This window comes from Lathamus discolor, chromosome 4 (genome assembly GCF_037157495.1).
Source record: "Lathamus discolor isolate bLatDis1 chromosome 4, bLatDis1.hap1, whole genome shotgun sequence".
In the NCBI taxonomy this organism is placed as follows: Eukaryota; Metazoa; Chordata; class Aves; order Psittaciformes; family Psittacidae; genus Lathamus; species Lathamus discolor.
Window position 1 is genome coordinate 104,310,367 of NC_088887.1, and position 576,716 is coordinate 104,887,082.

Genomic DNA, 576,716 nt, shown 5'->3' on the forward strand with positions numbered 1-576,716 from the left:
CCCCAGTGACAAGTACAGCAGCACCATTTGAGAGTTCTGAAGGTTTTGAACGGCCTTTGGGTACCCTTGAGACCTGCCTGCTAATTGTGATGGGGATCACCATGTTGGCACACATACAGAGTGTGTTTTATCCACGACCATTGGAAGTTAAGCAGAGTTGGGTTTGGGTCTTGTCTAGGATTAGACAATGATATAAAAGGACCAAGAGATTTTCCCTGAGGCTGGACAGTCATGAATGGTAGGTAGGGTGTGTGAGACAGTATAGGCAAGTACCTAGTCCACTGGTCCCCTCTACTGCTTTGGAAGCATCGAAGATGGAAGGCAGCTGTATGGAGTCCCCAGTGACAAGTTGAAGAAAGTGCTGAAGGAGAGGGTGAATTGAGTCAGTTTGCCGAGATGAAAGCCATCCAGCTGGCCTTGGACATTGCTGAACGAGAAAAGTGGCCAGTACTTTATCTCTATAGTGACTCACGGATGGTGGCAAATGCCCTGTGGGGGTGGCTGCAGCAACGGAAGCAGAGCAACTGGCAGCGCAGAGGTAAACCCATATGGGCTGCTGCGCTGGCAAGATATCGCTGCCCAGGCGCAGAACCTGGTGGTGAAGGTACGCCATGTAGATGCTCATGTACCAAAGAGTCGGGCCCCTGAGGAACACCAGAATAACCAACAAGTGGATAAAGCTGCTAAGATTGAAGTGGCTCAGATGGACTTATATTGGCAACATAAGGGTGAATTATTTTTGGACCGGTGGGCCCATGACACTTCAGGCCATCAGGGCAGAGATGCAAGATATAGGTTGGCTTGTGATTGAGGGGTGGACTTAGCAATGGACACTATTGCCCAGGTTATTCACAAGTATGAAACATGCTGTAGTTAAGCAAGCCAAGCAGTTAAAGCCTCTTTGGTATGGAAGATGATGGCTGAAGTACAAATATGGGGACACCTGGCAAACTGACTACATCACCCTCTCTCTCCTGCTCTGAAAGACTGTTACAAGAGATGGAGCCCGACATCATGGACCGGATGGACTCAGCAGCTTTACAGGGGTTGTTCCATGCACTAAGGAATGATCTGTGTGTGTATGTGTGTGTGTGTGTGTGTGTGTGTGTGTGTGTGTATGTGTGTATATATATGAGATAAGAGTGATGGTATATTGAAAATGTGGGATCTGAGCATGACGTGAATGGTATGGAATAAGAGGTGGATACTTGTCCTGCGTTCAGCAGTAGCAGTCATTTTTCTCCTTCTTAGTAGCTGGTGCAGTGCTGTGTTTTTGACTTTCAGCCTGGGAATAGCACTGATAACTCCGATGTTTTTAGTTGCTGCTCAGTAATGTTTACTCTGACCAAGGACTTTTGGAATCTCATGCTCTGCCAGGGAGGAGGGGAAGCTGGGAGGAAGCAGAGACAGGACACGTGACCCAAACCAGCCAAAGAGGTATTCCATACCACAGCACGTCATGCCCACTATATAAACTGGGGGCAGTTACCCAGAAGGGCTAGATCGCTGCTCAAGTCAGGCTGGGTATTGGTCGGTGGGTGGTGAGCAGTTGTATTCTCTTCCCTCATTATTTCCCTTACCATTATTATTATTGGTGGTAGCAGCAGTGGTTTGTGCTATACCTTAGTTACCGGACTGCTCTTATCTCAGCCCGTGGGAGTTACGTTCTTTCGATTCTCCTCCCCATCCCTCCGGGAGCAGGTGGGGGGAGGAAGGGGCGGAATGACAGAGTGACTGCATGGTTCTGAGTTACTGACTGGACTTAAACCATGACACCTAGCTTTTCAGAGCCAGCAGTACCATGCCTGCATCCACCGTCCCCATCTTGGCCACACCACTGTAAAGCTCAGGATGTGCATGTTCTGAACTGCCAGGGACGAGACCTGGAGTTTGTCTTCTTCTGCTGAAAGCCGGAGGACTGCAACAGAAGGAAAGAGAGCAGAGCTGAAACCCACTGATCTGCAGAGACCCGCAGGCATTCTCTCCAGGCCATGCCAGGCCTTGCCATCCCTTTCCCTGGTCAGGAGGCGCAGGCAGGACAAATGGATCACCTGGAAACTGCTGCTCAGGAATGCAACAAATGCCTCTGAGCTGTTCCCTGGAGCGGGACAGGGCATGGCAGCACTCTGCCCGGGCTCTGCCACCGGCCCCACCAGCCCTGGCACACACAGCGCTGCCCCTACTCCCCGCTGCAGGTCTCTTGCAGCCCTCCTGGGCTGCTGACCCTCAGGTGTCACATGGCCAGCACTGGGCAGAGAGTTCCATCAAACACACTGCTGGTGAGCACACTCCAGGCAGCAGGGCCCCCCCTCTCCCCTCCCATCAGCAGGGTGACCCCAGGGAAGGACAAGACCCGGGGGGAGGTGGCACTGAGCAAGGTGCCACGGAGCCCCGCTGTGAGGGCAGGGGTGGGAGGGGGAGGTACAGAGCCCCTTGCAGCACAGGCCCAGCATGCGGCAGTCGGGGCTCTTGTGGCCACAGGGCTGATCCTCACTGTCAGTGCAATGGCTGGGACTGAGGCCAGGCTGCCAAAAGAGGGCCAGACTGTTTTCTTTGATCCATTGGCTTTGTTCCTAATACATTTTTTTAGAAGAGATCACGTTTCTCACAGGACTAACCTCACGGCTGCCTCTCGCACGGTGACCTGAGCATTGTGTAGGTGCGGCAGGCTCTGACGCACGTGTACCTCAGGCCTGCTTCTGTCCTGACCCAGCTGGTAAGAGCACAAGGGCACGGCACAGGCACAGACCCTCCCAGTCGCCTGGACCGATCCCTTGTCCCATCACCACACCCCCCTTCCACCTCAGGCTGTTTCCATCTCCCAGACAGGAGCCAGAGAAGGGTCTGGAGGTCCCGAGACCCCTCTGTCCCACTGCCAGGACCCAGATGAGCCTCCTTCAACATCCTGAAGGCAGGGAGGAGAGAGGGCCTCAGCGTGGCTGAGGAGAGTGTCTCCCAGAGGCATCAGTCTCGTCAGTCAGAAGCCATGCTGGGCTGCAGAGCATAGAAGCCATCCCCATGAGAGCGCAGGGCGTGAGGGGCACAGCCCTGCTAAGTGCTGCTGCAGGGCTGTGCTGACGGGCAGTTATCCTTGCAGTGGGCCCATCAGTGGGGCTCAGGCAACTCAAAGCAGCCTTAATTCATCAGAGTTGCCAGAGCTTCTCAGCCAGCTGCAGAGCAGTGGGGCTGCCCTCCTGCTTCTTCACATGACCCGTCACATTTCTGAACATAACCAGGGCCTTCATCTTGTGTTCAGTATGGGCATTTGCCAGGGTCTCCATCATGTCCAGCAGCAGGACCAGCATTTTCCTTGCCTGTATGAAGCACGGAATTTCATTTTTGTTAAGTGGTGAAAGACCACTCTGGCAAAAATGCTCTGGCCACTAAGCACCAGCCTTCCATCCAGCTGCCTGGCCAGTGGCATAGGAATCCCTACAGCAGCCTCCTGGCAGGCAGTGGCCGTGGATGCACTGATGCGACTGGTGCCCGTGAAGAGACGTTGAAGGCATTTGGAGCTGTCATCCCAGATCCTGACTTCCAGCCCAAGTCAAGCCACCGCATTACCCACTGTCCAGCCCCAGGCTGCCAACACAGCTTCACTTGACTATGCCCTGCTCACTGCATCAGGTCTCTGTGACAGTGTGATAAGGCCTCTGAGCACCAGCGAGAGCAGCACTTGCCTCGCATGCATCAGGGACCTCTGGATTTTGTACACCCCAGCAAACTTCTTTGGTGTCATGTTGCTGGAGGCCAGCAGCTGAAACAAAGACGGCAGTGAGTCTTGCCGGGCCTGCAGGGCTCCCCGCACTGTGTAGCTCCTGGGTCCCACTATCAGCTCAGGTACTAAGGTACCAGGGACAGAGAGCCAGTCCTCTTGACTTGCTCAAACAGCTCTGTGTCCTTTCTATGTTGAGTACACCAGAACTGCCCACAATACCCCAAGTGAGGTCTCACGAGAGCAGAGTAGAAGGGCAGGATCACCTCCTTCAACCTGGTGGTCACAGTTTTTTTGATGCAGCCCAGGATACGGTTGGCTTTCTGGGCTACAGGTGCACACTGAAGCCGGCTCATGTTCAGTTTCTCATTGACCAACACCCCCAAGTCCTTCTCCGCAGGGCCGCTCTGAATCCCTTCTCTGCCCAACCTGTAGCTGTGCCTGGAATTGCTCCAACCCGGGTGTAGGACCTTGCACTTGGCTTGGTTGAACTATATGAGGGTGGCATCAGCCCACCTCACAAGCATGTCAGGTTCCCTCTGGATGGCATTCCTTCCCTCCAGCGTATCAACCGGACCACACAGCTTGGTGTCATTGGCAAACTTGCTGAGGGCGCACTCAATCCCACTCTCCATGTCACTGACAAAGACCAGTCCCAACACTGATCCCTGAAGGACACCACTCGTTACCTGGACACTGAGCCATTGACCACACCTCTTTGAGTGCGGCCATCCAGGCAGTTCTTTATCCACCGAGTGGTCCATCTATCAAATTGATGTCTCTCCAATTTAGAGGCAAGGATGTTGTGTGGGACAGCGTCAAACGCTTTGCACAAGTCCAAGTAGAATTCAGTTCTGGTCTGCAACCAGAAGAATTCTGCATGCGGCCATCTAGCCAGTTCTTTATCTAGCAAGGTGTCCATCTATCAAATTGACGTCTCTCCAATTTAGAGACATGGTGGGTCAGAGCTCTGGAGGGCCCTCCCAAAGCAGCAAGCTGGGCAGCAGGGCAGGGAGAGCTACCCGTCTTGCAGGGCAGAGACCTGCTGAATGCTTCAGCTGGTGCCCAGGATCACCTCACAGGCATATTTGAGCTGCAGGCTGCTGCCCACAGCGGACAGGGAAGGGGAGATAGCCTGGCTGGACGGTGCCTGCCTCCTTACCTGCACTAAAGAACACTTGGCTATCAAATCAGCCAGCTTCCCAATCATCCCCACAGCCCTTTCACATACCACTGTGTGCTGGCAGTTGGTGAAGGGCAGCAGCATCTGGGAGGAAAGTGCTGCTGTGCCCTGGGAGCTGGTGCCAGTGCCAGCAGCAGCAGCACTGCTCAAGTCCTGGCTGGACTCGTGCAGTCCTTGTGGCCAGATGCCACCCCAGGGCTGTGTCTGTTCCTTTCTGTGTCCTCCTCTGGAGCACAGGCTTTTGTCCCCTCTCTCCAGGCTGGGCTTTTGGGCAAGAGCCTGGCGGGGGGCTGCAATGGGGGAATGAGAATACAGCCCCCTGGGAAGCCAGGAGTGCAGAGTTTCAGGACTGGGCCCTCTGTGCAGGACAGGCAGGTCCCAGTGGGTGTCTGCCCCAGTCAGACCTGGGCAGGAAAGCAGGAGGGACTGCAAGGCAGGGGAAGAAGGACAGCACCAGCTGCCAGTGCTGCAGTGCCTGAGGAGAGTGGTCAATACTTCCCACTGCTTTGGTGCAAGGAAAGCTCTGAGGATGGAGCTGGCCCACAAGTGCCATCGGCAAGGCTTTGCTGTGGCACGGGAAGAGGCTGCAAAGGGGAAGTCACATAGATTGCAGCCAGGGGATACGAGGGTCCAGCAAGTACAAGAATGGTCCACTACAATACTCTGGGAAACAAGCAGGCCTATGAGATGTCTGTGTATGGAGGGACACAGCCCAGGCCTTCAGACAGGAGCCTGCAGAAATGTTTTTGATCCATTACTGCCATAATGTAATTTAAATTAATCTTGTTTTATCTATTCCAGTTAATGATACTTTAAAATTCAGTAGTCAGTAGAGAATAACTACATTTTTCAAATTTTTTAATTTTCCAAATGCATAACTTAGAGTTTGTAATTAAAAGAAAGGCACCTTTATTTCTACGAAATATTTTTTGGGGCCTTCCAAAATATGAATTATACCAAAAGATTTAACATCTTATAATTAACACTAATTTACATGCATGCTGGTGCTCTGTGCTAGTGGAATCAGATCCATTCATCCATTTGTCTCAGAATCTTTACTGGCAAGATATAATTGAGGGGTTTCTATATAAAGGGAAGGGTGAAAAAGGTATCTTTGTTCCATGCTGACATGGGGTGCCCGCTGTGCAGCAGTGCCTCGCCTGCCCTGTTCCAGGCCAGAGCCTGCAGCCCGGAGCTGCATCCTCGTTCTCCCTCAAGCACAAAGCTCCAAAGGGCTCTTCTCCAGGCCCCTCTCATCTCTCTGCCATCTTTCTGACTTACAGTCCTGTGAAGGGTCAGTCTCTCTTGGGAACTGGTTCTGCAGCTGCTTCATTGAGTGTTGCCTGTGGCCCCATATACAGACTTGACCTCCCTCCCCCACCAAGGTCATTCTTGCCACGGAAGATGACTTGTGCAGTGAGAGACATAAAGACACAGATATGTTGGCATGTTGCCCAAGCCATGAGGGTGGGACTAAACATCTTACAGAAACCCTTTATGCAACAAGACCAAGCTCTGTTTCCCCCAGTCTTTTCAATAGAAATGAGAACCTTTCAGATGACTCACAGATCTGAAATATCTATATTCTATTATCACAAATTTTTTAATTTTTTTTTTCATGTCTTGCTGTAATTCACAAGGCATTTCAACTTCTGAGTGGACTCTGAAAGTTTTATTGACTTCTCAAACTCTTACAGGTCATGATACCAAATATATCCATCTTTCATAAACATTTTCAATTGTCCTGGTTTCATCTAAGAGCTACTGTAGGAGACAATTCTTCTGAAAAGCATGAATGACTGTTCTAATAGGGGACATATATTTCAGATTCCAGGAAGGTTTAATACATGTCTGAGCAAAATGGTTTTCCCTTCCCTTAGAAGCTTGGACTGATGTCATCCTGCATGGAGCAAAAGCTTTGACATTGAGCTTCTCTGATTATTTTATCATACAAGAAGCTGTAGGCCTGTATTCACCATCTGGTTATTATTCTATGATCTCTTTTTATTCCAATAAAGAGAAAAAATAACAAATTTTATTTTTCTGCTTTTTCCTTTAATTTCAGAATACTAAATTTTTCGCATCTTAAATCCTCGATCATTCCTTAGGCCAGAGACACTGAGTAAAACAGACTGCACAGGCAGGAGAATTACTATTCTTTGTCATCAGTTATAGCCCTGTTGGGGACACTGACATTTTTCTTTGGCTTCAGAGGAACCTTCTTTATTTTGACTTTTAAAACTCTATTTATTCCAGAATACGTTTCTTGCAGCAGATTGTATTTTTAAAATCTCTTTATATTGATATAAAGTGATTTTGCAATTTGTAGAAAGTTCACTCATGAGAATTACTAATAACTCCTATTTTTTCCCCTTTCCTATTGCGAAGCTTGTTTTGTTTAGTGATTTGTATATCAAAACTCTTAGAAAGTTCATTTTACTTTAAACCTTAATGCTCAGGACGCTGTAGTGCAGGATGACTTGTAACTTTCAATCTTCGCACATCAACAAATAAGGTTTTTACAGGGGGCGGCGCCAGGAGTGACAGTGTCAGATTCAACCCGGTCATCGTCGGCCACTAACGGTCATTTGCCGAGGTGAGCACCCTCAATTCAGAGCGGCGAGAGCCAGCGAGGCAGCCCGTGCCCAAGACCCGGCAGCTCCGCTGGCGCGCAGTGATACGGGAGCACCACCCTGGGCTGGGAAAACCCGCCCCAGGGGCGCAGGAACGGGGCGTGGAGCGCAGTTTGCGCGGGCATGGCGGGCGCGCACCGGGCCGGACTGGGAGGGTTCGGGGCTCGCCGCTCGCCTCGGGCCCAGGGCCCGGTCTGCGAGCTCCGCCCTGGCTGCCCCGGCGGTGGCAGCGTCGGCACCTGGCAGAGCCGGTGAGAGGGGAGGCTGCAGCGCAGAGCGCGGGGTATAGAAAGTTCCTGCGCTGGTGGCACGGCTGCACGCGGTGCGCCCTGGTGGAGGTCCTCCTCCTGCAGGGGCTGAGCTGCGGGAGACTCAGTAGGCTGAAAGACGTCAGGGAAGCTGGGGGGAAGCCGGACTGCTTGCTCCATGCCTAAACTGTGCGGGGGCCACGAGTGCCCATCATAGCGCATCCAGAAAAGGAGGGCATTAATCCAGGAAGGTGGGAACCAGTAACAAAAAAAAAAAAAAAAAAAAAAAAAAAAGAGGAAAAGGACAATTAAAAGCAAGGGACTTCCTCTAAAATCTGGTGTCCCCACCCAGAACTGCTTTGCAGGGGCCTAATGAGGAAGCTCACACCTCGACAAATGGAAATCCTACTGATGCACCTGTAAGGAGGATCACTACTGATGCCTCCAGAAAATAGCAGTGGGTTATAGTAGTAGGGGGCTCTACTTTGAAAAGCACAGATGCACCCATCTGTTGGCCTGGCCCAGTCTCAAGGGAGGTGTGCTGCCTACCAGGGGCTCAGATCAGGAATGTTGCCAAGAGGCTGTCTGGTCTAGTAAGTCCCACTATTACCCACTTCTTGTGGTTTGTATGGGTGCTAGTGATACCGATAGCAGTAGCCTGGAGGACATTAGGGACTACAGAGCCCTGGGAGAGGTAGTCAGGGGCTCTGGAGTTCAGATACTTTTTTCATCAATCATTCTGGTTAAAGGAGAGAACCTCAAGGAAGCTAGGAGGATTTGGCAGATTAATAAATGGTTAGAACAGTGGTGCCATAGTCAAGGGTTTGGGTATTTAGAACATGGGACTCAGTTTGGGAGGCCAGGTCTGCTGGAGGCTGGTGAAGCTGGTCTGACAATGAAGGGGAGGAGCTGCTTTGGTGGGAGACTTGCCAGGCTGGTCAAGAAAGCTTTAAACTAGATTTCTTGGGGTAGGGTGGCATCAATCCATCCCAACACTCCCCATCAGTTGCCAGCACCTGTAATAAATGCTTGGAGCGATGCAGAACTATTTCAGCTGCTTCAGCCATTGAGTTGGCTTCATTTGGAGCTCAGCTCAGATGCCTTTGTACAAATGCCCGTTAGTATGGGTAATAAACAAGAGGAATTAGAGATTTGTGCACAGCGACAGGGGTATGATATCATTGGCATCACAGAAACATGGTGGGATGGCTCCTATGATTGAAGTGTTGGAATGGGAGTTTATAGGCTCTTTAGAAAAGACAGGCCAGGTGGATGGGGGGGGAGTAGTTATTTATGTTAGTGATAAGCTGGAAAGTATGGAAATCTGGGCACAGGTAATCAGTCAACAGAGAGTTTGTGGATCAGGGTCAAAGGGAAAACAGCAATGAGGGACATTACTGTGGGGATCTGTTACAGACCGCCTGATCAAGAGTTTTCTGTGGATGAAGCGCTTGATAGGAGCAGCCGCACACTTGCAGGCCCTTGCCCTCATGGGGGACTTCAATCATCCTGGTACCTGTTGGAGGGATGGTACGGCCTGGCACAAGGAATCCAGGAGGTTCCTCGATTGTGTGAAAGGCAACTTTCTCCTGCAAGTAATAGAGGAGCCAACAAGGAGACGTGCCATGCTTGGCTTGGTGCTCACCAGCAGGGTGGGGCTGGTTGGGAATGTGATGCTCCAGGGCAGCCTTGGTTATAGCGATCATGAGATGGGAGAGTTAAAGATCCACAGGACAGTGAGAAGAGCGTGCAGCAAGCTCAGTGCTCTGGACTTCAAGAGAGTGGACTTTGGCCTCTTTAGGAACCTGCTTAGTAAGGTTCCATGTTGTGGAGATTAATTGCACAGACTGTAATATCCTGAGAACCAAAGACCCCTTTATTCAAGATTACATGGATTATATATGTTAAGATTATGTCCGCACGCTCAAAGCTACAGTGCAATTGGTTAATTGCTGCTGTCCACACGCACAACACAAGCTTTCAATTGGTTAGCTGGTCTTTCGATACCTTCCTCTCCTCTTCATTTTCTTTTCCAAGTTCCTCCTCCTACATCCTGTTTTTGTTCTTTTCGTTCTGCCTTCCTTGCTGAAGGTCAGTTCACCAAAGAGTCAAGGTCATTCAGCATGCTCTGATCAAGCTCAAAACCCTCTTCACCTACACCATGCGATAAAGCTGTTGAGGACAAGGCCCCAAAATGCTGGTTGATATTCAAGGATCACCTGCTCCAACCTCAGGAGTGTTGCATCTGAACTAGAAGGATATGTGACAGGAAGGCCAAGAGATCTCCATGGATGGATAGGAAGTGGTTGAGGAAACTTAGAGGGGAAGAAGGAAGCTTATAAAAGGTAGAAGCAGGGGCAGGCAGCCTGAGAAGAATACAGGGATGTTGTCCAGGGAGCTAGGGACCAGGTTAGAAAAGCTAAGGGCCAGTTAGAATTAAACTTGGCTAGGGATGTGAAAGATAACAGGAAGGGATTCTGTAGTTACATTGCAAATAAAAGACAGACTAGGGACAACGTGGGCACTCTCCACAAGCTATCAGGAGAACTGGTTACCCTGGATTTGGAGAAGGCTGAGGTTCTGAATGACTTCTTTGCCTCAGTCTTCACTGGCAAATGCTCTGACAACACCACCGAAGTCTTGGAAGGCAGACGCAGGGGCTGCGAGAATGAAGACCCTAGGCCCACTGTAAGAGAGGATCTGGTTCAAGACCATCTTAAGAACCTGAATGTGCACAAGTCCATGGGACCTGATGAAATCCATCTGCGGGCCCTGAAGGAGCTGGCGAATGAAGTTGCTAAGCCACTGGCCATCATATTTGAAAAATCATGGCAGTCAGGTGAAGTTCCCGATGACTGGAAAAAGGGAAATATAACCCCCATTTTCAAGAAGGGGAAAATGGAAGGCCCAGGGAATTACAGACCAGTCAGTCTCACCTCTGTGCCTGGTAAAATCTTGGAGCACATTCTCCTGGACAGCATGCTAAGGCACATGAAAAACAACAAGGCGCTTGGTGACAGCCAGCATGGCTTCACTAAGGGGAAATCCTGCCTGACCAATTTGGTGACCTTCTATGATGGGGCTACAGAACTGACGGATAGGGGAAGCACAGTTAATGTCATCTACCTGGACTTGTGCAAAGCGTTTGACACTGCCCCACACGACATCCTTGTGTGTAATTGGAGAGACATCAATTTGATAGATGGACCACTTGGTGGATAAAGAATTGGCTGGATGGCCACACACAAAGAGTTTTGGTTAACAGCTCAATGTCCACTTGGAGACCGGTAATGAGTGGTGTCCCTCAGGGATCGGTGTTGGGACCGGTCTTGTTTAACATCTTCATCGCTGACATGGACAGTGGGATTGAGTGCGCCCTCAGCAAGTTTGCCGATGACACCAAGCTGTGTGGTCCGGTTGATACGCTGGAGGGAAGGGATGCCATCCAGAGGGACCTTGACACGCTTGTGAGGTGGGCTGATGCCACCCCCATATAGTTCAAAGAAGCCAAGTGCAGGGTCCTACACCTGGGTCAGGGCAATCCCAGGCACAGCTACAGGTTGGGTTGAGAAAAGATTCAGAGAGGCCCTGCAGAGAAGGACTTGGGGGTGTTGGTTGATGAGAAACTGAACATGAGCCGGCTTCAGTGTGCGCCTGTAGCCCAGAAAGCCAGCCATATCCTGGGCTGCATCAAAAGAATTGTGACCACCAGGTTGAAGGAGGTGATCCTGCCCCTCTACTCTGCTCTCTTGAGATCTCACTTGGGGTATTGTGTGCAGTTCTGGTGTCTTCAACATAAAAAGGACACAGAGCTGTTGGAGCAAGTCCAGAGGAGGACCATGAGAATGATAAATGGGGCTGGAGCGCCTCCTGCATGAAGGCAGTCTGAGAAAGTTGGGGCTGTTCAGCCTGAAGAAGGCTGTGTGAAGACCTCATAGCAGCCTTCCAGTATTTGAAGGGGGCCTACAAGGATGCTGGAGAGGGATTCTTCATTAGGGACTGTAGTGATAGGACAAGGGGTAACGGGGTAAAACTTAAACAGGGGAAGTTTAGATTGGGTGTAAGGAAGACGTTCCTTACTGTGAGGATGGTTAGGCACTGGAATGGGTTGCCCAGGGAAGTTGTGAATGCTCCATCCCTGGCAGTGTTTAAGGCCAGGTTGGATGGAGCCTTGGGTGATGTGGTTTAGTGTGAGGTGTCCCTGCCCATGGCAGGGGGTTTGGAACTAGATGATCTTGAGGTCCTTTCCAGCCCTAACTATTCCATGATTTTATGACTATCACATTTGTATATTTATGAGGACTAATATGTGAACTTTCTAATAAATAGAAGACCTTCTTTGTGTTCTAGTCTAATTTTTGCCTACATCACTAAGTTGGATAGAAAAGAAGGAACAACACTTTCTAGGTTTTATGCCAGTGTAAAATTTCTTCATATCTCTGCTCATATTATGCCTGAGAGATTTTATCCCTTCAATGTGGCAGAAAGCCACAATGAGAAAATTCAGCATATGGGTATGAAGGTGTCTTTATGCATTAGTGGGGACACACACATACAAAGACACACTTTTCTGGCAGAGGAATGTTGTGCCATACCCATTGCAGCCATCTGACCCTCTTTCATCTCAGTTTCATCTGAAGGTGCTTGGGGCGGCAGAGGTAAAAAGTCTTCCGGAATCAGCAGGTGTGAGGTGAAATTGTGTTAGAAATAAAGATGTTGAAAGAAAAATGGAGTATGAACTCATATTATGACATTAACTATAGCAGTAAGTATAGAAGCAAATAGGTGACATAGGGACCATGAGAATGATAGCTGCTACCACCAAAGCGTGTCCATCTTACGGACCATGGCTAGCTGAACATGATCAAACTGGGCTAGATAGAGAGAGTGAAGAATTAACAGATGATGGCATGAAGTTTAGGCCTTTGAATTTTGGGTGGGAAAATGATGAGATGAGATGAGGACATTGAGCATAGCCGGGGAGTCTGACTCGAAAGAGCTGCCTAGAGATTTTGAAAGCTGTGTTATCACTAAGAAAGAGGCCAGGTCCCCTCTGCAGCTTTAAAAAATGAAAATGGTGGATTTATTTCTTCTGTGATGCATAAAACGGAGCTCTGACTTCCCACAGTTCCCTCCTCTCCATTTTATCCTGCACTTCATCCTTGATATCTCATTTAATCTCCACCCCCCACCAGTTTTCCACAATAGCAGCTAGAACTCCTCTACTACAGAGAGAAAAAATCCAAATTTTGCATGGCTTCCAGATCTCTCACACATCAAGGCGTCCATATACTGGAATACAGTCAGCTTCTTGGCTGAGGGACACAAGGCCCCCACCCTCATCAGAATAGAAGGGACATCCTGAGCCAAGCCCAGGCTTTTGCTGAAAAGTCCCATAATCTCAGTAAGAAAAACATGGTTTTTACCTTAGACTAGCCTTGGTCACTTGTCAGAGGACAGAATTCTGCTCCAATAGTCGCAGTCCCGTGTCTCAGTCTTTGATGACCTTGCATTGAATCTTGACTGCTCTCAGTATGTTGTTTAACACTTTGGCAAGGAGACAAGAACACTCTGCAAATCCATCTTATCCTGACATACGCAACACACAGAAGGTCAGATGCACAGCTCATGTCAGTCAGTAACAGCCAGTAGCAAAGTTACTTCAGTTTAAGATTTTGCCTGTATTATTTTGGCTAATATCTTTTAGTCTGTCCATATCCTGGGAATAACTACTGCTCATTGAACAGTTTTAAAATGTCTATAAACCTGAGGAGTGTAGCAAATTCAGTGATGGCTTCAATAAAAATATGTTCAGTGCCAGATTATGAATCTGGTCATGCTGGTATAAAGCCAGAGTAATTCTGTTGACGTCATTGGAGTTACATTGGCATTATATTATCAGAACAGAGATAAAACCTTAGTTCACAAGTGGCTCCATATTGCTTTGAAGTTTTATGGATTCCCTTTTGTCTCACCCATTCTCTTTAGATCATGTTTGTTTGGTTTGGCTTAAGAAAATAATTCAGGATTTACCCACAGCCCACCCTTATTTTTTTTTTTTTTTTGGGGGGGGGGGGGTCTGAATTCAGTTGTGGAGGGTTTTGGTTTGTTCTGAAAACAAAAAATAGCAAACAAGTTGTCATTTTTTCCCCTTTTTTATGAGCTAGCAGCCAAGAGCTCCCATTCTTTGAATTTCTGAAGGTTTTTTTGAAATTTATCTTTCTTAAACTGAATGGTGTTGCAAAGTGAACATCATTATGTCTGTTTTCATCTCAGCAAGAAGAACCTGGCGGCTGTGCAAGCTCCTGTTTGCAGAGAGGTTAAATTCAGGAGGCCTGCAAGACTGGGGCCTTGCGAATCCTGTAGCTGTCAGAAGTAATCCGGCCAGAGACATTGCAGCTTTGTACTCAGCATAATTAAAGCAACCACTTGGAATTCTTTGTATGTAAAGAACAAGACAATAGGCATTGAGACTGCTATTGAAAGCAGCTGCAAGAGAGGAAGTCCTGCAGCTAGGAGTTAGTAAATCCTGCTCTGGACATTTTAGTACTGCAATTCAAATTCTCATGATCCTTTCTGTGAGGCTGAAAGCTATTTTACACTGTCTTTCACCTTTTCTGTCCCGTTCTTCCTTCAATTGTTAGGTCTGTGAAACCAAATTTTAGAAATATTTGGGACCCTACTGTGCCCCCAATATCCAGTGCCATTGTGATCTCACAGCTGTCTGTGGAAATATGACAGGTTGTATACACTGCCGTTGTAAATTTGAGGGACTGAGCGTTATAAAACCAGCTAGGGGAAGCTATGGCTGGAATTAATTGTGGAAGCTCTTGCCAGCTTCGGTGAGGTGGGATGTATGTATTTCAGTGGTCCACAGTTGTTTACGATGAAATCCTTTCTCCTTAGCTAGGGCACTGCTACACCAACCAGATTTTCATGTTGCTTGCTCTGAGATGGGGAGAGTAAAGAGAAGGGGTGAGTGTGTCAGGCAGCTCAAAAGAACTACAAATTTAGTGTCAGCAGGGAAATGTGGGCTCCCTTAAAGACCTTCATGGGGCAGGCAATATGTGCTATCTAACTTCAGTGCCTTTTGGCTTTAACTGTACAGTGGACAGTGGAAGGAGTGGACCCCTTCCATGTTAATACTCCATTGCTTGATATGCCTCTCCAGTGGCCACCTCCATTCTGCTTAAATCCAGTATTAGACTGAGTGGAAAGGATGGGGAGCCAGAGGGAAATACGAGGTGTCTCCATCTCCCTGGGATCCTTACTGCAGAACCTCCTTCTGAGGAGACTTTATAGTAATATAAAATGTCAGTTCCCAGCCTCAGCAGAGCAGTTACAGTTCTTCTCAGAACACTTCATCTGTGCTTTGGAGTGTCTCCTAATGACAAGGTAATAGGATATCCTGGGTGAAAACACCATGCCCTTTGAAATTTTGGCTGTGTCTATACTGCTAACTAAAGTGAGGGACTGATCCCTGGCCTCAAGTGCAACACTGGCTGTTTTGTGCCCCCTCTGTTATGGGCCCCTCTTTAGATCAGGTAAGACTTAGTGAAAACAAGTCAGAGTACTGAAACCCAGAGCCAAGGCATAACAGCTATACAGTATGGTGTACCTGAAAGTCTTGTCTTTCATACAAGAGAAGAGGTCAGCTGAGTAGGTCCTTACCGATAGGCCAAGTGGCACGACCTGGCTTGTGTCCATGCTGCTTGTGGCCAAGATTCTTTTGCAGTACCCTGGCCACATCCACACTACACAGCACATGGCTTTAGCTGTTTTCTGATTCCTGGGTGATGCTTTGTGACCACATGTCCTGGGTTCAGCAGTAGCAGTCATTTTCCTCCTTCTTAGTAGCTAGTGCTGTGCTGTATTTGGATTTTTTGGCCTGGGAACAGTGCTGATATCGCCGATGTTTTCAGTTGCTGCTCAAATGTTTGGTCTGGCCAAGGACTTTCTGAGCCTCATGCTCTGCCAGGGAGGAGGAGAGGCTGGGAGGAAGCAGACACAGGACGCCTGACCCAAACTAGCCAAAGAGGTATTCCATACCGCAGCACGTCATGCCCAGGATGTAACAGAGAGTGACCTGGAAGGGCTGGGGACTGCAGGGTTGGAGGAGGTATTGGTCGGTGCTCAGCTGGGGGGAGTGGAGCGAGTTATTGGTCGGCTGGTGTTGAGGTGTTGTATTCTCTTCCCTTGTTATTTCCTTTATCATTATTATTATTGGTGGTAGCAGTAGTGGTTTGTGTTATACCTTAGTTACTAAACTGTTCTTATCTCAACCCGTGGGAGTTGCATTCTTTTCAGTTCTCCTCTCTGTCCCTCCAGGAGCAGGGGGAGGGCAAGAAGGGATGGGGAGTGAGTGGACGAGATTTGTGGTTGAGTTTAAACCATGACACCACACACTCTGATGATACTACTGTGTGTGTTTTCAATTCAGAGGGGCGTCTTACTCGTGTATACATACAGGATGGGAGAGTGTAAAGAAGACAGAGCCAGACATTTCTCAAAAAAATCTGCTCAAGAATAAGAAAAATCTTTTAACTGTAAGGGCAGTTAAAGACAGGAGGAATCTCCATGTTTGGAGATACTCAAAACCTGCCTAGCCACAGTCCTGGGCAACCAGCTCTGGCTGACTGCTCTGAGCAGTGGGTTGGACTAGACAAACTCCAGAAGTGTCTTCCAGGCTCAACAGTGCTGTGGTTGTATGGCTATAAGAAAGAGTGCCCACGACCACCTCAGGAGAGTGATTTTTGAGCATCCCTAGGATCATAAATCATAGAATTATTTGGGTTGTAAAGGACCTTAATTAGATGATCTAGTTCCAACCCCCCTGCCATGAGTAACTGAGGTACAGAATTTGGAGCAGTTTCCAGTGGAAGAGTGACTCATCTAATGTTTATGTTCAGAATGTTAAGCAGGCCAAGGAAGGCGGCAGGGGTTGGTGTACTGGCACTTAGATGGGGTTTATCTGCCTGTATCTCATTTCAAATGTGTCAGCTCCTCACGCTAGACCAGATTATACCACTGCACTTTCTGCTTAGTTGTATTTGGGCTATTGTTAGAGTACTAGCAAATTTGAGCAAAGGTAGCAGAGCTATTGCCAGAAAGGCTAGGGCCTGCTTGCTAGCCCTGCTTGCTGTGGCAGGTTCTTGTACGTCCTGTGACTAGGCTGCTGCACAGCTCTTCCCACACTGCCTCCACTCTCACATCCGTGTCTTCTTCAGGATTTCTATAGCATCAAAATTTTAGCACCTTTTTTATCTTTTTTTCAGGGAGGCCCTAATCTATTGGACAGCTGGTTTTTCTTCCCCTTGCACAGATTACCCATCTCTCCTCAAACTTTGTGGTTGTTGTTGTATTTATGCATGCAGTTTTCCTTTTTCTCGCTCTCTCACTTGCTGCCAGGTAGCCCTTCTGCCGCTTCATTTTTTTGGCTACATTTTCTGAACTGGATTCTCAGCATGTGTTGGGTAAGCACACACAGTAGCTCAGAAGAAATAGGGGTAGGGATAGATGCTGCTGGCAGTTCAAAAGGGCTCCTCCAAGCTGGGCAGCTGTGTCATTTTAAATGGATGTGATGTTTTAGTGACTGTCTGAATTAATATTAAATCAGATTATTGACTTCTCTTTGAGGACCTGACGATGCTTCCATACCTGCTTTGATGTTTCATTTTCTCTGTGCTTTTTTTCAGGCTCTGCAGTTAAAAGAAAGTAGTAATAGAGGTGGGAAAAGGAGAAGCTTGTTAAAATGGTCTTTAAAATGCTAAGAAATTAACTGTTACAATACCAAAACTGCAGCTGTCAGTGACAAAATCAAGTATACCATTCCATTTGGTTAAATTTTTTTGTGCAACTTAATCCATTTTATTATTCAAATGCTTTGTTTGCAATGCTGAAGTTTTAAGGAAAACAGATTTATTTTAGCTCCATCTTTTCTGCTCTTTTGTCTTCAGGAGGGAATATGAGACAAGGAGCTCCCATTTCCTCTCTCTGCAAATGTTCCGTGGGCTAAGCAGGGAAGGAGTTACACAGTGGGAGCTTGCCCCTCAGCTGAGTTGGCAGGACTCAACATAATCATTTAAGCATGAACAAGACTGGGTTTTTCTCCACTTACATAAATCTGTAATACTTAAATCCATAGTCCTTCACTGCTGAATTACTGCCAGTGGTTTCAAAATACAAACTCTTTATTAAATAAACAGGGATCAGATGGCATGCATTAGGGTGCAGATGCCCAGTGCTACTATAGATTGCTTCTCTCTGAAAAACACAGATTTGTAATGGGATGCTCGATGCATGCAAGAAATGATTACCAGGCACAGATGACAGTGCTTGTTTATAGGAGTAGAGCAGGGATGTAAGAGTATTAACAAGTGAAGGGTCTGATTTTGTACATGATGAAGGTGAAACCCATCATATGGAGATGCAGGAGAGAAAGTCACTTGATGCAAGCAACTGGCAATTTTTTCCTGCCTCATTCATTGTCAGCTACATTAGTGAAGATGCTGGAGTTATTTGCATGTGAACTAGCATTTTAACCCATGTTTTGTCACTGCCTTGGGCCCAAGCTGGGATGGAGAAGAAAGAATAAGAGTATAATGTCATGTCAGTAGGGAATCTCACAAGTCCATCTGCATTGCCCACAGTACCATAGTCTTGTGTGCAGGGTCTACATGAAGGCAAACGTGTTTCATAGAGATTTCTAAGAGCTAGACAAGCTCCCAGTCACATTCTTCCACAGCAACATCTCCTTAACTCCAAAGCAACAGTTGAAAGTATTGAGATGTGATACTTCAGTGATGCCTTTGAAAAAAATTCCCCATGGGAAGATGTACCCATGTAGGATTCCCTATTAAATAAAAACTAAGCAAGGCTATTTATACCATTTAATAAAATCTATCTTTAATCAGGAACCTTACTCCAGCTGTAGGGTCTGTGAGGAAGGAAAAGAGCAGAGTAAGAACTTTCCATGTCTATTAGCCCAAACTAGAAAGTGTGGGGACTAAGATAGTACAAATACATGTAATTCCAAGCCTATGGTTAGGCACTTTGAACAGACTATCAGACTTTTCGGACTCAAAATGTGTAAGCAATTTACTCTGACTTGCTTATATCAAGATGGTATACCTGATGCTCCGCTGCAGGAAAATATCTAGTGACTGATTAATTCCAGTGCAAATGTTAGAGCTGCATGTTCAGGTGGCTACATCTCTTTTTTTCCTTTTTGCGTGCTACAAGTCATAAATCTGGTTTGCACTCAGGAAATTATCTGAGTTTTTGCAAAAGGAAGTGTCAAACCCGTACTTTTCTCTGAAAATGACATAGATAATTGATCTTTTTTAAAGGAATTATCATTGCAGCTGTCAGCTCACTGAACTGTGGTCAGTGTGTGTTTTCTTGACTACCTAGTTATTTGCCTTTTTCATAGTTTGCTTTTTGGATTTGTTTTTTTCTTGTTAAACAGAAAGGTATATATTGAGAATAATTTCACATGATGTTTGCATCAGTCCCTGAACTGTAAAATGGTGTCTTACTGTTTTGCTCAGCTGACTGTCTGCATCTACATCTATAAAATGATTCAGTCTTCAGTGGCCAGAGGCTCATCTTATTATTTTCTTCACCTTAAATAACTCTTTAAATAAAACATGGAAAATGAAAATGCGGTTCACTGGTTATTGACTTTACTTTTTTTAGAAACTGTTATCTCTCTGAATATAACTCAGTTCTTCAAGGTTGAAATTCTGAGTGTAAATATTAGCTCGATTAATGGAAATTGTATGCATAAAACCTTAAGCACAGTGCTGGAAATCTTTCTTCCTCTTTGTTCCTAGGTACACTCTCTTCTTAGAACCTTAGGCTTGTAGGGGTGGATTTGGCCAACTTATAGAAATATATTTTTTTCAAGGTCTCTGGAGCAGGGAGTGGGAAGTACTAACTTACAAGAGCTTCAGTTTAATACTTTTGATTTTATGCTTTCCTTTTGTATAATCATGTCAATGTTATAATGGCATAAAGTAGCACTAAAACATTCAATCCAGCATAATCCGATTACTGTTTCACTCTCTCAGGCATATCTTACTCTTCAGATAGCTAAAAATCACCAAGTGTGATTTTTATGGTTTCGCATGTACACATGATACCGTAAGTAAAGCTATGTTGTAATACTTGCCTTTGTTTTCCCATGTAGCTGTTACTGAGAGGCTGTCTCAGTGCTGTGAAATGGAAGGAGGTAATAATTTCAAAAAGTTATTATGAAGGTTTAAAAGACTATTACTTTATGAAAAGGGTCCACTCGTTACACCCAACCTTGCCAGTATCTCAAAACAGAGTTTGCAGGCTCCATCTTCTTCTTTGGGAGAATTTTCTTCTGCTCCGACTTAGGGTGATACCCCCTGAGCAGCATCAGCATTCTCAGGGATGTGCAAATGTGTTTCCAAAGGAAGTTTTGTTACTTAAGCCCCCCTTCCAGTGACAGTTCAATGTCAGGAAGTGTGAGCTCTGATGGTGATGTATGTTTGGTTTATTACTCGTAGCTGTTGCCAGTATGTGTAAAACTTCTCCTCAGATGTCAGATGAATTGGGCAAGACATGAATTTTGTGTCCCAATTGCAGCTGAGAAGAGTTAAGCTGCAACTGGCACAGCAGCAGAGCTTCTAGAGGTGACATCTCCACTCTACCAGTAGTTTTTCAAGCACTGTGAAGCTCATTTTTTTGTTCACATTATGGCTAGAAGAAGGCTGCTTTTGTTCTTTTTCAGGCTCTAAATTTCCTTCTTTCCTCCTTTGCTGTGAGACGAACATTGGTCCTTCAATGTACGGTGTTTACTTGGACACTTGGGAGGGGTTCCCAGGAAAAGATGTGTTGTAGTGCTACATCCACAAAGGGTTGGGTCAGCAGACTGTATCATTGTTGTCTGAGCTAGTGACATGAAGACTTCTTCTGTCCATCTGTGAAGGCAGTAAGAATAGGCAGAGGGGAATGTTGTGACAGGTTATGGCTGAGTAGGTCACGGTAGTGCTGCCACCGTATAAGCAAAACAGAAGCCAAGAAAATAGCACTGATACTTAGGGCAAAGTGGGTTAATATTATTTTAACACCCAGGTGTCCAGTGTCCCAGATTCCCTAAACAGGTTTTGCCTCCATTACAGAAGTACTTGTGAAATTATTTTTTATACTGGGACCAAAATTCAAATATTCACGTCACGAAGAGTATCAATGTGTAGCTCAGGTCTCCAAGGCTCAGCAGCTTCTTTATCCTGAAGGACCACAAAGCTATCCTGTTGCATCTGACCCTGCTGGTGGATGTCACTCCAGTCTCCAGGACTATGGATAGTATCCACATTCCAGCTTCCTATTAGGATACCCAGGAAGCACCACCATCTGCCCTCTGGAGTTAGCTTTACCTTCATTTTCCCTTCAAACTACACTGGGCTTTTCAGGCACGCTTCTCTTCCTTCTCACACCAGCAGCATTAGGAACAGTATTAGTTACTGCAATTAAAAGGGTTCATTTCCTGGATTAGGTGAATATGTCCCCATGTTAACTTTTCCAAAAGATGTGTCTTAGTGAGCACAGTCTCACTCAGTTTTCCCCTCTAGTTTTTCCTTCCTGCTCATCTTCTCCATATAACCACCTCTCTGGCAGCACCTGCAACATGGGGGGGATTCAGAAAGGCACATACTGAGCTTACATTGTGGCTGCCATGGGCTTTAGGAAGGTGGAAAAGATGCAGCTCTGCTGCCTGTCAGCCCTGTAAAAGGGTGAGGATAAGACCAGTAGGATGTGCTTCAGGAACTGGGAGGCTGTGGGAAGGTTTCACTGTGCTGTGGTAATATTAGTACAGCATTATGAGGAATCCCTAAATGGCTGATTAACTGTCAAATTGTGATGCTGTGCTTGTGCATGATGGTATCTAGGAAAAATGCAGCAAGGCCAACTAATTAAAATACTAGCCTGGAGTTTCTCTACATGTCGCTGCTTTTTTATCCTCTCTTCTTTCCCTCGGTTTTTTTTTCCACCTTTTTTTTCATTTTCTTCCTTGGCCATCATTTACCCTCTTTATTACTTATAAAATTCCCTTTTATCATTTTCTTCCCATCTAGCTTCTTTTGTTTCTCCTTTTCTCACAGCCCCTCTGTGCCCTATATTGCATTGCTCCTACTGTAAATCAGTGCTTCCCCAGATCCTGACACCTTATGGGAACCATCATTCAAGGGCTTTTAAGGCAAATTTTACAGCTTTTCCTGTCTTGTTCTTCTCTCACCTGCTTTGCAGGGACTGTTAGTCTGACTGGCAGAGTGCTCCTGTTGTGGCTGCCGCTGCTGGTGCAGATGAACTCACTGAAGGTCCCTGAAGGGACCCTACCAGGGTGTAGCTGAATATTTGCAGTGTCTCACACAGGTTAGGCACTTCACTTCTGTGAAAGTTAGGCACTTCACAGAAGAGCTGTTCCAGTGCAGTGACAATGTAGTGTTGTGTGTGAGGTGGGAGTGATGGTGGTGCAGGGGTGCAGAGAGGGAGAAGAATTAAGCAGGCTTTCAAAATGTATCATCATAAAGATGCTCATTTAACTGGGGGGAGGAAAGCACCGCTGTCTCTTTTGTAGGTATTAGAAACAGTTGTTCCTGGAGTTTTTTGTTTGAATTTCCAGCTATGATAGGCCAGCTGTTATATCATTTGCTGGCACTAATTACTGCAAGACTTAAACTAATCTTGGTTATGAAAAAGCCCATCTCAGCTTGGCAGCTCCAGTTTTGTCTCTCCATCCAGCAGCAGGGGAAGCTCAGTGGTGCCGGGATGTGAATCTGGGCAGCCCCATTCCTCCTGTGCTTCTGCCAGCTCTTCCATGGTATGGCCCATGTGTGAAGGGCTCTGGAGGGGCTGGAGGGGCCTTGGCAGAGCTGCTCTTTGCTCACCAGGCTAAGCTTGGTGAGAGCCGCTGCACAGCCCCGGGCAACCTGGTCCTGCCGCTGCCTCCACAGCTGCAAGGGCTCAGAGGCAGAGGGAAAGAATAGGCCTTTTTTTTTAAGTCAGAAATTACTCATTACAACTGGGAGCTCTCTGATGACACGTCCTTCTAGAAGACTCTCCCTGTCAAAAGCAAACTTATTACCAATTCAGTTTATTCTCTCCTATTAGGTTGAACCACAGAGCAGCTGAATTAATTTGCCACCATTGGGCATTACCCAAAGAATGAAATTATTTAGAAAGAGAAAGACTATTCTCTTCCAAAACAATTTATTTTTAAATTCAAAGGCAAATTTAAGCACTCTTTAAACATCAGAAGCCACCACGTCACAGCCAGAGGATGAGCTCCTCCTCCGGATGCGGGAGCCAGAGCTCCTTCCACCAGCTGCCTGTGGGAGGCAATGCTGTGGCATGTCAGGGCTCCCCAGAGCGTTGGGCACAGCCTGCCCTGGGCTCGCATCCCACAGGAACAGTCAGGGGCTTCACAGTGTTCAGGAAGTTAATAATCACTTACGAACTCAGAAGTTTTTAATGGCTTTTAAACTCAAATTTAATTTCACTCTCAACCAAGGTCTGTCAAATTTAGCTTAAGTGACAGGCAGTCAGGCTAAACTGCTGCTCTTCATTTTGCTTTTGTGCCAACCCTGGATGAATAGATTTACTTTTTTGCTAATTTGCATACAGGTAGGGGTGCTCAAAAAGAAATATCTGCATTCCCCAAAGCCTTTGTTATGCAAGTAAGCACCACCAACGTAAAATGCCATTGTGTGACATTTGCAGCACTAAATATCCTATTTTGTGTTGGGCAGAAAATGTTTTGTTTGGGTTTTTTTTCCAGATGCGGAGTTCGATTTCTAAGTTATTTTCTGGCTTTCCTTGTTACTGGAGAAAGGATGGTGGGGGTGACAGACAAACTGGAAAGTCTTCAAGGCTCAGATTGACATGTATAAGTCATATGTTCGAGCTGGAGTCAAACCCCTAGAAATGATTTTCCCCCAGGCTGGATTGGTGGGCATCCCTGTTTGCTTTTGTTGTCCCTTTTTTTTCGCTTGCTTCAGCAGTGTGGGTCATAACCAGCTTCCTGGGATTGTCTGAACATTTTCACTTAGTAAATTTAGTGCCTGTGCCCTCAAACATCTATCTGCTCTCTTCCTCTGGTGCACTGTATTTTATATGGTTTTCAGTCTGTTGTACTAAAAGCATTCAGTGGAGTGTTGACAAGCATTTTGTGGTTTATGGCTTGGTAAGCGGAGGAGATGGGCATCCATTGGACTCCTCTAGGCAGAAATGTCCGTAGCATGACTACTGGTGGTTGTTAGGGACTGACCTGACTGGTCTCTGCCCGCAGCCTCCCCCACAAAGGGTTGCTTTCTTATAAGAACCTTGTAGAAAATACATTTTAATAGTGCCTTGCAGAGTTACACTTTCAAATTTCAGGGAGTCAAGGCCATTGCCCTCACTCTTGGAGCTACCATTTTAAAATAAAAGTGTTTTTTAATTCTGGGTGGTGCTCCTGTTGCACCTTTTTTGCTCATGTTCCGGAGGAGAGACTGTTTCGCACATATGTCATGATGGGGTTTCTTTGTCTTGGTTTGAAAGGGTGTCTTACCAGGTGGTTTCTCTTGTCAGGTGCTTTTATATGCACTTACTTTTTTTTCCTGGCAATTAAGTGTCTCAAGCTGGTAGCAACTTCTAGGCTGTCCCTCTGCCTATGTAAGTGAGCTTTCCTGAGTGTAAGCCTAGAACAGAACAGAAACAGCTCTACTCTCTTCAGCCCTGTGAACTTTCATCAGTTTATCAGTTATTATTTCCTCTTGTCAAACGAAGCAATAGCAAAGTTTTGAAATGATGTTGCAGCTTTTCTAAAGAACAATTTCCCTCTCCTTCTCTAGCCTCCTGCCTTTCCCTGTATATTTGATAGTACGTCAGCTTCCTCTTGAAATGATCCCCAGTAGAGCACTTCAGCTATTTCAACCAGGATTTTTCTGAAGGTATTTTTTACAAACTAGCTTCTGCAGCAGAGTTTAGTTATAATGAAGAACAATAAAAAAAGTCCTTATGCCTTGGAGAGCTAGTCTTGTACGCACTAATGCATGTGGTGAACTCTATGCCTGAAATATCCCCACTGGACTCAGTCAGTTGCACTGCTTGCACACACAGAGTTAAGCACCTGTGTAAGTGCTGCCAAGGTAATGGCTTTAAATCTCAGTAGAAGCTAAAATGATGTGCACTGCAGTGCAGAAGAGACTAAACCAGCTCACATTCATTGTCCTTTTATTTCATTATTATTATCTATGTTTCTAAAGCAGCTGTTATTTAGCAACATATATAATGAAGAGAAAAGCAATGATTTTCCAAAGAATTTCTTCACCTCACTCCAATACTTGTCAGCACTTTGATCTAGGCAGGATATTCAGGAAACTTGTGGTCTGGGCAATTTTCCAGTGATGCTGAGAATATCTGATATAACAGAAGGCACCAAGGGCTACAGGATTTAATCCTAGCACAGTTTTTCAGATTAATAAATGAGAACCAAAATCCCTTCAGAGTTAGTTTCTTGCTGTTACTGCAATATTGAATTCGGGCTTAGTCTGCTCCATTTTTTCTCTTTGATGTAATTGCCTAGAAAATCACAGAACAATAGTCTTATGAGTTGACAGGATTTTAAATGTTTATGGGTTTGAAAACAAGGACCAGATAAGGACTGTTTCAGGAGTTGGATTAATGGCCAGCCTGCAGTGCAAAGATCTTGGGTGAGGTGCTGTCATCAATACAGTATCTCAGAGGAGAAGTTATTCTGCATGGAGTTGCTTGCAGCATGTGAGTGGAGCCAGAGCAGCCTGTCTTGGTGGCCCAAATCTTCAATAAATCAATGGAAATCCTGGCATGGCCAGCATATATTCAGTGAACTTCACAATTTTTACAGCCTTTCTGTACAAAGCTTCATGGTGAACTGAACAATGACTTAGGATGCAGTAGGCTATTCACAATATCACAGGGTTTTCCTGGGGGCATTGTTAATACCGGTGCACCATGCCAACCCAGAGCAGCTGAAAAAAGGGATGCTTGGAAGGCTGGGAGGACATTTGTTCACAGGAACATAGAGTGTCAATGAATTGTGCAATGGGAAGTCTGTAAGCGTGGATCTTTCTGGATGCTGAATAAAGCGGAGGAAAAACAATTTCTCTCAGAGCTTTCGTTTCAGAGTCTGAGCATCTTTTGGTTGTCATCATAATTTTCAGTTGCTGCTTTTTAAGATGTATCTGGAAACAAAGAACTTCTTAAAAATATGGTTTTCAAGGGTAGAATGAAAAAGGGTGGAAGCCTTTATGAAGCACAAGTTAACAGCTTCCAATGTATAACAATATGAGCAAGTTAATAAACACTGACTGGTAGGTTATAAAATTCCTTTCAGTTGTATAAGAAAACAATACATTGTATAAAATCATAGAATAGATAACCTTCCTTTAAAAGCCTCAACAGTTTCTTTTTAATGGCAACATAGTATTTGGAAATACTATTTCCTAAATAAGCAGTGTCATACCCCTTAACTTAAGGAAATGTACTTTAGTAAGAAGAGTTTCAGCACTTGTTTTTTTCCCTCCCCTTTCTCCCGGACAGTTGCATTAACTTCAGTGAGTTAGCTCAACCTTGGTTGTGACAGAGAAGGAGGAAAGCCATCTTGGGAGGGACCACATTCCCATATGCATAATAAGTCTACTATGGCAGGGAAATGTTGGTTAAAGAGAAAAATCACTGAAGGATGAGCTAATCATGCTAACTTTTTGGGTGTCATTCAAAATTTACCATGTACTTTTCCCAGGTTATCACAGTCTAAATGCTGGGAACTGTATTCTGACCAGATCTTGGCAGATTTTGCAATGCTTTTAATGTGAACAAATAGAACACATACAAAGAAGCAGCACACTGGATGTGTACAAATATCACAGACTTTGCACTTTGTTAACACTGTAATTTAGGCTCAGGCTTGGCTCCTGGGTTTTAGCCGGCAGAGGCTGCTTGGCATGCTGTGTGGTGTCTGTGGCCAGAGATGAGTTTCATGTGAAACGCAATTGCCAAGAGTGGTGCCACAGCCCTGGAGAGGAGTCTAGCTTCAGGGCTCTCCTCTGCCCCTGCATCCCCGGGAAGCAGCCTCTGGTGTCAGATTAGAGGAAATTTATTTAGTAGCTGTTGTTTGGCTTGTGCTGGAGCCTTTCCTTCCCAATGTAAAAACTAGAAAAAGTCCTGGAGTTCTTTTGCTGTCAAAGTACCAGACATTCCAGAAATACTCTTTCTGCATTGTCTCCTTGGAAAAGAGAGTCTAATATTAGCCAAGTGCCAGCACAGCTTCACAGTACCTCTTCTCAGCTGGTGCTGCATCAGAGGGACTGAGAGCTCCAGCTTTCCTCTGGATGCCTTTCCTTCATTCCTGGGTCATGGCATCAGCAGTTAATATTAGGCAAGCAGTTAGAAGCAGACATCTGTCTTCAGCTCAGCAATGATTCATCTCCCATTCAAATGGCATTACAGATTGATGGGGCCCAGAGAATCCTCACTGAACACAAGGTTTCAGAATAGGTGCTACAGAATAGGCTGTAACCTAAATATAGAGCCTTAAATGTTTGACAGGCTTCAAAATAGCTACAATAAAAAAAAAAATAATTGGAGATAAAATCTGGACTCTGACTCAAGCTTAATGTGGGATGTAAGCATAGCCGTAAACTGGAGTCAGCTAAGGTCTGCACAAGGTATGGGATATTATGCTAGCCTGATCCACTTACCTCCCAGATCTTAATCTGAACTATGATTTTTATGATGCAAGTCAGAAGGCAACTTTTTAATATTAATAATCTACTTTAAAATACACTTAGTGTTAAGATCCAGATAATTCTGCAAACAAATTGTCAAAAAAATAGTTAAGATCCTTTTTACTGCTATCATTAAAATTGTTCTTTTCTAAGATGCCTGCTTTTATTTCAACACAAGAAGTATTTCAATTTGGGAAGATGTAAATTTCCTTGTCACAGCCTCCATTATGAAAAGAAAACTGCACGGAGATACCAGAAAAAGAAACTCCACTGTTGTCATGGTGACAGCAATTAGCAGCAGTTAAAACAGCAAACAATGGATTTAATGGGTTGGTCTAATAGTGACTTAATTACTTAGCAGTCTAGTTTGTCTATCAGCATTTCAATACACAGGAATAATTCGGTGCTGTGCTCCCACTACACGATGCTTTCACTTAGCGTTTTGAGTCTATTACAAGCAGAACTGCAGTAGCATCATTACTATAAATATTTTTGATTCCTATGTGGTGCGAAGGCCAAGGTAAATGCTCTCTAGCAATCCCACTTGAGCACCTCCTGTCACACAGCGGAGAGCCTGCTAGACAGGAGCATTCTGTGCTCATTTTACTGTGATGGTAAAAAAAAAAAAAGTAACCTGAATTCCACTGCAATTGTATCTCCTTAAATGTAGGTGGAGAATTTCAAGCTATTAGGCCAGTCAAGGACATACATCATGGCTTATGTCAAAAGCACATTTTCTTTTGTACAGACACCAAGTGTCTGCCTTTCTTTTTCCTCCTCATTACTTACTTTTTCAGGCTGTGGAAATGGCAAATACTTTCACATCAGTCCTCAAGTCTATAAACTGGGTTGTTGCTACTGTTCCCTGTTGGTGGAAGCAGCAGAAAATGAATACCATGAAGTAATGCTGTGCCACAGCTTGTGTGTGCCTTATCAAAGCGAGTGTTTCAGTGCTGTACTGTCCATGTCTGGTAAATTCTGCATGCTGCCATTGTCTATAGGCCAAACCTTTAAAAAGTCTAAACCACTTAGGCTGGTATTGCACCCTCTTCTTGGTCTGGGTTTTTTCAGTGACCAATAGAACATTTTTGGGTTGTGTGGATCAGGTAAATATATATTAGAACAAGAAATCTATATTACTGCAAACTCAGGGAAAAACTGCAAAATGGGTAAGTCAGATGTGAGCTAAGTTTTATTCTAGTCCAAGCACAACTAAACTAAAATATGCAAAACAGGAGAGGAGAGCCTTGTTTGTGCCTTGTCACATAGCATAAATTTGAAATGTTGGCGCTGTCAGGAAGAAGATATAACAAAAGTTGTTTAGGAATACTGAGTGTATTTGAAGCTCAGTATTAAATCCTTCTGCACCTTTCCAAGCAATCAGATTTCATTTCTTGTGAGATTTTTGCATTTTGCTTAGTTGCCCTTTTCAACCTAACTTAATGATGGAGGAGCTACCTGTCTTTGCCACTTGTGAACCAGACACTGAATGGTAGCTTTAGCCTTTGCTTTTTTCTCGGTTCTTTTGAGGGTTCTTTTGCTTTGGGAGTCTTGAAATTGTCACCTGTTAGAAGTTAGGCATTAAGCTTATACTGATTAAAAGTTGGACAACACTGTAAATAAAATAAATTAGAGTGCTCAGCAGATTCAATTTTCCTTTTCTCAACCAAAGGAGTGTGAAGCTCTCTAAGCCTTGTTAAATCAAAGTGGAATGTTAGTACCTCATATCTCTTGAAGTTAGTGAGTAGCCTGACACAGCCTCTTCTCCATCTCAGGTGACCTTTCGTTAAGCCCTGAAGGACTTCATTTTGCAAGTCCAGGTCAATTTGACATTTGATAGAAATTTGAGATTTCATTGTTGTCTGTGTTACACTGTTGTACAGGGCTCTGAACCATATTCAGCTACACTGTCTGAAAATATTTCAGTCATGATCTAAGAAACATGACCAATAGCTAGCAGTCCTTATTACTGGGTTTTCACATCCTCTGCACAGATGGAGTAACAACCATTGTGTGCCAGAGGTGATTTGGCATTCTCTGGAAATCCAGGGTAAGGAAGTGAAGGACAAGCCAGATTTGTTGAAAAGGGTATGTAGCAATGTTCAGAAGTTGACTCGAAATAGTCTGTGCCCCAGGAATACTTATGAAAGGTCTACAGAAAAGCAGAGTAGCTGGGCTGAGGTTGCTGCTGGCAATATAGAACTACAGACCTTCCCATCCACAGCAAACTGAAATCCCTGTTTGCACAGTTTCTTTGGGAGAAGCTAGAATCAGTGAGGAATCCAGCATACTTGTGCAACAGAACTGCATGGTCAGGGACTGTGACCCTTTTGGCATTATAATATGGCTGCAAATTGCAAAGTTATTTCTTTTCATAGAATCACAGAATCACAGCATGGTTGAGGTTGGAAGGGACCACCAGAGGTCATCCAGTCCAACCTCCCTGCTCAGCCAGGGTCACCTTAGACATTACTGAGCACATTACTCAAGACTGTGTATAGATGGCTCTTGAGTATCTATTCCAAATAGAATGCTGTTGCCCCCAAAGTAAAGAAGTTCTTCCTCATGCTCAGGTGGAACTTCCTCTGGTTTAGTTTATACCTGGTGCCTCTCATCCTATTGCCTGGCACCACCGAGAAGAGGCTGACCACATCCTAATGAGACCCTCCCTTCAGATACTTATGTACACTGTTCAGATTACCCCTGAGCCTTCTCTTCTCTAAGCTGAACAGGCCCAGCTTCCTCAGCCTTTCGTCATAGGAATGATGTTCCAGACCCTTAATCATTACAGTAGCACTTCACTGGACTTGCTGCAGGAGCTCCATGTCTCTCTTGTACTGAGGAGCCAAGAACTGGACACAGTGCTCCAGGTGAGGCCTCACCAGGGCTGAGTAGAGAGGGAGACACATGTCCCTCCGCCTGCTGGCAATGCTCTTCCTAATGCAGCCCAGGATACCATTGGCCTTCTTGGCCACAAGAGCGCATTGCTGCTGGTTCATGGACAACTTCTTGTCCACCAGGACCCTCAGGTCCTTCTCTGCAGAGCTGCTTTCCAGCAAGTCAGACCCCAGCCCGTTCCAGTGCATGGGGTTATTCTGCCCAGGAGCTTGACCCTGTACTTGCTATTGTTGAATTTCAGAAGGTTCATCTCTGCCCGTCTCTCCAGCTCATCTAGATCCTTCTGAATGGCTGCACAGCACTCTGAGGTATAGCCACTCCTCCAGTTTTGTATCATCAGCAAACTTGCTGAGGAGGCACTCTGTCCCTTCATCCAAGTCACTGATGAATAAGTTAAACAATACTGGACGCAGTATTGACGCTTGGGGGATACTGATAGTTACAGGTCTCCAACTAGACTCTGTGCCACTGGTCATAACTCTCTGAGCTCTGCCATTTAGGCAGTTCTCGATCTACCTCACCATCCACACATCCAGCTCACACTTCCTGAGCTTGCCTATGAGGATGTCATGGTGGACAAGCTTTGAAAGCCTTGCTGAAGGCCACATAGACAACATTCACTGCTCTCGCCTCATCAATCCAGCCAGTTGTTCCATTGTAGAAGGCAATCAGGTTGGTTAATTATGATTTCTCCCTGGTGAATCCATGCTTACTGCTCGTTATCACCTTCTTGTCTTCCATATGCTTGGAGATTTCCTCCAGGATGAGCCCTTCCATCACCTTTCCAGAGATGGAGGTGAGGCAGACTGGCGTGTAGTTCCCAGGGTCCTTCTTGCCTTTTTTGAAGGCTGGGGTGACATCTACTTTCATCCAGTCCTCAGGCACTGTTGGAGTCTTTACCATCACAAACTATGCATGAACCAAGTAATGATCATATTTCCTTATTATTGGTGAAATCTGAAATCTTAATGCATCTGGTTCAGAGGCATTATAAAACTTCAAATAATATGTTGAATTATTATATATTTAGTATACAGTATAACACTAGTACAGTCCATATATATTATGCTATGGGGAAGCATGTATTCTCTTACCCTTCAGAAGACTGTCAAAGGAGGCAAGAAATTTCTGTCGGTGTTCTGGAGCCAGGTCTGTAACAGGAAATACTGGCAGGAGTGTGAGAGCTAAGCTATGATTTTTCCTTGTGCTCAACACCTATTGCATATGCATATATAATATTTTTGCCAGTTTTGTGAAAGGAATAACCTATACTGACAAGAAACAAATCTAGTCAAATCTAGAAACAAATCAGCAAAAGTTTAAAAATGCTTTCACATGCTTCACTTTCTGTTCAAGGAGACAAGTTTGCCCTATGAGTGTGCAATTCATTCCACAATGTTTTTACCACCTTAAGAAAGAAATCATACTCACTTTCCCAGTGCATTCAAAGCATAATTTTGTGGGTTAATACCACCAAATGACAGAAATCCTCCCCTTTGCCATATACTGATGGCTTTGTTATTGTTAGCACGATGAAGCTATTCCCGTTTCATTAAAATAAGTCGTATTTCTGCCAGTTGCAGTAGTGGTAAGAGAACTGGCACTCATGTTTCCTCTTTGGCTAAAGAACTGTTCTGAATCATAAGGCAGGACTGATTTTTTTTAGCATGTCTTTTTCTCTGCCAAGGTGGCTTTCTCCTTTATATAGGAAGGTCGTGCTCTGTGTTAATAAAATGTTGTATAGGCTGAGCTCTTGGACTCTGAGATGAGCAACGGATAATATGAAGCTTTTTCTGTAAATTTAGATAAGTAATTTCTTTGCTGCAAATGCAAAGGTGAAGATATCACATTTTACTCTCCTACTAGGAGTCAGACACTCAAGTCAGTGAAATATCTGATCAGAGTCTTCATCCCAGTTGGAAAAAAAATGGTTCCTGGAGTGAAAAGCATCAAATGGCTTTTCTTGGTGTTAATACCAATATGTGAAAATTAACTTCACTTTAATCTGTGATCTTTTAGTTATATAGTAATTTAACAGAGAAAGTGAGGGGAACCTAAGGGACATAAATGTGTCTAGTCTTCTAATTTACACTGTCTAAGAAAATGGTCTGTGTAATTGCAAATAGTATAATTCTTAAAGTTTACAAGGTAGAAGAGTCTCTTAGGCAAAAAGAAGACCAAATAAAAGGTCCAGGAGACTTTCCTTATTATATAAGGTTCCGTCATTATGGTAAAACTAAATTAGATGCTGAGCAAGAAGTAACAGTATGTTCATATCAGATCTTATCAGTGTAGTTACATTGCACTGCTGTGCCAGTTAATATGGGCACAATGTTGTAATGCCATCATGACACAGTTTCTTTACTCCATAAAGAAACCTCATATTTCTGTGCAGCCTTGTTTATCTCTGCATAACACTTAGTACTGTCAGATAGGTATATCATCACTACCTGCCTGTTCTTATAAATTCTATTTTTCCTAAGGGTCAATCAGGATTACATTCGAACTTTTTTCTTTTTTTTTTTTTTTTTTAACTTTTTCCAACAAAAAAGGCACTGTGGTCAGAAAATTACACCCCTTAAAAGAAGCAACATTAAACATACAACATGCAATCTGCCCCAGCAGAATGCAGAGTATAACAAGGTCTGGTATGACAGCATCAGAAAACCTTTAATGCCATAGAAATTGAAAAGCAATTGTCAGAAAACATGACTATCAATAATTACAAGGGATGGTGTGAAGAACTAAAGTCAGGACGACTACGGCATAGCATGAATTAGAAATAGGATAAGGTTTAATTAATATATGCAAAGCAAGAGGAAAACAAAAGGGAAAAAGACCAAACAGATAATGTGAAGTTGCATTTTTCTTTGGGTTTTATTTTAAAGTTAATAGTAGTCATCAAGTTCATAAAGTTTTAACCAGAGGACAAGAGTTTAGACTATCAAAAGGAAGTAATGTCAAAAAGAATATTTAGACAAATTAGGTTACACAAATTGTTAGGAAAACAGGAAATTAATCTTAAACTACTGTGAACTAGCAGATTGTCTTTGAGATTTCCAGCAAGTGAAGAAAACCAAACTTGTTTCCAAAACAGAGAGAAAGGGCATGAAAAGGAAGCCAGCCTAACTTAGATTTATGCAAGGATACTAGAATAAATCATTTAAATAATCTAATTTTAATAGAATAAATTATTTAAAGCTACAGAATACTAGTGTAATGGGAAACAGCCAACATGTATTTGTCAGGAGCAAGCTTTCTGTCTTTGACAGGGTAATCATCCCAATAGACAGGTTAGCAGGAGAAGACATGATATATCCTGACTCTCATGTCATTGTTACAAGTAAAATAAATAAATAGAACCAAGAATATGGAAAATAAAATCACCTTCAGAATGGTTCAGTGTTTTACTGTATCATCAGAACCCCTTTCAAAGGGGATGCTCTTGGGACCCACCCTACATATCTTTCTATGCAAAATTTTAACTAATAACTTTGATGGCAGTCTAGAGAGCATACTGAATAATTTGTGAACAGCTCCTGTGTCGGAAGAGTGGGTATTGTTTTGGAAGATGGGATTTGACATCCAAATTATGGTGATTGCCTGAAATCAAGAGGAGATATAGAAACCATCAAGAGGGATGTACCGTGCTTGGAAAGAAAACATTCAATGAGCAGAGTGAGAAATAAGGGCCAGGCAAGATGAGCCACAGGCCAAGTACATGTGAGTACTGTAATGCTTTTACAAAACCAGGCAAATACCTGTCTGGGGTATGGTGACAGAGTAGTTTCGTGAAAGGCAGAAGAATAAGTCAACCTCCTGTACTTGGTACTTTTGAGCTCCTAAGTGGAATGCCATATCGGATTTTGGGGATCATGCCTTTCAAAGTTTGCAATCAATATGGGATTATTTTAAATAGCTGGTTTTATAAAGCATGACTTATTAGAGGAAGCTGAAGGAGTTTGGTCTGGATAGTCACGAAAGGAAAAAAAAATAAAAGACTGGAGGAAACATAATAGTCTTTAAATATGAAATTATTTTTCAGCAAGCTGTTCTTCATTTGACATGTGAAGAAAAAAAACCAACATCTTATCCTGCTGCAAAGGTTATTTACCTCAGATATTAAAAATGGACCAGATTGGGCCGTCCTCCCTGATGGAAGTCAGAGGTGCAAAATACTAAGTCTGGATATTGCAAGAGACCTCAGAGACAAAAGAAAAATACCACCCACAGTGGGATTTTCCAGTTTTGATAAGGCAACCCACAGATCACCTCCAATTCTTTGGAGATACCTGCAGGCCCTGATTTCGGCTTCCATCTCACCACTGTTAGTGGTTTATTTAAAGCAAATAATACTGTTATTTCTAAGCTAGTTATCACAGATTCTTGGAGATGCGGAGAAGCTCTGTAGGACAGTCAGGGCCCATGGTTGACACCTGCAGGCTTCATCTGTCATTCACCTGGTTGCTGTCACTGGGCTTGTCAGCTGAGACTGTTGTCTATCAGTTCAATTCTCACCAACAGCAAGGAGCCTGATTTCTATCTCAATTAAATCAGGACCTTTGTCTTCCTTCCACTGATATTTTCATGCAAGGTATTGACATGCCAAAAGTTTATTTCTAGTCCATGATACGTAGCTATCTCAGGATGCGGTCAGGGCAGAAAACTTGACTCTCTTTTTCTTAGAAAAATGTGCATCCCACGAGAACAAGCTCTGCCCCGCATGGTCCCTTTTATTGTTCCAAGTTACTCTAAGGCAGAAGCGGTGCAAATTCCAAATACACCCTTATAGTTTCATTTTCACGGTAGCAGGCATCAGCTACTTTCAGCTGTAGTTTTAAATGTAATCATTTAATTTAGACCACAATTGGCTATCTGTTGTTTTATCACTGTTGCCCTTTTGTCAGTATATCTGTTTTAAGTCTCACTTACATGTTCTTAACAACAAATTAACTGATTGCAAGGTCTTCACTGGCCATTGAGCGCCATTAAAAGAGTCGGCAGCTTCCCACTGGGGGCAGAGCAATGCGGCCATGGTTTTGGAAGGAGGGATGGCTGAGCAGCTTCCACGTGATCGTTTTGGCAGTTCTGTGCTTTCACCTGAGAGCAGGCACCTGAGCACGGGAGTTTCACTCTGTGTTACCAAAAAATTTATTCTCTTGCTGAGTAAAACATTGACATCCAGAGTGGATCCAGAACAGCATTCAGGCATCTGAGCTGGGTGCACATTTAAACTTTCTTCACTAATTAAAGTTCCATAGTGCCAAGGCCTCATTTCGGGTTGGTGCCTAACAGAGCATTGCAGAGATTTTGCTTTTTTTCTCTTTCCAATACAGCCAAGTTCCCAGGGCATTCAGCCAGAAAGCAGGAGAGCTCTATTCACCTCCCTCCTCAGCTGGAGGGGTTTCAAACCCACATTCCCAGTACTTGGGGATGTGCCCCAGTCCTCCAGCACTCGACTGCGTGGGGTTGAGAAAACCACTACTACCATCCCTTGGAACCTGCAGCCAAAGAACCTGAAGGAGGTGGAAAGGAACCCTAATCCTGTAGCCCAGCACATAGGAGCACACCCAGCAGGGGAGGAAAGACAGCAGCTGCCTGCATTGTTTCCTCTGTGTGCAGTGACTGACTAATATAAAGTTTATAACCAGGATTAAATGGTGCTTGAGAGCAGCCAGAGCTGGCTCTGAGAGCCCAGCAGGTGAACCTGAGAAGTACTGCAACCAGTGAGACCAGGGCAGTGCTTCAGGCAAAGCCATGCTGCTCTGGGTGGGAATAAGGGAGGAGTAATTCAGGCTCAGAGCAGGTGCCTCAAGGATGGCACAAAGCAAGGGAGGGGAACAGCTTGATAAGAGCTGTTCTACCTGACCATATCTTCTAACCCCTTTCTGTTGGTTTCAGCAATAGGTGTCCCCACTCGTATTCTGCTGTGACAAGCATTTCAGAATAATCTATCTTTAATATTAACTCAGAAGTAATACTGCTGAAAACAGTGTAGCTGCTCAGTTGCTTAAAATTAAGCACATAATTACATTCCTGAATCAAGGCTTTAACAAGTTAGTTAAATTTCATAATTGTAGTGATGGTTGTAAAGACAGCATCCTCTTTTGCTAATGCTAAACATAAATGTGCAAAAATAAAAGAAGGAACAATTTTTCCAACTCAAGTAATTAATGAGTTATGTTTTTAATAGGAAGAAGTTTTTAATGGAAACACTGAAGTTTACTCAGTAATTCTTTTAAATAATTCACAGAATCATAGAATCATGGGATCATAGAATGGTTTGGGTCAGAAGGGACCTTAAAGATCATGTAGTTCCAACCCCCCTGCCATGGGTAGATACACCAATTCTCTGGTGTATTAGTATTTTTCCTCCTCTTTTATTTTTGATATGACTGTAATGAAGGGAATAAAATCATATTTAACTTAGAATTGTGCCTTCTATATAGGTTTCAGTTGTTCCTATTAGAGCTAACAAAGATAAAGTGACATCTGAAGTGTATATACAGTATATACAAAAGAGTCTCCAAGATAAAAATTCTGTGATCCTTAAATACTTACCAAAGGTCTCTTAAGGGATTTAACTTCACTAAAGAAATTTAATAGAGAAAAGCAATTTCTGATTACACAGATTTCTTTTTACCATTTAGCAGGGTTTAAATTGAATCTCTGACCTAAAATATTAATTTTGAAAATTACTTGTAAAAAAAATTAAGTTGTTGATGCTCTCAGTTTTGTTCTCTGAAGACAGCTGAATGACACAAAAATGTATCTTGCATTGTCTGCTTGTTCTAAATAATCCCTTTTAGTAGGATTAGTCACAGTATTAATTTAAGAGAAGGAGCAATTAATTATATTCTTATGAAATGAAGAAGAGAAGAATCTTTGAAACATTCTCCTTTTCTCCTCACACCCTCCCTTTGAAATCTAAAATTGCATTGTGTATTTCTCAGTTATGGAAAACTTTTCAGTCTTCAGTTTAAATGAAAATGGTGGGAATGAGCAGTACATGGCACAAAATTAATTGGGATTAACTTTTAGGTATGCTAGCAAACTGTGTGGCCAAAATGAAAAGGAATGCTTGATTTATAACAGCTGTTAATCCATGAAGGTTTTGCTGCTACAAAGAGCTGCCAGGAGTTTTGGGCACGCACCTCTGCTCACTCCAAACAAATATTTTTGTGCTTGTATTTCTTTTTCACAATGGTTTCTTGGATGTTTAAAAAATTGAATGTGGTCCTACTTGTCCCCATCCCTGTGGCATGGTGTTGGTTAGTATGATAATAATACAATTGTCATTAAAGCCCTTTTTGTAGTGAACTTAAGGGTTTTTCTAGCTTTTATTACAAGATTTGCATAAAAGATAAAATGCTGTCCTGGTTTCAGCTGGAATAGATTTATTTTTTTTTTCCTAGTAGCTGGTACAGTGCTGTCTTTTGGCTTTAGTCTCAGAACAATGCTGATAACTTCATTGTTGCTCAGTAGCACTTACCCTGATCAAAGACTTTTCAGTCTCTCATGCTCTGCCAGTGAGGGGCACAAGAAGCCAGGAGGGACCACAGCCAGGACAGCTGACCCAAACTAGCAAAGGGATATTCCATACCACAGCATGTCATGCTTGGGATGTAATCTCATAGCATCCTTCCAGTGTCTGAAAGGGCCCTACGAGGGTGTCAGATATGGACTTTTCTTCAGGGACTGTAGTGATAGGACAAGGGGTAACAGGCTTAAACTTAAACAGGAGAGATTTAAATGAGATGTAGGGAAGAAATTCTTCACTGGGTGGTAAGACACTGGAACAGGCTGCCCAAGGAAGATGTGAATGACCCATCCATGGCAGTGTTCAAGGCCAGGTTGGATAGGGCCTTGAGCAACCTGTTCTAGTGGAAGGTGTTCCTGCCCATGGCAGGAGGGTTGGAACTGGATGATCTTAATGTCCTTTCCAACCCAAACCATTCTATGATTCTGTGATTCTATAAACTGGGGGGAGTTACCCAGAAGGGATGGATTGCTGCTCAGGGATGAACTGGGCATTTGTCATCGGGTGGTGAGCAATTGTATTGTGCATCACTTGTGTTTTCTGTATTTTAATTTCCTCTTTTTTGTTGTTCCCTACTATCAGTACTATTATTGTTAGTATTATTTCCATTGTCATTATATTTAATTTCAATTATTGAACTGTTCTCATCTCAACCCATGGGTTTTACCTGCTTCTGATTCTACTCCCCATCCCACTGAGGGTGGGCAGGGAAGGGGGGCACTGAGCAAGTGTCTGCAAGGTGCTGAGTTGCCATCTGGGTTTAAACCACAGCAAAAGCTCTGAATATTATTCTGTGGGAAAAGGCATGAGGAAATACTTCTGGAAGAAATGACAGTAGGTAGGCAGCTACAGAGGAGAGCAGTGTAATAATAAGAAAGCATCACTAACTGTCTCATAAACTTGGGGGAAATGACCGGCGATTATTAGAAGAGATTGCAAGTGCTGTGAGGGCAGAAAACACAATATTGAGAAACCGTAATTGTCCATATGTAGGTTGTGTAAATGATACACAGGGGCACAAAGCCTCTTGGAAAGATTAATCTGAGAACCCACAAATGGGAAACAAATCTCATTAGTCTGAAATGGTGCATCAGGCCCACATCAATAAGTAATTGTGCAAGAACCACATTCTCTCACTGAATTTAATGTGACTGTCATCAAACCACCTGATAGGAACAAAAATGCTTTAAAAAAAAAAATAAAATCCACTGCATAAAATTTTACAACCAAAAAGAAAAAAACTCTTAAGGAAAATTGAAAGGGAAAGCCAACAGGGTAAAATGCTAGCAGGCAAGTGTGAAAAGTGCTGAAAGACTCAATTTTGAAGGCTTAGCGTAGGTGTATGGCTGTTCAACAGGTTCCTTTGTAATTTATAATTGCAAATTAAATGAATAAGCAGTGATAAAGTTTGCTGGTGACACAGAGTTATTCAGGGTTACTGACTACAAAGAGTTGCAAAAAAAGTCTAATGTGAAACTAGCAACTTGGTGCAAAATTGCAGAAAAGTACTTGTGGGTAAATGCTAGGTAATGTGAATAGAAAAAATAAGTGTACAGGCACAGTGGTACCTTCTGTTCTTGTTCTGGAAAGAGATATTGAAGTCATTATAATGATCCAAGATGCTAACTCTTAATGTATGAGGATAGATTATTGGGTTATGGCTCGTCACCTAAGAAAAAGGAGTATCATAGAAGTATCATGAAAGAAGTGTATACATCAAATTGCTCCTAAGGGAAAGGGAGGTAGCAGCCTGGAATATTCAATTAGTGAATAGGGAACAAGTTTCTGTATTTTCTTACAACAGGAAAACCAAAAGGAAAGATTTAAAACAGAAATAACTTTTTTTTTTTTTTCAGTATATAGATTGCAGATTCCTTTGACGTGAATTTGTGTAATCGGAAGTACAAGTGAGCCCAAGAAGGTATCCATAGAGGACAGATCTATCACTGGCTATTAGATGCAAGCTCTGGCCTGCGTCTGAGGAAGCTATTAAGCTGCCGACCTCAGGAAGCAAGGGAAGAGAGCATCACTATCTTTCGTTCTTTCCTGAACATTTGGTGCTGACTGCTGCCACAGTCCCATGCTAGAGGGATGTTTGCTCTTGCCCATGATGATTTTCCTCTGCCCTGATACTGTTTTTGCTGCCTGCAAGCTTCTGTATGTACTGCAATTTAGAACAAAACTAATTTTCATTTAAAGTACCATTCATTACAACAAATGCACTTCTAAGCATCTGGACCTTTGTTTTATAGTGTTTGGATGGTGGGAAATCACCATAAAACATGTTGAGCAGCTGGTGAAAGATTGCTCTAGGGGTGTAGCCTAGAGTCACCCTTCTAGAAGGACTCCAGGGAGACACTGTATTTCAATACTTAAAGGAGGCTTGTAGGAAAGGTGGAGAGAGGCTTTTTACAAGGGCCTGTAGTGACAGGACAGGGACAATAGTTCAAAACTGAAAGGGGGTAGATTTAGATTAGATATAAGGAAGCAGTTCTTCACTATGAGGGTGGTTGGACATTAGTACAGGTTGCTCTAAGAAGTTTGGAATGCCCCATCACTGGAATTGTTCAAAGGCAGGTTGCATGGGGCTTTGACAACCCGATCTAGTAGAAGGTGTCCCTGCCAATGGCAGGAAGATTGGACTAGATCTTTGAAGGTCCCTTCCAACCCAAGCCATCCTATAATTCAATGAAATATTGCCCCCATTGCCATCTACTCATCAGCATGAGAGGAGCTGCAGTAGAAGCAGATCTGAACTGTTTCCACTAGAGAGGAGGGAAACAGGCTCATGTTGTTGCTGGGCTGCAGTCAGGCCCTCAGTGAGTGTTTGTGCCTCACTGCAAGCTAACATGAGCCACTCCATCTCTGAAACAGCACCTTTACTGCTCAGTACAGATTGGTTTAAACACAGTTTCAACACACAAGGAATGTAATGCCAAGGAAAATAGAGAAATGGAGGGTTTATAAGCCTCCTGCTTTAGGTGGACATGGCAGCATAGTTATCTTGGAGCCTGACAGGTTTGGCTTCTATTAAAAATGATCCTGTGCAATAATTCGCGTGATAAACTGTGATTTCAGGATAGTCTAATATTGCCATACACAGATGCTCTGTTTCCTTGAGTTATGCATTTTTAAATGGAATCCATCACCCATAGCTTTTTTAATTATCTGCCAAATTTATCTCAATGACACTGAAGTTTTGCTCAGGGTGAGATTTTATTGATACACTCTAATTACTTAAATGATACTTGATGCCCTTTTAATTAGAAAGGCATAATGTTTCAATGTCAACCTCTCGACTACTTCTGGGAGACCTGGGCTTTTGGAATTGATTTCTGCTCATCTCAAACAAGTGAAACCTACAAGCAGAACAGCTGAATAACTGAATGTTAAAAGACCCTATTTCTTCAAAGCTTGCCTTTTCATCCTCACATTGCCACTGAGGCTCTGAATGCATCATTCATTGCAGGGAGACTGTTTTCCTATCTCAGCTGGATTGCATGCTGCTATTCTTTTAATTGTAATGTGTCTCTTTTTCTGAGGCAAAATGGATCTGATGGTGAATGGCTGCCCTGACAGGCACAGAGGCTGCACATACAGAGTGTCTGCTAGCATTTTCTATACTTATGTTTCTATAAAGAATAAAAAACTTGTATCTCTTTTTTTTTACTTTTAATCGTAGAATCACACAATCACAGGCTGGTTTGGGTTGGAAAGGACCTCGAGATCATCCAACCCTCCTGCCATGGGCAGGGACACCTCACACTAAACCATGTCGCCCAAGGCTCTGTCCAGCCTGGCCTTGAATGCCGCCAGAGATGAAGCATTCACAACTTCCTTGGGCAACCCATTCCAGTGCCTCACCACCCTCACAGTAAAGAACTTCCTCCCTATATTTAACCTGAACTTCCCCTCTTTAAGGCCATTGCCCCTTTCCTATTGCTACGGATACAACAGATCTTGAAAGATTTGCTCTTTTTCTGTGGAAACCAACACCTCAACAGCTTAACCAAAAAACACTGTTTTTATAATCTGAAGGGGTATGTGTAGAAGTATCATCTGCTCGAAGTGTCACAGGCATTTTCATTAAGGAAAATACCAGGTTGGCTAAATATCACTAATTCAATTGCTTTCAATTTTCAGAGTATTTAATATATGCCCTTTCCAGCACTATTCTAGGATTGTTTCCTATTATTATTTCTCATGTAACATTCATTTGCTGTAGCTGAAACTTTGCTGAAGTCCCTGCTGTGCACCAAGACCTAATCAACCTCGACAGCTGCTGTGAGTTCCTCTAGAGCTGTGCAGTCTGAGAGCAGGAGCCAACCTGCGGAGCTGCTGTTTGGCAAATTCCTGCCAAAGCCTGAGACCAGTTGCCCTTTTGGGGGCAAATATTTTTGCTGAAAAGGGAGTTAAATTTAAACTCAGTTCTGACTCAAACAAAACTCTGCTGCTTGAGTTTCACCATCTTAATGATGAGGCGGTGTCCTTGTCATGCGTGTTTGTGTGGTGTGGGGGGTTTATCAAGCAAGAGTGGGATTATCCAATTGTCTGTTTTTATGGTATATGCTTGTTAATGGCAGAAGTAGACAAATGCTAGTTGACTAAGTGTCTTTCACCCATATGTTGATGATTTAAATGTACCGCAGGCTGATGGTGACTTTTTCTGCTCTGTTACTGACATCTGTCATTAAAGGAGGAGAAATAGGCAGGCAATTTTAGCCTAATCCTTTTTTAAACAAGTATCATCAGCAGGATCCCTATCCTGGGTGTTGCAAGGACTATGTATGGCCTCAGTCCTTTGGAAGTGTTTCTTTCAGGCTGCAGATGAGCATTTGGGGAGGGTAGAAAAGGGCCAGGTTGCTTTGCCACAAACAAAGTGGTAGCTTTTCATTGAGAAAACAAGACTGATGTGTTTTTTATTGCCAATCTGAGAGATATCATTTGTTTCAACATTTCTAAATTCTGCTGTAATTTTAAAATAAGTCCCTGTGTTATGAACTCTTTAGTTAGAGATAGTACAATGTTAGATATGTTAGAGATAGATAGTACAATAACACGTAGCACAACGGAAGATAAATGATGTATTCCTGTGGTGCAAACCACGGGCTGCCAGTGTGTCAGAGCCAGTCCCTGCCCTTATACTCTGTATTCATTAGTGCCTTGAAGGATACTTATTCACCTTATCTGTTCTGTTCTAGTAATTCACCATTTTTCAACAGAAGAGAGGCACATGCAAGCAATAAAAGAGACGGCTCACATCTTGAGAGTAGGAAGCCAGATAATGATGTACGTGTGGGCAATGGAGCAAAAGTGGAGAAGATTTGAAAAGCAAGATGTCTTTGTTCCTTGGAATACTTCAGCTCCTTCCTGCTCCTCGGGTAGGCCTTGCTCACGTGGAGTACAAAAATCAGTTCTTCACAAGGACAAAGATCTGGCTTTGAAGCAGCCCCATCATGAGTTGGATGGGACTTCAGAGGTACACAGGACAGCAAAGAGTTCATCCTATGGAAGGGAGAAAAAAGCACCATGCACAGTGTTAGAGAAATCTCTGAGATGGTCTCTGTTCTCAAGATCACTTGATTCAGTATTAGATTTGGTCAGTCAATCAGTGGCACCGAAAACAACTCATTAGTTACTGCAATTACAGCGTTCAGCTGAATGGAGAAAAAACAAAGTTAAAAAAACCAGAGTGTTCCTTTCCAAAATGTGCTTCTTACTTTTTTCTACATTGCAAACTGAGTGTTAAAAATACAACAGCTTTTGAAGTGGCTGTTAAACCTGTGCTGCCCATGCCACCATGCTGCTCAAAGGCTTTCAGAAGCTGCTATTCAGAATTAGGGCAAGCAACTATAAAGCTCCCTATGGCTGCAGTTACTCTTCATGGTTGCAGCAGACAGAGTGTATTTACCTGACCTGATTTCACATCAGAAAGAATTAGCTGTCAGACAACCACTTAAAATAGACCATCACCCAAAACAAGGAGCTTTCTGCCAACCTCAGAACAAAAGCAGAGTGGGCTCTTCTCTACAGGAAACAGTCAATGACCTTGCCTTGGCCACACCAAGCAGAGAGAAAACGGGTCCTTGTGGGGCCTGGATGAGGTAATACTATGTTTTTAAGAAAGGGAGTTTGTTGAGCTAATAGAGCATCATGTTGCCGAGCTACGGATTACACATTCATACTTTGACCACGTCAGTTGGTGCCTGATCACTGGAAAAACTGACGTGTGGAAATATCCTTACTGAAATGCACAGGGAAAACTTAGAGGCTTTCTTCCTTTTGAAAGCTCAGCACCTTTGAAAATCTTTCCTGATGCTTTTTATAGCCTTAGATTTATTTTGGGGAAGAGTGGAGATGTACGGGGAGAAGACTGCTTTGAAACTCTCAGGTTCAGTGACTGTTTCCTTTGATTTTGTGCTTAAAATGCATCTCTATTGAATTTTTTTTCTGGAAATATCATTTCAGACTGAACACATTTTAGCACACTAATCCCTTTTCATAAACAGCTGCTAGCTGTGCTTTGTTGCTTGAAAATAGGTAAAATACATTTGGAGGGTGATTGCTGGATTTCTTTTATTGTGTGCATTTAAAGTCTTTGTCATTCATTTATTACTATATAATAATTCATGCCAGCTTTTTATTTTAAAATTTATTGTACTCTGCCACTTGATGTAACATAACATGTGAAGTAGTTGAACGATGCACTATTTTATTACAGTCCACTTTGTCAGCCTATATGATGCTTCCAGTCATACGACAGTCTTTATCAAGAGACTTACTAGATGTACAGAGCCCTCATGAAAGAGGCAGTAACTCATAACACTGTCATAGTCTAGAGATCTTTTTCATTGCCTTGTAGCAGTCACAGCCAAGAAAGCCAAGATATTTGCCTCCCTATATGCCACTACCTGACCCCCAAAAACCATAGTTTTAAAAGTGAGTTTGACAGGTATGCTTATCGATACAGCATATATAAATATGGTAAACCAGCTTATGAATTGCTTTCTCGCTGTCAGCAAGACTAGAATTGTGAAGGATTAAATAACTCATTTAAACCTGTACAGTGAATGAGCATAGCACAGAAAAGTATTTTAGTGACCACTAGTCAATGAAGAAAACATTTTTTAACATCATAATGCAATACGAATGCTTTTAACTTCAGATTCACCTTTTGCAAAGAAGATCAGATTCATTATCTGATTTCGATAAAGAAACTAAAGTAATTAACTTCGCTTAAGTTTGCAATGGAGAGTATATATTTAGAAGAAACACAAAGATCCCAAACAACGCGGCTGCTTTGCTGATGACTTTTCTGTCTGTGGAGGTTCATCCATAATTTTACTTCCTGCCTTTGTTTCTGTGGACTTGTGAATCAGCAAGTCCAAGATCAATCTTGTTTTCTAAGAAATAAGCCCCTGCATGTTCTTTACATGTGTGTTAGTAGCAGATGTTTCAAACGTAGCATGGAAACATGCAGTAATCTGGGGGTTTTAATTCACCTTTAATTCAATTTGGATATAATATCTGTAATCACATTTCCTTTACTTCCTCCCATGGAGTTCACATCAGCGGTATCATAGTACATCTTGTATTCTTAGGTGGAAAAGCTAGAGGGGATAATCAGTCTCTTCCGTCTGTAACACCTGCCTCTGTAGTGCTTCTTTTTTTCCCCTAAATGTTAGTATCGTGCAAGTGAATAAAATGATTTTCAGTCACAAAATGTCGCTGCCGTTCAGCTCTGATGACACTATTCATTTTGTACACTTGATCCATTGCCAGGGGGACTTGACAGCATCTCCCTATCTTTCAGCGCAGCTTCAGGCTGTGCTAAGCAGCAGCAGCACAACTTCTCTGAGCCTCTCCATCACATCTGCTCCTACGATTCAACAGGCTGTTAGCCCACACAATGCACTAGAAAAGGGCCTTCAGTCATAGCTGACAGTCCTTGCCCTCAAGAACTCCTGGTGTTTAGTTCTTCTGGAAAAAAACACAGGTATTTTAATTGAACCTCACTGGTCCCATTGGAAGGTTTTAGCCTGCTTCAGCCTTCCCCAAGTGAAAAGCGTTCATCATTACCAGTTCTTCCCTAGAGTGTAATGAGTGACCACTGTATTTCCCCTAGTGCTGATGCCCCCAACTGCCTGCTCTGCATCAGGCAAGATCTGTGTCACAGGGACAGTAGTAGCCTAACTGGAAGGAATTCTAATCTCTGGACAGCTGTCAGTGGCCCTAAAAGCAACTCTCCCCTTCAACAAGGAGTTAATGTCGCTGTTTTGAATGAAACAAACTGCAAAGGCCCGCTTCTTGTGTAGCCAAGCGCTGCCTAAAACATAGGTTAGACCTGCTTCCACATGGGATGACTTCCACTCATAACGGTTGCCTCTGGAGGGTGCTGAATGCTTCCTAAGGTCAGAGTAACTTCTGCCTGTTGCAAATGAAGCTGCCCCAGAACAGAGCCCTGACTATGCAGGAAAAGAAAGTAAAAACATGTATTTGGTTGGAAGGATCATGTATTAATACCTCCTTACATTTATGCTTGTCAAAAATGTTACAAAGCCATAAGTTCTATTTGAAATTCTCATTTTGATCAAGATGCTTGTAGCAAAACCAGGACTGAGATCATCCCTTCATTTCTACATCACAGTCTGCATTTGTAGTCCTTGGCGTAGGCACTACCTTGCAACAAGGGATATGGCAGGGAAATGCTCTACACTCCTGAGCAGTGCTTGGTCCTAATTTGTTTTCTTCTTGTGCTCTTTGCTGTTCTGGGCTGGATTTTAGAACAGAAAGGTACAACTTTTCTGCCTTTACTTAGGCATCTAGACTGTAGATCTGTATGCAAGTTTAGCTTTGTGCTCCATATTGCCTTTGGAGTTAAAGGCAAGAAGTAGCTGCTTTAGAGGATAAACCATGAAATATACCTTGAGGAGCTGTTGGGATTAGAGAATTTATGATCAGCATCTGCTTGTCTCTTTCCATTGCGTGTGGAAGTAGTTTAGAGAGGAGCTCAGCCTTAAACACCGATTCTCGTATGCTTCAGTTAGGAGAGGTGGATCCTACCTAGGAATCTTTAAGTTCTGAGGATGGAAAAAAGGAGCACAAACAATAGTAAAATCAGACAGATTCATCCCCTACTCCCCCACTTTTGGCCAAGCAGTGCTGCTACATATCCCTGTCTTGTAGGAGCCATGCAGAAAGCTTCATTGTTAAGCTGGGAGAAAAAAAGACAAAAGGCCGCAGCCTATCTCAGCTCTTCCTTACAGTCTGAATTGATGGTCATTTGAGGCCTCACCTGTCCAAGGGACTTTCAGAGAAGCTTCCAGTGTCCAACACTATCTCTGATCTACCGATGACGGTCACCTTTACAGATACTAATATTAACGAAGCCAGTGTCTTCATTTGCAGGTCCCTAGAAATTTCCCAGTGTCAGAGATTTCTCCATTTTCTCCACAGGCAGTTGCTGTGCTGATCCTAATTTCTTTTTTGGACCCCTGGGAAACCATCCTCAGCCATCCCAGGGTCCACGAGCACAGCTTGAGGGCCTTTGTTGTGTGCTTGCCACATGGCGGCACTGTCTCATGAAGTCCCACGCAGACCATGTGAAGCTGACGTGGTCGCAGCAGCCCGCGCTGCTCGTATCACCAAACCTAAGACACTGTGAGCACAGCACTGTTTATCCTTCCTTGGTGTGAACAGGTTTCATGAGTGTGAGTTTATCATAAAAGATTTTCACCCACCAGGTAAATGTCTTTGTTCTAATTGTCTGCTAATCGGCAAGCAGCTAATACCACTTATTATCAAAATCCCTCCTCCAGAGAAAACCCAGCCGAGAGTTTCATAAATCCTTTTCCCTCATCCTTTTTAATTTCAAAAATAGTTCCAAGTACCATTTGGTAGCTAGCACCCAGGGAGGTTCTCTTTGAGGCAATCAGCTCCTGCAAGGTTATCTGTGACCTCTTTGAAAGTGCCTTAGCCAGCATCTTGCCTTCTGTCTTAATTAGTAATTACTGGCCTAAAATTGTCACTTACCACAGGCATTTGTACTGACCTCTCAAATTAAGATCACCCATGAAATTAAAAGTGGAAGGAGCCTGTTGGGTCACTTATTCTATCCTTCAAAGTGCATTTATTATTCACAGTGTGAGGCAAGGAACCCAAGTGTAGGGTATGATTGAGAACACCGCAGTTATCTTTGAAATGTAAATACAATTAATGAGTATACCTGTCTTCCCCCAGGATCTGTCCTTGTCTGCTTTGTCATTCTGACTTCTTTCTTTCATCTCTTTGATGGAGCTCCTGATTTCTTTTCCTTCCTTCTCACTCAAGACTGAAAACAACATTTTGCAGAAGGATTCCTAGTGGAAAAGTACACAGAAAATATTCCATGCATTTATCAAAATGTGTGCTGTACTAGCATGCTCTTGAAAAGAGGTTAAAAATAATCAAGGCACATGAGCAGTAAGCCATGCCAGAGATGCCACAGAGTCTTTATGGCAACTTGAACAGAAAAGGTGCCTTCTACAAAACCAGTCTGGCTAGTAAGATGCAAGCTTCCTACTTATAAAGCCCAGCACCTTTCCTTTCTTCCACCAGCACTTTCCCTTCACCCCCATATTCAGGTACCTCTGCACACCGCTGGAACTTACAATTTGAAATGTCTTCTACTGCCGCCTGCTGATCTACTTCGTGTTGGAGCACATCTTCTTCCATGCAAAGGAATGCTCCATTTCACGTGTGGAAAGTTGAGTGGATGGTGCAGAATGGCAACATAAGCTGAGGGGGATCCCCTGACTGAGCTCAGGTACGTAAAGGAAGGTTCAAATATGCAACAGAAATTAAAAGGTTGGGAAAGCGTTTTCCATGTGAGGGCAGTGAAACGGGCTGCCCGGAGGGGTTGTGGATTCTGTGTCCTTACTGAGACTGAAACCTCAGCTGGTGAGGGCTGAGCAACCTGGTGTGGCTGGACCTGCTTGGAGCAGAGGGCTGAACAGGATGAGCTCCAGCGGTCCCTTCCCTGGACCACAGCAGCGGAGGCAGGAGGCAGACCTTGCCCTTCACAGGAAAGGTTACCAAAGAACTGTTTTCCCGGGCAAGGCTTGCCAGCCACAGCCAGACTGGAATGAGAGCAGGTACATGCCAGGGCCTAGGGTTAAAAGGGGCAGCTTTAGTGCCAGACTAGAGGCAGAAAAGTTGGTCTGAGGAAGTTTAAGAGTGGGAAGATTTAAAACTGGTTGGAGGATTCCAGATACTGAAGTTGGGGTGTCCTCAATGAAAAAGGAGCTCTGGAACACTATGGAACAGAAGACAGCATATCTGAGTTGGGAAGCATTGACTGTGCCAGGCAGGAGGACCTGGGCATTGGTGGCTGTAAAGCAGGGCGGTTTGTCAGATACAGCAGCCTGGAGCTCAGGGAGAAGTGCCAGGGCTTCAGACAAGCATGAGCCTTGCTCACCTCCTACGAGGAATATATGTAGATCCCTGCCTAGCCTGATGGCTCCCAAGCACAGAGACATCTCCCCCCCTGCTGTCCTTCAAGTGTCTAAAGCCCCCCCTGCCTTATCTTCATGCTTCCTGATAGCTGACCTCCTCTACCTGTCCCCCAGCCACTCTCAAACCAGCTCCCGCTGTTTCCAACCACCCTTCTTCTTGCAAATCAGTTTCAGGTGTTTCACCTTCCTTTGCAAACCAGAGAGAAGTGAGGCTTGAAGAGGAGGAGAAATCTCAAGGACTGCACAGACACGGTTCAAATGGGCTCTGCGCAGAGGGCATTCATAATGCTGTAATTCACATGTGGAGCTAGGAGCCTGCATTCCAGCAGTTATCATGGCACGATTTTACTCTGGGAATAACACTGAGAAGTCTGTATAGGAAAACAATAATATTGATTAACTTCTGTGAGATGAACCCAGAGAAAGAGTTAAAAGTAACTTGAGGACTTCCAGGGGACTAAGACCTCATAATTTTGGTTGAGAGCTGAAAGCCACTACAGGACTATCAGGGACACATTTGTGATAAAGTACCGCATTATATCAAAACCAGAGATTTCCCCTGACACAGCAAAACAGAGCCGATGATATTGACAGAGCACTGTGGTGTGACAGTGAGGATGCTTCCAGCACTGCGTTACTGCAGGGAAGCAGAGAACAGCAACCTTCACTGTTGCCCAGCACTTCAGATGACATCTCATAGTGTCTGTTCCTAAGACAGGCTCTGTAGTGAAAGACCAACACCTACTCCATGTCTTGGGACACGGCTGAAGATCAGCTCCAAGAAGATGCCAGGACAGAGGTGGTGATGGGCACTCCGTCTGCTAGGAGAAACACAGATGGACCAGTGGTACCAGTGGTGGTTACATGCTTCAGGCTCCTTCTGCTTGTATTATCTTATGCCTCACTGCTATTTAAGAGATGCCAAAGCCATCTCCACTGAAATACCACAGTATTTACGAGCTCCAGGATTGCTGAGACCATACAATTCCTTCCAGAAGTTCAGCACACACACTACACAACTGTAGAAGAAAATCTGCTAAAGGAAGGTTTAACTGCTCATAGGCTCATTTCTCAGACAAGCAAAGCATCCGCTGCTTAAAAAAATCCCAAACAAATTCTGGGTGAGGCCCCAGTTGTCCTTGTTAATTTGGACAGAAAATTATTTCAGTTTTTGATGACACAGAAAATTCTGAGTCAGTTCCCTAATGTACTGAAGTTAATGGCAAACTCTTTTAATCCTGGTCATTTGTGATGTGCAGCTAACTCCCGACATGCAACTTGCATGATGTACTATTGATTAGCCTGCAGGGCACATTCAACAACAGAGGTTAATTCATTTGCATGCTTTTGTATTTATATGCCTTCCCTCCTTATGAAATACAAAGATGAAGATAAGTATTTTGGCCTTAAATAAACTAGAAGTGCATTTCACTGTCATGTTACGACAACTTTTGTTTAGTAGAATGTAACTCAGGGAGTTGGTTTGGGTCACTGATTAAAATCCAATGCAAAAAATTCACAGAGCATTAATTGTTAGTGCAGGTAAAAAATGTTAAGCCAGAAGGATTAAAGGCTGCTCAGGCATACTGCAGCACTTCCCAGCGAGACAAATTACAGCTATTATTTTATGTCAATGAACTGTAATAATCTTGAATTCTGTGTACTGGAAGGTAAGTTTGTGGTAACGAACTCTTACCTACCTTACATTGTACCTTGTGAAAATCAGGGCACTTCACAGGTAGGGAAGGGACATTGCTCATGTCAGCTTTGCTCATAGGGTTTTATTTAACAAAATACATTTTACAAAATCAGTCTTCCCATCACACAATATGTTTGTAATGATTAATGCTCAAGCAGAGTTGTTTACCATGGATGGCTAAAAATAATGTGATTTTAAAAATGTTTGTCACGGGAGTTAACACTTGGAAATGGGGAATAAAGTCTTGTGTAGCACTTGCCCTGTGCACAGCTGATCTCTGCAGAGCACAGAAGCTTTAACTGAAGAATTTGCTGCCTTTAGTTTCCTGATATTTTTTTAAACTGGTTTCACCTCTGGCTTTCTGTGCTAGCATGAAGCTGACTCCTCTGCAACCTCTTAGACTTGCGCAGTGCTTAAGTCCTGCCCACGTGGGAGCAGCTTGAAGTTGCATTTAGAACTAGCAGGAGGTAACACTGGATGAAAGCAAGGGTAATCCTCCCTGAGTGCAACTCAGAAGAGATTCTAAGCAGGTCTCAAAAGATGAAATCAGCTGAAGTAGATCATCTACAGGTTGCTCCTGTGCTATTCAGTGTTTAACAGTCTATCTGCACTGCCTCTCCCACTTGATCTGCAAAGCAGATGCGCAGTGCTCTGCGTAGGTAGATAGCTGGGCTGCGTGCCCGCCCCTTGCTTACCAGGCTAAGGCACTGCTTTACTGGTAAAAGGGTTACACAGTAGGCGCACAAGGGGAAAAAATGGCAGAAAACTCCTTTTTGGTTCTTACAGCCACCTGCTCATACATTCCCATGAGCCCCATTTATCAGTGCACAGCATGAAGGAAGGGGTTACTGGACTCTGCTTCCTCCAGCGCAGCCCAGGAGCTCAGTTCTGACCCACATTGCCTCTATGCACATGTTACAGCTACCCCAAAGAGTGGAAGCAGCATCCAAGGCAATTAGCCTGAGATGTCCCCCAAAATCACACCACTTACTGTTATCATAGAATCCCTCAAGTTGGAAGGGATCCCCTAAGGATCAGAGTCCAACACTCTGCTCCTCACAGGACTACCTAAAACTAAACCACATAACCTAAAGCATCATCCAGATACTCTGTGAGTCCTTGACAGGCTTAGTACCAGGACCACTTCCCTGGGGAGCCTGTTTTTGGATACTAATGCAAAATCAACTACAAAATCACTGTAGAAAAACGTGCTGATATTTGAATGTTGTGTCCATGTGTTTAAATTTGTGTGTTCTAGGCCACAGAAGACAAAGGGCAAGAGTAGGACGAGCAGGGGGAAATGCTGGCTTTCAGGAGCAATGATAACCATTTCCTCTCGCAGTGATCCCAGGTCATTATCCCATTTTTCCATCCCTGACTGTTCTTGACTCATCCCAGGTAGAACACAATTAAATATAAAAGCTCAAGAAGTTTCATAGAACACTTACAGAGATTTATGTTGGGGTTTCAGTCTCCTAAACAAACTTACTGAGATCTTTCGAAACACAAAGCCCCTCCTCTGCCTCCTCCAACTGCCAAGCCTACGATGCAGCTCCTGCCTCTCCAGCCTCCACACCAGTACTGTCCATGTGCATTACAACTGTATTTCACATTAGTGAAATATTCTTTTTCTCCCACATTAGTTTTTAGGGTTGTTTTTTTTTGTTGGTTAGTTGGTTTTGGGGGCAGGTAATTTCATCTTTTGAATTCACACTTTTGCTTCACCACACATTCTAATTGTAGTAGGCAAATGGTTGGTTGTTCAGCATTTAAAGATGAATAGATAGGACTAGGCTCCTGAAAGAGCAGGCAACTTGTACATATGGTAATTATGACCCCTCTACCATTATTGTGGTGTTCTTTATAACAATTGCAAGCACTTATTTCCACTGCCACTGATTTAATCCAATGGTTTTCCAGGATCGCTGACAGTCAAGACACTTATGCTCTGACAAGCCACTAGTGCTGTGGATTTGGGTGACAAAAGCAGAAGGAAGAGAAACAATAAATCCACCTTTTAGAGTTCTTCAGTTCTAAGGAGACCAGCTGAGCACATAGCAAGCCAGCACAGACAATGAATCTGAAGGCAAGCTTAGCACCAAAAGGGATGACACTTAGCAGGAGCTAGTTAAATTCATCAGTTACCAGCAGGAGGGCCCTGCCTTCCACACCCCTGCCATTATGCACAAGCTCTGACACAAAAGTCCCCCAATGTTAAACCCTTCCCTGCTAAAAAAACCCCAAACAACCAAAAGGAGGGGGGGGGCGGGGGGGAGGGTTATAGGAAATAGTATTTAACTCACTTTATCATTAAATACTATCTAGTAACAGCCTAAGTTAGCACAGGGAAGTAACAAAGGGTATTAATTCCTAGTACATAGACATAACGCATGGAAGACTTGCAGAACAAAGTGGCATAGGTGGTGTTGGCTGAGGGGGGGGGGGTATTATATTTTTGTTGTTTTGGTTTTAAACTTCAGTGGTTCTCTTTAGTCTTACAGTGGGGAGGGGGGCCTATAGCCTACCTTTCTGAAAGAGTCTACATCAAAGCAAATGAAGGCACATCCCTAGGTAGTCACAGACAATGCTGAAACACTAATTCAGCATTCTGTTTGTTGTTTGTATTTTTACAATTTACTTTGCCATTTTAGAAATGTCACGTAACAAATATTCTTTCACTTCCTAGACTGATAAAAGCTAAAACCTCACCCTGGTTAAACCACAGTCAAAGGAACAACTGTTACCTGAACAGTATTATGTATGTAGAGGTGAACCTCAGACAGCAAGGGTGCTTGCTTTATATAGGTATATTGCTTCTAAACAAAGTGTTCCATGTTGTCAAACTGTTTTACCAGCAACACGAAAGTACTGCTAATCCACAGTATCAATGGCAACTGGTTATGAACAACAGTCAGGAAACATTCTGTGTCAGCACACCTCAGAAAACAGCCTGGCTAAAATAAAAGCCAGGCAGACACCAATATATATAAATCATTAGGCAGAACATACGTATCAAAGTGGAACTTACCACAACATGAAAAACATCTTTTGCTTACAGCGTTGCCCATGAACAATCAAAAAGTATGAGTGTAGCATCCATATTCTCACTTCTTAATGTCAGCTTACAAATACTGCAAAGCAACTATGATCTTATTAATCTCCCATGGAAACTTGTCTTTCCAAAAGGCTAATGTATTTCCTATGGATCTAAAGATGGATTTATGGCTGTCAAATGATCCATCTGGTTTCTAAAACCGAACAAATGTTGTTCTTTATTTCACTTCATTTAACATTAATATCAAAATAAAATATCTGACTTTGAACTAGACCTACATTCAATCAAGCATGGACAAGTAGACATTTGCAACATTACTGGCATTGTGACACAACATTCTGTGTACAACTTTGGAATCAGTTAGAACATCATATCGTCTAGTCCATCCTCCATAAATTTCTTGTAAATTGCCATAAATTTTGCAACAAACGCTTCCAGGTGATAAATGGCTTTGCTGCCCAGTTGCAGGCGGTGTTCATAGAAGGCCGCCATCTGAGCAACTTCTCCTTTCAGTTGCCCATCACAGTTACTTAGAAGTTCTGTCAGGAGGCCCTAAAAGGGAAAAAAGAGGAGAGTACTTGAAAAATTGTGCATTTTTTTGTTAAGAAGATAACCCCATTTCTCTGAACATAGCTAAGTTATACCAAATAGTTCACTCATGAACCCAACATGAAAGACATTCAAGAATCATTACACCACCTGTTTAACAGAACTAGATTCATGGAACCATGTCTCTTCAAGACCTTTCTTTCAAGATGAATTCCTCATATCAAGATGAACACTTACTGTGTTCTTAGAAGCGAAAAATCATATATTGAAAGTACTTCTGCCTTAATAAAGAAAACAAATTAACCTTATCTCCAAATATTGTAATCTCTGCTCCATGCAGGCACATGGCCCTGGGGAGAATTTTTATCAAGATAGCAAGTGCATTAAAATCACTTCCTTCCTGTCTTGACGGTACCAAGCACAAAGAGAAACAACATTAATAAATAATAGAGGCTTATTTAAAATTTAAGTATATCTGTTTACATTTATGTACATATATGTATGTGCAGACACACACAAGATACTGTACAGCAATACTTCAGTCATTACAAAGCACAAACTCACATTATTTTAGATCCAAGACAGCAACAAAATCGTCGCAAATCTGTATCTATTAAAACGGTCAGGCTTAAGTGGGAAGTATCTCTAGACCATCTCAAATTTATGAAGAGGGAGCAGGTAGAGAACATCAAACTTTGGTGTGATGACAACACTCCTCAAACAGGGCAATGCACGATCCACTAAGCTATCTTAAGAAAGGAAGGCTAGAGAAACATCTATCTACTAAAACTGTGAGAAAGCAGAAATCAGGTAATGTGAAATTTGTTCTCTTATGTCTGATGACAAAGTCCACCTAGAGTCAGTTGCAAATATTAATCTTTGTTCTGCTCTATTTGTCTTCAGCATCCTTTCATCCTGCCTAAAATAACAATATGCACATCTATTTGCCTTTTGTCTCCCAAAATGACTTCCATCTTTAAAGAGGCCTGCTGGTCTAACATACTTTATAAACCTCTCCAGTAGGACACAGCAAATACTGAACTTACAACAAAACTTTTACTAAAGAAAACAAACCACATCACCATTAGCCCACAGAATGCCTGCTTCAGCAAAGAAACTGGCCTGAGAAGTCTTCGGGGGAACAAAGCACATCCTCCTTTGTTTTTATTCAGGCACGAAACTAACCACACAGTCTGGCATATCAACTGAGGATCATGGGAATTGAATGCTATGTTTTTTATGTGTTTGCAAGAACAAGGTCTTTAATTACTGCTTCAGCACAATAAACTGGACTATTTTGGCTACTTCTGAGGAAAGAAACACGAGAGAAAATAATCTTTTGGTCACTCATGTCTATTTGTTAAGGTCACGGATTTTCATCAATATTTGGATAATTTGTAATGTTTTGGTGTGGATTTTTTTTCATTTTTTATTAACTCAAATTGAGACTGTCATAGCCTTAATATTTGTAACACATAAACAGCAAGACAGCTGAATTACCTTCATTATAATCTCAGGAGGAATGCAGTGTGTCAGGAGTTCATAAAGCCGTCCACGGACCTCTAAAAGCCTGTTGGAAAGACACCACAAGATAACAGAAGTATGTCCCCAAAGCACACTAATAGTATTTTACTATTCCTGAAATATGATACAGGAAATAAAAAAAAATTAAAAAAAAATTTAAAAAAATAAAAAAAAAGAAGAAAGAAAAAAAAAAAGGAAAAGGAAAAGTCAACTGAAGAAAAGTGCCTTTTTCTGGCTTTGGGTATTATCTTTGTGTGTTATTTGAAACCCCAAAGACCTGCACAAGACAGTCGCCTTCAACGGCTACATATCGCTTTTTATTCAAAACAGTAAGATAAGTTACATACACTCTAGTTACAATAGTCTCAGTTAATTGAGAAGCTACAAGGCTATTAGAATTTGTCTCAGGCTTGTATTCCTTTAATTCCTCTTAATATCTAAATTATTATTCATGCTTAATATTAGTGAGAAGACACCACAAAACTGATTAGAGCCACAAGATTGGTTTACACCGTTTTTCCGTCTTCATTGATTACAAGAGGGGGTAAGATGATTAGATGGCAGAAAGTGACACAGTCATTAATTCTCAGCTTTTGGTATCAGGAGGTCAGAGGCAACAAGTATTTAAATTAAATACAAGAATTTAAGTGATATCTTATGTAATGTACGGAACAGCCTAAAAGGATCAGGCTCTGTATATGACAAGAAAATGGATAAAAGGGGCATCTGCTAAACTGTTTAAAAAACCAGTAATTTCTCATTGCCAGTTCTTTTACAAAGTTGCATGATGTAAAGATGGTGGAACAGAAGCCTTAAATAAAATAAAAAAAAAAACAAACCCCAACAAAACAACAACCACCCCCCAAAAAAATTATGATGATGGGCAGCACAACATGCAACTAAGCTTTTGCTCACTTTTGATTATAAAGCTTAAGAGAAAACCAATAATTGTTTCAGTTCCAACTCGGCCACCTCTGGTAATTTTAAAGCTCACTTCCTTTGGCTGTGAAGTACCAGCTCTAGTAGAAATGCCAGAAGATAACATATAATTGAAGTAAAGATGTCACATTTTTAAATATAAGAAATATAACTTTTTGGGGGGATCTGAGAGTACACCAAAATCATAGTTTATAGCTGCAACTAAGAGTATTCACCCACCTCTGTGGTGTCTGTTGACTAACAATAGCATTTGCAGTTTCTCTCAAATAAACTTCCCAGTCCATCTCAGGAATGTCCTGATCAGCAGTAAAAGGATACCTATGTAACAATAAGATTTTAAAAGAATTGAAATCAAAGCAAACTGCCCTCTATTCTAATAAGGCCTCAGAAGTAAGTTCATTTGTGCGTCTGAGAGTATGATTTACATTAATTTTTAGCAGTGACTTACTGCTGTACTCTGCAGGACTCGCACATAAGCAGTGCTTTCCGAAGATTCCTGCCAGATTTCTCTGCAAGCCTTTGAGCCAACTCCTGAGGAAGAGTCAGGCCTTCTTTCTTACACACAGTGGACAAGACATGGCAGATCTAGATGAAAAACAGAGTGCAACACTTAGCAAACAGTTTAGCACCTACTCATTCTCCTGTATGAAACATTTCTGGACCAGAGAAGGACCAGTCTTTTTTAAGATATGCTTGACAAGTCACCCACCACAAAGGAAAGCTAGGTCACTTATCTAGTAAGAAGTTTTAAATAAATTCTTTTTGCTTCACTGTCAACATACATCTTCAATGCTGGGAGCAGGCACTCGTACAGCCAGGCATCTGCTCTGAATAGGTCCTATGATTTTTGACATGGAGTTGCAGCACAGGATCAACCTGCAGGTCGCCATGTACTTCTCCATTGTTCTTCGCAAAGCATGCTGAGCATCTTTAGTGAGTTTGTCAACTTCAGTTAACAGCACCACTGAAAAAGGATTAACAATAGTTGGATTTTTTTTTTTTAACTCAAATCTTTCCAAGGAAATAAGGACTTTGACATACAAGCAATAATACCAAAATAAATGATACAAGCAGAAAAAGGCAGCATGGTTCCACGGGAAGGATAATAAAGATTAAGACAACCTGGGTGCTTTTTTGTCTGTATAATCTTCTGTTCATTCACACCCTATATTCATGTCCTGGAATGGCAAGTTCTTCAGAATAGGGCGTGCAGCACTTCAGTGCCAAGAAATAACACAGGTAGGTGTACAAGCAATTAGTACAGTAATCTTTTAAAGGATTAAGAAATGCAAAAGAATTAATGGCTTAAGGACATATCAAAACCCAGAAACTTCTTGAAGACTCCCCTCAATACATTTTATATTTAAAAGCCAATGTCTTAGCTTAACACAGGAGTAGCGGAAGCTGCCTTGTTATTGTAGCTGCAGCGCCTTTCCATGGTCTTTTAAAGAAAAAAAGAAAAACGTATTTCTAAAATGCTTCAGAACAATCAGAAAACATCAAATCTGAAGTGACTAACCTAACCAGCTACCTTCTGCAGGTTCCTCCATAGGCAATTCATAGACAGCTCATTTCATACTCTGAATGGTGCAGTGAGAACAGCCTGGGCCCATTTCTCTTTTGCTTATATATGCAGCACAAGGAGACTGGCCAGCTTACCAGATACTTTGAGGTGCATGGTATGACTGCAGCTGTAAAGACATATATATCAGTAACTGATAGCCTGTGTCAGAAGTAATGTGGCCAGCCTGACTAGGGCAATGATCATCCCCTGTACTCAGCACTGGTGAGGCTACACCTCAAATACCGTGTTCAGTTCTGGACCCCTGACTACAAGAGAGACATCAAGGTGCTGCAGTGAGTCAAGAAAAGGGCAACAAAGCTGGTGAAAGGTCTGGAGAACAATTCTTATAAGGAATGGCTGAGGGAACTGGGGTTGTTTAGCCTGGAGAAGAGAAGGAGGCTCACAGGGACCTTATCACTCTCTACAACTACCTGAAAGGAGGATAGAGAGAGGCTGGTCTTCTCTCCAACGTAACAAGTGATAGAACAAGAGGAAATGGCCTCAAGCTGCACCATGGGAGGTTTAGATTGGATATTAGGAAAACTCACTTCACCAAAAGGGTGATCAGGCATTGGAACAGGCTGCCCAGGGCAGTGGTGGAATCGCTGTCCCTGAAAGTGTTCAAATTTGTGTAGATGAGGACCTCAGTGACATGTTTCAGTGGTGGCCTTGGCAGTCCTGGGGTAATGGTTGGACTTGATAATCTTAAAGGTCTTTTCCAACCTAGTTGATTCTGATCCTACAATTCTATGACTCTATAACTAGTAGAGCCAATCAGCGTCTAATGGCTTAAGTGAAATACAGTATTTCCTGAGAATACTGAGAAAAACAACACAAGTATTAAATCCAAGATCATTTTAAAATAATTTCTGCTCTACTCTGTCAAGATTTCCTCTCTCCTTCAGTCTCTGGTTATATAGTCCCAATTTTGCTTTAAGTTTAGCCATGGGGAAGTAAAACAAGCCAACTGTAGCAACATGTTTTGGAAAACTCTATGAAAACCATAATTTTCTTACCCAGTGTTCTGTACATTGTGGATAAAAGTCTTCTGAAATTTGTCTAAGATGGTTCATTCCCCAAGACACTAATACCTAATTTAGACATCACCATTTGCCATAAGGTTATTCTGCTCAACTCAGTATTAAGCCTCAGTAGCTCATAACTCAACTATTACTGTAGATCATGAAGCTAAGTTACAGCACATTTCAGTGGCAGACTTAGAAAAAAAATCAGCAGGGATCCAAGCTCCCTCTGCCTAGTCACAGACATTTGACTAAACCCTGCCCTCCTAAGAAACCAACACAACAGACAACCTCATACTGAGTATTTAACCAGTCAAGATGCCCTTACGGTGCAAATAAAATGGTAGGTTTTTTAACTTGGGAAAACGTTCATGTATGCCCTCATGCATACACAGATACAGACAAAAAAGCTGAAACACCTGAAAAAAAAGTTTAAAAAATACCTTGACTGGTTTTAACTCTTTTTACCTTTAAAATCTCGTTGAGTGCTCGTCTCAAGCTGTTGTGATTGTGCTACTGTCTTCAAGAGTTCCTGAATCACTACACGGTCATTGTTTCCCGCATCACTGTAACAGGAGTTTGAATAAAACTTGTTTTAAGACAACAACTTTATATTGCATATAAAATATATCCTCCTGAACAAGCCCTTAAAGACTGAACAAGACTGCTGAAAGCATTCATTAGCTATCATGGTTAAAATTAAGCTCAACACACTTACTTTGTTCAAAGTTACTTTCCCAATAATAAAAGCAATCTAATCTTACGCAGGCACCCCTGGATTAGTAGCACTGTATTGGGAACTAGTGAAACCACTGTCAAATGTTTTATTAGCTCATTAAAATATAACTTATTTTTCTGGTATAAGAAATCTGAACATTTTTACTTACAGTTTGGTCAAAGACATGACATGCGAACACTTTTACCCATTACAGGAAGAAAAATTAAGTCTAACAATATAACAGGATGACCGATTCAAAGGACTGATGTAAATGCATAGGGTTTTTCCCCTGAAAAATAGATGTCAAGCTACGAACAATCTATGTGCCTATTACAAACTTGAATGACAGACGCACTGAAGTTACAAAGAGTTACTAGTAAAAGACTGATACTGAGATATTATTAAGCACAGATGTTTAGCTTTTTTCTGTCTTAGAAGGCACGAAAACATGCGGAAACACTAAATCACCTCCTGCCTCTTCTCCTCACTGTCCATTACAGTAGCGCTGCACAGCTTTCTCAGTCCCCAGGCTAGTAGCTCAGCTTGTTTGATTCGGATTTGACAAGCGGGAGGTGGGGTGGGGGGCGGGTCTGACTTGCAAGCTAGATTACTGAAAAAGTGAAGAAGAGGCAAAAAAAAAAACCCAACCAACCCTGACACTCTTTAGTATCCCCAGACAGAGGGGATGCCTTCACAGAGGTAGCAGTAGCTCTGCAATATCTCACTGGCAAGCAAATGAAAAAGCATTTGCCTGCCCTGTTCTAGTCACCACTCAACCAGACCATCCCCATTCCTGCCAAGAAGGCAGCAGAACAGACAGACGCGTTTTAGCTCAACAGTTCACAATCTGCTGAACAGGCTACACTGACTTTGACTGCAGAGATCCGTCATTCAGCAGGGGAGCAGACCTTTGATTACAACAACAAACAAAAAAAACCCCCACAAACAAACAAAACAAACAAAACCAAAACCAACACAACAACAACAACAAAAATGAAGCAAATTCTACTCATGAACAAGGCCAGGTTTTGGAAATGGAAAGTGATTAAAATAGTTTCCCAATATTTAAAGATAAATTATTCTCTGCAGTAACAGAGAATCCACAGTTATAACTTAATGGTGAAAGATTATATGTGACACTATGTGAACACATCAAACATTCCATGAAAGCAAGGAACAAAGGCAGTTATCACACAAGTGTTTAATTTTTATTGTTCCTTATTCTTTCACTACCCGCTTACCCAGGAGAATCCATTTTAAAGCACCTACCCAAGCTAGTCAAGTGACCAGCAGACAATGCTTTGGAATTCTGACAACATATTCCTTTGGAGGAAGAAGGACAGCTCTATCTAATAAAGTTCCATAATAAATTCAATGTCTGCAGAGACCTTCACAGAAGTTAATTTCCTTTCCCTGTTAGTCATTTATCATGTCCTGTGTTACTCAAGATGTAGAACACGGTTTCACAGTATTGTAACTCAATCAAACTTCACAGACCATAGCATAGCACATGTAGGAGTACAGTCTGGTCAGACATAAAGATGACAATTACCTGATCACTTAAAGACTATGAATCAATATATTAATTCTTAACCAAAACTCAGCACTACAGTTACATACAATAACCAATACAGCAGTTCTACACTTTCAGGACTTTTACATTTCAAGTAAAATACAATTACTTTATATTTCAAGCTGAAAGGAATTTAAGGAGAGTAACAGAAGTGTTAGTAGTATTAGGTTATCACAGTAGAAGACTGAATGGTCACACATTTTATATCACCAAATGATATACTCAAGCCAATAATTACCAATAAAAGTCTCAGGTGTAATTATTTGGGTCTGTATTAGGATACGAACAGATATTCGCACATCAGTACACTGAAATTAGCTGCAGAACAAGCTTTTAAGGGAGACATGGTACATGAGAATGGTTTCGAAAACAGAGCAACATGAGAAAATTTTAGCAATAAGCACATAGTGAAAGTTACTTCAGGAAACACATTATCTTACAACTGCAACCCAGACAACAAAGCCAACATAATCAAAGCCTCCCAGTGCACAATGACATTTACTCTCATGTGATTTAAAGCAACATTAAAGGGTTTCAGGCAAATACAAGTATTTACTTTGGGTCAGTGAACTATCACCAGCAATTTCACAATTGTCAAAGAAGATATACTGTACACCATTATAGCTTTTGTTGTTTAAATCAACATCTGACCTTGCGCATGACAGGACTCCCAGTATTTTGCGGTGCTGTTCTTTCTCGTGCTCTAAGTTCTTTATTTTCAGAGTTACTGTATAAACTTTGCTTGCTTTCAAATCACTTCATTTTTGTATTTGTGAGAGAACTAACAATATGGGGGTGTTGGTTCCAATAAAAGTTCTCAATTTCAACTTAAACGGTTAAGTCTATGAATGCAGAATAGTTTCTGTTACCCAGTCGTCAGTATCAGCATGCTTATGCGGCTCGTTAAGAGGAATGTCACTGTCTTCAGTATACAGCAATCCAAATTTTTGTTAGCTTACAGCAGTTCAATTAAAAATCCTCTCCCTGCTCCCATTTGCAACCTGAACCCATAATCATTACCTAATTTGCTCAGGCGATAAATCGGGCCATCAGACCCTTATATACCCAGGTTTAAACCACTTGCAATGTGACCAGCAGCTTATATTTGAAGTGGGACATTTTTACTGTACACTTACCTTGGGTTAACTTCAAGGTGATAATTACTTGCAATGGTACTAATTTCAATTTTCTTTTTAGAAGGTGCCTGTAGAAAATAAAAATATTAGATTTCAGAAAGAGTATTCTAAAATGTCTGATGCAAAAGTTTATCTTACAGTTTACAAGTGGCCAGGTCACAGCCAAACCAGAAGTCTCAGAGATGAAAGAACTGCTGAGACACTAGACTTGCAAATCTCCTACCCCAAACCCCACCTCCAAAGGAGAAAACTGACACATCATCCAACCTATAAAATAACAACAGTAATGATTATTATAGCAACATATAGTACGTATTACTGCAAACTCCAGTTACGGAGTTTTGTAACAGCAAATCTTACTATTGGAATCAGACATTCAAAATGGGCGATACTTTGTCCATCCAAAGAAAAGTTTCGAGGACAAAACCTCTGGACAAACCTGAAGAGGCTGTTTACTTTTCTTGGCAAAGGATTCCAAGTCTATATTTTCCTTAAATAAAACACTAGTATTTATATCGCCACTGAAACTGGGTCTGAACAACTAAATATATTCTATACTATTATCCCATCCAAATTTCTTATTTATTCTACTACTGAGAATTATAAGCAAGCAATAAATAATCTACTTATCAATAAAGCTTCATAATCCATTGCTGGTTAAGCCTTCCATAACAAGGATTTTGAACGGATAATATCACCTTTTAATAATAAACAATTAAATGCTTAAGACCAAAGCAGACAGAATTATTTTTTTGCTAATGCTGAAACTGTCACTATGGGAATGAGAAAACATCAAAATTTGCATAAATGCCAAAAGCACTGCTAGCAGTTTTTAAAAATAAGGGTTACTTCTACAGACAAATGAAATTCTACACATCTGAGAGCTATGCTATCATAATACATGCTGTTGTCCAAATTGACCTGTAAAGACCCCCCTTCAAAAACAAAAAAAAGAAAAAATAATGCTACACAAAGCAGCAAAACCCCCCACATCCTCCCACCCGTGAAGACTGTAGTGACAGGATGAGGGGTAATGGGTTAAAACTTAAACAGGGGAAGTTTAGATTGGATATAAGGAGGAAATTCTTTCCTGTTAGGGTGGTGAGACACTGGAATCAGTTGCCAAGGGAGGCTGTGAGTGCTCCATCCCTGGCGGTGTTCAAGACCAGGTTGGATGAAGCCTTGTGTGGGATGGTTTAGTGTGAGGTGTCCCTGCCTGTGGCAGGGGGGTTGGAACTAGATGATCTTGAGGTCCTTTCCAATCCTAACTATTCTATGATTTTATGATTCTAAGACCTATGAAAAAAGAACATTTGGCAAAAGTATTTGCTCATGTAGCCAAAGTAGTCTGATTAATTACATGAAGGAGCTTGAAGATACTGAGTGGAAAAGAAACAGCTATTTTTAAAACTCAAATAAAGCCCTCACAACTAAACACATCAGGGCATCAATATCCACATTACTTAACAGCAGGTGGGAGATTCTTTTTTACCGTTATACTCTGATGCTCAATCCTCAGTTTTTCCACTCCTGCACCATACAATTCCCTTAATAGGCACATTATTCTTGTCTTTTTTCCAGCTCCTGATGGTCCATACACCAAGAGATGAGGGAAGTCACCACACTGAACCTGAACACAAAGCAACATGAGTAGTAAGACATAACAGTATTTTTCTTATAAGAGAGCTTCCATTCTCGCCCAAGTTTACATGCAAATACTTTTCCACCCCAGTCACAACATAGCACCCAGAATCAGAACTGCTGAATTCTTTTCCTGCAGCAATATTTCCTAGAGAACATATTTTCTCAAGACCATATATAAGTCATTTGATGCCAAACAACTCCCCCCTAAAAAAATCCCAAATCACAAAACAACAAAATAAACCCAAAACACAACAAAAAAGCACTCCAGGCTTTCCAGCGTTTCTAGAGTGACAGCGGCAATAAACACGCAGTCAAAAAGATTAAAACAAAGTTTAAAGCAGATAAACACACATACGATATATAATTACTTTGATGTTCACTTGCAAGCCTTGAATATTAGCAAACAAGTGACAGGTAGCCTGCATTTAAACGAAGTTAGGAGTTTTCTTTTTGAAAAGCTAAAAAGTGTGAACTGGAGAACATCTAACCAAACCCCACAGTCAGAATTTACTATAACTAGATTTAACAGTGATAAAGAAACACTACGATAGTGCATCAGTCCAGTGGTCTAGTAAAGACAGCACATCTGGCAGGGGAAGTAGGCCTTTTAACATCTGAGCAATCACATAGCCCTAGTTTTTCTTCCCAGCTGCTCACCTTAAAGCTCCAGCTAACTTTAAGTCAACAAGCCAAGCCCTATTCCCAGGGACACTCAGCTAAACCCAGCAGGAAGCACAGGTACACATCACCCCCGGAAAACCCAAGCCACTGATCTCGTCGAGGCCTTTTCCTTAGCGTACAGGCCACGCTCCCGAGGGGGGCGCGATGCCCCCGAACCGCCTCCCCAGCGTCGCGGAAGCTCCTCCGGAGGCCAGGGGCCTGCACCGAGGCAAGGCGCCCAGCCCCGTCCCGGCACACCCGCAGGGGCCGCTTTACAGGCGGCGGGACAGAGACCCTCGGGGGGCCCTGGCCGGCGGCGGGCTCGCCTCCGGCTGTGGGCTCACCAGGTTGCGGAGCTGCGCCGCCTGCTCGCGGTGATAGTCCAGCCTGCCCAGGGACGCGGGACGGTGCTTGTCCACCCACAGGCTCATGGCGGTTCAAAAGCGCGCGCGCCGCGCCGCGCAACCGGCGCTCAGCGGCGGGCAGAGCGGGCGGTACGGCGGCCGCCGGCGGACAAGCGGTACCGCCGCAGCGCGGGGAGCGGAAGCGAGCGGCTGCCCCGCCCCCGTCGCTCCCCGCGTGAGGCCGGCCAGTGGCGCTTCCCGCCGGGCTGGCGCTCCGGCGGCTGTTCGCTCCTCGCCGGCGCTGTGTGTTTCCCTCCCTCCCTGCACATGGCCGAGGGCTCTCCCGGCCGCTGTGTGCGAGGCTGCAGAGCTCATGCTCCCGGAGGCAGCCGCTGCCGCCGGGGGGCTGGACGGTTGGCAGCCGCAGGGTCTTCAGTCCTCATGCGTGCACAGCTGCACCTGTAAAACCCAGCCGTGGCACCGGGGGGGCACCACATGGGGACTGGCAAGGCCAGGCCTAGCAGTGCTAGTGCCAGCACTTGGAACCACTGCCGGCAGCGGGTCTCTGGCTCACTGCGGCAAACTCATGGCTTTTACTAACGATAGGCACGTACTTTATGCAAGCAATGGTCATGGTGCGTGAGCAGTGCCGCCCGACCTCCCGCTGCAGAGCCAGCAGATCAGAGGTGGGATATGAGGTGGGCATGTTAGATCAGAGAGGTGGGATCTGAAGTGAGCTCCATAGGGATGACCCAAAGCCTTAACAGCAGTCCGCAGGCAGGAAAGGAAAGAAGCAGCAAGGGGCTGACAGAGAAGAGCTGTTCAGGCACACATGGCCTGCCAGTCCTGCCTGCACGCAGGTTCATCAGTGTGTGCTTGGCTTCTTGACCTTTACAGATGGCCAGCAAAAGAGGATGGTTCCCTGTGTCAGGGGAACGTATGGTCCTTAGGTTCTTCATCTTGGTGTTATCCTGGACCTGCAGCCTCATTATAAATCAACGGGTTGCCTATAATTTATGTATCATGCTGTGAATTTGCAAGCTTCATTTGTGTGTGTGGCTTTATGTATATACAGAATATGAATGTACAGGATTGCATAAAGAAAAAATACAATTAGCTGAAAAGTTGGTGTGGCTATTCGTATCCTGTCAGCTCTGTGTTCTCATTTATTCACACAGTCACAAAGCCAAAATGCAGGTAATAGCTTCATTAACCTAGACATTCAAGTTACCAGTAAAGATCACATACACCTAGTAGGGGCAGAGAGAGCATTTTAGGTAAGTACCATGTTACCTGTTTATCTGAAACAGTTACGTTACTTACTCTCACAGACATTCACGAATCAGTTTTATTTGCAGATTGCTGTGAATTAGCCAATTTACCTTGTACTGCTTTGTCAGCGCTGTCCTTGCACTTGACTGAGTCTGTGGAAGCAGCAGCAGCAGTGTTACCTTGGGGTCTTTTGTGATACTTGGCACCACACGGTGACCTGTTCCCCTGCTATTTTCTGCGTTTACATTTTGTCGAGCTGCAGTGTTTCTCACGTGTGGCTGTTCTCCATTCATTTCATTGGTATTCTCTTTGCTTAGCTATATTTATGACTAAACTTTTTAAGCTTTTTCAGATCCTTTGCTTATTTGTGTGACTGCAGTAATTTCTGAATGATGTGCACCAATGTCATGCTTAACTTAATTGTAACTTCTGTGATATCTCCTTATAACCTATATTCAGTTTTTCTAGCCCCCAGAGATACTGTTTTTACTAATGCATGCCAGCTTCCAGCAAGTGCTCTGCCAGATATTTTGGGCTTTTAAAGGACCATTGAAAACAAATCTTTTTTGGATGAAGTCAGACTTAAGCAGGTAGGACTCAGTCCAGTAGGCTTTTAGACACTTTCAGCTCCCAAATATATCAAGGAGGAGTGAAGGCATACAGCATCTCTGAAAGGGCCCTAAGCTCTCTTTATTATTAGGTCATTAAATTTCCATAGGATTTTTTGTTATGCTGAAGAGAAGATGTTGGGAATTGTGCCGTAACTCAGCAATGCATTTAAGCATGGGCTGATGCGTAAGCGTTATTACTTACCATGAAAAGTAATTAAGCAGATGGCCAAATCTCAGCATTTTAAAACCTGGGCCTGCATGGAGCATTAGAGTTGTGATACTTTATATGGGATTAAAATGCTCTAGAATGTTTCGATTTTCTACACATTATTTTTTTAAATTCACTGTAAATCTAAACAAAAAGAAGTAAATATCTGAAATAGAGTGGTCTGGCCAAGTGTATTACAAATAAATTAATGTGAATAATACAGGAGACTGGCAATTTCAGCTGCTGTAACAGTTCTCTCAAATAGAAGGACTGTTAAAATACATCTTCACTCATTTTGTTCAGTCCAGCAGAAAGGTCAAAAGGTAAAATTACTTCTCTGCATGAATAAACTAGACAATGTATCTGAAAATAGAGATTTTAACTACAAATGGCATTTTAGCCTCTTACTACCAGCAGCCATGTTATTGGAAAGTGACACAATGTCAGGCACTATAAAAGAATTTCCATCTTGAACCCTAATTGAAATAAAAACTAGAAGACATGTGTCCAGTGTTTTTTTTTGTGTGTATATATATATATGTGTGTATATATATGTTGTGGGTTTTTTTTTTAACTGGTTTTAAACTGATTATCAAAACAGTGTTAGAACGAATTACCGTTATTGTGCTGACCTCCTAAATATCCTTACAGCATGATTGTTGCTAGCGATCCAAGTAGCCATTAACAAGTCCGAGTACCATTTTGCTGTACAATGACTTGTGTTTTTCAGACAGAAGACTGTTTGGCATCCTTTGATCCTTCAGGCTGCTTATCTGAGAGAGACAGATTTTTCTTTTCCATTTCAAATATCTTAGTAGATTATTTCTACTCTGTTGGTTGTCACTCGAGGTTATATCACCCTGTCCCCATCCAGAGCACCTATATTGCTGCAAGTAAATTGTAGCACATCAAGAAAGACCATATCACTAATTACAATGGGAAAAAAAAGACCATAATAAGGTGACAGCTGTTCTATCAGTAACACGTCGATGTCATGCAGATTGAATGTGACAATGGAAAGAACAACATTAATAGTGACAGCAGAATAAAAAATTAAAATAAATGTATCTCATATAGATTGGCAGCACTGAAGAAGCTGCTTGTTTACAAGAGATGGAAAACCAAGAAATCATTGTACTACAGAGTAATGGTTTATCTTTCAAGCCTTTGTTTAGTCTGGAAAATTAGAATAATAAAAACATCATATAAGTTTTCCATGCAAGAATGAGGCAAACTAAAACCTATAAGAAGATCTGTTTTCACAGCCACTGAAAGCATGTTCTGGAAAAGGCTACAGAGGTAACATGTAATTGGAGGATACATCCTGTCCATCAGTCATTACTGCAAAAGCTTTTGTACACTTGTCCACCTAAAAAGATAAGCAAAGCCCTTTGCTAAAGAAGAGGAAAGGTGAAAAGAAATAGCTGTATTAAAAAAAAAAAAAAGGCAAAAGTATCACCTTGTCGTGCATTCAGGACACTTGGCAGTATTATAAAATGTTCTGATTTAATCGGTACTTCTTCATGTTCCAACTCCTGCTGCTAAGGGCTAGACCCTGCTCAGCTTCCCTGGTCTCTAGTGTGACTGAAGATTGAGAAGATGAGATATGTCTTGCTGTTCTTTGGCCTGTGTGGCCTCAATTGTGCACAGCTGTGCAAACTAAAGACCCTTTTTCTCCTAACATTAAGAGTTGTTCAGCCACACATTTAAGCAAGATTTACAACAGCACAGTTAATCATCATAGAAAAACATGAGGAGACAGTTGAAATTTTTTAAATATCCTGAACATAAATTCAAGAACTGTCGTGGTTTAAAACCGACAGCATCCATCTGGGGACATAGGGAGTTACAGATCCATTCCTCAAATGAACCACAGCTATGCTGAATACATGCCCATTTTCTACTGAAGGCTATGATAAAAACCATAGGCTATTTTCATTTGTAATTTAGGTCTTTCTCCCTGAGATTTACAAGGTCACTGACTAACAGATACAGCCATGTTCTTCAGTTTCTGTGAGCCTGTAGTTTGCAATAACAGAAGAACGGGAACAAAGGAAGCTCTTGGACATCTAGGATTGAATTGTAGACTTGAATTTAAAGGTATCCAAAACTGGCATAGTAAGTTAAGAAACATTAAACATTCTTTTCTGGATGTATTCCAAATAAGGCACACAAGTTCCTTACGGAAAGTAATCATGAAGCTTTTTAAAGAATGACATACTGTTTAGGCTGAGGCAGTTGGGGCTGTTCAGCCTGGAGAAGAGAAGGCTGCATGGAGACCTCATAGCAGCCTTCCAGTACCTGAAGGGGGCCTATAGGGTTGCTGGGGAGGGTCTCTTCGTCAGGGACTGTAGTGACAGGACAAGGGGTAACGGGTTAAAACTTAAACAGGGGAAGTTTAGATTGGATATAAGGAGGAAATTCTTTTCCTGTTAGGGTGGTGAGGCACTGGAATGGGTTGCGCAGGGAGGTTGTGAGTGCTCCATCCCTGGTAGTGTTCAAGGCCAGGTTGGATGAAGCCTTGTGTGGGATGGTTTAGTGTGAGGTGTCCCTGCCTGTGGCAGGGGGGTTGGAACTAGATGATCTTGAGGTCCCTTCCAACCCTAACTATTCTATGATTCTATGATTCTATACTTATATGTATGAATAGATATTGGTGCTTGACCTATAATTAGGAATTAATTTTGTGAAGATGTTGGCATGACATTTTCTGGGAAAGGATAGATGTGGCTGACAAAAGACTATGGATTATTTTGAAATGTGGGGTCTTTGTTTCCTTTTTTTCTAAACTAGAAATTTTTATTCACTTGAGCTACTTTTCCAATGAAAAATTTATGGAAAGTGGTGCTTTTTTGCAGAAAGTCAGGTGAACGTACAAGAAAGAAGTTACATCAGAAAAATCCTGCTTAGGTCTGCTTACAATATTCTAACTAATGCGGCTGAGAGAATAGGTGTTTTCTAGATTTCTGGTAACTTTTTGTTTGATTGAGTTTTTTTAACTTTTCCTCCAGATGATACATAGTACAGGTTCTTTGAATTCATAGACTATTAATAACTGAAATTCAGACACCTCTGAACACATCTTGGTGGATTTCCAAAGACTGCAATAAATGTGCAACATAAAAGTCAGATTTCCATTGTGTTCTTACGAAAAACGTTTCTAGAACCTGATGTTACCATGGGTAATGCTGTGCCACTGGCAGAAGACATTGTTTGTCTCTCATCATGGTTTTTATACATTTACAGAAACTCAAAGGTTCTATAGCACAAACTATGTTTTATGAACACACTAATATTTCTGAGTTTGACTACCGCAGTTTCATCTCTTATAAAAATCATCAAATTATGTTTGCAAGATCTCTTTTATTTAGGCTGCAGCAGTCTTGCTCATGTCTCTTAATTTGTCTTTTCCCTTGTAATTACATTTTGTTGAATCAATGGACATACTGAAGCTTTTGAATTTCATAGTTTCCTCCTGAGACTCTTCATTTTCAGAAGAGCTTTCATTTGAAGTTCAGTTTCAGTTTCGGTATAGTTTGCTAATCTTTCAAATTTTGATGGTTCAGTCATTCAGTAAATGCCTTGGGTGTTTACTCACTTTTACCAGCTAATCTGAGGCCAGCCCTGTTCATATGTAAGTAGGTAGAATCTGCTTACTGAGATGGGAGCAGTTCTCTGTTATCTGTATGAAAAGTAATATAGAGTGTCTGACCAACCACAGTTTATATTCACACATTTTACTTTTCAGTTAAAAGCACAGTGTAAATGTGTTTCTGAGATAAACATACCTGTAACAACAAAACATGCCGTATCATGCTACACTTCCTGGTTTTATACATTAAAATGTCCAATACACAATGACAAAAGAAATCTGGAATAGAAATCTAGTTTGGAAAATGTTTACCACAGATTCATCTGCCTTTAGTAACGGTAGACTTGGACTTGGACTTGTTACACAGCTGTGGACTTGAAAAATGACCACAGGCCAATACCTACTATGAAAAGCTATTAGTACTGATACGTTTTCATCCAGTTGTATTAGTGCTGATATGAATTGGAATAAGCGACAGTCCCAGAGCAACTTGTGCTGAAAAGATTTACCAGCTGAGATTAGATGACTGGCTTCCTATTCTCCGGTATGACAACTCTATAGTGACAGAACTGCTGATTTTTTTATTGTCAGACAAAAAGGTAAACTGTGTCATAAGGTTTTCTGATAATTCCTCTGGTTCTTATCTTTCTTAAGCAATGTCATTTTGAAATTTGTGGGTTTGGTTGAAGTAGGCATTCAGTCAGAATGCAGCATTAAATATTAAACACACCTGGAGGTACAGACTGCTATTGAATTTAAGGAAAATAAGACCATAATAGATTAAGCAAATATTTTGCTTTAGTTTTCTTCATCTCTTTTGTCCTTCCACTTCTTCAGGTATCTGTCTGAATTTACATTTCCCTACAGTGAAGAGAATTCATCTTCAGCTGTGTGAAGGGCCTCTTTTTAAATTTCAGTGCAAGTAGCACTAGATTCGTATGAATAATTCTCTGTATCCATGGCAAAGCTGTTCTCTTGTTACATTTTGCCTTAGGTATCTATCATTTGGAAGAATCGGCTTAAACCATCAGGGTATGCAAGCCTTGAAGAACCAGAAAGTTCATCCTTCAGATATGCAGTTATTAAAATTTATGGATTATTTTCTAGCTGCACATATGTGGTAGCACGGTTTTGTGACAGAGAAACAAGGTACACTTTATAACTTAAAATTATCTAAGCTGTGGCTTAGGTGCCACGGTTGTGGCTATACTTCTTTCTCCCTCCCACAGCCCAACGTTCTGCCCTTTACACTTTCCTGTCACTACGCTTATCTAATTCCATGAAAAGTTGGTGTACTGAGCCAAATAGGCAATAAAAGTAATATTTTTTTTAACCAGTCTAGATCCCTGGCATTTCTCCTATAGAGTCAGCTGGGTGTAGGCAAGACCTTGCTTTTCCCAGGTTCAGTCAGTTTAAAATCTTGTGGAGCCACATTGTCAGAATGGTACATTAGGGCTATTCTTGCTACCCTGTCCTAAACTTCATTTCATCTTTATATAGAGACCTAAGACCACTTTTGATAGTTTTGTAAGTGGCCTCTATTTTATAGCTTCAGATCTGGTTGATGAGGGACCTCCCTGTTTCTTAACAGCTCTTCATTAAGGCAATTCTTTACAGGGATCCTGGGGCTATGAGTAGCATTCAAAGTACATGTGTACAGACTGTCACTTTTGCTGCCTCCTACAAAGCTTTCCTTTCTGGGACCTGTTCTTTTTCTGCTACATTCTCTGCACTTAGGCATCTTTCCTTTTGGCAATTTGCAGTATCTTTGTGTGATAGCTAATTAGAAGTCTGTATCAGAGGTCAGAACTGAGTTGAATTCTTTGTACCTAAAAGATAAGCTAAGAAGCTTGATAGGAATGAGAGAAAGAGCAAGATCAGTGTATCTTACCTTTTTGGATGCCAGCACATTGTTTTGGACCTGGCCAGTGGGTTCAACTTGAGCGCTCTAGACATACTGCATTGCAGATCATGTCTAGAAGGCTACATAAATTTGTACGGTTCTACTTATGCAAGTGTCCTGTACTTGTTAATCACAACAAGCACACGTACTAGTAAATAAAGCCAGAGTGACCATTCTTTGTTAATGAGACCAGCTGTCTCCAAATGCTATGGAAGAAGACACCAACAGGTGTCTCCATGGGGCCTACTGAGAATAGCCCCTGACTTTTGCTACTCCCCAGGGAACACCCAGGCTTCCCTCTAAGTGAATATTCATTGGCCCAAGCCAAAATCATGCCAAGGACCATGTGAACAGTTTAATGATATGGGTCTAGGCCTGTGTGGTTTATCTGTACAGATGTAAACTAAGGCTGTTCATGTGCTGCTGACTCAAACTAGGCTTAGGGACCATTCTCTGGGCCTGAAGCTGAATGATACAGACTTCTGTGTGTCTAGCCTTTATTATTTATATAGTATTATTTAGTTTATATTATTGTTTTAATGCATTTTTTTCTGTTTCTAGTGTCTGATATGTGAGGGCAGAGTTGCATCCCACCAGAGTGAAGTTTTCATAGCACAACAGTGAACATATGTATGCTGGGGAGGGACTCTTCTTCAGGGACTGCAGTGACAGGACAAGGGGTAATGGGTTAAAACTTAGGGGAAGTTTAAATTGGATATAAGGAGGAAATTCTTTCCTGTTAGGGTGGTGAGACACTGGAATGGGTTGCCCAGGGAGGTTGTGAGTGCTCAATCCCTGGCAGTGTTCAAGGCCAGGTTGGATGAAGCCTTGTGTGGGATGGTTTAGTGTGAGGTGTCCCTGCCTATGGCAGGGGGGTTGGAACTAGATGATCTTGAGGTCCTTTCCAACCCTAACTATTCTATGATTCTATGATTCTGTGATTCTATGACATATCCTGGGGTAAGACATAAGTGCATATGGCATGTATTGGAGGATGGAGGGCTTGCTAGGGTAGGGCTGCAGGACCGGGTAAGGTGGAGAAAGCAAGATGTGGTGCAGTCTTTTCCATGCTGCCTGTTAGGAGCAGTCCCTAGTGCATGCCGTTGTCAAGAGCATGCATTGGCCTTGGCTCAGAAAGCATTACTTAGAATGGGCCAAAATTGTGCCAAGGAACATGCTTAGTCTTGGGTAGCATGGATGATCAGTGGTGCTGACACACATTGTTTGGCCTTTCTCACTTACTGATATAAAGAAGCATGAGTATTGTATGATTTTGTGGTCCTAGCTCCAGTACTCACTCCCCAGTCATGCTGACTGCCTTCTGCAAAAACCTTCAGCACAGGAGACTGATTGCTTATGCTGCTTGTGGGAACTAAGGGGCATAAATTCAAAGTAGCACTTGACAGGTTCAAAACAAGGAGAAAAATGTGGTTCTTCACTCAGGGCATAGTTATGCTGTAGAAGTCCTTGCCACAGGGTACTGTGGAGGCTGAAAGTTCATGAGTTCAGGGAGGAGGCTGCATAAACACACAGAAGAAAAATCTCCAGTGTTTACTAACTTTGTGGAAGCTACATCTGGCTCAGAGAGCCCCTAGAATGCAATTATTGGAGGCTGGGAGCATGTCCAGGGAAATTATCATTCTGTATTTTTCCTGCTTTTCTACTTTTCCTGTGCATCTTCTTTGGCTGCTGTGAGAAACAGGATACTGAGCTAGAGTTATCTGGTCCAGCTGCTGTGCTCTCCATATTTGTCTTCAGTCTCATCTCCATCACTGTGCATGAACTTGGATGTACATGTCTGCCTGCAGCTTGGACTGTTCATTTTTTCCCATTGCTTTATGTGGGGATTTAGTTCAGACAGGATCAAGTCGTATATATTTATAAAGGGCCTACAGACGCAGGCTCTTTTGTCATCATAAGCTTCCTGCTTAGCTTAGTAAGCTTGTTATTAGCGTCTATATATCCTCTCTCATTTTTCCACTGAGCCAGAGCAGACTGTTCCTTCTAGGAAGCAGAAATTTGGCTTTTAAGACCATTAGTGCCTCTGCTGGTAAATTGTCCCCAGAAAAAGCTACTGTGATTCTTTAACATTGCAATAAACCCTTCCTTTCTCTCGTACCTTTTCCTGTCAGCACCTTGTTTATCTTTCCCAGAAACTCTGACTTTCTGCTGCTTTGTTGGTACCTGGTGGAAGAAATCTCATGTCTATTTGCATTCTGCAGCAGTGTGCAGTGTCTGAGCAGCAGCATAGTGTCTGCACTTAGTATGTCAGATACGTCATGACTTTTCAGTTTCAGTTCTGTTAGCACTTTTTACCTGCAGGTCCTTCAATCGGCTCATATTCTAGAAAATAGAGCAGTAATTTACTATGACATGACTTCCCCTATTAAAAATGAGTACATCTGTTCACTCAGCTATGGCTTCTTCAGCACCCTCCAGCAGCAACATAATTAGAGCTCTGATTGCAACCTGCTAATGATTCCTTCCCCAAATATCTCCCAATCTAATTTGAAATGCGACATAACAAATGGAGCTAATAAACAGCAAGGAGAGAACATGATAAGGGTAAATGACTTACAGCAATATCGCATATGAAAATTTATTTAAGCATTGATACGATTGTAAACTCACAAGCTTCTATAGTCATTGAAGGAGAAGAGTGTTAGAACAAGGTATCTAAAAGATCAAGGAAAGGTTTTCTTGGATGTTTAAGACTGTGGAAGAAGACAAAGACAAAAGATGTGGAGGCACATGCAGAACCCTATCACTGGGCCTGTCTTGCATATTGTACCTTATCTAAACTTGTTAATACTAAGGATACAAACAGAAAATTTGCTTCTATTTCTAATAGATACTTTTTCTATTTCTAGTAGACATCTTTTTCTATTTCTAGTAGACATTTTAAGTAGACAGTCTTAATTTGGTTCTAGGAGTTATACTATTCTTTCAGAAAACTTGTTTTTATCAAACTTGAGATTATCAAAAAAATTCCAAGACCTTCCCCTGATTTCAGAAGGCAGTTGATCAGCTTTATCTATTGCTACTTGGATACCTATGAAGCCCATACTATTATCAGTAGTCAAAGAGCCTCTGAGGAAGGTCAGATATGTAAGTTTAAAAGATGATTCTACTAAAAATTTTGTACTATTTAAAGCTTTAATTATTAAATCATTATAGAAATGGATATTTTTATCATGGTGAAGAAAATAGTAATTTTGCTGTTGATTTCTGTAGGTTCAGGATTTTGTCTATAATGTATAAAGAAACTTTGATTTAGTAGATTTAAAATTTTATTAATGTCACATTTTATATTCAGTAGCATAGTGGAATACTCATTCTTGGGCATTTAGATGTTCCGCTAAATGTTACAGAAGCACCCAAAGGTAAAGTGGCGTTGCTTTACTCTCCCGTTTTTTAACTTCTGTTTATCATTGAACACCATATGGTGCATGTCCTTGACATCATTCATCATTCATCAACATTCATCAGTATAATGCTTTCTGTTCCCCTGTTGTACATGCTGGTGTCAGTCATCCTGTGATTCAGAATAAAGGTGTTCTCCAAAGTCTGTTTGTTTCCAAATATCAAATACTGTGGATGAATTATTTATGTAAACTTAATTATTTCCTATTAAATTCATGGCTATTTAAATCTTATGCATCAAAGAGTAAGCAGATTGCCAGTAAAGATCAAAAAGAATGTCTTTCTTCACATGCAGTATTGATAGGTGGATGGTTAAGAACAGGGCTTTTTCTTTGTCCTGCAATATCAGATATTGACCAGAGTATGAAACAGGGTTTGATCTGTTGATCTATTGTCTTTCTAATCTAGTATCCTATCTTTCTTAAACCTTGGAATTATTTTGTAAGTAACTAAGAAATACACAGGCATGACAGAATAAATTATTCTGCAATTCATCATCTCTGCATTAGGATTGCCAAGAAGGAGGCCAGATGCAATTAGCAAAAATTACACTTTGTCAGCATTGTAAAAATTACTTACAAACTTATATAGAAATATCTTGAGTGTAATGAGCAGAAGATGAGAGTTAAGGAAATAATAAGGGTTACTTTTCCTATTCAGAAGTAATTGAGATCAGCTCTTGGGCTTTTTATTGTTCTTTTCTAAAGTGTGTTCAATTTAAGTGATGCTTTATTCTTGATCTAGCTGAATGTCATCTTTGATTTTTATGTCATATCAGAAAATCCTGGGGTTTAAAATCTTGAATTAACGATGTATACCCTTAGAAACCTTTTTGCTGTAGATACTCAATATCAGAGAAGTCATATCACTTCTCAGTGAAATATTAACCTGAGGAACCTTTCGATACTGTTCTCTAAAACTTCTTGAAAATCACATAGAAGAGAGAGTGCCTGAGAAAAATTTCTTGAAAAAATCAAAAATTTAGCTTCATTTTTTCAACTTTTGTGGTTATGTAGCATGCTGTGGCTTTCTTCAGATCCTGCTTAGAATCAGTATTATTAATTTGCATTCTGTAATAGTTTATTTGGACTATGATTTTTTTGATACATTTGATAAACTATGTGCAGCTTCACTAGAAAAGGGATTCTTTGTTTTGATAAAAACAAGCATGAAGGTGTAATTTAATGCAAATCTATGTAAATTCAAAGGTTTGTTGTTACAAGCATTCTATGTGTCATTGTAAAGTACAGTAAAATTCCAACTGACTTTGCAGGGAAAAGGAGATGGCTTTGAAAAATTGGGCTCAGACAAGATAGCAAAATCAACATACAGAGATACAGGTGGGAGATTTTTTCCTCCCTTTCTTCCACCAGTTTCCATCCCAGTTCTTTTTCCCTATATCCCAGCATATAATATTGTATTTAATACTTTCTGCTGCTTTCTCTCTGAGGTGGTAGTGTTGTGTTAGCCCCTTGTTGCTTCCCCAGCCTGGCTAGGTTCCATAATTACCAACCTGGGCAACTTGTGAATCCATAAATCCCAAGGCCCTTTGCCTGAAGCTTGGGGACCACACCAATTTCAGTGTCTGGGAAAACCTGGTGCAGCAAGAAAACAAGATGAATTTAGGCCAAATGAAATTTCAGTTTCTAATGTAATTTTGAAAAACTGCTGATATGTACAGTCTCAGGACAAATTAAAACCTCAGCAGGAGTAATACCGTGCTGCGTGAAAAGATTGCAATTGATGCCTCTATTTTTTACTGTAATTGTCTGAGAGCCCCAGGGGAATACCCATCAGACTCTGAAGGAAAGTGTGTTTGTAAGCCCTGTGCCATAAACTGGTGTTTTGAACAGCACAGGGAGTGAAAAAGAAAAATGACACTGCATGAGACCCTCAATGAGATAAACAAATTAGCTCCTTCTGCTATAGTTGCTGCTACTCATATACTCACAGGTTTGGTTTTGTTTAAAAATAATCTAAAATGCCTTTTTTATTTTTAGAAATTAACTGTTGTTTGTAAAAAAATTCAGGAGGTGGATGTTTTAAAACACAGGAATAATATGCAGCATGAGCAGCTTCCTACTGCGGCTTTCAAATTCCTACTGTGGAATTATTCAAATTATAATAAAAACTCAAGTATTAGTACATAGGACAGAATAGCAGATGTCATTGCACTGGCCTGAATCATGAGGTCATATCCTCATAGGTGAAGTGATGCAAATCCGTCTGCAGCTGTGTGTTCCTCTAGTCTCTGCCATTCATTTTGCAAGCCTTGCCTTGCCTCCCCAAGCCAAGCTGAGTAGACCCTCCTTATAATTGTTGAAGGCAGCAAGATGTGAGCTCTTTATGTTGCTTTCCTATATTGCTCTGCTGTCCTCTGTCTGGACTAAGGTATCAGACTAGTAAAATTCAGGGAGGGGTTTGTGATGTGGATTATTGCCAACAACCAGGGGAAGGAGTATATCCAGTTCTTTTTAAAACCACTACAGGGTTGCTGAATTTCAGTAATTTTAAGCTTGCTTGTTCCTGGGTCCTAACCACCCTGAAAAAAATGCAAATAATCTGCTTTGCTATGGTTCTGCTTCTGAGATTAGAATAATCTCATTACAATATGAGTGTAATGATAGTATTGGTGAATAGTGACTGCATTTTAAAGGTTCCAGTGGCACATTGTATTTCCTAGAGCAGCCAGTCCTTCCTAAGTGGGAAAGGTAGGAGTCATACAACAGCCCTCAGAATGCAGAAAGCGAAATAAACTGTATTGCCTACTTATTCCATGTGTCTGGTGAGCTGTCAGGGTCAGATTATTTCCTTATTTAAATCTCAGTGACTACAAATGCTATGTGTAGTGCTTATTAAAAATATAATTGGTACCCTTATGTATAATACATGCTCTGCTGATGGTCCTAGAAAAGAGCTTTCTTCAGGAATGGTTTTTATTTTTCTTCATCACATGGAATCAAATTATATATTTTTGTCAGCTTCTACAGGAGATCTTTGACCTTCTGCTTCATCATTTTAGAGACTTCTGGTTAATAGTAAACAGGATGCCTGCATCTCTCACCCAGGCTCCTTACTTGATTTTTTCCCCTTCAAAACCATCTCATCAATCATACTATTAAAAGAACATTATACAAATAAATGTAAGGAACTGTAATGTAAACTCCCTGCAGTTTGCAGCAAAATCTGGGTTACCTCAGGAATTTGTACAACAGTTTTATTTAAAAAAAAAACAAACCAACAAACAAAAAACCCCAAACAAAACCCCAAACACTGCTCATTGAAAAAATTCCCAAACATTAAGTAGAATAGACTTTCCTATTTTTATATCATTGTAGAAGTATGGCTAGTTTCTAGACCCTGTCAAGGAAATATGATTGTAGCACATAAGTCATCAATAGATGAAGCAGAATCACATCGTCCTTATCTACTGCTATTCTTTAACTATCATTAATACATTTAACTCTTGTATGTGCCTTCAATACAAAAAGCAGCTACAATAGCAAAGTCACCGAGAATCTCTGATGCTTCAGGATATTTCATTTATTGTTTAAAATATATAATCTAGAACCATTATTACAAGTGTATTGCTTGAAATCTATTGAAAAGCACTGGTTGGGGGGGGGGAGGATGTTCAGTATTTTTTAACTCTGTCATGGTGACTGCCAGCTATTCAGGTAGATTTGTCTATGTGCTTGGTCACAGAAACAAAATTGAGCCGCATCTTTTGTACACATCTCATTTAGCTCCTTGTTTTTGTTAGCAATTTGTCAAGTGCTAGAAAGCCAGAAATTTAAAACATGTAGTTACAATTCCTGAAAGCATGTGATGTTTTAAGTTCTCTTTCTTACTTTGGAAATGAGACCTAAGGGATCAGAGCCATATGGATATATCTGAGAATTTTCTTCCAGCTCACTCTTTTTTTAGTTTTGTCACAGAGAAATAACAACCCAGTTCCCTTAAGAGCTGAGTGTGTTTGTTTAGCCAATAATAGTCAAACTCTGAAATACAAAAAGTCATCCTTGTAAATGGTGGCATTTTCACATTCTCCTTATTTCTTGTGGCTTTTCAGGTCAAATGATTAAATCAAATATTAAAAATGGTTTTGTTCCTCCTGTGATAGATTACATGCAAACTGTCGGTGAGATGGCATGGCTAAAATAGCATATATGTGAAGAGGGCAGCTATATTTATGTCACAAGATGATATCGCTGTTTGGGTGTCTGCCACATTCTACAGCACAGACACTTTCTCCACTGCAAGGCTTAGTAATTTGTTTCAATGATGGATCACATATTTGTACCTTATCAAGTTCAGAAAGCCAGAGGCATGAGATAACGCTGGAACAGTTGTATAACAACAGGGTCTACCCACAGTTCTCACGTAGTCCTGCCCAGCTTGATGCTGCTAACCAGGACATTCACTGTTAGGATCTTGAGCTGAAAAGCAAAAAGCGGTCTATGGACCTTGAGTAGAGCTGTTGAGGGCAACTGAAAGTATTGGCTGATTTTGCCTTGGCTTGTTAGTAGCTTTATTCCTTCCTGAAAATGCAAGAAAAGACAAAGTGGTACAACATTCTAAAGGAAATATTCAGTGAGTAACATTCTAAGCCTGAAATCTCTAAGCTTGTGTTTTCAACTGCTTAATGATTATTTTTGTCAAAGACATTTTGAGGGTTGGTCCAGACTATTTTTCTAGCTTTTCGCTTGGCAAGGAAAAGTAATTTTTTGTTTGTGACTCAATTCAGGTTTCTGTTTAGGTCAGCGAGTGGAAAAAGCAGTGATCTGCATACTTCTGTGAACTAATGTTAGGAAAAGAAAAAGGTACAACAGAAGCCTGTTTGGGTCATGGAGCTGGACTAGGAGTGTATCTAGCATTGCCTGTCAGGGTGTAACTTGTGATGCTCTGGGGTCTTGTGCGGATTCATTTAACTGTGAGTCAGGGTGCCAGGGTCTGTGGGTGGAGCACAGCAGGTGTTATTCCTGCAGGGATGTAGGACTTGCATGGACATTTAACCTGGATCTGGGAGCTGAAAACCATTCCCGGATCCGGTAATACAAACACTGAATAGCTGCACTGGATCTAATGATGGTTTAAAAGCTGCTATCTGGAAAAATATTGGAAAAATTGGCTGCCCTGATGACATTATTTCCTCTATAACGCGAGCCAAATTTTGAGAATTAGGATTCAAACCCCTCATGTTGATGAATTTCTTTATACTATTTATTACATTTTTTTCTTATTTCTCCAGATCTATATCTCCCTATACTTCTCTGTACTCTCCAAGGGGCTGTGTTTCTTTGCCCCCCAGCTCTGGGCTCTCCGAATACTTCTCTGTACTCTCCAAGGGGCTGTGTTTCTTTGCCCCAGAGCTCTGGGCTCAGCCCTGTAAGAGGGGAGCAGCCCACGAGGTGGCAGAGCTTGCCTTGGAGAGCAGCAGTTGGTGACAAACCCCTTTATTTGCTAGCAAAGCTCCCTCCCCCGCTGTCTTCGGCTTACTCATTAATTGCAAATGTAGTTTCCTTTTTACAAATAAATCATAATTTCCTTAGATTAATAACGGAAAAGTATTCAGCCAACTGCAGATATGTAAAAAGGGCGGTTTACATTGCCTTTGATTCAAAGGCTCTTCTATCAACAAAATAGGGATTTTTGTCTTTGTTTCCGTCAACAGTTTCAAACCAGTCGAACAAGTTGTAGTTTGCTTAGCCTCATTGTAACTTAACTCAATTTGAGTGTTTGAAAACTTGAAAATGGCAAAACCAACTGAAAAATTTTGTTCAGCCCTTCAGCTTCTGGAATAGTATTGGGATGCTTCAGAAAATATTCTCTAACAAGAAATGTTTGTCACTGTTTAGAACTGATTAAATCTTCATCTGCTCATCACAGAAAAGTGATGTGAGCCTGCTCAATGTAACTTGACCAGTAAAAAAGTTCCAGAGTGTGACTCCATTTAGTTTCGTCCCTTTTCTCTTTTCAACTTCCAGGCATTAAGGGAGAGCAGTTATAATTAATATAAGTCTAATTTAGAGTCAGCAATGTTATTGTATGAGTTAGTAAGAGTGTAATATTCATACTAAATGTGCCAATCCCTATAAGAAAGCTGAACAGGAGTTATTTAAAGAGATTAAATGATGCAGAATAAAGCTTCCAAAAGCTGTAATTGAAAGTGACAGAAACATTAGCTTTGAAACAAGTAACATTTAATCACACAGATTATACAGGAACATAATTTTTATATGTTGTTTTCTTCAATAGAATTTAATTTTAATCTGTTGAGACAGCTCATCATTTTCAGCTGCCTACTGCCAGAAGCCTGTCAGAATATGTAAATGTACAGCTACTGTGAGGAGTGGGACCTGTTCTATCCAACACTGGCCTCAAATTACATGTCTAAAACTCCAGTTGCTCCTGCCTGCACCTGCAGGTTGCAGGTGTAAGTATTTGTCCCACTTCTTCCTTTTTATATACCATTTGAATGGTAGAAGTTCTGAGTCTGGACAAGCAGTGTGGCCCTGGTGAAAGCGTAGTGTTTGTGCAGTCATAAGTAGAAGGTTATTAAGGGGCAAAGGCACGAAGGTAAAAAGCATGAAAAAATCTTTTAAAAAGACCCCATTTTATTTCATTTTCTTGCATGTATACAGGAAACCCAAATGGGCTACAGTTATTTTTATTTATTTTTTTAAATCACAGAAAACTGAAGGCAGAAAAGAATTCATAAGTGAATTGATTAGTCAGGATGCAGAGAGAGTAAATCTCAGTATAGTAATAGGATAATAATAGCTCATCTGGTGTTGCAGAACATATACATTTACTAATGTCCCTGCCTTGACTGATATGAAACAGAGCTCTGTATTTGCAGGACGTGTGCTCAGGAGCAAATGTGACCTTCAGGAGGGCTGATATGAAATGCTTTTGCCTCCTGGGGACTCAGGAGGGCAACAGACAGGAGAAACTCACGTTGCCAGTAACCTGCTGTTTATTGCAGCCAAGAAGTACATGTGAAAGCATGTAAAAAACTCCAAGCATTCTGGATGGTTACAATCAAATATTTTGAGTTTGTTTGCTCTGTTATGAAACTTGTTTGAAACTGAAGCCAGCTGTCTGAAAAAGGGTTTGAACTGCAAGGTTATAGGGAGGTTTCTTTTCTTTTTCTCTGCCAGTGGCTTTCTCTGCTAATATGGAAGTTTAAATAGGTTTCACCTGTGTTTCACTCTAGAGTCCTCACAAAGTCTGAGTTATTTGGAGATGCCTTTTGTTTTAGGGAAGGTCATATAAACAGGTCAGCATGGCCAGATTTTCAGAAAACAAGTACTTTGTACATAGAGTTCATTTTGGCTTATAGTGAGAATATTAAAACAGAAGCAGTTCCAGTATCAAATGCAATCTGGGGCAGATCCTGACTTCTTGAATTTGGAAGAGGCCAGGGTGTCATTGGCAAGTCCCAAGCCATTTTTGTCTTGTGATTAGCTTATAGCTGACCAAAGAACTATGCGAACCTGTTCAAAACCCTAACAAAGTTGATGCCAGCCCCTTGTCTTTGACAGGGTGCACCTGAGCATGGGATCAGGAGATAGGAGCCCTAGTTATGGGCTCACTGTGCCTGGAAAGCTTTCGCACTTCAACTCCTCTCATGGATGAAATCACCCTAACGGGTAAGCTAAGGGATGACAGGGAAAAGACACTTCCACCCTCACTGTTACAGCCAGGCATTGGCAGTGTAAGACCCAGAGGCCAAACACAATAGAGTGCAGGTGGTTGGGGAAGATCTTGAGATATTGCTTCCTTCACTGCTCATACATTTCCTGTTGACATCCCTTCAGATAAGAAAATCAACCCGAGGTGCAAGCCTGGGACCGCAGCAATCTCGCCTCTGCCCCACCGATCGGGCTGCGTTTTGGTCTTCTCCCACAGCACAGATTTGGCACTGCTGGCGATGCACCAGTGGGGCAAAGTTTTAGTAAAGAAACCAAAAGTTCAGAATAAGCAATTTTCTGTATCCAGAGTAGATTATATTATCTTCAGGGCAGGGACTGTCTTACCATGTTTGTTTGCAAATGTTTGATCCATCCACCCTTTGTCAGTAAGAAGTGATAACAGCAAAGAAGGAAACAGACTTCAGAAAAGGCTGCCTGACTAAAAAGAGCAGCCAGAGAGATTAAACCTGCAGACATAGCTTTAATGGTGATACTGTCACTAACAAGAGATGCAAGCTCTCACCAAAGAAGAGTTATTATAATACTCTGTTTATTACAGTGTCAGTACAGGACATGTAGTCATCCTAGTAGAGAGTAACACTTCCTATATTGTACTTAGAATGAGTAATGAATATCGTGTGTGTAATGAATGTATCAGAGCTTTTCAAAGCTGTATCTGGGCAGGCAAGGGGGTTGGCTGCTTCATTCAGCAGGAGACTTCAGCCACTTCCTGCTACTTTGGTGGCAGAGAGCTCCTAGGAGGTTTTCTTTGATTTCAGTTGTATGATTCTTGGCTGGCTGCATAGGGATGCTACTTGCTTAAGGACAAAGCCACTGATGGACAAAAAGCCCAGGATGACTTGTGGGTTCTTAGAGGTGCCACAGAGGTCCCAGTACAATCTTGATTGTCTCCAAGTCAAAATTATGTAGGGGTTTTGAAAAGCTACTGTTGCCCGTTGTACCTCACATTTTTCTTGAGGATGGTTGTTCACATCTACATCTACATCTACATCTACAGCTTCTGAACAACTAACTAGACAGTGGGAGCTTTTATAAAATATAGGGTGTATTTCTATAAAAATCTATCTGAGGTGGTAAAAGACGAGCTGAGGAGAAAAGCTTTATACTCCACTATATCAGTTTTATAGTGGGGCAACTGACCATAAATTCAGTGGATTTTCACCAGCATTAAACTAGAAAAATACAATGGAAAAAAAGGTTAGTCTCAATTCAAAGAGCAATTAAGATCAAGGGTTAGTTTGCTTATTTTGATAATAAAGTAAATACTGTGGGAACATGGAACACTCTTAAATGATTAGGTTAGAAAAATCAGCAAGGCTACTCATACAGAAATATCGATGATAAACTCAGTAACTTTTTCAAAGGCTAAGAGAGTGAAAATTTCTACTATCAGTACTTCATGTTAACAAACGCTGTGGTATGGAATCTGCTATAAATGTTATACGTACAATAAGGGAAGAACAGATGCTTGGTTGTGAAAGGACTCTGTTTTTGTGAAGTGTCATACCTCTAATGCCTCATAGCTGGCTTTTTGTTTTTAATCTTTCTTGTTTCCTGTTTTAAAATACTGACAAACTTTCCTTTCCACATAAACATTTAAGCTTCCATAGCAAAAAACACCCTAGACAAAAAAATAAGCCTTTCCTTTTTCTTTTTTTTTCTGTAAAATCACTTTGTAAACTCTTTCAAAAGCTGGCAATCTAGCAGTTACCCCAGATGTCTTGTTATATCTGCGTAATTAAATTGTACTCTCTGAGCTGTCTTTTTCGTAAGTAAGTTTACAGGAAATGCATCTTCATCCTTGTCTAGCACAATATAAAAATGTTCTGCTGGGAATACAGTTGTATTTATTGATCCTTCAGAATCTGTAATTCCTTTCAAAAGAAATTTAGCTAGCTCTTTTGAGCTTCCACAAACTGATGAAAGCAGAAAACAACAATAATTTGAAAACATACTTCTAGGGAGTTTTATGACTGTAAGATTTGGTACAGGACCTGTAGTAGAAATGTGTTAACCTTGCTACTCACATATTCTTTACAATATTCATTTACAAATGGCTCTCCTACATCCTTTACTTTAGTAAAAAAGAGCCTGATTACAAGATCTCAGAAACTATATGCTGTGTTTAAAGGAATGTATGTCCTAATTGCCAATGTGAAGGATAAAGATCTTCCTCATGAAATATGTGCAATCCCATATTAAAAAGCCAGAGCAACAGAGAATGTAATCACCAAGATTGATTTCTTGAGTGGGTGAGAAAACTATTCCCAACAATCTGCTGGGACATGGTGCTTCTAGCCTCTTCATGTCTCTACGTGTGGACTGTTAGTGGAAACTTCCTGGCTGACCCTGAGTGTCAGATCGTCACCTAGAGCAAGGTTTGTCCACTCTTGGCCACTGCTTTACAGGACCTTAGAGCTGTACTTGGCTTTTTGCTTCCCAGCAGATGCCCCTCACCCAAGCACAATCTCCAGGTAGGTAGGTCGATTTTCTAGCAAGCCCATGCTATCAAGAGTGTCCCTGCTGCTATACCAGCCAGCTGACCCAGGGTCAAGGCTTTTTCCACAGCGCAGGTCCCAAAGCACCTTCAGTGCCTGGCATAGCAGTGAAAGGGGCAGTGTTGCCCACAGGCCACCCACAAGTCATCACCACTCTTCTCTAGTTAAGGCAACCAGCGCATTGTCTGGCCATTGTGACACACCACCCACCCTTTGCAAGGCTGGTACCTTGCAAAAACCAGCCTCACAGGATGGGAATTCCTCATATCGCCTCAGCTGGGCTGAGTTTACTCAAAGGTTTCAGGGTTTGTTTTCCAAAGAGCTTGACACGTAGCTCACGTTGGGTGTGGAAGCCAAATTAAAGCTTCCCATACTCTGGACTAGTATCCTTGCCAACTGAGTGTGGCAAGAAGGAAGAAGAAAGCAGCCTCCCTCTCCTGATGAATGATTTTGCATGGAAACATTACTGAGAACCAAGGGTAGCAGATTTCCAGGACGACATCCAACCAACTGGGCTAGAGATGCATCCTGACACTCACCCTCGTGTTTCCATGTCTATTTAGATATGTCATACAAAACCAACCACGTCCCACAAGAAAGACTAAAGCAGTTCCCACATAAGGATAATCTAGAGGCTTGTAATTAAATTAGACTGCTGACAAATTAAGAACTTTGATATAATCCTCTTGGACAACTCATTTATTTAAGTTTGTGCTGGGATTTCCCAACAGAGTTTTCTTCCATCTGGAGTACATCATGGTTTCCTATGGTTATGCACCAATCCTCCCTGTTGGAGATGCTCCACTTTTGCATTAAGTGCCTAAATATCAAAATAAATGGAAATCAAGAGCACCAGTTTTTTTTTTTTTACCAAACACATAATGGCTTCTTACCCAAATAAAAACATGTTTCTGCGGCACTGACCTCCTGAGTCATCTGGCTGAATGCCCTTAGTTTGTGCAGCTGTGTCCATCACAGAATGACTCTTAACCATGCAAAGAAGTTCAGTGTCTGCTTTGCATTAAAAAACTACATCCGTAGAAGATATTAAACTGCTGTAAGTTCAGTGTATTGTTCTTCCTTAATGCAGAGATTCAGCAATTGTTCCAGTTTTGCTAGTGAAATCAGGAGGTCAACATTTGTATCAGTATTGACTTGTTTTTATCCATCTATACATTTTTCAATATACATATTCATGTGTTGCTCATATTTAAAGATACGTTTCTCTACTATTACTGAGAATGTGACATGGATTACAGCCTGATTTACAACATGATGCCCACTTACTGCTTTTTTCTGTTGCCACAAACCATTTTAAATGATTATGAGATTATTCAGAATATCACAGCTTTTCAAATTTGATTTCCCCCTATACCACTGCAGTAGATTTGTTCCATTCTTCCATTGTTTTTCACATGATAACTCAAAGACTTGGAATGAATGATTTAAATATGAGTCATGTGCATTATGAACTACTCAGTGTATTAAGAACACAGATGTTTACTGCCATAAATTGTTGACATCATTTTGGGATGAACTTTATTATAACCTTGAAATGAGCAAGCTGATGGAGTGTATGAATTGGTGTAGAGTTTTTTACTGTAGCTCTGGAATATCCTTCTCTAAGAAAAGCTGCAGAAGTATTTTAAAAGCAAAAGTTTAAGCTCAAAATTATCTGAAGAATAAACCAGAAAATGTTTTCCATCTGTGATAAGAACTAAATCGGGTTCGTCTGTTTGGTGTATTTACCAGAAGATAAATATGGTCTGAATAGGCTATTGTTAGCAACAAGCTTTGCTTCAAGTCAATGAATAGTTGAGTTGTTATATCATGTACTTTCAGTTCATGAATTGTACATCTGTTCAAGCCTTATCAGACTGAGAGAGTCTGTATAGATACTGCTAGCACTTCTTAGCTCGCATTTTCACTTTTTAAAAAAGAAATTAAATGTAGCATCAGTTGCTAAAGGAGAGAAATCAACATGAGAGGGTAATTAGGGATATATACCAGTCTAGTTTGTCTCAAAACTGTGAATGGCAATAAATACTGCAAGAAAAACTCCCCAAACTCAACTCACTCTGTTTTCTTTAACATAGTAATTATCGAAGCTAACACTAATGGCAAAGCAAAGCAGATTTCAGGAGATTATCAACACCTTTGATCTCTTGATCCACGTATGCAAAATCCTTTGATGCTGGGTGGAAATCCAGCACAAATTAAAGACAGCCTACTTTTCTAAACAACAGAGGCTGATCTAGAAAAGGTCAGGCAAAGAAAATGGATACATACATAAGCCAGCACCATATAAAAAAAAAAAAGTCACATCTTTCTTTAACTGGCTAAATGAACTTTCCTGAGGCTATTTTCTGTTTTGTAATGCTTTAATGAAATATAATGCACAAAAAACTGTGGGTGTAGCATTTTACTTCCTGACTTTGACATTTCTGGTAGGTTATTACTAAATATTTGTGTTAGTGGCCTTAAGAGCTCTAGAAACTGCCACTGGGAGGGAGATACTCACAGAGTTACAATTATTTTGTAGTAGTATTTGAAGTACTGGTGGAAGCTGCAACTTTTAACTATAACTTTAATTTTGACCTCTGTCCCTGCACTTAAAGCCATTTTTCAGGAGGAGACGGCAGTGCCTAGGCACCACTGAGTGGATCATCCGGAACTGTGGGCTTTGGGAGAGTGTGGAGGAGGCTGCTGCTGGACATCTGCCACTGCAGTGGTTTTGAGTTCCTGTATGCAGGCCTGTAGTGGGGAAATAGGCCAAAACAGTGAGAAAAAGTGTGAGGAGGGAACAGCACCATTAAAGTAGATACCTAAAGAAATAAGAACCTTCATTTTACCATGTCTCTCTTCTTGCCTTCTAAAGATGAACATTTTCTGCAGGTTATGTTTTGAGGCATAGCCCTTCTCCTGTGTCTTTGTGCAAAGAAAACATTTGGCCAACTGACATGAGCATGTTTATTCACAGCATTAAAAACTTGTTTAAATTCTCTGTTATGGTTATGCTATTTTTAATCCCATTTCTGCGTTGTGCTCTTCTAGTAGCTGCTATGTTAATTCTGAAAGGGAAAAAAGCTTCAGCCCTAAGGTGGTCAGATGACAGATGCAAACTGCCTTTTTTTTCCCCTATTAGCCTCTGATATCACATACTATGGATCTGCAGGGTGACAAGTCTGCTTGGTCCTTCCCAGCCATAGTGCCAAGATACATACAAAGGTGTGCGACAAGGTTTGTTTTCACTGTAGCCCAGGTTGCTGTATTGCCTGGTGCAATGGCAATCTATAATGACAATGTTTCTCATTTACAGAGAATATTGCCATTCTGTCTCGTGTGTAAAAACATCCTAGCAATGATTTGACACCCATAATGCTGTTTTCAGTATAGGAGCGGGAACCCTTGGTAAGACAGCTATGAGCTAGGATGCTTTTTTAAGGTCTTTCATTCTTAAAAGGCGTGTCCTTCAAAAGTTGTTCTCTTTTAAGAAAATAAGAACTCATAGTTTCAGATTATTCCTTTGATTACAAAACTTCATGCATATTGATGATTTATAAGGCCTCCAAAACTCTCTCAGTGAATGAATGGCAGTACAAACAGTCTCTTCTTTACTTAGCATTGCTGGGAAAGTGGCTGCCAGACCCTGGATTTACAATTATGTGTATTAGGATGAAAAGTCATAAAGGCCCAGATGCACAGGGACCCAAGCCTCATGACATCCAACCTGACTTCCCAGTGGCTGGTTCAGAGGCAGTAATTTGCAGTCCTGATTTACTCACCTAGCTATCCTATAGAGCTGAGGGAAGGCTCCTTTTTACAAGTCACATGGAAAAGGTGAAGGGTAAGGGGTACAAGTTCCTCCTAGGAAGATCCTGGGTACAGGCTAGGCATGCTGTAAACATCCCTGATCTACAAAGGATTTTAGGTATCTGAACAATTAGTTTGAGAATGCCTAAGCACACGGTGAAACAAAATATCTGCTGAGACACTCATCCAAGATAAGAAGGCCTCTGGGAATATGCATTAGAAGTACTTTAGGTGCCTAAATAACTTCACTGATGACAGCTTAGGTGTCTTTCAGGTATGCATGCCACAGGCAGAATTTTTGTGACTCACTCACCTGAATGCAGGTATCTAAACTGTGCTTGAGGTATGCCATAGGTACCTAAAGGCTTTTGGAATCTTTTCCTAAATTATTTTAATTTATAAAAATATCGTTTCCAAAACATGGCAAGGATTCAAATGGTTTCTCATTTTGCTATGTAAATTAGTAGGTGATGTTTTAAAAAATTCATATTGCTTCATGTTCCTAACATAATTACCTGAATAGGATTTAAATTCATCCAGCACTTCCAAAGCTTGCACTGATTTGAGCTGTATGTCGAACAACATGAAAATTTTAAGCCAGTATCTCAGAATGTCTTTCAGTTTGTTTGCCAACCTGTTTCTTTTGCAGACAAGATTCTGAGACCAGATCTCTGTTATCTCAGAATATCATCTCAGATAGCACCTAGGCACTGGTTTGTGTTTTATTTATGACCTTTATGCCTTATTTGCCAGGCAAGCACCCTCAGCTCCTACGAACTCTTTTTTTCAATTCCCCCCAGCAATGGGAATTTAGCTGTAACATGAAAGGCAGCTCTGAGTGAATGTTCTCATTTAGAAAACTTGGAAAGTAGCTTTCTTTTTTCTTTTAAGTGAAGTTTTTTCATTAAGACCTGGAACTTTAACTTGGGGCTGGCAGTTTAATGGTCCTACTAAAGACAGAGCAAAACACAAAGGCTGATCAGCTATGCAGAGCAAGACTGACTATCCAGTCTTTTACTAGAAAACCCAGAAAAGTAAATCCATTGCCCTAGCCTAAGGTTTTACCTGGTTTACAGCAGTCCAATTTAATAAATCCTGTATGCTGTTTTTTCTGTATGGGCATTTAGTTGGTGGCTGTAGCTACAGCCAGGTGATTTATTACTACTTACACCACATCCTTTTGGATGGATGTATAACATTACTTGTACTGGAAGTTGTTCTGCTTCCAGACAGGCACACCAGGAAATATTAGTTGTGCTATATCTTTCACCAGCTCAAATATGAGTGGTACATTATTCCTCATTTTTCTCACTGGTCTTTCATATAGCTAAGGCAGTAAGCAATTAAAAGGGAGCACATCCGGGTTTGCATGATGCTGGCTGTCCCAGGGACATAGGACTCTCAGGGCTGGGCAGGAATTAGCTCACTCTGCCACTCCCCGCCTTCATTTGGCATGCTGTGATTCAGGTATCACAAGGTGGTGCTCGTGTACTTACGGCACATTACTCGGTAGCCAACACTTGAGGTGCCTGAGCCTCTCCTGAACCTTGTGCTCCATGTGACAAGTTGAACTAAACAGCACTGTTGGTGGCTGCACACGTGCTATACCAGAAGAGATGCCTGGTGAGAACAGCATCTCCAGGGATAGCTATCCCGTGCCGCCCTATGTCAGAAAAGATTAAACACTGAATGTTCACAGGATTGGTATGTGTTGCGATACTGGGCAATCTCTCTGGGTCCCTTATCAAAAGGCATTTTCTTGAGCAGATGTCATAAAATCTGGCCTAAATGCTTCCTTCATGTTTGTAATTCTCCCGTGAGAAGCAGACCCTGAAGATCTGTTCTCTAGGCTAAGGACCTTGATATCTTTTTCCATCCTCTTTTAAAGCTGAGCTCGCCGCTCCTCTCCAAAATGAAGTATTTTGGTGTTGTTTCATTCCAGTGAACATTTAAAACTGAGTATTCATCTTTTTTACCCAAGCTGTACTCTGTGTTTTACTTTCAGCATTTCCCGCTTATCAACTGTCTTTTTCTCCAACGCTGCTTGGCTGTAAGAAGGATACGTTAAAAAAATTGTGATATCTTAAAGGTCCTTTGTTATTGTACATACAGATCTATTAATACCAAGACTCTGCAAATCATACAAAGATGATACCTCAGAGAGCAAGAGAGGGATTGTAGATAGAAAGCATCTCTGGGACTATGTTTAAAGATGATAAACCATCTACTTTTCCTATAGATCTAGCAAGTGGCTCTTATTAGAATGAGAATGCAGGATGCTATTTCAGGAGATGGGAGAATGCAGAAGTCCTGTAGCTAATAAGGGCAACAGGATTACCGAATAGGCTACTGTGATTGCTGCTCATCGTGTACCTGAGTAAGAACTGAGCATCTCTTGCTCCACATTTCTCTGCACATGCCCTCTTTCCACATCCATTTTGCTACAAGTAATAGTCTGTGTCTGATACATGCTACTCTGCACATAAGATGACACATTACTAAGAGCTCTGACTTGTACTGTAATAAGGTCAGTGGTCTGCAGTTTTAAGCTACATACTGGAAAACTGTTGCTTGTTGCTTCTGGTTCTCTGAAAATTTTCTCTCCATGTTTAGTGATCATATTAGTGTTCTACACTTTCTAACAAATTCTGCATGCCCAACTCTTAGCTATTTCTTGAGTATTTCAGTATCAGTTCACTGAAGTAAAGCACATGTTGGAATGATGCTGTTGTTACCATTGCATATGCCAGTGATTCATATGCATGCAAACAAAAATAGTACTAACTTGCACAAGTTTGGAACAAGGACTTGTATGGTACAAAATGACTGCAGAAGCCATTGCTGACAACACTGCTCCAAAGAAATACAGAGAAAGTTTGAGCTTGTGTGGCATTCTGGCAAACAGAAGGAAATACATAAAGAACAAAGCATCTTTTCTTTCTCACTCAATAGAATTGCTTAACACCAGTGTGACAGCATTCACTGCCATCTCTTGAAATGCCTTCTCTAGCTGAAGGAAAAAAACCGCTTGTATTTTCTGTGATCGTACTGTGTGAGGACGCTGGGAAGGGATTTGCACAGTATGTTCCCTGCTTGCTAGGAAAGATGATGTTAATGATGATGCCGTTCCTATTTTACCATCTACTGGGTTCCATAAATGCCACTATACTGACAAAAGCAGCCAGCAGTAATAATATTGAAAATACAATTGAAACAAAATTTAAGTATATATTGGTTCTTCAATATGATTGCAAAGTTCAAATAATGTATCATGAATTTGAATGCATCCGGGCACATATTTTGAATTCCAGGTTAAGGTTATAATTCGTTAAAAAAAGACAACAGCATTCAAGCATGTACATGTGTACATGTACTACACCCAAAGGACTTTGACTCTTCCTGAACCCGTAGTTTCAAGGAGATTCACCTCAGGATCCCTCATTAGCTTCTCTATGTAATTTCCTCCTTTCATCTTCCTGAATACCAGTCCTTCAAATTCACCAAGGACCCCTACAATCAAGCTTTTCTGTCCTCTTTCCATACCACAGATCAGACCTTGAAGCACCTTCATGAAACACCTGAATTTCTGTATTATGTTCTCACCACTAATGTTCAGATTCCTGCACGGGTGTCACTGAGGATGTGATCTGAAGATAATGACATTGCACAGTTACAAAAGTATAAAAAAGGCTTTGTAAATGCTCTTAGAGTCCCTCTTCTACAGTATTGTATGCGCTGAAAGCTAAAGGGGAATAGATATCTTCTGGTTAAATTTTGAGGGTTTCAATTTTCATCCCAGTTTTGTTGGTTTTGTTGGCAGTTTGACACAAGCATTGAATTTTAGAGGTTTTTAAACCGTTCATATTATTTTTTTAAACTTTTACTTTCTGGTCATTCATAAGATAATGAAAAGCTGGATGGTGGATGAAAAGCTGGACGTGAGTCTGCAGTGTGCGTTTGCAGCCCAAAAGCCAACCACATCCTTGGGCTGCATTAAAAGAAGCATGACCAGCAGGTCGAGGGAGGTGATTCCGCCCCTCTACCCCACTCTGGTGAGACCCCACTTGGAGCACTGTGTACCGTTCTGGAGTCCTAAGTACAGGAAAAAATATGGACCTGTTGGAGAGGGTCCAGAGGAGGGCAACAAAAATGATCAGAAGGATTGAACACCTCTGCTATGAGGAAAGGCTGAAAAAGCTAGGGTTGTTCAGCCTGGAGGAGAGAAGGCTCCAGGGAGACTTCATTGCAGCCTTTCAGTACCTAAAGGGGGCTTATGGGAAAGATGGGGAGAGACTTTTTAGTAGAGCCTGTCGCAGTAGGACGAGGGGTAATGGTTTTTGACTAAAAGATGGCAGATTTAGATTGCATATAAGGAAGAAATATTTTACAGTGAGAGTAGTGAAATGCTCAGATTGGTTGCCAGAGAGGTTGTAGGTGCCCCATCCCTGTTAAAATTCAAGGTCAGGTTGCACAGGGCTCCTAGCAACCTGACCTCGTTGAAGATGTCCCTGCTTACTGCAGTGGGGTTGGAATAGATGAATTTCAAAAGTGTCTTCCAACCCAAACCATTTTATGATTCTATGATAAAATGGCTTAGGTTTGCAGCTTTTACAGAGATAATAACTCTCCACAATTCTAGTTGAAGTCTGCAGTTAGCACTACAGATTCAATACTGAAAAATGGCTCTGAAATGACTAGCACAAAACTTCACAATATGCTAATTGGAGGTGAAGTGAAGAGCAGTTAACATGTTTATATTGCCTCTCCTGCCTGAACTGCCTTTTTTAGAAAGACTGGACATGCCACTAAGGTACAGGATCTCTAGTCTTAAGCGCCAGTCATCATGTCCAGTTATCAATCTCTCTTTTTGGACAAGGGGAATGTGGTGGATTTGCTATAGCTTGACTTTAGTGAGCCTTTTGACACCCATGACATTCTCACTCAGAAACTGAGGACATATGTACGGGCTGCAACCACTGGACTCATCAGGAGTAATCAGTGGCGACTTGATGCTCAGCAGCAGTCTGGCAAATACAGAGTACCTTAAGGGCTGGCATGGGGCCTATTTTATTCAACATGTGCCTAACTACCTCAGTGATAACACCTGAGTGCACCCTTAGCAGATCTGCAAATGAGGGGGAATGGCTGATGCTGACTGGTGTGCTTCAGTGCAAGGTGATCATGAGAAACTTGAGGACAACGTCAACAGAAATACTATGAACTCTGTACATCCTCTTCAGCAAGAAGAAGGGGAAAGCTCTGCATGGGCAGCAGAACAACACCTGCACCAGTATGAACTGGAAGCAACTGGCTGAGTTGCAGACTGGCCCCAGTGAAAAGAACCTAAGAATCCAGGTGTCAGGTTGAATATGAGCCAACAATGAGCTTTCATCTCAGATGAGGCACTTCTTCCTCAACTCCATTGTAAAGACCATGGCCAGCATAGCAAGGGGTGTTATTATCCCCTCTGCTTGGCACTGGCTCATCTGGAATAGTGTTGAGTTTTGGGCCTAAAGCACATTACCTGAAGAAGATGCTGAGGTGTCTGGGACTAAGAGGAGGCCAGGAGTTGATCAAACAGCAGCCTACGACTATTTCAAGAGTTATTAAAAAGACTACAGAATCAAGTATTTCTTGGAAGTGGGAGATGCAGGACTGGCAACGGCCACTGAGTGTGTCTTAAGAGATTCAGGCTATGGTTTGAGAGACTAATGAGAGTGGTGGTGGAATCTCCACCCTTGGAATGGTTCTGAAAACTCAACTAGGAAAAGCATGGCTGACCTGACCAAGTGCTGAACCTCAAGAGGTCCCTTTCAAACTAACACTTCTGAGTCTATGAGAGATCCATAAGAATGCTCCTCTGGCAAGAAAATGAAGATTTTATTTCCTCCAGTAGTCATGGAGGGTGTTGGGGAAGTTTATTCCGTGTATATTGCAAGCACACACAAGCCTGAATTGTGCCATTGCAAAAATATGTCCACTTGCCAAAAAGAGAATAGCATGCCACATTCTTGTGCCATATCCAAAAAGCTGTATGGTCTTGGCAAGCATAATACATGAACCTAGGGCTGGCACACTCCTAAGGCATCACTTTTCCTCTTGCTTGGATCAAAGGCAGAGGTAGTTCAGCTCTGCCCAGAGCATGGCATAGACACATGTTGCTCACAATATGCACACTGGTGATGAGTCTTATCTGGCACATCCAGTGTTTTTAAAATACTCATAGAACAAGGAGATTTTAACTTTACAGACAGATTTCAGAATTCCAAGTTTTGTTTGACAGGATGAGAAGTCCATCTCTAAGAATAAAGGTATGTGGCTGTGGCCTTGCTCTTGGGGGAGCACATGAACACCAACCTGGGGCTCAGTGGTTAATTTCCAGACTGCAACTCAACTCTTGCTTTGTACGTGGGACTTGAAGGAAGCTGAGCACCAAGCTTCGAAGTCTGTCCCCACGAAGGTCTGGGTTGACAGGAAGTTGTAAGGGTCAGAGCTGCTCTGTTGTGAGGAAACTGGTATGTGGAGACATGACAGGGAACAGTGAATCCTTGGCTCTAGGACAGAGATCAAGGAGGAGATGAATGGAAACAGAACTTAATAAATCCAACTGATTCAAGCTATTTTTTAAATAGAATTACTTTCAAGATTGTTTCTGATAGATACAGAAGCTTGTGCTGTAAGAAGCAGGAACAGTACATTAAATGAGATAATGAATAATAGTGGATCATAGAAGCCTTCCAGAAATGGTAGAGAACTGCTGCAGTACGGACCTCACAGAGGTGGGGTCCCTGTTTTGCTAGCACCCATTCAGTAACTTTATAGATGAAAAAGAAAATAGACGTAAAAGAAACAGGGTAACTTTCTCTTCTGTATCCTCTCCCACTTTCATTCCTAAGAGCTTTACCCTGTGCAGGACTCATCTGAGAGCAAAAGGGGTGTCCTTGTTCATAGTTGCATAGTGTGACCTCTTAGACCTTATATTCCTTCTTACTGCTATAGCCACCAATCTCAAATAAGCCAGAATATATATTGCTGCTTTTGTGGATCAGAAAAACAGCCATCAAGAGAAGTGCAGAAAAGAAGCATCCAAGAATGTTGCTGCCTGCCATTTAATAATTAAAGAAGTATCACCAGCAACAGGGTGTCTGTAACTATGGAAGAAAGTTGCTTCCATTTTGCTTTTTCTTCTTTTTTTTTTTTTTTTTTTTTCGGGATTCATGGTGCATTTCCAATACTTCAGTAGTTATTTTTAAAACACCCAGTTCTGGGAAGCAGTGCCTGTGCCTTACAAAATTCTTCAAACCTGATGGGGTCACCATCTCCGGGCCAACATTTGTGTTTTGGGGATATGGAAGGCTTTTAGATCTAAGTCTATGAAATACCTTGTTCCCTATCAATCTGATCTTCAGAAATGGGCTAGTGCTATAGCCAGCTGACAGGGTGAAGAGGGAGAAACAGGGATATTTAGGAGGTAAAGTTCTCTGCTCTTAGAAGGCAGCATTTGCTCTTTATGAGAAACACAGACTTAGGTTCTCCTCTCTCTAGAGCTTTTAAAACTGCCCAGGGAGACCTCTCTGAATGTTCTTTCCAGCATTCACTTGAGAAAGGGCAATACATGTACTGTAGTAGGATTTTATTTTTACACTCTAAATATTGATTTACTCCTGCTTACCTCTTGCAGATCAACTCCCTTGGACCCACACACTATAATGTATCTTCACCTCCAGCTTCCCAGGTGGTATTTCGTAAAATCACAGGATGTTTTGTGTTGACCTTAAAGATCACCTAGTACCACCCCCCTGCATGGGCAGGGGCACCTTGTACTAGACCAGGTTGCTCAAAGCCCCATCCAACCTGGTCTTGAACACTGCCAGCAACGAAATCTGTTACTTTCAGTCCCTCCAGCACTTCCACTGTTCCTTGCCTCCCCCTGTGACCTCTGGAATGTAACCAGTTTAAGTTTGGATTCTGTAACTGACTGGAGGCAGCTTCAGTGAAAAGGAGTAGATAATAATTGGATTATATCTGAAAAATGAAAACCGAAAACTGTACGGGTAGCAGAGAAAAAGTGTGTTATGGCAAGTACATTTCATTAGACTAATTAATACATGGTTTAGGCATTTAAACCCTTTCCCACTAAAATGTCCTTCCTTTCTTGTATCAAGTAAACCTCATCGTAGCTTGTGTTAACTGAGTTTTATAGAAATTGAATTCCAACTGTGCAGTGATTGGCAATGCAGTGACAATGCCCAAAGCTTCCTTTCATTGTCCTGTAATTTAACCTTGAGTGAGCTGCATCAGGGGACTTCTGTGCCTCCTTGTGTTTGAGAAGATGTGACCTAATCAGTGTCCAGCCTGAGGGATGGGATAATGGCATGAGCTAGCATTCCTACAGGGTGACGTGCTGTTGTCACTAAGTGGAATCTTAAACTGAACTGCTGAAAGCCAGATATTTCAGGTCACTCCAGCAAACTCAGATGAATTTTTTTTTTGCATTTTGGGCATGTCAGAACACTTCATTTCAGTATAAATTAGTAAGAAACTCAATGTATACATCTTCCCTGAGAATATTAAAAAAATCAGGTTGGTATTTCCTGCCACGAATAATGACACTTTCAAGTCCTGTAGTTCTGGCTTACAATGAGAACAAATGGTAAAATGTCAAAGTATCCCACTGGATAAAAATGTTTTCTTTCTCAGCTGTGCTCTTTGGGAATGGGTGGAATGACGCGTTTCTATACTCATTTTTTATAATAGCTGTACGCCCTGAGACTGCTGGAGTAATTTTAAAACAGACCCTTCTATCCAAAAGTAAAATTGGCACATAGCTTTTTGATTCAGCTAACAGATGGTCTATGGTATTTATGAGAACAGTTGTTAAATGCTTTATAGTGTGACTCACCACACTGATAGCTGCATATTAATGGAAAGTGGACGGTGCTATCGCATTTGCAAGTGCTGTATTGTTAAGGGGAGCTGGTTGAGCTGATTTATGTAAACAGTTGCCCTCAGAAGTTCAGTCTACAGTATTTGTATTCTTTTTCAAAGTACTGTTTTTATGAGGCTGAAACCTGCTAACCTTACCGAAAAAAATGAAAATCTTTTAAACCAAACCTGAAACCTTAGTTTCTGATGGAAAAAAAATGAAGTTCAGCAGTTATTTATGTATATTTTTTAGAATTAATTTCTGAGATGGGTGATACTTCTATGTACTAACTGAAATTATCTAGGAAAAAATAAAATGTATTTATGATGCTGATATCAGTATATGATCTATTAGCTGTTAATCAGACCAGCCAGAAAGCATTCTTGCCTTTTCTTAGCATGAGTTATGAAGAATTTTAGATAGAAATTTGTTTTCCCCATTTTCGCTGTCTAAAATAGTTCTAGAGCAACATGATTGGATTGGATGCATTTCAGGTATTGTTTAAAATCCTTGCTGTGATGTTTTCAATTGAAACACTGTGTCTGTCAATTATTTCAAGAGCTGGAAAAACTGCTGAAAGCATGCCACAAATGTGATGAAAATTAAAAGGACCATAAAACAAGCCTAAACCACAAGACCATGAAAATTACTGCAAAGACAACTAGCTATCATCATCAAAACACTTATTTTGTTGCCTTTAGCTTGCATTTGTTTAGGTTGATTTTGTTTGCCTTTGAATGGTAAAGCAGCCTTAATGGAAACACTGCAGCTGAAGTGACATCAGCAGCACCACTGCAGTTTACTGTAGTTCATGCGAATAAAAATAATCCCTAATATAACTAGAATAAAATTGCAAACCTTGTTCTCTCCATCCGCTGTGTTGCAGACAGACTGGGGCCCAAAGGGAATAGCCCCTGATGGAGAAAGTCATTGAGAAGGTGCAAAGTTTAACCTTTTTCCCAGGATCTGGAAGGAGCCAAGCTCCACAAAGTACCCAAAATAACACCAGACTGAGGGCAGCCCTGCACTGCCCTCTGATTCCTCATCATCTCTGCAGGAATTTCATTTATCTAAGGCTGCAGTCTGGATTTAGGGGCATCCAAGCAAAGGGGGTGGTTGAAAAAGAGAAGTCGAGGACAATGCCAGAGACTCCCAACAAGCCCCAGAGAATTTTAACACTCCCTTGCTGCTCCCATGAATAATCAAACCTTATTTAAACTGTCTGGGTATCATTTTTTTCTCCTTCAGTTCCCACTAACCCTTAGTAAGTATAGTGAGATTCCAGTGAGATCCTTGGCAGAGTAAAGTCCTGTATGTACCATAGGCAACCATGCAGTGTCTGGCAAAGGCTGGTGAGACTCTTGCAGTATTCACCGAGTGTTGCAATACCGTTCTCTTTGCTCAGATGCCTGTTTGCTCTTTGGCCTTGGGGTAATGTAGCGAAGATAGAGAGGCTGTTGCAGGTACCGGCCTCCTCAGATGACCACTGACCCAGCAGCCTGCTTCAAAATCACTGACTGTGACTGGCAGCTATGCAAGGATGAAGTTTCTCTTGGGCTCTGTGTTTCAGCTGCAGAGACCCCATGTCTCCAGCAATGATGCAGGTTGGATTCTTTGGTACCCCTGAAAGTCTTGTCCTGAGGCTGCAGTAGTACAACTGTTTCATGCACATCTACCAGCATGTCCAGGTGGCTTCATGCAAGTCAATGAATTTGCCCAAGGCAGTGAATTGCATACTCGTGTGCTTGACAGAAGGGGACACAAAAGTTTGCAATATCAGGGTTTCAGTAAAACTCGTTATAAAATAAAAAAGAAGTGACAAATAAAAGGAAACAAGTATGAATGTTAGAGTTAGCTCAGATACAAACTTGTCTTAAAATGTCCTTAATATGCCTTCATTTTTATCCAGCTATTGCCCTTCTTTCAAAAAACGAGAATTAAACTTCCCTGTCTTTGAAAAACAATCAAAATCTGCAAACTCTACAGGAAAGAGCAGTAAAAGTAGGGGAGTTAGAGGAACTGATGAATGGGGAAAAAATACATAGAGCTTGGCGAAGCAGCGGCTCACAGGCAATGTGGTAAGTCTACAAATATTTGCAGGCTGTAAATACCGAGGACAGGAATTTAGTGTGACACAGACATAATCAGGACTAAAGGGAAAAGAAAAAAATTATATATATATATATGTGTGTGTGTGTGTGTGTGCCAGGCATGCAACAGACCTGGGAATTAATAGATGGCACACATGTCCTGTGGGGAACCACACTGTGTTGGTAAGTAGATAGGCTGAGAGAGATGACAGGACTGTTCATCTTGAATTGCTTTGGTAAGGTGACTTGCTACATCTCAGCCATTAATGCATATATGCTTAACTTTCAAGAGCAGGCCTGGCTGCGTGTTTAACTGGGGCTGGCAGGCCGAGTTACCAGGCCTGATGCTCACTGGGGCCGGCTGTGCCACCCCTTCCGCACCCAGCCAGGAAGGGGTAAGGCAGGTCTCAGGTGTGCCAATGCAGATTTGCGTCCCGCTTGTCACTGCCAGGTGAGGACGAGGCTGGATGGGGCAGAACTGTCTCTTTTGGAGGTCTGACCTTGCGCGGGATCTACGAAGGAAACATGAAGCTTGTGGAAAGCCAGCGAGGCTGGTGTGGCAACAGGGCCCACTGTGAGCACGCCTCCGTCCTGGCCATTCAGGGGAGGTTTCTGCAGGTTCCTCTGCATCACCCTGGCAAGGTACCAGATTCAACAGAAACACCCATTTCACAAGGCTTAACATTTTTTCCTTCACCTCACCTTTCAAAGTGCTGTTGGATCGTGCATCTCCTTCAGCAGCAAAAAGGGATCAAGGTTTGTGCTGCTGTGCTGCAGGGTGCAGCTCCAGGCAGACCCAGGTGGGCTGACCCGGCTCCAACCCCCAGCCTGGCCCTGGATGCAGGATCGGCATCAGGCAGGAAAAGCTCCGGCCAGCCTTGCCCTGGCCACTCCCAGCTCGGAAACCTCCGAACGGAATGTTCCCGGCTGGGAGCTGGGAACAAGTCCGCTCCTTGTCGCAGATGTGAGAAGGACCTTACACACCCCAAAGACGGGCCCTCTCGCTCCGCCCCGCCGGCGGCCTATGAAAGAAATCACTGCCACTGCGGCTCTTGGCTCATGCTAACGGGGAGTTATTTCCTGCTTGGGGCTTGCCGGCCTCAGCCCCTGAAAATGGGAAATTCCACCCTGAAACCGGCGGGAACTTACTCCACTGACTGAAGCCTGTCCCGTCTCAGTGCCTTTCTGCAGGAATTTCTCCTCTGGGAAACCGGTGGGTTCTGGGGATGGAAACAGGAGCTTTGTCAGAGTTTTAACCATCCTGATTATAGCCTCCACAGGAAAAGCATTGTAAAATGAGCCTCCGGTGAACTACTAAGCTAAGCTAGAATTTAGAAGCAAAAGTAATTTAATTAAACCAGCAAGTTATTCACAGACTAGAGCTGGCAGCTTTTATTACAGCCAATCCACTCTAACCCCCGCCCTGTCTGCAAAAGTGAGTCTGTTTGGTCAAATAAAGCTAATACTCTGAATTAATAAAGGCAGCACTTGGATTATGAGAGATGCAAAATGGGAAGGCCTTGGTCTCTTACTGAAGCAGGAAAAGGCACAGCTTTTGCACTGGTGTATTTACTGTTTTCCCTTCCCAGCATGTTGTGACTTGTACGTGCGCTTCCAGGAGTGAAAACAAATCTACAGATGTTAGTTCATCACGCTCACTGAGGTACGGTCTGATTTTTGACTCCGTGCACTGTGTTACTGCTGCACTTTCAACCTGTCTTAATGTACACGCATTTTTCTTGCTCTTGGTTCTGTGCAAGGTCCTGAGCACACAGTGAGCTGGGAAGCGGTGGGGTTATGTCTCTAAATACAGTTTCTAAGCTATTTGAATGTAAATGTCATCAGGTTAAACAGATGCGAGGAGAAAGTGGCCTCTCGGACTGACAGGCATGGAGCAAAGCTGCATGCAGGGGGCTTGCACAGCAGAGCCAGGCAGGTGTGGTGGAGGCAGAGGAGCAGGGAGCCTGCAGGCAGAAAGCCATGCAGCAAGGGGAGAGTGCCAGCTTTGGGGCAAAGGGAGGGAAAGCCAGGAGAAGCTGACCTGTACTGGGTCCAGAGCACAGCCAGCTCCCCAGTTACGAGGGGCTGGCAATGATCAGGACTTTTCCACAGGCATGATGTTGCAGGGATGGGGTTTGTAATCAAAAGCCATAATAGGGTTAGAACAGCAACTAGGAGAAAAAGTGAAGGAGCATTTAATACAGTGGTAAACGAGATTGTTTTTATTAAAACAGTATAAAGTAAGGGCAAAAGAAGCAAGGCACAGTTCCTGGCCTTAGGCTCTGGTGTTCCGGTGGCTGGTTTTGCAGCAGTGGCCCGAGGTCTGCTAAAGGCTCTGTCGTTGCTCCCACTGCCAAGGTCGCGATCCCCCTCCAGCCCCCTGTGCCTCTCCCGCAGCCGGTCTTGGGGTAGGATGGGGCACCCCCCAGAGCTGTTGTACTGACACCAGCGTTCGCCTGGCACCGGTGTCCCACAGAGCAGCTGCTGCCTGTGACCGGCGGCAGGCGAGCGAGCGGCTTTCCACATGTGCTCCCAGGGCCTCCCGATTGGTGTGCTCTGCAGAAGGGGCTGGTCCTTGAAGTCAGCTCCTGTGCCTGTGACAGATGATATTTTTATGCAAGAAAACAAAACCAGGATATCTGATGGACTGCATTATCTTTCCAGACAGCTTGGAGCTACAGCTGCAGAGTAAGAAGTTTTATGCTTAGACTTCAAAGCTGTGAGTGGAATTTAAACATTGGTTTTAAACACCTACTTTTTTTTTTTTCTACTTTTGTGTGTGTGTGTGCAACTTTGCATGAAATACGTATGTATCTGCATGATAACTTTTCATTACCAAGCAAGCTGTTGCGAATTCTCCTAAGATGAAATAATTACTGCTTTGGAAAACTTCACAAAGTGTTAGCTGTATTTGCAACTGGACTAACAGAATGTGCACTGTGGAGGAGGAGGATGCTCTTTTCAGTGAATGCAATTAGTCTAGCTGAAAATGGTTTCAAATTATCTTTTCCACTAGAAAATGTGTTTGAGCAGGACTGGTTGTGCTGAGGGAGACTCTCCTGGGAGTTATCAGCAAATGTCAGGCTGGTCTGTGTGTCTGTCACAGGCGTCATTTGATGTTTGCTTGTATAGGGAGAGGGATTAGGTTAAAACCTGCTGTCACCATTATATGGCACTGTGCTCGCTGGATGGAAAATCTGTTGGTACCAGGTGTGAGCAAGCTGGCCAATTAATGATGATTGGATGAAATTAGTTTAACAGAATATTGTCCACTATGATGCAGATTTGTAGAAACAATTTTAACAGATACATAGCACTTACTAGTGCACAGGGGGATCATTCTTGTAGCCGAAACATTAACCTGCTCTTTCTTGCATGTGTTTGGGTAGGAATAATGAAATGGTTTTCTGTGGGAGACTCCAGGGGCTCATATCTAGGTTGGTAGTCTACAGATGAGCAGGCAGTTTGGGACTCCAGGCTTGTGACATTTTCTCTTCCCTATGGAAACCATCCAGTATGGTCTAGGATGACCCCTGTCATCCCAGGATGTTATTTTGTATACCTTGAGTGAAAAGAGATACGTGTTGGAACTTTTCTTGATTCATTGAGATGTTATAAACCTGAGATGCATCCAAAACCCAAACACTGTTCCCAATTTAACATATATTTTCCTTAGAAAGCAAACAACTTCATGTTTCTGTGCCTTGGCAAGTGCACTGCATCAGTTTATACTTTTATATTTTGGTGGACCCAGGTGAAATCCAAAGGTGATATGAAAAGAAAAATCGGTGGCATGTTATTGCTAAATAGATATGGCAGAAATCCCATCCCTGGTGGATCCACCACCACTTGTTCTCCATCTGGGCATCTCCAGATCACACAGCAACACAAACAACAATCAGATGAAGTATGGGCATACAAGTGCATTTCTGCTGAATTAGTCAGAGCACACACCATGGGATGTATGCAAACTCTGTACAACTGGCAGTGAGGCAATTCAGTCCATTGCCTGGTTCAAAGTAAATGTCAATATTTCTTTAACAAATGAACTGCTAGAGTAAATCTATACCATCTTGCTACTCTTACATCATTGATTGCAGAATTGTTGTTAGAGCACTGGGGTATCTAAAGTTAGATTTACAGTATTATCAAGCTGTGGCCTTAGTGAATCTGAGCTTATTGGAAATAATACAGTGATGATAAATTTCTTTTACCATCATTCCTTTCTTCTATCTTCTGTTGATCACTACAGCAGGGACATCCTGGATTTGTCCAGCAGAGCAAAATAGTGTTTTTCCCCAAGCTGAATTTGGCACTGACAGAAAAATGCTCCCACGGAGAAAACTGTGAAACTCAACACATTTCAGGCAGAGAGGCCTTCTTAACTGATGTGGAGGAAAGTCTAAAAGGAAGATGTCTTAACCCAAACTGCCAACAAATGAATAATGAATTAGTGTTCTGTCTTGAACAAATTGTAGTATTTTCATTTTAATAATGTTAAAACCAATCCATTTTTTTTTCCATTTGCTAAAATAGAAAAGGAAGGTTAAAAAAAAAATAAATGAAGGTACATACAGAAATGCTTTTCAGTGGCCTGCCCTTTAAATGCTGATAAAGTCCTTCAACTAAAGGGCCTCTATAATCCTTATAATGTAAAATGTTTCCTTTTCATGTGACATAGTTTGGTTCTTCTTGCTCCCCTAATTTGGCAGTTTTCTCTCTATTAGATATTGCTACCTAGATAGAATGGGCCAGATTCTCAGCATGAATAAAGAATAGCTTCATTGAAGTCAGTGACATGACCCTGGATTTGTTCCAGTGTGACTGGAGGTGGAATGTGGCTCCATATATGCATCTGGCATCTCTGCCAGGCTGGGCAAGGAGGTAAATGAAGAGCTACTGCAGTTGTGCCTGTTGCTAGCAGAGGGTCCTGCCAGCTTCCAGTTGTGCTTTTACTTGCATCTTCTTCCAAAAGAAAAGATTAAACAGCACAATCTCAATTCTTTTCCACCAACTTCAATTATAGCTTTTCAAACTATGGATGGTTTTGCAGAAAGGTGCTAAATCCAACTACTTGCTGTCATGCCTTGTCTAACCCTTTGACATAAACCTCAAACAGTCTATTTTCTTTCTTCCTGCTCAGAAAGATTCTAGTTTTTCTGTGCTAACTTTTAGGTTTATTCTGTTCTTTACTGGCGATGTTTTAGGAAGCTTGGCTTCTTGCTGTGAAAGTGTTGCTCTCTGTGTTACTCCGGGACCTCCTGGAAGCTGCTTCGCCATTCCTGGAGAAAGCTCTGTTTCCGCATCTGTTTTGTGATGATAACCACACTGTTCCCACGGCCACCTACCCAGCAAAATAATTCCCAGGTCTTTGTCATGGAGAGACTAATGGGATTATTTTGTACTATAGGTGTGGCTTCCTTATGACCAATCTGATTTCCCTGTTCTGTGTGCTAGGATAGTCCAGAGCTGCTGCCCTGAAGAGAGGAGAGGTTTTGTGTGGTTGTCTGCAGACTCTGTCCTGCCTCCTGAAATTTATCCCAAAGGCATAAGCTGGCCAAGTTTCAGATGGGAGAGCCAGCTCATACTGCTATTGCTGCTGTAAATGGCTGGTTTACACTTCTCTTGTTGCAGCTAAAGAACTGAATTTTGTGATATTTTTACCAGTGGCTATTCATCCCTGCTAGTCGGAAATGCCAAAACTACAAAAGGATCGTAAGGGGAGGACTCCACGTAGGGTCTGGTGTGAGGCTGGTTTCTTGGTTAGTCTGAATGAGAAGCAAAACCATGGACTGTTCAGATTTTAAGGAGTTCATTACAAGTGCCACCTGGTGCGTGGATTTCCAAGAACACTCAAGTCTCTAAACATTTAGCAAGACCAAGAAAAAAAAACACCAGCGAAGCCAACAGGCAGGGGGGTGCCTGCTCCTTGGTGCTTCACAAGTTCCTAGAATGAAGCGGGCTCATATCTACCATTGAACTGGGGATTAGATGAACCTAGGGATCAGCTGAACTGCAGCTGAAATAGTTTCTTTTGAAGTACTTTCTGTCATTACTTATATATTTTTGTGCTGTGTGGACACGTTCTCAACAACAGCATTCTGTTAGTCCAAAACAACGTAGTGTGGTGTTTGAATGGGCAGAAGGCTTACCTGTAACACAATGTTTGTATGATGAATGCAGCCTAACTCCAAAACTTTTATAAATATTTATAGAATTTTATCAAAACTTTAAAGTTTTATAAAATCTCACCTTTTATAACTATTAGCATTCTGTTGCATCTGGTGCTGATGACAAGAACGTGTCACGGGCAGTTTATTTTGGAACAAGTAGTTCCCCTGGGGCACTAGAAAAATGTGTCCGATATTTTATTTTTTAAATTAATGCTCTTCTTCCATCTATCAGTTTGTGAGATGGGCATATTTGTTGTCAATACTTGTTGTCAATAAGGACTATGAAAGGGAATAAGCAGAAGAGGAGAGGCAATGGCTTAGCACATACAAGAGTCTGCAAATCCAAGGAGGTTTGTGAACCTGAGCGAAAACACCTTGGCTGCACCACTGCTAATATCACTGTTTTTTCAGGCCTGAGAAGTATCACAGTATAATCTCATAAAATCTGTGTGAAACTGGGGCCTTTGAGTCACCTGAGAGAAGCTGTCCAGAAGCAATGTGTGAAAGGAAGGGAGTTACAGGGCAAAGGAAAGCACTGAAAAAACACTCTTGCTAATACTACACAAATGCTTCTTGAAGCTGAAAATGAGAAAGCACAAAAGGTGGCAAGGGGAAAGATGAGGGTATGAATAAGAGTCATGTACCTCTGATGTTGCTTTTTACCCTTTGTGCTATGTGTTTTGTGCCTTAGGGAGAATGAATAATGCACTGTTTTGAAGACAAATTAAGCTACCTTAATGCATAATACATTGTTTTGAAGACAAATTAAATTACCTTAATTAAATTTCTGGTTGTGGGCTCTCATAATAAAAGGTGTATCCATGTGCATCATTTAGGTTCACACACTTTTAAGGGTGATGTGCACAGCAGGAGGGAGGTGCATCGGTGAGCAACCCAGACCACAAGCTCTCTGGCTGTAGCCAGAAAAATTAGAGGGATCCCAAATGCAGTTGAACCCAAAACCTTTACAACCACAACTAGATTTTTCAACATATAAATCCCAGCTGTTTCAGTGCCACTATGTTATGTCCTGAACTAACTGAACTGTGAATGGCATATCTGCCCATCACAAAAACCACTATCTTTTTCAACAATTTACGTATCATATAGAGCCAGCAGGTGGTATGGTGTAAGTTATGTCCTGACCCTTTATGAATAAAATGCTAACAGCCCTTTCACTGGCATATTACTGTGGTGACACAAATGGAGAAATTAAGTATATTTTAAATACGGGACATTTAAATAGCTAAGTTGTGAGCAAACCAATGGTACTGACTGTAATATTTCAGAGTTTAGCCAAAGAAAAGTCTGAAAATAATTTGGATATTGTCTGTCATCACCTCAAGCTGAAACTTCAGGAATTCCAATACATATTTTTATTCCTTGATACATATCTTTACACCTTTGTATCTTCACACTAACCTTCACGTCTTCATACCTATCTTTATTAACCAGCAGAATTTAGGCCCACCTCTTTCTAACTCTTGGAGACAAATACAGATTCACCCTCTGTGCAAGGCAGGATGCTGGCCTTGATGATAACCAAGAAAATGCATCTCAAAAAAAATCCAGGCAACTGAAAGCGAAAATAACTAAAGGCAACATAAACATTCATGATTTTTAAGCACTTTGTGAAGTTTTTAATGGGTGGCTGGAGCAGAGTCCAGTTTTGAGTTGAGCGGTGTTGCGAATCCACTAGACCTAATGGGAGCAGAAATAATATATAATCAAGGTGCACTCACACACTTCATAAACCCTTCAGAGGACTCCTCCTGTGTAATTTCTGCCTTTGAAACATCCTGCACTGAAGCACAGCAACAGTAATCACACACAGCTCAGGCTGGGGAAGAAAGATAAGGGTACTCTGTATCAAGAGAGCAGTATTGGGAAGGACGACTGTGACTATATTTGCTGGAATTTGGCAGGGGCTAAAATTTAAAACATTGCAAAACACCATGAGAGCTGTGATGCCAGTATAGGATGGGGATATCAGTATCAGCACAGTCCGACATGCCTGAACACAAGCATCAATGTTGAGGTTGCCTGAGCTGTTGGTATTTCATCATTTTAATTGCAATAATACTTAGAGGTTAAGCTCCGCAGTGCCAGCTGCGCCTATCCATGGCAGTACACCTACATAGTATGTCTGTACTCCATGTTTTCTGCCCCACTGGCAAAAAAATACCTGTGACCTTAACTTTGAGGTGATTTAAGCAACCCTGCCTGGCTGCAGGGCAGAGGTAAGTTACCCTGCCCACTCTCAGTGCTAAATCTGAGGCCGCACTTGGATGCTGTGTTTTCCAAAGGCCTTTTCACTATATCCCAAGAGGGAAGAGGAAATGTTACTGATGGGACTATGTGAGTGCAAATCTCTGCAAGCTGGGAGTGACAGCACCATGTCCTGCCATGTCCACAGCAAGTGCCCTCACCCAGGAGAGCACTGTGCAGGCTGCAGGAGGCATAGCTGCTGCTCCCTCCCATGTCACCACTGAATCACTGAGAGGGATCCCAAGGGATGTGCCAGGATGCCTTCCTGAAGCAGCTTCTTGGGCATGGTGGAATAGTGCTACATTGTCCCTCAGGCACCACTGCACTCAGTTACTTCATTGTCCCTCCAAGGAACTTGGGCACTAAACTTCAACACCTTAAATTATGCTGCTAGGATCAGGAGCTCTGATGCATCAGGTGGGCATCTAAGACAGGAATGCTAAAACTCACTCAGAATTTCCAAGCAAGTAAGTAAAAATAACATTTTGATTCTTGATAATACCATCCCAACTTGGATTAAACATACAGATGTTAGCTAGCAGAAGGGGATGACAAAAGGGGATGACAAAAGGTAGGATGTTTTATATAGATAATTTGCATACACAGTATTGAAGTTGGCAGTCTGTAAGTGATATATCTACTCTTCATTGCTGCTCTTGACTGAGATGAGAAAACCCTATGATGTATGCACCCTCCCTTTTCACATTTTGATGTTGACTTCCATTTACTTTTCCCCCAAACCTTAAATTGCCAAATGCTTCTGAGAAACATCTGCATGGAATTGAGATGCTTCTCCACACCCTTTGCAAATGTAAATTAACTAATCTTGCAGGAGTAAATGACAGAAAAGTAATTTCCCTTTATCACGACAAACAGTATTGCAGTATAAGACTAATGACTACAATTTAAGCAGCTATGAATTGTGCATTAGGGAGCTCTAGGCCTGAATATTGCTCACAATGAAATTTAAATTGCATTTTTTTCTACATCTAGCTGTTTATAAATAACACTGCAGTTACAACCACAATAGTAATTTTTGTCACCATTTTCTAACTGTCACTGACAGTAGAAATAAAAGATCTAGCTAGATGATGGTCAGTGCAATAAACAGAGTTAAAATACTCTTTATTACACTCAGACTTCACTAGAAATGGGAACAAGCTGAAATCCTAGACACATCCACAGCATGAAGTGTAAGTGCCTTGAAAACCTAAGCATTTAGCAGACAGGATCTCTTTCAGTGGCGGGTAATAAAAATAATCCAATCAATCAATCAATAAATATTTTCTGCGGCGCTGCAATAAAGAATACCTGCTTGTCAACTTGAAAGCTTTGTTGGCAAGTTTGTTCCTGGAGTTTTCTCCGAATCAGTTATCATCAGAATACAGGGTTCCTTGAACTCTGTTATATAAGCTGAGATTTTGACACAAATTTCTGGCTTGGACATAGCTCTCAATCTACCTGGCAACCATATTTATATGCAGAAGAATAAGTAGTTTAATATGTATTGTAGTAGCCTCCAAAACCTGCTGGATCCTGCGTATTCAAGTACTTCCACAGGTGTGCTGTAAGCTCCACAGATTTCAGTCATTTGTAATGCATTCCATGCTTGCACCCACAGCGCTACAACCCCCTCTGACTGTGCAGGCATCCCACATGCGTGCTGCTAAAATCTCTTATTTACAGTTAGCTTGTGAGACTGATCTTCCTATGAATAAGCGATAACTAAGGGACAGTCCTGCTTATAGTTTGGATGTGGCTCTTTTTACAACTCCTCGGCATGAGAGAGTACACCAGCAATCTTGACTGTGACGTATCTTCGTGGCGGGTTGGAGCTGAGGGCTTGGCACCCATTCTTTACATGTGTTTTACTACATGTGGACATGAAATCTGTGAGGGCATTTCTTAACAGCAGCAGAGCAGGTTAAGCTGCCCACACAGCTGTAGCCACAGCCATCTCGACGCTGTGTTTTATATGTGGGGTGAGCATGGGCATCCTGTGGACAGTGATGCTGGAGCCACAGCTGGGAGAGGCAGCCACATCTGCAGGGTGCTGGTCCTCAGCGCTCCTCCTCCAGCCTGGGTACTGTACACATATACCCACAAACTCTCTGCTTCTTGGAAATGCTTTGTCTGAGAAGCGCAGAGCTACCCAAATGGTAGAAGAGAAAGCAATAACATGCTTTCTTTGTATAGATTCAAAATACCCTTTGTTACTCTGCAGTTGAGCCATTGCCCTCTAATTTCTCACTGGTTTTACAATAGGAACAAGTTCTCAAGACAGGGCTTCACAGAGGAAAAAGTGTGTTGAGTAGGGGGTGGTGTTGGTGAAGCAGACATAGAAGATGACATCAAGAAATGCAGATGTAAGCATTAATGTATGATGTGTGTTGCCTCAAGTAAATGGAAATCAGCATCTACTACATTTATATAAACCAGGCAAAAAGTAATTATAGGTCGAGATAAACAACTTCAGTGTAAATACAAGCATTTCTGCATGCTCCTCTGCGATAATGGGATGATTTACTGATGTAAAGAACTTCTTTGCTGCAGTCTGTGTATTAACTAGCATAGCTGTGTCTGCAAGACATAAAAAAATTATATGGTTTTCTAATAGCCCTCATAGAGAAGTAGTAAAGGTTCTAAAAGAGCAGTGGAAGAAAAGACAAGCTGAAATAGAAACAGAGGCAAATGAATAATTTTGTGCATAGAGGACTCTTTTTTAGGGATTTTTTTGCAAGCATCCTAAACACTGTTTTCTGTTCCTCTGACCCATTCTTACTACTTGTAACCTTAGAGAGGTACAGATATCACAGCTGTCTAATGCCTGCGAAGGAGAAAAGGAAATAAACAACTTAAAGATGTAGATCCTTGGGCTGCCAAAAAATGTATAAGATCATGATTAATGGAAGAAATAATTTCATGTGACAGCTGGTGAGAATTTACCTCGAAAAAAGGAATATTGAATCTGAAAGTATACACCTTGAAACTGGTTGTAATTGAAAGCCACTACAGTAGAATAAATTTGAAACCTTTTACTAGTGGCTAAAATATTTTCTCTTTCAAGCAAGTCCTACATATTAGCCTCAGCCTGAGAATAAATATTTTGAGTCAAGAATTTTTTGATAGAAATCCATAATTACCTTTGCAATATTGCTGGTATCCATCTACTTAGCAAAGACTTTGACTTTATTAGCTATTTAATCATCTGAAATACTCTATTACCAAATGCTCAGGGAGAACAATGTCTCTGTCAGATTCTGCAGCTGTTGGGTTTATGTTTAATAACCTGCTATATTTCAGACCCTGTAGAAATTAGTCACTGAAACTCTTCTTCTTTTAATCAATCCCCAGAGTAAAGATATGGCTAAACTAAATCTTTCTTTGAAGCTAGCTTCACAGGGTTTTCATCCTCACCTAAGATTTAGATTGCCTCAGAGTCTCTGTCAGCAACCTGTGTTGCTCCAGATTAAAAAGGTGTGATTTTAAGGTCATGTTCTTGTGTGTGTGGCAGCTGATGGGGACTCTACCCCAATCTCAGTGGGAGCAGGGATGGGGAACTCCTGGTGGTGTGCTTCCAGAGCCATGGCACCTGGGCATGATCTGAACAGCAATCCTATCTGATGACAAACCTCCCAGCTGCCAAGAAAATGATGGAAATAAGGCCAGTGGGGATGCAGCTCTGGTGTAAATGGGAGTGACTGACTCACCCTTTCTCCCCAGGAGGCAGCCCCAGGCAATGTGGCTGTAACCTGGGGGATCATTATTCTACGTGCTCTGGCCAGCGCCATGTATTTCTTCCAGGAGACAATGTGGGGGCAGAACAGCAATGGGAAAGTCTCCAGAAGTTTGGTAGGGCTTAGAAAACATGCAGAAATGTTAATGAGCATATGCCTGATTCTCCTGGTAGAGCTGCACCCATAAGTAACTCCCACATCTCTTCTGCACGCAAGGTGTTTCTGGCCAAGTTAGTCAAGGCCAGCCTTTACTATGTTCTTTGGCTAACAGCTCTAGGGCTGAGTCAGTGTCAACACCTTGCAAAGCCAAGGCAGCCAGGAAAAGTGTTCTGAAGAGGCCAAGCCTTCTAGGCCAGTGCAGTAAAGAAAAACTGGGATTCAGAACAGGGAGGGAAACTAAAGCTATTCTTCATTTAAAATATTGAATTATGCAGCTGAGGAATGGAATAACCCAGTATCTGTTTTGTTCCTCTACCACTGCCATTCTCTCCGGTGCATTCCTTTGACATGAGTTCAGCCTGTATCATCTCCCCCCGTTGCTGATCCCATGTCAAGCTAGCTGAAAGGCATGGAGTGTAGGGGAAAATGCTGCTTTTTGCAGATTGCAAACTAAGAGCACTTGGTGGGTTTCCCAAGCATTAGGGCTCCAGGGACAAGAGATTTGTCTTAGGGCTGGTTGGGAAAGGTTCTGCAGCTGCCTGGAAGTGTTTGTATTTTTACATTGTTAATAGAAATCAGGGTGGGTCTCTACAGCTGGGAAGACAAAGGGCAAATGGATGTCAGGGCTATTACACAGATTCAGCAGATGTCTCCTAGCCTTCCTGGAGCCAATGGTAATGAGAGCAAATAGTTCCTCGCCCTGCCCATAATGAAGACTTTCTATGATAGGAGGACTTTTCTTCAGGGTACAGTGAATGCACTGACAGTTGGCTTCACAGTCTCACCTTGCTTCAAACTTACCTGCGCTGATGGCTGGGGAGATGGCAACAAAAACAATAGGTAGACGAAGAACAAAGTAGAAAGAAGTAGAAACAAAGACCACATTCACCTAACCACTGTCAGATTAGCATGAGCTGCAGGACACCAAACAGAACTAGGTTTCAAGGAGAGATTTTGAAGAATTTACTGTGTTAGCTATGTTAAAAATTAAAACTATACTTAAAGGTTTTAGCTATATTAATACCTGTGTTCAAAGTTTACTAGGTTAACTTTAAATATGAGGGGAAGAAAAGCAAGAGAGGCAGATGATAAACAGGAAGCTGATCTGCTGCTCTTAGCTGGGCAAACTGAGGAACAATTAGTCTCGTAAGCTGTAAGATTTGATAGAGAAGGTGAGCTCAAAGGGTGGGACCATACACGGAGGACCACAAGTCTGTGTCTGTGGGGAGGATGAGGGAGGATGACAAGCTGATCTTCTCAAACCAGGATGCAAAGAGCTTTTGTTTTTATGGATTTAAATGTGGTAGTTCAGAGGGTGTCTGAATATTGCAGTGAGGAGGGGATCCTGGCCTAACATTATCAAGATTTGGCCTTACAGAACAAGATACAAGCATAGTCAGCCTAGAGAGAGGACCCTTTTGGTGATGCCTTGTGGAGAGGGCACCCTTTTGGTAATGTTTAGTGGGCCATTGTATTGTCACAGGAGCAGTGAAATGAAGGACAAAAATGTACAAGCATCATTTTACTGACATTGCTTCTGATGTTGAGCCTGTCAGTAGCCCACTTACATCATACTGAAGGACAGTCCAAATTATTTTAATTACTTTCTTTAGGAAGACTGATGTGCCTTTTGCCTTCAGGTAATGTCCAGCCTTACAAATTCTGGTCCTGCACGTTCTCAAAACTTATGCTTTCTCTCCAGCCTTCCAGTTGCTTGAACGTGTTTTCTTCTTTTCTTCATCTGGATCTTTTTCTGTGCTGGCCTTTCTCAGTGCCTAATGCAGGCATTACCGTACTGACTAAGGCATATTCTCTGAATTCAAATTCTTTTTAAAACACTTTACTACTGGGTAGTTCTCCAGGGAAAACTGCCTCTTGTGCTGCTGTCTATTTCGTTTATCCCAAAGCTCAGGTTCGAGCACATCTCTTTGACATCTCCTTTATTTGATGTCACTTCTCAGCCCTTCCCACTTTTCTCCTTCCTGCTCCATTGTTTTAATTCTGTGCTCATCTGATTTACCCTGTCAGCTCTGCTGAAGCTATTTGGCCCAATTCTCATCCTAATTACGGAGATGTACTCCATAAAGATGGAGCCAGAGGAGTTATTCTGGTAATTGCTGCTGATACACCGGGATGTGAATCTGGGAGTGATTTCTGTCCTTCAGTAAATTACATGATTTTGTCAATATCATTGAATAATAAATAACCTGCTCTCATTTAGAGTACTCAATACCAAATGTAAAATTTTTAGATTAATTCTAAAAACAAATCCTTCTTACTATAATTGTCTGTCTAACAAATGATGTCATCTGGCAAACAGGAGTTGCTGAAGAATCTCCTGACAATACGGTCATAACTGGCAATAAGATGGTATTCCCTGTTGTGTAAACCATCAAACAGACGTGACAGTCAGGCTAGCCTTCAGTGGCCTACAGCAGGGAAGACTTTAAAGATGAAATTTATTTTGAAACATTTAAAAATATTTTGAAACATCTGATCTCAGGAGTAAGGAGGAAACTGGTCATTGTTACCTGGAAGATGCGAAGCTACAGGGAGGAATAGCATAAATCTGTCAGTTCTTCAAGAAAGAAAATATTTTCCCATTAAATACAGCTTGAACCTTCCCTAGTGCTTCCTTCTCATCAGATATTTAGCTCACTGAAGCTGCATTTTCTCAGAGCATCACACTTTGGCTGAAAACACAGCATGGCTTCTTGCCAGATATAATGATTTAAAGATACTTGTGTGCTTACTTGACTTGCTTTGAACGGATTTAACTACTGGGTTTTGTACTGTCAACTCCTTACATTGCTGCAACAAACCTTTTCCTATTATGCTCCTGGTCTCCCAAACTCCTTGCCTCTACAGGTTAGGGACACTGAAAAAATGTGTAACTCTGGAGTGTGCTGACAGCATGTGGTAAGCATGTTGTTGAATGGTGCCGATTTGAGCAAACCTGGGTCCATCAGGGAATTCAGCCATGTGCCTGGAGGCTTCCTGGGAATGCCTGCTGGGGAAGGAGTTCCCTGGCCAGCAGTGCCTTATGTACATCTGAGCTGACTTACAGGCAGGAGGGACAGTCTCCAGAGCTGCTGAAATCCCCTGCTTGAGATACACAGCTTTCTTCAGTGAGACAGAGAGGGGGAGAGAGAAGAGGTACAAATAAGGGTCCGTAGACTTCCATAAATGACAAAGAAATGCTGTTTCTGAAACTTGGTTCCCTGCTTGGTGTACTCACTGTGGCCTGGGGGACTGAGGCACAAAAGCCACGGATGGGAAGCACCTGCCACCCGTATGTGCATGTTCTGCAGCAGGCTGCACCCTCCTGGCTGCTATCACCTTCTGCTATATGGCTCAGTCCTTTTCCCAGCCACATCACTGCTGTCAGGAGGTTAGATCAATAAAGAAAATCAGCTGTGAACTTACACAGGTATAACACCGATATTAAAAACATTTCAAAGCCATTCAGTATCTCCTCTTTTCTGTGTGGATACACTTCTGGCCCTTCACGGTATCCCTGACCTTGCCATGTGCCTGTGAGCTGCTGACACTTCAGCTGTGAATTATGACAGAAGTTATGGATCTGTGCAGTCCTGTTTTATGATGATGATTTATCGTTTGTATTACAGTCATGCCTAGAGGCCTCAGCAAGATCAGGGCCTCACCGTGCTAGTCACTGTATAAACATGTATTAGGAGACGGTCCTGCTCTGAAAAGATCACAAACAAAAGGTGGGAGGAAGAACAGAAACCCGGAGATGTGAAATGCGTTCCCCAGGGCAACCCAAGGATAAGTACCAGGGCATAGAGTAGCAGCGCTCCCATTCCCTGCCTCCTGCCTGCCCATGTCTGCACCAGGCTCCACCATCTGCTGCTCTTCCACGTCCTCCTTGCCAAGGGCTGTACAAGGAATGGCACATTCCTGCTTCACCATTCCTCTGCCTGTGGCCTGAAATCAGGCACAGTGTGCCAGGAGGCACATCTCTGCCTCCTCTGCATGGGTGCTGCAGGTGCATGGCTGCCCGTTCAGATCACTGTTTCTGCTGCACTCCTGGAATTACTGTCTTTCCGTTTTTTCTTCACCACTGAGCTGACAGTCATTGCTACCAGAAGAGGTGTTGGTTGTCACCTCCAAACTGAGACCGGATGGCTTCGTTCCTTCTCAGAGCAAAATAAAACAGGTAACTTAAAATGATCACTATCTTATATATGGATCTAAGATATCTTTGGGGCAACAGCAAGACTGACGATGTGCTAAATTGAAAGCACAGAGGCATACTATGGGACAGCTGCATCTTGCCTCCACTTATGGGGCTTAGAACTTGCTTCTGGCTATGCCTAAACGCTGTCCTTGCTTTGCCTTTGCAGTACTCAGGGGATAATAGGAGAACACTGTTTTTCCTCCTTTTGTAATTGTTATTGCACTTGGCATTACGACCAGAGCTGTTCTCTACATATAAAAAGCTGAACCTGAAAGCTGGGGGTGTGGACTGTGTTAATATTAATTATACATTGAATATTGCTTTGAAAATGTTGCGAGCTGACTCTCCTGAACTGCAAAACTCTATACAGGAAAGAAAAATGAGATGCAGACTTGGCCTGAAGATTTTCAAAGAGGAAAAAGCCAGATTTAGCTTATGAAAATACTTGGTTTACCCTTTAGAAAAAAACGGGGCAATAAAATTACTGAGAGGGCTGCTCTGCTGATAGAAGTACCAGTACAGCAGTCAGGAGTAAGCAGACATGCTGAGATGAATTAGGTTGACACATAGCTAGTAAATTGAGTGGCCCTAGTGGGCTGTGAGGAAGGGCTTGCAGAAGACTCTCTGATGCTGGCTAGCAGGTCTCTTAAAACCTGCTAGAAGCAGGAGATGCTGTTCCCAAAGAACCTGGAAAGTGTGAACTGCATCTAAGGGCAATTGAAATGTTACCATGTTGGCAAGGCCACTGTCAGAGCCATGTGGGGGGCAACCTGCCCTCCAGTGAGCTTCTGTAATGAGGAGCTCACCCGAGAATGGACAGCTTTTATTTCCAGGCAGATACTCTGTCTTGCAACATCTGAGCTATCTTTTGGTACTTTCATTACAGAAAGTGCTTGCTCCAGTTAAAGCAAGTATGTCCTATATCAGCTTAATATTAACACTGCAACTGTGGCCGCTGGGGCCAGGCAGACATTTTCCATCTACTCAGTTAATCTCCAGCATGATTCAAGAGCACAGCGAAGAGCTGAATCACAAATACGTCCAGGAGTGTTTGCAAGACGCAGGAACTCCTCTTTTCCTCTCAGAGACAGGGAGCATCCAGACTTCCCAGCCACACCTGCATCTTTCCCAGGCATGCTTCACCAGCTGCTGTGTGTGTGTCTGTCTGACTCTTCATAACACAGTTTGGCCTACCCTGATTATATCTTCATGATATTGTCACCGTATTAACACCACAAGCAGTGAGTCTTTCCCCACAAATGCCTTAAAATGAGACTTTTTTACCACTTAATTCTTTTACATGGATGCAAGTAACATCACAGTAAGTAATCTCTGCATCAAGCCCATTCTCCTGGACAGAGCAGTCCACAAATGCCCAGTTCCTCATCCCCAGTAGAACCTTCGATGCTGTTTGATTCATCCTCATCCTTCTTTTTTATTTATGTCTTTTATTTTTATTCCTTCTGTAAAATGGATACAAAGGGTGGCTCTGGCCTCCTTCACAGTCTGACCACTGCCCTGTGCCTCAGCGCAGATGTCACATGTTACATACTGCTCTGTGCACTGACGGGCAAGCAGCCTCAGCCCAAAATGAATCATCAATCAAGTCTGCTCTCACCAAACAGACATTTTTATGCCCTGTCTCTATTGACACTCTATTGACAGTTATTGACAATCCCAGCAGTTTGGTTTGGTTTTCCTTTCCCTTGTCATCTGATACGTGAGGATGATCTAAGCTTCTTCAAGTGCGAGAAGCAGAGCTAGTAGGACATGCAATTTTATTGCAAAGCCTACTAGGACTTGTTACTTCCGCTTCTCAGGGAGAAAATCTAGTTTTGATGTGGCACATGGTCTGTAAAACAGTTTAGCAGCAGGTCCCTTTGGAAAACCTGGCAGAGCTGAGCTCAGACACCCAGTCTGTCATGAGGCCTCCCTCCCATCAGGGCAGGGGCTGGCCCCTCCTTTGAAAATACATGGTAAATGGAACACCACTAGTAGCATAAAGAGGTTTGGGGATCAAATCAGCATCGTTGATTTTTGCAGGGACATGCTCATAAACAGCTTGGTTGCTTTACTTCTCGTGGGATGTTGGCATTTACCAAACTAATGCTACCGCATCGGCCAGCGATGTCTTGCAGACTGGACCACAGGTGTGTTCATTGACTGCACTGGCACTGTTCATAGGAATAAATATTACACCTGTGAGGTGGAAATGTGTTATGAAAGTCATAAAGATAACAACATTGCTCCTAAGAGACTTAGTGCAGTGTCTATTACTGTTAAATGGCAAAATTACAGTTGTAACAATATGGAGATGTAAATGTAATTGTGTATAACATTGTGTAATCATTAAAATCCATATAAATTTTGTGCACTTAAACACGAGTGACTACGGCTTGACACTTGAAACATTAGCATAATATCCATGCCATATGGTTGGCATTTTCTGTTTCTTGTATCTGTCACTCTTCATTCTTGTCAGCTGCTCATGAGAACTTGCCAGATAATATCTGCACCATTGCCAAAAACGTCTAACAGCTGGTGTAGTACTGGTTAAACACTCTGTAATGTTTCAAACTTTAGTGCTCCCTTCTATGCATTAGAGAGCTGGTTCTTGGAGCAGATGTTTAGCTTTGTTTTTAAATTAACTTCAGTCTGCTTTTGTGTCAGTGGTGTGCTTCTATGCTCCATCATATGCCTTCTGTGAGACGGGTGAGTTCAGCAGCATCCTGTCTTTGACAGCCTTAAAACACAGAAACTGGCATGATAAACTCTGTGTTAAAAATGCACTCTGCTGTCTGCTTCAGTACCTGACATGAGCTGACAGGGGCTGGACTTGAGCTGAAAACTCATGAAGACTAGTTTAGATCATCTGTTAGCTGAGATGGTAATACCTTAGATTTTTCTGTTACCATGTGATCCTCCTTGCAGCACAGAGATGTGAATTTGCTCAATGCCCTTGGTGCCACAGGCCACCAGAGCCCCTCTGTATACAGAAATTGACACAAAGGGTCCCACATGCCCAAATGAGTCTTCTGTGGGACCCAAACCATAATGTGGGCTTAAGCCACAAGCAGTGCATGGGCATGGCTTAGAGCTCTGCCTGCCCCAGGGTGGGAAGAGGGCAGAAAGGTCCACACTGGCACCTGGAGTGCAGCCCTGGGCCCTAAACCCACCTTCAGCTTGCAGGGTTTGAGACCACTAGAGGAGGACTGGGAGCAGGAGACACATTTTTCTCTGTAAATATCCTTTACAACATTCCTAATGACTAAACTGGGAATTCTCTAACGTTTTCTATATGGAAATCGTGTGAACTCTGAATGTGCTGAAATCTGTGTAGTTCAGTGATTTACATATTGAGATTTATGATGAGCTAGGCACATGACCACCAATGAATTAAACAAACATCCAATTCCATAAACAATCTGATTTTATGGATGGCATATGCAGTTCCCTTGGGGCTGTATGTTTAAAAGGCTGATTTATGCCTTTGGAAAAGAGGGCTGCTTGCTTTTTCATTGTGCATTTCTTTTCCTGGAGCTACCTTACCTTTTGCTCCTTCAGGTTCTCTTCAAAATGAAGTCACTACCCGGCTGAAACACTGGGTTGGAATTTGAGAGGCTGTGATGGAGAGCATTTACTGAGAAGCTGCTGAGATGTCCTTTAGTCCCCAGTTGGCTTTGTAGAGACAAAAACGGGGAGAGTGCTGAAGAGAGGAGGCCTCTTCCCCTCCAGAAGTGGGCAGTTTAATCCTGATAGGCTGCTTTACCTCATGAAGACAATGACTTAATATGTGTCCTTTTTACACAGAGGCATTTTAATTTGTGCTGCCTTTTGGCATAGGATACCCTTTATGAACCAGGACTCCCCTGTGGCTGCTGTACAGATACACAACAAAAAGGTAACAGCTGCCTGAATAGGCTTCCATCTAACATGAGGCGAGAAAGAGAGGTATGGACAGGCAGGGAGTGCAGGTAAATAATGGGTTCATGCTGTACGTAGAGCTCTTAGCATGTCATCCCCAGTGGCAGGCTATGCACTCATTTTTGCCATGTGGGATGCATAGACATTGGATATTCACAGAGTGGCTTGTGCCTCTTATTTTCCTATTTTCTGCACATGCAGACCTACTCAGATGACAGAAGTGTGGGCAAAAGCGTCGTGGGCTGCATATATCAGAAAGTAGATTTGCACAGTTTTTATTCTTTCCAGACGTTCCTGCCCCTGTACCATATCCCTGGAAATTATCCATTTTGGATAATGGATGAAATTAGATTAGAAACAAGACAAGATGCAATTACTCACTGAGGATGAATTGGATAAAGTGGTAAAATGGGGCCTGCAGCTGGAACTGTTAGAGTCTGGTTTGTGTGCACATGGAGGAGTCGCAGAGGATTTTATCCATGGCATTATCTGTAACAGGATAAACATATTTTCTGTTTATTGTAATACAGCTTTTTACCCACATTAAAAATCACTATTGAGCCATTACCTGTCTCATAACGGCTGGTACCACTTATTTGAGCAAGGTGCTATCCACATGAAGTCCCTGGAGTTGAAAAAAACTGTGATTAAAATGAAAATAAGTTTTATCTTTGACAAAGAATAAAGAAATTACCTTAGGCCAGAGAACTGCAGCAGGATGCTCATGGTGCCTGTTCAGTGCCGGGGGATCCAGGGCAGGAACAAATATCAGCCCATTCATTTCTTGATCCAGGCTCAGCAATTTTCCTGAGGAAGTCTTTAAAGCTTTCCCTAACCACCAGGATTTGCAAGTTAATTCCTGAAGTGTGCAAGAAAATGGGACAATCTTAATTTGTTTAGGTGCTTGGTACATTCTTTTAAATGAATTCCTTTTTTATTTCTTTAGGCATTTTGACACTGTTGAAAGACAGGCCATCAGATTAGTTTAAGGCCGTGCAAGACAGTATGACAGAGCTGAGGACACAGATGCTGTTGGGAGGGGTATTGCACTGATTTTCCTCTCACACATGTTTACTTGTGAATGTGCCCATTGACCCTGTGAGGTTCTGAGTTCAGAGGTAAGGAGGGAAAGTGGGAAACTTCTGCTAATGGATGTTCATGCCTGGTTTTTATATATATATATGTATATATTTTTTTAACTATAGAAACTTAGACCATTTTTTGTAAATATTTCATTTTACACACAGTAATTGAGACTGAAGATGGGGCACAAATCTACACCTCTGAAACTGAAGATGTTGGTTATCAGACTATGATATTCTGCCGCAAAAAGACAACTAAAAAGAATGACATAAGTAGATGTTCCTGGAGGCAAAACATGTAGTACAGAGCAGCTCATTACTTAGTAATGTAACATACAAACATGTGATTGTAATCCATCATTTTTATCTGCCACCCTGAACAGGATTATAGCAACTTGCAGGGTCACACAGGTACCTATAATCCTAGGCATAAGTTCCTTTTAGCTCAGGCCATCACAAATGTCATTTGTGGTGTTCCATTTATGTTCTTTAGTTTATGAATGTAAAATGGGAATCATTTCAGTACAAAGGGAACCAAGCAGTGCTTTTGACTGAGTGCCAGCCAGCAGGTCAGGAAATAAGTTTCACACTTCTTGCTTTTGATAGGTTTAGCTATGGTACTTTCTTTTTTGGTTTTTTTTTTTTTTAACGTCTCTTTTATGTCTCTGCATTGATATAAGCTATATTAACATGAAGTTTCCAGACTAAGCCCTTGCCCTGTATATCCTCTGTGCATGTACTTAGAATGTTTGAGTTGTCCCATTCACTTCAGCAGGTTAATCAGGTACATAATCAGGTGTGTACAATATTTATAGGGTCAGGGTTTAATTCTTTGCAAGACCACAAAAGAAAGGCAATGCTAAGCATGGCATTTGTGACACAAAGTTGTTAAACATTTCTTTTATGTGCTGCTCAGGCCATTAAAGCCATGCGGATAGATGCCACTGCCAGTGGGGAGTAAAGGGCTGCCCCGGAAGTCTGATGTAAGATGCTACTTGATGCTCAGTGTGGGAAAGCACCCATGTATACATATATTCCACATAGTTTCTAAAGTGAAGAACAGAGAAATAGAAATAATAAAAAAAAAAATTTCCTCCTGATTTTATTCCTTTCTACCTCTCTTCTGTTGCTAAAGCATGTCAATGCCTTCAGCTGATGTGAAACTTGGTAGAAGTAGCCAAGTCCTGTGTGCACTATAGAGGGGACACTGCACTCTGCTTTTCGGAATCAACCTTCTTTTCATTGGGAGTGTTTCTAAGGCCAGATTTAGAGGTTGAAATAGTTGTCTATATTGATCATAATTATTATAATGGGCTGTATCAAAAGTTCTGTAGACTTTAAAATGCTTCATTTCTTAGAACTCCTCTTGAGGCTACTATACTTCCCCCAGCTTCGTAACGTTAGTAGCAAGGACCTGAAAGAAAATCTGTCAAAGTAATGCAAATAACTCCCTGTTCAAAAAACACCTTTTCAGGGGGAGGGGGTGGCAGAGGTTTGGGTTCTTTTCCCAATGCAAGAAATATTTTGCTGTATTTTAGCACAGAAAATACTATTGTCTATTAAAATTTCTTAAGTAACTTTTAAGGGTTTCACGTGGCTGACACTTCTTGGCCTTGCATTAATCTTGGGATTGTTTCACAAGAGACCCAGGGAACACCCACTGATAACAATGTCAAACATTCAATGTATTTACTGAACGTTTCCACTTGCTTGATCATTAAGGCATGCTTTGAGTATGAAGTCACCGATGTTGTGTAAGTGTAGAATTTATGGAGTGATTTGAACTATAGGGGAGTCCTGACATGTTTTTGGCAAATACTGTCAGATACCATGGACTGATGCCACTCAGAATTGTTGCTCTGGGATATAATCAGGTTCTAGCATGAACATTTTGCATTAGAATTCAAACCCTTTGATTACAGAGAAGATGGGAAAAAGGTTATTTAAACAGGCCATACATACAGTGTAGGAATCTCTTAACAGAACACGTTTTCTTGCCTGTTAAAACAGATGATTTAAGCATAAAGTCTTTGAACAAACAAAAATGCAAGTGTAGTTTTAGAAAATCAGAAGACTTTATATCAATGTAGCATGTAATTGTTGTGCTTTCTTTTTGAATCTTGCTTTTAAGGTCAAGGGAACAGAAAAGAACTAATTTAAGCTGGCAGTGAGACCGATTCCCCAAGTCTGGGCTTCCTAAACTGTGCTTCTGAACTTGCCACTGACCTACTAGGTAGCCTTGTAGAGCCTATTCAAGGCCTATTTAAAACTCATTTAAATATAGAACAAACACAAATATCTTCAATTAGATTTTAGCGCCTTTTAGATATAAGTAATAATGACTTTGGCTGCCTTAATTTGCCACTTCCCCATTTGTACTGTTGTGAGAATAACCTAAGACTTGGAGTCCTTGAATGAAACCATACAGGAACAGGATCTGGATCTATGCAATTGCTGGCTTTATCACATCCCTGCTGCCTGACTGAATTTTCCAAGTCTGTTTTTCATCCAGCCTCTTGTTTTGCATGTTTAAATTGCAAGCTCCTTCAGACAAGGTCCATTTCTCACAAGAGATTTGTAGAGTGTGTCTGTCATCTGTGGTGGTGCTGCCAGACAACTATCGATGGCTGCCACTCATGCGGGAGGTTTCAGCAGTTCTCTCCCGCTTTGTCTAAAACATGTATATAGAGCCAGTTCTGGTACTGCGCACGTTTTAATCCTCTGCAAAGCCATTAACCCTTTGACATTAGTCCCACTAATTGGACTTTGTTTCATTACCTGAACTTTTTCCCTTAAGATTTTAAAAGCCATGTTGGTAGTTGGTTGCCAAGTGCAAGAAACCACAGGTAAATGAACAGCATTTCAGTGTGTGTTCTGGAAGGAAATAGTCTCCTGGTATTAACTTACACTGTATTTCTTCATCCCACCTATAATATAAAGGAAGGAGACAGAATAAAAACCACAGAAAGTAGAATAGAAAGTAAAAAGAAGCAGTGATTCAAGGAGTTTGAGTATATACTTGTCAGATAAAAACTAAAAATTACTAGGTGACCCATGGCCAGGGTCTTTTATAAAGGGGGCATGATTGATATACAGAATATTAGATTTGACACATATTTTATAGGCATCCCTAGCAGAATATATACTGAATATATACTGAAGGATTTTAAGAACAGTCCTGTTCTTCGTATATAACATTCACAGAGCTCCACAGTTTTTGCAAATGTGCTGTCTAACCCTAGAGTCCACCTCTTAAGGAAAGGTCTTTGAATAACGTGGTTTTGAACTTCCTGACCCACTCCCTGGAAGATTTTCAGTATTGCTTCTTGAAAATAGTTTTGTTTTGTTAGACCCATTCACATGGGATAAATGGGCAAATTCTGCAATCTGTTTTCCTACCCTTATTTTTATTTAATATTTTGGGATTAGGACTATCCTGTGACACAGAAAGGACAATCCTATTTTCTGTGGGAAACAAAGTGCAAAGTCTTCTGACATACAGCACAAAAAATGCTTTGCTTTTCAGGCAGACATCATTCTCCAGATACCTGAAAGACTTAGAGAAATGGTCATACTAGTGTAGTGAAGCTGATGTTATCAGGTGTTGTACATAAGAAATGTCATTTATGAGTTGTCACACAGCTATTAGTAAGAGACTATTTACAAAAACACGGTACATCACAGTGACTGTCACTGCGCTTGTTGCAATCACCGAAAGACCAGGTATAGTTAAACAGAACATTTATTTTGCTTTTAGGGCAAATTACACTTACGGATCATTTATGGGATGTATTTGTTGTGTCTCGGTGTCCTCTGTAACTGTTTTACACTAGCTCTGGAGGCACAGACCTGCAGCACTGTGACCATCATGTGGGACAGGTCACAGTCCAACCTCTCATAGCTGGCCAAACCAATAGGCAACAGAGCCCTCTGCACTTCCCCAGCATGGTTAGGGGTGAGGACATGGGGGTCCTGGTGCTCTAGCTCTGGTGCCCTTCTCTCCCCTGCCGTTAGTTTTATAGGACAGGCTCTGGTGGCTTTAAGCAGTCTCCATGCCCTGGCTCTGGGCAGGATGGCAATCCAGCAGCTTCCATAGCTGCTCCTACTTTATTGCCTGCCCCAATCCTCTGAGTCAGTGACTCTTGCTCTCCTCCTTCCCTGCAGCATCTTATACATGCTCAGGTGTCTCCCTCCAGCTACACAGCGCTTAGAGCAAATTGTAATTAATCCATGGGCTTCCCCTCAGCCATAACTTTTTACACCATGTATTTAATACACAGACCAGTCAAAGTTAGACCTAGATTTAGGATTTGAACAGACATTTGCCTGAATCCCTACTGTCTTTACATCATGCATTCAGATTGTTATGCCTTGATCCTCTAATCTCTCTAAGGGTTGAACTTCCACTGACTTTAACCTGCCCAGCCATATGCTTTAAAGCCAGTCTTCCCCAGTTATTGCACCACGTGCAGCCCCAGTGGACCTCTAAATCTTTCAAGAGTTTTGTAATTTGGTGCATTCCCTAAGGAAGGCTTGGAAGCGGTCCAGGGAATAAGGCTAATTTGGAAGATGGGAGAATGCATCTTCTGAAGAAATGGCTCCAACACCTTAACATGTTGGGCCGTGAAAAAGCAGCAGGTGAGATAGGATTTAATTACAGCGTAGAAGTACCTAAGGGAGTGAACACAGAACTAGGTCTGATTCTGCAGCAGAAGGTAAAATGCGAGGTCACGGGCTTAAACTGAAGTGTATTTCTCTAAGCAGAAGGCTATTCTGTACATGTAATAAACTGGCAAACAAGGTAGTGGAAACCAGTCATAGGTGCAGGAATCTGTTTATTACCATCGCTGTGTGATCAGGTTGTGCTGCTGATGGTTCTTGTCAGTCACAAATGGCTCTTTCTCTGTGTTGTCTGGTGTTTCAATCTACTATTGTATTTTTGGGGGGGTTCTTCCATGATGAGCTTCTGGGGGCTAGAAATAGAGGCAATATTTAAAGGCTAACGGGAACAAATATGTAACTATTTTTTTTTCATTAAATGCTTTGAAGGTTTATGTACATAGTATTGTAGGTCTTGCAAAATGGCCCAGTTGCATCGATGGCCCAATTGCATCGATGGCCCAATGGCACAATTGCATCGATAAACACAGCAAATACTGTGCAATTATGATGAACTTCTGGCAGGTGAAAAGCAAGCTTTCTGTGACAATGAAAACAGTAATATAAATGGTATAAATGGGCATTCCACCTCATGCACCTTTTCATGTAGGAGGGGGAAGATAAATGTGGAAGCTGAGAACAGCATGTGAAGCATGAACTTAGGCTCCCTTAAAAGAAAAAAAAGGTGTTTCTCCACTAATTTGCAATGGCTTGGGTTTGCATTTTGATTCAGGTTGTGCAGGAGAGGGCCCAGTTTCAGCTGGTGCCTCCAACTCTGAAAAATGTCAGGACACTTAGAGGCAGCTGGAACATTGGTCTGCCCCTTTGCAAGCTGTGTAGTTTTGTTTTCACCCATTTCCAATCACTTAATCATCTACTAATGAAAAAGCTACTCAGAGAAAAGGTTAGTGTGTGATTTAAGTTGGATTTATGGGGCATCAGTAACCAAGTTATTATTTTAGACAGCCTACATTCATGCTGCAATTTTCCTAAACAATGCAGAGTTGATTTATTTACTCCACCTGAACTGCGAGAAAATAATGAGTAAGGCAGTAGTTCTTTCTGCCAATATCTCTGTGTATGCTCTGCAATTTATTTTTTTCTTAAGGGTAAACATCCTATTAACAAGTTTGATAGACTAATCCCAAATCTATAGCATATGTAGATTAATTGGGGATGGGGCATGCCTAGAACTGCTACATCCTTCAAAGGTCCCTGCTAAAGTACTGAGACTTTGCTTCCCATAGCACATCAAAGCACTGTGCTGGTCCCCTGGAGCAAGGGAGATGCTCCAAGCTACACCAGATGTTCCCAGTAGATCACTTTTGGTCTGTCCTGGTGGAATGTGTGGTTTTGGGCTAGATAATCCTAGTGAGGTTCATCGGGGCAGCAGAGGTAGCCTATATATAGTGGTCATCCTATGCTCCTTCTGCTGTCCCTGGAGACAGACTCTTCAAACATGCAGCTCATTTTGAGGAAAACTTTTGACAACTGGTCACATGGACTATGCCTGACAGTTCCCAAGCTCGGCTTATGGAGCAAGTCTTAGATGCCTGATCAGGCTCCTGGGGTCCTTCTATAAGTTATGACTGCAACTTTACGAAAGATTTATTCAAGCTGCCATAATAGTAGCCATTCAAAATCAACAGTTTTGTCTTCTCCAGGGTTTCTTTGCCATTTCTATCCTAAGGCAGCTTCAGTAAGTAAAACTGAGACTCTCTTCTACTAGCTTCAGATTTTTTCGTCTTTAGATCCCTATCTGTGACAGAGGTAATAATTTTTAAAGCTAGGTTAATAATCCTTTATCTATTTTGACAATTTATGTAAATTTTCTGGAGACTATTTTCTCTAGGGTATGGAATGATGCGTAGCAGAAATCATAGTTTATACCTTACAAGAAATTTTAGCATTTTAAAGTATATTTCACGGCAGTTCAGAATGGATAAAAACTGTTAATTTCTTCAAAACAGGGATTCCTGAAAGAATTCATATTAAAATTATTTTCAATCTTTTGAAATTTTTCCATATTTTCATATTATTTTGTGTTATTGCAGAAAAGGCATTTTATTAATGCTGGTAAAATGCTTCCCTAATTTAATTCAAGAATAAAAGAACAACTACAGTATTTGACCTATTATAATGTCATACTACAACATGTTAGAGTAGTGGTACCAAACACTACTAATTTTGACATTCCTAAATGTCTCCTGCTTCAGAATAGTTGGGTTGTTTGAGTTTGGGTTGTGGGTTTGGGTTGCTGGGTTTTTTTGGTGGGAAATTATTTTGCTCGCAGTTTAAAGAAATGAACCATTTTAAACATACAGTGCCTTTGAGGAGCTTTAGTTTTGCTTCCTTCCCAGCTCCTCGTATTTTCCCTCAGCTGAGTCTTGTAGCCATACTAAAAAAACCCTAATCTTTTTTATTTCACTTTGCAGCTCAGATTGATTAATTCCCTGGGCACCCAAGTCAATAAAATGAATAATACAGCAATGAGAATTTTTTTAACAGAAAGTTCAGAGTACTGCTGTGGGTCCTTTTATGAGATGATATAGCTATATGATCTAGTTATACTAATCAGCTTTGACAAAATAGAACTAGATGGTACAGTCATAAACATGCCAAACCAAGACTGTGTGAGCCTCGGCAGAAGACACACCTCAGCAGCGTGTTTTACTCTGATTCAGCCAGTCATTTGTAGCAAACCACCACCTGGGTTTACTCTTCTGTTGTTGTTGTTGCTGTTGTTGCTCTTTGGTGTGGTTTCATCTGAAGAACTGTCTTAAGGAACTACATTAAATAAGAGCAGAATAACTAATGGAGGCGAATCACATCTCTGACCAAGAGATTTCTCATGCAAGAAATTGTAGATTCAGTTATTACAGCAAACGGTTCTCTTTGCCCAAATAGATTCTTTCACTCAGGAAGCTGATTTATGTTATGCTAATAAAAGAAAATTGTGGAGGACTCATTTTGCCAAAACAAGCTGTGTCTCTCTGGGAAGCAGTTTTCCAGGATGATTTTTTTTTTTTTAGAGTAAACATGGTGACAGACTGAGAATTAATTCACAAAATGCTCTGATTGGTAAAACTCTATCCTGTTTCTAGTAACACATTACTTAAGATGAAGTGTAAAATGCACAGGTTTTTGTCTTTATATTTTATGTAAGATTTAATTCCAGAAATTGCAAGGTACAAAATGTTCTAAAACTCATATACACATCTCTCATCTTGTGTCCTGGTCTTTCCCCCATAATTGTGATAGAGTATTTATTTTTTTAGTACTTTATGGCATCCTAAAAAAGTGGCACAAACAAGGAAAATGGCCTTGAGTAGCTGGAATTATCATCATTTGAATGAATAGGGTTTCATTAATTTCTGGCTTAGAAGAAATGGTTCATTAATCTTCAAAGTAGACTGAAAATCCACTTAGAAGAAAGAATGATACTAAACACACAACAAAACTGGGGGGTTGCACTGGCCTATCAATGCTTTAGAAACAATTGCTTTAGATGGTCGGAGTAGTTTGGATGTGTAAAACACCTTAAACCTTCCCTAAGTCAAACTTGCATACAGAAAGCATAAGGCCAGCAACTAAGTGGTCTTCCACAAGATCACTGAAAGCATTTGCACCTCTATTTTTTAATTATTCTTTTCTTCTTGATTCCAACTGAATCTAGGGTGGCCAAAACCCCCACAACATCCTCATGTCTTTCTAGTACTGAGGTACAACTCAGTAGCGCTTTTATACTTTTAAAAAATGCTTTTTAAAAATGATCCCTGTAAAATTAGCGCTCTGTGATGCATCACTGTTTCTACAGCCTTCAGCCAGCCTCCTGAGCCCCGAGGGGCTTGCTGGCCAATATTTGTGTTTATATATGCTCATCACGATCTGCCTTCTGTATGGCTGTTTGTGCTTTCTGTGGTTATTTGTGTTGTGTCATGTTCAGAGTTATAAGCTGTGAGTTCCTTGAGCGGGGACTCATTCCTGTGAATTTATTGCACTTTGCACAGTAAAGAACTGATTCTTTATATGGTGCCCTGGCTCTACCACAATATAAATAACATTTTTTTATATTGGCACGACTCTTTTGAGTCAAAGGAGGAGTCACAGAAAGAGGCAGGGAAGAAGCAGAGATTTCATCACTTTAAAATCATGGGGTTTGAAGCATGTCTTTCGGCAAGAATTTATCCAGAGAAAGCAAGAGTTACATCTTGAGAATTCTAGTGATATTTTTTAATCCTCATTAACCTACTCTTAAACACATTCTGGATCTTTTAAAATATTGACATAGCAGCAAAAAAAAAAATCCTGCCTTTGGCCACATTTTCTAAACCACAGATCAAACTGCAGATATGGTGCTTTTCATAAGTTGACAGAGGGAGCTGTAAGAGCCATTTAGATGATTCATATTATTCCTCTGGGCAGAGTCCCAGCTCAAGAGTTCTCTGAGTCAGCTTTGGTGTTCCCTTATCAGGAGACTGAGCATTGTTAGAAAAACCATTTTGGGGCTAAAGCAACTCTTCTGTTGTAATAGCCCTCTGGCATTGACAAATTTTTAGCTCCCTTTAATAAGGAAGCATGCATGCCAGCTAATTCCAAAATGCTGCTTCTGAGTCATCTTTGCATTGTATCTTCCTCATTTCTGAATTTCTGCTTTAAGTGCTTTAACCACTGAATAACTCAGCTTCTACTTGTCCTTTCTTTTGACTCTCAGATGTACCAATGATCCTATATGCTGCTTCCATTCTGGTTTGCCTCTAGTAACAGACCTGCTGGCTTGCCTTGCATGGAAACTCAGGCCTGGTTAGCAAAAAGATTTGAGGCCAGCGACAATCAATGCTTTGTCCCACTCATAGTCCTTTATAAGTATGGGAGCTTGGGGTGTTGCACACCCTCCTGCCCCCATCACATGGCAAGACCTGCATGATGACCTGTGCTTAGCATCCTAGGCTGTAAAGCAGGACCTTCTTTCCTGAAAACAGATTTTCTAACTTACGGCATTTATGGTAGATGGATCCATTAGCCCAGAAGACATGATGCTCTACTGGCAAATTGATTGCCCAGGAGCTGGAACATTTGCTTTGTAGACCTTCAATCTGAAACACTGCTTGTACTTTTCAGCAAAGTCCATCAGCCCCAGGCTGAAAAGTAGTCTGGCATAGCACAGTTCTGCCATCACCAAACACAGCTGGGAGGGAGGTGAGATTTACAAGGCAAAAGCTAGATGGTACTGGGGTCTGGCCTGTTGGGAGAGGAACCATCTCAGAAGAGAGAGTCCCAGGCCCTGCTCCTTGCTCCCACTTCTTTATTTTTTGCAGCTTGTGACAGCGAGACTTAAAGCCTTTCTAAGCTGGGCTGAGTTAGGGCTGCATATGTAACTACGGAGTATGAGCTTACCCATTCTCTGACCAGTGAAAGTAAGGTGTCAGACCACTCAAGTAACATAGAGCTCAAAAATATCAACCTTCACCCTAAATCTAAAGCATTTCCAGCTCTCTGGGAAAGCAAGCCTTCATTTCAGTCCATGTGAGCCATCCCCAAATTCCTCTCTCAAACTACTAGGCAATTCTGTTCCTCAGGTCCTTTCCTTTAATCTTTACCCTCACTTTACAATTTAAGATAGACACACAAAGGCCTAATAACAGATGCAGTGCTGCTCATGTACAGGAAGCTTACAAATGTGTGTTTCCAGCAAGAGCCAGACAACTTCCTTGCCAGAAGGCAGAGCTGCCTGGGCTGTCTCCTCCCTGCCCTGAGAGGTGCCTCTAGAGCTGACGGGAGGTCACAGACCCTGCAGCGGGGCAGTTCTCTCATGCCTGCCTGACCAAGGTATCATTTGCTGCAGAGCATCCAGAAACAGAAGGGGAGTATCAGGAGTGCCGACATGTTTGGCATAGGTAGGACAAATGGGCATGCAGCAAATTTGAAGGGTGATATAAGTGAGAATGGGGTGCTAAGGACTGGCAGGGAAGTCTCTGGCAGAGGACAAGCATTGGGCATATGGAGCTGATAAACTAGATTTTGCTGCAGGTGGCTTTGGGAAGAGCTTGGAATTAGTTCTTTTTGTGCTTCAACTTCTATTTCTCTCTTTTATTCTGACTCCATGCTTTTTCATATTCCTGTAGCAGACAGAAATCTTGTTACATCTTTTATTGCTGCAACCCTTTCTGCCCCAATAGTTCCACCTTTCTGGCCTTCAACCTTCCCTTGAGCAGAAACCACTATTACTAACTGTTGGGAAGAGGTAGCTTAATAATGGTGATCATACAGAAAAAACACTTTGCAGAGTCTGGAAACGACTGATAGAAGAGGTATACAAATCCTATGGCTCAGTGTCTTCTGCTAGCTTATGACACATCAGTTTGTGATAAGTTGGCAGATGTGTTATTGACTAATGGCTGCATTTATTCTCTTCCTCTCCAAACAGTCCCTTTAAAAGCCTTTTTTATTCTCAAGATACGACATTACTTTGACAGCAGAAAGACAGTCGTAATTCCCACTTTGGCTAACTTTGCTGGATATGAAGTCGTGATATCTTCAGCCCAGTAGTGTTTATAAATCTCAGTCCATTTCAGTATTCAGTACATGCCTACCTGTAATGTTTACAGTGCTCTAGCTTGTAGGAAAACACAAAAACAAAAGTATTGCAAGAGATGGAAAGCTAATGCTTAGCAAATATCAGAAGAAATGACAGCATAAATTAGGCTCTAAAGCCAGATGTTAATTTTAATGTAGCAGGCTATTTGAATTTAGTCTGCAAGATCAGTATTTTTAGATCACTGAATTTCTAGAGGCAATGTTTTCAGTTTGAAAGCTTTTTAGCCTGGGTGAGAAGGTGAAGAATATGAAGGGAGATGCATAGGAGCTAAAGGTGAGGCTGTTAAAACAGCACATTGGAAAACCTCCAGTTGTTTTAACTCCAAAGAACACTGAGTTTTACAGTACACCTAGCATAGAATGTCTCATCTTTCACTGGTAATTTGGCTTCTGAAGGTGTTTGCTTCTCTCTCTGCATCAATAGCGATCAGTTTATCTCTGCTGTCCCAGCCAGTCTCCCAGGACAGAGACACTTCTCTTCTGTCAGGTGTTCCAGCAAGGGATTTCTAAGCTCCTTTGCGTGTCTGTGGTGTTAATTCGAGATAACATGGTGCTTGATACAGAGCATTTAGACTGGGCAGTACGTAACTAGTTGCCACTGCCATTTATGAGCAGAGTACACACATTTGATGGAGCCTTGCTAGTAGTCTTTTTAATACTAGCTACCCCTTAAAATACAACTTCACCCTATGGTGAGCATTTCTACAGTAGAATTGAAACTGCCTCTGAATGTTGCTTCCTTCCATAAGTAGTACCTGCCTGAGCTGACTATGTAAAAACATTCCCAAAGCGAATCCTGGAATCTGGGAGGCCAGCATTTTATCTTGCTTGCATAGGCTGAAGTTCATAACAGAAAGAGTTATTTTGGGCACCCAGGATACTGACAGTCTTCAACCTGGAGGTTGGTTGGTGCAAATGCATGGTGGACATTGCTGTTCTCCCATATATCTATGGAGAGTGACAAGGGAGTTTTGTAGCAGTAAACCCATAGCAAGTAAACTCACTGGCACTCCACATCTTGCTCTGACAAAAGGAAACTCAGCAATATCTCAGATAGAAGCTTGTATAAACCACCTACTTTCCTGTACCTTCACTGGTATGGTGTTTGTTTAGGACACTTTCAAATATCTTTGGAATTGTTTTTGCAAGTTAACGTTTCTTTACTTAACTGAAGGTTAGCTATGGCAAGAATTCACTAAAAATGTGATGCTGCCAGGTAAGTACTGTATTAAAATTAAAGGGAAACTTAGACTTATGCACAATTACACAAGTACATGTAAATAACGTAGAAACATGTTAAAACAACACTAATAACTTAACCACAGCATGCAGTCATAAATTAGCATGTCTTGTTTTACCATTGCCCTTCTTATACAGCTCCTTGGTCACCTGTCTCATGTGCAGGGTGAGGCAGGAAAACACAGGCTACAAAACTGTAGGATCATGTAATTAAAAACTATATTGTGATATACATTTTCAATGGGAACAAAGTGAAGGTGTGTAGGCAGCTCTCAGTCTCATACTTGTCAGTTTTTCACTGCAATGAGAACTCCTACAGATCTGAAATCGTGACAGCCCTTTTAATTATTTAAAGGGATGAGGATTGTGGTGCACTATGAAAAACACAGGTAGAGTGCATCCCAAACTCTGATAAGCAGAATCCTTGCAGGAGTATTTAATTATGTGCCAGTATTCCATTAGTGTATGATATTTTAGGGTTTTCGAACATACAAATAATAGGTTAATTATGCAATAAAAAAGGCTAATCAGTATGCTAAGTTGTGAATGTAAGCAATTTAAGGGAGCTGTTACAATTTTCTGTGTATTTGTATACAATCTGACCCTGACCAGGGTAGTTAATTTTAATCTGCTGGAGCAACGGAAATTTTTAATAAACACAAATTCTTATTTGCCCATTTATTTCTTATCAAGCAGCCTATTTCCTGAGCTCAGAGCACAGTTGTTGAAGCCCTGAAGATACAATTTTGGGGGAAGCAGCACAGCTACTTTCCCACTTATCACACATCCTTTGCTTTGTTTGCTACACCGGCCTCTATGTTGTCTGGGAAAGCCTGAGAGTAACTCTGCTTTTCAGTGCTTTTTTGCATCACCTTGCAAACCAGGGCAACCGAGCCCTATGGCTAATAACGCACAGTGCCTTTGTGGCAGGCATTGCCACATGCGCATACAACTTGTGGTGATGAAAGACGAACAAGACCGATTCCATGTTCTCCCACCACCAGAAGCACAAAAGTAAATTCATTTGCTGCAATTTAAAAAAAGGGAGAGGCGGCAGCAAGAAGCCTGTCAGCAGTAAGTGCCCTAGTGCTGGAGGTGCTGACATTGCTCCTTTCTTGTCACGACCACTCTTCCTGGCATGGGGGTTTGCAGTTGATGCCTGGCAGAGGTGTACAGGGAAGTCCGTATGTCATACAGCTGCTTCGCCCTGTCATCACTTTGGCTCGGGGAGCCAAGGCTGCATTAGTCACAGACTCTTACAGTTTTTAAGTTTCTCTCAAGAACAGCGGGGACTAAACCATGCTTTTAAAACCAGCCAGCGAGAGCTGGATATTTTGAAATCAGCATGTTTATCATTACACAAATGACCCCTTTGGAGAGGCACGCTTTACAAGTGGCTGATACTTTTCACAAGGAGAGGCCCATGGCTTTTGAAGATCAAGTCCTCTTAAGAAATTTTGTGATGAAACTATCAAAAACTTTGGCCTTAAGGCCATACGGAGTTTTAGGGTAGGAAGGCACTGAGAGCATTTGTTCAACCATTTGTTTAACCAGAAAGCTAGTGAAACTGTCAAATATACATGTTGACTTCTTTTGCTGCTTTTTAACTAGAAATTACCAATGTGGTTATTGTTCCTCATTGTTAAAAAAGATTCTGTATCTAGCGTGAGATAGACACCAACACTTTAGCCTGGTATGAATTACAGTGACTGAACTTCATACCCATGAACAATTGATTTGCTGACAGTTCTTTAACTCACACAGTCATAGTACAGGCATCCTCAACCATAACAGAATCTCTAAAAGTACATGCAATATGCACAGATAAGCACCTTGGCATGTTTAATGAATGAAGATTGCAACTGAATTCCTGGCACTTCTAAAATTCAGTGAGGGCAACTAGTTTTCTGGGGGGGTTGTCTCAAGGGAAAAACATGACTAATTTTGCTCTTCTCTTGTATCTGAATCAATGACTTATCTGCAGCTTTCTGAAAGAAAGAAAACCTCTCCGATGTTAACACAACACACTTTGCCCTTGTAAAAGAGAAGATGAAAGACACCATCTATCTCAGAGGTTAATATATTTGAATAGAGTTGCAAAGGCCCTTCTGCAGAACCTGGAAATAACCATTCTGCTTCTTTAAAGAGCTCTGTTACAGAGTTTGCATCAATAGTGTGTTTCCATGGGAGTCAGATACATTGAATTTCATGTTCTGTGTCAGCTTCATCCTGTCAGGCAAAGGACATCCCCTTTGAGTAAGGTTTCTAATTATGTTTTTATTTATTAAAGATTGGAAAGAAATGGCTTATACAGGAAAGGACAACTAGAAAAAGTTAAATAGATTTCCTGCACTTTGCTTCATATACCTTTGAATCTGGGTATAGAGTGAGAGTTTCAGGTATTTTTTTTTCTACTCCAAATTCTTCCCGGAAAAAATACCCAGCTCATTCTTTATTTGAGGACTACCCTTCAGGTGTAGCAGACCCTTTACAATTTCTAGTACCCTTCACTAATGGATTGCATAGTTTTTCATGACAGGGTGGTTACTTGCTCCTTCATGCTATTAAGTCATGTGAAAATGCTCAAAGCAGTTTTATTATACATAGAGGAAAGATGTCATGGGTGGAGAAAATCTGAGACAGGCTCACAGGAGAAATTTATGCTATAAGAAACCAAATTTACAGAGGGTCCTGAGAGAAGCTTAAAAAATGGCTTCTGAACTTTGCATTCAGTTATTTCAGGTGCTATCTAAAGATGTCTGAGTTAACTCTTTGGATACTCTCCAAAAAAAGAGCATCAGAGCCGTATGCCTCGGTTCCACTGCTTTATTATTTGTGAGACCTAGGCTAGTTGGCTTACAGCTAGTTTAGATATTTTTTAGACTACATTTATTACACCATTTGGAGTGTTTAGTTAGCTCTGCAAAAAGGAGAGCTGTTGTTTGGTAAAAAGTCTAGAATGACCCCTTCTATGGGGAAAAGATATCTGATACCATAAGGCTCTTTAATTTAGCAAGCACAAGATATCTCACTAAGTAAAACTCTGGAATTTAAGAACTGAAATTGGAAAAGAGATGAATGTAGCTAATTATTAGAAGATCTCAAAAGGGAAGAGAAGAAATAACCAAAAAGCAGAAAGGCAAACAGGGAATTTGTTCAAAATAAGCACCTTGGCTTAAGAAACACTTCCTTCTGTACATAAATAAAACTTTGAACACCTCTAAAGCAGCTGTCATTAGGAATTGCTGGGCTTTTGACTTTTCCTGGTGCATCTGATGAAAGAAACCCGTAAATCTACCAACCAAAAAAAGAAAAATTCAAAAGAACTGTGAGTTTCTGTCAAATTAACTGAATACTTAATAATATTTAAAAAATCACATGGGAAAGCAAGACATAGAAGGGTCACAAATACTGAAGTACTCATCTGAGCACTTTATATTTGAACAGCTCTTTCTTCTGAAAGCTCTGGAAAATAAATAGATTAGTCAAAAGGAGTAAATATCCCCCAACAATTTTTTTTTTTTTTTTTTTTTTGTATTAAACCAGAATGCATTGGGTCATCCATCAAAAACATAGAATCATAGAACAGTTAGGGTTGGAAAGGACCTCAAGATCATCAAGTTCCAACCCCCCTGGCATGGGCAGAGACACCTCACACTAGACCATGTCGCCCAAGGCTCTGTCCAACCTGGCCTTGAACCCTGCCAGGGGTGGAGCATTTACAACTTCTTTGGGCAACCGATTCCAGTGCCTCACCACCCTAACAGGAAAGAATTTCCTCCTTATATCCAATTTAAACTTCCCCTGTTTAAGTTTTAACCCCTTACCTCTTGTCCTGTCACTACAGTCCCTGACAAAGAGTCCCTCCCCAGCATCCCTATAGGCCCCCTTCAGATACTGGAAGGCTGCTATGAGGTCCCCACGCAGCCTTCTCTTCTCCAGGCTGAACAGCCCCAACTTCCTCAGCCTGTCTTCATACGGGAGGTGCTCCAGTCCCCTGATCATCCTCGTGGCCCTCTGTTGGTTTTGAGGGAAGAGTTCTTTGACCAAAAGACATTTCTTTATCAAAACTAACTGAGCACAGTTAACCCTGGACTTATTGCTCATACAGGTAGGGAATCACAGGAGGTTCCTCCAAAATAGCTGTTGCTCCCTCTGAAATAATTTATCCTCATTGTGGCTGACACAGACCTCCTTTGGTGCCATTTGTATCTCATGTACCCATAAGGTCTTGAGAGGTAGAGTCTGCTCTCTGGCACGGCCTTTGTAGTAATAGGCATTTATTGTGGGGGGTGTCATGGTTTAAGCCCAGCTGGTATCTCAGAACCATGCAGCCGTTTGCTTACTACCTAAATCCACTCCTGGAGGGATGGGGAGGAGAATCGAAGAGAATGCAACTCCCACGGGTTGAGATAAGAACAGTCCAGTAACTAAGGTATAACACAAACCACTGCTGCTACCACCAATGATAATAACGATAGGGGAAATAGCAAGGGAAGAGAATACAACTGCTCACCACCCACCGACCGATACCCAGCCTGACCAAGCAGTGATCTAGCCCTTCCGGGTAACTGTCCCCAGTTTATATAGTGGGCATGATGTGCTGTGGTATGGAATACCTCTTTGGCTGGTTTGGGTCAGGTGTCCTGTCTCTGCTTCCTCCCGGCTTCCCCTGCTCCCTGGCAGAGCATGAGACTCAGAAAGTCCTTGGTCAGAGTAAACATTACTGAGCAGTAACTAAAAAACATCAGTGTTATCAGTGCTGTTCTCAGGCTGAAAGTCAAAACCACAGCACTGCACCAGCTACCAAGAGGGAGAAAAATGACTGCTACTGCTAAACCCAGGACATGGGGTAACCATTTGTTTAGCATTCATTACGGGCACTGATCAGAGGGTAATAAAGACCTTGCTGGGGTCCAAAGCCCATCTCAGACTTGAGGGAAATAAAAAATAAAAAATAAAGCATGCAGAGTAGTATTTTAAATGGATGTATACATTTACTGCTGATATTTTCATACAAATGTTTCAGTGATACTAGGTTCAGAAGGTGTAGCAGAGGCTTTTATTTGCTTCAATTCTGGTCTAATAGGCATAAAGACATCAGAGGATTCTGAAATACTGAACTCAAGAGGTGTCTGACAAACCTTTGTACTCATAATAACAAAAGCTAGTGTGAGCTTATACAATTTTAAACTAATTGCCCAGCCAACATGCTCATTATCATATTGATGCAGTTCATAAATCAAAGCCCTGCCTATTCAAGCTGTTTACTAGTCTTGCATTAAGCAGCATATTTCAACTGAGAAAAGTTGTGTGTTGCCAAAACACTGCAGAAACTTTAAAAGACTGATTGGACTACAGACCTGGGGAGCTGAATTGCCACGAAGTGATTTAATGCATGTGGCACTAAAGTGCTTGTTCTTGGTTGTGTTCTGACTTAGCCTTGAAACTTCCCATAATAATGTACTGCAGCACAGATACAGATCCTTACACAGCAGACAGCTGCTGGCAATTTTGATCAATTTGGCTTCCTACAGGAGCTTCCTCACTTAGCTAGGAGACTCATAAGTCCTTTTTTTAAGCAATACTGTACTTGTGCCAGCTGAATTCATGTGCATGCATTATGAATGTAGGCTTTTTATATAGGCAAAGAGAGGTTGAGGCTTTTACCTAAGAATTCTAAATTGGTCACAACAATTAGGTGCCTGAAGCTAAATTCTTTGAAAAGCCTGCCAGGTAAACTGGGGGTACAGTTCATTTGCCTAAGCAAGTGCCTGCCTGCAGGTGCCTAACAGTGCTCTGAGATACCCTGCTGTCCTATGGCATCCATGCGGTAGGTATGTCAAAGGAGCTGGAGGAGATTCGCACCTCTCTGGGTTGGCAGCTGAAGGCCAAGTGGGATGGTCTAGGATCACTCAAAAGGCACTAGAAGCCTATGCTTAAGCAATCGGGCTTTCACCCTTGCCTGCGGTGGGCATGGGCACAGGTTGCATGGACAGAGAGAGCTGAAACAAGAGTCAGGACACCCAAACAACTTTGAAGAGCACGATCATGACTAGAAATTTAACTTACTGGTGTGAGGGAACCTTGGAGCAAATGCAGGGCACTGAAGAGTTACTGAATGTTGTTGGAGCTGTTGGGGGAATTTAATAGGTTCTGGGAAAATCAAGGGCTTGTGGAGGTGGTGGTTTGGTTAATATCATTGTTTTATCCCTGCTTAAGAGAACCCAGCTCAGGGGAACAAGGGCAGACATTTCTGATAAAATACAACTCTTCTCTGTAAGTAGAATAAGCAATAAGAGTTCATCCCGTCAAAACAGGTGCTCGTCTTTGGTCTTAATGTGTGTTGAAGCCCCTGTCTCATGTTCTTTACGCAAGTTCAATCATGAAAATTAGTAAATCAAACAATTTTTATGGATGGAACATGATACGTGATTAAGACCTGGCTTTAGAGATAAAAAAAAACATTGATTTCTCTTTACATCTCTTCTGTTGGGTGTGTGGTCACAGTAGATGCCAAGCATCTGATTTCTTTCATGCAGATGGTGGATAATAATGATTATAAGTGAAATTAATATGAACTGATACTTTCTCATGAAGACACCCAAGGCAGTGATATGTTTTCCTTCTTTAAAGTGGACAGTAACTGTAAAGAACTAATTTCTTCCATTTTAAGGAATTACAAACCATACAATAAACACAGACCATACCAGCTTGTGCCCCTGTGAAGTGCCAAAGTAACTGCTTTTGTCCAGTGTCTTTGGCTGCTGGTGGGGTTCACAGGCTCAGCAGAGATTTCTCAGAGGCATGCTTGCAATTTTAGAAGCCATTTGCAGGCTATTGTGAGGGAAAATTTTGTGCTGATATGCAACTTTCAATAGGCAAAAGCTAAACAGCAAAACCCAAACCAAGCTGCTTGCTATTAACCTACCTTGTAGAGTGAGAGAGGGTTGTCATGTGTCATTTCCTCTTTCATGAGCTTAAAACAAAAAAAAGTAAAGATGTCAATATGACCCTTAAGCCATCCATATTAATACAGATGTCCTCCAATAAGAAAATTGGTTCTTCCAGCCTCTTTTCTCTTGTGCAGAATGAAGATTAATTTCCAACCAGTCCACTGAGCATCCCATGAACATGTGTAATGCAATTCACTTTACAGGCTGAGGAAACAGTGGTAGTATTTAAACTGGAGGGAGAAGCAGCTCATACCTGTGTGTCTTTGCTGGCAGAAAGGTTGCTTCCTGAGGCTGGTTTGGACTGGATGCTTAGATGAATAGCTGGGATCTTACCAATACCAAGATCCTCAGCCTAAAGTGAGAGACAGACTTTTTTTTTTTTTTCCTGTGGTTTATCCACTGTTATATTAAAAATATTTATTAGGTGTTGGCCCATTTGGGGGCCTGTGTTTATGAACAGTGTCCATGTATGACTGGCTGCTCTTCCTGTTTCATGCTGATTGCACAGTTCATATAAACTCAAAGCCAAAGTATTCTAGGGCAATATATTAAAAAATTCTGGTTTTCATTTAATACTTCAGATTGTAGATGAATGCCTATGCACACACACACCCCTCTCACCCTTTCTTTCCTGTGAGTATTAGGATTTTCAGCAGCTTCAGGTTTAATTTCTCAAGTAGTTCAGTGTGTAATCTTAAATCACTCAAAATTGGCTTGTAAAAGCATGTAGTCAAACAACCTCTCGCCAGTATTTCGTCATGAGCTTGATGCTGCCTTTCACAGGTGCAAGACAAAATACATGAGGCAGAACAGGGAATATAAAAGCAATGGATCGAATGCAATACTAAAAGAAGCCGCATGGCAAAAGGAAGCCAGAACTTATTCTTTAAAGATACTTCATTCATGTTCTCATAGACACGCTGAAAGACATATGCCCTCATTCCCCATTCACACCTGAGTCCTTTTCGGTACCTTCTTTCGAGTGAATGTAATCAGGTATGCAAGAGTTACGAGACTTTCCAAGTGCGAAGAACCATGTCTAGTGCTTCACTTTACTGGTGCTCACACCAGTAAAGCTCCTGCTGTTTGATTTCACTCTGGATCGTAACCACGCTATTCACAGGCGCACGGAACAGCAGATGATTTGCAAATGATGAAAACAGCAGCATGATTTGCAAAGCCAAAGCCCACTTTATGTAAACTAAACTAGAACTAAACATGTGGAGCTTACTTAGAAACTAAACATTTCTAAGTTCTTAGAAATGGCAATAGTTGTATTACAGAGGGTATTTTTTCATTTTATTTGCAATCAAATAACTGTTCTCACATGGTGGTAAGGGGACAATGACAGTGTTGTTGAGAATACTGTTTAAGACCTAAACACAGTTGAGTCAGCACACTGGCAGGATGCTACCACCTCAGGTGGATTAAACTCAGCCTTGGGTTCTGCTAATGGCATGAAATGTGTCAATGATTCCTCCTGGAGCAGAGTCTTTCATTCCCATATATTGCCAAGTAGGTCAGTCCAGCTGTAAATAAATTGCCGACACAGCTTCAGTTAGATAAGATGGTGGCTGGAAAACAGCACATCTGTAACCAACAGTTGCGCCTAAGACAAACAGGAATGTAAGCACAGATAAGTTAGCAAAGAGTCTGTTCATCATTGTAGTTTACTGCATTTGAGAAAACATTTTACTTTCCTTGGCAATGTAAAATGAGCTTTTGCCATAGTGGAGGTGGGGACAGACATGGCAAAGTCAAAGGACAGGCTTAGGAGTACAGCTGTTGTGGGATAATTAAACATTGTGAAGTTGAGACAATCCTCGCAAAATTGTCATATAAAGTAATTCTCTTAAAATGGATGCCTCAGGATGTGGCCTCATTTGCTGAGCGACTCATTCATAAATATGCCAATTTTTTTTCTGACTAAAATGCTGTTTAACTTCAGTGAAGGCATCAGGTACATGAGGTATAAGAGAAATCGGCATCTAAGTGCCACCTCTCTCCCTTGCTGAAATGAGTCAGGAGGGACATAGATTTGGCAGCATCTCTCTCAGATGTCTGTGCCTGGATATCTCAAGGTGAAAAATGTAATATACTACTACTAGCACGCAGGATAGAAGGGTATTACAGCTTTTTCATTTTTGCTCTTTGCTCTAATCAAAAGCAATATAGAAAAAACACTTCCAAAATTAAACTATAACTCAGAGTCCTCTCACCCCACATTTCCAGTGACAATTCATCTTTTCCTTTCCAGGCTAGATTTGCAAATAACTGATTTATGATCACACTCAGAAGCTCCTATGTCCAGTAACCTACACTAAAGCTACACTTTGCACCACATGCAGAAAGTCTGTCTGCAAGCTATGATCCTATTAATATATATAAAAGGGAAGACCTGTGATGCTTTGGCAGCAAATGTAGGTCTTGAAGAAACACAGGCAAACAATAATTAGAATTTGCAAGTGACACAGAAAGCTAATTTCGGTATTCCTTTTTACTGGCTTTATACTACATCAAAAGGCATTGCACAGCCTACCTTTTCAAAACCTGACAGCATCCAAACTCGAGTGTGTGCAATGGGAACCTGACTCCAGGTGCTCCAGGTGATAAAGCACAGCCCAGTGTTAAGGTCTGGCATAATGTGAAGAATGAGGTCACACTGTATTTTTAGAAGTGCCTGGTGTTACTGTGAAGCAAGCTCTCGCCCTCTCTTTTTATTTTTTTCCTTCCCTCTCCTTTTTTTCTGTCTTTTTCTGTGAATAATTTGGCCACTGCTTGCAGAAGGCTGTTTTTTGCCCCAGGGATTCTCACACATACTTCTGTTGACAGAGTTCTTATGCAGCAAGCAAGCTGAAATGCCTTTTGTTAAGGATCTGATCACTTCTTTTTTTGTTCTGCCCCAACACTTGGAAGATCTTTTGGCTACTAACTGAGTTCCTGTTGTTACGCTTATGGAAATTAACTGAATTGAAAAAAGTGGGGTTACCTTGCAAAACAGGTAAAATTATCATCAGGGGAAAAAGAAATCCTAGTCTTCTAATTTGCTGTTAGTTTGTGTTTCACGTTCTTCTTGTTTGCTTAATTTTTCAGGGGAAGATTCTTTATGTCAATGGGAAATATTAAGCAAAGTCATTGTGAAAGGGAAACAAATGCATTAGAGGCTGAGAGGTAAAGACTCGTTATTTTAAATGAGTGGTGTACTGTTCCAGTCAAGATCAGGACTTGATTTGCTGGTTTACTATGTCAGTTCAAGTTTAAATCGAATTTAAAGTAGGAAAGTTCCACACATTCCCATACTCTCTAATGTCAAAATACATTGTGGGTATGGAAATGCAGTAATTTAAGCAATGTTTGGAAAGTTAGTTTAGGTGACTTGCTGTAACCCTGTGAAATAAAGCATAATCAGATGCCCCAGGAAACGATTCTCCTTGTATTGACTCAAGAAAATAGAAGTTAGTCTCTGAATATTAAAGTATTTGTAAAATCCTCCTGTTTAATAGTTAAGACTAATATGTGCTTTTTGTGCGATCTTTATGCAAAACTCAGTGAGTTTTAATACAAATTTCGGTTATCTGGGCAAAGGGGAATCAAGCCAATAGGGCATGATACACAAACATTTACCTGTGAGTCTGCACATACACATATTCTTCTGCCAGACTATATGAGAACTTTCCTTCCATAGCATTTCACTAACTGTATCACAAATATGTATTACTTTATTGCTGATTTGTAAGGAGCCTTTCTTCATAAATAAAATTGGGGTTGTAAGTTTTAAACTCGTATGTGGAAAGCTGAAGTTGCTACACCAAGGTATGCATTTCACATTTTAGCTTAAAAAACAATCCCGTGTTGCTTTTGTGGGTTTTTTTGTGCTCTTACTTAAGCTGTTTTGGAGTCAGTTTTGGTTGGACAGTTAGTTAGCTGTGGTAGACCTACAGTTCCCTTTTTAGTTGGAAAAACACATATATGCCCAAGAGACTTTTATTATTTGATATCTTTACCTACACTAGTGCCTACAAGCAGAGTTAATGCTACAGAATAGTTAGAATTATGTATGCATATGAAAGTAATTTCCCTATTTATAAAGCCTCGAAGGCCTTTTCCAGAAATATTACTACTTTTCAGAACTTGTAAGTGCACACATCCAGAGTGTGGTGAGAATCACATTATTTTGCAGGGCAGTATTACAAACCTTTTACGACATGTAGATTTAGCTCTGAATATTCAGACCTCTCTGAATTACACATTTTGCTCTGGGCAGGATTTCCAAATCCACAGCTCTGCCAAAAGTTTTTTAGGAGCTATAAATGTCTATGAGTAACTCTTTATAAAACATGGAACTCGATATTTTATTTAAGTGCATGGGGTTTTTTTCCAGCCACTACTAGACTGAGTAAAGAGATATATTCCACAGGATGAATAAGGATAAACTCACACTCTCTCTTCTTACCACTTCCCTTCCAGATTTCTTGCCATACTTGCACAAAACCATCCTGCTTTTGCATACTTTCTTTGTTCCAGTCTCATCCCAGAAAAATAAAAAATAGTCCAATGGAGTGAGCAAATTTAATAGACAGAAAAACTCTTTCATGCCTTTTGTAATTGAACTGTAAAAATTACAGCTTTACACCACATCCTGTGTAAACCAAAACTCATTTGAGAGACAGAACTTAGCAAAATTTTAAAAGAAGTGGGGTACTGGTACAATTTCTTTCAGGGATGATAATTTGTGGTTTAGAGTCTGAAGCATCATCCTAAAATACTAAAAATAAAAAATACGTAGTTGACTTATCCCACACTTGCCTACTTGGCTGCTGAAAAACTTCTGCGTCTTCTAGAGCATTTTTTTGTTGTATTTTGGGTTTGTTACAGCCAGGATGTTCGTGTGAACACAGAAGTGTATTTCTACAGATGTCATTACAGCAGAGCCTGCTTGCCAGCATTACCAGAACTAAAGATGGTCCAGGGAACATGCCAAGGATGGGTAATTTCTGCCAGACAAGAGAGAGTGATCATAGGAAGGGGTGAGACTAAAAAAGATTCTGTGGGGGAGACCTGAAGACCTGAGCATTGCTGCTCCTGCTGGAACTACCTGTAGGTGAGCAACCAGCCACCAGAGGCAATGGCAAGTGAGCACAGACTATTTTCTCACCTGATGGCAACCATGCTGGTTTGAGCAGCCAGGCCAAGGCTCTTTTGCTGCCTTTTGGGGAGTCTTCTAGAACAATCAGATCTTTTTCACTTATACCTAGCTTTGCATGGTGGGAGTGTGGGTGCCAGCAGCATGCTTTCTTATAGGGTACTGGGTGCCAGGGACTGCAAAACAAAGGCTCATGGTGAGGCACAGATAATAACACCCACCTGAAGTGGCAGGAGGCTTTTTCACTGTGGCCACAATGTACAAAATACTATGAGAAATGTTAGTTACCCCTATCATTCCCTACAAATGTGAGAATGTGTCTTCTTTTTCATAAACACTGTGCTCAATTAGTTCACATAACATTAGGGAGAACCAAGGGTGTTAGGGACTTCTGAAATCACTTCTGCTAACTCGAGGCTTTGTCTAGAATTCTGCATAGTTTAGGATAAGGCAGTCATGCTAGGAGGGAGACTCATCCCATGTCAAAATAGGTATCCAAGAGAAGTGAGAGCATTTACCTTCTGGAAGCATTTTTCTATCTCCGCTAACTCCAGCAGGAGGCTAGACAGCTTATCTGAGTTTTGAATAGCTAGCTGTATCTGAGAGAAAGTCTACCTGAAGTGTGTACCTGCATGCTCACACCTTTTACAGCTGCAGTTCAAATTACAAAGGTAATAAATGCAGATTTTCTGTACATGTAACATTACTGTTTCTATTAGCTAATATACGTCTGTAACACTAAAATAAAAGCTAACCAGCACTAAAATGGGCTGAGCTGCTGTGCATTGTTCAGTTTATGGCACATGCAATGAGAGGCACGTCACATGCCAACATCTTACTTTGCTTGCCTTCCCACTTTGACAATCAGAGTGCTGCCTTCTGACATGTCTCCCTCATCACTGTCAGGTTTGCCACATACATCAAAGGCTTGGGCTTCTCTTTTTATTTTGAAAAGCTTCTGTTCTGGTTTGCTGTCTCACAGATGGAGTACTGAAACAATCATGAAAATAAATGATACCAACATTCAGTCTGTCACAAGAAGTAAATTGCATGTATGGGTGAATGTAAGCTATTCAGCGATGCAGAATTGGTTCCTGAGCTGTTCCCTTATTCGCATGTACTGGAGGTGCACAGCCTAGATGTAAGCACACAAGTTAAGACTGATTTAAACCAGACATGGCCAACTCTGATGTAGTACTGAAGCTGCCTGATATTTTTAGCCTACTCTTTTTGCTTTGCAATTTTATTGGAAATAGACAGATGCTGCACTACATTGGCAATTCACAGAAATCAAGAGTTACAGAAAAGTCTACCTATATTGAAATCTCCCTTCTTTTCTGTCAGTTACATTGGTTCCTTGCTCTTCCCTATGACATCTTAGTAGCTTTTGGTGATTTAACAGACAATAAATATATAGTGAACAGAGGCATGATTTGGTAACGATATCTGACATCACCTTGAATGATACTGAACCATTGTGTCAATAATCCACATAAAGTCAATATTTAAAAACCATTTCTGCATTTGCCAGTTCTTTCCTAGTCTCTAAGGTAAACAAGTCAAGGTTCTCATGTTTTAAGTTCATTTAATCTGCATACATCACATATTTTTGAAGAGACCAGTAAGCAAATCTGATATGGGAATTTCATGTTTCAGGATTCCTTTTGTTGCTGCACTCCAATGCAAGCAGGTTACCATTTATTTATTTATTTATTTATTTATTTATTTATTTTCAGGAGCAGAGAGGATTTAGATGTTTTGCATGAGAATCCAGGCATTCATGATTGTGTGAGCATGGCTTTGAAAAAATAAGAACAGATTTCCTGGCCACACATGCAGAGTTATGTTTCTTAAGAAAATCAAGAATGAAGTCATTCTGATCTCTGATGGATGAAACTCATTGGAATGGAAACTAATATCTATGAGGAAGAACAGGGCTCACCTTATCTTACATCTGCCAAATGCCTGGGGACTCCGAAGGAAGCAAATGAAGAATACAAAAGAAAGGCAGAAAAACAGGCAAGTCCATCTGAATTTCAGAATGTTTTACTAGAACCTGAGTTGAGTTTGGTGTCTGCGTCATCCTTGTTGGATCTCAGTGAGATATCCTTGCAGTCTGGCACGGTTGCAGCGTGTGTCTATGCCACTGATCAGTCTGAGACAAAGCACCTTAGTGAAGAATTACTCTGTTCTTCAGGGCACAAGCCAAAGGAAGATCCTTTACACCTTCCCTTGCACACAGAATGGCCAGTCCTCACAGAAAAAAAATCAGACAAGAAACCAGAAAGGAGTCATGAGATCAGAGTCATAAAACACAAACCAAGTGCTATCACGTTTTCTGATTTTGGATTTCTGTCACATGAAGGTAACACTAAACTCCATATTTGTGAGGCAGGAGAAGCTGGTGATTTTTCATCTGAAGAGGAGGAAGCAGATGGTAGACAGGATGATGCGTTTACGGAACTGCCACTGTATGAGGCATTTTTCAATTGTCTTCATGGAGGGAATGTTTCTCAAAGAAAGCAATCTAAGCACCAACTTACCAAGGATCCACACATCTGTCATTTAGAAAACTGTGATGATCATTCCGAAAAGGAATTGAAGGACCATGACAAGGAAGAAAAACACATGGAGCTGGAGGTAATACAAGCTACTCTTTTGTTCCAAGTGTGTTTTAAGTAAATGGTATAACTTAAGGTTAGTTAGAAGAGGAGGAGTTGTGCAAATTATTATACAGTGGTAATTAATGTGAATTATATAATTAAGGATAAAAACCTCCGGTAAAAATATACTAGGTTTTTTTATTGCATAAACCTATTGCTTCAGGTTGGCCACACTTAGACTGAAATTCAAACTTTGGTTTTCTGTTTTCCCTTGCTTTTTAAATGAGAACATTGGCTGAGTTTCCCATGCTTCTACAAGATCATATGTGATGCCACGTACAGCATATATTCCCTGTGTCTATGGACTGTTCAAAGGGATAGAGCTCAGGTTTAGTGTAGTGGCACTGTAGCACTGCACCGCCTAACCCACAGCACTGCTTCTGCTAAATACTGTTTTCTCTGTTCTTGTTTCGTTAAAATAATATGGAAGACAGGTTACGATCTGGTCTATATATAAAAAGGTAAAATAAACAGGGTTTTTTGTATCTGCGCTGGTACACCTCATGATGCTTTACAGACCTATGTCCAAAACAAAGACATCAGAAGATTTAAGAAAATATTAAAACCACACTGTAATAACCATCATCCAACTATAACCTTTCCAGAAAAAAAAAATGGTTTTGGAATTGGAGGAACAGCAGCTCTCCAAAGGAGTTATCACGAGTCTGGAAAATAAGCAAGGTTTTCCCCCTGCTCCCAGCTGCTGACAAACCAAATGCCTGGAGCTGAACATATTTATCATTGGACAAGTTCAATTCTAGTACAAAAATATGAAGTGACTCCAAATAGTGGGCAAAACAAACCCTTAAAATTCCAACGTTCCTGACCTTGCAGCAGAAATTAATCTTAAACTGCAAGTCAGGCATACCTTTCCTTCCTCTCTCTTTCCTCCTCCTCCAGCTTTTTAAAGTTATTTTCCATGTAAATCTGCTCTATGCCTTGAAAATCAGGGTGGATCCCATGTCTTTTATCCAGTGTGTTTTATTTTTCTCTACAGTTCTACTTTTATAACAGAGTCGCTTCATTGATTTTTGATTAAATGAAAGGAAGTACTTGGTCTACAATGTCCACAATAACATCAAAATTGCAGTACACAGTACTTAATTACTTCTCCCCTTTAATACTAATCTATTTCCAATTTGGAGGGACTAATTCTGCCCTTAATTGAGTGGAAGTTTTGTGCTGTATTTCATACATATACCAAGTTTACTGCAGAAACACATCAACCTACAGAGAAGAAAGCCAGATTCTTAGATTATTTTCCCAGCAGCTAACATTACGAAAGCAAGGCCCAAAGATGGTTTCAAAAAAGTGCAGATTTTGATGCAATAGTGACCCTGAGAGATTAGCGTGACACATGGTTTATTAAATAATTGCATTGTCACTGTACCCTAAGCCAAGTCTTGCTTCCTCATTTACTCAGAAACATTCCCATTAATATAAATATATATTAAAATGCATGTGCAACATCCCTTGGATTCCGTTTACTGAAGGTCGTTCCCATAGATAAGGGAGAGGCCAGGGACTGTTGTCATTTAGTTTACTTTATGTGTATGCCATAAAATAAACTCAAGGATGCAGCTTGTAGGTGCAAAATAATGGATTATAAATTGCCAGACAAGCATGTGAAATTACCTAGTAAATCTCAGTGAATGTGTCAAAACATTTCAAAAACTGTACAGATGCAATGATGCAGTCCCGGGTTTGATTTTTTTCTATGTAAATAAGTATGTATCATTCTAGGAAAGCCTCCAAGAATTTGAAAAAAAAGGATTATCTTGTCTCTCAAATTTTAGCAGCAGTCATGCATTACTATTCAGACTAAGACTCTCCCCATGACTCTGGTTGAAGCAGATGTATGTCATTGTCAAGTTACTTATTTCTATTATTTAGAAATGGGGAAATGGAAAAATGTATTTCTAGTGGAAAGTAACTAAATAAAGACAGCTTGGTCCAAAAATGTTGTCAAAAGCTACCATTACTGCTAAGCCTCAGATGTAAAAATAGTGTAACAAACATTTCCTTGGCCATACAGATACAAGCTATCACACCCTGACTTGAGATCCTAGCTAAATCCTTGCTACTAGAGTTCACAGTGAAATAGTGATAAGGATCTACCCTGCAGGGGCATTCTTAAGTAAATGTTCTTGTTACTGACTGCAGATCTCCTGCTCTATGTATAGAAAGGAGGAAAGGCTGTCACCTTTTCCAGGCTGGGGAGCACTGGCTGTTGCAAGCAGTCCCAGCAAAGCCAGTGTCCAGATCTCCTCCTAAATAGCTGTTACATGCATTTAAGTTGTAATTGTTGAGCTTCTTGTTTCAGCCTAATGTATAAACAGAGACAAATCTCCGAGTACACTCAACAGTAAACAAGTAGAAGGAAGATGGAAAAAATACAACTTGTATATGCTGCCAACTCTGTCACAAGCAGAAGAAACTGCTGAAAACAGTTCATGCAATGGTGCCCATTAAAAAAAAGCTCTTTTTCCAAAGGCATACAGCATCTGCCTGTTCTAAGTGGTACAAGATAAATGATACTTCTGTTCAATTTATGAATTCAGTGTGGTCCCTGAGTTTCCACCCTTAGACCAGTCCCATATATATTTCCTGTGCTTTGTCATCAAGTCTAAATTGGGCAACCTTTTTTTCCTTGTCAGGAGTCTACAATCAGTGGTACATTTAATGCCCAAATAGAGTTCTTAAATTAAAAATAAGATTTATTTCAATTGGGAAACAAAAGTTTGAAGATTTCAAACCCAGTCTATATACATGTCTGAAATATTGTTTACATTTTTCTTCTTGGGATGGCGATCTAAGTAGCATTGTTGTTAAGACATCTCTGGAGGTATTTAAAAAGATGTGTAGACGTGGTGCTTAGGGACATGGTTTAGTGATGGACCTGGCAGTGTTAATGATTGGACCCAATCATAAGGGTCTCATCCAACCTAAATGATTCTATGATCCTGATTTTTTAATTCTACCCAGAGGTTTTTTCAGCAACTCTGAAGTAGTATCTTGAGCCATTCTCCCTGCTAGTATTACTTCAAGTCTTCATATTAAAAAACGTATTCTCTTTATGCATGCAGCCAGCTTAGTATGCAGTGGCAATAAAGTATTTACAATAGCTTCTGAAAAAAATAACATTTTTTTTAGATTGCCATTTCTTCTAACTGTACTGAGCAGAACATAGCTGATAACCATATTTAACCAGGAACTACTATGCAACTTTACATTAGCAATCTTAATCCTATGCTTACATAGTCTCAAAACAGTATGCTACTTCCAGAAGCAGCATTTCAGGCAAGCCAGAAATTGAAGATATTTGACAGATACTAGGCAAAAAGAAGTATTATGAAATCATACCCTTGACAAAGTCAGTTGCCATGGATCTTACCTCAGTGATGGTATAGAAATCATAGAATCATAGAAGGTGCTGCTAAGTGGTAAGCATAGTCTTACCAACATGACAGCAAACTGGAAATTCTCCCTGGGAGTTTCAAAGCATCTCTTTGGGGAGCCCATATTAGCTATTGTCACAGCCAAAAAGGTTTCTTTCACTGTTGATATGATTTAGGGCAATTAAGTGACTTGTCATAGCTTCCTCTATTGTATTAGATTGAGGAGGGCAAGCCAGGAAGCCCAGACACTGGAAAGAAACTGCTTAGAGCTAACCATCAGGACATGGTAGGTGTTCCACAGTCCCTCTGCAGCCTCTTGGTGTCTGTGCCATGACCACATGATGGATATCTCTCACCACTAGACTTTCAGGACTCTCCAAATGAGTCCTTTTCTCAGAGCTGCTGCTTGATGGAACACAATCACTACTTTCTAAAACATATCTGGAAAGGTTTAAGATTTAAGTGTTGGCCAGTGGTGCATATAGGTGTAACTTCCTGGAGAATCCTAAAAGAATAACTGTTTCTTAAAGAAACAAGAGTCCTTCCTGCTTAAGGAGCAATCTGTGAAGTGAGCATCTGTCATACTGCTTTTCCCTGCACTCTACTGTCTCTGCTGTGTAAGCTGGTGAGCTGCATGTCAGGCTCCAGAGCATCAAATCTTCTAGCCCTTCCTTATATAGGAGCCTGAGAGACCTTTATGGGCTTGAGTTGTACACATATTTACATCATGCCTTTCTCAACACACTTAGGGTGATCTAAACCAAACATGCTTTTTGGTTTAAAGCACAGTGCTGATGGTCTAACATTTGCGGTCAGTATTACCTTGTTCACTGGGTCAAAGAGTGAGATACCACTCCCTAGGAGTAACAGAGACAAGATGACCCAAAGAGATAACTTAGGTAATTAAGGTAGTATTCACAATGACTATCTTTGTTGGGATTTGGCCTTCAGACTGTAAACTCAAAGACTTTTGGAGGAGGCTGCACAGTCATGGGAGCAGCCAGTAAGTACAGTGTCAGGAGACCCTGTCTCTGTGTACAGTGCTGGGTAGTGTTAATGGGGTAGCTGTGCCAGTCACCTTTCACCATGAGTAAATCTTTGTTTGAAGTAAAACTGGAGTATTCTAAAGGAGATTTGTGAAAGCTCCATTGCTTTTGACATTTAAAGCTCAGGCAGCTGAACTCTGGAAATGGTTACAGAAAACAGACTTTTACTGGCAGGAAGATGGATGATTTGTTTTTCCAGTTTCTTTTTCCTTGATTAGTCACTTATTTTCATTAATTTCCTAGTTCCATCCTTGTACTACAGTTAGGCAAATTTTATCCTCATTATACAACAATTACTGAGTGACAAGTTTAATACTCATTGTATCACCTTAGATCATGAGAGTTCAGATTCAGGCTGGAATAATTTGCTGAGATGTAATACAGAAGTTTCCATAGCATCTGTCCTATATTTTGTCTGCTTCTGGCTTGTGTTTTCATTTTTCTTTTCACAAGCACCAGAAATTCACCAAAAGAGCAAGACAAGATAAATAGACAAGACATGCAGGAGGAGATAAACACACAAAAAAATTATTCAAAGCCACATTCTTTGAAGTTATGATTCCTTAAATGATATGTATTCTTCTGTGTGGCTTGTAACTATTTTAATCAAGTAATCATACCCAGTGGGAAAGGAATCAGAATTTTTTAAGTCTTTGACAATGAATTTGCTTTATTCAGATTAGATTGAGTTCATTCAATATACATGATCAAAACAGAGCAGCAGTCAAGCCTACAACTATGATCAGTAACTGGGCCTGCCAAAGTAAGCTTCCTGCCCTTAAGCTTGAATAGCTTAAACTCTGCTAAATTCTTGTACCTCTTGCATTCCTGCTCAGTGCCTTGCTTAGCCACTCTGAAGCACTTTTCTGAGAGGTACTTTACTGTTTTCATTAATGAGGCACTGGAACATAGGTGGAATTTAAGCTATCTGAAAATTGCCCTGCAACAGTTTCTTCTTCTCTAATTCAGTTGTACAAGAGCAAAAACTAGAAAAGAACATATTAGAGTGAAGCACAAATTCCTTCTCCCATTCCTCCCATACTTCGGAAGTTTTTTCTTCTCTTTACCTTATGAAACTGAGACTCTAAAACTAGGGGAGGAGAAGGGTTTCAAATTTGTCATGACTTCTTCATGAGGAATAATACGGTTGTTATTATCTCCTTTTTGTTCATCTTCTGCAGACATGGGATATCTATCCAGGTAGGAGAGCTAAGTGCTGAAATAACAATATCTATGGAGAACAGAGTAGGAGCTGAGGGGAGGAAAATGAGAAATTACTTGTCTAAGACAGGAGTGATGCACTGAGCTTTGTGAATTCTAATTGCTTTTGCGTGTCTGTGAGGTCTGGACTTTCTGAATTAAAATTACGCATTCTCTAGAGCTCATAGGTGAAGACACTGTCAGTTGAACTTTGCAAAGGTTCATGTGTTTATGCTTGTTTTCTGCCTGCTTGGAAAATGAGTTGGAGAACTGATGATTACTTTAGCAATGATGCATTATTATTAGTCAATACCTAACTACAGCAGCTATTAATAATAAAGTCAGATGATTGCTGACTTAGGGACTTTAATTATTAGGTTAAAAAATATTAATTTCACAAATTTGAGGGACTAATGACAAACATAGCATTTTTCGTAGAGTACATTTTTCTCTAATTTGTTGTGTCCTACTTATTAAGAATGGAGTGAGTTATACAAATTTGCTTCTTCGGTGGAAATTAGCTGCATTACTGTGAAATTATAGGAACTTTGGAAAATAACAGTAAAGTTATAACAGGAACAGTAACTTAAAGATATGCTGAAAGATCATGCTGAAGAGAATTGGTATATTGGAATAATGTAGGAAAATGTAGATAATATCAAAATAACTGCCCTTTATCCCTTCAGTGTACGTGCATGCTGCTTGTGTGTTTTAATAAACATGCATCATTCACTGTTCATAAGAGAATTAAAAAAATGTATACTCTCCCAGAAAAGATGCACCTTCTTGCCATCAGCAGAAACCTGTCTTTCACATCACAAGACTGTCTTCAGCAGCTACCAATGGCTGCTGGGTTGACTTCAGAGAAAACACAAGCACTCTGGTTTTGTAAAAAATGTCTTATGAACTATTTTCAGCAGTCCCAGATTGGGACTCCCAAAGAAAAGTTGTAACACAAGGGAACAAAATCTGTCCTTTTTCAAAAGCAAAGCTGATAAACCTCCATGTGACGAGAGGACTAGCACTCAGAAAATTCAGAGGGCTTTTCTGCAGTTGACCTTTCATGCAGTTTGAAATAATCTGTGGTGCAGAATACCATCACTCTCCAAAAATGTATAGCATACAGTATATACGGTATATATTACCTATATAGTGAGATTCTGAGAAAGCCAGAATTCTAGACAGACTAATGAAGAAAATCAGATAATTAGTCAAAAAGACAACTCCCCTTGACTTTCAAACTCCTTAAGAAAATTTACAAAGTACCTTTCAGCTTGCCGCTGAATTAGGTATATGAAATTACAGAAAGTGAGGTTATCGAGTTGCATTGCACTGCACTGCACAGTGTGAAACCCTCGGGCTGTTCATGTTAACATGTAGAACTTTGGTGCTTAAGTAGTTTTCATAACATTACGAAAAATCTTTAGGCTATCAGTTTCCAAAGTGCAATTGTTTGCCACTCATGTCTGACAAAGCTTATTCTGCCCATCCTAGCTGTAGCTATCCTACTGAGAAGATACTGTGCTGCTGCTGAATCATTTTTGTCCCACATGCATGTGTTAAGAGGCCCCATGAACAAAATTTTGGGAACTCCCTGTTTAGCCTGTTCATAAGTATTAGTGCGTAGTTTATATTTATATATAAAGCTTCAGGAGAATAAATAGTAAACACAAGTGGTCTACAGGGGGAGAGTATACATCATATGTAACTCGGGTTATGATTTTTTCAAATACTGACTCCTTCGTTTGTTGTGTATTTGAATTGTACTTCAGAATCACATGGCCAGCTCAGGAAACACCAACAGTACTATTGCTCTTGCCAGAAAACATGAAAATAATTTACATGTATGGTTGCATTAAGCCCATGAGAGGAGTTTATCGAGATTCTTCTTTACAAATATTTTAAAATATCTGGAACCTGTGCCATGTAAGACCATTCAGGTGTTTCATTTAGCTCTACAGAAGCAGTGCAGAAGTCAACACAAAATAAGCCCTGTCTAAGTCAAGGCTCTGATGAACCACATTCCTGTCAGAGCACAGGAACAGGCACCTGTGACAATTACAGACTGGGTCCTAGGTGGGGGGAACCAGAAGAAACATGCAGAAATCTGTTATCTGCTTATCACTGAAATTAAGATATTCTTTCAAGGTGCAGATGGAAATTCTGGATAAACTGTGGGATGGGCAGTAAGCAGAACAACCTGTGAGACTGGAAACTTGAGCAAAAGATGAGGGGACCAGGCTGGGTTGTATTTTCAAGCTTGTTTGGCTGATAGGTGAGGAACTGGTATGCTTTTCAAGTCCAGCAACTGAACTGCAGTATAGCAAAAAACCACAAAAACCAACCAAACAAAACCTCTCAAACCATAAACCCCATAATGCTAGGAATTACCAACCTTGCAAAGTTGCAAAGTATATTTCATAAGATGTCAAAGTTCTTGAGCAGGAATAAGAAAAATGAGTTACAAGTTTTCTCATGATTTTTTTAAATTTTGTGGCACTTCCTGTAAGACATACAGGTAACTCATGCCCAGTTAATAAAACCAGACGCTAGTGATATACTTAGAATCCTTCTGTTCTTCTTTGTGTGAAATTCCAATAAAATAATGTTAGCTTGATACTGTAATGGACATATTTCCTTGGTAGTACTATGAGGCTGTAGACTGTCATTTTACATACCCAGGGACCTATGATCATTTTGGTACTGCCACATCACCAGCTATCATCCAACCAGAGGTCTGTGCTAACGCCGAATTCCGTGCTTGGAACAAATTCAGAAAAAAATAAAAACTTTATAAAAAATAAAAATTTTAAAAATGTAGCAAACTGTGTAGAAATTTTCAGATCATATATCTGAGATTTCATTTTATGCCATTCTTGTGTGGTTATCTGTGTAGAAGAGAATGTCATCAAGAGTTTTCTTAACAATCACTCCAACTGTGGAATATTTCAAATTCTAATGAAAATGGAAATAGACAGCTCTTACCTATCCAAGTTTTTGTCAAAACTAAAAGTCTTGCCCAGTTTTAAATTATCTCAGAGCTAAGACTTTTGCAGTGCAGCAAAGGGAAACCTCCTCTGAATTAGCTGGGCGTTCTCCAGAAATCAAATGAACAGGACATTGAGGCCAGCCCCTGTATTTGGAACATTTTTCTTCCAGAAATAAACTTCAGTAATATCGATCTCACCAGATTTTTGGACTGTTTCACTGGTGTCTCTCGCAGTTAGATTTTCAATCCAATGTTTTCAAAATCGGGTCTAGAATAGGTAATTTTCAGTGTCAGAGATTTAACAGCTTATTTATACTGTGTATTAAAGAAATAATGTCTGGCCTTAATCTCATCTTTGTGATGAAGTAGTTAGTGATATGGTATATAACCCACTGTAAAATTTGCAGTTAGTATTTATTGTTCCTATTCAAACAGTATAATGGTGAAATTTCAGTAGCTATGTAGTGATGATTTTGCACTATAGCAAAAGCCTTTGCAGTTAGTCTGGGGATGGATTTCCTTAAATTAAAATGTCAAAAAAAGCTGCTAAGCCTGCCAAGGAACAACACTGCAACTTGTATGTATTTCATTCTATAATAGGTATATTATACATCAACGAAAAGTGCACAAAGCCAATAACTAGAAAAAAGGAACTACAGACTGCTTTTTATTAACATCATGCCTCACCAAGGTCAGTGCCTGTAATGAGAGAAAGCAGAGTACCCAGTATTTATGCAACTAAGGGTGTAGACTCTGAGAGTTTTCCTCAAGGTGTACTTTTATTTCCTTTATTATCAAAGTTTACTAAGATATTATAAATAACTGTAGATATATGGAAAAAGATCACGTTTCGTAGACGGAAGATGGCTAAGCTAAAAAGACTACCTCTAGAAGACAAAAATACTCTACAAACTTTGTTTTTTTGTTTATGTTTTGGTTTGGGTTTTTTTAATGGAAGTTGCAATACTATCATGTACCTCTCATGCAAGAGGTCTATCAAGATAGCCATCCATTTTACATTTTGTATAGTGCAGATTACCTGCTATCTTGATTCATCCTACCCTTGTAAGGACTTAACAGTTTCAGTCTTATCTTGAGGGACACACAATGCCACTGAAGTAAATAAAAATAAATAAGTAAGTAAAGGAATGCTAAAGGAGAGAAACAGGTTTCAAAAGCCTTCGTGGGAAACCCCCAGTATTCCAAGCAAGCAGGGACAAACTCGGTTCTTTCTGAAGTAAGGCAAAAGTGCATTAAGCAGGTTCAGAAAATGCTTTTGAAACTAAACTTTTCAGACATGACAAAGCCTGTATTTTGCATGTGAATGACAGACAGCAAACTCTAAAAGTGCTACTTCAATGTTCTCATATAAAACTTCTTTAAATAAAAGAATTTACCATTAATACAAACAACAAATAACAGCAAACTCTAAAACAGTCAGAATTGCTATAAGTTGGAATGTATACATTCACGGGTTTTATCCTGGATCACCTTCTCTCGTGCGGAGTGTTTCCAGTTTTGTATAAAGTTTTTACGAAGATGGGTTTAAGTTGCATTAAATGAAATGCAGATATTTAAGCTAAAAAAAGACTAGACCTTCTTGATGTGTGTTCTTTACTTATTTGGAAATTGTGTGCAAATACTAAGGAGGGGTCACACAAGCAGCTCAGGACACACAACATTTAATTCCAATGCAAATTAAAATGAATGTGAAAGAGCACCAAAGTAGAAGGTTGAAAACTGGACAAAATTAAGAAGGAAAATTCAGGTTTTGCATCCAATTTAAAATCGGCAGTATATAACAAAAGAACCCCAAACCTTCTAGGTAGTGTGGCAGATAAAAGCATTCAGTTCTGCAAAGGTAAAAGTAATTATTTTAAAATTTGGGGCTACTCCAGTTCAGAATAACACACCCCAAAGATTCAGAATTCTCCATGACAGTGAATGATTCCTTAGCCAGGGTGTGATATGTCAGGAGCCTCCAGCAGCTTGCTAGGTGGGCTACTAAAGGGTTTGTGTAGCTTAACTGGCAAGTAAAGGTATTTTCCCCAGAGGAAGCTTGTCAAAATTAAGCTGTCCTTGAAAAGTAATTCAAGTTTGATGAATTGACAAATATCAATTAAATTAAAACAAACTCATCACTTACTTAGATTCCAAATGAAATTGCTATCACTTTGGCATTTTAAATTTTATATTCAAGCACATGTCAGGTGGGCTGCAACTAGGCTGGTTTCTATATTGTCTATCCAGTTTTTTTCCCAGGAAAGCTAAACTATATATTAATAAGTTTATGCACATTCTCACTCTTAAGTGTGCTGTAGCCCATTTCCTTTGTTGTTCGGGGTTTCTGTTTGTTTTTTGTTTCCTTAAATATGGTGCCAATATCACAACAGGACTATACAGAGGCAAGCAGGATTGGAGAGCCATTGGGAGAGCTTGCCACTGTTTTAACAGCCTCAAGTGGATTAAGACAAGCTATTAAAATACAAACTATGGTCCTTCCAAATTTTCTCCTGGAATGTCTGGATGTAGCCCAAGTGCTAATGCAGCCTTTTCCACAAGGGTATCTTCTTAAACCTGCAAGTCTTGCAGTTCTACATTATCCTGCATTTTGCTAGGAAGATTTTGCTTATTATTGCTATTGTTAAGTGTCTTGCATTTCCAAATATGCTTTTTAAACTTTGTTTGAAGTACATAGTTGGAGGAACTAATTGAAATCCTGCCCACCTTGAATTAGGTTAGGAATAGCTTCTTTTCAGTTACTTGACAGAGTTATGTCAATAGATCTTTTATGTGGATTTTTGTGGTTGATGGGGTTTTGCTACAATATTTCCTATCAATCACATGGAACTGAAGTAATTGTGAATAGAAAACATCACTGCTGATCATCATCCACCAGCAGGGCTGGGATTGTTTTTTTTTTCTCAAAATTCTCTGAATAAACCCAAACAATGTTTTGCCATTCTTTTTAACAACCATGAGTTTTCTAAATATAAATATAGCTCTCCAAATACCTAAACATACATAAACAGAATTTTCAAATGCTTTCAGTTATGGTACTTCATAAAGAGCCAGCCCCACAAGTGTAAATAACATTAAAGTATTCAAAATATAATGTATATTAGAACTGGAAGTCAAGTAACTGTTAGAGTAAACCTCTGCATGGTGAAACACTGGGTCAGGCTCATGATTACAGCTTCATCTGCCTCAGAACATCTTTAGTGCATCTGTGGCTTGAAGATTTTGCAAAACTCCTGTAGGTTTATAGAAGTAGCTGCTACAGATCACTCCTCTCTCTCAATACCCCTCATTCCAGCAGAAGATATCTGAAGCAAGGAATGGGCACCATGCCTGAACCTTAAGGTTCTGGTCACAGTAGTCATTGCTATTTAGTGACCATCATACTCTTACAGTAAGACAGATTTTTCTGAGTTCTAGGCCACGTTTTCCAACATCTGTGCTGTACGAAAATATTTATATGGTATAAGCAATGTGGTTACATTCTCTGGGGATACAGAAATTATTCTTTTCCTGCAAGAATGATGCCTAAGGCTACTTTATCAAAGCAACTTTTCTTCAAAATTGAGATCAAACAGATTTGTTTCACGAATCAACATGGTTGATTTTGACAACGGAGTTCTTTTTCCCAAGGTAAAAAGGACATGCTAAAATCTATAATCACTATTCTGTTTCTGTTTATGATTAAAAAAGCCATGAAAACAAATCTTCATAAAGATGTCCAAGGGGAGAAAAATATGAAAGTCAATTATTATGCAGTAATAATACAATATTTCCACATACTTCACCACTAGTTTTTTGGGTTTTTTGTTTTTTTTTGTTCTAGCAAGACAGGGCTTTAGCTGTTTACAAATGCCATTAATAGTTACAAATGACATGAATTGTAAAGTTTCTAAAAGTTTTATTGATCACTCACATGGTATTTGTGTCTGTTTCTGATCTCTGAAAGAAGAAATGTAGTTAAAATTCTGAAAACTTCAAGTAGATAACTAGCATTAACAATTAAAACTGTAAAACAAAACGCATACTACATAAATTAGAAAGGGATCAAGGAACAATATGCATGGACAGACAGATGACTGTTCTTGTGCATTATGTGAGGATCTTAAATTCAGCATTTAAACTCCACCTACTTCCTTCAGCTTCTTAGTTTTTACATTTGCCATGGGTATTTTGCCATTTAGAGGAAAAAGAGCATTAACTACAACAGATTATTATAACAGCACAACCAATAATCCATCTTTTAGCATAGGCAGGTAGCAGAAACATATATACCAGTTTACCAAACAAAAAGTTGTGGAAAAAAGAAAGAAGCACAGACAAGTGACTTGTATTAAGTGTCATCCTGTGGCTTATTCAAAACTTTATCTGCAAGGCTATACACTTCTTCAGGTTGAAAGCTGTTGCCGGTTTTATCAGGGAGGGAGAAGTGTAATCTGATCTCTGTAATTAAGGCAATTAATTTTAATCTAAAATTTAGATATTTAAATATCTGTGGTTCCTAATCCTCCACTGGGCCTGGTGGAGTAGGCTGGCTGCTCTCATAGTTTAATTTTATTCCCAGATAAACCAGGGATGTGGGAGGAAGACAAGAGGGAGCGGGAGTAGAAATGGTGCACACCAGGTCTAGCCTCAACATGGAGTTAAGACATCAGCAGAGTATTATCTGGATCTAGGTGTTAGGGAACGTATCCAGTTTCCTCATTATAGAGAAAGCAGTCTGTCAAATGAAGCACATAAATTCCTTATACAGTCACAGGAAAGACACTGATGTCTTTGAAGAGCTCCAGAGGGAGATCCCATCTGATTAAGTACAGGCATTTTAGAGACTTAGACAATGAAAAGAAAAATGTTCCTCTTCGCTGATTTCTCTCACTTCCAAAAATTTACACAAAAAGATTTGTTCTATGATCAGTGTCCTTGCGTCATTTTGACAGGCTTCTTATAATTGAAATGCTGCAACTTGTAAGCGCTCTCAAACATGGGATACAGAACATAAAATGAACATACATATACTATAAATGATACTTGGAGCCAGTTTTATATAGTCACCCAGTATAATGATATTTCTGATTTCAACTGCATACTCAAACTTACTCCCATGTCCCTTCAACTTCGACCAATTCAAACCTCCTTTCTTAAAAAAAACCCAAAACTTGTTTGTGTGAAATAGTATCTTCAGTTACAAATGTACAGGTTAGTTACAGGTATCTTTAATTTACTTCCTCACTCCTAATGATTTTTTTTTCTAGAAAAAGATTTTTAATTACGTACTTACCTGCCGCAGTCTTGCCACATAAAATATTTTTTTCCTCCTATGTGACTGTTCTTAACCCACTACGCTTCGCCCTGGCTGACATTCAGAAAGGAACTAACTACATCCCCGTCTTGGTCCTTGGCCACTATAGATGGGCTTCTCACGAAGCTGACTGAATTCATTGAGGCTCTGAATTCATTAGGCTGACACCTAAACAGGAGCTGTTGAGAAACCCCTTTGGAAAAAATATAACAAAAACCCCAAAACAAAACAACAAAAATCCCCACAAACAATCCAAACTAAAAACACAAACCAAAATATAACACGTGGGATGAGTGACATAAAGCTTATAAAATCATCAGGTCAGAACCGAACCACCTAATACCTCCCTCACAAAGTATTTTTCTTCAGTTTCTTGATCAGGAACTAATTTCCCTCATGATGGAAAAAGTGCCATTTATAAAATCAAGTGTCTCAGGTTAGGACATGAAAATTTATTGTCCTACTGTTTCTGCAGAATTCATCCGATCACCCCCCGATACTTTCAGAAAAGTATTGTTCCAAAGTGGTTTTCAGATTTAGGGTTACCACACCGACGTTCTGCAGAAATAATGCCTGCCGGCTCACCCCTTTCAGCACCTCCTGCTGCCCCATCCATTCCCCACCTCAGTGCTTTTCTACCATACTCCATTCCTTTCCTCACATTTTTGCATTACCTCCTGTTTCCACCTCCACTATTTTCTCCACGCCTACAGATGTCTCCTCTATTTCCCTTTCCCCACAATGTCCCCAAATCCCCTAATTTGGCAAGAGACAACATGAGCTTTAGCTATCAGTATTTTCTCACCGCCTGGACAGTTCGCACACAGACAGTCATTGACAGCTGCTCGGAAATGATACGGGCTGATACCTCATCCTTAGCTTATAGTGGGCCATCATTTGAGTCTCCTGTGTCTATCCAGCCAGAAATTTTGATTAAACTTTGAAAAAGTTCGAATCTCTCTGTTATTTCTTCCCATCTGTCAAACTGGCTTGAAACTATTGAAAATACTCAAAAGTTGGGGGGAAAATGTCACAGCAGTTGAGCAACACCATGAGAGAAGAGTATGATTTTGTTCTCTCAAAACACCAAGTAAAATATAAAAGGAAAAGAAAATGTGAAATAAGTACTTAAAGTATAATTACTTTACATATAAGTACCATTAAAATATGATGGAAGGGGGAAAAAATACATTTAACATTATAATTAAAACTATACATTCTGACAATGAATACTTAGAAAAGGTCTATTACAAAAAGTCAATGAAATTAAAAAACTAGACCATCCTGAAGGAAAAATTCAGAGAACTGTTTTCTAAAAGGTATTTACAAATAGTTTGATTGATGTGTTCCAATATGCTTTTTATTTATTAAGGAAGAATATAAATTGGCATTTTATTTGTTAGCATTTGTATTGATCCAAATGACAGAGGACCACAATTGAAGTTAAGTTCCCCTGGCACTAGGAGCTGTACTGTAACATGATTCAAATTCAGGCTTCAAAGCCTTGATTCTCTGTTCTACCATTTTCTCCGGAGCCTCATGATGACACAATAGGAAGCTGATCCTCCAAATCTGGATCTGATGCTTTGCCAGACTTTACTCTTGGTAATTAAAGGATCTGTAATTGCAGCCTGACTTTGGCTTCCAGCATCCAGAGATTATATTCTTCCTCCCTCCCCACATCCTTCCCTTTCATGCCCCAAAATGTAACAGACTTCGAAGAAAAATCTCTTCGTATCACCAGAAAGACAAAAAATGAGACTGTCCAAATCTGCCCGCTAAGGCTCATTTCGTCAAACCAAACAAGCAGAACTTGTTTTCAGAAATGCCTTATTTTAGACATTTTTGGCTTGAGCTGTGCTGCGAAATCTAGGAGTTTTAAGAGTTTTCTTTTGTCTGAAGTCTCCTTTTGCGTTCAGATGCCAGACCTGAGCTCAGGCTGTCTCAATCACTGACAACGAGTAACCAACTTTCTTGAGGCAAACTGCAGTACAGTCTAAGGGTTCAAACGCAATTGCAATTTCAGTTGTGTGCCAGTGTTGCCTAGCTTGGGTAATACAGGTAAACTTGACATTTATAACTGTCTGGTGTTATCCATGCAATTCCTATTCTTCATGAGACTCCTGAAAACAAGGCAATCTAACCAGATCTCAGATTTGACTTATTTTTCTGAAGCTGAACAGAATCAGTCCTGATCTAGACAGAGTGATTTATTCTGACACGTGTCAGGTGTTGCAAGGGGGTAGATTGTCTGCGCTGAACGTTGTGGGTTTAATTCCAGAAAGGTATGTAACTATTTAGGAGTGCAGTCTGCCCTTTTCAAGTGCAGTGCCTGAATGAATGGCTGTATCTGTAGCTTTGCATTTAAACGCAGTAGCTTCCACTACTGCGTGCAATGGCGAAAGAACTTCTGGCGAGTTGACTGTATTACTTTTAAGCCCTGTCTACCTCTGCTTGGCTGCGCAGGCAAGGCAGCAGCAGCAGGCCCCACGCACCAGCTCTGCGTGAAGGCCTTCCCAGCTCAAGCGCTCTTTCACACTGAGGAAACTGAGGCACGGCCCCGTGGAGGGGTCATTTTATGAAGGAGCAGGGCCAGCCCCAGCTCTGACAGCTGTTGTATCACGGCAAAGCGCGGGGAAGGAGCGAGGCGGGGGGCAGCTCGGCGTTCCCCTCCCGGCACGGGATACCCCGGCGGCTCCTTACACTCGCCCCTATGGGCGGTGGGGTCGCGACCCTCGGCGGCCCTTACGACAATGGGGTCGGGTGGGCGCTGCCGCTCCCGAAGGGCCGGCGGGAGGCGGCTCTGGTGCTCAGCCTCGCCCTCTGGAGGAACGGCTCCCGCTGGTGCGGCGCGGCCGTTCTCAGACAGCCCGCACGGGCGGCCCCGCCGCGCGGAGGCCCAGCGGGCTGACTGCGCCCTCCACCCAGCGCCGCGGCCGCCGCGCCCCCCGCCACCCACCTCTTGCTCGCTTGCGCCGGGGCCGCGCTTCCCTGCCGGGACGCCAGGGGGCGCCGTCGGGCTCACCGCTGGCCGCCAGGTGGCGCTGCCGCCCCGTGAGCCGTGGGCCGCCTCCCGCCCTCCCGCGTGCCGGCCCCGCCCGCCAGCCAGCGACGTCACGGCGGCGCGCGCGCGCGTTCGCGCTGGCGGGGCCCGGGCGCGGCGGGGGACGAGGGAGCGGCGCGGCGGCTGCGCGCGCACCTCGGGGCGCTGGCCGGGGCGCGAGCCCCTCCCCCCGCAGCGCGCGGGCTCCGGGGAAGGGCGGGGTCGGGCGGGGCTCGCGCCGCGGCCATTGCGGGGGGCGGGGAGCGGCTGCGCGCGCCCCGGCAGGCGCCCCCGCGGCGGGGAGGGGCCGCCGCCTGCGGGCCGTGTGCCCCGCGGGCCGTGTGCCCCGCGGCCGGCGGCAGCGCCGCGCCGCGCCGAGCAGGGCGGCTGCCCGCCCGTGCCAAAGGGCCGCGGGGGCTGCGGCTGTCGCGCGGGCCCAGAGCCCGCCCGGTGCCGTGCCCGCCGTGTTCTGTTGTGCCCCGCAGCGGAGGGCAGCGGCGGCGCCTCCCATCAGCGCTGCGTGGCGGGACTTAGCCCGGGCCGTGCCGCCGGGCTGGCCGGTGATGGCACCGCAGGCTCGGTGCCCTTTGTGCTGTGCCCTGGAGCGCAAGGGGGTGGGGGCGGCACGACCCTGCCTGCGTGCGTTGGGGCAGTACTGCTTCCGCAAGCGAAGGATGGGAAAGAACACTCTTTTCTTCACGGCTTTAGAGTACGCTGCTGTAAAGCAAATTGCTCGGGGGTGAATGCTGGAGGGATGTAAGGGAAACCTGGTATCTTGGAGGTCACAGTGCCGACAAACTGCTTTTTAGGCTGAAGTGGAGAAAACCTTCCTTTGTGTCTCTGCTGGATGGGTTTTGGAGGAAAAAGCCTTTGTGGTGCCTCTTAATGGCATGGTTCTACTATTGTGTCCAAAGTCCAAGTTCCATGCTGCTGTGAGAACTGCTGCTTCAAAACGTTGGTTTGGGTTTTTTTTGTCTTCATTCCAGTGTGATAGTGTGCTTGTCATAAAATAAACACGAATTAAAGCACATGCCAGCTTTAATGTGGTGTGATTATACCCAGGCGTTGCAAGACGTGCAGGTGTATGTTACGCTGGGACAACCGCAAGGACTTTTGTGGAATTACGTTGATATAACATGGGGAAGCTTGGCCAAAGGTTCTGTACATGTTATACACAAACTGTAACTTTCCATAAACGGTTTTTGTTATTTTGGTTTAAGAGACAGCGTAACTTGGCATGCGGTTAAGTAACGTGAAATAATACAGAGGTGTGTTAGCAATTACTGTTGCATTTCTTTACGAACATTGTGATCTTTATATTACATAAATTTCTGAAATAGCATTAGCAATATGAGCTAAGTCTTGTTACTTTTGTTGCTTCAAAAGCCCAAAGAGTTCCAGGAGTGATTAATAAAGTCATGGATTTTTTTAAATACGTATTTAAATATGTCAATAAATACATAAGTCATCGCAGATCCATAAATGGCATTTAACTTGGTTTTGAATAATACTGAAGCCTGGTAGTTAGACGTGGATATTTGTGTGTCAAACTTCCAGTGGAGATCTGGGGATTATGACTAATTACTTTTCTGGGCCTGAGATTAATGCCCTTTGCTTATTGCTATGTTGATGAATATTGGTTCAAGGTGTAAATTAGAAGCATTACATTTTATCAATTGTCTGCTGTTTTCTTGTTCTAATTTGTGTGCCATTCTTTTCCCCATCACCACCTATTCTTAGGCACCAGAAATCTCTTCTGCCAAGCTTTTTCTTCTTTGTCCTTAAGTACTCATTAATTCCACTCTTTATTTTCCCCTTGAATTTCAGATTTCTGTTTAGAGGTAGATTTCTGAAATTAACTTTTTTCAGTAGTAGATCACAAGAACTTTTGGGCAGGGAACAATGTCAGGTTTGACAGAACTCCAGGAATGCTGTTGTATCTTGGAAAAAGTACTCTTTTTATCCTGTTTAGTACTGCAGTCACTTTACTAATGTTACACACATCGATAGTGGTTTTGATGGTTTTGTGTGTAGTGTAGGCACCAAAGCATGGCTTACGTATGACTTAAAAAATAACACATAGCTGAAGTTCCATACTACATGGAGGCGATCTCTATCATTGGTTTTCTTGGAGATTCTTTCATTCTATATATGAACTTTTAAATTACAATGACTGACAGGTACATAAGCGTGTTAGCATTTTAAGGAAAAAATAATATTAAGTTTATAGTTACCTACACGGATGTTTGGGTTTTTGGTTTTTGTTGGGGTTTTTTAAGTCTTCTGGCACTTAGGGTCTCAAGATAGTTTCTTTATGCATAGAAATTTCCCAGGTATTACTTGATCTCCATCTTTATCCTTAATCTTTTGATTCTGCTCCATAATCCTTCAAGGAGACACTGACTTCGGTATTTTTAGGAAAAAAAAAACCTCATAGCCAGGACAGCCATAAACTTGCAGGTTGTGGTACTGAGAGCTGGGAAAGTGTCCTGTGTGAAATACCAGGAAAATAGCAACTCCTTCCAAAAGAAGGGGGAGTATTTATATTTTCTGTAATTCGTGTTTTGTCTTTCCCAAAAGATAAGGATTCAGCTTTCTTAACTGTTTGGAAGACATTACCCTGTGCTTTCTATCTTCAAGAAGAATTTCTGTTGATTTGTTTGTATGGGCATGGGTTCTCCTCTTGTAGCTTTGCTGTGCAAAAATAATTCAAGACTTGTTGGACAACTCAGATAAATTAGGTGTGATGGAAACAACTCAAATGTGTAGCCTGGGGATGAATTCCTGCTTGCAGGACTGGAAGACCAATATACAGGTTTTATCAAAGAGCTTGTGTATTTTATAGAACATAGTTTTGCTCACAAAACTTTTCTGATGTGTTTCCCAAAAGGTAGGTGCTGCAACTGGTAGAGTAGGTTTTCATGCTTGTTCCTCTTTGGCAAGAAGGAGAGGAGGAACTTGCTGCAAACTGCTCGTTCCAGTATTAAAGTGATGGCTATTTTTCTTCTCCTTGCTGATCTTTAAAGTGGTTGGGAGAGCTGATACAAAATGCACCAGGCCAAAGATAAAGCGGAGCCCAGCTCTTCTATGACCCTAAGCACTAAGCGCAAAGTTTTGTAAAAAGAAAACCAATTCTTAAGAAAACAAGTTCAGCCCTATCCTGTCTCAAAAGGCAGTCTGTAGGTGCAACTGAACACACAGGGGAGAAGGATCTGTAAGTTACCTATTCCAGTATGTGGCTTGTGGATTTAGTGGCATAAGACCACTCAGCTTTTGTGAAACCCAGTCTGAAACACTATTGCTTAATGAACGAGCAGTGCAGGAAGATACCCTTCTGTAACCAACATGAGTCGGTTACATTTTCCAAGGTAGACATGGTAGAAGTTAATGTATTTTGAAGTTAGTAACTTTTGGTGAAGATATTAAACATACCTTATTACTTGTGTATAAAAACTGTTTTGACATTCATGGTCACTAATTGTGATGTGCAGAAGACGGTGCTAGACTGAATGTGAATTTGACTACTGTTTAGAGCAGGTGTTTGGGATATGGGAAGCACAGTTCACTTCCTCCACCTCACAAGGTGGAGAAAATGGTTGGATAGATAAAGGATGACCTGGCATCTGCTCTGGAGCAGCCAAAGGTGAGATAGCCCAAGAAGATAATTTGTGTGCTGAAACAGGAGCAGATGTCAATTAAGAAAGCTTGTCTGCCCGTGTGGGTGCCAGTTCTGCAGTATGTGTCAGCAGTACAGGATTGTCAGCATGTTTGCAAAATCCAGTGTTGCTTGACATCATAATTTGTTAGAAGGTAGAGAATTGCTGTAGGCATTGTGAACTGGGAAAACAACTCATTTAATCATTGGAGCAAACCGAAGTTACAATTTGATGTTAAAACCAACTACATGCCATTTTAAGTCGCCATGTTAAAAATTAGAAGTCCAATGCAAAACTAAAAACAAACCTGCAACAGTTTTCATGCTAGGCTGTGTCGGCTGCTTCACACCTTTTCTGCAGCTAGATGCCTTTGTTTTCCCTTTCCTCTTCTCTGTCTTTTGTCTTGGGTAAAGGACCATTCTGATACAGTTTGGCCTTCAGTCTGAGAAATAGCTCAGGTTTCTTCATCTGGGAAATATTGCCATAAAATAATACTTGGAGGTTGTCAAGGCTCTTGTTCTGTCTGTCTTAGAGCAATAGCCCTTAAGGACTGATGAAGGAACCCTTGAGAGAGAGAGGACTACAGGATTTTACTTTCTTTTACGCGATTGACATTATCAGTATGCAAGATCAATGCGTTGATTGCAAAATAAAGGCCAATTTAACAATTCAGTGATTGAGAGATTAAAAGCTGTTATAAAAAGTAATTGAGTCTATTTTTGAGCTGGTATGAGTTTGTTTTGAAAGAAATAATTAAATACATGAAATGAGGTAAGAGTAGTGTTAAATTATTTTCTCTCAGTGCCACATCTTTGGGTTCTTTTTTCTCCAGCATTGTGCACCTTGTAATTTAAAACCCCAAAGGTATGTTCTTATGGTTGTATGTTTTGCAATTCACATCTCCACAATAGTTTTCTATATTGTACTATATTCACTATTAAGAGACATAGTTTTTTGTTTGGGAAAACTGCTGTGATCCTAATACCTCATCTTAGAGGAATATTTTGAGGATCGGGAGGATCTATATTGCTGAAAGTTTTAGGTGATGTCCCTGAAGACCTTTCATTTTCCCAGCAACTTAGCTATGCACGTGGTTTTGCCTGCTGACTTGGGAGATTGAAGAGACTTTTCCTTGGTCATTTCTGCAGTATATGGTTCTTAGAAGTTGAAAGGTTGCTAACTGCAGAGTTTACTTTACGTGCTTTCCAGGACAAATGTGCCATAAGTTACTGCCATAGTCCATCTAAAAGCTCTGTAAATATTTAAGCAACACTATAGTGGGATATGAGGGAAATTTCCCTTTTATCTTCAATATTTTATCTTCAATATAGAAGGCACACATAAGTCTATTGTAAGAATAAAAGTGTCCTTTGTATTCTGAGTACTTCATTTCTGGATGGATTTTGTATAAGGAACCAATCTGGCTTCCTTCTCCAGCCCCTGTAGGCGAAGCCACCAGTGGCTGAGAGACTTTTTACACAGAGCTGCTTTTGAGAACAGAGGAGCCTCATCAGTGCAGCAAGAGCAAAATACGATATTTGGTCCCTGAAATACTTCCACAAAGTCAGATCTAGGCTGTACATCAGAGAGAATTTTATCTAGACTCATTTAGTATGAAGGAGGAGGGCTAAATAGTGTTGGTATTTTTTTATTTGGGGGTTAGTAATTTATGACTTCAAGTTTTACAATGCGTAACTATCAGAACAGTTGGACCTATTTAAGGTTTCTAAAGTGAAAGCCACAAGTTATCAGATAAATTTAGAATTGTGTAATTTTCTCATAACCCTTCACTTGGAAGTCTTTCTGCTTCCAGTATAAGATGAGGTCTGGCAGCGAGGTTAACCCTGACCCCTGCATGTTCTATATGGACTTCTTCACTTCTGCTGCATTCTTTCAGTTTAAATTTAGATTTGCTGGCAGCTATTATGCCTGTTGCAATAAGCTTCATGGGCAAAACATTGAAACAAATACGCTTTTTATCACAGATGTTTTTACTGAATAAGATTAGTGAAGAGCACTTGAAAGCTGGAAATGGTGTAAAAGCCTTTGGTCCAAAAGGCACTAATAGTTGAATGTCTGGAATGTATTTACTTCTCAGCCAAGGGAAGAGCAAGTAATTGTTTGGGTGATGGACCATAATCTTGCCTCCAGTTTTACGTCTGTAGTTAGTTACTGGTAGTAATGAAATTTCAGCTATGTAGGTAAACATGGAATCTGGATGTGAATGTGTGCATGTAACAAAAACATTAAGCTTGCTGTTCTAAAACTGGTTGCTGTAGGAATTAGCGGCCTACCACTAAATTTTATGTTTGGCTGATTGCTGTATGTGTCTTAGTAAATATTAAACAGTTGGTTTAGTTCTTAATATACAGTAACTATCTGAAGCTTAATAGCTGCATTTGTAACGGCTTTAAGGAAGTGCATGCCACTGAATTTTATATTTAGCAGAGGATGATACTTCTGTTTTATATTCTTTTTTTTGTCTAACCTGAATATATGGACTATGAGAAAACCTTACAGCAACGGAGTCTACTTTCAAGGCCAGTATATCATTCTCTGCCTAACATGTGACATGATCTTCATAGACAAGGTTGCTTCACTTTGGAACATTTGTTTGATGAGGGGTTCTGTGGTCTCACTTTCTACTCTTGCTCATCTGTCTAGGATAGCATGAGAAGAAACAAGGCCAAGTTGTGCCAAGGTAGGTTTATATTGGATATTCACCAAAAGGGTTACCAAACACTGGAACAGGCTGCCCAGGGAAGTGGTGAAGTCCCCATCACTGGAGATACTTAAAAGATGTGTAGATGTGGCACTTAGAGACATGGTTTAGTGGTGGAGTTGGCAGTGTCAGGTTTATGGTTGGATTTGATGATCGTAAGGTCTTTTCCGACCTAAATGATTCTATGATTCAGTAGTCCAAGGTAACATCCAAAAAATATTTCTGTAAAGCACTCTGAATTTTTCAGGTTCTTCAAAAGATAGCAGCATGCTGAAGATTACGACTCCAACAAAGGAGACCTTGAGAGTATTTGGAAAGAAGTGTTCTCCCTGTACACCTTTTTAGGGAAAAACAATGAATAAAGCAGACCATGATTCTTAGATAATTGAGTGAGATTTCTGTTGTTTTTTTTTTTTCTTCCTCCTGAAGTACAAGACACAAAAGCTTCCAAAGATGCTCTCGCCCTACTGCCTCTGCAGTTGCTATGGAAGGATACACTGATACTCAGCACTTCTGAACACTTTGATAGTGTCCAACTGAGATACTAGGGCTGAACACTGGGGAGCTGTGTTCTTCATGAATGGATTAGGCAGAATTTATTCACTGGTTCGAAGTCCTGCTGTGCAGGCTGTATATTTTTGAATGTAAGTAGCATCATGTTTTTGCTGTTCAGCGGGAATTTCAGGCAGCCTTTGAAACACAGAGCCAATCAGCATTTGTTCTAAATAGTGCTTTTGTGCCAAATTTCCAGTTAGTGAATGGCATTTGTTAACTAGGCCCATTTGGCTTTATCTTGAAGGATAATGAAAACCCATCTTTTTCCTCATTCCCTTAACAGATACAATATGGAGTTTTACTGAATGAAAAAAGAACTCAATAGAGAAAGCTGGGAGAGTAAGGGGAAACTCCTCAGAACTTGTATTTTTAAGAAATAACTGTAGTTTTGAGTTCTGTTACAGTAAAATAAGAAATTTATAAAAACAAGGGGTATTGGCTCCTATAGATGTATTGCAGAGTATTAGTGAATGCTGGAATTACTGTTCCAGCAGGTGAATATTTGTTAGCATGAAGGCAAGGTGTGCTGTTTTTTTTTTTAATTGTAACACAGTATCATGTGTATTGTTACATGTATTTGGAATGTCTTAGAAAGTTTTCTTAAAGTTTTCATGAATTTTTGTCTTTGTATTTTCTATGGAAAATGCTAAATTAGCAACATTTCTCCAGCACCCCCAAATTCTCCTTTCCATTTTGGGACAGACAGTAGACTGTTTGCACTTGTTTAACTCACTGCTACTTTTTATTGAACTCAAAAATCCAGACTTTGATGTTTGTCACCTGGCAGGTACAATTTTTGCACAGTTCACAGAAATCAAATACATTTTGCTCGCAGACCAGAAAGCCATTCGTGTCCTGGGCTGCATCAAAATGAGTGTGACCAATGGGTCAAAGTGATCCTGCTTTTCTGCTCTCGTGAGACCTCACTTGGAGCAGTGTGTGCAGTTCTGGTGTCCTCAACATAAGAAGAACATAGAGCTGTTGGAGCAAGTCTAGAGGAGGGCCACGAGGACAATCAGGGGACTGGAGCACCTCCCGTATGAAGATAGGCTGAGAAAGCTGGGGCTGTTCAACCTGGAGAAGAGAAGGCTGCGTGGAGACCTCATAGCAGCCTTCCAGTATCTGGAATGGGGATGCTGGGGAGGGACTCTTCATAAGGAACTGTAGTGATAGGACAAGGGGTAACGGGTTGAAACTTAAACAGGGGAAGTTTAGGTTGGATATAAGGAGGAAGTTCTTTCCTGTTAGGGTGGTCAGGCACTGGAATGGGTTGCCTAAAGAAGTTGTGAATGCCCCATCCCTGGTGGTGTTCAAGGCCAGGTTGGACAGAGCCTTGGGTGACATGGTTTAGTGTGAGGTGTCCCTGCCTGTGGCGGGGGGGTTGGAAGTTGATGACTTTAAGGTCCTTTCCAACCCTAACTGTTCTATGATTTTATGACATGGTCTGGTGTCAGATATCCTTGCCCATGGTAGGGGGCTTGAAACTAGATGATCTTAAGGCCCTTCCCAACCCAAACCATTATGCGATTCTATGATTCTACTCATTTTCCTGTGCTGTTGCCTCAGAATTGTTTACCACTGATAAGTAAGAAAGAATGCTCTTACAGTTCTTTTTTCTTACATTAGAATCATAGAATCATAGAACAGTTAGGGTTGGAAAGGACCTCAAGATCATCTAGTTCCAGCCCCCCTGCCATGGGCAGGCACACCTCACACTAAACCATCACAGGGCTTCATCCAACCTGGCCTTGAACACTGCCAGGGATGGAGCACTCACAGCCTCCCTGGGCAACCCATTCCAGTGTCTCACCACCCTAACAGGAAAGAATTTCCTCCTTATATCCAATCTAAACTTCCCCTGTTTAAGTTTTAACCCATTACCCCTTGTCCTGTCACTACAATCCCTAATGAAGAGTCCCTCCCCAGCATCCCTATAGGCCCCCTTCAGGTACTGGAAGGCTGCTATGAGGTCTCCACGCAGCCTTCTCTTCTCCAGACTGAACAGCCCCAACTTCCTCAGCCTGTCTTCATATGGGAGGTGCTCCAGTCCCCTGATCATCCTCGTGGCCCTCCTCTGGACTTGTTCCAGCAGTTCCATGTTCTTTTTATGTTGAGGACACCAGAACTGCACACAATACTCCAGGTGAGGTCTCACAAGAGCAGAGTAGAGGGGCAGGATCACCTCCTTCGACCTGCTGGCCATGCTCCTTTTGATGCAGCCCAGGATACGGTTGGCTTTCTGGGCTGTGAGCGCACACTGCAGCAGGCTCATGTTCATTTTCTCATCGACCAGCACCCCCAAGTCCTTCTCTGCAGGGCTGCTCTGAATCTCTTCTTTGCCCAACCTGTAGCTGTGCCTGGGATTGCTCCAACCCAGGTGTGGGATCTTGCACTTGTCATGGTTAAACTTCATAAGGTTGGCATCAGCCCACCTCACAAGTGTGTCAAGGTCCCTCTGGGTGGCATCCCTTCCTTCCAGCATATCAACCGGACCACGCAGCTTGGTGTCATCGTCAAACTTGCTGAGGGCGCACTCAATCCCACTGTCCATGTCAGCGACGAAGACGTTAAACAAGACCGGTCCCAACACCAGTCCCTGAGGGACACCACTCGTTACCGGTCTCCAGCCGGACATCAAGCCATTGACCACAGCTCTTTGTGCGCAGCCATCCAGCCAGTTCTTTATCCACCGAGTGGTCCATCCATCAAATTGATATCTCTCCAATTACACACAAGGATGTCGTGTGGGACAGTGTCAAACGCTTTGCACAAGTCCAGGTAGATGACATCAACTGCTTTACCCTTGTCCATCAATTCTGTAGCCCCATCACAGAAGGCCACCAAATTGGTTAGGCAGGATTTCCCCTTAGTGAAGCCATGCTGGCTGTCACCAAGCACCTTGTTGTTCTTCATGTGCCTTAGCATGCTGTCCAGGAGAATGTGCTCCAAGATTTTACCAGGCACAGAGGTGAGACTGACTGGTCTGTAATTCCCTGGGTCTTCCATTTTCCCCTTCTTGAAAATGGGGGTTATATTTCCCTTTTTCCAGTCGTCGGGAACTTCGCCTGACTGCCATGATTTTTCAGATATGATGGCCAGTGGCTTAGCAACTTCATTCGCCAGCTAAATTACAGTGTAACTGTTGAGAAATAGAACCTTCTACATTCATTGGTGCTGGAGTTTGGGTTGGTTCATGTGTTTTTGTCCTTGGTGTTTCTTGAGCATTCTTCAGTGCTCGGAAAATCAGTATATAAGAAAGCTTCAGTACAGGAAAATACAGAATCTTTACTTTGTTTACAAATGAGTGGTGTTGACACTGGCTAAAACTCACAAAACTCAAAATGCAAAATTGAGATCGTCTCACTCACAATGGGTTTGTTGTGAAGAGTCATGATACTTGCTTTCTGTGAACATCCTGTATGTTATTTTAGGATATTTGAGAAGACAATGAGAAACAAAAGTATCTGTTTGAATAATTTTAATAGCTACAGATTTGAAATACAACTTAGCACTTTTAACAGCATTTCAGGAATAATACTTACAGGTTGTAAAAATTTTGGCAATTCCAAATAAAGATTTGGAGAACTAAGGATACTTAATTTTGTGTGCTTCAGAACATCCTCTACAAAGGTAATACTAGCTCCTCTGAAGGGAATATATATGTATGACTTACTGAGGGGAAGATGAGCAATTCCATTAGTAATAATATATGTCAGTGTAATGCTGGAGTTGGCTTCCTGGATTTTATTCCTAAAGCTTTTTTCTACAATAGTAAGCAAATTACGGTTATCTCTCTGTCCCTCTTGCAAAACTCTCGTAAGGAAACAAATCACCATAAATATTTATCAGGTAGGAATAATAACTATTAATCTAGTTCTCCTAGGTATTGTGTAGTGTTGGTATGAGGCTCCTAGGATTTTGCCAGGATGGCAATACAGTTTTACTGTTTGTATGCTCAGTCTGTTAAATTGCTTGCTATGAAATTATCTTCTGTGCAAAGGTATGTATTGTTTGTGAAAGTAAGAAAGATGAAGGAACTGAAGTAGCTTCAGAACAGAGGCTAGTCTAGGGAGCCGTAGCTGTCTGTGATGACAGGGAGGTCAGTGTGGCTGGATTTTTCTGGTGAATCATCAGAAGTAATTGAACAAGGAACATGAGGCATAATGCAGCAGCATGCACAGGGACTGCCATGCAAAGATGCTTAAGGGAAAATGATTTTGAGGAAACTAAGAAGCAAGAAAAGTATTTTTGGTAGTTACATTACAATGGATTAGTATTTTCTGTATATAGTGAAGCAGCTCAGGTAAAAGGGGAACATGCATCCATGAAAGCAGAAAGTGTTTTGAGACCAATGAAGTGTTCCCATTTTGTGGGCAGAAGAAAGCTGTAAGACTTGACCAAGTCAGGAAGCATAGTATGTTCTGATTCTGACTGACAAGCAATCAGTGGAGAGATTCTAAAATAGAAGTGGCTTAAGGAAGAGACATTAGTTACTTTGGTTTTGGTCTTGGTTGTGCTTAGCTTGAGCTGGCAGTGGTTCACCCAAGATGAAGTGTTAGAAAGCCATTCAGATATACAGAAGCAAAGTGTGATCATTTGAGTATGAAGAACAGCTATGAATATGTGTCATCAGTATTGGAGTGATAATTGAAGCTTTCTAAATGGAGAAAAGTTACTCAAGGACAGGGAAAAAACTGGTCAGCTTTTTTTCTTGAGGGCTAGAAATAAAATGAGAGCCTTTAAGTTATGAAAAGCTTTAATGTTTTAAGACTTCACGTATGTTTGATTTCTTTTAGACCCAACCAGAAAGAGGATCTGAATGGCCAGACTCTATGTCATGTCTTATGAAGAAACTGGAACAGTTAAACTTGGATATTGAAGAAGCTCTGAGTGCTAGCTCTTCTCCCTCCAGTACTCCTTCTACCAAAAGGCACAAGCAACTGGTAAGAATGTGTGTGTCATATGATACATCGTATAACGTCAAGTTATCAGAAGCCATGGTTTTCAGATCTGGTTGTGTTTCTGAATAGTCTGAGGAGCTCAAGTTCAAGGGTGAAATTAGTTTTCTCTCATTAATAACAAGGTATCTAATTTCATTAGACAGCTTAAGGCCAAATAACCAGAAATGTCACAAGATGAAGTTTTCTGTTAGTATGGCTTAAAATCATTAAGCCCCTTCTTTAGCTGATTTGATAGTTTTTCAGGATAGAATATTGTTCATTTAAAGTTTCAATGCTAGCCTATTTATACTTGTATTTATTTAAAGACATAACAGCAAGAGAGACACTGTCTTCATTAAGAGTTCAGCTTACATTTTTGTTTCTTTATCTGAATGTTTGATTTAGAGCATTCCTTCAGTTAAGAATATTTTGTGATGACAGGTGTCATCAGTTGATAACACACAGTTTCCTAAGCATTTATTTTGAGGGTAAATGTGATTAAGGAGCAGTGGTATTATTTTAGTAATTTTTGAATGAACAAGTTTTTGTATAGAAGCAAGTAACTGGAGAGAGAACAGAGCGAGAAGTAGGTGTATTTGTTCTCTAGGCTATGATTAAAGTCAGTTCTTAAGATAGTGGTGTTTGGATTTGCAGCCTGAATGTTAATGCTGGCTTGAAATTTCCTGGAAGGTGAGCTTGTTTGAATGCTTTTGCTCTCGCTGCTGTTTCAGTGCTGCTTCATTTTGTAAAAGTAAACTCTTTAAGTAAATGTCTGTGTGGATTACGGTGTAAATTTTCATTTTTCCCAAGGTGGGATATTCAGAAACTTGCATCTAGGTGTTGTGCTTTTCAGTATGCTTTTTCATATTCTATGAGTGGCTGTGACTTTCTGTCATTTCTTTATTATGGTACATGCTAGCAAGTCAGAACCAGCTCTGGCCAACTGAATTGATCTCATCACTGACTTGTTATTAATGGACAGTGTTCTGTCTTCTTGTAGGAGACTGCTCCATGTCTTTAGTCAAAGTACTGTGACAGTATAGTGTGCTTTCCTACTTGAAGGTAAAATCCAAGCCTTCAGATTTTAAACACTTCCCATTATGAGGCAGTCTGGTTTTGGTAACCAATGATCCAAACACTTACGATTTTACGGCTGTGCCTGTTCTCTACTAAGAAAAAAGGTATGGTTTGTCTAGGCATCATTCCGTTTCCATGATGACTTGAACATTATAGGGCATTTGACTTCATTATTGGAGCATTCAATGACGAGCATGTAACATGTAGACAGCAGAAGAAGAAATCCAAATAGACAATGTTTTCAAATGCCATAAGAACACCATCATCAAATGTGGTTGCATGGAGAATGCCAGCACCAGCATCCCAGATGCTTTCACCTCTCTTACTGAAGCCTACTGGCAAGACATCTTCTGAGTACAGAGGCCAGGACTTTGGATGCAGCCCTCTTGCTGGGATATACCCCTATCAAAAGCCTGAGCTAGTGATACAGAGCTGGTCTTGCTTACTATGGTGGTAAAACCTGCCTTCAAGCCAGTCTCACTGGTTTCCTTTACCAATAGTTGCATCTGTTAGGATCAGTCCAAAAAAAGAATGTTTCTAACATCAATGCCAGAATTGCCATTTCCTTTACTTGAGCAGTTACAATCCTTTTTATCAGGTCACATCTTCCCGCTGTAAAGCAGGAGAGTTTGCTTTATTTTAATTGCCTATGGACAGACAAATGTGAATCGGACATATTCTTGTGGCATTATTTGGCAGACTGGAAATGTCTTTTAAATCTCGAAGAGCAAATACCACTGCAGAAGCTGGCGAAGTCATTTGACACAAAGGTCTCAACAAGATCAGCATAAGGAAAGAGTCAGGGACAATCTGTTGTGGAACTGATGATGAGACACCGTTTGCTATCTCCTGCAAAGGTATTTGTAGGATAAGGGAATCATCCTAATTTAAACATTGAAGAATAATTTGCCTCAAAAAAAGATTGACCTTAGTCATCTTGTATAGTTAAAGAAGAGAAATACATCCTCATAAATTCCACTGTGAATTTACTGTGAAGAAACAGATTTTGCAAACCTTAAAATGACAGTTGCAGTGGAAAAAAGAACAAAGTCTTGTTTTCATACAAGTTGTATGAGTAATGTATCTTCTATAATTCATCCATTTGGTCTATATTTCTCGTTATAGCTTGTAATTTTTTCTGCATATATCAAATACTTTATTCTTGTCACTCATAATGAAACTTGAATAGGAGGAAGATCTTAGACGTATGTTTACTTGTAACTGTGTAAATTTGTTTTCTGTAAAATGATGAACCATTTATGGGTTCTTCGTATGTTTTTATCCTATTTTGATTATATAAACTTGGTACTGATGCAAGAAATTGTAATTTAAAAGAATTTTGGGTGAAGTCCTCATAGGTGCAAAGCCAACTTTTAGGCCTGAGGTCTCTGAAGTATAAGTGGCAACTTGTTTGTTGGAGCTGTTGCCCTGAAAATTTGTCTCTTAAGGGTGTAGGCAATTTGTAGCAGATGGCAGAGTGTTTATTGCTTATGGCAAATGCTGTGTCTCAGAAATATATTTTGTAATATAATCTCTAGGTTGAGCCAGTTGATTTTCTACTGAAGGACTTCTCATCTGATTTTTCATCTGGAAGTAACTTTGATATTTTGTTATTACTTCAATTTTTCTGTTGTGAAGGTGTCTGTTGTTAATAATATCTTGAACAGAAGTTTCACAGGAAGATGACTAAATATTTGCTAGTGAATATAGACTGGGTGAATAAATGTTATGGAACTACTTGGGTGGGAGTAGGGGTTCTTGCAGTATTTTGGTGAATAAATTTAAGGTGTTCTCTAAAAAGTAGTAACTTAAATGAATGGTGGGGGTGGCCTGTCTTTACATCTGTGTAAACTGCAAGTTACAGCCAGTCAGTTTTTTACGGGGAAATAGCATGGGGCAGTAGCACTGGCTGGTCCAGAAAAGATATTAAAAACAATCACCTGTCACCAAATTATTTCCTGAAACATTCTGTCACCAACGCTATAAATACATGATTTAAGAACAAAAAGCTGGGCTGCCTGAATGTGCTGACAACAGAACTCCTGGCTTCGGAAAACTGCGATTAACAGTGCTGCTCCTTTGAAAGATGTACCTTTCCTATGAAAAAAAGTCTTTCATAGCAATATAGAAGGAGGTACTTTGTAAATGACACAATAGAGATAAACCTCTTGCTGTAAATAGCGTGTTTCCCTGTTGTTTAATGTGTCTGCTTCATTGACATTTGAAGTCAAGTGCTTAGTTTCAGTACAGAAAAAACAGCAGATATAAAGAGTAAGAATCATATTTTTTGGTTTTATTCTTCTACCATTCCTGGATAGTGTCAGAAAAATTGATTATAATTACCCTATTTTATATCAGAGATCTGGTTTTCATTGAACAAAACTTCTTTTACTTACACATTCTTTTAATTCTTTGACAGTAGTATATTCAAACTTATTTTGGCCACATGCTGATTCTTTTGTCAGCTTTTCAAAGCCTTATACTTTTGCATCCCTAAAAATATACTGAGAACTAGGCAGTTGCTGTTAAAGACCAGTAGCAAATTCATCCTCTTGTGAAGGGGGAGCAACCAGAAAATGGGCTGATTTTCACTGATTGTACCCAACAGCTTGGGACTGTTCTGCAATGTACCTATGATCCTGATTCCCTGATTGTTCCCAGCATGGATCCTGCTAGATTGCAGCATGGGTTGATCCTTGTTTGTACACCTTATTATTCGAGGCAAACCATGATATGTGGTGGAATGTTGTGTAGTTGGTCTCTTCCTGGCATTCAATACCCATCAGTATGGTTGGGTACATGTGGGCCCAGAGTTACGGCATGCATCCTTTAAAAAAAAACACTGCAAGAGTGGAGCAATTAGGTGAGATCTCGCCAGGTTTGGGGAACAAAGAAAAGTGGGTTTGGAAAGTTCAGAGTCTGTAGTTTGAAAATGGGGATTTGCTGGGTCTCTGGTTAAATTATAAAGATGAACCTAAAGTAAAGTGAAAAGATAGTTTTAAACAATTTGAATAAAACAATTTCAATTTCTAAGGAAGTAGTGATTCAGTTCCTTCATATTTAGGAAAATGTATCACTGTTTATTAATTCTCCAGTGGTGTATCCTACCTGTTAAGGAAACCACATAATATCTTGATGTGTAACTTAGCAAAATGTAAAAATTATGCAGCAGGTGGTTTTAGGAAAGATTGAGACCAAATGTTTACATTACATCAGAGGGAAAAAAATGGTTTAAAAAGATAAAATTCCAATGTTTTTATCTTGCAGTTCACATAAAAATATTTATGACTTACCTTCATTTACAGGGTTTTTAAAATTCTCTTACAGTGCCCTGTTCAAGCGGAGACAGGCTTTTATGGAGATCATCAAGGAAAGGGATCTTGGAAAAATAGAAGAGCAGACTACCAGGAGCTAGGCTGTTTGCCTTACCCAGTGTCAACTGGAGCACGACCTAAAACTGATGTAAGTAGCTACAGCAAATTTATGACTCTCTCTGACTCTCAGGTTCAGTAATCTCAAAATTTACTCTAGATCATTAAAATTGTCCTTGTGTTTCTTCAAAGTAATTTGTTTTACAAATATTGCAGTACATGGAGTAGTTTGGTTTGCAAAACAAGTACAAGTAAAAGGTAAGTCAGTCTTGAGTTAATGAGACTCCAGGGTTGTGGGATTCATGTAAACTCATTTTAGACAACACTAGTGAAGACTTTTACAGCTAAACTAGGTATTTGGGTTGCCTTCATAGTCAATAGAAAGAAATAGGCACTTCCGAAGAGCAATTAGTCTCATCTGGAGGTATATGTGATGGATTACAGGCATCAGAGCCACTCCTTCATCTTTTTCTTCTATGCTTGTTTTAGAATTAGTCTCTTAGAATTTTTAATTTGGCTTTTGGTTATGCCCGATTCAGGGTGGATTCCACTTAGTGTTCTCTGTAAGCAGAAGTGTTCAGCTCCGGAGGTTTAGTTAAGCCCTATTTCTAACCAATAATAGCGGTATTTATTTGGGAAGGTTTGTTTCTTTCTTCACAAAGCGAAAAGCTGTAGTTTGCACTTAAAGTCTGCTAAAATCTATCAGAGGGTTTTCTCAGAAGGCTTTGATTCACTTTCTCGATAGCTACATGTAAGCTATTTTAGGATCAGTGTCTTGGTTCCAAAATGCAGATGGATTTTGCCTCTCGGTTTTAGATTAGTTGCGTGCCAGCAGTGTCCATGGTTATACAATATAAACATGGCTGCACTGAATTGAATCAAAGGTACATGCAGTCCTGTATCCTTTCTTCGGCAGTGGCCAACAGAATATGCTCAGGGAAGAAGTGCAAGAACAGGATAAGCAGACAGTAAACTATCTCAGCTTCCCTTGAAGTATTTATTGTGCAGACACATTGAAGCCAGACACTATATTGAAGTTTTGTGATTAATAGCTCCCAAAGGTCTTTTTTACCACTAGTTGTATCTTCTGTATTCATTTGTTCTTCTGATCTTCAAAGCATCTTGTAGCAGTGAGTTCTAAAGTTTAATTGTGGAGTATGTGAAAAACTACCTACTTCTTGTTGTTAATCTTGATGGATTATTAATTTGGTTATAATTCTTGCACTACGAAAAACTGAATCTTTTAGGAACTAGTGAATATCTGAATCTGTTTTGTTGGGGGGGTTGGTTTTTTGTTTGTTTTGGGTTTGTTAGTATGTTTGACTGTATTTATTTTAAAAGAAACAACCAATTATTCCTAACATTTTTCCTTTCCACTTTTAGCAATTAAAAGTCATTCTTATTGCTTGACGTCTTTTCTGTTGTTCCTCCTTGACACCATAGTTGGAGTCTGATAGTAACTTCATCAGAAGATTTTTGAAATGAAAGTGCATTGTGTCAGCCAAATCACCCATACGTACATGATCATTCAAAGAACTCAACCTCCAAAAGCCACATTTACATTTCTCTGTTAGCCTGTGTTGCTCTCCATGTGTTTATTCTGTTCTTAAGCACACTCGGTGGTAATTTTGTGCCATGTGTGTCAGTCCTATTAGCACCTCTTCCACAAATAGCTGCAGAGCTATTTTCAGATACTGGGATCACATATGTCACCCTCCATTACTCCAATCCCAAAGCCAATAGGTATTAGCAATAATTACACATGAAGTCAACAGCTTAGCAGTTTTCTTTCTCCTGATAAGGTGCTTATTTCAAGTTATCTACACAATTTTGGTGAAAGCAAAATCTGTTATATTAAAGGTATCTCTAAAACTGTCGTACTGTTCATCTACCAAAGAATGATATGCAAGCCATCATACAAATTCTGTATTTCATTAAATGAGCCTATTCCTGTTCACTGAAATGAGAATTTGAAGATGGGCTCCACTGGCTTCCTAATTGAAAATGTTGTCTTTCCAATAGCTATTTCCTTTCCTTAGAAAATAAGTTTGCTCTTTTCAGTTTCTGCAACAGCACACAAATTTGTTCTGATTCGTTGCTTCCTCTAGTTGGAATGGATAGTAGAATTCACAGAAAAGATATTTGCCAACTTTGTTTTTTACCTCAACCAAACGTTCAGGCATGTGCAATTATCCTTGCTTAACTGCATTCCCACTAATACTATGTAAATATTTCTGAAGTGATATTGCAGTAATACTGTTGTTTGGCTAGAAGAGTGTGTGAGAGAAGGCAGAGAAAGTAAGTTTTGGGGGAGGGGGATATTTTCTGAAGTTTATATTTCTCTTTTTGCTGAAATTCAGGAAATACTAGTACGATGAATAGCAGTTCCATGAATCTTCATCAGTACAGTCCATGTATTGCAGCAAATGTTTTTGTAACTGCATAGCAACAGCAGCATAATGCAGAAAGTACTACTGTTGTTTAGGCCGTCATTTAGTCTAGCAACCTACTGGAGGCACAGAATTACTTTAGAAGTTAAAGGGCTTTAAATTAGGGAGGAATGTTAAAACTGGGTGTTCACAAATTTCATTCAGGAAAGCAGATCATTTTACTTCCTTCAAAGTGCCGCTTTTGGTGCGTGTGCTGTATTTCAGGCAAATACAAATAATGTCATGTCTGTCTCCAGGCATGCAGCCTGCATGAGTCTGTCATGCCTCTCCTATACCCAGATTTTTCCTTAAGATACTTACTTTTACATATATAATTTTTTTTTTAAGGGCATGCCAAAATTACTTTTATAACAGTAAAGGGGATGGATCCAAATGACAAAAGGCCTAATTCCTTCTGTGTCACATTCAGGTTGCATATGTTTAAGTCCCATGATCCATAGTGGTATAATACATAACTTGGGAGATGAATCAGACCCATTGTACTTTGATGAGCTCATTTTTCTTCTCTTCCAATTTTTTATGAGTCAGGAGGTCAAAAAGAACTTAATCTGTCTCCACTCACCAGGAGCTCATATACCCAGGCATTTAGAGAGAACCAAATACTCCATAACTTATTGAGATTAGCAAATATAGTGGAGAAGACCAATTTTAGAAATAGCAGGAATGCTGTAATTCAGGAATAATATGCAGAAAATTATGCAGGACACAGTTGTTCAATTCTCAGTACAAGGTAGTGGTGTTAGCTGCACACTTTCATGGGTACCAACTAGGCTGACAGCTTAGAAGGTACAATGGAGGCTTCTTTGGCAGACTTGTCACAGGAGGTATTCTGTTTATGTGTTTTTAAAAGAGCTATTAATCATATTGCTAGAATAATAGTGAAAATCTTTATGGCAATGATATGTCTCTCTTCATTTCCCCTAAAAAGTTGCTTTGCTAAAACATTATTTGTGGGGTACTAAAGGAAATGTGTAGTTTAGGTCGGGAAGTCAGGTGACTGAGACAAACAGCAAAGTTTCCGCTGACAAATGCTGGCATCTTAGGTCTGTGTCTACATCGTAGAGATTCCATTAATGGAAAGACAGAGCACTTAGCAGCAAGATCCTTCTCACCGTGAAGTAGTTGCCTGAATGTAAATCACCTGGTTGAAGTGCTTTGTGCTCCCAAAGTGCTGATGTTGGTTGGTTGGATAGTTGAAGTAGTGACTGGCTGAGGCATAGGTGGTTAGAGCTGGGTGAACTAAATCCCTCCCATGGCATTTGATAGGCAGTGCACTGAGCAGAGGAAACTGAGACCCTGATGGTCCAACTTAGGAGTCCAATACCAGGTGGTATAAAAACACAATCAGCAAATACCCTCTAGCTCTTGTGGGTAACACAGTACTATCTGCAGTATGATGTGGATCCACAAGGAAATAAAACTTCATATATTGGTAACAAGCTAGACTTTTTCCTTTATTTGTGGTAAATCTGCTTTTACATTTTTAATTACAGTTGATGAGCATAGTTTTGATTTCTCATGCTTTAGTTCCACAAATAGCTGGAGCATGTTAAACTGACAGGGCTAAAATTAATCATTTTATAAGTTTGGGGCTTGTTTTAATCTGGATTCTCAGTCTGCTTCACTGCTTGGCCACATGAATATGTAGGTTGGTGCGAAAGAGGATCCGAGTGGCTGGAGATGAGACAGGGTGAATTGCTTCTTTCAGCATCAGTGTCCACTTCTGGTAGCTTAGACTGTTGGTGGAACTATAGTTTATTTGTGCTAAGCCACTTGATTCAGAAAATGGGAAGCAAAGCACTGCTTTGTAACCCACAGGACTGAAAGGTGTTTGTGATTCCTTTAAGAAGATACTCTTCTTGTTTTTTTCTTTGGTGAGAAATGCTGGTTGATGCTATAAACAGTGTTTCAGAGTGTAGATCAGAGGTTCCAGAGATGTCTGATATCTTCTGACATTGTTTAGAAATGTAATACTAATAATACCATAATCTATGACTATAGTAGTCATTATCTCTCTGTAGGCAGTGTGATGCTTGCCTGACCCTCTGACATTTTGTGAGGCCAGAGAAATTTAAAAATAAGAGCTGCTGAAGGATAGAATCATGTTTCTCATGCACTGCTTGTTCAATATTGCTGCCCTTGGACAAGCTGGGATCAGAGATGATTCCATTACCGAGCATGTGTGACAAACCTTTTATCAGATAGCTGCCAATGTTCAGTGCAGAAAGAAGATGTAATGTGGCGACACATAACAGTTTATATTTCTACTACGGACTGTTTTGGAATTTGAGGATCTTAAAGTATTTACAAACCTTAGGCTGATAGTTTATTTCTCCATGAAATATGTAAGTGCAGTCTCCATTTTACATCTGAGATTAGAAGATAAGTGTATGTAACCTAGCTTGGAAATAAGTTTCACATGCTGTTACTGCTGGATGCAGTCATCAATTTATTGGTTCATGGTGCCAGTTACAGCAGCAGTTACGTCCATTATCTAGTAAGGTGTATTTGCCTAGGTGGAGATAAGACAGATCATGCCTTACTCTGACCTTGCCCTCCATTGATAAACTTCATAGGAAAGCCCCAAGAAGACCTGTGCAACCTCTGGGCAAAGATTTCTTACCTTTGAGGTCTCTGCCTGTTCTGTTGTCATGCCACTTTGTATGACCCACAAAGAGCTAGAAGATGAAGTAAGAAGTCTGTACTTGAGTGACAGCAACATAACGTTCAATACTTCATTTTCTTTAAGAGATGGTATTCTTGGATACACTGTCTCGATACTTTTTCTCTATACCTACAACTGTGCTTGTAAAAGAAGCATAGCTCATGCAGGTAAGAGATGCAGAAATCCTTGTAGAAATCAGGTCCTCATTGACTTCATTAACGTCATACTGGTTGGTCGCAGCATGGTCAAGAACAGAATCTATATGCGGTCTGTGTTTTTGCTACCAGACCATCCTTCCTCATAAAGAGTGCTATCTCCACTTGTTCCCATTCTTGCAAAACCAATTTTCAGACTCTGTCCTTTAGTCATGTGAATTGTTCTCCTATGTATCTTTAATGTTGATATTAACAATGTAAGCAAATTAGCTCTGTAAGTATAGATGCAGGTATCCTGTAACATCACCTTTGCAGATTTTTCTTCTTACTTCCAGTACTTAATACAAGTATGCTACTAGGACAGAGGCATGGTGAAGTAGTCCGCTGAAGTGACCCGCTCTGCTTCCAGCTGTACCCTGTTATGGTGGACTTTCTTGCATATGAGCAGGACAGCTGCCTTTCCATTCTTCCCCTGCTCTGCTCATACGGTGGGGAGATTACTCTTCTTGACCAGGAGGACTCTACACTTGCAGGCATTTCTGAGATGATCAGGTGCTCCTGAAAGACAGAATCTCTCCTTTAAGATGAACTAGTTTCTCGGTAGTAGAGGAATTCACTGTCCCAGGAAAAGCCTATACTAGCCCTAGCAAAAACCAGGCTAATAAGGAATGAAGGGTAAAATGGCTTTCTTCCTCCCTCCCTGTTTTTAACAGCGAGAGCTATATATTCTGATATATGTAACTAATCCTCCAGGCTTTCCCATCCACTTTGTTTCCGGTGAACCTGACAGCACTCTGCCAAAGTCTTCCAGTAAGGCGAGGTTGCAAACATAAGAGCCCAGTATAGCCCCTTCTCTTTTTCCTTTTGTCTTTATTCCCTCCTCCCATCAGCTTCTTCATACAAAGTTGTCTGTGAACCAGGTAGCACTGTGCTTACGCATCACACTGAAATCATGATGCCATGATGAGTTCAGAGAACAGGGGAAGGAGAAACTCAGTATAAATTTTAGCTTTGCTCAGTATTAATATTTTGTACATGAACAGGTAAACTTTAAAAGATTTCTGAAAGGAAAACTAGCAGATTAAAATCTCATACATATTCTAAACGGTCCTAAATTCTGGGTATAAATTGTCAGTCTGCCCGTCTGTGCAGATCAGTGGAGCATCAGTGGAAGCAGGATCAGGCTTTGTGAATCAAGAGGATGTAAATATACCAAAACAGCAAACACTAAATCCATCTCGCTGAGCAGATCAAGTATCTGAGTAGTGTAGTACGTAGTACAGGACTGCTGCCAAAGACTGACGGTCTCTGGGGTTCAGCTCTGAGGGTGGCAGAAGGAGGCCCTGAATTACAAAAGGTTGGTGAATAATATACAGTTATTGTGTTTATCGGAACTGGCTAATAACAAAATGTTACACGTTCTTGTCTGCACATTTTCTTGTCTAAAGTTACCACAAAGAAGTCACAAGGCCCGTTGGTAGGCCACTGCCTTTTCATTTTAGAAATGGCATTTTGAGCTGTGGGTCCCTTTTAACAATGCTTAGAAATCTTAAACTGGAACTCAGCATTGCAGTGTTTCTGTAAGAAATGGTATCATTATGAAATGCCTGGGTTGTTTTTTTTTTTTTGAGGAAGGACTAGGATTGTTACCTGTTAATATTCTTGCTGCTTCTCCTTGGAATTGTGCTTTTGCATTAATCTGATTAGAATTAAAAAGGGATTGTTTTGTTTGGATTTTTACTTTGTCTTTTTTATGTCTTCGCTAGTACAAGAGCAGACCAGAGAAACTAAAGTCGTCCCAAAGACACACAGCCCAGAAAGTTTTCCACATGCACACCTATAGATCATCGCATTTATTCCAATTTACCACATGCCTTTTAAATTTTTCTCGAGTGTTTTAGGGAGGAGACTCCCAACATCTTGCACCATAACTATTTTGCATACAGATTGTTGGATAGCCCAGGGGTTCTTCTATTTCTTGGTAGTAGTAATCATGAACTCCAGATGGACTGAAAAGCCCCTCATTTTGGAGATGTTAGTGTCAATTACAAGGAAACCAAATCTTACAGATCATTTTGATTCATTTAGGAGCAAATTGTGGTGTGTTTCAGAACTGACCAAAAGGTATTAGTTGAATAGTTTGGTGAATTTCACAATGTTCCGAAGTGAAATACTTACTTTTTTTTTCATAATTATTTGCTCAATTCTATTTATTTCTGGTAAGAATGTTGACATCAGCTGAAGATAATAATCCTAATGTAGCTATACAGCAACTAAAATTACCTTGAACTGTTACAGTTAAATCACTTAATCTAATGAAAATACTGATTTAATTTTAAATTACATTAATGTTATCCTTTTTACATAGTATTTTGCATCAGATTCAGTATTTTAACTTAGTTTTCATAAGGTTTATTAGGAGGCAAGGGCCGTGCTTTATGGGATTTTTTTCAGTGGTTCTTGTTTGGTTTTTGGCTTTTGTGGTTTTGGGAGTGTGTTACGGGGTTTTTTTCGTTGTTGGTTTTAAACTCACTGAGTTACCTGTGTAAGAAAGGAAAGCACTTCTTTCCCTATATTCATAAAATGGCTTTGAAAAATGATAGTATGTAATTATTTTTGGATGGGTGTGGAAAAGATAATTTTTTGCGCACAATATAAAGTAAAATTGAAGTCTCCAACTAATTTTGGAGTAAAGTTCATTTGACGTAGTTCGAAAGGTGTATGAAGTTCAAGTCTCTATTGGGAGGAGACTGGAATTGGTTATTTTTATTGCTCAGCATTACATGGCTATTTATGTAGTTCAATCTGATAATGTTTATGTTGTAAGTAAAGCTTTAAATGAGTGAGCGACCACAGGAGCAGTTGGGAAATAGTGACCCACCTCTGCAAGGGCAGCCAGCAGGTCCACCAGGGATGACAATAGCAGCCGCGCAGCTGGACTTGGTTGTGATTTCAGTAACGCCCCATGAGCAGAGACTGCCAGCAAAATCTATTGAGTGAGCACTTTTCTGAGCCAGCCCAGTCTCCGTCTCATAACAACTGTCCCAGTGAGTTTTGCCATCTGGGTCCAGCTGTAGTGACAACATGAGAGCTGCAGAAAGGCATGGATTGATTAGTTCATACATCCCAAGTTCAGCCTGTGTATGCTACTTGGCTTTTTTAGATGTCTTTATCATATGTAAATTGAAATATTAAGTATTCTATAATGACATTTATGTTAATTTTCAGATCTTCTGGCTGAATTCTTTTGCAGAAACTATAATGCAAGGTGCCAGTACTCTCAAGTGCTGTTTTTCATGCTGTATGTCTGATAACACTGTTTGCAGGAACACAGTCACATTTCATAATACTGCAATCTTATTAATCATAGACATGAAAATTGCTGACTTACATTTCAGCGTTAGTACACAGCCTCAGAAATGCATTGCTTTTCAAGGACAGGCTGAAATGTCCTGACTCTTTGTCAGTAGATGTGGGATGCAAACTGTCAAAATAAGAATCTCCATAAATGCCTTGCAGGAGGCAATTGGGAACCATTTATACCATGCATATGCAAATATAAAGAGGGATAACCTTACTTCCATACAGTTAACTTTCTACTCAATTAAGTGCAATAGGGAAACAATTTATCTCTCCCTACTTCTGTTTGCATATTTGTACCGGCAGCTGGGCTTGTGCTTTTATATGCAGCACACAGATAATTTAATTGGGTACAGTTTTCTTCTATGTTTTGTAGCAGTCACAAAAAAGAACAGACAGTAGACTACACCAGCTCCCATGGGTGAGATTGGCAGGCATGTGCTGGACTGGGCCTTACCAGACTGTCTGTTGTATTTTTGTTTGTGGAATTTCTTGAGAAGAGTTTTCTTTGGGGAGGTATGTACGATCATACCTTATCTGTCTATCTCCATGTCAGTTTTTAGTTTACTGTTATTTTCTGGCCCTGTGATATATTTGTTACAACAAATGACAAAAATGAGTGAATATGTTCTATCTGTATAGTTTCGTCAAAGTAATTTCTCTTCCAGTGTATCTCTTACTTATTTTCATCATCTTGGCCTCTGTTCTGGGACCTTTGTCATTCTTATTCAGGCAGAGTTTTCTTAGCTACTTCACATGTTGATGAGACGGCACATGATTGAGCTGGAGCCTTTGGCTTTTACAATAGTTGCTCACAGCAAGAGGAAAGTGGAGATTCAAATATTACCAGAGATGTATAGTTAAAAATGTGTCCTGCCTGGACTGCCAAAGTGCTTGTGTGGTGCTTTGGAGCTTGGGTAGAGCCGGACCCCTGGTCCCACTTAAGCAGTGGTGCAAAGGTCTCTCATAATACAAGCTTCCAGGCTCTTTGTACTCTGGAGAGCTTGTAGGCTGTTCTCTCCCGTTTCCCACGCTAGGGAAGAAGGGACTTCCATCCATAACGCACCAGAGACAGAGGCTGGCACAGTGCATAGGGAGAGCGTTTTTTATGCAAATGAATGCAGCAAATCATGCATCTCGTCTCTCTAACAGAGATAATCCCTCTCAAGGTACAACTTTCTCTTGTGCTTCTGTTGGGAGGAGGCATCATTGCCCAACTGCCCCCCCCCTTGTTCTGGGATGTACAGTCTTTCACACCACTGAAATGGGATTATGCATCCCTTTGTGTAAGTGATGTGCTCTAAAACTGGTAGCTGCAGGATGGCCCAAGATTCTTGAGCAGCTTTTTCAGGAAGCTTAATTTTTATTTTTTTTATCTATTAGGTGTACCAAATCATTTCCCAGGACTTTCCTTACAAGTTTCTGAAATTCATTTTTCTATTTTTGTTAAAAAATAATGCATTTCTATATATGCACATATGTGTATAGAAATACTTTTTATATATAATGTATGGTTTTGATGGACTTTAGTTTTTTAACAGTAACTCTGTGTACAGGTACCTCAGTGTATGGTTCTAGCAGCCAGTCCCCTGGGCACTGTTGCCTCACTGAACTGTGTTTAGCTTATCCAGAAGCCTCTACAGGGCTTCAGCTCTTTTAGGGAGGGATCAGCACTACACAGCACTTTACTCTCTGATCCAGAGTGGAGCCCATGGGAGTCAGGGAGTATGGGGCAGTGGTCCATGCCTGAGTCTCCTGTTGACCTGGATCATGAAGCACGTCCAGATGAGAGGCTGGGTTGCTATAAGAGGGCTTATAAGAGAAATGGGAGCAACCTTTGTAGCAGGGATAATGGTTTTAAACTAAAGAAGGGTGGATTCAAACTAGATACAAGGAACAAATTTTTTTTACAATGAAGGTAGTGAAACACTGGCACAGGTTGCCCAGAGAGGTGATAGATGTCCCATCACTGGAAACTCTCAAACACAGGTTGGGCTGAACTTTGAACAACCTGCTATAGTTGAAAGTGTCTCTGCTCATTGCAGGGAGAGCGGACTAGATGGCCTTTAAAGGTCGCTTACAACCCAATGCAATCTGGGATTCTATTCTCCATGCCTTAGATAGAGTGTGAGAGCTTGGCTCCTCAGCAGTCTTCATCATTGCTCTCACAGGGCTCTGTACTTTCCCAGCTGGTCTCAGAATAGAGCTGCCCCTGCATTTTTCTGAGGTCTGGAGAATACCTGCAGAATAGAGAAATAAGTCCAGTGTCGCGTAAATGCACTGCCAGTAAGGCTTCTGAAGGGGAAGCATAGCAAATCCGAGCCTGAAGCTGTTGGGTCTGAGAATATAAGGCGAGTTGAGGGTTGGGTTTGTGGTTTTGGGGTTTGGAGGGTTTTTTTTCTTTTAGAATGACTTCACTGAAAGTAAATAATAAAAAGATCTTTCAAACAAGACACATAGCAAGAATGGGAAAGTGCACTGATATTCTCCAGTATTTAAATGTTCCCTTTTTTTTTAAGTTTTTTCTGTTACGGGCAGGGGAAAGTTCAGACATGGAAGCGTTGCTGCTATAATCACTTGGTACACATGGAAAACATACAAAAGCTTCAGAAAAGAAGTTTTCTGCTGTCTTTCTTAGTGTATGGAGGGAAGTAGAACTTCAGAAAATTATTTGCAGGTTTCTATTTAGCTACCATTCTGATGGCATTTTGGTAAATTTCCAGAACTGAACACAGAGCGATGAAGTAGTGATGTTGAGATGAACCTCTAGTTGTTAGATGGGGCCTGCTGGTAATCCACATTAGGAGAAAGTTCACGTGTTATTTGAAGCAGCCAAGTGTTATAATTATGACTTCTTTAAATTAGCAGTATATGGTTTAAACATCACAGTGACTAATCACTTGATACAAAACCAGAGTGCTCAGAAAATAAAATTTGCCTGAAGCTTCTGTGTTGCAAAATATCCTGATGCGGATTTTCAGATGAGCCATTAAAGCAGACTTGAGAACATTGTGGGTTAGCCCGTACGCTGCAAGCTGAACTGAAAATTTCCAGAGGTACGTGCGTGTCTTAAAACATGAGCTAACAAATTGGAGTTTGCATCTGGGACTGTGAATCTGGACTGAAACAGTGCAGCCTCGGAGAGGAACTGAAGCAACACATACTGAGAGAGACCTCCAGAAGACTCTAGGCTACTCCCCTGTACAAAATCAGAATTGCCTATATGTGACACCGATACATGATTCTAGAATGTTCTAAGGAATGTGTTGTAGTTTGTGTAAATTGACCAAATGTGACCCATGGTTTTGCCTGCTATACAGGGATCTCTGTACAGAAATACAAAATTCATCTATACAGAAATACAAAATTCATCAAAACACAGATACTGCCAGACAGTGATTACCAGGAGATCTGTGGCCTGGTTCAGGTGAAAAGGGAATCCTATTCTCTCTTAATTTCCCAGGCTGAATGCCTCCTCACTCCCCTCCGTAATTACAATGCAGCAGGATGCTTTGTTGATGACAGGCACAAGGTACCTGGGAGCAATCTGAAATACCCTAGGGCCGGAGGAGGATCAGAGGTGGTCAGTGGGACAGAGACACGCAAGGACAGGCAGAAGCTATGGGAAGCATCACGAGTGACTCAGCAGGTGGCACTCTTCTCTCTGCATCCAGCGAGGTGAGAGCACAGCTCCCATCAGTGCTCAGCATCCCTCTGCAGACAAACCAGTTTAGGATGCAGTCTGAAATCCAAAGCCCTTTTTCTTTTTTTTTTTTTTTTCTGATGGAATCGGCCTCGATTCACTTATAAAAATAGTTTTCTAAAGGTTCTTGAAATTTCAGCTCAAATAATCTGCCTAATGAGATGTCTGTCTATAGCTTTGGCTCTGTAAATTATTCTTCACTCCGTGTTCAGGCAGTGCAATGTTAACACAACTGTGCTTTGATGTCAGGCAGAACTGTCTTTCTAGACCAGCAGTGATTCTGGTCTGTACAGTAAGAGCATTTAGAGATGCAAATCCTCTTTCTTCCAGACTGTTTTCTGTGTTGCACTGGCTTTTCAACCAGCCATTCAGTCTGTTGCAGAGTGAATTTAGTGAGAGCTTACACAACTCACATAAACTTGAAGTCTAATGCTGTAGGAATGTACACCATCTTTTCAATTAAGCCTTTTTAATAGGGAACCTGGTTTGGGTGATTAAAGGTGTCTTATTCATCCAGTCCCAGCCCATGTGATACTATAAAAAACTAAAAAGTTTTGGCAGTAAATGGTTATAATGAGTTTTAATCCCCAAGCTGTAACTGTACCAAAGCCTCAGTGACTTCTTGCCTGCTTTCTTTGGGTGTTGTTTTTTGAAGCGTCACCAAGTACTTGCCTTTGAGTCCTTGTTTCACAGCAGGAATTCACCCCAGGATCGGGACTGTCTGGTTCTGTGTTGACAGAAGTTTGCACAGTTGTTGGCTTTGCTTATGCTAGGAGCCTCCTTCTGTCATAATCTCTGGAAGTTTTTATATACACTTTTTTTGGGAGTGCTTCTTAGGATATTTAGCTTGAATATATTTGTGATCTCATCAGCAAGAACAGCTTGTGCCCCTTGGGAAGCCAGAATGTTTTCCTGCTCCCCACAGGCCTGGCTAGCCTACATTGTATCTGTGGCCCGCTTCCTCTTGGCTGGAATGTGTTTCACCCACTTACCATCGAACAGCCTCCTGCAATGCCATTCATTTAGGATGTGGCAAAGCAGAGTGTGATGGGTTTTGTTGATTGTCTCACACAAAGTACATTGGGAGAATGATTTTGATTTATTTATTTACTTACTTATTAATGTTATAGCTCCTTTGAAAGTGTATGGCCAAGGTCTCCGTCCAGTCACTGCACATAGGAGAAGGTTGATCTTTAGTGGGGAGTCTTACAAAAGTGCTTGTGGAAGGATTGACTCAGCCTTTTTCACAGTGACTGTGGTGATGGTGTCCCAGGAGTTTCCATCCCTGGTTTGGGTGGGCTTCCTGGGACTGGTCTCAGAGGAGGTACTTCTGGTGCATTCATGGCAGGTGTAAGCATGATGTGATCTTGTCTGATAAGTAAATATCACAGAATGCTTAAGGTTGGAAAGGACCTCAAGATCATCTAGTTCCAACCCCCCTGCCATGAGCAGGGACATCTCGCACTAGACTGTGTCACCCAAGGCTCTGTCCAACCTGGCCTTGAACACCACCAGGGATGGAGCATTTGCCACTTCTCTGGGCCACCCATTCCAGTGCCTCACCACCCTCACAATAAAGAACTTCTTCCTTATATCCAATCTAAACTTCCCCTGTTCAAGTTTTAACCCGTTACCCCTTGTCCTGTCACTACAGTCCCTGACGAAGAGTCCCTCCCCAGCATCCCTATAGGCCCCCTTCAGGTACTGGAAGGCTGCTATGAGGTCTCTTCTCCAGGCTGAACAGCCCCAGCTTCCTCAGCCTGTCTTCATACAGGAGGTGCTCCAGTCCCCTGATCATCCTCGTGGCCCTCCTCTGGACTTGTTCCAGCAGTTCCATGTCCTTTTTATGTTGAGGACCCCAGAACTGCACACAATACTCCAGGTGAGGTCTCACAAGAGCAGAGTAGAGGGGCAGGATCACCTCCTTCGACCTGCTGGTCACTCTCCTTTTGATGCAGCCCAGGATACGGTTGGCTTTCTGGGCTGTGAGTGCACATTGAAGCCAGCTCATATTCATTTTCTCATCAACCAACACCCCAAGTCCTTCTCCGCAGGGCTGCTCTGAATCTCTTCTCTGCCCAACCTGTAGCTGTGCCTGGGATTGCTCCAACCCAGGTGTAGGACCTTGCACTTCACCTTGTCGAACTTCATAAGGTTGGCCTTGGCCCCCCTCTCGAGCCTGTCACAGCCTCCCTGGATGGCATCCCTTCCCTCCAGCATGATAAGCACACCACACATTCCCAGAAAATTTGAGATACAGCCCACAGTGGTTGAAATTCAGGATGAACTTTTTTCACCATATCTGAGGTTCATAAAGTCATTGGTAGGAATGAATTCCATGGCTTAATGCATGAGCTCAGACTAAATTAAAAACCCACAGTAAAGACTAGAGGAGGTCCAGACTCCCCTGATAATAAAATCCTCCGGGCTAGCGTTACACGAGTAGGCATTGATGGGAAGTACAGTACATGGTAGTCATTCTTAAAGAAGTCTATGGATCCATCCCCTGGTTGCACTGCCACAGGAGCTTCATTTTCTTCCAGCAAGATCTATGTAAGTGCACAGAAGAACCATTACTGTAAGTTTGTTTCACCTAGCAGTATTAGCAACTGAACAGTGAGGTTAGTTGGTTGATAGCAACTATGAGTATGGCATTTATCAACGTGGGAGGGTTTTTTTCCCCCTAAGATTTATATCACTCTAAGATATTAAAAATTATGTTAAACAGGTCCCTCTAGCTCTGGAATGAATTACTGGTATCAGATATTCTCCAGCTCTGAAGGCCTCAGGGTCATTACGTGGAAACAAAAATTATGTACCATATGGCATGTCTAAAATATTCAGTAATTTGAAGAGAATGTTTGCTGAAAACAATTTTTACAGCAAACCAGGCTGTAAATTTTCCGTAGCTTTGAAAAACCACTATGAAAGAAATTAAGGGACAAAACAGTGAAGTGAATACTCTTCTTTGCTTCTTGAAGCTGTAGGTTTATTTGAGAATCGTTATATTCTTTTCATTGTACAAAAGCACTCATCAGACCTTTTCAACTGTAAACTCTAATGCTGATTAATGTGATAGGGTAGGGATCTGAAAGCATTCTGTAAACATGACTATTTCCTGATGGGCATTTCTGCAGTGATACATCTCATCTGCTTCTGGAAGTTTTGCATCTCCAGCTTTCTGTGTCAGGAGAAAAATGGCCACATACAAAGAGGTGAATTGCAATATTTAGGTTTTTAGACCAAAGAAAGACAAATCATGTTCTTCGTTTTGCAGCTGGAAGGCAGAAGGGCAGAAATGCGAATGGTTGCCCAGCATCCCATATGAGGTCTCTCCTGTTACTGAAAGAATCAACTGGATCTTTCAAACTGCAGTCCTGCATCATCAGTCACAAGATTGTCCTCTTTGCTGTACAGACTGTCTTGTTTGCTCACCTCAGCACTTGCTTTGCTTCTCCATACCTACCCCAGAATACAAGATGGCATTCTTTGTAATAATATTTACCTCTTCAAACTTACTACAGTAAGGGAAGTCCTGAACCCTGCTGCTTAAGGCAATTCAAGGTACTGTTGACAGACGTCCCAGTAAAGTCAGTGTAGTTACACTTTAGTGACTCAGCATCCCAATAACATGGCTGACATCCAGTAGCTGCCCAGTTTACAACCTGCTCTGTCTGCAAAGCCTGCATTTGCAAAGCGAGGAGTCTGGCAACTAAGAAGATACCTCAGCTGGGGCACACCACTGAGGCTCTTAAAGGTAACTATTCCCTGGTTTGACTGAAAGGTACACATTTGTGGTAGGCTTTTCAACACAGCAGATTCTGGGGCATCCTGATTTCCAGTGTTATTGTCTGGCAGTTCTCGTTCAGTTGGATCAGCAGTTAATCTGCTGGAATTGCCTGTTCTTTCTCCCTTTTTTTTTTTTTTTTCTTGCTCTTTTTCTTTCCTTCTTTTTTGATAGTTTCATTCTCCAGAGTCTAAAATAGAAAGTGCAAGCCTAAATGGTGCTGCTGGGACCCACACATTTAGTTGCACAGATCAGCCATCTGCTTTACATGCTATAGTTTTGTTCCTTGTTATACACGTATTATGGGAATATTTATTCTGTCAATGACTAGCTGTTTGCTCTTAATATGCTTCCATCTGCATATAAATTTGTTGAACCACTCCCCTTAGGCATATGAAAGTTTGGCTTTCCCTTTAAGGTGTCTATTACTATGCAATTAGATTTACCATATCATCATCATCAGGATGTTCGGCTCCCACACCCGCTGCAGGATGCGCGTGTGGAAGATGGGCTGGGAGAAGCGATTTTCAGAACTCCTCATGTGCAAAAAATGTTGAGTTTTAGAGTGACAGCCGGCAGAGCTGGAATCTGTAGGAATTACGGAGGAGTCATAGACACGTCTAGGTATCAGTAGGGGTGTGGATTGCTAGGAATGACGAAATGCCCTTATTGTATGATTTGTGCTACATACCTGGCAGATTTGCTTTCGTTGAAACTTCTGGTGGGCTTTGAGGGAAGCCATATGAAGAGAAGATCCCTCATGGGCCTTCCTTCTGGGAGGACCCAGAACAAGACTTAAGTTGCAGTTGAGGATAAAAAGGACAGATTCTGATTTCTGGATTATTTAAACTTCATGCAGTGTGGTTCATGCACAGTGAATAGAGATAAGGAGCAAAAAAAGAAGAGATGGTTTAGAATTTAGGGGTTTGTTTGCTCTCTTCTGGTTTCGTTTTATTTCCCCTGCATAAAGTGACTCAGAGTAATATATTTTCTCAGTAATTCTGCTCCTGTTGTATTCCAACCAAATCCAAAGAAACAGGGCCAGATGCCCTAGCAGTGTCCATCTTAGCATTTGGCACATGGTCCCACTTGCCCTGACTAGCTTTAACTGTCAGAGATCATGTGATTTTGAAAATTAATTAGATTCTCCTTCTCATGCTAAGCAATATTGGTAGCATTTTGTCTACGAAAACTTTTATCCCAGGAGCATGGATCTTTTAAGTGCTTGCCGCAGACTGTCAGCTGTCCCTGGGGAAATGATGTGTTCAGGCGTATCTCACTTTAAATAATTTTTAAAGTAAACACTTTGCTTTGTCTTGCGTATGAGTTATGACCCTAATGACTTCTGGTTCTGAGTTTCCTTTCTCAACATTTCCTCTCCCCAGACTTCTCCTAGTGATAATGCTGCACAGTGTGGGAATGAGCCCCACTTGCCTTTTATTCCTACGTATTTACCTGACATTTTGCCAATGTGCTATTATGCTGCTTTTTATATCCAAAAATAATGCCCTGAATCTCATGTTGTGAAGATCAAAACCCACTCATCAGCAAGGTGTATAGTAGACCAAAATCTCAATTCCTGGGTGGAGATAGCTGGGCAGTAGGCACATCGGCTGTTAGGGGAAGGATAGGAAAAGCATAAAGCACAGTGGCTTACTGGAGGCAGTTCAGTCCCTGTAGAAGCATGATGAGCTCCAGCAGGCTTTGGCACAAAACTGCAAGAGCTTTGAAGAATGCAACAACTCTACTGATGCCTGAGGTGAAGGCATCTATTTTCTCTGTTTAGCCCACCTTATGCAAGGAGCTCTTGATGAACTTTGTCCATTGAAAGCCGAAAGACTGAATGGGGAATTTGGGCATAATGACTTTTATTGGAAGACTGTCTTCCTGTTTTGTTCTGTTAGTTTGGGTTTTTCTCTCTCAAGAGCAAGATGTTGGTTAGAGTTGTAGCTTGTTCTGATTGATTCATGGATCCTGAGTATCTTGACATTATATGACGTCCTGTTATTAGCTGGTTCTCTTAGGGCTCTAAGCAAGTGTTTTGTAAATCATTGCTACATTATAGGTTCATTGTTGGGACCGATAACTTAAGATGTATATTTACAACTTAAAATTGCTTTGTTTGCAATGGGAAAGCAGGCATAGTTGTGGCTACTTGAATATTTGATAATGGTGTTGCGAACACGATGCAAGAAGACACTGTGCAAAGGAAAGCTGTAGTTCTAGTCCTGCAAGTCTGGAGATATATATGTTCCCGTGGAGGTCAGTGGAAGTCCGTCTGCTGTAGAAGTCCTACAGAAACTTCTTCAAGACCAGAGCACGGTGCCTGTGGGGACACTCAGCAGCCCTAGAAATACTTGGACTATTCATTCATTCACCATGTTTTGATAACTGACCCCTCGATGAAGGATATTGATAGTTTCACCTCCTCCCAAAAATCTCACTTGGTTTCACTGTATCTCTCCTTTATAATCTTTCTTGACCCATGATTGCCATCATATCCGTCCTTCATTCTTACTTCTCCATTGCCAGCTTTACTGACAGATCCAGGACTGAGAGTTAAATTACAAATCTGGCTTTATCTGGCTAACATCACCCGGAGCCATCGGGGTGTCTCTGCACCATGCTGTCATGTGATTCTGATGTAGGAATACGGAACACAGACATCCAAGTTGGCTTTGCATGATCTGACAGAGCTTGTTCATTCCATCTCCGTGCTTCATCTGTGATATGCTCATGGGCTACCACTGAGGTCCACATCATCCACCAGAAAACTCTGAACAAAGAGTCCTTAACATTTTAACTGCATTGCAGATTATTTTATAGACATGGAATCAGTTTATTCACAATGAAAAGTAATTTCTTTCTGCAGTTAATGTGCTGCTTCTGAACAATAAGAAATAATTACAGAACAATTAGAAAGAATTTGCTGGCAGGTGGAAAAAAGTTAATTTGTGTGAAAATCAACAGTAAAAATATTGTTTAAGTAGGCTGTATTTTCTTTGGATACATGTACCTCAGCATGAGAATTTCATTTATAACACTTGATATAAATAGTGCGATAACACTTCACAGAAGCTTCACTTATCAGGGGAATTCCAACTTCTTACCAGAGACTGAAGCATACTGGTTGTCATGCCATCCTTGTAAATATTTTATGTTGGCTTAAGACTCAAGGGCAGACATCTATTTTTACTTAGTGTTTGTGAAGAACTATGAACCTAAAAAGCTTTTGGTATTAAACATTTAGCAGTAGCAAAGTCAGTTGAAAGCTGTCTGCAGAAACAGAAATTGTGATGCAGTGTTTTTTGTTTGGTTTTATATTATATTTGATGTTTGCTGTACTTCTCTGGTGAACATGTCTGTAATAAACAGTTACTCCAAACAACAGCATCGAGTCAGGAAAATAGATTGGAAGTCAGTATTCAGAAAGCATAGCCTAGCTTTCCTCTTAAAGCAAGTGCCTTGCATTGACATCTTCAGCAGTAACTTGCTTGTTTATTTTTTTGAAGCAGTATTGCCTGCCTGCCAAAATAATGAGACTTTTAGACTGGCAATGACAGCTCGTTACTAATGTGTGTCCTGTATCATCTGGTGTCCCAACAAGCTTTCCTGGGTATCTACTGTTCTTTCGAAGAAATGACATAAAACCTCTATTTGGGACATAATCTGAGGTTCTTAAAACCACCAAAAAAAAAAGAAGTGTCATTCATGTGCTCTTGATTAAAATAAAAAAGCTTGAGAGCTAAAGACTTTACTGTGCGGATAACCAGTTGGTAAAAAGGTTGAGGTGCCTGCGCCACATTGCCTGTTAACACAGACTCCTCAGCTGTATCCGTGCATTTGGAAACTGCAGAGAGATTCAGTCATTCAGACACTTCAAGATAATTTAACCAGCAGTAATATTTATTGTAGAATTCAGATTTCAATAACTTCATGCTCTTCTGTGTTTCCCTGGCAGCCTCTCAAAAGGCAACCACAGCACCCACTTGAGTGGCCATACCTACTTTTTGGCTTCTGCCTGCATTAGTGCAGGGTTTGACTTGTCGCTGCTGTGAGCGGCCGGTGTGTGACATCATTACTAATTAAGTTTGAATACAGAGCTATGTTTGAGAGCCAAAGGAAGTGCAGGAAGGAAGCTGAGTGTCAATGAGTCATGTCATATGAATGCGTGGCAAGCAGTTATTGATAACATACAGCCAAACCACAATGTTGATTTTGGAAGATTTGGCATGGGAACCAAAAGCAGCATACTGACCTCAGTTGCGTTTTGTTTGTATTTAGATTTCCAATAATGCTGGTTTGTTTTTTTGGAAGAATTGTTTCTTTTCAGATACTCTTTCTTTCTTTATCTCGCAGTTCTTGCTAGAATAAGGACCCTTGGGGACGTGAACATTTAATCTGTGTAAACAAGGCATCAGCATTTTTCTGAGGACTGTCTCCCATTTTCTGTGTGAAGGAAAAATGTCTCTTTAGTGGCAGGCACCCTGCCTTGTAATTTCCGTTGTGTGAGCTTGGACATCTGTGCGATTATCCTCTGGGAACACTTGCAGCCTAACACACATGCATCTAGTCTAGCTATTTTTAATCACGGCTTTTCAAGTGTCTGTAGTGAGTTTGGTGACATGAATGGGAATAGTGTTTTCCAAATTTGAGTCCTTTGGTATTTGCTTTTTGTAGTCCCTCAACCCCGCTAAAATCTTAAAGTATCATAAAGGTTAATCACTTCCAACTGTCCAGGAAACTTCATTACAAAACTGGAAAATATTATAGTGCCCACAGAATTTGAATGCAAAGCTGCATTTGAAGATTACAAGAAATACCTATTTTTTGTGTTAAGTGTAGTCATATCTATATTGGAACATAACGTACAGGGAACCAGTAGTCTCTAAGCTTTCTGAAAGTTATTTTTAAATTAAAATGTGATCATATATGTATTTTGGCTTAATTTATAGGAAGGGCGATAGTTCTGTATCAGCAACAGTTACTGTGAGAGTGGTTCATCTTGCAGGAGGTTTTTTCATTTTACTCTCCAGGACAAAACTGATCCCAGGTAGCAATCTTTTCTTTACCTGTCCCTTTCTGTCACAGCTCCAGGGACTATATACCTTTACTGCTTACCTTACTGCACCGAAAAGTTCTTCATCACGTCTCCTATTGCCCATTGTGTGTGAAGGAGTTGTAAAACAGGGCCTGAAGAGTAATGATACATTTCAGGTCTCAGATCTCTGACTGATTTCTATTCCAATCAGTGAAGGACGCAGTATTTGGATTTGTAAAACAGAATTTTAAGTGAGGTTACAGATACAAAGTTCAAGAATGATATGAATCTCATTGTCTTATCAAATAATGAAGAATACCTTGTATTACAAGTTTATTTAAAACTGGTTATTTGAAGGTTAATAGAATAAGAGAAAAAAAAAAAAAGGCTTTAAAGGATTTGTGTAAGCATTTCCTTGTCCATGGTGTAGGATCAGGTAGATCTATGTCAATTCTGAGAGATGTTTCTGTACTCTATTCTTGAAGACCTCTGATGATGGGAGATCTCACAATCTCACTGTGCAACCACTGCTTCACTATATGTTAACATTATAAAGCTTATTCATTAAAGTGTAGTCTAAAGTTTTTTTGCCAGTTAAATTAATTTCTGTTGTCTTCCTCACATATGGATAAAATATTTTGTTTCTCTTTATGGCATTTGTTTAAAAACTGCTCTCATGTTTCAAACCACTCTTTTCTAAATTGACAATCCTACCACCATCCAAATTTTCCTTGCAATTCACATTTTCTAGATTCATGATAATTTTTTGTTTCTTTCCTCTTGTCCGTGCTCTTTTTGACGTGCATTGCCCAGTACTGAGCGCTTCAGGTGACTGCAGTTCAACAGGAATCACTATCAAGTTCACAGAGCTTTATCTGACACTGGAGACTGATAATTCACAAAAGTAATCCCTCTGGATTCAGCAGCGCCACTGAGCTTCTCGGAGTGAGAAATGGGTGCAGTCCTACCACTCAGGTCTACCAAATGTTACTGCGGAGATAATTTTCCTCATCCATAGTTTCAGCCATATTCTTTTTGCATTCCTCAAGCTATGCCTCTCTTTTTTGCTGTATCAGATATAAGGTTGCGATTTTCACTCGCAACTTCTGTAACAACCTATTCCTTTCTTACCATGTTCTCTTTGTAGCACATTCCCACACCTTCCTTCTCTCCATTCCCAAATCCCAAATTCCTAGGTTTAAGGCAGTTCCTATTCTCTTACTTGGGACCTCATGCTTTATGGAATTTCTTTGCAAGCAGCCAGGGCTCAGATGGTGGAACGGGTTGCCAAAAGAAGTTGTGGATGCCCCATCCCTGGACGTGTTCAAGGCCCTATCCCTGGAAGGTGTCCCTGCCCGTGGCAGGGGTTGGAACTAGATGATGTTTAAGGTCCCTTCCAACCCAAACCATTCTGTGATTCATAAAATTCCATTTCTGGAAAAGCTTGGTGGGAGTTAGGCCACTTGTGCACTGCACACAGTAGTTCACCAGCCCAGTATGGTTGTGTTGATTCTGTGTTCTCTCCTGTTTACATTCTATTGTCTCATGTCTCTTTTACACTTACAAGGAAAGCTTTCTGCAATATAGGACATCTTTTATGTGTCAAATGAGAGGTACTTCACACAATAGATTTGGCTATAGTAAGTATGATAATGATAATGCTAATAACAATACTGGTAAATCTGTTAGGGAGATATGGCCCTGTGCAGAGCCTGCTGTTCCTTGTGGGAGGAGCCAAATACTTCAGGGACTACGCTTCTATTTTCATGTATGCTTTTCCAACCCACAGAATTATGCTTTAATAGTATTTCCACAGGACAACAAGTTGAGCCAAGGCCTGGTCATTACAGAGGTTTTTCCATGTAATTCAGTGCTTAAAAAAAAACAACAGTCTGAAAGATTCTCTTGGCAAAAGATGTAAATGTGAAGAGCAGCTGGTAATCCCATGAAGATCTTGCTCATCTATAAATTAATACATGCCACTGGGGATACTGACAATTTGTCTTGGAAATGAAATGGTTGAGAAGAGATTTTGGCACTCAATCAGCAAAAGATCTGACACTCATAAAAGCAGAACTGTATTTATGACATAGTGCAACAGTTAATTGGATTTATATTAATATGAAATCCAGCATCTATTTTTGATACCTATGTGTGTGCTTAAAAATAGAATTGCATTCTGTCAGAAGAGAGAGAACACTTCCTTTGTTATCAGAAGAGCATAGCTCCTACCATAAGAGCTCAATAAAACATCTTTGCAATTTTGTGGGGTTCTTCATTGAACAAATGGTTTTCTTGCAGCCCCCTCCTCCACTGCCTTAATTTTACAGCATAATGAAAACAAGATGCAGCAAACTGTAACTGAGCTAGGATCAGAAGAACAGTTTCAGGGGGGTAATAGCTGAATACATAGCTTAACAGTTACATAACTGGAAGGAAGGCCAGAAGATATAAATGTTTCTCGTTTATACATCCATATGTACATGTGCACATAGATGTAAGGGAAGTATGGTTGCTAAACGTGCCACTGATGACATTAATACATGTGGATATATAGGTCAGTTAATCAGACATCCAGGAAACTAAATTTGCTTTATGTAGTTAAATTAAGCATAGATTGTTTTTTTTTTTTTTTTTGAGATAGCTAGTGAGAACTAAATAAAAGCAGAACTTCAATGCATTGAGCTGAAAGCCCTGAACTTGGTTTCCCTGTGACCATCAGCAGTGATAAATGCTACCAATGACAACAGTAGCACAGCCTCCAGACTGCCCAAGGCCCAGTGTAAGTCCAACAGTTTTTCTGGCCATGACTTCAGTCCCAGCAGAATGAGATCAGCTGAAGCTCAGGGGGGTTCCTGGCAGCCCCTGCTGTCTTACTGCTACTCAGTAGCACTGACTGCAGGGTGTGCGACCTGATGCTGGACATAAACTTCACAACCACTCTTCTGCCCTGCTGTGGCTACATGAATCAGCTCTGCAGTCTGCCTCAGTCTGATGCGTCCCCAAGACTGTCAAATTTGCTATGTTTGCATGGTAGGATTGATGCTTCCTATTTTACTCATATATGGTACACAACAGCTGTATACATATTTCTATCCAGGGACTCTGAAACAGAAATAAGATAGCTTTATGCCCTAGTGAATCCCTTCCAAATTAATATCCATCTTTGTATTCCCTTCCTCACTTCCTAGAGAATGTGCCTTTCCACAGAGAAGCCCTGCCCCTCACTATCTGTCTGCTGCAGATCCCACCTCTTCGGGTTGGGAAACCTACTTTCCGTACCAAATTAAGGTTCAGTGCTGTAACTCTTATTTTTATATAGAACTACCAAAATCAAACAGCTTTATGCTCTCTATTTTGTATCTCACCTGTCTTCAGGTCGGGTCTCCTTCGTTTATGGTATCTTTTTTTGTTGGTGATGGTTTGTTGACCTTAGATCTATTTTGTCTTATTATGAGGAAACCATGATGTTGGTCACTTCTATGTCTTTCTGTGCTGAGTTTTGTGCAGTTAAGTTTTGTGGTATTTTCATGGGTTTGATGGGTTTTCTTTTGGTGAAAGTACTTTTTTGTTGACATGTGCAACCTCTCTAAATGTTCAGGCTTTGTACCAGGGAAAGAAAAAGAGCACCAGAGGGAGCACTAGTTTTTTCCTAAGCAGATCCTTCTTTTTCTGACCTGGATCCCAGGCTGTGATTCTAGATACAGGCTGAATTGAGTTCCAGGTTGTGACTGAATCCTTCATGGTCAAAGGGAATGATGCTTCTGATTGCAGACCTGCACCCCAGCTCCCATACTGTACCCTCAGGAAGCAGGGAAAGGGGAGCCTTTTTTCACTCCTTCTCTCTTTTGATACCTAGTAGCATTTCCAGCAAAGTCAATCTGTTTTGTACCTGAGAGGAGTATCATCTATCCCAACATCTGCTGTTCAGTTCAGATAGCCTGGGGCCTTTCTGGAGTTACTGGAATCATTTGGTGAAGGCCCTCTGGAGGTCTTCTGGGACAGCATCCCATGTCAAATTGATATGCTGCACCTGCCTACTCTGACCTATACAATGATACTGATGGATAAGACTGTATTTTTGTTAGTTCATTTGCTTTAGCAAGCACTGGCTTAAGAGCAGCTTCTCCTATGTATAATGACATACTGCCAAGTATGACTCATATTTTCTCTTTGTTCCCCTCTATAGCAGCCTTTCCAATTGCTGCTGCAACTTCTCAGCATGAGGAGCAATCTTATTTCTTAATAAACAAACAAACAAATTGGCAAGAACTCCAGACATGTAGATGTTTTGGATAAAAGGCTGTGCTCATTAGCATTTCTCCAGCAGAAAATAGCACATTCCCATACCACACTGTCTGGGACAGAATTCATACCCTATGAAACTGCATGGCTCTGAAGAGAATGGAAAATAGTGTGTTTCCAAGAATGAAAAACTTCTCTTCCACATTTGCCTTGCTGGCTGTCCTGGATACGTGACACACTATAACATAATAGTATAATGCTTACCTTTTGTTTAAAGAAAGACTACAAAAATAGGACTGTGCTGTGACCCGAAAAGAATCATTTAGGATGACCTCTGTCCCCTTGGGACTAGTGACCAATTTCATGATACCCTTGTATTGAATTCAGGTGAAATAACTCCAGCCAACCAGTTTTATGATTTATTAATACAAATCACAAGGCATGTGGTTAGATATAATAACTCAACAATGATTACCATAACTGAATGAACAAGTCCCATGCCACGCATTTTTACTTAGATCTAGTCCATACTCTATGAAAAAAGAGAGGAAGGGAGAAGAGAGAAAGAAAGAAAGAAAGAAAGGGTGTCTGCTTTTCAACTCCATTGTCTGAGTCAGCTGATCCTTGGGTTATCTTTTCACCTTCCTGTGGAGGCTCATCAGCTTCAGAACAATCCTATCTATGCAGTATCGATAGCCAACATCCTTGTTACTTGCTTCGTTTATGCTCAAGGCCTCCCATCGTCAAGTGGAAATGATGGCTGAGACAAGATCAGTTTCTTGTCTCTGACTCACACTACGGTGAGTCAGTGGTGTTTAAGACAAGCTCAATGTCCACATCCTCACAGACTGCTCTATGGGATTAGTTTAGCATATGAATTTTCTTTAATACGGAATGTACACTCTTGTCTTCTGGACAAGACTGTCCAAGAAGCTAATGGAGCTACCATTGCCACAAACATTTTGCCCACATCTCTTTACACCATTTATGGTCTCCAGCTTTGAAGGTGCGCTGGAAAGATGAAGAATCTATTTCTTTGCAGTATTTTTCCTTCCTCTTCCCATCTTCTGGAGGAGCCAGGCTGTTCTCTTCTGCCTCATCTGGTATTGTACTGCCCAAATGGGATAGATCTCTTGTAATTTCAGAATTATAAAAGGGGGGAAGTATAAGTCTCTGTTTCAGTCACCAGTGAGGAAAAGTGATGGAGGTCCTGTCCAGTCCGTTCTCTTTCCCTTTCATCTGGAGCCCTCATGCAGTTCTTCTCTGGAGGGTTTAAGAACCCACCACAACAGCCTTCAGAAAAACTGGTTGTCTGTTTGGAGGAAACATAAATGTAGCTGTGTGAGCTGTGAAATGCCTCTGAAAGTACCTGTTGGGCTCTTCCTCACCCCACTAATGGTAGAAGTAACACTAGTGCATGTGTTCAAAAGTTGTATCCAGCACCAACTACTTAGTTTGCAACCATCAGATTATCTCACAAGAACTCTGAAAGTGTAAACGGGTGAGCTGAATTGTCTCAGACTAGCTGAAGCCCGGTGGAAAATCTAAGATGACATCCCAAGTTTGCCTTGGATCCATGAGAAATAACAGGGAATACCAGCTCTTCTGCTTCAGAGCCAGTCTGTTTCCAAGCCGTCTGTTCCTTCAGTTTTCATCAGGCCACCTTGCACGCAAACCTCCTGCTTCTTAGATACCTCAGAAAGCTAAAGCAAGGCAGTATGAATGTGATTAGGGTAGCCTGGTATGGTCCCATAAAATTCAGGCTGGCAACTGCACCAAAACTGTTTCCCTCTGCATCTTACCTGCCAAGCACAGAAAGCTGAAAAGATGATTCCATCAGGGCTGCAGTGTGGTTTATGAGTGGGGCCCATAAATCTAAAAGCAGTTGTTTTTAAGAGTCTTTGCTCTATAATTTTTTATTTCCCCTTTCCAGTTAAGTCTGCCTACATAATCTCTTCTTTGTCCTGTATTCAGTCCTTGTTAAAGCTCTGTTAGATTTTTATTTATACTTTACCCATGCCAAATAATAAAACAGGGGTTGGTGAGGTGAGTTTGGGGGAAAAAAAGCAGTAATTCAGGATCTCCTGCGATTTCAGACTCTTGCTTGGGTTCCTCGTTGCTCATCCCAAGTGTCGTGGACCATGTGCCCCGGTCACCCCTGAACTGATGTGGGAGCAGTTGCGGGTATTTACTTGCAGGATTGGCATGTTACCAGGTCTTGTGATCTGTTCTAAGGAGTTGTCAGGTTTGCCTGTTTCTGCAGTCAGTATTGCTCCATCCTGGAGCAATTTTACATATTCCTTTTCAAAAGCTGGCATCACTGATACCAGAACAGAGTACTTTCTGTAGGACTTGATTTGATTCCTGTACTTGAGGTTGTTTTCTTTCCTCTCAAATGGTTGTACTCAACTAGTGATAAAATTCCTTTACCAAAACCTTTGATGAATAACTAACATGTGTTGTGCTGGCCTGGGAGGATGTGATTCAGAGCAAAGTACTGCATTTTAATATGAAGTGAATCTATTTGCACAAAATTATATGGAAAGAATATGCTTCCAAGTGACTGTGTTCTTGAAATATGCTCTTCTGCCTCTATTAGTCTGATCAGCAGCTTTGCTAATTCTAATTCCATGTAGGCATGAGATGACCTGTTCCTCAGTGTGCAGACACCTGTCCTGCATACGACACTGCCTGAATGCAAAGATCCATTGCTGTGATGATGATTCAGTAGTGTAGGTTTTCTCATCAGCGACAAAACCCATGGCATTATTCAGTTTGCTTTAAGAGAAACTGTTTGGCCTAACTACATTCAAATTGTTCCCTTTAAATGCAAAGAGCAGAGAAAATAGGCAGATGGGAGTGCAGAAAGAGGAAATCAGCCAAACTGATTAGCCCAGTGACCTTCCCTTATTTCTGGTGGATTTCGTATGTATGTGCATTGTGCCATTGTTTTTGATGAATAAAATTTACATATTCAATTTATATCCTAAAACGAACTAAATTCCATAATTTCCTCAGTCCTACGAGTCCAATGTAAGGTGCAAGGTTTAACTCTGAAACTGGCTTGTGGCACTTATTTTCTATATTTTGCATATTTATGTGTGCAGATCAAAGATACGCAAGAAAGAGAATGAAAGGTTTTTTAAACAGCATTAGGACTAATTAAGAAAAGAACATAGCTCAGAATAATGACATTCTCCTGCAGTTTTGTTCCTATGCCATTTTTAAACAACTGAACATTGAGCCACTCAGTAACAGATTAGCTTATTCATCAGCTTTCTAAGAGCTAAATTTCAATGGATTTCTTCCCTTTCTTATATTCTTTCAAATGATTTATATAAAGGAAGGTTTTCACTCTGGTGGTAATGGTTTCCCAAGAAGTTTCCAACTAATGCTTAGTTAAACAAATTGAGTAGAAATTTATACTGTAATTAATTTGATGAGTGGATTGTGTTGCACAGCCCAGATTATCTAGAGTTTTTTACTAAGGAAAGTAAAGAAATGAAAAATGAAAGCAAAGAAAGTTAAAGTGCTTCACTCATGGCTGTTATTTATTACTTTAAAACCTACTTATAATTAATGATAACTTTAAAGTATCTTCTAGTGTTACATTTAACTCTTCTTTGAACGTTTGCTAGACATTTTGGGAAGCGTAGGACTTGTCATTTGGATGACATCCACAGTGTCTTTTTTTCAGACTAGCCAGAAACAGAAATTTCAAAGAAGGGCATCAATACTGAGATAGTTAGCCTGGTGAGTAGGCTTATATGGAATATGCTGCTAACAGTATGATTCTCATCCTCAACCCTAAGAACTTGGCTCCTGTGTGGAAATAGGTTTATTCAAGTCATTATATTTCCAAAATGCAGTGGATTGAAAAACAGTAGATCTGGATATTTCTGATATCCAAAATATGTCTGAGTTCTTCTGCCTGTTGCCAAGCTCTTGCTCTCAAAACCTCCTGTAGGAATTTATGCTTTGGTATAATCTCCTGTTTTGTGAAAAATCTGTTTCCTGTTCCCATTTTAAAAAATCATAGTTTTAGATGTTCTGGAGTTACAAATGAAGGCAGAGTCCTTGATATACTTTTTACTGTTTATTCACTTTTGAACATCTTCCATGCTGTTAACTTCCATCCTAGGAACAACCATCCCTTTCTTTTCATGCTTCCTCCATAGTTTTTGACAATTCTGAGTGGTCCTTCTGTGAATCCTTTTCAAGTTTGTGACTGTGCATGGGCCGATGCTTCCATGATGTCCTATGTGACACTGCATACTAATTCACAGAAAGACATCACACTGTTATCAGTGTCATTCTCTTTCCCACTGTGTGTGTATCCTAACATCTTACCAGCTTCTTTGGGCTAGAGCAAGCCAGAAAGCAGAATATCATTGAGCTGTCAGAGTGGCACACTGCTCCATTTCTTTGGGAAATAAACACCCTCTCTTCTCGTTATAGCTATCTCAGCTGCAAATGTTTCCATATCCTCCTGCACCTCACCACCTGGCCAGTTACTACTCCCCCAGGTCTCACTTTCAAGCTGCTCATTTAAGATGCTTTAACTTGTTTCAGCTGCATTAGCTGAAATGTTTTTAATGGTAGTTCTTGGGTAACTCACTGCCTTTCCAGAAGCAGCAGCAATGGAGGTGTTCATGAGAACCCTTCCAACAGTAAATCCTGGGGGGACAGAGAGGATAAGTAAGAGTATTTGTGAGGAGGGCAGGGTCTCAAGGGGATCGTATCTGAGTAGCAGGGGCCACTGACCTGTAGGTGGTACATCACAGCCAACGGAGAATGAGTGTCAGTATATCAGTTATGTCACTAACCAGCCTGTACTGTATTATTTTGCATTGCAAGGCATCATCTCTTATTTCTCAACATCTTTGCCATCACTTCCTCTTTAATTCACCTGTTGAGCATTCAGTAAACAGGTTTATAAGGGCTAGTAAGCTCTGCTATATAAATCAAATCCTAAGTTTCAGCCTGTTGGAAATAGTGTTTTGAAAAACTACTGTCTCCTTGGAGGTAGCTTTGATACCAAACATAAGTTTTTCACTGAGATGTATTTACACTGAAGAAAGCAACTTGGCATCAGCAGCTCTGGCTGTTAGCATCTACTTTCAAATACTCTTTTATAGTGTTCACATGTCATATGAGGCTGTTACATTTTTCGTTTAAGTCATATTTTTCAAACTTATTAGGTAACTTCCCTAAACCTTGGTACTGCAGAGAGGTGAGGTAGTACCACTGCAGACACAGGACTATTCAGCTAGGCAAGGCAAATGCTACACAACTACAGTTCTGGGCGAAATGTTGTTTCTGCAATATAAGGGGAAATGGTCATCCCAGTCAAAGGCCAAAACAGGCATGTTTAGAGAGCACTTTATTCAGAAGTTTATTTTGTGGGATGATTGATACCCCATCCAGAATTACTGGCTCAGCTGTAAATGTTTGCAGTGTAGACACCTACACATAGACAAAATTAATCCCACCCATGCAATGTACTGTTACACTAACTCAAAGTTTGTTTTGTTCCACATGCCAAAATCTAGCATATTGATGATTGGGAATATCAAAGCATTTCTTTTCGGTTAAATACAAAAATTTTGTTCTTTTTTTTTTTTTTCCCTGCCTTAAATTATTTGATTTTTCATCAGTTCTGACAAAAATGTTGAAATGGAAATTCCGATTTTGTCTTGACTCCTCATTATCATTTATCCTGTTCTGTTCTTGAACTGAGTCTCTTTTGTGGAACTGCCTTAGCCACTGCTAAAGGAGCTCATGTTCTGTAACATGCATGTCCCTGTGGGTAAGAGTTCAGAATACCAGGAGATGCAGTACAGATTTTCAGGTTGCCTGCACTTTATGTTCCTAGCCCCCTTTAAAATTATAACTGTTTAGTTAACCACTCACAATGTTACTTGTTACACCTAATATATTCTCTCAAAAATAAAATACGCAAAATCTTATCTGCAATTATAAGCTTTACTTTTTCCCCCCCAGAATGAAACATAGTGAATAAATAAATCAGTAAACAGCCCTAACAATTTAACCCGTTTAGTTAATTCCAATTATATTTATTTCTTTTCTGGCATTAATAATGTCTTCCAAAGTGTTACTTCATCAGTGTTGGGTTTGTAGAACTTCTCCAGCAGGGCTAATTGATTCTGAAATGCCAGACCAGTAGGGTTTACTAATTGTTTCCACTGCAAAGCCATTAAGGTAGCTGTGCTTTTTATTACAACCACGTCAGCATCTCAAAACAAATTGAGGAGACTCTCAGGGGTAAGATATTTAGCTGCATAATGCAGGCTGTTAGACAAAGGCAGTGATGTCAGATAGTGCAGTTAAATACCTCGTCTCTAATTAGGTTCTCCCTGAAAATGAGAAGTATGCAAAAATACAAAAATAGTTACAGTTATTACAGTAAGGTACAAGTTAAATGCTCGTGGTTGCTGATACTAAATAAGGTTTCTGACAATGCAGGATCCATAGACTCAACCTTTCTTTTTGGATCCTAGAAACAAATCTACAACTTAAAGGCAAACAGCAGGTATGTTTTCTCAGGAAAAGTTTCACCTTTTCTCGGTGTAATTTTACCTTCAAAGTGTAGAAATTAGTCATAAACTATATCCATTGCTTAGACACTACAAAGTATGTTCAATGTGCCTTGCTTTTTAAGTAATCAGTATACTTGCATTATAGTATCTTCAGAATAATATTAAAAATGTAACATTGCAAACATCTTTTGAAAAAACATTCCCACTTCGTTAATGCCTTAGAGGACAGTCAATGTTAAATTATCCCTGTTACCAAATATATAAATCTTTCAAAATAACACGTGTGTTACGTGGGTAGCTGATATGTATTATTCTGCTAACAGTAACTAAGCAATGTCCCTTTTATTAAACTATTGTATTTTTGTTTCACTCTTACGCCCAAGAACTAAAAACTGTAATGCATGGTACAGAAACAAAACCAACCTTTCAGGCAGGTATTTGAGAACTGTAACTGATATTGTTGCATTATTGTAGAAAGATCTGATATTAGGCAACAACCACTCAGTTGAAATCAACAGTAATCACTAGTGGCACTATTTAACATCTCCTGGCTTGTAGAGTCTTTCTGTATTGACCTTTTCCTTTATGTTTCCTAGCTTTTACTTGTAACACCGAAAGAACAAGGTCTGTAATTGTAATTAAATCAGTCTGACAATGAGTCACACGCTGGCAGCTAAAGAGGAATCAAGAGAAGAATAATCTAATCTTAAACATGAATGGTATTTGCTGGAGGGAAGGGAGGAAGGGAGGGTCTATGTGATTTTTTTAAAGGGGAATGTAAAACCTGCCAGGAATTCATTACAATTTTTTGGTTTGGGTTTGGGTTGGGGTTTTTTTCATGGTCTTATGCATTATGATCTAGAGTGGCTGCTGAAACAGAGTGTCTTGGAAAATCAGTGCCATGTTGAAATCACCTGTAAATACATATTTCCTTGTATATGCAAAATGGCAGGTTTCTGTTCTTAATTACAGGCATTGTTAGAGGCAGAAATCATGGAAGGTAGAAGACCACTTCTTGTTTTGCATTCATTATCCACTGTCACCAGTTCAGAGATTGTGAACATCTCTAGCGGGCACCTGAGCATCCTATATGGTGAAAGCTACAGTTCTTGAGAGCCATCCATACATGCTCTATCTTGGCATAGAAAGCTGGTATGAAATGCTGAGCTCTGGGGTTTCTGAGCTTCTCATCCACTCTGGAAATCACGTGCCTGTCTACACATTTTATCCTCCATCCACTTGAGATCCAAGCATCCAAGCCTGGATTACACTTCTGAGAACAGGCACCCAACTGACTAATGGCTGTTCCTTCACAGCTGCTTGGTCAGATGTCTTCTTAGCTGTAGCATCTAGAATGAAAGTCTCAACTGGGCTGCAAGGTCTGTGGTGCAAGGATCATGTTTTCATCCTATACTTCTGCATGGCTTTTCACATAGTTTTTCAGGTCTTGTAAGTTCCTATAAAAAAGGGGGTCTTATTTCTGGTTGCATACTGAATGTGGGGTGTTTTGTAATGTAAATAATAAAGTATTATAACACAACATTAATGGTACGTTGCTCCAGTCTCATGTTGCTGTCTTGAATTGGTGCTTTAACTCATATGAAAAGACTTCTCAATAGGTACTTAAAACCACTATCAAAAGTTGGCAGGTATGGTACTGCAAAATCGGAACACAGGATCAAAACCTCTAATACTTTTGGAGAGAAGAGAGGTGGGTACATTCTGGTACCAAATGTGGAACAACGCTTGTGTAGAAAGTAATTTGAGATTCTTTCTTTTCTCCAGAACTGTTTAAAAGTAATCCTTGAATTGCCATTTGTCTTGACTGGTTATTTACTAAAAGGAAAGTGTTCTTGCTAGAATATACTTTACTTAAGAATGAATTTAGGCTTGCCTAAGATTAGATTTGAATTACATTAGATTTAGTGTAGACTGAAGGTGAATATTTGCAATATGTAGTAGAGAAAATGCAGCAAGAAATCAGACTGTTTTCTATAAAGGAACCTTAAGAATGTTTAGCATGATGACCAGAGGAATGCCAGGTAGTATTATCACGATAATGCATACACTCAGTGTTTGCTGCCTGATTGGGCTTGCATATCTATGCATTCAGACTAAAGGGATACTAAAATTTTGAAATATAAAAAAAGTCAGTGAAATAATAATAATTCTTTAAACTTACAGACAGATTAATTTGTAGGTAAGATCTCTCCTCCCATCTTAAATCATCTGCCCAGAATTACATATTCTTTAATTACATACACTGTAAGGAGGCTTGGCACAGTGCATGGCTGTTAACACTTGAGCTAAAATACGCTGTCACAAAGTACATCCTTGATTCTGATTTTATGCTGTTGTATTTGGTTTCGTGTAAACTCTAAATGTTTCTTATTTTCATCAGCAGTAAGACATCAATAGGTATTTCTAGTGACAGTCATTTTTAAGACAGCCTGAAAATACTGGAGGGCCCTGAATGTGAAAAAAGACTTGGCCATTAAGCCACAGCTATTGGTGTAAGGGACAAAACATTTGAGCTTACATAATAAGCAGATCAAAATTGTGGACATTCTATAATTAATTCACAGTGTACATCTAGCAGCTCATAAGGTCCTTCATATCTCGTGGTCTCCTTCAAGCTCTCATGAGTGTTTAGGTCCTAGATTAAGTCAGGACCTAGCCACCAGCCCTGAGGTACAGCTAATCCTGGGAGAAGGACCCCAAGACTTTTTCTGTCAGCTGTCAAATGGCCAGTGGCCTTTGAAAACTCAGTTCCATGAAGCTACATGATTCTGTGACTAAACAGCTACTGATCTTGCACTGCTTATGTTTCTGCTGTCTGCCACTCATGCTGTCAGAGCTGTCCTTGGAAATGTTCTTGGAAAGACATTAAGTCCTGTAACAAATAAAATTGGGTGTGTTACATTTTTATTCTTTATTTGCCCTTTTTTTTTGTTTGTTTGTTTGTTTTATCCTGTTTCTTATTTATTCTTTGGAGAGCTACCTACATCTTCTTCCCCTTGGTTTATGTGGTAAAGGGAAGCATGATTTGATGCCAGCTGTTTTCCACCATGTACCGTAAAAGCATACTAATGCTCCGGCAGTTTAAGCACTTGCACTCGTGGTTGTTTCACATGCTTGTCTCCAGAGCTGTGGCTGTCTTGGTTGCACCCAAACCGTTCTCCATACAGATGGAGTTTCTGGTGGAAAGTCCTGCAGCTGTTGCCCCATCCATCTGTCCAGGTGCCACTGACAGCTATTGTTCTCTGTACAGCATGGAGCTCCCCAAGGAGTGGAGAGCCAGTGATCTTACACCCATGAAGCTTTGTGTGACCACAGCAGACATCCCTCCAGTAATAACATAAAACCATTGCTAATCAAATGTGCGTCTCTATCCCGAAACAGAATTCAAGCTGTAACAGTCGAGAGGCATCCAAGTATCCAGTTTGCCAGCAGCTGGTATCACCAAAGTTGTTGACACATAGGCATTTTGACAATAACCCAGAAGCCCCGCCAAAGAACATAGGACGGTGAGATTCCTTTCTTGCATTTATTCGTAGGTTTTGACCACTGAGAGGCCCTTTTTGAATGTTTCACATTCTAATTTTTCCTGGAACATTAGAATATGCCAGTTAAGAAATATTCTTGAAAACAGAATAGCAATAGCCACTTCCGGAGTGGAGAGGTTTTGTTGTGAGTTAGCATTATTTTTAGTCCTTATGGTGAGTTAGTAAAACTATACAAAGGACTAATGTGAATCAGGAGGTGCATCCTTTACACTGTGGTTTTTTCCATTTTCAGAGTTGACAGCAGTAATTTTAACTTTAAAAGTTTATTCTTGTTGGACCTGACTTTCAGTTCATATAAATCAGACCTACCTTGATTTAAGACCAGTTGAAGCTATGGTGCTTTTTGTCAAATCATTGCTTTTCAAAAGATGAATAGTGCCTTAAATCTATCTGTAAAAACAAAATTCAAGCAGTGGCCATTAACTTGAATTATGAAACAGAAAACAAAGAAGGATGGTATTGGTCTAACAGTGATTAAGGACAACAAGATATTCAAGGTGACAGAAAAATCTTCATTAATTCTGTCAGCATTTCCTTGTACTCTGTGATATGCATGTGGTATATCATTGTGGTATGCAAACTATGCAACAGATACTGTCATAAATGTTAGACAATTTTATTAAATATTTCTTCTTATTGTCTGAAACTTGCCTAGCACCACTTTTTCTTTAAATTAGATAATCTTAAATTCAGTTCAGAGATTGCACTGAGCTGTCGAGAGCAGTGACACTGTGAGAAGATTGTGGACCTTTGCACTGAAGGATCCTTGGATATTTGCAGGAAGGTCATACTGCTTAGCTACCGAAAAATAAAAAAAAAAGGGGGAAATGAAATGTTTGTCTGCATTGCAGAGAAGCATAAAATCAGTTTATCCTATGGGCGTGTAGAGATAGCCCTGTGAGTATCTTTGGTTTGGCTGACCATGACAGCTGAGAAATAATACATGGCAGTTATAAAACCCCTCTTGTGGGAATATAGTTATTTTATTCTGTGTCAAGAAGTAAAGTATGTAGGTTTTTTGCTTTAAAATAGCTTGAGTCAGTAGTACATATATTTAAATGAGTTTGAAGCTGCTTTAGGCTATGCAGGAGTGTGGAAGGGGGTGGCAAAGAGAACTGAAGCCAGTCCCTAACAAATCACAAATCTCTGCATTCTTCTGATGCAAGTGAAGGATGCATGCAGACAACTAAGTATCATGTTATGATTTTTAGCCATAATTTTAAACATGGTATGATGCAGAAAAGTCAAGATGTTAATGCTTCTGTACTGACATGATATCTGTATGCAAGAAATTAGAAATGATAAAATACGGTTATGGTTGTGGATACCCTAACATCCCTTACTTATGGCTTTCAGTTAAGCTTTGGACATGTGTATTAGTAGTGATACAGATGCAGAAGTTAAGAGATGAAACTGTTTAAGGGTTTGGTCTTGGCAGCAGTAATCCCAATCACTATAGAAGTGGATAAGCCTATGACTAGCTGAAGAACATCCATTCCTTTGTTCAGTCAGTGCTGCACTGACTTGCTGGACATCACAGATTAAGCCAGCAGCACCTTCAGTGTACAGGTATACAAATATCTGCTGTCTCAGAACCTCAGCCGTTTTTGAAGGTAAAAAAAATAGAAAAGTGGGTTAATCAGAGGCAAATATATATATATGTGTGTGTGTATATACTTATCTGTGGAGGTGAAGAGGGGGTGATTCTGATTCATGCATTATGTTTGTGTGGTAGTGGAGGCTTCCAGCTCCAGCCTCTCTAGACTGAGGTGCAGCCCAACAGCACAGTTAGTGTATAAAAATAATTGTGTTTAAGCATATGCTTAACATCTGAGATGCCTAGTCTAAATCATTTCAAACCATACATGTGTGTTGGTCCTTTGCTGCATCACACCATTACTAAGAACATGTTCTTAGTTCACATGTGCATAAGGGATTCTCAGCTCTAACACAGCATAAATTCACACAGCTTTTCTCACTACGCACATACTGTTCTGCATAATCTTGACAGGTGAGGCAAAAAGTAAGGCAGATTACTGGGCACATAGCTTCAAAGTTGTTTAGGTGCTTATGTGGTAGTTATCTGAATTGCACCTGGGCATTTGCTGCCAGCAGAAGAGACAGTGAACCCTACTGCGATGTTAAATGTATACTTTTCTATGAAAATATTAACTTTGCAACCATCACACTGTCCTGTGTTTGTACAGGTTGTAGAGTTCACTTTGAAAATAAACAGCATAAGCTGATATACGTCACAGCTGAGTTAAGTGTTCATTTTCTTACAGGCTGCACCAGAATTTGCAGTCAAGTGGTCATTTTGAAATGAAATTTTGAATAAAATAGTTTATTCTTCACTTATCCCTTATCTTTTACTTCACTTATCTTTTAATGAAAACTGCCCACTAAACAAACCTCTGTTGTTTTGGTGCTCCTCAGAAAGCATAAAATGGTGACCAAGATTTTAACTGATTGCTAATACATCAGCTTACTGGGAAAAGAGCGCTTTTGGTTGACTTTGTATTACGATAATTAGTTTTATTGACTGTGAAGGAGAATACCTGATATCCACTTAGAGCTGGCTGTCATGAAACGTTTCTGTGGACACTCAATACTGAAAACAAACAAACTGCTGCTAATGGCAGTCTGAAGTTCATTCTCAGCTAATGGGCCAAGCTAAAATAACACCACAGCTCTAGAGCTCATAAGTCTTGGTTCTCATGTTCTGCCATGGATTATTGCTAACCATTGTTTGCTTTAGAAGTCACTAATTTCCCATAGCAGGATAGCAGAGTTCCCAGCTTTCATGCCCGCTGTTGTTGCGTGGCCTCATGTACCTTTTCCCATTTCATTTTATCTTTAAAATAGATACAGCACTTCTTCCTACTCAAGAGGATAGAAATGATAGTAATGTGTGACTCACTGTATTGTTCTCGGGTTGTAAAAAACAGGGATTGCTCTTGCTTCTCACTTTTGTCCATCACCATTTGGCAGACACTGCTCTTCTTTTTGTCTTTCTTCCTCCCACCTCCACCCCATCACATTTCCACCTGACCCCCACACATGTGTTGTGACAAGTATGTTATTTTCAGGTTTTAGTCATGTCTTTGTTTGTACAGCAGCATAACTCGTTATCTTAACGGACAACTGTTAGTTGATATTTGCACAATTCTGAGCATGTTGATGTTAGTCCTGCTGCAGAGTCCAGAGTTCAAAAGGACTAAGAGCTCCTGGGACTTGCCAAAGGTAAAAGCATCACAAAGAGAACAGGGTTCTTTTCAACAGAACCAGATTTGCTGAGACATGACAAAACTATGTCCTGTAAGGAAGTGATTGTAGAGGGTGGGTACTGGAAGTTGGGCAGGATGAACTGAACATTCAGGGCACCATGCAGACCAAACTTGGATATGTGTTCTTTAACTTGCTTCCTTGGCTGCACCTGCTTTCCTCTTGGCTGTGCAAGAGCACAGTACCAAACTGTCAGGTTAGATTTTAATTAGATTTAAAAATATTGACTGCTATAAAAGCCTATTTTAAAAGCACAAAAGTGGGAAGTGTTACAGAGACTTTGTATAAGTGTTGGGGGTGGGAATATATCACCACTTTTTACTGGGTGGGACCAGACCAGTTTGTTTGCCCTGGTCACCTTGAAGAAACAAGGGGCATCTATTTCTGCAGCTGGATGTCTGTATTCTGTCTCTCAGGTATATCCAGCTGATAAGTGGCAAGATAGTGAAAACAGGGAAGCCCTTGTCACAGCTTGTTTTGGTTAGAACGTGGACATAATTTAGAATACCTGAAAATTTAAGAAAATTATAATGGAATCTCGAAGACCAGAGAGTTAGCTCTTTAGGGCTTCTGCTTCAAACAGCCGGTAACATTTACAATGTCAGTCATCTGTCCTATGGGGGCAGAGCCAGAGCTATGATGGATGGAGGTTAAAATCCACCTGCAAAGATCCCTGCAGAATAGCAAACAGTGTCATGTTATCCCATAGAGGAATTCACAAGAGAAGCAAAGGTAATGCAGAATGGTGACAGAAAAAGAACATGATATTAGAGAATATTAAACAGAGCTCTTGCATCAGAGCAATGTCAGACAAAGGAAATGGTAGCTGTAAAGGAGGTCTTGTGATGAAAGCAACAAATTGCACAGCAAAAACATTTTGGGGATAAAATTAATGTTCTGCTGCTTACCTTTTCCATTTGTCAAGATGAGCGCCAGTGCTGGTGCAGGATGAATAGGCATGGCCAGCTGAGCACAGGGATGAATGGCATCTTCCAGTCTGATGGCAAAATGAGCAACTGGACTGATTTAATATCATGACAAATACTGCAGAGGCACAACTTGATACTCACTGCAGGTGGCTGCTCCTCAGGTGTTGGAATCAAATCCTCCTCAATAAAAATTTGGGTTGTAAGCACGAGAGCCATAATTACTTGACATTTTGAAATCATATTAGCAGCTGCTAGAAGTAAAAATCTCCCTGGTCTGTTAACAGAATGTGAGGGTTTTTTTGGTTAAGTATGATAAATTACGGTTACCAAAATGCATGTTCATTTACCATTAGTCTTTCAGCTTGTTTTCTTCTAGTTTCCCTTTGAACATTGTTGAAATGGTTTTCATTGTTACAGACTTTATTATTGCCCTGCTCCACTTAGTGTAATGCTTTTCCTTTAACGGGTCATTCAGAATTTTTCACTGTGAAATGACTGCAGCCCATTTTCTATTTGATCGAAGGTTTCAAAACTCCAGCCATGTGACATGTCACGTTACTTTCTGGACTTTTATCATTAGTACACAGGCAAAATAGATTTATTCAGTTGTCTTCTGTGTACTGCAAATCTATATCCTTATTTCTATGTCAGTGCTTTTCAAACCGGCACTGATCTTGGTGTAAAATTTGAAAGAAATATTTAGAATAATGTAAAATGCATTTTAAAAACAAGTCTTACTTTGCTAACTAAAACACTAAAATAGGGAAAATACTTTTCATATGTTCATTAAATGTTATTTAAAACTCTGCACAACAATAAAATATGCTTTTATATCTGCAGGCAATATTTAGAATATAACAGCATATTAAGTCTATGGTTTTCAAAAGACATTTCTTCATCCTCTGAATTCTTCTGAATGCTTGAATCCCTTCAGGTCATTTTAGAAGTATCATAATAAAATATTAGTGTTCACTTTGCTTTGCACAGGATTGAAAGGTTCTGTATGCCAGATCCTCGGAGAAACCAGAAAAAAAAAAAAAAAAAGAAAGAAAAAAGACAATTTGTATGATTTTGCTAGTTTAAAGCGAAGAAATAAATTAGAATGCCTAAATTAGACTTTCTCTATGTCAACTACAAAGAAACTCAGTTTATTTTATTTACATTCCTTTCTTGACAACCCCTCGAAACTTTATATAGCTGTCAGGAAAACAAGACGAAGTGTCAGAGGTTTAAAATGTCTGTGGAAGCTCTGAGTTCAGTGCTTCTACAGAACTGGATTCATTTGTGACTGGTTTGGTTCAGTTTTGGTAGCACACTGGAGCGCAGGTTAGATACCAGCAAACATCTCAATGAGCTATGCTGGAAACGGGATGAAGCCTTAAAAATCCTTTCAATTTGCATCAAGTAATATTACAATTTACAAATTTAAACAATGTGTAAATGTTCATTTATAAATTTTATTTTATAAATGTTACTTTATAAGTGTTCATTTATAAAAATGGCCACAAAGTACAACACGAGGTGGTGCTTAAGGATGCTTAAGGATGCAGAGGTGGTGCTGGAGGACTCTGCAGGGTGGCAAGAAACAGATCTAGAGCAGAGTCTACCTCTACTCTGCCATTTGAAAGTAGTCCCTGATCTCTTGAACTATGCTAAGTTTTAATTTGTAGATGGTTTATTGGAGCAGCTAAGGTGACCCAGCAGCTGCACAGTGTGGAAGATTAAGGAAGGGCTCATAAATGCACCCTGGGTTTTGGGTCTAGAAAGGGTGCGCAGTTCAGTCCAGTAGCAGATACCCCCACTGAAGCTAACATTCATGTGAGGAACAAGATTGCTTTGATCAGTGCTGTGGGTATTCTTAGTGTCTTACACTGTTTTAAAATACTATGATGAGAACAGCATAAGAACACTGAGTTCTTAATAGTATTTTCTTATTACAAATATTAAAAAGTCTAGAAAAGGGGATCTGGACCCAAGTTTCCCCAGTTCATAGATCAGAATAGAATCATAGAATGGTTTGGGTTGGAAGGGACCTTAAAGACCACCTGTTTCCAACCCCCCCACACCATGGGCAGGGACACCTTCCAGTACACCAGGTTGCTTCAAGCCCTGTCGCAAACCTAGCTTTGAACGCTGCCAGGGATGGGGCAGCCTCAACTTTTCTGGGCAACCTGTTCCAAGGTCTCACAGCTCTCATAATGAAGAATTTCATCCTAATATCTAATCTAAATCTGCCCGCTTTCAGTTTAAAGCCATTCCCCCTGTCCTATCCCTACATGCCCTTGTAAAAAGTCCCTCTCCAGGTTTCTTGTAGGTCCCCTTTAGCCACTGGAAGCTGCTCTAAGGTCTCCCCAGAGCCTTCTCTTCTCAGACTGAACAAGCCCAGCCCTTTCAAGCAGTCTCCATAGGAAAGGTGCCTCAGCCCTCTGGTAATCTTCACAGCGTCCTCCGGACTTGCTCCAACAGGTCCATGTCCTTCTCATCTTGGGGGTCCTAGAGCTGGACAAAGTACTCCAGGTGGAGTCTCTCACAAGAGCAGAATAGAAGGGCAGAATCACCTCCCTCAACCTGCTGGCCACACTTCTTGTGAATGAGGAAGAGGGCTTGCTCAGCTGCAGAGCAGGGAGCTATTTACTCTTCTTTCTTTCTTTGAACCCATCAGTCACAAATAGTTTGCAGCATGATAGCTTAGCTTCAGTGGAAGATACTCTGACTTTCCCCTTCCCACTACTGTCTAACCTGGCAAAACATGTTGTGTCCTCCATGCCCCAGCTGACTTCTCTAATAACACTGAGGCTGTACGTTAAGCATGGACTCTAAAAACACCTCCATAGCAGTTGTTATTTTGAAGGACAATTATGAACCCTGTTGTCAGCCTTTGAAATACAACAGAAGCACCTAAGTCCAGAAGAAGTTTCAAGCCTGTTCCAAATACTGGTGCCAAACCTCTGAGAGAGCTCTGATTTCTGACACAATGGTCTTCCCAGCATTTTCTGTGGGATAACTTCAATATTGCCATTATTCTCAGCTGACTAACTCTTTAAGGAACTTGCAAGTGTAATCCAGACTAAAGGTGTCATTTCTGGGGCTGGGCAACTTCAAGTTAAGGCTGATGTTGCTGAGTGTCATAATATTATTATTATTACTTTCTCTTTCAGGGTGTAGCATTTTATTTTGAAGTAGTAACTAGGATTTTCTTTCCTTCTGTCAACATCTATCTGAAAGGATGCAATAAACCTGCTAATCAGATGACTGAGTTTTGCATGTGGATTGCTGGTTTCCTCCTTTAGAACTTGTCTATATGTCAGTTTAATTAAAGCCTAGCAGGTTATTAATTTCTAGAATGACGAACCAGCAGGATTCTCAGTCTACATACTTAGTGGGACCTTTTCCAGCTCAGAGGGCTTTCCTTCTGTATCAGGTAGCCAGTAAGAAGTTGTACAGATTTATCCTTTTTTCCTCTGAAGGAAGTGTTCTGTTTCAGAGTGGTGCTGCTGGTTGCTCACTGCAGAATCCAAAGCCTTTTTTATTAACAGCAGATGTCAAGTAGTCCTGTCAAAATGCCATGGTTTATTTGATAGCAGTGATATTTTTGATACTGTATCTGTGTTGAATAAATTCTCTGGCTTTTTATTAAGCATCCAAAAGAGTTATTTTCCTGCTGGACAGATACACTTTTTCTGGGGGGAGGGAGAGTGTGATTTCCTGAGAATGAAAGATTATAGTTTGACAGATACTCTAAAATATCATCGGCAGATTTGGGCAGATTTGAAATTAGAGCCTGAAATAGCTAATAACTAATAGAAGTTGATGAGGAAGACGGAAGCAAAAGACTTGGATACAAAATGGTGGGGTTTTGTCTTTGAAATGGTATATGATATGCTGGAATTGGCTGGAATTGTAGAATCCCTGTGCTGTTGCAAATTAAAATGGTTTTGAAGTTGTTCAAGTCAAACAGTTTTGAAGTTATTCAAGTCAACCGTTTTGCATTCATCTTCTGTGTCAGAAAAAAAGCTTTTATGTGACAATAAGCTTACTGGGACACGATTAAATCATTTAATCCAGTTGTTTGATGAGTTCCATGCCCTGATCACTTATAACCGTGAAAGATTATGTACGCATGAGAGAAACAATTTTTTGATGAGGGTGTTTATTTTGCTTGTTGAGTTCATAATGCTGGTGTTTTGCTTCTACCTTCACTTCCGCTTAATCCAAGGAGTTTATTTGAGTAATATGTTTCCACAGAGAATGCCTTTCACAAATATCTTTCAGGTTCTTTATAAATGCACTATATTTCCATTCCTCCCAAGGAGGAACAGCCTTTCTTCCCTCCCTTCCCTCTGTGCCCCAAATACACTTTTTCAGATGTGTGGCTCTGTAAGTGAAAGGTGGCTTTAATGGGATCGCTCACATGCTTAAAGGTGTCCCTGGTTTAGGTATCTGCTGAACAGAGTCATTATTCTCATCTTGCTCTGCAAGGTTCAGATTCAGGTAATGATTTCTAAACTTTTCTCCGGGGATCTTGTTCATCTGTACAGGACCCATAAATTTAATACTTTGGATTCAGAGGTGATGTTTATAGGACAATATAAATATGGGCCAGGGACCAGTCCCTTGCCAATGCCAGCTGGAACTGGGTGTTCCCTTGTCCCCACTGCTAAGGGAATGCTTCCCAATAGCTGTCTTGCTCAAGCAGAGCTCTTCAGTATAGTTCCTAACAAAGCCAGAGCTGCTGAGTGAGGTGGATGAACCTGGGCACGGTGCTTCAGCCTCATCACAGGCCATCTTCTTTTCAGCAGTGTAGGTGAGCCCTCTGAGCTTCACTTCCCTGCGGGTCACACCACTGCTGAGGGTAGGCTTGCCTGATTCACCACATTATCTCCTGTTCTGATCATAAAGCAAAGGGTGGTGTGGAACAGGCAGGCTTCTTGGGTGCCTTTGCTCGTGTAGGTGAACATGGAATAGCCTCGCAGAGACGCAGGACTGATGAAGGGGGAGAAGTGGATGCAGTGTCTTCATAAATTTCTGGTTCCTGAATGCTGGTTTACATGCTTCAGCAAGTAACACATGGTTCTATCAGCAGAATGTGTTTAGTTTTGGCTTCTGTTTGACACTTCCACTTGCAAAATTGCTACAGCTGGAGTTGTGAGCAAATGATTTCTTTATTATTCATAGCAGCAGGTGCTGCAACAGCCTTTTGGCTAGAGTTGTACTCTTTTGGTCCATGGTTTCTATATATTTGATTAGATTGTGCCATTCTGCTCAGATGGGATGCTAGTCCTCCAATAAATGCATTTTGTTATACAATCAGTTATATAGTGCATTATCGTTATTATTTCCATAAATCACTTTTAGTTGGCAGCCTTCTGTTTCCATTTGGGATCCTTCCAGCAACAATTTGCAGCCTTTTTGTGTGGCATCCTAAAAAGATTTTGGAAGTTAACATAGCCTGGGTTTGATTTTAATAGCTGGTGCCCTTCTGGCTGTACTAGAACACAGAAACTGGCTATGCACGCAGGATTGACGTGTTTATTTCAATTCACATATCATTAATGTATTCTTCAAGAAGTGCTTATCCCAAGATTCAGTATGGCAATTTAGGCAACCGCCTCCACTGCATTTATGCCAGAGCCATGATGCTAAAAATCTGGTGCCTGTCCCCAGCAGGGTGATTGAGAACAGCATGGTTGGCTGCACACTGGAGAGACAGAGTGATGTTGCCTCAGAAAGGCATCCCAAAACCTAGCACACTGATGTGGGACCTGCGTGTTCCTTTCCAACCCACGCAGCCTGTGTCTGACTTTCACACTCCTCTATGAAGTGAGATGCTTCCGCTAAAGCCCACTCTTCAGGGCTCAGCACTGACTTGTAAGTGATGCTGCTAGAGAAATTTTGGTTTGTAGTGCTGTAGTTCTGCTCCTTAATCTTTGCTAAATCTGAATGGGCCCGTGTAGAACATCTTAGGAAATAAGATGATTTACTCTTCAGCCAGATGGGAATCAGAAGCACATTCTCCCTTTCTGGGCTATAGAAGATGGAGGGGGAGATGAATTCTCCAGCTTCTGTAACAGCACGAGCAGAAGAGTTCTGGCATGAGGGTCTGTGCAGGTAGCACAGAGCCTGGCACTGGTGGGCCCTCACTGTGGAAGGGGGCTCAGCTCCAGCCTCTGCAGGTATTTCACCATCACTGAGCTAAAAATCAAAAGGGAGCCTGGATGAAATCTGTACAAAACAGTTCAGTCCAGGCAAGCAGTGTGCAGGAGCCAGAGCTGGCCTCAACTTGGAACTAAAGCAAAGCTACAAATTGCATTAATAAAACCTCTTCTGGACTCTGCCACTCATTATTTTCCCATGTAGAAGTGACCACCTCACTTAGTCTTTGCTGGCTAAAGGCAGGCTAACTTCAGCTGCTGCTCAGGCAGACCTTCAAATGGAGCCAGAGGCTTTTTTACTATGAGATTTCCTTGCAGAAGGAAAAGCATCTGAAATCAAGCTGTGTTTTTCCTGTTAAGAAAGATGCTTAACCAGTTCAGTTCTGTGCTTAGAGGAGGAATTTTCCAGTAACTCAGTAAAATTCTTCACTAAATAAAAGGTAAACAAAAACTGTATTTTTATAGACAGGTTTTTATTAAGGCTGCAGAGGCAATATTGGCTGAAGAGATAACGGAGCACTTGGTGTATCTGAGGGAAAGGTGCAGATGGTTGTCCATATGGGGACAAGCAGATAACGAGAATGGGGAGTGTGTCACTGCAAGGCACAGGAGTGTCTGCCTTTTCAGCTGGCTGCAGACTGGGCATTTCACACCTGTGAGTTCACTGGTATCTGGAAGAATCACTTTAGCCTTCTGTTTAATTAAAATAATAATAATAATTCGGTGCTGTTTCACCCATTATGCCGATTCCATTTACAGGCTGCATTGCTGGGAAAGTTGATCCAGCATATGAAAGGAGAGCAGCTGATATGCATTTAATCACTGGCATCTTCATTTGAGTACTGAAACTTATTAAAGAGAATATGGATCAAGAGGCATATCCAAATATAGTGTTAATGGTACCAGTTTCAGATAGTGTGGCAAGCTCGAAGCAGGGAGATGAAAAACATGGAGAAAACAACATGACAAGCCAGTTTGGCCAAGTCCCTCAGGCAGAGGGACCCTCTCGAGGTCACAGATGGACAAGAACCATCACTCTGCCGCTCTAAGTAGCTACAGCCATAGTGTCCTCTGTTTCTCACCTGTCAGTACAGCTGCCCACACATCTTGCTGGTGGCCTGTGTGCTCCCTGAGCTCCACCAGCACTGTGAGACACACTCAGGCATGTTCCAGTGTGCTGGACCTCAGATCCCTTCAGGATGTACCCTGCTTGGGCCAGAGACCATTCCTCAGCTCACTCCATGCAAAACAGATGAACCTGGTTTGGAAATGGGCACCAGGTTGTCCTTAGCAAAAACCCAACTATTTTTATTGACGAGCTCTGTATTTTTTGCCCTGTGCAAGGTTGTGATGATTAATAATGATGTATATTGTCATCCTGAAATGTGGGACTTATTTAAAGGGAAAAAGGAAAGTATAATTATTAAAGAATTTCTTTTTTTTTCTTACAGGTGCTGTTTCAGAAGCTGTGTAAGGAAAAAGCAGGTAGGACACTGTATTACTTCTTGAAATTTCTTGGTGGCTTGTGTAGACACTCATGCATTGACAGAGGACCCATAGGAATCTCAGTGTAGTTGCTACAATCACTTCCACGCTGTTGTTTGTAATGTAGTGGTGTAGAACATACGTGGTTCTTAGGAAAGCTGATAATTCAGCAACTTTTGACTTACACTTTGCAAGGTGAGTTATGAAATACCAGGGATAAAACCAACTATTTGTTGTTGGTGTCGGGGTAGGACTAAAGTGCTTGCCAAGGCACTGGTGCGTGTGAGGCAAGTTGATCAGAACTGTAAGAGGAGTTAAAGACATGGATTCCCTGAATCTCACATTATCATGCCAGGAGCTAAGGAAAGGTTTGGATAGACAGATATACACACAGAGAGATCCTGATTCAGCAAGATACTTAACACACAATTAAACCCACATTCGACAAAACCAATTCATTGCAACCAGGCATAAGCAACTGCTTGGATGATTTGCTTAATTGAGGGTAAATGTCCTTATTAAATTGTAATGAAGCACAATTAAGAAATGCAGAGAAAAGAAACTGCTTCCCAGAATGTGGGTTACTGGAATTTAATAACAGCTCCACAGTTTTGCAATAAGAAATGTCCCCAAAGTCTAAGTGAATCCTCATTCCCACAAAAGCCTTTGCCAGCTAGAAATATTTCAGTCACAAAACAACTGACCTCCGGAGTCACTCATTTCCAACTGTTTTTTCTGTTTTGTTAGTCAATATCTATGCAGCGTGCGTCAATTAAAATGAAAGCAGTTGGATATCGTTATTGTAATTATCGCTCTGTCCCTAGATGACTTTGCATCTTTTTTTTTTTGGCCTGAAGAACTAGTTTAAGCCAGTTTGCTAACTCAGTGGTTTTGTCTTGGTCAGAGTAGCATCTGTCTCTGCTCTAGTTCTTTCCAAGGGCCACCTTAATTTGGTTAGAAACAGATGAACAAAGCCTTTTGCAGCCAGTGTCACTGATTCAATGGCTCTGCTGGCAAACATGCTGACTTAGCAAAATGCCAGAAACCGTGGCCTAGAAAACACCGGTCTCCATAGGCAGTTTCACCCTCATGTACTTGGGTCAATAAAACATGAAGCTGTTGAGCACAGTGGAAATACAAGTATTTTCATTCAAGTTCTGTGCACATCAACTTTGTATGCTTTATGAATTGTATGTGGATTTATTCCATGATGTTATTTGCCAATGAAACATATGCCTGTGCTTTTACAAAGCTAAACAAACTCCATCAATTCTGAGATTGATTTAGCAATTGTTTTTTTATTGTTTTAATTGCTTGGATCAAAACCGCTCTGTGACACCAAAGGCTTGCTTTATAAAGAAACGGATTATTTTAGCAGTGCTCCAATTTTTTACTATGATTAATTTTTTAATTGCTTTACTTTTATGATAACATTACCACTGTCACTAAAAGAGATGAAGTTTAGCACCCATCTTTACAGTAGAACATGGTGGTTGAAAATAAGATAACTACAGGCATTAAAGAAGAATGGCAGGTCATTTTCTGACACAGTTTGGTCACTGAGGTGGAACTTTAATCATGGAAATCTAGCACATGATAGAGCTGGTAATAAATTTATCATTAAAATGCTTCTGTCAGAAAATGTTTATTTCTTCGAACCATTTTACAGGATAGGTTAGCGTCTCATAGTTTCTGTTTCAAATAATTTCTGTCAAATAGGTGTGCACGTTTTGACATGCGATGATCTAAACAGTTTTCGAAGTGAGAAGTTTTGATTTTCCTTTGGCTTTGAAACTTTTGGCCTAGAAATTTGTTATGTTAAAGCATTTAAAAAAAAGGGAAAAAAAAGAGAGAAAATGTGATTTAAGTTACAATAAAAGCCAAATCTATGTCTTGGACTGCGGGACAGGGTTCTTTCCAGTTTTGTGATTCCTAAACATTTCTGATATTTTCTCTGTTTTCTGGATGACAGTTCCTTTCTGTTTTGGAGTTTCTTGAGTGAGAAGAGAAACCATCCTGTTCATACTGGCCACACACAGGGCACAGCGCTATTCTGCTCAAGTTCCTCTTCTGCACCATTTTCTTCTTACATTATCACTTCTTATTGCTTTGCAATCTTCATTTCTTCCTCTGACATCTTTCTTGGGACAAGCTCTCTCAAACTAGAGCTCTCAAAGCCTGGAAGAATCATTTCCCAGAGTACCAGTGGTTCGTAGTGGGGCAGCACCTTGCCCTCCCACCATACAGAATCAGCAGTTTCAGATGGAGATGGCCCCTCTGACCCCATCCCAGCACAGGGCAGCTCCGAGCTGCTGCAGCCAGGGTGGGGGGATCCTGCAGCTCTTTCCCCAGGGCTGGGCTGTCCTTAGCTTCTAGTCATTCTCCATGTAAACCATATTTATGTGTGAAGGAGATACCCCTGCCCTCTGGACTGTTGTTCTCTCTCTTGCTTCCATTTTATTTTACTTTTTTAAACCTTTTAAAACAAATGCAATATTTTGGGGCTACCATTCTCTGGATTTGCAGTGGATGTCTTACAGTATATTAAGCAGGATGCTGAAATGTGTCCTAAGAAAAGCTGTAGCTGCACAGACAACTCAGCCACCCCAGGAAACCTCCTCTGAAGAACCACTATAGCTGGCAGTTTTGCTGCCTGCTAGCCAGGCCTAGTACTATTATTTCCAGAGGTAATAACACTGGTTGTTTTAACAGTGCATGCACTGGAAATAATGATGTTCTGACCATTTAAAAAATGAGGCATTGCAAACAATATTAAATAATGGTAGGATGTGAGAGGTGTGAATTTATGCTGCTGTTTTCTTTAATAGTGTCAGGGTGCAGCATGAGCTGGTGGCTCCCTGAGGACCAGGGACAGACACAGGAACAGGTCAGACACAGCTCTAGGACAGCCAGACAAGGCCCTGGGAACAGGGATGGGCAAAGGATGATGTCAGTCTGCAGGTCGTGTCCCATGGCCGGGCAGGGCTGTAGCAGAGCTGGAGAACAGCCCTGATGCAGCATCATGGGGCTGGGATGGACAGCCCTGGGTTGGGCTGAAGTGGGGTCCCACAAAATCTTGGAAATTTATGTATTTGTCTAATTGCACACCACGAAGTAAAAACAGTGTTAGGAGGTAGACCTGGGTTGCATACGTGGTGTCACACACAGTCTTTAAGATATAGTTAGCAAAGTGCAAGGAACACTTGCAAGAGCCCATGTTTTCACATAGGCAGACTTAGCCTGGGTCTGTCAGTTAGCAAGTTGTCTGTTGGCTTTCTGTAGAAGCAATAGACAGGAAGACGATTCACACTTGTACTGCTTGTATGTGATGGCATGAGTAAGCAAGTTTTATGAATATGTAAAAATATCCTATTCTGTGTCTTCACCAAGATGTGTGAAAACACCTGCTTCGTCCACTGAATCATTTGAGAATGAACATGGCTATCCTGGTGGTAACTGTGGTTCCAACCATTAAGCCATGGTCCTGCCCCAGTACTATTTCCATGCAGTGTACCACTCTGTGTCATCATCATTAATGCTTTTCTCATATTGCCAGGTACGTAGCACCAAACCCAATCTGCACCACCTATCTTTGTTCTGGATTAATAACCCAGATGGTCCTAATTGTTTGCTGTGGTACCTCAGAGAACACCTTGGTTAGCTGCTCCTCCGGCAGATTGCTGCCGGGTTTTATACAGCCTGCAGTAGTCACTGTTAATGCCTAGGTGACTGGTGCTATGCATCCTTAATATCTTCCAGTATATCTCTTAGTAAAAATCATCCTATTCAGCTTGAGCGTTCTAGCTGCCTAATGTATTTTAAAGTTATCACCACATAGCTCAAGATGACTAACACAGAGCACACTTCATCACTAGGAAGGAAAATGAGCTTTTACTCTGTTGACAAAATTCTTAAGTCAGATTAAAAGCTGACACATCTTGTATTTTAGTGGTATGTATGAAACACTAAATATAGCAGTGTGCTCGTGTATTTGCTGATGCATGGTAATGTAGTCTGGAGCAGACAGCAATGGGCTGGCAAGGAAGATGGTGCACTGCAGTAACACGATAAAATCCTCATGTGACCTTGGCCATTTTGGATGACTGTGCATCCTTGGCTGATATATTACGAAAGTCGGAGGTAGTTGTGGTCCCAGGGCTTTAATGGATAGCCTGATCCTGCAGTGTTTGTCCAGGCATAATGCTCATTGACTTCAAGGAGAGGTCTCTGTAGTGTAAGAAACCAGCACTGTGCTATATAGTTGCTGCATATGACCAATTGCCAACAAAGCGAATGATTCTGGGAACTGAGAGCGAGGTGCAACTTCATCTTGTTAGAAACTGCAGGTGCTTGATTCACCACCAGATCAAACCCACGTACAGTTGTTCCCACTGGTTACATATTTTTGTGTTTCCTTGGTCGTAAAAAGTTTTATGCTCATGTTTATATTTTACCTTTGCTGCAGTCCCCTGGGTAGGAGTTATGAGTTAATCATGCTGTAAACAGGAAAATGGACGTGGCTCAGAGAACCATAACCTGTACTGGGATTTTCCTCTTGCTGATGGGGACATGGAGAAGGTGATCTCTTTGAGCCTTTCGCATACCGCAGATGCCTGGCAAGTGCGCTGGAGGTGGAGCTGAGGCTGTGCCATGAGCCCCCTTGTCTCGCCCTCTGCAGGGAAGAGCAGCAGCTGGGGTAGACATTTGGCAGCCCCTCCCAAGACCTAGCAGAGGTCTCATGCTGTCATTACTCCAACTACAAAAGTTTACCCAAGATGAGAACCTGACCTGAAATAACTGGGGAAAATAAAACATCCTCATCCAATGATCCCATGCATTTACTAGAAAGCAGAGTGTGATCACTTAGACATGTTTCCAACACAAAGCGGAGATGCTTACTTTGGATTGAAAAAGGAACAGGCTGTTTTCCTCAGCAGTGGTACAGTGAAAGTAAACTAGTGAATAAACCCAGCTGTTTGGTGGTCGTGGCCTGTTAACTAGTTAAGCTCTGTATTGCTCGGATGAGAAGTAGAAAGATTTGGTGCTTTTTCTGCATTCAGTGCTTCTTCAGAGTGCTTCATTTGTCTCTTGTTCTAACTTGTATGCAGTGCCAGTTTGGCTCCCAAAATGAGGCACTGAGATTGCCACTTCCTGCCTACATGTTCCTTTCATAATCAGAAATGATAGAACAAACCCATTCTTTGTTCTTCTGAAAGGCAAATCTTCACTACTCAACTTCTACTGATGTATTGGAGCAGCTGAGGGCAAACTGTGATCTTCAGCTTTCAAAAGCAAGAGGAAAACAAGAACCCTTACTATGTATATCTCAGGATATTGCTGTTTGTAAAAAAAAACCCAACCAAAAACAACACTCCCCCCCAAAAAAACCCAACAAACAGCAGAAGTGAAGATTAAACCCATATATGTTTACTGTTTTAGTATGTGAATTATAGACAAAAGCTTGATCTGTTAAGAAATACTCTGAATTTTATATAAGATGCTTTAGAAACCATGAAGCAGTAATGTATAAAGGCACTTCAGACACATAGTAATACTCAACATCATTCTAAATATCTCCCTCCATTTCCCTGCTCAATAGTTCTTTCTGTAACTTTGATTTTCCGTCAACATTTTTAATAAGAAAGAAAAATACTGAAAAGTCAAGAGCTGATAAATGTTAAAAATAGTATCTAGTCAATAACTGTACAAAATATAGGTGGCTTCAGAATGAAGGTCTTATAAACATTTTTCCTAACTCATTTTTGTTTACAGGGAGCTGAGAGCTGAGCACTAAAGGGCTGATAGATGAGCTTGGGTTTGTAACTACTCTTGAGACATGACAGGAACCTTGCTGTAAATGGCAATCTGATGCAAATTGATAAATTGCTGTAAAGTTTTGCCTCTGTTGGAATTAGGGGGTGTTGGTTTCCAGTAACGAAGGTCAGCCATTAGGATTCTCAAGTGTTTTTCTTCTGTGACTGAACAAATGTCTTGCAAAGGTTGCAAACAGCCAGCCATATTCAGCTCCATTGAATCTGAGCAAACAACTTTCTTTAAGCTGGCATTTTCCAAGAGTCATGTCAGAGGCCACATTTTGGCATTTAACATTATTACAAAAGTAACAAATGCCTGGAAAATTTTCACTGAATAACAAAATAGTATAGCTGTTTTCTGTTTCAGTTAGACCTTTCCCTCAGACCTCTCTGGTAGCCACTATGCAAGTCCTTGTATTTTATTTCCTGGTCAAGGTTTAACTTCAAATATTTGAAGAGTAGACGTTTTAAAGTTCATAAGCAGCAAAATGAATCTTTAGCGTTGTATAATTCTAACTAAGCATTACAGCTCTGACACACGCACATGGGAGAATGAGCTACATGGTAGGAGTCCTTTGTTTTCACAGAAACTATTTCTAATGGGTAGCAGTTCTTGCAATTTTAGTGTTTCTTATTAGAAAACATTTCCCTCATGTAACAGTTTTCTAGTTTTTTGGGTTTTTTTTTTTTTTTTTTGCTATTTAACCCTTTAGGATCTATTCCTAATGATTAAGGGTTTGTGCTGTACTGGAGTGACACATAGCTCCTCTCTGAAAAGCTCAGGACACAAGATCGATTCTACTCTTTCTTTTTTTGCAAGTCAGGCAGGCAAACACAGAGAAATGCTTCTGGCTAGAACATATGTTTAATCTAAGTTATTTGGGGCAATAAAGCTATCGAACAAAGCAACCAGCTTCTGACCTTTTGCAACATAAGACCTTTTGTTGGGATCATCGTCAGACCATGCCACTGTTTCATGCTACTGAATAACCTGCCATGGTGCAACCTCTGCTCAGAGGAGATGACCATGGTACAAAAAAACACAGGATCTTTGTAGCTGTGACTGCCTATGGCCAGGGATACCAATTTCCACTTCCATGAGCACCAGAGAGATGAAACCTTTTACTGCTGCTCATATTAGAATTGAATGCAGGATCTCAACATGTTGCAGGTGAGTAATAGCCACATTAACTTAAAAGAAGTAATCACTGAATAAGCTTCTCCCTAAATATAATGGGACCACTAGAGGAGGACAAAGAGCTGTGTAGTGTTAATGTCAACTACAGGGGCACCTTCCCAAGAAACAGGAGAGTTGCTTTAGCAAGCTTTTCAAGTGAAAACCATCCAGTCTCTGCTCTTCCTGTTGTCTGTATTAGATTCCATCCAGGCCAGCAAGTTGCTATGACAGAAATGCACATCGAGAAGCTGGTATTTATTGAGCACTCAGCACAAGGAGAAAACAAATTAGTAATTTCCACCATGCTGTCAAGCCACAGCTGAAATGCGGCAACAGGAGGAGGCCAGAGCTGCATAGGCATGCAAGCCATCCCATGTATATTTCCATTGCATATAATGGCATTTGTCAGTTGTGATTTTGGCTCTGTGTCTTCATGAGGGCAGAGCAGTAAGAAAGGCAAATGCAAGAAAACAGACAGAAGGTTGCATTATAGTTGGCTATTATTAAGTTACAGAATCATAGAATACCAAGTTAGAAGGGATCTCAAGGATCATCTGCTCCAACCTTCCTAGGCAAAGCATGGCCTAAACTAGAATGTCCCAGCACTCTGTCCAGCCAAATCTTAGAAGTATCCAACGATGGGGAATTCACCACTTCCCTGAGAAGGTTATTCCAATGGCTGATTGTTCTCATTGTGAAAAATTTTCCTCCTTTGTCCAGTTGGACTCTCCCCAGGGGTAATTTGTGTCTATTACCCCTCATCTTTTCCATGTGACTTCCTGTAAAAAGGGACTCTCCATCTTCTTTGTAGCCACCCTTTAAATACTGGAACATGTTGGTAAGGTCTCCCACGAGCTGCCTTTACTCAAAGCTAATCAAGCTCAGTTCTCTCATCTTTTTTCATACAGCAGGCTTCCCAGCCCCTTGATCATCTCTGTGGCCTTTCTCCGGACCCTCCCCAGCCTGTCCACATCTTAGTGGGGATCATAGCGGGGACCAAAACTGAACATAAAATTATTGATGTGGGCTGAAAAGAGCCAAGTAGAGTAGGAAGAGCCGGGTACACGGGGGTCTGAAGTGGATCTGAAACTGCTGTTCCAGCCTTGCTGAAGTGTTGGCTTTTGACATGGGGTCTAAGAAGGTAATGGCTTTAAGCTTTTGTTCGAAATTTGTTTATATTAGGTACGTACCTACCCCGGCATATTTCTTGATTTCCAAGGCAATTGGGTATCTCAGGACAATTTGTTTTAAAGCCAGAGGACAACGTTTTTCTCTGGTGTAATTCTCGTGAAAACTAAAGGGTTTACGTCACAGTTGGCATACACATCGATTCAGTGATGGTTTAAAGTTAAGCAGTGTATTGAGCAGTTAAGAAGCTGCCTGGTGCACCCGGTGCATGGCATAGGTCTGCCTGATGGTCACCATGCAGGCTTTTAGTATGAGCTGCCAATTTTTAAATAGGAAGAATGGACTGTGAAGTGTGCAATGTTTGCAGTTTGGTTTGGATTACTTCTATGTGGAAATATAAAAGGAAATACTGATTTTATTTTTAAGCAAAGTTGAGGAAAAAATAATTCATTCCACAAAGTACAACTGGTGATAATATATATGTGTGTGTGTATTCTTTTATTATTATTACATAAGCACTTACAGTTATCATTTTCTATGGCTTACTAATAACTTTCATTTTCTGGAATTCTTAGCTTACTGGAGGTCTAAAGATATATCCTTACTGCAGTATATGATTGCATGTATTATGTAATTCACACTAAGATAACACTTCCTTGTGAGAAAGGCTTACTTATAAAAGTCAGGAAAGTGCCCATCCATAAATAAGACTGAAGGTATTAGATTGGCTGAATGGTTTTCAAATCCATATTTATTGAGTTCTTTTTAAATGCCCTTAATTCTGAGAAGATAACTGATTCTAGCATTGAATCTCGCAGGTTTATCCTGTAGAATATTAAGGATTCTTCCTTTGTAGAACCTGTGTCAGCTGCAGTCACCAGCCACTTGGTGGGGTTAGGGTCAGTCTCTTAACGATGCATTTATACCTGCATAGAAAATTATTTATATCTGTAAAGAAAAACAAATAAATCTCCACTTTTTGCAGCATTTCAGAATCAAACAATTCCTCTACGTAGCTGAGGAAATGAGAAGCTCAGTAACATTTTTCCTGTTAGGGTGGTGAGACACTGGAATCGGTTGCCCAGGGAGGTTGTGAGTGCTCCATCCCTGGCGGTGTTCAAGGCCAGGTTGGATGAAGCCTTGTGTTGGATGGTTTAATGAGAGGTGTCCCTGTCCATGGCAGGGCGGTTGGAACTAGATGATCTTGAGGTCCTTTCCAACCCTAACTATTCTATGATTCTATGATTATATTACATAAAATATATATAGTTCTTTTAGCAAGGTCTTAAAACTACAGTTTACTTGGACTGCTATTTAATATTTTTAAACTGTTGGTACTGAGGTAGTAACAATGGGCTTCAGGCCTGGAGTAGTGTCCTTCTGAGCACCATACAGGCAGAATGGGAGTTCTTCCCTCACAAACCTTACAGCCTTAGATTATAATCAGCGTTTTTTGTACAAAAGGTGGCAGTTAAAACGTTTACATTTTTTTCTAATTCAACATTCAAATCATTTGTCAAGAGCTTATTTTTGTGCATGTTGGTCCATGAGATGATTGGTGTTCAGATGTCGATCCCCATCCTGCTGGCTGCTCTTTGCTCTGTCCTTTGCCCATGCTGAGCTCACAACCTGAACTGAGGTTAGTGCTGTGGTTGTATGGAGAGCATCCGTATCTACTCATGCACACCAGACCACTCATCCAAGATCTTAGCATAATCTCAGCTTGCAGCAGGTCAAGGCTTCTTGGTATAGAAAAATCAGAGCACAAGTGGTTAAGGCCCAGGGTATTGGTGGTCCACTGCTGCCAAAGACAGAAGGATCTGGGGTGCAACAATAGGAAGGAGACACTCATGGAACTATTTCTTCTGTGCCTGATTCCCAAAGCAGTGGAGAGGGAATATAGAAAGGAATAATTACAACATCCCACGGACTGGGGATGTTGCAAAACCAACTGGTCTTCCTTACAGCTTTTCCCTGCATTACTTGTCTTGCTATCCATGCCAGGTTTCCATGAAGAGAAGCCCCTGGCTTTGATTTCCATGGTCTTTTAGTAGGCAAAGCATGCACAGGGTCATAGGCACTCAGGCATCACTAGCAGACTGCAGATGTTGGCATCTGTTTGTTTTATAAACGTATAGCACATAAAGTTAGCCTTGCTTTTCACACTCTTTCTTTTCTTGTTGGCTCACCAATATGTTGTCAGAATCTTCAGTTTACAGCTCTCTGGACTCTCATTTGGTTACAAAAGTGTGAGTTTCCAAAGTTAAACTAAACTTCTGCTATATGTTTTCACCTCTTTATAAGACAGACAGAACTAGTGCAGCACACTCAATGGCTGGATGATGTATTGGAGAACTCAGTATATTCAGTAATGTAATTTCAAATACACCTTTTTATTTGTTGCTTTTGTTGCTATGCTTCTCTTCAAAAGCTCCATATCTGTGGAAGTTTTTAAGCAGTACCATATAGGAACGATACCCAGAGTATTAAGCTGCACATAGGTAAGCGAGTACATATAGAAATATGTGAGAGTTCCTCTCACTTGCCGTGATGTGTCCATGGAACACTGATGTAATTATAGTATATTGTGCTTCCTTAGGTCTTGATAGACCCTGTGTCTTATGATCCCTGGGGTGGATATAACTTTAATCTTCAAGTGTTCATTTGCAATGGCTGCACTTTATTCTTACACAACACAATTAGGATGGGCACAGAGAAGTCCTTTCCAGTGGTTTTGTTCCACTGGGTTTGATCCTTCTTTTACGGGAGCCTGGGGCACACTGTCCTTGACAATGTCAACAGAGGCCAAGTGGAGTGATGAAGTACTGGAGTTCTGTTGCGTAGGGCTGCGGGATTGTCGAGTATGCATTGCTGTCCTCTGGAAACAGAGCCACCTCTGTTTACAGCCCTAGGCTTATTTCATCATTATCCTTTTAGATGTTATAGAAAAGCAGCTCCTGGTTTTTGACAGGAAACACTCCCCTACACCCACTTTAGACTCTTTCCTTCTCTTTGCCTCCTCTCTCTGTGAGCAAAAGCTTTGTCAAGAGGGCACATTTGTTTGGGCCTGGAACAGAGGCAGCTGATACTCAGCTAGTTATTTTGATTGCCTGGCTGGTAGGGTTGGGGGAACAGATAATGTCAAGATTTCCTCTGCATTCCGGATCTGTTTTCCTCCTACAGTTAGCAGGCGGCGAGTGTGACTTTTCCCACTCAGCTTTTCCCACAGTCAGTAAGACTTATCTGACAATGGAGTTAGTGTCAACTGTCCAAAACTAACTAGGAGATATCTTCTTTTCACCACTCCTGTGCTGTTACTGCTTATCAATGTCACTCTCCAGCTTAAATGACTGGTTAATTCATAGACATACTGAGAAAAATTCTCTTCTGTTGCAGCTCCATTGAGCTCAGTGGAGTTACACTGGGAACGAGTTTGGCCATAGGTGTCTGAAAAGCACAAGTGGTAGGAATGTGATACTAACAGAAGCAAGAGACATGCAACAGTCAAAACAAAAAGGAAGCCCTAAGCTTTGGCAAGATTCCCATTTCAGATTTCTGGAGTGTGATACAACAAGGTGTTCATGTTTTACAGCTGGTGCTGCAAGAGAAAAGTTGTTATTCAACAGCAAAACAATTCCAGTGTCTCCACATCAAAACATAGCCCATGTTAAAAAAGAACAATAGGAGAAATAAGTCATGGGATTTCTGAACACAAATTCCATTGAAAATCATGAGGACTGTGCTTTTAAATCTATTAGAGACTTTAAAAATGACGAGAATGAAACCAAAACATACTTAACCTGAGATTTTTCAATTGAGCCTGCAATGGCTAAATTCTGAAATCCCATTAAAATTCCACAGAAACAGGAAACATGAGATGGAATTGATACCTCTAGCTTTACCTACAGTCTAAGATGTCTTTCTAAGTACTTGTTCTGTCAGTGACAGGAGAGAGGCATTTTCAGAGTGTAACATCTTCTTCAGCTTCTCGTGGCTCTGCGAGCTCTCTAAAGCTATGCATAATACTCCTCTCTACCCTTGCAATCAAAGCAATTTGCTTTTCCTTCTGCTGGTTAATGGACCTGTCATGTTCTATCATGCCATCACCCATGGGTTGTGTCTCTTTGTCTGGCTGAAGATTAACAAACTTTCTTGGTAGTAAGAAGCAAGGTTTAAAAGCTGAGGACCAAAAACTGAACTTCCAGATTCCTGTTTATGCCTTTAAATAAATCACCTGATTTTCAGAAAGGATTTCAGAAGTGGCTGATGAGTGGTAAGCACTTCTGAAAATCAGACAGTGACTTAGGGTGTAGGACTTAGGGACATAGTTTTTAAAATCATGACTCTTTTGTGCCTGGGCAAAGTATTTCCAGATTTAGTGCCTGCATATGAGTGCATATCTTTGCAAATAAGAAGCAGTTTCAGAAATCGAGATAAAAGTGGAAGTGTTGGAATACACTCATCAGTTCAGCTGTCCAAGGCAGCTAGAATGATATCCGTATTTAAAGATGAAAAGATGTCATTGAGGGCAGCAAAAATAATTACAGCTTCCCATATTAATTATCATATATGTGTCTGAAAAAACCCAAAGCAAACTACAGTATGCCCAGAGGAGAATACATATGTAGGAACCAGCATCACTCTGTAAAAGAAAAGAGAAAGAGAAACAGCTTTTTCACAGAAAAACAGGAAGAGATAAAATTTATCTGGGCTTTCCAAACTAATATTCCAGCAGTCTTAAAAAAAGAGAAGAAAGAACGTGAGAAATCAGTGTGGGAAGGAAATTTTGGTCATAGCACATAAACTTTATAAAAGATCCAAAGACATCCAAATTAAACTTGTCAGTTTTCAGAATGAAGAGAGCCTAATAATAGGTTGCCTAGAAGACTTTTACTGGGACAAGTATCATTTAAAGCTTCATTATCTTGACGAGTGAACAGATGGCAAAATCTGTAGCTAACTCAAGATTTCTTGGGGTACTAAAGATTAGAAAGATTTCTGAGAACCAAATTCAGATCATCAAAGCGAGGTGGTCTGATATCCTCAAAGCAGGTGGGATTTCAATTTACCTAAGTATGAGGTAATGCTCAGGAATGATCTGTAGCGTTCACTGATATTGCATACTTAATGAAGTGGTACCAGTTCAGAAAAATACCCAGGCAACATTATGGACAGCTTAATTAAAACAGCTCAGTGAAAGCAGCTGTTCAATTTGCAGTGCTAGTTGTGAAAGCAAATAAAATGCTAATTCATATGGACCATAAAGAACAGTGTTGGTATTATTATAATCACAGTGATATCCAGCATTGTCAACATTATAAAACTGACTACAAATAAGAAGTCGGAGAAGTCAGTGAAGGATGGTATGCATAGAAGATACAATCATTTTATTTAACTAATGAAAAAACATTGCAGCACTAAACTCCCAGTTACCTTTAAGTCATGGGGATATCCAGTAAATGCAAGAGTCAAAATAAGTAGCCCCCTCATGTGCTGGAACCTGTTTCCCGAATTAACAAGGATCATCAAATCAGCAAGAAACAGGGCTTTATGCTCACATATTCTTAAGAAGAAACAGGGAAAGGGAAGTACCCACAGTAAGTGAAATTTTTCAGTGAAGCACGTGGGTATTTTTATGATTGTCCCTGTGTTGGGTCTATATGGTGGTGGGTTATTTTTTTGTTTGGTTTGTTTTTTTAAGAATGGTTAGAGCAGTTCTTGCAGGAAGGGAGGCTGTCCCTGGTGATTACTGAGGAGACCTTGAGTTTCATCAATTCTGCGTTAAAAGGGTAATTTATACCTGTATGAAGTAGAATAAGAGCCTACTGTTACTTTCTAGTACTGTATACAACCCATTTTGCATTTATACTGCCCAGATCCGAGATGAGCTATAGGATGGGGGGAGGTGGATAAATCCAAATCTATATAGGATAATATCCTCATCTTTAAAGGAAGATAATGTTTTCCAGATGAAATGGTAATTTTTTTCTGACTTGACTGATAGCAGTGAACTACTTTAGACCATTACAAAACCATTTAGCAACATTTCAGAATACAAATTGGGAATAGCTTCCAATCTGAGGCATAAGTAGGTTTTTGTTTTCATATTTACTTAGTACACTTTTTTCACTTTTAGCAGTGACATTCACTAAAATATTTCTAAGGCCTGATCTCTGAATATCTGATAATTTTTATGAAATCCACATGAAGGATTACTTGGAATAAATATTCTCTCTCAGGTAAATGGAGAAAAAACTAACTGCGTAAAAATCGTGATGGGTTACGATTCCTTTAGCACCTACTCTCTGAGCAACTTACATGGGTTTTTGTAATGTAAATTACAAAATTTTGTAATGTAAATTCAGAGAGGTTAAAAAAAGCTCTCTAAAATGTAGAACAATCTTGGATAATTGCTACTGAATAGATTTATGTCAGCACAAAATGACAAAAGCCTGTTGAAGTGAGCCTGTGTGACAGTAGTGTAAATAATAACATGAGCAACATCTGTACCTGCAGCACCACAAAGGTGTTCCAATATAATCCATAAGAATTAATTTCACTAGAAACCATTGCCACACTGAAATTGATTACTTTGGAACCAGCAAGACATACAAGCAAAATAACTTTTTCTTGCCTTCTCCTTTATTTGCATGGCACTTAAGTGAAGTCAAACATAATTGTCTTTGCAGGATCTCAAAAAAGTGTCTATTAATAATAAAGAGGGGGAGTCAGGCCATCTAGAATAGAGTGCTCCAAGGGAGTACACGGGGGAGGTGAAGCCTGTTCTGTTCTTTCTGGCATCAACTTTTCAATTAATACTAAATAAAAGAAGATGTCTTTCTCTGGAAAGCAAGTGATGGCATTATCAGTAGAGAGCAATGGCTGTGACCTCTGTAGTCATTCTGGTCACATCACTGTACACAGCAGCAGGTGATGGGGAAACACCTCCTCAAGCTCTCTCTGCCTTTGGTATGCTGGGTCAGCTATAGAGCATTCCTTGCTATTGCATTTCTTGGGAATTAAATTGCTTTACCAAGTACTGCTTTCAATCTCAAAAGAGAGAAGAAAAACATCTTAGTATTTTTTAGCTTTCCCCCATGGTGTTTGATGTTACTGTTTATATAATAGTAATTTAATGTTACTATTAAAATTCAGTTCTGTGAAAAGTAAATGGGTGCATAGCACAGATTTTTTTACCTCTTGCATTCAGAAGTCAGAGTCTACTTGGAAGACCGCAATAAGTTATACTTTGCATGTTGGACTATTTAATGTGTCACAATCAAATTCTTTTACAGAGATTATAATTACACAGCAGTGCATCAGTGCTCTCATAAAGTCTACTATGCAGTAACACCTTATAGCTTACCTCTCTGTGCCTTTGTGTAGTATAGTCCACATAAAAAATGTAACATTGCTTTGTTTCCAAGGTACTGAATCTTGAATGAAATTATACTATTCTGTAAACCCCTTCAGCGTACGTGCAAAAGGCAGGGAGGGTGTAAGGAAAACTAATGTGAAGAAGATACAGATTTGGTGTCCCAGGTATTTTTCAGACTTGCAGTTCACAGCTACGCTTTTGCCTACCTGATTATATGAAGCCAGTGCTGCAGCAGTATTGGCTTTCTTTTGATAATATTTTTCTCCAGCACTTTCTGTAAGGGTTTCAAGGGAAGTACTACAGGCCTGTTCGTGTTTCAAGCAAGAGAAGTAAAACTCTCAGCAGCTCACAGTAAACTGTTCTCCATGTAGCTCTAAAAACTGAAACTGCAGTTGTTACTGCTGACTTGTTAATATAACACAGACATTGACATTTCCTGGTTACTGTAAACACTGAAATGCTTTTGGAGTTAATGGAATACAGGTGCTGCCTGACACTACCAAAATGTTCTCACAGAAACAGGGACATTTTTGGATAGAAAGAGCTGCAGATCCACCTAGCCCAGCCCCTTCTTCACAGCATGAATATCCTGCTTCTCAGTGGGAATACCCAGATATGTTAAATGTCATGAAACAACCATTCTTCCTGAGCTTAAGCTCCTTTATGTTCACAGGAATGGCCGTATCGCTTAGCCCACTGGAACATAGTTCCAGAGCTGGGTGATGGAGTGGGCTTAGGCAGGCTCTGAGCGGCTGGGAAACCTTCCCGACAGCGCTGTGGGAAATGGTGCTTACAATCAAATAGTCACCAGCCTTTGCTTCGCATGAGACTCAGACAATACTGTGAATAGCTGATTGGTCCTTCTTTACTGTGGAAGCAAGAAGAAACTTAAAATCAGCCTTAATGATTCAAGATTTTATACAACTGCTTAGGTTAATAAGGGTTGGCTTGGGCCTATGCCAACTTTTGATTCTGATCATTATAATCTGCCTACCTGAAATTCTGTCCCCCATTGCAGCTGGCCACAACATTCTTTATTTCCTGTCCAAAACCATTAGTAGTGTTGCATTTCAATTCTATTAAATATAAATTTTTAAAATCTATTAAATAAGTTAAAATAGTAGCTGTTTGACCAGTAATGAATGCAACTCTGTAAAAATCCATAGGTTGCAATATGCTGTTACTTGGCAATATGCTCCCATCAGGCAGTAGCCTGGATTATTAGGAAAGTGTGCATGTACAGAAGTATTTGTGTATCTGAAAAAAAGTTCTTACTCTTATAAATAAATTGGTTTGCAGAAAATTCTGTTGCATTGTTGTTAGGCCCTGTTGTCAAGATTGATCATGTTTTCTTTTGTAATCCAGGAGTTATAAAAAACCAACAAGCTCCCAGGTCCCTGAACCAATATCCAGATATGGTGTGTGCTAAATTGCCACTGACTGCTGCAAGGCTTTTTTACACAAATGTTCCAATTATTTCTACTGTGATGGTAATAACAGTTGGAAGTTTGGAAAAAGAAATAATCCTGGTTTACACAAGGCCCCAGTACAATATTAAGGAAATGAGCACTCTGAGAGCAAAGAAAGATGTAGTTTAGAATAATATATTTTTGTCAAGCACCTAAAAAGCAGGGGAAAAATTAGTCACCAGAAGCTGCAATGAGAGGAACAGGGGCAGTAATCTATGATGAGACATTTTGTGCTTCAGCATAGCTGCTCAGTTTTTCAGGGGCATTTATCACCTCAAAATTTCAAGTTCTGCTCTAGTAAAAAAAAACCACTGTTACACACATAAAATGCATTCCACTTTCCCAGTTGTCTAATAATTGAAGAATTGGCTGTTTCTACAGGGACAGGCTTTGCCCATCCCAAGCTTTTATATCTGCAACATACTATGTTATAAAGATGTCCACAGAGCATTTTACGAAAGGAAGTGAAAGTTTATTGGCACTTGGTTTGTTTTGTCCATTCTTCTCTGCTATCTGAGAAATGTGCAAGAGCTTTTGTGGCTGCAGTTCTTCAGAATTTCAGCTGAAGTACCAGTTTTCTTGTCTGCTGTTCAGTAGAAGTGCTCTGTTTACTCTGACAATGATCCATTCAGTGATTATTTGTGTTCATTTGCCTCCTGGTCCCCTTTTTCACCATTCTCACAGAACGGAACATCCTCTACCTGTCACACAGGCCTTCACCTGGAGTTCATCATTCTCCTGTCACAACTTAGGCTGAGTTAAGGAGACTAGATGGGAGAAGTAGAGGGGTTATTAAAAAGTACTCTCTAAGAGCTAGGTACAACCAGGATGTGAGATGGAGAGTAAAGTTCAAGTTAAGGTTAGCCAGAATGTAAAAATTCTGCTCCATGGTAAAACCAGGAAAGTGGCAGTTATTTTCCAGAAAAACTGGTATTTCTTTAATCTGTATTCTGTATGAAATTATTTTTTGTCAGAAGGAATTTTCTAGGTGAAAATTTGTGGTTGCTGTATGAAAAGCTTTCATCCCATATTTACCATCTCATCTTTGTTCTTACTTTTCCTTGATAGACGCAATCTGGTCCACTTCAGTGCATCCCAAATGCAAATACTCTGGCAGTTCTCTGCTCTTACTATTTACTGAAGGTCATCCTGCCTTTATGTTGCATCAAGTGGAGGCTACTTGGTTTAAGGCTGAGGGCCCTTCCCTATCTATCATTTGTTAGATCCCCATAGTCTGTCTGTATGGGATACCAACTTTCATTGTTTACTCAATACATTTTCAAACCCGCATTTGCACACTTTCTCTACAAGTGCCCCTCATGCTTGGGAGTTGGTGCTCTGAATATATAAAGATACCACATTAACTTCCTTGGAGACCCTCTCGCTAACTCACTTTGCATCAGTCCCTCCAAAAAATAATTCTGGTGTGCTAACACCAGTAGTTGTTGTGCTGGCCAGTATTGCTTTATTGTTCTCTTGTACTCCACCCTTCCTACCCCGTTAGCTCTTCTCTCCACTGGTGCCTTGTTTTATATTTAGTTTGTAATCTCCTGAGGGCAAAGATTGTACTTTTGCTCCATCCAGTTTCTGGTTCTAAGTGCTTTGATAATGCAGTTTATTAATAAGAATAATAATAAAGTGTCATCCTCTGTACGAACAGAAGAAAAGCTTAATTCCCTGCCACCCCCTCCATGCCAGTTTTAGCAAAGGAGAGGGAGCACAGTCAAACAGCAGATACTTTGTTACTGTAGTCTATATCTGAGCATACTTAGAGCCTTTTCACAGTGAATACCGCAAGAAGTCCCGTTTACTTCAGCATTAATCACTGTGAACAAAAGTGAAAGAATTTGGCCCTGACTAATGAAAGCCAGCAGTGCTCTGCTGCTGGCAAAGTGTGGAGTGATCCTTTCCCAGCACTTCAGAAAGCTGAAACGGAGAAGGATGAACAGATAGGTGCCAATCTCTTGATAATCCGGGAAAGAATGAAACTGCTTTATAATTGATCCTCATTAAAGCTATCTTAAAATGGTGATAATTTGCATATATAAATAACAAGCAAGGAGAAAAGTGCCAGGGAACAAGCTGGAACATTTTGTCCTCGTTCACAATGATTCTTATTTTTCTCGATCCAAAACATTTGTTTGTTTACTTAGATGTCAAAGAGGACACCTACTCATATGCCCTCAGTGCTTTTCATATAACTTCCACTGCAGAATTAGTATGCAGTTCACTGCAGTCTGCTATTAGGAAAACAAGCAATGGAAAACCTCAAATCTTGTCTTCCTTTCCAGTGGTAACCCACACTTGCAACATCACACTCAGGACATTTAGCCTGTGATAGAAAACAAATTCCAGAGCTCTAGGACCCCCAAAGAGATAAAGATCATTGCCAAAGTTATAAATATTATTTGATGTATCTAGGCTGCCTGAGCTACTATTCGAAGCTAAAAAAGCACAGCAACACCATTTTGAGAATAACAAACTTTGAGAAGCTTCATTAATTCACAGCCTATTCCTGCAGAATTAGATGTATTATTAAATTTGGTAATGCCCTGATTTGTATCAGAATGCATCAGTGATCCCGCAGTACTAATTGATTTCTTTTTGCTTATTGCTGCTTTTTAAGAGGTACAAGTGTGCATTAAACAGCACACAGTAACCAAGGATGTACTCTTCTCACATTTTGCTCTGCAAGACATATCCAGTTTTGTTCTTCTACAAGCAGATAAATATTATGAACTGGTGAAACTAACAAAAAATCCTGATAAAGCATAATTAAAGCCTAGAGGGAAGAAAAAGAAAGAAGTTGTACTTTCATCATCATCTTTGCAAACGGCAATCCAAGATGTAGGCATTTTTCTATTTTCATAGGCCCGATTCTCTTTTTACCAGATGTATGGGAGTTTTTACAGTGACTTTATTAGGACTAGATCAGACTGCATAATGGTATCTATAACAAATTAAAACCCCACTGCTAATTAGAGGCCAGATTACTATGTAGTATCAATTAACTTGGCATTTAATTACCATGGTGATTGGGAAGGACTATAAATTGCTAAATATATAATTAGAACATCAGACTTCTGTGCCCTGGTGGCATAAGAACATGGGTGTAATTAGCTTGGATTTTCCCTCAATATTTTACATGTTTGCAAGATTTTAAGACAGACAAATACCGCTTTCATTCCTGTCAATGTTATGTTATCAATGGGAAAAGACAAATATCGTAGTTAAGCTTCTTTTAGGGTAACTGAGATTTTTCCACTTTCTGTTCATCATATAATGTTTCCACTGCAATTACTGTAAGCAGAACCATTTTATCATGACTAGTATAAGCAGGAAAATTTCTGTTTCCACAGTTTCTGTGGAAAATGTGCTTTCCTTTTCTTTCCCCCAGAAATTTTATCCATCTTGTTCAGGATGTCAGAATGTTTCAAGCTGTAGAAAAGAGCAGTGATCTGTTGGGTACTTATGCACTTAACCAATGGATGAAAATGCATGGAGGGAGAGCATAACTTTACCATTTAGTCACGCTTTCTAACATCCTAAAAGGAAGTGAAACATCTTTGACCTACAAATGATCCCTAACACATACCTTTCTTCAAGCAGGTTGTGTAGGGCAGCTCCTGTAACAGCAGTAGCTACAACTACTAGGTGTAATACATCAGAAATACCTGTGTTGGTAACTCGATTTCTGAACAGCTGACTATGATTAAAGGCATAAAATAGGAATAGGCCAGTTGCTGCATGAGTTACTTTTTCATTACTCAAGAGCGCTATTTTCTTTGAGGAGAAATTACAGCATCTGATCTTGCTGCTGGATTGAGTTTTCCACAATAAAGTACTTGAAATTAGTAAGACTTTTGTCAGTGCCTGCCACAGAGTTTGGTCTAGACTTGCCGATTCAGTTCTGATGATGATTATGAAGTACAGCCGGATCTCTAGCGTTTATCTTAATAACCTGTGATAACAGTTGTTAGCATCTCATTGTGAATTAACTGCTTTCAGTAAACCTGGATTTCTAGGGACATTTTTGATAAAGTAACATTTAAAAAAATGGTATAGAAGGGAAGAGAATATCTTTTGTTGTATCACTCCATTCTGGCCATCACAGAAAGCAACTGAAGAAAGGAAGATCTATCTTCCAGACAGGCTGGACACAGTAAAAGGGCACATTCAAGCGTGGCTGCCAGAAGAGCACTGTTGGAGGTTACAGTACCAACTGACATGGACTATTGTTTGCTGGTAGTGACACAGCAGTATGATACAAAACCTTCAAAACTGATTTTATGATTTCACCTTTAAACCGTGTGTCACTAATGAACTTTATAGGGCAGCTGGGTACAATGTCAGAAATTAATTTCTCATCTCTACCTGGTTCCTAGCGGATAAGAGTGCATGGCAGAAAACAGGCATCATAGGTTTGATGTACTGGTAATGGGCTGTGTTGGCAGGGAATTAAATAAAGTGAGGCAGAGGTCAGAGGCAGATTTAGGGGAAGAGAAGCTGATTGTAGGAACTGTAATCCTCTCTTCTCCCATTAGCATCAGCAGGTGTGTGCTCTGGATCATGGGATGTGGGAGTATTTACATAATTATGCTTCCAGATCTTGGATGCATCCGTCCCTGGAAAGTATCCCTTTTCTCACAGGAGTTTGTCCAGTCATTTGGAGGACACTGTAGGAACTGCAGGAAAAGGAACAATATGCATCATCTTCACAAGTTCTGGCCAAGCACATTGTCTTCGCTGCATCAGATAAAGTAGTTTAAGACGAACCTTTTGAGAACAGGGAAAATGGAAAAGGAATTCACAATTGACAGTAACCAAAAGATGTTGTTCAAACTGAGTGGTAGCGTGGAATACATCTGTTTGCTCTTCAATTCTATGGGTATTGCTGACATTGCAGTTACGGTTTTAATTTAAACAAGACAGGGGTATCAATAATGTATAACGTGACTGCTTCACCAGGGTGTTCAGCTGTTTCAGTGCATGGCACTCACTTTCAGGAACATCAGCCTTTTCATGGCACAACACGAATACTCTGCAGAAAGAGTAATCATTAAGTAATGGTTTGTGATCGAATGAAATGAAGCTCCTGTTGTCCTTTTCAGCTATCAGACTACTGCCAGTCATGGCCCATGGAGGGAAGGGACTACTCTTACAGCAGTATTTCCCAGATCACAGAGGAAGCAGAGACCCAAAACTGGTTTTCTAAATGGAAAAAAGGCCCTCATGTTGCTCTCTGGCTCATAGGGATGGAAGAATCGGGATTCCTTTTAGTCTATGAATGTATGCAAAAAGTGGCTGCCAGGGTTCAGTTTTGAAACCTTTTAGGAGTGCAGGATCTTGTTAGAGAAGATGATGCAGGGGGTGGAAGGGATGAAAAAGGAGGGAGGTGGGAGGCAAGTGGCTGGAATGCAGAGCAAGTGGGAAAGAAGTGGGAAGAGGCTGTGTTGCAAGGACTGTGGCTTGAGCTTGGGTTGAGAGTTGATAAACAGAGACCTCGGGAAAAACAGTTTTCTTTCTGTTAAAGTCGTGGCACAGGTGAAGCACCTATTACATCTCCGAGAATAAGGCAGCCCGCTGCGGGCCAGGTTTTCTGTCACCTCGAGCTGGGGACCTCACCCTGGAGCGCCGGCTCTTTGCGGAGGGGCTTCCGCAGGGCTGCGCGGTGGGGCCCGGCTGGCGGCTCCCGGTCGCTGTCCAGGGAGCGCGGAGGCTGAGGCTGGCAGCGGGGTGGGCGAGGGGCAGGCCGGCTCCGGGCGCTGGACAGCGGAGCGGCCGGGCGACGCTGGCCCGGGCAGTTCTCAAGTGAAGGGCTGCGGACACGGTGGCCGGGGCCGTCCTAGGTGCTTGGGCCCGAGGTGCGCGGGGTCCCGGCCAGGCCGAGGGGCGGGTACGGCCGTTTCCTCACGAGCAGCTGCGGGGCCGCCGACCCGCCTCGCCTGTGGGGCAGGAGCTGGGCCAGACCCCGGGGCACCTTCCCCGCCCCGCGGGGACTCTGAGGCGCGGGGGAGGGGAGGAGGGCGGAGGGCGGCGAGGCGCCGGGCCCGGGACGGCGCGCTGGGGAGAGCTGGCGGCGGCGGTGCTGCCCCGGGGCCGGCGGCGGGCGGCGTGCCGGGCGGCGCTCAGGTGAAGGTGCCGCCCGCCTGACGCGGGCTGCGGCGCGGCGGGGCTGCCCCGCGGCCCCATGTGGCCACCGCCGCCCGTCCCCGGCGAGGGGAGCTGCTGCCGGCGCTGAGCGGGGCTGCCCGGGGCAGCATGCGGAGCCGCCGAGGATGAGCAGCCACCGCCGCCCTGCCAAGGCGCAGCTCCGGAGGTCGCTGAGCGAGCAGCTGCGGGACTCCACCGCCAAAGCCTGGGACTTGCTGTGGAGGAATGTCCGGGAGCGGCGCCTCGCAGGTCAGTCCCGCCGCGCCGCGGCTGCCGCTACCTGCCCGGGCCGCCTCCGGGGAGACCCGAGGGACGGCCCGGCCCCGGCAGTGCGGCGGGCGCCCGCGCGGGGGGACGCCCAGGGAACGGCCGGGGCGCCTGGGGGGCACCTGCCGCCGCGCCGGGGCGCGCAGACCTCGGGCTTCAGCCCGGGTGGGACGGGGAGCGCCCCGGCGCCGCCTCAGCTGCCGGCGCGGATGCGGTTGGCCGGGCTGTGGGCAAGAGCCGGGGTGCAGGCAGGTGGGACCCCCAGCCGCAGTACCTGCCCGGGTCCTGTCGGGCACGGTGGGGATGGTGCCCCAAGCAGTCGGGCTCAGGGCTAAACCTGGAGGTAGCTCCAGATCGGAGGCATCTTCTGAGCATCTCAGAAATCAGGAGGGTTGACCTTGCCTCTGATAAGCCGACTCACCTGCTTATCTGATCAGTTTCTTTAGTCACTTGAAGTCCAGGACGGTTCCTCGTAGTGTTTGCATCTGAGGAGGACCACAACTGCCAAAATAAAATGGATTGGTTCATTTCAGGCACTTTTATAATTTTTAGTCATCTAACTTCCCTGGAAAACCAGGCTCCTGCAGTCTTACCATCCCCAGACGGAGACCAGAAAGACACAGAGCAGGGCAGGTGCTCCAGTTGGTCAGGTCACATTTAGAGCACTGCTATTGCAGCAATTTGCTTTATGCATGCAAACATACAGCCAAATTGTATTTGTAAAATACTTAATGATTTAAGAGATCTAGAGGGTACGTGAAAGTACACGGTAGAGTTATTATACTAGAAAACAATACATCGAGATTTATGAGCAGAATCATGTATAATGAAGGCTAATTTGTGAAGATGGATTCCTCTGCCACATCCTACAGCATTGTTGGGAGTTTGGTGACCTTGCCTAGGGCACAGTGACATACTGGCATTGTATAATACAGAGGTAAATAGTGTATGATGCAGGTCTTTAAACTGTCTACAGCACAATAATTCTTATGTACATACAATTAAAATAACAGATAAAAGTTGTGTGGTAATTATTATTTTTTTTTAAATAAAGTGGGTAGCTTCAATAATGAAATACTAAACCAGCTAATTGTCTAGTTTTATGGTTACTCAAAATATTAATCTGTCTTTACATGTTCCCTACTTTTCCCTATATTAGTAGCAGATGCCAGCAGACATTTCAGCAAGGATACTGTTGGCAATTTTTTTCTTTTTTGGTCAAAGACAAGTATTGCTTGATTGAGCAAAGGACCTGGGCAGGCTGCCATGAAGCTGTAGCCAACTTCTTAAGCAACTGTGTATTAAAATTGATGGAGTCAAACTTTTTATTTAGGGTGGGTAGAATGCTAATGTCCTGCATTTATGCACTGCTATAATGTAAGTGCTATTCATAATATGCTCATGGGACACTGATACACGTGCCCTTTAATTAAATGAATTATTTGAAAACACAACACAACGTGAACAAATAATGTCTATTGATTCTAGAGATGTTGTCTTGTTCAGATGCTTTTATGTCTCTGACATTTTTGTCCACGGTTTTATATTTATCACTCTGACCCCTGTAGCTGCAGTGCATATTCCTATGCCTCTTTCCAGTTTTTGTTAATAAGAAGTCAAGGAATTTAAGGTGATCCAAATGTGTCATTATCTTATGGTGGCCAGACCATCTTTTTCTCCATCACAATAGATCCAGTCCTAATCAGGCAGATAGTTGTACTAATTCCTTTTGTTTTATTTTGTCAAAGTTGACATTGTAGTTCATCCAGGACTGACAGTCAGCAGCAATGTAACTGGTAACTAGCATTTAAGAGCAATGACCAAACCAAACTTAGTTTTAACTGTCAGTATGCTGTCATATTCCAATCATCAAGCCAAATAAAGACCTGTGATAAAATCATCATTGTGATGATGGCTTTGCAGGCACTAATGTAGTTACTCTTTTGGTCTACTTTACTTTTTCATTTGTTTGTAAAGGTTTCAGACACCAGTTGCCCAGCACATCTCTCTAAAGAAAGTAAGCACAAGGCAGCTTAATTCACAAACGTAACTGTTGGGGTTGGGTGAAACGCTGTGAGGTCTCTTGCCCAGCCTCCAGCTCAGAGCAGGACAGGGTACTGTGCAATGTACAAAAGTGCTTTTTAATTCTGTGCTCCTTAGGAAGGGTTTCTGCCCTGATGTCCATGCTCTGGAGTAGAGGGCAGCAGTACGTGATTGGGCAGCGGGTGTGTGAGCTGCAGCAAGGAGCTGAACCTTGGCTGAAGCAAGGACAGACCTGAACCTTGGTTCGGCCAAGACGCAGACAATGTGGCTGGTTTGCTGTGGAAAGTAAGCAGTACATAAAAAGACTGCTGCAGTGTGCTTCTTCCCTCCCTCCCTCCCTCCCTCTCTTGCCCTTTGCAGTAGAGGTGATGAGCAGCAGCCTGGCTCCCACTATGCACCTCTTATTCAGCACACATCTGTGGTGCCCAGCAGCTTGTAGTCACTCTCTGATTCTCTGACCAGGATTTGTTTTTTAAACAGCGAGTGTACCTGCTACAATGCCACATGCAAATGGCAGCCTTAGCTTTAGGAATTTGACTTGCATATTTAACAGACTCTTTAGAAGGGATGACCCTAAGGTGGTTCTGAGGTTCTTGCTCAGATCATAATCACCTGTTACAGTAAAACCCAACAAGTTGTAGCTGTTACATCCATTGTATGTAGGAGAAAAGTGCCACCCTCTATCTGACATTCTTTCAGTTGCAATAAAATAATAAAAAAAAAAACCCACCCTAAAAATATATATTTAAGTTTTGAAATTCAGTACTTAGAGTCAGAAAGCACGATAGGTTGCTGCCTTCTTGCAGTGTCATACTGTCTTTTAATGACATGATCCCTGTTGATAAATCTTTTAGCCTAGAGCCTGCTGAAATCCTAGACTGAGCACACAATTAAAAATTCCCTCAAGTGCTCATGAATATGGTGCTTAGGAGCACAGTCTTGCATACCTCATACCATTAATGTTTTAATTGTATTCATAGAAGCTGTAAGGTTACGTTGTTCTCATTTTACAGATAGGAACCAGAGGTACAATGAGATTGAACTCAAACATATCAATAACTGTGAGAGTTAGAACTTGAATTTCCTACTTTAATATCCAGATTACGGTTCTCAGTGGTTCCTATTGCGCAGCACTTATGCATATCAGTCCTCAGGATCTAATTGTACTGAACCCAGGGAATGAGTAGCTGGTAATTTCTGGCATTCTGGTTAGATTTTGTTTCAAGTGACTTGATGAAAACCAGACAGAAGGATGGAACTGCAGAGGGCATCGTTTACTTGGCATAGTCTCAAAACCACATTTTTTTCCCCCTGTGTGCTGTCTCCCACCCTTCTCTGAATGCTTCTGCAAGAAATGCAGCAGCAGCCCTGCAGCAGCTGGCTTAGCTGGGTACATGACACTGATACATGACCACTGTCCATCATCAGATGGGATCCTTGGGAAGTGCATGTGAGGTTAAGACTTTGTCCTACTGCCTAATGGGAGGAGGGCTGATTAAACAGGTGACTTCAATCCTGAGACTTCCTGAAGCTTGAAAGCTTGACTTTGTGATCCTAACATTCTTCTGATAGTAGAAAGCTTTGCCTTTGTTTTCCTAGGTTTAGGTTTTAGCTGTGGTTTAGCAATCCACACAGATTTCTGCTCTGTAAGGCTGCCACTGCTGTTTCTGCAGAGTACCCCATTAGACTTTTTGCCAGATCTCTTCTCACCTGAATTTCATGTCTCACAATACTTTGTATATTCTATGTTCTTGAAGAGGTTATATCCCTATTTGATCTCCTCTAACTCTTCGGGTACAATTGCACTTACGTCTTCATTGATGTCCTCTCTACTGACTGAATTTGATGGCAACACAGGACTGGATACCCGAAAGCACTGCCCAAGCTCCTGCTTAGCTCTAGGGCTCTCCAAAAGCAACTGCCAGAGGTGGTTTTGGGGAAGGATCTCGGATGCTCACACCTTTTTCTTGTGGCTTGGCTGTGCTCTGGGTAAATGGAATCTGGGGGCAAGCTTTTCACCAAGTCTGCAGTGGTTTGCTCAGACTGACATTTCAAAGTTTTATAATTTGGCCAAGTTTGGACAGATTTTTCAGACACTGATGCTAGAAAGAGCTTTTGCTGTGAGGTCACAGGTTTTTGTTTCAAAGGATGAAGCAGTAGTTTCTCAATCAAGCAGCATGAAAATGTAGTGACAGCACAAGGAATAATGGGTTCAAACTTAAACCAGGGAGATTTAGGAAGAATCCTTTACTGTGGGGGTGGTGAGGCACTGGAACAGGTTGCCCAAGCAAGTTGTGGCTGCCCCATCTCTGGCAGTGTTCAAGTGCAGGTTGGATGGAGCTTTGAGCAACCTGGTCTAGTGTGAGGTATCCCTGCCCATGGCAGGGGTGTTGGAGCTAGGTGATCTTTAGACTCCTTTCTAACCCAAACCATTCTATGATTCTGTGTCTCTAAACGTGACTGAAATACATTTATGTCAGAGATTAAACTGAACACTAGCTGAACAGGGTAGAAAATGGAGAATAATTTGTCCAGCACAAAGTAGTTGTCACATTCATCATTTGGCAGACATCAAGGCAATTCCCCTTCTCCTCTGAAAAGTTACTTTTGGTTGGTTTATAGATTATTGTGGCTTTATTGGATGCAAATCAGCAAGCCTAAGTTTGTAACTGCACCTCTGGTGGCATGATGCATCCTGGCACCAGCTGATCTGTTGATCAGTGAAGCATATGGAAGATAAAAGTGAGTCTTAAAAGGCTAGTGGTCACAACTCTATATGAGTTTTAGCAGTTTTGTTGTGTATGTATGAAGACAAGAGCAGCTACATTTCTGGAGCCTAATCAGAGAAGATACAAATCTATAGGTGCCTCACATTTTTAGTTTTCAGTTAGAATGAAACATTTCTAAGAACTTGCTTTTGTAAAATTGTACTCTGCGAAGCAGAAGTCATTATTTCTGGTGTGACATATCGTGAGGTTAGTGTTAGGAGAGCACACAGAAAACACGTGTACCAGGCTCCTGGGTCCTCAGAGAACCCCTGAGCAAAGGCAGGAGCCTTGGTATGGGGCCAACCTTGCATCTACTGCATGTTGTTATTATTCTATTGCTGAAATTTCTTCTTAATTAAGAAATCTTTGTACAGTGCATATGCAGCAGGTTAATCTAATTAAAGCCATTCAAGAAAATAGTGGAATTCTTTTAGAAAATGATTTTGCCAGGTCAGTTTTCATTAGGGAGCATGGGAGATGTGTATGTGAAAAATCTGGTATTGTGGCCAGTTCGATGGGCATACTTTTATGTTCTGTTTTAAAATATTCATATACAGTCTCAGAAAGCAAAGCAGCGATACTGCAGTCTGTCTCCCCACAAGTGCACTGGAGAGTACAAGATGCTGATTCTCATGTATGTTGATAAGATGTATATGTGTAAATTCCTCTCTGACCCGACCCCATCAATGAGAAAAGACTGTCCTTTGTCAAGGAGAAGAGTTATGAAAGATGTTCTTTATTCAGGATGGACTGCTTCAGGGAAGAAAGAAAGTGACTTATGAGTGATTCGTTTGGTCAGGCATGCCAAGAAATGTTCTGCTTTTCTATAAGTCTTAAATATAATGTGGTAGCCAAAAAAGTAATCACTGATCTCATAAATTGTGCTGTATATTCTATGTTAATATTAGGAGGGGGTTTTAGGTGAATTTCTTTAAAATATATAGATGAATTTCTTTGCTTGCAGGTTATGTCAGTATTCTATAATTTTCATTCTCTTCCTAGATGCTCCCTTAAGGCCAGTGGTTTGAATCTGAAAAGGGGGCAATGGTGGCAGAATACCACCATTGTTAGTTCTGCTGCTGCTGGGTTCTCATGACCCTCAGCAACAAGAAGTTAATTCCAGAAATACAATTACAAAAATACTAATATGCTTGACCTGCTAAGTATTTCTGTACCAGCATGAGACTGTGGAGGGGGGTGATGGAGGACTCCCCACTGTCTCAAAGTCCAGAGAAAGCTGTGATTTTTCTCATACCCGCTCTCATGGCTCCACTGCCATTTGCTGGGTAAGATTTGGAGTGACTGTGGAGGAGCAACAGGCAACAACTTTTATCTTCTGGGTTTACATTTAATACATCAATTCTGTACTTGATAAAGTCCTGCTTCCATCAGAGAACTGTTATCAAGGATTATTTTCCTAAGAGAAATTCAATTTTGATTACTTAATTGCCTAACATAACGAGATACAAAACTCTCCTGATAAAATGGGGAATCAGTGTTTGTAATAGAACTGGATACCGTTTGAATCAATCAGTTCCTATTTGATAGCTGTTTAGAAAAGATTCTTGATAGTTCTCTTTCTTTCTGGAGCTTGGCTGTTCCTTGATTTAAATGACACATTAATCTTTAGAAAATACACTTTTTTTTTCCCTAGAAAGTTATGATGTCAGTCCTTTTTATGGTACAACTTTTTATTATATTTTAATTTTGCTACTGACTGCACGGTTCCTTGGGCATCAAGGTTCTTTCAGTTTTCAGTAGACAAGTATTTCTGCTTATTTCTCTGTACATACACATGGCCTCAGTTCATTTCACTTGTAGATGTTTCCTGTGTGCCTAGAAGGCTGATATCTCAGTATGCTACACCATGCCTTTATGGAGGATTCCTGTAAGCATTGTAATTATTGCTGATGATTGCAGACCACAATATTGGAAACAAATCACAGTCCTGTTTTTCCAGGAGCAGTATATATAATGCAATATTGTTTACGTTCCTGTATGTTTAGATAGATGTGTTTATTGTTATTCATATTATTCTGTAATATATGGGAGCTCATATAGACTGCTACGAGTACTTAACTTATTTTTCTGACATTAAACTGTAACAACATTTTTCTATCCCAATATTGCTTCTTAATACCAGTCATGGCATAATAAATTATATATCTTCTCAGTTATTTGCTATTAAGTGTTTTGTATGTATTCATATGACTGTAATCCTACAGACCACTTCCCATATTCCCACAGAAATTACTTTATTTATAATAATAATTATGCCAGAACATTTCTATAGAAAATTTATATCCACAATAAACTTTCAGCTGCTAAGTGAACACCGTAGTAATTCCCATCAATGCAGTCTTGTTGGTGACTGGCCAGCAAATTCCAAAACATAGGAAATTTCTGGACTCAGTAAGGCTGTGGAGACTGGACTCCCATTCTTCTGCTTCCCCAGCTACAGTAGGATGTGTTTAGTTTCAGGAATCACTGAGGTCTCAATTGTGAATTTTGCGTTACCTCTATTTGTTTGAATGAAAAAAAAAACTCTTAAAAAATGTCCCATATTGGTATGTTTTTAAGGATTCTCAGAACTTAGATGACTTTGCAATTTGATTTGTTCAATACTTGCCAGGCAATGCCCGTATTTCACAGCAGTGGTTTGACTTACGCTTGTCTTTTTGTATTCTGTATTTCTTCCAGCATTTCTTGTGAGACAGATGTCCTGTCTTGCTCTTCCTGATGTCTTCTGGTTTTCTGTCACAGCATGGCCAGTTCCTGTGCAGCTTTCCTTTAGAAATCATACCCTTGGTCACAATTCATTGAGAACCCCAGCTTTTGCTTCAACTGGAGCATATTTTAATAGCAAATTTGAAAAGAAAAGCTTCAGAACTTCAGAGTCTGAAAAGACAGAAAACAGAACAATTTATTTTTTTTTTTAAATGTCATAGTTTTAAGCCAGCCTCATGATTTTAAAGAAGTGATTCCTGTCTTACAATTCTTGAAAAATTAGTTTGGGTAATATTATTTTCAATTAATACAGAATTTGTCATAGTTTCTTTTGGTTATTACAGGCTTAAAAGTATGATAGTGTAGGAGGTTCCTTATTAGAGCATCCACAAGAAGACTGCATTTCTATAGCTCCTTTGCACGTCCTGTTTACAGTTCAAAAATGAAGATATTTTTACAGTCAGACCATCTTGGTGCATCTTACACTGCAAATAAGACTGAATGCACACAGATATGAGTGCAGTAAGTAGCTGTGGTGCAAGAAGGGATCAGGAACATCTGCAGCCCGTGGCACTTGGTTCCAAAAAACCCCAAACTCCAAAAATCAGTTTAATTAATTTATGAAATAGTCAATTCCATGTGAAATACTCTGCCTGTCGTTCCAGTAGAGGGCAGTAATTTACATACAGTAACATCAATTAGTATGTGTACTCAACATGAATTGCAGAATACTAGACACACTAACTGGTTTTATTAATACAGTGCAATATTTAAGGCATACTAAGCCCCACAAGTACAGAGTGCCATCCAGAAGTCTTGTTTTCTGTGCTTTTGCATCAGGACTTGCATGTAATTACAGTAGAGTTTATGCAAGTTATACTCAGTTCACGGAACTAAATCACTTCCATATCCCACAGTGCTACATGCAGGGGTGTGCAGTACATTCCCCCAGTTTAATGCCATAAACCCCCCAGACTGAGTGACTGTGACACAGCTCTGAAGTTATTTGGGTCACTTAAAGCAAGAAAACATGCCAAAAACTCTGCTTGGCTCCCAAGTTAATCACATGAAGTCCAAAACTATGCAGTGGAGATATGGCCTCTTTCACCTGCATGATGCTAGTCTGAAGCACTGTGTTCTTAGAGTTCTTTGGCGTAGAGTCCTGAAATTACTTCCAGCAATTACTATGCTTAGCAGTGTAGAAATAGACCAAAATCCATGTGAATTAAAAATCCAAGAAGTTTCCAGCTAGCATGCTAATGAAAACTAGAACATACTCTGCTATATGTAGTCATCAGAGTGAATTGTAGTTCAGTGGTTAATTTCATTGAGATACTGCTTTTTTTCCTGTGTTGCTGTTGAACTCTAAGTACATAAAATAGTTTTTGTGTCCAGAAATTATTTTTACAGATCCATCAATATTCCATGGTACAGTGGAAGAGGAGGCACCAAAACTCATAACTGTGTTTCTTTAAACTGTAAGAATTTGATTTCAGAAACACTACCAGTTATGCTTAGCTAATAATTGTTTAAACCACAGGTATTTCTTTAGTAGCAAGATAAGTTCCCTACCTCCAAGACAGCCTTGCTTACTTTGCAAATTTTACTTGTAACAGATGTAAAATAATGTCGAGATAATCAGTTTCTTCCATTGCTCAAGCTAAACGAATGGCACTGGTGCTCTGAGAAGACAAACAGCATGTTTCCTGGGGAGGAGGGACTCATGTCCCAGGCCATAATGCCAGGCCATAATGCTGCAGAAGACACTGAATCTTCATAGGTCATTTAATATAGAAACACTTAAAGAAAACCCCAAAACAAACCAACCAAACAGAACTGGAGTATTGGTTTTGTTCTAGAAAGAATTTAAAGGGAAATTACCTTCAGGACAGAAGCATAGTTTAAATGTACCTTATATCATATATAGCTCTGTCTGAATCTGAGCTAAGAGTAGCTTGAAATATCTTTGTATTTGGGCTTCTGTTGCTGATATTTAAGAGAAATTCATGGTAACTGTCAGCTCCAGGAAGGGGATAGCCTGAGGGAATGGTGAAGGAGTTAAGTCAAAACCAGTGTTACAAATTACACTTCTCAATCAAAATACTGAATAATTACACTTAGCATTACAAAAAAGGGTTACTAAAGATTTAGGAGTCTCCTGCGTTGGCTCATAGCTTAGACTTCCCTAAAGTGCATTGCGCTTGTGTAATTTTATTTTAGATTCACTGCATGAAGGAAGAAGGACCTGAGCATTTGTCCCAGCTTTCATGTTGTTTTCAATGTGCCTCTCATTCCTCTGGTAAATGCACGTCTCCTTCCACACACCTGTCCCATTCATCCTGATCTGAATGACACAGATTCATAGTTTATCCAGAATAAAGCTGTAGTAAATTATTTGAGACCGTGAGTCGTTTGTGTGTCAGTTGACTGCTGAAAGAATATGCCATTGGCATGTCATGGTCCTGCTGATTTTAAGAGGTCTCTTTAACATAAGGACAGATTTTATTTAAATAAATCAATTTTGCAGGGAGATTTCAGCCATCGGATTTGTAGTAAGAAAGAAACTTTTTATTTATGATGTTGGAAGACCACAGCTGGGAATGCACCCATTAATAGACTCAAACAGATGGATTCTGACAAATCTGTGAACTATTCACAGTCTTTTTTAGCAAATATTTTTCAGCAATCCCAGCTTGCAAATGCTACTTCAGAAACAAATATGGAGCTATCTGTCTGTCTCACAGCACAAACCAATAGTCATGAGTGACTTTAAAATACTGTGAGCAGAGTATGCATATGATACTCCTTTGAAATTTAGGAAGGAGTGCTCTTAAGAGAGAATAGTTATGCCTTTATGCAGTAAATGTTTTGAGTTATAAAGTTACAGAATCATAGAATCATTTAGGTTGGAAAAGACCTTTAAGATCATTGAGTCTAACAATTAACCTGACTCTGCCAAGTCCACCACTAAACCATGTCCACATCTACATGTCTTTTAAACGTCTCCAGGGATGGTGACTCCGCTACTTCCCTGGGCAGCCTGTTCCAGTGTTTGACTACCCTTTTGGTGCAGAAATTTTCCCTAATGTCTAATCTAAACCTCCCCTCAAGTAACTTGAGGCCATTTCCTCTTGTCCTATCACTTGTCACTTAGGAGAAGAGACAGACGCTCACCTTGCTACAAGCTTGGGCTTCTTGTTGCAACTTCATTGCTGCCTGCCTGAGAAATCAATAAGAGATAACAGCCTGAGGGCTGTACCAGAGTAGGCAGCCTTCTCTGCACTTCTTTAACCCAGGCCCAAGGGTGGCAGCTGGCTTCCCTAAGAAATGGGTTCCACTTGCAGAGCCTCACACCCATCATGCCTGGGGCCGGAGCTTGTTGCCATTGTCCCCTATCTCGTAAATCCCTGTGTTCAGCCAGGCAGAGAGAAGTTCGGGAGTCTTTCATATCAGGAGTCCCGTTGGGCCTGTCTCAAGGAAGGCAGGGTGCGATTCCAGCAGTCTGTTTGTCACAGTCCCTGATACTCCTCTACTTCCTCACAGAGCAGAGGAGCCCCTCTACCTGCACACACCTCCCACTGGTGTGCTCACTAATGCCTTCCAGTACAGGGCTAAAAGCAGGGCACAGCCCACAGCCTGATACTGGGCATGACAGCATGTTCCCACCTGAGCTCTCTCCAAGCAGCTGTGTCTGTTGTGGTGGGTGCAGAGCTTAGAGAGACTGTGGCTTTATGCTTTATGCTTTATGCCTGGGTGGACACCACAGCTCCTTGATAGAGTTGACAGGTCTTCAGCACCCTTCCTGCACCAGCTGCCATGCCTTGCCCTGCTCCTGGCCCTGCCCAGGTCCTATCAACCACTGTGGCACAAGCTGTGGGCTTCTGGCAGCTCTCTCAACTTCCCTGCAAGTCCCCTTGGTTCAGGGGACATCCTAGTCCCTGCGAGCATGCAGGCACCAGAGCCACTTGCCTTGTCAAGTGTATGTTATTTTCAGTTACACTGCATTTAAATCTCCCACACACGATTTCTCTTCAATTTTTAAACTTTAATTTGTAGCCTTTTACTGAATGTCACTGTGTTTCTGGTATTATATGATGACTCATTCCTCTTTTCTGCATTATTTATTTATTCATCCACCTTTACCATATCTTCTCTTATTTTTCTGAGTTGAGATTTTCAAAGCCCCATGACACCATTGAGCCGTTCAGCTACCACTGAACAGACTGGGAAATTACATAGCGAGAAAGTCACTGTCAGCTTTCAAAATGTTGGTAATTGCCATTAACATGCATAACCAAACATACGTACATTGAACCTCTACCTGAATTTCTGTCACATGGTGAGCTGCTGGGGGTTTTGCCCAGTTTCTTTCCTGGGGAGGAAAGCTATGTTATCAATTGAAGATTTGGGCCTTTTTTTGTCTGCCAGTTACATTAAAGAAAATAAAGAGTAAAATCTCCAAAATCAGCAGAAATACTCCTCTGGAGTAATGTCCTTCTGATGTAAGGACAGCTTTTATCATCCTGACTTGGCTCACTCCATCACTCCTTAAAATAAAGAATTAGTTCATAGAGAATCACATATAGTTTTACATCAGCTTGGCAAATTAGTATTTTGGTAATCCCAGTTCTTCTGTCTTTATATGTTCCTAACAGCTCCAACTGCTTTTATTTCAGAACAAAACCAATAATTTTATTATGGCTGTAATTCAGCAGAGCACTTAAATACTTTGTAAATTTAAATGGTTAAGTGTTCAGCTCCCATGGACTCCTCTGTTTTGTTACATTTAACCTCTAAACCAACAGCACAATCTTTTTAAATATATTATCTATGAAATCAGTGTGTTTGTTAGTAAACTCATCAGAAATGTAAAGGTACCAGAACATCCGTATTTCCAGAATATAATAAAATAGAGGATACTATGCCTAATCTGATTCAAATAGAGACCAAATACATTTCAGAATTTAGGTTATACAAGACACTGTCAAATAAAACTGACTCTGAAACATCTGTTTTGTTTTATGCAAAATCATAAACATGAGTAATTACAAAACGGCCTAAGCTGTTTCTTTTGAAGGCACCCTAAACAACAAGGACAGCAGGACAAGTGTTACAAAGCCAAGGCATATACGATAATTGTGGCATGGCAGCATTTTAAAGAAACAATCAAATTCAGAGGGATTATAAAACAGCTGGGATGAATTGTAGGTAGGGACTCTTAATTCTCTAGATTCTAGGTCACAATAGGAGCTATAACACAGGGCACTCACTCTTTCACTCTGTGTTGCTTTCTCTTAAGGGAGGATCAGGACTTTCAGAAGACTGGAACCATTATCTCTTCTTTTATGGAAAGCATCAGGTTGGTGCAATTATTAAAGATCTTGAAACTGGGAGGGAGTTTATTATTGCTGTGGTAGATCAGGCGACATATGGAAGTAAGAAAGACATTCTCCAGAGACAGATTAAGTTTTTGCCAAGGCATTTTATTAAAATTTTGGAAAATAAACAGGTCATTAATTGGGTCCAGATTTAGCTACTGCAAATTGTGCAAAGATGTTGCAAACCAGATGCTTTCCCCTAGTTGTTTTTACAACCCTTTCTATTTATGGATGCTCTTATTTAATGACTTATTTCTTTAGTAGAGGGCATTGTTTTGCACCAGAAGTCTTGTCTGTCAGTTAGTTTTGCCAGCAGATGCCTAAGCAAAACATACATTTCCACCCTATTTTAAGGGATGAAACAATCAGCAATAACATAATAAGTAGGAACTAATCCGTAGGATTAGTTATGGAATATGTTAGTTCTTGTAAAGTTAATGTTAAATTCTTCCCTGGATTCCTTAGCATATAGCAGTTTTCAGTCGTTCTCTGTGCACACCCTGCTAGTGAAATGGTAGAGACAAAAACACTTATACCAATGACAGCATCCTAAGACTTGGCTTCTGATGAAGGTGTGAATGCAACCCATGTCAGCATTTCCCTGCCTTTCCTGAGGTATGTGGCGCAGCCACTGATGTACCTGTCAGCCCCATTGAGGAAGCACAGTTTCAACGTGATCTCCAGATCAAGGCTGGATCCCAAAATGAGAATGTAGCAGCCAAGTCAGCTAAACTGACAGAAATACTTGAGAAAAGAAATCTTAATTTATTTTCCACTTAGGATAAGTCCTCAGAATACAGGCACTATGTTATGCTCTATCCATACTGTCTTGATTCATGTTATAGATAATGTACAGGGTGGAAAGATCTGCCAAGACTTGAAAACAGTGAGTCTAGTGGGGATGCCTACTAAAAGGATTGAGCTAGTCACACAAGGTCCTTTACAGTCAAGACAGAAATAGGTACCTCTGAAAGCAAGTCCTGTCATCCTGAAATAGGTGTGTGAGACAAGAGGGATTAATTGCCCTCTGGTGGTGCTTCTTTCTTTCCATAATCCTAGCCAAGTGACAGCACCAAAGACTTGCCTGCATCAGTGACAGGGGGAGAAAAAAGCGATCTCTTCAGCTGCCACCTGAGTGCGTTTGATATGGAAATCAGTGAGTCACTAACATTGCGTAAGTTCTATTTTAGAGATTGCTGCTTACAGCATCTCTGGCTTGGTTTTAATGTACCTGTTCAAGTAAGCAAAGCAGTAGATTGAGCTGACAAGGCACCTGTGACTCCAGTGCCACTTGAACACATACTTAAATTACATGTTCTGAAAGTAACCAGCCAGTGTACACAAACCTTGCATAAATGTATTTCTCCATTTCCAGTTTATTCTGGGGATGCAAACTGTGAATTACATGTCTTTAGAAGACATAACAAATTTATTGTAATAAAAGCTGTGTGATTTTATTGGTGATCCCTGTCTGGTTTTTCTAAGCAACAAGGGGAGCAGCCATGCAGATTTCATACTGCATGTTTTAAAGTGTGTTTAGAGGTTCACTTTTCGGACTACTAGTTAGTTATCTGACATATGAATGTTTATTGTACCCCATACAGTGTCCTCAGTCAGAGCAAAAGTCCATCAGCCTCAGGTATCCTGTTTTCACAACAGCTGCTACTGGAAACTTAGGAAAAAGTATAAGTACAAGACAAGTTTATGGTATGACCTTTTAGCTTCCAGGTTTCAGTAAAAAGTTCTTTGCTGATGTTGTTAACAAACAAGGCTGCCAACTGGGAACAAAGTAAGAGGGAGGTTTACAATGTGACTGCACTTCCTAGCTGAGCAACACCTAAATTGGTGAGACACAGAGTCTGTTTCCCGTTTGTAATCTTCTGGAGACGTGTAATCCTTCACAATTGCTATTTTAAAAAGCTATTTTCAAATCATCTGCAGGTGTCACGGCCAAAGTTGCCTCCCTGTCACGTGAAATGTCACTGGTTTGAGCAAAGTGGGAACAAAGTTTATTTTTACAGCAGTACGGGCTTACTGGTGGTTTGAAAGCAAAACCTTCAGGACTCCATTTGCTTTTAATTTATCATCCAACCTATTATGTTTGGTAACATATTAGGAACCAGTGAGTATATTACGTGTCATAAGTTCCCCAGGACATAAAAGGAGGAAAAGCAGAAGACTGAAATACACGAATCTCTGGTTTATTCTCTTGCAGTTCAAGTACAGAGTACACACAAAGTACTTTAAAGCCAGTTCTGACCTCAGCTACACAAGTGTGAATCCTGAGCACTTACAGGGTAATCAGTGAGTTCTGGTGTGGACTAAAAGAACTCCAGAGCAGCATGGTTTGGAAACTCTTTTTTCAGGACTCAGTTTTGCCTTAATTGTCATGTCCATGTACTTGAGAACAGCACTTACCTGTTGAAATATAATTAAAAGAGAGGGAGAAAAAAAAGAAATTGGCAAACACAAACAGGGCCAACCTTTTTCAAAGGTCAGGTGCAATTTCGGTTCTGCAGTTTTTAGTTGGCCAACCTGAGATACTTCAAAGAGGTATTACGGTCAGACTGAGGAAACCAGCACTCCCAGAAAGTCAGAGCTTTGCAAGTGTCATGGAAAACAGACCCAAGATGAGTAGTTCCTTTTGAAGGTTTTGGCCAAGGAATTTTTCCAGTAAAACTACATTCCATAAACATGGAGCAACACCTTAAGCAGACAACAACAAATGAGGAACACCGTGGGGTTGATTTGAAAGAGACCTGTATATTCAGAAAGTGGGACAGGGAGGAAGCCTGATGGAGGGATGTGATCGGATGCCAGGATAAACAGCAGGTAGATGACAATATATTCATTGCACTGGAACTGAGAGAGTAAAAAGAAATTCATGGCTGGTATGGACCTTATCAGCCAGCTCTCTTGGTCTGCCTATTTCGATCAGAGGGGGAATCAACAGAAGAGAAGAAGTCTTGGTAAGTGGTTGCTGGAGAAGGGAGGAAGATGTGCTTGGTGTACAGAGCTAGAGAGGGGAGAGGTGGAGAAAGAGAATATGCTCCAAGGCAGTACAGCTGATATGGGGGGCGGTGAGGAGGAGGGAACATCTGCTGGAAAATAATGCACCCTGCCTGCATTGCTGCAGTTTCTGGGCTCTTGCAGGTCTTTCTTGCTCACTGGAAGCATTTTCCAGAGGCAGGCAGTGCAGGAGAGGAGCAGCCTGCCTGCTCTTCCACAGGAGAAGCAGTTGGGTGGCTAGCAAGGGAGCTAGGGGAAGCCCTCTCCTCTGCATTGCTCCTCCTGTTTGGCAGCAGGCTTCCACTCTAAAAAAAAACCCACCTGCAGCTTCTTGACCAAAATGACTTTTTCCACTGAGACACATCAGCTCTGCAGTGTCTCTATAGTGCAGTGCAGACTGAGAGTGGGGAAAACAAAAAGAGTGCAAGGAAGAAATAGAAATGGAAAGCTTCAGTTGTCACAGAGAGTTGATTGCTGGGAGGCAGAAAATTCTAGTCAGGGACTTGTCCAGTTCATGAATATCTGTTTATACTGTAAACTGTTCCACTGATGGTTTATTGTGGAATGTCTGCCAGGGATTACTGTGTTATTATCATGCTTGCTTTTGGTTGGGTTTGTTATTTGGTGGTTGGGGTTTTTTTAGGAAAAAAAAGAGTAATCAATACTCCTAAATCTTCTGATATGAAATAATAGTAATTTGGGATTAAAAGCTATGGGCATCATGCATTCTGTTTCAGACACGCAGGGCAACTAATGTACTGTATGAAGCAATTGATGTAGTTTGTGCTAAATTCTGGCTTTGAGTGAGGGATGATACATGCAAATCCCATATTCTGCCTTCTTTACTTTTGAGGTTGCTAATTAGAAACCAGTACAGCTGAAATTATGCAGCCAGCTAAGTGTGCAAGTGTATCGGTGGCACTTGCAGTGAGGTGGTAGGTCAGCCTTAAAGCTGGGCTAGTGACAAAATTCACTGCCCATCCATACCATTTTCTCCTCAGGACCTTTGCTGTGGTTCTGGGATGCCCAGGCTTGTAGAATCTGGAGGAGAGAAGAAAATGTCATGTGCACCCTGCTCTCAAAGTCAAGGGCAGCACATACCCAGATGCTATGGAGATGGACCTCAGCTCTATGCTGGACTCAGTGCCGTCACTTGCCCTTGCAGCAACAGCATGGGATTGCCACTTGTAAGGCCAGATAGTCCTGCACTGTACCACGGATGCTGGATGCCATGAGGCTTAATTCAGTTTGGTTGGATAAGGAGATGGGAGAGGTAAAGGCAGAAAGGGTCACCAGCTTCTGCAGAGGGCATCCCTGCCAGGAACACTTGCCACTCTGTCACAGCCTAAACTTTCACTGTGCATCAGCCAGAACCCCAGCTTTCCTGAGGCTCCAGGAAGAGTAACCAGAAAAGGGATGGCTTTGCTGTACCTACTGGCTGTCTTGGCGATGATGGCTTGGGGACTATATTGAAAAAAAAAAAATTAAACATTTTAACTGTCAGTGAATAAAATGCATCCTGCAGAGTACTTCCTGCAGCGTGTCAAGCTGCAGTCAGCCCTGGAGTCAAGACCCAAGTTATCAGTTAGTGCATATTGCTCTGTAGAACCACATCCTTGTAACGCAGTATTTATAAGATCCGATAACATGCATTTAAAAACATATTGGGAAATCTGTGGTGTTCTGCAAGTTTAGGCAACGTGTTTCGTCTGAAGGAACCCACTACAGGTGTAGGACCATTTTGAAGGGCATTTATTTTCTCCTTGGTACATGAAGTTACAGTAGACTTTAGCTTACTTCCAGTGGACTGATATTGCTTGTAAGGAAAATAAATCTGCCTACAAAATGATTTTTTCTTTTTTTACATGTGAGTACCAAAATAGTTAAGCAAGGCAATGATTACTGTTATCAGCCAGTAAGCTGGTACAAGAGACAGGTTATACAACTGCCCTGAAGTCTTACAGCAAGTCATGGCTAGGTTTTCCTGTGCACTAACCATCGTGTCCATTTGCCTCACTAGACTAGAGACTGAAATAATGCAATGAGTATTCATTGACTTCAAGGAGCCTGGAGAATTTCATGTTCCCATTCACCAGTCCCATGCTGCTGTGTTTGAAATAGTGTTGCCAAGAGCTATTCTGTCATGTCTTGTTGGGTTTTGTTTTGTTTTGTTTTGTTTTTGCAAAATCTAACTTTGGCATGAAACAGAGATGAAAAAACCCTCTCTCAAAACCAGATCAAAACCTGAATATTTCCCTTTTTGCCCATTTCATCAGTATGGTACTGGAGTCCTGTTGAAAAGAAAATAAACAGTGAAGCCCTCACATGAAGACTATGAAGGCATGAACCTTCAGCTGAGATGGGAATGTTTGCATGAGGTTCAGAGTGACACCAGCAGTAGGGCTGTGTAGGGATTTACAATGTGTTTGGATAACATAGGAAACCAAGTTTATCTAAACACTTTCTTATGTTATCACTGTGTTATCCGAACACTTTGTTAGTGAGACTGGGAGATTAGGATGTGTGTTAGCCCACCACTACTTAAATATATTTACACTCTTCCTGTGGTTTAATTTTAGGAACTTGGGTATAGATTTAGCAGCTGGAGTTGCACTAAGGGTATGGGAAATACTTTGAGCTCATTCCTGTCATAATACTCACTGAATGCTTTGGCAGAGGAGTTCTGCCACCTGAAATGTCTTCCTCTCTTTTGACCTCTTTTTTGAACTGTATTTATTATATTTATTATCCAACTTTTTTTTTGTTGCTGTTGTTTGGGGTTTTTTTTCTTCTTTTCTAAATTTACCGTTGAGAACCACTGTCTTTAGGGACTTCACACTGCAGGATACTGGCTATTCTTGGCTTGTGAAGAGTTCATCTAAGGCCAGTGGAGTCTATATTCATATGCTGGTGTGGTTTGACTGACTGACAAAAAAATGTGATGTTTGAAAGTGAACAGGAGTAAGACCATCATGCCTAAATTAGCAGCAAGGCACTGTACAACACAACCAACCCCTTCCAGTGACTGTACCCACTGGCTAGGAGTGCCTGGTCCCTTCTGGGAGAGAAGAAAGGACAGGAACGTCACTTCCTCTGAGCCCATCATTGTGGCCAGCAGACCACCGGCTTACACTTTACCAGCAAATGTGACAGGAAGGCATGGAGGGGTTGTGCCCAGGGAAATACTGGCTGTTCCTCAGGCTCCAGCCATAGACCACAGGAACAGCTATTTTGATGCATTTGTGCACTAGCAGTGCTGTTAGGATCCCACTTTCTCATAGTCCACAGGGTGAGTGCAGGCTGGTTAGCTCACATCAGAATACAGGCTGATGAGACTGCAGCTCCATCCATCCAGTATCATGTGTTGGCCAGTGGGCAGACACAACTGTTTGGGTAAAAATATAACACTGGTTTAAACATGTGGGGATGCTGTATGCATTATGTATCCTACCTGCATTCGTGTGGTTCAGGGAAGTACTGAACCACAAGCTCCAATTTTGTGCTTAATGGTCCTCGCAAGATTTTTCTTCCATGAATTTACCTTTTCGGGATTTTTTTAACTCTCCTAAACTCTGGCAGACACAGCATCCTTTAACAATGACTTCCAAGGGTCAGCTATGCAAATATGAAGAAATACGTATGTTCATTTGTTTTGAACCTGCTCCATGATAATTTCACTTACTGTTCCCAGCTTCATCCACTGTGAGAAAAGAGCGACATTACCAAGTGGTGGGGATAATGATGTTTGTTGATTTGTTCTCTATTACTTTTCTAAAATGTTTTAAAATCTTCTTTGCTTTTTTTGTTCCTCCTGAGCACTTGGATTAATACAAGTGGTAATAGTGCCATTAAATGTCATCACTGTGCCCCTTCAGGGTGTTTCTTCTTTGGTATATTTATCAGCACTCAAAAGCTACAGTTTTAATGCCTTCTCAATCAATACTGTAAGAACCTTCAGTGTTTCCACCCAATTTCTGTTTTGACTGCCAGACTAATTTGGTATCATGATTACATTTTGCCACCTCACTAGTCAGTCTCTGTGTAAAAATCATGTATGGATAGTGGACAAAACATGTTCTAGTGCTAAACTCTATGGGAGTCCACAGGGAACCTCACCCCACTATGAACACAGAATATTTATTACGACTTTTGTTTCCTGTCTTTAAGCAGCCATTAAGCCACAAGTGGCCTTTTCCTTTTTATCCCTGATAGCTGAGCTTTATGATCTCTTGACAGGATCTTGGAGGAGCCTTTTTCAAATCTGTTACCATTCATTTTGGTGATTTAACATCCCTGAGCTTCTCTACTGGAAGACTGATGAGAGAAATCACTTCAGCTTTCTTGCCATGACCATCTTCTTGGCTTTTTGCATGTGTCCATACTTCTGTAAGTTTGCCTGGGTAGCTGGTGGGGCAATTACTTCCTGCCTGCATATAATTTCTAATCCTCTGCTTGTAGTAGAGCTGCTTTCTGTGGTTGGGCCGTGCTGCTAATGGTCTGTAATCAGGAGGTACTTTTTATATCGGTACTATCCACTGAACATGTGAGTCTTAAAATGCAAATGGATAGTCCTCTGATGCTGGAATGGGGATGATAGAACAGAAGAAAAGGATATAATGTACCATTAAGAAGCCTCTTCTCCTGATCTGAAGTTTATCAAGGCTGTCTATAAGCCTGTCTTTCATGCATAAGAAGAAGCCTTACTTAGCAGTATTCATTTTAAAAACTCCCTATCAGCAGTTGACATAGCAGCTGACTTGCCTCCAGAACACATAAGTATCAGGCTCTCCAACGAAACAATCCTCTGTTGTAACACTGCTCAGCTATTATCCGTCTCCGTCTCACTTCCTGGCAATGTCAAAATCTCGCATGAACTATTTTCCTTTTGCCCCAGTCCAGTTCCTGGCAGCCCCAGATGAGCTCCAGAGCCTCGACGCCCCGGCACAGCCTCAGGAAGACAGGCAAAGCACCGCTGAGCCAAGAGAAAGCATTTCTGGCTGCTCTGGAGACCCTACTGTTCCATGCCCCGTATAAATGAGTTCACAGCCTGTAGTAATCCCAGCTCAGCTCTCAAACAGAAAGTATTTTTCCTAAACAGCAGGCAGTGAACTTATGCTTTTAAAAGTCCCAGTCCCAGAGACGGGATTCAAAACATGTGCATTGAAAGCCTCGCCATAAACACAGCTTTGGGTTCCCTGCATATGACTTTCTTTCTTTCTAAATATGAGAAAGGAGGAGTTGCCTGCTGTTAACATATGAGCTGCTGTGCAGGCATCTGTAAAGACAGATACAGGTAAGAAATGCAAGATGTGTGGATAGGGTAGGGATAAGTTTTGTGGACAGGACTGTGATATCCTGTATAGGATATATTGCAAATATAGCATATTGGAGTTTGGCCATAATCCAACAAACTATTCTACCCGCAAAATTATAGAAGGGAATCCGGAGATCAACAAGTTAAAAGCAGATGCCTGATTTTTTTTTCTGTGACTTGAAAACAAGAGCTTCCGGCTTCTTCTAGCTACATTTCACTAATGTTAATAACAACTGTGCTCCAGTGGTTTAGTGTTGTTCTCACAGCACCAGACCTTTCAAAATGAAGAGAAGCCATCAAGTTGCCATTTAATTTTAGATGTGATATCACAAGATAAGTGCAACTAACAATAAAAGGGAAATGGGTCATAGCAGGAAGATCAAGTGGCTGATTACTGTGTGAGAACTGCAGGTTCAATCCAAGCCCGAAGAACTCTGCGCCAGGTACAACATCATGGATCTATCTCACAATTAATTAGGAGGGGTGCATTATAGGATGTGAGTAAGCAGTCCTGTTATATATATGTGGGAATATAAATGGAAAAGTGCTGTTCACCTCAATTTACTGTCAACTACCCCACTGCCTATAGTGTAGCATCATGCCTAGTAATACTCTAAGACCAAGGTGCTGTGCGTAGAAACACACACTGTTGTTTTGCTCTAAGAGGCTGGTCCTAAGTGGTTAGCTTATTATCAGATATATTTCAGCGTTTCTAGAGGACACCATGCTGTTCTCTTCCGATGCTTACAGCACACGACTGAAATGGAAGCAGATCTCAAGTACTGCCTGTGATACTTTGGCATATATGGGTAGCCCTTGGGTATTTTATTCCTGCAAATACTTTCTCTTTCACACCAAATGCAGTTTCAGGGAGAAGAGTTGGCAGAGAGGAATAAAAATCAATGAACAGTAAATTAAGTGCCACAGTTCTGCCTATGAATGCATAAATAGAAAGGTACACTTCCTTGAGCGTTGTCAGTTACACTAATACTGCACAGGTGTCAGCAGTGCCATGCTGCATTAATAAGCCTTTAAGTAAAGATTCGTCATCTTCCAGAAAATTTCAGTATCCATCCAATCACCAGTTTTCATCTTAGATGTGATGCATAAGTATTGCACTATAGATGTAAGTGTGGGCATTTCTTATTCAGATAAAAAATCACTAATTCCAGCTGTGGTTTTATGAAGGAATCACCATTTCTGCATGGATCAGTCAGGACGTGGGTACATGGGGTTGGGTTTCCATCTCACAGGCAGGCAGAGATTTCAGGTGTGCTGGAGCTCCCCACAGCCTTTGTAGAACACAGGGGGAAGCTTTTATTTTGAAGTGCTTTTATGAGATGCATTAGCATGAAGTTCATTGTTGCTCTATTAACTATTCCAGAAACAGTCTGTAGACTGAGGCTGAAATATTAATTAGCACTCTTGTGTCAAAGCTTAGGCTCCTGTAGCGCATTTTGTCTGGAAGATTGACGGCCAAAGGGGCTTCCTCATTTGAATGGTGCTTTTGGAAAATAAACAGTGAGTGTCAAGGCAGTCACCGAGCAGGAGACAGTAATTATAAAAGTATGCAGTGAGGATGCATGCACAACTTCAAGCACAGGAGCCTTCAAACGAGCACTGCAAGACCAGCTAACTCGTGTTGTTTCTTGTTATATTTGACTACTATGCAAGGGTTGGACTGGAGCCAAAGAATTCAGCCTCGGCACAGGCAGCATTCGGCAGTGCCGCGTCTGGAGCAGCCCTCCAGCTCTGAGGTTGTGTTTGGACCCTCATATGCAAGAGGAAAGCCATCGCTTTGCAATGGAGGCTCCTCATTCTGCCCTCTGTGACCACTGAGGTGTGCTGCTGGGGAAGCTGGGAGTGCAGCTCTGCCCTGACTCTTTCTCTCTGGCAGAAGGATGTAGGAAGACAGGCAGCCACAGGAGCACTGGAGCTGGTGCTTTGCTCTCTGTTACAAGCATGTGACTGTGCTTGTTGAACCCTTGATGGACTTGTTTCCTAGTCTATACCTTACTCAGGCTCATACTTTGGTTTTTGTGTCTTTAGGCTGCCTTGTGAAGCATTAAATTTCTAGCAGACTGCTTCTTAGTCTTTGGAAATATTGGAAGGAAGAATGCAGAATCACATTAGCGGAAAAGTCAATGTGATTTCCAACAGAAAAAGAAATCCCTATGAAAATTTAAACAGAGTACTATGAAATGTTAATAATTGCTTTTCCCACTAGCAATAGCATTTTGTAAGTAGAATTAGATCAAAGGACTGTAGATTAATCAAATAAGAGTTTCCCTGCATGTTAGTAACATCTCTGGATAAATACTGTGCACACCACTGACACTCAGGAGTCTCTGGGATATTTATTCTTCAAGAGACAGCAGTGAGTGACTGACACTGACTTGGCAAGTTGGGGTGGGAATGGAAACCTTCCCTCCTTCTCAGGCTCTTTCCACTTGCACCTGTGCAGCAATCCTGCCTCTCCGCTTTGCACAGCAAGGCAGGGAGGAAGCTGGTCATTCCAGCTCCAGGGCTGCCAGTGACCAGCACTATTTGGGAGTATAGATGGTAGTTTAATACCACCTCTTTTGTCTTGAGTTTGAAGTCCCTGCTGGGAGACCCAGAGAAGACTGTATAGCCACGCCTGGAGCAGACACCAGCAAACACAGGACTTCAGAGTGCTGTGGGTAGTTAACAGCAGGTTTCTAGCACCCGGCATTATATTCCTACATTTTATGGCACTGCAAAAGTCCCATGTTGATTAGGAATAGAATTTATAAGGTGCAATGAGAACAGATTGCATCACAGTAAAACCCTGCCCTAAGGGGTTTGCACAGAGTAAAGTTTTAATGAGTAATTGTGAATGAGGCAACTGCCCTCTCCCCCCTGATGTTTAGGTGGCTCCCTCTGCCCTTGCCTAGCTGGACCCTGTCCTTTCCAAACAGACAGGTCCCAAGCAATGCCACCCCACAGCCCTGCCCTGGTGGGCAGCCTCATCCAGGCTGGGGGTGGGAGGAAAGCTCTGTCATAGAAAGGTGTGTCGTGACATGTTGTTGGCCTCGAGGCTGGATAACAGGACACAGGCAGTAATGTCACTGCAGGTAGATGGCCAGGTGGATTCTGGGGAGGCCTGTGTCCCCCATGGGTTGGGATGAGCATTGAGCCCCTTCCTGCTGGCTTGCAGCCACTCCAGCAGCGCTGTTGGCTCCCCATCTCCCAGCTTGACTCTGGCCTTATGGAAAGGGACACAGGTTTGGGAGGGGGCAGCATGGCTCCTGAGCTGTGCAGGATCTATCCTGGCCAGGCATCCTGCTGCCTCACTTCTGCCTTCCCCTCCCCTGCTGCCTGCATGCGGGTTTTGGCAGGAGCCTGTTCATCCGGGGGGGGCGGGGGGTGGTGAAAGAGCTGTCTGAGTCACCATGATTTCCAGTTTTGTGATTCTGTGAGGTTGATCTCCAGGGCTGTGAATTTGCTTCATGGGGCAGCAGTGCTCATATCAGAAACTATCTTGATCATGAAACTGCTCCCTTAGCAGTCAGCTCATGCTAGAAGCGTATTATCTAAAATATTGCTATTTTTAAAAGTAGTGCAAAATTATTTGCCAAGCATACTGGGAGGGCATTTTCAGTATATTTTACTCATATTTGCTGATAAAAATGGCAGTGTTATGCTTCCATTTGATTAACTATAGAAATGGCACGTTTTGCAAACTAGGTTGTTGATATGTAAGACAATGAAAACAGATGCCCCTCTGTTAAAAAAAAAAAAAGAAAAAAAGGCAAGAGATGTTACGGTGAGGAACCTGAAGAACAGAGAAAGTTTCCATCCTCCTTCTCTCTTCCAGGCTGTGACACATCCCCAGTAACACTGGTGTTAGGGACTCTTGGGGTTTGTTTACTGCTGAGTGCCTGCTGCTAGGCGTTGCTGATTTTTTGTTCATCCCAAGGGCTTCATTTGTACCAGTGCTTGTTGTACGCTGTGGTTTTGGAGATTCAGGCAGTATACGGACTGTTTCTTGGCAAACAGGGGTATGATTTTTAGAGAAACAGCAGGGGCATCTCCTCCAGAGATGAGTCAACAGCTGGGCGGCATGGAGCAGAGGAGGAAAAGGTTTCCTGCCGCCCTGCGTTCTCTAAAACAGGCATTCCTGAGTGTGTCTTCAACTTTCTCCTTTGCTTGCCAAAGCTTACCTTCCGTGCGGGGTGAGCTCGGTCAGCCCGGGGGCCGGCGGGGCTGGGGCAGGCTGGCTGTCCCGCTCTGGCAGGCTGCACTTCCACAGGCTGGACTCGGAGCGATTGGCCCGTGCGGATCATGTGGGAGAAGCAGGAATCCGGAGTTGTAGCTTTTGGCACTCCTTTTTCTTTTAAAGCGCTTGCTCTTTTCAGCTCCCCAGGGCTTGTTGCCTCCCTCCTTTCATTACCCTGATTATAATCTGGAGTAGCCACAGCAGAGGCCGACGCAGTGATTTTGAAGGAGCAGAGATGTTTAAGCAGGTGCCCAGGACTTCTGGCGCTGGCTGTTACTACCTAAACTCGGTGTCACCTGAGGGCCAGGAGATGTACTTGCGATTCGATCAAACCGCCAGGCGCTCTCCCTACAGGATGAGCAGGATTCTCGCCCGTCACCAGCTACTGACGAAAATTCAGCAAGGTGAGTTCCTGGCGGAAGCTCTCCTTTGCCTGGAGCTGTCGCAGGGTCTGCAGGTGCCCTCTTTCTTATGAAAACAGGTTTTAATGCCTCATATATCAGGCTGATTTCCTGTCCCTGTTCTGAACTAATCTGGCTAGAGTCCAAGTTTGAAACAGTCATTCATACCTTGTGCTTCTATATATGTATGTGTATACTGGGAACCAAGAGACAAACACTAGTGCATGATTACCTATTTAACTAAATTATCTTTTAATCATAAACTATGTGGTAGCTTAGGTGCTGAAGTTCGTATGCTCTGACTGGCAGAGCACTTACTGGCATCAGTACATCTGCTCCCATTGCTACAGGTAAAACCTGTCCCTCGTTACACACAGAGGGAGAATAGCTGATCATCCAGTTGAAAACAAAGCAGAAGTGCTGGAGAAGGCAGCTGGGGTAACATCCTCTGGAAACAAGCATGTGTAACTGTCAAAGGATTAGAAAACTTGTCACATATCCTTAAAAGTAATTGCTGACTTGGCTTTCTGCAGCTGCTTGTGCAGTTATCTAGGCAGTCATTACACATGTATTGATTTTGTTTTTCTCAATATCTACAGCACTACAGCTAAAGGCAGATTGGCCTCAGAACAAATCCTTTGGCCTTTGTGTGCAATTTCAAATCATCTTCTGACTCATTAATGCAAAGATAAAAAAAAAAAAAAGCTAACTGTACAGGTTTTTCCAGATTAAAAAGCAAATCAATACATAGTTTTGTATTGATCATAGTTTTTGCATAGCATCCTGTTTCCACGAATACCAGTTTCCAAAGTGGATGTGGCCCTACATGAAGAAGAAGAGTATGTAGTGTATTTCTCATGAAAAAAATGAAATCCTAAAGATAACAGTCACCTTGACAGCTTGCAAAAAGATGTTTGATTCTGCTGACTAGGGGCAGACAGAGAGTTAGCTTCATTTACTGTCATATCTGGCAGATATAATGGAAATTGGTGTGAGCTTCTGACCAGTTACATGGAGTGGCTATTTCTGTGTGCTGCTTTCCAGTAAGATTTGTTATATCCATGGATGTCAAACTCTGGCAGAAATACAGTGATATAGTGATGAAACTTTTATTGCGTTTGTAAAGAAAACAATGCATAATTCTTTGTCCAGCTTTTAGGAAAGATGAAAAAGATAGCTTCTGTAGCAATTAGGAAAACGCAGTTGTTTGCAAGGCAGTCTCAGGAACTGGTTGTGTTTGAAGGATACTGATCCTCATTGGAGCTCTAATTTCAGGAAGGATATTATGTCACTCTGTGTACCCAGTGTACGGCCTGGATTGAATGGAAAGGAAGGGTAATTTATTTCTCTTCAGGTTTATTTGAAAATGTTTTGGGTGCAATGTTAGTACCAACTTAATGTTCAAGCCACAGCTGTGGATGAGATGGGTTAACCTACCCCATCTTACCTGTCATAGTTATGTTTAATGTTCCCTCTTGTAAATCATAACCCATCAGCTGTCCAGGACATGCATGGCTGCCAAAGCAACCCCACAGCGCCGAGGGTTTCAGGAGGCTGCATGGTGGGACAGGGAGGAGTGTCTGTGCTGTAGCTGTGCTTCCTGCAGCTTGTTGCATGGATGATCAGTCTGTGGTGAATGACCTCTGCTCCTCTGCCACAGCTTTCCAACCTGTCCTGCACAGGGCTTTGTGGAATGTTGTTTGTTTAGCACCTTGATGATGTGGTATATGTTACAGTTCAGTATATGAAATATTTGTGTATTTTGGTTCACTAAGAATATGTTGTTTCTTCCTTCACTTCTTTTATTGGTGGAAAATGGACCGAGTCCACTTGATTTAGTGTCAGTTCCTTATCGAAAATGAAATTATTTGTGCAAATAGATGGATGTCTGTGTGTGAGCCCATCTGTAGTAAAAACATATAGTGCAAAACTATAGGCAGGGTATGCATTTTTTTCTGCAGTGCCCCAAGTTATATCATAATTTTGATACTGGGTCAGTATGTCATCTTCTGAGCTTGCCTTGTTCACACTGTAAGCAGTGTGAGGGTGTGCAAGTCAGTCCCAGCAGGTACTGGAAAAGAACTGTAACATGGGCTGAGGTTTCAGCCTGTCCCTTTAGAGGTGAGTTTACCCCATTGGCATGTGGGATATGTTACTAATGGAGTTGCCACAGAGCAACGTATGAAGAATGTATTGAAAAATACATCAGGAGATGCAAGATGACAACTGAAACTTGCTTTCATTCACCCAATTTGGTAAAACGTGTAAAATCATTATGTAGTCTCCTTGAATTTGTATATCCTTCAATCATATATTTTAAGGGCATTAAGACAGTGTATTTGAACACTGCTACTCCTGTTCTTGTGTTATCACCTCCCCAACCTGACTGTTTGAATTACAGCATATGTTTAGAAAAACATCCAGCCTGCATTTTAATATTGCTGGAATGATGAATCCTGTCTGCTTAATTGCTTTGCTAAAAACAGATCTGCCACATGAAATGCTAAGTTGCCTTGGGGCTTGTTTGAATACCTGCTCTCTCCTTCTTGTGCAGATATTTTTCAGTTGCTGGTGTTCAGACTGGAGGCACCCACAGTAGGAAACACTGAAGTTTTTCCATCAGGACTGTTTTTCCTTAGTGAAAGGAATGATTTAAAAAATCACAATGTATCCAATTTAGAATGTATAAGGCAGTCAAAGCTTCCATTCCAGGTCAGGAACCTGGTTCACTAATGCAGTGTAATGCAAAGTGTTGCATATACTGCTATCATTTCAGTCATTAGCTGTATGTACTATCCTAAACAACGCTAAATTATCATATTGTGGAATACAGCTTCTCTTCCTCCTCTAAAAACATGTTTGCTGAAGAAGCTTTCCCTTGTATTTTCCTTTGGTGTTAGTTAAAAATAAACTAAATGAATCATTAGAGGAATTATGCTATTTAATCATTTCTAAAAAGAAAACCACCACAAGGGAAATGAAAGGAACTAGACTGTTATTTTAATCAGATCATACTTTGAAAGTCCTAAATATTTGGTTTATGTACACCACTGATTCCTTGAGGCAGAATTATGTGGTGGCCTGTGAATGTGAGTAGTAATTATCTGTCTGATATTAAATAGGTATTTTCAAAATGTGATCTTTTGATGATTCCCTTTCCCCCTTAAGCCCGTTAGTTTCCATGCTGAAGGGGACACATGCCTCAGCATAAAGGAACAGGGTGTAGCATGCTTGGTCTGAGGCAAACTGTGTGTGCAGTAACTGTATGAGAATTCATTAATGATTACTCATGTTCTCTTTAAATAAATAAGGTGGTAACTTTCAAGAATTTGTATTACATGAGTCACAAAGTTGTTATTTCTTTCACACTACATGGCTAAATTCAGTGCAGAACAGAAAATATAAGAAGTAGCTGTAGGTAAAAAGTAATGAAGAATTAAGGTCGTACTCTGAAAATGTTAAATCGAAATCACTGACTGTGCATCATGAGTGTAAGTCAAGGTAAACAAAGCCAGATCTGCCTCAGCACAACCAGGCATCACCAATGAAGAAATGCCCCCATTCATCTAAAGTAGAATTTGATTCTTAGACTGCTGTTTCAGTAAGAAAATAATATGAAGAAACAAATGAAAATAAGACAAATTCTTCAGTGAGTAAATTCCTGTCCACAGTGAGTAATGCTCTGTGATTTGTCTCAGTTTATGTCCACAGGCAAGAGCAGTTGGAGAGAATTCCTTGATAGAGAGATCTCAAAGCAGACTTTTAACTGTTAAAGGCAAAATCTCCATTCAGCACTGAGCAGATGTTTTATACTCTTATACACTGCAAGCCCAATTTTGATCCTTCATTAGTACTGCTACCTCTGTGTCACCTGTGTTTGTCTGGTTTGGGTGAGCAAGTTGCAGAGGCATGCGAGGGACTTGGCAAAAACTGCATTCGAGATGACTTTAAATTTCAACTGTTAATATAAAACAAGCTAATATACTCCCATATTCAAAAGGAGAACTTGGAAGTCATGTAAGTGAAAACATTGCAGTCATAGTCTGCCTTAAAAAAGGCCAGATCACATTCTTGATGTGCACATAGGTGCAGAGTACCTGTCCATCCCTGGAGGTGTGAAACAGGATGCAATTATATAATTAAAGACTGTGGTTTTGTTCAGACATACAGGGAGGACAAAATACAGCTCAGGCAACCTGAACTACAGCATTTCCCATGTTCTGGATACTGGCCACTTTACCTACACATCATTAAACCTCATTGTCTGAACCCAGGAAAGCAAAAGATTAACCAAGAAGATTAAGACTTGGTGGTAGTGGTACAAACACCCCACTTAGGTCACCTCTGACCAGTGCCAGTGACAAGCTTGTGGGGTAACTCATGGTAGCAGCAGTTTGTAGTTCCTGCTCAGCACCGTTGTGTCTCCACTTGCTGTGGCCCCATGTCTGCACTCCAGCCCAGGCTCACAGGACAGGGCAGGTCTAGGGCTGAGGTGGCCTGAGGCACTGGGAGGAATATCCTCAGCTGCAGAGCTGCCTTGCAGACCTCAGCTGGGACATGGTCCATGACCCTCTCCAGCACCAGACACACATGGCACTGGCATGTGTTCACAGCAGAAGGACCTTTGGGTTGGTTAAGCCGTATCAAGTCTTGACTAAGCCTGTGAAAACTGACTTATAGTATCATTAAAAACTAGACCTTACATCATATGAACCTTCTTCACCATCGTATCTCCTTCCTTACACATTCTCTTTCCTTAGGTTCTTATCCCTAAACTTAAGTAGAGTTTTTCAATTAAATTGTAGAATTTATTTAAAAACATTTTTTTTCTAACCTGGTACTTAAAATGGTTGAAGTATTTGTGTGAAACCTTCACACAACAAATGTGAACATCCTGAGGGGTATTTATAAACTGAAAGTGCCCTGAGGTGTATTTGTATAAAAAAAGTAGAATTAAATCATAGAATCACTGAATGGTTTGGGTTGGAAGGGAACTTAAAGCTCATCCATTTCCAACCCCCCTGCCATGGGCAGGGACACCTTCCAGTAGACCAGGTTGCTCAAAGCCCCGTCCAACCTGTCCTCAAACACTTCCAGGGATGGGGCAGCCACAACTCCCCTGGGCACCCTGTGCCAGCACCTCACTGCCCTTATAGTGAAGATTTTTTTCCTAATATCTGATCTACATGCCCTTGTAAAAAGTCCGTCTCCAAATTTCTTGTAACAGCAGTGTGACAGATTGCAGTCCAGCTAATTGCAGTTTAGAAAGTTGTGCTTTATGGACAACAGGACATTTGAAAGGGAGAAACCTTTACTGGAGTCACTACCTGGCAAAAAGGTTCGAAAGCTGAAATTATCAAGGAATACCTGTGTGGTATGTATCAATAAATGGCCTGTGTGGTACTGGAGATCAGATTCAATGATAGTGGTTCCTTCTGGACTTACAACTTTACAGCCACTGAGTGTCAGTGGCACTTCTGCTGACATACGCAAATTGGATACCAGGAAGGAGATCTTGGTTCTTCTTTTAAGTGAAGAGACTTTTGCTCTCGATTTCACTGAAAGCAGGATTTCAGCCAAGGTGAAATCTTAACTTCAGACATTTTTGTTTTGAAATTGTGGGGAAATGAACAGCTGTAGCTGTGCTATATATATCCTGTATTGATCACTGAAGAGATTTTTAATTTTCACATTAACCCATTAATTGTATAATTACAGCCAGTAATGTTAAAAGGCATTTAAACCAATTAATGCAAGATATACGCTCAATAAATGAATCATTAGATTAATAATATTTATTTTTGTTAGCTTGAATTTACAAGAAATGATAAGTCACTGGGGTGTATAAATTGCTACATAAAAGTGAAATAGAAATTGCTCACAAAAATACATTAAGAATCAGTACATAGCACTTCTGTTATAGGAGACTTTTATGTCTGCATTTATACATAAATCCCTGAAAATTAGGTGCACTATTTATACCAGGAGCACAGTAAAAACATCTGCAATTTTAGGTTCCATAGAGATATTATTTTTCTCTCTAGGTAATAGACTTTTTTTGATTCAAATGCAAACTGTGAAGTCATTGGTAGCATCTTAACTGTAGTCATTATTTTTATCTTACTCAGTTGATACAGTATTCTCAGACTTTTTGTTTCACTTAAACTTATGCAAGCTGTTCCACAGAGGGCATCGTCTATATATAAATTAGTGCCTAAGCCTTTAATGGAAAGGACAGAGAAAACAGGTTCCTTGTACTTCGGTTATTAAACTATTGCCTGTAGTTGGTTTTGTTACACTTTGCGATAGCTGTTTTTGAGGGTAAAATGCTGAATTATATGGCCTGTGGTCTTGATCCGGTATATTCTACTTGTGTCATTTCTTATTTATACTTATTTTACAGGTATTTGAATATGGGATGTCAGTAAATCCTCGTCTCCATGCCTTGTAAAATTTTCATGTGTTGTATTTTTCACTTAAAAACCTGATGAGTTTTCCCCTTCAGGTTCAGTTCAACAGGTCAACTGGACTTACTAGAGCAAGTCATCACACCACTAATTGCATACCATAATACAGTGAGAGAGAGGAGGGCTTGAGCACCTTGAACTGGCCTACTTAGGCACTGCTGAAGAGCAGACAGCATAATTCAGAAAACTTGGAACCATTATGGCTTAGCTGAAAAGGATGTGTGTGACTCAGTATGAAAACATCTTGTCGCTTTTCATCTCTCATCTGTTACAGGACTGAGTAGGTTAATTCTGCTGGTAGAAGAAAATCACTCCATAGCACCTCAGACTACATGGGATTTCAACCAACATACACAGGCAGATGAGCCAAAGTTTCTGTCCTTGTGATAAGTTAGGTGAACTCCAAGAAATAATGTAGTTTAAAATAGGAGCTGTGCAGTACGTCTTAAGTAAATACCATTTGCCAAGCAGGGAAGCTGCCTTGCTGGAACATGCTAGATGTTTTACTTTCCACTTGAAGTCCTTTGCCAAAGAAGGACTCAGCCTTGCAACTTAGATGAATCTTCCTCTGTACTAAAGGAGCAAAATAATAAATCCTAATAATGTCAACTAGTATTGTTTTAATGAGGTAGATATTACAGGCCTTTGGCAATAGTTGTGCCCTCTTTTAATAGGATTGTGGTTGGAGGAAGGTCTGTTTGTGTGAGCAGAGTTTTCTGGATTTGGAAGCAAAGCATGTATATATTTATTGTTGTCTCTTTCATTTAGTCTTAATGGCCTAAAGGGTATATGACTTTTTCCCCCCTTAATGTGTCACTGCTGTCTTTCATAATTTGTTTATTTTATTGACTGTGCTGTGCTTATTTCTTATTCTCCATCAGATGTGTGGTTTAGGAGTATGGAAAAAAAGCAGTAAGTCACAGTGGAATCTCTAATTTTAGCTTTTATCCTCTTTAGTCACAAACACATACCCGTCAGCATCCCCCATTCCCCAAACCTGCCATTTTCTGTGAGATTTCTCAGCTTCCTTCTTGAAATGATTAAGGGAGTGGAACATCTCCCTTATGAGAAGAGGCTGAGGGAGCTGGGTCTCTTTAGCTTGCAAAAGAGGAGACTGAGGGGTGACCTCATCAATGTTTACAAATATGTAAAGGGTAGGTGTCAGGATGATGGAGCTAGGCTTTTTTCAGTGATATCCAGTGATAGGACAAGGGGCAATGGGTGTAAACTGGAACATAGGAAGTTCCACGTTAACATCAGGAAGAACTTCTTTACTGTAAGAGTGACAGAGCACTGGAACAGGTTGCCCAGGGGGGTTGTGGAGTCTCCTACACTGGAGATATTCAAGGCCCGCCTGGACAAGTTCCTGTGTGATGTACTGTAGGTTACCCTGCTCTTGCGGGGGGGTTGGACTAGATGATCTTTTGAGGTCCCTTCCAACCCTTGGGATTCTGTGATTCTGTGAAATCCCATTTGCAGGAAAATACGACACCCTTTCATTAAGGATAGGCATTTCCTTTACTGCCAAATGAATCCAGAAGTGAGGATGATGGCACAGCCTTCCCTCTTTAGCACTTATCTACAAGTGAGCTGCTGCTTCTGCAACCCCCTCAACCCATGCTGAACCCTGTGGTTTTTCTGTAGATCTCTAACAACTTTTTCCCCTTCCTTACTACACGCACGCTTTGGGCTACTGCTTCAGTGTGCATTATCCACATTATCCAGAAGTTCCTGCTTGCAGATGTAAGGTGTTAACACATCACATTCCTGTGTTGGTATGAGGCTTATAGCAGTAAAATAACCATATGAGTCTGAGTGGGCCCCTCTGTACTGCTAAACAAAAGGGATTGAAGGTGAACCAGAGTATCCTGTGCTCTGTTGAGCAGAGGACTCCCTGGCTCTTTTTTGGCCTTCTCCAGCTAGCTCAACTCAGAGGAAGTTTGTGGGAGAGAGGACTAGTCCTAGGTGGTGCCGACATGTGAGAATCAGGCTGTCTTTCATTTGGCTGTCTAAATATAACCACTCTTGCCACTGTCACGGAAGATGCAAAACGAAGAGAAACCTTGCTCCAAGTTCTAAAGATGTAAGGTTAATGTTTCTGTAGTATTCACCTCCAAAAAGGTAAAAATTGCTTGCTGTAATATAATTCTTAATGCTTGAAGTTTCTGAAGAAAGTATGCAAAAGTAAATGTAACCTGTCGTGAACTGCCTTTCCATTCCTGCATAAATGCAGAAGTAAATTCTTTCAAAAAGCCAACTCCTGAAACCTTTTCTGTTATTTCGTATAGATAGTTCACATTAGCTAACCACAGCCTCATCCTTCTTTTGAAATCAATATCCCAAATTTGTGTAAAATCAGAACCTGTGGAGACTTCTCCAATCAATAAGATCATATTGCTTGTCCCAGTAATGGCAGCATCATGGAGCATCCTTCCAAAGGACCTAAGATTTGAAAAGGAACCAAAGACAGAAGATGACTCTTGATTTGAGAAGGAAGTTGTTAACACTCAAATGGCACAAGTGTAAGGCGCATGTGAAAGGCACAGACCTTTTGCATCCCTTTAGCTTCAGGAAGTGGTAGAATGGTTAGTTTTTCCTAGTCTCCAACTAGTATGGGAGTGGGAGTCTGGACAGGACAAGACTCTCCAAGCCACACAATGTGGCTTTTTCATAATATATTTGGCAAACTCAAACGTTCTGTGGGATGAATCTAAGTTTTGTGTCTTTAATTGCATTTGATGGCAGCAGCTGAATATCTAATTATTCTGCAACTCCAGAGATAATGGCTTTCTCTTCCTGCAAACATTTATCTGAGAGGGATAATGTAAAATCCAAAAGTTAATGCTTGGCACAGACAGTTAGGCAGTAAGTTCTTGGCTTTTTTTTTCCCTTCCTTTCTTTTTCTTTTAATTTTTACAGCTACATTTATGCATGTTTCTGAGTACTTTTTAAAACTGACATTCTGTGAGCTTCATGAAAAACATGACGATCTGCTAGGTCTTATCCAGAGTTAAAAGGAGTTTATTTTCTTTTAAATTCAGCAAGCATTGGACTATATCTGTTTTAAAAGCCCTTTCCAAATTAATAGGGTGAGATATTCAGAATACTTTGTCCAAAACCACTGTATCATTCCAACTGCTGATTCTGCATTAAAACCAGACACCCATGCCAAAACTTGAGCTATTGCAGCAAAAGCTGCATTTCATACCACTGCCTGAGCGGTGTAGCCTGGGTGGAATAATACTGGTGCTGATTTATGGCCAGGGTTGTTATATCTTTATCCAGTGCTTCACACCAAAAGCTAGAGCTGTCTTTATCTTGCCAATGGCCTTTCACACACTACGTGAGTGGTGCTACCTAAAGAAATGCATGACTGCAGTTCATCTCTGAGGTACTTCAGGCCATCCCTCCCCAGCAACTCATGGCCTGACGTCCTCATCAAGGGGACACGGGCACCAGTGGAAGGTGATGGGGTGCCCTTGCACTTCCACGTGGGGCATGAGGTTTTGTCTGTTCAGACCAAGAATGATCTATTCACCAGCAGCTTCTGAAGGAGGAAGAAAATTTCCGGTGACATTTTAATTCTCTTTTATGTGGAGTTATTTTTAGATGGGGCTGCTGCCAGTTGTATCAAACACTTTGTGTCTTGTGAGTTTTCATTGAACTGCATAGCAAGCGTTTCAGCTCCCTGATGCATAATGGCAGTGCTATTTGCTGAAACTCTTATTATTTCAAGTGGCCTCTTATCTTGAGATCAATTCGTTAGTTCTGGCCTGTGAAGTTTAAGAGGAAACAAATGCAGTTGCTAAAAAAAAAAAAGAATTAATTTTTTCCAGTAATACTTATTTTCTCTAATATCAGGATCTGAAAGTCTATTTTAAGACTGGAAAAGCAGATGATCCATATTTCAAGGCTGTAATCTGCCTTCTGACATCCACAGCTGAGTTGTTAAACTGGGTGAGAGAACTAGACTATTGTTGAGGGAAATTTAGGACATTTGCCCTTATTTGGATTATCTTTTTAGTCTGGGAGGACAAACCACTTTGCACCTCAGGTGCTCACAGAAAGCCAACAGCAGTGAGAGCTGCAAGGAGGGGTCACTTAGGTTCCTGCAATTATTTAGTCATTTAAGTGATTTATATATAAATTAAGATTTGAAAAAGTATAGAAACCAGTAGTTTTGCCCTGTGCAACTTTCACGTCACCATCATCATAGTATTTTGGACTAGTCGTGCCCTGACATCAGAGGCTTTGATTCAAACCGGTTATTATTTCATAAGTAAGCACAGAGCAGGTTATTCAAGGAATCATTCACTTACTTGACTTTAGCCAAATAATTATGTGTTAATCAGGAATGGCTCAGACCTTTGAAGTTGAACTGTTCTAGAAAGTTGCATTTTGGACCCCTTCTGTAGAAGACTTCTGTTAAGAAAAACGCTGCGTTGTTGTTGGACTCTTGCTGGCCACAGGGCCCAAAGTTGTTGTGCAAGCTGGAAGACAGTCTTCACCAGTCACCCTGAGAATTACTGGAAGACTGTAGTCTAAACTCCTAGAAGTATCCCATCTTAGGGCTTTCTTGGGGACTAATATAAAACATCTGCATTTTCATTGGGGCTCTACAGAGGCATTTACTCCCCACACTGGCAGGGTCTTTTAATAGCTCCATGGTACTTGCTGACTGATTCTGAGAGCAGAAAGTTTTTTAAAACAGACTGGTCACAGTAAGTAGAGACTTTAGCTTTTAAAATACAAGTTGAATACAGGTTATATGGAATTTTAAAGATAAGGATGCGAGTGTGTGTGTTTTCTTGTTCAGCAAAACATTTCTGTTATTACAATGCTTTCTTTCTCCTGAGCACCTGAAGCTGACAGTTAACAATATTTTGGTCTAAGCTATTGCCATACAGTTTTTTGGTAATAAACATGAAAAAAACAGGAAAACCATGAAAAACTGAAATCGTGGAATATTTGTCTTTAGTGAATATTCAGTAGGAATCGCCACAATCCATTTAAAGTGAATCAAAAATGCGCCACCCACTTTTTTAAAAAGTATTCCTTATTGACTATGTAACAGCTGGAAAACTATAGCGAGTTTTAATTATCTTCAGAAAACAAAAAGCTCTTGCCAGCACATGCTGGTTATTATCAGCAGCTGCTGTATGCTGACATACTCTTTCAGCTCATATGAGGCTCAGCTGTCTTAAACAATCATTGTAAAATGTAAAATAGGTTTATAGTAATGATCATTTCTTGTTAGATACTTAACTACTGATGTAATTCATACTGAATTTAGGGTTGTGTCTTTGTTTAAGCTGTAATAAAATTACATAAAATGACGATTAATGTTTCACTGAAGAGGTGTGAATAGCATTCAACAGGAATTTAAAATACTGAACTGTTGTGCTTTTTCAGCAATTCTTTAAAAAGAATCAAATTTCTTGTTTTCATGGGTTTAGCATTTGTATAAATATAAAATTTGACTTTTGCCTTTGGGTGACAATTACTACAACTTTATCACAATGAAAAAGATACAAAATAATTTGCTGATTTAAACCAAAATCTTCATCTTTTACATGCCACCCTTCTACTAGCAGAAGTGGAGACCTTTATGGCAGTGGCTGTTGTCAAATTAGATGCTGCAGTTCTGTTTATTGCATAATTTAGTAGAGCTTTGGTTTTTAATGACATTAATATGCGCTTCAGAATCTGAGATGCCAAGAAATACATGCAACATTTATGCTTCAATGCCCTGTAGAAAAACACATTAGATTCTTTTTCAGTGTATCTCGAGCCTGCATCTTCTCTAAACTGGAAAATCTGTGATTAACTCAATTTTCTGTTACCTTCTCTTCTCCACCATTTCTTTTAATTTTGCATTGACAAAGTAAATACAAAAGGTATCAAGTAATGTGTAAAATTTTTGTTTAGTCAATGGCACCAATGCAATTTTAGACCCTTTCTTGGTGACATGAGTGATTGGCTGAGATTTGACAGTTTGTAATCTGAAGCTTAACCTGGAGGGAAGTGTTACACTAGCAGACTGGACACTTGACATATTAAGGAGTTCTTCAATATGGATTAAAAATATGCAGGAGACTCCACATAGTTGTATTTTACTGAAAAGACTACTGACTTTTGGACTGCAGTTTTCACCCAGCCTGTTCTTTAATCAAATTACAATCTACCGATGTACAGTTCAAATCCTAGTTTTAAGTAGGACTCAAGTGAAAGTCTCTCCTAGAAAACAGGCAGTGTACATATGGTTATACACTGTCTTAACACCAGCTTTGCAAGGGACATTTTTCTTTGCTGTCTCAGAAACTCAGTTCAGATCTCTGAACAGATCCAAGCAAAGAAAACCACTGCGCTAAAACAAAATAGCTCCACTTTGCAGACAAATAACCTGTGTAGGAGCATTACAGTAGCATCACAAAATGCAAGAAATACAACTGGTTGTAGTTTGGTGTCAGAAAGTTAAGGAGATGAGGCCAGCAATAAGCTCTCCTAGCGTTAGCCTTTTCTTCTTAAGGTTGAAGAAACCCAGCTCTGCTAGTCTTTTCTCCTATGTCAAGTGCTTCAGCCTGTTGACCATCTTGATTACCCTCTGCAGCACTTGCTCTGGTAAGCCCATGACTTTCTTGTGCTGCAAAACTCCGAACAGAACAGAGTAGTCTCACAAGAGTGGATTAGAGAGGAAGTCACTTACCTTGATCTGCTAGCTACGTCCTTCCTAACACATTAGCCCAGTATGAAGGTGGTCTCCTTGGCCACAAGGGCACACTACCTAGTCATGTTCAGTTTGTTGTCCAACATGACCCCAGAGTTCTTTTCTGCAAGGGCCATCCCTGTCCTGTTATCCCCAACCTGCCTTGTTGCATAGGGTTATTCCATCCCAGCTGCAGGACTTTGTATTTACCTGTGCTGAACAGTATGGGATTCCTGTCAGCTAATTTCTCCAGCCTGTCAATGTCACTTTGAAGACCAGCCCTCCAGCATATCAACCACTTCTCCGTTGTTTGGTATCATCCACAAACTTGCTGAGAGTGTACTTTATTCCATCATCCAGCTTCTAATAAAGACATTCAATAGTATGCTCAGTGTCAGTCCCTGAAGGATGCAGCTAGCAACCAACCACCAGCTACACTTTTTACTGCTGATCACAAACTGTGAGACTAGTGGTCCAGCTACTTGTCACCCACGTGATCTCCTGTTCGCTCACCTGGTATGGCTATAAGAATGCTACAGGAGACCAAGTCAAGCACAAGCCTGCTTGTTCTGTCTCCTTCCCTAACAACCACCAGAGGACAGCGTGTTGGTTGTGGTGTACTTAATACCATGTCTATGAATGACCCAAGTTCAAGATCTTGCCCGCATTCCTATGGCATAAGCAACAGTAGACCTTTCTCACCTGTGACTCATCTTCAGTTTTATATAAATTAATAACTTTATGTCAGCACAGATAACTGAACCAGGACCTCCACTGATCAGTGCCATAAGCACTGTGCTGCAAAGTCACTGTAGACCTTCCAGTTCTGTAAAGGTACTCCATGCTGTATCCAGAATTCATTGAATGAAACTAACCTGCAGTTCTTCTGCAGTGTTTGAATAGCAAATATGAGGATAGCGAAGAAAAATAAATTGACTCTGCAGCCTTGTTTAGTTGTGATTTGTCTCGGTAAGTTGTTGATGTGTATTCAGTCAAGTCCAATGAGTTGATATCGCTTGAATTAAATGGTTTTATACGAGCCTGAGGAGGTGCATATTCATTTAAGAAAATATGGGGTAAAGGAGAGATACAGGGCAAGATAACAGGGGAGCGGCAGGTCTGTTCCGCCCTTCCCACTATGATTATTTCCTGTGTACAGCATGAGATGGGGCCATGCTGGTGGAGCAGCTAAAGAAGACACAACTGAGATCAAATATAAGGCAAAGGAGGGGTAAGGAGACACACAAGATGGGTCATTGCTGTTACTACTGCAGGAGATAGAGGAGTTCACCAAAAATTTCCAGGGCTGCTGAATCAGAAGTTGTTTTTCACTCTGACTTCTGAGTCATTCTTGCCAGCGGCAGTGGAGACCTGTATTTAAACTGCCTTTACCTATCCAGGATTACAAATATGACTCAGGTAAACAAGGACAAGTACATGCAGGTCTACTGCAGGGATATACACACAAGAAAATGAATCTGCATGGGGTTTTATTCCTATCAAAACAGAAGAGTTTAGAGCTAAAAATAGGCATCAAGTTATTGTTACCTCCTTTTTTATATCCTTTGCCCCAATTCCTATCAATAGAGGAAAAATAAAATCCCAGATAACAAATGCCTATGTATAAAAAATTGCTTATTTAGTTATTCTTTCTAGCAAACATTTAAAAAGCTGTAACAGATTTCTTTTTCTGTAATCAGGGTAATTCGCCTGGAGGAACTAATTTGGCCAGATAAATAGTTTTACTGTTTTTCACTTTAGACTGCTTTAATAGTGAAGTAAGTCACTCATAAAAACAAACAAAAAAGTTCTGAAGTACTGACTTGAAGGATTTTGACCTAAAAAAGCCTGAGGGGCGTTAGATTATGAGGAGTCCACCGTGATTCTGCATCTAGAAAACCTAGAAGAACTCACTAGAGTCTCCTCTTAACTGGAATGTTTTGTACCACATCAAAACGTAGAAACAGTTCTCACTGGCGAGCAGAAATAATTAAGCTTACCATGTATTGTAAGCGGTGCTGTGTGTTTTCAAAGTAAAGCGTAACTTTAAAGACATGGGTCTTGAGCCTCCCTGACCCTCCTCCCCAGGCCATTTGAAACCCTTGAGGTACGCAAAAGTGATAGGTGTTTGTCACCCTTTGGCAACTCTGGTAGCAGCTCTGTAATGTGGGATCTATAGCTGTTGCAGCAGTTTGAAGATCAGATGGACACAGCAAAGCTCAGAGATTTTGATGGGGGAAAGACAACATAACATAGTAACATAGCAGTGAAGTAACATAGCAGGGAAGCCAGAGTTACAATTCCCAATTCCCCAATGCTGTGTTCAAGTACCCTACATGACACTGGCTTTCCAGAATAGAACATATGAAAGGCACACTGGCACTAAAATAGTGCCATTTATTCCATGGGACATTTCACCTACAGCTCTTTCCGAAGGAATTGGTATGGCTGTAGTGCGGTGACAGATGTGGCGGCTGTCGGGTACACATCTTCACATCGGTACCGGTCAGGGCAGGACAGAGCGCCCTGGGGGCAATCCTTGCCCTGTTTTAAAAACTACAGCACACAACACCTCTATCTTATAAATGAACTGAAATTATAGCCAAAATTATCTCCATTAAACAGCTGGATGAAGCTTCCTTGTACTGACAGCAATATTAGTAATGGGTTTGTCTCCAAGTGAGCAGGGCAAGGGCTGGTGCTTGTTCCTGCAGCCTTGGCTGTGACATGGGTGCTGGTCTGGAGGAGTGAGCAGTCGTTTCTCAGCCGCTGCACTGCACACGTAACCCAGCTGAAATGCATGTTCTTGCCAAAAGGGCTGGGTTTGTCCCTGGCCACTTCCCTCCCTTGGACTGAGTCTGGTAAACATGCAACTGCAGGATGACTTGGATCAGGTCATTCACTAAAAAGAAAACAAATTAATGCTTGCATGGTTTTATTACAAAGGAGGTGGTAAGAATATGCAGTGAGGGATCCTTTTAATGTCAATCAGCGGATTACTGAATTAAAAGCAAAATAAGACTGTAGCTACACAAGCAATGTAGACAGAGGCAAAAAGCAACTCAGTGTATTAGATTTGTTTGCACATTTCTAATGTGTCCTTATGTTATAACTCAGCAGAATTACTTTAAATAAACATTTTGAAATATCTTAGTTGGAAATCTAATTAAAACATAGCAAGGTTGTGCACATAACAGATTTAATTTTCTTTCCACATTTATGTACAAGAATACAGAATAAAGTTCTGTTTTCATTTGCCTGGATTGTACTGACTTTATTATCTGTGGTACACTGATGTTTGCAACTCTTTTCATTACTATTGGAAAGCGGTGTTATTAAACAGGGTCTCTCATTCTTAACAAAAGTTCCCTAGAAACTGGCAGGGTTAAATGATTTAAAGGTCTCATTCTGAAATGCAGATCATATCTTTTTATTAAGAATTTCTTCATGGATATTGGAAATGTAAAGTTGACATTTCAAGAGAGATCAGTGCAAGCAAAGCACACAGTGCTTAGGCAGACAAATGCCAGATTCTCTTGACATTATTCATAAAGAAAAATATTGGGAGCTCATGTGAATCAGCAGGTAGGAGGTTGCAGTGTGCCAGTAATATCATAGTGCTCTTGAGCATGCTTGGGAAATGCAGAGATTCAAAACAGGTCTAAGCTCTTGATTTAGTTGCTTATCTTTCTACTAGTCTGATTTTCTCTTCTATTTGCTTTACTTTCTTGCCTTATCACTCTCTACCATAAGAAATGACACAGATTTTGGCCCTATTTTTTGCATCTGCCTACAGAGATAACTTTCTGTAATTGCAATATTCATTTTGGTATTTTCCCCTTCCTTATCACACTACACACAAGCTACCTCTTCCAAATCTCCTAACAGAGTGTGCTAACAATGTGCTTTTGCCTGTTTGACAGAACTCTAGCGTGCATTAAGATCATTGATCAATAAAAAGAATCTGTCTAAACAAAATCTTCATGTTTATTTTTAGTTTATGTACATTTTAATTTCAGTGTTTATGCAAATTTTAACTTGATTGCACAGAGGTTGCTTATATAGTTGCTCTTTCACCCTTTTTTCTTCTGCTCCAACCTCCCTACTCTGTAAAGAAAATGTAATGGAAATATGCCCATAAACTGATCATTTATAAAAAACCACAGATTTGGAATGTTTTCATTATGTATCTGCTGTACCCAAAAATACACATTTTTATACTCAGGAGCCTACTTTGTTGCACATTTACAAATCAACAAGATGAACACTCGTCTGCAGACACCCTCAGGAGCAAAAATACCATGTTCCTGAATTGGTGTCATTTGGGGAGGCTGTAGTACAAATTCCCTGGCAGCTGGGAAAGCAGGACAGGGTGCAAGGCGACGCTGGCAGAGCTTTCCTGACAGAGGGGAACTCAAGGTGAGCCTCTAGAAGTCCCTTTGGATGGCCATGCACTCCTCTTAGCAACAGCCTGACCCTACAGGGTCACTACGAGACAGGCAGCAGGAAAATTTCCTCCTTTTCTAGGGTTAGGGATTTGCTTCATTCAAGGTGCTCTCAGATCTTTTGGCTTTAGACAAGTGTGGTTTCTTGTGCATAGCTTGTTCATGTGCCCTTGCCCTAAAGCTGTATAAGATGCGATCAAACCCATGGGAGTATGGCTGCTTGTATGAACAACACTCTGTCATGTTTTACTTTTGAGCATGTCCTCCCATAATATTATTCATTCAGCCACTGTAATAATAAATACAGACTTAAAGCTCACAGAAGGTAAACTGAATTAAGGATTCTAGTCTGTCCTGTACCTGTTCTAAGACACCTGCAGTAAGCAATGAATCAGCTATACAAACACAGCATATATGCTCGATATGCCCTGAATAACTCTTCTACGCATCATAAAGAAGATGAAACACATCTATGTTGACCTTGCACGTGAGAATCTTGGAAGTGTTCCAGCAACAAGGCATCGATCAGTCATGTGTTTCTTCTCTCCTGCAAAGCTTATTGCCAGTTCCACCTGTGAATTTCCCAGCTCGAGCCCATGCAGGAGATTCTGCATGGACACCCTGTGGACATCCAAGGACAGCATTCAGAGGTGTATCCCAGGGGACTCTTAGCAGCTTATCCGCTTGACCCCGGGATAAACTGTGCGGCAGTTTATTGTGGGGCACTGTGGTTGTCCCCATTGAGCTTTTGGGTATCACAGTAATTGAAAGGCTTTTGGCTGTGCACGCTCCTCCTTTCTGACCATTGTAGCTATGGCCAGGTGTGGAGCTGGCACACAAGAGATAGATTGTTCCACAGTGGATTGTGCCATCCTTGCAGCACAGTGTAGATACAGTGGGGTATTACAAAATGGCTTGTGACCCAAGACAGGAATGGTGAGCTCATGAGCATGGAATACTGACGGGACCGCTGGGGCGGCAGCTGTTGCCTGTTGCAATCCCTGTGGCACAGCTGCATGCAGACAGGAATGTCTGGCACAGAGAGTGTACACCAGTGAGGGGATTACACGGTCGTGCAGATTAAGACAACCAGGAATGCATCAAGTAATTTTGCATGAGGCTCTTGAGGTTAGCTAGAGGCAACCGTGCAGATGCAGGTTTTGAACATCAGCCTAGCCCAGCAGTTAAGTGCCATCATTAAACTGTAAAAGGCTGAAGAGTAACTTTAGTGGGTGGGTGCCTTGATACTGGAAGTCAATAAGCAGTGTGCCTGTGGGGATTTGAGAGGACCCATGGATGATGAACATGTCTAGTATGTAAGACAGCGTTTGCCTTAAGAAGAGTTAGTTTAGCTGAGTTGAGCTGGTGATGGCATTGTTTGCCTTGAGGAGCGTATCATAGAATGGATTGCAGATGTAAGGTGACCCCAGAAGCAGGTAGGAGAGGATCTGTTGGCAATGTGCCGGGTGCTGACATGACCAGAAGGTCTGGCATTTGCCTGCCTGAGAAGAAGGAACCTCCTTTTGCTCTGAAGAGAATAATTAGCTTTTCAGTGTCAGTGCTTGTGGTTATCTGCTGCCAGTGTGTATAAAACTGCATCCTGGGGTGACAACAGCTAGAGGAAGAAGATCACATCACCTGTTTGGTTCATAGAGCACACATTTGGCTAACTGAAGGCTAGATGGTGGTGCCTACAAAGCCTGTTAGGTGTGCTCAGCATCTTAGAATGCGCCCCGAAAGTGTGATTTTCATCAGTTGTAGCTGCTCAGTACCACTATAGTGGGGAGTGCAGCACCATGTGATGTTGTGGTTGTTTATTTTGACACCACTTACGTGTCCCTGTGTGAGACTGAATTATGACTAAAAGCTCTACATAGAGGTTTGTGCCTCTTCTTTCTTAACTAAACTTTCAGAAACTGGTGCTGTTCTGGGTCAAAACATCTGATCAAAAAGTAAGCAAGCATTAAAATACCAGCATTTCAAGTGTTCTTGTAGCAATTAAGTGGTGTGGAATAGTCAAGAAAATAGGGTAGTGCAGTGTTCTTTGTAAGCTGCGCATCAAGCAGTGAGTGATAATGGAAGTGGTGTCTCCAGCAGGGCTGCTGCCATCAAACACACTGTCAGTAGAGCCAGGAACTCCACATAAAAGCCTGGCCTAATTTGTCTGATCAAAGCTTTTTGTCAGATTCAAGTGAAGACTTTCTCCACCTAGGCTCTTTATAGGACAATGTGTGTGTGGTGGGGGAGCGTTCATGGGCCTGTTCAGTGAGTGCTCAGTGCTGTTTGTTTAATGCCAAACCTCCTGAGTAGGGGTTAGATGTACTTGCCAATGTCAAATATCTTAATATTAGCCTTAAATGCTGTGATAATACTCTTCTCAGATGCAGTGTCAAAGTGAGGCAGTGTGTAAGTGCATCAAGGCTTGTGGCTTAGGGTGTTTTATTAATGAGTATCATTGTATTGCATATTAACTGCCTCAGCAGGGTCCTTATTAAAAATTTAACTTGTGATTTCTACAGTAAACAGGATGATGTTTGCTTAACGATAGATAACAAGAGCTAGTTCATGAACACCAGACCCAGCAAAGGCTTCTTTGTGGTGAGTTTGCATGGCAGGATTGAGCTTTGTGCAGATTTTCTTTGGCTTAATAAGGATTGAATTTGTGCCGAAGCCTTTTCTTTAGTGAGCCACTAAGAGGCTCTCTTTCCATTACCCTGCTGCTTATTTTCACAAAACTTGTAAGAGTTTAATACCTTTGAGCCATCTGTCTCTCTTTCAAATCAGCCAATTTGTTCAAAAGTTGTTGGGGGAGGCGATGAGGAGCCTGATACAGACAGACAGACAGACAGACTGACCGACCAATGTCCAAAGCATGGTTGTTTGCATAGTGTTTCCTTAGGAGATCAGGCTAAATATACATTGCGCAAACAAATTCTTAGAAGAGGTCTTTGTGGACTAGATCTTTTACATATAATTTTCTGCAAGTTTTAAATTAAAAATTGGCTTACAGTAATAGCTAGAAGAGAATTTCAGCTTATAAATGGGAACCTTCCCCTAGTTTTCAAATGTAGCATGAGAGAAAGCCCATAACATAGCAATGGTATTTGTTTGAGAAAAGCCTACTCAGTTAAAGGAACCATCCAGTTTGTGGCAGTGGGATGTTCTTGGAAACCTGCACCTAATGGATATGGACATCTGACTTGTCTGTTCACACACCTCTTTTGCAATGCTATTACTTATATTTCATGGTGTCATAGCTGTCCAGGATGTACTTGGGGTGTTCAAATCTGCTCAGAGTGACTAAATCTCTTAAATCAGCCCATGTCAGTTCAGGGTACAGTGTTATTTGCATTGCAGCCACAGCACCATTGCTTCAGGCTTTCAACAGACTTTTGACAAAATAAATTTACTGCCTCAAAATGCTTACAGTAGTGGCTCTAACCCTTATCTTTATGCACCGTGTGTAATTCCACCCAAACAAAGGAGGTTATGTTGAGCAACTGGGTGAGTCACTGTGGGATAGAAACAGAGTGTAGGTTTAGGGACAACAGTTGGCTACAACAGATGGGAGGAGCACATGCTAAGAAAGATACTGACTATCAGAAATTTAAAACATAGCAAGGCCAGAGGCACATGAAATGTACATATGGCTTGTGATATGTACATGTACAATGTTTCTTCCCTGCTCAGTAATTAAAAACATTAAAACATTGTCTGGTGGAAATTTATGGTTTTGGCATTAACAAGTGGTATATAATTGCATTACATGGTAAAATGAGGCTATCATATAACATTTGCCTCTACTTTGCCTTATAACAGGGACAAAAATATTCTTAGGTCATAAATACCAATGAACCTAGTCATAATTGTTCAGTTGCTTCATTATGTTACTGTAATGCAGCAGGGGAGTCTTCACGGCTGTATGGAAAGCCCACACCCAGAGCTGACTGGGAGTGCCTAGGCCTGCCTGACAATGGCAGTCACACAGGTCACCAAGTGGCACTGTTGCTGCTCTTGGGCTTATAAAAAGCAGCCTGTTGTTGCAGAAAATCAGAAGTTACATCCTGTATGCTTTTCATGCGGATGTGGCTACCATAGCAAATACCCTGTGTATGGAGTGTCTGATGTCCCTGGTCAGAGGCTGAAGTAAAGTGGGGCTTCTTTGCCACTGGACTCCCATGTCAGTATCCGAGGGGTCAGTGCATGAAGCGGCACCACAATGTACACTTTAAACCCTTTGGGCTGCTTACCCATTTGATACCTCTGTAGTTGCTGTTTCATTAAGTAATGATACAAAAGAGTGGAACAGATACAGTGATTTCAGCATTATGTCCATTTTGCAATAGTTTAATGCCTTATCACTGTATCATTGCCAAAGCTGAATCAGGACCAGAGGTACTGAATGTATTTACCTGAGCACAGTGTCTCAGGCATAGGTAGCCAAGCACATCAAGTACATATGTCTCTTCCCTATTCCTGCAATGAGGAGGTTCTTTCATTTGGTGGCAATAGCTTAATAGGATTGCAAAAGCTGTACATGCCAGTCATCCCACTGCAGGGTAGTTTCTAATGATCTGCCTCTGTTGTGCCTCATTCATGGAAGAAGCTGTCACATAGCTCATCAGAGTGAATTTAGCCCCATTTGTACTTGTCTGTCAAGTGTTTGAGCTCTTGTTTCAGCAACTCACTTATCACGGCGAGGAGGTACTAAAGATTACTGTTGTCCTGTCTTTTTTAATTATAGCAGGACAGTACTTTAAAAATGGTGACAGAAGTAAACAAGTATCAGAATAGAAAATGAAGGACTGTATTATACCAGAGCTAATACTTAGCATCCCACAAATCAGTTGTTCGGTAGCTGTAACATGTTATTGCTGAGGACCTGCATTAGCAATAGTCTTGCTTCCAAGGCTTTGATATATATATCCAGGTTTTTCTACCTTATTAATATTCACAGGATGAGACAAATATAACCATGAATATCTATCCAGCAACAGACCATTTGGGAAAGACACAAAAGTATTGATTTCTATTTTACAGTGTTCAGTGATCATTAATTTCCCCACACCAGCTGCCATAGTTAAGGCGCTCCCGAGTGTGAACAAATGATAGCATACCATGCCGTCAGGGCTTTGATGTGCAATGAATAAAACCAGATTTTTCACCCCAGCTCCCACCTTTTAGGGAAACTAAAGACTTTCCCTGTAATTTTGACTGTCTTCATATATCATACATATGTATCAGGATGGAATCTGAATTATTGAAGCCTTAGGTAATTAATATGGTCTGAAACGATGTGGTGGCCGAGCAGCTTTATGGGGCTTGGTGTCTCCAGGATCCAGATGCTTCTCAGAACATCCACCCCTTGGGGTGATGCAAGTGCTCAGGGGTCCTGAGCAGAGCCAGAGGTGGTCACAGCTCTAGCAGAGAGTCTGTGGTCTTAACTGAGTGTCTTAGACTCTGCTTTAGTTCCTTGCTGTGGATACTCTGTGTCGCTGGAATTTCCCACACTGACCCCAGTGAGAAGATCAGGCTGCTCGATGCCGTTCTGCATTAATTTTATTTCTCGTTTCATTTCTTCACGTCTCTGGAACTAGATTTTCTTCTAACTTTGTATGTTCCTTAGAGCTCAATGAGATCTGCGAAAGATTTTTCTAATACTGAGAAGTTACAGAGCTTTTTGGATGTGGGGCCCAGAGAAAATCATCTCCTATGTGTGTCTGATTTGAGAACAGGTGAACTGTTTGAATTTACATTTGCATGCATGCAGATCGGCTCTGGGCTGAGATTAAGCCCAGAAATCATCAACCCCAAAGGCACTAGTTTGACAGAACTTCTAGGAAATGTAAATGAGGGTTAAGAACTGAATTTGTTGTTGAGCAATTATCTTCAAAGGAACTAATACTAACTAATCTTCTGCGCAAAGTGATGAAGTTCTCTTCCATGGGAGAGACAGGTTGCAAAATCTTCCAATAGCTGCAACTGTGTGACAGCTCAGTCTTCAGCAATGGAAAAAAGGGCTGAGAATAGGCAGGACAAGAATGTGGGGCACTGGCTGGAGACTCAGGCTTTGTAGAAGCCTTGCAGCCAGAAGTACTGAGTGCAACAATGCCTGGCTGGAAGGAATGCATGAGCAGGATGGGGGTGGTTCTTTGCCTTTGGAGGCTGAGGATGTTGTTCTCTGACACCTTTGCCCCTCCCAGGATGATATAATTCAGGTTTGAGCAAGTAGTGTCAGTGCCCAGACTCATGCCCGGACTCGGGTCCAGATCTTTCTCAACCACCCTGCTGAACTGTTGGTGTGTAAAATGACAGGCTGGGGTTTCTGCCTTGCAGTACATTATTAGAAAGGAAGGGAGTGTCCTCTGCTTTCAAGAAGAGAGAGGCTTCCTTCATATGCTACTCTCACTGATGATTTATTACAGCCAAAGAAATTCTTTTTCTTCTTAATCTTCAGTTTTGGAAAAAATAAAATTATAAATTTTCAAAGCCAGTGTAGTTCTTGTGGTGCACAGTTTTAATACACTAGCAATGTTAGGGACATCACTCTACAAGAAGCACTACAAATTTGAAAGGCTAGGAGTAAATCTTGTTGAAGTTTTATTTGAGTTTTACGATTAAAAAGGTCCAAATGTGTATAAAAAGGCAGGAATCCAAAATGTAATCGTTATATGTCATTTATATGACAGTAGTATGAGTTAAGTTTGTGCTTGCTTTTTAGAGATAATAGTCCTGCTTCTTGAAAATTAGTTAATAGAAATCAGGGGATTAAAGAGGTAACAAAATTTAAAATAGCTTTCATGTCACAATAAGAAGGAAAAAACTAAATTTTGCTCTTAGTTTCATTTTACTGGGTTCATCAGCAATTGGGAAGTTGAAAAAAAGCTGGTATCCAGCTGTATACCTATCCTGGGAATACAGTTGAGTACTCAGAATATGACAGACTCCTATTTATCACCAGAGGAAGAAAATTGTATCAATAAACTGCTCTTCACTGGAAGCAAAATCATACTTCTGCTTAGTTTCAGTGCCTATGGTTTTGGTCTCAGTGCTGCCCCCTTTCCTAAGCATCTGGTATTCAGTGATTTGTATGTTTCAATTAAGTTGCTATAAAAAATGAGTAGCTTCAGGGCACTGGTTTATTACTGGTATCCAACTCTGTTTCCATTTACTAAATGACATTCTAAAAGCTTCTATTCTGAGCATAATCACCTTAGGGTATCCACTGAGCACAGCCCTGGATGATTCAATTATTGCTGATTGCTCTTCTCTCCACAGAACATAGGGCTTTGCGCGTTAGCAGCATGTTTAGTGTTTCACAGTTGTTCTCTTCTCACTCATCAAGGTTTTCCCAGGAACACACTGGAAGAGTACAACTTGCTACTGCTTCTTGAAAACACGTTATCTTTATGTCTCTCCTCACAGTAGTTGTCTTCTCCAGATGAGTGTGTTAAAGCTGATGGACTTATTTTTTATCCTGTTTCTTTACAACTGTACTTTCTTTTTACTATTAATGAAGCCTTTGCATACTTTTCATAAAGCTGAAATGCAGAATTTTACAGGACATGCTTTGTCCACGTGGATTGTCAGACAAAAATACAGTTTCCACAAAGTTTTCTTGGGAGCAGGTGTCAGAGAATCAAAATCACCGTCAGCACATTCCTCTGTTTCCAAAACTGTCCTGTGTTCCACGGAACATAAAATAGTCCAGACCAAAAGGTGAACTGTGAATTTCAGAGCTGCAGCAGGTCTGCAGGTTGGAGCTGTCAATAAATTCGCAGAGGTATGCAGAGGTAATAAAAGGCTGAAAAGAAGGGAAACATCGAAGCTCACACATCCTTTCTGAAGGGCCATCAGGAAGGAATGTGTTAGAAGTGCTGAACTTCAGTATTTTTGATTTTGTACAATTTTCCAAATTGCCATTTACCTCGTACCACACATTTAATAGGCAGCTTCTGGGTAACAAGACAATAGGTGCTGGCTGAACTACCATGTATTTGAGTATTTCCTTCGTCATTACCAAAGATCAGAAATGTGCAGGTTAGCTGAAGTCCCTTATCAGTAGTAGTTATCAAAGATAAGTTATGTGCACCCCTCTCTCCTGATGCCTCAGCTGCTGCAGTTGCATTGCCAGTACTATTCTACCATATCCCTGCATGTGTGCTTCTCCTTCCTGACTAATCTAGGTACAGATACTCAACACAAGTTTGAAATCTTTTTCCCTCCTGCTTTGCTACTCAGCACCTCAGCCATCTCAGCTGGCCCAGCAGCTCAGCCCAAACACACACACCAGAGTATCACTGGGCACACTGATATTTTAGTCACTCAAAGATAAACTTTCTTAGGCTTTTTGGTTGACAGAATGTGGAAGCAAAGATGGCCTTACTGAAGACCAGAAAAATCTGTATTTTCTTCTCTTTTCTAACCTGAAAATAGATTTCTCTTTCTAAAAGAACATGAATGACATTCTAATTCCACAAGAGCTGATGTTTGCATTCATTCAAGCTTGGCAACCAAAAGAAAAGTATTAGACCTTAACTTCTGCTTCTGTAGTGCATATGCTGTTGTAAAAAAAAAAAAAAAAAAAAAAAAAGGGATACAAGAGGAAGTCAAGGCATAAAATCTGAATCAAAAGGCTTTACAAAGGCTGTGTTAAAATCTTGCCATCTGTGAAGAGACGACGTTTAATATTTTTTCCATTTGTAATTCAATGAGCTAGCACCAATGCAAATCTGATTAAATCAAAGGGGTAGTCACTTCCAATTATTTTTATTAATGACTACAACGATAATCACTGTAAACAGAGTTTCTGACACTTAATAGAAAGATTTGACCTTGTAAAGCTTAAACCCATTAGTTCATTTGGCCTGGCCTCCTGTCTACCTCATGGTTTGTGTTGACAACAAAATTTGGTTGTATAAAAACCATATGCTTAACTTTTAATTTGAACTTGTCTGTTCCCACATTCCAGACATTCTTCTTGTGCTCTCTTCCTGGAATGAAGAGATCTTCACTGTCAGGTACCACTGCACTCTGATAGAACTATTTCTCAAACTTCCTTTTTTAGATAGGCAAAATTACTACTGCTCACTATGCCATTTCTTTACCCGATACTTAAATAAATCTTGTGGCTGTTGTTTGAAACGGCTCATTTTTTTCAAAAAGGATGTCAAAGCTGTCCCCAGCATCCTTCCCTAATTATTATTTCCCTGACATATCTCCAGAGATCAAATTATACAGTTATTTTTTCCACAGCATTACACAGCTATGTCTCCTCTCATAGACCTTTTTGGAATTGCTGCCTTCGTGATTGCAGCATCTTTTTGAAGGGTGCAGTCACTGAAGAAGGAATCAGTTTTACCTCCTAAGGGCAGGGGCTCTTTGTCCATATCTACACTGGTGAAGGGCAGATGAGAAGGTGCAGGAAAGTTACAGATTATGTGAAAATAATTATTTTTGTTTCTAAGGAAAGCTTGAAAATCCCTTTGTGGCTGTCATGAGGCAGGCTGCTGCATTTTGGACTTCACAGTTCAGCAGTGTTGAAATGGAGGAGCAGGAAACACGAGGGCATTTGTGTGGGAAGTGAATAGCATGTGCCTGCCATTTGCTGGGATGGTAATGTTGGGTTTATTGCTCACAGGATGGATATGCAATGATACTGCCACAATATTGGTTCTGTTATATTTTTAGTATATTTCTAGTAACTTTCCTGAAAAATGGTACATTTTAAGTTGCAAATCTCTTCTCACATATGTTCCAGTCAGAGTCAGCCTCTTGAAAAGCCATTTAAAGAGCAAATCACAGGCCTCTGGAAGAAGAGACAGGAAAATCTTAAAAGTACTAAATTCAGCGATTTGGAATAAAGGAAGCTTAAAACAGACAACATCTGTTGTTTTCAATCCCATGGGATTTTCTGCTTTTTTTCCAAATCCCAGCCTTTAATGAAGAGCAATGTCGTGTTTAGAAAGGATGAAAAAAAAAGAAAGGTTTATACAAAATTAGAAATATGTCTGGAAATCTGAAGTCCTTGAGTATGTGAGCCAGCGTCTGCTCCAGTTATTTCTTTTCTAAGAGAGAGAAGTCCAAGTATCATCACAACAGTTTTCAGATGCCACCATGTATTTAGTCAATCCACACTGGGTTGAATATTGGCTGAAGAAAAAGGATTTCAGTTTGATTTTTTATGGCCAAAAGCAGCTGCAGAATTGGACCCCGTTTTTTTTGAAAGTTGGGAGGTCTCCACAATGCTAAGAGGAATTGCCATGGCATGTACAATAGCATAGGCTACTAAGATGTTGTAAGATCACATAAGGTTCAGGGAAATGCAGAACATTTCCAAGAATAACCAGTGTTATTAAGATATTGCTAGAAATAGTCTTTTACAATCAACATGGTTTTTAATACTGAATTTCAGCATACTAAGTGGATGCATATGTAAATAACATTCTGTAAAAATAACTTGTATAAACTTTGTTTTATTATGGGTTTGGAAAGCTCTAAAGCAGTTCTGAGGTTGTCAACATGCTAGTGTCTTAATCATGTCATATCTGGCGCTGCAGGACTCTTCAAGTATCCTGTGATTTCCACCTTCAGTGTTAGAAAAGGAAGTATAAAGGAAAGGATTCTGAAAATGGCCACAAGACTTCACACTTTCTGCAAGTATAGGAGTATAGCCTTTTGTCAATGTAAGTTTGTCACATGCATCAACATGTTTTTATACATTGGGCCATGAAGCCAGACTGTGAAACTGATGAATTATATAGTGATCTGGAAACAAACTGACCTGCTATGCAGATTTCTGGCTTAATCATAGAATCATAGAATAGTTAGGGTTGGAAAGGACCAAGAGGCGAATGAAGTTGATTGTAAGATGCAAACCTGAGCTTTTCTGACAGAAGTATATCCCTAAAAGTTCTGTCCTGCTTGCAAGTAAAAATTCTGCATCCTCAGCTATGTGAGGGAAAACCTGAAGGTGTTTTATTAGCAAGTGATCTTGATTGGAAGATCTATCTTAAGTTATTGCGATTACTTTGTCAGCACATAGCACTGATCACAAGTGCCACCAAACCAGCATCCTTTCCTCTGCTGCAAATACAGCTGCCACCCTTTTTTTCAATCAGATACGTCTTGTCTCTGTCTTTTGCGCTGTTGCAACCTTTCAGCTGGTCTTCAGAGCCCTACTGCAGTCCTGTGCGTAGTTTCCTTTGTGCTCAAGGCACTGGCGGATCACGCATATACAATTTAAAATTCAAATTAACCTTAACGATCCTTCACCCTTTGCAGTCCAGAGGTACTCAGCTGTGATGCTGAAACTTTATGTCCCAGGGAAGATTTTGAAGGATGACTGCCTGGCCCTTCAGTGCTGGTGAACCCGCTGGAATTCACTCCCTGGACGCATGCAGAAAGAGGCATACAACAGAGCTCTTTGCTTCTAGTCTCCCTTCTTCTCCCCAACAATTACAGTCCTATTTACTTAGGCAAATGGAGAGCTGGCAGGCTGAAATGTAGGCTAAAAGGCATGTGGTGCTAAGGAAGTCCTTTGCCCTTTGCATGTACATACTATTACATGCCTATAGCAATAATATTTCTAATTTGTGCATGAACTGCACTGAGGAGTACTTTCAAGATACACATCTGTAGTAATCTCCTTCACAGAGTCTTTACAAGAAGTGTGTGTATGGAAAGAAGTAAAAAGCTCTGGAGTGCCTCACAGGTACATTTGCTAAAACAATGTGTGAATGGCTGTTTTTTGTTAATGGGCTATAGGGTAATGACAAATTTAACCACGTAACTTCAGCTCTACTATTTCTGTTCTTATTAGTGCTGCTACCACATCTCTGATACAGCAGAGCTGCACTAATACAAGGGAGGATTACCTTAATTCCGAGCTTTATTAATGATGCTGATGTAGTTATTTTATTAAGGCTCTTATTATTTTAGCTTATCTTTGACTGCTCTGAGAGTTTTCTATGCACATAAAAAGAACGGGCATTTACTCTGGGATAAATCCACCAACAGTTCAATATTGACAGCTTTATCCGGATTTAAGCCACTGTAGATAGGATCCAAATCTGAGCTGACTTCTGACTGTGAGCATGTAGGATTTCTTTTTGTGAATTTGGTACTGTTTCAATGTTTGCAGTAGTCTTGTAAGTCTAGATGGTTTAAGGTTCATTCAGTGTGCGAGCTGACCATCTGCTCTCAGTAATTGCAAATTCACTTCCAGTATTAATAAACTGTTTCTGTGTTCTTGCATGTCTCTAAAATGCCTCAAGCAACTGTTCATGGAAAAGTCACAGCAGCTGTGGGATTCACAAGGACTTTGGTGTTTGTCTCTTGCAGCAAATTGCAAAGTGCAAATAACTTTTCCAACTGCCTAATAACTGCAAACCCATTAAGTGTAACTTCTGTGACACAGAAAAAAAACTGCTTTGAAAGAGCCCTAATGGGATTAGAGAGTGTGAACACCTGGGGTTGCTCTCAGGGCCGCCTACTGACTGGAACATGTCGAGAGATAAGGAATCAACTTCTCCTTTAGCCTTGTCCTGAGGAGCTGCATGATGCCCAGGGGAGCTGTGTCTGGAAGTGGGTAGTGGAGATGTACCTCCCCATCTCCAGGCACAGCCCTTTCTCTTTGTCTCCTTCACAAGGTGGAAGGATACTCATGCCACTTCTTACATTTTGCTTTTGCTATCAAATCAACAGAATTCTGTGTTCTTAATAAAAAACTGTCTTCTTCATGAATGCAGCCGCATCTGTGTTACATTTATTTAGCTACCTTTGAAAAAGGTCCAGTCCCAATAAGAGCTGAGCATTGCTTTGCACAGTGCTTCCCTGCACACTGATTTAGGCCTCCCTAAATGCTTCTCCCTCTGGGGCTTCCATCTCAGCATGAGCTCCAGCATGGGCATCCTTACAGAGGTGAAGGGCGTCAACCAAAACAGTCTCCAGCACCTAGGTATTTATCAGCCGCTACCGCTAAGTATCCTTGTAAAATGCTGAAGCCAAAATCCTCTTCCACACTGAACTGTCCGGATTGTATGTTTGGGCATAAAATACCTGATCACTAATTCCTTGCAAAACAACCATCCAAGGACTCACATTCTGAACAGCAACTTAGTGCTTTGTTGTATCTGCCCATCAACCAGAAGGGACTTCAATCCATAGTCCCCAGATCTTAATAGAATAAAGCCAAGTACTTGAGAGCAATACAAAGAAGAGGAACAAATATACATTCTCACTAAGGCAATTGGTTGTTATTGGGCTGCCCTGAAATTTCATTTTAGGAATCATTTAATATAGTTATACTGTTTAATGATCTGTGGCAAAAGTGTGGAAAACATGGCAGAGGTTGCAGAAGACACAAAAGTGTTTAATTCGGACAGCAGAAGATAAAGGAATTAAACAGGACATAATTAAGCTAGGTATATGAACAGTACAACAGCAGAAGAAATTCAACACTGTAGAAAGAAGGGCAGTCAATAACTGAGGAATAATCTGATCTGCATTGACCCTCTGCAGGTTTCTAGATAACCTGTCGCAAATTAAGTTTGCAAGATGACATTTACATCTCATTTCCAGCCCCAGGCTCTGCAAGGGCCATGTTCCTTCACCTCCTGTGGAAGCCTGGGGTTAATGTCCTCTTCCCTTAGAGCACAGCTCTGTGCAGCTCTCGTCTCCAAATTTTTGCTGATTTCATGATGTGTCTCACGCAGGGGTGTGATATGATCTCTGATAACCCAGTGAACCCCAGTTTTCATTCAAACTGTAGTTTCTGCCAGTACTGCTGCTTCTGCTTGTATGTCTCTTTGTGTTTCCCGTTGTACTGAGAAACATCCTCACGTTTCTTCCCCACACACCAGCTTTCACCTTGGTTTTTCTGTACACTCATGTTTGTTGCTGTAGTTCTCCAGCAAACTCTGCTAGTTAAACCCTGCTCATGCTTGACATCCTTTCTGTTGACCTGCCCTTTCCAGGCTTCAGTGAGTGATGTTCAGAAAGAGCAGCTGATTTTACAAGGAGCCCATTATGTTTGGGTACTCATTGTTTACCTTTACAGTTACAATGTCACGGGGGAGGAGCTGCCCTTCAGCCAGCTGCATTGCATGCTTCTCCTCATCCTCATCCTCTTCCCCATCCATCTCCTCTGGAGTTTCCAGTTGTAGGTGAGCAGAGCTGGCTGCCCACAGCAGGTCAGCCTGCTCCCACTGGCCTGCCGGGGCTGGGGTGCCTTGCTCAATGAACGAGATTTTAAGATTTTAATGCGGGAAGAAAAAAATTGTCACGTTTGGTGTTTCCCATTCCTTATCTCCCTTTCGCTGAGATCCGACAGCCAGGGCCAGGGCAGGCGTAAGGGCTTCACGGCCTCTAGTGGGCAACGGCCAGAGCTGCAGGACTTCCCAGGCAACGTAAATCCATGGAAAACTTGTTTTTTTAAATCAGTATATGTTTTTCCTGGCTCCCTATGGAAACAAGGCTTATGCAAACACTTCCTCTGTGTGTGCTGTCTTCACACCCTCAGCAACTGTGGAGCCTGATTTCAGGTTAATTTGACAGAGGTGCAGAGGTTTCATAACCGGTGCCTCCAGGGTTTGTGTCAATAGATACGCCTGCTTCAAGGAGACACCTTTCACACTCCTCCTAACAGCAAGAATGTTACTGTACAACTTCACACAATACCAGACACCAAAATATCTGCATCAGAGAGAGATTATGCACGTTGAAAAAGCTGTTTGGAAATACATTGTGAATCAGGCTTATTTGTTCACATGCTCAAAGAAGACCCTTAATTTTGTTTGATAACTTGGTTAGTGTAGCCTCAAAGAACATTATGTCTCTTCCATGCCAATGTCAGAGAGTCTTGCAGGTAAAAGAGAAGGGAGACACTCCAGGTTGCTGGTACTGCCCAGACCATAACAGCAGACTGACCGCTTCATTGATTATGAATCTAGACAACTGCTTAAAAGACACCCCAGTTCTCATATTTTCTTTCTGGTTTTAGCTCAGACTGGCTTGTATCAGCAGTCATTAAAATATAGCAGATAAAAGTGAAGCTTATAGGTAGATTCTTCATCAGAATTCAAGCAAGCTGTTTCCATATGTCGGTGAGAACAAAGGAACGAATATTCATTTGACCATGAAATCCTTTAGATATAAATTTTTATAAGTATTTTTAGATACCTAAAATGGAGAAAAACTTTCTTGAAAAATGTGTACACGCATGATACCTATTCTCCTTTTTGTTTTTGCTTCACTATATTACAGAAGAGAAAAAAGATACAGCTGGGTCGCAGACTCACTTTGGGTTAAACCAACAAAAGAGTCAGTCCTTCAAGTGAAGAAGAGGAAAGCATATAGTCTCCTTCATTGTAGCAATGAAGCATATTTTCTTCTTGTAGCATTTCATTGTTGTTTGAAAACATCTTTCTCAAGTCAGATGTTGGATACCATGCTTTACTTTGAGCATCTGAAAGTCTTTTTAAACATAGTGAAACAGTTTTAGGTTGAAGTTGCAGGAAGGTGATCAGTAAGTGTCTCTGAAGTGGTTAGGATCTGACTTCTTGTTTTAAAAGCACTGACTTCTCATGTGTTACAAACACTTGGAATGACGAAATTACCGGCGATGTTTTGTCTGAATTCATGACACAAATGCCAAGCTTGCGGAGATTGAAAATGACTCAAATGGAACCATTCAGCTTTGTCCTTAGGTACTGAAAATCTTGTGGAGTTTTTTTTTTTTCTCACGCATTTTTCCTAGCATGATGTTTGAAAACAAAACCACAGCGTGGCCTTTTTGTGCTAGGAAGTCTTTGTTGCTTTTGCCAAGAGAGTTGGAGGACAAGGCCGATGTGGCATCATAGGCTTTTGGTACACAAAAATACATCTAATAAGGATCATCTTAGGAAGCAGTAGAGTAGTGTAAATGGAATGAAATCTCACTGACTCAAACTTTCCAGAAAAATCCTTTCTGTTCCCTTATTCTCAGTCTTTTAATTCCTAAAACCCAGTAAAGGCATCTGTCTTGGCTGCGTTGGCTGTAAACGACAGTCTCACGTGTCCGGGTAGCTTCCCAGCACTGACATACGTAATCAAGATCCTTACAGCAAGTCTCACTTCACAGAAAATTACTTTGGGAGAATCCATCATTATCTGTGCCCAAAGCTGCCTAATGTACTGCCAGTTTGTGTTTTTGTTGTGTGATTTCTCCCTCTGTAAATCATGCTGAGAGATCTGGAGGACCATGGTGATAGAAATATGATTACTAAATTACTAAAGATTCTTGTGCATGTGTGTGATGAAAGAAAACAGGTTTGTCGATAGCATAACTTACCAAAAAAAGCAAATGTTTATTCTTTGGGTTTCTGAAAGGTCAGGGAGACAACGTTTTCATACCTCAGGCATGCTGAACTTGTCTCAAAAGGAGTCTTTGCAGATTTGAAAAAAGGAATTTTATGCTGTGAAATAGTCACAAACCAGACATCTTTGCTTTCTCATGAGCCAGTGTGAAGATGGGCGACTCACACACTGACCGGCACCACTAACACTGAGAATTCGTGCCCATTCCCCTAAGTGCTTGTTCAAAATAAACCTCTGATGTCTTGATTATGGCCTGTTAAGCTCCAGAGCAGTTCCTCAGATAAATTGTCAGCATGTAAGCATTTTTTTCTGCTGATGTTTCAGGCAGGGCTGTGCAGAAGAACTTTGCCTTTTCCTGTTGCTTAGAGACAATCTTCTCCTCTGATAAGAAGTACCTTTCTTTATTTTGATGGATCCTGCCTTAAAATCTCTGGGAAATGCATGATACTTTGCAAGGGGTGAGGTAAGCATTCTGGTGTTGTTTGGAGTTTGTTTCGTTGCAGGAGGCCAGAGGCCTTAGGTATATGGATGTGCTGTGGAAACTTATTTTTTGGTAGAAATGAAAGAGGAGTTGCTGGGACACTCGTTTCCTCCCAAGCTCCAGGCTGCACTACTATAGCTGGTAAAAAACTTGCACAAAAAGCTGCTTTGTGGAGAGCTCTGCTTGTCTGTTTTCATAATCTTTGCATATAAATGTAGGAGCTGAGTTGCCATAGGGTGTTTAAGGCCTGGCATGCTTCACTCAACACACTTTCTATGAAGAGGCTTTTGGATGTTGGGAGTGTTCTGGCCATACTTAAGACATCTCTGCATTTAGATGCTACTTCTTATTTCTGACCTGGAAATGTATTTTGGTCAGACCTTGAAAAGATTAATATTTGAAGCATGTCAACTTTGAGATGCCGTATATCCTACTGCATTTACCTTGATATATTCTATGTAGTCTCAGATCCCGCCTGCTCATAAACAGGGTGTTTGGGAATACAGTAGTCTTGTCAGATTAACTACCCAAAATGCTTAAGACCTGCCATAGAGATATGATAGTGGAAAATCTATACCTATGGCTACAGCACAGTTAGTGTGTTAAGTACTGAGACATGGAAGAAATTTCACTCTGGCTGGCGTTCCTACTTGATTTCATAAACTTCAGCAGTCCGGCCAGAGCAGTATTTGGAAAGAGGCCCTTGAAGTTTTAGGCAGTACAGGATGCGTTCTTGGCCATTTACTGTTCCCCAGTCCAACAGTAAGCTAGCACTTGGCTGGGTATTTGGGGAATGCTGTTTCCATAGGTACTAGTACTTGAAGCCATCAAGTGTTCCGCAGGTCTTTCACAAGAGAAGTAATTACATCCAGTTGGCGGAAATTACTCCCACTGTTTAATTTGGGAGCCGTATTCTTTGCTTCTGGTCTTGTGTTGTTGCGCAGCAAATAGCTGCTGCATTTTCTGTCCAGGGTGGCAGCACATCTCCCTGACGCATGCATGGGCAATGATAGCGATGGCGACAGTGTCCCTCAGGATGACATTTCAAGTTTGCTTGTGACTGAGGTAATTTTAAACAGTGCAGGCATAAAGCATCGGAAATCCAACTTTTCTTCGCATCTTGCTGCCTTGCAGGAGGCATGCCGAGCCAGCCCCTGGGTTCATTGAGTCTTGAGGCAAATGCTGATGCTGAACTTTTTGCTCTTGCTCTGTCCTTTTGAAGCCTTTTATGTACAGAAGGAAATTAGCAATCCAGATGATTATTGTCTGTTAGTGGTGGTTTTAATTACTGATTTTCCAGACACCCAGTTAACTTTTTGCTGAAAACAGTTTGGTTTTTTTCCTTCTTTCCTTGAAGCAAGCCAATGATTCACATTTTAATATAAACTTTCTTAAAAGTTTGTATTTTAATTCCTGAGCTCTTTGAAGCATTTGAAAAAACTGATAAAATACCATGCCTTTGCCATGCACAAACTGAACCTCATGTTAAACAAGCCTCCTGTCACTGAAGTGCAGTAAGTGCCATTTTCAGGCCTCTGGAGATGCTTTGTCCCATAGGATGGCCTTAGTGGGAACTTATGGCCATGCTCTCCCAGGTCTCAGCCTGCAGAAGCAGAGAGGCAAGGAGGAGATGCTGCTGAATCAACCAGGGCACCACTGGGGGAAGTTAAAAATACTGAGCACCAGAGCTTGCTGCAGTGTTGGGAATCAGGATCGGATTTATCACCTGGCTTGATCAAACCAAAGCGAACCTCATTGGGCTGGGCTCTGGGAGCCCCTGCTTTGCAGTAAGGCAAGAGGGTAGATCAGCAGTCTTTCAGCATCATGATGAGTAAAGCAGAGAGGCATTGCTTAACTTTCATAAGTGAGACTCAAGCTGTAGAGTTTAGAGTTGGAAAACATTTATATTGGCAATTAAAGACAACACATGTGACACAGAGATACACCATGTAAACTCCAGAGATTTTCCAACAGGAGAAAGATTGAAAAAAGCTAAATGAGTACCAAGTATAAATGAGAGAGGTTTTCCTGAAGAATAAGTTAGGTAATAAATATTTTGATCCTTCAAAGAATGTGTTTCGTATTAAAATACAAATGTGTATGGCTTTCTCATAAGGTGGAGATAGTACAACTGTCCTACTTTACATAACCACTGCAATAGTAAATGAATGAGAAATAGTTCACGGTCTGCTTGGGAAATGGTAATCTTAGGGAAGAGCATCTACCGCATGAAAACTGCCCAGGAAAGAATCTCCACTCAACATGTTATCATTGCAGTTATCTGCTTTAGATCAGAAGTTTTCAAATCACTTTTTTATTTTGATTTTGCATTGAAATACCCATTTTGCTGCAGAGTTTCAAATAGTAATGACCTGAATATTATTTTCCCTTTCCCCTTGTCTTTTTTGCTGAAAGCATATCTGCAATAAGCAGCAATTTATATTCCCTCATCTCTATATCTTTTCAAGATCTCATAATCTTCAGGAAAAAATATGAGTGTGTTTTTAGGGGGAAACCTGAAGACAGGGTTTGCCTGTTCTTGTAGCACAAAATAGAACCTTTGCTTTGCGTTATCCTCTAGAATCTGCCAGGTTAGTGCAGGACATGCAGTAATAAAATGGGATGAAAGGGAATCAGCAAGTGGTGGGGCACTTGGCTCCATGTACCCTTCCTTTGCAGGCTGTTTGGCTTGCAGCCATACAGTGGTTATCAGTGCTGTGGTAGCATGATTAGTGGATAGCAGCAGGAAATGCTGGCATAATCTGAAAGGCAGGCAGTTGGGAGTGATGGAGGAGATCAAAGGCTTGAATGTGTTTGCAGACTGGAGAATAATTGCAAGTTGCTCCTGAAACATGGCCTGGCCATTGGCTTTATCCGGCAGTGTATTTCCACACCAGAAGTGAGTATGTGGCCCCATAGGGCCCCATCTGCAATGCTGCACTTCGTTCTCGTTCCTCGTGATCCAGCCCCCACTCAACTTGCATCAGTGGATTCAGAGAAGCTGTTAGAGGGGAAATGGCTTGTTTTATCAAAGGAGACTGAAACAGGGCTGTGTTTAATCTCCAAGGCAAGGCTGTTGTCATTGCATGCAACTGGACAGGGAAAAAGCCTTTGAGCTGTAGGGCCATGTAGCCCAGCAGTGAAGAAGTTTCAGCGGAAAACGGAGGTCCCGACCATCAGAGGAGGAAGGCTGCAAAGCAGTGGTGGGGAAGAGATGAAGAGAGACATGAGTGCTCATCTTTAGAGATGAGTATCTTTATCTTGCTCATCTTTACAGCAGTGTCCTTGTACCTGTTTTTTTTCTCAAGAAGCTCAAGGCATTTCCGAATCTATGTAGCAGCTCGTGCATGCTGTCTTAGCAAAGCAATATCTGACATCAGGAAGGAATAATGTGTTCTTGAGTATCTTTGAGTGTTACGGTGCGAAATACAAGGGCTTTAATGATCCTATTTACTGCATTATAAGCAAATACACTACTGCAGACAGAGTGCCTTTAAACAACTTTTCCCCTGACAGCCTCATGGTAGGAGGCTCAACATATTAATTTATCCAACTTCCAGAAAGACTCCAGGGACAAGCAGGCATTGCCATCCTGGTTGCATGGAGAAGGCCAAGCTTGTCTATTTACAAGTAGCTGGGGAACAATGGCAAGTAATTTATTCTTCCTTCTTCCTCCCTGGTGCAGTTTTGGGGAACTAAAGCTATTTCTGAACTTGGAGTTTGAGCAAGGTCAGAAAAACAAGGGGACTGCTGGACTCGAGACTTCCTGATGTTCTGATTGTGATTTTATGATGTGATTTTATGATCCAGCTTTTTTAAGGACAAGGCAGGGCAGACTTTCACCAGAACTTTCACATGGAGCTCTGTGGTGGCTCCCTCTGCCATACTTTCGTCACAGGGTCTGTGAGTACTGAAGGTCCTTGGATGGAGTCCTAGCTCCTTGCAAAGCAACACTTTACATCAAGGTGAAAGGTCTTATTCTGACACAAGTTCACCCACCAAAATGTTTGCTCATGTTTCTTCTGTTGGTTCCCCAGCTGTCAGCAGAGGGAGAGGCTACAGGTCAGAAAGCCCAAGTGAAGATCTGTGTGGTACCCAAAGCTCATCTGTGAATGATCTGTGGTACCCAGCAGAGCATTCTTGGCTGTTGAACTTCTGGGCAAGAGGGTAATTCTCCCAATTCAATCAGTAGGTCTCCAAGTCTTTCACTTTATATGACATTTTCTAATATCTATTTAAATGGTAATGGGACTAATTAGAAATCTGACCTGTGGAGCCACGATTTGGGAAGAAGTGTCTGATTTTTTAATGGTATCCAGTCTCAGCAGATCTCACAACTGTCTCCAAGTGAGGGCTACGGCATCTGCCCAACAGTGGCAGAAGAAACTAGTCTAATGTCCTTCATCCCTGGGATGACATCTGTACTACCAAACAAGGAAGGATCAGGGATTCCACGGACAGGGAGCATAGACTGACTCATGTTCACAGTGCTTAGGAGAAGGTTGGTAAGAGTGGTCCAAAACAGAGCCAGAGAGAGAACCAGCAGGGCCGATGATCTGACTCCCAGGACCTGAGCTCGTTCAATGGCTGTCTTGTGTTCAGCTGTATTGGGCTATTTTAGGGCTGTGTCCACAGTTAGCAAAAAGTGTGGCCCAAAAGGAGAAGATTTGCAGAGAGAAACAATCCTGATAAACCAATATCTATGCTACCACATTTTGCTGCTTTATTGTGGATTTACTCTTATTTGGAGCCTGTAAACTGAACGCTCATTAGTGGTGTGAGCAGATCTTCCCATTCGTCCCCAAAGAACTCAGTGCGCTGTCTGGACCTAAAGCACATGGAGGATGATGTAGAGAAAATACATTTCTTTTCACCTGCAGCAGTCTTTTTATCTTATTATTCAGGTGATGATCAACATTCTCAGGGCAGAGAAAGAGCAAATCTTGCCCTGTGTGCCGTGAACATTACTCCAGGCAGTAGACAAAATGCTCCATCCAGCACATGTCACACTGTGGTATTGAGCCTTTAATTTCCTTTTACAGCCTTTGCTAAAGATTCGAAATTCTGTTATTACTCAAATGGTTATGTACTACTGATTGGTCTCATTTATGGATTTTCAAGTACATTTTAAAGGTCAAGCAAGTAATTTTAATCAGTCGTGTTTTTTGACAGCTGATAATTATTGAATGTGCCGCAGCACCTGGAAAGCAGACTTAATGTAACATTTGCTGTTACATATTTGGATTGGGCACACGGATGGTGCTCCTCCCCTGCTTGTTTCACTCTCTATCATCAAGTTACTGGCACTGATCAGCCAGTGCATCCACAGGAGAGAACTGTCGTTGCAGCACTTCAAATCTGAGTCACAGCTGCTTGGACAGGGGCCCAGGACCCATGTCTTACAGCTGCTGGTTAAGAGAGTAGTAACTGCATCAGAGCGGTGCTGCCCTTAGCTCAGACCATTCCTGACTACTTAATCCACACTGCTTTCTGCTAGGCTGCCTGGCTACTAACCATTTGGAAATTAGTCTGGCATAGTTGTTCTCAAATTCTTGTGCACAGGGCACTCATGGGGTGGTTGCGGAGAGCTGTCGAACTGCAAGCTAACAACTGACTGTCCTCACAATGCCTGCAGAACTGTAAGCAAAGAAAATGAGAATATTTTCTCATTTCAACAAAATGCAGTCACAGACTGAGAGCAAAGCTTGAACTCAGGTGCCGTAACATCAGCTTCTACCATATGAACTAAAGGGCTAATTGCATCGCTTATGGGAGCAGTTATACATACAGGGATGGGCAGCAAGGCTGACCAGCCCCAGCATGAAACAGATGAGATTCTTCAGCTTAGGGAAAAAAGAGAGTTAAATGGGATCTGACAGAAGCCCATGAAGTCATCTATCGTGTGGAAAAAATGAGCTTGGGAGAACTGTGGGACATGGAATGAAGTAGTTAGAGAGTTAGTGTAAGTAGACACAAGTGCTTTTTTTGGTGGCTTTCCACTAGGTTTTTGGAATGCATTAGGGCTGGGTGGAAGAAACTCAAAAAGGGATGAGATGCACTCATACAAGGCTGGTGATGCAGTAGTCCTGCTCCAGCAGCTGGCTGGGGAAGCCCCGGGGTCCCTGCTTGCTGGGAACCTAGTGGGACACCTTGGGAAAAGCTGCTTCCATGCATGTTGCTCTTGCACCCTTCCGGAGAGGCTGGTGGAGGTGAAACTCGGGGGGTCCTTCATCAAGCCTGTGGCAGCAGCTCAGCTGCTTTTCAGTGTGGGCAGTGGTCAGGGAACCCTCTGTACCACCAGGACAATATGAGCTGTTAGTGAGGAAGGAGCTGGTTTTAGCCCTGCCTACACTTTCAGCTGGAATTTGTGTCTGACAATAGAATAACCCGACAAGCCCAGGATTTTGCAGCCCATTCAGACTGCATCCAGATCTGCCCAGTCATTTTTAATTTCCACAGCACAGTTTCTTAAGAAGATCTGGAGGGTGGAGGATTAAAACAATTTACAGTTTACAGAAACGCGGCTCTGTTTTGCTCTGCTCATGGGAACAAAGTTCGTAGCGCTGGTTTTATGGTACCACCTTGCTTTTATACTCCATGCTTTGTTAAACATGATAATGAGTTCAGCGCTATGTAGTGCACTTAGTGCTGTGCAGAAAATAAAAGTATTTCCTGCCCACACTTCAAAAGAACTGCTGTGATGGTAAAGGCTCTTTCAAGCTTAGGGCTGCTAGCCTAAACACTCTGTATGCTGGGTTAGCCTGTCAAAAAGCTCTGTATTGCAAATGTACATTTATCTTTGTAAGAATGACAAGCTCCCGTAGAAAGCAAAACACTATATAAAGCAGTTCACGGAGGCAATGTGTTTTACCATATTCCCCTTCTGGAACAGAGTTTTGTATTACATTAATCAGCTTCTAAGCCCTGAAGGTCACAATTATGTGGCCACTATTTTTTCAGTATTAGTGATTTTAGTACATGATTAACTCTCATGTGTGCATCATTAAGATGAAGAATTGGTTTTGAAGTTTCAAATAGAGCAGCAGGTCTTAGCTGTAGTATTTGCCATACTTGCTCAGCCACTGTTAAAAGGGATGATTTATAGAAAATCCAGCTGTGAGTTTTCATTTCTTCAAGAGCAGGAGGCGGGACTAGAAACCAACCTAAAACCAAGCGGAGCATTGATCAGAGTAGAAATGATGTAGAGCACAGCTCCACAGACAACAGCTAAGCATCGTGGAAGTGTTAGCTGGCAGCGATAAGGAGGCAGAAGCAGCGCTCGGTGACAGAGGAGCCATCTGTCAGGAACTGGGAATCCGATTTCAGGAGGGCAGAAAATGAAGTACAGAAGAAAGTGATTTTGGTTCAGATGTACAGTGAAGCCCAAGGATATCTGTGGACAGTAAGTTTCTATACTGTAACAGGGATATTTAAATACAGCAGATAGTATACTGTTTGGAAGGGCTTTTCAGCTTTGAAAACAGGCATAAATAGCTCCTTTATAAAATAGCTTTTGCTTGAAGTTTTTTATTTATTTTTGGGATGTAAATAAGCTTATCTGTTTGGGGTGGTTTGTTTGAAAACTTGGAAACTAACTTTAAAACTGCTGGTGTCCGTCACTTCAGAGGGTGGTTTTGTTTAATAGGGTCATCTCCTGTGGAGGGTAAGATTTGTTCATAAACTTTCTGAAAAATATCTTAGAAGAAAAGACTGCTTTGGCCCCAGTTGCGAGGTGAAAAAGAGTAGGCAAGAATATTTTTTCTGGAAAGGGGAAAGGAGTTCCCACCCAAATAGATCTAAACTAACTGGAACTACAGTGTATAAACACCCGGGGGCTAGATCCTACCCTCACTTACACTGATGTAAGTCAGGTTTGAGTCTACTGCAGTTAATAAAATTACTCCTGATTTAATTAAGGGTAGAATTTGGTTGCACATTTCTTAATAATGAAAAAGCCCCATGGTTCTTTCCAAAGTGCGTTTTATGTTAACAGATTATTAAGGGCTTGCTTTAAAATATGTTAAAATTAATTGTAAACTCACATTATGTTTCATCTTTTGTCATGTATTTGTATCCTTCTTTGAAACTAGCACAAAAGGCTGCGTGAGATACTGTAAGCAATCCTATTATTTCTTATTAGCAGGTTCTCAGGTAAGGCTTGCACTGCTCATAATTTCACGCTTGTTTCAGTTCCGTGGCTTGTATTTGGGGTGATGTGCTTTAATAACAAAAAGGTTTGTGAAGCTCCAGCTGGGAGCTGTAGCAGAAAAGTGTCAAAGTTCTGTACAAGACCCCAGACTGTATTATTGGCAATGAAGCTGTTCTATTACAAAGTGTACCAAAAAAATTACTGTTGTCGCAGTGGTTTTAATGTATGAGTTAGAAGCAGAAGCATTGGCTGCTGACTGAGGAAAAAAAAACCTCAACAAAACCAGCAACCAAACCCCACTCACTATTATGGCCCAATATGGATGACAAAACACTGTAGCATGTGTGGGAAAATGGCTGCAGTCCAATGTCTGGAACCATTTATCTTCTGGTAGAGTCTGGAAGATGACTGTTTTATGTATTTTACAGAAATCCCTGCTGATTGATTTCATTTACTTAGGGGGAGGGGGCACGGTGACTGATGGCAGGGACAACTGGGGAAAACAAAGTGGATTCTTTGCGTTATCCCGACATCCTGTTCTGGTTGGAGTTGTTGGCACCTTTGTAGGGAACCAGAGTCTGCTGGACAGCCCAGTATGTCCTGCCGCTGCTTTTGCTACTACACACAGCCAGAAGTTTGCTGCTTCTTTCTGGGTCTCAGTGAGCTGAAAGACGCAGGTTCTGTTTTCACTAGCACCAGGCACATTTTGGAAATGATGATTTGCAAAGGTCTGAAGGGGAGTGGACAGAAATGGGTACAGGTCTCTGGAGCCTGCTGGTAATTTGGCCGACATTGGTAGGCACTGTTATTGAAGAGGGAGGAAAGAATGTGTGAAAGAGGAAAAGTCTGCTTTCAGTATGCAGGGCTTGCTGGAATAGCTCATCCCACTTTGGCACAAGAGGTCTGTACGCTAGAATGTTGATACAGTTTTCTTCTGACGTTTGTTGCTAAAATAGTCACAATTCCTAGTGTTTCTTTATTTGTAAGGAATAAAGAGCTTGTCAACCATAGTAGAGACAACAGAGATATACTGTACATCAGTGTCTTTCCTTTGCCTTAACTCTTATTTTTAAGTGTGTTCTGCTTGCTTGTCCATCAAGGTGTTTGCCTTCAAATCCATTAGTCTCACATCACTGCATGATAGTCACTTGTTATATACCAGGCATATCTACAGACATTTCCTTTCATGTTGCAGGGAATCAGTGCCAACATTTTCCATATGATGAAACAAGAGTGGAGAGATATGTTTCCTGTTCAGTACACTGCTACTGTGTTGAGGTTTAACAAAAAATGAGGAGAAAATGGATTTTTCACTTGACAATACTAGTTCATTTTGTACCCTTCAATCTCCTCACAGGGTCATTTACTAATGGTTACAATACTGTAATGGTCCAATACAATGGTCCAATGCAGGGTCATATAATAAACCAGGGGAAAGGTAAGAGTATTGTATCTCACCCGTCACATCCAGTTTCCCAGACATAACCACTTGGTATAATCAAGACATTCTTCATTGACAGAGTGGGAAAGAAAGAAAGATCAATCTTCTGCTTTAACCCAACTGCCAAGGAAGCTTCACAAATTTATCAAGTGTATTTATCAAATCAGTAGGAGCTCTTAAGCACTGTGCTTAAATAATACCACAAGAATAAACCCCACACCACCTTCCTTCTGAACAGCATCCTGTACTATTGCCCTGCAGTGTCATTCAGCCTGCTCAGGTCATTTGGCTTCACTGCTCATCATGCTGTCTTGATGCACACTCATTTTCTGTCTATCTGTAGAGGATGTGCTTATGGCTGGCTGTCAGACATCTCTTTGTTACGCATGTGTTGACCTCTGATTTGTAAGTTCATGGGAATTTAGGTTAATTGTAACCTTTTCTACTTTCTTAATTTTGGCTTCCTTTTCAGCCACCTTACATTTTGGTTATCCTCCCACAGAATGTTTTCTTGCTGAGACTCCCCCAGAGGATTATCTAATTTAGCTCTTTATGAATTGAATTTGAGTCTTTCCTGCTTTTTGGTACATCTAATTGAAGAGGGCAGTGGGTAGTGCTGTGGGTTTCAGGTGATGGTACCAGTTCTTTTCCTTGGGTATGCCACTGCGCTGTCCTAGGACACAGAGCAAATCTAGTGCCCTGGTGACTTTTATAGAAGATCTGCCTTTATAATGTGGTCCTTGAGGGAGACTGTCTTCCCCCTGAAGGGCTCTTAAGAACCCTGAGAGAGCTGTTAATGAAATAGTGCTGGTAAACAGACCCAGTGTAAGTCCAGTGTCTTACTTTAATCTTGCATTAGGCAGGAGGAAAAGAGTGGTCTAAGCTGATGCAAAATTGTTTTTTTGCCCAATGGGACTGCATTCTCCTGGTAGTTTGGAGTAGGTTTGGGGTCTACGAGCCCTCAACCTTTACTCTTCTGTAAGAATTAGTAGAATGGTGTGCTCAGGCTGCAGACATTTCGGTTACTGCCTGCACAGTCCCTACATTTCTATTAGTCACCTTTTAAGTCTCTTCATTACTTGGAAATATCCTTCATGTAACCACCACAAGTGTACCTTCCTGCATGCACTACTTCTTACAGGTAAGATATCGTAGAACATATTTTACACACATTGCACATTATCCCAGTTCTAATGAATTTTGTCCTTTTGTACTTTGTGATATAGTATATGGCAAGCATAGGCTGGGTGATAGAGCTACAGCTGCCTCTCGTTTTCTTATCAGATACTGTGAAAAACAGAAAATTAGATTAAAAAAAAAAGAAGAAGGGAGCTCTGTAGGCTGTGGAACATTATGAAACCTCCCACTGAATGTCTGCACAGGACATACAGCAACAGCAAAGCTGTTATGTACTAAATGAGTTTGGAGTAGGGGCCAACTGAATGCAATGCATAAGTGATTTACTTACTCATTTATAACCTTGACCTAGAATCATGAGTTTTTGCTGTCTCATAACAAAGATGACTTCATGTGACCCTTTAAAGCCTTCAGCATTAAGTGGCATTAAGTTGATGGCTACTTGTTTTGTACCTTCAGTGAAAAATTATGCATAAATCAAGTAAGCTTTGCTTGTAATGTACTCATAATCCTCACAAGCAAAACTCCCACCCAGATCTAGTGATCAAGCATGGTTTCTTGAACTCAGCAGAAAGGTCACTTCTTAAAAAATATGGGGATATAATAGTCAGGCCACCCAGGCAATTTTTTTTGGCTAGGACATTGCTTTAATTAAGTGATTGTAAATTGAAATAATAATAGGATGCTGATTTAAGCAGATAAAAGCCAGGGGAGCTACAGTAAGCTCAGTTTTCGTCCACCAAACACATCCAGACAAGCTGAGCTCACTTGCTCAACTTGGAGAGCATTTTTGCACAGAGGGACAGACAGGATGGGCTGAGGTTGAGTCCTGAATGTTCTGGGGTTTGCATACTTAAATCTAGCCCTTAGCGTTGTTTTGTTCTTTAATTACCTCTGGTTTGTTGATTTATTGATGCTTTTGAAGGCAAGGAGACTCAGTAAAACATAATCATCCTTTGTCACGTAAAAGCTCCTATTAAATCTGTGGACATTATAGACAAAAGGAAAGGATTGATTGAGGGGACTTTTGTGGAAATGGTCTTCCACCTACAGGTAAAAACATTGGTAGCTGTCTTTTAAAGGTGCAGTTGAGTTCCTGAATTACAAATGAGAAGGAAATTTGTGAGAAAACCCTGGATAGGGCTGTCTCGGTTCTTGAAATCTGCCAATACAGCCAACAATTTGGGCAGAAGGTGACTGGGAACCTGCAGAAGGGGCTGGTGGCTGTAGCATCTTCATGGAGCACTGGTGGGAGAAGTGAAGGCTGGATTTACGTATTCTGTATTAGATGGCCCTTCCATTTGGGTGTGGCTTTGGGCAAAAGGGAATAATATTTGCTTTAGCACTTTTTATGCAGGCTTTGAATGGGGGTGACAACCATGAATGGCAGACCTTTGGCAGCCATGAGCACTGATACATAGTTGGAAAGTCAACTGTACATCAGTCAACATAGTCAACAAAGTCAACACAATCCCATCTGGCTTAGCTTTGGGGAAATATTTGGAGCTTGCACTTACCCTCTGCTGCCTGTGCTCCTGGGGACCCCATACCTGCCCCCTAAACCCTCAGTCTAAAAAGCACCTCTTCATCTTCTTTTCCCTCACAGCAGAGCAGAGCATAGCATCCAGGCATTACTCCTTCTCTCTGCACCTCTCTTGTGTCTGTGCATCCCAGCTGGTACGCCTAGAGCAGTGCATGGGCCCCTGTTTGTCACAGAAGAAGGACATCATAGAAAATTGCTTGTTCAGATGTTAATTTGCCACATCCCTCCACCAATGGCTAATGACCTACTTGGGCAGTTCTGATATATTAATTTGGTTTGTAGAAATATGCACACAGATGACCAGGGGTGAATGTGGTCGATATAGATGCAAGGATGTGTACCTCTCCAGTGCTTGTGAGCTGCTGACTTAAAAATACAGATGTATGTTAATATTTAGCACATACATAGTTCATTAAATCTCCATAGTCCTGTAGGGACATGTCTAATTTATACATGCAAATAAATGGAAGAGGTAATCACACGTAACAGTCAGTCTTTTCATCACTTTACCCAATGAGGAATGAAGATGATGTTTTGTTTGGACTGTTATTGCTTATACATAACTGACAATACCATCCTATATTTTCAGTTCTGTGTAAAAACATCACAAGTTTGTCGTAACAAGAACATTTCAGACTGCGTAAGACATTTCAGCGGCGTAATGAGTTAAACTTCACTTTTTTTGCTAAACTGAAAATTAGAAGAGGCTGACCCAGATCTCAGTAGGATTCTCCATTGGAAAGCTGAACGAGCTAAACCAGTTCATTTTAAAAAACTGTTTGAAAATCATCTTTCAGAAAATAGTCTTAAAAGCCTGGTACTGATACTGAGCATGTTGGCAGGCCTTTAAGGCAGCTGTCAAACACCCTCACGCTTCATTTTATTTATTTATATTACATTTCTATTGCCCACCCTAGCCTCCAGAGCAAATTCAATAGTTCCGCCTTAATTCCTCAGCCCTGGTTGCTATGGCATCCAAGTTAGGGCAGTATCTGGCAGCTCCAGGTGGCTAAGCACACAGATGAATGATACATGAGCAGAAATTTAGGGAGCCATGAGGTGGTACCTTATGACCAAGGGGTATTGACCAGAGTTTTTGCAAAAAGGGGCAAGGAATTGTGAACATCGCTGGGAAACCTGGGCTTTATTTAGCTGCAGTGAAAGCAGCCGCCTGTACCAGCAACCTACATTTGTACTGAAAGGCTCTGGTAGTGAGCTATGAAATAATTTAATGAAATGTTCAAATTAAATACAAAATTAGACATTAGAAGTGTCTGGCTGATATCACCTGTAGTCATGCTCAATAGCATTCTGCCCTGTGATTCATTCCACTCAGCTCAGTAGGATTATAATAGCTGTTGGATAAGATGGCCGAACTGAGCCTTCAGGTTGAAGACATATATAATGAGAATTGTAAGTACCATGCAAAAAAATCCTTTTTTATTTACAGTTTTGGTACTCAGGATTAGTCCCATAATATAATACAAATAGGATCTACAAATTAAAATTTTTTGGTCTTAACTGTGTTCAGGATCAATATTCAAATGCTTTGGTAGAGTTTTCCCCCCATGCAGTTGTCACTGCTTTAAGTCACATTAATAGCAGGAATTAATTTTCATTGAAAGCATTTTTTTTCCCAACATTTCTTTGTTTCCAGTAAGAAAAGAACAAGAACAAAGACTACCAAACAAAATATAACTTGTCTAAAATCTCATAAAAGCTCTTACACAAGAATCTATCAAGCCTGGGAAAATATGTGTTCTTTTGTAAAAACATATTTTTCCTTGAAGTCACTGCTAGATTGCAAAAGTTCACATAACATATTGGTATGTGTATGTGTTTATGTAAGACGGACCTCTGTATTTCACTTTCTGATGTCAGTGTTGCCTTGGCAACTGTGTTTTATTGATTAGTAGAATATATGTAATTTGTTTCGGAGCTGCATCATCTTACAAGTTCATTTTTCTTGGTGAGAAGTGGTTTCATTTTCTTATTCTCCAAGTAAAATTATTTTTACGATATGAGAAAAATCCTCTTGGAGGTGCTTTTGTGAATGTACACAAAACCCAAAAACAGTTTGGCAAATGCATGCTAATAAAGTCATTAAATACTTTACCAACAGATGCATTTCTAAAGTTCTTTTGCTGTATCTGTTAACCTGGTATCTTATCTGCTGCTTCAGTGATAACCAAAAGGAGATGCTGTCCATGCAGTTCCAGTTATTAGATACCTGAATGGTGGTTTTCCTCTAGAGATTTCATATTTCAGTTACTAATACTTTGCAGGATCTCTTTGAATGAAATGTTATTATAGAATTTATTTTACATGTCAGTAAGCTAAGATACGGAAAACTTGGCCATCCTGAAATAAGACTTAAGTCTGAAATAGTACTGAGTAGCTCCTGAAGCTCATGAATCTTTTGTTCTACCCATTCTCGGTTTGTCAGGTTTAAGGGTTAGCTCCTGACTCAGCACAGCAACGGTTAACGAATCAATTGTCCCATCACCAGTCCTATTTCTGTGAGTGCTGTTCATGTTTATGAGGGGTCATGATCCTGCCCTGAAGACCCTTCATTTTCACACAAACTGAGCAGAGGAGAGGATGGAAAGGGTAGGTGGGACACAATGCCTCAGTTCGGGTGGTGCCATTGCCTGATTACATGCACAGCTGGAAAGATCCACCTAGTAAGATTTACCAAATACCGTCCTGCTTTTGGTTTTATCCTTTCATCTTGTGTTTATTTGTTTCATGGTTTATGAGTATCACAGGAGCCAAGAGCAGGCAGGGTGTCCAACTTCCCAGATCAAATCAGGCAGGGGAGCAGGAAGAAAAAAATTTGGAGTCTGAGGAGAAGGAGGAGGACTACAGATAACAGATGGGAAAGTAATGGAAGTCCAGCCAGATGCTGATGTAAAAGCTGTCTCTTTGCATAGAACTGAAAGCCTAGCCATCCCTACAGTCCTAATATTAACAATTTACAAATTACAGCAGTGATTGTATTTGTATGTCATACAGAGTGTAAATGATGGGAATGGGTTGTCAACACACATAGGAGAACAAGTCTGAAAATCCCTAGCACTTTCTTTAAAACTAATAGTTCCTGACAATTAAATATCGCGTTGGTTGTTATCTAAATATTTATCTTCAACAAAAGTACGAGAAGTCCACAGGCAGAGCAAACCCACGGTCTTCTGTTCTGTGTCTTTAAATTATGTTCTACCTTTGAGAAAGAGCTCAGTTCCTCATTTTATCCTGTTTTAATTTTGTGGATAACTTTGCAAAAAAAAAAGAAAGAGAAAAGAGTCTGCCATTGATGGCACACAGGGACAAAGGCACTGTTACTAGATTGTGGTTTTGAAGTCTGTTTACCATGCTAGGTCAGAGACCATAATGTGAAATCATGTTTTTAATCTTTTGGAGTAAAACATTCAACAACAGGCCTTCCTAGCAACAAGGCTCTGCCTAACACAGAGCCTTATTTTCTTGCAAAGATCCTGCAGTTTTACATGGATTTTCTGGGGCAGTCTTTGGCAGCAACAACACTAATTTATTCCAGATGAAACTCAGGCCCACTGTAATTGTCAATACTACGGTATTTGTCTGAAAAATCAAGAAGTTCTGGCATTTTCTAGAGACGCCATGTGTCTCATGGAGAACCCAGTCCATTTAATTCAAGCTTTTAGGTACCCAGGGTTAAGCAGATGTTCCATCCATTTGTTATAGTTGCTTAAATTCCTTTTACAGTCTAAGGAGAGCAGCAATTACTTACTGAAGACCTGCGGAGGGAGATTGGTTCCCCCTCTCCATCCATCCACCCACCCAAGGATGATTCAGTCTGCCTCATTCAAGTAAATACCTCTTCCATTGGGAATATAGAGAACAATAGGAAATAAATGCTGGCACCTCCATGCAGTTGGGACCCATTTACTCATTTGAAGATGGATGTGACTTATCTTCCTCTTGCATAATAACCCAAGAATTAAAGCACTCATCCCAGAGAAAGGAGTTTCTGAGCTTTACTTGATCTGAGTGGGTTTCACTCACATCTTCTACATTTAACTCAAAGGAGCTAAATTCACCCCTTTGTAGGATGACCATCCGTAAGTCTCCATGATTTTGTCTCTTATATTTTCCTGCCTGTCTGTGAGGACTGTAAACTCTGTAAGGGACCAGCCTGTTTGTCACTGAATATTTGGGCATCACTGACATTGCAAGGTTCTAATTTTGGCTGAGGTTTGTAGTGAAATGTAAAGAATAGTAATTATTGTGCAAACTTCTCCCTTGGACCAGAGAAAAGCTGAGTAAAAGCTTTGTTCTGGTAGAATGCATTACATGTCTTTGGTTAATATTAGTAGGAGGTGGGCTTCAGTTGTGACATGGTTTGTGGAACAGAGCGTGAGCCTCCAGTGATGTTGGACTTGATGTGTGTTTAGGGAATGGTGGCTGCTTCTTGGTTTTCTATGTGTATGATTATTTCCTCATTTTTAGTTCTCTTCTAAGGACATTTATGCTGGAGCTTACTAGATCTGTGGCACAAGGAAATATGGTGCGCCAGGGTCCTTTCTTGCAAATGAGTCTTTTAGGAGCTTTTTTGGACCAAGGCAAGTACATAGCTCAGGGCAGAGGTAGGCTGCAGAGCTCTTACTCAGCCCCTCAGCATCTTGTTCTCTTGGAGTTTCTAAAGAAGGATGCAGTGGGAGGGACAGGGCTGTGAGCACAATGTGAGGGTGTTATGCTGTGAGGACATTATGCGCTCACTCCTGCAACACTGGCGAAGAATGCAGCAGTGGTATGTTCCTCTAATGAGTCAGTCTGGAACTGCCAAAAGTTGGAGCAGCCCCATTGCCCACTGATGAGTAGTGGTTTTGACCTTTATTCCTGTCTTGGAGAATATTGTAAAATTGAGCTAAATGAATTGCTTTCTGAGCACTGGCATCAGCTTAGCCTAGTTTGTTACAGATTTTTCTCCCCTCACTTCACTGAAACAAAGTCCTTCCACTCTTCCATGCCACTCCCCATATCTTTCTCCCATTCCTCAAATATTTGTTGGGAAAGTGGTACATACACTGTGGCTGATGCAGAATGCTGCATACTCTTTAGCGAGCTGCCTGCTGCTTCTCAGCATGGGTACTGGGTCAACCCACAAATGCCTTTTCCTTACTGGAATACTAAGCTATTCTCAAGTGGCTTTTCTAAAATGTAGCATCGTTGAGACCTGGCATTTGATTGAAATAGGCCAATAGATTCTGAAATTATATTTGGGTGCAGGGTACGTCCCAGAGACACAGATGGTAAGAATATTATATCCTTAGGCAGCAATAGTACAAATATGCTGTAATGCAAGCAGAAATTAAAAGCATTATGAGGAAATTACTAGGTGAAGCTCTATGAATTGTGTTCTGGAGACAGACATAAAAGGAACACATTTTTAGGTTTTCCATAAAATCTTTTAAATTATTATAGTGAAAAATTGTTGAGCAACTCATCATAATGAAAATACGGGACTCACCCTGCCAGTTCATCCCTTATTTATTCCAGCCCAGCAGATGGATAGCCAGTGATGAATTTGGTCTGAGCTTATCAAGTAAACAACTATACAGCTTATAGATGGCTAAAGTTATATGAGTGCACTGCACCTATAAAGTGATGGTTATTTTGGTCATCTCTTACTCTGCCTTCTTAAAAGTATTATTAATTTCTATTAAATCACATGTAAAAGAGAAATAAAGTAAGATTTGGCAGTCTGAAGACTGCTTTTTAGAAAAAGATTCTGACTATGTTTAGGATTCAGGATTTTAGGAGAAATGTAAGGTTAGAAACTAAAACTGTTTCTAAATATACCTGGTTGTGCTTTTTATTAAAGGGAGTTGTTTCTAGCTCGAAGTCCCTATAATTACTGTGAAAGCGTGCACCTCTGATATACACAACAAGCTACATATATCACAGCTTGGAGTCAAGGTAGATGCCCAGTACCGTGTACTGTTAGTTCTTGGTGGCTTTTTCCAATTATTTCCAGTAGAAAAACCAATTTTTGGGGGTGGAAGAGAGGAAGAGAAGGGAAGCAGGAGGGAGCCTGGCAGAAAGGATCTAAATATCTTACACATTTTGTATAATTATGGATGAAATAATTATGAAATAAGTTCCTAGGTAATTCCAAGATAAAAACCCACAGTAAAGCTATGTATTACATGTCAGTTAAGGATAAGCTTCCATCTTAGCATTCCTGGGGACTCATTTGTGATGCTATCCTATCGCACATTTTCATCTCATGAAAGCCATGTTTGCCTTATGAGTGTGGCATCATCGTGGCAAAAAAGAGATGGTGCTACTGGTGTCACAGTTGACTGCCATACTTTGAGCAGCTCTGTTAGTGCACAGCTCTTAAAGGCTGCTCTGGAAGGGTCTTTACATTTATGACAGATGCTAATGCCCTGATGGCTTCCAGAATGATGGAGGAGAATGTTTTGCCCTTTCATTTCAAGGCATCATAAAGTCTTGGAGACTTCTGAGGCTGGCTGCCAGATGTGATTAAAAATTAATGAAGCAGAGCAATTGTACCTTATGCCCCTGACAGAAACTTGAATAACAGCTTTTCCTAAGACTAGCCTTCTAAATATTTGGGGTTTTTTTTTACATCTGTATTTCTCTCCTTTCTGACCACAGTGACAACTCCCTTATCATAAAAAATTGGAAAACAATAGTAGAAGACATTTGGGACATTTTTCATGCAATATCCTGCAAAAAATCTAGTTGGATTCTACTCACTGCACACAGGGTGAGCTGCAAAGACAGACTGTAAACTGAAGCATAAAACTGAGTCAACAGATATTAAGCGGAGAAGCAGATACACCTCTGTTGAGTGGTACAGGAGTTGCCTTCAGTAACTCAGTGTGTGCAGTTGAAATGTGGCAAACTGTTTTTTGGGCGAGGGGCCTACTGCACTGCTTTGAAGCATGTCTGCATTGGATGGGAGAGTAAATATCATCTTTTCTGTGCACTATTACCCCATCTTTAAAACATTTTAAAGGAAAGGAAATAGAAAAAAGCAGGCAGCGAGTAGGTGTGCAATTGCTGCACTGATGCTTTCGGGGGTCATTGGGAAAGGTTACTGCTCAGGCTCTGAGATTGAAGAAAAGCAATAATGTGACAGCAAAGTAATATTAATTAATGCTTCTTTACTACTTTACATATGCTGAGTATTGCAGAGACACAAGCTAAATGTAGACACTTGGTTATATGGAGAGAGAGTTGGTTCTTCGGATCCTGTCAATGTTTTTGAACAGTTTAATATAAATAAGTGTATGTTTGAGCATTTTCTTTGCAAAAGTAGAAAAAAAAAGTCATCTGTGAACTGTTCATAGGGCTTTGTGAACAAAAGCTTTTAGGGCTAAATTCTGATATATTCGCTCATGCTAAATAGGAATGTACTCCTCAGGTTATTTAATAGTAGAGAAAGTGTCTGGTGTTTGGCAGTGTTCACCATGAAATACTGTTTTGGAAAGGTATTTGTTTATCAATGAGATTATAGTTTAGGGATTTGCGTTGTTTGAAAGAACATACTCCTGGCTGGTCAGACACAGTTTTTGTCCGTTGTGGTACAGGATAATCATGGGCTATTTAGAACAGGAGTATTTTCCCTACACAAATATTGTTCTTTTAAGAGTAGACTTTCATGATAATCTATTACATTATCATGACATGAGTAAGCAGTTATTCGTAGTCACTGCAGTCACATAGTTCCCCCCAACAGGATACTGTTAAATAAACAAAGTTATTTGAGGAACTGGCAATTCTCTCTTCATGCTTCACCCAAAGTATATTCTTAGCTTTTCATTCACTGATATTTTTGCTTTCTTGGAGTCTGTGCTTCTTCCTTCTGAAACTCACAGTTGTGCAGACCTCTCATTTGGACAAATCTGTGATATTTTGGGAGAGACCTGCTCATTCATATTCATCAGAAGAAGTGAGGGTTAACTAGTCTGGGCAGCTGCAGTTATCACCCAGCACCCCTTAAAACTGTGGAAGTCAGTATGGTATGAAACGGTACCATTTCTGTAAGCAGGAAGGCAAATGATGCTGAGATGCCAGCATGGCAGGAATATAAGCTGCTGTTTTCAGGAAAAGCAGAGAAGTTTACTGAGTTTCTGCAATCAGGTGTGGCAATCAAAAGGTAGTTAAATGCAAGGCCTGGAAAAGTAAGCTGTGCATTCCAGCCACAGTGGCTGAACACTGCTCAAGTTAATATCTCCATCCAAGAGCAGAGCTGGAACTGTGTCATCAAAACATCTAGTTCAGCAAAGAGTAGTAAATTTGCCACCTAGCTGGTTTGAAACCAAAGCAACCTGTTTGGTCAGGTGCATCTCAGAGTATATATTTTTCAAAGTTGTCCTGAATCCAGGGTTCCTCTAAGGAAGAGTAAATATTAGTCCTGCAGGTTTTGACAAACAGTGGATTAGAACTTTCACTCTTCACTTTGGACTTACATTCTATGGTTAATTTCAACTTTTTAGATGAAGTTTTTTTAAGATAAAAATGAACATGGTCATTCTTGGGAGGAGAAAAAAAAAGTCTTTTTTTTTCAGTTGTAATTTTACAGGATGTGGCTACAGTTGTCATGAGTCCCAAGTACATGAGTCAGATGGTGGTATTATCAAGTTATTCCTTACTCTATGTTTGTGTAAGATGCACTGAAGGAAATGTGACTGCCTTCACAGGCAGTGGAGCTCAACATTTTCCTGAACTCAGTGACCAGAGCACATGGAGTAATGAAATTTGACAGACTGAAGTATCTTGAGCAATAGTGGGATAGGTGTGGAAACTAAGACAATAAAAAAAAATAGTTGTAGAGGCAGAGAGAACAGGTATACTTATGAAAATGAGCTCAGCAGTAAAGAATTGTCTGGTTTGTTGAAAATACAGGAGAGAGCAGCGATGTGTGGTTCTTTTTCAAATCTATTTCTTACATAAATAGCACAAAACATGCCTTATGGCACAACTCAGCAAAGCAAGCAAGGAAATAAATGTTAGACATGCTTAAGTGCAGTGATTTTCATGACACAAATCTGTAGAAAATCCTGATCAGGAAAGCTGTCTTATTCAAGACAGCACGAAACTGCACAGTTGGATCCCTTACAGTAGGAGTTTAAATTCAGCTTTTCTTCAGAACAAAATTACTTTAAACGTTTCGTTTGGTTGTGATCTGGGTTACAGGAACATACTGTTATAAAAATATAGCATTAGTGGAATTTTCCAAGTCCAAAAATAATTTAGTGTTCAAACACTTATCTGATTTACAGCTTCACAGCCATGTCTAAGCTAGTACTGCCAAATAAAATTTTCTTTACTGTGACATGCATGCAGTTCTTCTTCAAGTGTTTGGAATAATGCCTTACATATAAATTAAGCAAAAGTTTCCATCTAGAATATTCAGCTATACTTAAATTTTTAAAGTGCAGCTTCATTTTTTACGGTATCACTGCCTAAACATACATATGATGTTTAACAAAATCAAGGACCCAAACACATGCAAGAACTGTGTAGTCATATCATACTGTGTTTTTTCACAAGGTGTGTGTATTTCATATCATAATGTGTTTTTTTCTTAATATAATTGTAAAAGTACTTTTCTGAATTCCAATAATTTACGAATTTTGTTCAATTAATATCTCTCAGGAAACCAGTCAGACAGAAGAATGACAGCGAATTTGCCCTCTGGTTCCCCATAGGTGGGTGTGTTCCTGGCACCTATGTAGAAACATGTAATTGAAATAACACTTGCATAAATTCCATTTAGTAAGGATGCATTGGCTGGTGCCAGTGAATGTTAGGGCGCTTAATCAAACAGTAAATAGCAGTGCATGTCTAAGCATTGGTCATTTAATGCAGACATTGTTGGAAGAATTAAATAGATTGTGAAGTCCTTTTGTTCCTTCTTTTTACTTAGTATAATGTACTATTGCTTTCTAAATCTCCTTAGGCTCTTTAATAAAGAAAGATTTCTTCTCTTAATTTGGACAGCTGCATAATTGGGAATGCTAAATCATTCTCAAAGATGTAATCTAAATGATCCCACTATGTAACAGTTTTCTACTTAGTTTAGAGCAGAAGGAACAGATTTAGACGATTGCAATCTGTTGCATTGCCTAAAAAAATCAAGCCCTGATCATTGTAATTGATAGTTTTGAAACTGAAGATCTCCAGGTCGCTTGTAAATAGATCTAATTCAAAGTTCAAAATATCTGTTGTGGAAGGTATAGTTATGGCCCTTTTAACACAGGAAAATCTGATACACAAAGATAATATAACAGAATTACAGGACTTAATTTAACCAATTCAAAAGGTAAACCAGCTGGAGAATCTGAGACAAAAAAACCTTGAAGTCTAACTTCCAATCTTGGCTTCTAGCTATACAAAATGCACCAAAGAACTGCCTGACTCTAGACCCTATTTATAAAAAGCCACAGGATCCATGCACCAGCATTTTCCATACTTGATGGGAAGGTAATAGCAGTGACTGTGAAGCTGAGGCTTTGTTCAAGAGGTGCCCAGTGCAGAGAAGAGGTCCAAGAGGAAAACCTCATACTGGGATCTTACCGCACACTGCCCTTCCCTGCCTGCTGGTCAGGCTCTTGGCATGAACCCTACAGTTGCCAGTGGATATATTTGTTCTGGTTCCAGGTATTCCTGCTTGAAGCCAGTGAGGTGGAGGGACACATTTATCCTAGAAGGCTCTCAGAAAAGGGTAACAATCCTGACACCTGTATAGTTGCACCTTTCAGTCAAATGTGATGGTCACTAACATACACATCAATTTAATCAGATTTCCTGTTTTTATTCGAAAAAGAGGCAATAGCAGGCCAGGACTCCAACCTAAAAACATGCTAAGATACCTCTACTGAGCAGGAGGGACTTCAGCTAGTGTTACCCCTTGGAGTTATGCTGACCTGCTAATTTAAGTGCTCAATGCACGATAAAGTTCCTCTAGTGACAGTGCAAAATGGTGCAGAGTGTGACATGGAAGTTCAGGCGTGCCAAGGGCTTGTGGACACTGCAGCATCCTCCTGGAAATGATCTGCCTATGGTCACTGAGAGTGCTACAAACAGACTGTATGCTAATTTCTCGATGCCCCCTCAATTTCCACTGTATAATAGCATTAATGACCTTGACAGAAAGCATTTCCTGCGGATTAATAACCATTTGAGGTTTAATGACCAGAGGCTATGCCTCAGGCCATCAACTTCTCCAAGCTGCTCATTAAATCCTTAGGGCACAAAGTCTGCTTCAGTCACTCCTGCTTACGCATTTGCTCAGTGTCAACTAATAACAATATTCTCCCTGAGGTATTTTCTCTTCAGAGGCCCTGATGTTAGAAATGTGTTTGTCCTTAAGTCTTTTGGGAAGAGAACTCATCGTTAATTTTTTAGGTGACTGCGTATTACAAGTCAAAGCATTTACTCAGGATTTACTCAATTTCTGCTGAGATGGACACAATTAAAATGAGACAGCTACTTTCTTACATTGCACCTTGAAACTATTTGGTTTAGTTGCTTACAATGCCATAATCTAAACCAAGAGCCAGTAGCCTCCCCCCATCCTAACACTATTGGTTCAGCCAGAAATCATTTATTTGAGAGGTGATATGGGACAGGTTATCACTTCCTAGCAAATAGTGGCTGCATGTTAGCTCTAAAGTATATCCCAAATTCAGAATTTTGCAGAAGAAACAATATAATAAAGAATACATCTGTCTTTTGGAGGAGGAATGCCATTGCTTGGCCAATTTCTTACTAATGAAGTCATAAGTCAAAGATGGTGTATTGTCCTGTGTTATGGTACATACTTGTGAAGGGTGAACTTGTTTTTCTGTTGAAGAGTTTTCATTTGAAGAGTTTTCATTTAAGGGAACATTCTTCCCACATCCAGATGGCATCAAGTACAATTGGATCTTAGTTAAATCTGCTGTTGTGGTGTTACATCGTGTTCCCTGTTTGTGTGATAGTGCGGCACGGCATGACAAATAGGCATGGCACAAACAAGTTGCTATTGGAAGTTTCTTCCCAGAGTTTCTAAACTGAAAGAGAAGCAAATCACAGGGAAAAACGCAATCAACAGCCTTTGTAGGAAACTGATACAGTGAGCACGGTGCAGAGTATGTGTCTACAAATCAAGAAGATTGTCTTCATATCAATTATAAGAATCCTCTGGTGAGGCTTTGCCTGCATCCCGTTCACACATTAGTCTCTGTTGTGCACCAAACAACCAGCTAATTTGATACATCTAAGGCAAGCTAGGAGCAGTGGTCTTAGTGTGCTGGGAAAACTTTCCTGAGAGGTCTGGGAAGACCTGCCTTCAACCTAACTTTCATTTAAAACGAGCTATGCCGGCCAGCCCCGTGCGTTGAGCTAACATCTTTGTCCAGAGACAGCCTAAATTTTCAGGGAAAGTAGAGCATTTTTCTGTCAAATCCTAAACTTTAGAAGTGCTTGGAGTTATTTATAAGCTTAAGACAATTAAAGAAAACTGGAATATCAAGATTGTATAGTATCATTGGCAGGGGAAACCTTGAGTGTAGTTTAGTTCTGGTAAGTGAGTTACACATACATCCTATGGAAACCAGCAGGTTTTTAGTTGATGAATAAGACACAGATGCAGTGAACAACTCAAGTACTTACTCCCTTGCTTGTATTTGAAATTACTGGATTCTAAGGTCAAATAACTCTAATTCAATGACATGCTTTGTGTGGGAAATAGATGCTGTTTGTGGTAAGCACTGAGCACCTGCACAGGAATGTTCCTACGCAAATCTCAAATCCCTTTGCAAACATGGATGCAGATCATTTTACGCCATCACTGCAAAGGGAGAAAATCAGGTGCGAGTAGATGAAATTAAGGACCTGAAGTCACACAGTGCATTCACAGAAGATGCCTCAAAGAAGAATTTTATTTCATCTCACTAGCTTTATGTGCCTGTTCCTCCCAGAACCTCTGTATAGTCCCTAAAGAAGAATGAACACTTTCTAGGCACAAGCCATTTTACCTCTTTAATAAAGACATTATGTAAGATAAGATAAATATTATCACAGAAGTACCTCTTTGTCTCCATAGCCTTTAGGAGCGCATGGGATGAATAGTTCCAATGCAGTTGCAGATAGGTGAAAAGATCCCCACCCTTTATATCTATAAATCCCCATGTATGTAAATAAATACTCTACATGGGTGCCAAAATGACTGCTGTGAAGACAGGTCAACTAGATATTTAAACATATGCTTAATGCTGAGCTTCTGACATGTCCTACTGAAACATGTTTGATAAAAACAGCCACTCTGCTGAAACCCTTGCCATTGCGTGAAACTGAGCTAAGGCTGCTGACCCAGCCTTAGCTCTGATTCTCCTGGCTGCTCTTGGTTTGAGAGAACCATACAGCATCTTTCCCCCGTAGATTTTAGGTGTAGGAATACACTTCTGTTTGGAATTTCCTTTCTAAATTCTATTGAGAATTCAAATGGGAGCCAGATGAGTTTTTTCCTGTTCATTTAGAAGAAAAAAATGCAAAACGTTATGAGAAACTTAAAAACTCCAGCACTCCCTGAAAATCATCACCACAATAACATCTTCCTGAAAAAGTTCTTTCCAGAGGGATTTAAGTGTGCAGGTGATAAGAGTTCATGATGTTTTTCTACCCCTGATGAAGAAAGGATAGATCTGTAAACAAGGAATGAAGGAAATACTTTGAAATACATTCAATAAATATTAGCTTTATAAACTAAGTTTTGAGGCTACTTTTGCCAATTGGCTTTGGCTAGGAGTTCCAGAAAGTTTAATGAAAGCCCCAGCTCTGTTCCCCAAATCGAAGTCAGCCAATTGAGCATCACAGCTATAATTTTCACCCCGTGGCAGTGTTGCCTTCACTGCACATCCTACAGTGCAGCTAAACCAGCAGAGTCCAGGCTGGTTGTTTGGGTTATTGTTTGTCTTTAAAGGTGAAGCTCTACCAGAAAATAAGGAACAGTAATTTTCAGTATAGCAGTTTGATTCCTTAGTAGTAGGTGAGCTTTCAGAGCATAGCACGATGGCCAGAGGATACTACAGGTTCTGGGCTCCCAACTACAATTACAATGTAAAAAGCCACTGCAAAATACAGCACATCTCCTTGATCAAGATACCTTTATCATACATTTAATTTCAACCAGTGGCTTCAGAGCAACATGTGGGCTCTTAAGATGGTTTATTTAAAATCTTTAACTTCTATTCTGCTGAGATTTCATTGTCAGATTTAGACTTCTGCTAGGTGTTTTTACAGTGAAATCCGTATGAGAGACCATCTTTTGTAAGCAACTGCCTGCTTTCTGCTTCTGTCTGGAGAATAACTTATCTCATCATACTTCTGGCATATCTGAGGCTAGACCCTGCCAAAATCTGAAAGTGAAATAAACCATCAAAAAATGTCAGATTCTTAAAAGTGCACACCAAGGTCAAGTCTAGAAAAAGGCTTGACTTGGAAAATAAAGTACTTTGCCTTTTCCTTCAAGGCATACACAACCAATTTTCAGTCTTTGTGTTTATCTGTATATCCCATTACCGTAGCACCAGACAGCCAAAAATGGCTTATGTCCTCAGCGCATGCATTCATTCTGCTGCTCCTGAGTGGACATAAAGCCAGAACAGCCCCTGGATCCTGCTCTTTCTGGAGCACATCTGTAGATGGGGAAGGTCCCCAAGGTGATCCCAAAGGCAGCACGGCAGCTGGCAGGGAACTTTCAGTTGTTGCGTCCAGGGTCCAGATTGCGCCTGTGCCCCTGGGTACGGCTCCTGCCTCTCGCTGGAGGTGATGTCCAAAGGAAGGAGGTGTCCTTGCACACTCCTTCTGAGCAAGGGCAGCTGCTGTTGTTCAGGGATTTATTTTCCTGAAGACCAAATGGAAATCGTGCCCAACAACCTGAACCTCAGACCCCAAGGTTATGAATAGCAGCCATCTCTCATCTCTTCTCTAAACAGGGTATTTTAATGCTCTGCAGAATTACAGTGTGAGGCACGCTGCCTTCTATCTCCTTAATCCTCTGTAAATTTACTTCTAACAGCTACTGCCAAAATACAGTATGGCACTCACACAGCACACGCTTCTTCAGTGGTAAGCACAAAGCAGCTTCTGTTCAGAAGGAATATGTTGCAAGCCCATGAGTGACACATTGTGAGTGCTGAAGGTTATGAAACATATTCTGAAACGGAGCAAGCCATGAACACTTCATTTTTCAGAAACAGTCACATTACTTCTGTCATTCTGCTTGGCAATGTATGTACGCAGACCTTGGTGCATCCACGTAGCACATGTTGAACAAGCACCAAGTGCTAAACCAGTCGTGTGCCAGCAGCACTGCAGAGTTCAGATGAAATATTTCAAATATGCACTTCAACACTCTTCTCAGTTTTTATAAAACCCCATGATCTTTATGTGTTTATTTTTAATTCACTAGCCTCTCTCTTGGACCAGACTGACCTCAAACTATAGCATGGAGTTACCTTCATTGATCTCTGAGTGCTCTCTAAATGATCATGAATCAGGTCGTGGCTTAGGATAACTCATAACTTCCAGTGGGAAATATTTGCTGGAAGGGCAAATGTCTTGTGTCTTTCTATGGCCAGATGCTCCTGTGAAATAAACACATCTAGAGATCAGACAAGACCTGGAGCAAATCCTTAATACCACCAAGAAAACCTCTCCTTTTTGATATCCAGGCCATCTGACTGTTGAAGTTGTAAAGGAAGGAAAACCACATCATTCAAGGTAGCTATGTGGTCCTCATATACTTGGTGCATATTTATGAGAGAGTACACTCTTCAACATATTGAGTCGCACAATTTTCGTTCCTGTGGAAGGAAGAACACTGTTTCCCTTTTGTTAGCTAAAGTGTAAGTGCTAAGTGATGAGTCTCATTTCCCACCAGAAGTCTAGCTGAGCGAGGAATTAGTCATTTACTTTCCAAAATATCTAGCTGGTAGCACTGTCTAGTGACTAAACCATCTTTACCCACAGTCAGGCAAATAGTGATTCAAATGGGTGGGAATGTGCTCTCCAGCAGTCAGAGCAAGGGAGCTCCATCCGTGAGATGGCAACTGAAACTGTCCAGCTGATTTCCCATCAACTATTAGAAGATTAAGAAATAGCTGAAATTCAGCCAGCAAGTTAGGAAGTGCCAGGGGCTGTATTTCACTGTCATTTTCAGAGCCAACCCTTCTGTATTCCCTCCTATTACTCAGCTAGAGGTACTGACATGAAAATAGTAGGTTTGTGCTTCGGTAGCTTTGGTGTCTCCTGTTGCCTACCTCAGAGATCCACTCTCCTGTACTGGCAGGGAGCAGGCACTGGTAGGTCTCCAGCCTTCCTGTTGTCTTCTTTCAGGGTAATATATGCCATATAGCTGAAGGGCAGACTCTAGCTTTATAGAGTGATAACTGCAAGCGTCTAACTTACCTAAGCTCTTTCATGCTATTTGATAAAAGAGCAATTTGTGTCTTTCCTCCTTGTAGCTAAAAATAACAGTAAAAAAAGTATAGAGCGTTGTTAGTCCTGGGTGGTGCACTAATTAGTTCTTTGCTACCTCTGCTTTATTGCTGGCAATTATTATTGTTGAGTAATTACAGGGTTCCTATGAATCTGGCTTCCATTTGCTCTGTGGTGTAACACCGGTAAGGAAATGCAAAGTGTCAGTACTATGGATACCCAGTGTTATTTCTGCCATAGGAGAATTTTGTGTTATTTGAAACAGTTATTTTGTACGATGGCTTTAATAGCTGGAAACAGACCTAGGTGAGCTGCAAAATGGAAAACCAGTATTTTCACTACATTGAAAGTCTGTTCTCTACTTGAAGGAGCGCATAAAACCCCCACAGCCTTCTATAAAAATATGTATGGAAAGGAAACTAGAGACTTCAGCCAAAATTCTAAAAATAATGGCTATACCAACATAGCCAAGTTGTCTGTTCCTTCCTCCCTTCAGTATGAACGAATAAATGTTTATGTACAGCTATCATGTAGGAACTGCTTTAGCCTGGTTTCTGTGTGTTGCTCTGTAGCCATATGGACTTCAGCTTTCATTGCAAAGGGGACTGAACAAAAAAATCCAGTGATTTGCGAGAGGAAAAATCCTGGAAGGATTTTAGGTCAGAGATCCAAAACATTTTAGTCCATTTCTAAAACTGTTTGCTCTGTAATCTTCCCTTTGGGTTTTCAAAGTGTGTTTAGATGTGTATGTGCCAAAGTGCGTAGAAAATGTCTGCAGCCACCTGGTAGTAGAAGGCAGGATTGGGTGAGCCAGAATTAAAGGTGCCTGAAAAGGCAAATGAGAGTTAAGTACCTCAAGTATCTCCAAAGATCTGATCCCTACCAGTTAGGAAACCTAAATATCCTTAAAATCTGGCTTTTGTGTTTACCACTTTGATAATCAAAAGTTATTTTTATCTGTTCAGTAAAATTAATCAGAATTTCCACCCTGTGATGGATGATGGAAACTGCCTGAACAGCTGTTTGAAGGGTAGCTTCACTGCTACTGTAAAAAAGAACCTTTAATTTGACTTTCCCAAATTTAGTACTGTTTTTGTGTTAGAGGCACTTTCATAAAAAGGGTGCCTTTGTGAAGACACAGTGAGGAAAGATTTTCTTTTTTCAGTAAGCGAGTAACTGTTTCCTTTAATCTCTTTGTTTTTCTCATGATTCTATAAAGATCAGCATAGTCATATAATTACTGGCTCTGGACTAGATCAGACTGAAATGCACACTAGTGTGACTCCACTGTTTGTATGGCACTGCACAGTCAAAATAAAGGGTAAAATTTAGTTCACAATAACATCTTTACATCAACAGATGCTATTCCTTCAATCACTGAAATAATTTTAAAATGCAGTAGAACATCACATCTGGCAATGACACAGGATCAGTCCAACTCCATAAAGGAAGATGGACCAAGTTCAGAATACCATGAGCCAGCAATGTGCTCTTGTGGCCAAGAAGGCAAATGGCATCTTAGGGTGCATTAGAAAGGGAGTGGTTAGTAGGTCAAGAGAGGTTCTCCTCCCCCTCTACTCAGCCTTGGTGAGGCCGCATCTAGAATATTGCGTCCAGTTCTGGGCCCCTCTGTTCAAGAAGGACAGGGAATTGCTTGAAGGAGTCCAGCGCAGAGCCACAAAGATGATTAAGGGAGTGGAACATCTCCCTTATGAGGAGAGGCTGAGGGAGCTGGGTCTCTTTCGCTTGGAGAAGAGGAGACTGAGGGGTGACCTCACCAATGTTTACAAATATGTAAAGGGTAGGTGTCAGGATGATGGAGCTAGGCTTTTTTCAGTGATATCCAGTGATAGGACAAGGGGCAATGGGTGTAAACTGGAGCATAGGAAGTTCCACGTTAACATCAGGAAGAACTTCTTTACTGTAAGAGTGACAGAGCACTGGAACAGGTTGCCCAGGGGGGTTGTGGAGTCTCCTACACTGGAGATATTCAAGGCCTGCCTGGACAAGTTCCTGTGTGATGTACTGTAGGTTACCCTGCTCTTGCAGGGGGGTTGGACTAGATGATCTTTTTAGGTCCCTTCCAACCCTTGGGATTCTGTGATTCTGTGATTCTGTGATTCTGTGATCCAGTTAAAGAAAATAATATTTGTGCTTAGTATCAGTTTTCTGATTTTTAATTTCTCAGTCATAAGAAGACATCCTGGCAGCTTTCATTAGGAATATTCTTGTAGTAAATGTCTGGCAAAAAGTGTTAAAAACAAATATGGGTGTTTGATGTTTAATCCTCTCTGAAATAGTAATAATAAAAAAGTACATATCCGCAAATCATGTAAACTTTCATTTTATAGATTATTTTCCACTACAGTCTCAAGGCATGATGAAATGTTAATAATGTTGATATACTTCAATGATAGTAATTACGATATGGCTGGGAATCAGAAAAAGTCATCTAGGTTTGTAGGTAAAGCTCTTGCCTGTACTTTCAGGATAATGCCAATCCTCCTGTTACTGGATTTTACATAGATGACACCTTCTTCCAAACTGTGTGAACAAGTGATATTCTGCTGTTTGAGGTTGCAGGGTTTTTTCAGAAGAAATACACAGGACATCTTTCTCAATTGGCCCTCTTATGGAAAGAGCTATTAAGAAAACAGCGGGATCTAAAGGCATATCTGCTTGTACTGTTAATCAGCTGATAACAGGCAGATAATACTGCAAGACCAGTTGGGAGCTCAGCAGTTCGCATTGCATTCACTGTGTACAAGCCATGGATTCAGACCTCTGTCTTAAATATTTGAACTCTTCTGTATGTGCTGTATCTTATCCATGTTTCTTACACTACAAATTACTCATCTCACGTAGAACTCCAAACGACAGTGCTTTAATCTTAATTCATGATAAACAAGAACTGAGAAGTCTTTTTTATTAATACATCAAAGTATTATCTCCAAAAGGAGTTAGTTTCATATTAATATTCAGTGCTTAATATAAATTCACAGCATGAAGACCACCTTGGATGGGTAGAGATTCTCTGAAGTATATCTGATTGCCCACATGTAATTTGAACATCTACAGCACATGAAGGGTATAATCAAAGAATAATTAATATGTTGATAAGGAATTACATTTTGTTCTACTTATCTTCATAATTTAGAGAGAAAGTTTACAATGACAACATCTATCTTTTGGGGTATTGTTTACATTTTCACTCAAATTATAACATGAAGCATTCTCCTGCATTCCATAGTGCCTTTCATCTGACGAGCTCCAATTACTGTCTGACCAATTAATATCAGTGCCGCACACATGCAAACCACTTTGGGTATTGTGGAAAAAACTTAAGAGAGGCATTGAAGTCTGAAACTTGACCTTTGAGTTAGGACACTGAGCTTGAAAACCCTAACTTCGAGAGACATCAAATCACTGACTTTAATTGGAGTTATGAGTTACCCATGAGAGCTGAAACTAATGCTCATAAGAGCACAACATCCTGTTGGGAGACCCCTGAATGTCAGGCCACTCCAGAGACCTTCTGCATCTTGTATGCTCCTTGAATTCAAGCTGTCTGCACATCTCCCCTGGCCTTGCAAGAGATAACATTTTTCAAAACCTTGCAAGGATGGAGGGTAGCTGCAAGCTGCATGTAGTGGGGTCCATCTGCTGCATCCAGATTCAGACCCGATCTCAAGGGCAGAGTACCAGACAAAACACCTTGTACCATTTGTGTGCAGTGAAGAGACATACCTTTGTGTACAGATTGAAGAATTTACTGCTCCTGTAATTAAAGTATTAGCAATCTAATCGAAGAGTTACTTCAGCTATAAATAACACTTAGGCTTCCAAGCATAAAGTTACGGCAAGTTTCCAGTAGTGGCACTGTCTGAACTGATACATATACACTCCCTGTTAGTCATGCCTCTTACTGGTGTTATGCTTATCCTTTCTATGACTCTTTGGGTCCTAAAATCAAAGGTGCTAGTAGAAAAGGGGTGTAGAGAGGAGCTTACAGCAAGTCTTTATCTGAAATTCTCTACTAGGAGAAGTATTACATTGCTGGTGGAGATATTTCCCTCCTCACTATTGATCAGTTTAGGGTTATTTTTTTACATGTCCTGAAAGAGTCTCAGATCTACAGAATGGTTGAGGTAGGAAGGCATGTCCGGAGGTCATCTTGTCAATGCTCCTGCTGAAGCAGGGTGATCCGCAGCCATCTGCCTAGGACCATATCCAGATGGCTTTTGATTATCTCCAAGGATGAAGCCTCCGCCACCACCCTGAGCAACATGTACCATACCAGTGCTCAGTCGCCCTCACGGTAAAAGTGTTTTCTGATGTTCACACAGAGCCTCCTGTGTTTCAATGTGTGCCTATTGCCTGTCACTGGGCACCGCTGAGAAGATCCTGGCTCTGCCCTCTTTGCACTCTCCCTTCAGTTATTTACACGCATAGATGGGATTTTCCGAATGCTTCTCTTCCCCAAGCTGAACAGTCCTAGCTCTCTCAGTCTCTCCTCATGTGCCAGATGTTCCAGTCCATTAAATATCTTCGTAGGGCTGTGCTGGCCTCAATCCAGTGACTCTGTATTTTAATTTTACTGGGGAGTCCGGAACTGGACCTGGTACATCAGATGTGTCCTCACCCATGCTGAGAAGAGGGGAAGGATCACCTCCCCTGACCTTCTGGCAACAGTCCTGCTAATGCAGCCCAGCATGATGTCTGCTTCCCTTGACAGAAGGGCACATTGCTGCCTCATGTTCATGCTGGTGTCCACCAGACCCTCAGTTCATTTCCTGCAAAGCTGCTTTGCAGCCTGTGGGCCACTCGCTCTTTCACTCTTTAAAAATAGTAATCCCATAGAAGATATAGAGCATGATTGTGTTCCATGAATATATAACAAGAATAAGTACATATCACAGAATCACAGAATCACAGAATCCCAAGGGTTGGAAGGGACCTCAAAAGATCATCTAGTCCAACCCCCCCGCAAGAGCAGGGTAACCTACAGTACATCACACAGGAACTTGTCCAGGCGGGCCTTGAATATCTCCAGTGTAGGAGACTCCACAACCCCCCTGGGCAACCTGTTCCAGTGCTCTGTCACTCTTACAGTAAAGAAGTTCTTCCTGATGTTAACGTGGAACTTCCTATGCTCCAGTTTACACCCATTGCCCCTTGTCCTATCACTGGATATCACTGAAAAAAGCCTAGCTCCATCATCCTGACACCTACCCTTCACATATTTGTAAACATTGATGAGGTCACCCCTCAGTCTCCTCTTCTCCAAGCTAAAGAGACCCAGCTCCCTCAGCCTCTCCTCATAAGGGAGATGTTCCACTCCCTTAATCATCTTTGTGGCTCTGCGCTGGACTCCTTCAAGCAATTCCCTGTCCTTCTTGAACAGAGGGGCCCAGAACTGGACGCAATATTCCAGATGCGGCCTCACCAAGGCTGAGTAGAGGGGGAGGAGAACCTCTCTTGACCTACTAACCACTCCCTTTCTAATGCACCCTAAGATGCCATTTGCCTTCTTGGCCGCAAGAGCACATTGCTGGCTCATGGTCATCCTCCTATCCACCAGGACCCCCAGGTCCCTTTCCCCTTCACTACTTTCCAGCAGGTCACCCCCCAACCTGTACTGGTACATGGGGTTGTTCTTCCCCAGATGCAAGACTCTACACTTGCCCTTGTTAAATTTCATCAAGTTTCTCCCCGCCCAACTCTCCAGCCTGTCCAGGTCTCGCTGAATGGCAGCACAGTCCTCTGGTGTGTCAGCCACTCCTCCCAGTTTTGTGTCATCAGCAAACTTGCTGAGGGTGCACTCAGTTCCCTCATCCAGGTCATTGATGAAAATATTAAACAGCACCGGTCCCAGCACCAACCCCTGAGGGACTCCACTAGTCACAGACCTCCAGCTAGATTCTGCGCCATTGACCACAACTCTCTGCCTTCTTCCTTTCAACCAGTTCTCGATCCACCTCACTACTTGATCGTCAAGCCCACACTTCCTTAGCTTATCTAACTACAATGTTTCAATTGCTGCTTATTAATTATATCTAGTAGTTATGGAACTAGCAATGGTACGTTGTAAAAATCACTTTATAGAACATGTGGGTTGCAAGTGAGCATACACTTGAAGGTTTTCTAAATACAAGCTGGACTCAGTATTTCCTTTTCCAATATGATTTTGACAGCTGTTTTGGTCTTCAGGCCACTCTGGTCCATAATAAATGGAAGTTTAGATGCCACCTAGATCTCTTAACTTGGGAACAAAGGCAAAAACTCATTAAATAAGAGTCTGTTTTCAAAATTTGGCCTATAGTAACTCTCTGAGTCACCAGAAGTTTTGGAATAGATCCCAAGGGATGGGATTGTTACCCCTTCTTTACCTATTTGATAATGTTCCTTCCACATTAAAAATACAATACATTTTGTAGTGCAGCCCTTAAAGACTCACATTTTCCAGACCTTTATCCAAACACATTTTTCAGTGGACATACAGTGCTCACGTATCAAAGCTCTGTTAATGCTCAAGTCAGCTGTGCTCAGCTTTTGAACAGCAGGCCAAATGGGTGGGGAGGGCAGCATGGTGCTGAAGAATGGGTGAGTGGTACCCTGTCCTCCGAGTCTGTGCTGAGCCAAGACTCATGGGGGCCATCAGAAGGCAAGAAAAGGAACATAAATCCTAATGTGGAAGGGGAAGGATGTGAAGGGAACTCTTAATCACTTCTGCCCATTAGCAACACCAGAATATTTTTCCTGAGACTAAAGGGAGGAGAGCCTGGTGTCCTTGTCAGCTCCCAATATATATATATTATTTAAATTTTATCTTATCTCATAAATCCTGTTAGTGGTTTCAGCTGGATAAAGTATTCTCCTTAGTTCTTGTCATAAACTGCCGCGTGTTCTTTTATGCAGCTGCCACATTTCATCCTAATGCAGCTGCATTTCACCCAGGGATGAAGCGATCCCTATATATAACTTTTGCACCAGTTTTTATAATCGTTTAAAGTGCTACAAGATGAGATGTGGGATGCAAGCTATTGTTTTATTAGTGTCATCCCAAAGTGCTGCATTGCACAAATCAATTGTGAGCTAAGAAGAAAAGTGGTTTAAAAGTGATACGTGAAAACAGGGAGAGATTCTGGGGCTTAGGAGGGGTTTAAAATCCTGTTTCAGGAATTTAAAAGGAAGATGACAAAGAAGAAACGAGGAAACAAACCGGTGTGGAGTAACGTTGTATAAACTGAGTGGACATGTGAGGCAGTCGGTAGCAAAGATGTCAGAGAAATGAATGGCAGAGAGTTAGTTTTAAGTGACTTTGGAGTGGAAGGCACATAAAGAAAAGGAAAAAGGGAAACCAGCAGTAAATAGAAAGGATCATGAGAAAAAGCAGCAACAAAAGAAATCAAGAGGACACTGAAAGGAAGATTCTCATAGATTTATCACATAGCTGAGCTATATGACATGGAAGTGGCTTTTTAGCATCAGTTGGCACTATGTTTTTGCTAAGTTATTAATGTTAGGTCTGAGACTTTCAACTGTTAAGACAACTTGGTGTCCAAATCTCATTGCATTCTCATGTTTAGGTGCCCAGTTGTGCTGAACACCCTCTACCTCAGCAGAGGGAGTTATTAAGAAGTCTACATAAGGGATAATTGTTTGGGAAACTGATTTTGTGCTAAACACTTTTAGGGACAGTGATGGCTGCCTGAAAGAGTGGCTAATTACTCTGAACAGGGAGTCGCTCAGGTTATTTCTTGCTCCTGAGGTCTTTATGTATCCTTGTGTCCCTGCTGACTGTTGTGCTGGCTGCTTCCATAAAGTCACCTCTCAGCTTAAAGAGCTTTTGGAATTAATAGCACCTTGCACAAAGGTCTCTCCTACACTGTAAACTGTTAGTGATTTCCTTGTTGTGATGTTACTTGCATAGCTACCTTCATGCTATTAGCATGAGGAAAACCATTGTGTTGTACACCTATCTCTGACAAGGTCTAAATGTAAAAAAGTATTAATACAGACACTATTCCCAGACCTGTAAAGTGTCATGCCTCATGAACCTGCTGCAAATCTCAGGCCTACCAGTTTTGCCAGTATTGATTTAGGAAAACAATTCAGCATAATCCTTTCACCCAAAAGGAACTAATGTTCCTAACACCTTGCTGGAATAATACAACTTTCTTCTTGTGAAATGCAGCCTTACTCAAAATAAAAGGCTGATGAGAAGTCTCCCAGCCGGGCTGTGTAGAATTTGGTTTTAGTAGGGAACAAAACAATTGTCATAGTGGCTGGAAGAAGTATTTCTTATAGTCCCAGACTATGTCTGAGCAATAGAAGTATCAGTAGCTCAGAAGGAAAAGCTATATAAGGGCCATCTAACCAGGAAAAAATAATTTTATAACACTGTCTTTTGTTTGGTTTCATTTATTCCATTATTTAGAACCATTTTCCAGATCTGTGGTGGTAGCAGTGAGTAGTCATAACACTCCAGCTCCTGATCCCAGTGTCCTTTGGCAATGAATTTTATAGATTTTATTTAAAAAAGTACTTTAGCAGTTACCGTCATTCTTTTTCATTCCTCCCTTTTCCTTAATCTTCCTGTCTTTGTGCTGTAACATAGAGTGAATAGAAGTTCCCAGTTTCCTATTTTTCTACTACCCTTGATTTTACATCCTTTTATCATAGCCCTTCTTTATTCATTTGTTCCCCAAGGTAAATAGTCTCAGTCTTTTCATCTCTTAGCATATGAGATTTTTTTTTCATGTACATAAATAATCATGCTTCTCACTTTCAACCTTTTTAAGAAGTCAGAGCATGACCGGACATCATCTGACTATTATTCATCAAATGTAAATAATTACGCATAAAGAAACTACTCATGAGCTTGAAAGGATCTTTTTCTATTGACATTTGAATTGTATTCAGCCACAGTAGTTTAAAAAGTCCATATTTTATTGTATTATTTCTAGTACCACAATATTCTGCGAAAGCTTAAGGTCTATTAAAAAAACACTTTGTCACCTTTATTTGTTCCTTGCTTGCAAAACATAACCTTGCCTCTAATAGTAATTATATGGCATAATATAAAATAATTCCAAAGAAATTCCACTTTTCAAAAGCCTTATTATCAGGATTTATTAAAGAGTATGCACTACGTTGTAGTAAAATCATATAAATTCATGCTTATGGCTTATTTTATTTATGATATATTTGCACTATAAATGGTAATTTTATGGGTGCATAGTACAATAACCCTTGTGTTATTATTGGAATTCTTCTAGAAGAGTCCTACAGAGTGGAAGGGAATGGGGTAAACCATTAAACCTCTACCTAAAAGCATTCCCTCAGATGGAGTTCTCAGGAAATTATGCTAAAAGCCTAAATAATTTTAGAGACACTGATATCCTTTGCAGAAAAAAGTTATGCCATCCTACAAATAAAAATTCAGAATTTCCAGTTTTAAAGAATTCTGGTGCATGCGATGCCACATGAAGGGTTACAGAAAATTGTATCTCTTTGAAATCGTATGGGACTTTTTCTTTAGGGATTCTGAGAAGTTTTGTACTTTTCCATGACCTACACCAACATGCTTGCAGTAGTGAAGCAAGATGATAATGTAGTAGTTAAGGTATTAAACTGCTCTTTGCAAGCTATAGATCACAGAATCATCTAATGGTTAGTGTTGGAAATGACCTTAATATCGTCTCATTCTGACCTCTCTTGAAGGAGAGAGTAAGACAAGGACCAAAAGTTAATGTAAAGCACACCAATAAACTAACCATCTGCAAACCCTGTGAGCTGTAGCCAAGCTGTTACTCTACTACCAAATGCTTGCAAGAGACATTTTCTATCTGAGAGATAGTCTTGGGATGTCCACTGGAGCTCACTGATAAGGCTGCATAGTAAAATGTGCTCCTTTCCATTGACTTGAATAATCGTTTTCACTAACATCCCCAGATATTTTAAGTCTGCTAAAATTGATTTAAGTGATAAACAATATAGGGGGAATTAAAAAGTGAGCATAAACAGTGATTTGTTACAGACAGTTGAAAATAAAGGTTATCACATAAAGTTGGCATCAACACAATAGATGGGGTAATATTGTACCTTATTTATTCTAGTTGCTATTTCTTTCACTGCGTTGTGCAAAATGATATCTAAATCTTAAATTAAAAATATAGTTTAAAAAAAGAGAGAAACACCAAAACAGGAGATAGAAGAGACAGAGAGAGACTGGCAGAAAGACAGAATCAAGATGCTGATGTCTAGACAGGAAAAGGGAAAGGTCTCTAGTACCTAGGTCTTAGCACCAATATTCGTGGGCAGTGGTAAGAAAGTCCCAAGCTAGAAAATTAATTTCCTACATGATTTTCTCTTGACACAGCAATTTCCTCCAGCCAGCCTTTTAGACAGTTCTCCTGCATTCTTTTGTAGGAGGAAAGACTGTCCCAGTGGTTTGGTTTTCTTGGGCTTGTTAAAATGCAGCTAATGTGGACTAAACAGGACCCATAGACCTTGTTAATCCAACAGTAGGCCATTCCTGGTTTTGCAGAATTAGCTTTCTGCCATCTTAGAGGGTTGAGCTAGATCTCTGAAGGGTTAGCCAGGAGCTGGTGTGGCAGGAAGGGAAGCAAGAGAAGGAGGCAGCTGGTGCAAGGTAGGATGTCCCCTTTGGTGGCAGCTCACTGCTGGAGTCTTCCTCTGGTGTTGGGCACCATCAAAGCAGTTTGTGAAGAATGAGAGAAATTGTTGGAAGAGAGAGAAAGACGGCAAGTAACTGTCTCCATTTTAACCCCAGAATAGCCAGAATACCCCCGTGATCTGTAGGAGAAAAGCTCAAACCTGCTTAACACTAGAGACAGACTCAAAGCCACATCCCAGCTGTGCTCTGAACATCTGTCACACTTCCTGGCGAACCTCTCTCTCCTTATTTCACTTTACTTGCATAGTAAATAAATTAAAAAATGGATCAGAGATTTGCACTTTGGTCTCTACTGTGTGATACAAGCTTTGAGCTAGTATGTCAGTGTCTCTGATAAACATTTAATTTAATACACAGTGGGACAGGTCTAAGAGAAAAGATTAAGACAATCCCATGGTGTGGGGGGAAATGGCTTGGCTGATCAAAGAGGTGTGTGACAAGGTTTTAATTTGCTGCTTTCATATGGGCACGGAAAGGTTTTGCTGAAATTGGGGCAACTTCTGGGGGTCCTCAGAGTGCAAGGAAGGTCAGCAGCAATGCCTGTGCACAGGGGACTTCGGGCATAACTCCTGGGAAGAGCCGGTAGATGAGGGGGATATGGAGGCCATGAGGTCTCCCCAGAAATGTGGCTGGAGGGCTTTTGCATGTGTGAATCTCAGTAGCGCTCTACTGGTAGAAAAGTGAAATGGGAAAAGAAATTTGTTTCCTGTCAAGCTTGAACTAAGTACTGAAAACAAACCCCTGAGAATTTGTGTAGTGTGAGACATACTGATGCTTGTCAATATTTGTGACTGAATTATTATCTAGCCTTAATAATTAATGGTTGCCATTAACTGCTGCCCTAGCAAGTGGAAAGCAGTAGGTAAACTATCCCTGTTTTTCCATCAGCAGAGCAGGGCACTAGTGCATAAGGACAAACCCACCATCAGGTGTGCTGGGGTGAACAGTGTTTCAGTTGCACCAAGGGAGATACTGCTCATGGTGGTAGTGGCTCACTGTGCCTCCTGCCAGCCGTGACTGCAAGAGTATGAGCCATGTCCTCCCTAAAATCACTCTTCTCAGAGTGACAGCCCTTCTGTGTGCTGTTGACAAGCTTCCCTGGAGCCACCTGGGAGCGCATGTAGTTTTCCAGGTCCTTCAGGGTCACACCAAGACAGTGCAGCTGCTGCGGGCTGGTTCAGAATCTTGCATTAGCCTGGACATGGGAACAGAACCGGACCAACACTGCCACAAGTATTCCTGCAACCCTTCATTGACAGCTTCAGCAAGGTCTTTCTTTTTTTTTTCAGTGAGGGTAGTGTACTCATCCCTTCTCAAAGAAGTCTTCACTGATGTTTAACACCAAGTAACAAAAAGCAAATATTACAGCATGCACACAGAAAGAGAAGGTTAAACTGAGTATCTCAAATTATGTTTTAAGCATTACAATATCCAGTAATGAAAGCATCTGTATTGCATTTTGAACTATAACTTTGATTACATGCCCAGAATGAGATAATAGAAATCACCTTCAGTGTCTGCTGAGGAGTAAGTCCTTGGCTGTGCATTTTTACCAAAATTGTAGGAGCAGTCAAGAGGGGAATGGATGGAACAGGTGCCTTTAGCCACTGGAAATACGCCTGTATGGGCAAAGTCATATTTCTGGCTGGGCCAGCAGCACATTGCACTTCTCCCCTTCAGAGATATGGGAAGAAACTGGGAACTGACACATGTCCGAGACCCAGTATCCCAAAAGCTGACTTAGCAAACCTTATTTAAGGCTGAATCAATTTGTTTAAGATGATCATTCAGAAAATGAGAGTACTCCCCATAGATGCCTCCATGGAGGAGATAAAGTTTTGAATGCAGAAGTTTATCAGTCAGTTGTTTTTGAAGGGTTACAGTATGCTTACAAACAGCCTCATAAAAAAAAAAAACAAACCAAAACACCACAAAAACAAAAACCCCAAAAAGGTTGAGATTTACTTGCTTGGTTATTCCCTGTGATTATCCACCCACTGCAACCTGATAACCTTTTACATCTCAGTTGGGCTTCATGAAGATTCCTCAGCAAGCTCCTCTGAGCAGCCAACTGCAGAAAACATTGAAATATGATAAGCATATAAGAGCATTAAATCGTAGCATTCTCTATCACCCACAGCCTCTGTTAGTTGTGCTTCTAGCCCAGCTGAAGCTAGAATGTACATACAGCTGTTCTGAGTTGTAAAATACATTTTGAAATGGGATTGATTCATCTGTGTTTCTTGAGATTGAATTAAGCAAAAGAAGAAAGTATAAAGACTTGTCTTTTTTCCAAGCACTTAATAAAAATATTCAGTCTCACTGGAACATAATAGAGATGTGCTTTCAGCACACAGATGTGCAGTAGTGAGAGCCACATTTTATGTAAGCCGCTCATTCTTTTGTGCAGTGTTAAGAACTGAATGTACTTTCATACTCCATTTTTTGGCCTTGACGTGAACTAATGTCAAAGCAAATGAAGACCTGGTGGTGAATCCTTTTCAGCGCTGCTAATGATTTCTGCCATTGCAGAGCTGTTGCTGGCTGTCTAATCATCTTTGGGATTTCATCAGTATCAGGCTTTTGATACGTAGACCTTGTATTTTGAACTTTTATTTCTGCAACAAAACTTGTTGGCATAACTCAGTATTTAGCGGTTCAGAAAGGTGAGTGGGTCACTTACTGCAGAGTATATTCAAAGCAAGCTTTATGGTGAGCTTCAGTGGGTAAAGTCATTAAAAGTATGAGTGATCTGAACAGAATTACATGGGGAAAAATCCACGCCAGCATTTCCTACTTATGAAAATGCATTTTAGTAGAAAACGGATTTACAACTGGAATTTTTTTGCATGCAAGGCAGACCATGCAGAAAAGCAGCTGATCCTGATTTTCTTTTTCCAGTTCCATCACTTGCTTTTTATTTAGGGTTTAGTATTATGGCTGCCTATATTTTACAACCACAAATATTCCAAAACCCTTGACTGGTTCATTCAGGTTGAATAATAAATAACATAAAATGTCTGTTTTCTTCAACACTTGCACACTTTGTTTTGCAAATGCAAGAGGTGCAGATATGTGTTTTGACTTTGATCTTGTAAGCCAAAACTGTCCAAGTGGTACATCCTGATCTGGATCTGGGCAACAAGGAGGTGTTGCCTAGGTTTCCCCAGAAACCCACATTTATCTGGGTGAGCCTCTATTTTCAGTTGTTCCTCCAGTTCCTCTGGAGCAGCTGTGCATGCAGACAGTGCTGGCACTGGGCAGAGCTGGACCTGGCACACTGCTTTTCATAATATGAGCCCATGGAGCTTGGTAAAAAATGAGGTACCCCACTGTCAATATACATTGGTCATCTTAGAGGCTGGGCACAGTGTGTGTGACTGCTGGACTGCTCAAAGCCTGTTTCACTAGAGACATTTCAAACTATATCTTGTGTTCTTGTGTAGCTGACATTTATTTACTACTGCCTTAGTAACTGCACAAGGTGCATTTGCCTCTTCTATGCAAAAAGCTTTAGGTCTTATCAGTCCCCTCTTGAACATGGTTCTTTTGTTCCCTCATGCTCACATATCCCAACTGTCACTTTCAAAGTGAAGAGGGACTATTCTCTTGTTCAGCTGATGATTCCCACACCTCTTCTATAGGGAAGGATGCATCTTACTCAGTGAAAGCTGTTTGAGAGGGGAAACACAGTACAACATCAGCTGTGTCCATACTTTTAAAGAGTAGAGAGTGGGCAAGATGACACAGACTGGTTCCCCTCCTCACTGCTTAATACAAGCCTTGTCAATAAAAGATTTCTCTTGACAGGCAACTGAAACAGCCCAAAACAGGCCTGGAAGTGAATTAAAATTAAAGAGTGAGTAGTCTGGGATCTAGTGCTTGAAGCTACTGCCTGTATCTGTTTTATTTAGCTGCACAGCCATAGCTGTAGCTGTTTATTTTCTTTCTATTAGCAACCACAAGAGAAAAGTATTGTCAGTAGTTGATTTATTTCACCTATTTTAGACAATACTTCAAGGTGAAATGAATCACCCTTCAGAAGTATCTATTGCCTGTGGAGGGAGTCTGCATAATGGAGTTCAGATGGCTAAAGGTAGGAGTAGGAAGGCACATCTTACCTGTGCAATTGTCCCTTCAGTAACATAAGACCTGCACTGGGGTTTTCCTGGCAGAGCTTTCAGTGGCTTTCACATGGGACTTTTCTCTGCAAGAAGTGTCAGAGCAGGAAAAAACACAGTGCATGCTCCCTGTCACCCTATTCCCACTCTGCTTCATCTTCACCTCTCCCCAACAACTTACTCTTGGGAAGGGATAGAACACAGGACCACAAACCTGGCTGAGCAGTTTCTCCTGCTGTGGAGATGATCAACACTTCATCCTGGTCACCAAGCAGCTGTACAAACCCCAGGGTCCTGTGGACGCAGGTGGATTTGTTTGAGAGACTATTTTGTTTTCTGATGTTATAAAGAAATACTTCAGAATGGTGACGGGGTTTTTAAGCAACAAACAGCTACTATCAAGTCTCTTTGTTATACTCTTGTAATTAACTTCTAATGCAAAGTAACAAAATGAAACTTCTTTTTTGTTCAGAAATCGAAGCAAAGGAAGCGTGTGACTGGCTACGTGCAGCTGGATTTCCCCAGTATGCTCAGTTCTATGAGGGTAAGTAGGTTTTTATCCGCTTTGTGTGGTATTGAAAGTGCACTGGGTTCTTGCCAGCAGAGCTTGCAATTGGCCAGCTCTGCGTTTGACTGAGTTATGGCCATGGCTGGCTGCTTTGCAAAGCCTTAGCTGCTGGACTCATACAAGTGCCTAAAGAAAAGTAAGATTCTTGCCCTCATAGCCATGGGAAGAAACTTAAAAAGAGGGACATAGTTTGTGTAAACCTCAAAGGTTACCAAAAACAAGTACAAAAATCCAAATACATAGATCTCGGGTTTAAAAACTTCCTGAACTGTGTCCAATACGAGATTGAACACAATGTAAGTTACTGAAAATTTCAGTCTTACTGAAAATAAGATTGAAAATTGCCAAGTTTCCAAAAGTGAACAATCTGAGCTGCATTTTACATTTGCAGATATTTTGCTAACTCCAAGCAAATGGCCATGTCCCCCTTCTAGTTGTAAAGCTTGTGCCCAGAGAAATGGTGTTCCTTGAGGGCAGGGTAAGTGGTTTCACTGCTGCTGCATTCAGGAGCAGTTTAGGAACTGGGGCTGGGGTTTTCCTGCTCTCCTTAGGTTTGTGCTGAGAGGGAAACTTCAGCTGATCTTCGTTCTTCTCAAACTGCATATTCTGCCTGCCAGAGATACAGAGCCAGCTCAGGCCCACTTGGGCTTATTAGCTGAAGCACAGCCCTGCCAAACACCACTGGACACCTTCCAGGGTCAGCTTGGGTCTGGAGGCAGCAGCACAACTCCACTCATGGAATGATGGCCAAGAAACCTCGTGGGTGAGAGCCAGCTCTGCAGAGAGACAGCTTGGACGCCATCCATCCCCTTGTGTGGGGTTGAGGCCAGTGGGGAGTGTGATGCCAACGACACCTCCACTGCTTCTGATGGCCCTCAAGGCTCGGGTGCTGGATCCTGATGGGCTGTTGGGTTCCCAAGGATTAGGAGCAGCATGCAGAAATGCTTTGGTGGCTCCATATGGGCTCTATTAAACCCAGCAGGGAACTAAGATTAATAAGCCTTCCAGACCAAAGCTGACATAGATGTGTGTCTACCACAGTCCATGGGTGTCCGGTAGTACTTTTTTGTCTGCCTTGTAGTCAGAGTATCTCAGATACTGACTCCCCCAGTGAAAGAAGAGCCCACTGCCTACTGAACTCAAAGGGGTGTTGCCTCCAAAAGACAACCTGTGCTGGGCTCCCACAGTTCCTGTAGAGTCAGTATGTGCTCTAGACAGTCTGAGTCTCTGAAAACAAGGTCCTTTTTACAGCATCTGTCAGTGTTAAACACTAGTGTCTGAAAATGCTGGCTGCAGTTTCTGTATCCCAGCATCCTGCTGTGGTACCTAAGCATGGCAGAGTAGTCTGGAGAGCAGCCACAGTGCTGGAACCCATCCCACCGTTACAAAGCCCACTAATGTTTAACAGCCATGTCACTTTTTATTACAAATGTCAGCTTCCAGCACACTAGCCTGGCTTTTTAGCTAACATTGGGGATTATAATTCAGCTCATCTTTTTGGTCTCTGTTACTTGAGTAACACTTTGTCTGAAATCGTTGTTATTGGAACCTGTAAAAAAGGCAAAAAGCACAGAACATTTCTGTTTCATGGGAAAAGTCTAGCAAATAACTCATTAAGTCACTGTGATGGGAATGGAGAGCCTTGTTGATCATGTGGATACAGAAAGTCTGTTGGTAATTCACTGATCTCATTTGTTTGTGCTAGGTGCTAGAAAGAGCAGCTAAAGTCGAAATGAAATAACCTTGCTCTCTCTTTGGTGCACAGGATGTTCAACTATACCTTTAACAGAAAAAAAACAAAAAAGTGGCCAAAAGTCACAGATACAGCTGGAAGGGAACCAGAGCTGCGTGAAATCAGTTATACTAGATCTCAGTGAGCAAGCACATTCAGAGCATTTTAGATGTAGACAATGTATTTTCATTTGAATAGCAAGCAGTCATCTTAATATTGTGTCTCCTTTTCTAGACTCCCAGTTTCCCATTGACATTTCTGCAGTAAAGAAAGATCATGATTTTCTTGACAAGGACCTTGTAGAACCTCTTTGCAGGTAAATAACACCTAAAATTTCTTTTCTGATAGTTTAAAAACATGAGCTGATTTGTTACTGTTAGCATAGCAGCAGAAGCAGCAGCAGAGATGTTTGTTTGTCCATGTGAATTAAGCAATGGTATCTATTACGCTACCATTCTGAACTAATTTCTCTTATGGAAAATCCTGGAGTGGGACCCTCACTACACTCACAGAAAACATCACATGATTTGAGAAGACCCAAATACAATGGATATGGAATGAGATACCTGCCTGTAAGAAATAACTAGCTATAGTACAAGCAAACCCTGAATAAATGACTCGCATTTGATCTGCAAATGAATAAGCACAGCATAAAAGATGAAACTTCACTGCACAGAATTCAGCAAGTACTTTCTCTGGCAGAAAACGTGGTTTTCATGCTGCTGTGATTCCCTTGGTACTCTCCTTTTGGCACCAGTTACAGAAGTGGGACCAGAACCCCACAGTACTACAGCTGCTACAACTAATCACAGCTTTGCCCCTCCCAGAGGGCTTGTGTTTGCTGTTTATCTAACTTTTTATACTCTGCCTGTGATGAATATACAGTATTGCATTGCTCAAGTTCTGTCCCCCAGGACTCAAGAAGCAGCAATTCTGCGGTAGTTTTGCAAAACCACACTGCAGAGGCATTGTTCCCCTCTTCTTTCTCCTGTGCTCAGCTCAAGCTAGATTCTGCTCCTCTCATCTTCAGTAAGGACAAAGGAGCATCTGTCCCCTAACCAGGCAGGCTTGATTACATGTTATGGAAACTTTCACAACACCAGCATCAATATAGCTGGACAAAACTCTAGTCCCCATTCTGCAACTGTGGCTAAAGTCATCAGAGAGCGTATGCTGTTCCACTGCACATTGTAATGTGCACTGTAGGAATTAATGGGTCTGTGATGGAGGACTTCAGAGAGGGGTTCTGAGAGTCATAGAAAATAAGACTGGAAGAGAATTCATCAGTCCATTTCCACATCCTGGGCTATGCTCTCCTTCCTGGAGGATCCAGGTAATTCCTGGGTGTAGCTGTCAGAATGATTTCCCAAAACTCCTTTACTGCAAGTGAGACTTACTGCTTCTCATTTTGTCTGTTACAATTACAGGGACCAGAATATTCTCTTTCTTTATGTAGTAGCCTCTGTGTCTGAAGACAAATAAGTTGGAAAGACTTTGATCATTCAGTGATTGCTCTCAAGGGTGCAGACTTGATCCACTGCTGTTCTCTGATGTTTGGTGTGAGGAATTGCTATGTCCATGGCTAAGAAACCTTCTTCCCACACATACACAATCCCCCTTCTTCAGTCTGGCATGTTGGAAGACATACTTTGCTGTAGTTTGGGAATTGGGAAGTGGTAGTGGTAGGAGGTTGAGATGCCTTTCCCTCTGCCCTCCCCCACTCCCTACAAAGTTGAAGAACTATCCAGAAGTTGAAAGATGGTGTCTATCCCTGTCCTTTTCTTGTGAAAACAAACAGTGAGGTGCAGTTACTGCATAGCTCTGTGACTCTCCCCAGTCTTTCTTCTCTGAAGTGATTGGCAATGGTGGTACTTCGGTCACGGTCACCGGGCATCCAGCACCTACATAGATAGCTAAATGGGAAAAGTTCATCTCTTGGTCCTCTGGCCTTTCTGTAGACTCACCTGCAATCACACTAGGTTGATATATTTATGAGAATTTATTTGTGAGCTGAACAGCTGGAGATGTTTTTTTACCTCTCTTTTATTAAAAGATGAGGGTTTGGGAAGTAAACTAGCATCTGGATAGATGCTTTCATGTGACAAAATGCTTTATGTTAGCCTGAATCAAGTGATACTGCTAAGACCTGTAGTACATAAGCATAGACACAGATCTTTCCAAACTTGTTATTCAAATTTGTTATTCAAAATAGTGTTTTATTACTGTCTAGTAACTTTTTCTGTTATGATTTTATTCAGAAGACAGCATCTGTTGGCTTTCATTTTTGTTGGGAGTTTTTAAACAGTTTAGATCTAAAAAAGGAATAACACTTCATGCATTAGCAGGTAGAGATACAAGTATTATGTACAGGCTAGTTTTCAGGTTGCAGGCATTTAATTTGCCGTAACTCAGCAACTCCAAAGCTTTAGCTGAGAGTAACCTGTGAAGAGCAGTTCAGCCAAATGTCAAGATTCAGGTATATCAAAACCAGTAAACAGTGTCAGCTGCTGCCCCCAGTACCACCTTTGTTACTGTATTAGCTACCAAACCAGCATCTTCGAAGCTCTCCAGTGCACTGGAAATTCTCACAGCTCAGCTGACCACTGCGGCCGGTGTTCTACCCTTGCTTTGCTCTGCAGTGGTGTTACAGCTTGGTGCATGACAATAAATCATACGAGAGCTGCAAGCTGTGATTCACTTTCATGAAACAGCTGAAAATAAGGTCGGTTATTATTTCTGTATGCACTGATTCCCAAGTCAGGAGCCAAACTTCCATTCTTCAAACACCCAAAACTGCCCTCAAAGATATGCATGATCAAGCCTTTACACTGACTAATAGTGCATTCAGCCCATAGTGCCAGACAAAATAGGTTTCTCATTTTTATTTGGAGGATAATTTTAAAGCTGGAATGCCAGAGTGGATAATGATCAGATTGAGCAGAGTTTTGGCTCTGAGTAGTAACGGTTTTAACATAAACACCAAATTTCTCTGCTCTTGTTTGTTGAAATCAGACTCTCAATCTCATCTTATATCCAGTTTTCTTACGGCGTTGCAGTATACGAAACAGCATGAGGCTCAAATGTAGAGGAACCTTTTTTTAAGGCAGCTGTTAGCATTTTAGTCAGAAAGCCTAAGACTCCCTGTTGTAAAAGATTTCAGTGACCTTTGTGAGATATTCTAACACTCCTGCTGTTTGCAATATCATTTGAAAATTTGGCAGACTAATGACCAAATGTGAAGCCTGTGGGTTAGAGGCGTATCTATCAGGAGATTCCACACAGATTTTATTGAGTAATGAACAATAGAAAATTGCCATGCAATCTGCAGGCAAATGCTGTCAAGCCTGCCAAAATAATAATTAGGCATGAAAATTTAATAGCTGGATCTCTGTGTCATTTCCAAAATAGCAGCAACCAACTCTGCTCTGGGAACTTTTGTGGATGCTGTGATAAGAGGGTGAGAAGGACAAGCCAAGCCATGTTGTGCTTTTTGTATTCACATAAGTACAGTGACTAAGAATATAAAGAGCAAGTATGTATGTCTGATACATAGGCCCCTAAAAAATGCTCTTAAAATTTGAATTGTGCCAAGCAGCCAGCAGCCTATTTTTCCTTAACTATTGTCTCTTAGATAGTTTGTAAATAATCCAAAGGTTGCTGTATATGGGACATCCTGCCATTAGGGGGTTGAAATTATGATTGTATAGTCAGTACTGCCTTCTGAGTTACACTGCTGTAGGTGCTATTAGGAAATAAGCCTAGCTTTCCCCATGCACTGAAGAATGTCCTGCTCTGAAGTAAGTAAAATGGCACCCACTGACCTCAAGGAGAATTGACTCACCTCATGTGAGCATGTAGTCTACAAGGTAACACAGTTGCAGCCCTGATAAAACGTGATGGGACTGGTGTCACGTATATTCTCTTCACACACAAAACTGGTGGAGCAGGGACATGCCAGTGCAAGCTTTACACACCAGCCCTGATGGTACTGGGAGGACCTCAGCAGAGCCCAGCACAAGGAGCTAAATTCCACAGCCCCAGAAGAAGCTAGCTAAGGTGATGTGTATCCAGCACCTAAACTTGGGTGAAAATAATGATAAAACAAAGAAACAGGGTTGTGTTTCCCTCAGAGGGGAGTTCTAGGGAGCCGTATAATGTTTTGCTTTGTCATGATCTGTGAAAGAGGACATTTGTAGATCTGCCAAGGTAGAACACTGTGCTGTCCATGTTAGCCCTCCCCACGGTGCCTCCTGCGTGACTGCCCCGGCTGCATTCCCCACCAGCTGCTTGGAAGCAGCTGCAGAGCAGTTCCTGAGGAATGCATGGAGATCCAAGTCTGGATGGCTCTACAAGCAGGACAACAGGTTCCTCAGAGGGTTTTCCAGCTAATCAGGTCCTGCATTGCTGCAAGCTTGTGTTTATTTGTAAACACTGCTTCGTGCTGTGCAGGATGCAAAAGTCAGAGAATTCCTACTTCTGAAGAACTTCCATCTTAAGGGTTAATAATTACAGCACTGGGGTTGAGATTCAGAGCCCTGAATACCCTTGTCTGTTGCCATCTTAGATATCCTAGGGTACCTCGGATTTCTCCATGGCTGGCTGGACCATAGAGGACCTGCAGTAGCTGAAAGCCAGGCTTGATACTCTGAGACATCTAAAATAGCACCAGACACCTCTGTCCGCTGATGTTTAAGCATTGTTTCAAGGGACACTTTTAAACATAGACATGATGTTTCACCATAGAGATAAGTGTTAAACTGTAGATGTAATGTTCTCCTGTGATGGCCTGGAGAAGAAATAAAATTAACATCAGTGAAGCATTTGCTGTAGTGAATATTTTGCAGGCTTCTCCTGAATACTGTAAAGCTTTCCAGACAAGCATTCAAACGCATCCTAGATGATTTGGGTTTATATATCCACCTCTCTTTCATTTATTTAATGTATTTTTTCCTGTGTTTTCTCAAGTCCAGATTTTGTGCTTTGTTGCCATTACAAACAGGCAGCCTTTTCCCATGTTTTTAAGCAGTGATGTCAGAGTAGTGATTCTCCCACTTTGACTGGGACATTTGTGACAGCCTTTTGTAGCCAGAGACTTTTAATTTTTTGCTTTTTGAAAGATTTGATGAGGGCTTCGCTGTCAGTCATCTAATCCCTTTAAGCAGATGAGAAAAGTTTTCTGCCACTGCTGGCACATCAACAAGGTGAAAGAAGTTGAAACACACTGGCTTTGGTTGGAGTTGTTAGTACCAGGCAAGCTCACAACTATGATCGTTAGTTCTCTAATTTCACTGGCAAATCCTCCCACAGCACTGGAAGTGCCCCAGAAAGCATGCCAATGTTTTGTAGATGGGTAAATTTAAAACCTGAGGTTGAGGCCCTGGCACCCAATAGAAGGTAGTTTTGTTTTTGATGGAGCAAGTTCTTCCTAGCAAAGCTAGGTTGGAAAGCAGCCAGGATGATGGTGTGGCTTCCCAAACCTCAAGTTCAATACTCATTTTTATAGAGATGTCCTCTCAGTCCCTGCTGACACAACCTCACTTTTGGATGCTATTAGAGGGAAAGTGATGGCTTTAGATGGTCTTGTTGGTTTCATTTTCTTTCTTCACCTTTCCATGTTGAAGAAGCGTCCTTTCTTCATAGAAATGCCATGACATTTTCTGCTGTTGGGTGGACATGTACAGAGGTACCTGGGTGCAAACAGGGCAAAGGGTACATCAAGAGCTTTTGCTTGTCTTCCTGCTTTTGAAGTGCATGCTTGCTCCTCAGTTATTGAAAGGCAAGTGATACCATAGTGAATGGAAGGAGCGCTGGTCCCTGTATTTAAAATATTTTCTTCTGCATCTTCTCTGTAACACCTGCAAATAGGCAGTGAGTGTAGAGGATTTGTGTAAACTGTTGAGGAAGCAGTTGCAGCGATCATCTGCCAGGGGCTGTTGAGGAGACAGCCCTCTTTCTCAGGAGTTTCTTCAGTGCCTGCTCTCATGAAAGCACGTGGGGGGGAGTTGATGTCTTGTTTTTCAGAGTTGATGAGCAGCTTGAAAGGAGGCAGTGGTTCCTCGGGTTTTCTGAGCCTCAGGGAGTGAATTTAGCTGATGCCTGTCTCCCAGTCAGCCTTGCAGAACACGTTTAGGTCAAGGAAGCAGGGAGCACTTCCCCATCCCGGGTCTGACTGCTCAAGGTGTAAGGACACAACAGCAGCTTGACTCAGCTATGCAGCTATGAGCACTCAGGTGGCACACAGCGGCATGGCAGTGTTGAAATGGGGCTACAAGCTTGTCTTTTCAGCACAGCCCAGCTAACGCAGGGACTCCGATCTGAGCTTCCAGTTCACCTCTCTTGTTATCTCCAAGGACAGACAGTTGGGCCAAAGTCCTTTGGAAATGTATCTGTGCCTATGTATATTTAGAATTAATACTGATATACAAATGGAAACATTTTGCACTCAAAAGAAGCGCTGAACATTATTTAGCCCCAGGGCTCCAAGAAATTGCAACTTTGGGTTGAAAAAATCCATGTTTGGGCAAAAGATGAGCTTTGCAGTAATAGATGTAATCCCAAAGGAGGACTTGTGGGCAGAAGGCTGAAGATACAGCTATGGAGCCACAAAGCCTGAAATTTATTTCAAGAACATTACTATCATGCATGCAGGGTATGCTTGTGCGTACATTATATGCACATTAATATGATGAGCACAGGGCTTTTCTGATACAGCATAACAGGTTTATGGGCTTGAATTAGGGAGGAGTATTTTGTCTACAGAAGAGCAGGTGACATTTCATAAGGAAATGCGGTTTTTTTTATGGGAAGATCCACATTGGCGGGCTGGTTCTTTATTAGTTGTGTCAGTTTGGAAGATCTCTGATACTAGAAGTTCTGGGGAGGAATATGTTAATGCCATAATTTCTTATGGTACGTGAGAGATTATATTAGTAATGTGTTCCTTTTTTTTTTTCACTTGTCCTTGTAACTTACTGCACATATATCACATTTCAAATATTACCAGTTCTGGAGATTTGCAGCCTCTTCCTGAGACCCGGGAGAAACAGGGGCAGCTTTTGCCACAAAGACATGCTGCAGAGATGCAGGCAGCCTACGGAAGAGTGTTGAGGGCACATGGTTCTCACACTCTGCCTCTCTTTATTTTGAAATTCACCCCTAAATCTGGAAAATGTTCAAAATCAAACCCATTTACCTCTGAGCCTCTGCTTTTACAAAATGGATGGTTTAATGAATCAGAACCTTTAAAGTATAAATAAAAACCTGATGAATTATGATTAGCATATTAGGCTCTCTGTTGAAAGAGCATGTTTCCTTGTACTCTGTTTCTGCACATGGGCACACACACATATTCACTTCCCATCTTTATCAGATTGGCATTTCAACCACCAGCATCATCGTATAGTCTTAGATTTAAGGAGCAGAAGCCTTACAGAGTATGTGGTAACATCATAGAATCATAGAATCATAGAATAGTTAGGGTTGGAAAGGACCTCAAGATCATCTAGTTCCAGCCCCCCTGCCATGGGCAGGGACACCTCACACTAAACCATCCCACCCAAGGCTTCATCCAACCTGGCCTTGAACACTGCCAGGGATGGAGCACTCACAACCTCCCTGGGCAACCCATTCCAGTGTCTCACCACCCTAACAGGAAAGAATTTCCTCCTTATATCCAATCTAAACTTCCCCTGTTTAAGTTTTAACCCATTACCCCTTGTCCTGTCACTACAGTCCCTGACGAAGAGTCCCTCCCCACCATCCCTACAGGCCCCCTTCAGATACTGGAAGGCTGCTATGAGGTCTCCACGCATCCTTCTCTTCTCCAGGCTGAACAGCCCCAACTTCCTCAGCCTGTCTTCATACGGGAGGTGCTCCATGCCCCTGATCATTCTCGTGGCCCTCCTCTGGACTTGTTCCAACAGTTCCATGTCCTTTTTATGTTGAGGACACCAGAACTGCACACAATACTCCAGGTGAGGTCTCACAAGAGCAGAGTAGAGGGGCAGGATCATCTCCTTCGACCTGCTGGCCATGCTCCTTTTGATGCAGCCCAGGATACGGTTGGTTTTCTGGGCTGCGAGCGCACACTGCAGCCGGCTCATGTTCATTTTCTCATCGACCAGCACCCCCAAGTCCTTCTCTGCAGGGCCGCTCTGAATCTCTTCTTTGCCCAGTCTGTAGCTGTGCCTGGGATTGCTGTAACCCAGGTGTAGGACCTTGCACTTGTCGTGGTTGAACTTCATAAGGTTGTCATGAACCCACCTCACAAGCGTGTCAAGGTCCCTCTGGATGGCATCCCTTCCCTCCAGCATATCAACCGGACCACACAGCTTGGTGTCATCGGCAAACTTGCTGAGGGCGCACTCAATCCCACTGTCCATGTCAGTGACGAAGATGTTAAACAAGACCGGTCCCAACACCGATCCCTGAGGGACACCACTCGTTACCCGTCTCCAGCCAGACATCGAGCCATTGACCACAACTCTTTGTGTGCGGCCATCCAGCCAGTTCTTTATCCACCGAGTGGTCCATCCATCAAATTGGTATCTCTCCAATTTAGAGAGAAGGATGTTGTGTGGGACAGTGTCAAACGCTTTGCACAAGTCCAGGTAGATGACATCAACTGCTCTACCCCTTTCCATCAGCTCTGTAGCCCCATCATAGAAGGCCACCAGATTGGTCAGGCAGGATTTCCCCTTAGTGAAGCCATGCTGGCTGTCACCAAGCACCTTGTTGTTTTTCATGTGCTTTAGCATGCTGTCCAGGAGACTGTGCTCCAAGATTTTACCAGGCACAGAGGTGAGACTGACTGGTCTGTATTTCCCTGGGTCATCCATTTTCCCCTTCTTGAAAATGGGGGTTATATTTCCTTTTTTCCAGTCGTCAGGAACTTCACCCAACTGCCATGATTTTTCAAATACGATGGCCAGTGGCTTAGCAACTTCATTCGCCAGCTCCTTCAGGACCCGCGGATGGATTCCATCAGGTCCCATGGACTTGTGCGCGTTCAGATTTTGAAGATGGTCTCGAACCAGATCCTCTCCTACAGTGGGCCCAAGGTCTTCATTCTCACAGTCCCTGCGTCTACCTTCTAAGACCTGGGTGGTGCAGTCAGAGCCTTTGCCAGTGAAGACCGAGGCAAAGAAGTCATTCAGAACCTCTGCCTGCTCCAAATCCAGGGTAGCCAGTTCTCCCGAAAGCTTCCTCAGGGGGCCTATTTTGTCCCTAGTCTGTTTTTTGTTTGGTACGTACCTGTAGAATCCCTTCCTGTTATCCTTAACATCCCTGGCTAGGTTTAGTTCTAACTGGGCCTTAGCCTTCCTAACCTGGTCCCTAGCTTCCCGGACAACATCCCTGTACTCTACCCAGGCCGCCTGTCCTTGCTTCCATTTTTTATAAGCCTCTTTTTCCCTTTCAGTTTTCCTCAGCAGCTCCTTATCCATCCAAGGAGGTCTCCTGGCCCTCCTGCTGCACTTCCTTCTAGTTGGGATGCAACACTCCTGAGCTTGTAGCAGGTGATCCTTGAATATCAACCAAGAGTCTTGGGCCCCCCTGCCCTCCAGAGCTATATCCCATGGAACCTTACTAAGCAGGCTCCTGAAGAGGCCAAAGTCTGCTCTTTTGAAGTCCAGGGCAGTGAGCTTGCTGCACGCTCTTCTCACTCTCCCGGGGATCTCAAATTCGACCATCTCGTGATCGCTGCATCCAAGGCTGCCCTGGAGTACCACATTCTCAACAAGCCCTTCCCTGTTGGTGAGCACAAGGTCAAGCATATAGAATCACGAATCATAGAATCACAGAACAGTTAGGGTTGGAAAAGACCTTAAGATCTAATTCTAACCCCCTACTAAACCATGTCACCCAAGGCTCTGTCCAGCCTGGCCTTGAACACTGCCAGGGATGGAGCACTCACAACCTCCCTGGGCAACCCATTCCAGTGTCTCACCACCCTAACAGGAAAGAATTTCCTCCTTACATCCAAACTTCCCCTGTTTAAGTTTTAACCCATTACCCTTTGTCCTATCACTACAGTTCCTAGTGAAGAGTCCTTCTCCAGCATCCTTGTAGGCCCCCTTCAGATACTGGAAGGCTTCTATGAGGTCTCCACGCAGCCTTCTCTTCTCCAGGCTGAACAGCCCCAAATTCCTCAGCCTGTCTTCATACGGGAGGTGCTCCAGTCCCCTGATCATCCTCGTGGCCCTCCTCTGGACTTGTTCCAACAGCTCTGCATCCTTTTTGTGTTGAGGACACCAGAACTGCACACAATACTCCAAGTGAGGTCTCAGAAGAGCAGAGTAGAGGGGCAGGATCACCTCCTTCAACCTGCTGGTCACACTGCTTTTGATGCAACCCAGGATACGGTTGGCTTTCTGGGCTGCGAGCGCACACTGAAGCCGGCTTATGTTCATTTTCTCATTGACCAGCACCCCCAGGTCCTTCTTTGCAGGTCTGCTCTGAATCTCTTTTCTGCCCAACCTGTAGCTGTTGCTTGGGATTGCTCCGATCCAGGTGTAGGACCTTGCACTTGCCATGGTTAAACTTCACGAGGCTGGCATCAGCCCACCTCACAAGCGTGTCAAGGTCTCTGGATGCAATTCCTTTCCTCCAGCGTTAACATCATGACCAACCATTTATTTAAGGATGTTAAATTTACATTTGGTATGTTAACCTGTATATATGATCCACAGGTGTGGGAAAGGAACTGTGGGCTGTGGATAGACATTTAACTGCTAAAAGTTATTCTTTCTGTCAACTTTTCAAAGGAGATTTTAAAGTTCCTGAAGCAAGGAACTTCATCTTTTTCTTCTTTTACCAGTCCTTTGAAGTCCACTTATTAGACCAATTATGTTACAGTCCTGCAAAAGGCAATTTAGCTCCTTCTTCTCTTGTAATTTCCCCAGCCATCCGCCATGTTTGTTTATACCTGTTTCCTTTGCTAAGTACTTAAATGTTTATGAATTAAAAAGCAATGTACAAAACCTGGCAATTAAGGAATGTAAAGTTATGATTACCTTTTAATGCAGTGGTCTTATACCCTGGAATAGTATGACTATTGTCGTATCTGAAGCCTGTTGTATGCAGTTGACAGATAAGAGAAAAGCTTTTGAACTTACGAAAAGTCATGCCCTTTAATCAGAGGCTGCTAATCTTTTGAATTTGCTTTGCCCTGTAGACGACTGAACACACTGAACAAGTGCGCCTCAATGAAACTCGATGTGAACTTCCAAAGAAAAAAGGTAAGGAAACTGCACAAAATGTGCTGGCTTTGCGCTGCCTTTTCTGATAAAACCTCCCCAGTTTAGCCTTTTAGTCAGTAATGCTTTTAAAAGTAAGTTAAGTGTATTTGACTTTGAACACATTTCAGCATTATCTGGACACACGATAATGTGAATTGCTGAATCTTGAAATTATAAATAAAATAGAAAAAAACTGTGACTAATACAGCAGAAACAATGCTATGTGTGTTAAAAGGGCACACACAGTACTTAAAACTTTACATACGTGCAATTCAAGTTAGAGGGTGAAGAGACAGTGTGGTTTCATTAGGCTGGCTTGTTTGCCAATGCCATGTGAGTGCAGAATGGAAAATCCTGCTCGGAAAAGAAATGGAACCTGCTTGGATTAAAACAATATCATTTGTTTCTTGTGCTGACTTATTCACAGTTAAGAATACGAAAATAAACTCGCATCCGTACAAACTGCTGTGTAACATGGGAATTATTTGAGCTTAGAGGTTTTCAGCGAGGACTGCAGAAACTGCCTATTGATTTTGAGAGTTTTGTAACATGTCCAGTATTAACTGTTGAATGTTTGTTTTTCTGGTCACAAATTCCCCCAAGCCCTTCAGTAGTATACAATTGTAGTTGTCGACTCTGAGAATTGGTGCCTGGTTTTCCTTCCTTAGAGCATTTGTCTAATGCTTTTTAAAAACTGCCTCTGAGAGCTGCATTTTTGGTGTCTTTGCAGATTCAGTCTATTCATACTCTATTCAATGTTTGAGGGAATTTGAATAGAGAATGGTTTTAATGTCTGGGTATTTTACCTTTGGCATGTGCCCATTTGTTCCTCAGTGTATGTAGCCTCTTTAGCTTGCAGTTTGTCTGTTGACTCAAGTCACGGAGACCTCTTCTCTTCACTGCTTCAGACCTGATGGGTTTTTCTTGCCTTTGATAAGCTTCAATACTTTCCACATCAAACACCCACATCATAGCTGAGAGAGGGAACAGTAATTTCCCTTGACTACACAATAACTTTATCATCTGGGCAGGTAGGCACTACACGAAGAGGCCGAGGTCCTTCAGCAAAAACTAACTCAATTGATTGTGTCATTGACCTGCTTGCAGCGATGTCTGGTTTGCATCCATGAACTCATGTACTTGTGTTTAAGCTGAGATACTGGAGTTGCACAAGAGACAAATACAAAAGGCAACATATAGGTGAATGCTGATTGTCCTCTGGATATTTTGTTCAGTTCCTCCCCCTCTTCTGTTCAACAAATATTTTGGGTTTGGTGTGAGGTTTGTCTGCTTGCTTGCTTGCTTGCTTCTGTAAGTGTCTGATTATGTTGGTTAAAAAAAAAAGAATTTTCTTATCTTTGGGTTTTATTAATTTTGCTGCCACTCCTCCCTGCTTTGAATAGATTTAAGCCCTCAGCTGATCTCTTTGCAGATGACCATTATTCACTATGGAAGTCAGACTGCCCTACTTTTTTCAGGGGGACAGAAGCTAGCTGGGTGAATCAGAATACAGAATACAGCAGAGAAAGAGAGGATGAAGGAGATTTGAGAAAACAGATACACAGCAAGTGAAAGGAGAAGAGTGTGGGGGAGAGAAGAGTGAGAAGAGACTGCTGGCAGGAGGAAATGTAAATGCATGTGTAAAAGCTGGAAATTGGGTCTGCAATTGAATGCTGAACCAAATGAAATGCAAAATCAGCTTGCTTTGGAGGTTCAGCATAACAGGTTTGCACAAGACTAGCACAGCTGCTTGAGTGGTTCATCAAAATATGGCCAAGCGAGCTGTCAGGCAAGGTTATTGTGAAAGCCAGCACGGTGTGAGCATTCCCCACCGCCTGCTCTCCCACCCAAACCATTTGTGCTGTGGGCTGCTCTCTTCCCTTTGGCTTCATCGAGATACGTACAGAAATCCTTGTGTATGTGTTGAAAATATGTCCATAAGCGATTTGGACAGACAGAGATTAGCCTTTGGATTAACTGCCTTCTGCAGCTGTCGATTTATGAGAATTCCTGCCCCCAGCTGGAAAAATGTGGCAGAATTCCACCGCAAATAAACCCACTTCTTGCCTTTTGTTACCCTCCTGTATCTCAGGCAAGTACACCCTCAGTCAAAAAGCTGTACTATTTTAAATCAACTGTGACAAATCTGTGAATCAAAACCTCTTTCTCTTTGGCAAATGTTGTCAGTCACTCCTCAAGAAACTTGCCCCTTCTCATTTTCCCAAACATAATAGTATTAAATGAACTCTTGAATATGCTCCAAGGCTGTGCACTTGGTTTCACCCTAGGTCAGTAAAAGTATATAGTCACTGCTCCAAGATGTCTGCTCTGCCTGTGTAAGATGAATTGTTGCTTTCAGACCCACTCTTGATCCACTGTCCCCATAGCTGGTGACATGTCAGTTGGCACAGTGCTCTGTGCATTTTTTTCAGGATGCTCTCATTTGTCAGGGCACTCTGGTATCTAACAAGAACAGTGGGTTATTCAGGATGTCTGTGGTTCCAGAATTTCTACTGATTCCATCAAAAGAAAAGCACATTATGTCACAGGACTCAGTCAGCCGAATCTGGAGTGAGTCATCATGACAGCATTTCAGTATCTAGATATTTCATTTGTCTGATTTTGCTTGTGACAAAACACAAGCATTTTCGTTACCAATTAAAAGAAAAAAAAACCCCAAAACCAACACAAAAACACAAAGCTAACCCTTTTTTTTTTTTTTGTTTTTTGCCTATAGAGCTGCCAGTTTCAACACCGAAAACTGTCTGTATTTTCTGAGTGGTTCTTGGGCAGACTGTAATCCTATCTTTGTGTCATTAGAGGCAAAAATTGGTTACTGCCAATATCCTTTCATGTTCATCTCTACTTTCTAAAAAAAAGAATAAAATCAAAACTTATTTTCCTCTAAAAATGATTTAAAGTATATTCACTGCTGAATTTGTTTCTGTCTCCTGCTCTGCTCTCACTTTGGCTAGTTTTATCAGTTCCAGTTTGTAGAAAATGCAGGCTAAATCCTATCAGTTCATACAGTAATGGCAGTCCAGATACGGGGGTTTGTGTCAGCTGAGAATCTTCTTCAAGGTTCCTTTGGCATATTGAGATGTTCAACAAATAAGAAAATACATTTTTATCCTATTGGCTGGTGATGTGCTATTGGCTTGGGTGGTGTTATGCTTTGTAGATATAATTACCGCTGCTAAATATTTAACGGAACATAACCTTGCGGTTTTTAAAATATCCACTTTGTGGCACTACTAAGACCACGAGAGAGGGATTTTTAAGTGCCTCAGTCTGTGCAGTCCTTCACCCGTATAAGCATACAGTACATTGTGAAGCTAAAATGAAGGTAGAGCTCCTTGATAAGCTGTTTCTTCCCTGCAGACAAAATGGCCAAAGCAGTATTAGCCTTTTCTAGCCCCTTTCCTGATGCTTCTCTAGCTGCTTCCTTTTTCTCTCTAGCCACAGAACTAAGATCTCCATTCATTCCTGTGAACTAACATCAGTGGCAGGAGCACTGCACACCTTGACGTTAATGACGTTAGCAGATAAAAGAGGAATGACTGAGCCTAAAATTTTATAGCTATATTTTATGTTTTGGACATGATCTAAAACATCTGGCCAACTTGAAGTGATAAACTGGCAAAAACTTATGGCATGAGTGAGACCTGGCATGCTACTAAACCCCTCTTCTGAGGTTTTGCATTATTTAAGGTTTGGGGCATTCTTGTAAAATTTGGTTTACATTTTTCAATTAGGTCAGCAGAGATCTAGTCAGAGATGGGAGATAACTTTACCATCAAAACTTCATAGAAAAATACTTCTAATAATAGACTCTTAAAATGAGATTTTTTCCAGTCCCAAAATAGTCTTTCTGGTTTAGCACCTCATTTTAGTCTGACAGCCTGTCATATTTTATTGCCTTCATACTGCTTCCAAGAATGTGAAGAGCTGCTTGGATGTCATGTAGGTGAAGTTAGTTTGTCCTGCTTTAAAACAAATGTACAACAATAATGCAGTATAAATCCAGTTCAAAGTCAGGGGAAGGATACTCATTAGCAACTGAGGGCTTCGCATCCTTAGAGAACATCAAGTTCAACTCTGCATGCTTCATGCTGAAGATGTATCTTTTTTGTCTGAGCAAACAGATGAGAGAAAAGGCATAGGGAGAGCTTTTTTATCCAATTTTTTTTCAAGGTACATTTTGTCTGCATTGCAGAGTAGTTCTGGAGCTGCCTAGACAGAAGTGCAATTCTGCATGCCCCAGGCAGAGGGTGAGGAAAGGCTGTGGGGCTGCTGCTGCCTCTGGAGAGGTCAGGGGAAGCCAGACACAGTGGGGCAGGCTTCAGGTCATCAAGGTTGGGGTGCCTCTGATGGCAAAAGGAATGAAAATAGCAGTTGCCACTGTACAAAAGCTCACCTCAGCTGTAGATGCTACCCAGTCTACCTAGGACTGAGTCTGGCTGGTCCTCCACCCCAAACCTCCACAGCTGCCTTCACTGGCTTCCTCTGCCTGTACCCAGACCCACCCAAAGAAGTACCTCGAAATATTTCTTTTTTAATCATTATTTTAAGGATCATGGCTTTTTATATGTTCATGAAACATAATTCTTGTTAGATGTACCTGGCCTGTGAAGTTTATAGATGTTTACTTAGTTCTCACTGCAAAACTAAGTGCAGCACCAGGTATTTGCTGTCTAGGTTTCTTAAATGTCTCACAGAGCTATAGTACCCAGCTCCTTCTCAGTCTTTACTGTGTATCTTAACACCATCCCTGCAAGTCAGGATCCCTCTGCTTGGACCTTTCAACCCCATTTTTTCCTAAACAGTCACTATGGGCAGTTCAGTGCACAGGCAGTCTGCCCTGCAGAAACCAAGAGGCATTGATGGAACTCACGAGCTCCCTAACATAGAGCCGGATTTTTTTCTTTACTTGTAAAGATCCTCGATTCAGTCTTTAGAATTAAATGAAAGACACTGTTATGAAAGGACTGATGACCAATCTTTCATAAACTAGGATCAGGGAGACTTTACCACCTGTCATTCACACGGAACAGCACAATCACATTAATTCAAATAACAAATAAAAGCACCTGCTTTTAACATGTGCCACTTGCTGTTTTCCAGAGTGAAGATTCAGATGAAGAAGACCTCTGTGCTATCAGTAATAAATGGACTTTCCAGCGAACTAGCAGACGATGGTCTCGAGTGGACGATATTGATGCTTTGCTTCACCGATCAGACAGACATGGGTCTTCTGGGGACATTAAAATGAAAAATACAACAAGCAGTGAGAGCGTCCTCACAGATCTGAGTGAACCTGAGGTATCTTCTATTCACAGCGAGAGCAGTGGGGGAAGTGACCACAGGAGTCAATCTGGCATCAGCAGTGCTGCCAGGGAGACCTGCGACTGCTCTGGCCAGCATGATGTAGAAGGCACACTGTTGCAAGACTCCACTGTGATAAACACCACCCTGTCCCCCAAGGACAACCTGAAGAATGACAAACCAACACGAACCAAAGCTAAAACCTTTCTAAAACGTATGGAGACACTAAAAGCAAAAGGTGTGCATGGAAAACTAAAAGGCTCGGGAAGAACAGGTCCTCTAGAGATAAGTGGACCTGTTCTCCAATATGAGCCAAAATCCTTGAAAGACATGCACTGTGTACAGATAGTCAATGGTGATCTCAAAAACTTAGGACAAGATTCAGTCAAAAGAGGACTTTCCTTTTCTGCCAAATCCAGCAGTGACAGCTGTCAGTCTGAAAACAGCAGCAGTGAGGTGAGCACACCGTGCCTGAAGGAACGTAAATGCCATGAAGCAAACAAGAGAGGTGGAATGTACCTGGAGGATCTGGATGTTCTGTCAGGAACAGCCTTACGGCAAGTGGTGGACCAGAACCGCAAAAATGAATTTCATTCCCAAGAGAACTTGGTTGTGCATATTCCCAAGGATCACAAACCAGGGACCTTTCCAAAGGCACTTTCTATTGAAAGCCTCTCACCTACAGACAACAGTAACAGTGTAAACTGGAGGACAGGCAGCATCTCTTTGGGAAAGCAGAACTGCTCTACTCCAAAAGAGTCTGGATTGATGGCTTGCTGTCCTAAAGAGAGCAGAATTAGTATTTATGACAATGTGCCAGGTTCCCACTTGTATGCTAGTACTGGAGACCTCCTGGACTTAGAGAAAGATGTACTTTTTCCTCATTTAGATGACATTTTGCAGCATGTCAATGGACTCCAGGAGGTGGTAGATGGTTGGTCAAAGAATGTGTTACCAGGTCTGCCAGTCGATGATGTGTCAGTCAGGGAATCTCCATCGTTGCCTTTCCAGTCGCCCACACAGATCACGCTTGATTTTGAAGGAAACTCTGTTTCTGACGGCCGGACCACACCGAGTGACATGGACAGAGATGGAACATCCCTGAATGAATCCGAAGCCACTGTTGTTAGGGACAGGAGAGACTCTGGGGTGGGAGCGTCGCTCACAAGGCCGAGCAGGTAGGTAGCAAAAATTGGTACACAAACCCATAGACTATGAAATACAATATAATGGGAGTCAGAAGGTGCAGGGTATTATTACAGTTGTACTCGTCTTGTATGGGGATGGGGACTTTCCAGGGAAGGGTGTAACTTTGGGAGGAGGGACATCCTGCTATGGAAATTCATATGGCAATCAATGAAGAACAACTGGTTTAACAGAGCGAACGAAGGCATTTTTTTCTCTCTTGATCCACTGTTTACACACTATATGTTGTAAGATGTATTTTCAGTTTGTTTTCTGAAGTTATGCACCCCAGTATTTATGCGTCAGTAGCCTTGTGCACTTTTTTATGCACTGGTGCGCTTTAAAAATGTGTCCTTTTGTGCTCAAAGAGAATTTACCTACCCTGCCCCAGACCCTTGTGTGATGGCATGAAATGATGGTATACAATGAACTTCTTATTAAAAGTAAGAAGCTCGTAGACCTGTTGTAAGTCAGGGGGATGAGTCCAGCTAAGGAAGCATGGCCCTGGGTAAAGGCCTTTTTCGATCCATACTCCTGTGTATAAGGTGGCTTTGTATGTGAAAAAGCAGTGAGAAAATACCCAGTATTTTCTGTTCTGCCATCAGTCTGGTCATGTCCTCAGAGAGGGTTCTGCCGTGCCGTGGTTTACTTCTGCCTTTGCTTGCTCACCACCATCACAAGCAAGTGAACTCGGGGAAACTACTGAGTAAATGAGCAGTGCCAGAGTTTTTAGGATTTGAGCCAGAATTCATGTTTAGCAAAACAAGAAACTGAAATGAGGTGTTTTTTTTCTGATGTATCCAGTATATAGAGAAAGTGCATTGGAGAGGGGTTTTTTTTTTCTGATGTATCCAGTATATAGAGAAAGTGCATTGGAGTAAAGAGAAGATGTGAGTGGCTTCATAGCTTTGTGGTTACAACTCTTGCCAGGGAGACACAGGGTTCAATCCTTTCTCCAAAATATCCTTCAGTATTTAATGATAGAGATATTTGGAGAACCTCATCTCCAAATACCTTGGTGGTCAGGCCGGTCCCCTGGGATGTGAGGGACCAGGCATCAAATCCTGGTTCTGAGTCAGGGAGAGAGCATTTGAATCTGGATGTCCCACATCCTGTTAGAAATGTGTGGGCTAAAGGGCATAGCGGGCAGCACTGCTTCCCTCAGTACACGGACAGGACCCACACCCACTTGTGAATTTAAAGTCAAAACTTGGGCATTTCCAAAATTAAAGAGATTAAGCAAATTGTTTTATTTGCCTCCAAGCTACATGTTCTTTCACTTGACAGATCATGAACCGTAATCTGTGTATGTTTATGTGTATTTTATATATTGCCCAGCTCTCACAGTATACCATCTTCTTCTGCCCAATTTTTCTATTGTTTCCTTTAATAAAGGCGATTACGATGGCACAGTTTCCAAATCTCTCATCGCCAAAGCCACTCTATTGCATCACTACACATCAGCAATCAGTCAGCAGCCCAACTGAATCTGCTGCAGAAATTCTCTCTGCTTCGCCTTACTGCCATCATGGAAAAGTACTCCATGTCAAACAAACATGGCTGGACCTGGTGAGTACCATCAATAACTGGGAAAAAAGATATTTTTAGAAGGAAATAGTTTCTCCTAATTCCGTTATTCTGATAGTAAATTCGGTAAATTCAATTAGTAGGAACAATTTACTTCAACTGTAGAATTTGAAACTGTCCCTTTTAATCCATCGCTGCCTAGGGAGTCAATGACAAAGTCAGAAATAGATCCTGGAGATTTGACTTCATTCCTGTTCTGTAACAGAGAGACAACCCTGGCCTCTCTAACAACACTCCAGTTCCAGAAAAATAAACGGGAGTAGGAGAGAGTGATTAAAAGTAGGAAATGTTTACAGTAAGGCTTCCCCAGAATTCTTTTCGCTATTCGAAAAGAAACAGCTGGTGCTGATACTTCATGTATTCGATATTGTTTTGTTTGTGCTTTAAAAGAAGGGTTAGAACAGTTATGGGACTTCGCAAATCAAAAGATGCAAGTGTTAGCCTAGGCCTGGACACACGTTACAGGGAGCTTGCAGCCTTAGCAGCTGTAACAGCTACCTGGTCTCTCAGAGAGGGGAGTGAAGCACAGATGGACATGAATGCTGGCATTGTGGCTCCTTCCTTAGCAGCATGCCACAAAAACGTGCATGTTTAATAGTATATGAACCCTGATGGGCCACGCAGACAAGAACAGAAATGGGTGTAGACAGCAGATATAAGTATCTGAGAAATAAACAGACATTTTCCCCACTACACAGAGACACTGAGTCCAAAACCAATATGACTTGACATTTACACTGTGATTTCCGTGTTCAAAGCACTTGACCAAAATCCTACTAAATTCAGCTGTGAGCTAGATAAGAGCAGTTTTCCTTTAGAAATGGAAAAATAAATACAAGGGACTACAAGTGAGATTCACCTCACTGACATCAGCCACTCCAAAAAGCTGTAAATCTAATCTGAGCAAGTAGGGTTGGCTGTCTGTGGTCAGTAGAAAATGACAGGTGCCTCATTCTATCCAAGGCTGAGGGTTTGGGTCACCCTGTAGAGATACCTCACTCTACAGTGCATATAGAGCTAGCCTGGACTGCTAACTCTTTCTAAATATCCATCAGAGAGCTAAAATTCATTAAGATGAACCCTCAGATTGCTGTTCTCCTTTGGTACAGCCCCCTGCAGCTAGCTGAAAATGTCTGTACTGCAATGAATCTCACCTTAACTAACTTCAAATAAGAGTAGAATACAGCCAATTCTAGATTCTGGTTTGTGCAGAGATTTTCCCTCCTGACAAGTATTTTCTCAGTTTGTATAATCAGTCTCTAAGGATTTATAAGAGTGGGACTCTAAATAGCTGTGTAGTTATGTGCTGTACTCCTTCAGTAGGTCATTTCATCCAAGTTTTATCTCCTTCCCACACAGATGAGAACAATCTTTGTCACATTCAGGTCATACTCATCTCTTTTTTTTTAATTCCACTGCAGTAGTGAGTCCCACAAAGGGAATCCAGTTTGTTCTGCTTTTCACCATCACTTTGGGAAGAAAACAAGTTCACCAGCTTCACTCAAGTTACTCAGTTGAAATAAATCATATAACAACAGGATGAATCTGGCATATACAGATTTCCCACCATCATTTATTACTGCAAATTGTTAGTCAATAGAAATACTCAATCATATAACCAGTAGTATAAAAATCATTCAGCATGTTAAAGGACTGAATCTCCTTTTCTTTTAGATACTCTCTCCACTATGCTTTGTTGTGCCATTCCTTTGAGTCCCTAACGGATGCTATAAACCGTGTTGGCTTCAGCTGGATGACAACTGCATAGTAAAAGTTGTTTGTTAGAACAGGTTATTATGCTATATCTTAGAGCCAGGGGCCAACTAGTTTTAAAAGTTGTCAAGAAATCCATCAATTATACTGATTATAGAGTGTCCATGTATTATGCGTTAAACATCATTTCACCACCTTCATGAAAAAGGCCCCAGTCACCCCTTTCTGACAGTAGTGTTACTCAGAGAGACTGTGTAAATACTCTGATACTTTCATGCAACCTGTTTATGTTAATTTTCAGGTCTGTGCCAAAGTTCATGAAAAGGATGAAAGTCCCTGACTACAAGGACAAGAACGTCTTTGGTGTGCCTCTGATAGTTCACGTCCAGAGAACAGGACAGCCTCTTCCCCAGAGCATACAACAAGCTCTACGCTACTTACGGAGCAACTGTCTGGATCAGGTATGAACATTACTCCAGGGACTTGGTTGATTTTTTCTGAAAAGCCACCCTAAGCAAGCAGTGGTGAACCTTTTCGTATGTGGTACCAGAGTTACTTGAAGATTGTTACGTCTCATGTTGGACCCAGATCTCCTCTAGTGATTTAATACTTGATGCCAGTACTAATGGTTTTGAATTTTGAGATTTGTATCCAGCTTATCTGTTGAACTCATGCACCTGTAACAGTCTTGCTGATTTGTATGCTGTAGCCTACCTCGAAGAATGACATGAGATCTTCATGTCTGTTGAATCAGACCTGGGAGAAGATCAGGGCTCTCAGCTTTTACCCATATATCTGTGCTGCTTATGCTTGACTGTTGCCACTGAGGGTTAACTGCATTCACCATTTCACAAGATATGGTACAAAAGGTTTTATTTACTTAGCAAAGAAAGAAACGTCCAAGAATAGAGAGCAAACTCAGCAAAATATTCAAAGCATTCTGTTGACAAAGTCAGATGCATCCAGATAGAGTCAGGTCAGCAGGGGTTCAATGCCAAAGCCATTATGGTACGTACATTTCTTTTTATAGTGTTCTTAGCTGCAACAAGCCAGGAGGGAGACCCTTATACTCAAAAGTATTTCAGATTTTTTTATTTCCTTTAGCTATAGAACAGGGAAATATTGATGATATTTTTACCGTTCTTCCCCTAAGGATGAGGGTATGTAACTTTACAAACATAGAACTGGGAGAAACCCTCTGGAAGACTCTATTCAGTCCTCTGTTATTTTTGACCTCATGTCATATGACCTCTTCCATAACTGCTTTTAGATAGTTGGAAGTACAAAAGGAGCAGCTAGCATTTACTCCACAGACTTTGCTGGTTTCTGTAGCTCTGAGCACACAAAAAAGGTAGAAATCGCCAGTTCTGAATCTTTCCATTTTATGATAACCATTCTGGTTGTTGTTCAAGTTGGTTTGTTGGGTGACAGTCATCTTCCCCAAAATGGAAGTCTAAAAATTAATGTAAAAACGAAATGGCTTGCTGTGAATCACAACCATTTCCCTTTACAGCCAGTGGGGAAGACACCGATCCTTTCTATCATGTCGCTCTGTAAAGAGATCCTGTAGTGTTCAAACCTTGACATCTAACTCTGGGGTGTCAAAAGTGAGGTGAGATGTGTTCTTCTGATGGGAGCTAAATGGTGGGATGAGTAGCCTACTGGAATTGTATTAATAGGGGATGGAAGGGGAAGATGCATAGAGACAACATGAAGCAGTAATTCAATAGCTATCATGCCTGGTTATCACTGTTGTAATCTGGAATCAGTTTGTATACTGAGCCTGGAAACCCAGTGTAGAAAGAAAAGTGATGCAGTAAGCCTGGAATCGGTGATGGAATTGGAGGAGGAGATAGAGGATCTGAGGATGTCAGGATAGGGAGGGACTCAACAGCTAAGAAGCAGAACAAGAAGAAAGAGAGAGCAAATAAGTGGGGGAGAAAGTAGAAAGGAGAGTAAAACCAAAGAGAAAGAAAAAGCTCTTCAGAGATTTGAGGCAGTCAAAAGGAATGCCCATAGCCCATCTCAGACAAATATCTGCTCCAAGAGGGCAGCTTTACTTGCTGGGAATCATCATAGCTATGTGAAGGACCATTTCAACTCAGTTTGAGTTTCCACTGAGAGTGGAATTGAGAAAATGCTGAATAGAAAATGAAGGAAGAGAAGTACAGATTGGGACCATTTAAAATATCTTTCCACCAAAAACCTTTCTAGGCCAAAACCCTCCAGGCAATTCAGCTTCTTCACTTACAGTCACTCCTGTTTCTTCCATTTAATTCAGTCTCCTAATGCCCAGCCAGAGGTCTGAGCAGCCTCCAGTTTCTGCCAGCCTCTTGCTTATGTGTCTCTTCCATGGACTGCAGAAGGCAGCCTAGAGTCCTCAACAGACACCAGAGCTTCTACCACAGACACTTGTTAAAGCTGAGGTTGCTCTAAATTACTGTAAGGTCTGGCTTCTGGCCCTGAAATATCTAAGAGGGTATGGGGAGCCTTACCATTATTTCTGGGATATATTATTCAGTTTCCACTTGTGAAACAGAAACCACATTGCCTTTTTTGACTGAATCCTTATTTCTGTCACACATCATATGGCTACTTGCAGGGCAGATGATGCACAGCGTGAAGGTAGTAAAGGGATTGAGCCAGACTAATGTCTGATAAATCACTAGATTTATAGTCCCATTTTATTTACGGAATGAGTCTGTAATATTGCAAAACAGAGCCTAAACCGTCCTTTTTTTTATGAAGTGAAGAAACGTCCTCTTTTGCTTATAATTTTCTCCAAGAAAAAGGGAGATTGGAGTTTGGATAATTACCATTAAACAGAGATCAAGATTAGCAGACTGATGTGGAGCAGGAGATTGCACAGGTGAGATTTGACATCTGACCTCTTGTATCAGACTTAGCTAGAAGGTTTTTAAGGTTCTTTATACCAGCAAGGACACTTTCCATCAAAAGAAGAGAACCGAGCCTCTGCTCTGACATTTATCTACCACATGCCAAAACTGTATTTTTTTTGTTTTGTTTTGGGGTGTTTTGTTTTTTTTTTTTTTTTGGTAGTATTAGCATCTGTCCTTCTGCATCTTCAGCACACAAGGAAGAGAGAAAGGGAAAGGGAAAACCAGATTAAAAGAGCTGGATGCACTTTCTTATGTTCTTATATCAGAAAAAAGAGTAGAGCTTCACTCGTGAACAGAAATACAGTACACTAGTGGATGTACACAGGGCACACTCCTGTTCTCTACTTCCTACACATAAATTTAGCTCACAAGTGGTGCTAAATTCATCAATAAGAAGACATAGCAGAAAAGTTGCCTCCCAGCCAGACTGGTGTAGCCGCTCTTTGCCATACAAATAAATGCATTCCCTCACAGAGCTCCAGAGTGTGTGATTTATGTAATTAGTGTCATATATGTCTGAGTTAAGAAAAGTCCTAAATATAGGTGAGCAGCTGGGAGGTGTTCTAGGGAAAGGAGGGTCCTATCTGAACTCTGTGCTGGCAGAAGTAAGGGGAAAAAGGCCAGAAGGCATCATTTCCTTGCCTTTACACATTTTTCTTGGTGGACTATGCCACACAGAAAGCTGAACTGACCACCAGTGAGTCAGCAGGCAGAGGCAAACAGAAGTCTATAATTCCAAACCTGAAATGTGCTTTTTTTCTTAGGTCTTTCTCAATATTTCAACTTTTCCCCTGCAAAACTGAGGGAAAGTAGTACTAACACTTCCCAAATGAAACATTGTAAACCCTTCTGGGAATAAATAACGTGGCTGAGGCTCAGGAATTCGCCCCGGGGGAATTCCACTGGTGAGAAGGACGTAAAAGGGCAGCACTGCCTTGAAGGCATAATTTGAAGAATTACGGCTTCCTTTAGAGTAGAAAGCAAACAGGATAAAAATGTATCTTAGTGACACAGCACAAGTAATCCCCTTTATGGCCCCTGCTTTCAAATTGGGGTTTTCAGTGGGATTTGGGAGAACTGTTGTAAGCAAAGAGCATGAAGGTGAAAACACAGATTTGGTCTTGATTGTAAAGCTCTACCAGGATGTGCTAGTCTTTTGCCACAGCATTTGTTACTTAGCTGAGCATAACATTTTCTTGTTAGTCTTCAAAATATATACCCAAACAAACATGAGGAACCAGATTCTCAGCTGGAGTAAATCAGCAGACAGTCACCCAAGCCAAGCAAGCCACACTGATTTGTATCAGCTGAGCATCTTGCTTAAACTATTTAGGCAGCAGGGAAACCACACCCACTCTGAACTCTCTCTAGGACAGGATACAGAGCAGTGGTGTTATTAACTCCTACACTCTTGCCGTAAGAGCAGGTGTTTGCCTACAAGACTTGTGGGCAAGTCATGACCACTGCATTTGCACTTTTTCCATGTTGTGCCTAGAGAAAAATTAACTCAAGCTTTGGTCATGATCAAAGTCCTCTGCAATGGATTTTATATAGAGAGAGATTCTTTAAGGGTTTTTTTCACTCAGTTCAACTTTGTGCCTTTTTAGGTGGGTCTGTTTCGAAAATCCGGAGTGAAATCCCGAATCCAGGCACTACGCCAGATGAATGAGAGCTCACCAGAAAATGTCAGCTATGAAGACCAGTCGGCATATGACGTGGCAGACATGGTAAAGCAGTTTTTCAGAGACTTGCCAGAACCTCTCCTCACAAGTAAGCTAGGAGAGACTTTTCTACACATCTACCAATGTAAGTTTCAATGTTTTAATTATTAGAAAAATTAGAAAATATTATATGCTATATAAAAATATAATGTAAATAATTCTGGTATGTTAACACTGTGTGGGTTTCTTTCTACCTACCTTTGAGATGCATCAAAGAATATCTCTGCACTCAAAATCTTTAAGAGATTTTTAGAACCACCTAAAGGTTTCCATACCAAATACTAACAATTTTTGTGGAAAGGCAGCATTCAAATGTTGAGAAGATTTGAAACTATTAGCCTTGCAATCGGAAAGAAGCCGCAAGGACAGGATGCCATGAACATGCCTCTGGAGTTCAGACAGTCTTTTCATCAATTCTCCAGGATAAAGGGGAGGACCTTAGAAAAGCTAGGAGGATTGGCCAGGTTAATATTTGTTTAGAACAGCGGTGTCATAGTCAAGGGTTTGGGTATTTAGAACATGGGAGCCAGTTTAGGAGTCCAGATCTGCTGGAGGCTGATGGAGCTGGCCTAACAAAGGGGAAGAGTGGTTTTGGTAGGAGGCTTGCCAGACTTGTCAAGGAGGCTTTAGACTAGATGTGTTGGGGGAGGGGGCATCATTCCATCCCAGCACTCCCAGTCAGTTGCCAGCACCTATAATAAATGCTTGGAGCAATGTAGAGATATTCCAGCCAATGAGCCAGATTCATTTGGAGCTCGGCTCAGATGCCTCTATACAAACGCCTATAGTATGGAGAACAAACAAGAGAAATTAGAGATGTGTGCATGTCTACGGGGATATGATATAATAGGTATCACAGAAACATGGTGGGATGGCTCCTATGACTGCAGTGTTGGAATGGAAGGTTACAGGCTCTTTAGAAAAGACAGGCCTGGCAGATGGGGAGGGGGAGTTGCCATTTATGTTAGGGATAGGCTGGAGAGTATGGAACTCTGTCTGGGGACAGGTGAGCAGTCAACACGGAGTTTGTGTGTCAGGATTAAAGGGAGAACAGTGATGGGAGACACTGCTGTGGGGATCTGTTACAGGCTGCCTGATCAAGAGGACTCTGTGGATGAAGCACTCTACAGACAGATAGGAACAGCCTCATGCTTGCAGGTGCTTGTTCTCATGGGGGACTTCAACCACCCTGACATCTGTTGGAGGGATGGTGTGGCTTGGCAGAAGCAATCCAGGAGGTTCCTTGATTGTGTGGAAGACAACTTCCTTCTGCAAGTAATAGAGGAGCTGGCAAGGAGACATGCCATGCTTGATGTCGTGCTCACCAACAAGGAAGGGCTGGTCAGAAATGTGATGTTCCAGTGCAGCCATGGCTGTAAGTGATCATGAGATGGTTGAGTTCGAGATCCTCAGGAGAGTGAGAACCGCATGCAGCAAGCTCACTGCCCTGGACTTCAAAAGAGCAGACTTTGGCCTCTTCAGGAGCCTGCTTAGTAAGGTTCCATGGGATGTAGCCCTAGAGGGCAGGGAGGCCCAAGACTGTTGGTTGATATTCAAGGATCACCTGCTACAAGCTCAGGAGTGCTGCATCCCAACTAGAAGGAAGTGCAGCAGGAGGGCCAGGAGACCTCCTTGGATGGATAAGGAGCTGCTGAGGAACTTCAGAGGAAGAAAGAGGCTTATAAAAGGTGGAAGCAAGGACAGGTGGCCTGGGAAGAACACAAGAATGTTGTCCGGGAAGCTAGGGACCAGGTTGGGAAAGCTAAGGCCCAGTTAGAATTAAACTTGGCTAGGGATGTGAAAGATAACAGGAAAGGATTCTATAATTACATTACAAATAAAAGATAGACTAGGGACAACGTGGGCCCTCTTGGGGAAGCTTTCGGGAGAACTGGCTACCCTGGATTTGGAGAAGGCTGAGGTTCTGAATGACTTCTTTGTGTCAGTCTTCACTGGCAAAGGCTCTGACCACACCACCCAAGTCTTGGAAGGCAGACGCAGGGACTGTGTGAAAGAAGACCTTAGGCCCACTGTAGGATAGGGTCTGGTTTGAGACCATCTTAAGAACCTGAATATGCACAAGTCCATGGGACCTGATGAAATCCGTCCGCGGGTCCTGAAGGAGCTGGCAAATGAAGTTGCTAAGCCACTGGCCATCATATTTGAAAAATCATGGCAGTCAGGTGAAGTTCCTGACAACTGGAAAAAGGGAAATATAACCCCCATTTTCAAGAAGGGGAGAATGGATGACCCAGGGAACCACAGAGCAGTCTCACCTCTGTGCCTGGCAAAATCCTGGAGCAGATTCTCCTGGAAGGCATGCAAAGGCACATGAAAAACAACAAGGTGCTTGGTGACAGCCAGCATGGCTTCACTAAGCGGAAATCCTGCCTGACCAGTTTGGTGGCCTTCTATGATGGGGCTACAGAACTGATGGAAAGGGGTAGAGCATTTGGTGTGATCTACCTGGACTTGTGCAAAGCGTTTGGGACCGGTCTTGTCTGACATCTTTGTCAGTGACATGGACAGTGGGATTGAGTGCGCCCTCAGCAAGTTTGCCGATGACACCAAGCTGGGTGGTTCGGTTGCTACACTGGAGGGAAGGGATGCCATCCAGAGGGACGTTGACACACTTGTGAGGTGGGTTCATGACAACCTTATGAAGTTCAACCATGACAAGTACAAGGTCCTACACCTGGGTTGGAGCAATCCCAGGCACAGCTACAGGTTGGGCAGAGAAGAGATTCAGAGCGGCCCTGCAGAGAAGGACTTGGGGCTGTTGGTCGATGAGAAAATGAACATGAGCCGGCAGTGTGCGCTCACAGCCCAGAAAGCCAACCGTATCCTGGGCTGCATCAAAAGGAGCGTGACCAGCAGGTCGAAGGAGATGATCCTGCCCCTCTACTCTGCTCTTGTGAGACCTCACCTGGAGTATTGTGTGCAGTTCTGGTGTCCTCAACATAAAAAGGACATGGAACTGCTGGAACAAGTCCAGAGGAGGGCCATGAGGATGATCAGGGGACTGGAGCACCTCCTGTATGAAGACGGGCTAAGGAAGTTGGGGCTGTTCAGCCTGGAGAAGAGAAGGCTGCGTGGAGACCTCATAGCAGCCTTCAGTATCGGTAGGGAGCTTATAAGGATGCTGTGGAGGGACTCTTTATTAGGGACTGTAGTGATAGGACAGAGGGTAACTGGTTAAAACTTAAAACAGGAGAAGTTTAGATTGGATATAAGGAAGAAGTTCTTTCCTGTTAGGGTGGTGAGACTCTGGAATGGGTTGCCCAGGGAGGTTGTGAATGCTCCCTCCCTGGCAGTGTTCAAGGGCAGGTTGGACAAAGCCTTGGGTGACATGGTTTAGTGTGAGGTGTCCCTGCCCATGGCATGGGTGTTGGAACTTGATCTTAAGGTCCTTCCCAACCCTAACTATTTTATGATTCTATGACATAAAAAATGCCAAGACTCATGTTTTTGACAGATTTCTTTAAACTGTGGGCCCATTTCATAGGATCTTAGATTAGTTTGGGTTGGAAGGGACCTTCAGAACTCATTTAGTCCAACCCCCCTGTAATGAGCAGGACATCTTCAACTAGATCAGGTTGCCCATAACCACATCCAGCCTGACCTTGAATGTCTCTATGGATGGCACATGTACCACCTCTCTTGGCAACATGTGCAGGCATCTCAATATAAGCGAGTCTTCTGGGCATGGAGTATTCTTATTTGACCAAAAGAACACCTGCCTTTGCAGTCCTTTTCCTTGCCCTGACTTTCAATTATTTACCTTTTCATTATAGTCAGTAATGCCTACATGCAATAAACAAGCTGTTTATTTAGCTTTTATGTAAGGATCTCATAGAGAAAATAAAAAAGCCAGTGGATTTCTTCATGTCGGTATAAGCAGCCTGCAGTGAGAACTGCAGCTCAAATCTATCAGACAGATGAAAATCGCTGTAAATCAGGAAATGACTCTGTATCTTTTCTCCAGACTTTAGAGAGAAATAAACAGTGAGGAAAATACTGAGAGGCTAGAGGAACTAGAGCGTTTCCTGACAGTGTCCATTATGAAGGTCAGTCAGCCAGTGCTCTATCAGATACAGAACAGCATATCCAGCCAGCCTAAGCCAAATAATTGGATGCACTAAAGAGAAGTGTGTCTAGTCTTTTCACTTGCAGACATTTCAGCTGCCAAAACAATAGAAAGCCATTTTTAAACACTGTATAATCCCAGTGCTAAAAAATTCATGTTACTTCCGTTGCCTTCCTTTACTGTAAAAATCTGTCTTATGGCACATAGTCACTAATGTATTTAACATAACAGTGTCATGCAGCTGGTAGAGAAATGCTGTGATCCTGCATGTGAGAGGCAGCACTGCAGATAAATTCAGTGGACTTGGTTATATATGATATCTTGAGACAGAAGTGAACATTTGGCACCTAGTCCTGGAACATCATTTCCCCCTCTTCTTTCCTGTTTAGAAGTTGCAGTTCTTGGCTGTCTATGCATACATTGATATGCTTGTTCAGAAAAGCAATACTTAGTGATAATAAAATGGCAATCACAATTGTTTCTGTAGCCAAGAGGCCAAGGAGAAGATTATCCACTAGAAGGACATGTTCTACCTGTCCTTGGAAACAAACGACTTTCAGACTATTGTTTGATGAAAATTGGAAATGTCCTGTCTTGGCACAGGAGAGACTGCAAGTAAACTACGCCCTTGTCAAAGGAAGAGAGATGTGGCAGATCTCACTGTCACCGGTGGTGGGGAACTCACCAGGTCTGACTCGGGAGGCTGGCATTAGAATTCACAACAGCTATGAGGCAGAATGGTAAAAGGGTGAAACCTCACTACCAGCCAACAGAAAAATGTAAATAGTGGCACAGGCAGACTGTAATCCTATGTGGTACTGCAGCAGGAAGTCTGAAGAACTCTTTTTACATTGATTGGGGGTGGGGGGGAACTGCCAGGAAAGATTTTCTTCAACGGTACCAGTAGTTCAAAATATTTCAGGTAGACTTGAGGATGAGTCTCTTTAATCCGACATGGGAACAGGAAAAGATGAGCTCTGTAGACATTGAAGACAAATGTTTGGATTAAGAATTAGTAGTGGGTTTTTTTCCATGCAACCAACACTAAACATGTTTTTCTGTTTTAGACAGTACTGACAAAACTCCTTTCACAGAAAGAAAAATGTTGAAGATTGCTGGGATACCAATTGTATTTTGTAATGTCTGCAATTAAATAAATCTGTAGCTGGGAGTTTTTCTTCCCCTTCATCCAGTTTAAATACTTATTAATGTGAGGTTAGGAAGGATTTTTTCTCTCTTGGTATATTGGCAAGGGATTTCTGATCTTCTGGGGTGCACTAAAGATCTTTTTTATATAACCAGAATGGCTTGATTTGCTGTAACACAGAGGCTTGGGGGTGACTCATGTAGTAATCTATATGGCATAGCATTGGTGAAACATTTTCCATTTCCCTAAAACTCTCAGTTGCCTAATGTTTACCTATGACTTGAAGTCTTCTGTATGCATCAGGCCCACTAGTACACAGTGCAGGTGAGGGAGTACCAGATTATGTGGGGAGAAAAGACACGTTCCATGGGTTTAGCAAGGGCTCCTCTGACTTCTCAGAATGACCTGGTCTTGTCAATTCTAGAAAATTGGAAGCACTGGACTGTGTTCAGTTTGTCATTCATGTCTGAAAGCTTTTAAAATAAAGTGTTTGTACAGGGCTAGCAGGCAGAGCTTAAAAGCTGGCTGTTCCCTCTACTGTAAATCTGCTTTTGTTCTTCTTCTGTTCGATTATATAGAGCATATGTAATACCCGGAGGAGGGCTCCAAGTCTAAACTGAGAAAACTTATGGTAGTTTTAGAAATGGATCTGCCTGAAGTGCTATTTAAGCATATCCATTACTTCTTTCATAAAACTGTTTTATGGTTTAGGACACAAGTATAAGTATTTTCCTGAAGACTTGAACTGTCTTCCCAGGGGAAAAAAAGAACTTGAAAAATACCAAAAGTACTGAGTACTGCTCTCCTTTCATAAACTTTAAAGGAAGTTCAGTCTCTTTTTGGGAGAACAGCCTCTCATATGAACAGATAAATGTCATGCACTGGCTAGCTGAACTGCTTGATGGAGGAGCAAGAACCATGGCCTTACAGCGACCATCTCATCTTTGCCCCTTGGTCCCCTGTCATCTGCCTCTTCAGAGAGCCATTCCCAGAGTGTGAATGCCTGTGGTAACTCTGTCTTGTTGCTGGATCCTTATCGGATCATACAATTGACCCGCTGAACATCACTTGCTTTTCCCCAGACGTCCCCAAGGAGCAGCGGCTGCAGGCAGTGCAGGCAGCCATCATGCTGATGTCTGATGAGAACCGGGAAGTTCTGCAGACTCTCCTGTGCTTCCTGAGCGATGTCACCTCTGTGGAGGAGAACCAGATGACTCCTATGAATATAGCTGTTTGTCTGGCCCCCTCCCTCTTCCACCTCAATATAGTGAAGAAAGAAAGCTCACCAAGGTAAGTTTCTTCTCAACGCTATTAGTAGTTATATCCTTAACACAAAGTGATGCTTCCAGTGTTTCTCAGGGTATGCAGGATAACATTTTCCAAGGCATCTGCTTTCCAGCACGTTACACAGGGCATGGCTTCAGTGAAAGGAATATTGGCTTCAGCCTATGCTGCAGAGCCAGAAGCACACTTGTACATGCACAGAACATGTTTTCACAAGCCCGCAGGCATTTCTGGCTGTCTGTTGTGGATATGCAGTGCCTGCGTTCCATGCAGAGTGTCAGTGGGGTGCTAGTGAGTTTTGCATGAGTACTGTTGGCTTCTGTGAAGGGAAAGGGCCTTACTTTGCTCTGGTTGAAGCCAAAGATTGACCATGTTTTAAAGGATTTTAACTTGTAGATTTTCAGTGAGTGATCTTACACTCTGCATTTTCTGGCTATGTTCTGCCACTTGCGGAAACAGAATTTTTTTCAGGCGACATCAAGATGGCTCGTAACATGGTGAATGAAGACTGAACAGGGCATAGACCCCACTAAATATTAGTGATCCCAACTTGATGTCCCTCCTGACTTTCCCCCCACACCCCTTCTGGTTCAGAATACACTGGGATTCTTGGTCATGTACATGTATAACCAGTGTCTGAGCAAGCGCTTTAAGCAGTAACAATGTAAACCAATGTACATCATGTCTGTTAGAAATCTGTTTCAAAACGTACAGCACCTAATGCAGGACATGCATAACCTTTCCTGCTTTTACCTTTAGCTTAACAGTATTTTAGGTAAACATTTTTCCTTTAAAAAGTCCAACAGTCTGAGCAGTCTGTGATAAATGGAAACTCAAGATAGGCTTTTCTCACTGATGTTCTGAACATCCTGCTGCTGTTTGCTTTCATAATAAAAAGATCCAGCTCTTTTTACCTGAGACACTGAATTCAATTACAGAGTCATACAGAAAAAAAATGCAACAGGGAAGCCAGATCAGAAGGACCTCAGTGAAAACCTGGCAGCTACTCAGGGACTTGCTCACATGATAATGGAATGCAACAAACTTTTTGAGGTGAGTGGGAGACTCAAACGGCATTATTCATGGCCACATAATGCAGCATCCTTTGAAGTATTTATGTTTATGCTTACATTTTCTGTCTTGTACTAGCTCAGAGATTGATGGTGCCTCTCTTATTTGTAAACTTGCTTCATCTAAAGTTTATTTACCTCATTTCTGACTGTTCCCTTCAAAGACAGCTATTGAAAATTCAGGGTAGCAGTTTTCAACCCAGATGACTGAATTAGGAAGTTTCAGTCTGATTAAAATCAAAATCTGCTGATTAAATATTTAATTTTATTATTATGCTTTACCATCTTAATTGAAACTTACTTGTCTCAAAAGGAAGAGCTGATACACTTTATTTCTGTGTCATGTAATAAAATTGCATAGGGAGATGCAGTCATTCCTGCACCTACTTGCACTGTAGGTGGAGGAGAGATAATACTCATATATCCCTTCCCCAGAAGCACAGGATAAAATTTATGGGGTCTAGAGGAGTAACATGGGTGTATTGACATACAGCTGAACAGTCTAATATGGTTCTGCATGAGTAGTGCTATTCTAAGCCATGGACTGTTGCATTATACTGCTTTGTTTTCTCATCTTGCTTAAGAAGCAGACAGAAATAGGTATCCATTTTACAGGTCATAGCTTACTGCAACTGGATGCTGAATGGTCCATTATCCTTTAAACACACTGCCTTAAGGAAAAGTTCTCAGTGTAAGAACTTCCCTGTGTGTTTTCCCTCCCTTCTGTGGCACAGGTCCCACATGAGATGGTCACCCAGTCCCGAAACTCCTATGTAGATGCAGAAGTACATTCTCCCACCCTGGATGAGCTTGGGAAACAAGTGGATGAGGAAGGAGGGAACTATCAGATGTACCTGGAAAGTCTCATGCAGAATCTGCAGAAAGAAGCAAAAGAGAAATTCAAAGGATGGGTCACATGTTCCAGTATAGAGAACACAGAACTTGCCTACAAAAAGGTAATTTGGGGAGACGTGGAAGAAGCAGTAAAGAAACCCCAGCAAACTACATCCTAGCTACACAAGACCCTGACTTGTCGCATGGCTAAATACATACCTTTCTGTCTGGTGAGGCACAGGATTTTTTTAAAAGGACTACCAAAATCAATTTAAAACGTAAGATAAGTGTTTCAAGTATGAGATTCCGGGAAAAGGCACACAAATCAAGCTGAAGTCTCCAAAATGGTTAAAGTGATACAGCAAATAACACAACCAGAGAACAAGCTGAGGCTTTAAACAACAGATAACATTGCCTGGGTAAGCTCTTTGGCTATCTCCTGTTGTTTGCCAGGAGTTTGGAGAACACAGCAGAACATAGGTATTAAAAAAGCTCTTCAGGCTGTCCGCTGCTTTACTTAGCCAAGCCAGCCACATGACCAGATTTATCCCTGTCCTCTTATCCATGTTTCCAGTGGGGTTTTGATACCTGCAACTTTTATCAAAATTTCTGAGGTTGTTCCTGGCTCCATCACTTCTGCAGGGGAAGCCAGACCACTGCAATCAGGAGGAGAGTGCTGCAGGGTCCCTGCAGACAGTGGAGTTCAGGGCTAGTAGAAATGCAATGGCAAAACAGAGATCTGCAAAACAGCAGTAGCTAGTGAAAGGAGGGGATAGACTGGGGTGGGTGACTCTAGTTACTGTGGGGAAGAACACTGGAAAGAGTGTATGATGTAGATGGTGAGGGGGCAGGAGGCAGAATTACCCTGTTTGGGTAATGCAACCCCTCTGTTAAGGCAAAGAATTTGCAGTTACTCTGGTTTGTAGCCAGCTTCTGTGAGTGATGCCTCCAGTGAGGGACTGCAGGAGGTTGGGGAGGCAGTAGCAGGGACTAGAGGCAGTAGCAGGGACTAGAATGTGAGAGGGGAGGGAGTGAATAGGGGCATGCACAGGTCTGGCATGTGAGAATACAGAAGGGATTGGGAGCCCCTCAGGCTCTGGGGCAGGGGGACTGGGGAACTGGAAGCTTTGGGGAGAAGGAATTATAACAACAAAATCATTTGAGGTGGAAGGTGGGTTTGTAGGGACACAATCCTGGGCCTGTGGGAGGCTCTGGAGGTTTCTGGAGTACTAGATTGATATGAGAGCACTCACATTGATATATGAGGATGCTGGGGTAGGGAGGGGTTGGAAAATCAGGGCTTGCAAGATCTAGTGCTTACAGTTAACTTGTTTTCTGCCTGAAATCTGACCTCTAAAACCATGCAGAAAAGCAATTTGTCTGGAATTTAGGATATTCACCTCATTCATATCCCAGCACTTTGTGCTCCCCTTACTGCATGCTATGGAGGTATAACAAGTAACAGGAACCATGAGCTAGGAAGAATTAACAAGCAGTTTGTGGGTTACATCTTTGAAAGGCATTTTCCCAATATCTCCCTTGCAGCTATTTTGAGGAGCAAACATCTGTGTACCTGACACAGAACTGACTCGGCATGTGTTCTGCTCTTCCATCAATTAACCAGGAGGGTTAATGGATCCTCAGTCCCAACTAGTGCTTCAGATTGCCCAAGGTGGTAGCTTTACTCCAGCCCAAGGCTTCAGTCTCTCCTTTCATTTCTTTTTACTTCTACATACATTTTCTGTATTAACTTGGGATGCTTGGGGTTGAAAAAATGCCTGTCACACAAGAAATAATACAGCAACACACTGGTACTGCGGGAACTGTTCCTGGTATACACTCATGTGAGTCCAGAAATCTGACTTCAGTTTTCCATCCTGGACTAGTATGCAGATGTTTTCACATACAGTAAAGCAGCAGCAATAGCAATAATAGTAATGATTAGCAGGGAAATAGGCATGCTAATAAGCTTAAGTCAGACACCCGTATCAAGACTTTATCCTCAGTTACCCTCTGCTGAACACAGGCATATCATTCATGGTGGTTTATATTCTTTCTTGCTTTACTCCAGGTTGGGGATGGGAACCCACTAAGGCTTTGGAAAGCCTCAGTGGAAGTTGAAGCCCCCCCATCAGTTGTTCTGAACAGAGTTCTGAGAGAACGTCACCTCTGGGATGAGGACTTCTTGCAGTGGAAGGTGGTTGAGAGCCTGGACAAGCAGACAGAAGTTTACCAGTACGTTTTGAATAGCATGGCTCCTCATCCTGTCCGAGACTTTGTTGTTCTAAGGTGAGCTAAAGGACAGTTCTTCAGTACCTTTGCTTCCTGCAGTGCATACAAGGAAGATTCAGTCTTATCTCAGCCTTTGCATCTGTGTAATGGTGCTTTGAGAACTCTACTTCTGGACAGCAGTGTTGATTTCTCAAACTGAATTAGGATTGTTCACCTAGAGCATGCTGACCTTTCCTCTGATGTAATTTGAGCAGAACATACTCCTGAGGCCATAAATATCATTTCTTCCTTAGAACAAATGTCTGATAATAGCTGCTGTTCTCTCCTAGCTTTGTTTGTTGTCAGAACAGAGCAAATAGAACCCAATTGGTTTTTACACTGCTTTTGCCATTCCCTGGGGAATGTCTGATGTAGAAGAGCCAGATGTTTAGTAGAGAAGATGGTGACCTTTGTAAGCTAAGGTGGTTATTCAGTATCTATATATGTTGTTATTTTAGATTTGTAGTTGGAGTCTTTGTAGACCAAGAAATGCTAACCCATAAAAATACTAATGTGGAAATGAACAAAGAAAGGCAGAAGATATGTATTCTGACTGTACTGCAGGGGATCATATCTCTCAAATGTGTAGTTGTGTACCAATATTCCAAATTCAGTCCCAGTTCTGCTGTTGTCTGTCTGCCTGTACAGAACAGACCAAAAAAATCCTCTTTTGCACCTTCTGCCTTTGAAATCCTGGCCCTTTGCTTGCTTGGAGCTATTGTGGAGCTGCTGACATATTTCACTTACAGGGTCAGTTCTGCAGTTATTTATTTCAGGATTTGTTCATTCCTGTTCCTCGTCTCTGCTTTCTTTGATTAAAGGGATGCACCAGAGAAATACAAAGCAGTTTTGACAAAGGAAATAGTACAGTGAGTCAGAATTGTATTAGAGGTAACGAATGAAGGAAAAAGATGAGTCCACTAAAATATAATTATGATAGTACATCCCTTTTATGAACATCAGTGTTCTCTTAGAGAATGACAACATGCAGATATTGTCGGTATAAGGGAAGAATTATTGGCACTCTTAGGGAAAGATTGTAAAAACGTTTTCTGCAAGTTCTTCATAAAGTTAAAACACCAGTCCTCCCATTGCTTTATTTCCTTTGCCTTCCCACAGTATACTGGACTAAATTAATTATTTTATAGTCAATTTTCTTATATAATATTATTGACTTAAATCAATGATAAATTTGGCTCCCCACATAGCACTGAGAAGATTGTCTGGGACTGGCGGGGAGGTTTTGATGACCGTAATTCTGTCCTCTTATTTGCCACTTAGTTCACACTATTAGGTTTCACAGTGGTTTGTGTTCTTTAAAGACCTGCTGTGCAGTCACATCACTTAAAGAAAAATCTTGCCATCGAGTTCTCATTCTTTTCACTCACCCAGGCAGAATGACCCCCAAGGACTGAAATACATATCATAAAACAGGATCCTGGTGGGTTTTTAAAGGCTAAAAACAGCTGTCAGGCAGATCTGTCAGATTCTGATGTTTATCTCTTTTGATTTATATCATTAAGTCTACAGCAAGGTTTGACAACAATATCGCAGTCAGTTTGATACCTTATGATTGGTGGGAAGTGGACAGTGAAATTACAATGCACCTCTGGGGACATGAATAAACATATTTTATCAGACAGCAATTTTCTCTTTCCCAATCAAAGTTCTGGATGCAAAAGGATAAATTTAATTGTTGTTTTATTCTTTCAGTTCCATAGTCATAACAAGGGGATTAGGCTCCCTCAAGAATACTAATGGTAAGAGGACAGGGGCAACGTTTCATATGCCTGGGATCTGGCACACCTCTCAGCCCTGCAGAGGCATTGCTTTTCATTAAAGATTCCTCAAATGTTTAATGTACATTAAGTATCATGGCATCAATCTGAGTTAGGTACCATGCCCATTTTTACTACTCTAAAATAGAGAAGTAGAAACTGGCTTAAATCTGTATACGAATCATAAGTCTTGTGCAGTGTCTGGGTTACAGTTTTCCACTTCCTAAACGGCTCAAGTAAGTGCTGCCTGGTTACCAAAATAATACAGTCACATCTAAGCCCTGTGCAGGCATTCACAGTAGATGGTTCAGCATTTCACAGTAGAGCTGAGGAGTGATTTTTCTACTTTCCATGTGTCTCATCTGCCAGGATAGCTTATAGTTTTATTAATGCACAGACACATGTAAAAGCTTCTGAAGTTTTAGAAGAAATATCTTCCTTCTTGAATAACAGCTCAGTTTCATGTATGAAAAATGCAGAATGTTAAAATTATCTGCTGAAGTCCAAACTTCAACAGTTCTTGAAAGCAGCTTACCTACTAAACCATGATACTTCCCAAGGTAACATTAATCCCCATCTCAGAGAGTCCATGGCAAGATGATGCATATTACACAGCAGCACAGTGGGAATTTCTTATTTCTTCCCATAGCACAGGAAAGCATAGACCTATCCTGTGAGGCTCAAGGCAGATGACAAAAAATATGAGACAGCAGAATATGTAGAGAATGCTTACAGAACAACTGAAAAATGCACCACCAGAGGACTGGACTGGGTATTAGGAAAAATTTCTTTACCAAAAGGGTGGTCAGGCATTGGAACAGGCTGCCCAGGGAAGTGGTGGAGTCACAAACCCTGGAAGCATTCAGAAGCATTCAGAAGCTGTGTAGATGAGTCCCTCAGTGACATGGTTTAGTGGTGGACTTGGCAGTCTTGGGGTAAAGGTTGGATTTGATGACCTTAAAAGTCTTTTCCAACCTAGTTGATTCTATGATCCTGTTGCAGCCTAGGTCTCCTGAACTTGGTGGAAAACTTCTGCGGCATGTAAGGCTAGAAATTTGGAAGAAGGAAAAATTTAAAAGACATTTTGATTTTTAATTCAGGTGCCCTTGAAACATGTTGTGGGAGTTTCAGAAGTGAGTTGTAGAGAGGATTTCTGCTGTGCTAAACCGTATTTGTTGATAAGTCTGTATAGGTGCAGTGCAACATTTCAGCCTTTGCCGGATGCCTTATGCTCACTCTGTCTACTTTCCAAAACTTCTGTCTGTCTGTAGAAAGCCCTCTAAGACATAATGGTTGCAAAATGCTCATGTGGAGAAGCAAAACTTCTCCACCTGGAGCCTGCAGCAACAGATGGGTTACCATTCACATAATGGTCAGATTCCCAGCTTGGAAAGAGGAAACTCTGCAGGGGATTCCTAGACAGTCCAGTGGCACTGCAGGCACAACAAGGATAGGCAGGAAGTAAACTGTAACCTTCGTTCTGGTTCTTACTTTTGTGCCCAAAAGTTTCATTACTAAAGTGATTCCATCTTGAATGTGTTGCTGCAGGACATGGAGGACAGATTTGCCAAAGGGGATGTGCATGCTGGTTGCTGTCTCTGTGGAGCATGAAGAGGCTCCTCTTATGGGAGCTGTGCGAGCCATCGTGATGGACTCTCAGTACCTGATAGAGCCATGTGGCTCAGGAAAAGCTAGGCTAACACACATCTGCAGAATTGACCTAAAGTAAGTATCCCACCTGCAAAAAGCACATGTCCATTCAGCAGGGCAAAAACCTCCAGCTCAGGGAGGGGAGGTGTGGGGAACAAGAGGACATGGTCAGTGTAGCTTTGCTGCTTTGGAATCTTCCTGCAGTCTTTCCTATCCACCAAGCTCTTTTCTCTGTTCAGCACCTACAGCTATTACAATGTGACACAGCAATAAAATCTGCTTGTTTGATTACTGCAAGGGAGAATTTCATAGTACACTTGCAGTGACAAGTATGTAAAGTTCCCACCATTACCGCTGACAGCGGGGAGTAGGAATCATGGCAAGCCTGTTCCTGTGGGCATATTTCTTGAGTATTTGAGTTTCTCAATAATTCTGTTTCCATTTCTTCAGAGGACATTCCCCAGAGTGGTACAACAAAGGCTTTGGACATCTGTGCGCAGCAGAAGTTGCCAGGATCAGAAACTCATTTCAGCCTCTGATTGCCGAGGGACCAGAAACAAAAATCTGAGGGAGTGTTCTTGGGAGCATGTGAGCATAAATCGGGGTCTGGCAGGAACAGGAATCCTGAAAGCAAAGGTCTTCTTTAAGCAGCAGAAATCTGACCAGACCTGGGTCTGTACAAAGCCAAAAGAGGAATTTTATGGGAAAGTTCTTTTATTCTGGAGACTTCACCTCCCCCTGCCACATCCCTTCTATTAATTTCTATTATTGAACTAAACATTTCTTCAGAGAGCTTTTATCATTAGTACTTTAAAATCAGACTATTGCCATTACTTGTGTGTCACATAACTCTGGTATTTAAAGGCTTCTAAGAAGCATATTTTAATTGTAAATAAAATATGTACAGTGTGTATATATTTATCTATATTATATCTATATATATGTATATGTATAAATTAATTATTTTGTATATAACTCAGTGCAAATCACTTGCATCAGTTGGACCTTAAGTGAATCTGTCACTTGTTTCTTAGTGTATCACTGCTACATAAGCTGTGTTTGCTATTATCACAGGACTACCAGGCATAATCCGTGTGATAACAGAAACGCCTGTTCTCAAATATGTTCCATGTTTGTGTATGCTATGAGAAGGTACTTAGAAATAGATGTAGGAAGAATTAAAAGAACTAAGGAAGTAGGAAGTTACGTTGAAAAACAATGAGGAGTGGATCAGTTTCACCAAATAAATTATGTGGAAATGTAACTGAGATGATAGACATTTTGAAGCCCATTTATATTCAGCTGCAGAATTGTGACTGTTAGTACAAGGTGTTTTAAACTTACCTGTTGCCTTAATTATAGTAATGGTATATCTGCCACTTGAGAACCTCACTATGTGCAGCATTCAAAGTAACTGCTCATTCTTGGAGAGTACAAGATAATGCTGTGTGTACTGAGGTGTCTGAAATCAGACTGGTAAGTTATTAAGCTATAAATCTTTTTCTTTCTTTTCTTTCTTTCTTTTTAGCCTTTTGTCTAAGTTCTGAGTAAGTGTTTCTATGTTGTCCTTTCCTTCTCCCATACAGATGGCTAATTGTAAGGAACTCCAAAGCAGATTTTCTGTATCCAGTGGACACAAAGACAGGCAGATGAACACCATTCCTTTTAATATTCTTACTATACAAATAACTAAACTTTTTTTAAGCTTTTAAAGACATCCTGGAAATTTAAAAGACTAAATGCAGACTATATTTGGAAAGATTGCTTTTATAGTTAACAGCAAGCCTTTTCATATTATAATGCACTGATCTGCATGATCCTGCTTCTGTAGGCATTGGTGGGAGGAGGATTAGCCCCCGACGATGAGGAGTAGGAGCCATTTAAGCCTATTTATAATTTCATTTTCAGGGACCTATTATTTTGCTAATGGAACAATGCTTTAAAAGTAATAATAATAATTTTTTGATGTTATCTTTGGAGCAGGGTTTCATTCTGTTTTTAACTAACCTATGACCAAAAACTATATTACATCTATGAGTCAATAAGATTGTACAAGCCTGTTAATACTGTTGTTCATTAATCACAGTTGTTCACTTTTACTTTTATTTATTGCTGCATAAACCAGCTGAGTCATTTATAGCCAGTGTTTTAGCTCAGTCCTTCCAGCAAAATCCACTAAGATTTAATATGAGGTCAATTAAACAGGATACATTTCCTACATGAAGCTACAGATTTTGTAAAATAGGCGGTCTCTTCAAAGCCAGTGCTTTGAATCTGCCCCAGGAATGCAGGCTGTGGGGTGGACCTTGTGTGGCCCTTGATAGCTCTTAGAGCACTGTCCCACCTGCCATTGTGCGCACATGTAAGGGCTATGCTGGTAGGGAACAGCCATGCAATCTGAGGAAGCAAGCTGATGGGAGCTTGGCATGGACAGGGGCAAGGTCTCCATGGAGCAGCAGGACCCCAAAAAGTCACTGTCATCTTCCCCCCATGACCTGGCTCACCCACATTTTATTGTGCAACTCACAGGACAAGGGAGGTTGGCTGCCCATGAGTTCCTGCCTTGAGTTTATGGCCAGCAACAGTTGCACTGTGCAATTATGGTGTGGTTTTGTTGGGGTCTGGCAGTCTCTAGCCAGCTGCAGGGCACCACTGCCCAGGTCCAGCCTTCCCAGGAGCAAGTGGTGGCTTGGGAGCTGGTGGGGCACAGCCAGTCCCCTGATTCCAGTGGGGCTGCCAGCCCCAGAAAGCAGCACCTCCTCCCCAGATGCCTGTAGCCGGGGCAGCAGGTTTCATGACGGCTGTTTTCTGAAAACACGAGCTGAAAACATGAGCAATTGGAGCACTTCTGCTACATTAGTTTGCATTAATTAATACAGTAGTGCCTCAGTGTTAATGGGTACAGAATTTCTGGCCCTGGGAATGGCAATTTTCTGGCAGTAAATAATTTCTTAAGGAAGTGAAGGGAAAGCCTGGACAGTGGTTTTATCCTGTCTGATAAGTCATCACTCAGCTGGAAGGAACCCTGTGGCACCTGCCACCATTAGCAAGGTGGGGTTGTCCTCCTACCCTTGCAGAAGCTCTGTCATGTGCTTCTGGCATCTCTAAGCTATGTATCAATGACATAAGATTTCTTTAAAATGCACATTATCTCATGTCTACCATTCAGCTACCACAGTATTTTGTATTGTTACATTGCCATTTGAGAACGCATTATGATAATTACATTTTTAAATGTTATACCAATACCTCATATTTTTACCTCATCTGTTGGTATCAATCATTAGGTGTAAATAAATAATGGAAGAGTTGAATAAATTTGCATACACTGAAGAATCACGTTTCCTCTGTGCGCTCGTTTCATCCATGGGCAGAAAACAAAGTGGTACATTTTTTAAGCTCTTGCTTTCTTAATTGCAACCTCCTGTACACTAAACTCTGCTGATACAGGACTTTGATAATGATTTTAGGCTCAAAATGATATTGTTGCCCATTATACCTATCCTATAGTGCCTATAACTATATATGAACTTCATAACAAATATATGCTTTCCAAAGAAGCCGTTAAGCTAGGATTGCTGGCTTGAGGAAGTTAAACTCAAGTCCTCCACAGCATTTAGGCCCCTGACTCCCACTGAATTCCACCATGTTTCTGCAGCTACGTCCTTGTCAATAAACCAAGTCTAGGTGCCTAAGAGTGACTCGAGCTGGGTTGCTGAATGTTAGGTTCGCATCATCAAACTTCCACCATGTCAAATCCATCAAGCCACTGCAAAAGAAAAAAAGATGCAACAGCAGGATAGTGGTTACTCAGGTTTGTCTTACTCAAGTCTACGGATGGAATAAATGTCCCTTTGGATGGACCTGTATCTCTCCAACTCTCGTGATTTATCAAAAGAAACAGTCTCAAAACAGGATGCTGAGCAGGGAGTCATCCATGAGGGACCATCTATGAGGGGATAAGCCTTTGTGGCCCACCATTCAGGGGAAGCTCAGTATTAAACTTTGGACCAAAAGGAAGTATTTGTCTCCAATTCTTTGCCATGGCAGAGATGGTCAGCTGTGTAAGTCCGTCTCTTCTTGCAAAAAATAGCGTGTGATGCTCTCGCATTCCCATCTCTCCTTCCCACCCACCTGCATCAATGTCAGGGCAAGCAGACTGTCTTAATCCTAACAGCACTGGTATTTCAGCTCCTCTTATGTGTGATCTTTATAATACTGAATCCTTGGACATCCATCCTCTTTACAACAAGTTGCAGGAGTCACCAGCAAGGCACCCCTCTGATGCACTTGCTCTGCAGAATTAGTGTCAGCCTTGGAGGATCTTGGCATGCCTAAGAGATGTTGCTCTTTGAAATGGCAGGTAGTTGTTAGATGAGAGCACATGCTGAACATACAGAAATGACTGTGAGATGAAAACATCAGAAGAAATATCTAAAGGACTGCTGGAGCCTGCAAATCAAGTAGGAAAGGATAAAAACTGATACTGCTGCTTCAGCTTAATGGTGACATGGAAGAGCTGGGGAGTGAATACAGACCTTGCCAGACAGAAAGCAGCATTTAAAAGGCATGATCCACAATCTCTTGGGCATTTGGGACAGCCATGTGATGCTCTCCGCCAGATGTGTGTCAGTCACAGCTGCACAAGGGCTTCATTTGGCTGGGTGCTACGCCAGGCACACCAGTTGTTACAACTGCAGTTACATGTCGTGGTGTGACAGGACCTGGAATATGGGGCATCAAACCCCAGATTAATAGCAAAGTGGGTGTTTGGACTTCTTTATGATGTGCAGTTTAAATTGTGACCCTCAATACCATGGTTCTCTCAGCTATACTATGTAGAAAGCTAATGTTTTCCCCCAAAGCAGCAACGGATGCGGAACAAATCCCACCTTGCACTGTGTGACTGTAGATTGTCCTACTTCAGTGTGCAAGAAATTCAGCTCAAGCAAACAAGGGTAGGTGGAACTCAAGGGCTAAAACAGAGCAGAGCATTGTGTCTGGGTTAATGAGTAAATGACAGGGAAAGCATTACAACACTGCAGAGACCTATTTGCCTGTCTTACAGGCTAATCCTGGGAAGGTCTCACACACTCCACTCACAGGACTCAGACACCAGAGCCTCTATGACTCTGATGAAGGTTAGCATCTCTTACAGAAAAAGTAACCTGGACACTTAACTTCTTCCACCCCTCTGACTGAAACCAGGATGTCTATTCCACTACCTTACTACTGACCTCCCACAGGTAGCAGTTTTAAACTGCTCTTTTCCACTGCCTAGGCCCAGCTCCTTAGCCCTAAATGCCCTCTTCCCCGCTTGGTCCCAGCATGCCTGTCTGCACTGCTTCCCCAGCCCAGGCTGCACAGAAGGCCACAGGGTTCAGCCTTCAGTGCAGGTGGATCGTGGCCAAGCAATCAGTGGTCCAATACCCAGCTGAAAGAGCTGGGCATTGCCAGCCAGCCAGGGCTTAAGTCTTTAGTTGTCCCATGCCCCGCACTAGGGACAAAGTGCCAGAGTGAGGACAGGTCATTTCTGCTCCTCTCCTCCAAAGAGGTAGGGAGGTGCGAGCAGGAAAACAACCAGGCTCCTACACCACTGTGCAGATGCTCCTCAGTCCCACCGCAGTGACAAGTTGGGGCTTTTCATCCTCTCCCACGGGGTGTGTGTCCAGCAGGATGGGGAGGCTAAAGGCAGCTTAAATGCAGTGAACTGCTCTTTGCCTTGAGCAGAGACTTGAACTGCAATGTGGAGTTCATTGCCAGCTGTTTGCAAGGAGACAAGATCAGGTCCACTGTGACTGCGCTTTAATGAGAAAATACCTCGTTTTGTGGCAAGAGCTTCTGCTCCAGCAGGAGGCTGTCCTGCCTGGCCAGAGCAGCTGCATGGAGCTCTGCTGGCAGCCAGATAGAGGATTACAGCTTATTTCTCAATCAAAATACTCGATTCTGCAAAAGGCGCTAGGGAAACTCAGCCTAAAACTGCAGACTCTGCTCTTTCTCTTTCACCTGCTCATAGCAGACAGGCACATGGCTGAAACGCAGAGCCAGCACTTGCTACAGCGAGGATTTGCAACAGCTTGCAATTCATGGGAGCAAATTAGCCGCAGGGCCATCTGTCCCTGCGCAGACCTCTCCTGGCCCGCTCCTTGCTGGAAGGACTCCTTTTCCTTGGGAGGATGGGTATCGAATTGCTTCCTTTTTCCGCTTATTTAATTAAATGAACGTGGGAACCGCAGGTGGTGGAGCAGACAACAGTAACCGCCCAGCAGTATCTGCAGGCCAGCAGTGCCCCACCACGCATGCAGGGCAGATGCTAGCAGGGTGCCTGCTTGCAGCCTAACCCCAGACCCATGTGGGGCAGCAGCCCAGGGTCTGCCAGCCCACTTGGCCACCCCAGCGCACCACAGTGGCTGCAGCCTGGCTTGGTGTTCATTGCAGGAGGGCCAGAAGCACCACAGCTGCTCTGGTTTGCCCACATGCTCAGTCCTTTGTTTCCTGCTAGACTCTTTCAGTTTAGAGACTTGCCATGGAGGTAAAGCAGGGAGTTTTATCAACACCAAACATCCATCCGCGTGCCACACTGCTGGCTAACCAGCACAAGCAATGAGCACACCAAGGCTGCAGATGGAGATCGCCCTGGGTCCATGGCTGCTCTGCTGTTTTGCCCAGTTGGCTGGCTCTCAATGGGACAGGAACTCAGAACTCAGCCTGTGAAGAGAAAGTGCAGGAGTTTACATCTTCAGCCTGTATTTCTCTTTTCCTGAAGAGTCATGACCCTTTCCCCCTGGCCCAGGGAGGAGGGATCACATCAGCCTGCCCCCCTTACCCAGGCTCGCAGCTTTGGGCTCACTGAGTATCTGCTGCTTTGGAAAAGAGGCAAAAAATCTGGTTTAGGGAAAACTTCCCATTCTTCAGTGGCTGTGTTTGGGATCTGCGGTGAGTAGTAGGGCTGATGGTGAGGAAGGACAAGCTCTGCTGCTGCAGATGGCCTTATGCCCTTTTGAGTTGCGGTTATCATCCAGTGGGCTCATGTCATTCTCTCTGCAGTGAAGGACATTTGTAAATAGCCGAGCAGTGACATTCATCACCCTCCTGAAACCACCAGGACGGCGATGGAAAAGTTTGTGGGTTTTATCAATGCAAGTAAAAATAATGGTTGCAAATAAGGAAAAATTAAACGGGTATCACTGGGCTAAGCCAAAGTGTTACAAAATGGCCTCCTTGGCCTCCTAGTGTTTCTTGCCTCGGGCAACCTTTTCCAGCAATCACTGGTATTTATCAGAAAAGAGATACAGTTATTGCATTTGGGTTTTTCAAATAATTGAGTAATTTAATCTTTTAAGTGCCTCTGAGATCACTTGCTGTAATTAAAGACAGAAGATGAATGACTGAACTACAAGAGCATTGGAGGACTTTAAAAATGAATGTCCTTGACTGCGTCTCCTGTGCATTCATATAATGATTATCCCACATTAATATGACCAAACTGATAAAAGGACAAAATAATAAGAGCTTGGTTGCATTATTTTTCTTCCAGCCCAATAATAATATATCACCAGCTGGAGGAATGTGCCTGTGAATACCAAGCAGGAGCAACCACGTGCTGCCGAGTGCAGGACCCTGCAACCTCCCGCTGCGAGGTGCAAGGAAAGGCAATATCCGCTTACAGCTCCTGCAGCAATGTGGCAGATAAATGACTTACAAATGTGTGTAAAATTCACAAACTTCCATCAGAACAGGACTTAAAAGACTCATCTAGTGCTGGGAGAGACAACTGCTATACTGACAGCTTACTTTATGAGCATTTATTTTCTCAGCTTTCGGAAATAAGACCCATTTGATCCTAGTGGAGAGAGGGAGGCAGAAGTGTTGTTGCAAAGTAGTAACTATCAACAAAAAATCTGTAAGGCTTGTAAACAGTATTTTGTCTTCTAAATAAACTATATGCCCTGGCATACCTATGTCATACCTGTGTCATACCTTGGTATTTAGCTCCCCATTTCATAGCCCAAATGTAAATAAATATATGCCCTAAGAGGGAGCAGGAGCTGGTGAGAGAGCTGGAGCTGGCCCTGCTCCATTCTTCCCACAGCACCAAGCACCTGGATCATGCCTGTCCCAGGCTGGAGGAGCAGCAGCCTGGCACTCCTTGGGGCACTCTCTGGGCTGACCAGAGAGGGTGCAGCTGTGAAGCCCTCCTCACAGGCTTTCTCCCTTCCCTTTCCTGGCAGGGCATCCGATGGCCTCCAGCTCGACTGCACTGTTGCCAGGCTACAGAACTTTGTCACCCCATAAAACTTTACAGCGCAGGTAGTTCATACCATTACACCTCTAGAAGGAAACACTCGGCCAATTCGCGGTTCCCTCTGCAGGAGGAAAAACAGATTTCTTGGGTCAGGTGTTGTGTTTGTGCAGCCCTGCTGGTTTACAGCCCTGTCCAAAGCCTGTTACAGAGCTCTGAGTGCAGAAGGCAGCGATGCAACAGCCAGCTCACTGCTGAGAGCCAAGCCACTTTTCACTCAGCATCCCACCAGGACACACCATTGGTTCTGCTTTTCCTTTGGGCCCTGCCGTATGTCCCGCTCCGGAGGTGCCTGGGGCTTGGCACTGCTCCAGCCTGGATATGCACCCCAGCAAAGCACAGTGCTGGGGGGAAGCTCTGGCTGGGAGGCTCCTCTGGCTCCTGAGAACCAAGCACATAGGACTGAGAAGGTGCTGCCTAGGTCCATTCCTTCCCTGCAAGGACTGATGGCATAAAAAATCAGCGAGGAGTACATTATATATCCTAGGTTAGGGATGTAGTAGATAGGATAGGATAGGATAGGATAGGATAGGATAGGATAGGATAGGATAGGTGTGTTAGTTATATTGGTTACTTCCACAGGCTTTTTAAATAGTAATAGCTATAAAGCCCCAAAAAAGCAAACAACACAAAATCCAAGACCCAAAACCCCTCCAAAGCCCTAGGTCTGTTGGAAAAACCTCTGTTTAGATATAAGCCCCAGTAATCTCCAGCAAAAGTTATAGTTATTTATGATTTATGCAGCACTGGAAAAACAAACAGCAACACAAACTCCTTGCAGAGCTATTATGAATAGCCTCTCCTGAGGTACTCTGTACTTCATGCTGCAGACAGAGAAATTGGACAGATTAAAATAAGATCATGTTACAGTTTGTTACATACAATATCTTTATTTCCTTTCTGAGTTTGTTATAAAAGCAATGTAACATTCATTCTTTCATTTAGCAAACATATCCTTCTCGCAGGAACTCTGCACAGTATTTTCAAGAAATAAACCAGAAGCCTTCCACTCATGTCACCAAAATATTTTAAATAAAAATATATTTTTTTCTTCTACAACATGTTTGATCTGCAGCATGGAGCAAACTGACACCAGCTTTTCATTCTAGAAACAGTTAAAATCAAGAAACTAGTCTACATAAGACGCTACCCGTTAACATCCATCACACACAGACTCTGGCTGCTCTTTAGAAAATAAACCACCATCCTCCCCTGAGCTGTCTTTGCAGTCTGACTATGGAGACCTCTCTGCTCAAAGCCCTTGCTACTGTCGGCACTTCTGATCTAGATGCACAGGTGGTGATGGGGAAGTGCCAGATCATCACTCACAAGTGGGTATCGAATGGAAGAAGTGCCCCATATCCCACAGCCTGATTGCAAGAGGTGATTACCACATCAATCTGCATGAGCACACCACAATTCTCCTCGGACAGGTACCTAATCTCTGCTTATTCACGAGCTTTTTTGCTGTTAGTGGAGCATGGTTTTCTTTAAGAAGACTGACAAGATGCTGGCCCCTGATTACAGAAAATGAAGCAGATTCCCAAGGTAAAACCATACCATTACCTCCATCAGAGCAGCCTGTGCAGTTCAGACTCTGAGAGCTACACACCACTGTGCGCAGGCAGCACTGCTTAGGAGAAGACTTTGGCAACTGCTGTGCCCAGCTCAAGCCAGTCACTGCTCTGCAGCGATACTTTTTATGAAGGTAGTAACTGTGCCGAAGGCTGTGTTACTTCTATGGGCCACAGCACCATGAATGGATGTGATCATATAGCTTCATAGCAACAAATCCCAATTTATCTATAAATTAGCTATCCAGCTGGTGCCATCTGCCTGTCGGTGGTTACATATCACCCGGCCTCCACAGGAAGAGCCTGAAATGTCTCTTCCATGCTCCGACTGCTGTTTCACACATCGCACTGTAGCTGGGCCATTAAAGAGCACATGGCAGCAACTCTGGATGATTAATTGCTACTGATGTGTCAGGATGGGCTGGTGCCCACCATCATGACACCCATGCTCACCTGGATTTGCTCTGACCAGGCCCCCAGAACCCGTGCCAAAAAAGAAAGATCAGGCCCAGAGTCTTTTTGCTTTACCAACAGCAAAATAATTGTAACATACATACACACACACACATATAGGTTAGGTATGACCTGGCTACTATCTGGATGAAATGAATGCCACTTTTTTGTTATGTACTGTGAAGGCTTCTAACTAACGGAGTTATGTATTGCAAGGTGATTCATTGCCATGCCGTGGGGAAAACCATTTGGCATTTCACACATGTAGGGAGGGCTATTTCTTTGTAATCCACACTGCGCCAGGCACCAATGCATAAATATACATCAGTTTAAATTTTTCTATTCTTCAGCATGTCCTATTAGGCTATAAATAACTTTCAGGGATATTTTTAATACTTCATCACTTACCCTGAATTTTTCAACTTTATCAACTTAAACCAAAATATACGTTAGTGCAAAGAGAGACAATTTTAAGACTGGAACTAGAGGACAAATATATTAATCATTATGATAGGATACTATTTTTTTTCTATTTCTACATATAGAATATATAAGAAAAATATAACCTTAAATTACAAATGAAAATCACATTCAATATGGTTTAACTTACAGTATAGAATCACAGATTCATAGAGTATTCAGGTTGAAAGGAACCCTGGGAGGTCATTTAGACATGTACTAGTCATCTAGTAGATAAACATCACATTTAATACAGCACAATCAGCTTTAGTATATAAATAAATCTTAATTAACACAAAGCACATTTCTTTTAAAATCTTCTTTCCAGTGAGCAACATTATTCACATAGCAATAAAAATACAATTACAGCTGAAGGCAATGCAGGCCTACAGTGTGAGAGTGGATAAAAATGACCACTGCTTTACACCAAGGACACTCCTAATGTAGTGATTTTTTCCATTCCCTCTCTATTCCTACTGATAATGTTGTTACTATTTTGCTAATTCGTCTTGCTGAGAGAAAAACGAGAGGCCTTCAGATGTTCAGTAGTACTTTGGGATGAAACACTGCCAGAGGCAGATCCAGTTGCTCACAGGAGACCCTCCAACCACCCTGTAAGAGGCTTGGAGCAACACCTCCAGGATCTCATATCCTGGCAAAACCAGCAATAAAGTGCTGGATTATTACACCAAAATGGTGGGATTTAAAGTCTCCACACTCAACATAATTGGCACACAGAGACCATCTTACTAAATTACCCTCAAGTTTCCAGCAGGTAAGTAGGTGGGCAGCAGTGGAGTGGCAGCGGTGTGCAACTTAGAATCATAGAATCATAGAACAGTTAGGGTTGGAAAGGACCTTAAGACCATCTGGTTCCAACCCCCCTGCCATGGTCAGGGACACCTCACAATAAACCATGTCACCCAAGACTCTGTCCAGCCTGGTCTTGAACACCGCCAGGGATAGAGCATTCACAACTTCCCTGGGCAACCCATTCCAGTGCCTCACCACCCTAACAGGAAAGAACTTCTTCCTTATATCCAATCTAAACTTCCCCTGTTTAGTTTCACTTCCTGGAAGAAGGGCAGTGACAGGGTGTTCCAGCCCTGCCATGTCTATGCACACAGAGCAATACAGTGCAGTCAGACACACAGCCTCCTGACAACTGAGAGGGCAAAGACATCCCAGTGTCTGCTCTCTGCTTTTCTACTGAGCAAATCAAAGAGAAGCCCTTTCACCTTTTCCATCTCTTCCCACCAGATGGCATGACCCCTGCCATCCCCGGGCTTACCCCTGCTGCTTCCCCCACTAAGACACAGTTCCTTTAGCTGAAGCTGCCCAATGACATCCGGCAGTCAGATGCAGCCGTCAGCAACCTAAGTAGTAGTTCACCTATGTACCCAGCGCTCCCAGCAGCACAGACCTGTGTCTCCCTGTACTTCCCCCTGGATCTGCTTTAGGAAAGGGAGTTTCCTTTCCCTCAGCACTGCTTTGTGCAATTCTCCTCTGTCTCTGCTCAGCCACGTTCGCTGCTCCAGTCAGGTTCTGGCTCCAATCAAGCAACATCAGCATTAAACCCTAATTTGGAAAAGTAAGCCATTTTGTTTCTCCTCAGTTTTCTCTTGGATAATTCAACATTTAGGCTCTTCTATCACCCCATGTCTTCAAACCATGCTTTCACTTGCCCAACTCAGTGAGGCAAAACCAAGGAAGGAAAAGCATCAACAATAGGTCCCAGGGAAAGTTGTGAGAGAACTACAACCACAGGAATTACGGACTGGTCATAAACCAAATGTACTACATCAGAGAATATGATTTCTGGAAGCCATATGCTAGCAAATTCTTATCAGTGTCAACATCCTGCAGTATCAGGAAATGTAAATGTCTTCCTAGTACTGAAGAAATTACAACATTGTGCGCTCTTATTTCAAGTTTCCCAAGGGAATGCAAGAGGAAGGGCAGCGAGTGATGTATTCAAAGGAGCAGCTCTATTTATACCTTCTTTCTATCCTCTTGGAGTAGTAAATAATGAAGAATATAGTAACAATAAAAGCAACAAATATGAAAGAGATAAAGGCTAATAATGATTTTCTGGTTCGGAAAAAGTGGCATTCAGGACACGAGGCAGTCTCCTCTGGGCACAGCACCTCAGGAGTTTCCGGACCAGGAAAGCCGTTATTGTCAATTATTTCCCTGTAATGTTTCATAGAAGGCTTTGGTTCGTATTGATTTGCAATGTAACTGTAGAGACCATATTTAGGAGCAGTCTTGTCATTGAAAGAATAGACAAAATATCCTTGCAGATTAACGTTATCCAGAGTGTAAGCTGTAAAAGAAAATAAAGAGTTGAAGAAATGAATAAATATCATTTTGGCTTTCAAAAGTAGCACCATATGTCAATACATAATGCAGAGGCAGGGGGATGTTAAACCCACATCTGCACTTCTCTTCCTCAAAATAAGGTAAAATACATCTATGAACTGTTTCTCTTAAAAAGTAAGAATCTGTCAGCTTCTGCCAGACAGTGTGATCTGTGAGTATCCTGCAGTCTGTTTCCTTGTGCTTGGTAAACACAGCTGTGAGTGTATGACTGTGTTTAATGATTAGCATGGAGCCTACCATGAAAAGATGGCCCTCTTTTTTATATATGAAAGAATGTAGGTTTTGGCTTTTCTGCACCTGGATTTCTGCAACCTATTTCTCCGATTGCTCCATCTTCCTTGCAGAGCACCTCCTGACAGCCAAGGAACAGGGGACATCAGGCTGCACTTCTCATGAGCTGAGGCACCAGGAAAAGATGGCGCCATGCTAAGGTCATGTACTGGGACATCACCAGTGCAAATGGAAAGGTTATGCAAATCATAGTTCTCTCTTGTTATTGACCGAGTTTCTGACCCAAGATGACCTGTATCAGTCTTTACTAAGAACATGTCCACAAACCATACTGGAAGAGCAATACAGAAGCATTAACCTTGAGCCATCATCCCACTTGACAAAACCAATTAATCCACGGTAGTAAAAACAAACTGTAATGTTTTACCTCTCAAAATCACTATTTTTAACAAAACAAAGCAATGTCTTGTAGCAGATGAACAAAGGATTGAAAATTAATGGTTGCTGCCATTTTCTTGTGTGTCTGGAAATAATTATTTCTGCAGCCATATGCAAGACATTTAGCGCCTCTAGACTACTTTTCATGTGTAAAATGGAATAATATGTACCTGCCCTTTTACAGAGCTGCTACCCAGAATAATTAGTTTGTGCTTGCAGAACTGCTTGTGGATTTAACGATGTTACATAAATGGTTACTGCTGTCTGTTGTTTTCAATTGGCAAAGATGTATTTAAACAGTATACAAAGCACTTAGTGTACAAAGCACTTAAAAACATAGTCTCAGTCCAAAGGGTTTGTACTGTATTCTGGAATCATTTATCTGCACAAACCTGTTGGCTCCCCTGGAACAATGCAGGTGAGCAACATCACACGCACAAATGCTGCCACATGCAGTCCCAGAAACCAGCTGGAAGAAGGCAGAATAGGAACTTTAAGGTGAGAGCACACATGTTCCAAATCCCCTCTGATCTCAGTTACTGCAAAGGGTCTTGCAAAAAAAATGCAAGTTTTGGAGAAACCTGAATCAGTCATGATGCCAAGGTTAACAGCTTGCTCCTTGTGTAAGGACAAGATGGACAAAAGCACTATTGCAGAGCAAGAGAAGACAAGAGAATGGTATTAATGATGGACCAAACACTACAGAGGAGCATATGATGTCAAAAACTGGGAGAGTCAGCTTTAAAGAAAGTATTATGTCCCTATTTAGCAGGGACACAGTCATCCATTACAAAGGTAGAAAGACAGTAAAATGTAAAATGTGGCATGCATGTGATGGCTAAGTTGAAAAACATAGGAGCTACTTTAAGGCTGGACAGAAAGGGAGGAGAAATAAGTGGCTGGGAGATACTGGTATCAGAGTACAAATCACAAAGTTCTGTAAAAAAAAAAAAAAAAGAGGATGGACTACTTGGTGGATAGGAATTGGCAGATGGTCACATTCAAAAGGTTGCAGTAAATGACTTGATGTGCAAGTCGAGACCCGTGATGAGTGGTGTTCCTCAGGGGTCGATATTTGGACCTGTTTAATATCTTTGTCACAGACATAGATACTGGGATTGAGTGTACTGTCAGCAAGTTTGCTGAAGACACCAAGCTGTGTGGTGCGGTCAACACGCTGGAGGGAAGGGATGCCATCCAGAGGGACTGCCGTGGTTTTGATTTTTACGTTCCTTCAATTCTCCTCCCCATCTCACCTGGGGCAGGGGACCAGTGAGTGAGTGGCTGCATGGTACTTAGTTGCCAGTTGGGGTTAAACCACAACAAGGACCTTAACAGGCTGGAGAGGTGGGCCCATATGAACCTCATGAAGTTCAACAAGACTGTTCTATGTGCAGGTGTTCTGGCTAACAGGAACTGGGATAAAAGCCTATATCCATACACACTTTGAAAATGGAAGTGCCAAGAACTGGTACAGTCTAAAGTGGTAGGATGGAGAGAAGGCATACAGTAAAAAAAGATTGAAACCATATGCCCAAATATAGCCAGAGCATGTTTTTTTAACTACCAATGCAGAAAACACGCAGCCAGTGCTTCAAAATGCTGGAGAAGGAACTCTTGGGCACTTAATATTGATGTTCAGTAACCTGTGAGAGAGGTGGAAATCACAGAAGAAGAGATTAAAAGCCAATACTTAACAGAGTGGACAGGATGACCTAGCAAATCATGGAACTGCCTGCCATCTTTCACTACTAGCAGAAGAATGGAATAGATTATATAAGGCTTGATAAAGAAGAATTACAGGTGATATATATGGTTAATGCCAGTCAGTTTAGCTTTATGAAAAATAGATCTTGTCAAACTAACTTGACATCTTTTTTATGAGATCAGCAGATCAATAAAAGTTATGATGTTTGATGTAATATACTTAAAACTTCACAAGGCAATTGACTTAGTATTATATGGCATTCGGATCAAGAAAACAGAATGTTATGAGGTCAAGAGGAGCCCCTAATAAACAGGTTTCATATGCTCTCAAACAGAACTAATATGTCTAGAAATGGAATTGCAGGTAAATCTAACAGTAGGTGTATTTCTACCATGGTCATGCTTTTAGCACTAAGATATTAAATGAACTTAAATATATCAACAACCTGAAAGAAAACTATTCCTTCCAAAGTTTGCAATTAACACAAAGATTAGGGACATAACTTAGCTAGTGTTGCAAGCTTTGCACAAGCAAGCAACTGGCATTTGAACATGACCAAATGTGAGGATGTCAAACAACAAGCAGACCATACTTCGGCAGAGAATATTCTGCCTGGGTGGCAGGAATCTGTAACTGAGTTTAAAATCTCACTAAATAACCACAAAGTGTGTATAACCAGCCTGATGCCATGGCCAAAAGGGCTAATATGCTGCTTAGATGTACAAAAGAGGAGTAAAAGAGAAAGAGGTTGTATTATACCTGCTTGAGATACAGGTGTGGCAGTTGTAGAAACAGTGTGTCCACATCTGGGTTTACTCCTCTCAAGAAGAATGTTTGCAAATGTGAAAGTTTAATTATTGAAAGGTTCTAAATGGTATTTTACAGCAAGGGACACAAACAGCTTTGACTGTGTTATTTATCAAAGACATGAGAGATAACTTGGTTTCTATCTGTAAATAGCAGCATAAGTAAGATACATGGAAATGCACAACAAAAAGGCTCAAAGCTAAAGCAAAAGAAATACTGTGAGATTTATACGTATCTATGCATACACATATATAAAAGCAGTAGTTTCACATTGCAGCAGCTTACAGTGAGGTGTAGAAGATTCTACATCAGTAAAAATAATCTCATCTGGGTCTTGTGCTTTTCTTGAAAACCAGTGTGTGTTGTATGACAGGATGACTCTAAAAGCCTCCTTTTTGCTTTATAATGTACGAATCTTTGAGACAAAGTCTGGTTTGGGTTCTGAATGGTAGAAAATGGCATAATGAGATAGATAGCTGAATTATTATGAAGATCACTGTTGGATAAGATCACTGTTGGATAAGATACAGAGACAGCTGAGGAACAGAACTCAAACCCAGCCCTGAGGCACATCAGTGTGCAGAAGCAACAAAGCAAAACAACAGTAGAAGTGCAATAAGAAGAAAATCTGCCTAAATACATGTGGAGCTACACACGTAACATAATATTAAATTTCTGGAATCCACAAAAATTTCTACTGCTGACTTACACAGAGTATGTGCAAAGTCAGTCTTCCCTATGCTTAGTAACAGGAATCGTTAAGTCAAATGAAAACCTGTTATGCTGTAATAACATCTCATTTATAGAGTATTCTACATAGGATTTCTTTTTTTAAAGTTAAAAATACTTTATTACAAAGTGCATACTAACACTGGGATTTGTGACATATTAGCCACCACTACTGATTCCTTACCTTTCAAAGCTTCATTGATGTAATTCTGTATATAATACACTCTGAGCTTATCATGCACCATATTCTGGTCATCGTCAATTCCATTAGCCAGAACATAAGTTGGGACATCACCATACTTTGATTTAACCCACTTGAGCAATTTACGCAGTCCCCAGGGCACTACTGCAGCTCTGCTGGGGGAGTGCAGCCATGTGATGTCATTGATCATTTGAACTTCAAGATAGTGGTCATATTTTACTGCATCTTCTTTCTCCCATCCTACGAGAGTAGTAGTGTAGTGACTCAAAGCAAAAAAATCAAATGAGCCCTTGATTAACTTCTTTTCGTCTTCTGAGAAATAAGGCAAGTGGAAATTATACAGGTCAACACCGTTTCTTCGGTGAAGCCACGCTCTCATCACCTGCGGGTAGTCACCATTCCCAAAGATGGGCTCTGCAAGCCAGCCAATGTCGAACTCTAAAATTCTGTCAGCAACTTCTTGGTCATTCCTGGAAAAGGGACAAGCTGGTTCTACCCAGTCAGCTTGCAGAGCTATTGATATTTTGCCTTTCTGAGATCTCCTGAATTCTTTGTCATAAAGATGCCATGCTTTCGCATGGGCTTTCAAGAGGTTGTGCCCTGCAGTGTATGTCAAGTTTTTCACAGGTGGTTCATTCATTGTGATCCAAAATTTGACATGGTCCCCAAGACTTGTAAAGCAGAATTTGGCATACTCAACAAAAGCCTGAACGGTTTCCATGTTTTCCCAAGCTCCATATTTGGCAAGGGGGGCTGGAAGCTCTTGATTCTCAGCCATTGGTTGCCATAAAGCAACAACAGGAGTTATGTTAACTCTCAGAAGTTCAGTAGCAAAACACTGATAATAATGTACAAGTGTGTGGTTGATTAGCGAAAGGTTACCTAAAGGAAGGATTAAAGACCATTTCAGTGAAAAATGGAAGTGTGTGACATGCATTTCTTGCAGAAGAGAGATCTGGAGCCTGATAGCAGCAAAGTCAACACAGTGACGCTTGCGCTTCGAGGTGAAAACTCCATCCAATTTAATAAGCTTCTTCGTCTGGTGAACATCCCACACATAAACATTAGAGTCAAGAAACTGGGAGGGTGTCGTGTCTACCTAGGTAGAATAAGAAACATACCAGATTCAATCTGTTTGTTCTAGGTAGGTGGGAACATCATAACTATCAGGCACAATGTAGCGAAATATCTGAAGTCAAAACATTGCAGCTAGCACTGCTGGCACCTCTGATAGCATCAGGCTCACGTGAATGAATTAACTTTCTGTTAACATGTGACAAGTACCAAATCTATAGATAATTTTCACCCTACTTGCTGAACAAGCTCATCCTGATTGTCACCATGTTTGTATCTTCTCCAGATTGCTCCAGCCTGTATGGGAAACAAGGGATAAGGCACTAAGCCTGTGACAGCTCTCCAGAGAAGAGCTTCAGCAAAGATTACAGTAATTTTTAAAATGTTTTTTCTTTCAAGATTAAAAAGGGCCTACAGAGAGCCTGTCTGTTGTAAATTACCCAGAAGATTCGGTTTCAAGACCACTCCCTGAACGCAGTAAAAGAAATAATTAATGCAACATCATTTCTGTGTTCTTTTCCTGACTATGATGAAAGATGAGTAATGCTCTGCACTTGATTTTTAGCACAAATTCAGTTAACAAGCAAAATTTTTCCTTCTTGCTAAAGACATCCTTTCTTATTTAACTCATACTGAACTCATTTCCAAGTTATTTCAGCAGGCTGTTATGTCTGAACAATTTGTTTTCAGGCGCCCGAGTAAACCCAGTATGTCACTCCAACAATAAGTGCTATTTCCTGTGAGTCCTCAGGGCTTCATGTCAGAATTGCCTGTATGACATACTGACACAGTAGAAGATGAGCTTTTCCGGGTCCCACAAATTGTACTTTCACTTTTTAATGAATATCACAAACAGAATAAGGACTAGAAAATGAAAAAAGGGAACTACTTAATATAACACACAGTGTAAAATCTCCTAATTCATACTCTAGATTAACTCCTACAGGAAAGATACAAACTACAAGTTACTGGTACCACAGATGTTTATTTGGCCCTTTTTCCTTCCTCCACCCTTTGGTGCACAGTTTCCCCCTGAGTTCAGATTTTCTTGTCCTGCCCTCTGTTTGAAAAGCAGGTGTCAGCCTACAACCAGTGTTCAACTTGTAGCTGAAGCTTTGCAGACTATATAAAGAAGCCGCTGAAAATCAGTTGCTGTTTTCTCCGGAGAGGTCAGTACTGTGCTTACAGAAGAAAGTAATAAAAAACAGCGTGTCTGAGGGAAATTGCTTTCCTGGAGAATTGTCCCTTGTAGATTACTAAAGCACGCATTGCCACTAATACTGTGGGAATGCTGTCAAAAGAGTTTTTCCACTGTGATGCATCTACAAATCATGCTACCTAAGCCTTACAGCACAAAATGTTGGAATGGCCTTTTGAAATGAAAATACTCAGCTCTGAAGTTTTGGGGATGGAAGGGATTTTGTTAACTGTTTTAGGCTGACTGCCTCCACAACTTTATAGCTGTTATTGATCCCTAAAGCAGCAATTCCATTTCTAATCCCTAATCTGTCTGGGAGCTACAAGGATAATGAGTGCTGAATTTTCTTGGAAATTGGAGCACCAAGTAAGGAGGCTGAAGTACTTTTCAAGAGAACAAAGTCAGATCTCACTTTCGGAGTGAGAAGGAACAAACAAGGCCCCTGCACTTTAGCCTTAAGAAAGATTCTGTGTTTGTGGAAAATCTAAATTAAAAATTCTGTTCTTGGATCAAGCCTCTGTGCTGAATTTAACTACACCTCTTTACTGTGGTTAGAGAAGCCCTGCAAGCCAAAACAGCATCTGACAATTACAGAGCCAAACAGTTGCAGAGACCACAACTAATCTACTACTTTTACTCATACAATGAAGTCTTAAAATTTGAAGATTCTCCCAAAGTATCGGATTTGGTTGAAATAAAGAGTGACAGATATGCACTGGATCCGTAATCTAGCTAGGTGCTATCCAGGGGCACTGCAGGCCTCCGTCAGACACAGTACAATGCAAAATGACAAAGAAGGAATAGAGAAATTCCATCTAAATCTAATATCGTTTACTTTTCTTAATACATATAATCGCTCTAACAATGGTACCAGTATATATATGTGTAAGATGCAGAAGCATGCCGCTGGAGTTTTAAGAGCTTTCAGGACATTTTCTAAAACATGTATTATCACAGCAGGCAAATACATTACCATTAAAATTATGGGCATGACAAAGCAGTAATATTTCCTATTTCATAGACTTGGAAATGCACTTTGGAAGACCTAATGAACTTTCATTTGAACAGGACTGACTTCCAGTAACTGATCACGTAACACATCCAGGGAAGATGAGCATCAGGCCCCTTTCAATTTCTGCACATTTTTCAATCTGACTGGATCTCGTTGGTCACACACAGAAAGTCTAGTAAAGACTGAATTACAGAGTGTTTGGCACAAAAGCCTTGTACCATCTCCTTGCAGCACTGTGGTAATAATATATCAGCAAAGACACTCTATCCAGCAAATTTATCAATATGATGCACTGATCTGGCTGGGCAGCATGTTGGCTTTATCATCAGACTCACCTGAATGTAGTTGTCAACAATTCCCCAAGCAAAGCCACAGGGAAAAATACTTTCTATGGGCTGGTTTTCAGGCAAAGGTGGGAAGCCATTTTTTTCTATCAGCTTTTGATAGAACAAGACAGAAGATTTGGGCATCAACTTCTTGTCATGGCTTTGAAAATCAACATAAAACAAACCACGTCGAATGCTGTATCCCCTGTGCCATTCAAAGCCATCCAGGAGGGACCAGACCGTGTAGCCAAACACATTAACTCCGTCGTAGCGGATGGCTGAGGAAAAAACAAAACCAAGCTTACCGCAGTGCTCATTTTCCCCCTGTAGGGTTACACTGTATCAGCAATGTTTGCAGTGTTCAGGTGTAAGAACAATGCAATAGGTCAGATAAATATCTCAGGGCCTGCCTCAAAGCCTGTTTAGGGAAGATTTTCAACTGCATCCAGGTAGCTGCTAGGTCATGGGTGCACTGTACAAGGCAGCTGAGGTACCTGGCTTGGCTTTAAACAAGCTAGATTTAAAAAGAGAATCAGTGTAGCAGTGGTTTGAGGCAGTGCTGCCAATTAGGCGTGCCAAACCTCAGCCTCAGAGCAGAGCATGCTGCACTTGAACCGATTGCAGCACTTGAGCCAAAACTGCACTGCACTCTGCTACACATACTGCAGCTCACACTGGGGCAGTCAAAGTGCCATTAATGCAGCGCTATCCTATATGCAAACAGAAGTTACACTCTTTTTCATTCCCCCTCCCACTACCAATACATACTGACAACACTTCTGGTGTGTGGATGAATATTTATTAGCATAGATTTTAAGTAGAAGTGATAATGCAGAGAGACCCTCTTTGTTTGGTAATTCTGTCTCTTTACATCTTTCATGACATAGTATTTTCCAGCTTAAATATTTAAGGGTTTCTAAAAATATGTGTCTGTTCTAGGTCAATTATTTGACTTCTAAGAATCACTACACATATTGAAAGTTAGTATTAGGGTCTACTGGCATCTGTTAGTTTAGCCAACACTACAGTTTCAAGATTCAAATGATACTCTCTTTTAGTTGTATTAAACACTGAGATTCAGCAAAATCCAAAATGCCTGAGCAAAGTTCAGCTTCAGGAAAACACAAAGGAGTGTGCTTATTTTAATTACATAATTAGATCCACCCTAATTCAGCAATGCATTTAAGTGCAATCTTAAATGTTCTTTTGAACTCCAGTTTGGCTCTGTAGCCAGTAGAATTTATCTTTATTACTCACCATCGTCTGTCAACCCAAACTGGGTACTCGTTGAACACGTCTGCCAGCCTAGTAACACTGAAAGAGTGATTTTCCAGGCACCCAGAATATCAAGATACTAATTTCCTGGGTTTTATTAATGTACCTCATTACAATCAGTTACGAAGGACCACATGGTTTCTTGATTGCAACCCTGTTTGAATCAATTAAATGAACTGCAGTTAAGTAAGCAATGAGTTTGGCCCAGTCTTTATCGCAGGTCACAAGAAAATGTCTTAAGGAAACAGAGTATTTCTCCTCCTAAAGGCATAATTCTTTTATGTTTGGAAGATGCCAATATTTTTCTAACCTCTGCATGCATCCATGATGACATCTGCCATACCAGCAGAGTAAGAGCCAATGCAGGTCCACCTTGTGAACCGGTCGCAGTGAGCCCTTCTCTGTGAAAAGCATCTCACCCCTTCTGTAAGTCATCATGCAGCACTCCCACACTTCCTGAGTGCCTCATAAAAATTCTCCTCAAAGCCTTCTTTAAAAATGTATTAACTTGTGTCACCTATGAAAGAAGCAACATGAAAATTTTTTGTAAGTCTGAACAAGTCTGGAAGTTTCCAAACCAGTATCTCAAAAGGGAAAACAAAAAAACCACCAAACGACGATGAAAATTATTATTGTTTTTTATCTTTCCTTTTTCTCCCTCTGCTCTTTTTTATGTCTGTGGTGCACAACACTGGCTGACTGAAACCTAAACTGTCCTTGCTTCTGAAACCACTTCTGAGTGGCCTTGAACATACTACCTACTGAAAGTAACCCCTGACCTGAGTAATCCCCCACATCATAACAAGAAGTGGTCACTAAGCAGGCCAGAACTGGGTTAAAAATTAAACAGCAGGTCAGTTCACACTCTGTTTAGCTCACTAGGATAGAAACAGTCCAAGGAAATATGGCAGACCCATAAGCATCAAATACAGATCCTCAAAACCCTCTGTTCAGCTGCTGTTCAACCGCAAGGCATGAAGGTGAGGTGTGCGAAGCCCTCAGCCCCTGTTTCTATGCAGAAGGTGAGCAGGGATCTACATTTTGCCTTTGGACATACCCAAGAACAGTTCAGTCACAATCTGTCAGGGCCTGGCGGTTCCCATTCTCCCTCAGACTCTGAATTCAGACCTGTTAAATCCCTAGACAATGACATAATCCCTTGGCTAGTCAACACAGCACAGAGCTCTCCTGGTCAACATGCTCCACTTTACAAGGAACAATCTATTTATTTGTTGCACCAGAGACAGAGCAGGGAAGTGAATATCACCCTAGAGTAAGTGGTTAGATACCCACCAATCCCCATCAAATGATCAACTTTTGGTCAATGAGAAAATCAACATGAGCCGGCTTCATTGTGTGCTCGCAGCCCAGAAAGCCAACCATATCCCAGGCTGCATCAAAAGAGCGTGACCAGCAGGTCGAAGGAGGTGATCCTGCCCCTCTACTCTGCTCTAGTGAGACCTCACCTGGAGTATTGTGTGCAGCTCTGGTGTCCTCAACATAAAAAGGATGCAGAGCTGTTGGAACAAGTCCAGAGGAGGGCCACGAGGATGGTCAGGGGGCTGGAGCACCTCTCGTATGAAGACAGGCTGAGGAAGTTGGGGCTGTTCAGCCTGGAGAAGAGAAGGCTGTGTGGAGACCTCATAGCAGCCTTCCAGTATCTGAAGGGGGGCCTACAAGGATGCTGGAGAGGGACTCCTCACTAGGGACTGTAGTGATAGGACAAGGGGTAATGGGTTCAAACTAAAACAGGGGAAGTTTAGATTGGATGTAAGGAAGAAGTTCTTTCCTGTTAGGGTGGTGAGGCACTAGAATGGGTTGCTCCATCCCTGGCGGTGTTCAAGGCCATGGTGGACAGAGCCTTGGGTTGCATGGTTTAGTGTGAGGTGTACCTACCCACGGCAGGGGGGTTGGAACTAGGTGATCTTAAAGTCCTTTCCAACCCTAGCTATTCTATAATTCTGTTCTAGTCTAACTCTAATTAATATTTAACTACATTAGATTCCAGCTGTAATTACTCTATTCAACCATAAATGATATTTGGGACCAAAAAAATAATTAATTAAAAAAAAATATATATATATTAAAAATATTGTAAACAGTAAAAGAATTTAGGGCTGTGAATCCCAAATAAAAAGACCCTTTCCCAGAGCCACAGAGCTTGCCTACAGCATGCAGTGTGAGAATGGACATCAGCATTTTAACTGACGTCAGGAGCATACTACGCAAATCTCCCTCATCACACTTAGGCTCATATCACAGAGTGGTCTCAGGATGCACGATCCCAGTTCCTTTCACATGAAATTAATCTAGGAACAGTCTTCAGGAATGCACACAGTGTGGACACCAGACCCTCCACACCAGCTCTTTTTAGTCAACAGGCTTAGTCCAATAGGGTTGCACTTTTTAACACAGAAATAGACGTAAGCAGTTTTGTCTGAACCTGGGTCTAAATTAATTGTCCTTGTTTCTAACTGTTACAGCTCCAGTGGCATTTCATTGTCCCTACACTGCTGGAGTGAATCTCATGGTAAATAGCTCATGAATCTCTACATTTAAGTGTTTTATTACACTGTTTACAATGTTTATTTATTACATTAGATGTATCCTAAGCCTTTGAGAGAGAAAACGCGTACCTTTGTCTTTGGCCTTTAATGCTGTCCAGCAAGACTGTTCACAGCCAACATGATGCCTTTTGTGGATCTTCCTCAGCTAAATTCCCCCAGACAATGCATAAGAATTTTTGGTATTTATATTGAATTTTGCACATTCTAGCAGCAGAAGATTTAATCACAATAATTTCCATCATAATGACGCCAAAGTCCCTTCTGCTGATCCAGTCTGCCTCTGCTGTTTTCCTTCTCTTTCCGTAAAAAGTTTAGCCAAGTGCTGGTATTAAGTTAGTATGACAAAACTTGCCATATTAAGTACTACATATTAATAACTATATTGTTGTTGCTGCCATTATTATTATTATTTACTGAATGGCACATTAAAAGGAAAGAGAGTCTGTAAATTGAGACTATTTCTAGCCAGCTGTGATTAAAAGGAACATCTATATGTCCAGCAATTTATAAACTAAGCAGAAACATGGGTGACAGGAATATCACTCCTCTGTGAAAAGAAGCCCTACATCTGACTTCATGCAAACTAGTAATACTATACTTGCAGGTGTTAGTAATTGTTTTGCATTTCATTGTTTCCATTCTGGATGGGAATTTAATTTATTTTCAATAATTAGGTTTCTGGAATAGTAGATTAAACAGATGTGGGAATCCTCTGCATCTTCATGAGTGCTGAGAATAAAATGAGACCCATTTTTGCTTATCCCCTGTATAAAAATGGCAATATAACAATGGCTATCTCATCTGAGCTAACAGCTACAATAATACCGCTTTTTAAACCAGACAGTAAACTGTAGACAAGTAAATATATTATTAAATTGTAAATTAAGAAATTAAAAGACAATGAAAGTGGAAATGGTAACCCCACAACTTAGAGGTGACTACGAGGATTGAAAAAAATCTGTTTTGCCACAAGAAAATGGGAAAACACAAAATAACTCTCATACAAGGTAGCATATTTCTCTTACTTTTTGAAAAAAGATAATAGGTTAACAATTTAAATAATTCAGATTACATAACCTCAAATATATTCAGTTCTTAAACTGATGTAAAATTCAGATTTTTGTCATTGATGTCCAGAGCTGTACCAATGTAAAATCTCTGCAAGGGCAACACTGAGATGAAGGATGAAAAGGTTCCAATTTTTCATTGAAAAAAATGTATTCTGTTTTTCTCAGAGGAACTCCTATTGCATAGTATTTACCTTCCCACATATACAGTCTTAGGTTTTGTACGTATGTTCATACATCTGAATTATAGAAAACAACTACTAATAAATAACACAGTAAATTTCCATAAGTCCACTGAGAGTATAGTTCATGTTTTGCACTTCCTCCCACCAAAGACAGCAGAAATTTTCCCACTGACTTCAAAGACAGCAGCATCAAGCTCACCAAATGCTATCTGCAGATATTAAGGGTCTTCAAAAGCTGAAAATAATAAACCCAGAAAAGGGATTTGGAGTCTCATTTCACAAGTGCCAAGATGAATGTTAAAGACCAAAATTAGTTTTCAGCCTGGTTCTTTAACATGTCTCTGTAGACTGTTTTGCATTATGAGTTTGTCAAGCACATATTAATACAACCTCAGTCCCTACCTTTTAAAGTTTCCATAATGAACTTTTTGAGATAGTAAATATACTTGGCATCATCTCTCTTGGTGCTACCAGAAACAAACCAGCTGTTCTCCACAATGAATATTTCGGGGTTGTTATATTCACTGCTTATCCAGTATAGGAGCTGCCTCAGGCTTATTGATTCCAACTGCTGGAATTTCATGTGGGAGTCCAATAGCTGGAAACTCAGGGTAGCTCCAAATGAAAGAGCAAAAAAGTCTGCTGTTCCCTTGACATACTTCTTCTCAACCTCACTGAATTCAGGCAACAGAGATGAGAGGTTGCTCCTCATGCTCTCTGGATAGTCACCATCAATAAATATGGGCTTGGCAAACCAGCCGAGCACAAAATCGAGGGATTTTTGACATTCTTTTATGTTTTTTTCAGTCATATGTTGAGGTTTTATCCAGTGGGAGCTAAGGGAAATGGACACTTTTCCTCTTTGAGTTGGACGAAAATGGTCATTGTAGAGGTGCCAGACTTTAGCATGGGCCTGTTGAAAAGAAAGACTGCAATTAATGCACCTGAAATTCCATTTTAAGTAACACAATTACTCTCAAGTACTGACTTCATGTCACATACTAACAACATACACATGAGCATTTGAGGGCTCAGCCTTATTCATTTATCAGCAGTTTACAACTCCTAAATCAAATTTTCTTTAACACCGTATTAATACCATGTATCAACTAGAAATCACTGGTCAGCCAGGGAAAACAGCATCTCAGTTTTCCGTAAGATACTATTCCAGGCACTGAACAAATTTTTAGCTAGGCACCTTTGTTATCTTTTGAGTTCAGACATACTTCTAGTATTTATAAAAATGAAGATACTTATAACTAAATATGTTTGAAAGTACATTTTTGTTATAGGAGTATCACTTTATCCGTTGACTCACAGATATAGAAAGGAGGAAGGTCTGTTCTTAAGAACTGCCCAGATGTCTCAATACAAGACAAAAAAAAGCCCTTGAAATTATTTCTCTTTGCACCAGAACACACAGTAACTGAAAAACTACCAATCTGGATTAAAAAAGTCTGGTGAAAAACAACTTACCATAGCTCCTGAAAAAATATTCCAGTAATTAAATTTAATCTGTTTTATTAAAATTTGCTATTTACCTCTAGCACCAGATTTCAACCACTTGTCTTGGTATAATTTTATCTGTTACTGTGAGATCTTTTCTACCAAATTTCCTTCCCATGATCTTGCAGTCAGTTGAAACAGCCTCCTGATGTTCCCTTTGAAAGCTAAATAGATTAAGTTCCTGGAGCCTTGCATTATATTCAGGCATTATCTTCAAGCTCACTAACCATTCTCACTGCTCTCCTTTGATTTTCTTCCAATTTGTCATCATCTGTCTTACACTGTAGAATCAGAATTGGACACAATATGCCAGTGGTAGTCTTGCCAGCAGTAACACCAAAGACGATTTAATACATTCTTTCTGCTTATGTAGCCATAGCATGACCGTGTGAGTGTATGCTCATCTCAACTACCCTCTCTAAAGCCCTTCACCATATAAACCATACTTTTCCCTTGCACCTAGCTTATCAAAGAATTTTGGTTTCTCTGTGAATCAAGATCCCATCTTTTTGTCATTGACACTTTAGTAGAAATTGTCACGCCTTTTTCCAGGTCATTGATAAAATGGTAAAATATATGAGATCTACTCATTAGAAAAAAGCCTACCTAATAACTATTCCCAGTTTACATCTGTATTTTGAGACTTACCAGTTAATGTTTGTTCATATGTGCTATGATGACACGAACCTATATTCTTGCCATACAAAGTCACAGGTGTGATAAATATATATGACAGATTATTAATCAAAATGTCACACACATTTTTAGCCCTCCCTGGAAGGATACAAAAAGCCTTATAACTCCACTCCCTGCCGTTGGTATGTTGGCAAATTTTATCATCAATTTATTGACAGATGCTGTTCACAGTTTTCTTTTCATACACTCTTTACCAATCAAGCTTTGAACCACAATGATTTCCAGCTGCCAGCATTACTAAGAACATTATGCAGTTAAAATTATTAACAATTTATTGTTTTTTACACAGACACTGTTAATTACCCTGGAAAAAATAATGAATTCTATCATTTTAGTGTTCTTGGAGAATATTAATTCTCACTGCTGGGAGAAAAGCAATTGGAAGTGAAGGACAACTAAAGTTAAGATCAATAATCAAGGCTCAGCTCAGCAGCCCCCATACAGAAAGATGCTGCCTTTGAGTCATCATGGGATATATAAAACATCTGTGCAGATCTGACGCTGGCTCTAGAGGAGACTAGAACCATGCCCTTTTAGAGTGGTAAAAAAAACCCAAACAGAACGATCCTGGAGACTGTGAATCACAGTACACTTATGTGCTTGTACCTAAATCAAGCTCTCAGTTGCAAATTTCAATGTACATGCCCTCATTTATAACACATCAATAGTTCACATAAATGGGATGCACTCCTACCATCTGTGTATATTAATACAATGGTTTTTAATGCTAATGAGAAATTAATATAGAAATTATTTCAAAGTCCAACATCAAAAATGAGATCTGACCTAAGCACAGACTTAATTTTTACTTCACACTGAAGCTCCATTAGCCTGACGAAAGAATAAAAGCCATTACATATCATGACAAAATGCTACACACTCAACTCTTCAAGTATGATTTTTAAAGTACCATTAGGAACAAATGTGCCACCATTTGCAACCCACTGAACACCCAAATTTTCCCTCATAAAGGTGCCATATATTCTTCCTCTCTTGGACCTGACTCATCTCCAGATTTCCTGTCTAAAATGTAAAGATATCACCATGCTTCTATGCACGCTCTCAAGCACACAATTTCTTCTCTGTCATCTGTACTTCCAAGTATGCTGCCCATATGCTGTACAGCAAGGACTGTGGAGGACTTGCTCCATAATTCTCAGATGTCCCTATTCCTAACAATGGAGAGAGATCTTCCAGCATTTTCATAAGTTTTGATTCTACCATGAGGAAAGGAGGAAGGGTATCCCACAGGTTATCCTTCCACACAGATAAGGAGGTACTGTTTACTCCCTCTCTGCAATGAAAAAGTATGAAATGTAGCAATATGGGATTATTTCGCTCAACTTTATTTTCTAAGCAAGTCATCTCATCTGCCTCTATAGAAAATGAAAAGGTATCTAAGATATGCAGGGTAAGTCACTCTTTGGGAGTCCATCTCTCTCCACTAATGACAGACAAAACCTGCTACCCAGTTAAGACAAGACACGTTCTACAGACAGATGAAAGCAGGCAAAAAGAAGCCTTATGGAGTGTGCATGAAGGGGAATTGTATCATTTCCATTTAAAAAAACAACTAAACATAGAAAATAGTGCACCAAAGTCCTCAGGCTCTGTGGACATAGATTAATGAAATAGTTCAAAACCACATAGAAATAAAGCTGGAAAAAGCCAGTGACAGAACAGAGAGTCTCTATACATCTAGGACAGAATTAATTTGCCTAGAATTAGGTGTCTAATGCAGTTTTAGAGACTTCAGAGTATTCTGGCCCGAATTCCAGCCAGTTTCAGAAAGCTGTGAGTCTTCCACAAATGCTAAGTCACATCTCGCAACTCCACAGGAACACCTGGTATATGACAGAATGTGTCAAATGATACTTTGCACCTACTACCTATCTTCAGGCAAATCAATCCCACTCCTAGGGTGGCCCTCATTTTGACCAGAAGACCTTATATTTCACTGTCCATATGTGAACTAGATGCCCAAACTCCCACTATAGGCAATGGAGATCTCAGGGTCCACTCAGCCACCTGAACAGAGGCACCTAGTTGCCGCTCCAGAATAATGCAGACGTAGGCCCCATCTGGTATTTCCATGCAGATGTCCTAAACAGCTTATGAAGTCTCACATGGCACTACTTACACCAAACTAACAGTATCCCAGTCCAAGTCAATCTACTCAATGGAGTCGAGCGAGTGATTCCCCAGTACAGTACAGCAGCCATACCATTGCACACAGCAGGACCACTACCTACATCCCAATAACTGTACGGATTAGTGGTAGGATTTAATGTAGGCGCCTAGACCTTTTTGAGATGTCTTACCTGACTGAGGCTGTCAGACATGATTCAGAACCCAGCGGGAGACCTTGGTCTTCTGGAGAACCAATTGGAGGACAGGCAGTATATCCTAGGGTAGCTCAAACGACACCATATTTCTGCTGGGACAACTGAAACCATCCAGATGTCTATTAGCTATAACTGGCATTTAGCATCCCAGATCATGTGCAGAGAAAATAAGTAGGAACCAACCTACCATCAGTTCTTTATATTTATCTGAAATATTACTTCCTTATCCAAGCGACTTACTTATTGGTACCTAATTTTAGTTCACAGTTGACTACGATTACAATCATGGCAATCCACAATTCAGTAATTGACTGACATACAGCAGTGACTCCATGTCCCTGGTTTTATAAGGTGCTGAGGGGTCTTAGTTTGTTCCTGGTCAGCTCAAACAGGCATGCAGTGCTGATAGATCACTTGGCTGAAAAACACTACTGAAAAAGGCTGGTTACAAACTGGCTCTACAAAGGGTTGTGCAGTCACCTATGTGTTATGCGCAGAACTAACTGTTAAAACTTGTGTGCTGGTCTACAGACTGCTGAATTTGGGTAGTCTTCTCATTATTATTTGTATTCAGACAGAAGCACATATTGCTAGATACCAAACACCTGACTGACACTTTTGGGGGGATACTACCATATATTCTTGAACCTGCTGAGACTTGAGAAAAGCTCGTATTGGGAAAGCTGTGTATGAGGATGGGTGCTGTCTGTGCTTACTAGCACCTATTCTTCAGGAGCAAACTGTCAGGAAAGCTTTTAAACAATACTTACCCTTAAAACGCTTTCATCGCTAAGAAAATCATGAAGTTTTATATCACCATAAAAATGAAAAAAGTCTCAAGATGTAGCTTGTCCTTATCTCAGCCCATTTGTATGTCTGTACTTAATTCCTGTTTCAGGCTCTGACCCAGTCCCATTTAAAGTTCTTCTTCCCCTGACTTTCCCACCCTGTATTGGTTCCCACCCTGTTTGGACCACACTCTACCTATACTCAACTCATGAAACTGATACTGGTCATGTTTGATTAGCCTTAGAGAGACGCCTGAATGAATCAGTCAGTAATGCCAAAATTGAGCCTTGATGAAGGCAGAAAAGCCTCCTACAATGCCATAGCACAGGCTAGTTCTACAAAGTCCTGCAGAACTTTGTAATAATAGCAGAAATGATTCAACACAGGCAAACAGGCTTCAGAATCTGACACAGTCATGTCTTACTCTAACGCAGGACAGACCTACTATAGTACAAGACACAGCAGATGAAGTCAATTTAGTAATACACACTTGTTTGCCTGACTACTCCTCCAAATTCCTGCCCAAAATCATTAAGATCTTCCTGAGTCTAACACTGATACGTATAATTTTCAAGTTCTCAGTACTTGTATCTATCATGATGCATAACCTTCACAAGAGCACATCAAGAATTATAATTGGGAACATCATGATTCCATAATTTGTGTTCATTCCTCTAGAACAAGTTGTCTCAATTTTAAGTTGTGTATCTTCTGAACCAATAATACTACCATTCATTTCACAACTAAACTGCACAAATACCCTGCTCTCCACACTCAGATGAACTACCCTGTATTAACTCTCTACTTGCATGTTAATGAAACTGGATAGGAAAATGTTACTGAAAGTCATTTAGCAATACAAAGAGAAGAGTTAATTGGAAAAGATGCGCAAAGGCTTCTGATTACTAGAAACCAGGCCGATGTACCTCCAACAGAAAAGTCATTATTCAGTCCTATATCAAAAGCCCCTCTGAAATGGATATAGCTATTGGAATGACATGAGAAAGTCTAGTATCAGAATGTGCCTTGTACCAAGAAGGGAAAAATATGTGTTTTTCCCCGTATCATCAAAAGCTATATTTTAATCAAAAACTACAACAAAGGATGTTACATTTTATGCAATATTTCACCCCTAGATCCCAAGTCAAGTAGGTTCTACCCACACCATCTTTGGGCAAGTGTTCGCTTGCACAAACAAATTATATTCTTAATACTGAGTAACAGTTCTAAATTGCTCAGGTTTTCCCCATATTTCAAAACTGGCAGGTAATAGCTTCATGCAAAAAGCACAGGACTTTCCTACAGACAGTACGTTAGTCATGTAGTCGTGTAGTAACTTAATTTTTCCTCTGTAATTCCTTCCCAAAGATGTATTTTTTGAGTTTTATTTTTTAGAGTCTTTTACCACAGATGATCAATTCAATAAATTTGGTATTTTTGACCAATCTCAACAACCTGGGACCAGAATTAGGTCTGAAATTGTACACAGAATGCTAAGTGAACATTTCTCAGTCTATAACCACTTATATAAAATGTGCTATAATTATAGCTTTAAGTATAGAAAACACAACTAACTACACAGTTTTGTTCCAGTTCCTTTCTCAATACTATTTAGACACTGCCCTTCACACTGTGCTTTCATTTTAACATGCTGAGGCATCACAAATGTGAATGAATTTATGCCTGCCATACGTAAGGCAGGAAGCAGTATGATTCCTATTTTAAGGACTGAGAACAGAGATCATGCATAGAAGAAACAAAAATAAACCAGGTACCTTAAGTTGTAGAGCAGTGTATGAACTCCAGCACAATACCTCTGGTATCATACTCATCTCTACAGAAAAAGCACCGAAGATGGCATTAAATACTTGTCTGAAGGCACAGCAGCCAGCTAAAACAGTTTCTCCTCACCACAGGGAAAACATAGGAGCTTTGCAACCATGAAAATAAAAAGGAGAAGGCAACCAGAAAGCATGAAGCTAAGTCGCAGGCATCAAGATGCACTGCAAGTACTCCAAAAATATTAGCAAAAGGAAAAAACAAACAAGCAAACAAACAAAACCCCAAAATATAAGCAAGCAGATAAAAATTATTTTTGCACTTTGATTTTGAATTTTATAGCAGATGAAAGTCTGGGAAGGCTTGTACTTTCACATACTGTATGCATAAGAGTAAGTGAATATTATCACAGATAGATATGCAGCAGAGAAACACAAAGTGACTGCAGTGTGACAGAAGGAAACCAAAACCCCTTTGATCTCATCCTGACAGGTGCCTGCTGTAGGAAACCTGTAGGAAACAGGAAGCCCAGATGCAATGGCACAAGCCCTGAGTTAAGCCTCTCTTCAGACTCACCCTGCCTTGAAAGGCCACTTGCCCAGCAGGTGCCCTGTGGCACGGCAGCCAGAAGGAAGGCAGCAAATCCCACCATCACCATCAAAGGCTGCGCAAACACAGGCGCACACCTTGAGGGGGACTCATCTCACCTGATTCTTGTCATCACCTGCATCTGAGTAATTCATATGCACAGCAGAGGGGAAAGCTTCCAGCCACAATTCACTCAAGCCATTTTTAACACCCAGGCAAGAGTGAGATGAAAAGTGCCTGTTCCCTTCCACCCACCACACAGGCAGGCCGGCACAACCACTGCAGTCAATATCCTGTCCAAGTAAACTAAAGCACCAAGAGATGAGTGGGATGGGAAAGCAGTCTGAAGTCTCCCGAGACCTAGCAGTCTCTGAAAATATAAAGGTCATCTGGAAAAGAATTAAGCGGTGTTTGACTTTGAGAAGCAGTGGGAGACAAGATAAAAATAGCTTTATTTCTGACAACAAGTGCTTCTGAGACACTTGATGTGTTTAATTATTTTCTGTTACCTCTGACAGAAAAGATTAATTACGGAACTGCACAAAAATAGTTCAAGAAATGTTGTGACCCATGTAGATATTAAAGATATGAGAGAATCTGAAACACAGTAAAAAAAGAAGATAAAAGGACAGAGCAGTCTGAGTGATTTAAAGCTTAGACACAGTCATGCAGTACTGAAGGGAGCTAAAAGAGTCCTTGATAAAAGACTAGACTGATTGGAAAAAGAGACACAACGCTCAGGCAGTATTTAGGGGAAGACCAAGATATATTCATTGCTACAAAAATTGTTGTGGGTGTGCTGGAGCTACATAAACATATAAAAGCTTCAGAACTGAGACTGACCTGCAAAGCCCTCTACCTGAACATGAACCTCCTGGAGGACGGGCCAGGCTCCAATCTCGCTGACACATTCAAGTACACAAAATAACCAACAAAAAAGACACAAGGGAAAAAGGCATGGGGAACTTAACTGTAATCCACAAAACCAAGCACACAGAACTTCACAAGCTGTAGTGAACAGCACTAACCAAGACAATAACAGCACTTTACAAGTATTGATAATCACCATTATTGATAATGAAATGTGCTGAAAGAAGGTGATGAAAAAATCACCTTGAATTTGGAGAAACCCTGGATGGGAATGATGGTAATGGTGGCAACTGAACACATCATTAGACCAAAACCCAAACAGAACATTAATGGACTTTAAGTCATACTCTAGTTGGAGAGAAAGTAATGATGTGCTAGAAACACTAAAAACTCTCATAAAACTCATATAAAACTCTCACAAACTCATATAAAATGGATATATCAAATATATGTGTAAACTATATAATACTGATAAAATAATTCCCAGTCAGAGCACTGAGAGTAAACGGATGCTAAAAACTGGAAAAGGCAGTATTTGTAATAATACTATTGAGGAAAAGGCATCCATTATGGCTCTAAACCTTTGGTTTCATGAAGGTTTGTACAAACTGGGTGGAGAGGGAGTAAAACAGCTGAGGAAGAAGTATAGGACTGCCTGCAGGAAGCTCTCAAACTGCAAGAGCAGAGCTCCAGAAACAAGAAGCACCAGAACTCATGACTCTGCCCTGTGCTATGGCAGAAGCCAAAAGAGAAGAAGCCCCTCAGAAGTCATAGTGAAGGGGATAACCACAGTAACATATATACTCTTTAAGTACATCAGTTAAAAAAAAAAAAAAAAAGAAAAAGAAAAAAAGAAACTATTCTTGGTTACATATCTACATTTTCAATACCTTTAAGGGTAAAGATTCTGCAAGAGGGGACTAACGTCAAGCATTTTTCTCTGATGCATTACCTGTTTTTCTTGTAGACGCAGACAGGGAAGCAAAATACTCACTTGTGCATATTCATGCCCTCAACGTATCACTTGGAAATGCTTATTCTACGCACTGTGGAACTGTGCTTGCTAATAAAGGTTTTTCACAGGGAGAAAGCATATATTTCTGGTGGTTCAGTGGAAACATGAAGAGAATTACTTTTGAAAGTCTCAGAGAAGTTGTCAGAAGCTAAATAAACAGAAAAAGCCAATGAAATAGAAATGTGTTAGAAAGAAAAATTCTCTTAGCAAGAGGTAAAAGTAAGGAGTAAAGCCCATCATCAATATATGCACCCAACAGACTAGGAAGTGACAAAAAAATTCAGCTTCTTGGGTCTAATCTAACTAGCTAATAACCCATCAACCCGGCTTGGAAAGATGTTAAAGACAACCTACAATTTGGGCTGAAAATTATAGAATATAGGACCCACACTACTCATCATTACCATCCCTGCATTTAAAGCATCCAGAGAAGAAGCCCAGTGCTCTGGTGTTAAAAATTAACCTTGAATCCTGTCCTGGGCACACTGGATTGACCCAACTGAAGCGTGGATTTGCTCCTGGAGATGTTCTGGACCATTCTGTGTGCAACTTAATGGTAAGACTCTCCCAGGAGAAAGAAAAGAAGAAATCCCTGACATACCATCACTACCAGAACATCAACTAATACTAGATTTGGCAAATCCACGTTTGTAGAGTTCAGAACAACTTGACAGACTGGCTGTCAGAAATTATTCCTAAGGTACATGAATGTGCTGTCCTAAAAACTCCAGAAGTTCATTTAGAGATGAATGGGTAGAGGCTTTTCCCCAGCTACGGTCCCAAAAGAAATTAGACTGCAGGAGGTATTCATGCTGAAGTGTTTATGAGTCCTGATCATCAGACACAGAAGCAGTAAAAATATCCCCAAACCACAAAGAAAAGCTTAGTGCAACAACAAATAATTGCATGAAGATCAGGCACTTCTGATGCTACAATCTGGCCTATCATAAAAGCAGACAGCAGGATTTACTGGGTAGTAGATTTTTGAGCTATGAATTCTGTTATACCATAAACCACACCAGTGACAGCAGAAATGCTAGAGCCTGGCAGAACAGACTTAGCATATGCTATCTTTGTGATCTCATTATCAGGGAAAGGCTGGGAAGAATTCCCCCCTACATTTACAGGGCAGCAATACCATTTTACACACACCTACTACCCAAGGATTTCAGCGTGCTTCAGCTTGATGCAATATTCATATCATCCAAACATGGGAAAAAGTTATCAAAAGCTGATCAAATCCATGTAATTTCATGAACAGGTGATGTATTAATGTACAGCCAGTCTCAAACAGAGATGAAAAGTTAATTAAACAAGTGTAAGCCATAACTTTGAGAGCACAGTTCTAAGTGAATTGATGAACAGGTCAAGTGGTACAGGAAAGAGAAAAATATTTAGCAGACTAATCATCCTAGCAACAGCTAGCAGAATTAATAGGAAGCTCCTTGCTCTACAAGCCTGCGCGAGGTCAGATCTCTTCTGAGTGTGTTTATTTTTCCCCAGGGTTTTATATCCATGTCTGCATGGGTATGATTAAGTCTTTAACTGAGTTGTTAAAGAACGTGCGGCAATGGTAGTGGAGATAGGACAATACCTGACCTCTTCAGCATTCAAAAATGTCTGTGATAGGCAACCATGCCAAGGATGCTGTTCCAGCTTGGCCACTTTATTTGTACTTTATTACCCCTCCAGAAGCAGTAGAGACCATATTATCACAAAACCAAGGAAAGTCAGTCAGTTCACTGTACAAAAAGGGGCATATGCTGCTCCTAGGAGACTTGACACGGTGACTCAGAAATTGCACAGTGGGTGAAAGGCGTAATTACCAACCTCAGCATGTTTAAGAGTATCAATAGAGTAGTGTGGGCTCAGCAGAAGAATGAACCACAAGAAGTAGTCCCCAGAGCACAGCATGAGGATCTCATTGAATTTGTTCACAAGAAAAGTCACTTTGAGGAGTCTAAAACAATAAAAAGGCAGCCCCCTCAGGGAGAAAACATTAAACAATCAGCACAGAATTATTTAATGTGTACCACAGTGAACATCTCCACTGCATAAACCAGACCCTCTCCCTTGTCAGTACCCAAAGATACCAGCTCCATGGCTGCAAATATAAATTGACTGTTTCTTTACCATCTCACAGCAAAACAGGAACTGCTGCAATGCTCAGGCACATCACTACAAGGCAGTAACAATCAGAGGCATGAGAACAGCACAGCAGTGGTGGTGTGACTGGGTGCCACCCACCAAATAGTTTCAGAAATTATTTCTGTGTGATTGCAGGGGTGAATAGCTTTTCCCAGTGTGAGCTCCTCTGTAAGAAGTGACAGCCATTGGGCAGCAACAGCGAAAGAACTGGAAGCAGTCTGCAGCAGTGGAAGGGTACCCATGAGTAATATGGAGGCATTTGGTCCTACATAGTTGGCACAGGAATTACAAATTCAGTCTAAATGCAACCAATATATGACAAGTTGTGGCAGATCATACACCACAGGACCCCAAATCAGTGACGATCAAACAAAAATAATGACAGTTGTGATGTTAGCAACATTGTTTAATGACTGTAAAAACTTCAAGCTGACAGACAATGACTCTGGTGTTTGTACACAGGGCAAAGCTGATCATCATTAAGCAAAGCTAGCACAAAAATACTGGATCAGAGCTCTGTGCTATAAGATAGTCGAAAATAACTCAGAATTTAGGGCCCTTACTTGAGGTGATCTTTACAAAGATTCTTTTATAAACCAAATGTTTGGATTACTCATGCCCAAACGTAGCCCAGACACTCACATAATAACCCGAGTTTACTCTGCTATAAGCTTGGCTATTACATTTAATAATTCTAAAATCATAGCTGTGAATCAGTGACAATGACCTATGGAATAAGATGGAAAGTTCCAGCCATCACTCTAGATGGATGCAAAAAGCAGTTAATCGCAAATAAAACAGCAATATAAAACAGCAATAAAAAAGTGAAGGTGCCAGTTTTCAATCTTCAGACAACTGATTAGATTACGATTTGACCAGATGTGAATATGGAATTCCTCTTTTTTAATCAGTCTGCAGCTGTTTATGTGAGATCCAGCTGTGTTTGCATGTATACCCAATATAAAGCAATCACTACAAACAATCTTGTTCTCTACAAGCTGCATTAAACGTTCTGGATTGCGTGCATGCAATAGCATTGACTGAAGGGTGTGATTTCAATTACACACCTTTACAAGTAATGCTCAAGTTTCAAAAATCACTGAAACTATATACTAAATTCACCTTAATCCTGTTAACTTCTGGATCAGCTTTTGTGTGATTCTTGAAGATAATAAAGCATTCAGATGTAACACCTGAAGTCTAGTTGGTTGTAAAACAAGCCACAAAAGCAATGATTACAGCGCACTGCAATAGCAAACAAACTGCTCACAAACAGCCATAGAGAAGACACCGTGTCATTCTTGATAGGAATCTCTGTTGTGTGGTCCCCTTCAGCTGCAGGAATTTTGAACTTGGCTCCGCATCCTATAGCTGTAATCCTACTTACACTTTTATACTTCATAATTTGCACAAAGTATTAAGTGCGGTAAGTATTAAGTTAAGTAAGCAAGTTGAGGAATGCCTATACCCTAGAAGAACGAACTATGTGGACTACCCTCAGACCTATACATGTCATCATGAGGCCATACCAGGCAAGAAAGAGCTAACAGCTCCAAGAAGAATGACTGCTTGGTCCTGCTCCACAGAATTCACTACATTATTGCTAGATTCAGGAGTGATAGCTCACAACCTGCAGGCTACTGACAAAGAGGATTATTGCCCAGGAAATACAGTATTGCTACTGCAGTAATACCAAACTACAGGATGCATATGAACTTTATCTTGACTCAGCAGTCAAGATAGACAAATAGAACTGAGAAACTCATAACTTGGTTGTCTTGATGCCGCAGCTGTCTGAGGCATCAGACAACTTTGCAACAGCAAAAGGGAACCATAAGTCTAACAAGTTTTAATTAATAGTTATTACTAGCCATAATTCTTCCTTAATGTTATTGCTTCCATGACGTTAGGCTACGAAAAAAAGCTGTAGGGGGAATCAAAACCAGTTACTTAGCAAAGGCACATCTCATTAGGGGGAACACAGTCACTGGAGGAGGCAGATTGTCATCAGACACCTTTATTTTGAGGAATCACCACATTCCTCAGGAGCCACCAAGAAGATAAAGTACGTTGGTCAAGTCAGAACCCGGAGCAGAAGAGAGAAATTCCAGTGCACCCAAAGATGGGGGAAGCAAGATTCACTGGAGGAAGAGAAACTCTCAGGGTACCACATTTCTAAAGACTCAACAGAGTGATGACTTCAGCCTGGAGAAGGAGAGAAAAAAAGAGGCATCCAATTTTATGGTGGAAAAAAATTTTGCATTTCTACAGGGGCAAAGATGATTTATGTGTATTTATCCAGTCTTTTCTACAAGCTTTTGGCTATAGTGCAGTCACAGATTAAACTGGATTCAATTTATATCTCCTCTGATTTGGAAAATACATTTAAAACCTCATCTAAAGTCTGCTGAAACCATGAAAATACACTTTTGAGGTATGAATAAGTCCCTTTATGTCTGTTTCTAAATGCATGTTTAATGGGAGATATAAAATCGCTCTGCTACAGAGATGAGTCTTAACTCAGAAGTGTACAAATTAAAGTTTTCCTGCTTTATTCCTGTAGTTTGCAAACATAATAAAAAGTGCCGTTTGAGCTAAAAGTTGGAATCTTGTAGAACAGAAAACTGCAACAAACAAAAAGCATTTAAAATTAAATATAACATTCTTACATTATAAACAAAATCTTCATATTGTTGATTATCTGTAGAAATTCAGCCGGGTTTCACCTCCTTGTATACAAGAAATCCAACTAGTTTGGCTGACATAATATTGAATAAATGTTTTAATGCAATTGCTAGGAAGCTAAATGCTAGTAAAATTGAATAAAAATACCAGCTACAGTTGTTTCATTTTTGAAAGTATATCCTGTATTTTTATACAATGCAGTATAGAACAGGGGGGATTACTACATCAATGTACTGCAATCTCAGCCACAGTAATCAAGAAAAGTAATCATAGTAAAAGATCTAAAGCAGCTTTTATCCAGTCCTTAAGAGAAAAAAAAAAAAAAAAGAAAATCTTAAAAAAAATATAAAACAGCAAAAGAAAGGATGTTGTCAGGGTAATTATTTAGTCTAAGTCACACAGAAAAGAGGATGTGTTGCTTAATACATGCACTTGCAAATGCTAATTAACTACTCCTCTTTCAGCAATCCTAGCTTCAGCTTCTGTGCTCTCATAGCCACAGCACCAGATACCTTCTGACCAGAATTAACATCTTATTAACAGATTGAGGTATTCATAAATACTGTGTCAATTGGACAAATATTAAACCTACTCAGCACAGGTAGGTTTAGACTTTACTCTGGGAGTGTAATGAGCACTTCTGGAGGACCAGCATGTGACTCTTTAAAAGAGTAACTTTGCATGTTTCACGTTTCCTTAACCAGCTCCTTCCCAATTCTCTGCTCGCATTCTCTTTTGGTGACAAAATAGCTGTCTCTTGACGAAAAGACAGTAACTTTGGTACTGAGTTTTCTTTACACTGCTGCAGAGTGAAGTCTTTAGAAAAATCCTGCCCGAGTTGAAGGAAGTGGCACAAGGGGAAACAGAATTTAGCTTTTGTCTACTATTTCGAAGTGCATTACTGAACTTCAGATTGCTCTAGAACAAAATATAAAGCCAGTGACATCAAGACATTTGTATACATGAGTGAGAGTCATCACTGGACTATGAATATAAAAAGTGAAATGCCCGTGTATCCCTTTTTTTTTTTTCCTATTGATTCCAGATACAGCTAAAACCTGTCTTTTTCCCTTGGCCATTTTAAATAATAGCTACAGAAACATAAGGACAAATTAAAGCCTTAACAAAGCAGCTAACTCACAGCTTCAGATATACTTTTTAAGCTATGTCTGGGATTGGCATTTGTTTCTGTATAACCGTGTCTTTGGAAATTCTGCCAGCTCACTGTAATATGTAAATATCCAATATCGAAGTATTATAATGTTTTCAATAATTTAAAGAAAACTTATTCCAGGGTAAATCCCAGTTTGAAGACCAAAATGTACTAGGACCACACAATGCAAGTTCACATATTTCCTGTAACAGCATCATTTCATCCTGTTATACCCAGCTATATATATGCCAGAAAGTAATGCTGCCCTGCTTTACAGTTAACATCAGGCTAGCTGTGTTAGCATGTGTCAGGAGGCCACATACAATAATGGCAATTAGGTTGCTATCTAGAAGCGAGACAGATGCCTACCATTCAAACATTGTCTGTTTTAAAGGAGGGCAGTTCCAAGTAAAGAGTTCGGAGAGATGCTTCATTTCTAAGTAGTTTACCAAAGAGCTATACAAGTATAGCAAGAACTTCCAACAGATTTCCAGGAACACATCTGTCAGAACATTCTCAGAGCCACTTTGTAAACTAGCCTAGTGTTTGTTACAGCCCCGCTCCTAGACAACAGACTGAAACATCTCAGGCTTAGAAGCAGGAGGACAGAAAGAGCAATAAATCCAGTAATTGATTTTTTAGCAAATATGGTCTTTGATTTTCAGGCCAGCACAGGCTCATGTAAGCAGGCAGATATTCTGCCCTTGTCAGATGGAAAAGAAGATTAAGTGTACCCCTGTGCCTAATATATTTATAATATGTACCTAGTTAATTTCCAGCCACATCTACTTTAGCAAACAGTAGAGCTGAGGACCAAACATCCACAGTAACTTATGGACCTGAAGCTGTTTAGCAGCTGGATTACACTAGGTGTGCTCCTGCAGAGCAGTTTCCAGGTTACCTCCATCCCAAACCAATCCAGCTGGGTACTCCAAAACCACTTCAGGCTACAGACCATAGTATAGCAAATGGAGGCAATTAGAAGAGTCACATTGCATACACTCTCCTGATTTGTACTGTAATGCTATTGCAGATGCATGCTCAAACAGCCTAACAGTACAAAAGCATGAAAAGCTTTGTATTTTTTATCAAAACCTTCAGCGAGTATGTAGTACAAAGGATACTGAAAAATTAATTTAAGACAGGGTACATTAAATCAGGATGGCACTTTAGATATTACAAAATTCACAGATTACACCATTTACATGAACTGGGGTTCAATCAGGAAGCAGCGCATCTGGCACTTCAGTCAGAGCTAGTTGCCCAAACATCAATTTAAGGCAAATTGTGGGCTTGAAACAGGGTGCTAAGGGCTTAAAGAGCCAGGCATTTTGCTGAGACAAAGGAAAGAAGGCAGGAAGCGACAAAGAAAGGCAGGAGAGAAGAAAGTAGAAGAGATTACATCACATTAACTGAACTTTTTCACTGGAAGCAATCTTATACTTGAATGCTCTTACAGAAAGCTCAGATACTCTGCATGAGACACATACACAGGTTCTTACTGCCTTACTGTGAAGAAAAGAAATCTCTGTAGAAATGAGCACTTGCAAAAAAAAAAAAAATAAAGGCTCGATCTATAGCAATCAAAATCCGCTTTCCTCTTATTCATGAGATGCAAGAAAGCAGAGCTGTTGAAAAGAAATACTGAAGAAAAAGTAGGGCTTTTATGTACGTTGTTTGAAACGTAAAATAATTCAATTAGGATATGGTTTATCCTTAAGCATATTAGATACAATTGATGTTTATTACTGAACGAGCCACTAAGCACATTTGGTAATACAGAGTTCAAAATATAAGGACATTTGAATATAAAGACAGAATATAAGGACATCTGGTCAACAAGAAGCTGAACATGAGCCGGCAGTGTGCGCTCACAGCCCAGAAACCAACAGTGTCCTTGGCTGCATCAAAAGGAGTGTGACCAGCAGGTCAAAGGAGGTGATCCTGCCCCTCTACTCTGCCCTCATGAGAGCTCACCTGGAGTATTGTGTGCAGTTCTGGTGTCCTCAACATAAAAAGGACATGGAACTGCTGGAACAAGGCCAGAGGAGGGCCACGAGGATGATCAGGGGACTGGAGCACCTCCCGTATGAAGACAGCTGAGAAAGTTGGGGCTGTTCAGCCCGGAGAAGAGACCTCATAGCAGCCTTCCAGTATCTGAAGGGGACCTATAGGGATGCTGGGGAGGGACCCTTCATTAGGGACTGTAGTGACAGGACAAAGGGCAATGGATTAAAACTTAAACAGAGGAAATTTAGATTGGATATAAGGAAGATCTTTACTGTAAGTGTGGTGAGGCACTGGAATGGGTTGCCCAAGGAAGCTGTGAATGCTCCATCCCTGGCAGTGTTCAAGGCCACACTGGATAGGGCCTTGGGTTACATGGTCTAGTCTGAGGCGTCCCTGCCCATGGCAGGGGGGCTGGAACTTACTGATCTTAAGGTCCTTTCCAACCCTCACCATTCAATGATTCTACAATTCTAAAAGGGATGCCCTGCTCAGTCCAATCAACCATCCATCCAGCCCAGTAGCATTTCTGACAGCAACAACAGGACAAGGTGCTATTTCAAGAGAGTAAGTAAGTTCAGTCACTTTCTGAGATTCAGCCTCCTGCTTCCTGAACATCCACACTGTTCTGCTGAGGATGCTAGGGGGTGTATTCCTCCCTATTTTGTTTAGCATCTGCTTATGGACCCACTGTTCATGTGTTTGCCTACTCCCTTTTTGAGTCTGCTGGTACGTTCTACTTCTAGAACCTTGTATGGCAAAGTTAATGAACTGCTGTGTAAAAAGGACTGAACCGTTTGCTCCAGGATTCTCCTATTCTTCATGGAAAGAAATGGGAAATTCTAGACTGTAATTTGTCTTAGCCTAAAGTAGATGGGCAAAATTGGTCAGAATTAATGGCGCCTTAAAAGTCTCTTCACTGAGCACATGGGGAGTGTAATCTAATTAGTTCAGATGTAAGCATGTACAATGCAAATACCTGAAGTAAACTGAGATGAACCACACCCTTTAAGTTTCCAATTTAAAGGATATCGCACAGTTTGATTAAATCTACTTAACAGATAAAGCAAGAGAAGCTTAGTGCTACCGTCAGAGTGCTGCCTCCATAATCTGCCCTTTTGGGGATTACTCTGTTTTGCGGGAGAAAGATGGCATTGAAAGTAGAGGTGCTCCACAAGCCTGATCTATCATAGACCAGGAGTTAGCCCTGCTAATTGTACATCTTCCTAAGTTCCTGCATAATGATAATAATCATAGAACAGTTAGGGTCGGAAAGGACCTCAAGATCATCTAGTTCCAACCCCCCTGCCATAGACGGGGACATCTCACACTAAACCATGTCACCCAAGGCTTCATCCAACCTGGCCTTGAACACTGCCAGGGATGGAGCACTCACAACCTCCCTGGGCAACCCATTCCAGTGCCTCACCACCCTAACAAGAAAGAACTTCCTCCTTATATCCAATCTAAACTTCCCCTGTTTAAGTTTTAACCCATTACCCCTTGTCCTGTCACTACAGTCCCTGACAAAGAGTCCCTCCACAGCATCCTTATAAGCTCCCTTCCGATACTGAAGGCTGCTATGAGGTCTCCACGCAGCCTTCTCTTCTCCAGGCTGAACAGCCCCAACTTCCTCAGCCTGTCTTCATACGGGAGGTGCTCCAGTCCCCTGATCATCCTCGTGGCCCTCCTCTGGACTTGTTCCAGCAGTTCCATGTCCTTTTTATGTTGAGGACACCAGAACTGCACACAATACTCCAGGTGAGGTCTCACAAGAGCAGAGTAGAGGGGCAGGATCACCTCCTTCGACCTGCTGGTCACGCTCCTTTTGATGCAGCCCAGGATACGGTTGGCTTTCTGAGCTGCGAGCACACACTGAAGCCGGCTCATGTTCCTTTTCTCATCAACCAACAGCCCCATGTCCTTCTCTGCAGGTCTGCTCTGAATCTCTTCTTTGCCCAGTCTGTAGCTGTGCCTGGGATTGCTCCGACCCAGGTGTAGGACCTTGCACTTTCATTGTGGACCCTACAAATGATTTCACATTAAAGTATGAAACATTCTGAGAAAGACACTGGAAATGTTAAATGATAAAACATTCCAGAAGGTGGTGATGAGTCGTATTACTGCACAAGAAGAACTCTGACTTCAGAGAATTTCCACAGAAATACAAACAATACCTTACTGAAAAAAAGTCATTACCATCTTTATGATCTTGTGTCTACTCTGTGCCAGGGATTAGGAAAACTGGATTGAAAAATTAAGAAGAGCCTCAAGGGTATCAGGTTCAACCCTCTGCTGATATGGGCATATATATGACACAATCCTATCTATAACCTGATCCAGATTCACTTTAATATTGGCTAGGTATTTTGTTCATACTATTCTCTTCGCAAAACTAGTACAGAACCACACTTTGCAAATGGTTTCCATTTTTCTCTGATTGTCAGGTTAAATTTATTTGTGTTCAGTCTGAAGTTCTTGTATCAAAACTTTCTCTGGACTTAATTCTTTTCCCCACCTGCTTCTACCATTGATCTATTTATAGACAGAAAGTATATCCTCTCACAGTGTTCTTGCTGAGGTAAATAAGCCATGTTCTAGTAAGGTAATTCCTCATCTCTGCTGGAAACATCACCTGATACAGACTCGAAACAAATGTGTCTTTGTCACAGCTGGATTATATTGGCATCTGACGGTCATGCTGTGATCAGCAAGTTCTCGTTTTATGGAAAAAATTTTTGAGTCTTTCTATTCATCTGTTTATTATCCTGATTATCCTTTGCACTGGCACTCTTTCCCCGAGTTTAGCTCATGCTCTAATTATTGCAGTCCTAGTCTGTGCCAAAGCATGGGAGCTGAAATACATTAAAAAATTCAGCTAGGAACTGCCCTTGAGCCTGATGCTTCTACTTTCAGCGCAACTTTTTGTGGTATTTGCTTTAGCAATTTCCTATCTTCTGCTGAAAATGCCCTTCCTCCTGTACTGAAAGGGTCATTCTCCATGTGCCACCATTTCAAGTGTCCTACTGAAAATACAGATTAATTATGTTTTCTTTTTCTAGATAATCAGTTACCACAGAAAGCTATCAGATGCGTCTGGCTTGACTTTGATACCGTAAATTCTTAGTGTTTTGTATCCATTGCACTAACCCTCAGCCTCATTAACCTTTCCTGTCTCAGTGCTCAATGAATCCCAGTGCTCAACACGATCGCTTTTCTTGATAGATCAGATAAAAAGCATTAACTGGGTTTGCAAGTATGTCCATTTTAATCCTATCTTCTTCCCCACAACCTGAGGGCAGTATGTCTTTCCTTCAGCTACTCTCCCTCAGGTGATTGAATGGTATCTTGTGATTTGTTTTAAAATAATGAGGGGTTTTATTTTTAAGACAATGCACATTTTGAATTTTCTGCTCACTGTAGTCAGTAAGCACCTATTGTATTACTTAAATTGAAATGAGGGTTGATAAATTCCTCGGAGAAAACAGTGAGGCCTATAGGAAAGAGACATCTTTTGTTTCCAGACAGAAGTAGACTGTGGCAACTAGCATATGGCTTGCATTTACATACCGCTTCCAAGTAGGGGGGCAAAGAATGTGTTAATTTTAAAGTTTTTAACCCTTTTGATGTTTTAAATTACATTTTCCAAAGACTGCTCTCTTTACATTTTTGGAAAAGGCATGAAATGCTTTAAGCAATCAACAGTCATGGTGGGTCAGAGGTGGCTGACCGGGCAAAAGGGAGGGCAAAAGAGCCACAGGATGTGGCTACTCAATGCCCATGAAATCTTACATGGCCACCGTGGCTATTTGCTTGCTCCAGCTTTACAGGACCAAGCAGGTGCTGCTGACCCCCCTTGCAGGGCGAACTGCTTCCCTGCGTCAGGAGACACAGCTCAGGGCTCAGGAAAACCAGAGGAGAGCAGGATGTGCAGGATTTCCCCTCCCCACCGATATGCAGAAGATATCACATGCCTGAAATAGGTGAGACTCGGACAAAAGTTGCATGTGAACCAGACCGTATGCCCACCATCTGAGAAGTCACAGGAACACAAAGTACCTCAATGCAGTATTTGAACTAGCCCTTCAGTACCCCCTCCTCTGATATCTACCCCACCTCTCCCTACCCTCATAGTCTGTTTACAAAAAGTCTGAGTGTGTTTGAGTTTCTTACCATAGGTTTTGTCTCTGGACAAAACAGACAATGGGACAAAACTGGTTCGGTTTGGTTCAGTTCGGTTTGGTTCTTGTCATTTTTTGTCACAGGATGAGAAACGCTATACTCACTTCTCTCCATTACCTGCAAAAGGACCATAGGATGGCGAGCTCAAAGGCAGATGTCTCTGTTGAACATGTTTAAAATGAGCTCAGGCGTGATTGCCCTCATCAGCCCTGATACAGCATTGTTGTATGACACTTGAGCTCTTGGCCCCTCACTTCAAATTATGTGGCCCTACACCGAAGGCCTGCAGGCAGCCAAGGACAGTCCATGTCTTCACTCGCTAGTTGTTGTGCAGAGCCAAAGTACACACAGCTACACCCTGGTCAGCCCAGGGGACAGCTGGCTCAGAGCTGGGGAGCAAGTCCTAGCTGGTCATCCCTCTGGGATCACTGGGAAAGCCGCCAAACCACTTGAAGAGAAATAGCTTTACACTAAACCACATTTCATAATGGTTATTGAAAAGCAAACTATTGAGAGGCCAAACAGATGCTAAACTGTGTCTCAAGAGTTGATGCAGAAACTGCCTGGAAGACAGTACAATGATGCTGCTAAACTGTGGAGCAGGAGCAATTTTCCATACTACAGCCTCACTTAAACTAGCAAAATGCCCTGCTACTAACAGCCGTAACTCAGGGTGGACATGAACCCTGGGTGGTTTAACATTATCTTTTCAGCTGTTGGATAAATATAATTTTCTCTTGATAGAACCTGCAGGTTGAGGACTGTCCCAGTTGTACCCAGTTCCAATACAAACAAATTATTCTCATGCTATACACAAAAGTAAATGTGGGGACTCTCCAGGCTCTAATCCCCATCCAGCTCTCCTATTAGCATCATGGAGCTCAAGAACTGGTGGCCAACTGACACCGGAACAGACCATTTCTGTATTGGCTGTATCCACCCTTGATTAGGGGTACAGGTTTTCCTTCCATGACATCCTTGAGGACACAAGCTAGTAAATAAAATTACTTGCATATCTCAGAGGCTACTCTTCAGTTAATCCATCCATTTCACAGTTAACAAAAAAATAATTAAGACAACTTTTTCAGCTAGAAAAGGTATTTACCTGTATCCAAACTACCACAATATGCTACAGTTCCAATAATCTACATGCCTATCTGTCTTCTGAAAGTACTCTAGCCTTTAAAGCCTTTGAGACACAAAACTGAGGCTCTGAGATGGTGCTTCCCAAACCTATGCATAGTTACTGAACAAAACAACAGTGAATTATTCAGTGGTGGGGTCAATAACTAATGTAGGGGGATGAGAAAATACTATTTCCTTACCCTTGTAGAAGAATAATAGTAGACTATAATAATCCCTGCAATGGGTCAGGTTGTCCAACCCATCTCATTATCACTGGAGCAGTTCCAGAATAAGGTGCTTCAGAGAAGAATTTTCAGCTGCTTACACCAACCGCTAGCAAATCTGTAATTGCTTTATGACACAGCCAGTGGTGTAACAAAAGAGCAGAGTCTGTCTGGAAGCTTTTTGGCAGCTGTCATTGCTACTGTTTCAATCTTATGTCCAATGTCAGTGTTTGTGGCACAGAAGGCCTCCTACAGTTAACTGTTTATATTGGTAAATTACCTATGGATTTCACATGCCAACTAACTCCCTTCTCTCTGTATACCTCCCACTATTACTCTTTCCTCTGGATGCTTAAATAGCCCAGTCAGGCATGCCTATGTGGTCTTGGGTGTACAAAATGCTAGTGCCCCCCAAGTCTGTTTCCAGTCCCTCCAGGCCCTTTCCCACATTGGAAACATGCTGCTCTAATGTATGTTTGACCCTTTCCAATTCCTCTCTCAGTAGTTCACTCTTCCATGCTCACTTCGTTCCTAAAGATTATTCCCCAGAAGCACTCCCACAAAATGAACAGTCCCTCAGAAAAACCAGAAAGGATATATGTTAATCACCAATTCTAGTTGTCTGCAATAGTATATCAAGCTTTTAGCCACAAACACTACACAATAATATCTACTATATGCCCCCTCATTTCCATGTTTGTGGCATTATGAGCCAAACACATCTCAAGACCTTGAACACAAGAAAAAACACCAAATCCTCCAACAGCACAGTAAAACACAGGAATGAAACAGGAAAGAGCAAAGATGCATCACTGTTCTAAACCCTTGCAATAGAAGACAAATTATTTAGGCAAAATTCCCTAATGATCCTGGGAACCTGGCCACCTTCCATGGCACCAAGAGAGGGGAAAAAGAGGCCCAAGAAGAAACATCAGTGTTCCTTGGCAATATAAACTCCTTTCTGACCATGACAGCAGAGCCCCCAAAATCAGATCCCACAGGCCAGCATCAATATCTCATTCATACCTACTCTCCTCCCCGTGGTTCCTACAAACCTATTCCAAATTACCACTTACAAAGAAAACATTCCTCTCCAGAAGAGTTCAGCTTCCGTGAAGTGGGATCTGACTGTGTAGCTGAAGGTTCTCACCTTTCATGGCTTAGCGCTTCAATGCCATTTCTATAACCATTTCAACACCAACCAATTTTGAAGTGTTCTCTACTTCATTAACCTACGCTGAGCTACGGGAAAAGGCTGTTTCTGAGCTGCCCTGTGCTACAGTTTGTTGGTTCTAACATCCAGACTCAGAATGGCTGTGACAATTTGATGCTGCTTTTATTAGAATTCCCTCCCTTTTAAGCATCTGCCTCCTTCAAGTACCACTTTTTACCAGAAACAGGAAGGAGAAGCGTGTAAATGACTGAATAACTACACTTTCACACAGAAGTGGAACAGGCCGCCGAGCTACAAATGCGAGACACAGAGTAACCGCTATGGTGCAGTAATTCTGTCCTTACAGCTCTAAGACTGTTTTCTTTCTTTCATCAAAGAATAAAAGGCATCAATCCGCAGCTTCAAGAAGTCAAGTCATATTGCAGCGGGATATACGGCAACTTCACAAGGGTAAACTGACCCAATTTGAAGCAGTGGGCACTCATCCAGTGAAAGAATACAGAAGTCCGTGTGTGAAATGACTGACTCACTGTATCAAAATGAAATTTTTCGATACCATATAAAAATGAAGAATTTCCACGGCAAAGTAAAAATAAAATGACAGATTTGTTATTTTCCTTAGTTCTCAGGTTTTTCAGGGGAAAACTGAAGTCTTTCAAATATTTTAATTTCAATGAAGCAGCAAATTCCAGCTTCACAGGTTTTAGATCTTGATGACTTGCTCTAATTACATGACATTATTTTGTGAAAACAGGAGGTATTTGGAATATGAAAAAAAGCTAGCTCATATGACAGGAGGGTAGTAATCACAGCTAACTATGAAGAAGAAAAAGAGGTATTTTTTAATACTACCAAGCATACTATTAAGATGCAAAACTGCAGCTGAATTGTAGTCTCGCAGCTTATTTTCTTGCCCTGTGTGATATACCCCAATATTCTCTTCTCATTCAAAACAAGAGGCATGCTCATGGCTGGGAAGGGAAACAGGATGATAAACAGAATTCAAGAGCTCCTTCATGCATTTCCAAGGCCTTACACTTCACACCAAAGAGGTGCTACTTGAATATGGGAATGCACATTTTCTTCAAGTTAAGAGGTATACATCTGTTCAACTTGCTAATTTACTTAACTGCTTGAAAGTGGCAGGATTCTCAAAAAAGCTTAAGGAAAAATCAGTCTTCACTTATTTTCCTTAAGCTCCTTTGAGAAACCCAAATTTAATGTAGCATCCCTCCTTTCTTTTGCAGGTTGCTGTGTCCCCTACTCCCAGTGCTGGTGGCAATGTGGGGACAGCAACTGGACACCATAAGACAAGACAGACTCTTTGAATTGGGCTCCGTCACTGTGAAGCATGGTTTGTGATTTGATTGAATCACCAGTCAGCTTCCTTAATAAATAAATAAACATTTATAAATAAAAATGAACCAGAGGACAACTCATGTCAACTTTGGGGGACTCCAAACCGTCTTGTTTCACATCTTTCTGGTTTCAGCTGGGATAGAGTTAATTTTCTTCCTACTAGCTGGTACAGTGCTGTGTTATGGCTTTAGTCTTGTCCTGATCAAGGACTTTTCAGTCTTTTATGTTCTGCCAGTGACTAGGGGCACAAGAAGCCAGGAGGGAGCAGAGACAGGACACCTGGCTCAACCTAACCAAAGGGGTATTCCATACCACAGCACATGGCATAGAAACTGGGGGGAGTTGGCCAGGAGAAGCCAATCACTGCTCAGGGCTGGGCATTAGTCAGTGGGTGGTGGTTGTTGTTAACGTTTATATTATTATATTTCAATAATTAAAATGTTCATATATCAGCCTTTGGGTTTTACCTGCTTGTTATTCTCTTCCCCATCCAACCAGAGGGGCAGGAAGGGCATGAACGAGCAGCTGCATGGCACTTAGTTGCTGGCTGGGATTAAACCACTACACACATCATGTTTAATTTTCAGTGCTATATATACGCACACAAAACTGCAGTATTGCCTCATAAACCCAGCTCCTGCATTCCCACTCACTGTCAGTCACCCCCATATCTCACCATTTCCTCATGCATTGTCCGTTTTCCTAATACTCCTCTTTCCTATTACCCCATGGTTTATAACGACCCTTTCTGGCCCGGATTTTGCCTCCTGATGGCATATGTAACTGACCATTCTGTTGCATTCTCTCTGCAAACACTACTTGTACCCAAGTTAACACTGCACAATGACAAGAAAATAAACGAAGAACGAAATAAGCATATTACAAAAGGCATGTCACCACTGTACAGTCAGGAGCCAGCTGAACTTTCATTTCAAACTTGAGGTCAGAATTATTGAATTGATTTTAAAGCAAAACGTTATTACTTACAAAATACAAACCAAAAAATACTCAGTCAGCCTGACAGTGTAATATATTCCCAAACTACTTTCCCCAAAAGAAAAGAAGTGCAGGATAATTCTATCATTTCCATATATATCTGAGCTAAGGACCCATCAATAGAATAATTAATCAACAACTACGTTCAACAGTTCCATGCCTGCAGCAGAAATGAGATTATTTTTTAAAATGCTGAAAGTTAAATAAACAAATTGAGTAAACTCTGCCCTCAGCTCAGAAAAGCAACTGTTCCAGAGGAGCTACTACGTACTCGAAAGAACATGCAAAAAGCTGACGGAGGAAAGGCATTGGAAAATCACAGTGAACTCTTTCCAGAACGTGTGTGAACAGCTACAAGTCTGTCCCCCTCCATGCCTGGCCATTTGATGTCTTTTCTAGAAGCAGGATCAAAACAAACAGCAGCTGCTATCTTCCCAACTGTAAAGCAAACAGCTTGTAAAATATAATCCCAGTGGTTCCAACATTTTCTAGCCTTATTAACTGGTAAAAGGATTCCTGGGTTGACTTTCGGACTCACAAAAAAAGGCATTTCCATAGTCTCCTGGTAAATTTCAAACCATTCAGCTGCCTTCAGAGGTGTCTTAGCCTGACTGAACCAGAAGTCAAAGCTCAGCTGTTAACACGAGACCTAAAGTGCAAGTAACAAAATGATCATGTGCAGACCAAAGTGCCAGCGCACTGGAAATGTGTGTGGCTCCCCATCAGCTCAACCCCATCGCAGGGTGTCTCACAGCACTTCCAGGCTGCCAGGCTGGCCAGATCCTGAGACATTCAAAAACCCCTGGGCTTCCTATCACACATAAGCCACAGAGCCCTGCTGCCCCATGGGACTGGAACTACCCATGGTCCCAGTCCCTTGGTTCCTACACCAGCTGTTGTAAACTGCATCTGTAAAGATTTCCATATCTGGAAAAATTTAGCATATAGATAGAGTATAATATTATTTTTCCCCAGAATCAAAACAAAGCTAAACATAAAACTTCTGCAGTTCTCCATATCACAGAACGCTATCTCCTCTTGGCCTAAACATACATAAAAAAGAAGCAACACAAATGTGCTTCTGTGTGGCCAAATCCAGAGATTCTTAAATTGCTTTGTCTTATTCCAGTGCACATCTAGAAAGACCCTCCCTGACAAATCTCCAGGGAGGCATACCACAAGCTTAACAGGCCAGGCTTCTTATGCGTGTTTTGTGCACCCAGAATAGAGTTGGAGCTGCCACAGAAAGCTAGAAGTTGCTATCACTGATACCCTAAACAAGCTGTTTACTGTTAACACAGATTGTATTGAATTTTTTCCACTGAACATCATTCTCAGAGTTTAAATCCTGCCATATATCATTCTGTTATGAATTTTCAGAGGAAGAAAACACATTTACAAGTACTGCCACCAAATGCATCAAGAGTCTTTTCTCAAGCTGCTCCAGCTGTCTTAAAAGATTTTTGTTCCTACCATTAACACTGAAAACCCATTCCAGAAGCTCTTTCCTCCAAGGACTATCCATGACTTCTAAGAGTCCATCCAATTGTACTGATATTGACCTTTTATCCTTTTGTATGTGTGTGCATATGTTCTGTAAACCTTCTTCCTGTCACTGATATTTATATCCAGTATGTAGAGAGCATCATTGTGAATCTAACTCCCTCCCTTCCTTGGTATCACTTGTCTCCTACTCACCCCATTTTACCAAAGGCTCCAGTCCCTTGCTGTGGCCAGTACCTCTTTCTCCTCTTGTGCTTAGTTAATTACTTTTCCTTCCTGAAAACTCACCTTCTCTTTCTAATGGCATATTTTCTCTCAGGTTAAGTAATTCAGAAGCCAGTCTCTTCTTTCATGCTTTATTCATACTCATATTCCATGGATCACCTTCTCCCTCAGAGATCTGTTCAGTCTTCATTCCAGTAATTCCCTGAACAACCTGAGATGTTGTCCCCAGCCTGATTTTCTGTTCCGTTCTTCTGATTTAATCTAAAATCAGCATTCACAGTTTTACCTCTGACACTCTTCTGCATGCTTTGACAGGCAAGTATTCAAGCATAAGCAGCTTTTATTTAGTACCTAAAATGCGTAACACACATCCTATAATTTCTACAACCTGTCATCACGGTATATGGAGGTCACCTCCCCTGCTTCCTCAGAAGCACTTCTTCGTCATTTCCTCTCCTTCATTTTTACCATCACAGAGAGGAAGAAGAAAATGTCCTCGTGTACGTTTCTGGCACCTTCAGGGCTGCACAAGCAGGCTCCTCTGGTCAGTGGCTTCTTGGCTTTTTAAAAACTTTGTCACCATCAGGCCGAAACGTTTGATCAGGTTCAGCAGTTTAACTGTTCGTCGGCAACAACCAAGCACACAATCACACACTCAGCTGCAAGGATAACCAAACAGCCCTCAAACTCTGCCGGCTGCTAACAGAAACCCACAAGATTCTGCAAACAGGAGCTGAGCAAACTACATAGCATCCACATGCACGTCTCTGTTCCTTCCTTTTCTCCCCCTGTAAGAAGGATACACATCATAGTCACCATAGAAAGAATTAAAATGAAACATCTCCAAATGCCCACAGCCTGCACTACTCTTTGTTCACTGTCGTAAAGGTCATGGTTTGCCAACGATAATACCAGCTGTACAGACAGCTTCTGTCTAGTTGAAGAAAGTCTGAAAGATAAAACATGTTTTGCTCCCCAGAGTAGACTGGGCAGGAGATAATGTTACTCAAAGAAAGAGTTAGTAAGTGTGAGGCAGAAAGCTAAGGTATGCTGGTTTTGGCTGGGATAGAGTTAACTTTGTCATAGGAGCTGGTATAGGGCTGTGTTTCGGATTTGTGCTGGAAACAGTGTTCCTAACACAGGGCTGTTTTCATTATTGCTGAGCAATGCTTACACAGAGCCAAGGTCTTTTCTGCTCCTCACACCACCCCACCAGGGAGCAGCTTGGAGGTGCATGAGAAGTTAGGAGCCAGGACAGCTGACACCAACTGACCAAAGGGATATCCCAGACCGTATGGCATCATGCTCATAATATAAAGCAGAGGGAAGAAGAAGGAAGCAGGGGATATTTGGAGAGTTGGCGTTTGTCTTCCCAAGTAACCATTACATATGATGGAGCCCTGATGTCCTGGAGATGGCTGAACACCTGCCACCGATGGGAAGTGGTGAATGCATACCTAGTTTCACTTTGCTTGTGTGTGGCTTTTGCTTTACCTATTAAACTGTCTTCATCCCAACCCACAAGTTTTCTCATTTCACTTTTCCAATTCTCTCCCCCGTTCCACAAGAGGCTGTGTGGGGCTTAGCTGCTGCCTGGGGTTAAACCACAACGTAACTGCCCAAGATACTGCCAGAGTCTTATTCTGATTTAATTTCTACCAAAGCAAGAGAGATCAGAATTTGACCTTCTAGAAGGTGGGCATGTAATGAGTGAAGCAACTTCCTCTTACATCACAAAAGTATTTCTTGCTCACATAAGACAACACTCTCAACAGAAAGAACTGTCTCTGCACTCTCAACCTGCTGACAGTTGTGCAATAGAGGTTTCGACTTGACCTATCATGCGAAAAGCTCTAAGAGCTCCTTGCTTTCAGTCAAAAACTGGTGAACTATCTTAAACCAAAATATAAATTTTACTCTGAAAAAAAATTGATGTTAGGCTTCGTTTTCCTGGTCCAAACAATATCCTTAAGTACAGGTAGGAATTATGCCTATCAACTACTTTAAGTACTGGAAACCTCCCACAGAAACAAGATGAAGCAGAAACTGGAAAAGTTTGTCATATGAAAGAATGCACGGCAACTTGAGTCCTTCCACACACTTCAGATCCCCCAAAACTGCAACAAATACTGGATCTTTTCTGCTTGAGGGAAGAGGTTTAAGGGGAGAACCAAGAATTTCTCATACTTTATGAGGTTTTACTAATGCAAACTGGAAGAGTATCAAGAGTATCAAGCTTTACACTCATGTACCCAGCTAGACTTTCTGAGATGAAGGAGGTCCACTCTTACTTTTCCATGACAATATCTTATTCTCCACGTAGTCAAAATCTTCCAATAATTAAAGATCAAAGTAGTCTGTAAAGATCAAAACAGCCTTTTTGTTACCACAGAATATTTGAGAACATTCCTTTTGCAAATGTGTGCGCAATCAGGTAGAAATGGCAAGGGGAAGACTACACATTCTATCTTTAAATAAGCGTCCTTGAAACCCAAACTCCTCTGTTTACCCCATTTTTAAATGAAACTCTTTTTTTTTCTTTTGATAATTAAAGCTTGAGAAAGGTACGCTACCGCTTTTAATTTCTAAACATTGTATAACCATTCATAGCTACTGGCACAGAAAGCTGAAGCATCAGATCTGAATTTGCTCTATGGTTTGACTCCACTTTGTCATCTCTGGCATTTGAAAGATACCTGATTCAAATGATTACTGATTAGAATAATCACTACTGCAATAAATTGTTTGCAAATATATACTACCCAACTGATACTCAAATCCAGAAACAGAATGAATTTCTTCATTGTTCATCTTTGAATGAAGTCTTAAGAAAGCAAGAATAGGAAAAAATCCCAAGTACTATTTATTATTATTCCTTCTTTTTTCTAAAAATTGTGCATCTCTTCACAACTAGGATGAGCTGTGTTACCTTCAGGAAAATCCAAGTCACTCATTTGCACTGAGTGAAAGCTTGAAGGCTGTCTGAATTTTGAAAGAAACAATTCACACCAAGAAAAAAACATTCTCCTATGCTGCAATTACTGATACTTTATTAGGTTTAGCACTGAAGGTCAAGAAAAGAGTACTTACCTTTTGTTTTGGAAAGAGTTTTGGAATAGAAATCAGTCTGTTGCTACGTGACTGGTTTCCAAGCAGCAATTCCACTCACTTCTTCAGGGAAACTGTGTTCTTCTGTTTCTGCAAATGCTGTTTATATTGAGTAAATCCAAGTACGTTCAACTCAGAGAGCATACCAAGAGCCAGTAATGAAAAAATGCATTTGCAAAAACTAGAACACAATAAAATGACCTTTCAACTCTTATCTAGAGAAAGAGATGCATCATATACATGATATATTGCTGGCACTACATTTTCTGCCTGTTGACCCGAGAGAATGCCAACTTTTATGAACTATACTTGAGCCATTCAATTTATTTTGTGAATAAACACATACAGCTTCTTCCATTTCTTCCCATGCTTGAAGGACTTAGACATATCAAAAGTGACAAGTGTCAGTGGAAATACTATAAAAGGGTAAAGTTTTCACTGAATACTGATCAACATCCCTCAATAACAAACCAAGGATGCATCCATAATAACACGTTTCTTCTTACAAGGGTTTTGTATGCTATTTTTGCTCTGTTTTGTAAGAAGTGTCTCCTACTCTGCCCATTTAGCATCTGTTAGGACTCACTTGTGGAAGTTCAGTAAAATGAAAGGCAATTAAAAAATTCAGCACAATAGTATGAAATCCATTCAAGCTCAATTTAAATATCATTATTCGGATCAAACTTCATTGCCCTGTTTCCACCAGCCCTGAGTTGAACAACCTGAATTGAATTAAACCCTTATTTGGTTATTTATCCAGATAATAAATGCCTTGCTCAGAAAGACAGAGCCCAAAATCCACATTCATATCTGTTGAATTTAAAGAACTTAAAGGAAATTATTTTGTTTTTTAATGTAATTAACATCCAGTACAATAAATTAGTAGACATCAGATTTCACTAGCTATTAAGCTTTACATTTATGATGGTCTTTGATTTGAATAAATGCAGAAAGAAGATGCTTAAAATTGCATATTATAAATAAGGAAAAAACAGTCAGCAACCATGTGTATTAGGAGTTAGTCTGCTCATTTGCTAAGAACCAAACATTTACGAAAACCCACTGTATCTTTTAAAAAACAAACATGTTCTGCAAGCTCAATTAATTTCCCTGAGGAAAAAAAGAACAGATGAGAGAGGAACGAATGCCACAGAGAAGGAAAAAGGATTAGGAAGCAACCTGGGACCAGACCTCTTGAGTAATGTCAGAGATAAGCAGCAAAAGGTTAAGCAGCTGAAAGAGGTTTTTTGTGGGGATAATACAACCACATCTTTTCTGGCAGGGCTGTGAGGACTGTATCTCCCAGCAGCACTGCCTGGCACTGTACGCATACGCCAGGTTATATGACAAAGTGGTACTGTTGTACAGCCGTACAATCCAAATCAAATGTGCTCCTGAGAGCAACTGACCCAACTCATCTACAAAACTATATGCAATCCAGACACATATTAAAGAACGTCATTCAAGTTGCAAAGTCAATCACTCAAGGATTACATAGAAGAATTTAATTTGCACGTGGAAATGCAGAATAATCTTTCATTACACAACTACATGCACTTTCTCTACAGATTATCAGGCTGTGTAGTCAAAGAAGCCACACACAGCATCCTACTTCGTTGCTTGCACAAGTTGAAAGGTGCCGTATCAATAAGCTATGGAGATGTAAGAAAGAAAAGGAGGATTTCAGTGTTAGAGCTGTTCACTTCTCTGTCCTGAAGTGTTCGGCTCTCTCTCTGCATGTACTGAAGACTCCTATCTGGAGGAGCTGTTCTGGGAGCTCTTCTGCATAAATGGCACAACCCTTATTTTCTGTGGAGATGATTTGAGATTTTGGGATCTGATCTGTAGAAGAGCAGAAAGTATAGTAAAACTGACCAATATTCTAAAAAGAGCACAGCCAGGAAAAGGGCGCTAATAGTCAGTGGGCACTTAGGGTCTTAACTTCATCTGTGCTTCAGTTATTCATGAAAGGTGGAAAAAATGATACCTTGCTGCCTTACACTCTTGTGTACAAAGAAACATCTGCTAATTGTGAAAACCCGGACTGACAGTCACTAGGACAGAACTAAACACGAGGTTCTCTCACTAAACCCAAGTATTGGTAGACTTTAATTATACTTTTTACATGGTTTAGGCAAAGTCTGTACCTTCCTTCTCCATAGGGCTTTATGAGAACAAGCAGATGCTTGAGATTATGATGGATTTAGGCAGACACTGTGATCATGTGGGATATACTCAAGAGTGGAACAGAGTCAGGTACACCCCACCATACTAAATGAAGAGTTTAGAGGTTTCAGGACCAGAAGTTTGATCTGAAATTTTACCCACATTTTCCCCACTTATATTTTCTCTTATTTGTAGCACTAAACAGTGCAAAAGTGATGCAGGAAAGTGGCAAAAAGTTGAGTAAGGCATGTGCTGGATGTTTTCCTGGTGTTCACATCTAATGTACGATACTCATTAGGATGTAAATCCTGACGGTTAAGTGTATGTTGAGCAGATGGACATTAGCAGAGTTCCTAACTGTGGATTACGGTACAACAGAACATGCCTTAACGGCTACACCATTGCAGTTAGGCTGAATCCTTTCTTCTGTCACTGGAAGGATTTGTACATACTTTTACTTAATTCTCCCTGAGAATCCAAAATGTTTGCTTACAGCAAACATTACAATTACACCACATATAGACACACTGCATAAAAATTACATACAGCAAATTACTTATGCCACTTGCTTGGCTAGCTCGGGAACAGTCTTTTTACCCCAGAAGGGGTCATACTCAAAACAAAAACCCATACTCTGTCTCAGGATGACACCATGGCTGCCTCTACCAACCCCATCAACTCACAATGAGTTTTTATCAATACATTAGTTCTCTTCACAGTCATATTAAACCTTAGTAACCTTAGTAAGGCGGTGCTGTCTGGCACTGCCAAATGCATCCACTCACCCACCCAGAACAGCATTCCCAAGGAATGAACACTTCTGCAGAATACAGAGAGCACTCTAACTCAGCATGCTTCCACTAACTCAAAATAACCACAGATAGAAAGCTCCTGCCTACCCTCTCTTTATCCTTTACCCCATAATCCAGGGGCTCGCACTCTGTCGGGCATGCCGTTTTGGTTTTCTCTCCAGCAGCCTCCATACCCATCCCCTTGACATGACCCAGAGGCTAAGGAGCTGCCAGGGACCCTTCCCACTGCCTGCCATTTACCTGTAGCAGGTGGTGGGCTGCCCGGTAGCCGAGGCGCGGGCCTCCCCGCACACCGGGCGGCAGCTGCCCAGTGCCGTACCCATGCCAGGCCACCACGTAGGGGTTGTCCATGGTCAGCCAGTAGCGCACCTGCCCGCCGAAGTGCCGGAAGCAGAGCTCGGCGTAGTCACGGAACAGCTGGGGCAGGACAGGGCTGGCCCAGCCGCCAAAGGCGTCCTGCAGACCCTGCGGCAGGTCCCAGTGGTACAGGGTGACAACGGGCTCGATGCCCAGCTCCCGCAGGCGGCCCAGCAGCCGGCCGTAGTGGGCCAGCCCGGCGGGGTTGACAGGCGCTGTGCCATTGGGCAGCAGCCGGGCCCAGGACAGCGAGAAGCGGTAGTGCGAGACCCGCAGGCTCCGCAGCCCCTCGGCGTCGCGGAACAGGTTGTTGTAGCTGTCGCTGGCCACGTCGCCGCCCGCCGGCGTGGACGGGCGGTGGGCGAAGGTGTCCCAGATCGAAGCGCCTTTGCCGCCCTGGCGCCAGCCGCCCTCTGTCTGGTAGGCGGCGCTGCCCGCCCCCCAGAGGAAGCCGTCGGGGAAGGTGTCGTGGAGGAAGAGCTGGTCCTGCGGGTAGGGCAGCCGGGCGAAGCGGGACCAGGTGCCCGCGCCCTGCCCCGGCGCCCCTTGCAGTGGCCGCCCCAGCAACAGCAGCAGCGGCGGCAGCAGCAGAACTGGCGCGGCGCACACCATGCTGCCGGCGGGACTCCGCGACGGCAGCTCCCTCCTGCCAGCCCCCTGCCGTCCCATTTTATCTCCCCTCGCCTCTCCCCCCACCCCCGCCCCGGTGGGCACGGCCATTAATAATTACCTCGGAGCTGTCGTCTGCATCCTTCCCGACCGGCTTCCTCTGGGAGAGCTACCTCCGGGGGCGGGATCCGGGGGTGAGACGGGGCGGGCGGCGAGGAGAGGGCGGCAGCGGGGCGGGGGCTCCTCGGGGGAGAGGTGGACCCTGACTCCTCTTTGGGGTCGCCTGTGTCACCCACCCACACACGCGCACACACGCCCTTCAGCGTGGAGATCGCCGTCCGGGAAGACAGGGCCGGAGCCCGCACCTCGCTGCGGCTCCGGTGCCCTCTCGTAGGCGGGACCCTCGCCGCTGCCCTGCTCCTTTCAGAAACGACTTTTCTGAGGAGCCCACGGATAGACCCGACGGCCGGAGCCATCCCCTCGGAGCAGCTGCGCGTTGCTTCCGTCCCGTCGGGGAGGCCCGGCGCCGGCGGGCAGCGGCCCCAGCGGCCGATCCGAGGAAAGGGGGGGCGGGGATGGGACGCGACGGGACGGTAATAAAAAACATTTTTATTGATTAAAATGATACAATTTTTAATTTTTTTCAATTAAATGCGTTTTTCCTTCTCCCAGAATTTCCTTCATCATACCTTGGCACGAGACATCTCATCTGCAATCTCTCATGTAACAGTAATTAAAGAGAAACTCGTTATCCAAGTCCGCACTCAAACCCCTCGCCTCTTAACCCCCCTGCCCCAGTAGTTCATGGACTGCCACCTCGCAGTAACAACACCTTTCTTTTCTGGAGTAGGAGCTTGGTTGTTTACCGTGTGCAAAACAAGTTCCAATTACAAATGCCTCACGGATCTTTATGGAGAGGCAAAAAATCTCAGCTAAATTTGGTTGCTGAGTTATACTTCTTAACTGATTGCCTCTGTGTGATGCATGGACCCCTCTTTTAAAGGCAGGTTTCCGGCTGCTGTGCTCATCTTCTGTCCACAAAACAATTCAGCCAGGGCACTGAGGTGAGAAATAGCTCAACACATTGCAAAAACCTGGTGTTCAGCTGTGTGGACTCTTAACAGAAGTTGGGACATGTAGGGATAAAACACACCTGCTAGACAGGCTGTTAAGGACAGGGAGATGTTCCCAGGAGATAAAGTTGTTTATTTAACTGCAGAATGAAGGTATTTAGATAATTTCATTCTAATTTTAGAAAATAAATGCCCTCAGGGGAAAATTACAGGTAATCACTAATGATGAGTCAATGGATTTAAATGCTAGCTGTGATCTGCTGAAGGTTTCCTCTAGTGTGTATGGGGGGCTCTCACACCTCCCAGGTGCTGCATGCAGGGCAGTTGGTCTGTGCCTGGTTCTAGAACTTCCACCTTCCACCTTTTCTGCACTGATCCGGTTCAGTCTGGGGAGGTTCTTTTGTACTGCCTTTAAAGAAGAGACCAAAGATATAGTGGACAGGACTGCGGTTAGCCTTCCATTGGTGGCAATTAATTCATTCCTGTGTTAGAGGCAGGAAGCTCTGAACAGCCCAGGGGGCCATCAGCACCCTTCCTTAAGGGAGGAAGTTTGTGGAGTGAGAGCAGGGGGGTGGCAGGCCCAGAACCAGGGCTGGTCATTGGTTGTACAGTCTGATGAGCTGCTGAAATCTGATTACAGTCAAAGTAAATGGCAACTTTAGCTTCAGCAACAGAGCTGCAGCAAGAGAGAAAACATGTTAGCATCACCTGGTACTTACTTGCAGAATCCGGACAACAGCTTTTAAGTGTACAACAGTGTTGCTTCAGTGGGCCCTGTGCAAAGTGAAGAACCAGGCTCCCGTTCAGTTACCGACCTGATTTCAGTGGAAGTGTAATGCCTTCGCTGGAGCTCACTGCCAAAGTATTTAAAAAATCGAGATGTAGAGACATGCTTCAGAACTACCTCAGCCTAAAACAGGGTATCAGTGATGCTAAGTCCGCTGCTGACATTTAAAACAAGACAAAACTTCATTTGATATCTGAGGACACAAGAGATTTTTAAATATGTGTTGATACTTCTCTTTTCATTTGTTAATGATTAACTAAAACCTAGATTGATTCTATTTATACTTAGGCAGCACCAATTCAGTTAAATAGGTACTTAACTGAAGCTCCTTCATTAGAAGCTCTTATCTTTCAAAGCCTCTCAACAGTTGAAGGAAAGAAAAAGTATTAGTCTAAGTCAGCCCAGTTATGATCTCTGTCAACTTTTGGAGATGGCTACCATCTCCAGGTAGCTGTCCGGGAAGCCTACAGTGACTGTGCAGAAGAAAACAGCCTGTTTTTGAGGGATGAAATCTGGCCATAAATTGCTGGCACAAAGCTGTCCCTTCAGCTGTATGTCCCTCAGATGAAAACAATTTAATTTTTTTTAGCATAAACGACAGCAAATGAGCACTGTGACCTTCAGTTGCGTGGGGTTTTTCTTAGACAGAAAGGTTATTTTTGTGGTTTAGGATAACACAATAACCCACTGCTCAGCCTGTGGGGTTTTTTTCTCCTAACAGTCTAACAAACTCTGTGCAATATTAACCATGCAGAAAGGTCAGCCAAGCACTTGCAGACACCCAGGTCTCTCTCATTGCTCCTTGAGTTCAAAGCAGGGCTCCATTGCATCTGCGTTGCTGAGCAAGCACACTTCCAACTCTGCGCTGGGTCAGCAGATCAGGACTTATCTTTCAGTCTCTTTGTACTGATTACTGAATGTTCAGCTTCTGATAAGCTGTATAATGGATACTGTGAGTGTCAGTATAATTTTCATTCAGGCTGTGCTGGGATTTTCTTTGCTAGCTATGCAGTCAGTGCATGCAATCAAATTTGACAGTGTTCTGAGCATTGCTGTTTCTACCCCAAAGAGGGTGCATCTTCTGGGGTACCTAATTTTAGGTAAAGTATCTCTATTACTGCTTTAGATTCACTTAACAGCTTTCCCTGAGATCACACCATGCACTAGCTTCAATGCAGCAAACCCTTTCCTCATTTTAAAATCTCTGCAGAAGAGCTAGCAGCTTTAGACTGGTAGCATCTGTGCTCCTCACTGTGGTAGAACAATTGGTCTCAGTGCCTAAAACCCCATCTTCTGTTTTAATGCCCCTTTGCTGTTCACAAGCATATTTACAAATGTATACAGGCATAAAGTCAGTTGAAAATAGCCAAAAGTGATAGATTTTACTCTCTCAGCATTTCATTTCAAGACACGAAAGTGCTCAGTGCTAGCTGGGGACACTGATTAAGTATATCACCACCTGAATTAGACTGGAGCGTTTTCTCTATTGTTTCCATCACTGCATAGCAGTACTGTATTTTATTGTGTCTGTTAAATGCAACCTGCAAAGATGTCAATTTTTTCTTCTTCTTTCTGATGAAAAGCTGTTCCCAGAAAAGCTGTGCAATGGAGTTCTAGATTTACCACCTTCATCCCTGCCAGAACCAGGCAAATCAGATCTTCCTCGATTTTCCCAAAGAAAATGCAAGTCCAATTTTCTTGAAAAAATTCAGCCTTCCATACCTATTCCTTCTCTCTCTCTCGATCACAGTAGCTATATGCATTCACTGTCTGTTCAGAATGACTTTAAAGACAGCTAGTACATTACTATTGAAATTGGAAACATGGTGGTGTCAGGTCCAACATATTCCTGCTGGTGTAATGAATTAGCGCAACGCTGAAGAATGCTTGGGAAGGTGTCAAGCCCTTGTCTATTGTAGCCATAAGTACCAAATCGTTCTCATCTCCACTTTTTTGTAGTTGGAAAGGGTGGTGGAGAACATGAAATGCCTTTTTTGTTTGTTTGTTTTTAATCTGGGGGACTCCAGATATCTCCTGTTTCAAGTGTAACAAATTCTTTTTATCCCATAAAGGGCCCTGAATTGTTCTTTATTCTGTGGTAGGATCTAGTCTGGTGGGAAATTAGAAACCTAAACTCCATTTTCTTTTTAACTTTTTGTATCTGTGTCTCCAAGAAGTGGATAAATCAAGTTCCTTGTAGGAAAAGTGGAATTCCAGATCCTTTGGCCCTTTTTGCTTTGGAAGGTGACAGGGAGTAACCTCAAGGCAAACCTAGAAATTTATGTTTTATTTCCATGGGACAGTCATGACAATCCCATTGTAACCTAGGAGGGGACATGTGGTATCTGGATGCTTCCTCGTATCTGGACATCAGAGGCTGCAGAGCCTTCCCAGTCCTGCAAACCCTCCTAAAGGGGAACTAGTAAACCCGTTTCAGACCCTGAGTCACGGAAGGTGATGGGGACAGGAAGAAAGCTGAAACACCATCTCGGAATTCCATTTCATGGAAATGACATCTGGAAATGCTGTCTCTTCTGGGAGGCCACAAGCACCTCCCCATTATCTAGATGATGATGGAAGAGTTTGTAGATGGTCTCCCTGTCTTCAAAAGTGCTTTGTAAATTGGTAGAAGAAGGGATGGACAAAGAAGGGAAAAGAAGTTGCCTCTCTACTGAGAAGGGCAGTAGCTAAGAAGTAGATACAGCCTTGCTCTTCCTCTCCTGGGCAGGGGACATAGGCTTGGCTAGAAAGGAGGGTCTAGAGCTGAAGGAGATTCAGTGATGTGGAGAGAGGACAGGAGTGCTCCTTGCCAAGTGCAGCTCATGAGCCACAGGCTTCAATTCTGTTTTAGGCAAGAGCTGAACCCTAGTTTTGGAGGCTGAAGAAATAGCCCTGTCTCCTCTAGTCTGTCGAGCCTGTGTGAACAAATGAAGGTGGATGTCCAAGGAAGTTACAGACCAAACAGGGAGTTACCTGATGTGTTTGGGCACTTTTAGGGTAGAAAATTCTGGAAAACAGAGGGACTGGATCACTCGCACGTGTGAAATAGATTCAACAATTTAGATGGGGTCTGGATATACTGGATCTCAAGCCAAAGAGGTACATACATACCTGTGAAAATCCCAGTTTGTGGTCTCTGATGCAGTATAAAAAGGAGAGAAACATAATTTAACTTTTCTCACTTCTATTTTAATTTCTGTTTGTGGTACACTGTTATCATTTTGAAACCAATTTAGTTCAGTCTCCACAGGATGGCTCGAAAGCTTGAATCCTGTGGCTCAGTCTAGAGCTGACAGCACTCTAGGGACATGTATGGTGGCTTTTCATATGCAGTCATCCTATCTCTTCAGTTCAGGCACAGCTGAAGCATTTCCTTTTACTCTTCAAATTTCTACTATTTTAAAACCTCTGGCAAAATGCCACATCGTCTATGAAAAGAGGGATCCACAGGGCTTTAAATGAAGAAATAAAAAGCACTGCTATTAAAAAATTAAAATGCAATGCTGAGTTTTATGTACATGGAAGTTGATATTTTTATGCATTAAATTCAGTCAGGGAAGAATATCCTGCAAAATTACTTCTATCCTCATATCTTTAGATAAGATGAGAAACACTCCTGCTAAAATCATACAGCAGGACAAGTTAGTGCTTGTTAAATCTGTGTTTCAATAAGCAGTTGAATGACACCTCAGTTCAGATACTTATTTCTTGTTGGTTTCATCTCATGCCAATGTTGGTTTCCTTTGCTGCCAGGCAAAGACTGGCTCACCAAGAAATAGAAATAGTTTAAAGAACTACTGTAGTGTGTTAATTCTTTTTAAGATTTTCTCCCTAAATTACTCTTCTGCAGTTAAGAGTTATATCATTTTAAAGTCTACTGAGCTGAAACTTTGTAAACTAGTCATTTAATCTATATTGCACTGTGCTGCTGCATTACTAAATGTACAGGCAACACTGGCTGCAAACACATAAATGCTTTTCAGGGCTACAGGCATATGATGCTCTTTAATAAACACAATTATATTATACTATATCAATTTTGACTGCATAGCAGAAACTCAGTTTGGTACCGAGTGAAGTGTGTAGTGCTGAAATGTGATTTACAGTCAACTGAGAAGTCATTTAGTCTTTTAGAGCTGCTTCATTCTCACATGAATGTACTTGTGAGCTATTCCTAGATACTCTAGCAAGGCTTTACTCCCATATTTCTAAGACTGGCGCAAAATCATTAGGAAGTCAAGATATTTGTTACCAAAACAGTGAGTATGCATGGTTTAGGGTCTACCTCTTCAAATGTGGTTGAGGAGTGGAACCAGATTAGACCATGATAGAGTATGTTGCAACAGTCTAGTTTTGAAAAGACTTGAAAAGACATAACGTAAGGCCTTGCTTTACCCACATCTGAAATCACAGAAGGTTTAATCTTTTGAGCAATAAGATGCCAATCCCTTTCTTAGGGTGAAATTAGAGACAGGATAATATTTGTTGACAGTGTCAGGATCTTAATACTTCTTCCTGAATAGGAACCAGACTGTTACATGTTTCAGGTTTATTGCCCTCCTGAAGTGATGGCCTTACAGCCTCCTCTTTAGATCAAAACAGCAGGGGAGAATAAGGAAGTCGTATGTGCTACCACTGACTTTAATTCCATGAGATTAAGTGTTTATGAGACTATTTTAGATTTTCTCCATGTCGTGGTTTAAACCGATCCACACAGCTCGTCCACTAACCCCCCCTCCCCCCCCCCCGACCCTCCCCACTCCCAGAGGGATGGGGAGGAGAATCAGGAGAATGTAACTCCCACGGGTTGAGATAAGAGCAGCCCAGTAACTAAGGTATAACACAAACCACTGCTGCTACCGCCAGTGATAATATTGATAAGAGAAAATAACAAGAGAATACAATACCACCGCCGAATGAGTTCGACCGCCCCCGAAGAGAGAGAGTGCCCTTCCAGGTAACTCCCAGTTACCTCCCTGGGCATGACATGCTGTGGTATGGAATACCTCTTTGGCTAGTTTGGGTCAGGTGTCCTGTCTCTGCTTCCTCCCGGCCTCCCCTCGTCCCCAGCAGAGCATGAGACTCACAAAGTCCTTGGCCAGAATAAACATTACTTAACAACAATTAAAACCAATCGGTGTTGTTAGCTCTCTGCCCAGGCTGGAAGTCAAAACACAGAGCTTGCACCAGTTACTAAGAAGGAGCAAAACGGCTCCTGGTAAACCCAGGACACTCCAGGTCAGCGATTAAATTTCCACCAGCGGCTCTGATTCACCCCTACAGTGTCATAGCTGCTGCAACTCGAAGGATGAGGAATATAATAAGACAGGAAGATCAGTGCAGCATTTATAATGCAGGTATCTGAATGTACGTGTAACAGAAAAGCCACAGTGATTAAGCAACATATGCTGGCACATCAACGTTTTAGATCTCTTCATCCAGCAGGTAACTTCAGAAAATAGTATTTGTGGGATTCTCAAAAATACCCATGTTTGATATGCCTGCTCAGTGGCTGTGGGGAAAGTCCCAAACTGTGTCTGAAGGAGGTATTAATTAAGCTTTGCTATATGTACATATATTTTTGTATATATATACAAATATAATATGTATTTTATATATATATATGTGTATATATATATATACATATATATACATATATATACACATATATATACATATATATATACATACATATATATATATACATGTATACATATATATATACATATATATACATATATATATACATATATATATATGTATAAAATATATATTTTATCTAAATGTAGGAAAGTTAAGCAGACTAATTCTCTAAAATTGCCAGGCCTGTGGGAAGGCTGTTGACAGCTTGGTACAAGCATCTAAAGTAAGCATTTTCCAAGTGTAAATCCTTGATCTGCAGTGCTCTTTTACGTGTGCCCAGAATGTAACCAATGCAACAATTCAGCTTGAAAAAAACACTTTGGAGTCTATGCAACGACATTACAATTCATTCACTGCTGGAAGAATGTACCCCCCTGACCAGCATGGTGCCTGCATTCTTCATCTAAACCTCATTTTTTTTTAATTGTAAAAAAACTTCTTTGTAGCAAAAAATCTTTCCTATGTATATAGTGAGGCAGTCTCACGCATAGAGAAAGAAGCAGACCCCTGGCATTACAGAAGATGCTTCATAGGAGACAACAGTAAGTGAATTTTAAATCTATTAGATAGAAAAAATAAATGTGCTCGAGTTAAGTATCATCAAGCAATTCCTCCTTTTGGCTGAAACAGGGCAAGGACTCTTTGCAGAGGAAGCGGGAGAGGAACAATATTTACCAGACCAATTTCTCTGTTGGGTACAAGGGGTAACTGTTGATTTGGATCATGCTGTCGAAGCAAGTGTTCATCCAGACAATTTATGGCCACAAAGATTGGTATGGCCTGAAGTCTGTAGCTTAGTCATAGATACCAAGAAAAGTTAATTTGTCATTTTTTTTATTAATTTGTCATTTTTTTTAATTGACTTAGCATTTAAATTCCTGTAGGCCCAGCTTTCAGCTAACAAACAGATGTTCCTTGAAAGGAATGCATCTGTGTCCATTTCTCTTTATTATTTCTATCTTCAGTTTATTATTTCTTCAGTTTATTATTTCTTCAGTTTATTATTTCTATCTTCAGTTCAATTCTGTTTTTAACTTAAAAAGCTGAAAATTTTGAGGAAGATGATCTACTAAATACATCCACTTACTTTTCATGCTTTTTTTCTCATTGACTCCTGAGAGTCTCCTTTCTGTATGCAATGGCTTTTCTGGATGTTCCTTACAGTTCCTTACAGAGCAAAGTATCAATGCCTGCCGTGTGCAAGACTTGTCTTAGCATGTTTGCTATTATTATTTCAGCAAGCCAGCAGCAGTTTCCAGAGGGTCACAAATGAAAGCAGGAAAATGGTGATTTTTCAAAGTGTGTCAGGTATCTCCATAAAAAGCTCAGCAAAATTTCACACTGTGGGGAAAGCGTGGGAAAAGCCTTCCCAAGGTTAAAGGCATCTTCCAGACCCTCCATCTCACAGCTGTCGGTGCAGTCAGCTCTGTAAGACCTCAAGGTCGGTGAATCCAGTCTCCAGAGAGTTCAGCACTGTTCTTGTCTCTAAAAAATGCTGACAGGCTTGGCTTGGTGTCAAAGCCTCTGCCTGGTTTACTGTCTTCCAGCCATGCCCCTTACACACTCATGGCCTAACTGGCCAAGCGTTTCATGTTTGCCTGTAACAAGGTGTTGACAAGACCCTCTGTAGCCTCCCTGGGGCTAATACAAAGTGTTCTGATTTCTAACTCCTCTTTTACAGCGATCAAAACAGATCAGGTATCTCATTTCACACATATCATTGCTTGGCTGCTTCCTGCCCTGCTCTCCTCCCTCACATAAGTCACATTATTGCTCCAGCTTATGTTAAGGATTTACATTTTTGTTCTCAATTCATTATCCAGGCTTACTTGGGCCAGTGTTATATTGGACCCTTTTATGAGCAGTACTGAACAGTGTTGCAGAGTAGCTTCCCTAAACCACAAGTGCCAGCTAAATACCTATGAGCAGATGGCTATTCCTTGAAGAAAAGGTAGGAAGAGTTTTTACTGTGAAACATATGTCACCTGGAAGGAATGTCATTTGTCAGCTTGAAATAATAAAGCTGAGTAAAAAGACTGAAGCCTTTTAGTAAAGTCTCGCATATATTATGGAACAGTAATACTGGCAGAAGTTCTACTACGGGTATAGGTATAAAAATACGTTAACTCTGGCTTAGCTTATGCCTCTTTCAAAATGGGACTCATCTTCACCAACAGAAATGCTTTTGTGCTTCTTTAACTGGGGGCTTGGATCCATGAGAATGTCTCTGGATGGTAGCAAGTGCCAGTTAGTCTGCAGTAACAGTCCAAACAGGTATTTTTGGTACCTGACAGACGTTACCCCTTAAATGAAAGGTCTCCTCTCCTCACCTGCCACCTGCTCCCAAGATAGCTGCTTGACCCCACTAGTCTCAGTACTGGAGAGGAACAAGGGAGGCTACACATAAGGGTAGGTGGAGCAAATTCCAAACCCCAAACTCTGGGGCTATCGCTGGACTTGGAGAAGGCCAGGAAGATGTTCAACTGTACATCTGCAGTGAAACCTCCCCCCTCAATAGGCAGCTCTTCTGCTTCAGCAGCACAACATGCTTCTTTCAATCATAAGCAATAAAACATATATGAGTAATATGACATAAATTCTCTCCTTTCTTATATGCACCCTTTTTCCTGTAACGCCTCCACAGATGCACATAACCATGGAGGGGGGGGGAAGCAAAAGCAGACAACAAACTTATGGAGAAAAAAAATAAAAATGAGAATAAATGTGATTTACAAACTTGTTAGAAGAGGAGAAATTCTCTTTTCTGAGACTGAAACATTAAAAAAATCCATTTTTCTGTGAAAGTTTTTAGTTTCTATTCCTGTTTGGAACTGGGAATGGGAAATGCTTTGGTCACCTGCATAACCACTGTTTGAATAAAGTAATCCAGCAGCATATAGGGAATGAAACGAGGATAATCCTGCCAGAGCTACTCTGTCCTAAAATAACATACAGGTCCAACTGTACTGGTAAATAAAATAGAGCTGTGGTGTGTTTGCGCACTCATCCCCTAATCACCCAGCTGTTTATTGCCATTCTCTAGTTCTCCTTTTGGATGACTTTTTGAAAGACAAACTTGCTACAAAGGGGAGTAGCCATAACCACTGTGATGGTGCCAGATGGTGCTACTTAGCCCTAGGTGCAGGAATTGGTGTCTTTTATTCTCTTCTCTTTTCTTCAGCAGCATGAACATAGCTAAAAATGACCTTTCTGTTTAGTACCAGGACTATTTTTTTTTAAAGCTACACATGCACCAATAACCAGTAAAACATCTCCATAACTCACCTGGCCTTCCCCATTGGTGTTTGATGAGGTGTTACTCCACCCGCTCCTATTCAAAAGACGCATCTGCCCATGCTCAACACGCTGGGCAGATTTCTGAAAATGGATGAAAACATCTGTGTAAGTCTTTACAAACTTTGCTTTCCAGACTTTAACCTGATGTTACACTTCGTATTACCAGATAAAGCAGCTGAAGTTGTGCCAGGGTAGGTTTAGATTGGATATTAGGAAAAATTTTTTCACTGAAAGGGTTGTCAAGCACTCAAACAGGCTGCCAGTGAAGCGGTTGAGTCACCTGGAGGTATTTAAAAGATGTGTTGATGTGGTGCTTAGGGATGTGGTTTAGTGGTGGACTTAGCAGTGCTAGAGGAGCAGTTAGGCTTGATGATTTTAAGGGTCTTTTCCAGCCTAAATGATTCGACCCTGCAGAGAAGGACTTGGGGGTGCTGGCTGATGAGAAAATGAACATGAGCCGCCAGTGTGCGCTCGCAGCCCAGAAAGCCAACCGTATCCTGGGCTGCATCAAAAGGAGCGTGACCAACAGGTCGAAGGAGGTGATCCTGCCCCTCTACTCTGCTCTTCTGAGACCTCACCTGGAGTATTGTGTGCAGTTCTGGTGCCCTCAACATAAAAAGGACATGGAACTGCTGGAACAAGTCCAGAGGAGGGCCACGAGGATGATCAGGGGACTGGAGCACCTCCCGTATGAAGACAGGCTGAGGAAGTTGGGGCTGTTCAGCCTGGAGAAGAGAAGGCTGCGTGGAGACCTCATAGCAGCCTTCCAGTACCTGAAGGGGGCCTATAGGGATGCTGGGGAGGGACTCTTTGTCAGGGACTGTAGTGACAGGACAAGGGGTAATGGGTTAAAACTTGAACAGGGGAAGTTTAAATTGGATATAAGGAGGAAATTCTTTCCTGTTAGGGTGGTGAGACACTGGAATCGGTTGCCGAGGGAGGTTGTGAGTGCTCCATCCCTGGCAGTGTTCAAGGCCAGGTTGGATGAAGCCTTGTGTTGGATGGTTTAGTGAGAGGTGTCCCTGTCCATGGCAGGGGGGTTGGAACTAGATGATCTTGAGGTCCTTTCCAACCCTAACTATTCTATGATTCTATGATTCTGCGATCATGCTGCCTCCTATGGGGTAACACCACGCACACAATTATTGCTGTGATGTAAAACTCTTTACCCTTCTTTGCTTCCCTCCAAGATACTTTGCATGGTGCTCACCTGCACACAGGGACCAAACTTCCCAAATCCCTATTTCTCAGCATCAGAAACGCCAAGGATGAAAATCCCAGCTGCTTCTTGACAGGAGGAATAGGATTGGTCCCTGTGAGGGCCAGGAGAATCATGGTCCCCGGAACTTGAAGTGAAGGAAGGTGGAAAAAAGTTCTTGTCAGGCCAGCTGGATAACTGCACATTGATGATGCAGTAAAAATATTGGCTAGTGGGCTCACCTATGATTCACACATGCTAAGAGAAAGAAGAAAAATATTGTCAACATATATTATACACATGGTGTAAAAGAATAGGTGTAGTTACCATGTCTCAGACAAGTTTACAAACATTACTAACCCTCTCACTTCTGAGAAAGCTACATGACCATCAACAAGATAGGGAAGACATTCAGTGTACACACATGCATGACATATTTCTAAACACTAGTGATAAAACTGGTGCTAAGTGGTCATAAATAGAGATTACCATTATACAGCAGAGCAGTGCTTTTTTTCTCCCATGCTTAGATGTGCGAAGTTTACCTACAGATTCTCTCACACCCAAAACTTGGCAGTACTTTGGTTGCTAGCATACTATCTGCCATACTTACTAATACTACTTAATTGCTTCTTTAAAATCCCCAATCCATAATCATCTTGACTTTTACCTTGAGTGAAAGTCCTCTGGGGGAGGAAGGGAAAGTGAAGACATCATCAGTGTAAATGTGAAGCTTTGGAAAGGGATTAAAGGCTCTACAATAATGCAAGTTGTTGTGGTGCTTATCAGAAGCTTCCAACAGAGGTTTGCCTCCAGAGCTCAAGTCCCTAATGATGCTACAGAAAGGATCTCATTAAATAGCCAAGTTCAGAAGATTACTTTAAAAACCAGTTCAGCGGGATGAGGTGCAACTTTCTTTAAATGACTGCCGAAAATTTTTGGGAGCTTAGCTTTTCTTGCTGGTAAGTATATGTTAAACACCAAGCTATTATTAGGGTGATTTTATCTTAGTGAGTGTGTCATCCAAATGGTATTTTATAGGATAGGTTGGGAATTTTCCAACAGAAAGTATTTTTGGTCAGAATATGCAGCTTTATCAAACCCACAGCTTTTTTATGGAAATGTACATACCAGCTTTGATACAGATGGAATTTTCATATAAAAAAAACAAAGAGCTAAAGAAGACTAAGTCATAACAGCCTTCTGGCTTGGCTTGCTTATCTGGCTGTGGGAAATGAAGACTGAGATTTCAGGGTGTGCATGATTTTGCCTGAAGACTTGGAAGATCTGTTTTCTTCCTGGAAGGAAAGTACTACTTTCACCCAACTGTGCTGGGATGAGTTGGTTTTTGTCTATAAAAAAGAGAAAGAGAAAATGAGGCATGCTCTGCAGCCCAATGGTCAGAACTCACACGTGCAGTGAAGTTGACAAAGAGATGCTATGTGATGAGAGCACCAGCATATACAGGAAAAGAAACCAAAGTCCATGTGTCTGGTTGGAATACGGAAGAGCAGGTTCAAACACTGATCTTCCTTGTCCTATTTGATAGCCAATTGCATCTTGTAGTCACAAAGACAACACAGATGGATGGAAAAACACTTGGCAGCAGATGCCCTCAGACCATTGTGTTCCAAAGATACAGAGGACTATGAATGGGGAAGAGACACAAGAAAAACTATTTCATCATTCCAAGGTAGCGACTGTCCATGAAAGCACAGACACATTCTAGAGAAAAAACATGTGAACTCTAAGAATATGAGGCTTATCCCTCCACGTATTTTATCTCTTGACAGGAGTGCAGCCATTTCAGATTTTCTCCAGGTAGTCAAAATTGCTAAGTAAGCAGCACATCGCAATAAAAGAACATGCTGTAGCAAGATAATAAATGTGATTTGCTTAACAACTGTGTTATCTCCTACAAACAGGCAGGAGAGGAGATAGCACAATCTAAGTATCAATGTGCCTTACACAAAGGCTGTAATAAGCTGTAAGTCACACTTCTGAATTACCACTTATCCATTCGCAATATAACTACCCTCCTTGAAAATACATATAGCCAGTCAGAAATTAAATGTGAAATTTGTCACAAAACATTTATTGCAGAAATAAAGGCTCATATCTGCTGGAGAAGGATTACCCATGCTTTCCTTCAGTGCTGGAAAAATACCTTTTGTAATTGTACTGCCATAATGAACACTTGTTAAGTTTATTCTTCATTCCCCATTACAAACTGTTATGACAGGTGTGATTTTTGTACTTTGCATTGTGGGAACACCAGACCTTCACATTAATGTCTTCGTACTAAGACTAGCTGAAAGCCCCTCCCTACTGCAATACTTAAAATTCTTTTGTCTGCTTGGTTTCTGTCTGATTAAGGTAGAAGGTTCAGCGTTCATTCTGAAGCAAAGGAAGAATGCTTTTCAAATAATTCCTATCCAGCTTTCCTTTTCATACACATGGAAGCTGTTCTCAGGCATACTGTGTTGTTTGTACCAGGTATAGTCATAGATAATGCTGTTCTTTTTTTTTTTTTTTTCTTTTTCTGGTAATATTTTATATTAAAAATCCAATTACAAATGTCTTTAAGTAGATTAAAATTATTACTTTATAGTCAATCACTTACCATGGGGCTTGGTAGGTTGCTTTGAAAAGACTGTTGTCTTCCAAAACACAATATACTGATTTTCTGTAGCCTTGTAATACGTTTATGATATTCATTATAGTTACTTAGCCTCTTATAAATTTATTTTTATTCTTTATACTAAGCATATTAGTGTAAAGAATAACATTTTTCTACTCTTCACCATCCCCTTTCATCAACCAGCCATCAGTCTTTTGATTGTTTTTTACCTGATACATTTTCTTTATGAATTTCCAATTCTGACTGAATGAAAAGCACCCTTCCAGCTAGGGAGCAATCTCCACACAGATGATGGATTATTTAATTCTCACTTGCATACTATTTAAAGGAAGGATTTAAATGATACACAAATCTAGCTCTGAGGCCTTGATCCACAAATGTACTTCACACAAGGGTCTAGTAAACTCACCAAATAATTAAAGTAGGAGTGACAGAAGATCATGGTAGGTGAGGGCAGTTGTTTTTTAGCTCCTGTAACTGGTGTTTTTCAAAGCCACTCATGCTTTGCCTTAAGTCTCTAGGGGTGTACATAACCTCTTAGGTGACAGCCAGTTGAAACTGGGATTTTATCTCCAATGTCATTTACTCGATGGGATGAACTGGAACCAAATCTTGAGCTCAGCTCACCTGCAGGTTCTGTACAAGTGGCCCATGATGCCCTACTCAGTGTAGTAGCATCGGATGTTTCCAGCTGGAGCTTCCTCTAGAGACACTTCTGGTCCTCTACTGAGCAATGACTGCAACAGTAGCATAAGCACATGTGACTTTTAATTAGGGGAATGTGGACATCAAGTTCATTTCTACACGGGGATTAATCACTACTGATTAAAGTCCCTACTTTAAAAGGAAAAGAAGATTTTCTCTTCTTAGAGGGCATCTGAATGCTATATTTTCTGTACTTTATATTCTGAAAGAGCTCCAAAGCAATAGTTCACCAAATGGAAAGAGTTCGGCATATATATGGCCTCATTTGTATGCAGTGTGCCCTGTCTTGTAAGAATATATTTGACTTGCTTCTTTCCTTTCCTAATATGTTTTACTCACATGATATTAGAAATTATGGCTCAAAAAAATGTTGGAGATTTTGTACTTCAATCTTCAATGTGGATATCCTGAGAAATATATTCCTGAAATTTCTCCTTTCATCCTTCAAAAATTGTTTGGGTTTATGGGTTTGGTTTTTTTTACGTCAGCATGTCTGGAAGAGTCATGTAACTACCACTGAATGGCACAGTTGGGGAAACTATGTTCTCCAGATGCAATCAAAGTTACTGTATTTTATTTCCTATTTTCTGCAGAGGAAATGACTTTTAAAAGCCTCTTATGATTTTGCAAGAAATAAAAAAAGAGAAGATAAATTGGTTCTTGCAAATTGTACATTTCTACTACATTCATTTTAATGAAAATGTGCCAGTTTCAAAAAAGGTGAAATAGGTTGGGTTTTTTTTAATTGCAGTATTCTCCTTTAATTAAATTTAATCAGATATTTTATAGCGCACTGAATTTGTACATATGGGTGTTCAATAGGATGCTTATTACTGTTCTCCCTTTTAAAGGTACATATAAACGGAAACACATACTGCATTTCACCAGATCTATTGCAATATTTTTAAAGTAGAGGCAGATTTTAGTTCAGTCATGATAAAGAGCTTGGGTTTGCTTCCACGTGACTGTGTAAAACTCTGATACAGCTATAAGAATTTAGAGAAATTCTGAAACTTTTAGTTTGGTTAACTCTACAACCCATTATTGATAACAACAATAAAAAATTCCTGTGTGCTGGAACTAGCCCTAAAGAGATAATATTATTGTTAAATAGCCTGAATACACTGAAAAACATTTTTGATGAACTAGTACTTTCTAGAAACATGCTTTGTAATTCACAGCTATTGCTATTCTTTCAAAATTCTACTCAAATATATTTTAGAAGATATTTTATCTGCACTGTTGACTAGCCTCTTGTCTCTGATAATTATTGGCACTGTACGAAAAGAGATTGTTTAGCTTGGATCCGTGGTAACTCCTCAAAGTCTAGACTCTGTCTGTGTAGTATGTATCACCTTTATGAGAATCTATAAAGCTTGCCTTTTTCATTTCATGAACTGTAGAGATAAAGTCATCCTGTAATACAAAATAGGTATTATATCCCCTGAAAAGAGCTGTTTGGAAACCTTGAAAAAGAAAGCTCTCCCCCTCCCTGTGCTTCCATTTATTGTGCTTGTAAGGGGCAGATTTTCAAGGTATTGCTCTCCATCTGTATTTGAAGAATTAATCAACAGCTTTAGATGGATTCCATTTTCTTTGAATTATCAAGGAGAAAGTGTTTAAGGCCAGCTGTCAAATTCATTTTTCTTTCACTCAAGCTGGATAAAGAGAGCTTGTGATTTTCTTGCTGGCCTTGCACAAAAGTGCATCTGCATATGAAAACACTGAGGTTTTGGAAGAGTTAGTTAGACTGTTTTGTGGATACTATGAAATGCAACTGGCATTTAGAGTGTTACTAAATTTTTATCTTGCCAATCTGTTGTTGCATGAGTTCTCCTAAAGCTATTTAAGGTCAAACCCCAGAAGAAAATGTCTCAGTATTATCATGTGTTCATCTTTTTCAGCACTGCTGTTGCATTATAAAAGACAGTGTATGCCATGCAATTTCTTTTCAAGCTGGCATATTATTTTTCTTATTTATAAGAAAATGGGGGCTCATGTGGCATGGACGTGCAATCATTTTCATGTTTTCCACATCTTATCACCTTCTGGGCAGTAGAGACGTGTTGACACTGTCCCTGTTCTCCCTTTAACAACTCAGGTCTCCGGCTGTTGTTTTCCAGCCGCATGTCTCAGTTCTCAACACCATGTCATTCATCCACTGCCAATCAGAGGATGGTTGAAGTAGAGCTGGGAAGGCTTCTGAAGGCATATGCACTCCCAGAAGCCCACCCTCCTGCTGAAAGGTAGGTTCAACTTTTTTACAAGCTGGATTCCTAACAGCAGTTTATCTAACTTATTTTTTAAATATAATTTTTAGTATACTTCCAATAATAGAGACTCCACAACTTCCTGGCCAATGCTACCTACCAGTGCTCGCTGTCCTTATCATTAGGATATGTATTAAGAACTAATGCACTTAAACCCTTTGATTCTGTTTAATTCCAATAATTTTGTATTATCTTTTCAGTTTTCTTGTGTCTTGATTTAAAAACTAATAATCCCTGAATCTTTTTTTCAATTACAAAGCCAGCTAAGTCCTCTAAAGTGCCAAGTGGAGCAGGGGGACTATTTTAACCAGCCTGTATTTAGGACTCCTATTTATACATCTCCATATGATGTTTGCCTTTTTTGCACAATGCTGATTCATATTCTTCTTCTCATCCCCTGTGATTCTCAGATTGCATTCTGCAGAGCCGCTGCCAAATCAGGCATCTCCCTTCCTGTATTTGTTCCTAGTCAGATGTGCCTTCCTCTGTTGAGCTGAATTGGTGGAGATGGGAAAGGTCAGATGATTTTCACACATTTGTTTGGATCGCTCTGAAGCCTACACCAGTTCACTGGCATTCTTGCAGCCCTCCAAGCTTGGTATCATCTGCAAAATGAAAAATGTGGTCTCCTCTCAATTATCCCATTGATTAGAGTGTCAATTGCTGGGCAAGCCTTCTGCAGAACAGCTTCCTTTGCCTTTGGCAGGGAACAACTGATAATGGTTTTGTGAATAAAATTTTCCAAAACCTTTTCACTCACTTCACAGACATTTCATCTAGACCATTGTCATGGTTTAAGCCCAGCCGCCAACTGAGTACTACACAGCCAGTTGCTCACCCCCCATACTCCCCAGTGGGATGGGGAGGAGAATCAGAAACAATGCAAAAACCTGTGGGTTGATGAAAAGAACAGTTTAATAATTGAAATAAAAGACAATGATGATGATAATAACAATAACAACAACAACAACAGGAAGGAAAGAGAGAGAGAGGAAGGAATAAACACCACACCCCAAGAAAAAAAACACAGGTGATGCACAATACAATTGCTCACCACCCACTGAGGGATACCCAGCCCAACCCAAGCAGCAATGTGGGCCTTCTGGGTAACTCCTCCCCAGTTTACAGACTGGGCGTGACTTGCTGTGGTATTGAGTACCCCTTTGGCTAGTTTGGGTCAGGTGTCCTGTCTCTGCTTCCTCCTGGCTTCCTGTGCCCCTCCTCACTGGCAGAGCATGAGAGACTGCAAAGTCCTTGATGAGGGTAAGTGCTACCAAGCAACAACTAAAACATTGGTGTGTTATCAGCATTGTCCTCAGACTAAATCCAAACCACAGCACTGCACCAGCTACAAGGAAACAAAATAACTCTATCACACCCAAAACCAGGACAACCACGTTTCCCTTCTTTGACAGAAGGAATGTAAGGCTGAGTCAAATATTCACTAAGCACAAAATATACAATAAATACTGCTTCTCCTTTGGCTAAAAGGGTTCTTGCACTACCTCCAAATATGACTTGGCTTCTCTTTTTCTTCCAGTTTTGAACAGCCAGCAGATCTCCGTGCTGAGAAAGACAAATATAAGTAAACTGGGTAAATCTTTGTTTCAATCAATATATTGCCCTCAACACCTAAATCAGTTAAGACTGTGCAAAGACTATGATGACTATCTGCTACCCTCTTTGAAAGGTAAGCAGTTATTCCAGATTGCTTACTATAGAGAAATCTGCAGGAACACAGTGCATAAACTGATGGGGATCTGACACTTACCAGCAGGCTGGGCTGGTGGGGTGTACTTCACACTAAAAAATACCAACCCGGATAACTGTGCCCAGCTGACAGGTGATAGTGCAAGTGATAATAACAGGTCATGTTACCACACCATGACACCTGAGAACACCTAAGGAGGTGAAAGTCCAGTGGGCTTAGCTACAGCAGCATCCAGGAAACCTCCCAGCTGTTGGGAGCTCTCAGCTATATTTGGCATTGCCACAACTGCTCCTGGAGTACCCAGCTCTGGAATGCTGTGTGCACTCCAAGAAAGAAGCTGACTAATTGCAAAAAGTTTGAGAAAATTAAAATGGATGAGAAGACAAGAAAATTGAGTGAAAAAGTCAAGCATTTGAAAATACTAGCTGGAAGGAAAGAGTGGTTGTAAGGTGGTTTTAAGGTGGTTGGATCCCAGTCTAAGCACCTGCACAGACAACAGCAATGCAGCAGAAGGAACCTTGGAAAGAAAAAGTTTCTTGGTACCGGAAGCTGAAGTAGACAAGTTCACCTAATAAATAATGGAATTTTTATCCATTGAAAACTTGTTTGTGCTCAGTTCTCCATTAGTGGATATTCTGAAATACAGTCTGGTTGGGGTTTTTTTTCTACAAGTTGAGCTGTAGTTCAGAAGTCCCACAGTTCCTGCTAACTTAGATAAAATTACCAAGAACATCTCTTTGCCCTAAGGTTTGATTGGTTCATGTCCTGACTTCAATTCCATTCATGCACAAACAGATCAAATGTTACTCACATGGCTCTGTGTGTAGTAATTTCTGCAGATATTTTCTCTAACATTTAAGAGAATAGTTTGAATAGGAGATCAGATTTATAGGAGGACTCCTAGTACCCTATTATTAAAGAATTTCTTTTGCAGTGTCTAATCTAAATCCCTCCTCTTCCAGTTTAAAGCCATTCTCCCTTGTGCTATTACTGCATTCCTGTGTAAAAAGTCCCTCTCCAAATCTTAAGAATGCTTTATTAATAGCAACATTGGAAAGTGGCACTGTTAAAGGAAGATAAGCCTAGTGGCCAGTATCACAGTCTAATCTAAATCCCTCCTCTTCCAGTTTAAAGCCATTCTCCCTTGTGCTATTACTGCATTCCTGTGTAAAAAGTCCCTCTCCAAATCTTAAGAATGCTTTATTAATAGCAACATTGGAAAGTGGCACTGTTAAAGGAAGATAAGCCTAGTGGCCAGTATCTAAGAAACTTTTTAACAAAAAATACTAAGCAGTTTCCAAACAGCTTTGTATTGAATTTTCAGGAGAAAGGATGAGACTAACATTGAGATATCTTTGTTGAAACTGTTCCATTTTGATAAAACAGATTTCTGTTTGCCAAAGCAGTAACTGTAGTTACGCTGTAGTGTAGGTGCTCCATCTTCCACATACAACCTGGCTATCACCTTTCCCTGTGACCCAGTAAATAAGATACGTACTCAAGAGGAGGGATATACGAGTTCCAAATCTTGCTTCAGCAGCTGTGGGTGCCTGTTATAGCCTATGGGACACCTCTTACTGGATGAGAGCAGCCTGTCTAGGATACATAATAGCATTATGTTGGAGCTGTTCTTGTGGCAGGGGAATAGTGAGGGAGATGCTTTTAAATACTGGAGAACTTTGAAGGTAGGCTGCTTATGGTATTTTTTCATTAGACTCAGCCACTGAAGCATTACGGAGGCACACGTCCCCTCCAGTGATGTTGTGAATTGATGGCCTCATTACTTAGATTTTGTTACACATAACCCATGCTGTTCAGTGACAGAAAAATAAAAGGTGGGTTTTTTTCTAATTGATAGAACTAGTGATTATTCTCCACTTTTTTTGGCCCTGAACCAGCAAATTGGTTGATTTATGTAGTTCTGCCATTGCAACTCTCAAGATTACACACAGTTGAGAATTGCTAGAGAAGTTTATGCTGAAGCACAGCTTTTCAACCCCAGTGCCAGAATGCAGGCCCCATTTCAGGAAGCTCTAACAGTCAGGGACCATCTTTGCATTCTTTGTGTTACATGACTGGGACCCGAGACCTCATTTACTCCCACAGAATCATGCACAAATGTTAATCGGTTGAACTGCCTACAGAAAATTGACTTTTGCCATCTTCAGACTACCTTACCTTTTCCTCGCTCTTATCTCCCCTACCATTTTTGCAGCTTTATGCTGAACGTGTGGAAGAGGATGCTTTTTAAACTATGAGCAGGCATGTAAGCTGCACAGAGCATAAGGCTTGGGAAGGAGTCTATCTCCCATCTTCTCCCAAGGAGCAAATGCCTAACTGCTGTCCTCCAGTTTATGAGGCATTCTCCCTCTCCACCTACCAAATCTAAAATTGAGGTGACAGACACAACTCCCATCCCCTCCTTTCCTTACCTGCCTGTATAAAAGGTGAGTGTGTGAAAATGACAGCTGTGTTGTGCTGACCAGAAGCTGACATGCAGACAGGTCTCTTTTTGAAGAAAGGAGCCATATTCCATGGCTAAGACAAGCTAGAAAGCTTGTCTTTCCACAGTGTAGGTCCTCAGCAACTTGGCAAATTGTAGTAAGGGACAGGAAGGAGATCAGCCTGTGTTGTATAACCTTCTCTCTGTAATATTAAATATATCCATTTTATCAGGCTATGGCCATGACATTTTTTTATCCTTTCAAAACACTGAGTGAATTCATGAATGCCTTTCAATAACCCATTTGTATTCGTTTTCTAAAATAAACTTTTCTAGGAAAAATAATGAATATGACATTCATTACAATAGAAGCCTTTGGATAACATATTCTGCCTGATACATACCTTCACACCCAAACAGTATGATAAGATAAATTCCGTTTTCGAGCAGCTGAAAGGTATTACAGTCCCATTAATTTCAATAACTAAGCCACAGCAAGAAGCATTTCCTGTAAGCTCTTTTAGTTTTATTTGGATGTACAATAGGGAAACTTACTGGTGATTAAAATGGCATTTGTGCATTTTTTAAGAGTTTTTTCCATTATGTTTTGCAGTTTTGCTTTTTTCCCTAATGCATCAAAGCATAAAAACCCCCACAGCTGTGACAAATGATAGCAAAGGAGTAGTGTTTGCAGACAAATTTGATTCCAGACTAACTAATGCATTTGCCAGCATTTTCACAAATTTTGGCCACCTGTTGTAGAGCTGCGGGAACCGTAAATTCCCTTCCCTGTGGAAAAAAAGGGTGCTACATAAAGTCACTACAAGTATGAAGCAAGGGATTAAGAGGAATATTTTAAGAAACAGCAAAAGGACATCACTGAAGAAGTCTCATATTTGCAACTTTAACTATATCCTAACCTATGAATTCCTCTATGGTGTAGAACAGGCATGCAGTGCACTGCTGTAAAACTGAACTAGGAACAGTGTGAAGCCCATGGCTTCCAGTGAACTTGTGGAGGCTTACCACCACAGTTCACATCTGTGTCTCTGCTGGAGGTAGGAAAACACATAAGGGAGCTCTGGAGTTTCCTACCAGTAATGGTGAATATGGATAAGCTTCTACATCTCCTGTTGCAACTGTTTGACTTGTGAAGCCACCTGAGAAAAGGGCTGTTCCCATCCCTCTCTTATTCCCAGAGAATTGCTAGAAAGTGTAGAGTTTTTTTCTCAACTTGCAACAGAGTCAATGAAAACTATAGCTGGCATCAAAAAGTTGGTTTTCTATTCCCCAAAACAGTGTTTTGGCAATCTAAAACAATATAGTTGGTTTGAGAAGTGATGGAAAGGTTTTCATGACATTTTTCACACACTAACCCTACTTTCTGATTCTTCCTCAACAGTCCAGAAAAACAGATTTCTGGCACTAACACAAAACTAACCTGATGGTCCTAAAGATATACAGAGTGTAATATTCTCCATGCATTGTACAGTATCTTCTTGGCTGTATTCAGCACCAAATACCTGCCAGCTATGGAAGCAGAGCTAATACTATTGGTATCATATCTGGGAGATGCAACACTTTCAAATCCAAGAGTATCTATCCCTAATTGTCTGGTGTTTCTATGGTCTTGCCTCCCTGACTGTGTGAAGTGAATGCAAATAGAGAAGATCCTTCCAGCTGGTGCAAACACACAAAGAAAACATCTGTGGGACATGGCAATCTCACATCAGGACAACCTCATCAAATCTAAGGTCTTCGCCATGATCATATTTTGCTGAAAATTCAGCTGAGAGGTGGTTGAATTTTTATTTATTTTTTTTCTGGCTCCCTCTATTTTCTGCACCTTAGGAAGTGTATTCTGAAAAAGTGCAGCCTGACTAAAACCAAGTTTGTGAGAGCAGTCAAGGAATCACTGGGTAAATAGAAAAATTACTTCTGACCGTGATTCTTCTTTTTTTCCCGCACACCTCAGTTTCTGTGAAACACAATGCATTGTAAGTATCTTTTCATATGTCCTTTAGATTATAACAAGTGTGTTTAATAACCTATAACTTGGAATATAGAATAGCATCCTACAATATTTATGCTGGAAGGGACCTCTGGATCCACTGCTCTAGGCTTCAAAGTGGGAACAGGTTGCACAGGGCCTTGTCCAGTTGAGCTTTGAATACACCCAGGGAGGCACATTGCATTGGCTCTCTGACCAATCTGGTTTTCTGTTCAAACAGTAAAAATCAAAAAAGCATATATCAAAGGAATGAATTTTTTCTCACATATTTGCACAGTATCTAGCACATTACACTTCTGTGTGTGGATGATACTTTACTACAAGTAATTAATAAATAGTAGAAATGCTGTTGTAAAATGCATTCATTTGCATTGATTATTTAAATACTATTCCATTGTCTCATATTTACTATGGAGAAACTCAAGATTTAATTGGCAACAGTGACAGATTCTGCCCTGTATGCCGAAGAACTGTCTCTGTTATGGTGTTACATCCACCATCTGTTCCCAGAATCTATCCACACAGCACTGAAAGATCTCTTTTTATCATACTGGCTAATCAGTTTTACACCCTGTGAGACAGGCTATATTTTAAGACAGTAACTTCTGAAGTGAGCTCTTCTAGGAAGGTCATGCACCACTTTGCTCAACTGTCAAAAAACAGTTGTTAAAACGCAAAGAGTGAACATGATGCCTCTGCAACCAGGATTTTCATGCTATCAAAAATTGCTCATTCCTGGAAACTTCCATCTCTGAAGAGACTTATGCCACAAAGATATCTCCAGAGTACAAGGTCTCATTTTTGCAGCTACTTAATGTTTCACTGAGGGATGCTGAGCACTTCCAGCTGATGGTGGGCCAGTGGAAAATGAATGTACTCAGTATATGACCATCAGTCTCCCAGATGGTATTTTGGTTGGAACAGTCCAAAATTCTTAGTTTCTAAAAGAAGTGTCCCTGTGTGTTTGCTGCAAGCAAAGACTCTTAATGGTTTATCACAATCCTAATTTCCAATTTAAATTAATGGAATAGTAGCACTATTTACTTTAATGGCTCCCATAATATGCAGTGTCATTTCTTGCATAAGTTGCTTCCCACAGCTAATCTGCTACTGCAGATGATAACAAAACCCTTATTTATTTTAATGGTATTTAATGAAATATATTTAGTTTTGCTCTGTACTTCTTGGAAAATCTGCCATTCTACTATCCAGCAAAGGGACTGCCTTTATTGATGTACATCTTATATATTAAATTGGTATACATCTTATATATTAAAAGAGGAGTGTGGTTTTAAAGAGTTTATGGGATTTTTGCTCTCTATGGTGTTTTTTGCTTGGGGAAGGGAGGGATCTGTTTGTGATGCTCAGAAAGTTGTGTGATGCTCAGAAAGTTGCTACTCAAAAGGGAATATATTGTCCACATATCACTCATTCGTGCTAAGGGGCCAAGAATAGAGGAAATGCTAATAATTTATGTTCCAAAATATGACAAGATCTTCCAACCTCAGGACAGACAGCTACAGCAACTAGTCAAGAGTGGATGCTATATTATAACAACCAGAACTTGAACTGCTTATGACCCTGAAAGATGTGGAGCAAGCTCAGTGACTGCAGATAAAAATGAGACCACCAAGAAGTAGCCATTCCTGGGGTGGTTTTCTCAGACAGAAAACACATTGCATCAGCCATCACATGGAAAAATAGCTAGGAAACACTGGAAAGAACCAAATTTACATGGTAAGTTCCACAAGACTTTGAATGTCATCTTGAAATGTATTACTGCATGCTTACATTATTGTTATACCTGCAGGCTCCAGTCAAACGAAGGCCCATTTCTGTCAGGTTTTACCATTCAAAAAATCAGTATTCTGCTTGTGAATACTGTACATAATCCAGAGCTTTTTGGCTTCAGGCTATTTGGCGTGAAAGTACTCTGTTTCATGTTTGTGGTCTGCTTCCCCTTGAGTTGGAGGCAGTAAACAGATGCCTGAGGACTTCATGAGAAAATGAACCAAAGCCAAGAAACATATTCAATGAGGCTCATTCAATCTCTGATTTATTGATCTGGCAGACTGAAAGATGGCAGGGATCCTACCTACTGTGACCACTGAAAGTGGCGGGCATTGTAACTTCATAGTCTCCCTCTATTCAAAGAGCATATTTGCGAGGCAGCTAAATTAGCTATGAACAGATACACAACACAGACTGCTTTTCTTTTGAATATGCACTTCTTAGGGCATTCTTTGCTTATCACCCTGAAAGATGTGGAGCAAGCTCAGTGACTTGAAAAGAAAATGTTATCATATATATACAAAGTGTGATGGACAACATACCTTAACATAGCCTACTCAGAGTTAGTGTTTGCAGAAGTACAACATTATTCAGTTGATTCGGATTTTCTCCCACGTTCAACCTTTGGTTCCCAGAGATTCCAAATTATTATTAGACAGAGACTAAATCATGCCTGAAAAATATCAGCTTTATAAGTCATCTCAGAGACTTGCAAAAATATGCAAAGCCAGGATCCTTACTGTCCCGCGGAGCTCAGCTGCAGAAGAAGGAAACAGGTTCTCTCTCACAGCAGCCTGTATTATTTATACACTAAAAGTATGCTGTGGAGTTTTAAGACATACATTTGAGGCATCCGCATGTTCCTAGGGATTAAGGAAACTGGATGCAGTAGTGAATTCTCTGCTCATTTAACTCCATACAAGTCAACAGAATTAAGCCAGCAGAAGTTGTTGCCTGTAGTTTTTAAGGTCAGGGAGATCCCAATGTGCTGTTCTCTTACATGACACACACCAAAGAGCTTCCTGCCTGCAGGAGAAAAAATTTTTCTTTGTGCTGAACAAGCTGCAACTGTCAGCCAAGTATGCCTATGCGTTTTAGGAGGACATGTAGTCTTGATTCCAACTCCCATGCATCTTTGAATCTGCCATTTTCCTAAGTGGATTATTCTACTGATTAATAAGAGTGGCTGTTAAAATGTTTCGTTTTACTGCCAATCTTAATTTCAGTGAAGACTTAATAGCTGTAGACTCACCATCTCATAAACAGGGATGGATGGGACCTGGTATTATGCACTGGTTGCACTGCTTAAACACAAGAGTTAAAATAACAAGCGATTATAGCATAAGCTTACTTACAAAGACTTAATAGCTGGACAATGTAACAACTTCTATCTACAGAAGGGAAATCGTAGCACTCACCAGTTTATTATATACGGTTCTTATGTGGACTTTATTATATACAGTTCTTATGTGGACTCTGCAGAAAGTGAATTTACCTCATTAGGAACAAGGAAGCCATAAAAAGTATGTGAAGGGAAAAGGTAGTATTGCTGCAAATAGATGATAAGATAATGCTTCCTGTCACAAAGTTTAGTGATCACAGCTCTTGGTGCAGGATTATTGCTTGTTACATTACAATGATCATATTTACCCTGTGTTATTATCATAAAACTGGGATGTTATTATAGCTAACCATCAGTACTATTTCAATATCTACAACTCATTTGTAAGTTTTTTATAAAAGACATCTTTTCAACAGAATTTCTGATGTCTTCATATGTCTCAAGTTCTGTGTAAGACATGTTCAATATCCTGGCAACAATTTGTACAATTTCCTCCTGTTTCTGTAGAAGTATCATTTTAAATGGGCTTTCTAATTAGGTCAAATGTTAAAAAAAAAATCTGGAAAGGCTAAAATCCTGCCTAAACGAGGACAGCTCCTCTTTGATGTGGTAATTAAGTTTTGGTAGGACTATAGCAATAATTCAGAAGCCTGAGGAGCAGAGACAGAAAATATTTAAACAGTAAAATGTTTTATCAAGGTACTGAGTAGAAAGGAAGACAAAGGAGAGAATGAGGAGGTAGAAAGAAGAAAGAAGGAAGGTGAAACAGAAGGGAAGAGATGACAAAATACTGTGAAAGAAAGAAAACAATATGAAAGAGGGAAAGCCGAGGAGAAATATCAGAAGTGTGAGAAAAGGAAAAAAATGGGGAGATGGGGAGATGAGATCAGGATGACAAAATGAAAAGCAAAATGAGATGGGAGCATATGACAAAAAAGAAAATGTGGAAAATTGTTTATGTTTAAAAAGTGTCAGCAGTATAGCAGTATTTAGCAAGTGAGGAAATTCAAAGCAACAGTAGCTCAGGTGGCAATTATCTACTAAATCAAGGTTCTCAGTATCTTCTGTAGGACAACCAATAAATTGCCCAGATAACCAACCATCTGTGTATGTTCACAGCTTGAGTGCAAGAACTTCTACCATGCTTTACAGTAACACAGTCTAACAGCATCTGCTTGAGGTTAGCATTGCTCCTTGTAATTTCTCCACTGAACAGTCAGTGAGATGGGAACACAGCAGGTTTTTGCCATTCATATAATGTCATGCAATATGTTTTGCTGTTGCCAAAACCAGAGCTCTGATCCAATAACTCCCAGACTTCCAGATCATGTTCATGGTCTGAAATAATTGTTCCGAATCATTACAGGACAATAAGAAGATTTCTAGCAGGCAATCTCATCACTGAAACCACCTAATATGTACAATTTAAAGATTCCTTTCTATGGCACCAGCTACAGTAATTATCTAAGAATGGTGGTGTGTGAAAAGTACATAGCAAATTAGCAGTATCAAAAGCTTTAAAAGATTGCCAGGCAACCATGGTTTTGCATCATTCAAAGATCGGTTTGTGCAAAGGCACTTTATTCTGACTTGGATGATTACAGCCTTTCTCCATTGCCCATACATATTAGGAACTGGAAGTGGGGTTACCACCTGCCTACTCCATTAGTAGTAAGACAATTTCTGCTTTTCATTCTCTTTTTTGCATACTCTGTGCTGGTGCCCAAGAGTGGGAGAAGAGAAAATTTGATAGTGAAGCCTAATTGCTATTGCTTTATGATATGAGCTGGAAAAAATGTTGCACAGAAAGGAGAAAAATGCTCAGTATCCTCAGGATGAGGATATTAGAGGGCTAAACATTTGAAACTAGGCTGTGTGTACATCCTCTTCCATCTCCTGATTAGCTATTCTGAAAGATGACTGAGATGAGCAAAACAGCATCTTTCTGTACCAGAAATTACAGTATAACTTGAAATAGCTTCCCTTTACCACTTTTGTTACTGTTTTTGTGATACTTTTGGATTTCACTCAGTCTCGTTATATTGAGTGCTTTTGAAATTTGGCTTTCAAGTTGTGATGAACTTGGGCTTCGTACAGGTGCAGCCACGGCTTACTATGGTGAGACTTTCAGCATGTATCTCCTGAAGCTTAACGCTACTGGGAAAAACAACAGTGGTCAGCATGGACAAGAAGACAAACTACATCTGGGCAGTATAAAGATCTACTCTCTTGGGAGCATAAGATTCATAACCAATTCTTTCTAAAAATGCTGGTGAGCAATCATCAAGACAGTAAAAAATATTTCAAGGCCCTCAGGGAACTTTGACATCCAGGGCAGATAAATACTTCTGCCTACAGAAGTATTCCACATGTATATTCCTCTACCTGATGAGGGATACCATTTCATTAATATATACTGAGGATTATTAGAAAGGACAGGCCTGGCAGGCGGGGAGGGGGAGTTGCCCTTTATGTTAGGGATAGGCTGGAGAGTATGGAACTCTGTCCGGGGCAGGTGAGCAGTTTACAGAGAGTTTGTGGGTCCGGGTTAAAGGGAAAACAGCCATGGGAGACATTGCTGTGGGGATCTGTTACAGGCCGCCTGATCAAGGAGAACCTGTGGATGAAGCACTCTACAGACAGACAGGAAAAGCCTCACGCTCGCAGGCCCTTGTTCTTATGGGGGATTTCAACCACCCTGACATCTGTTGGAACGATGGCACTGCCCGGCACAAGCAATCCAGGAGGCTCCTTGATTGTGTGGAAGACAACTTCCTTCTGCAAGTAATAGAGGAGCCGACAAGGAGAGGTGCCATGCTTGACCTTGTGCTCACCAACAGGGAAGGGCTGGTTGGAAATGTGGTACTCCACGGCAGCCTTGGAAGTAGTGATCACGAGATGGTTGAATTTGAGATCCCCAGCACAGTGAGAAGAGCGTGCAGCAAGCTCACTGCGCTGGACTTCAAAAGAGCAGACTTTGGCCTCTTCAGGAGCCTGCTTAGTAAGGTTCCATGGGATATAGCCCTGGAGGGCAGGGGGGCCCAAGACTCTTGGTTGATATTCAAGGATCACCTGCTCCAAGCTCAGGAGTGCTGCATCCCAACTAGAAGGAACTGCGGCAGGAGGGCCAGGAGACCTCCTTGGATGGATAAGGAGCTGCTGAGGAAATTCAAAGGAAAAAAGAGGCTTATAAAAAATGGAAGCAAGGACAGGTGGCCTGGGTAGAGTACAGGGATGTTGTCTGGGAAGCTAGGGACCAGGTTAGGAAGGCTAAGGCCCACTTAGAATTAAACCTAGCCAGGGATGTTAAGGATAACAGGAAGGGATTCTACAGGTACGTAGCAAACAAAAAACAGACTAGGGATAAAATAGGCCCCCTGAGGAAGCTTTTGGGAGAACTGGCTACACAGGATTTGGAGAAGGCTGAGGTTCTGAATGACTTCTTTGCCTCGGTCTTCACTGGCAAAGGCTCTGACTGCACCACCCAGTTCTTAGAAGGTAGACACAGGGACTGTGAGAATGAAGACCTTGGGCCCACTGTAGGAGAGGATCTGGTTCAAGACCATCTTCAAAATCTGAACGCACACAAGTCCATGGGACCTGATGGAATCCATCCGCGGGTCCTGAAGGAGCTGGCGAATGAAGTTGCTAAGCCACTGGCCATCGTATTTGAAAAATCATGGCAGTCAGGTGAAGTTCCCCACAACTGGAAAAAGGGAAATATAACCCCCCATTTTCAAGAAGGGGAAAATGGAAGACCCAGGGAATTACAGACCAGTCAGTCTCACCTCTGTGCCTGGCAAAATCTTGGAGCACATTCTCCTGGAAGGCATGCTAAGGCACATGAAAAACAACAAGGTGCTTGGTGACAGCCAGCATGGCTTCACTAAGGGGAAATCCTGCCTGACCAATCTGGTGGCCTTCTATGATGGGGCTACAGAATTGGTGGACAGGGGTAGAGCAGTTGATGTCATCTACCTGGACTTGTGCAAAGCGTTTGACACTGTCCCACACCACATCCTTCTCTCTAAATTGGAGAGATATCAATTTGATGGATGGACCACTCAGTGGATAAAGAACTGGCTGGATGGCCACACACAAAGAGTTGTGGTCAATGGCTCGATGTCTGGCTGGAGACCAGTAACGAGTGGTGTCCCTCAGGGATCGGTGTTGGGACCGGTCTTGTTTGACGTCTTTGTCGGTGACATGGACAGTGGGATTGAGTGCGCCCTCAGCAAGTTTGCTGATGACACCAAGCTGTGTGGTCCGGTTGATACGCTGGAGGGAAGGGATGCCATCCAGAGGGACCTTGACACGCTTGTGAGGTGGGCTGATGCCAACCTTATGAAGTTCAACCACAACAAGTGCAAGGTCCTACACCTGGGTTGGAGCAATCCCAGGCACAGCTACAGACTGGGCAGAGAAGAGATTCAGAGCGGCCCTGCAGAGAAGGACTTGGGGGTGCTGGTCGATGAGAAAATGAACATGAGCCGGCTGCAGTGTGCGCTCGCAGCCCAGAAAGCCAACCGTATCCTGGGCTGCATCAAAAGGAGCGTGACCAGCAGGTCAAAGGAGGTGATCCTGCCCCTCTGCTCTGCTCTTGTGAGACCTCACCTGGAGTATTGTGTGCAGTTCTGGTGTCCTCAACATAAAAAGGACATGGAACTGCTGGAACAAGTCCAGAGGAGGGCCATGAGGATGATCAGGGGACTGGAGCACCTCCTGTATGAAGACAGGCTGAGGAAGTTGGGGCTGTTCAGCCTGAAGAAGAGAAGGCTGCGTGGGGACCTAATAGCAGCCTTCCAGTGTCTGAAGGGGGCCTGTAGGGATGCTGGGGAGGGACTCTTCGTCAGGGACTGTAGTGACAGGACAAGGGGTAACGGGTTAAAACTTAAACAGGGGAAGTTTAGATTGGATATAAGGAGGAAATTCTTTCCTGTGAGGGTGGTGAGGCACTGGAACGGGTTGCCCAGGGAGGTTGTGAGTGCTCCATCCCTGGCAGTGTTCAAGGCCAGGTTTGTGAAGCCTTGTGTGGGATGGTTTAGTGTGAGGTGTCCCTGCCCATGGCAGGGGGGTTGGAACTAGATGATCTTGAGGTACTTTCCAACCCTAACTATTCTATGATTCTATTCTATGAATTAAAAATTGGGCTTTTATGGTATATTCATATTGTTCTTCCATGTTTTATTCCAAATAACCATTCTATGATTCTATGAAATACTTGTGATTTCTAATATTTTTATGTACCAAATATATTTCTTTTTTCACTTATTGTTTTCAATCAGAATAGTTTTTCAACTGTTGAATTAAAAAACAAATAAGTTTCCTAACAATAAAGAACAAGAATCCCCATGGTAGTAAATTCACTAGACCAACTTCAGTACGCAATTAGTAAATCAATACTAATAATGTTACAAATGAGAAAAACAATGTTCATAGTCACATTGTAGCTCCTAGTAGAACAGTATTTGCTATCCTAACATAAAAGAAAGCAAAGGAAAAGCTTACAGAACAAATAGCATGCAATAATTATTAACTATTCCATTACTGATTACAAGAAAGTTTCTGATAAAGAAGCTTGTAGATGGAGACTGAGCAGTAGCAAAGAAGATACACAAGACAGTTCAACCACATATGAAGAAGCTCCCAGGTGTTCTAGATAGAACAAGAAAAATTGATCGCTATACAGTTTCTAAACCATAATTGATTCTTATAAGGTATCACAAGATGAATCTATCATTCTCCTTGCAGTGTACGTACTGTAAAAACTACTGCATATGGAATTTCTGTATAGTTCATGTATGTGAAGTTTTACATTTAAATGCTTCAGTGCAGGATGATGTGCTTTTCCACTATTGCAAGCTGTTTTCTGCTTCCAACACAATATTCCTGGCCAGATATTAGTATTTCCTTCCATGCATTAGGCATTTGTTTCAAAGGTCTGGGCACAGTGGCATGGGCTATCACCCCAGTCCCAACAAGAGCTTTCTATCTGACCCTAAAGAGAAAACAAGAGAGACTCCTAAAGAATACCTTAGTTTTCACTTAGTTAATGCAAATAACAATCAAATGCACTTGTACATTTTGCAGAAGTAAAGAGCACCCACAAAGCACTGATTCAAAAATATATGTTCCCCAAAGTATTGCTTGAGCTCATTGAGGACCCCACTCCCACATCCATCCAAATCAGTGCAAAACTTGCAGAGATGGCAGTGGGAGCAGACTGTCCATATGTGGCATCACACACTATAGTGCAAATTTTGCTCTCAGCCAACATTTTGGAAAGTCTCAGGGACTTTTTGACATGATCTTGAAGTGCTCCAAAGCAAACCAGACAGCCCTTCAGTCATGGCTTGAACTATCCTGAAGGTTCCCACTGTACATCCCTACAGACCACCTGTGAATTTAATTTTGGGCAGGTCCAAGAGGACATTATAAGCTTTTTAATTCTGAAGGAGCCTGAAATATATTTACCCAAGTTAACAATTAATGGAATGATAGTGGTTCAGAGTCCCAGTAATCACTGAGGCTAAGCACACTTTGTATACATTTGTGTACAGGTCTTGGACTTGTTTTTTCCAGTCTTTTCCTGGGCGGCTGGCTACAATGCAAAAGGAACTTTATAGCTATCTAGACTCTGAGTCAATCTTTGGTAAGCCTGCTGAGTACTTTTTTAAGATTTTACTTTGAAAAAAAAACACAGAAAGCAATAAGTTATCTTCAAAATGTTGAACTTCAGCTCATCCTCAGTAAATTAAGCCACAGCTCTATGGTATATTAGTGCAAAGAATATGTAATGCACCTCTACCGTTTCCATTTTCTGCTTTGATGTTGTATTTGTTATTATATAGTATTTCTTTTTCTTCTTAAGTACAGATGCTTTTTAAAGCTCACAGATTATAATGACATTTCTGTAATAGACAAAAGCTGTGAATTGTGGTAGGAATTTTATAAGAGCAGCTAAACAAAATGGTTCTAGCAAATAGCTTCAGTGATTCCTAGTTCATCGCATCTAAAATTGGGTAAAAGTCTCAAAAGCAGCAGAAGGAGAAATATTGTTCTTTTATATCCAGTAGATGAAAATGAACAGAAAATGTCAGCCATACTTCGTAAACACAAATTAAACCATCACATTTCTTTTAAAGTAAGTGGGCCAGATACAAAACAGCACCATGTTCCGTTTTTCCTATGGTCTTCAATAAATCTGAATATTTTATTATTTCTTTCTAGATATTTATGGGATACATATTCATGAGAATTAACTGCCTTGCTTCTGTATGGATCATTGTGGAAAAATACAACCCACAACAAACACAATCACTGACCTCTGATGCTTTGAAAGTGAAGGATTTCAAAGAGCTTCTTAAAACTCTGGAAATATTATTCACATTTCTTCAATGTGAAAATAGAGTTATAGGCAGGTTAAAAGGCTGGTTTGCATTTACACTGCAAGTTAAAAGCAGAACTGGAAATAAAGCCAAGCATAGTCAAGTCCAAATGTTATGCTCTGTCCCTTCAATGTAACTCTTCTTACCTTCACTGGTCTCATTAACATCCCATACTCCTACATAGCTGGAGGTAAATTGGGATATTTCCCATAATTATGAGCTACCAGAAGCTTCAGATCAGAGCTTTGACATTTATGCTGGGAGCTGCCTTCCAAGAGGCTTTGTCCAGCTCACCCAAATGGGCCTTTTAGATTCTGAGAAAACTACCCTTTTGATGCAATAGTGATATCACCCATTTTGCAGAGGGTTATTATTTGGGATCCAGTACTGATCTGCAATGGCAGTTGAGCTCCACTTATTTAAATAAATGGAAATGAGCTGAAAGCTGCTGCAATATATATGGTATTGCTCAGAGAAGGCAGGAGGCAGAAAAGCCAGGTAGGCAGCTAGGTGCAGAGGTACTGGGGGAGTGAGGGCTCTAATTCCATGGCTGGTCTCTTAATTTCTCTGCATTTCAATTTCTATGAGAAAGAAACAGAGGAGATAACAAAAAAAAAAAAAAAACCATTTGTAAAGTGCTCCAAGGTCTGCTGATAAAAATCCATACCTGCATGAGACAGGAAGGATTAAATCAGATTGGTCACATAGCACCATCCCCTGAACTTTATTGAAGATGTCTGTCATGCTTAAATTCTACCATGTGATAGAATATTGGCAGAAAACCAATGGAAGAAAAAAGGGAAAAGAAGAAGGGAAAGGAGCACTCCCTACTCCCAGCAAGATCATTCTCATATAATTGAAAGGCATAGCATTTGTGTTGATATTAGAAAGACTTTATCATAAATAAACTGGGGAATTTGTGAGCAGAAACTGTTCAGTAGGAAAATAATTTATGGGATTTTAAAAATATAGTATGATCAGAGGCGTCTTGAAGCAATGAGAATAATGGACTGATTTTCATTTTTAAAGGGATAGAAGTTATCATAAGGCACCTACAAAATTACTGAGATTAAAAAGAGACTTACGTAAATTAAACTTACAGAATCTAAGCCTTTCCATGCAGGACACATAGCAAAATTTACACCTTCCCACGAAGCCAGGTTTTGGCTGCTGACCGAGGCAGAATACTGGAATAAAATGCATGTGGTCAAGACTGTCTGGCCATTTGAAGTCAATGAATTTTCATCCAGAGTGATTATTATTTATGACAGCACCATCCTGCAAGTGGGAATGATGGTCCCTGCTCTAAAGCGTTTGTAGTCTGTTTTATGGGACACATGGTAGGCAAGGATAATCTAGTATACAAGTTTGAATATCTTACCCAAGATGTTATTACCATTTAACAGATCAGATAAATATGCTTTCCTAGGAAGAAATCTTCATGTTTTTATCTTTCAAATCTCCACTTCCAAATACCTGTTCACTGGAAAACAGACAAGTCATAACTGCATACAGCAATTTGTCTACTGAAATGAAATTTCCCACCAGGCATAAATCTGTCACAGACTTTTTTGCCAGACAGCAGACAAATTGCATCAAGGTGGATCAGACAGGGGACCGTTTTATTTAGTTCATCTTCTTCTAGTGGAGGTCCTGAATTGATGTAGTTGGACAAGCTCACATCTACACAGGAGCTGGAGCTGGCTGCAAAAAACTAACACTTATGGTTGTGTAAGACAGCAGTGAAAATGTTTTCATTCTTAGATATGTGTAAGTCCAGACTGAAGGGAACGTATTCTTTCATTCCCATCCTATGTTTGTTAATTGCATTAGTCTTCTCCATCACAGTGTTGTTCCTTAGCAGCTGTTTGATGATTTCCACAATATTTTCACAGTTCCTATATCTCTATAGAGGTAATGGTCTAAATTCTGTATTTCTAGTTATAAAGCCTTGTATTTCCTGTAAGAAAACAGGCTTTTTGAGTGTCCCTTTCCTGCAGTCATCAAGTACCTCACACTGCTGAACGTGGCTGACCTGCTTCCATCAATCATGCTTCACACATTATCTAAATTTTGTTTGTGGCTTACTTTCAGAACACTGATGAAACTGTTGCCTAGATGCATGGGTGGTATTGATTCCTGAGGAACTTCATTAAAAAAAAAATATCATTTAATGTCTGACAACTGCTTTTTCTGGTATCTTTTCAGATATTACAAAATATTCATCTAAAGCACACAAATAAGAGGAAAACCCAGTGTTGGGACATCTAGTGTTTAGCTTCAGCTTTAATTACAAGGGGAGAGACTCCTGTGTGAGATCAAAGGTCTCACTGTGAAAATATTTCCTGAAAGAAATTTTATGATGGAGATAATTTCAGTTATGATGTTGAATTGGGAATTTATGCCTATTGCTTGTGCTTCTCCAAAGGAATGGAGGAAGAAAATGGGAAAAGTCTGATTTAAAACAGCCTTTGAAAAAAAATCTTTGGGCTGCCAGGATGTGTCTAAATTCCAGATGAATGAGGACATCTGGTCATCTTAATGATTTTTCAGAGAATATCAAGGCCTATTTGGGCATTTAAAACAGGTTTTCAATAGTGTTTGAACCCAGCAGCTCCTGCTGGGAACCCTGTTGAAAGTTTCAGAGCTCAGCCCTTAAAATTCCTGTCCAAACTGGATCCCAACTTTTTATGAGCTTAAATAAAAGAAGACCAAAACACATAAGCCAGTGAGGTTTTAATTATTAAGAAACAGGAATTTTCATTTTTATTTCCATGTCCAGAAATGCTGTTGAGCTCTTTTGAAAAATCCAGCTCAAATATGCATAGCTTTTCAGAGATGTGTTTTTATGGTAGACTTCCCAAACAGCTACATGCTGAGGTTCTGTCTTGTTCCTGCCTTTCTCCTTAAGGGGGAAAAAACTTAGGTCTCTGCTCTACTCACACTTTCTCGGTTCTCTTGAAACTTTTAGAAATATGATATCTTTGAGATTGTAGAAAGGCATACTGAGGGAAAGCTGGGACAATTTCAGAAGCCTCACTTCTCTAAGAAAATTCAAGAGTAAAGAAGAAACAAACCCTGGAAAATATTAGATAATGGAGACAAACTGCAAAGATCCGCTTTAAAAGTCACCCTCATTGCTCTGCTCACATTTGGCATCTCTTTCTCTTTCTCCACAGATTTCATGCTAATGAAAAGTATGTTTTTCAGGGCAAGAATGTACCTGCTTTGGTGCTTCATTAAGCTCAGTGGGGAGGGGACTCTGACAGGTGGGTAGTTTTTATAATAATGAATTACTTGCATCATCCACTGCAGAAGACTGCGTGTCCCAGTGCGCCAGCCTTCAGCAATATGTATGAAAAACTTGGATGTCTGAGCCCACAGCTTCATCGCTTAAATTCTCAGGGATATACTTTCAATTCAAGTTTCTTATGTTAATACTTCAGATGTTTCAACAACAATTTGCTGAAGCAGTCAGGGTATCTGTTATAAAGAAAAGAGAGATAAATAATTAATGTGCCCAGTTTGATCTTCAAACTTATTTTCTTTGTTGCTTCCAGAAAATTTAACTAGCAAACAAATTAATAGTAAATAAGCAGCTGCTCTGAAGTCTCCTTAGTTACAAAAACAATTGTGTAAAGCAAAACATTTTCACTTTGCACTGTTACGTAGGCCAATACAAGCAATTCAGCCAACTGCTGGCAAGCTTTTCTTTCCCAGAAATAGATTTTGCCACGTTTCAGTGCATATCTCCACGAAGGAATAACTATGGTAAAAAAATTGGCAAATATGTGTGGTGCAGCGAGGTCTAACCATCCCAGCTGAGACTGTAAGCCCTTTACAAGAGTCCACATAAATAGCAAAGATGGTCCCAGCCCTGAAGGCTTTCAGTATGAATCAGCAAAATTGACAAAGGCCAGGAGAAAAGCACTACTATTTTTTCCTATTTTGCATGTGGGCTACTAAAGCCTATGAAAATTATATTTAGTATTATATATATCTCATATACATGAAATTAATTGCCAGTGGTATGTTACATATGCAATTATCTGTGGCTTTATATGAAGTCCCTGCTAAAGAAAACTCAAAGCTGCCGCCCCAACGCGTACCACTGTTGCCACAAGCTCATCCCTTCTCAGCAATTTTGGAAGTTTACATTTGCTTCATTGACCTCTGGAGAGCAGTGTAAGGTTAACCACACACTTCACCGTGGTGTAGCTTGAGGTGTTTAGATGGGCTTTTCAATTTATGCAAGCCTCCTAACCATCCCAGCCCCACTTCAGACCACAGAGACTGCCGGGCTGTGCATGCTGAGACTGGGAGATAACCTATTTTAACCTAGCAGGAAGGAAAAAAGCCTCACTAACTCTTTATATTCCCACAGTATTTCAGTTCTGGTTTTCAGATAGGACTGAAATTAGTAATGCCAAGGTCATGAATGCCAAGGCTGCTCTTGGTGTATGCTGCCAAACTCAGCCTGCAAGCAGATGGGCAAGAAATCCTTCAGAGCATACAACTGCATACTATAGCCACACTTGGAGCTAAATTCTGGGAAAGCAGTTAGACATTTGAAGCGATCTCTAACCTCAGCCAAATCTTAAGGGAGTTATCAGTAAATAATCTGAATGTGAAGATAGGTATGGGAAAACAGAGTATCTGCTCTTCCTGCACTCTTCATAAAACCCAACAGAAAACAATTCCCCTTTCTTTAAAAGAGACATGGGATGCTTGTCATGGAGGGCATGGTTTGACTACCAATATTGCATTGCCTATAAAGCAACAAGCACTCTGAAATCTTGGAGGTTTTTATTACTTCTCCTCTTTTTTTAACAGAAAATATATGACAGCTTCTACTTGCGAAGAAATATAAAAATACCACATTTTACATTAAGTATTTCCTTTTAGTTAAAAAACGAAAGTATACTTCAGAGTTTTGCAGATTAATCTACATACTTCTAAAATCATACACATGCACTTGGAAAAAAAAATAAAGAAATAGATGTCAAAAAATCTGGAATGTCAAAGGTTCTTATACACTATGGACTTTTCCCCTACTATCCTCTAGGAACAGCAGTCTGCCCAGAGCACCATCCTAGGCATCATTTAGCTCTGTGTGACCTAAGAACAGAACATTTCCATCTGAAATTGACGCCAAGAGAGAGAAGAGTCATGAACCCCTAATTCCTGATTTCACGGTGCAGCAATGGGAATTCACAGCACAGGAAGTTCCGACCATGTGTGGGAGATGCAAGCTGATGAAGAGACTTCCTTCCCCACCATTTTCCCTTCCCCTTTTTCATATCTAATTTGTGCCATCTCAGAACTAAAATAACTAAATATTCATACAATAAGGTGAAAAATGAGCAATCAAAAATGTCAAAGAGAGAAACATTCCTATCAACAGAGTCATGCAGTTCAGAGGGGAATCTGCCTTGCTTCTTGACATTAGATCAACATTTTGTCAAACCTTCCAAACCCAGCAAATAAGGGCTTCTGTGTCCAGTATAGGGGGAATGAATTACTGCTAGACCTTGATGGTTATCTTGAAACATGAGCTACGCTTGCAAAGCTAATCTGCCTTCTCCAGTTCTGTGTTTAGGCTGATGCAGGTTTTCCACTGGTTCAAATAAGACATTAATTTAATCCTAGTCCTTATTCATTTTCTTTGGGTTGAGGGAGGAGGCACATTGACAGGCCGTTTGCTGTACCAATATTAGCAATTGCCAGGTATGCATCAAGGAGGGTGTGCATGGAAATTTGCTGGTGCTCAGGACTTTTGGCTTACAAATCTCCTATTAGTCCAACTCTGGATCTTTGCTGGTCAGTATTTGTCAGCTCTTTTGTGGCAAGGAAAAATAGAGCCTGTGATGAAACCCCAACAAGGTTTAAATTCAGCCCTCCAGAGAGACATGGTTTCCCAGTAGCACTACACCACCTTTCCCTGTCACTGACCCCTTTCGGCATTTTATCCTGATCCATATTTCTTTCCTTTATGTATCTGTTGTCTATTACAGTGGTCTATGGCTCTGAGTGCCAAGCAAGTACAGCTCAGCTTTGAAAGGATGTCAAAATTATTGGCTCTACTTACGTGTATGTCTGAGTTTCTTCTGAAACAGATTCTCAGAATTCAAATTTATGGACTAAGACATCCAAAATCAATGACAATTTCTCTTAAAAAAAACAAACTGAGGAGCTCTGGACCTGATTTCTGAGCAGTCAGATATCCATTACCTGGGAGTCTGTAGATACCTAGGGACAATAAATGTACCAGCTATTCCAAGCTAAGCTACCATCAGCAAGACTGATTTAAATCCCTCTTCCTATCACTGAGATACTGTGGTTTACAATACATTACGTACCAGTTAACACCATGAAATAAAGACAGAGATTAAAGAGATTAATGTTACTTGTTACTGATGCAGTTTCATTTCACTCAGACTCACTGTGGAACAATTCTCAGTGGTGCATCACTTCTTCTTCACTCAAGGAAGACACTGCCACAAGAACACAATATCCTGCAGCAGGAGGTTTTCCTAAGTAGGGACTCACAACCAAGCTAATTGGGCATATTAACTGGCCTTCATATACACCTCATGAAGGGCCACACTAGCAGGACCCATCTTGCCCCTCAGACCCACCAGGATCAATAGAGAGGCACAAGTAGCACCATAGTGCTGCTGTGCTTGAGCGTCTCCTTTGGGAAAAGAAAGTGGTGGAGGGAGAAATATTAAAGGCAGCACTGCTCCCTCCCAAGACTGAAGTACTGGCTTTCCTTATGAACAGGTTTGGTGGGTAGGGAAAGACATGGAGCATGTCTATCTCTCAGCATTATTCCCCCACCACATTCCTTATTAAAAGTCCAGTAATCCAGTCATTTGATGGACTACAGCTGACACAGCTGCTTCTGCATTCTTTTTCCAGAGCAAACCCTACTATTTCAAAATGGCTGTGTACTCTCAACCCCATCTGATCCAATCCCATCCCATCCAATTGAATCCAATCCAGTAATTTCTGGGCTATTGCAGGCGCAAAAGAGCAAAGTCTGAATTCCACCACCCCACCCTGAGATGTATATTCTGAACTCTGGAGATAAATGTAGAAGTGAATCTATGATGGAATAACTTACAGCTTTGTACCATATATAAATTGCATCAGTTTACAGCATATACATTACAACAGTTTATAATTCCTTGATAACTTTCAATTAGTGGGCTAAATTGAGTAGAGATAAGTATGCAACATAGGACTTTGGAAAGTGGAGCCTGTCCAAGGAGCTATTTTAAAAGATGAGTTTTAAAATGAGTTGGGATTTCACTTTTTAACTTTGAAAGAAAAGAAGATGGGGAAAGCAGGAAGGTTATGGCAAGTTGAGCATCATTGCACTAAATTTCCCCTCTGATGTGTTGGAAGAGACAGGTACCATCAGACTTAGTCTGCCTAGAAAGGTTTATATGCCTATACATCTATTTCTTGATTTTTTTTTAGAGAGATACGATGCAGTGAACATGACCATGTAAAAGACATAAGAGACAACAAGCAATTCTGTACTGATAGCGTTTTTTCAGAGAGGGGGTGCATAAAAAGAGGCACCTCCCCACAAGAAGCTGTATGCTTGTGCTGTATTGAGGAAGTCATAGAATCATAGAATAGTTAGGGTTGGAAAGAACCTTAAGATCATCTAGTTCCAACCCCCCTGCCATGGGCAGGGATACTTTGCACTAAACCATGGCACCCAAGGCTCTGTCCAACCTGGCCTTGAACACCGCTAGGGAGGGAGCATTCACAACCTTCCTGGGCAACCCATTCCAGTGCCTCACCACCCTAACAGGAAAGAACTTCTTCCTTATATCTAATCTAAATTTTCCCGGTTTAAGTTTTTACCCCTTACCCCTTGTCCTACCACTACAGTCCCTAATGAAGGGTCCCTTCCCAGCATCCTTATAGGCGCCCTTCAGATACCAGAAGGCTGCTATGAGGTCAAACACAAGGGTCAAATCCTAACAAGCTCTCCTGAAAGATTGCTGGAGGGTGAGGGAGGACTAGGACTGCTCTAGGAGCATGTGGAGAGTGCTGCCATAACATGCCGTTTGATGCATTCACAACACTATTCCCTTGCAAGGTATGACATCAGCCATCTTGTAATTATTAACCTTTTCAGAGCAGGGTCAGTGAGGCTGCAGGACAGGTTTGCCACCCACTGGAGCTTACGGTGCTACCTGCCTGGTCCTTGCACCCCACCCCCCAGCAGAAGTTATACTCAGGGCAGTTGCCACCATCCCTTGCCTTCACAGCCTGTGAGAGGGGACTCAACCACAGGGAGGTGGGGGAGATGTGACAAAAGCATAGAAGGCTCACTTTACATGGATCAGCTTCACTCTGCACATACATGAACATACAAGATAAGTAGTATAGACCACAGCACTGAAATCACGCTGGCAGCTACTAATACAAATATATTGTCTATCACCCATACATATGGCATCATTTCATCATTTGAAGGCAATGCCAATATTTGCACATTTGAAAGAAATGTGAAAATGCCCTGGTTTCAAGTTAATATTTCAAGTGATTATTTTTTTAGCAGGCAGGAGATACCTGATTTTTTTCTGACCTAGGTGACATTTATACCCTGATAATGCTCAGAAGACCTGACCAGAACCAAGATTGCACCACAGTTGAACTGTGCAAGCAAAGGCTGGGAAGGTGCCAACTTAGTTAATGGTTACTCCTGTCCTTCAAAGCTTTTATTAATAATTTTTTTTTCTGTAAGCCAGCAATTCTATTTTTAACCACATCTCTATTCCATGCACAGTTCATCAGCATGCCACCTGGAATTAATATTTACCTTATTCTTAGCCTCAGTTAAGATGAGCAAGTGTCTTCTGTCCAAGTGACCCAAGAAGACCCCAGGCATGAAACATTCACTTTTCTTTCTCAACTTTTCTCTGTAAAGCAAGACCTAAAGCCAAGGGGCTCCCATAAAATCCACAAGCTATGAAAAGCAGGTGAGTGTCCCCACGCAGGTCTTCCTCCATTGCAAAGCAACAGCACTTCTGTGGTCCTGACGCTCAGGACAATGGAGAGGAAGGCAGAGGCAGACAAGTAGAAATTTCTGAGCAAGTTAGAGCTGCACTGGCTTCCATACCACATCATCCACCCTATGGGATCTCCATTTTCAAAAGGTTTCAAGCCAGTGGATGGCTGTACATTGGAGTCACTCCTATGAGTCACAAGCAGTTTCCGCAGGTGATATGGAAGACACCTGAAAGGCTATGTCAACCATTCACTCCCAAAAGTACATGGTCTGTGCTTGCATGATGAGGAAAATGCTCACCCCAGAAAAATATCTTCCAGCTTTTGAGAAGGTGTGGCTTGGAAGAAGGATCTAGTGGATCACAGGAGTAGCATGTTAAGCTACCTGCACCATCCACTGACTGGGATCACTGGTTCATTATCAGTCTAGGTCATATGAAAGCAGAGTTATTTTTACCTAATAAACCATGACCCAAGCTAAAAATATCTTTCTCATTTGTTGAATGAATTGACACAGTGGATGACTGTCACTGCTTAGCATTGATGTGTAAGTGAGGAGAGCCAGAAGAGCACAAAACCTAACATGATAAAAATGACAGTATTTTTAATTTCATGTAGCTGTAATTCACACTTGGAGCAACTGAGAGTGTTGCCTTCTAGGATATCTAAGATAAGAACAATGATGACAAGCTGAAAAGAGTCTAAATAACAACCACAGAAACAATGAAAATAAAAGCATAAAATAGAATTTCATAGTTAATCACTCATGTTCAGGGAAAAAAAATACTTGCACATCTAAGAACCGGTAAACATATAAAAAAGGATCCATGGTGTTGTCAAATCACATCTTGTTGCTTAGTGACAATGAGACGTGACCTAATGAATCACTAAGTAACATACTGCCATTCATCAAAATAGTCGTCCCCCATTTTCATTAATATGTATCTTCCTTAACTTGCAACTGTAAATGTACACACATAAACATGACACAAACATTTTTGTATCACAGGAAAAACAAGAGCTCTTTCTCATTTTTCCTGCTGTAAATGAGAAGGACAAATAATGTTGGTTATTTACCAAATAAGGTTGGTAGCAAGGTCTACTGCGTAAAACTGTGCCGGCGAATCAGCACAAAAGCAGTAATGGGTACAGGGACAGCAAAAATATAGCAGGTTGACATTTAAGAGAGAACTGTCTTTGTAATTAAACTGCTGATGTGCAAACCTGTAACAGGAAAAGTGATCACAGTAATCAGCTCTAAACAAAGACTGAGACTCAGAACAAACATGTCAATACCTACAGGCAGGGAGTACATTAGAAACGATTGCCACTGCCAGCAATCCGTGCTTGGAAATGCTGAAGTTGTCAAAATGGCTCTGCTTTTGGTGACTGCACTTGCTTATCTACAGTTCAGAGCACCCCTGTGTAACTCCTTTCTATGCTCCAGATGTAGGCAGCAGTCCAGATACATTAGTACAGATGTCAGCTAAAATAGCTGAATACCAAAGAAGGAGTCTCAACTGTGTTTATAAAAGAGTTTGAGCTCTGCCCAAAGTCATTGTGGAGACTGGACAGAATATCTGCACTGCTGGAAAGTACCCGCTGTGCATAGCAGTCTGTGTCCAAAGGGCATGGAGTTATTTATCTTACTTGCTTGAATCATGATATTAAGGATGATATATGAATTCAAGGTCAAAGCGGTTTGCCCCTTGCCGCTGCTACTAGACCTTTCCATTTGCTCCTTTGCTCTTCTTTACCAGTGTGGAAGATGAGCTGGTTTAAAATAACATGTCTTCATGATTTTGTCCATTTCAACTCTTACTATGTCTAAACTTCTTCATAACTTTCAACAACAGTCCTCTAAAGAGAGCCCTGGGAAAACATGCAAGAAATAACAGGCCTTAGACTCTGTTTTCAGAAGGAGCAGCATAGTACATCTCCCTCATCCATCCTGGAAGTGTGAAGAGTTGATTTCACAGATGTGTGGGTGAAAACAGCTGTAATCACCCTGTGCAATTCCTGCCAAAGCTGTCTCTTGGAGAAGATGACTGCTGAGCTTAGCTAGAGTAGGGATTAAATGAATACCCACAAAATCATCTTCAAAAAAGGGCCCTGGTTTTCTTTGACAGAGGCAAAGGGGAATTGGGATGTCCTGGATTTAGAATTTTTCCCTCCCTTCACAGAAAGGACTTTTGAACCCTCCACCCCAAAAAGAACAGGGGAAAGGGACAGAAGCTATCATCCTTTTCAACCAGTTTCAACACTAATTAATGTAGGTCACATCTTCACCAGTCTCACAGCTGGCACATTGGAACTTCATCATTAAAAGCACTTTCTGGAACAAAAGGCCACATCCAAAGGCTGTAACAAAGCCTTCAGGAAAAAAAAAAACCTAAACATTTCAGTCTAAACAAACAAGCCTGAAAGGTCTCTGAACTACAGTCTAGCCAGATACTTTCTTCAGACAGTCAGTCTGGCAAAGAGAGTTAAGGTCACAGTGAAAACAAAACAAACACACAAACAAACAAACATTTGTTTTATTAAAGAAGGATATGAAGGTAAAGCAGAATCTGCCAGAACCTCCAGAAAATAAAATCCCCAATAATTTTAAACAATTTTTCCTTCTATTTGAGACACTCAAATACGGCAGAAAAAATGTTCCAAAGCAGTATGGTTTCTGGTAACATACCTTTTTCATTTAATTCAAAGGACTTCATGATAGTTTGGATGTAGTATCATTTTTCTTCTTGTTGGAGCTGGGTGTTTAGTTCTAAAAGATAATCTTCATTTTTATCTATGGCACAGAACCGAGTGATCAATGAGTCACCCAGAAAAGCATAATGAGAATGGGGAGAGAGGAAAAATGTAAGTCTTCAAGATACCACTACATTAAAAAGCTAATCTCACCACTAAGAAAAAGGAACAAAACCTTGAGCTGGTCCCAAAGAAAAAAGCTACATGGAGATTTCACACTCCTTGAGAGTCAGAGATGTTAGCTATGGCCTGAGGTCCACCACAGATCCATCCCTGCAAGCTTTCCACCTCTTCTACTTCCACCTCATTTACTTTTTGCAATCTCCTTTGCTGTCTGGCAAGGCACATCTCTAAGACCTTTTTAACCATGTACACCAAGATTTCCTGTTCTTACCACTGAGGATCTCTGTATAGGAAGTGCTTAAAGCATACAATTAACAAGTGCAGTGGTGCACATACACACCACACCTTGTGCTGCATCTCAACCTGCAGTCCAAAAAGCAATTGAGTCTCCTCTCAGCCCCCTTCAGAGCTGAATTGGCCCTGTCATTCCTCACAGGGTGGTTGACCAGGAAATGCCACATAGCTGACGTGAAAATAAGAGTTTGAAACTGAAGTGTCCTTCACTGCAGTCTCTCCAGCTAATTTAGATCAGGTTGACAGGAATGACAGAGTAAACCTACTTTTTTTTTTTTCTCCTGACAGTAAAAGGGTTCTAAAAATTACATGCTTCTAATCCTTCATTAGCTGGCATTTTAAATTCCCAGGCTGTGTAGCTTGTGCTCAAGGAGAAAGTGACAAGAGGAGAGTTATAATCCCTGTGGCATGAGCTGTCACCAAATACCTGCTGGGTGATAAATCCACTAGGCTTTTTCAACTAGTTTTTTTTCATGCCTAAACTTCAGGGATGCTACTCAAAATAAGGAAAAATAAATTAAAATGACACACAATCTAAAATTCATGGCATGTACCATGACCTGTCTATATCAACTGATATGCAATGTGTTCAGTCTTTGAAAGACCCTTCATATCATAGACTAGAAAAAGCATGGATTGACAAGTTATATATTTTCCTAAATTGTTTTCCTCTCGGAAGATGCAGTTTGCAGCACTGCAGCTTGCTTAGAAACTGATCTTCCCCTGTAATGAACACTGAGACAAAGCTCTATGAAGATGTCCAACACATTAAAATGAAACTAATAGACCAGGCATCATACTTAATAACACTCTCAAATTATATTAAGTTCATTTTCCAGCAGAACCAACTTGTGCTAGCAACAGTCCAACTGCAAATGATTGAATTTTGCAAATGTACAAGCACAAAAAGCAAATGTAACATCACCAAATAGATTTTAGCTTGTTAAGCTGATAAGCACTATGTGGTTCACAATATCTCATATTGCATTGTATTTGTCACACAATTAGTAAAAGTCATGGTGCCATAAGCAACATGACACTTACTGCGCACACTGTCATCATGGCAACACAAAGTGGAGTGTAATACCAGGCCGATGCTAGAAGAAACAGTGACCGGACTTCGGGTCAGAATACCCTCTTTAACTCAATTCAGGGAAAAATCAGCAAGGAGCTTGGGTGGTTTTCAGGTATAATCACAGAAGGGTTGAGGTTGGAAGGAAGTTCAACCACCTTGCTCAAAGCAGGACCTCCTGGAGCCAGTTGCCCAGGATCAAATGTTGAACAGTATGCATATTTCAGTGGAGAATAAAAAACACTGCATTCCCAAAGATACATTTATCTACTATACAGGTAGAGTTCAAGTGTGACAGGGTCAGCTTTCTCAGGCTGTGCTATCATCTGCCTTTGACCTTGCTTATGATCAGCAGCTCTTTGGGGAACAGGGAAGGTTAATCACCTATATGGGTTCATATTCTCCGTCGTTGCTTGACACAGCAATGAAGATGTCAGCTATCAGTGACTTCTTTTTCTTGATGACATGATCTTATCATCAGGAACTGAACAATGCAAATTTTCACATGGACCACTATTCCACCCTCATATCCCCCAGTCTTGTTATTGTCAGCTTGGATCAGAAAACCTGAACTCGTAATTTTTCAAGGTCAAAGAGGATTTTGCAGGAATTGTGCAAGAGCTGGATAACAAATTCAAGCCTTTACACTTCACATACAACAGCTTGAAACATCTTCTAGTTAAGGCAGATGAAGTTTTGCTAACTGATGCATCATCCCTGTAAAAATCAATGGCAGCATCTTATATTTATAGAGTACCTTGTGCCACAGAGTCTTTAAGCTCTCTACAGAGCAAAACACACAAACATAACAACATTAGTAGTGCTTGGGAACAATTTCTGTCTACCTTGTGGAGCATTTTCCTGTATTCCAATTAGTCAGTTATGCCCTTGAAAATCCATTTTATTTGTATATTGTATATAGCTTTATGACTATTAATAAAAGACATTTTCATTTCTGTCTTCTCACAGGGTCTCACATCTCTCAGTAGCATGAGGACTGGAAAGAATATAAACAGGTCTGGAAATCTGCTGATACTGACTGCTGTGAATAGGGTAGGCACAATTCCCTTTGACAAAAAGAAAACCAAATTTCAAAGCATCTCTCCTTGTAGCTTCTAGACTCCTGAGGAACTGATCACAGAAAGAAAACAAGAGTCTCTAGTGAACTGTAATGGGTGGAAGGAATACTGCTGCTACGGTCAGTGAATAATGAGCATAGTAGCAAGGAAAAATGTGTACTGTCAGTAAGGCAGTGTCTGAGCATTCCCCAGCAGGATTACTGCAGCACAATACAGATGGCAAGAGAATCTGAATACAGGAGAAGCTCTGAGGGAGATAACATACACATAATCTGTTCTACCATTACGGTATTACTGGTTTATTCTATATACATTTTCACAGTTCCTGACCCATTACATTGAAGTCAGAAGTTGTGAAAGTAGGTGTTACTGACTCAGAGTAGCGCAGAACAAACACCAAGAAAATGCATGGAACAATAATACCAACATGAAGACTGAGCTACACTAATGCAACTTGCTTTCACCAAATAACCACAGAAGAACCAAATTTAATGGTGCTCATGAAGCAATTTCCTCTCCATGTGCCTTTCCTCTCTGAAAAACTTTTTGAATGCTGATTGAGTCCCCTCTGACGTTCACAGAAAGAATTTGGTTGTGTTTCCATTGAATAAATCACCTTTTTTGGAGTAAAGAGCACCAACGGCTGCATTGATTTCAAGTCACAGATTTTGAAAGCAGCTGTGGTTTCCCGTAGTTGATAGTCCATTACATTCATTACATTGCTGAGGTGAGTAGCTCGAGAGAGAGCGCCTTCAACCCCTGAGCCAGGGAAGCTCAGCGTTCAGGAGCCGCAACTCAGAGCGGCGAGAGCCACCGAGGGAGCCTCAAGTCCTCAGCAGGACCTGCCCAGGAGCCGGCAGCTCCGCGGACATGGTGGGATGGCTCCTGTGACTGCAGTGTTAGAATGGAAGGTTACAGGCTCTTTAGAAAACACAGGCCCAACAGAAGGGGAGGGGGAGTTGCTATTTATGCTAGGGATAGGCTGGAGAGTATGGAACTCTGTCTGGGGGCAGGTGAGCAGTCAATAGAGAGTTTGTGGGTCAGGATTAAAGGGAGAACAGTGATGGGAGACACTGCTGTGGGGATCTGTTACAGATCACCTGATCAAGACGACTCTGTGGATGAAGTGCTCTATAGACAGATAGGAAAAGACTCATGCTTGCAGATGCTTGTCCTCATGGGGGTCTTCAACCACCCTGACATCTGTTGGAGGGACCGTATGGCCCAACAGAAGCAATCCAGGAGGTTCCCTGACTATGTGGAAGACAACTTCCTTCTGCAAGTAACAGAGGAGCAGACAAAGAGAGGTGCTATGCTTGACGTTGTGCTCACCAACAGGGAAGGGCTGGTTGGAAATGTGATGCTCCAGCCATGGTTCAAGTGATCATGAGATGGTCGAGTTAGAGATCTTCAGGAGAGTGAGAAGAGCGTGCAGCAAGCTCACTGCGCTGGACTTCAAAAGAGCAGACTTTGGCCTCTTCAGGAGCCTGCTTAGTAAGGTTCCATGGGATATAGCCCTAGAGGGCAGGGGGGCCCAAGACTCTTGGTTGATATTCAAGGATCACCTGCTACAAGCTCAGGAGTGCTGCATCCCAACTAGAAGGAAGTGCAGCAGGAGGGCAAGGAGACCTCCTTGGACGGATAAGGAGCTGCTGAGGAAGCTTTGAAGGAAAAAAGAACCTTATATAAGGTGGAAGCAAGAACAGGCAGCCTGGGAAGAATACACGGATGTTGTCCGGGAAGCTAGGGACCAGGTTAGGAAGGCTAAGGCCCAGTTAGAATTAAACTTGGCTAGGGATGTGAACGATAACAGGAAAGGATTCTATAATAACATTGCAAATGAAAGATAGACTAGGGACATCTTGGGCCCTCTCCGGAAGCTATCAGGAGAACTGGCTACCCTGGATTTGGAGAAGGCTGAGGTTCTTAATGACTTCTTTGCGTCAGTCTTCACTGGCAAATGCTCTGACCGCACCACACATGTCTTGGAAGGCAGACGCAGGGGCTGTGAGAATAAAGACCTTAGGCCCACTATAAGATAGGATCTGGTTCGAGACCATCTTCAAAATCTGAACACGCACACAAGTCCATGGGACCTGATGAAATCCATCTGCGGGTCCTGAAGGAGCTGGCAAATGAAGTTGCTAAGCCACTGGCCATCATACTTGAAAAATCATGGCAGTTGGGTGAAGTTCACCACAACTGGAAAAAGGGAAATATAACCCCCATTTTCAAGAAGGGGAAAATGGATGACCCAGGGAACCACAGACCAGTCAGTCTCACCTCTGTGCCTGGCAAAATCTTGGAGCACATTCTCCTGGAAGGAATGCTAAGGCACATGAAAAACAACAGGGTGGCTGGTGACAGCCAGCATGGCTTCACTAAGGGGAAATCCTGCCTGACCAATTTGGTGGCCTTCTATGATGGGGCTACAGAACTGATGGACAGGGGTAGAGCAGTTGATGTCATCTACCTGGACTTGTGCAAAGCATTTGACACTTTCCCACACAACATCCTTGTCTCTAAATTGGAGAGACATCAATTTGATGGATGGACCACTCGGTGGATAAAGAACTGGCTGGATGGCCGCACACAAAGAGTTGTGGTCAATGGCTCTATGTCCGGCTGGAGACCAGTAACGAGTGGTGTCCCTCAGGGAACAGTGTTGGAACCGGTCTTGTTTGACGTCTTTGTCAGTGACATGGACAGTGGGATTGAGTGCGCCCTCAGCAAGTTTGCCGATGACACCAAGCTGTGTGGTTCGGTTGATAAGCTGGAGGGAAGGGATGGCATCCTGTCCTCGGTTTAGCAGTAGCACTGATTTTTTTCTCATCGGTAGCTGGTGCAGCGCTCTGTTTTTGACTTTCAGCCTTGGAACAGCACTGGTAACACCGATGTTTTTAGTTACTGCTCAAATGTTTAGTCTGACCAAGGACTTTGTGAGTCTCATGCTCTGCCAGGGAGGAGGAGAAGCCAGGAGGAAGCAGAAACAGGACACCTGACCCAAACTAGCCAAAGAGGTATTCCGTACCACAGCACGTCATGCCCAGGATGTAACTGGGAGTTACCCGGAAGGGTACTCACTGCTCAGTCAGTGGGTGGTATAGTATTCTCTTCCCTTTTTATTTCCCTTATTATTATTATTGGTGGTAGCAGTAGTGATTTGTGTTATACCTTCGTTACTGGACTGTTCTTATCTCAACCCGTGGGAGTTACATTCTTTCAATTCTCCTCCTCATCCTTCCGGGGGGGTTGGGGGGAGGAAAGAAGCAGTGGTGGTGAGCAAGCAAGACTGCGTGGCTGACTGTGTTTTAAACCATGACACATCCAGAGGGACTTTGACATGCTTGTGAGGTGGGATGATGCCAACATTATGAAGTTCAACCATGACAAGTGCAAGGTCCTACACCTGGGTCGGAGCAATCCCAGGCACAGCTACAGGTTGGGCAGAGAAGAGATTCAGAGCAGCCCTGTGAAGAAGAAGGACTTGGGGGTGTTGGATCGATGAGAAACTTAACATGAGCCAGCTTCAGTGTGCGCTTGCAGCTGAAAAAGCCAACCGTATCCTGGGCTGCATCAAAAGGAGCGTGACCAGCAGGTCGAAGGAGGTGATCCTGCCCCTCTACTCTGCTCTTGTGAGGCCTCACTTGGAGTATTGTGTGCAGTTCTGGTGTCCTCGATGTAAAAAGGACATGGAACTGCTGGAACAAGTCCAGAGGAGGCCATGAGGAAGATCAGGGGACTGGAGCACCTCCCGTATGAAGACAGGCTGAGGAAGTTGGGGCTGTTCAGCCTGGAGAAGAGAAGGCTGCGTGGAGACCTCATAGCAGCCTTCCAGTATCTGAAGGGGGCCTATAGAGATGCTGTGGAGGGACTCTTCATCAGGGACTGTAGTGACAGGACAAGGGGCAATGGGTTAAAACTTAAACAGGGGAAGTTTAGATTGGATATGAGGAAGAAATTTTTTCCTGTGAGGGTGGTGAGGCACTGGAATGGGTTGCCCAAGGAAGCTGTGAATGCTCCATCCCTGGCAGTGTTCAAGGGCAGGTTGGACAAAGCCTTGGGTGACATGGTTTAGTGTGAGGTATTCCTGCCCATGGCAGGGGCATTGGAATTAGATGATCTTAAGGTCGTTTCCAACCCTAACTACTCTATGATTCTATGATTTCAGTAACACAACCAGAAACAGAGCCCTCTTCCCAGTTAAGTGGAAAATGAGGTTCTTTTTGATCTCTTCACTCCACTGACTAAAATAACCAACAAAAAAAGATGGACTGGGATTCATCTGAGCTACAGCTATGTCTGAGACTGTGACCCCATGCTCCCTTTTAAGTCAGTTCAGAGGGACAGTCACTTTCAGAGGATGATTCAGCTGGTCTGATTTACATGCCTGCCTCAGGATGACATTTGTTGTCTCCCACTGTCTGGTGGATGCTTACTTCTATCTTTTGATTGTAAGTAACTGGTTAAGATCTGTAGCAAGACATTTTGGTTAGTAAATGGTGTGGTGACTAATAATGATAGACAGTATAGCTTGCAGTTTGTGAATAGCTATCACTATTCACTAGACACTGCGGATTCCCTAAGGACCTTCACACTAGTAAAAACCCCACAGCTGGGCAGGATAGAAGTAGCCAGCTCCTCTTCCCAGTGGGAATGTGAAGTGTTTCCCATATACCAAAGATACCGGTCTCTGTCAACGTTAATTGATTTGCAGAAAGATTAAGCAGGACACTCTCCCTCCAGTAACACAGCAGTAGAGGACAAAGCTCAGAGCTCTCCTGAAAAATTGAAGATACACTTATTAGATTTAAAAAAAAATAAAAATGCTCCTCTCTAGAGGCAAATGCAAGTTACTGCACCCAGCCAGGAACGATCATTAACAAATGCAAAATGGGAAACCATTAGTTACACAGCCATTGTGCTGAAGTGATCTAAGGATTAGTGCGGAGCAAGAGGTGAACTTGGATCAACAATGTAATTTCTGTTGTGAGGAAGACACCACTATGTTCAAATATAAAAATGGAACTGTAGCTTAAAGATACAGGTCATGGACACTGTGACTCAGAAGGAAGTGAACAGGCAGAGCAATAAGAATGATCAGAGGTCTATAAAGCACATCATAAATGAAAGACTGAATGAAGTGGGATTGCTTACCCTAAAGAGGAGGCTGAGAGGAACATAAAGCTTTCAAGAACATAAAAGGATGCTGCAAAGAGAACAACCTTTTCTCTAAATCAGCACTGGGCTGGACAAAGTAAAATGGACTTACCTTGCAGAACAGAAGATCCAGAGAACAGCTGAGAAGAAAAATATGTAGCAGCAAGCACAATATGAGTAAATTATAGGGAAGAATCTACCACCAGAAATGTTCATGAGAATGTCAGACCCAGTTATGGTGCAGGCATAATGGAAGGCCAGAAGAAATAACCACCTGCCTCACAAGCCCTTTTCAGGTTTCTGCAGTGCTCTGAGCCCGTGGTCCCTGTCATAGATGATCAGTATTAAGTGACAGTTTCCTCCTGGGCATTTGTTAAAAAACAGCATGAAAATGGATGACTCTCTGAGGGACAGAGATCGCTGTAGGACATTCACGGTATAATGAAAAACTTACAAGCTCCCAGGGACTGCACTACCAGCATCTCACAGTACCCCTCATCCCAAGTCCTCCATGGGAAGTGTGCTACAGCCTAAGCCACTCCACCCACAGAGGTTAGGTCAGGTCACTACTTGTTTCACTGCTGGTGAGACTCTTTCATTGTTTTTTGACTAGAGTAGAAGGATTCAGGCAAATAATCGCCGCAAAGTATATGGTAACAGAACCCACAGTTCTGAAATAGCTTGGATTTCAAAAAAAAAGCTCCACAAAACACAACATGAAAACAAACAGTACAAACAGATGGAAAAACACCTCTCCCTTAAAACATGAAAGTGCCTTTGAAGTACAATGTTAACTGCATACATTATCACATAGTAAAGGAATGAATAAATAAATGTCAGGGCTTTTAAAAAAATTGTGCTGGATATGCATTTATTGCTGAAAGTGTCATTAATCAGCAGCTTCACATCCTCAGCTTCCCCACAGACAGAGCTGTAGCTCAAGCCAGAGCAAGTCTTATGAGCCACCCCCCTCACTAATCACAGCTTGAGATCGCCCTAGCCCATTGCAAACATCTCTGCAACTGCAAGGATTCCTGGGAGGGGAAAATGTGCTGGAAAAGTGAATTTTTTTGCTGTCTGTTAACTCTTACTATCACTTGGAAACGAACAGAGACTCGTCAAGTGCGTTATGATGAACCATGTCTTTATGAGCCATAAACCACAGTCTGATACTGTAACCAGTCTTCCATAGTTCCGTTTCCTGTTTGAGAACGGCTGGACCAGTAATTTTGCTAGATGGACAATTTCTCCTTCATTTGTTTAGCCCTTTCCTCACCATTAGAAATGTAGAAACACAGACCGTCTGTTCTTGGTAAGAGAAAATAAACATTCACAATTCTTTGCAAGTTGCTGTTGTTTTGCACAGAAAAGAAGATGAAGGCCCAATTACCTGAAAAGAGTAGCATCTCTCCAGTTCACGACCCTTACTACAACTCCTACACAGCAACAGTGGTTTTATTAATCTTCAGTTTTTCAAGGCATAAAAGATTTGATAGTCTCTCAAAGGGAAATCTAACTTGTATGAGCAAGATGCTGGAAGACTTTGAGTCTGATTTTAGTTTGATTTGCCCTTATATGATCAGTTAAACCACACACTACACTAGTATTTAATACTAAATTGACATTAGTGTCAACAATTGTACAAAGTGCAAGAGAGGAGACCTGCTATAAGCTGTAGCATTCAACACTGACCTGCTCCCCTGGGCTAAGGTTAAATTACCCAATATACCATTCTTTGATGTTCTTCCCACCTCTGTGCTGCAACTCACTTTCTTCTCTGTTGTAGCAGGGTGTCTGTGGGACTACACTGTAAGCTGGAACCATGGAAAGGCAGTGGTTGAAGAAAAGTCCACCCAGGAGAAAGTTGTTTCCATTTTTTAGTTCTATGTTAGTAATTTACCATAATTTAAAAAAAAAAAAAAATGAGAGAGGCCTGAGCAGCAGAATTCTGCTGGACCAAGGCTGGCTGCAGTGCAGGAGGCACATCCAACCTGCATCTCAAGAAGCACTGAAGGGTGCCATCACAAGGGGTCTGTGCTGATGAAGCCAAAGGAACAGTGTCTACGACAGAAATAGTTTGGGGCAGTGGTCTGGTCTTCCCCTCCTGATCCCAGCACAAAAGCAGGAGCAGGAGCATACCTCTGAGGATAACCTCAAGCAGCATCATGCCCATGGGACATGACAGGAAAAGAAGCAACATGCTGCATCCAGTGTCACACTCCTTAGCTCATTCCCCTTCCCTGCAGCCTCATCTGAGAGGGCATGGAGGCAGTCACCCCACTGCAGCTGCCATGCTGACTGTTCATGGGTGGAGGAGGAGGAAAGGCTCCTCTCTAGGACAGACACTCTACCCCTTCCCCACAAACCAGGCAGCAGAGAGGAGCACATGTCCATGTACTTTCAGACCTCAAATGGCATCATCCATCATCATTTCATGCTTATAAGGATTTTCTTCTGGATTTTAATTCACAATTTCTTTAAAAGAAATAATTATTTTCTCTAGAAAGGTGTAACAGTTAATCAAGCTGCCTGATTATAAGGCTTGCATTGTAACTGAGGTCATTTAGGGGAAATTGTGAGAGATAAAAAACCTGAAAGCTCCCATCATTTTGTATCCCATCCCAGGTCCACCCTGGAGCCTGCAGATCTCCCTCCACATCCTCCAAGCACTGGCAGTCTTTTTTAATGTGCATTATATTAGTCGATCTCATCTTGACAAACTTGTGCTCCCTGCAGTGTGGCAACACAGACCATGAAAGCCTTTTTCCTTCCCAGACAATTAAGCTAACCTCTAAAGCAGTAATCTCCACACAGGAATGAAAAACAGAAAAACCCTATACACCAAAGAGCAGACACTGGCTGAGCAAGAGCTTTTCACCCATCAGTGTGATGGCTATACCTCAGCTGGCCCTGCGATGCGGGGCTGCTCACCTCTGGGTTGCCTCACCACTTAATCGTTGCACATCACACAGCAGGGGATATATTTGTACTGTTTGAGAACCGGATAACCACTGAGTTCTGCAACTGAAACATGAAAATAATTCTATAGTCTGTCTGATTTTTCTGGTGAATGCAAACACTTAACCCCACAGGTCAGTGGTTACAACACCATCCTGTTGGGCCAGACCCAATTTCCTATATGTTGACTTGCATAGCATCTATAGCCCGGACTGAGCTCAACCAGCTCTCCAGGCCCCCTTAGATCCCCTCAGAGACAATAAAGATGCAATTTTTTCAAACTTCTTTTCTCGCTCAACTTAACCCTCATCTCAATACCATTTACCAAAGCTAATATAGACAAAGCAGTATACATTGGCCAGTTCTGATCTTCATAAAGCACAGATCTCTATCAGCCCATGACCAGAAAGGGTCAAGATTTTCACATTAATTTGTGCAGAACCACAAGGCCTCTTCTGTTGTGTGGTTTTGTAGCATAGGACCCTGATGTATGATGACTATGGTTCATTCAGTTCTGGCATCACCAGCATAAGGACATGGAACTGTTGGAACAAGTCCAGAGGAGGGCAACAAGGACGATGAGGGGGCTGTAGCACCTCCCACACAAAGAGAGGCTGAGAAAGTTGGGACTGTTCAGCCTGGAGAAGAGAAGGCTGCATGGAGACCTCATAGCAGCCTTCCAGTACCTGAAGGGGGCCTACAAGGATGCTGGGGAGGGACTCTTCATCAGGGACTGTAGTGACAGGACAAGGGGTAACGGGTTAAAACTTAAACAGAGGAGATTTAGATCAGATGTAAGGAAGTAGTTGTTCACTGTGAGGGTGGTGAGGCACTGGAATAGGCTGCCCAAGGAAGTTATGAATACCCCATCCTTGGCAGTGTCCAAGGCCAGGCTGGACACAGCCTTGGGTGACATGGTCTCGTATGAGGCATGGGGGGTTGGCATGGCAACCATGAGGCATGGCAGGGGGGTTGGAACTAGATGGTATAAAGGTCCTTTCCAACCCAAACCATTCTATGATTCTATAATTTTATGATTCTTGCAAGATGGGTCAGGTTCTAATTTCCCACCAAATTCAGTGGATCCTGAATGGCTTCTGCTGCTGGCAGGATGCAGCCTTTAACGCAAGGCTTTGCAGTCACTTGCCCTGAGGGTAAATACAGGGTAAATGACTAGTCACATAAGTCTTCAAGAAATATAGTCTTGTCCCAGATTCAAATTCCCTCCGCCAAAAAAAAAAAAAAAAGTTAAACATAAAACTAAAAAGTGCTGAAAACTGCTATTTAACTGGTGTTGACAAAACAAATGAACAGCAAAAAGGTAAATATAGAACGTGCCTAAACAAAACACAAACATCAGTAGAACAAGTTCCAGCAATCCTAGCATCTTCATAACAAAATAAGTGCCTTCAAAAGTGAATTAAATCTGTGAGAAAACAGCTTCCCCTAAACATCATGACAGCTACCACTGACAAGATGCATAGAGCTGCACAAATCACAGAAGACAAAATCTGAATAAATATTCCATGCTTAGTGGGAGATATTAAGAATACATATATGAAAAAAGAGATCAAACTGCAGACTCTCCATTGGTTATATCTACCACAGATAGAGTATACATCATTTCCTTGAAAATATGATTTTTCTTCTTAATTCATGCTCTTTCAGGCTTAGCTTCATTGTGAAAGTGTTACATTTTGTTCTTTGAAAAAAGCAAAGAATTGTCTTGAGCCCTCAATAGGTACCTAACCTAGACTCCTCTTATGCCACAACATGAAAGCATAGAATCTGTGGTCAAGAATTTGAAGGCTTGTGTTTTGTACATAAAAGAATTATCACAAACTAATGGCAAGACGATTTGGAAGCCTTCCTTATTTCTGTAGCTAAGGGGATTCTTAACTACACAGATTGGCAGCTTCCACCACAAATGGAAGAAATATTTCTAAGTGGGAAGTATCCCATAGTTGTCATATCCCATTTTCTGGTGCCTTCTTCTGAGGCTGGCTACTAGATCACAGCATGGTACTGGATCATGCTGATGTTGGTTCCTGTCCAACCTGGCAGCTCTTGGGTGCTGACAGTGATTTGTTCCCATCCTAGCCCTGTGTAACTGCTGCTTTCAGCTGTACTGTGTGGGAAAGAGTATATTTTTCTGAAAAATTAGCCAGCTCTTCACATTGAATCTGTTGCAATGTCAGTACACCCCTCCAGTAGGGTAAGGAAATTATCTGAATGTAACAGCTAGGGATGCCACAAGACCAAGTGATATAAAATATATTCCTAAAAATATACTACTTCCAAGTGCAGAACATCCAGGCACCCCTTAATCTTCTCCCCTTCTGTGAAATGCATGGTGTTGACACTACAATTCTTTTTTTTTTCCTGATTGATGCTGTCTCACATGTATTGTAAGGTCTTAGGCAGCTGCCAGCGATGAAAGCAGTCATTCACAGAACAGCACAGGCTGTTTAGCTTTATTTCCTTTTGTTGCTGAGAGCACAGTTTAATATGTATTTGTTTTGTTGGGTGGTATGGGTTTGCTAGTAAAGCTGGTTGAGTTGGAATTCTCTGTTTCAGTTTCCTTAACTTTTTGCCTTTCAGTTTTTAATATACTAAGCTGATTTACTGTAAAGAAATTAACACACACACACATGCTTATAAAAAATAGGAATTTATCCCATGGTAACAGCTGTTCTTCAGATGTTTTGCCCAGACCAGAATGTTTTAAAGAAAAGCATCTTCTGGTGCCCATTCTCAAAATGCCAGTTGCATATTTAGAGGTCAGGTTGATGGAAGGCTGCTTAAATATGTGTTCTTTTTTCTTGCCCAAAACCGTTTTACAACTTAAACCTCCTTATAAAGGCATCTTCTACTACATTGTGATTTTCTGAACTGTGTGGATGGGCTTTTTACCTCCCACAGAATTGGAAAACTGGTAGTTACATACACATTTTTAATAGATTAATATCCATTAATCAAACTTGGTTTCACAGATAGCAATATATTAACTTCTTAATATACAGATAAGCAATTGTTTCATCTACTTACAAAAAAAAGCATGAGCTATGGCACATAGTGTCTCTCTTCAGCTTTCTCTATCTAGCATGTTCTTTCTCTCAGTGACCCAGGCTGAGCCTGCCTAGATATCTCAGTTGAGTCTTTTTAAGTCAGGTTACATGAACTAGGGTTTTATCTTTTTCAATAGAATATAAGGGTGTCCTGCCCTCAGATCTCTCTTCAGTTCTTTTCATCAAAGTGACACCCATTGAAAAGGTAGTGCCCAAGGAGAAGAGGTACAGAAATCACAGTGTGAAGGGTTAAATCATGCTCAACGTTGTTTAAAATTCTGCTGTTCCACAAAGATCAAACACTGCACCTTTTTCTAAGACAAGTGTTACAACACAGATTCATACATTCCACTCAACCTCAACACACCATATGCCACACACCAACCTCTTTCTGTGCCTGCTCTGATTTCCTAGAGAAAATTATTCAACAATCCCACAGGTCTTTGGCTTCTTATTATCAATTCACCAAACTAAATTATTCTTCGCTTAACACATAAAGTCATAAACTTTGAGGTATGTGGGATTTGATGCTTCTCAAGGATGTATCCTAAACATTTGGGATATACTATGAAAGAAATTTAAATAGTATTTAGGCACTGAATTCTCTTCATCATCATCTCTGTTTACATATCTTCAAAATTTTTTAAATGTCAACCAGGAAATCTTCACTTATTATCTTCCACAGTGAAACGCCATTTTGGATTCTTTCAATGACAGTGCATAGAGGGGATATGCCTCAACATTTCTATGTATTCATGTTAAGAAAATAAAATAGAATTCCTCGTAATTCTAAAATTCCTTTAGTAGATAAGGAAAAACAACTGAAGAATTCTGATGCTTATTGCAGGGTGTTGGATTAGATGACCTTTAAAGGTCCCTTCCAACCCAAACTGTTCTGTGATGCTATGATTCTATGATGCAAATCTTTCAAGGTCGAATGATGCGTTGCCCACAGGATGTTTTTGTGATGGGAGAAAAGCAATTGGGTGGAAGTAAATACTCATTCTCTTTCTCGAGCTTCATTGTTGTCTTAAAAATAATCATACAATAGATGATTTCTCTCTCAACTATTTAGTAAAAAGTTATGAGAAGCATTTTGACATTTAATGGTTTGAGGAATCCTTGACCACAAAAGGAAGTGTGCATTTTCCAGTGAACCCTTTGTTTTCTCAGTTGAAAAAAAAAAAAAAACTAATCCATTTTTGGCAATAACTCCAGTTTCCACTGTATTATTTTAAATGTGGATGAATCTTAGAAAATAATACTGCTTAATTTCCTGTCATGACCAGTTGATAGCTACATGAAGACCTACAGATATCCAGAGACATCTGGTATTCTACAATGCACTTTTATTGCCTTTGCATCAGTCATTATGTTGTTTTTCGTAACAAAATAAAAAATAAAAAAAATCAAGAGTTTCATTCTTAGAAGTAAAATTACTTTTATAATCTTCATTTCCAAACAATCTTTCATCTGACAGTCCTGCCTTTACTGATTAATACAAAACCATATTTTAATTTATAGCATAAAATGCAAAGCATCTTTTTAGATGCAAGGGTATATATCACAGTCACAGTCCATGCAAGAATATAATTCAAAGAACCAAGCATACAAGAACAATATTTAGGCTCAAAATTAGATGATGACCACTTTGACAGTTCTGTACTGCTGCATCTTGATTGAATAGGCCCTAAATGTTGTGTCCCACATTGCTATTATATACTCTCTGATGATATATGTGATGGATCTCCTTTAGCTAACAAGAGTTGGACTACTCAGATATTGCTAGCTGTAATTCTTTTGGGTAGACTTTAACTGTCCTGTAAATTCATCCCAATGTATCATTTGTCTTTCCTGGGCACTAGAACATATATCCATTTACAGTCAGAGAAATTTAAGGTGTACTCTTTGTGCATACCCATAAATCATAATGTTTGAGACCAAGTACATCATACAACTTTATTTCAAACAGGATTGCTGGGAAGATGAAGCAGCCTTCAGCAAACATAACTCAGAACTCCCTCCAGAGGAACTGCTTGCACTGCTTCTCTCAATCATTGCCAGATCTTCATCTTTTTCTGACCAGGCCCTTCAATCTTCACAGTGCATACTTCCAGCAATCTCTTAGTGAGTCCCTCACATTAGGCTTATTTGTGAGTGCCTTCCCCCCAGGTCTCCACTGTGATTCAGTCATGGTCAGTATGGCAAGCTCCAAGGAAAAACTTCTGTCTGTGTATTTCTACTACAGGGCTTATGCTATCCCTCTGCTACAGCTTTATTGTTAAAATCGCTCCTCCTGCCAGTACAGAACAGCTCATAATATTTCTTTTTCAAACCTGTTAAATTTGCATGATCTCCACAGAGCATTGGTGAGGGGTCTACCTGGGAACAATTAAGGCTAGGCCAGGAAGAGCTAATATGTTATTTTACTTAAAAAACTTTTTCTGTACCTCCAATCCATCTTGCGATAGAATATATAATGTTCATGTGTGGCAAGTATTTTTTGGCTGCAAGAAAAAACTCCCTTAAGTCTTTTTGCTCTCTGATTTCATTATAGCTATTAGTAACATGTTTAGTAGTCAAACCAGAAACACAAGGCCATATTCATGACTCTTCCTGCTGATGCGGAATTCAGTGAAGTCTAAGGACAGCTCAAGGAGAAAAAAAGAATTTCTGAGATTTTTCTTTGGGTTTTGTTATTATCCTTTGTCTCTCTCTACCCTGAAAACAAGGCTTAATCAATATATTGTTTATCAGGGCTCTGCAAAAGCTGGGTTGAGTCAACCTGCCTTTTACTCATGCAGCAGATGATGTGATGACTCATAGAAAAATGGAGAAATAATTACACTCAGGGACACTTCAAAAAATAAGGGACAGGCTTAAACTAAGACATATGTAGTCATCCAACAACTCTTCACATGCTCGACACAGATTGTGCTAAAAGTCAGGCAGGAGGAAAGCAACAGTCCCAACTGATATTAAGAGAGGGATTCATAAAGAGCAGCTCTTCCCTGGGGAGGCTGGTCTCTCAGGATGACAGCCACATGCCAGTGAGGAGAGATGCTCTGTCATGGGACAGTTCATAGAGCCAGCAGTTGGCTTCTATTTCAGAACATCACTGTCTCTAAGGTAAATTTTGTCTTTGTCCACTTAGTCCAATTTGTGTGCCTGGAGCATGTTCCAGGAAATGAGAGAAAGGGAGCCATCATTTTATGGAGTACTTGGATTTGTAAGTGCTGTTCCCTTTTCGTGATGAGTTTAAGAGCATTAATCTAGATTTTACCATACCAAGAAATGACATAAAGCAATTAAAATGGATGGCACAATGAAGAAAAAATGACCTCACTGTTTTCTGGAAGAGTCCTCATGGGGTTTTCAATGAATAATTACTATTATTATTATTATTATTATCTATTCTTCTGTCATGATGTATCTACTTTCTGGATTTTTTCATGGGACAGTACTGGATTTGTCTTGAGCTACTAAGCAGCAGAGACTCAGAGACTCGACTCTTTGCTAAGCGCTATTCCTCAATACCTATGTAGAAGTATCCCCACTCCAGCCAAATGGCTCAAAACACAAACTCAGGGCTTCATTTGGTAAAAAGCTTTCTTTTATATATGGTTTATGGTTTTATCTAAGCTTCTGAAAGGCAGAACATTTCAATGAGGTCCTACAGAAGTTAAGAAAACAGCAATAATAATTAGTTTCAAAGGGAACTGCAAACAGCGGTGACCTTTCTGCATTCAGAGTGCTGTCTTCATATCTAAGAGGGCAAACAGAGTAAATCTGAGCGCCTAAATTGGCACAAAATCCCAGCAGGGTTTGGTGCAGCCCTGGGCAGCTGCCAGCTGGAGATGTCCCCATTGCTGGGACAAGGGAGGCAGGTACAGTGATGGGACACTGGGAAGGGGCTGCAGGACACAGCACACACAGGAACACATGGAACCTTTTGGGAGCCAAAGTCATGACAACATCTATAAAAACATTCAACATTATCTGTAACCCTAGCTGGGAAAAAGGATTTAAAAATTCCTCATGCCAGTGAAGGGCAGAAATGTTGTAATGTAGAAAACTCAGAAACATGGTAAATTGGTATTAACTATCATAATGAGCAAAGAAATGTACAAAAGCATCCAGATGTTGAGTGAACACTGTGCTCTGTCACAGTTTATTACACTTGTTTAAAAATTTGAAGCTGAAATGAAATTATATTAATCAGATAGGGAAAAACCTCATATCTTAAGCAATCCACGTAGTTCAGTAAAAAATATGGTTTAACTAAGGGAGACTGGAAACTATATGAAAAATAAAATAATGTAAATTTTACAGGAAGGTCCATGTAAACTGCTGCACAGATTTTCTTGTATCTAATGATTGTTGAGGTGAACTCAAAGAGGCAAAATCCAGCTACATCCCAGTGATCAGTTAATCTGTTTTCTGTTTTGTGCTGTAAAATGGGGGCTGCCTTTTTCATGCAGAGATGTCATGGCAGAGGTTTCACAATCAATTTTTCACAAGTGTAGACTGCAGAATGCATGGAGGCTCTTTTAGAGAAAGCATGGAGCTATATCTCTGCTATTCCAACATCCTGCTCTGATTGCAAGGATGGGTCTTTCTCAGTGAGGAACAACCCATTCACCAGCACACTAAGCTGTGGCATGCCAAACACCTCTACACAACTGTTACAGATATACTCTACACAACCTGCTAAAGATATTTTTTTTTCCTTTAACAAAATCAACCTGTAATTTTTTCACATGTTGAAGTGATTTTTTTTTTCTTTTTTTTTTTTTTTATGTACACACACCCACAAGCCAGCTGCTGAGATGTGCCCTGTGAAAGAGGAACATGATTCACACTGGCATAGAGCAGTTGTGATGCTGCTGGTTGTGAAGGGTCTTTTTTACTGGAGTGCAACTCTGCAAATTTCCTGTTTTCAATAGTCAGTGATCAAAATGTAGCCCTTAAGGCTTATCCAGTTGGACCCGCTTTGAGTGGAGGTTGAACTAGATGAACACTTTTGATTTAAGCTATTCTGTGATTCTATGACTACTACTTCAAAAACTGTACTTTGCCAGACTTCATTGGGAAAATGCCTAATTAAGAGCTGCAGCATAACAGACAATGGGACATATAGATGCATTGTAATTGCATTTGCATTGTTGTCAGCACTGGAGCATATTCTATAGTAAATATGATAAAACAGGAAGTCCAATTGAAGAGGTTGTGAGGAATCGTGAACCATAAGAATGGATCTTACTCATCACTGTGCCTCTTGCTGTTTTACACAGTGGGGAGAACATGAGCACTTACTCTAGGCCAAAGAAAACTCATTCCTGTCCTGTAACAGTCGCGTCCCAGTTCAGACATTTTCTGTCTATAGTATTACATTATGCATTCTCTAGGGCTGTGCTTAGGGTTCAACACAACATTACTGGTGGTTTTTAGAGTTTCAGGTTATTAAGACAGCAACAGTTTTTGCAATTCATACTTTGCAATGCACTGCTTGCTTGTACTTTGGTTATTACTTTTCTGTGGCTCATAATAAATTTAGAAACTGCATTGATAAGGTTTTTATGGTTAAAAAAAAAAACTTCAGGAGCTATGCTGATATTAAAAAGGACTTCATAAGATTAATATTGACATAAAAAGGCTTTCTATGAATTGTTGATATAAAAGCCTCTCAGATTTTATGGAAAAAATCCACCATGATGAGATTTTAATGAACATAACAGTTAAAGGCTCTGAACACAACAAACTGGCATTGATTTTCTGCATTAATAACCACAGTTACCTAGGTTCAGGATGTTCTTTTTTGAGAAAGCCATGCAGGGCTCAGTACACAGGAAAGACATTTTTTAATCTAGCACAAGGAAGACCTTGGTAGGCAGAACAGGCTGGGATTAATGTGAGAAGCAAACAGTGGTAGAGCAGGTGTTGTCAGACTAACAGGGAACAAAGACATGAAAAAGGCACCTGTGCCATGCTGAAAGTCAAGGGGGTCTCCAGGGAGGCATCCACTTATACCTGCTCAGGGTGATAGCTGACCTTGAGAATAAGCAGCTGCCATTTATGCATCTTTGGGTGCAGTAATAATCATTCACAGCAGTCACAAAAATAAGCAGAGTCATTCTTTTCTACGGAGTGCTGCTGGCAGCAGCAGGCTTGCAGAGATTGGCGCAAGTCCTGTCTGCTCTGGTTCAGCTGCCAGGGCTCCAGCCCTGCTTCTGTAGGCAAAGCACCACGGCTGCTGCACACAGACCCTGGGGAAGAGCTGGAAGTTCCAGTATCACTGGCAACTCTTGCACAGCCACCTGCATCTAAGACAAAATAAGGATGTAGGTTGGCTACCAACACCTATTTATGCCCTGTGTTGCATTGAGTAGTGGTAGGAACACAGCCAGAGAGATACACCTCCTATTTTTAACCCATCTGTAGGCCACCTTTTGTGCATGGTGCCCTGCTTATATCCTTTCTGAATCACAGCCTGCCCTGGAAACTGCTTATTGTACTGTTTGGTTTTTATGAGAGAGAACAAAGGGAAAATGGCACAGAGCAGAGAACTACAAAACTGTCTACTGGCCTTGTAGAGAGAGAGGCAACTTGAAAAGATATCTTAATATTGTAGTGAACATTTATTAAAGGGAGATAATAATGAACATCAGCAGAAGAAATATTTTCCACTTTTTTTACTCATAATTTCATTAGGAACTGGTATTCAGGCAGGATAAATGCCTTGGGTAAATCCTCATAACATTTCCTTTAATTTGTTTGTATTACATGTTTTATTGCTCCAGATTTCTCATACACAGAGTGCTCAGAAAGCAATACAATTTGAAATAATGATTTAGCAGCATACTAATTGGTATACATACAAATATAATTATTCCATCAGCTTTAAATTATCAAAAAGAGGTTAGCTACAAGGTTAGTGACTTGGTTAATAGCTAATACAACAGGAGTAAGAAAAGTAGAAAAATTTCTCACATCTGACTTTGTCCCAAACATTCCATCAATGAAAGGTATTTTCTTAATGATTAAAAAGCAAAATTAATGATCCATGTTATTGAGGCAATATGAGCTTCTCAGTGGAGACTATTAATAGCTCCCAAGTCACCCCGGCCTCACACAGCACTTGCTCAATACCAACTGCCACAGGTCTCCTACTGCAAATTCACCACACTCTCTTGGAAAAGAGATGCTGCCTCCAAGTCTCACAGTTCTGTTAGTGAACAATCCCACTATGTGACAGGCAGACAGTTCTGGTATGCAGGAAACCTAAGGGTCAGTTCTGGGAGGCCTGGGCTGCCCTACTCACCTGGCAGACCGCTGCTCTGGAGTTTGTGCCCAGCCATCTCTGGGAGGGACCCCAGCAGGGCCCTTGCTGTCCCTGCTCCTTGGTGCAACAGGCTCCTTCCTGCAGCTCCTGGTGAGATGAGAAACTGTGTGCAGGATGGTAGTGAGGGGCAATGCTGCCTGGTAGAAAAAGCAAGAATAGGACCTATTCTTGTCTGTGCCAATGGTCATTTGTTCACTTTTCTGCCACCAGACATTTATCACCCACTAAACGTAGTTAGTTTTGTGAAATCCTTTGAGGACCCTTGACAAAAAGGCCTCTAAGAGAACTAGATACGCAGCAATTTCAATCCCATTTAAAAGGGAACAACACAAGCCCCCTTTCCAGAGTCCTCACATCATGGTGTGCCTTGAATACTGATGTGCAGCCTTTCATGCTGGTTTGCTCAATGGGTCAAATAAGTGAATAGGGGCAGAACAAGGAAGTATTTTACTCACTATAGAAAATACAGTGACAAAGTACCATCCTCATGACAGCAGGAATGTGCTGGCCTTTAGACCTCGCTAGCTTTCCCTGCAATGCTTTCTTTTACCTGCAGGCAGTTGGCAGGGTGAGGAAAGGCACCACATGGAAGAAAAATACACGAGATAATATTGCATCCATTCCTCTGACTGAGTGATATATACTGATTATGACCTTTTCCTAGCACAGTTTATTGCAATAAAACAGATGGTGCACAGTTTCACACTGATCCAGCAGTTTCACCCACCTTCTGGACATGCCAGAAAAGGGAGGACTAACGCTTGGCTTTGAATCCACTAGAAGTCCGAGGTGTTGCCACCATCAGAAAATCAAATAAAGTGACGTTCGTAGAAGAACACGTCTTTCAGCTCCCTGTGAGTACAATCAACAAGGGCACTTTTGAAAGGACATCTTTTGAAAACATTTTTTTCTCCCTTAACAAACTCCTATGCACAAAAAGGTAATTTGACCCTAAGTGACTTCTAGGATAAACGAAAAACACAGTGTGAGAAGCAGTCAACTGTATCCCAGTGTATCTCTGCTGAAATCTTATGGCTTCTTAAGCATTTTAACATTAATCATACATTGTGGTTTTGAGTTCCACATTATACTTAGCATTCCAAGATCTTTTTGTACAATATAGATAGATTAAATGACAAAAGGTTTCTGAGCAAAATAGGAAATACAATTCAATAACTGCTAAACAGTTGCTGTAATTCTAAGCTATAAAGATAAAAATGGATAAATATTCAGGAGTGTTAGGAGAGAGAGCTAAAATTGGAAGGAAAACATTTTCTTAGTTTTCAGGCATTAGCACTTCCTTCCTCTCTACAATACACAAAAGGCAGAGGAGGCTCCTAATGAGGCAGTATTGAAGCGACAAATCACATTTCTGCCACGCTCAAAACAAAATCACATAAAGTCCTATTTGTTGTTTAACCTAATTATTGGGATGGAAGTGACTAAGTTTTGAGTGTAATCCAGATAACAGGGAAGTGTCCTGCCTACGTAATGTAATTTTGTTGAAAACACTGAGTTCTTTGGGTAAACTGGTTCCATTTTGGATGACATGTGAAAATTTTCTTCTTTTCCCTCTCCCCAGGTGAATAAAATGTGAGGACAGACATAAATAACCTCTGAAGCACACATAAACTTCAACTCAAAAAAGTGGTGTAATCACTACTTGAGAAATTAATTTTGCATTTTCATAAAGACATGTATCACTGCCTCTGTATGGAAGCATGAAATGAGGAATTTAGTTTAGAATCAGCTCCAAAACTCTGCTAACACTTTCACGACATGTTGCAAATGGAATTATCTACAATAGCAAGACTATTTAAGTCATGTAACTGCATAATTAGGGTCTCTTCTGGTTCATCATTATGAATGACTAAATAAGATTAAAACATGACTTGATGTTATCTACTCTTTCTACTTCGTTGTCTGACATTTCTCGGTAACTATTAATAGGACAGGTATAAAGAGGGAAACATTTTGTTCCTCTCTTCGGTAACAGCCATTGTAAATTTCCATTACAAGTTGTTTTCCTCAGGCTTTGGAAAAAAAGAATTGCATTGATAATAAGTAATTTATGTCTGTGAACAGTAAAACCTTGACTTTACAGGTGATAATAAACAAGTAAGTATTTTCCTTTAGCAAGGAAAGTTGAAACGTGAAAATAAGAGAGTGAAACCTGACCATTACCAATGATGGAAAGTGGAGACTTTTTCCATAACAGAATAGTAGTGAAATCTCCAGACATGGGAAATTTGCTGAAGTTGTTTACAGGAACTTGTGTACATAGTGAGCGCATAAAAGACATACTGGCACCGAATAAGAAGCTGTCCTGGGTTCAGCAGTAGCAGTCATTTTTCTCCTTCTTAGTAGCTGGTAGTAGCAGAAACCAAAACCAGAAAACTAAGGCAAGCATCTTGACAGCAAGTCAGTTGTGTCCACCTGATGTCTGAGATCACATTACCACTTAGAAGGTAAACAAAAATGGATCTTCTGTTAAAACATTCAACTATGACATAGTTGCCATCACAGAAACACAGCGGAATGCTGATGAAGCACTCACTGAGACACTTTCCATCATCAGCAGTCCTGACTAAACGGAGAGAGTCCAGTGGACTGGAGGTTAACAAAGGAGACTCACATCTACAAGTAGGGATGGACAAAGGATCCAGGGAACTACAGGGCTGTCAGCTGACTTCAGTGTCTGGAAGGTTATGGAGCAGATCATCCTGAGTGCCATCACAGAGAATTTATGGGACAACCAGGTGATTAGACCCAGCCACCATGGGTTTATGAGAGGCAGGTCCTACCTGACTAGCCCAATCTTCTATGATATGGTCACCAACTTTGTGGATGAGGGAAAGGCTGTGGATCTTGTCTACCTCAACTTTAGTAAAGCCTTTGACATCATTTCCCAGAGCATTCTCCTGGAGAAACTGGGTGCTCATGGCTTGGACAGACATATGTTTTGCTACATGAAAAACTGTCTGGATGGCTGAGCCCAAAGAGTAGTGGTGAATGGAGTTAAATCCAGTCTGGCAGCTGGTCATGAGATGTTCACCATGGCTCAGTAATGGGGCCAATCCTGTTTAGTATCTTTATCAGTGATGTGAGCAATGAGATAGAGTGCACCCTCAGTAAGTTTGCAGATGACACCAAGTTGAGTGGCAATGTTGATCTGCTAGAGGGTAGGAAGGCTCTGCAGAGGGATCTGGACAGGCTGGATCAATGGACCAAGGCCAATCGTATGAGGTTCAACAAGGCAAAGTGCCAGGTCCTGCACCTGGGCCACAACAACCCCATGCAATGCTACAGCCTTGGAGAAGAGTGGCTGGAAAGCCACCCGGGCAGAATAGGACCTGGGGATGCTGGCTGACAGCTGTCTGAACATGAGCCAGCTTGTGCCCTGGTAGCCAAGAAGACCAACAGTATCCTGGCTTGTATCAGAAATAGTGTGGCCAGCAGGATGAGGGAAGAGATTGTCCCGCTCTACTTGGCACTGGTGGGGCTGCACCTCGAATGCTGTGCTCTGTTCTGCATCCCTCACTACATGAAAGACATTGATGTGCTGAAGCATGTCCAAAGAAGAGCAATGAAACTGGCACAAGCCCTGTGTAGACTGGTGGAGGGAGCTGGGGTTGTTGAGCCTGGAGAAAAGGAGGCACAGTGGAGACCTTATCACTCTCTACAGCTACCTGAGAGGAGGTTGTACTGGGGTGGGTGTAAATCTCTTCTTTCAAGAAACAAGTGATAGGACAAGAGATTTCCAGTTGTGCGAGAGGAAGCTTAGACTGCTTTAGATTTCTTCACCAAAAGGGTTGTCAAACACTGGAATAGGTTGCCTAGGGAAGTGGTTGAGTCTCCATCCCTGGAGGTATTTAAAATAAGTATAGATGTGGCACTTAGGGACATGGTTTAGTGGTGGACTTGCCAGTGCTAGCTTAATGGTTGGATTCGATGTCTTGAAGATACTTTCCATAAAGAACCTAAATAATTCTATGATTATATTCTATAACTCGCTGCAGTGCTATCTTCATACAAGTACTGATATATACATCTGGTGCACATACATAGCTGTTTAGGGTTATATTGCTGTAAAAATCTGCTACTATCTTAGTATAGTGAAGTCTGAGGTGCAGAAAGAAGATACATATCCACCCTACTTGGTTTGTGCTACGACCACTCAGCCACATCCCATGTTCTTCCTCACTTGAAACAAAAACCACACTGGAGCAATTATGTGTTTTGCTTCTGAAAGTGCGAGGTACATCAGAACAGAGCCGAAGTAGAGTGGTCATTTTTAACTGAAGAGAAGATTGTTAAAAATGTTCAGTTTTCAGCTTTTTATTTGGCAACTTCTGAAACTATTCTCTGCACATACATATTTTCCCTTAATTTTAACATCTGGAGTGAGCTGGGAAGGATATCTGCCTCTGGTATCTACTACAGCAAGAGGACTTCCAAAATAAAGTATTTATTAAACTAGGTTCACAATGATTTTTGCCTCCAACAATAGACTATTCACAGATTTTCCTGAACAAAACCAAAACAAAACCCCACAAAAAACCAAACCCCCACTCCCCCCAAAAAAAACAAACCACAAAAAAACCCCACAAACAAAAAAAAAAACGGCAAAACCCAACACAAAAGTCAAATCCAACAATTGTTTGGTTTGAGCCCTTCTCATTAATAAATCCTTATGAGCTGTCAAGAGACACATTTTATTTCTGGACCCACAGAATTTGTCTTAATAGTGATACATAATGTAGAGAGTTACAAAGACTCCCTAAAAATTTCCCCCACATGCTTATTCCATGCCTTGAGCCCCAGCAAGTCAAAAACCTGGGTAGAGAGAGCACTGGGGAACTAAGAAATTTAATGTATAAATCTTCCCATTTGAACTACAACCACTGCTATAGATGTTGCTGGGGACACTAAATTAAGATTATCAGTCATTTCAGGGTAGTCTAGATTATTTCCTGAAGCAGAGGGGATGTTAAGGCAAGCTGCCTGGATGGGATTCAAACCACTTGGAAAGCAGAGAAGTGTTTTTTCTGGGTAGATCCATAATCAGATCTATCTTTCCCTCCACCCACCCCAGGCACATGCAACCCTCTCTGCCCTTTGTCATGGACAATCACTGTCCACAATCCCATACCCAGGTTGTCTTGGTCCCATATGCCAGAGCACACAGGGATTGTGAGCAATAGTGGAAGAGAAGAGACAGTAGGAGGGAGCAATTACATCCTACATGATTTAAAGTTACTCTCCTTGCCCAACTTTTCTTAATATTTGAAGAAGGAAGTGGCACCATTTCTCATGTCACTTTCCAACGTGTACAACCTATTCTCTGGTGTGGGTAAAATAAAGAAAAGCCCAGGTGATGTGCAGCCAGCACAGGAACACTGAGATACAATGCCACACAAGAGGATACACAATATTCAGAGCAGTAATCGAGGCTGCGGATGAGCTGTGCCCAGTTTCCCTGGAGAGCCATTGTCTGCTCTGTGTATCACAGAAGACATTATGCCAGGGAACAGAAGAAAGCTAACCATCATCTTTATTGCTAGAATTGTAATACAGAAAAATGTCATTAATAAGAGTATGGGTCTCACCTACCTGTCCCTCCCTACTGCCCTTCTGTGACTCTTCCAGGCCTATTAAACTTCCATGCACAAACACACTCTGAAACAACAAGGGACAAAGCTCATTTTAAACAAAGAGAAAAAGAGAAAAATATTATATATCAGAACCTTGAAAGGATACACATGAAAAACTGAGGACACAGCTTAACATTACTTTCAGTAGTGACTTCACCACTAAATTTTTCCTAGTTCCAGCCTATATGCTGCTTACGTCTGATGTTCTATGGTGATATCTGTTTTAATAGAGGGCTTTCCACCCCTAAAATTCCTGCTGGTATTGCTATCTCTGTTTTCAAATGGGGAGACTAAAATTACAAAGTGATCTCTGCCTTAGATATCTGCTTCATTTCTTTCTTGGATGTTCCCATCCTGCTGCATGGTTCAACTGCTGCAGGATGGACAGCAAAGATTCCTGCCCCACAGCTGCCTGAACACCTTCAGTGTTTGAGCCAGCTCCTGGTATACATAATTTCATTTTACAGCTTGGCAGTTTAAATCAGTGCCAATTATCTCAGTACCTGTGAACTACGGCTGCTGAGCAGTTGCTAGACAGCAGCAGTAGGGAGAAATGGAAGGAGTAAGATGGGCTGCAGGGGACAGAAACTGCTACAGATACCTCTGCTTAGGATCCCTGTAGGATGTTTCTAAGCACCTGTCAAGCAGGAGTCCTGAGGACCATGGGTCAGCAGAGAGCAGCAAATAGTCCACTCAAGTGGAGATTGCCAGGTACCTCACAGCTAGTCACATCAATGCCTGTGGCAGCCTGGACTGGCTATCAGTCCTTCCACCAAGGCTATGAGATTGCAAGACAGCCAGTGAGAACAAAAGCTGTAAGACATAGCCTGTTGCAAGAAGCAGTGGTTCAAAAGTAGGTTAATGTGGTCAGCCCTGCTTTCAGTTTCAATATGAGGAATTAGCAGTAAGTGGGTAGTGACATGGTGCTTTAATTATGAGAAAAGCCCAATAAGCCATTCTCTCTTTAAATATATCCTCCTACACCATGAATAGCTTTACTTTAACAAAAAGCACATTAGATCCTCAATGAAAATACAGCAGAGCTTGGACTGTGTGAATACAGCTGCTAAGCAACCTTACCAACATCCTGTCTATTCCTGCATTGTGTCTATGAATAATTACTCCTCCATGTAACCTTCACCTTTCTGTTACTGCTCTTCTGCAGCTGTATGCCGTTGTAACTGCAAATGGCTCCAAACCAAACTCCCACATCTAAAATTGTTCACATATTTAAGGAAATCTGGAAAGAAATCCAAACAGGTGTCTGCCCTTCCTCACTACAACTGGATGATGTGGAGCCCTGAATATAAACAACCCACACTTTCAAGACTGCATTTTTGTTTCGGATTATATGGTTCAAGCCTGTCTGTGCTCATTTCTTACCCTGATCTCTACTGACAGAGGCAACTTTTAAAAGCCAATACATAAACCAAACAATTTCACCAAAAAATTAAAAATACTTTCAAAGTATTGATGACAATTAAACCATTGACTGCATTCACTGACTATTCTGGCCACTCTTCCTGGAAGAGATGAGCTAGTGCTGCTTCATAGGAGGAAGAGATTCTATTACACAACTGAATGCAAGAAACTTAAAACACAATGTTTGAGGTAAAAGAATGAATCACTGCCCTCTTGGCACATCTCCCTGTTAACAAAAGAAATGAGCATCACCCAACCTTACCTTATTGTCTGTGAGGCTGCTGAGATTTATTTCCTAGGGGTCCTGGTCTATTTAAACTCCTCGGATAAAGGACTGCACAAATTTTAAAAAGCAAAATTTAATAGAAAGACTAAAGGCTGCTCGTCATGTTTCAGAAATACAAGGAAAGGTCTTTGGTTTGGGGAGTAAACAAATTTCAGCACTACAATACTAAGATGTTGTAAAGTCACAGCACTAGAAATGCAGAACTTAATCTGTCACTAGAATATTTAATTTCTAATTTATGATTGTAATATTGGATCATACAACTAATAATCACTACTACAAATATTAATCTTATTAAATTACAAAGATTGAAATAGTTAATATGAAGGAATTAATATATGTAAAAATAACTGTCTAGAATTTAGCCTCTAGTGGCATTACAAGGTTACTGTGGGATACATTTACCCTGCAGAGTTTTCCTCATAAGAACTATTATTCCAGCTCTTACAAATCACAATCTCAATACAATGGTGTTCCATCTTTCCTAAGTATGTGGGACTCTCAAAATTTTCCAGGGGGACTGATGATTCCAGTACAGTACAGTTCAGCCTAGTGATAACAACTTTAATTTTCCTCAATGCCTGTCACAGATCCATTAAGAAGCATCAGCACAATCTAGCAGTCTGAACACAGATTGAGAACCCCTTTTGCTAAACTCTAAACATCAAAGTAGGCATATCTCTTGCATGGGCAGGAAGGCAACTGCCTTCGGAAAAGAAAAACAGTCTTGAGGTTGAAAAGCAGGAACCTTCTGGGAATGAGACACTACTTTCTGACTGCAGGCAGGCCATTTAACTTCCCTGTTATCATGTGTCTGTCCAAGGCCAGCAAATGGCCTCACTGCTAAAGCCAGCAGCTGCCAATGCAGGAGAAGATTTATGGAGAGAAGGAAAAGCACTTGTATAGGGGCCATAATATTTTACCACCCTCATGGTAAAAACTTTCTTCCTCACGTGCAGCCTGAATCTCCCCTCTTTTAGTTTAAAATCATTACTCCTCACTTCTCATCCTAGCGTAACAGGCCCTACTAAAAAGTCTCTCCCAATCTTTCTAACAGACCCCTCTTAAGAACTGAAAGGCCACAATAAGGTCTCCCCAGAGTCTTCTGCTGGCTGAACAAGCCTAACTCTCTCAGCTTTTCCTCATAGGAGAGGTGCTCCATCCCTCTCCATCTGATAATTCCTGTGGCCCTTCTCTGGACCCTCTCCAACAGGTCCATGGCTTTCCTATACTGAGTACTCCAGAGCTGGACACAGCACTCCAGGAGCAGAGCGGGAGAGTCACCTCCCTTGACCTGCTGGTCATGTTCCTTTGGATGCAGCCCAAGATATGACTGGCCTTCCAGGCTGCAAGCACACATTGCCAGCTCATATCCAACCTTTACTCACCAGTACCCCCTTCAGCTAGAACTCCTTTTCTATGTTTCTCTCTTTTCCCCTTGTAAATCAGAAGAGCTCATATATAAAAGCTCCAAAACCAGATTCCCATGGGCTCACACACCCAGAGTGAGACGGAAGGGAAGCACTTCACGCACCAAAAGGAAATCACATTTATTCCCAGCCAACATACACACCTGCCCATGTTTCATCAGAGAATTTGTATTCATTTCAGATCACTAGCACCAGCTAAATTACATTTATGTTAAACATTGAATATTAGCTTCAGGAATGCCTTGGCCTGCTCAAGTGCTAAGAACCAGCATGCAGAATCATAATCATTTAGGTTGGAAAAGACCTTTAAGATCATCAAGTCCAACCATTCACCTAGCACTGCCAAGTGCATCACTAAACCATGTTCTAAAGTGTCACATCTACGCATCTTTTAAACATCTCTAAGGATGAGGATTCACCCACTTCCCTGGGCAACCTGTTCCAGTGCTTGAAAACTCTTTCAGGGAAAAAATTTTTCTTAACATCCAAGTCTCATCCTGGGGCAAATTGAGGCCATTTCCTCTTGTCTTATCACTTTTTACTTGGGAGAAGAGAACAATATCTGAAGGGGGCCTACAAGGATGCCAGAGAGGGACTCTTCATCAGGGACTGTAGAGATAGGACAAGGGGTAATGTCTTAAAACTTAAACAGGGGAGATCCAGATTAGATATAAGGAAGAAGTTTTTAACCGTGAGAGTGGTGAAACATGAGAACAAGTTGCCCAAGGAAGTTGTGAATGCTGCATCCCTGGCAATATCCCAGGTTGGATAGGGTTAGGGTTAGGGTTAGGATTAGGGTTAGGGTTAGGGTTGAGCAATATGGTCTAATGGAAGGTGTCCCTGCCTGTACAAGGGGGTTTGGAACTAGATGATCTTAAGGTCCTTTCCAGCTATAACAATTCTATGATTCTATGAATCCACCTCTCTACAGGTAGTTGTAGAGACCAATGTCTCTCCTAAGCATCATTTCCTCCAGGTATAAGCAGCCTCAGTTCCCTCAGCCACTCCTCACAAGACTTGTGCTCTAGACCCTTTACCAACATGACACTGTCACTGTTCTATGTGCAAACTGCACTAGTTAAGGAACATTTTCTTCTGTTTTTACAGATATTAAACCAAATAAAACCATCTTTTTTTCCTCTAAGGAGCTAAAATCTATGTAATTACTATAGCTTTGGTCTTACAGCAAATTTTTATGCTTTTAACTCTCATAGCAAAAGCAACATAAATGTATTTGTATTACATGTTCTATTAGTTTTTAATGTGGTTTACAAAAATCAATTCATGCACACACTACTGCTGCAAGACAGGAAATTACCTCCTTCATTCAGTTAGTGAGGTCCAAAATATCAGTATCAGCCAGGGCTTAACCAGTCTACATGCATCCAGAAGGGCTGTGCTACTCTAAGGAAGCTGATTTTAACATGAGTTAATTGCAGCCTCTGCAATTTCTTCATGTAGAAAAATTATGTGCCTTTCTCTATCTGTCTGCATGTACATGGCCATTTCATAAGGAGGGAATGGAATGAAATAAAATGCATTTTCTTCCTGAATAATGGGGCCCAATCCTGGGTGGAGTATGGAAAAGCTGTATAGAATTCACTAACAGCTATTCATTAACTGTTCAAGCTGAGGACCTGAAATGAATGAAAATATACCTGTTTACACTGAACATGACACTCAGCTTCTGGGGAAGCAAATGCTCCATCCTAACCAGGCTCACTGGGAGCATGGCAGCTTTGTGCTCTGCAGGGCCAAGTCACTCTTCTCTCTCTCAAACTTCTAATTACTTGCACACAAGCCATGAGGAAGCTCCCAGGCATTCTGGTTGCCCATACATGCAATGTTAAGGTCCACTTGGGCAGATTGTGAGGGCGTTGTTCCAGCACTCTTGCTAGCTATTTTACTTGGCATCTGTGCAGTAAGGTTTTGGCAGTAATTAGCATGGCTGCTTTGCAATTTTGTAAGATATAAAACTTTTGTTATGACCTTCATTTGCAATAATCCTAGCATTCAATAAAAAACAATGCTCAGGAAAACATATTTATGAGGGATTAACATGGTAACAAACATAAAACTGCTACGCAGCTTGAAAAAAATTACTAAATACTTTTCTCATGACTCCCCTAAATATATTATTTATACTGATCTGAGCAAATCTAGCTCTTAAATTTAAGCTGCAATACTAAATGTAATAGGAGCATTTTTAACAGAGTGCTTGAAGTTGCATGCCCCATATAACACATTGGCAATTCCATTCATCTCTGTTCTACTGCTATGCTCATGTAGAACATTAAATTTGAGGGCCTGTGTACTGGAAGTGTTAGGGGCTTTGGTCCCTTCCTCTTTCTCCAGACACTTTGTAGGTTATTTCCTGGCCAGAGAGAATACACAATCAACTGTTACGGCAAGAGTCACTCACTGGCAGAGCAGTCCTGCCCCTTTTCCTCTAGGAACAAGGTTCATCCTGCAGGATATTGCCTGAGCCACTTTGCTGTTTATTACAGAAATGTTCTGTAGCTTGAAGTACCCTGGAGGGGGTGAGCTTTTAAGAATTGTTTTTAGGGTTCTTACTAAATCTGGATCTGTTACCTGGCAATCTACAGTTCTGGAGGACAAACGTTCTGAAGATTCATGGGAACATTCTAGTTCTGTGGTATATAAATGGAAATGTTACTTCTCATCCTTCACTAGCTATGACCCCATTAGCTCAAAGCGTCCATTTCAATCTCATTTATGCAGAGTCTTGTAAACATCTGTCTTTCTGATTATCAGGCTTTGGTATGGTCCATGTTTGAACACAGACTGATACCACTCATATCTAAGCTAACTTATTTTGGGGTTTATGATCCAAGGTTAGACCAGATGGTGAGGTGGTAGGGAGGATAACTGCAGGCACAGACACCCTTCTGTTTGAAAAGAGACTGACTGGCATGAGATGTTTATCTTAAGAAAGGATAAAACCAGACATGATAAACAGATATGACCCAGTCGAGCATCTTCAGTGCTTCCTTCAGTGAAGTTCAGCAGTCCCAGCTGGTGTGTCAGGGGGACTTTTTTAAGCCTTTTCTATCTTTTCTGGTTGGATGGCTAGATAATTTAGTTATAACAGTACTTGTAAATACTGCTATACTCAATGCAAGTAGTGGTGATTTCAACCCTTCTACTCCCCCCAGAAGTGCCAAACACACGGAAGGAAATTAAAGCAAATGACAGGAAAAGCAAAGCACTTCTCAGGGCAGGCATATTTTAGAGATACATACTTAAAACCACACTTAACATTGTGCCAGAGAGTAAGACACATAGCCAGGCCAAACAGCCTGGGGGATATTTGCTACCACTGTTTCTTCTGCAAGCATATTCAAAGTCATGTTCCTTGAGATGGCAACATTTCACCTATTCTCCTTCTAGCCCTGCACCACAAAGCAACAGACAGGTCGTTAGTTCTGGCATCTCTTAATGGAAATTCAAACCACTGCAATTTTCCTGTTTACACTACAAAGTTAATCATAAAATTCATACAAACTGAATGCTAGCAGAATGGTTTGCTATGATCATTTTCTATGTACCATGTATTTTAATTGAATGATCACTTGCCTATATATTTTCTGATATTTCCAGTGCCTTGATTTATATGCCTAGAAACTGTCTGCCTGCCCTAGATTACAACAAGACTAAAAACCAAGATTTGTGACCATTTTGAGATTGCTTGCAGTAGTTTTGCTTTCATTAGGTTTGCTAATGTAAACAACTGAAGTAAACCAAATGCTTTGTTGCCTGGTTGCACAGATTTTGGGAGCAGGAAAGACAAAAGATGGAAGCAAGAGTTCAGAGAGCCACAAACCAGGTAATAACATTAAAATGCCGAGCGTTGCTTGTACCACAGGATCTCCATCCAGTTGCACATTTCATCTTTGGGCAAGGAGGTGCACCTCCAGATGTCCTATTTGCTTCTATCACTTTTCAACAAAACTGTCCTGTGCCATCACTTTCACCAGGGAGAGATATTCACATTCCCAGGCTATGGAATAGTAGCTTCTGGAGGTCGATTTGCAATAGCTACTGTAGCGTGACTTAGGGATTTTGTCAGGGGAACATACTGGCTCAGTTCTCACGATGCTCAGGAGGGCTGGCATTAGTCTTGCTGACAAAACTGAAATGGAACGCAAACTTCCCAGAGGAGGAGCCAATGGAAGGCATGTGCTGTCAGTAAAATTGTGCAGGATACATGCCTTCCTCCAAGATCATCATCCCAAAATGCAAACACCAGTTTTACAGCCAGTAAACTGGTCGGCAGTATTTCATTCTGGGGCATTCAGCAGAGAAGATCAGCTAATAATTCAAATATACAGAGGGCTTTTCTTTCACACTTTGACTTGAATATGTTTACAGCAGTGACTGAAACTGTGTTTTCCAGCTGACCTGAAATATAACATCAGACTAAACTCTGATCTGCTCTGCCAGGTGTGTCAGGGTAACATATGGCTCTGCACTGTGCAGGCTAACCCAAGTGAAAACTGGAGGCAGATTAGAACATTAAAAACACAAGGTCCTATAGCAAACACTCCTTGAAGCTATTTGTTGGGTCTGAGGCAGTGTGTAATTCTGTCCTGGTCTTAACTATTAAAAAGGCAACAGCTTTAAACACTGCGCTGAAATACAAGATTATAAAATGCAAAACAGGTGAGCTTGCCATCTGGAGTGGTGCAAGCTGCATACACAGGCACTTGCTACATTTAAAATGACAGCCCAATCCATAAGAGGAATTACTGGAAAAACAAAGCAGACAAATGCTCTTTTGATCGCTACCTTTATTTTCCTACTTGTGCTGGTTGTTTGCCTGCTATCAGGTAAATGCTCAGTGTGCAATGTGATGGTTAAAAGGCCACTGCTATTTTTAGCTATGTACACATTGCAAGGTAGCAGAAATGTAGGACAATTCATACAGGCAAGGCACAGGCAATTCTTGCCTGAAAGCATGCAGCACTCTAAAGACTGCTTGAAGAGACAGGAGCATTCTTGTAGTCAAGAGCTGGTTTGTAATATCTCCAAGTCAAAATCTAGACCAAATATATGTGCTCCCAATCATGAGCGGCCAAGTGTAATAGATGCTTTCATCTGGGGCTCTGTTTAAGATGATAAGGGGCAAGACAGGGGTACCACGTAACCCTTAGAAGCAGCCTCCCAGGCTTTCTGACCTGAAACATGTAGTTCTGACCAATCTGCTTTAAAACACACGTTGGCACCGGCTCCAGCTTCATGCAGGAAGCAGAAAGAATCCCAGAGGGCACAGACCTGAACAGATCACTCTCCACCACAGTCTCCTCAACTACAGCCCAGAAGCCAGGATGAGCATACAAGAACACAGGCTAGCCAAGGGCAACATAACAGGACCTCAGGCCAGCACTGGGGCATTTTTGGACAACAGGTTAACAAAAGACATTAAATTTGTTGGCAATCAATAATAGAGTTTCTTTGCAAATTGTTCCTTCCCATAAAGACATTAATGGGTTCTGGTGTCATCTTCTCAGACCTGTCCTTCTGATAAGTCCTGTTCTGTTAAGTTTCTCAGGTATTTAGATGTGGAGGTTGTTCTGAGCTGCAGTGGAGTTGTTGTTCTGCATGGAGTAGCATGTAGATGTGACAGCAGCAATTTCTCTAGCTGCCTTAGGCAATGAAACAGCTTTAGATGCTGGGAGGAGAGAGGAAACACAGATGTGACTACAAGCTGGTCATCAGAGGTGCCAGACAAGTTTGATGTCAGCACAGAAGATGGCCTAGAAGGAGGGTAGGCACACCAGAACACGAAGATGGAGCTGAGCCCTGCAGTGACAAGGCCACATCAGATAGCCATCCATGAATGCTTTGCAGGCCTATAAAGGTGAAGGAAGAAGGAAGTAGGTTTCTGGGTAGAGCTAAGAACAATGAGATGCAGCTGGCAAAAGAAAAACATTATTACAGCTGAATATTAGGAAACATCTGAACTAATGAGGAAAAAAAAGTATTTAAAATAAGAACATAAGATCAGAACAAAACAAAAATATTCTGTGCCTGACCTGTCATTTTACCATACTAAAACTCTGATTTAATGGCAGAAAAACATGTTAAGTTGAATGGAGTTCCTGCAGTGTTATTAACAGAAAGGCTCAGGGTGAGAGAGGTGGTGGCTTAGCTACCTCTCAGTAACTGTCTGCTGATTATTTAATGCCTGTAATGTGCTTTAAAGATGAAAAACAGTGAGTGCTTAGTAAATAAGAACAAAAAAATTCACCGACAGTGGCATCTATTAAATTACAAAATAACCTCTCCAGGGAAGCCTCAGAAGTATTGGCACTAAATAAATTAAATACTGAACAACCTGAAATGTGTTCGCTATAGGAAAGAGACCTGCATTTGCCCCAAGGAGAAGAGATGAAATGTCCTAAGGCTTCAAAGTCTTTCACCTCCAGTTTTTTATTGCTCTTTCCTGATGCACAGGAGAGAGAGATGATTATTTAAACTGTTTTCTTCTCTGAAGCTGTCTAGTGAAATGTGCTGACGGGTGCTAGCCATTGACTGTGCATTTCAGGTAGTTCATAAGGCAGGCAAGTAAGGGGGCCCACATTCCTTGACAAAAAGCACACACATACGCTGGAGGAGGACACAGATTCTTTTTGAAACCAAGAAAAGCTGCCATCCTTTGCCATTTTCAAGTCAGACCGGAATATTCAGACATTTTCAGGGCAGATGCATATTCAGACACAGGAAGCAGCAAGCAACAGAGGCGATCCTAGGCTGTCACAGGATGCTCAGAACAAAAAGAAGAGGTGGCATTTTCTTTTTCCTTATGGTTCTGCTGCATCTAGCCTGTGCAAAAAGAGCAGCCCTCTTCTTTTACTATCACTCACAAGAGCCAGGACTGAGGTTGTTTATACTGCCATTGACAGAGGGAGGGGCAGAGGCAGAAGGAAGGATGGGAAGCAGGAGTCCAAAGAGCAAAGTCAGATGGTGGAAGAAGGGATTCAGACAATGCCAATTTATACACAGCAACAAGAAGCTCAGTTGTTTTGACTCTGATTTCCCATTAACTCAAAGCCACATCTCTGTCTGGGATAGTTATGTATTGCAACCCCTATGCTGTGGGCACCTCACTGAACAACTGCATCTGCCCTAGAAAGCTATGAAGCAAGCTAAAGGCTCCAATGAGTTTTTTTATGGCCTCTGTGTAAGGACTGCCTTACAGGGGGAAGTCCTTGGAGGCACTGTATAGTCTCTAGTATGATTCACAAGTCACAGGACTGCCACAAGTAGGATCAGTACTAATTTCACTGGAGGAAGTTCTTTTGATGGTGTGATACAAGGCTGAGATGTGGGCAGGCCTTTAAGCAGGTGCAGCTCCTGCCTCACCAACAGAACAGTTCTGTGGCTCAGCAGGAAAGAGAAGTGACATAGAGGTGACATGGTAACAGACATTGTCCAAGGGTGGGAGATGTGATCAATAAAAAAGGATGCCATCAAGAACAGCTGGGAAGACAATAAAATGCAAATTAACTACTTCTTCTTAATTTGTAGGTAGCTTCAATACTTTTATTAAATTACATTTTCTATCATTGCTTGATCATCTGTTTTGTAGTAAATAGGAAGTACAGCAAAACCCAGAAATATGGTAATTTTATTACTGAGATATGTTGAGTATACAAAAGTTCTTTTTCAGAGTACACACATGGTTCCTCAGCATACTTTACTATGGAGTTGCCACCTTCACTTAGCAGTAGAGGGCTCCTATTTCCCTTTAAGTTCAGCAAGGTGACAGATCAATATGAAGATGTCTGCAGGCCACTAAATCTTCAGGGTGGTGGGCGGAGAGGAAGAAATGAAAATTTGAACTGCCCAAATAACATCTTCATTTCCAGCTACATTCTGTAGTCCAGTTGGCAGCACATGGGAGTCAAGGAAGAGCTGATCATTTCCAGAGGCAATCAGACAAGTACCATAGGGGCAGGCAGGAAGACACTGGTTCACTTAATGTAAGATACTTTGATATGACTACACACTCCTTAATGTTCCTACGCAGTGTCAGCAATAGCTGATGAGGATGGCCATTGTCTCGCCTTAGTTTTTTACCTTAAAATAACTTATATTGCAATTTGCAAAGACCTGGTATGTTGTTAGTAAATCCTAATTTTCTCCCATCACTGCTTGTCCTACTTTTTCTGGGCCAAAGTCCCAGTACTGTAGTACAAAGTGACAAGCCAGATATCATAATTCAGGGAAGAAATCTGAGCTGCAACTCAAAACCCAGGATGCCTGCAAAAGCAATTTTGATGTGGAAAAAGGATCTCACATCACAAGATCTTTTCAAGTTAGACATGAGAGATCAATCCAGAACTCGACTTCTCAGAATATTCAGGTGCTCAAAATGCATTATTTCTCAGTGGCACAATTTTCATGCTGTATCTTAATGAAAATTACTTGATAACCAATAGCTGCACTATCAGAATTAGAACCAAAGTCCCAGTTATATCTATATTAAATAAAAAATGTCATTAAAATTCATCAAATGAAAATTTCACTACCAGCAAATCTGACTGATACACTAGAAGATTTTTCAAGAGGTATATTTAACTGAACTATAAAATGAGGGCATATTCCAATAAATGTACCAGTTTGTTTAAATTATACATGAAATGTTTTTTAATTAACAGCCTATTTTATAATTAGGTATGTTAATATAATTAGGTATGTTAGGCCATTGTGAGACAGGTTAGTTTTACCCTACTGATGATGTGTTGTTGCACTAGTAATCCTGCTCAGTACAAGAGGAACTGCAGGTTCAGACCCCTGGTGCATACACTTGGCTGAGGAGCCACTGGCTCGAGGCTACCATCTGCGGGCTTATGACTGAATGCCTCTAAGGCAGAATCCCACCTAGACATTTGATGTTGTGCTGTTGCATCACTGATTGCTTGTTATTGACCCAGGAGATGACAGTCTTGTTCAGAATGTGTGGGTAAAGCCCTTCCCGAATCTTTGTTAGCAAAGACAAGTCATCCTCACAGGAGAAGGAAAACTCATATCTTCAAACCCGGGCAGATGGAGCTCGTCTAGCCTTGTAAGGTCTTCCATCTAAGAGAAGAACACTCTTACAAAACCTACGACCTGAGGACTTTGCTGTCACCGTCCTAGCTAGCTAGGCCGTGACAGATAAACCTCAGGTGTAAAGGGTGGCGCCAGTTCTGTGCACGCTGCGCCTCACCTAAAAAATCCACTGCGCAGGCTGGAGGGGTTTCCTCTCACTTGTCTGTAGCGACAGGCAAGGATCGAAATGGCAGATGACAAGGTGCATTGGAAGCTGCAGATCCAACCTTGCATGTGAGTGGATCAGGACATTGGTTGCTCGAGATTGCCCCAGGAGATGACAGTCCTGGTTGGAAACATCCTGATTGACTAAGCAGCCTTTTTTCCAATCAGATTTGCCTATCCCACATGCCCTTGGTCATTGTGCTTGTAGTAAGCATGGGTAAAGCCCTTCCCAAATCTTCGCTTGCGAAGCCAAGCCATCAATCAATCAATCAGTATTCATACTTGCTCAGGCAAAAGAAAGGCATAGTACATGTGCCAAATTTCAAAATAAAGGCATTTGATTTGAATCATGTTCTAAAACCAACAATAAACCTTGTTTTATTGCAAGTTTCTTATAGCATACCAATGTTATGATACAAAACAAAATACAATGATACTTTGAATGCAGCCTCATGAAATAGCTGAATGAAATATTTACTGTATGTAATGGATGAATCAATAACAAACAACTTATGAGCTTTTCGCTTAATAACCCGTGATCCATTCACTTCTTCCTCCAGAAACATATGGTGTATATAACTTTTCACAAAGCTTATTGAGGTACTGATAACAAAGAGAGTAAAAGATATACACTTGACTGAAACAGCTAAATCACAGGGATGCCTTTTCAGAATCTTATTACATTGTTTCACCTCCTACAGAACAAATAAGCAATTCATTTTCATGTAAATAAATATCTAACAAAACATGTAGTATTGACTTTAGAGAATTTCTGAGCTATTTCAACTCTATAGCTTTTTTTCTGTGTATTCTCAATCCACGACAGCAGTCTTTTTAGGAAGACATTTGGATGCACTTTATTCAAAGCATTACAGTCAAAGTCCTGGTATGGACAGAAAGACACATAACTTATGAGCAAAGCCAAGAATGTACTGCTACTGTCAATGAAACTTTAACTCACAGTCACTGAATTATTAATCCTGATCTGATTATTATAGAAAAAGAAGAGAAAAAAAAAAGAAAAAAAGGGAATGCTATTAAGTCTCTGTAGTTATACAGGTGAAACTGTTACACATAGGTTAGTTCCTATCCCTTCTCCAGTGTTATCTTTTGACTGCTCACCTGGATCCTAAGTTGCTTGGCCTCACACCGTACATGAGGTTTTACATACAGTAGATACTTTCTCTTTGTTCTATTTGTTACCTCCGGAACCAGTTTTACCCAGTTGCCAGGTCTGCCTTTATCTAACCATTAGTCATTGACCACTGACGTGTTGAGTATAGCTCTGGCGTCCCAAGTATCATCCCACGCCCTCTATCGGCAGTTCATGTATGTACTCCCCTACAGTGCATCCAGTAACTTTCCTTTTGAGGCCTCTGCTATGATACCATGCTTATAATCCTCTACACTGCATCATTTTGCTATTCTTCATTCTATATAAAATAACTACTTCTTACTCTCAGCTAAAAAAAAAATTATGGCTATATCACGCAACTGTACATAGCTAAGCAAAAGCAGAACAAATTGTTTAATAGTCATCTGGCATTAGGAAATTCCTGTTGCAGCTAAACAAGCTAAAGCAAAGCCCCAAGCAGGTCAAGACAAGCCCAGACAAAACCTGGAGTCCTGAGACCTTACAGAGCCCCTGCAAACCTTGGGCCAGTTACAAAGAAAAGCAGTGTGTGTTACCATGAATATAGTAAACTGAGCTGCAGGGCTACAAAAAATTTGGCTGCATGACAGCTAACAAATGTAGTCCATCTTTAAAAGCTCTACCACATAGTCATAATGCCTTAAAAAACACCAGAAAAGGGAACTTGGGTCATCCAGGCTCCTCTTTGCAGTCACTGTATTTTCACTTGGAAGTAATTAACTTCTTGTCATAATAATAACAGCTGTATCTATCCCGACCCAGCTGTGCTAATTGGTGACTCTACTGCTTCCTTCCTAACTTGAAGAAAGTCAACCTACTTTGAAGGAGGGAAAGCTTGTAAGGTTTCTTTTTCTGGTGACTGGCTTTCCTATGTACTTTAGCTCAGGCAAGAGCATACAGGAAAATGTTTCTTTCTCCACCCAGAGGAGCAGGGCCTGGCTTAATACCAAACCATAAATAGAACCCTAGACCTAGAAGCCAGTTTAACTGGGTTCCCTTCCTGATTTTCCACCAGTTGCTTTAATGACCTTGAGAAAGTCACTAATTTGTGACCTGCCAAATTTGTGATCTTCCTCCTGCCAAATTGGGGCAGTATTGTCACTTAAAATATTATGACAAAACAGTTAAACAGCTATAGATAAAATGAGTCATTTAAATGCATACTATTATTTTATTATCCACAGAAGTCACCTCCAAGCCAGTTTTGTCATTTCTGACATGGACCTTTTTGACAGCCATGCTGGCCCTAAGAATTCTGGATCCCACTGAACAGTCATTGAAGCAAGTACTGGGTATGTGATTGGATGAGTTGCAAGAAAGAAGCTGCCCTACCTTCCTTACTCCTATTTTCAGCTGCAGGTCAATAATATTTTGGAAGTGAGCACTGGGGTGCTCTCCTTTTCATCAGCATCCTTCAGGGAAAAGCCTAGGACAAAAAGGAAGGAGGGGAAAATCATAATACTTCATGCTGTAGCTCCTTTATTGTTCTTCCCTTAGTCCTGACCTTGCCAAACCAGTTCCTGCTGTGCAGCTCCCTACCACACATACAGCAACAGAAACACATCCTGCTTGTGCTCAGTTCACTTATTCTTCATTTTAGACCAGGCTGAATAGAACTTTGAAGCCACTGAATATTCAGCTATGTTTAACTGAAAGTTCAAGATCAGAAACATGTCCAATTTAATGGACTTCTAGGATTTCCTCATGTTCTTGGTTCCCCCTATCCTGACTGATCCCGGCTCCCAACTAACTATACTGTCATTTCTATTTTGCTCCAAAACACAAATACAGACACCTATATTCACAAGTACTCCTCACTGTTCTCTATAGTACAAGTGTTTTAAGCAGAAGCTTGTCAAAAGATGCTTACATTTTCTACCCAGATACCTAAAAAGCAACTCCTCAGCAGGCTGCACGAGTTGCTTTTCAGGTATCAGAGGGTAGAAAACAGGCAGTGCAGGACCCAAAATGGAGTCAGTGAAAAAAAACACACCCCACCCACAAAAAAAAAAAAAAAAAAAAAAAAAAAAAAAGTCACAAATTTTTGTTTAACAGGGCTAGATTCCCTGACAGGCTCAACACAAAGTTATGAATATTGCTATATGGACTGGAATACTACCTTGTCCTATTTTCTGCAATGTACCCTGGTGCTTTATGTTGCTTCTGATGCAGTACTTCAGGTCTGCAGGTGCTGTTCAATGTTCAATGACTTTCATAATTTATAAAAATCACAGCAACTGTACATTAATTACTCTATTTTACATCTCTGATTGACACTGATCTTTGTAATAGGCAACATGCAAAGTATTCCTTACTGTACTATTTAGGAGAAATTATGGCAATAGGTAATTGTTTCCATCAGTGGTTATTCTAGAAGCAGAAATTACTGAGAAGTGTAGCTGTTTTATGAGTAGTTTTGAATTATAGCCATAGGCTGAGTTTAAGTCAGAGCTTTCTTAGTGAAATTATTAACTGAATCTTCTAAATACCTGATGCTATTAATCTTGTCTCTTCAGAGTAACTCCTGAACTTTTTAGGTATTTGTCATCTCCAATTGTTCAAGTTAACCAGCTTAATCTACGTGCTCCCACGAGTCAGTTAGCCCGGACAGAGGCACTGCATGCACAGAGAACCCAAACTGCACCTTTCATTCATTTTGCTCAAAACCAAATCATTCCTGAGGGCTGCTCTCAAATGGAAACATTGCCACATGATTCAGACACTCTCATGTGCTTTTTCTTACCAGACTTTATATAGCATTTTTCTCCAGAGCACTTCCACTCCTTTGCTTATGAGAATTAATGAAACCAGGCTTGCACAGAGAGAGGGTATTTAATATTACAGCATAAAGGTTACTTAGCCTACGCTAGCCTGTACAGCACTGCACATTTCTAGCCCTCTCTCCAATTCATTTCTAAGTACTCCTACCCAAAGGCCTTCTATAATTAGGCCAAATACAATCAATTCATAGAGCACTATTGTTTTCCCATGTTCCAAAGCAGTCGTTCAGTACTGTTACATACTCTGAACTGATTATGGGGATTACTTTATCTCCAGGGGAGATGATGATCAGCATTTCCCACCCAGTTCCTGAGCTGTTTTTACTAATTTATCTTAATAACATCTTTGTGTTTTGACTCAGAAGGAAAGAGATCAAAGCGAGAACAAGGCAGGCATACTCTCAAGATTAAAATTGGCCAGAGGCAATCAGCAGAGCAAGTAAACAGCTCTTCAGCAGTCTGAAGAAAAACCTGGGCTAACGTGAGCATTTTTGCAGTCTTGCAAGCTCTCTCCCATTAACCCAGTTGGCTTGGTTACATCTGCTGCTCACGCTATTTCTTGTCATCATTCCATCCCTATTGCCCTTTTTCACTCTTGAACTTTGTTAACCAGTAACATTACACAAACCTCACAGTTCTCCTTTTCTCCTTAATAACATAGCACAGAATTGTTTTCCTTACAGGAACAGGGGCTGATCTTACAGGGCAGCTCCTGGCTTCTCTTTAGCCCTGAGCCCTGGCATGCTGAGGAGTACTCAGATGTCAGCCGGAGGTGTAGTGCTCAGTCTCCTCAGTGTAAGGTTTGGGGCTTACAGGGTCAGTGTATTTCAGTGTTTCAGTACTATCCCATTTCACTTTGGCAGGAATAGAGGACTGAGCACACAGGTGGTGGGGGAGCCTGTATTTTATTTGATACTCAGTATGTCTCACCTGGTACCTTGCCATTTCTGATGGTCCTCTCTGTTCACACCTTCTCATGCCTGAGAAATGAAATTGCTTCGCTGTAAGTTGGCTCCATGTCACATCTTTAAAGGAACAACCTTATCAGAAGGGGAAATAAGATGGAGATTGCATTCCTTGTCTTTCTGCAAGGGAACCTAAAACACAACTCCTGCTTATTTTCTTGGCTCTCTTATATTTAGAAGGCAGACTTGATGCAAAGGAGCATGTTGAAGTGTTCATTTTAGCTTCCGTTGGAGCTTGATTTTTAAAGTGGACTTGGCTCCCAGTGAGTTCAAGAGCCACTGCAATCTAGTTTAAAAGTGATTTTTTTTCTTTCATTAGGCCTGTCTTTGCGCTCATTTTGCTCAAAGTCAAAGGTGGACAGAAGCAGCTCAAATCTGATTGAGAATCAATGCATACAAATACAAGGTCATGTGCTTGAGAACAACAGAGTCACACTTGCTGTGGAACAGGGAGCTGGATCCTGCTAAGCAGCAGCTCTGGAAAGGACATAGGAGTTCACAGGGGAAGAGTGCCATGGTGTCAGCAGCACAGTGCTGCAACAAAAGGGACATTGCTGCTACTTCTGTGGTAACACACTGAACACAGAAGTGGCACACCCTCTCTATTTGGCAGCTGTGAGGCTGTTGCAGACACACTTGAGCCCATTGGCTCTGAAGTGCTGGAGATGTGGGAAAAGCATTTGCAGTTTGTGAGTGCTGTCAGTTTTGCAGGTCCTCACATCTTCTCTTCCCAAAGCTTTGCATACACTACAGCCATCTTCTTTGCTAACAGCCAATTTGTGGTGGAGCCCAACAATAGGGGACAGAAGACTCCATGCAGCTTTTTAAAAATGGGATTGGGCAGGTGTGTGTGTTCTTGTGCTAAATGTTTGAAAGGCAGAGACCAGTTCAGCCAGTCCCTTCATACCTGCTGCTAAGACAAGAAAAAGGAGGAAAGCCAGGACTAGCCCAAAAGAGGTGAGCAATTGTGTCTCTGCCAGGAGTTCATGATGTGTGCTGCACTCCAGAGCTCTGCTGCGACACATACGTGGAGACAGACAAGCTAAACTTAACCTGGGAAGCTTTAAGTGAGAAACTAATCTTCCTCCTGGGTCACAACCTGACTGGAGACCAGAACTTGAAGTGTCCTTCAGGAAAAGTCAGTTCCTAGAATGCAGGTGATGGAGTGAGGAATGCAGTCTCATGGCATGTACAGGGCCTAGATTCAACTCCATTCCATCACAGCCTGCCATCATGGGTGAGGCCAGCACTGATTCTAATGTTTCCTTCAGATAAAACAAAAGATTGAAAAAATCATATTTCTAAACATGATTTCTAAATATTTCATTATTTGCATTTTCTTTGCATGTAGCACTGCTTTGGAAAAGCTAACATCTGTCCCTACAGATTTTATCCTTGCTTATTTCCATCTTCCCTAGATATATTGGTGAAAATAGGCCAGAAAGGTAGAAACGCTAATTTAAAAATGTTGCCTTCTCAAAACAGCTTCTGACAGCCAAGGAAGTGGCCAATATGTACCCACTGCCTGTTAACCAGCTAAACATCCAGCCATTGCTTTTTTCTTTTAATCAGCAAAAAGACCTGTCAGATTTGTCATTATAGTCAGGGTTCTGCCATGCATGTCAAATCAAACAGCCACTGGGCTCTTTGGAGCTACCACCAGGCTCACTGGATTCTTGACAGAACTAGATGATCAGCCCTAATTACAATTTTCCATAACAAAGTGGCTTTAGTCTCCATGCAAGGCATGTGTCAGGCCCATTTAATCAGGAAGGAAATTGGGTAAAGATGAAGTCAGGGTAATTAGCACTTCTCTCTCCCCTTGATATCCCCTCCACAGGAGAGTGTTTACAGAATACCAAAGGCATCAGCAAGTTTCTCAAGTCCAGAGAGCAAGACCAGATGGGGCAGCCATGACACTGGGCAAAGAAACTGATCCCTACTCATGGCCTTGGTATTGCTGGTTTCATTCCTTCATATGGAAACATGGACTGTAATCTCCCTTCCCACGAGGCTGCCTGTAGCTCTGAGGGTCACAGGAGACAAGTGCTTCCAAAACAGCATGCTCTGGGGAGAGAGGGAAGGAGCTGAGCATCCTCACATAGATCTGTTTTGACCTTCTGGTCAACCTTCTGTCCCACAGTGACAGCAGAGCTCTTGCCTCCACCATGGCACAGTGCTACTTTGAAAACCCAGGAAGGACCACTCAGCACAGGGACTTCTCTCAGCCACTTCCACTGAGACACGACAGCCTGTCTTATGAATCCTGCTCTGCCACTGTGAAAACCAGTGTGCCACTATCGTCAATAGCACCTCAGAACAGGTCAGCGCCAACCTGTGCTTTGTCACTCCCACACAGGACCATCAGTGGTCCCTCTGGACCCAGCAAGAGTGACCCACACAAACCTGCCCCTCTGGTTCCCTCTATGGCTGCACTAGTGTGAGGAGAATTAACGTTTCATGGATGAACTCATACAAGTGACTTCCAGACAGTACCTCATCTTTCAGCTGCCTCACCAGATTTATTAAAAAAAAAAAAAAAGAAAAAAAACCCTCCTAAAGTAGCTTTTATTTGTACATTTTTCATCATTCCAAAGAGCTGTAGAAGTTTTGCTCTGTAAGTCTTATACCATAAGGTTTCTTTCCTAGATGCTGGACCATTTTTATGACACTTTCTTGAGATCTTAATAAATTATGTCACTAAGCATGAATGTCAGCACTGAACAACATTGTTCCCACCAGTGTCTATACAATGGCGAGGTCACTTCCCTGCTAAAATCAAGCAGCGTATTTTTGTGACATTAAACTGAAACTGGTGTTTCAGAGTGGACAATCTGAAGAATGAGCAAGCTCTTTCCAAGATCTGGTTGGGCTGCTCATTTTCTGAAACCTAGTTGCTCGTAACATTTTCTTGGGAAATAATGTACTTAATGGGGTTTGTTTCTAATGTGAAAAGCGTTTCTCTGAAAATTATGTAAGTTTTTGTCTTTTTTTTTTCGCTATAGTATTGGAAAAAATAAAAGAGAAGGAGAAACAGAAAAGCCAGTAAACTTCAAGAAAAATATGAAAATGCTTCTAGTTTGAAGAGCAACTAGAAGCTATTTACAGTGACAGCCTTTGGGGTTTGATTTTTTTTTTTTTATGGAAATCATGTGCTTGCACGTTATAATGCCAAACAGTGATGTGATATGTTGGATAGCTGTACTTGATAATGTGTGTATCTTTGCAGTATGTGATAAAATAACACACACGCAAATTCCCCTTTGTGTATGTATATATATAAATATTCTGCTTCAAGGTTATGTTTTTCTGTTTGGTTTTAATTTTCTTGACAGTGTTGTTTGCTTGTTAACGAAAAGGAAACATTACTTTCTTTACTCCTCTCCCCTTTGACATTATTAAGGAAAGCACAACAGGTCTACAAACCAGAGCTATTAATGTAAGCCATTAGGTACTAGACGGTTCAGCAGCTTCAGAAAGAGGGGCCGGGGGGGGGGGGGGGGGGAAGGCACTGTACAAAAATAGCATCCTTTCATGTAAAAATACCCAGTCCGAAAGCTGTGCACCTCTTACTTGCAACCTCTTTCACAGCCTGTACTGGGAAGTACACAGAGCTCAGCATATGTGAGGCGCTAACAGCCTAGAGGAAGGGCGAATTGAGTCCAGGTCCTTGCCTCACCTAACTTAACAGCCTCCGTGTCTCACAGTTTGCAGGCTGATGGATCTTTTGCATGTGCAACAGTACTGGAAATGCAGTAAGCCGATGTTCACAGCAGCGGCAGGGTGGTGCGGCAGGCCGAGCCCAGCACCCCAGCTGCCACCTCTACACCGCGACTGGAGCGGGCAGAAGATGGGGGAGATGCCTTCACTCTCAGGCCTCCATGCTGCAGTACCGGCAGACACCAAGACGTGTGCTATCCGTCTTGGGGAGGGAAAGCAAAGCACAAAGAAGACGTGCACGAGCTTTCTAACGTTCGAAGTAACGTTTTGGCCGCAGCCCATCGCGTTTTACGACCTCCCGGCTCCCCCGCTAAAGCCGAGCCCCCGCCCGCGCCTTCAGTCGACCGTTACCACCTCAGGCGAGTGACACACCCCCCCCTCCCCCAGCCCCTGCGCCCCGGCCTCCGCGGCGCGGCGGGAGCGGGGGCGCCACCTGCCGGCCACCACCGCACCCGCAGCGCCGCCGCCCCTCGCTCCTCTCAGGGGCCGCCCTCCGGGAGCGCGGCGGGAGCGCGCCGCCCGCCCGCTCCCTTTACCGCACCGGCAGCCTTTACCCCTCTCGGCCGCTTTACCCTGCTCCCGGCGCTTGGCCGTGTGCGGAAGGAGCCTGGCGCAGGCCCGCACAGACCTTCCACGTTCCCCTGGCCAGCGTTGTCTTCTACAGAAACAGCGATGCTTGCTGCGGTCAGCAACCCTCTAGAACCGCGGTGTTAACCACCACAGAACAAGCAAAGAAACTTTCAGCCAGGGATTCAATTTTACTTCAGCTGCGCCTTTAACACAGGAAGTTTCTCATCCATAGCTTCAGGCCATGGCTCGCTCCTCTTTCTCTGTTTCACTTTCTCCTCAAGCCCTGACATTGGTGCCATTTCCTTTGTCCACTCTCACCTGATCCAACCTGACCTCGCCTGGCCAAAAAAAATACCTGCTGCTCTTCCTGACTCCTCAGGAGCACTAAACCTGCTCCAGATGAGCATTACAGTACAGGCTCATAAACATTTACCTGAAAAATACGTGAAAATGGCTATTTCCAAGAGGTTTTTTGTTTCATTAAAATCGTTGTTAATCTTCATCTTTATATAGCTCCTTGAACTCATTAAGCAGGCAGCCCATGAAAATCCCCTGTCCACTCATAAACACACAAGAAACCCATCTCCAAGGAGCATAGCTCTAACTAGTGGTCTAGCTAATAGTTTTCCCACATCCCTTTGCTCTCCTGTCATGTTAGATTACACCAGGAACTCTCATAACAGCATTTGTCTGTTATTGCACATTTGCCAGTGCCCATCTTGGAGCACAGAGCTGTAAATAATAAATCCCCGTCTGAAGGTGTTACCCACAAGAGTAATGGAGCCCAAATGACAAGTTAATTGTTACAAAACAAAAAAGAAAGGGGGAGGCTTGAACTAAAAAAGACAGCATTGCACATCAGTTTGGAGATCTAGCGAGTTACAATCCAAGAGATGTGTACAAAGGGTGTAATCTGCAGTGCTGTCCTTTGTCAGACTGCTCTGGCAGGCCATACCCTTCAGGAGAGCACGAGAGGCTTTGGCCAGGCTCTGGTTTTGGATCTTTTTCCCTTCTCCTACCCCATGAGTACTATGAGATCTCTGCTTACTGCTGACAGAAAGGGCCGCCTGAAGCACCAAGATATTTATATTTGCTTATATTTGGTTACATTCCCTCTCTGAAGCAGATGATAATTCTGCTGGATACTTTACCTTTGTATGTGTAAGGATTAGAACTGTGTTTGTGAACTGAAAACATTTTTTGTCGTTTGGAAATCCAGCCTACTATAACAGAAAAATCGCCAAAATAAGTAACGCATGTTTTATGTTGTCTGTGTCACCTGCAAGATTGGCTATGTTATACACCAGAAGATAAACCCTAAGAAGATGATTACAGCCCAATATTTCCTTTTCCTCACGGCATTCCCAAACCCTATATAGATAAGGAAGTCCTGCTGTTTCCATGAGCACGTTACATGATAGTAATGTGTCCAAACCAGCACAGAACTAACAACTAGTTCCTTCTGCTTGCAGAGCCTGAATTCATAGATGTACAAACATTGTTACACAAGTTTGTCAAAAATACACCACCTTTTTAAAAGAAGGTGCTTACAAAGAATCACAGAATCACAGAATCCCAAGGGTTGGAAGGGACCTAAAAAGATCATCTAGTCCAACCCCCCTGCAAGAGCAGGGTAACCTACAGTACATCACACAGGAACTTGTCCAGGCGGGCCTTGAATATCTCCAGTGTAGGAGACTCCACAACCCCCCTGGGCAACCTGTTCCAGTGCTCTGTCACTCTTACAGTAAAGAAGTTCTTCCTGATGTTAACATGGAACTTCCTATGTTCCAGTTTACACCCATTGCCCCTTGTCCTATCACTGGATATCACTGAAAAAAGCCTAGCTCCATCATCCTGACACCTACCCTTTACATATTTGTAAACATTGATGAGGTCACCCCTCAGTCTCCTCTTCTCCAAGCTAAAGAGACCCAGCTCCCTCAGCCTCTCCTCATAAGGGAGATGTTCCACTCCCTTAATCATCTTTGTGGCTCTGTGCTGGACTCCTTCAAGCAATTCCCTGTCCTTCTTGAACAGAGGGGCCCAGAACTGGACGCAATATTCCAGATGCGGCCTCACCAAGGCTGAGTAGAGGGGGAGGAGAACCTCTCTTGACCTACTAACCACTCCCTTTCTAATGCACCCTAAGATGCCATTTGCCTTCTTGGCCACAAGAGCACATTGCTGGCTCATGGTCATCCTCCTATCCACCAGGACCCCCAGGTCCCTTTCCCGTTCACTACTTTCCAGCAGGTCAACCCCCAACCTGTACTGGTACATGGGGTTGTTCTTCCCCAGATGCAAGACTCTACACTTGCCCTTGTTAAATTTCATCAAGTTTCTCCCCACCCAACTCTCCAGCCTGTCCAGGTCTCGCTGAATGGCAGCACAGTCCTCTGGTGTGTCAGCCACTCCTCCCAGTTTTGTGTCATCAGCAAACTTGCTGAGGGTGCACTCAGTTCCCTCATCCAGGTCATTGATGAAAATATTAAACAGCATGTAGCATGATCTCCTGTCTGCAAACACTATCCTAAAAACAATAATGAAAAAAACCAAAAAACAAACAAAAAACAGACACACACCCCCAAAAAAACCCAAACCAAACAAAAAAAGCAACAAACCAACCAAAAAAAAAAAAAAAAAAAAAAAAAAGCCCTCGATTATTTTCCTATGAACATTTCCAAATCACTGTAGTATCATCTATGCCCACTGCCATGGATTTTTACATAGAATCATAGAACAGTTAGGGTTGGAAAGGACCTTATGATCATCTAGTTGCAACTCCCCTGCCATGGGCAGGGACACCACACCCAAGGAAGGCTCTGTCCAACCCAGCCTTGAACACTTAACAACTTCCTTGGGCAACCCATTCCAGTGCCTCACCACCCTCACAGTAAAGGACTTCTTCCTTATATCTAATCTAAACTTCCCCTGTTTAAGTTTGAACCCGTTACCCCTTGTCCTGTCACTACAGTCCCTAATGAAGAGTCCCTCCCCAGCATCTTTACAGGCCCCCTTCAGGTACTGGAAGGCTGCTATGAGGTCTCCACGCAGCCTTCTCTTCTCCAGGCTGAACAGCCCCAGCTTTCTCAGCCTGTCTTCATACAGGAGGTCCTCCAGCCCCCTGATCATCCTCATGGCCCTCCTCTGGACCTGTTCCAGCAGTTCCATGTCCTTTTTATGTTGAGGACACCAGAACTGCACACAATACTCCAAGTGAGGTCTCACAAGAGCAGAGTAGAGAGGCAGGATCACCTCCTTCGACCTGCTGGTCACGCTCCTTTTGATGCAGCCCAGGATATGGTTGGCTTTCTGGGCTGCGAGCGCACACTGCTGGCTCATGTTAAGTTTCTGATCATAGAGCTCACAACAAATTGTAATTTAACATGGGATAAGTAATGTCTACACTAGATTGATCTCAGTTATGAACTGTTACCGTGGTCTCATTGGAACTGAGCACTCCAACTACCCTGGCTCAGGAAGATCTGATTACTTAGGCCTTTTCTAAAGCAGGAGAGGGGTAAATACATGGTCCATCACTTTGACTGTTCTGCTGCTGCTAAAAGAAGCAAAGAAATTTCTATTGCCATAGTATTTAATTCGACTTGTCACTACATCCCCAAAGACTGTCAGAATATGTATCAGGAAAGAGCAAAGATTCTGATTCAGTCGAAAATAAAGTATGGAGAGAGGGAAATAAGTGGGGAAGTAAGTTGTAGAGAGACAGATCTCTACACCAGTCTTCCCTCTTTTGGAAAGAAGAAATAAAAGATACGGAGAAGAAAGAAGGGGAATTTTCAGGGTTCATGTAGTTACACTCCTTTCTGACACTGCATTTCCATGCCAGGCAGAGAAGATAAAGTGCTACTAGATTAATATTCTTGGCTTGTCTTTATTTATAATTGAAGGACTATTTGGTTGTACTAACAATGATTTAGAGACAGCTATGAAGAGAAGTCCAAAGGTATCCAGTTACAATCTAATTCTGCTCTGCCTAAATTAAATATGAAAAAGAATTAGCCCAGCACCCTGCAAACTCTGTGAAGGATGAGAATCTGGAACTACCTCAGCACAATAACAACAGACGTATATCATTAAAATGCGCCTAGGGATATGCACAGAAACTTGAGGCTGAATTTGCAGCCCTGTCCCAAAATGAAGGATGGGAAAAAAATAATTTAAAATCTCACTGCTTTGTCATACACAAATAAGTTTTCTGGAGCTGCTTAGTTAGTCAAGGCTTCCATGAACACATCAAAAGTTCTTTGTTAACTGCATTCACTGTGTAAGAGGCAGACTGGAGGCTATGGCAGCATTGCCTGCTACAGAGAACTGAAACCAGCCAGTCCGAGCAAACTTGAGCTAGCTCAGAAACCAGCATCAGCCTGTAACACATGGGATAAACAGTTACACATTTCAGCCCTTTAGAAGACAGCCCACATGGCTATGATTTGTGGGCTGCAGTGGGTGCTTTGCCAGCAAGGAAAAAGAGACTTTGAACAGTTGGAGGGATGCTAAAAGGAAATGTCTGCACTTCTGCATAGCTGCACATTGGGAATATCACTTCTAGCACAATGGGAATATCACCACTTTCATGCTGCCCTGCATTTTCCCTGCTCCCTTTTGGCATGGAAGGCGGAATCCATGCTGTCAGGGTGACTAACAGGAGGGGAAATGTACAATGTCCATAGACAATGAAGGATGCCTTTTAGAAACTACGGTAGGAGGCAGTGAGGTCATGAGTTCAATTTGGAAAGTGGAGAGAGAAGCAGGAGTCCTGGAAGGGCAGGGAAGCACAGTCATTGCATGTACTTGAGGATTATCTCTAGAGAGAGAAGACAGATATGTCTTCAAGCAGCTATCTTGTCTGGGAAATGACACAGTTCTAGACAGATCATTTTCAAGTTTATTTAACTTACAAAGAGACTGTGAAAAAACACAGAGCATCAGAACAAATTTAAACCATCTGTTTGATCATCTTGCAAAATGTAAACATTGTCTCTGAGAAAATAATCTTTCTTCAGAATAACAATGTGCACAAATTTGACTAAAATCTGGGTAAAAAGGAACTTCCACTAAGTGAGATGGAAATTACCCAGAGCACTAGTCAATATTTAAATTATTTTAAGTAGTAATTCTTCTTTCAGCAGCTTCTTCCGGGAGTACCCGGGAATGCATGCTCCCTCCAGCTCCCTTCCACACCTCCCTGAGCACTTGCCCTACGCAGCACCATTCAGATTAATCGCCAGACAGTTTATCTATTTAAAGCCCTTGTGCACATGCCCTGTCTTGGTTTATACTTCCTTTTTTTTCATATAGATTCTGTAGCATCCACATTTATTCTTCCTGAAAGTACAAAAGTTTTAAATCACTGTACTGAAATCAAAATTATTATCAGATGATTGAATATTTTTTGCCTTGTCTGTATATTGTGCTTTTGAGCTATTTCTTATAATCCATAATGCATAGCTAAAAGAGAATGCCTGCCTATAAACTAGAGGCAACAAAGTTGCTCTTTTCTTCTCCCAACTCAAAGCCCCTTATCAGCAATTTCACTAGTTTAAAATAACAAAGAAAGCACTTCATGTCAATGCCCACTAGCCACACTGATCAGCCTCCACCTTTCCAAACAGCCTATTTGTTGCTCACAATGATAATGTTAATTTCCTAGGAGAAAAGAAGATTCCACACATAACAACATTAACATTAATCTAAAGCAACACTTCAGAAACAGTGCCAAACCAAATACATGTTAACAGTGTTGGATTTATAGATACAGACATTTAAAACAGTAGCAGAAATCACTTTCTGAATGTGATTGGTTATACACACATTCCCCACATCAAACCGTGCTAATTAAAATATATAAATCTTGCACAAGGAGATAATATCCAGCACAGTTACAGCATGGATGGCCTAGCTCAGCAGAGACCAACTGGGGTCTGCAAGCCAGACCCCGCCTGCAGGTTTCTGCCTGGCTGGGTTCCTCTATCCCCAGGAGGAGATGGGGAACAGCTGCTTAGGCAGTATATGCCATACTAACAGCCCAGCATTCCTGCCCACACTGGCCCAGAGCCCAACCCAAAGGGGCAGGAGCTGTGTTCAAGTGAAGAGGCAGGGCACAGACATATGTCCTCCTGCACCTCTTCCTTGGTTGGGAGCAACCTCCTGCTGCCGTTTCAGGACAGCAGCTGGGAGTGTGACACCCTAGACTGAGTGTCAGCTCCCCAGATTAGGCCACCATGAGCTGGCTGCTGAGATCTGGAGTACCCCACTGTCCTGGGTTTAGCAGTAGCAGTCATTTTTTTTTCTCCTTCTTAGTAGTTGGTGCAGCGCTGTGTTTTTGACTTTCGGCCTGGGAACAGCCTGATAACACTGATGCTTAGTCTGACCAAGGACTTTGTGAGTCCCATGCTCTGACAGGGAGGAGGGGAAACTGGGAGGAAGCAGAGACAGGACACCTGACCCAAACTAGCCAAAGAGGTATTCCATACCACAGCAAGTCATGCACGGGAGGTAACTGGGAGTTACCCGGAAGGGCACTCACTGCTCAGTCGGGCTTGTTTCGGCAGGTGGTATGGTATTCTCTTCCCTTGTTATTTCCCTTATCATTATTATTATTGGTGGTAGCAGTAATGGTTTTGTGTATAGCTTGGTTACTGGACCGTTCTTATAGCAGCCCGTGGGAGCTACATTCTTTCGATTCTCCTCCCCATCCCTCCTGGAGTGGGGGCGGGGGGGAGAAACGGGTTGGGGGGGAATAGACTGTGTGGCTGACTTGCTGACAGAGTTTAAACCACGACAGTCCTTTTTGTCGCCCAACGTGGGGCATAAGGGGTTGAGATAACGACAGATCTGACCACAGTGTGTCTAATCGTATTTGTGATAAGCATTCATTGTTTTAGATTAATAGTCACTCGTCACAATGCTGATTTATTGGCTCTGAAAGTTGTTTCTCTTGATCTCCCACTTTCAGTATATCGTATCTTACTTACAGCCAGTATTTGCTATGTTAGTGTTTTTCAAGTGTGGGGCTTGGGCTAAGGTTCTTGTCTCATTGTACTGTGTGGTAGTGACTTGTAATACAATAGAATCATTGATCAGATCACTGATCTGGCTTATGTTCCCAGTGTGGTCACCACCTTTATACTTTGGGAGGTATATAATAGAAGTGCTTAGCAATTACACATCTTTTTTTTCCTTCTTGGGTGGTCAACCTGTGAAGGAGACATTCTCTTACCCCCCCCCCCCCCCGACCGTTTACAGCATCATTTGAGAGCTTTGAAGTTTTTGAATGGCCTTTTAATACTGTTGAGACCTGTTTGCTGATTGTGATGGGGATCACCATGTTGGCACGCATACAGAGTGTGTTTTGCCCACGACTATTTAATCTGATTTCAAGAGTTAAGCAGAGTCAGGTTTGGGCCTTGACTGGGGTTAAATGATGATATAGGAGGACCAAGAGATTTTCCCCACGGCTGGACAGCCATGAGTGGCAGGGTGTGTGGGATAGTATAGGCAAGTATCTAAGTCAGTGGGCCCCTCCAGTACTTTGGAATTTCACCACTGAACAAGTGCGAAATCCAGGAAAGTTAGTAAAACACTTAAATGAGGTGTGTTGTCATTCTGGCCATACTAGAAACAGACAAATCATGGCAATGTGCTGGGGCTTGGCCTATGCTTATGTTCAACACTATCCAGCACCTTCAAAAGGAAAAACATGACCACTACTGGTAAACCCAGGACACCCACCTAGAATACTGTGTCTAGCTATGGGCCCCCCAACACAAGAGGGATGTGCATCTGTCGGACTGAGTCCAGAGGAGGCCATGTTGGTGATCAGGGGTCTGGAGCACCTCTGCTGTGAAGACACGCTGAGAGAGTTTGGCTTGTTCAGCCTGGAGAAGAGAAGGCTCAGGGGAAACCTTAGAGCAGCCTACTAGTACCTAAAAGGGGCCTACAAGAAATCTGGACAGGCAATTTTTATAAGGGAATGCAATGATAGGACAAGGGGGAATGGCTTCAAACTAGAAGAGGGAGATTTAGATTAGATATTAGGAAGAAATTCTTTCCTGTGAAGGTGGTGAGACATTGGCACAGACTGCCCAAAGAAGCTGTGGCTGCCCCGTCCCTGGCAGTGTTCAAGGCCAGGCTGGATGGGGTTTTGAACAACCTGGTCTAGAAGAAGGTGTCCCTGCCTGTGGCAGGGGGTTGGCACTGGATGATCTTTAAGGTCTCTTACAGTCCAAACCATTCTATGATTCTATGATCTCTCTCACCCTAAGCCACAAAGTAACCCGAAGTGATGATATTATTCGATCTTAAAGGAACTACCAAAACTTTTCGAACCATTATGACTCACTCCTTCCCTCTGTCACTGATCATAGCATGAAGCAATCAAGTCTCTCAAAGCCTGGTATATGCATCTGTACAAAAGTAACCAAGAAAAACAGAATAGTGGACACACTGGGGCATTGTTCACAACAACATGAAAGGCAGTGAGGGGCATTCAGCACTTTTTTCACTGCTGGTCACATTCAGCTATCTATTAAGAAATTCACACAACCAGGCCTGTTTCTGAAGGACCTTTAGAAATGTATACTTACTTAGGAAAAAAATAATCTAGACAACAAAGCCATCTTGTTCATATCAAACACTGACACAATGTGGAGAAAAGAGACACAGAAGTGTAAACAGACAACACTACTACACTTGAGTGAAACCCAAGGTAAAGAATCAGATGCTGTTTGGTTGACCATACATTTTAAAAAAGTCAGCCAGGAAGAAACCTGCTTCTTTTTAACTTAAGTAGTACTGGGAGCTCATGCTAACAGAGTGGCAATACCAATGAGGTCCTTCCTCTTCAGGTGTTACAAGACTACACAGTTTCGCTTCTGATTATTTAGTAGCAGACTATCATAGTACTAGTCAGTATGTGTGCTGATACCTGATTATCAGCTAGTAAGTTCATTAAACACTCTACTGTTCATGCAAGTGGGAAACGCACACCCTTTCCATAGGTATAAAACCTATTCAGTGAAATACCGATTGCTCTTGTACAGTTTTCTGCAAACAAAACTATCTTGCTTATTCTGGTGTGTGCAGAGGTTGGTTTGCAAAACCAGACAATTCATCTTTTAAAAGCAGAATAAACAGAAAGAAGCAGTTACACACAAAAATTCTAAGTTGATAAGAGTCAAGTGGCAAATGCAGCGGTTGTGGCAGACACTCTTCAAGGCCTAAGTAAACATGCAACATTTTGTAAAGCTTTGCAGGTAAGTGAGGTAATATAGCTGCTGAGGAACTCTGGGGTATTTGACAGGTTGAAGTATTAAACACAAGCACAGCATAAAGGGAAACTGAACAGCTTTGGATGAAGAAATTCTTTCCTGGGTTTAGATAATGAAGCGGTGGCTCACATACTACTTCTGTTACACTGTGGTCAGTGCAGACATCTCGGTATCAGAATGTGCTCATGATCCTAAGCAAGATAGCTTGGCTCTTTGAGGCGAAGAAGAGCAGCCAGCATTTAAGGGAAATGAAGGTATGAGGAAGTACTGTCTCTCTTCCTCACGTTTTCTGCCATTTTAAACTTCCCTTGTGTAAGGCAGAGGATTGCAATCCCTGCTGGAGGAATTAAACTTCCTTAGCTAGGGAATCTTTTTTATACACTCTCAACTGACTGTTACAATTCATGAGCAAGATTTCAGCATTTTGGTAGATGCTTTCATTAAAACAGCAGCTCAGTGCTCAAAGAAGAAAACCCCGTGGTAGGAATTATTAGAAGGAATAAAGAACCATCACTGTGCCAAAACTGGGGACAGTTTCAGTCTCCTTATGTCAAATTGAAATAGCAAATCTGTAAAAGTTTCATAGAATCATAGAATCATAGAATCATAGAACAATTAGGGTTGGAAAGGACCTTAAGATCATCTAGTTCCAACCCCCCTTGCCATGGGCAGGGACACCTTGCACTAAACCATCTCACCCAAGGCTACGTCCAACCTGGCCTTGAACACCACCAGGGATGGAGCATTCACAACCTCCCTGGGCAACCTATTCCTGTGCCTCACCACCCTAACAGAAAGAACTTCCTCCTTATATCCAATCTAAACTTCCCCTGTTTAAGTTTGAAACCATTACCCCTTGTCCTACCACTACAGTCTCTAATGCGGAGTCCCTCCACAGCATCCTTACAGGCCCGCTTCAGAAGGCTGGAAGTCTTCTTCATAGTCATAGGCTGGAAGGCTCTGAGGTCTTCATGCAGCCTTCTCTTCTCCAGGCTGAACAGCCCCAACTTCCTCAGCCTGTCTTCATACAGGAGGTGCTCCAGTCCCCTGATCGTCCTCGTGGCCCTCCTCTGGACTTGTTCCAAGAGTTCCATGTCCTTTTTATGTTGAGGACCCCAGAACTGCACACAATACTCCAGGTGAGGTCTCACATGAGCAGAGTAGAGGGGCAGGATCACCTCCTTTGACCTGCTGGTCACGCTCCTTTTGATGCAGCCCAGGATATCTTTGGCTTTTTCAGCTGCAAGCGCACACTGAAGCCGACTCGTGTTAAGTTTCTCATCAACCAACACCCCCAAGTCCTTCTCTGCAGGGCTGCTCTGAATCTCTTCTGTGCCCAACCTGTAGCTATGCCTGGGATTGCTCCGACCCAGGTGCAGGACCTTGCACTTGTCATTATCCTTGCTGTCTTCTTTGAAACACATTTCTTTTTTTTAGTCTTCAAAAAATCCTCAAGATAGCCAAAGCAGTATTATAAAGGTCCAAGTGGCACAATGAGTGCTGTCAAGGGCTGGCCATTCAGCATGATCTCTGCCATCAGAACTAGGGATGGTCAAATGAAGGTAGCAGGAGCTGGGTTCAGGAACACATGATCAGAGGCAGTTCACAGAGTAGCTGCTTGCCAAGGAGCTCCCTGCATGTGTAGTTTTTGTGGGTTGAAAGGGGGACTGGAATAGAAGAGAGATCCACTGCAAGTCATGAAACAGTTAAACCGCAACAAGCTCAGGAAATCCTCTGGACTGAAAATAGCTCACAGCAACAGGGATGTCTGAGGGAGTTGCTATATACTCTTATCCTGTTCTTATTCTCCTCTAGGCACCCATTTCTGGCCACTGCTGGAGGCAGTCTGTCTCTCTCAAACAGTACAGTTTCCCAGTACAGCCACTTGTCTGTTCTTTGATCTCAGCCTCTCTCCCAACAAACGCCAATCTGGCCATGAACTCCTGTGCTTGACCTGTTTCTGCTATTCACATCACACACACTGGCACCTCCCACATCCTAAAAGAAACCCTAAGCCATCCTTGTGGGAAGGAAAGTTAAAATCTTTGCCAATAACTATTACATATGTAACACAGGAAAAGGCCTGCTGCGTTTGTTTTGGTTTTTCCTTCAGTAGGGAAGACTTATGATGGACAAGGAACACAGACTTACACCTAGGGAATCCGCTATTAATGGAGTTCAAATAAAACCTTTTTACAATGAGATAAACTGCTCCATCAGCAGCCTATCTCATTGTAAAAATGAGGTTTCTGTCCAGATCTTGCCAGCAGAGCAGCTTGGCCATCAATCTCTTGATCTGGCCAGCAGAGCAGTTTGGCCATCAGTCTCTTGATTTGGCAACATAGTGTTTCTGCCCAAGATGCAGGGGATAAAATTTTACCTTTCTTTAACAGAAAAGCCTGACCTGCTCTCTGCCAGGAGCAGCCTCAGACATGGCAGTAGCCAAACCACTACAATCCCTGATAAAGGGGAAGAATATGGCAGATATGGCATGGCCAGATATTCTTGCATGGCCAGATATTCTTACTCCTTGGTCCTTGTACAATGAGATAAATCATCTAAGTGTCTTCAACTGCAGCAAACACTCAAATCCTTCTGCAGTTTTCTAGTGCTTCACTTCCACTCTCATGACTGGTATTTCCATTGTAGATTTCCTAGAAGGCAGCACAATAGAGGCACAGAGTACTTGATGCTGGAAAAAATCTCTGGTGGCTAAAGTCCCCAAAAGGACCGGGGCCTGAAAACACAAGGCTTCTTCCAGTTGTCTGAAGGCCTCAGCTACTGCTTCTTCCTGATAAGGCAGTTGTAGCAGACACACACAGTATCACCTGTGTTAGCCTGCCTGCTAATCCTGACTGATGAGCTCTTGGCTCCTTGGCTCCTCGGCTCCTCATCCATCTCGCACATAGCTCCATGCAGCCCTCCTGTACTCACATACAGGGCAACTCCCCCTCCTCAACTTCCTGTTCTAACCTTCCTTAGATCCGGGGTTGGGTCAGCAGATGGAGTATCTCACTGCTGCCATTCATTGCTTTCTCCCAGTGCTACGAGCTGAGGTACTGAGCTGCACTGGAGGGAGACAAGAGAACCCAGAAGATCTCCTCCAGACAGTGAATCTCTTCCCTAGTGGCAGAGCTCCAGGGGAAGCAGAAGCCATTCTTCTCCACCACCTCCCAGCCTTCATTGTAGTGGGAGCCCTGCATTCACACCCAACAGACTGTGCCTGTGCCTCCCTGAGTGCAGCTTTTGGGGGTTTCAGGCTTTTGCACCTGAAGGGCCCTGGAGAAGGTCTTCATTGTCATTCATGATGCTGTGCAGCCACTACCTTCCTCCTGCAGCTTTGCTGCTTGGCAACACAGACCTTGCCAAGCACCCACCTCCTGACGGCAAAAGCCAATCTCCCCAGCATCCCTCAGCCCCTGCTCTGTGGAACTGCACTTGGGCTGAGGCCACTGATATTGCAGGGGGTGTTGGCCAAATGCTGCCGGGGTCTGTGCTCTGTGGCATGTTCTCACCCTGGCAGGGCACGTGTCTGCTGCTCACAGCAAGGTCCCTAGCTCTTTCCTGCACTGGCTGCTGCTCTGAGGAGCTGTGTTCTCAGCGAGTGCTTGTACAGGACTGTCCCATACCTGCTGGAAAGGCATTTGTCTGCTTCGGCCAGGAACCTGCTCACAGTCCTCTTTCTTCAGGAACAGGCTGGACCTTCTTTGAGGTTGCAGTATCCTCACAAGTAGCAGGACACTGATGCTCCTCAAAAGGCTCTGGAAGTTCTCCACCAGTGCCAGGAGAAATTCAGAACATCTAGAAGATTGCAAAGCAGAGCCCAGAAATGGCTGCACAACTTGCTGTACCCATCTCCAAGAAGATGGGCAATTCCTCAAGCGTGTGTTTCAAGCAACTGGAGTTTGCCTTCAGCATTTGCAATCGTGTCCACTGAGGAATATTCATCTTGCCACATCAAATAGTTTTACAATTCTTCAAACAAACCCAACTCTGCTAAAGTAGTTCTCTACTTACTTAAAGTCCACCACAGTATCTTGAGATTTGAATTTAGTACTCAGTGGATTAGAAAAACCATGATTTGAGCCCACAACTGTACAGGGCCTGGAATACACTACCTGATTTGTAGTAATAATACATACTGCATTAACACAACAATGCTAAGTTCCTAGTACTAATACCTAGTGTCCTGGGTTCAGCAGTAGCAGTCATTTTTCTCCTTAGTAGCTGGTGCAGTGCTGTGTTTTTGACTTTCAGCCTGGGAAAAGCGCTGTTAACGCCGATGTTTTTAGTTGTTGCTAAATAATGTTTACTCTGACCAAGGACTTTCTGAGTCTCATACTCTGCCAGGGAGGAGGGGAAGTCAGGGGAAAGCAGAGACAGGACACCTGACCCAAACTAGCCAAAGAGGTATTCCATAGCACAGCACATCATGCCCAGTATATAAACTGGGGGCAGTTACCCGAAAGGGTTAGATCACTGCTTGGGTCGGGCTGGGTATCAGTTGGCAGGTGGTTGTATTCTCTTCTGTGGTTATTTCCCTTATCATTATTATCATTGGTGGTAGCAGTAGTGATTTGTGTTATACCTTAGTTACTGGGCTGTTCTTATCTCAGCCTATGGGAGTTACATTCTTTCGATTCTTCTGCCATCTGTCCGGGAGCAGGGGGAGGAAGAGGGGGGGGAGTGAGTGAGCAGCTGCATGGTTCTGAGTTACTGGCTGGGCTTAAACCATGACATCTACAAAAGAGATAGAAGTAAAAATCTGATGTTGAGCTGCCAAAGCTGCCTGCAAGCATGCAGGTATACATAAGCATATATACATACAGAAATCATAACATCATAGTATAGTTAGGGTTGGAAAAGACCTTAAGGTCATCTAATTACAGCCCCCCTGCCATGGGCAGGGGCACCTCGCACTATACCATATCACCCAAAGCTCTGATATGTCCAACCTGGCCTTGAACACCACCAGCGATGGAGCATTCACAACCTCCCTGGGCAACCTATTCCTGTGCCTCACCACCCTCACAGGAAAGAATTTCCTCCTTATATCCAATCTAAACTTCCCCTGTTTAAGTTTGAAACCATTACCCCTTGTCCTACCACTACAGTCTCTAATGTGGAGTCCCTCCACAGCATCCTTACAGGCCTGCTTCAGATACTGGAAGGCTGCTATGAGGTCCCCACGCAGCCTTCTCTTCTCCAGGCTGAACAGCCCCAACTTCCTCAGCCTGTCTTCATACGGGAGGTGGTCCAGTCCCTTGATCATCCTTGTGGCCCTTCTTTGGATTTGTTCCAAGAGTTCCATGTCCTTTTTATGTTGAGGACACCAGAACTGCACACAATACTCCAAGTGAGCTCTCACGGGAGCAGAGTAGAGGGGCAGGATCACCTCCTTCGACCTGCTGGTCACGCTCCTTTTGATGCAGCCCAGGATACGGTTGGCTTTTTCAGCTGCAAGCGCACACTGAAGCCGACTCGTGTTAAGTTTCTCATCGACCAGCACCCCCAAGTCCTTCTCTGCAGGGCCGCTCTGAATCTCTTCTCTGCCCAACCTGTAGCTATGCCTGGGATTGCTCTGACCCAGGTGTAGGACCTTGCACTTGGCATGGTTAAACTTCGTAAGGCTGGCATCAGCCCACCTCACAAGCGTGTCAAGGTCCCTCTGGATGGCATTCTTTCTACCCAGCTTATCAACCGAACCACACAGCTTGGTGTCATTGGCAAACTTGCTGAGGGCACACTCAATCTCACTGTTCATGTCACTGACAAAGATGTTGAACAAGACCGGTCCCAACACCGATCCCTGAGGGACACCACTCGTTACTGGTCTCCAGCCGGACATTGAGCCATGGACCACAACTCTTTGTGAGCGGCCATCCAGCCAGTTCTTTATCCACCAAGTGGTCCACCTATCAAATTGATGTCTCTCCAATTTAGAGACAAGGATGTTGTGTGGGACAGTGTCAAACGCTTTGCACAAGTCCAGGTAGATGACATCAACTGCTGTACCCCTGTTCATCAGTTCCGCAGGCCCACCATAGAAGGCCACCAAATTGGTCAGGCAGGATTTCCCCTTAGTGAAGCCATGCTGGCTGTCACCAAGCACCTTGTTGTTTTTCATGTGCCTTAGCATACCTTCCAGGAGAATGTGCTCCAAGATTTTGCCAGGCACAGAGGTGAGACTGACTGGTCTGTAATTCCCTGGGTCTTCCATTTTCCCCTTCTTGAAAATGGGGTTATATTTCCCTTTTTCCAATCACAGAATCACAGAATCACAGAATCCCAAGGGTTGGAAGGGACCTAAAAAGATCATCTAGTCCAACCCCCCTGCAAGAGCAGGGTAACCTACAGTACATCACACAGGAACTTGTCCAGGCGGGCCTTGAATATCTCCAGTGTAGGAGACTCCACAACCCCCCTGGGCAACCTGTTCCAGTGCTCTGTCACTCTTACAGTAAAGAAGTTCTTCCTGATGTTAACGTGGAACTTCCTATGTTCCAGTTTACACCCATTGCCCCTTGTCCTATCACTGGATATCACTGAAAAAAGCCTAGCTCCATCATCCTGACACCTACCCTTTACATATTTGTAAACATTGATGAGGTCACCCCTCAGTCTCCTCTTTTGCAAGCTAAAGAGACCCAGCTCCCTCAGCCTCTCCTCATAAGGGAGATGTTCCACTCCCTGAATCATCTTTGTGGCTCTGCGCTGGACTCCTTCAAGCAATTCCCTGTCCTTCTTGAACAGAGGGGCCCAGAACTGGACGCAATATTCCAGATGCGGCCTCACCAAGGCTGAGTAGAGGGGGAGGAGAACCTCTCTTGACCTACTAACCACTCCCTTTCTAATGCACCCTAAGATGCCATTTGCCTTCTTGGCCACAAGAGCACATTGCTGGCTCATGGTCATCCTCCTATCCACCAGGACCCCCAGGTCCCTTTCCCCTTCGCTACTTTCCAGCAGGTCAACCCCCAACCTGTACTGGTACATGGGGTTGTTCTTCCCCAGATGCAAGACTCTACACTTGCCCTTGTTAAATTTCATCAAGTTTCTCCCCGCCCAACTCTCCAGCCTGTCCAGGTCTCGCTGAATGGCAGCACAGTCCTCTGGTGTGTCAGCCACTCCTCCCAGTTTTGTGTCATCAGCAAACTTGCTGAGGGTGCACTCAGTTCCCTCATCCAGGTCATTGATGAAAATATTAAACAGCACCGGTCCCAGCACCGACCCCTGAGGAACTCCACTAGTCACAGACCTCCAGCTAGATTCTGCGCCATTGACCACAACTCTCTGCCTTCTTCCTTTCAACCAGTTCTCGATCCACCTCACTACTTGATCATCAAGCCCACACTTCCTTAGCTTATCTATGAGGATGCTGTGGGAGACAGTATCAAATGCCTTACTGAAATCAAGAAAAACTACATCTACCGCTCTACCATCATCCCTCCACCTAGTCACTTCCTCATAGAAGGCTATAAGGTTGGTCATACATGACTTCCCCCTCATAAAACCATGTTGGCTGTTCTTAATGACCCCCTCATCCTTGATATGCCTAGTGATGGAGTCAAGAATAAGTTGTTCCATCATCTTTCCAGGGATGGAGGTAAGGCTGACCAGTCTATAATTACCCGGGTCCTCCTTCTTGCCCTTCTTATAGATTGGTGTGACCTTTGCCATCCGCCAATCCTCAGGCACCTCGCCCGTTTCCCACGACTTACCAAAGATGATGGAAAGTGGCCTAGCAATGACCTCCGCCAGCTCCCTCAGCACCCGTGGGTGCATTCCATCCGGACCCATCGATTTACAGATGTCCAGTTTGCATAGCTGATCCCTAACCCAATCCTCATCTACCAAAGCAAACTCCTCCTTTGTCCTGACTCCTTCTGGGGCTATAGAAATCCGGGGCCCTCGGGGAGAGTCTGCAGGAGTAAAGACAGAGGCAAAGAAGGCATTCAGCACCTCTGCCTTCTTTATATCCTCTGTCTCCAGGGTACCCACTTCGTTCAGCAGTGGGCCTATATTGCCTCTTGTTTTAGTTTTATTTGCTATGTATTTGAAGAAGCCCTTTCTATTGTCTTTAACCCGACTAGCAAGATTGAGTTCCAAGGAGGCCTTAGCTGTCCTAATTGCCTCCCTACATCCTCTAACAACTGTCCTATATTCCTCCCAAGCGGCCAGCCCCTCCTTCCATAATCCATAGATTCTCCTTTTCCACTTGAGTTTGCCCAGCAGCTCCTTGTTTAACCACGCCGGTCTCCTAGATCCCTTACTTGACTTCCTACTCATTGGGACGCTCCGATCCTGAGCTTGGAAGAAGCGGTCCTTGAATGCTAACCAACTATCTTGAGCCCCTTTACCGCCTAGTACACTTTCCCATGAGACTTCCATCCTTCCATCGTGAACTTCACCTGTCTGCCATGATTTTTCAAATACAATGGCCAGTGGCTTAGCAGCTTCATTCGCCAGCTCCCTCAGGACCCACGGATGGATTTCATCAGGTCCCATGGACTTGTGCGCGTTCAGGTTCTTAAGATGGTCTCGAACCAGATCCTCTCCTACAGTGGGCCCAAGGTCTTCATTCTCACAGACCCTGCGTCTGCCTTCCAAGACTTGGGTGGTGTGGTCAGAGCATTTGCCAGTGAAGACTGAGGCAAAGAAGTCATTCAGAACCTCAGCCTTCTCCAAATCCAGGGTAGCCAGTTCTCCTGATAGCTTCTGGAGAGGGCCCCACATTGGCTCTAGTCTGTCTTTCATTTGCAATGTACCTATAGAATCCCTTCCTGCTATATTTCACATCCCTGGCCAAGTTTAATTCTAACTGGGCCTTAGCTTTCCTAACCTGGTCCCTAGCTTCCTGAACAACACCCCTGTATTCTACCCAGGCAGCTGGCCTTGCTTCCACCGTTTATAAGCCTAATGTATAAGCTTTTTTGAACCCACACTTACATATAATCACAAGTCAGAAAAATGAAGACAAATCAATTTATTAGCTTTGTATTTGTTCTCTTCTAAACCATGCTAGCACTCCTCTACAGTGATACTAAATAGCAGGTGGATTAAAAGTTGAAATGCTGTAACAGTGACCTAAATTTGCCCAGCCACGGAAAGTTTCTGCTTTTCATGATTCCTACTTCATAAGCTGTACTGTCACAGGAATGGGATCATAGGATAATTCATGCTGGAAGGGACCACAGGAGGTCTCTAGTCCAAAAGTCAGTTCAAAGTAGGGTCAGCCATGAGGTCAGGCCAGGTTGCTCATGGCTTTATGCAGCTGGTTCTTGAAAAATCTCCGAGGGAGACTGTATAATCTCCTCGGGCAACCTGTCCCACTCCTTGACTGATCCCATTCTGATCTGTCTTCATAGGTTTCTGCTTGCCTCCAGCATTACACCCAGGTACAGCTTCTGACTTTGTCTCCCTTCCTCCCACTGTGCTTTGCTTTGAAAAGCCTGAGCCCATCTTCTCAGTAACCTCCCTGCAGGTATCAGCAGGCTGGTCTTAGATCCCTCAAAACCATACTGAAAGCCTTGCTTTTCCAGCTTCCCCTCACAGGGCCTGTGATTCAGGCCCTCACATTTTGGTCACCCTCCAACTAAACTCACAGGAATTTATCAGTCTTTCATGTTCTTAGAGTGCCAAAACTGATACCACAGTAACTGACCACAGTATCTAGACGTGGTCTAGTAAAAAAGAGTGGATAATCACCACCTCCTAATATCCTGCTGGCTTTGCTCCTGTAAATACATTCCATAATGCTGTCTACCACCTCACCCAGGTGATTTTCAGATCTGCTGCCCAAACCCATCAGTCCCCACCCTCTATTGTTTCCAAGGGTTCTTCCTGTGCAGGGGCTGGTGTACTTCCCATTTGTCTTCACTGAGTTTCACGAGGTAGGTCTTCCCATTCCTCCAAGGATTCTAGGTGCCTCTGTATGGCAGAGTATCGACTACCCACTTCCATTCTGTATCATCTGGAGGCTTTGTGAGGAAACACTCTGCCATCTCCTGCAGGTCACTGATAGAGATGTTAAACGTATGACATACCGGGACACGTCCCTGGGGCACCCCAGCTGTTACCAGCCTTGAGGCCTTTGAATCACTTGCCCTCCAAGTCCAATCATCCAACCACGGTTTCTATCTCCAAAGCCTAGAACAAGACTACAAGTGCAAGAGAAAACCTTCATGTTTTAGTATAAACAGCCAGAGTAACCATTCCTTATCTCATCCAATTCAAACATGGCCCAGATTCAAATGCTGTATAGATTACCATCTGGACCATGTCTAGGAAGGAGTTTAGCTTGCAGCAGCTTCTTCTCATCCCAGGAACCACATCTTCATCTCCCAGCTCCATCCACTATAGACATTTAAACCTGTGACTGTTTAAGACTGGAGCCATGGCTGTTCTGTATCTCCATAACCACCTGTTTCTCCTTTGGCCTCTTGCTTCACCTCAGTAGTAAATCACTTAAGCTTTCATCCCAACTGGCCAAAGTGCACCCTTGGAAACAAGCTTGTGAAACTGAGGGGATCTAAACCTGTTACCAGCCTCCTTCCAGCAGAGGAAGTGCTGTGTGACTTGGTCACCACATGACTGCTCACGTGCTGTGCACTGAAGTTACTCCTCTTTGCAGAGGGATGAAGTACTCCGATTTTTTTTTTATTCAGAGACATTTTCTCACCTGAACACCAGCAATATCT

At 41.6% G+C, this 576,716-nt stretch overlaps 4 protein-coding genes and 1 long non-coding RNA gene across 13 annotated transcripts; 2 read left to right on the plus strand and 3 right to left on the minus strand.

The window, feature by feature from the left end:
• Positions 1–6,555: 6,555 nt before the first annotated feature.
• Positions 6,556–13,280, minus strand: LOC136012806 (uncharacterized). 4 transcript variants are annotated; one of them, XR_010611970.1, is made up of 4 exons: positions 13,206–13,280; positions 9,787–9,864; positions 9,198–9,295; positions 6,556–7,961 (listed from the first exon to the last, which is right to left on the minus strand). It is a non-coding gene; the product is annotated as an uncharacterized LOC136012806 (long non-coding RNA). The 4 variants fall into 4 exon arrangements; XR_010611968.1 differs by having other exon boundaries at positions 9,787–9,933; XR_010611969.1 differs by lacking the exon at positions 9,198–9,295 and adding an exon at positions 9,296–9,368 and having other exon boundaries at positions 6,556–7,966; positions 9,787–9,933.
• A 14,989-nt stretch (positions 13,281–28,269) lies between these two features.
• Positions 28,270–43,630, plus strand: LOC136013401 (probable tRNA methyltransferase 9B). Its single transcript, XM_065677164.1, has 2 exons — positions 28,270–28,528; positions 43,197–43,630. Exons 1-2 carry the CDS (start codon positions 28,270–28,272, stop codon positions 43,628–43,630), a joined length of 693 nt encoding a protein of 230 aa, XP_065533236.1.
• Positions 43,631–51,253: 7,623 nt separating this feature from the next.
• Positions 51,254–66,113, minus strand: RFC3 (replication factor C subunit 3). The gene is made up of 9 exons (XM_065678398.1): positions 65,915–66,113; positions 64,759–64,896; positions 63,267–63,334; positions 60,308–60,405; positions 58,036–58,217; positions 57,702–57,838; positions 57,473–57,571; positions 56,291–56,360; positions 51,254–54,793 (listed from the first exon to the last, which is right to left on the minus strand). The coding sequence occupies exons 1-9, from the start codon at positions 65,999–66,001 to the stop codon at positions 54,602–54,604; spliced, it is 1,071 nt and encodes a 356-aa protein (XP_065534470.1). The 5' UTR covers positions 66,002–66,113; the 3' UTR covers positions 51,254–54,601.
• Positions 66,114–81,501: 15,388 nt separating this feature from the next.
• Positions 81,502–402,932, plus strand: STARD13 (StAR related lipid transfer domain containing 13). 6 transcript variants are annotated; one of them, XM_065678399.1, is made up of 19 exons: positions 81,502–81,516; positions 104,633–104,687; positions 149,843–150,746; positions 179,492–179,638; positions 184,040–184,174; positions 231,433–231,466; positions 359,252–359,323; positions 361,314–361,395; positions 372,253–372,316; positions 377,441–378,819; positions 380,222–380,395; positions 382,428–382,587; positions 386,634–386,832; positions 393,064–393,271; positions 394,204–394,318; positions 395,070–395,291; positions 397,241–397,458; positions 400,767–400,943; positions 401,319–402,932. In XM_065678399.1, exons 3-19 carry the CDS (start codon positions 149,997–149,999, stop codon positions 401,434–401,436), a joined length of 4,254 nt encoding a protein of 1,417 aa, XP_065534471.1. In that variant the 5' UTR covers positions 81,502–81,516; positions 104,633–104,687; positions 149,843–149,996; the 3' UTR covers positions 401,437–402,932. The 6 variants fall into 6 exon arrangements, with proteins under 6 accessions (XP_065534471.1, XP_065534472.1, XP_065534473.1 ...); XM_065678400.1 differs by lacking the exons at positions 81,502–81,516; positions 104,633–104,687 and adding exons at positions 118,407–118,485; positions 146,057–146,134; XM_065678401.1 differs by lacking the exons at positions 81,502–81,516; positions 104,633–104,687 and adding an exon at positions 118,415–118,485.
• A 7,102-nt stretch (positions 402,933–410,034) lies between these two features.
• KL (klotho) lies at positions 410,035–462,338 on the minus strand. The gene is made up of 5 exons (XM_065678406.1): positions 461,553–462,338; positions 427,260–427,770; positions 421,773–422,041; positions 418,136–419,252; positions 410,035–413,982 (listed from the first exon to the last, which is right to left on the minus strand). Exons 1-5 carry the CDS (start codon positions 462,336–462,338, stop codon positions 413,645–413,647), a joined length of 3,021 nt encoding a protein of 1,006 aa, XP_065534478.1. The 3' UTR covers positions 410,035–413,644.
• Between the last annotated feature and the right edge of the window lie 114,378 nt (positions 462,339–576,716).

Coding starts and splice junctions, on each gene's coding strand:
- STARD13 (XM_065678399.1), top strand. CDS start 149,997: ATGAAACTCATTGGAATGGAAACTAATATCTATGAGGAAGAACAGGGC. Junction 359,324..361,313: donor GTATGCTCAGTTCTATGAGG/GTAAGTAGGTTT, acceptor CTCCTTTTCTAG/ACTCCCAGTTTCCCATTGAC. Junction 372,317..377,440: donor TGAACTTCCAAAGAAAAAAG/GTAAGGAAACTG, acceptor GCTGTTTTCCAG/AGTGAAGATTCAGATGAAGA.
- KL (XM_065678406.1), bottom strand. CDS start 462,338: ATGGGACGGCAGGGGGCTGGCAGGAGGGAGCTGCCGTCGCGGAGTCCC. Junction 422,042..427,259: donor CATTATGGAAACTTTAAAAG/GTAGGGACTGAG, acceptor TTTTTTCCTCAG/CCATCCGCTACGACGGAGTT. Junction 413,983..418,135: donor CATCAATGAAGCTTTGAAAG/GTAAGGAATCAG, acceptor TTTCTTTTACAG/CTTACACTCTGGATAACGTT.
- LOC136013401 (XM_065677164.1), top strand. CDS start 28,270: ATGGCTTATGTCAAAAGCACATTTTCTTTTGTACAGACACCAAGTGTC. Junction 28,529..43,196: donor TGCTGTACTGTCCATGTCTG/GTAAATTCTGCA, acceptor GTTCTGTTCTAG/TAATTCACCATTTTTCAACA.
- RFC3 (XM_065678398.1), bottom strand. CDS start 66,001: ATGAGCCTGTGGGTGGACAAGCACCGTCCCGCGTCCCTGGGCAGGCTG. Junction 64,897..65,914: donor CGGCGCAGCTCCGCAACCTG/GTGAGCCCACAG, acceptor CTTTGTGTTCAG/GTTCAGTGTGGTGACTTCCC. Junction 58,218..60,307: donor CACTCAACGAGATTTTAAAG/GTAAAAAGAGTT, acceptor ATCCTTTTTCAG/TGGTGCTGTTAACTGAAGTT.